Source organism: Eumetopias jubatus, unplaced genomic scaffold, assembly GCF_037043125.1.
Source record: "Eumetopias jubatus isolate StellerSeaLion01/CBP00866 unplaced genomic scaffold, mEumJub1_p1.0 scaffold_13, whole genome shotgun sequence".
NCBI lineage: Eukaryota > Metazoa > Chordata > Mammalia > Carnivora > Otariidae > Eumetopias > Eumetopias jubatus.
Window position 1 is genome coordinate 81,793,975 of NW_028274819.1, and position 576,716 is coordinate 82,370,690.

Sequence of the window (576,716 nt, forward strand, 5' to 3'; positions counted from 1 at the left end):
CTAATAATGTAGACAGTAGGCATAAAACATGCAATTACACACTTGAAAGGGTAAATGATAACCCATATCTTAAGAGTCTAGAATAATCCTGTCCTGACACAAAGACTTAAAAAAAAAAGAAAATTGACATCCAACATATTAAATGCTACTTATCAAAGATTGTTGATACATTTTTAAAGAATTAATCATGGGATTTTTATTTAATGAAAAACAGGAAAAGATTGTTATATTTTATCCTATTTCATATCTCAGCAGTTGGCATTGGATTTAGTTGCTTGGAGTAGCAATATGGCAAAAGTTGAAAGGAAACTATTTGTTTGGCCTGACTTGTTTTTTTGTCTTTCAGGCTGTGTGATGAATAGATATAAAATCACCTCAGGTGAAAAACAGCCCCACTGTAGCTTGGGTCATTCCCTTGACTGAAAAATAGCATTATTGTCCCCCATCCAACCCCACCTACCCAAATGAGAAGCATTTAACTGACAGACATATAGGTTAGACACTGGAGTTAAAATACTCTAATGATTAGAGATTCTGCAGTATTTAGAGGTATAATGATACAAATATGGATGGAAGGTTTTTAAGTCCAATTTCCTTGGCTTAGAAGAATTTAAATCAAAGCCATCAAATATATTGTTTACATCATCTTATCTTAGTTCAAGGTTTATGTACTATTTTTAATGTTCATGTGTACTTCTTTAAAAAAATTTTTGAAACTAAAAGTCTTGACAGTCTCTGAGACTTAATTGGGAAAAATGTAAAGCACATTAATGGAATTTTTCCCATGATCTGTGGAAGAGTTTTTTTTAACAGATGGCTCACATGGACAAAGCAATGAAAACACAGAAATTAAAAGCAGATCCTTAAGAAAAATAACTGAGTTCTCAGAAATACTATAGATGATGCCAGGACTAGATGTAAGGCAGCACCTTCTTTTGCTGTCAAGGTTTGGAGAGAACAGAAATTTATTAGGTGATCGTTTATCAGGGAAGGGGTAACTGACTCTTGGTAGGAATTAACTATTCATTTGGAACGCCAGCCAATTTCAACACTCTGATAATCCTCATGCTTGTGGGATAATTCCATCCAAGTGCCAATAAAATATACAGTATTGTCATCTAGGTAGTTTTCTAGAAGTAGGAACACCTAAGTCCCAGGTGCGTAGTTAGGGGGATGGGGATGACTTGAAATCTTCCCATTTCCACAGCAACTTGGAAAAACAACAAACATCCCAAGGCCCATGGACGCTTTTCATTTGCAGTATAAAAACTCTGACTTTCTTGGATCAAGGAATTGAGCGGTGGGAAAGAGGCAGGAAAACTTTTCAACCTGGAATTTACATGCATTCCGTGGGGACATGAAATAAAATCTAAACTAACGCTAGAAAGTAGCATCTTCCAATAAGGCTTCAAAATGATTTCTCAAACTTAAGGAAAATTAATGTTGGTTTCTCTCCCTGACAATTTTTAGGGAGTGGGTGGCGAGGAGGAGGGGTAGGGAAGGTACGTTGGGAGTCTGAGATCCTTTTGGGGCGTGGAGGACCCCAAAGTGTCGCCAAGGGCTAGTCAGATCCAGGTGCTGGGGAGGAGACAGAGTTGACGCCCCAGGCGAAGGCACGAGCGCTACTGCGCCGCAGCCTCGCGCAGCCCGGGAGCCTAGTGCCGGCGGGTGGGTGGCGGTGGGAGGGTGACTGGGAGAAGGGGCGGGGTGGCGTCGGGTGGGAGTGTGACGGCGGGAGGAGGGTCTCCCAGCCCAGGCCCGATTTGCAAGCTCTCTGAGCCTGCGTCCGCCTAGAGGGAGGGCTTCCCTGGCCCGGCCAGAGTGGCTCAAAGCACAAACGACTGTCAAAGAGTGGAGGAGAGTGGAGGTGCCGGAAGTGTCTGCGCGCCGTGAGATAACTTTCCTGCTCCGGCGGCGGCCCGGAGCCTCCACCGCCTCGGTGCTGGCAGCGACGATGCGCCCTGATGACAACGACCTGAGCGGACTCGCGCCTCGGCCCACCGCCAGAGTCTGCACACTCCTCGCCGCAGGAGAAGAAGACTGAGTCCAGAGGCGTCCGCGCGCCGCGGGAGCCCTGTGCTGGCAGCGCGGCGCTCGGGGCCCATTTCCTTTGCTCAGTCCTCTATCGTCTTGGCTGGTTCCCCGCGATCGCGCGTCCTCAGCGCCGGCCGCGGTCGCCGGCTGTTCCCGCCCTCACCGCCGGCCGGGACGTGCCCCGGGTGGCTGCTGGTAGCGTCTGTGCCATGGGGCTGCCTACTCTGGAGTTCAGCGATTCCTACTTGGACAGCCCGGATTTTAGGGAGCGCCTGCAGTGTCACGAGATTGAACTGGAGCGAACCAACAAGTTCATCAAAGAGCTCATTAAGGACGGCTCTCTGCTAATTGGGGCGCTGAGGAGTAAGTGGAGCTGGCAGGGGCGGGAGGAGAGGGCGCAGGGATGTGGCGACTTCCCGCGGGGTGCGGGTCTCAGGGGTGGGATGGAGGACTCGGGGCTTCTTTTGTTTGAATGGGTTTGGGACAAAAGCTGAAGAGCTCCCCTGCTGGTGGCCAACAAAGTTTGTGCTTAGGTGTTTACTTACATACTTTAATGTCTACAGAGAAGGGAAAGTTACCCACTGTAGCGAAGAGTAGATCCTGAAGAAAGTTGTTCAAAGTCATCTTTTTTTATAACGCTCCTGAAAAATGTTGGAGACTATTGGTCCTTTTTTGTTGGTTTGTTTGTAATATTATTGTGCCTAGTTTGAACACTTTTTTAAAAAGGTCCTTAAGGTGGGTTTCAAGAGTTTGGCTTAAGGATAAAATGAAGCTAGTTTGTTTAGCGATACTCAAAATAATTAATTTCTTATGTGTATCAGTGACTCTTTACCGGGCACAGTAGATCACTGAATTGCCTTTTTAAAAAATGTACCTTTGCAATTTTGCCATTTAGTAGGATGATCGAGATGATCGAAGACAGCATGGCACCAGTGGATTTAACCTCTTTACAAGTTTTTTTGTGTGTCTTAATTTTTGGTTTGTATTGTAAATCTGATGTTGGTCGAGTCACCGGTATTGAACGTTCAGTGGTTAAAGACCAACCAGAATTTTTGATGATTATTTAAGTAAACTATCCTTAGGGATTTTTACCACTTCCTTTCCCGAGCAGATTTTCCTTAGTCCCTCCTGAGTCGGCTGGATCTTCACGTTCAAGTACTAAGACCTAGAGAGTCTTAGTAAAAGAGACTCGAATTTGTCTTTAAGAAACGGAGTGATCTACCTTCGGCTCAGGTCATGATCCCAGGGTCCAGAGTTCTAGTCCCGCATGGGGCTCCTTGCTCAGCAGGGAGCCAGCTTCTCCCTCTGCTCTTCCCCCACCCCCACTCATTCTCGCTCTCCGACAAATAAGTAAATAAAATCTTAAAAAAAGAAAAGAAAAGAAAATGGGAGTGATTTAACTGATAAGGTTTAATTTGTTACTTTTCCCAGGACGTATTTGCATCTTATTGGAGGCTTCTGAAGGTTTTAGCTACTGAAATGAAGCCTTGGACTCTCTGGCCTCTAATGGCTGGGTGAGTGAGGTATTTTCATTGCATGGAGAGCCTTGGAACATCTAGAAATCCCCAGGGCACATGTAGTAGAACCATCATCGAGTGTATCAGTTGGAAGGTCAGTGACAACATAATGGGGATGTATGTGCCTGAAACTGAGACATTAGCATCTGATCTGTATTTTGAAGCATGTATTAATGGTAAGGATGGAGCTTATCAAACATGTCTTAGAATTAGTGTGCTCCCAAATCCTTTTTTAACCATCCCCAATGCTAAAACATTTATTTATTACTTGTGCTACTTTAAACTAGGATAAAATATGATTTATGCCTACATTCACTTAATTTCTGAATTTGAGGTTAGTGCTGATAACAGTATTTACTGATTTGTGAAAAAATAATTTATCTGCAGTTCTTTTCATCCTGTGCATACACAAATGTGAACTCTCCTTCCTTCCCGTTTGCAGTTTCTGGTTGAGGTCTCAGGACTGGCCTCTTTGCATTTTAGCCTCTCCCAAGAGTTTCCCCATCTCAGTGCTAAATGCCCAGCTGCCCCTTGTGAAACTGTCAGCTGGTCTACAAAGTGACATTTTCTCCTCACTCCGCTCTTGGGAGATCAATTTTAGTGTTTCAAATTTGGAAAACACTTCCATAGCTGTGATAAAAGCCCTGAAAATGCGTATTATTTTACTAGTGAGGTTATGTACTTTATTACGATTTTTGAATCTAGTCTTGCAAAAATCGGGTGATTCCCATCCTGATAAGTTTGTTCTTCCATATGTAAAGTGAAGAAATATTGAGAGTGTAAGTTCCTTGAACATACAGAATCCGTCTCATTAATTTGGTCTTACGCACTTAAATATACAACCTGCTGTCTTTCTAGGATTCTTCGGTTTGTGATGAGAGTGCATTATTTTAATGCTTGGTTATTGTTTATCTCATTATGGAAGGAAAACGTATTATTCCTTATTGAAAGAATTCCCAGCATCGGTTGCCAAATAAAGATTTGGAGTAGAGGAACTCCTTAAGTCATGTGATGGCCCTGCTTTTTTCCCACCACACCACCTTCTGTCCCTTGGGGAGGATGCTAGGCTGCAAGCGGCTAGTCCCCACTTAGTGGACTTAGCCCTCCGAAGTTGCTCAGCTAGGATAAGAGTGTGCCTAAAGGACTTTGAAGCCTGCTTTTGGTTCTATCCCAGAATCACCAAGAAGCCCTCCTTTCCCCAGTTCTGTCCCTTGTTGTTCTTCTGCCAGAGGAAGCCTTTATCTTCCCTAATTTTATGCCTTTCCATTCTCTGTACCTACTGTTTCAGTAAGTGTATCCATTATCCAGTTCAGCTTTATTTTTTGCACTTTGCTGTTATTAATAATTAATGGTTTCTTAATATAGCCTTCCTGAAAGAACAATTATCATGCACTTCTAAGCATATTATATTATTTCCATCCTAGTTCATAGCTTTTCTGGTGAGAATTTTGGCATGCACTCTTGGCTGATACATGCATAGCTGTTTCAGTAGGAGTCACAAATGCTCTTTGATTTTTACTTCAGGACATAGGTATTGTGAGAATTAATAAAAGGGAAACCACACTCATGGCAGGCTGTGCATGTTGGGAGAGGCTGGTAGGTACCACTCAATGTTAATTACAGGAAGTTTTGTCAGTTACAGACCCCTAATAGAAGAATCTCAATAGGAGAGAATCATCAATTACAGGCCCCAACAGGGCAGATGTACATTGCATTTCCTACAAGAAATCAACTACCCTGCAGCTCATTTAAGGAGAAACCATCATCAGTTTGAACTCTTGCTTTTCTCCAGTGGACTTTTATTCAAAACAGCCACTCTTAACTTCCTCTTCCTTCTCCATAAAATAACATTGCTCCTTGTTTTTTGGACTTAGCTGTGGTTTTGTGGTAGCTTGCTTGTCCAGGATTGCAATTCTCTGTTATTCCCAAATAAACCCATTTTTGCTGGTAAATTTACAGGCAGTTTTGAGTATTTGGAAGGGTCCTTATAAAGGAAAACCCTGACTAGATGATTTCAATTTTAAATGATATAAGTAAGATCCTTAACATTTTTAAAATGAATGATTGCACATCCAATCTGAGAAAAGGTATGACAGCTCATTAAGTGGATTGACATAGACCTGAATTTAAATCCTGGTGCTGGCAAATGCTGTGTGGTAATTGGCAAATAACTTAACCTCTCTAGGTCCTACTTTTCCTATAAAATGAGGGAATATCTATAAAAATCTTACCACTAGGATTATTTGTTCATTTTGTTACATGCTGTATAGACCTTTGGTGAGCAATATTTGAGAATATTTGATACTGGAGAATCAGGTTTTAGTTCATGCTGTGACTCAAAATCCTTTCCCTTTTTTCCCCCCACTGGTCTCCTCTCTCCCCCTTTATTTTTTTTAAAATTTATTATTATTTTTTTCCTTTAAATTTTTTATTGTTATGTTAATCACCGTACATTACATCATTAGTTTGTGATGTAGTGTTCCATGATTCATTGTTTGTGCGTAACACCCAGTGCTCCATGCAGAATGTGCCCTCTTTAATACCCATCACCAGGCTAACCCATCTCCCCACGCTCCTCCCCTCTAGAACCCTCAGTTTGTTTCTCAGAGTCCATTGACAGAATGGGAGAAGATATGACATTTGCAAATGACATATCAGATAAAGGGCTAGTATCCAAAATCTGTAAAGAACTTATCAAACTCAACACCCAAAGAACAAATAATCCAATCAAGAAATGGGCAGAAGACATGAACAGACATTTTTCCAAAGAAGACATCCAAATGGCCAACAGACACATGAAAAAGTGCTCAACATCACTCAGCATCAGGGAAATCCAAATCAAAACCTCCATGAGATACTACCTCACACCAGTCAGAATGGCTAAAATTAACATGTCAGGAAACAAGAGATGTTGGCAGGGATGTGGAGAAAGGGGAACCCTCCTACACTGTTGGTGGGAATGCAAGCTGGTGCAGCCGCTCTGGAAAACAGTATGGAGGTTCCTCAAAAAGTTGAAAAGAGAGCTACCATAAAATCCAGCAATTGCACTACTGGGTATTTACCACAAAGATACAAATGGAGGGATTCGAAGGGGTACGTGCACCCCGATGTTTATAGCAGCAGTGTCCACAATAGCCAAACTGTGGAAAGAGCCAAGATGTCCATCAACAGATGAATGGATAAAGAAGGTGTGGTATATATATATAATGGAATATTATGCAGCCATCAAAAGGAACGAGATCTGGGCTCCTGGGCGGCTCAGTTGGTTAAGGGACTGCCTTCAGCTCAGGTCATGATCCTGGAGTCCTGGGATTGAGTCCCGCATCGGGCTCCCTGCTCAGCAGGGAGTCTGCTTCTCCCTCTGACCCTCCCCCCTCTCATGTGCTCTCTCTCTCATTCTCTCTCTCTCAAATAAATAAATAAAATCTTTAAAAACAAACAAACAAAAGGAATGAGATCTTGCCATTTACAATGACGTGGATGGAACTGGAGGGTGTTTTGCTGAGTGAAATAAGTCAGTCAGAGAAAGATATATATCATATGACCTCACTGATATGAGGAATTCTTAATCTCAGGAAACAGACTGAGGGTTGCTGGAGTGGGGGTGGGGTGGGAGGGATGGGGTGGCTGGGTGATAGACATTGGGGAGGGTATGTGCTATGGTGAGTGCTGTGAATTGTACAAGACTGTTGAATCACAGATTGTACCTCTGAAACAAATAATGCAATATATGTTAAGAAAAAAGAAGATAGCAGGAGGGGAAGAATGAAGGGGGGGAAATCGGAGGGGGAGACGAACCATGAGAGACGATGGACTCTGAAAATCCTCTCCCTTTTTCATCAAATGTTTTTCTATGAACTTTGTTCCTTTAACGTGTCTTAAAATTTGAGTTGTGAAATCATACAGTTTTTGCTTTTTGATTTTCTTCTTTTATAGATCATATTCAAAGAAACACCTCAAAATGGCTTTCTCATGTAATTCTTCCTTTACTTTCTCTTTTCTTAATTCTTTATACTTTTGAATATTTAAATAGAGCTTTGTCCTTGCAAAAATAGACTTCCCTGGTGCGCCTGGGTGGCTCAGTGGTTGGGTAAGTGTCTGCCTTCTGCTCAGGTCATGATCGGGGTCCTGGGATCAAGCCCCATGTGTCTGGCTCCCTACTTATTGGGGAGTCTGCTTCTCCCTATCCCTCTGCCCATATGCCCGCTCGTGGTCTCTCTCTAATAAATAAATAAAATCTTTTTTAAAAAAAAGGAATAGACTTTTCCTCCTCCCCAAAACAGCAAAGAGCAAAAAGGAATAGACAAATAGAATTGTAGTCATTTAATTGAATTATTGGGTGGGGAGAGCATATCAACATTTTTTTCTTCTACTCTGCCTTTTGGCATCTTGGGGCCTTCCTTCCTTCCCTCCCTCTCTCCTTCCTTCCCTCCCTCTCTCCTTCCTTCCCTCCCTCCCTCCCTTCCTTCCCATTAAGTTTTTAATTTAATTTCAGTATAGTTAATGTACAGTGTTAGTTTCAGGTGTACAATATAGTGATTCAACAAATCTATACATTACTCCGTGCCTGTTGTGGTAAGTGCCCTCTTTTATCCCCATCACCTATTTCACCCATTTCCCCACCCACCTTCCCTCTGGTAGCCATCAGTTTGTTCTCTATAGTTCAGAGTCTGGTTCTTGCTTTGTCTTTCTCTCTCTCTTATTTTTTTGGGGGGGGAATGTGGTATATATATACAATGGAATATTATTTAGCCATAAAAATGAAATCTTGCTATTTGCAACAACATGGATGGAGCTAGAGAATATAAGCAAAGTGAAATCAGAGAAAGACAACTATCCTATGATGTCACTCGTGGAATCTAAGAAACAAAACAAACAATTTAAGAAAACAAACTTCTTTCTTACTACTAGTGCTTCCTCTCATTGCCTTAAGGTGGAATTGGCCAGCTGTCTTTTCTGCATTTAGGATAATGTTTCTCAAACGTGTGTCTAGGCTTCTAGAGGGAAAAAAAAAGTTAGTGGACTCTAATATAGATTAAGTTATTTATTATGGTAGTTAAATATATATAAGCATGAAACAAATTTTTGTGCTTAGTCCTATAATTTTAAAAGCAAATCAACTTATTAATTAAATACAAATAATACTGTGAAACCAATTAAATACAAATAACACTGTGAAACCAATAAAAACTACATATAGTTAATCTAATGGATGATGATGATTTTACTGAAAGGAAAGGAAATTTCCTCTCATATAAAGACTGTTGATAATATCTTGTGTGCTGGATGATTCATTTCTCTTTGCTTTTCCCAGTTGGAACTATAGTTCTTCAAAACTGCTTGCCCAGATGATGGCCTTCTCTCTATCACAAACTATTTATTTCTTGGTCATATTACCTCTGTTCCCAAGGCAGTAGTTCCTGGCACTGGTGATCCATGACACAAATAAGAAGGGTGCCTATTTGAGTGGTAGAGGTTGGTTGCTAAGTTTAGATGTAGACTATGCAGTTAATTAAGAATTTAGCACATTAGCAAGAGGGAAGCACATAATTACTTGTTTCTGCTGCCCTCAGTGTTCCCAGACCTTTGAAGTACTGAGTACTGTGGTACACTTGTGATCTGGGGATTATAGTAAAAGAAAAGCTGAGATGCAAAGGCTACATTGAAAGGGTGAGGGATCCCTGCCTTCCATTTGCTGTGTTTCTCAAACTCACCTTAGCCTGGTTTCACTTGTTTTTTCACTTTAAGCCAGTCTCTTATTTTGTGTGTATGTTCTGGGCCCACTTTACTACTGGAGTTTTTGCTGACACAGGGAAGGAGTTAAATACAAGGAATAAGACAATTTTAAGAAGTGTGAGACTTTCTGTAGTTATTGTGCTATTTATTTGGTCATCCTTCAGCTTTTAGTGAAAATTGCTATTGTTTTAGGCCATTTTTTTTTGTATTTAAATTTGCACCTAGGTTTTATTTAGTTTAAATGGAACTCATTGCAGAGTCTTGTTACCCTGCAAGAGCTACTTCACTGCTGCTTATTCCACTAAGGCTGTTTTCCTGTGTAGCTGGGCAGTCTAATCAAAGGTATGGATGTATAATTACTTCAACCATTCATTTGGTTCTTAAGTCATTAGAGTTAGAGTTAAATGAGCAGAAGTAACTGTATCTTTCAAATGCACTGTAATTAATTTTAGGAACTGGTAGATTAGGAATGTGGTGCTTTAAGGTTCTGCTTCAGAGATGTTGCAAGTAAAAGCAGTTACACTTGTGTTAATTGAGATGGCAGCCTTGGCACTTATCAAAGTGGAAGTAATTTGGGCTGGCTGAGTATTTCCATTTACTTCTCTTTTGATTCTTAACGTGAGCTTAATGAGTACCCTTTTACATTGTCCTTATTTCCCTTGGATTTCCTTTTTCAGCAGGTAGTAATTGGGAGCTGTCCTGTTAGAGGGCAGGGAACGAGTTAGTGGGAGAATGGGTTAGCAATAACCACCTTTTACGCTGCTATCTTTGACAGTTATAATCAAGGTGCTTTGAGAGTGAAAAGGAAACTCAGGTAACTACTAAAGTTTAAGTCACTGGAAAGCTGCTTTAGCAAACGTCCTTTGAATTATTAACTTAGAGTACAATGTTCATTGTGTTGATGATATGTAAGCATTACTCAAACTATAAAGAAAAAAAATAATACAGCTAAGGTTCAGTATTACTTTGGTGTGAGTGCCTTTCTATTTAAGTAATGTGTACCTAGAGAATGGCAAATCTTTACTTAGATTTATAAAGACAAATATTAGTTCAGAAAATTCATACCATTAAGCGACATTTAGTAAATATGCAACAATGAAATGCTTATTACGGACAGATAAAAAAGGGTGAAGGAAAGGGGGTTTATTTTGTCTTGAATCTTTTTCATGAAAACGGTTTCTTGCCAGATTTGTGACTGCCACGTCTTCTGGCCCAAGCCATCCCTGCTGCCTAGATTGTAATTTCCGCTCATTTCAGCTTCCAGGGGGGGTGCCTGCCCTTCGTAGCTCCACCTGCCACCCACCAGTTTCCGCTGGCAGCTCTACCAGCCTTCCTTTTTCTTCCAGCCTGCTGAACCTCTGCCCAGCATCTAATAATCCTTATATTCCCAATGGATCTGGCCTCGGCAACCAAGGACTTGCTACCTGCTTCTTGCTGACTTTCATTCTGAAAATTAAAACCATTTGCTAAGCACCTGGCTGACTAGCGCATGGAATCTATCTGTGCTTCATCTTTTGCATTTGCCTTAGTCTGAGTTGTAATGGCTGGGTTTTGTATATGTTTAGAAATTTACATAATATTTTTTTAATCTTAATGGCCCTTGAAAGCAAAGGAAAAAGGGGCAGGATGATAACAGGACAGTCATTACAAATGTAATTATATTAATAGACTTGTCTTTGGTTAGGTGAACTTAAACTTTGGCCTGAATATTTCTGGTAATGTGGGTCCTTCTCTATAAGATTACATCTAACTGAGATGTTTGTTTAATCAGAATACATCATAGTTCATATCTGCAGTATTCTGACTTTATTACCAAGAATCTAGTTATAACACTGAAGAAAGTGTTCTGGCAAAACACACATGTACATCACTCTGTGAGGACTATGATTTGCTTCAAAAAAAGTGAATTGTGGAATAGTAAGGTAACTTACAGTAGCTGATTATCTGCCAGTTTTTTCAACCTTTTTCCTTTCTTGTGGAGGTATGCATGCATAAAAGAAGAAAAATAACTACTAATTTTCTAAGATTTTTAATTTGAGAGTAATTCTTTTAATTGTAATTCTTGCATGGAACCTGGTGGGAAAAGACTAAAAATAAGACTAATGAAACCTTTGTAGATTATTTTATATTAATTATGAGAGACTTTTCAGTTCCAGTTTTTAGATTCTGTGATAAAAGTCTCCATTCCTAATGGCATTTTAAGAATGCCCAAACATGACATTTTGTATGTTGTTGGTTTATCTGATTTGGGTGAATATCAGGTATGATGGGGAATGCTTTGTGTTTTATGAAGGTTAGGGAAGCATCCTGAATTGGTTCTCAATGTCAGATGATACGAAAAAAAATTGGAAAAAATGCTGCATATATAACCTTGCTACATTAGTAATATTCTCCCTGAACCTTGGCTTTACTCTGGGAAAAAGTGGGTAGACACACTATGCCCCCTTTCATTTGGAAGTCAGACATATTTCTCGGTAGTGGAATTTCTATATTTCCTTACGCAAATCTAAAAAGCCATACGGCCTGATAGTTTATGAAAGGGATGCCAAATAGTATTCCCTCATGTGTAAACATACATTGGAGCTTATCCAGATGAAAGACCCAGCTTCAGTTTTCTCTTTAGTACACAGTAGAAGTAGTGATTTAATTTAGAAAACTGGTATGTGTTTATGTGTGGAGGAGAGTGATAAGCTGCTAATAGAAATGAGTATTCAGTATGTGTATTATCCCTTTCCAAATGGAAGCTATGTAAACTGATTTTCCTTTGCTTTGGTGAGAATTTTTTCTTCTTTTGTTTAATTTCTTTATTCCTCACAATGTTTGAATGGAAGATGTGGCCCCAAAATGGGGGGTTGTGGGGGGTTGGTGGTGGTTGTGAAAGAGGTAAACAGGGAGAAACAAATTAAAATTGGTTGAGAAAAGAATTTAAATATTACGGTTTTGGAACTTGTGTCAAGCTTTGTGTATCTTCTATGAAAAAGTTACTGTGCGACACTAGAGAATCAAAAGAATGAGAGATGAGCCTTCCAACTGTTGTAAAAGCTGGTTGTGGAAAATTTGAGGGAGATGATTCCCATTAAAAACTGTCAACATAAGAGATAATAGGGGGTGGCTGTTTTAGGGGCACACTATTTGGGGAAGATGTGGGAAAGCTTCATACTCGTGAAAAAATGTCGTCAACATAGGAGCTAATAGGAAGGACTTTTAAAGGCTTGTGTTGACTGCTTGCCAGTCCTGGTTTTCCTTAGGTGACCCTTTCTAACATTATTAATTATTACTTCCTCTGGATCCCAGCTCCACCATTGCACCTTTTTTCTTAGTATGTGATGTTGCTGAATTCCTCTTCCTTTTTCAGTTTATTTCCTCTGTCCTCTTAAATGTTGATGGTACACAAAGATTCCTTCTTAGCCCTTTTACTGTTTGCTTTCCTTGTGTGATAACATGTCTTCCCAGGCTCCAGCCCTAACCTCATTTTCCTGAGCTCTGGATCTCATTGTTACCAGCGTATTACCACATAGATGTGCTTCAGGCATCTCAGACTCAGTGTGTCAAAACCAAGTTCTTCCTTGTTCTCCACCTTGTTCTCTTTGGATTCTCAGTTCTCTAGTTATAGCCTCATCCACCTGGTCATCTCAAAAAGGAACATCTGAATCCTTCCTAACTCATCCTCTTTTCTTCTCTAGTTTTTAAACTCCAGTTTTTCTTTCGACCCAGATTAGGAAATTTGGATAATCCTGTAATTTTGTGCTCCCAGATATCCTAAATTAGATTTTTTCTGCCTGCACTTATTAAATAACATTTTTTTCTTAACTTAAAAAAACAGACATTCTCTCATAGTCTGGAGGCCAGAAGTCCAAATTCAGGGTGTCAGTAGGGCCATGCTCTCTGAAGGCTCTAGGGGAGGATTCTTCCTTGCCTCCTCTGGCTTCTGGTGTTGCCAACCTATGATGTTCATTGGCTTGCAGTGTGTCACTCCAGTTCATGGCTCTGCAGTCACATGGTGTATACCCTGTGTGTCTCTATTACATTTTACTTATTCTTTCAAATACAAACTTCTAGGTGCCAAGGATATCTGTATTCTCTTCAGCTCTGACCACATTGTGGATGCTCAGTGATTGCTGAACATCAACCAGTTTACTAAGAAGAGTATTTGGAGGAGGCTTTTGAATATTTGTCAGAGTGAGTGAGCCATGGAATGAGGATTACAAATTTGCTTTTTTTTTTTTTAAGATTTATTTATTTTGAGAGAGAGAGAGTACATGAGAGGGTTAGAGGGAGAAGCAGGCTCCTTGCTGAGCAGGGAGCCCGACGCGGGACTCAATCCAGGGACTCCAGGATCATGACCTGAGCTGAAGGCAGTCACTTAACCGACTGAGCCACGCAGGCGCCCCACAAATTTGCTTTTTAATATTGTTTCCCACAGGCTTCATTGTAACTACTCAGGCCTGGGCATACTGATTTTTAGGACTGGGTAATCCAGGGGGCAGCGGACAGCAACAGGTGTTAGAACTTTATTCTAGTCCTGGTGCTGCTACTAACTGATGGATGGCATCGGTACAAGCCACTTGTCTCAGAATGTATTTTTTTCATCAAAAATGGAAATAATGTTCGCTCTATATTTCTTATAGGATTTTCTTTGAGGGGGAGGGGCAGAGGGAGAGGGGGAGAGAAAATCTTAAGCAGCCTCTACACCTAGTGTGGAGCCTGACATGGGGCTTGACTTCACAACTCTTGAGATCATGACCTGAGCTGAAATCAAGAGTCACTCTTAACCAACTGAGCCACCCAGGTGCCCCAATTTCTTGTAGGATTTTTGTGAGGGCCATGGAAAAAGGCATAGTGCATAATATAAAAATGTAACATTATTTTCATTTGCTTTAGGCAGGATCATTGTGATCCTAATAATTCAGTTTTTTTCCAAGACTGCATTTAACATGTTCTTGTCAACATTACCATATTCTGTAGGAATGAGATTTTAGAAGTGGAAATGCTTTAATTGAATGTTAATGCATTCGCTTGTTTGTCTCCCCAATTAAATCTGTTTGGAGGGAAATGATTGTAAGATGTGGCATGGTTTTGGTTTAGCTTTTTCTTTTATATAAATATTTACTATGATCTGGGAACCAAGGAAGCATTAGGTTGGCATTTAGGGATGGGCAGTATAGAAGTTGAGACTTTATAGGCATATCTGCTGGTGCTTTATTTCTGGTGGCTCAGGTCAGTGGTCTATAAAAGTTATTTAAATGTTAGTCACAACTTGCACTTCTCAGAATGAAATAGATAGCTGGGCAATTTCACAAAATAAAACAGGCTGAATTGCATATGAGAGAGGTTTTTTTTTTTCACATTGGTTTCTTTATGGAAGGCAGATAGCACCTAGGGAAGGTGTTTCTTATGCTGCACAGATGTTTTGTAAATGTAAATATGTTTGAGGTGAGATCATCTTAGTGGTTATTGGTGAGAAAAGAAAATGATGATATCGGTAAGGCATTGCTGGAGGGTCTTGGGGGCAGGGAATTAGGGGAGAAAATAACATTTCATTAAGAATTGAAGAGGAAGATTCAGTTGGCCGAGTGAGAAAATTGAATTGAGGCTGTTAGCTAGTTGATTAAAGAAAAGTGGTATTATTGAATTGGTGTCAGAATCGCCAGGAGAGGATATTTGGATGGTACCACAAGGACAAAACAGAACATTTAAAACACAACAACAACAAAAGATGTTTCTTAAGGGATCTATGAGCTTAAAGGGAGCTCTGCCCTGAAGTTGGGGGGAAAGTAGGGAGCAATGAACAGGAAATCTAGACTTTGGGGACAGCTTGCAAAGTGCAGCAGGGCTGGAAAAAGCCAGCTTCAGGGGTTAAAGAAAGAGAATACAGATTCTTCATAATCCTGAACAAGGAATAGCAGCGAGTGAGTGAGAATGACCGCCTCTAGGTTTGCCAGGTTTAAACTCTGTTGGGTGCATGTCCTTTTCTTCCCATTATTTCTTTGGTTCCTCAGATGGCTTTGATGGAAATTAGAGTTCTGTGGATATTCACAGCTGGCTGAGTATGATGTTTTATGACATCCACTGATGAGAGGGGATGAAAGAGCATGAAACAAGGATGCAGAAACCAGGGTGTCAGTTACAAGATACTCTTCGTACTTTAAGTCCTAAGATTATGTTTTAGGCTTACTTATTTTCTTTTCTGAGATTGTGCTCTTGCACTTCTGTCACAACGTATGTTAACTCAAGCTAATTTGCATAATTATTTTATGCAAATAATCTGAACATTAAATCTGTCTAAAAGAAGCAGAGGGGTTTTTCTTGAGTTTAGTTTAGCATTACCATTCACACAAGTGCAGTGCTAATAATGCTTAATCTTTAATATTGGAACATTTTATTTATATATTTATTTTTTAAAAAGATTTTATTTATTTATTTATTTATTTGAGAGAGCGACAATGAGAGAGAGGGAGAGAGAGAGCACATGAGAGGGGGGAGGGTCAGAGGGAGAAGCAGACTCCCTGCTGAGCGGGGAGCCCGATGCGGGACTCGATCCCAGGACTCCAGGATCATGACCTGAGCCGGAGGCAGTCGCTTAACCAACTGAGCCACCCAGGCGCCCCGGAACATTTTAACGTAAAGTAGGTTCATTGAAGATTTAACACTAACAACAGTCAATCTGGGTGTAGTAGAGAGCCTGGGCTTTAGAATCTGAGCAATGTTTTTCAGTTCTACTTCAGACACTTATTTGCTATGTGGCTGTGAGCAAGTTACTTGGCTTCTTTTGTGGTTTTCCTTGTCTGTAATATGGGAGTAATATTTATTTCATAGGCATATTTTCAGGATTAGATACGATAACATACAAAGTGTCGAGCACAGTATGTGGTACTTGGTATTACATACTAATCTTCTCATCTATCTCATTCCTTGCTAATTTTGAGACTAGGTAGTGAATTTAGACCATTGTTTTAAACAATAACCATCGCCACATTTTATTCAAAAAAGGATCTGAGGTGGCTTTCTTTTTTCTTTTTTTTTTCAGTTTTCAGTTTTTTTTATTATTATGTTATGTTAATCACCATACATTACATCATTAGTTTTTGATGTAGTGTTCCATGACTCATTGTTTGCGTATAACACCCAGTGCTCCATGCAGAACGTGCCCTCTTTAATACCCATCACCAGGGTAACCCATCCCCCCACCCCCTCCCCTCTAGAACCCTCAGTTTGTTTTTTAGAGTCCATCGTCTCTCATGGTTCATCTCCCCCTGAGGTGGCTTTCTAAGCAAAATCTTTACCTGGACAAATGCACTATATATATATATATATATATATATATATATATATAAAACACTATATTTAATGTTGATATAAGATCCCTAGACCATGTATCATTGCTTGTTATCATGAATATGGCTCACAGGGAGAGTAAGCCATTGCTTCTGTGGAAAGCTTAGCTATCTTCTTAAGGATGTTTCCATATCTGAGATTTTATGATTTTGTAAAAAAAAAAAATGACATTCATCACTTTTTATTTTGATTATTTGCCTGTGTTTCTCCCTAGAAAGTTAGCTTCATAAGAGTTGCTACCAAATCTTTGGGATTCTGGACCTGGATGCATGATACATTTTTCATCAGTATATTAACTTTTAGGAAGTTGTGTCAAACTAATGTTTGGAAATATATAAATTCAAAAGTTGTCACTACCCACTTAATGTTGGAACCAATTCTGAAACTTTATATATGAAGGCAGATATCTTAGTGAAAAATCCTTTGCATATTATGTAGATTTACCAGAATGAGATTGATTAGAATAGGTTTATTCAATGAATTGATATTCATCAGTGACAATATTTAGTATCTCAAATACAAGCGATGTTGCTAAGAAAGTGAAATTGTACAAATGATTTGTTTCTGTTTGTAACAAAGTACTGCATATATTTTTGAGGTGCCAGTTCAGAGTGTTGATTCTAATTCTGTAGGAATGCCTTTTTAAAAAATACATTCATTATTGAGATATATATTTATTATATATAATTATTCATTATTGAGGTATAGTTTATTGCCATAAAGTTCATCCTTTTAAAAGTGTGTAATTCAGTGTTTTTTTATGTGCTTATTGAGTTGTGTAACCATCATCACTAATTATATTAAAACATTTTTTTCTGCCTTATTGAGGTATAATTGACAAAATTGTGAGATACTTAAAATGTGTATCATGGTGATTTGATATCTGTATACATTGTGAATGGATTCCTGCCAGCTAGTTAATTAACACATCTATCCATCACCTCAAATATTTATCCTTTTTTAAGTGAGAACATTTGAATTTGACTCTCTTAGCAAATTTCAATTATATAATACAGTATTATTGACTATAGTCAGTATGATTTAAGTTAGATCCTTGTGCCTAATTCATCTTATAGCTGAAAGTTTGTATCTTTATCAACCTCTGTTTCTCCTAACTCCCATACCCTAGAATCTACTAATCTTTCTCTGACTTTGCTTTTTTTTTTTTTTTTTTTTGTATTCTACGTATAAGTGATATCATACAATGTTTGTCCTTCTCTTTCTGGCTTATTCTCCTTAGCATAATGCCCTCACAGTCCATCCATGTTGTTATAAACGGCAGGATTTCCTTCTTTCTCATAGCTGAATAATATTCCATTGTATATATGCACTACATCTTTTTTACTCATTCATCTTTTGGTAGACCCTTAGCTTGTTTCCTATCTTGGCTATTGTGAATAATACTGCAGTCGCTATTCTAGTACAGGTATCTCTTCAATATTCTGTTTCTATTTTCTTTGAATATATACCCAGAGAGGGGATTGCTGGATCATGTGGTAGTTCTATTTTTAATTTTTTGAGGAACCTCCATACTGTTTTCCATAATGGTTGAACTAATTTACAGTGAAAAAGGGTTCTGTTTTCTCCATATCCTTGCCTACACTTATCTCTTGTCTTTTTGATGATAGTCATTTTAACAGGTGTGAGATGATACCTCATTGTGGTTTTGATTTGCATTTCCCTGATGATGAGTGATGTTGAGCACCTTTTCAGTGTCTGTTGGCCATCTGTATGTCTTTGGAAAAATGTCTGTCAGGTCCTCCACCCATTTTTTTAATCAGATCGTTTGTTTGCTATTAAGTTATGTGAATTCTTTATATATTTTGGAACCACTATCTAATTTTAGAATAGTTTCATTTGCCCCAAAAGAAATTCAATACCCTATTTTCTCTCTTCTCTAGCTTCTGGCAACTCTTACTAATAGACTTTCTGTTTCTATAGATTTGTCTGTTCTTTTTTTTTTTTTAAGATTTTATTTATTTATTTGACAAAAAGAGACACAGTGAGAGAGGGAACACAAGCAGGGGGAGTGGGAGAGGGAGAAGCAGGCTTCCCGCGGAGCAGGGAGCCTGATGCGGAGCTCGATCCCAGGGCCCTGGGATCATGACCTGAACTGAAGGCAGACGCTTAACAACTGAGCCACCCAGGTGCCCCGATTTGTCTGTTCTGAACCGTTTTTTGTTTAAATAGAATGATGCAATCTGTGGCCTTTTGTGAATGACTTCTTTCACTTAGCATGTTTTCAAGGTTCATCCATATTTTAGTATTTATTGGTATTTTATTCCTTTTTATTGCCAAATATTCAATTGTATGGATATACCACACATTCTGTTTACCCATTTATTAGTTGAAGGCCATTTTGGTATTTCCATATTATTATTATTATTGCTATTATGAATAATGCTATAAACATTCATGTGCCTGTCTTATGTAGACATATTTTCATTCTCCTGGATATATCCCTAGGCACGGAGTTGTTGGGTCATATAATAATACTGTGTCAGAACTCACCTTTATAAATAGAAACTTAGTAGGTTTATAGGCATTTACATTACATTCTTTATGATAGAAAGCAGTTTGAAAGCTAGATGTGTATTTAAAGCAAAGTTATAACTTCCCCAAACGAATTCAGATATGGCCTTTATATTTGTTGGAGAAAACAGAATCACTTGGTGGATATTTAAGGAGGAAACATTTCCATGTTCTTTTAATTTTCGTTATACATGGATAAGTATTTAAAAATCTCATAATGTAAGTATAGGGCAATAGCAATTTTTACATATGTGCAAAGAGTGGCAAGACAAGTGGAGAGGAGAAAACAAGGAGTGATGGGCCAGGAGAGATGTGAAGAAGAAAGAGAATGGAACATTGACTAACATACTCATTCAGCATATTTATTAGCACTTGATGTATATCAGATACCGTTCTAGGCCTTGGAAATACAGAGCAGAGGTCTAGCTCTTCTGGGTTTGCATTTACTGAGGGCAAGCTGTTGATATTGTATGGTGTGTGTATGTTGTTACGGCTTGGTGCTAAGACTTAATAGGTACCATGTGTACCTTTTATTTCCTCAGAGAGCCTTTCACTGTTAATGCCGGTTAACTCATGCATGTCTCCACTATAGCGGCCAACATATAGGGATCTCATATGAGAATGTGAAGATCCATTCTTTCTTAAAAAATATTTTATTTATTTATTTATTTGACAGAGAGAGAGAGGGAGGGAGAGAGCACAAGCAGGGGGAGTGGCAGAGGCAGGCTCCTGGCTGGGCAGGGAGCCCGATGTGGGACTTGATCCCAGGAACCTGGGATCATGACCTGAGCCGAAGGCAGACGCTTAATGACTGAGCCACCCAGGTGCACGTGAATATTCATTCTTAATTGACTCTAGATCAGGAAACATTTCAAGATCACCTACTGCACTTCAGGCACTGCACTAGATACCGTGTGTGTGTGCGTGTGTGCGTGCACACACATACAGACACACACACACTAATTGGCCCTAGTAAGTCACTCTCTTTCTTAAACTTGGGTTTCCTCATTTTTACAGTGGGGATAAGAATAATAATACCTACTTTTTCATGAGGGTTTCACAGGTCTTGTAAGCCGTACCTAGCATATTACCTGGCATGTAGAAGTCAGTAAATGGTTGCTATTCTAATCACAGTGTATTTTTTTTCACAGTGTATTTTTTTTAACAGATAAAATGAAGTAACCTCAATATTAAAAACATTTAAAGGGGAAACATTCTCTGTGCTTTTCATGATGAATAACTTGATTTTATTTTTATTTAACCTTCCATGTCTACATGACTACACTTAAAAATATAAATACAATCAAAATATATTTATCATTTATATATAAATTTATACCATCTTTCAAATATTTTTCTTCATTTTTTTAGTATTAGCATATTTATGACTAAAAGTGCTCAGATTGGTAATATTCATGTATAAGTAACTTAAAGCAGTCTACATTTGAAATGTAAGTAAAACCAGAGTGGGTTACATTTTGAGTAAAGAAACATCTGCAGTTTGCTACAGTTCACCAAAAGGAAATTGGATCATGTATCAACTATGTGATCCAATAAGACTTTCATCTTTTAAAGAAATTTCCCTGCCTGCCTAAAATCTGCATTCATCTGTTATTCTGAAATGAAGTCTGTGGTATATAGGTTGTGACATGGAATTTGGTGAACCTCAACATACTTTGCAGCTGCTGCATCTGCTGGAATTTAACTGGAAATCAGAAACAACTATTTCTGAAACTTCTTCAGGCTCACACATTTTAGATTTCTTCTTTTTCTTAATGTGGACAGTTTGTCCTTGCATGTTTCTTTTCAGGTTCCCAATTACTAGTCCTTTGGAGTTACAAATCACATCTTTTATGAACAGTATTTTTTAAAGGAGTTACTTACTAAATTAGTCTGAGAGGAGAAACAAGCCCCTTAGGATATCTTTTTCGCTCTTTCTGACCAGTTGTTCTGTTTAACTCCATTGCATCAGCCCCCTCAAATTATACATGTGGATGTACTCGTATCCCAGGTTCCCCTAAACTATTGTGTCTCTTTCTTTATGTTCAGTACTCTGTCAGGCACATATTTATTTGCAGGTAACTGTTGAATACATGGCTGTGTTGACTTTGTGAAAACTTAACTCTGAGATATGCTAAAGCTTAGGATACTGGGGTCATCGTTTTACTGGACTGTTGCATTTTTGACCATACCATTCCTTGCTTCCTGAAGCTTCTCCCTAGGCTTTTGTGGAGCCACATATATTCTTTTAACAATTCTTTTCATCAACTTTCCAACTTTTTCTTCTTAGTCTTCCAGAGTTCCTTCAATTCTTCCTTCCTCTTGAATGTAGGTGTTCATATTGTCCAATGAGAACCTTTTCTCAATAGATGTAAGTTGGTGATGATTATTTATCCATAACCAATGGTTAGTATCTGTAAGATAAATGGGGAAAGAAGAGATGGTTAGGACATCATTAGATAAATGAACACTAGACATAGGCAGTTGAGTAGCCAAAGGATAAATACAGCTGTTAACTTTTACCAGGAGTCAGAGAAATGCAAATGAATATAGAGTGAGGTATCTATGTTTATCTATTAACTTAACTAAAAAGATTTTTAAAAATGCCTTTTGCTAATTAGGGTGTACCAAAACTCTTACCTTCATTATGCTGCTGATAGAATTGTCAATTGGTAATAAGTGTCAAGGACCTTAAAAGGTTTATACTCACTTGATACAGTGATCCCAATTATGGTACTTTTTCTATAGCAGGTAATATTGATTTCCTACCCAGCATCGATGCCCTTTCATTCCTTCTGTAATAATGTGGAGTTTGTTCAGCAACATAAACCTACCCCCAGGTCAGGGGTAAACCCTGATTAGTTGAGTCACTCATTGCAACCCATTTCCCCTTGCTAGGGATGGCGAGCATTTCAACTTTTAAGTAACCCACAGCGCCCGTATGAGTTTGTTGTGGTACTGCATGCAGTTTGGAAACTGGTCCTGACCTATGTAAATGATTAAAATTTACTTAAAATAGAAAATAATTAGAAATGACTTAACTAGTTAGTGGATTTTAACATTGACTACCCATCTAGTCAATTAAACATGTCTTATAAGTCTAAGTTACAGAAAAGCAAGATTCAGAATTGTATACGTGCTTTTGTCATTATATGAGGAAAAAACATGCCTGTGAAAAAACTTAGTAAAATCTACCAAAAAGAAATGCTGTGTGTAAATGCACTAGGGTGGCGATATTAGAAAGATTCCTACCCCCCACCTCTAATCCTGTAATGGAGTAAAGGAAATTAATGAGAACCTGGAGGGAGGTGTTGGAGAGTGGGTCCTACTAGTTGCCCCCCGGCAGAGCTTTGACAGCTGTGATTCCAGATGTGCTCACTATTTCCAGCATGGGGTGTCGAGGTGGGGAGAATGGGGTGGGAGGCCATAAGCTCTCAAGTTCTAGCCAATTACTGAGAGTTGGTGAGGTGCAAGCTCAGATAAATAACATTCATTCTAGTCTACTCTTAACTACACTTCCTTCCAATCCATTATAACAGTTATCTCTAAATAATTTGATAGTGATTTTCTTAATTTATAGCCTTCATATCTTTTCCCTACTTGCTTTTCCACTTTCCAGTTTCTGTCTATTTAATTTGCTTTCTATTTTATCCAGCAATCTTTGAGCACTTTCTCTTTTCATTCTTTTAAAAATGGCATATCTAAGCTATCACAAAATATACATATCCAGGTTTGGGCTGTTTTGTTTGCTTATGATCAGCACACTGTTTTCATGGACAAATTAATTATACCTGGTGTCTTGTTAAAATATAATTAGTATTAATAACCATAAGGGTTCTCCTGGACAACAGATTTAGGTTTTAAGGATGTTGAGAATGTATTTCTGGTGAGAGTTTCAGCACAGAACCTATGGTGAGTTTGATTTCTTTTGTAATATTTTGTAAACTATTGGATGAAAATGAATGTCCTGTGAAAATAGGATTTTATTGTCTTCTAGGTAACAGATATTGAGGCAGATAGGTGAGGGTTAAAAGGAGAAAGCTCGAGACTAAAAGATCATGAAATCAGAGTTACTGTCTGGTAAGACTGGGCATCAGTTAAACCAACCTGGTCATGGATCCTGACCATTGAGTGAGGCCTTAGCTCTCTTTGAGGCTCTTTCCTCTACTTTAACTTGGGGATCACCATCTTTGCCACACTTATTTATTGTGATAATGAAATCCACTCATTTATCAGATCAAGCTAAGAGCATTCTAAAGTGAAAGGTCCAAAAAATGATAATATGATTTCTCTTTAATTTCTGCTAAAAAATACTTAAAAATTGTAAAGCATTTGGTTGAGAGGAATTTGGTATAATAAATTGGCTATACTTTAGGGATTTCTGTAGGGAATCTGCAAAAATACGTTCCTTTGGAAGTATCACTCTACACTTAGGTCTGCTTTATTCATTGTCTTTCCATGCCAAGCTTAAATGGGAGCGAATTTGTTGCATTCTGTTTATTTTGGTAACCCTTGGATTTGTATTTTTAACATGGCTTGAATTTTGTTTATTAGTCGTCCTTTCTAACAAAATTGTTATATCACAATTGTCTTATCTATTCTTTTTTTAAGGAGAAAGAAAAGATAACAAGGCAAGAATTTTGGCTAATGGGCTCCGTCTGGCCACTCTGAACAGATACGGTTTTGTAATATGGTATCAGTATCCTGTGTTTTCTGTTATTTAAATCATGAGTAACCATAGTGGGCAAAGTGATACAAGGATTTCTGAAATCCTGTTTTTATGGTAATAGGCAGAATCTTTTTAGCAGAGCTTTTAAATGATCTAGCAAGTGAAATGATTTGCTTAAAGAGGATTAAAATGTATTTACCCGTGAAGTCAATTCTTAAATGCTACAATGTGAAAGGTTTTCGTTAATGGCATTTCATATTCTTAAATCTGCTAAGTTTTATAAAAAACACTTCAAATGATGAACAGTGAACTGAATTCTATGTCTACTTGTATATAAAAGTTATAGATTATTATATATGTTGTTGTGTTTGTGTGATATTTGACATAATTTATTGCCATCTGAATAGACATTTCCATTAACCTCTACTTCCAAAGTTGATGGGGTCCTTTATCTTTCTTCCACTACCAGTGGGAAAAGAAATTCCAAAATTCTAGTGCAAAAGGAATTTTCATGAGTAGATGGGATAGCCACCTCTCTGACATCTGGAGATGGTTCTTGGGCCCGTTGAAGAGGTAGTTAACATCAGTCAAAGATGAGAAGAGATTCCTTACTATGCTTCTCAGATTTTTTTTTCCTGGTCAGGTTGAACTATAGCAGGCAGACCTAAAGCATTCTTACTTAGCTTTTGACTTTGGATCCCAAATTAATTATACCCTTGTGCAATCTTGTTAACTCTTGTCTCCAGTTGGAGAATAGGAGAACTAATTTTCCTTCTTTCTTTCCTTAAATGTGTGGGGCTGGGATAAGACTGAAAACATGATGGACGTAATAATATGCCTTTGAGGGTAATCCATCTCACCATTGCATTTTCTGTTCTATAGCTTGCTGTTTGGGAACATGTTTATCTGAAGATGGTAACAAAAATAAGCAGTGCATTTCCTTATGGCTCTAGGTGTATGTTTATTTTGATTTATTAGTTAATCACTTTCTCATTTTCACTACTACTGGCCATTTTTAGAAAAGTTTCTTTTCTTTTTTTATTAAAGCCATAATTGAAAGGGATAACAAAGTACAAACACAAGGAAAGCTAAATGTCAGTAGGATTTACCTATTATCTATCCGGAAAAGTACAACTTCTGTACCAGCTGTAGGGGACCTTATAAATGTCTGGAAGCAGTGATTCCTGTTCTCAGAAAGCTTACAAACTAAACAGAACACAGATATGTGAAAAGAACTCAAGTGGATGGTTTAAGTGGGAGAAAGGTCACTAGAGGAGTTGCAATCTGCATATCTTGGAGGGTGATGTCCACAGACTGGATGAGTATGGAAGAGTCTACTAGCAGTATGGGACAGCATGGGCAAAAGCAGTGAAGCAGACATGAATTACCCTGTGACAGGGATGACAAATTGATTTCTTTTACTAAATAAATCAGTTAACAAGAAATGAGAAGGGAACAGGGAAATGGGAACTGTGAATGCCTTTGGAAGTTAACCTACTAACAGTAAATATACTAGATGTAAGCTTCATGGATACCTGTAGCTATCCTGTGTTTTGATTTACTGTGGTTTCTGTCTCTTGAATTATGCTGGGTCTGTGAGTGGTGTGGAGTCATTACGTGTTGAATATGGGCCATGATCAGCAATGCAGCACATACCAGCGTGTGTATTTTAGTTAAGATCTGTTTGTGGTTCATTACAGAGGATGTTTGTAAGCTTAGATAATTACAACACCAGAATTTAATTATAAATAAGTAAATGGAAAAAGTTTAGTGGCCACTGGGTCAAAGAAATACTGTAGGTTATTAATGAAAATAATGAAATTGAGGACATTACTCAAGAAATACGCCAATAGGAGTTTTCTAGTTAGTAAATTTACTAATTGTTGATTTCTGAACTATCAGGTCCCCCCCGCCCCACTTAACTCTCATGTCTAGTATATGAAATAGAACTGAATCTTTTGGTTTCATGTCCTTTGGGGTTAAAGCATGTTTCATGGGGGGTGGGGGGAGGTGATACTAGAAAGTGACTTGAGTTCCATTATAAAAATGCACCAAAAATTGAGAAATTTAGCAAAAAGTATTATTTTCTTAGAGGTAGATCTGCAAAAAAGGACATTATTTTAATTTTCTGTGTGTGAGAAATTTCAGGAAGGATAACAAATCCCCCCCCCACCCTTTTTTTAAAGCGGTCTCAAGGGTATTTGGGAATGAATGTGTTGACAGGAGCAAAAAAATATTAAATAAGCAAAAAGAGAAAGACAGTGGGTATCATCCCAGGATGAGCTCTTGAGGACCCCAGAGCTACAGAATTAAGTATTCGTTTAGGGATTTCAGCAGCTTAGATATCTTTGAAGAACAAATATTAAACATTTATCATCTGAGAATGATACTGGTTTATGTAAAGGACAAGTTCAAAAAAAGAAACCATGGGGAAGTAGTCTTGGTTTTGTTTCATACAAGTAGAGAAGGAAGAAGAATTTGAGCTTGATGTGGATTTAGTGTTTACTCTTCATGTGAACTGCCCTGGATATTATCCTGGTACTCAAGTTCACTCACATGGAATATTATATGTTCAGATTTTCCAATGATTATTATACTGTGGGTGGTGATCCTCAAGGGTTCTTAAAATTGAGAATTTTATGAGTTGTACTAGTATTAGGAGAAAATAGAAGAAACAAAATAGCACTATATATGCAATGTTTCAAAGGAAAATATTGTTTAATGAAATTTGTTTCTATTTTATAAGTACACATGGAGGAGCAGATAATGTTGGATTGTAAAATGTAGTTCTTATTGTGAGTTATGGTAAAAAATGTAAAAGAAAAATCACAATGTTTTTACAAAAAACATAAAAAAACATAAAGGTACACTATTCAATGAGTTCGGTTGTATCTGTATAGCATATATATGGTAAAGCCTGATTAAGTTTTCTTTGGGGGAGATGAGTGGGCAGATGCACTGGGGAAGAGCAATTCTCTGGTGCCACCGAGACATTTTGAGGTTGCACACAGAGTTCTTGGCAAGTTGCACATCCCGTGGGTCCTGTGAAGCTCTTCAAAACAGATCCTCATCAACACCACTGTAAATAGTGCTTGAAAGTGGTCATAGGCCCTTATTGAATACAGTGGTTTCTTAGTAGATTGAAAGCACATCTTCCAAAGAAAACTGATATTACTGGAAAAGTATTGGAAAGATCCTTGCACTAATTGAAAAACTAGTAAGTACCTAGTGCTAGAAAAGCTTTAAAAAGCTTTAAAAATGTCAGGACACAGCTAAATGAACTCAGATTTTTTGCTTCCTAACCTGGTTCTCATTCTACCACTAGCTATTGTCCTTTTCTTTTTGTTGAAATACTGACCATATTGAATATTACCAGAAAACGATAGAATATTCAGTGATAGTTTCAAGTTAGTCAGGTATGGATTTTATTGCAAATTAAGTCTTTGACTGCAGGATGTATCCACTTTGAGCTCAGTTGGAAGTGTTGGCCATGATAATTATTTCATACCAGTCTCCATGGCAACAAGGAAAAAAAGTCTAGGCAAACAAACAGATGGATTCAGAAAAACTTCAGTATTCCCTAGTAGGCTGGAGGTCAGATCTGTACTGCAAACAGCCATTCTGGTATATGCTCACAGGAGCCTTACCCATATGTCTGCCTCCCTCTCTCCTCTCTTCCTTTCTCCTCTTTTATTCTCTGTCTCCGTGTGTGTATGTGTGTATGTGTGTGCTCAGAATAACAGATGGTAACACCTGCAGCAAAGGGATACTGTTGGCTATGACAAGTCTTCTTTTTTCTTTGTTATGTTAATCACCATACTTTACATCATTAGTTTTTGATGTAGTGTTCCATGGTTCATTGTTTGTGTATAACACCCAGTGCTCCATGCAGTACGTGCCCTCTTTAATACCCATCACCAGGCTAACCCGTCCCTCCACCCCCTCCCCTCTAGAACCCTCAGTTTGTTTTTCAGAGTCCATCGTCTCTTATGGTTCATCTCTCCCTCTGATTTGCCCCCCTTCATTCTTCCCCTCCTGCTATCTTTTTTTTTTTAACATATACTGTATTATTTGTTTCAGAGCTACAGAACTGTGATTCAACAGTCTTACACAATTCACAGCACTCACCATAGCACATACCCTCCCCAATGTCTATCACCCAGCCACCCCATCCGTCCCACCCCCCACCACTCCAGCAACCCTCAGTTTGTTTCCTGAGATTAAGAATTCCTCATATCAGTGAGGTCATATGATACATGTCTTTCTCTGATTGACTTATTTCACTCAGCATAACACCCTCCAGTTCCATCCACGTCGTTACAAATGGCAAGATTTCATTCCTTTTGATGGCTGCATAATATTCCATTGTGTATATATACCACCTCTTCTTTATCCATTCATCTGTCGATGGACATCTTGGCTCTTTCCACAGTTTGGCTGCAGCAATGTCCACAATTGCCTGTCTTTTTGGATATTGTACATCCTAAGTCTTATTTTAAAAGAAGATTGAAGCTGCCTCTGATATTCACAGAGACAAGTGCTTGAAAAGAGAAAGAAGCAGAGAAAGCATATCAGCAAAACTATTATTTCTGTATCCTAGTTCTCTTCCAGGCTGCCATTTTACCCCTAGCTTTGCCTCCTAATGAGTTTGGTTGGTGCAGTGCCTGCTGTTGGCGGAGTCATTATGCCCCAGTTGACCTGGCACTGTAGACAGCATTTATAGCTTTGGAAACATTGTTGCTTTGGAGCAAGATCATTGTTTCTCATCTGTCTCTTTTTGGGGGAAGTAGTCTCCATGCTGTGGTTATGATGGGCTGTACATCATGATTTTCCTAAATTGGATTATCTGCTGGTGTGGGGGATGTACTCCAGAGGTCACACCATGGTTGCTTTCCATGTAGTGAGATGAACTGGGAAATCCAAACAAATCACTTCTTAATTTACTTCACCAGTCTTCTATGGAGTGCCCAGAAACTAGATGATCTGACAAAATTGAATAGATTATATTGATTAAAACCTAAAGTGAATGGAAAGTTTAGGTTGGCCTTAGGGATTCCATGTTTAATTTTTTTCTGTGTATTGATTATTAATAATGTTGGAAAAAACTGGAAGATAATTCATACAATGACTGTTATGATGGTGGGAATATAGTTATTTTTGTTATTTTCCCTCACATCTTTCTCTAATTTTTAAATATTGTTTATGTAATAGAAATGGTTTTTAATAATAACAGAGGCAGTTTTTGTTCTCATGGGGAAAAATAGCCCAAGATGAAAATTCCAGATTTATAAAAGTAAAAGCATACCTAGATTCTTGATCTTGAAGAATCTGTCCCCAAAACAAATAAAAAACCCAAAAAACTTAAAATGAGGCATTTTTGTGTTACTTTTATCTGACTATATTGTTTGAGACAACTTGTTTTTTGAAAAGCCTAATATTGTTATGTAATATTCATTGAATACATATTGCTTTTAACAATTATTTTATTTTATTTTATTTTATTTTTGAAGATATAATTGGCTTTATTAAACATTGAGTGGCATCCCATCTAGCAAGTAGAGGGGAGCTCCCTGCTCTTAACAATTTAAAATATAAATCTGAATGGTCTTATAACTAGGGTTTATTTTATTAAAAACTTTTAGTAATTTTACTGTAAACATTTCAAATACACTCAAAAATAGAATATTATAATCAGCTACCATGTACTTTTTAAAAAATTTTATTGTTAGGTTAATCGCCATATCATTTAGATTCTATTCAGACTTAAAAAAATTTATTAAAAAAAAGTTGAGCATCTAGTAGAGAATTCCCATATTATTCCCCTTTCCTTGACATACACAATTTCCCCTATTATTACATCTTATATTAGTGTGGTACAATTGTTAGAGTGAATGAATCAATATTGATATTATTATAACCTAAAGTCCATTGTTACATTAGAGTTCATTCTTTATGTTGATTGGTTCTAAGGGTTATGAAAAGTGCATAATGTCATTTATCTACCATTATAGTATTCGGCAGAATAGTTTCATAGCCCTATGTTGTACCCTATGTATCACCTAATGAACCTCTCTCCTTTTATCCTAAACCCCTTGAAACCACTGATCTTTTTACTGCCTTATAGTTTTGCCTTTTCCAGAATGTTATATATAGCCTTTTTAGATTGGCTTCTTTCACTTTCCAATATGCATTAAACTTCTTTCATGTTTTTTTTTTTTTGTGTGTGTGTGTGTGTGGTTTAATAGCTCATTTCTTTTTATTGCTGAATTATAAATCATTTTGTGAATGTACTACAGTTTGTTTTTATCATTCACCTACCTAAGCACATTTTGGTTGCTCCTTAGTTTTGGCAATTATGAATAAAGTTGTTATAAACATGTGTGCAAGTTTTTGTGTTGATGTAGGTTTTCAACTCCTTGGGGTAATACCAGAGTATGATTGGTGAATCATCTGATAAGAAAATGTTCAGTTATATGAGAAACTGCAAAACTGCCTCTCCAAGCAGCTGTACCATTTTGCATTCACACCAGTAATAAAAAAGTACTCCTGTTGCTTCACAACGTTTTGGATTTTGACCATTTTAATAGGTGTGTAGTGGTATCTCATTGTTGTAATTTATTATTTCCTATGACATAGGATATACTTATTTGCCATCTGTATATTTGGTGAAGTATCTGTAAGGTCTTTGGCCCATTTTTTAACTGAGTTTTCTATTATGAATTTTAAGAATTCTTTGTATATTTTATTTTATTAATTTATTTATTTTTATTATTATTGTGTTATGTTAGTCACCATACATTACATCATTAGTGGGCGCCTGGGTGGCTCAGTTGGTTAAGCAACTGCCTTCGGCTCAGGTCATGATCCTGGAGTCCCGGGATCGAGTCCCGCATCAGGCTCCCTGCTCAGCAGGGAGTCTCCTTCTCCCTCTGACCTTCCCCCCCTCATGTGCTCTCTCTCTCTCTCATTCTCTCTCTCAAATAAATAAATAAAATCTTTAAAAAACAAACAAAACAAAATTACATCATTAGTTTTTTACATAGTGTTCCATGATATGTCTTTTTTCTCCCAGTCTGTGTCTTATCTTTGCATTCTCCTTTTTTTTTAAGATTTTATTTATTTCTTTGAGAGAGAGAGAGAAAATGAGCACAAGCTGGGAAGGGGAAGTGCACAGAGGGAGAGGGAGAAGCAGGCTCACCACTGAGTGGGGCGCCCGATACAGGGCTCCTTCCTAGGACTCTGGGATCATGACCTGAACTGAAGGCAGACATTTAACCAACTGAGCCACCTAGGCGCCCCTCTTTTCATTCTCCTAACAGAGCAGAGTTTTTAACTTTAATGAATTTCAACTTATCAAATTTTTTTTTCATGGATTGTGCTTTTGGTGTTGGATTTAAAACATCATTGCTTAAGACAAAGTCATCTACATTTTCTCCTACATTATCTTCTAGGAGTTTTATAGTTTTACATTTGCCATTTTAGGTCTGTGATGCATTTTGAGTTAATTTTTGCAAAGATATATGTGTAGATTCATTTTTTGCATTTAAATATCCAGTTGTTTGAGCATCATTTGTTTAAAAGAAATAATTTCTCCATTGAATTACCTTTTTTTCTTTGTCAAATATCATTTGAGTTATTTGAGTGGATCTATTCTAACCTTTTCTTCTGTTTTCATTGATCTATTTGTCCTGCAAATAAAAGTTTTTTTTTTAAAGATTTTATTTATTTATTTGAGAGAGAGAATGAGATAGAGAGAGAGAGCATGAGAGGGGGGAGGGCCAGAGGGAGAAGCAGATTCCCTGCTGAGCAGGGAGCCCGATGCGGGACTCGATCCCAGGACTCCAGGATCATGACCTGAGCTGAAGGCAGTCACTTAACCAACTGAGCCACCCAGGTGCCCAAAACAGTTTTGATTATTTTAGCATATACAACAGTTCGATTATTTCTTTATACTGTCTTGAAGTTGGGTAGTATTAGTCCTCTGAATTTGTTCTTCTCTTTCCATATTTTATTGGTTATTGTGGGTCCGTTGCCTTTTCATACAAATTTTAGAGTCAGTTTTTTAGTATCCATAAAATAACTTGCTGATATTTTGATTAGTATTGTATTGAAACTATAGATTAAGTTGGGAAGAACTGACATTGTGACAGTATTGAGTCTTCTTTTATCCATGAATTTGGACTATCTCTCCATTTAAGATCTTCTTCATCAGAGTTCTGTGGTTTTCTTCATTTAGATCTTGTACATATTTAAAAATCCAATATTTCATCCTTTTGGTGCAATGTTAAGTGCTATTATATTTTAATTTCAAATTCCAATTGTTCATTGCTAACATACAAGGTAACAGTTGATTTGTATTTATTAACCTTATATCCTGCAATCTTGCTATAATGTTTTAATAGCTCTAGGAATCTTTTTGTTGATTCTTTGGGACATTCAAAATAGACAATCCTGTCATTTGTGAACAAAGACATTTTTGTTTCTTCCTTCCCAGTCTGTGTATTTTTTATTTCCTTGTCTTACTGCATTAGCTTGGGTTTTCAGTATGGTATTGAGAAGTGGGGAGAGGTGACATTCTTGCTGTTTTCCCAGTCTAAGGGGGAAAACCTTTAGTTTCTTACCATTAACTCTGATGTTAGCTGTAGATTTTTTTTAGCTGTTCTTTATCAAGTTGAGGAAGTTCCCCTCTAATATATAGAATTTTTATTAGGAATATATGTTGGACTTTGTCAAATGCTTTCTCTACATCTCTTGATAGGATCATATGATTTTTCTTTAGAATGTTGATGTGATGATAGATTACATTAATTGATTTTTGAATGTTGAACTAGTCTTAACATACCTAAGATAAATTCCAAGTTTTTGCTTATAATTGTTGGATTTGATTTTCTAATATTTTGTTGAGGATTTTTGTATCTATATTCATGAAGGTTTTGTCCATAGTTTTCCTTTCTTGTTATATCTTTGTCTGGTTTTGATTTTAGGGTAGCGTTGCCCTCGTGAAATGACTTAGGAAGTATTCTCGAAGGCTCTTTATTCTGGAAGAATTTGTAGAGAACTGTTATCATTTGTTCCTTAAATATTTGGTAGAATCTACCAGTGAAACCACTTAGATATGATGCTTTCTTTCTTTCTTTTTTTTGATATATTTTTAATTATTGATTTAATATTTTTAGTATATATTGATCAATTCAGATGATCTGTTTCACCTTGTGTGAGTTTTGGTAGTTTGTGTCTTTCAGGGAATTAATGAACCTCATTTAAATTATCAAATTTGACCACGACCAAGTGGGATTTCTCCCTGGGCTGCAAGGTTGGTTCAACATCCACTAATCAATCAATGTATATCAATACAATAATATAGTACATTAATAAAAGAAAGGACAAGAATCATATGATCCTCTCAATAGATGCAGAAAAAGCATTTGACAATGTACAGCATCCTTTCTTGATCAAAATTCTTCAGAGTATAGGGATAGAGGGTACCTACCTCAATATCATAAAAGCCATCGATGAAAAACATACAGCGAATGTCATTCTCAATGGGGAAAAACTGAGAGCTTTCCTCCTAAGGTCAGGAACATGGTGGGGATATCCACTATCACCACTGCTATTCAACATAGTATTAGAAGTTCTAGCCACAGCAATCAGACAACAAAAAGAAATCAAAGGCAAAGAAGTCAAACTCTCACTGTTTGCAGATGATATGATGCTTTATGTGGAAAACCAGAAAGAATCCACCCCAAAACTGCTAGAACTCATACAGGAATTCAGTCAAGTGGCAGGATATGAAATCAATGCACAGAAATCACTGGCATTCCTATACACCAACAAGACAGAAGAAAGAGAAAATAAGGAGTCAATCCCATTACAATTGCACCCCAAACCATAAGATACCTAGGACTAAATTTAACCAAAGAAGCAAAGGATCTGTACTCAGAATACTATAAAATACTCAGGAAAGAAATTGAGGAAGACACAAAGAAATGGAAAAACGTTCCATGCTCATGGATTGGGAGAACCAACATTGTGAAGATGTCAATGCTACCTAGAGCAATCTACACATTCAATGCAATCCCCATCAAAATACCATCCACTTTTTTCAAAGAAATGGAACAAAGAATCCTAAAATTTGTATGGAACCAGAAGAGACCCCGAATAGCCAGAGGAATGTTGAAAAAGAAAAGCAAAGCTGGTGGCATCACAATTCTGGACTTCCAGCTCTATTACAAGGCTGTCATCATCAAGACAGTATGGTACTGGCACAGAAACAGACACATAGATCAATGGAACAGAACAGAGAGCCCAGAAATGGACCCTCAACTCTATGGTCAACTAATCTTCGACAAAGCAGGAAAGAATGGCCAATGGGAAAAACACAGTCTCTTCAACAAATGGTGTTGGGCAAATTGGACAGCCACATGCAGAAGAATTAAAGTGGACCATTTCCTTACACCACACACAAAAATAGAGTCAAAATGGTTGAAAGACCTAAATGTGAGATAGGAGTCCATCAAAATCCTAAAGGAGAACACAGGCAGCCACCTCTTCACCCTCAGCCGCAGCAACTTCTTCCTAGAAACATCGCCAAAGGCAAGGGATGCAAGGGCGAAAATGAACTATTGGGATTTCATCAAGATAAAAAGCTTTTGCACAGCAAAAGAAACAGTCCACAAAACCAAAAGACAAACCGACAGAATGGGAGAAGTGTTTGCAAATGACATATCAGATAAAGGGCTAGTATCCAAAATCTATAAAGAACTTATCAAACTCAACACCCAAAGAACAAATAATCCAATCAAGAAATGGGCAGACGACATGAACAGACATTTTTCCAAAGAAGACATCCAAATGGCCAACAGACACATGAAAAAGTGCTCAACATCACTCGGCATCGGGGAAATCCAAATCAAAACCTCCATGAGATACCACCTCACACCAGTCAGAATGGCTAAAATTAACATGTCAGGAAACAACAGATGTTGGCAGGGATGTGGAGAAAGGGGAACCCTCCTACACTGTTGGTGGGAATGCAAGCTGGTGCAGCCACTCTGGAAAACAGTATGGAGGTTCCTCAAAAAGTTGAAAAGAGAGCTACCATACAATCCAGCAATTGCACTACTGGGTATTTACCACAAAGATACAAATGTAGGGATCCGAAGGGGTACGTGCACCCCGATGTTTATAGCAGCAGTGTCCACAATAGCCAAACTGTGGAAAGAGCCACGATGTCCATCGACAAATGAATGGATAAAGAAGAGGTGGTATATATACACAATGGAATATTATGCAGCCATCAAAAGGAAAGATATCTTGCCATTTGCAACGACGTGGATGGAACTGGAGGGTGTTATGCTGAGTGAAATAATAAGTCAATCAGAGAAAGACATGTATCATATGACCTCACTGATAAGAGGAATTCTTAATCTCAGGAAACAAACTGAGGGTTGCTGGAGTGGGGGTGAGGTGGGAGGAATGGAGTGGTTGGGTGATAGACATTGGGGAGGGTATGTGCTATGGTGAGTGATGTGAATTGTGCAAGACTGTTGAATCACAGATCTGTACCTCTGAAACAATGGGATATATGTTAAGGAAAAAAAAAAGAAGATAGCAGGAGGGGAGAATGAAGGGGGGGAAATCAGTGGGGGAGACAAACCATGAGAGACGATGGACTCTGAAAAACAAACTGAGGGTTCTAGAGGGGAGTGGGGTGGGGGAATAGGTTAGCCTGGTAATGGGTATTAAAGAGGGCACATTCTGCATGGAACACTGGGTGTTTTGCATAAACAATGAATCATGTAACACTACATCAAAAACTAATGATGTATGGTGATTAACATAAAAAAAATTTAAAGAAAAAAAATTATCAAATTTGTAGCCTTAGAGTTCATAATTATATAACTATAATTATAATGTTATAATTCATTATCCTTTTAATGTCCTTGTTATAGTCTTGATGGCCTTTCTTTATTTAATGTCCATGTTAATAGTATTGATGGCCCTATATATTGGTATATAATCATACCAAATTATATTGGTATAATTTACCAATTATTGTAAATTGTGTCTTCTCTCTCTGTTATCTTAGCTACAGATTTAGTAGTTTTATTGATCCTCTTAAAAAACCAGCTTTTGGGTTTATTGATTTTTTTTATTGATTTCCTGTTTCTAATTTTATTGATTTCTATTATAATTATATCTTATCTTACTCTTGATTTGGGCTTATATTTTTCTTTCTCTTATTTCCTGAGGTGGAAGCTTAGATTATTGATTTCAGATCTTTTTCCCTATCTAATGTTTGCATTAAATGCTATAAATTTCCCTGAAAGCATTGTTTTTACTTGATTCCATAATTTTTAATAAGTTGTCTTTTCCTTGTCCTTTAGTTGAAAATATTTTTAAATTTCTCTTGTGACTTCTATGACTTGTGTTATTTAGAAATGTGTTCAGTCTGGGAGTTTATATGAGCCCACTTTCTCTTACATAACTGTTATATTTCTTTCTAATATTTTTTAAATGATTGTTCTGGAATTTGCAGTATACATTTACAATTAATCTAAGTCCACTTTCAAATAACACTATACTGCATTACTATAAGGTAGTTACCTTATATCTAAGTATTCTCAATTCCTCCTTCCTGTCTTTTATAATAGGAAATTCAGTAATTCAATTTCACTTATCTTCATACTGTAACCATCTAATACATCATTGCTATTTTTACTTAGAACAAATTGTTGTTTTAACTATTAGATGAATTAAAGAAAAAGAATAAAAATTTTATATTATGTTTGTTTCTTCCATTTATCTTTCTTCCTTTCTGTAGGACTAAAAAACTTTAAACATTTCTTGCAAGACAGATTTACTGATGACACAATGCCTCAGTTTTTGTTTGAGAAAAACTTTATTACTATTTCCTGTTGAAGGATAATTTCACTGGATACAGAATTCTAGGTTGGTGGTCTTTTACTTTCAATACTTAAATATTTCACTCCATTCTCTTGCTTGCATCATTCCTGAAGAGATATATGATAAAATTCTTATTCTTGTTTCTCTATGAGTAAGACGTAATCCTCCTCTGGCTTCTTTCAAAATTTTCTATGTTTAAAAAAATTTTTGTAGTTTGCATATGGTATGTTTAGGTGTAGATTTCTTTCAGTATGCTTCGTAATTTTTTGTTTAAAGGTAAACATGATGTATCAGGTAATAGGAACTGAGGTAACTAGGCTTTTATTAGATTTTATGTTGATTGGACTAGGGTCCAGGATGTGTTTAATGTTTGCTGTAACTGTAAGAGCCACAGACTTCAAATTTCTCTAGTGTTTTTGTTTTTGTCTCTCCTTGTTGTCTTTGGATTTCATAGTGTGAACATTTTTAAGCCTTAATTGTTCTTTGAGCTTTCTGGATCTGTGGTTTGATGTCTGCCATTAAATTTGAAAAATCATTGGCCATTATTACTTCAAATGTTTCATTTGCTCCTTTCTGTCTGTCTTAAGATTCTTCTCGTATTCCAATAACATGTATATTACACTTTGTGATTATCCCACAGTCTGTATTCTGTTTTTAAATTTTTTTCCCATTCTTCTTCTTTTTTTTTTTCATTTCAAATTGGGAAATTTCTGTCGACATATCTTCAGGTTTACTGATTCTTTCCATGATCATTTCTAGTCTACTGATGAGTCTGAATTCATGAAATGCATTCTTTTTCATTTCTGCTACAGTGTTTCAATTTGGGGCATTTCCTTTTGATTTTCTTTTAGAGTTTTCATCTTTCTGCTTACTACCCATTTGTTCTTTTTTTTTTATTTATTTTGACAGAGAGAGACACAGCGACAGACGGAACACAAGCACGGGGAGTGGGAGAGGGAGAAACAGGCTTCCAGCCTGGCAGGGAGCCCAATGTGGGGCTCGATCCCAGAACCCTGGGATCATGACCTGAGCCGAAGGCAGATGCTTAACGACTGAGCCACCCAGGCACCCCTACCCATTTGTTCTTGAATGTTGTCTACTTTTTCCATTAGTGCCCTTAATATATTAATCAAGTTACTTTAAATTCCGTACCTGGTAATTGCAAAATCTGTGCCACATCTGAGTCTGGATCTGATTCTTGCTTTGTCTCTTTAGACTGTGTTTTTTCTTATCTTTTAGTATACTTCATAATTTTTTGTTGAAAGGTAAACATGATGTATCAGGTAATAGGAACTGAGGTGACTAGGCTTTTATTAGATTTTATGTTAATTGGACTAGGGTCCAGGATGTGTTTAATGTTTGCTGTAACTGTAGGAGCCACAGACTTCAAATTTCTCTAGTGTTTTTTGTTTTTGTCTCTCCTTGTAGTTTTTGGGATTCACAGTCTGAACATTTTTAGCCTTGATAGAATATTAAATAATCTTTTTCATTCAGTTAACTTTGCAGATAACAAACCCCAAGAATATGCACACAGTAAGATAATCCACTGGGTTTTAAATAAATAATAACTAGGTAGAGAGTGTTATATTTTTGTCAGCATGACATACATGAGTGCTTAATTGGCCGTTTCTTATTTTTATTTGTAGATGAAATCTTGTCTATATTTTGTTTATACTACCTTTCTTAAACATAACAATATAGTATCCAGATAGAAATAATAGAAATACAGTAAAGGTGTGGCCTCTTCTTGTGCATTACTTCCTTTACCCTGAGTATTATTGAGAGGGACCACATGGTGAAAAGCAGCCTTTCAGTATGTCCCAATTTTTTGCTACTTATAAAACTTTTTTGGCAGTGTTTCACTTCTGAATGTGTTTTGTATGTAAATACATATGTACTGCTTTTTTATTATATATCCCTGGGGATATTCTAGATTTAAATAATTCTCTTTGAACTATTGTATGCGAGTCTCATTTTTCAAAATGATGTGAAAGCATACCATTGAGTCCTGTATTATAAAATGTAAGCAGAATCACAATTTATAAATGAGTAGGAGGCGTGAGAGATTTGACTGCCAGCTGCTTGCAAGTGTGAGATTAACTGAAGTGGAAATGAAAAGTTAAGGCCCAACAGACAAGTTGAGTAAGCATAAATAGACAAATAAAGGATGTTATTGTCCAGGGGGTTAACTGATGCATTAGAGAAGCAGTAGGAGCTGTGACTGAGGAGGTGTATCTATCACTCTGGGGTCCTGAATTGGACGGTGAAGGCAGGCAGCAGAGTTGGTCTCTACAGCCAAGTCTGAGAGGCCTTAAGTTAAGGAAATTAACTGATACAGCTTTGGAATATAGGTGAAGTTTGGTGGGGTGGGGTCCGGAGCCGACGGCCAAGAAAGCATTCTTGAGATGTCCTTGGTGCAAAATGGTGGTTTTATTAAAGCAGGGGGACAGAACCCATGGGCAGAAAGAGCCGCTGCACCGGGGTTGTGAGGGGTCACTGATTATATACTTGGGAGTTGGGGGTAAGGAAAAAGGGAGGTTTTCAAGAGAATTTTTGTATGCCAAAGAGGACCTACAAGATACTGAAGGCCCTGTCATGGTCAAGTTAAGGTTGTTTTTCCCTCTAGTAAAGCATTGACATTAAGACGGTTGGGAGTTTTTCCTTCTGGAAGTTAGGTTATGGATAAGAATGCCTTTTTTCTTATAAATCACTAAGACATTTGTAAACTGAAGGAGACTCGTGTCTTGCTTGACTGTAATCTCTTGAAGTTAACCATTTGTTTTTTCCCTTCCCTTAGCTTTAGGGCAGCCAGGAGTGCCTGAGGAATGTCACATATATCCCACCTGGGAGCTGGGGGGTGGGTTGCGGGTGTCAGCTTTTGCTTTGTCCTTAGCTTGCCTTCTGCTCCCTTATCAGACCACTGTATCCAAGTGCTACAATGAGAACCCATAGTGCTAATAACTGACCAACTTCCCTTCCTCAAGTTAAGTGACTTGTCCAAGTTCTTAACTAAAGGATTGATTAATTATTGACAGTTTATTATAATTGATTAATTATTAACAGAATAGATACTTAACTGCAGGCCGAGTTAAGGTATAAAAAGAAGAGGTTCTTATATTGTAGATCAAAGTGATGTACTCTGGAGAAAAGAGGAGATCATGGAGTAGTGAGCAAGCTTTCTGGTTCTGCCCACTTGAGAAAGTATCCCCCAAACCTAACGGTTAAGGCAAGATAATTGGACAAAGTTAAGGCAAGGAAATACAACCCATCTAAGTTTGGATCCTGGTTTTTGTCTGTCTTAAATGTGGAGGCACTGATGATGCTGATGGGTTAAGATGATTAAGTGAAATGGTGGAGTTAAAGTAATTAAGTCCGTGTTTGTCACATTGCAAGTACTCATTAAATGATCATTACTATTCAGTAACAGTAATAAAACACCAGTTCAGCAGTGTGTCACATAATTGGGATAAAAGGTATCTTTTTTGTGCATTTTTAATGAATGTAAGCTAATAATGGCAGCTACTGTTTTGTTTAGAACCACTGTATAATGCAAATGGAAAAGGACCAAAACTTATTTTACTCTTAAGGAAAATGGAGTTTATTTGCAAAAGAAAGCAATATCGTTTGGAGAGCTGTAGTTCTATATCTGTAATTTACATGGAACTCTATCAAAAAGTCCTAGAACCTCAAGAGGGAAGCCTTATATATTCCAGCTCCTTCAGTGGATCATTGAGCTGCAACCATCTGTGTTGTTATGGAGATGATTAGAATTACTTTCTCTTAACTCGCTGAATTCAGCTGGGTGAACTCTGTACTGCTTTTATTTAGGATTTTATCTGTGTCAGCTGCTTCATTTGGCATTCATGTGAGCTTGCTCAAAATCATCATTCCAATGGAAGGTGATCCTGGGGGCTGAAAGTTGAGGATGCTACAGAATTATTTTGTTGATTTAGGGAATGATTTAAGTGCATGTTGGTTATAATTCCTCTGCTCCTCACAGGAATGAGTGAGAATGAGTTCGTATCTGCTCTTCTATGTTCGAAGAGCCATAGATGAAAGAAAGGAAGGCTATGAGGAAATTATTGTTTTATTCTGAAAAGTTTTTCTTACTGTTTTTCTAATTAAGAGTTTGATTTTAAACAGTTTTGTGTAACAAGCCTGGAAAATCATCATTAACATTTAGTGCACCGGTTAATAATATAAATTTTGTTCCCTTCTGAGAAGAAAGACATAGCTAGCATGCATTGATATCTCTCTTAACAGACTAGGATTGAAGTTGCTTAATTATGCAATTGACTGTTAAAGAGAAAAGGCTGAACCTGCATTACCACCTGCTTAGGGGTGTGGGTGGAGCAACCGGTACTGAGTGGGAATTGGGCAGAGAAGTTGATGCCCATGAATAAAAGTTCCAGAGTTTTCAGTTTTACCTATGGATTCGGCAACTAGAGGTGCTTCCTTGAGAGTGGGGGGGTGACTTAGAAGAGGGACAGTGACATGGAGGAGTAGAGTTGCCATCTAAAGTTCAGGACTTCTGGAACTTTCTAATTATCTCTCTTCAGGAATGCTTACTGTTTTCTCTCTTTCCTCTCTAATGGAGTGGTTGTCGTAGTATTTACACAGTGCATTGCAATTGTTTACATTTCTCTTTTCCTCTCTGTAAACTCCATGGGAGTAGAAAACTATCTTTAGCATGAAGCAGTGTGTTTGGTACACAGTAGGTCTAAACAAATTTTGAGTAAGTAAAAGTATTATTATGTTATAATAATATTATTATTATAAGTAAAACTTTCTTTGCTCTGTGTTTTTCTCTACTTCCAGTAATGGAGTCAGAAAATAAAGTATTAGAGTTTTTCTTAGTCAAACCATTTAATTGTACAGTAACTTTTTTTTAAGATTTATTTGTTTATTTGAGAGAGAAAGAGCACGAGAGAGCACTTGTGTTGAGTACAAGTAGGAGGAGGGGCAGAGGGAGAGGGAGACGTAGACTCCCTGCTGAGCGGGGAGCATGTCACAGGGCTCCATCCCAGGACCTGAGATCATGACCTGAGTCAATCAGATGCTTAACTGAGCCACCTAGGCACCCCAAATGTACAGTAACCTTAACAAAAAATGCATTTATTTAATATAGTGGCCAAAGTATGTCTGGTAACTTTTAGATGATTTGATAAAAGTACCGAGTAGGTATAAATACTGAATCTTGGCATTCAAAAAGTGTTAATAATCAGTAGTCATTAACATGTGTAGATTTCTTGTGGCAAAAGGAAACCTGTGCGTCAAAAAGTTGAAAATTAAAGTATAAGAAGATCATGGATACTGCCAGTTGAGGAGATTATACTCCCATTGTGATTTGGCCCAGTTTTAGAGAATATGCCAAGTGTTTATGTAGTAAGGGGAAGGATTATTAGACTGAAGAGTTACACTTCCAGTCTAAGAAAATATTCTGCCATGCTTTATCCTTGTCATCTAGATGTGCATGTTTCATGTTAGTTTATTCATAATTAGGAGACAAAGTGTCCATATACCTAAATTTTATAGGTAAACGAGGCTAACTTTCAAAAAGCAATTTTAAAAACATTTCTAGAATGGATTACTTGCATCGATGTTATCTAAAGCAGAGTCTAATGATAGAATTCTCCTTTATCAATGACTGGTGTGAGCATCATGAATGTGAGGTGACAGTTTTATGCTGATATGCAGTAGAGATCTCAGGAAGCACTTTACTCAGGACTCTTGGCCCTGAGTTTCAGAGCCCGCTGGGTCCAATTATTTATTTTTTCCTTTTGGTCTGGAGTCCTTTCTCTTGCCAGGTGAGCCCAACTTTCAACAGTGCACCAAAGGAAAAAAAAAGTGCAATTTTGCTCTTTATTGACCAATAATCCAGAGATAAAGAGAGATTTTGCAGAGTAAATGTCAGGAGTTTCCTTGAATGACTTTTTGAGGTTTACTTTTCCCCTTCCTCTCATTATATACTGTAGTTTTGCTTTAACTATTTACCTCCTTCTAACCCAGTCACTTTGGTGGTATGTACTGGAACAAATGTTCAGAAAGTGGTTGGCCCTAAATTCTTAAAAAAAAAAAATAAAGGTAAATCATGCAGCATAATGTCAACTTGGTGCCAGTGGAAAGTATTGTTTCCTAGGAGCCTTGCTACTCAAGTGTGGTCCATGGACCATCAGCATTTGCATCACCTGGTAGCTTCCATTTAATGTACATATTCAGCCCATCAGGATCTGCTGCAGGCCTACTGAATTAGAAGCTGCATTTAACAAGTTCTCCATGGGATTGAAATGCACCTTAAAGTTTTAGAAGCGCTTAGGCTGCATAAGAGAACATAGGGCCGTAAGTAGTTCTTAAGCATCTGCTTAAGGTGGGTACAAAGGGTAGTGTGATTTTTGCATACTTTTGATGGATCTTTGAAACATGGATAGCCTATAATTTGTTTTTTTCTCATAGGCTATTTCTGTATGATGAAACCTAGGTGTTTCTGAAAAAGCTCACCTTTTTCAGATATTGCACACAGACAGGCACACACAATTTTCAGGACTTACTGGGAATAAAAAGGGTTAAAGGCAAAAATTAAAAACCTCTGTAACATGAATTAGAGCATCAAGAAAAACAGTTCTGATTAAAAATGCCAAGAGTTGACTTCATCGGCATTTGTACCCAGTGGGTCCAGCACCTTAAACTCCGGGGCTTTTGCTTCCCTCAGAGAAACCTGCTCCATGATGTGGACTTCTCTAATTCTGTTTGTTTTTTTTTAAAGGTTTATTTTGAGAGAGAGAGGGTGAGTGAGCAAGTAGGGGGAGGGGCAGAAGGAGGAGAGAATCTCAAGTGGACTCCCTGCTGAGTGCAGAGCCTGATGTGGAGCTTGATCTCAAAAGCCTGAGATCATGACCTGAGCCCAAACCAAGAGTATGCCACTCAACTGACTGAGGCACCGAGGTACCCCTAATTATGTTGTTTTTAATATAAACACTCAGAACTCAGATGACCTAGTACCAAATAGCTTAATGCTATGGAAAGTGTAGTGGATATGGAATCCACTAAATCAGCCACTTATTCTAACAGAAAGCTCTTCTGCAGGATTTTTAATTTTTCTCTTGAAGTCTTCATGTAGGCAAGATACTGTGAAAAGGGCTTCAAGATATCAATGTGTGGAATTTCTGGGGAAGATGGGGGAGTAGGGGAATCCTAGGCTCACCTCATCCCACGTATAAACCTAGACAACACCACATCAGTGTACATAACCCAGAAAACAACGTGAGGACTGGCAGAATAGGCTCTCCATAGTTCATTGTAGAGAGGAGACCACATTGAAGATGGAAGAAAGAGTGGAGCTGTGGTTGGGAACCAAACTGACCCATGAGACTGTGAGAAGGAGGTACACCACAGGCACAGAGAGAGGAAAGGAATGGACCCCATGCTAATAAGCACCCCAGGCATGGGGAACCTGCACTGGCAAGATAAATTCCAAATTTCCCATAACATTTGGCTTTGAAAACTAGAGGGGCTTAACTTTGTGAGTTTTTGCGATCAGTGGGGCTTAACACTGGGAACTTCAAAAATCAGCAAGAGGACAATAGGAAACTGAGTTCCTGTCCTTAAAGAGACAGCATAACAAACAAATTTGCCAAGACACAGCATTGAAGCAGCAGTTTGTAAGGCACCTAGAGTATATGTGAAGGAACTTGCTGGTCTTAAGCATGTGCAGTAAGGGCAGGGATCTTTGGGAGACTTGTCTAAGAGCAGGGTTGCTAGAGGGTGCCATTTCTCTCTCCTGCTCCCCAGCCTAGCTACAGGGATCCCTGCAGGAACCAGCATGAATGCTCTACCTAACCTGCTAATGGTGAGCTCCACCCCAATGTACTCCTGTGGACCCACCCCATCCAACCTGCCCCGCTCAACAGGAGTGCCTTCAAAGCAGCTCCAGGTCTCTTCCCACAAGCAGACTAGTGCAAACCTTGCTGACACCATATACTCTTCTCCTGCATTCTGCAGACTGTCCCGTCCAACTCTCCCCACTCAGGAGTCCATCCAGAGTGGCACCGCATGTATAGTATTGTTCAAGCAGCCCTGACAGTGGCCCTCACTTCTCCAAAGTGACTCATGCCCTGGATGGAGGGGAAGATAACCACACATACCAGTTTGACTGCAGCTCCAGCCGTTTGTTGGGGGCAGACATTTGATCTGACTGCTGGCCCGGCCCATCAACAAAACCTCACAGGAGCAGCAACAGAGATGTGGTGGTTTGGGGTCATTGCCACTCCAACAGACAGACTGGGGGCAAACATCTTGTCTGACTATAGGCCCCACCCACCAAGGAAAGCCTCTGAGGGGATGATGCAGAGAGAGCACTGTGCAGTTCAATGTAACTACAGTTCTAGCAAATGAGCTGAGGGCAGGCATGTACCTCGGTGCCTCGTCTGATCAGCTGAAGTGCAAGGTGGCCCCAGACTGGTTCCTTAATAGCACAGGGACCGCACTCTGCTGACAGTAGGAAAAGGGAGCCATAGAGGATGATTGGACCGAAGGCAAACCATCTCAACCTCAGCAGTAGGGCACACACAGCACACATAGGAGACGCCCCTGAAGTGCCAGCTTCTGGTGAACAGGGGACATTGCACTACAGGGCACCACAGGACCTCTTCTTCATAAGGTCACTACTTTCAAGAGAGGAGATGTAGCTGACTTTCCTAACATGGAAACAGACACCAAGAGTTGGACAAAATGAAGGGACAGAGGAATATGTCCCAAATGAAAGAACAGGACAAAAATCACAAGAAACCTAAGTGAAACAGAGATAAGATAGATAGATAGAAAATTCAAAGTAATGGTCGTAAAGATACTGGTCTTTAGAAAAGAGAGGAGGACCTCAGTAAGATCCTCAACAAAGAGAAAACACAAAAGGGAACCAATCAGAGATGAAGAGCACAATAACTGAAATTAAAAATATACTAGATGGAATAAAAAGTAGACTAGAGAACCCAGAAGAATGGATCAGTGAACTGGAAGACAGAGTAATGGAAGGGAAATAAATGAAAGAGGAAAAAGAAAAAAGACAACAAAAAATGGTAATAGGTTAACTGAATTCATTGACTCCATCAGGTGTAATAACAACATTTGCCTTATAGGGATCCCAGAAGGACAAGAGAGAAAAACTGTGCAGAAAATTTATTTGAAGAAATAATAGCTGCAAACTTCCCTAATGTGGGGAAGGAAACAGACATCCAGATCCAGGAGGTAGAGAGAGTCCCCAACAATAATCAATTGAAGGAGGTCTACACCAAGACACATAATAATCAAAATGGCAAAAAGTAGTGATAAAGAGAGAATTTTAAAAGCAGCAAGAGAAAAGGGGACAGTGACATACAAGTGGAAATCCCATTAGGTAATCAGCTGATTTTTCAGTGGAAAATTTTCAGTGATTTTTCAGTGTATCCAGAAGGGAGTGGCACGAAACATCCATATTGCTGAAAGGAGAGGCTCCTGGCTGAGTCTGTTGGTTGAGCATCTGACTCTTGGTTTTGGCTCAGGTCATGATCTCAGGGTGGTGAGTCTGCTTGTCCCTCTCCCTCCCCCTCCACCCTCCCCCAACTCACACGCTCTCTCTCTCTCTCTCTCTCTCTCAAATAAATAAATAAATAAAACCTAAAAAAAAAACCCAAACAAAGGAAAATAACCTGCAACCAAGAATACCTGGCACAGTTATCATTCAGAATAGAAGGAGAGATAGGGGTTACCCAGACAAACAAAAGGAATTCATCACCATTAAACTGGTCCTATAAGAAATATTAAAGGGTATTCTTTGAGTGGAAAGGAAAGACCATAAGCAGGAATAAGGAAAAAATTTCACAGGTACATATAAACATAAAAGTAGATTAATCACTTATAATTCATTGTGGTGGTTACAAGCACAAAAGCAGTAAAATCAAGTATATCTATAAAAATCAATCAAGGGATCACAAATAAAAGTATGTAAAGTATGACACCATATATCTAAAACATGGTGGGGGAGTAAAAATTTAGTGCTTTTTGAATGGGTTCAAACTTAGGCGACCATCAACTTAATATAGAGTGCTATATGCATAAGCTGTTATATGTGAATCTAATAGTAACCACAGATCAAAAACCGGTAACAGAGATGTAGAAAGTAAAGAGAAAGGAATCCAAATATATCACTAAAGAAAGCCATCAAACCACAAAAGAAGAAAGCAAGAAAAAAAGAACAGATAAGAAATGCAAAAAACAACTGTAAAACAAGTAACAAATGACAATAAATACATACCAATCAATAATTACTTTGAATGTAAAGGGTCTAACTGCCCTAATTAAAAGACATAGAGAGTAATGGAATGGATAAAAAAGTAAGACCCATATATATGGTGCCTACAGGAGATTTATTACAGACCTAAAAACACATGCAGAATGAAAGTGAAGAGATAGAAAAACATTTATCACGCACACGGCAGTGAAAAGAAAGCTTGGCATAGCAATACTTATATTGGACAAAACAAACTTCAAAACAAAGACTGTAACAGGAGACAAAGAAGGACACTACTGCATAATGATATAGGGGACAATCCAACAAGAGACTATAACAATTGTAAGTATTATGCACCCAACATGGAAGCACCTGAAGACACGAGGCAACTATTAACAGACAAAGGAAGAAATTGGCAGTAATACAATAATAGGAGGAGACTTTTAGCACCCCACTTCAGGATGGATAAATCCTGACAGAAATCAACAAGGAAACAGAGGCTTTGAATGACACAGGACCAGATGGATCTAACAGATACATTCAGAACATTCCATCCCAAAACAATACACATTCTTTTGAAGTGCACGTAGAATATTCTTCTGAGGAGACTACATATTAGGACGCCAAAACAAGCCTCAACCAAATAAAGGTTGAAATCATATTTTGCATCTTTTCTGACCACCAACACTATGACACTAGAAATCAACCACAAGAAAAAATCTGAAAGGAACACAAATACATGGAGGTTAAATAACATGCTACTAAACAATGAGTGGGTCAACCAAGAAATCAAAGAGAAAATCAAAAAATACATGGAGACAAATGAAAATGAAAACACAAAGGGGAAAATCTTTGGGATGAAGCAAAAGCTGTTCTAAAGGGGAAAGTTTCCATTGGATATTCTTTCCTGATTTGTCCAAGATTGGTTGACTGTAGAGTTGAGGGTACATTTCTGGGGTCTCTATTCTGTTCCATTTATCTATGTGTCTGTTTTTGTGCCTATACCATGCTGTCTTAATGATCACAGCTTTGTAATATAGCTTGAAGTCAGGCATTGTGATGCCCCCAGCTTTGGTTTTCTTTTTCAACAGTCCCCTGGCAATTTGGGATCTTTTCTGGTTCCATACAAATTTTAGAATTGTTTATTCCAGTTCTGTGAAAAATGTTGATGGTATTTTGGTAGGGATTGCATTGAAAGTGTAGATTGCTCTGGGCAGCATAGACATTTTCACGATGTTTATTCTTCCAAAAGACAGTCTCTTCAATAAATCGTGCTAGAAAAATTGGACAGCCACATGGAGAAGAATGAAACTGGACCATTCTCTTATACCATACACAAAGATAAACCCAAAATGGATGAAAGACCTCAATGTGAGACAGGAATCCATCAAAATCCTATAGGAGAACATAGGCAGTAATCTCTTTGACATTGTCCACAGCGACCTCTTTCAAGACATGTCTCTAAAGGCAAGGGAAACAAAAATAAAAAAAAGCTTTTGCACAGCAAAGGAAACAGTCAACAAAACTAAAAGGCAACCTACAGGATGGGAGAAGATATTTGCAATGACATTACGGATAAAGGGCTGGTATCCAAGATCTATAAAGAACTTCTCAAACTCAACACTCAAAAAACAAATAATCCAGTCAATAAATGGGCAGAAGACATAAACAGACACTTCTCAAAAGAAGACATACAAATGGCTGACAGACACATGAAAAAATGTTCAACATCACTAGCAATCAGGGAAATACAAATCAAATCCACAACAAAAAACTACCTTACACCAGTTAGAATGGCAAAAATTAACAAGACAGGAAATAGGTAAGGATGTGGAGAAAGGGGAACCCCCTTACACTGTTGGTGGGAATGCAAACTGGTACAGCCACTCTGGAAAACACTATGAAGGTTCTTCAAGATGTTAAAAACAGACCTACCCTATGACCCAGCAATTGCACTACTAGGTTTTTACCCCAAAGACACAGATGTTGTGGAAAGAAGGGGCACATGCACCCCAGTGTGTAGCAGCAATGTCCACAATAGCAAAACTGTGGAAGGAGCTAAGATGTCCATCAGCAGACGAGTGGATAGAGAAGATGTGGTCCATATATACAATAGAATATTACTCAGCCATCAGAAAGGATGAATACCCACCATTTGCATCAACATGGATGGAACTGGAGGGGATCATGCTAAGTGAAGTAAGTCAAGCAGAGAAAGACAATTATCATACGGTTTCACTCATATGTAGAACATAAGGAATAGCACAGAGGACCACACAGCTGAAGGGAGGGAAAACTGAATGGAATGAAATCAGAGAGGCAGACAAACCATGAGAGACTTTGGACTCTGGGAAACAAACTGAGGGTTACAGAAGGCAGGGAGGGTTGGGGAATGGGGTAGCTAGGTGATGAGTATTAAGGAGGGCATGTGTGTTGATGAGCACTGGGTGTTATGCACAACTGATGAATCATTGAACACTACATCAAAAACTAATGATGTACTGTATGCTGACTAATTGAACATAATAATAATAGAGATAAAGGGGAGAAGTTTATAATGATACAGGCCTACCTCAAGAATCAAGAAAAATTTCAAACAATGAACCTAAAGGAGCTAGATAAAGAAAAATGAAGAACAAACAAAGCCCCAAACCAGTAGAAGGAAAGAAATAATAGAGATTAGAGCAGAAATAAATGAAATAGAAACTAAAAAAGTACACAAAAAAATGAATAGAATAGATCAGTGAAACCATCAGGTGGTTCTTTGAAAAGATCAACAAATTCATAAAACTTTAGGCAGACTCATCAAAAAAAAAAAAGGACTCAAATAGAAAGGAAAGGGAAGAAATAACAATCAACACTGCAGAAACACAAAGGATTATAAGGGAATATTATGAAAAACTATATGCCAACAAACTGGACAACCCAGAAGAGATGGTTAAATTCCTAGTAACTTATAACTACCCAATATTGAATTAGGAAGAAATAGAATATTTGAACATACCAAATGTACTTGCAATAAATTTGAATATGTAATCAAAAAACTCACAGCAGTTAGGTGGCTTCACAGGTGAATTCTACCAAACATTTAAAGAAGAGTTAATACCTATTCTTCTCAAACTGTTTAAAAAAATAGAAGAGGAAGGAAAGCTTCCAAATTCATTCTATGATGCCAGCATTATCCTGATATTAAAACCAGATAAAGACACTACAAAACAAAAAACAAAAAACTATAGGCCACTTATCTCTGATGGCCGTAGATGCAGAAATTCTCAATAAATGATCAGCAAACCAAATCTAGCAATACATTAGAAAAATCATTCATAGCAATCAAGTGGGATTTATTCTTGGGATGCAACAGTGGTTCCTTTTTTGTAAATTAATTATGATACATCACATCAACGAAGGGATTAAAAACCATATGATCATTTCAGTAGATGCAGAAAATTCGCATTTGACAAAGTACAATGTCCCTGATAAAAAGCTTCGGCAAAGTAGGTTTAGATGGAACATACCTCAATATTATAAAGGCTGTATATGATAAACCCACAGCTAACATCATACCCCATGGTGAAAAATGGATACCTTTTCCTATAAGATCAGGAACAAGACCAGTATGTCCACCCACCACTTTTATGCAACATAGTACTGGAAAATCCTAACCACAGCAGTCAGACAACAACAGCAAAATGAAAGGCATCCAGATGGTTAGGAAGAAATAAAACTTAAACTATTTGCAAATAACATGATACTATATATAGAAAACCCAAAAGACTCCACCAGAAAATCATGAGAACTGATAAATGAATTCTGTAAAGTTTGAGAATACAAAATCAATGTACAGAAGTTCATTGTGTTTCTCTGTACTAATAATGAAGCAGCAGAAAGAGAAATTAAGAAAACAGCCATTTACAACTGCACCAAAAGTAGTTAAGATACCCAGGAATAAACTTAACCAAGGAAGTATGAAAGACCTGTACTCTGAAAACTATAAAACTTTGATGAAAGAAATTGAAGATGATACAAACAAATGGAAAGATATACCGTGCTCATGGATTGGGACAACAAATATTGCTAAAATGTTCATACTATCTAAAGCAATCTACAGATTCAATGCAATCCCTATCAAGATACCAATGCCAGGGGCGCCTGAGTGGCTCAGTCATTAAGTGTCTGCCTTTGGCTCAGGTCATGATCCCAGGGTCCTGGGACTGGCCCCCCATCAGGGTCCCTGCTTGGCGGGGTGCCTGCTTCTCCCTTTCACACTCCCCCTGCTTGTGTTCCCTCTTTCACTGTCTCTCTCTCTCTCTCTCAAATAAATAAATAAAATCTTAAAAAAAGGAAAAAAGATATCAATGCCATTTTTCACATATCTAGAACAAATAATCCTAAAATTTGCATGGAGCCACAAAAAAAAATCCCAAATAGCCAAATCAATTTTGAAAAAGAGGAACAAACTGGAGGTGTCATAATCACAGATTTCAAAATATACTTCAAAGCTATAGTAATCAAAACAGAATGGTACTGGCATAGAAATAGACACATAGATCAATGGAACAGAATAGAGAGCCCAGAAATGAACTCACACTTACATGTTTAATTAATCCTTGACAAATGAGGCAAGAAAATCCAATGGGAAAAAGATACTCTTTTCAACAAATGGTGTGGGTAGAACTGGATAGCTACATGCAAAAGAATGAAACTGGATCACTTTCTTATACCATACACAAAAATAAACTGAAAATGGTTTAATGACCTGTGAGACCTGAAACCATGAAATTCCTAGAAGAAAACATTGGTAGTAATCTCTTTGACTTTAGCCATAGAAACATTTTTCTGGATGTGTCTCCTGAGTCAAGGGAAAGAAAAGCAAAATAAAAATGTTGGGACACAACAAAATAAAAATCTTTTGCACTGTTAAGGAAACATCTACAAAAAAAAAAAGAAAAAGGTCAACCCATCAAATAGGAGAAGGTATTCGCAAATGATATATGCAATATGGATTTAATATCCCAGATATGTAAAGATCTTATACAACTCAACATTCAAAAAACAAATAATGCAGTGAAAATGGGCAGAAAACAGATGGCCAGGAGACACATGAAAAGATTCTCAACATCACTCATCATCAGGGAAATGCAAATCAAAACTACAATGAGATACCACCTCACTACCTGTTAGAATAACTAAAATAAAAAACACAAACAGTAAGTGTTAGTGAGGATGTGGAGAAAAAGGAATCCTTGTACACTATTGGTGGGAATACAAATTGGTGCAGTCACTGTGGAAAACAGTCAAGGTTCTTCAAAAGTTAAAAATAGAATTACCCAATGATCCATTAATTCCGCTGGGTATTATTTAAAGAAAACAAAAACACTATTTTGAAAAGATCTATGTACCCCCTATGTTTACTGCAACATTATTTACAATAGCCAATATATGGAAGCAACCCAAATGCCCATTGATAAATGAATGGATAAAGATGTGGTGCCATAAAAAGAATGAAATCTTGCCATTTGCAACAACATGGATGGATCTAGAGAGTATAATGCTAAGTGAAATAAGTCAGAGAGAAAGACAAATACCTTATGATTTCACTCAGGTGAATTTAACAAACAAAACAAATGGATAAAGAAAAAAAGAAAAAGAGACAACCCCCTATCCCCCAGGCCTTAAGTATAGAGAATAAACTGGTGGTTGCCGGGGGTGGGGGTATCAGTGATATAGGTGAAGGGGAATAAGGGTATACTTATGAACACTGAGTAATAATAGAATTGTTGAATCAGTATATTGTACACCTGAAACTAGTATAACAATTATACTGGGATTAATAAAACAATTACAAAATGTCAGCATTTTCGGGGGAACATTACACTTGAACACATTTGTTTAATGTCATATCCTATCTGCTAACCATGAATGACTGAAGTTATATTATAGAAAGACATTAGAATAGACTGAAGTTTTCAGTTTTCTTTTTCTTTTTTTTTTAAAGATTTTATTTATTTATTTGAGAGAGAGAGAGAATGAGAGATAGAAAGCACAAGAGGGAAGAGGGTCAGAGGGAGAAGCAGACTCCCTGCTGAGCAGGAAGCCCGATGTGGGACTCGATCCCAGGACTCCAGGATCATGACCTGAGCCGAAGGCAGTCGCTTAACCAACTGAGCCACCCAGGCGCCCATGAAGTTTTCAGTTTTCTAATCTTTGCAGGCTTCCCAGTGTGCTCTGAAAGCAAAGATAAAAACTTTGTATTTAGTGTATTGAATTCATTCATGTCAAGAGGGAGTTGGCACACAGCCATGAAAGAAAGAAGTAAAATTGAAATGCCACAGTGGGAAATAGCTTTAAAAAAAGTCACTGGATGTGAAACATCTTCGGGCTTCATATCCTCACTTCTAGAACACAACAATCTGTAATTTCCCATCTTGCTCTTTCTCGTACAGGTATTCCTTTTAATTGATGTGTTTGTGGTTTAGTGTTAAGCCAGTGCCAAAGCAAATGAATTCTAACTCCTACTTTGGGCTCTCTGAGTGGAATCCCCCTTTCTGTTTCTGGTATCTCTTCTTAAGAGGCTTGCTAAACTCAAGAGAAGGAAATGCCAAAAATGAGTCCACTGGCAAGGTCATTTTACATCATTTTCTCTTTCATTGCTTATTAGGGGAGTAATCTGCATGAATTCCAGTCTTTCAGGGGCTTTTAAGAGAAAGATGAGGGGCGCCTGAGTGGCTCAGATGGTTAAGCGTCTGCCTTTGGCTCAGGTCATGATCCCAGGGCTCTGGGATTGAGCCCCATGTCAGGCTCTGCTCAGCGGGGAGTCTGCTTCTCCCTCTGCCTCTCCCTCTGCTTGTGCTCCCTCTGTCTCTGCCTCTCTCTCAAATGAATTAAAAAAAAAATCTTAAAAAAAAGAGAAAGATGAAAGCACTGGGTAAAGTTCAAAGGAATGGGTAAAGGTAGGTGATAGGACAGTATTTCACTTCGGTCATGTAAGAGTTTCATATACTCAATGACTGTCCTCATTTACATAGGTAATGTGGAAAGCCCATACATACAGCTTTCAGAAATGAAAGTAAAGGAAAACAGTACAAAGGTTTGTTTTCAGACCTGGGATATATTTTTCTAAAGTCACGGCCTGGTTGTACAGTGAGTAATTTATAGTGGGGTAGTGGGAGATGACATACTGTAGTAACCTAAGGTGTTTTGTTTTTAACTGTGAGTCTTCAGTTGATTAGGGCTTGGAGAAATAGAGATAAGAGAACTCCTTAACCATTTTGTGGAGCTTTGTGAATTTTTTTCATCTTCTCCATTTTCCAAAGTAGCCTTGCAATTTCCTTGTCGATCTATGCTGGGGGCTTCCCAATTATCACTTGAGGATGGCTCTGGTGAGAGGGAAGAATTGGTGGAAATCCCCTTGAGTTGCTTTCCTGGAATAAAGCTGGGTTGAGAAATTATGGGGCTCTGGGCACACAGATAATGTCTGGTATCTAACGGCTAAGTCATGAAGTTACCTCTTACCAAATGTGATAAACTGGAACTAGATTGTAGAGACAGTTGGAGCCCAGGAAAATATCTTTGTGTGCATGTTTGTGAATATGTATGTGTGCGGTCTTGTTTTTCTGAAAACACTTTCTTTTTCGCGCTTGGTTCATGTGAAAAACAAACACACCCCCTGGTAGCACCTTTTGTGGGGAATGGAGTGATTTTTAAACACTTAAGGCCTGGAGAATACAGATTAATTTCTCTAAGAGGATCTTGATGTTTTATTGTTATAATAAGCTAAGCAATTAGTCACTTCTCAATAAAAAAAAAATTACATCAATTCGGCATATATAAACAACATTTCCTTATGTCTCAAAATGAAAAAGGGACAGGCAAACATACTTATTCTGGTTTTTACTCCCTACCTCTGATCAAACCTTTACATACAACTTTCTGACTCCAGGAAACACCGGGGATGGAGAAGCAAGTTGAGCAACACTTTGAAGAAAGCAGCACTCAACCAAATTGGATACTACAAAACAACTGAATTCGTTTAGTCAATGAGTTAGTGGGCTGTGAAAAGAAGGAAAAAAAAACACCAGGGAACCATTCTATATTAAAAGGGCCTTAAGAGATTTAAAAGACATAAGTGAATGCAGAATTTGTAGAAAAGGTAATTGGGGTAACTTGAATGTGGACTAGCTTTTGACATTATAGTTATTGTTAATTTTGTTTACATAGCCATAGGGCTGTTACTCATTTTTAAGAATGTCTCCCTGCCTCCCCTTCTCCGTTCATTCAGATGAGGCAAGTCCTTTAACCTCTCTTAGGGTCTTTTCTCCATCCATGGAATGAAGATGATTGTCGTGGAGGCTTTTGTAGGGTTGACATGAGGCGATAATGAGATGGCACAGAGCCTAGCCAGGGCTTGTTACATGTTGTTGTTATTGCTGTCATTACCACTGCTACTATATGAGGTTCATGTATTATTTTAATTCTAACCCAAGCTTGTGTTTCTTTGTTTTTCTGTTGGTGTCCTGTCATTCAGTACATTTACAGTTACCCTACATGGCCTGGGCCACAACGCTTAGATCTTGGGCCATCTTGGCCTTTCTCAACATTTACTCTCAGCACCAAGTTCTACACCAGGCCCAGTGACTGGCCCTAATCAGGTGCTTATTTGTCAAATGAATAAACTCTATTATCTGTGAAAATTACAGCAAAAAAAAAATCAATCTTTATTCTTATTGATACTAAATGGAACTTAAATTGGCACACTACTTAAGGTACACTAACTGGCACACTTATTGGCACTGGGTGGATACTTAAAAGGGCCCATACTGAAGCACTGTGGTGAACACGGGTCTGGATTCCTTACATTACATTTCAGTTGCTCACTCTTTGCTTACAATGAGGTCCTTTCTCCTTCAGAAGATACTCCTATGGCCATTTCTTTTTCATCAGATTATAACCCCTTGATAAAGTGAAAAATCAAGAAATCTCTTCTAATGGTTTTCACGTGGTAGGTAGATATCAAAAGAAGACTATTTTTTGAAACTAAAATGTTCTTGGATATATTAATGGGGATTTAGGAAAATATTTGGTGTAAGAAATGATTAAGTAATTAGAGAAACTTAGTTGTAGAAATAATGTGGCAGCCTATAACTTATAGGTGTCAAATATTAATTTGGCTATAATTATAATGCTTGAGGCAATTATTTGCATATGTTTTCTCCATCTTGCCTATTAATAATTGGGAGTGGATGGGAAAGAGGCATTTTTTTAAATATAGATTTGGCATTCAAATGTGGAAAGAGGTGAAATTTATTGAAATAAAAAGAAGTTAGATGCTTATATTTCAGAGATGCAGTCTAAAAAAACCAGAGAGAGATGCAGTCTATTTAAAAACCTCAGAGTGCTGTGATTAGTGAGGTAAATGCTTAAATCTGAATCTAACAGCGAAGTGCCATCTTTGTTTTGGGTTTAAAAGAGTACCTTTGTAAAGGATCTGATATTTGCTTGAAGACTTAAAACAAAGGTAACTTGATAATTCTAGCAGATTTTTTTTTTTTTCTTATTTTGTAGTTTAATCAGAACATTACGTTTTGGGGTCTTACCTATTTTTATGTAAGGAGGTTATGATTTTTATCAGTGAGAATAATGTGTGTCAAACTCATGAACAATTTATTCTCCTATATGAAGTGATAAAGTATGTTATAGAATTACTGCTACTACTAATTACTAATCGCTAAAGATAGGTAAGGAGTAGAAATGTTATATTACAAATAAAGTGAACATGTGGAAATCTGTTATTAAATTTCAAGTTTGAATATTTTGTTTTCTTTTTCTTTAGAAGTAGCAGGGGGGTAACTCTGCCCATTACATTCCATGCCAAGGTCAGTTCTCCATATTTTGTCTGACTGTTTAATAACACTGAAGCATAGAGGCAGTCAAGGGGCCGCTCTCATTGATAAGGTTATAGTTAAAAAGAAAGCATGTACTTCAGAACTTAAGCTGTTTATTAAGCCCAGTCTTGTTTGAGATCTTTTTGAAAAGTGCTTATAATTTTCCAGAGTACCAGGATTAAGAAAGAAACAGAATAGTTAATGTATAGATTTGAGAATGGCTTTGGCTTTTTCTTTTTCCTTCCTCTTAGGTTGAATTACCTTACAGACCTCTTTTAAAAAGGTAGCTTGTAAAAAAAAAAAAAAGAGAGAGAGACAGAGAGAATGAGAGGCAAACCAGAAAATGACTTGTAATTATAGGGAACAAACTGAGGTTGCTGGAGGGAGGTGGGTGGTGGGGGGATTGAGGGGAGATCAGTTAAATGGGTGATGGGTATTAAGGAGGGCACTTGTGATGAGAACTGTGTGTGTTGTATGTAAGTGATGAATCACTAGATTCTACATCTGAAACTAATGTTATATTGTATGTTAGCTAATTGGAATATAAGTAAAAACTGGAAAAAATATCAATAGATAAAAAAAGCATATGGAGGAGCCAAATGCTTTAACTCAGTGAAACTACAATAACTCAATAAAACTACATTGTGTGTATATATTTAAAAAAGGTAGCTTCTATTAGTTGTATAATTTGAGATTTGTTAACTGGTTATGTCTAGTCTGTGAATCTTAACAAAGTGATTGAAAAAATAAGGAACCTATTTGGTACCAATAATGCACTTGGATTTTATATCAAGTCCGGGGTAAATTCACCAAATTTTTAAACTATCTTGTTTTAATTGTTTTAACTCCAGATTTGAAAATTTGAAATCCTGAGAAATATTGTTTCTATGACTCTGAAAAATAACTTCAAGTTGCATTTCTTTTCCTGAGGATAAAGTAGATATATCGTGATTGTTTTCTTAATTGAGTTTCATTTGTGTGATTGACTATAATAAAAATATTCTAACTTAATTCAGTTTATTAAAGGAGTATGGATTAAATATTTTGAAATATGCTAAGTCTTTTAAACTATTTCTAGAGTTTTTAAATAAAAGTTATAAAAGTGTAAGCAATACATAATCTGTGTGTGTGTATGTCCTCCTGCCCCCCATCATCTCATAAGACCCTCTTTCCTTGTTCCATTTTGTAAACATGAGTTGCTTATGGCTTGTGTACTGAAAATGCTGCCAGGAAGTAGGGTGAGCAAAAGTTCTTTTCCCATGACCCTCACTCTAATGTTGTTCCAAGGGTTCCCTACTTGGAAATGCCTTGATAACCACATTCATTCCTGACACACCCCACCCCCAACACACACAAAACTACTGAGTGCCATCTGACCCCTGGTCCAGCTGCAGCTTTTTAAAACACTAGTGGATAAGGCTTTTACCTAGAGCAGTGAATATCTGAGATTTTTTTTTTTTTGTGATGTGTTGCATGTGAATAAAAAAAAAACATTTTTTAAAGATTGAATTAGTTGGGGTTCTGCAAGCTAAAAATTGATTAGTGTGTGTTTTTTTCTCTAGTTTTAGACGCACTAAAGTTTGTGTGTGTGTGTGTGTGTGTTCATCCTTTTTGTATAATTTCTGGAATTTTTCCTTCTGACAGTGAAATCTAAAATATCAAAGCACTCCTTAGATTCTATTGTCCCATAACTTTTATCATGCATATAAATTTTTTAAAGACCAGGCTATGCTGGTCACCATCCCCTAATTCTTATTTGATGCACTCAATTTCTTCCTTTAGGAATAGAGGGGAGAGAAACGTATTTATTTATTAAATTCTGGGGTTCTGAATGTCTCTAGTCTTCCCACCAACAGTGAACATTCTTTTATGTTTAGAAAATGAGACTGCGAGGAAGAAGTTAAGTAATTTGCTCAAGGTCACACAAAGCTGGTCAATCACAGAATTAGGATTTAAACCTGTCTGACACCCAAGCACTCTTCTTTGCTATTTGACAGTATTGTTCAAGCTAAGAACACTAGGAGTTTTATGTTTGAAGGGCAAGAGAATGGAGAGTGGAGGGGAAAAATGCCTAGAACGTAGAGTTTTTTTCATGTGGAATGGTTTTTGAAGGTGAAGAAGGCTGGGACCAGAAAGCGTAAGGTAAAGAGTTAGCCAGGTAAGCTACTAGTATCTGCTGTGGTCCGGTGTCAGACTGCTACTCTAGGCAGGATTGCATGACTGCTACAGTTTGACAGAGGGTTGGTTTGGAACTTGACTTACTGGATTATTTAAATATATATAAATATAAATATATATATGTGTATGTATATATATATATAAAATAAAGGGGGGTACTTGAGATTATACTGTATTTTTCCTGTCCTAAGGAGACAAAAGCTGACAGGGTTATGTATGAAGCATAGTTATTCCTGGAGCAAGGACATGAGTTTTCATTCCAGTCCCATGATGGGCTTGTGTGGAAAAGCAGACAGATTTATTTCAGAGCCTACAAGGCCACTTTGCAGAGCACATGTTATGAGAGAGGGAAGAAGGAGCCTTGTTCTTATATACTGTGCTGTGATGCCTCTTCAAAAGCTGTGACATGTGAAGGTCAAGTGTGTGGGATAAAGGGAACTCCATTTTTGCAGACTGTTTCCTGTTAGGGCATGTCCACCATGTAACTGACCTTTATGTATCCCTTGACTTCTCTCTGCAGGCCCTAGCCTAGATTGGAGAACCCTGAGAGCCTTAGATTCCTTGTCCTGTTTCAGTTGCTAGGAATCTGAATTAGGGCACACTAGTTAACTGTTTCAAGCCTAAATGAAAGTGTTAGAGGACCCATGTTACTGACATGCTGCCCAGAAAGCAGATTTCTCTGTGTGAAGACTTTTTACCTATCATGTTCCATTGTGAAAGTAGAGATTAATTTTGGTAAAGTAATTTAGTATATGAAGTACTTATTTTGATCTGAAAATTATTATTTTGTTCTTAACTAAGTTGAGAGCAAGCATCATTTTGCGTTTGTCCTAGTGACTGTGGTGTGCAGTTCTGGCATGCCCGGGCTTAGAGAGAAATCCATAGGTGGTCTACTTTAATCTGAGACTTCTAATATTTTACTTTTCTTTTGTCTTTAGAGGAAATCTCAGTGATCTCTTTAGGAAACAAACAGCGAAGGGCAGCTGTTATGAACAAAACTTGTAGGTAGTTTTCTTTCCTTAAACTAGCTGCTGCTCATGCTTGTACTAAATTACTGCCAGTGGGGGTGCCTGGGTGGCTCAGACAGTTAAGCATCTGCCTTTGGCTCAGGTCATGATCCCAGTGTCCTGGGATCGAGCCCCACATCGGGCTCCCTGCTGAGTGGGGAGCCTACTTCTCCCTCTTCCTCTGCCTGCCGCTCCCCCTGCTTGTGCTCTATCTCTCTCTAATAAAAAATTAAAAATCTTAAAAAAAAAAAAATTACAGCCGGTGGACCTGGCACTGCAACCCTTGGCTTCTGACTTTCTGTCCAGTTATATGTGATAATCCAAAGTCTGCATATTTTGAAGTTCCATGAGGCACAAATGTTTGTTATGTTAGGTGAGCATTTTAATTCTAAATTTTTGAGTTAATTCCCTTTAGAACTACTTTTAACCGCATGATAAAAAGGGTATAAGTGAAATTTCAACTGGTCAATTTGGGACACTTTGAAAAACTTTCTCACCAAATTGGTAAGATTCCTGGTGCATTAACCACAGTAGTTAAATCTATATGTATAAATACAGGTCTTTGCTAGTCACTGTGAACAAGAGCACTAGTAGATTGTGGAGGAACATTGAAGAACTCTTCATCAGTTTGGAACTGAAACTAGAAATCAGACATGTTTAAGATCTTTAGTGTAAGGGGAAAGAAAGAACTAAATAAAAGATCTTTCATTAAACAAATGCTAATTTTGATTTTAATGAAGTGTACTCTGTTGAGGATGGCCTCATTTCATCTGAGAAACCAACTGGTACTTTAAGGAACTTTGAGTTCAGGCCATGTCTGTCTTTTTTTTTTTTTAAACATAACAGTGTTTTATTAGTTTCAGATGTACACTGCAGTGATATAACACTTCTGTACATCACCTGGTGCTCATCACAATAATGCATTCCTTTAATCCCCATTACCTATATCACCCACTTTGTCCCCCTTTGGTAACCATCACTTACCTATAATTAAGAATCTGTTTCTTGATTTGTCTCCCTCTTTCTGCTTGCTCATTTGTTTTGTTTCTTAAATTCCTCATATGAGTGAAATCATATGGTATTTGTCTTTCTCTGACTGATTTCACTTATCATAATACTCTGTAGTTCCATCCATATCATTGCACATGGAGACCCTCCCTATCTTCATGTTGATTCTTGATTACCTCTTTTCTCCCTGGCTTAGTTCCAATTCCATACTTGTAGGAAATAAACTGTGAAAACATTAGGCTTAGATTACTTGATTCAGCTTAGCTCTAAAGAAGATTGCTTAACAGTAGAATGCAAAATTGGGAAACATTTCTTTTCAGATATATTAAAAGATATTATCATTTCTCTTGGTGATATTTTAGCTTTAGCATATTACTTTCCATACATTCCAAGAACATTATTACTAAAATGGGAGAGGAAACATATACCCAAATATAAACACCTACACCCTTCCTTATATGACTAATCAGTTTATAATTCCATTCTGCTTGTCACAAAGCCAAAACTTCTTTCAAGTGTTTTTCATTTACTTTATTTTATAATATTCCATAACATATTTGTTTTCATATAAAAACATTAATAAAAAGTGCAATGCTTAGCCTATGTTACTCCACTACAGGATATACATACCCTGTTTTAAGAAGGCTATTATTAAAGGATCTTATTATATCCTTTTAGTCTCATTCATCTGTTTATGCAAAACTAAGTGCCTTTTATGTATTATGTCCAGATCTCTTCGTTAAACAGTGAACAAAATAGGCAAAAATGTGTACTTTCATTGAAATTATATTGTAATTGGAGGAGACAAATTAATGCCTGCATTATGTCATAGGTCAGATAGTAGTAAATGCTCCTGAGGAAAATAAATCCCGGAGATTATGTCTAAAAGTGTGTGTGTGTGTGTGCATATGCCTGTTCTTTAGGGGCAGCTATGCTTCTGAATAGTTGTCAGGAAAGGCCTTACTGGGAAGGTAACTTTTGAAGACCTGAAGGGAGTAAGGGAGTAGTGAGGCTATGTTTAGATAATTAATGCACCAATTTCTTACATTTCATTTTCAGTAATGTCTCACTTTAGTGCTTTTTAACTAGTTGGTATACTATTATCACTCATCTTGCACTAACTTTGCATAATCTGGAGGTGATTCTAAATTTAGTGGTTTGATAAGTTGACAAACATTCCTCAGATCTGTTTGACTGTGGTTAAAGAAAGTTCCATTTTCAGCATCTTTGATCTTGCCAAGTAGTCTGACATTCTAAATTCACTCTTGTTCTTACTTACCAAAGTGTCTGGGTGATAGGAAGTAGGATCTTTGTAGACTGAGAGATGTAGAAATTGCATAGATAAGGAAGTTAATAATACCTTTTGATTGATAGAATGAGCCTTACATGGGAAAGTTTTGAATAAAGGAACTACTTTGTTAATTTTTTCATCTCTTGAATCATAACATTATCAATAAAAAACTCTTTAATGTGTACTTAACTATTTTAGGATTTATTGTATTTGCAGCTGATGCAGGGTTAAAATTTACCCTTGCTTAAGCAAAGGATTTCTCCACAGATAGTGCAAATCCATAGCACAAAGATTTGTTGGCAGGAAAACTGTCAAGGTATTTAGGAAAAATATCTTTTAAGCCCTTTAGAAACCCATTTACATGTAAGTGAAATGCTGATTATATATCAGGTTTACTACTCAATAAAGCTAAAACCCCAAGGACTTCTACTTGGTCAATACTTTTTTTTAAAGATTGATTGATTGATTGATTGATTTGACAGAGACACAGCAAGAGAGGGAACACAAGCAGGGGGAGTGTGAGAGGGAGAAGCAGGCTTCCCGCTGAGCAGGGAGCCCGATGCGAGGCTCGATCCCAGAACCCTGGGATCATGACCTGAGCTGAAGGCAGATGCTTAATGACTGAACCACCCAGGCGCCCTGGTCAATACTTCTTTATTACCTTGGTTTGAGGGGATGTGACTAAAGATATACAAAATTTAATTTCATTGTAATCTAATAATTTAGGTGGTAAGTTAGCCTGATATTCATTGTAATTTTTTGTAATGTTGGGTGCCTGGGTGGCTCAGATGGTTAAGCATCTGCCTTCAGCTCAGGTCATGATCCCAGGGTCCTGGGATCGAGTCCCTCATTGGGCTCCCTTCTCCTTGGGAGCCTGCTTCTCCCTCTGCTTCTCTCTCTCTCTCTCTACCCCGCTCTGTCTCTCATGAATAAATAAATAAAATCTTTAAAAAAAAAAATTTTTTTTTGTAATGTTGCTATTATAGCAGATACAAGTCACTCACAGGCATGGTTTCTAGGGATTCTCAGAGTAGTCTGTGTATACTCTTCACTATTCTGATGTAATTTAAATTATTACATCAATCAGCTGAAGACAGTGCTTACCCCTGCCAAAGACCTGTGGCAACTAGTACACAAACTTCATTTATTCTAAAAGTTGCTGACCTTGAATCACAATGGTCTGGCTTCCTACACTGCACAGCATTGGAGCTAAATGTGAATCTTAAGTTATAGAGAATTTTCTGTATTTCAAAAATTGTGGTCAGGGAGCATGTGGAACAAAGAGAAACAGCAATACATAACTTCATTCCTTAGTTGTATAATTTTAAGAATTTTCATTCTGAAAATAGAGACTACAGTGCCTGATTATCTTGTTTGTTATCTGGAGAGGCCTTGTTAAAATATTGTGCACAATCCCCCTGTTTCAGTATTTCTAGGAATATCAGGTGGCTCACACACCTACCTGCTGGTAGCAGCCCTCCAGCTCTTATATTAGACTTGGAGCCTCTGCCAGAAACAAGCCCAAGGGACTGGGTGGCATGAAGGCTTCAGGCCCTTGAAATAAGACCAAGGAATGAGAAGTTAAGCTAGAGAGAATGGATTTATTTCCCCTGCTCCTAGCAGTCAGGGACAACACAGATTCTATATATCTAAAACAGACTTTTCATGGTGTTAGGTTTCTGTGGCATTTAAGATAGGAGAAGGCAATGGAAGGAGTGCCCTGTGTGCTATTTATTTTGTTAGGCTATTAGCTTCTTGAGGTTAGGGATAATGCTTTTCTTCACCCGACAGTTCAGATGCTCTGAAAGATGCAGTTGTTCAGTGTGACTGAACAAAGTATAAAATATAAAAATACACGGTGTACAGTTTTTATATTTTAATGTCTTTAAAATTGGGTGGGGGGGCTTACAATTTAGCCTTTTTTTTTTAACAATTTAGCATCAGAATATATGAACTGTGCTATATAAAAATCACCTTAAAATTTTGGTACATGGCTGAGGAACTGATATTCGTAAGTTCTGAAGCAAGAAGACAAAAATACCAGGTCAAAGGAGCTGAAAACCACATATGTATTTAAGTTTTTGAATTGAATGGTGACCTAATCATGGACTGGCTGTGTGTTGCCTAATAAAAACCTGGCATAAATCATGTGTGTCATTTGTATGAGAAGTCCCTTTTATTTGCAGCAATAAAATAATTAGAGACAATGTGCCTTCCAGAGTGTGGGAAGCTGTATGGCCAGACTTAGTTGCACAAGTCGACACAGTTGGAATTCCTCAGTTCTGGTTGCTAAATGAGTCTTAGCTGTTCAGAATCACAGCAGGCAGTTTCTGACGGTACAGATCTTGGCGTGTATACATGTTGGTAACTCAAACAGCATGGCATTTATGTGAATGAGTTTTCTTTTGAAATAAAAGATTTGAGGTTCATCTTTATGCTTTCTGATGAATGTAATCAATCACACCAAAATAGAACAATACTTTAAATATGATGTATGTTCCTCAAAGCCACACAGGCATTTTTATAAATGACCATTCCATGTAAATGCACAGTACACCAGCAGTTAAAATAGTTACATAATGGAGAGATATGGTATGGGAATGAGGGATTTTTTTTTAAGTGAGAAAAATAAAAAAAGGAAAATTATAAATGATCCTGTTTTGAAAAAAATTGTTTTACTGACTTAAGGCTCATATGGTAGAATTTTAAGTGTAAGAGGAATATTTACTTAAGGTGGTGTAGAAAGAAGTTTGACCTGGACACAGCAGATTAAGATTCCAGCCCTAATTCTATTGCTCGGATAAGTCACTTAACCTAAGGCCTTAGTTTCGTCATCTGTGAAATGGTGATAATTACTTAGTCTGTTTCCCCGGTAGGGTTCTAGTGAGATAAGGGGGTGTAATTATGATTTGAAAAATCTCATTGTATGTATTGAAGGTGGTGAATGGCTGTAGTAAATAAATTTATTAAGAGCAGAATACTTGGAATTTAGAACAAAACAGTAATAAAACAGTGTATCCCATCAAAATTGTCTCTTGTGATACCTTAAAGATGGAGTAAGTGGAGGATTGGCTATAAAGGTGTACGATGGAGTCTACAATGTTAAAGTGTAGCTTTCTTGAAATAGTCTGAAAAAAATTGCTTTAGTGTTTCAAAATGGGGTAGGACAGCAGAAAAATGGTCTGTAAACATGTAGGATAACAAGTCTATTGAAAGCAACTTACAAAAACTTTGTGTGCATGGAGAATAATGATCTTTGTGCCTTTAATTCTCTGGCAGCCCAAACTCCACCCTGTTTCACAGAGTTGTTCTTTTCTGTTTCTTTTTGGAACACCAGGCATGATGCCAGCATACTTCTACATCTTGTATAAGATAGAGGCTTATGTATTTGCCTTTCAATTACTATTCATAATCAAATATTTCCAATCTTTAAGAGGATGTTAGTCATGTAGCTAAATGAAAAAATTCTTTTCCCATAACCATATTGTTCCTGTATAGCCATGTTATTACATGATATTGTACACTTTTGTTTGGCCAAAGAAAATCAATAAAAATACAGTAGTGAAAAACCCAAATATGTTGTTACAAACATAGCTAGCCATTTTAAGCTATGCACACATTCTTGCTCATTCTATTTCAGTTGTGCTTAGAAAATTTTTGTAGGTTCATATACATTAGCTTATTTCTTCGCTTGGTTAAGCAGATTTCATTATTCAGTCCAGGAATGTTTTTCTTAAGGAATGCTGGAATGTGCAGAAATCTATTAACCACTGAGACAGTACTTTGAAGTTTTAATAATAATCTGTCACTGAGGGAATATGAGTATTTTTATAACTTTTATTAATGTATATGGTGCTAAGCAGCTGGTGGGAAAAATGCACTTGAGTAAATGGTAAATTTACCTTTTGGGATAGAAACAGTTTGACTATAATGATGTTTGTTACCACTTTAGTATTTCCTTGGTTGGCAGGTACTTTAGCTACATTAAATTTGCTGCCAACATATAATAGTGAGTTATCTTAAATCCTGAGAGGCGAGCTTAATGTAGATTTAGTAATCAAAAGCCAACTATAACATATTATTCTAGTCAGTGGTTTCCTCTGGAAAAATTACCTATCACATCTATCACAATAGAAAAATTACTATTATCAAGCTCATACTATGTGCTGTGCTGAGCCCTTTACATGCATGATTTCATTTGGTTATTATAACAATGAAGTGGGTGTATTATTATCCTCATTTAACAGATAGGTAAATTGAAACTTTAAGTTTAAGTAACACTCCACAAAGCAAAACTGAGAGTTTAACTAGTAGGCTTCCCGACATCAAAATCCTTGCTCTTAATTTTTTAATGGGACTTCTTTGTATTAGACGATGACATAGGAACTAAAAATCCGCACTAACTTTCTCTCTAATGATTTAAGTTTGTGGAACTCTTAATTTTTTTTGACTGAATGTTCTCCTCATCAAGCTTGATTAGACTACCAGAATCATTTTTAGAGTCGGATTTCTTCTAAGGCAATGGTGAGATTTTAGGTTAGCACCTAAAAATATCTGGGCTGCTTTTGTCAGCTTCCACTGCTTTTGCTTTTTGCCCAGCTTGCCAAAATATCTTAAATGAAAGAAACTTCTAGCTATTCTCTGTGGCTTCTCAGATTTCATGTATTTGATTTGACGACCAGATCATTAGGTGTGTTGTTTTGCTGGGACTCTGGTTTTTCTCCATTCCTCTTAGCACCTTTTATAGCTAGAGGCAAGTCTGTGAGTAAATCATTTCTTATCTGGAATTGATTTTTGTCAGTCCTGGAAAAGCCTTAGTTTACCTTTCCTAAATACTCTGAATTCCTGCATTCTATTGGTTTATTGTCAGCTTCCTTTGCTGGATGCAGTAAAGACTGGAGAGGTTCTCTGCCCTCCACAGGCTTACTGTTTGATGAGGGTTATGGGGCTTAGACACAAATATGTATAATAATAGAATGCAAAATTGTAGGGTATGTCAATAGACATCCAAAAAGGAGGTATATTATAGTAATGTAGTACTTCTCAAAATTTTCTGTTAGAGGAGGGGAAAGTATACCTTCAGTTTGAGGACATGGCCCAAACTGGCTGCTTTGATGGAAGTAACAAGGTATAAGTTAAGTCCTTTGATTCTTGCTTTACTCATAATATGTGCTTTTTAAAAAATGTAAAACAGGATAAAACTATTTAACATCCGTTTTCCCAGTTTTATAATGAAAGTTAAGCACCAGGAAGTTTTGTGACTCCTAAGGTACTGCTGTGTGTGATAAGGTATGTCAATATTTGTATCTGTAAGCCAGCAGATGTGTTGCTCTGATTGGATTATTTAGGGGTGGCTTTTAGATTAATCTAGAGAGGCAGGTTTTAAAGGTGCTTTAGAAGGACTTGAAGAAGCTACATGCTGCATTCTCAAGTATAGTCAACTGCTCTTTGGAGGTATGAGGAAGCTTCACAGTGGAGCTGTGAGTACTTCTTTATTTGAAGACATTTGAAGGTCCTAACAGAAAGCAAAGGGATGTTTTCCAACATAGGGAATAACTTCATCCATGTTGAAAGAGTTCAAGTTTAGAGTGGTTTGTTTGGCAGGCATGTTGAGGATGCAAAGAAGTCTGAGAAAAAAGATAGCCTGAAAAACCTAGAAGAAAGATGATATGCTTGAATTGCATAGTAGGTAACAATTTAGTGTGGTGATTTAAGAAGGAAATTTTACCTAGTCCAATCATGATTTAACCACAAATGTGTTTGGTATATGATACCAAGAAGGGGCTGATTGAAAAAGCAAGTTTTAAGAGTTAGTAATAGGCTGCTATGTGATGGGTAAGGTAAAGTAACACCAGATACTCTTCCCAGTCATTATCTTGGATAGATACATACTTCAGGTAGTCAAAAGAAAAGTGGGCTGGAGGTGAGGGTAGAACAATAAAACACTTCACATTGCTGAGTCTGCTGATAAGACTGTAAGTTGTAGATGCCTGGCAAGTAGTATGAAATGAGTGATTGGACTAGGGAGAGGTCATGGGTGGGAAAGCAGACCAGGATGCCCACAAAAACTTGCCAGCCCATCATGTGTTGCTGGGAAGCTTAGGAAAGCTGCAAGAGTCTCCATGTTGGGGAATTCCATGTTTTTTAACTTAAATTAAAAAAAAAAAGGCAAGAGGGATATTTTATTCAATTTTGCTTGGAAGTCCAGCATTCAGACTTAAAATCACCATGGAGGAGTTGCCTGCATATAAATATACAGCACTTTTTAAAAGAAAACAAGTATTGAGGTAAAACAACGTGACTAAAGACAAGCCCTCCTGAAGGAAAGAGTGTGAGGAAGAGAAAAGGAGTGCTTACTGAGGAAGGGAGAGAATCCTGAGAAACTGCAGTGTGCCATTGTTTCCTCACCCTTCCTTTTTCAAGCTTTATTCCCCAGGGTAGAAAGATGGGTGGTTTATTTCATCCTTTGAACTTTTCTATTTTTAACTTCACTTCAAGCAGCAGTGAAGTCTTTGTGGGTTTTCGTTTTTAATTTTTATGGAATTTGTAGCTTTATTGAAACTGTGGATAAAATCTCCCCAACTGTTGGTTCCTGTTTGTTTTTAGGTTGGAATCTTCTGGAACTACTTGCCAGACACATATCATTTATGGGATTACAAACTGTTTGGTCTTTAGAGGCCAGCACCACTATTTATTTTCACTAAAGCTGTCCTGAAGATAGTAATTTAATTCGCAGACTAAATATGTTGTGCTTACAATGAAAATATTTCATATTCTGCATTTGCCATCCTAATAAATAGTGGTTTAATAGGTAACATTTGTTGAGAACCAGTATTTCAAGTTTGTTCTGTTCTGTACCAGACACTGTGCTAAGCCACTTTCACATAATATTCATGACAGTCTTGCAAGGGTTTACTATCTTTCTTTTGTACATGTGGAACCTGAGATTCAGAGAGGCTAAGTGCTTGCTCTAAGACATATTGCAATAGATGGAGGTCCCTGGATTGGCGACCATGTCTTTTAGACTCTTGTACACACTTAATTCACGACGTGAAAGAATGATTGATTCTAATGAAGGACTTCTTCCCAGATATGAGTACGTTCATCACATAAGACTTCAGTATCACTGAAAACAGATGCTTTGACTTACACTGCCTGCCACAAGGGTGCATGTATCCAAAACAGGATGCAGAAGTAATACCCTGAATACACATCTGTTATAGAAATGAATGAGGCCATCTAAAGCTAGGCCAACTTTACAGTGACAAAACAATGTTATTTCATCCTCAAACACGGCAGGTTAATTTAGTGGCCTAGAGTAGTCTGTTCTTTTTGCATTTCCAGAGGGATGAAGAACAGCATCAGTACCCCATTGCCCTTTGGTGATTTTTGTCTCCACTTATCTCCTGTGATCAAGGCTATTGCTACATGGCAGCATTTCTCAAGGCTCACAAGGAAAGATCTTTGATCCCATTACTGCAAGTCACTCAATTTCACTTTAGCTCAACATAACACATATTGAGCTATTACCGTTACTAAGCTTTGTCCAAGGCCTTCTTTATGAAGACTTTTCTTTAATTGTTAATACTAGACAACCAGTATTTTCTATCCATTTATGTAGACTGGAAAATAACAAAGTGGGCATTTAAAAACTTTTTCAAATAAGAGCCATAGCAATGATTTTTATTGATAAGGTCTCATTGTGTTTTTATAATACTTTCCCACACCTAGTGTTTTTTTCCTCTGACTTTTCTCCATCTAGCAGTCTGACATTTGTAATTCTCTGAGAAACACTAGAAACATAACTGCAGGTGTTAAAAACTCAGGTTTATTTGATAATTCTCTGAACACATTCTTCTGTGTAATGTTCAGTATGATTTTTAGTGAATTAAGGCTTCCAGTTATACTCATGTGTGTTCCCAGTACCATAAGCTTTTTGGTAATTGATCTATAGTGGATTCTTTTCTTTTTTTTAAGGGAGGGGAGGCAGGAGGTGCAGAGGGAGAGGGAAAAGGAGAGAGAATCTTTCATGCTTCACGCCCAGTGTGGAGCCCAATGCGGAACTCAGTCTCACAACCCTGAAGCCATGACCTGAGCCGAAATCAAGAGTCTGACGCTTAAGGAACTGAGCCACCCAGGCGCCCCTACGGTGGATTCTTATATTAATGCATTGGTGTACACTTACGTCTTTCTGGTCCCTCTGGTTTCTTTTGTGTCTGCTTTCTATTGGGCACTAAGGGCAAAATGAGATGAAGAATATATACCTACCTTCAAGAAGCTTAACACCTAGACTATTACTCAGTTATCTTGTAGCATTAGAAAGTATAAGAATGATGTGAATTTCCTTTGGTTTCTAGCATGGTGTTTAATAATGACCATCTAATGTATGTCCGCTGCTAGCTTATTCCATGCTAATAAGCATAACCAGCTCTTATATATAGTTCAATACATGGAGTCTTACTGTCTTGGAATTTATATAGCAGGTGAGGGATTAGTGAGATGTTGTTAAAGGGCACACCTTCCCTGATTTTAATGCTTGTTAGTCATTGGGAATTAGCTATGGGATGCAGCAGAAAGAACCTCAAATTTGGGGAGCAGAAGACCTGTCCAGATTGGTGTCCAGCTCTTAGACTTTGGGCAAATTAAATTATTACTTAAATTTTCAGAGCATCAGCCCTCATAGCTTTGTGTGAGAATTAGGAAAAAATATGTAAGAACTTTGAAATAGTAAAATATCAACACTATTGCTATCATTATTGTGAATGTATATCAAAGCTTTTTGTAAATAGTAAAACATTTTATTATTTATTACTATTTTGGAAAATGGACAACCCATGTTTTACCATTGGTTGAAAAAGCCACATTAGGGGATTGCAAGAGTGGGAAGAATGGAAGATGAAAGGCATCTGCAAAGTTTGAGTATTGACTCACCTCACAGAAATTTATGCTCTCAAAAGTTGAGCTCTTGTATATAAGAAATGGTGCTGGATACTTGGATAGTATTCACAGATGGTAGAACTTCCTACCTTTATTACGTTATTGAAAATAGGGTGGATAGACTAGGTTTATGGATAACAGGGTAAAAGGTAAAATAGAGAAAGCACAGCAAGTGTGTCACAACATATAGTGGAAAGTGTGAAAGAAGAGATAATGCCAGATTGGAAGGGATCAGGAAGGGCTTTTTGGGGGAAATGGGGGCTTGAGAGATATATTGAAAGAGACTGTGGAGAAGATTATATCTCTAGAAGGTGGAATAACAATATAAACATAGGTACAAGAGACTGGATGGTTGTTTCTAGTAATAACCAGTACCCCAACTTGGTGTGAATCTTGATGGGTGAGGTTGGATATGTAGGTAGAAGATGCCTTTTGGAAGATTCTATATGTTTTGTTAACTTGGCCATGCTTGGTGTGTTGTCACGTCTTTTAAGTCTCCGTTTTCATTGATTATTCTGAGAAGCCTTCCCCCCATGCACTCAAGCAGAAGGGATTGTGCCTTCTTATATACTATCTTGATGTGCAGAGCAGTCTTGACAATGTGGTTGAGTAGGAATTCTGGAGCCAAGCTCTCTGGGTTGAAAATCTGGTTCTGTCATTTACTAGCTTGCACGAACTTGGGGAAGCCACTTAACCTGCCTGTGCCTTGGTTTCTTCGTCTGTAAAATAAGAGTGATGATATATGCTTTATGTGACTGTTGTGAGAATTAATGGTTTAATTTACATTAAGTGCTTGGAAAAGTACATAGTAAGGCACATAGTAAGTACTACCTGTAGTGATGGCGTTATTAACCTCTATAAGAGACTTTATCAATTGACCTATGATAGGATTTATTTACTTGCCTGATGCTCCTATGGACTGTGCCCTTTTGGAGGAAAGGATGTATCTTGTTTTTACCCATTATTCCCATTGCTTTGTACTATCTGCCTTCTGCATGGTAGTGTAAAGATAATTCTACAACACATACGTCTGGGATATATTGTTCCTGTGAGTCTTAAATCTAATCTCAGAGCAACTGGGTTGCAGGAAGAACTGCCTTGTATCGGTGGACTCTGACATAAATATAGCTCACTTCCGAGCTAACATTATAAAAATAATCCCATTAACACTTCTAAAGTAAAAGGTAGCTCTTAATGTATAAGAAGAGTTATAATTATTTACTAAGTGTGTTTTATTTCTCTAATGAAATGAAGTTTTAGTGTTTCATTAGCATCATCTAATCATGGGCGCTACAGGTTAACTCTTTGATATAAAAACACTGCTGACTAATTAAAGCCCAGTGTAATTTCTTTCAACTTAATGTGAATATACGTGAAGACATCCTTGCTTAACTTGTAGGTTAGGCAAATGGAAAAGATGTGGTACGGGTAGTACTTGTGGTGTCTTTACTGTGTACAACCTTGCTTGCTGGTAAATGTTATTCCTCTACCTTCACCTTAGAATGTGGCCAGGTGGCTCTGACTGGGATCTTTTTCTTGTTTGTTCTCAAGTTCTGATAGTTGGGTAGAAATAGGGAGAAAGAGACACCCTTGCCTAAACTAGAACTCTTTGCTTGTCATATTTTATATGCTTGATCTTTCTTTTTGTACTTAAGAGAAAATGTAGATTCTTATCATTACACATTTTGACACTTTAAAATTCAACAATAGAATTTTTAAAATCAGGTTTTATAGTCAGATGTGAATCAATTTTATTTAAAAGGTTTTAGAACCAGTACTTCTGTATCGTGCATCTGGCCATTATTCAGAAACTTTAGACAATTAGGGAATAGTGTTTTTCATGTGGTTTCAAGTCAGTTAAAGGTGTTGTGCGGGGCGCCTGGGTGGCTCAGTTGGTTAAGCGACTGCCTTCCGCTCAGGTCATGATCCTGGAGTCCCGGGATCGAGTCCCGCATCGGGCTTCCTGCTCAGCAGGGAGTCTGCTTCTCCCTCTGACCCAACCCCCTCTCATGCTCTCTCTCTCTCTCTCTCTCTCTCTCTCTCATTCTCTCTCTCAAATAAATAAATAAAATCTTTAAAAAAAAAGGTGTTGTGTGTTCTATTTCAGAGGAAGACGGAGCCAAGAGAGTGAGCTGGATTCCTCATTTTGAAGATTGATCAATATTCTTGGCAGAAAATATCATAAGTTCTTTACCTTGATAATATTTTTGACCTGATTATTACTTTGGTTTTTAGAAAATGAGAACAAATAAAAGGAAAGTCAAGAACCCAGACACTTGAAGTTGAAAATAAGTCATATTTCGAACTTCTCATTATTTTTGGAATTATCATCTGAATTACTTGAGAACCAAGTTTTTAAAATGTGGGATTCTGCCTTGTTATGCTTCCGAAAGGACTATGGAGAGAGCATGCATTCTTCATTCCAGGGTTGAAATAGACACCTATCTCTTACACAGAAATACTGAATAATCAGGTTGTCATTGTCATGGCCTGATTGCAGTGCACCAAGAGAGAATTTGAAACTACTGTCAACAGCAGATGGTTTTCTTTGGCTTTTCCAAAGTTATCTAAGGTCTAACAGCTGCCACCTTCGTTCCTGAATTATTTTTTTTCTTTTCTAAGATGTTTAACATGGAAATAGCCAATACCTTTTGAGTGCTTAATTGTGTTCCAGACACTGTTCTAAGTTCTTCATCTATATTTAACTCACTTTCTCTTCACAGTAACCCTGAGAGACAGGTTCTATTCCACTTAACAAATGAGGATACTGAGATACAGAGAAGTTAAGGAACTTGCCCACAGTTATGTCACTGATTGGTAGAGGCAGGAAGTTAGCCCTCCACTCTGCCACTAGAACTCACATTCTCAATCACTGGCTATATTGATAAGAATAGCTTATAAAGTGGGCTTCTAGGTTCTTGTTTGGGAACAGGAATTCTTACAGTGCATCCACTGTGATGTCTGCATAAGGACAAAGCAGCTTACCTTTCTTAGTCAAGGAGCAAGGCCATGGGAAGCAAAGAGTATTTTAGGAAGAAATGGTCGATTAGGGGATATTGTGTTAGAGTTCCCTAGGACAAAGCTTCCAGATAGCTCATTGTGTTTGAGGGGAAACTCTGAGGAACTAGTGATGAGGAGGGGAGAGAAGGAAGAATATCTCATAAAATTCTTTAAGCATCCTGATTCATCCATATACACTATCCCCCATCTCAACTCTGCTGTAGGAATTGCATCTGTGATTTCAAATCCATTTTACCATAAGCGTTTATATTGTACATAGAAAAATAAAGGGACGTTAAATGGAATGTGATTCCTGTCTCAGGGAGAGTACCCACATACAGCTTGACTTAAAATTATCCCAGGAGTCTACTTTCTTTCTTTGTCTTCTCATAACATTTGATGTAGGTGTTATGATTTCTCTAACCATAGCCAGATTTCTCTACCTGTGCACTGTGCACTGTCAGATAAATGCATACTTTTGCATAGTGTCCTTCTGTCTGGAAGGCCAGTCAACCTTCCCACCTTTATAAGTTGGACTTGAATGATAATAACTGATGCCATTTATTGAGTTGCCTAGTATGTACCAGGCACATATTTTGTTTAGTCTTTAGAACTACCCCTTGAGATCAGTATTAATTCTCTGTTGTATAGATAAGAAAAATAGTTTTTGGGGAGGATAAATGATTGTCCAAGGGCTCAAAGGTAATTGATGAAGTCTAGCTCTAATGAAGCCTTTGTTTTCTCATTGACTAATAATTCATTAAGAAGGCTCTCTTTATCTTTCTTTCTGGAAGCCCAATGGAGAGCCATTCTTAAGGTGATAGAACGTTCTAACACTCTTAAATTGAAAGTAATTCTCAAGAAGAATATGCAGCTGACCCAAAGTTTTAGCCCTTTTGTGGGAAGAGGTGTAATCTACGAGTAGCATCATCTTTCCAGAGAATATTTTTTTTTTTTTTTTAATTTCTCTTGTGTGTATATTTTGACTTTTTTTAAAAAAAGCCTCTCTGAAGCTTAAGGCCTGTCAGCTTCAGAATTGTCTTTGTTCAGGGTGTTGTTGAGTTCTTTGGATCACAATGGCACAAAAAAGTGTTTGAAGACCTATTCATTCATGAGTACTTAACTTTGATAGGTGCTTGGGGTTTCATGAATGGTCGGTTACCACAGTAAATCCTGGGGTCATGTCTAGGCATGGGGCCAAACTGTTCTCTTAAAGAAAAAACTATTCTGACGCCAGTTAAAATGTTAAGGAGGACTTTATTCAAAACTGCTAGAGGTGCCTTGGTGGCTCAGTTGGTTAAAAGCAACTGCCTTCAGCTCAGGGTCATGATCCCAGGGTACTGGGATTGAGCCCCACATCAGGCTCCTTGCTCAGCGGGGAGCCTGCTTCTCCCTCTCCTTCTACCTGCTACTCTGCCTTCTTGTGCTCTCTCTCTCTGTGTCAAATAAATTAAAAAAAAAAATCTAAAAAAAAAAAAAAGACTGCTAAAAGTGTCAAGATTATCTATCACAATAGGGGAGAAAGATCATACTCAACCCTGAATGCAACAAGAACAAGTGGGGATTTATAGCCAAGGAGCAGGCTTGGGGCTGGGTTAGGGGGATGTTTGATTGGAATGGAAAATTACTAGTAGGAGACATCAAAGGAAGGAGGATTCTTGGTGAAGGTAGGCCAAGGACAAAGGTAGGGGATGAAGATTTTGATCCTGTATCCAAAGTGGGGAATTCTCTATAAACTGACTTGGCAAGATTCTTGATAAAACCGGACTATGTAGGGCCAGTGAGGACTGGGAGCCAAGGTAGAAGCCTAGTCATGGTAAGGGCTCAGAGGAGTCTGGCTAAACATTGGTAAGGAGAGAGTCTTCTCTTGGCTTCTATTGCTTGAATTAAATGTAAGAGTTCAGGTATTGGACTTGAACTCATGGGAGATACCACTAAATGAAGTTATAGAGTGAATTCCAGAAAAATATGTTCTGCTGCTGGCACAGACTTATGTGGAAAGTTTGGTATGAATGATCAGAGTAGTTTCACGAGAGATGGGATCTTTAAAGCCTCTGATGCTGCACTATCAGATTGATTTATAATTTTACTTAAAAAACTTAAACAGTGTTTTTTTAAGTGCCAGGCTTGGTTCTAAACACTTTGCAAATGTTAATTTACTCAGTCCTTAAAACGACTGTGTGAGGTGGTTATGCAATTGTTATTCGCTCTTTACAGATGAGGAAACAAAGGCCCAGAGGAGTTAAATAATTTGCCCAAGGTCACATAGCAAGTACTTGGTGGGACTTGGATTTCCACCCAGGCAGCCTGGCTCCAGAGTGCATTCTTAATCACTCTGTTAGGCTGCATCCCAGGGATTTACTTCTCATTATTCTGGGCTTTTCTTTATTCTCTCCAGGAATAAAGAATTCTTCTGGATTTAGTCACATTCTGGACTTTGTTCAGACTGAAGCCAGGATTGAAGATTGTATTTAGCTTGAGGTCCCCTATAAATCATGAGGTTATTCATAAACAGCCTTTTAGGTGGCCTTAGGAGATCAAAACACATTCCTTACCTGCTCTGTAGTCTGTACATTGGGGATCCTTTCTAATCAAAGATTGGCTGCTTTCCCCTCCCTTTCTCCCCACTCCATCAGCAACCTTAGTGACTGACTTTCTTTCTTTCTTTCTTTCTTTTTTTCTTTCTTTCTTTCTTTCTTTCTTTCTTTCTTTCTTTCTTTCTTTCTTTCTTTCTTTCTTTCTTTCTTTCTTTTTCTTTCTTTCTTTCTTCTTTCTAAATGCTCCATTTATGGGGAGTGAATGGTAGTTCTTTGATAAAGGCTTTGGGAATTGGTTTCCAGATAATACACAACTGGCACCAAAACTTTCTTAAAGGGGTAAATCCCCTGTGAGCAGAGCAGTTCCAGTTCCTAAAATATTTCTTTAGTAGTCTCTTTAAAATCTGCTTCAATTTGTCAAGCTGGTATTTTAAAAGCTTCTGGTAAATAAAGTGTTAAAATTGAAGTTCTAGAGTAATGCATGTGGAAAATCTCATATTCCATGGTACCTTCAACTTACGATTTTTTAACTTTTTAATTACAGATCTGTCTATGGCGGTACAGAAATTTTCCCAGTCACTGCAAGATTTCCAATTTGAATGTATTGGTGATGCTGAAACAGATGATGAAATTAGTATTGGTGAGTATTACTGTTCTTTAATATTCTACATAATCTTAAAAGTCCTACTTCAGATACTGATTTCACTGAAATCAAACAGATTCACATACCCAAATAATAAACATGTAAAATATTCTGATTTTGATAAAAGTATAAGGGCTATTTTTGGTTATTGTAGAGGAGCTATTATAAATTGTCTAAAAATTGAACTCTGTTTTTTTCCATAAGGAAATTACTTATTAATCATTTTATAATTTAGCTCATCCCTTTAAGAAGAGTTGGATAACAAAGTTTGTCTCTGCCTCAGAGTGAATCATTCATTCAAATATATATTGGGCATCTACTATTAAATATACAAGGTACTGGTTTTAAGAATTATTTTACTTTTTAAAAATTTAATACTGATTTCTCTTTTAACATGAGTATTTGTTCATAAAGGAAAAATTCAGTCATGATGTATTAAACCAGTGTTATTACAGGATATAAAATATTATTGAGGATCAGGAGACTTGAGCTCTGATCCAACTTTGCTGTAGTAATTCAGCAATCTGACCCTGGGGGGCATGCCCTTTCCTGATTCAGATGGTTTTATTTCCTGTAAAGCGAAGAGGTTGGTTTATGTGATCCCTGAAGTTTTATCTGTATCTGAATTTGTACTGTTTGAAGATCAGATTATGTAGCATTCCTTTCCCCCACATTTTAACAATTACTACTTAACAGTGTGTAGACAGTGGGTCCATTTGTAGGCTGAATTAGAGACATGTCACATCATCAGAAGACTGTATAGACTATGTACATTTTGGAGGATAATACTAAAGGTACCCATCTTCCAGGTATAAAAATAGCATATTACAACTGTTTAGAACAGTGACTGTCGAGGTTTAATGTGTAGACACACATTACATAAATGCAAATTCTGATACAGAAGGTCTCAGGTGGAGTGTGCGATTCTGCATTTCTAACAAACTTTTGAAAGTGGTGTTGACACTGCTGGTCCATGGACCACACCTGGAGTTTACTACTTATTTATACTACTTACTACTATTTATAATCCCTGACATGCCCCTCCACAATCACATTTCTCTTCTTCCTTTATCATTTCTTTTTCTTTTATAGTTTTGTCAGTTATATATGTATTCCTAAACAGTATATTTTTAATTTTGAAAACCTAAGTAGCCAGCCCAAACCTAGCTGTGAAAGGAAAGGGCGGTGTTATCCCCACCAAAGAAAGGCTCCAGGAGAAGATAAGCTGACTGAGTTTGATTCATTGTGTGGCTTTAGCTTGCTTACGTTTACAAAAGTTCCTTCTGGATAAATCGCTGTCAGAATTCAGAGTTCAAGGTGGCAGTCTTTCAGAGGTGCTGTGCCAGGTGGTCACTTTATTTGGTTGCTCCTTTAGGAGTGTTAATTACTCAGAGGAATGGAGGGTAGCTGGTCTCTTGAAGTCATAAATGACTCCTCCTCCCTCAGTGCTCTAATGAAAAGTACTAAGCCATGTAGAAAGAAGGATGAGGACTGCCTCATGGTCCTCCTCAGCATGGCTTCTTTCTCTTTACAGGATGTATGAGAAAGGGCACCTTCAGTGATGGTGTACCACTGGTACTTGAGACTATAGTTGTCATTTTTGTGTGCTACTTCTTGACATTTGTGTCATAATGTCTAGCCCCCAACAAAGGTCTTGTAACACACACCTGGCCAAAAAGCCTAGATAATATTACTAAAATACTAACATATTAGCATTATTATTTAGAAAAAAATAAAACCCACATATTTACATAAGAGCATGTATTTTCACTTACTCACATAGTAATGTAATCGTAATTCCAAGAAGGCAGAGGCCAGAGCTGTCCTTTTTTTTTTTTTTTTTTTTTTTTTTTTTTTACAGAGAGTGTGCAGGAGTTGGGGTTGGGGAGGGCAGAGGAACAAGAGAATCTTAAGCAGGTTCCACACCCCAGCATGGAGCCCAACTTGGGGCTCGATCTCATGACCCTGTGAACATGACTTGGGCCAAAATTAAGAATCGATCACTTAACCAAGCTACCCAGGCACCCGTCTTTTCTTTTTCTTTCTTTTTTTTTTATTTTATTACGTTATGTTAGTCACCATACAATACATCATTAGTTTTTGATGTGGTGATCCACGATCCATTGTTTGCGTATAACACCCAGTGCTCCATGCAGTACGTGCCCTCCTTAGTACCCATCACTAGGCTAACCCATCCCCCCACCCCCTCCCCTCTAGAACCCTCAGTTTGTGTCTCAGAGTCCATAGTCTCTCATGGTTCATCTCTTCCTCCGATTTCCGCCCCCCTTCATTTTTCCCTTCCTTCTCCTAATGGCCTCCATGCTATTTCTTATGTTCCATAAATAAGTGAACCCATATGATAATTGACTTTCTCTGCTTGACTTATTTCACTTAGCATCATCTCCTCCAGTCCCATCCATGTTGATGTAAAAGTTGGGTATTCATCCTTTCTGATGGCTGAGTAATATTCCATTGTATATATGGACCACATCTTCTTTATCCATTCATCTGTTGAAGGGCATCTCGGCTCTTTCCACAGTTTGGCTATTGTGGGCAACCCCTGTCTTTTCTTTTTTAAAACCACTTTAGCTTTAGCACCTGACCTAGGGCCTGATTCATGGTACACCCTCAGTTAAATTGTTTGAATAAATGATATAACTCTCCTTATAAGTTTTAATTTTTTCACTTATCTGTATATTTTTCTAATAGAATTATATATATATAATTTGTATATATATGTGTATGTATACTTAATAAAAATATATACATATAATTTGTTTTCTTTTAAGGATGATTATGGCAAATACTCTGGGTTTTCATAGATGTTATGATTTTTAATAATTTCATGACTTAAAATATTTCATCAGGTTCAGGTACATAAACTTAAGAAAATCTATAGAACATTCAGGTTGATTCTAGTTGATCTTGTTAAAAAGTACAATAAACATATTTCTACATATTTCTCTTAATTTCCTTTAAACTTCTTACTTAAAATACCTTCTTAAAGTCACATGTAGCTGCAGAGGTAGGGTTTTTAAATATATGCTCTGCAGCCCTTCAGGTGTATGTTAGGTGATTTCCCCAGGTTGTGGTGAATTTGATCTTCAACACTGGTGTGCTTGTCACTTTCCACTTTGGCTAAATGAATGTTGTGTCTCTTGCAGATTAGATTTGAAAGGTGTGAATTGATCAGTAGTGAAGGTTTATTGTAGGCAGTGAATACTGGATTAAATTCTAGTGTTTTGAGGGCTTCAAGGAGTTAGATCAAAGGTTGGGGAGCAGAAGATGAATGCTATGTAAGGATAGATATAAAGCTCCTTAATGCTTTTAGATCAGGAGACTTATGTAGCTCCTATTATGGGGAATCTGATTCAGACATTAGAACTTTATTGGGAAAACCTAACTTAGCGCAAAAAGTAGTGTACAAAATTATTTCTGAAAAAAAAGATGTAAAAATATAGGTATGTTCTATATCCTCACTGTCCAACACTTTTTATCCTTATACTGAGCCCTCAAATGCATTCTAAACATTTAAACATAACTATATAATAAAGAGGAGAAAGCTTAAATAACCATTTCTAACATGGGAAAATTACGAGGATATGGCAGGCTGTTGTTTCAAGGACAGTGACCTAGGAATGTGTCCCTGAGACTGCTGGGTACTCTGGAGTGGATGCAGTGTGAGGAACTTTCCTACCTCCATCAAGTTTTCTTGTTTATTTTTGTCATCAGTTTTAATTCTACGTGGGAAGGTACATAGTTTCAACTTTGTTTAAAATATCTTCTTGAAGCTCCAGTTTCAGCCTCTTTATTCCTCTGATTTAACCAAAGGGGAATGAAGTAGGGAAAGCTATGACTTTAGCTTTGAGTATTAGCCACAGCACTCTCAGCCAGAGTAGTTTTGTGACTTACCAATGATGGGACCATTAAAAATGATGACTTACAAAAACTCATCTTTTATAAGCAAGCAATGTCAATGAAAAATAACTTGTAAAATCAAGACGTTTGCAGTCTTTTTGAATGTGAGTTGTGGTGGGAATGGGTGGGAAGGTGGTAGGAAGATGAGTAAGATGTCTGCTTTCGATGTGTTTACAGTGGAATAGTGTGAAAAACAGATTGTGAGCAATGTAAGGAAAAGAAGCTTCTGTTTTTGTATCAGTATGATTACCTAATTTGTGGAAGCTGCTCCAGGAGTTTTATAGGTGGGTAGGCCTGTGTCTGGCCTATAAGCCAGTCCCACTCTTCATTTGTTCCCACCCTTTTGGCCTTGTGCACTGGTGGGTGGGTGGGTGGAGGGGTTGTTTTTTAGTGCTAGTCAAACATTGCTGGCTTGGAAGGAAGCAAAATGTAGTTAGTTGTCTGCGACTCAGTGTGGAATTTCTCCGGCTTAGAGAACAGATCAGTTGTTTCCAGAATTGAAGTCCCGAGCAGGGATACGTGCTCTCCCTTTAGCATCCTCCTTTCCATTCAAAAGCAGCAAGAAGTCATTACTCCTCCCTTTTCCAGGGACAAATGAACTGCATGTGAGCGTTTGATAGCTCCCTTTTCTCTGCCTATTGCAGTGCTAGCCCAGTGGGAAGCAGCCTATTGAATGCATCCAACTTAACTTTTCACAGCTGCTCTAATTGCCCACTTTCTATACTTCTTTAGTTTTTGAACTGAGTAAAGATTTTGAGTTAGGGATAAGTCAGGAGTTTAGTAGCTGGACACTAGGGGCTTAGAAATTGGTGAGGAAGGGTACAGAGTGATTACAAACTGGTATAAGATTCAATCCTCCTTAAATAATTATATGGGTAGACCAGATACAAAATGTACTGTCATTTAACTATATTTACACAGTAAGTAATATGTATGTAAATGCGAAAAAACAATGCCCACATGCATCAGTTCTGGTGCATGTACATGGGTGGGAATGATAACTTCCCAAGTCATGTGCCTAGCCTTAAAACCTTACTAGTAGGAAATAAAAGGCAATCTCTACAGAAAATAAATTAGTCTCCTTTTGAAAACACTGTTTACACTGGCTCATTCCAACAATAGAAGCTCACAGTTACTACTGTGAATCTACCTATGAGACAGGTTGTTTTGGTAGGTTAATTTAGCACATGAGTACAGGATAATGAAAGACTGTAAATCTTAGTGGATCACTTCAGAATTTATGTCCATTACCAAGGTTGGGGTGTGCAACTTTGTCTTGTTCCTGTATTTGGGGCCTATAATTTGAAATCACTTCTAACCAAAGTCTTAAAAGTCTAGATTAAACATCAGATATTATTAGGCTGAATTAGTGCCAATAAAAAATGTTAGTCACTAATATGAGGCAAATCTTGTTCATTCTATGTACTCTTGGAAACCATTGGAAAGTCCAGTTGCAGTTGTGCATAAACAGCTTGGTTAGCAGTGTTACATGATGGCCTGTGGTAACTCTCAGGAAAGTTTTGGACAACATGAACCTTGCTCTCAAGAGATTAAACATTTACCAAAAAGGAGAGTCAGTTTGCTAGTAAATATTTTAGGTGGGGACTTCATTCCTTTAGACACACCTAAACAGAAAATTCCTGTGGTGGAGACAGACAACACACAACCACTTGTCAACTAAGGTTATGGCTCCCAGCTCTGAGTCCAGAAATGAGGTCATCCATTAGGTAATTCAGATCAAAATATATTCATAATAATTGCTCAGATATTTCTGACATAGCTCATGTATTTACTGTCTTGAATGCAGATATGCAGAAACAGCAATAACAATGGTTAGTGCTTAATAGTTCTTAGAATAAAGACATGTTACATCTTAAAAAAACTTTTGTATGGAAATCTACGTACAAATTATATGTGTACAGCTTGATGGATGGTAACTCACACTGAACCGAGTTTTGTGTACTGTCTTGCTGTAGTTTACTCTATGTTTTTGATTCTTTCCTGTACCTTCTTTAGGAGAACATGTCAAAAGGTGAGACTACAGGACACGAATTTAAAATAATGACTTTTCAAGTCACAGGGCCTTTATTGTGTCTTCCTGGCCAGCAGTGCTTTGCCCAGGTTGTTGTTTGATTACCTCTCAGAAGTATGACATGGTGGTAAAGTGACTTAACTGTGAGCCTGAGTCACCTCCGTATATAGCCTGAGAGTGATCACTGATGCCTCTTCAGAGGGTGGGAAGTAGAAGAAATTTTTCAAAGGAGAGGTTGGAAAATTTCTTTCATTTTCCTTGTTAGAGAAAGTACTATGGGGAAAATGCATAAATCATTTTTTTAAAGATTTATTTATTTATTTATTTGAAAGAGAGAGAATGAGAGAGAGAGAGAGAGCGCACATGAGAGGGGGGAGGGTAAGAGGGAGAAGCAGACTCCCTGCTGAGCAGGGAGCCCAATGTGGAACTTGATCCCAGGACTCCAGGATCATGACCTGAGCCGAAGGCAGCTTAACCACCTGAGCCACCAGGCGCCCCTGCATAAATAATTTGCCAAATAAATCCATCCACTTTGAGAATGCATCTGTTAGGTCCAGTGGAAAGGTACTATGTGATCCAGTTTTGCAAGTGATAAATAAGAATGTAGTCTAGTGTGGAAGGCATGGCAAATGGTTTCCTTTGTGTGTTTTGAAGGGATTTCTATGTAGTATAAAAACACTTTGAGGTAATAACCTGTGTTTCAGGTTAAAAATAATAACTGGTATGTTTATAAACCCAGGAAATGGATTTAAATGATCATAAATGATTTTAGCTAAAAAAAGAACCTGTTTTCTTCGACTTAAACTAATAAAATTCAACTTTAAAAGTATTAAATTATGAAATGCTTCTGGAAAGATTTTCTTCAGAATTTAGTGATGAACTTTAAATACTCATCCATACAGATTATTACTAATATGAAGGTGGAATGTGGCCATGAAACTCTTCTTGAGCATTGCTTAGGAAGAAAATTCCAAACCAGAGACAATATCATTACCAATCACAACTGAACTCTTCAAAAAGAGATCTGTGATTTTTACTAAATTCTAGGAAACAATTACCTTCTCATTTGCTGAATCAAAAGAGAACCTATCACTTATTATAAACCCTCATTATGACCCACTTAAATGTGGTTATATAAATCAGGAAGTCCTCTATTAAAGTGGAACATTTCCAAATGCCTAAATTGTTTATACAAATAACATTTTCTTTTGAACTCTGTAGAGGAAGCATATTTTACTTTTTAATGGCTCTCAGTTGGACAATTGAATTATTGTTTTCCATTTTTTTTAACCACCCTATTTTTGCACCCACACAGAAACCACCCACAATTAAGGATTGAAACAGCTGGGAAAGTTGCATATTTCAGGTGGAGTTCCTGTCTTTAAAAAAAAAAAAAACAAAACATGCCACTTGAGAGAGAGATTTTTATCATATTAGCTCTGTGTTTTAAAGTATGTAATTTGATTTAATTTGAAATTGAAAGGCTTAGATTTTTATTTTTAAAAGATTTTATTTATTTATTTGTCAGAAAGAGAGAGACGAGAGAGAGAGAGAGAGCAAGCACGCACAAGCACGGGGGTGGGGGGTCAGCAGGCAGAGGAAGAAGCAGGCTCCCTGCTGAGCAAGGAGCCTGATGCGGGACTCTACCCCAGGACCCTGAGATCATGACCTGAGCTGAAGGCAGACTCTTAACCGACTGAGCTACCCAGGCATCCCAAAAGGCTTAGATTTTTAAGTTTCAGGCTCTGAAAAGCAACCTGAAGCTTATGTCACAAGTCACATGTCTCAAAGAAAAAAAAAAATTTGTCTTAAATTACTGATCTATATTAATCCCCTGAAACCCCTGTTCTTTCTTTAGTGATCTGCTTAATAAAAAGTAGTTTAGTATGTTACATAGAGAACTTTATTATCAACTCCAGCAAATTGTATGCTCTTGGAGGTTAGAAAGTTTTACTCATATTTCTATTCCTGTATAGTACTAGTAATTAAATACTTTATTTGTAGCAGAGGCTTAGTAAATATTTGTTACATGAATAGTCCCCCTGCAAGACCTAGTTATAGAAACGAATCATTGTAAGGTACATAAATAGAATTTTAGAGTTATAAATTAAGTAAAATATATATGTATTTGGATATGTCTAATATAATTCTTTTCAATATAGTAATAAACTAAATTTTATGCGAACACATACACACATCTAACTTTTGCATGTACTTGAGAATCATTTAGAAAAATTTTCTTAGTATTTCTAAATATTTCAAACCAGAGCTAAAGATTTTTGTATTCTTTAATTTCATTATTGTTTATTGACTGTTAAGTTACACTGTGCCAATCCCTGGGAACCTGGTAGTGAAGCTAGCTGATAGCTCTTGCCCTCTTGGAGTGCACTGACTTAGAGGCTAAGATGGCAGCATTATACTCCTTTTAGGACAACATAACTTAAAGAAGTCTGATTTCAAGGTGAGTGGATAGAGAGGGAAAAAACTTTTATCTATGGTTAGTGACTTAGGATAGCTTAAATCTCAACAAAATGACTAGACAGTGAAATAAATGCTGTAGCCCTATATAATTTGGGATGCAGGAATATGTAGTTTAACCTCATTATTCACAAATTCTGTATTTGTGAATAAGCCTACTCTACAGTATTTTGGTATCCCGGAAGTCAGTACTCCTGGTGCTTTTGTGTTTATGCATCGAGGTGGAAAAGTTAAGACACCTGACTCGAGCATCTCCTGTATAAAGTGAGGTGCAGTGAGGCGCCATGACTAGTTGACAACTAACAGGGTGTTTTTTGGTCACAATTTGGTCCAAATTGTGTTGAATAAAATTTACTGAGTAAATTTTAAAGATTTTATTGGCTTTATTAAGCAATCCATGAATCAGGCAGCACCCAATCTAGCAGTAGAAAGGAGCTCTGAAGAGCTATAGGAGACAAGAGATTTTTAGACCAAAGTGAACAAGAACAAGGAAATTATACTGGGAGTTTGCTGATTGGCTAAAGCAGGGTCACTTTCCTTATATGGAGCTAAGGGAAGTTTTGGAATTGGGTTAGGTAACTTGTGCTGAGCAAGCAAGCAGTGTTTGGTTGACTTAGGCCTTTTTCTGGGAAAGCAAGGATAGAAATTTAAGGTTTGGGGGGTTTAGCATGAGTCACTCCATTGGGCCTAACCTGGTTACTTCAACAAGTAAAAGGACCAGAGATTAGAGTCAGGAACTTGCTTTTGTACCTTTCTTCCACTCTTTAACCTGCCTATGCCTGTGTTTCCTACCAGTAAAACTCATTTATTATCTAAGTACCCAAGTGCCAACTAGGGCTAAGGCACTTTCAGTGGCTTAAATAATTTATATTTTCACTGGGTGACCAAAATTAAATAACCAACCACAGTTAAGCTATAATTGTGTTGAATGCTATAAAAGTAAAGTATATTATGCTAAGAGATCATACATATTGGAGATAGACCAGGTCCAATTGGGTGGGTGGGAAGATGGGGGAAGGCCACTCTCAGGAAGTGATGTTTAAATTAGTCACAGAGAAATGGTAGGTCTATCATTTTGCTTTAGACACAGGGAAATGATTTGCTAAAGTCACATCAGTATTAGAACCTTGATTGCCTGTCTCCTAGGTCAGGAAGTTTTACTCTTGAGTTTACTTGTTCGTTTGTTCATTCATTCATTCATTGATTCATTCATTGATTGATTCATTCAGCAAAGCCTTATCAAGCACATGTGATTTGTCAGACACTGAGTGCTAAAGACACATCATTGTGCAAAACAGAAAAATAATCCCCACCCTCATGAGGATTTGTCAGAGCAGTTAGGTGATAAGATGTATAAGTTCATTGTATGTGAAGTTAGACTGATTAAGTGCTATAGAGATAAAAAAAAAGGATATTATCTAAACATTTTCTTAAGTAATTTTAATGCAGAGAGAGCTAATTTTAAGATACTGGTATCACTGCACACTGCTTATAAAATGAATCTGTTTTATCATCCTTTCCCTGTGTAATCAGTCAAATTTACATGACCATGAAAACACTGACCCATTTCTAGATTTGAAATGTTGGTGCAAAAGTGGTAATGTAAATACTTCTGAGCCATGCCCTAGCTGTAAGCACTTGATTTTTTTCTGAAGCATTTAGAATGTAAAAGCATTTCTCCAGTACCTCCTTTTGTGCTAGACCATTGGACTTCTTCCCTTGCTTGGGCATATTTAGTTTGTGTACTTAAATGTTCATTGTCTTGATATATTCAGTCTTGAAGAAAATGAAGGTGTAACGTCCTTTTAACTGTAGTACAAGGATTGAAAGCCAGAGAATATTTTAGAGGGCTTTGCCGTATAGTCTAAAGTTTCATTTGCATGTTCTCAAGAGACACATAAGGCTTTTGATTGAAGTTGCCCTTTAGGAGGTTTATTCTGGCATCTGTATATGTGATGAATTATAGCATGGAAGTATTTGCCAGAGTGAGTCAAAGATTGCCTTCCTCAGCAAATCTTTTATGGACCAAGAGAGAACATTTCTAAATGTGATTTAAAAAATAAAAGTACAGTTTCAGTTTTGATGTAAAATGTTTGGACCAGAAAGGCAATAGTTCTAAAAACTGTGTTTGAAATAAGTGAGTTAGGAGGCAGGACATGGACACCCAGAGATTATTGGAAAGCTCATTGGCAAATGGCAAGGACAAACATGTGAACACTAAAGAGAAGTTTGGTGGTTGAGGGGAAGAAACAGTATAGAGGGAGAAGTTAGAAAGCAAGAAAAGAGTTGGATAATAGGCCTAAAAAAAAGGTTTGCCTTATATACGAGTCTAGGAATATGTGGCTGGACAAGTAGGCTAATTCTGAGTGATTTCTTTGACATAGATAGAATTCAGAATAGTTGCTGAGTCATGATTCAAAGTGCTATGGAGAGAAGAGCTTTCAGGTCATGCTTTATTCTTGGGACTCAAAGATAATGTCGTATTTCCTCCATAACCACTGCTGCCATCAAAAGTACCGATAAGCTTCAAGGAGGAAATAGAGATAATTCTTACAAATCTTATTAAAATGTATACTGTTTTCTATTTAAATACAGTTTTAACTCTTAATTCCTCATGCAAAGCATGCATTCTTTCCCTGCCCGCCTTCTGCTAAAGCCAGTAGTTGCCAGACTGCCTGTTATCAGCATCAGCTATGGGAAGCCTTAAAAATATGGTTCCTGGGCTCTACCCCAGGCCTGAATGAATGTGGAATCTCCTGGGATGAAACCTTAGGTGCCTTTAATTTTATGGAGGTTCTTGGTGTCTGATACTAACCTGTGGAAAACCACTGCTCTCAACAATAGACTCGTGTTTATACTGAGGGGGGCTCAACTGGAGAAGGTACTGAAACAGGGAAAAAGTCTGTTTCAGAGTTTGTGCTTTATGGATCACCAGATCTCTGATGCCCAGCATTTTTCCAGTGGAACCCAAGCAGCAGAGATGAAGTGGTATCTTTCTATGGGAATGGAATAAGAAGGGTTAGAGGAGAGAGATCAGCAGTATTTGGTGACTGGATGTATGGAAGGGAGGACTGAAGTTAATCTATCACTTGAGTTACTAGCAGAGTGGTGTTATGAGCCCATTTGTGTGTTTATATGTGGCAGTACCTGAGTGTAGAGCGAAATTATGAGTCAACTTTTGACACATAAGTTTTGAGATGCAGACAAGACTATCTAGTAGAAATTCTTGGGAGGTAACTGGATGTGCTGTTTCATGAGCTTGGGGGTGTAGGACCACGCCTAAAGTAATGGGAAAGTAGATACATTTCATGTGATTCATGGGGGTTCAAAGTTTCACTCTGCAAGTCCTTAGCTCTATGATCTTGGTTATTATTTAACCTCTGTATTTCAGTTTCATTATTTGAAGAACAGAGTAGTGAGAGAAGATTTGGGTGTTTTACCTGTGACCACCTTGTGGGGTATTGAGGATTAAAGGGTGTGTGCAGTGCTGGTGCAAGTGTCAAATAAATCTCCTCCCCCAACCCCTCATATCTTCCTGCTGTTCCTCCTTCACAAGGATAGGAGTACATGGGAGTAACTTCTTAGACTTGGGAGGAGGAGAAGTAGCTGTGTGGAGAGAAGAGTGATGATGGAAAGGACAGAAATGTAGCTAGAGATGGGGAAGGGGAAGGTTAGAAGCTTCATGGGGAGTTATTAGCTTTTGGGAAAAAGAGGGCCCCTTTTCTGAGACAGGCAAGGTGAAGAGAATGAATAAAAACAGTGTTAATCAGAGGGTTTTGAACTTCTCTGAGAAGCAGGAGGCTACGCCATCTGGTACCAGTGAGTGAGGGGAAGTTGGGGCTGGGTTCTTGAGAGAGAAAATCCTTTTTAGATAGCCGCTGTGGGAAATAGGATTAGGAGTAAACTAGAGTTGAATAAAGGGATTGCCAGAAAGCAAAAGCAAAGGGGTTAGATAGCTTGAACTCTAAGTGTCCTTGTGGGTGTGTGAATTACTGCAGAGAGAAGGTCCCTGGAGGTTAAGAGGTTGTGGAAGAGAGAAGCTGGATGTTGGACAAGGAAGCGGATGTTGAAGCTCCAGTAGGGTGGTGGCAGGAGGATTGGGTGCAGAGGAGGCGTATGAATGGGGTGCCTTTGGAATGTGAAGGAGTGCTGGGAGGTGGTAAGGATTGGCGGGTTTGGTGTAAGCGGCTGTCAGCAACACATTACTGATTGTTTCCTTTAAGGCAGGATATTTGGGGCCTGATTACCCCTTGAGCACAAACAGCTCTGGGACTGTTTGCTTTTAAAGATGATAAGCCTGTTCTTTGCTATAATGTAGCAGGGTAGTAAGCTGGCATTACCTTCCCTGTCTCCCTCTTTCCTGCTCCCTCCCCTCCTTTGGCAATAGTGGTTTGCTGGAATAGAAGAGACTTTGGAATGAAACAATCAAAATTAAATACCTGCTTCTCCACTTAACTAGCTTTGAGATCATGGGGCAAGTTACTCCAGGTGATTGATACTCTTTTTCTCATCTGGAAAATGAAGATAAAACCTATTCAGTACCTCATACATTATGTGAATTAAATGAGATACTGTGTGTGACATCTCTGCCTCTTGGTAGAAGTGCTCCAAAGTATGAGTGATCTACATACTGGGGGTCTACATTTCTGGATTGGAGGTTGTTTTGGCTTTGGGAAACAGGTCAAATGACACTAAAATAAAACTAAAATAAAACAAGGCAACATTAGATCTTTAAGAAAAGGGTGGGGGGCGCCTGGGTGGTTGTCAGTTAAGTGTCCAATTCTTGATTTCAGCTCAGGTCACAATCAGGATCATGAGATCAAGCCCCTCGTCCAGCTCCACACTTAGCAGGGTGTCTGGCTGGAGACTCTCTACCTCTCCCTCTCCCCTCCCCTAGCTCACGCAGGCTCTCTCAAATAAATGAAAACCAACAAAACAAGACAACATCAGAATAGCACAGGTTTTCTAAAATGTATGCTTCAAAAGAAAACAAAAATATGTGACTTGGAGACTGTGTTATGCACAATAATACTTATTGTATTAACATACATTCCCAAGAGAAAGATTTTTGATTCAGAAGAAATTCATTTGAAGTAACGAGATGGTGTGAATCTTCAAAGAAACCAGCTAGAATGAAGTTTTGAAATTGTGTGAAATTGAAAGGCTGTCTTTCTATATTTGTATGTATTCATTTGCCAAAATTTGACCTTAATATTATATAACATATATGCCCTGCATGTATGCATATGAGTATACTAGAACTCTCAAACTATAGTTCAGCAGTTTCAAAGCAGTTATTACTACAAGGCCCTATCTCCATTCAGAAACAATCTGGGGAGGAAAAACCATTAGATAGTGTAGAATTACTTCTGTGCCTCCATTGTGACTTTTCTACTTGGAATCCTAATTCTCCTCAGTTGCAGTAGGTAATCCTAACAATCTGCAGTGGTTGTGGTAGCTCGCTTTTACAGGTGAAGCCCCTGAAAGGAAGGTGTACACTCTTCTTTGAGTCCCATTATGCCAGTGAGGATAAGAGAAACCAGAGTGAAAATCACCTTAGACCAGAAAAGAGTGAAAGATTGACAGTCTTGCCACAAGTTCTGAATCTCAGCCCGGATGTGCAGCGGCAGGCAATGTTGGAAGCCATGTTCATAGAGTCAGTGCCTGAAGACGTATGGAATGTCGGAACCCAGTGAGGGAGGGAGGCGTGAAGAACAGGAGTTGGGAATTTAAAAGGAGACTAGATTACTGGCCATAACTCTAACAGAGAGTCTGGGTAGTATAGTTAGTGGATAAATAGGAGCAAGTGAACGTGGAAAGAAATGGCTGGATATTGTGGATTCCGAAGTGAGGATTCTGTCCCTTTGTCTTGTGTAGTCAGGATTGGCATCTGTGTACTGGGTGGAACAAACATGACACAGTTGATAGTAATGGACAAGTGATGAAGCAGAGATGTGGCAGTTTTTAACTCTATGCAGAATACATGGGCAACTTAACAAAAGTTTAATTTTACAACTTTTCATTTGTAGGCTATGCATTTCTTATTGTTCTTTAATGCTTAATTAGCAAACTATGCTATAACATCAAATACATTTTTATTACTAAAATAATATCTAATATGTTCTAACCTGGTACATCTCATATTTGCTGAAACCTAATACACCTGCATGCAATACTATACAGGGATGCACTGGTAGGATATGAAAGAATAATTTTTTTTCTTTTTCTTTCCTTTTCTTTAAATTCAATTAACTAACATATAGTGTATTATTAGTTTCAGAGGTAGAATTCAGTGATTCATCGGTCTTTTATAATACCCAATTCTCATTATATCACATACCCTTTTTAATGTCCATCACCCAGTTACCCCATCCCCCCCCCAGCAACCCTCAGTTTGTTTCCTATGATTAAGAGTCTCTTATGGTTTGTCTCCCTCTCTGATTTCGTCATTTTATTTTCCCTCCCTTCCACTATGCTCCTCTGTTATGTTTCTTAAATTCCATGTATGAATGAAATCATTATGATAATTGTCTTTCTCTGATGGACTTATTTTGCTTAGCATAATACCCTCTAGTTCCATCCACGTGTCATTGCAAATGGCAAGAATTCATTTTTTTGGAATGGCTGAAATGAACAAGTCAGGAAAGAAGAATTTAAATACAAGTTTATAGGGATTTGTTTTCAATATTAATCTCTTTGATTTATGTTTGGAAATTAAAAAAAAAACAACAGAATTAACCACCAGGAGGATGTTGTGGAGAACTTGGTTTAGTTCCCTTAAAGATAACTAGAATTTCTATGTTTTCACGAGACCTTGGATTCTAAGGGGCCGTGAAGTGTTAGAAGAAAGATTGAGTGCCTCTGAGTACTTGGGTACAGTGACCTATCAGCATTCAGCAGTAGGCCTGTGATTTTTTTTTTTTTTTCCCTGTTGGTTTAGGAAGCAATTTATTGGCTTTGCAACTAAGCATCCATGGAGCCTGAAGCCACAAATAGAGTGGAACAATCTTATTTGATGTTGTGGCTCCCCAAAAATAACAAGAGTTTGTGGTTGCAAATAATGTTCAGTATTACAGTAGACAGCCCATCAAGTGGGGGTGTTAATTGTTAAAAAGATGCACAATATCTAGTTGATATTGTGTGGAGAATTGGTGTCACTTTTTATATTTTGCTGTCTGTTTTGTGGACATAGTATTTCTTTTTCAGGCATACCACAATGATCCTGCTTCTTGCTTTATGAGTTAAATTGTTCCTGAACCAAAGCTTGCTGTTCAGTTACTGTGCTATCTTTAATCTTCTAAATGTTCAAATAATTAAAACTTCCTCAGTGGGAGTTCCGGGCATGAACTGTTGATGTGATGCCCTGTTAGATCGTTGCATGCTTCATAATGTACTGCTGAGTATCACTTGGCTGTGTATACTGATTCCATTTTTATTTTTTTCAATGTGGCCAGATCTAGAAGCATATGATGAATTCACTTGCTCTGGCTCATATCCTCATATCCTTAGTATTATACTGCTTTTCTCCTATCCCTGTGGAAAAAATGTCATTGCCAGAAGGATACTAAGAAAGACCTTGATAGCCTATGTCGTCCACCCAGATAGAATAGTAGAGTGACTGTTGGAACATTATCTGGACTTCTAAAATGATCACATGGGTTCAATCTGGCTTCTATAGACTTCTATAGGTTTTTATGTTTTCCTTGAGATTTAACCAAGTCTAAATTCTACTGCTAACTCAGTTCTCCCCTATTCATCAGCAAATCTGAATGTCATAGTTGATTTGCTCACTTAATAAGTAAAAAATGTGTTGCTGACATAATTGTATATGTGACTGAATTTGTGATCTCTAGTTCTGTTTGCGTATGTATTTATGCTACTTAGGTTTGAGAAAAAAGACTCCTGGGAGAAATATTTAACGTATCATTATCTGATTATGATATAAATATTGGTTGGATATGAGAGAGACATGCTTTCTCAATTCTCTGAGTTGTGAAATCTTTAAAGCTCAAGCAGATCAATTGTTGAAACTTTTAATAGTATAATGCTTAGGACTTACAGTAATGGAGTCATGTCAACAATGAACAGGGAGTAATTTTCTTTATTCTTTCTCATTTTTACTTCTAAGCACTAACCAGGTTTTCCATAGTCAAAAATAGTCTGGTGAAGTTAAACCTGCTGAAAAGATTGAGTTAGGAAGTAGATATTTTAGACAGTTCAGGAATGTTTTAGAATTTATGATATTAATAAATATAGAAGCCATTATCCGACTTCCTCACTGTGTAGATATATTTCAGCCTTTGTCTTTTTGAATGTTTTTACTCTTGGGACCTGTCATAAATACACCTGAATAATAAATTTCTATTGTTCCAAAAGTGTTTTCCCAACATCACATTGGACAGATGAAAAGGGAAGCTTTAACAATATTCTTAACCTCAATAATTTGTTGGAAAGTTAACATCTATATATGAAACTGATTTTGATTGCTCTCCAGTAATCTCATGGTCCAGATGGTCAGGAAGGGGAAAGATTATTACTGGTGAATACAGCCAGGAAAGTTTCATGCAGGTGGCAAGAATGGGGATAGCTAACATAATTTTCCAAAGAAAATTTCCTTATTTTTCCTTTTCAAAATAATTTTATGAAGCCTAGAATATGAGTTGGTATGTTTCTCTGTATATAGCAAATAGATTGTGGAAATGTATTATTAAACTCATTAATTCATTTAATGAACATCTATTGAAAGCTCATTGTGTATTAAATATTGTTTTTGGGATATTGCTGTCGCTTAATCAAGCTCCTGTCACACCAACTATGTATGGGGAGAATCTAAAATTGCAAGACCAGTTGTTAAATTTGATGTTTGTCTGGATCCCCAAAATCAGATAATGAAATGGTTATTTATGTAAATATTAACATTGATAAACAAGATATGGAACATCACATATAATTGCTTATAAAAGAAAGTATTGGGGTTTTAGAATTTGCATGTAATAAAAATATTTTTAGATTTTACTTAAGTAAAGTCATAGAAGAAATTGCTCAAGGAGTCAACATCATTGTGATGGAGGCTGGAGGAGTCATTTTGTATGTTTTGTGCCCAAGGTCTGGTGGAGACTAGACTCTCTACAAGTTTTCATGGTGTCTTAAGGCATTTGTTGGTCCTGGGCACCAGAAATTCTACTACTGGCTTCTCATCTCAGAGGAGTTGCTGGGATACACTATGCAGCTTGGATCTATCTGACTTGTGTCAGAGGCTCCTTTAGATTTTAAGCATAGGCCAGGCTAGGAAGTCACTGGCTATCAGTCCTTTGCCCTAAAACCCAGTTTATACAATACTTTGAATTATTTTATACCTGCTTTATAGGATTGTTAATTCCTGTTTTCTTTCTGTGTTATCCTGTGCTTTGTAAACTATTAATGCAAAACTTAGAGGAACTATTAATAAAAAGACTTAGGGGAAAGCTTTAGATATGGGTTGAAAAAGTAGGTTGCTGGGCGCCTGGGTGGCTCAGATGGTTAAGCGTCTGCCTTCGGCTCAGGTCGTGATCCGAGAGTCCTGGGATCGAGTCCCGCATCGGGCTCCTTGCTCCTTGGGAGCCTGCTTCTCCCTCTGCTTCTCTCTCCACCCCCCCGTCTCTCATGAATAAATAAATAAAATCTTAAAAAAAAATGAAAAAGTAGGTTGCTGTTACTATTTGATGAAATGATGTTCCTGGCTGTTCATTTCCATGTAGGACAAGTGACAAACATGAGTATCTTCATTTGGACTAAGAAACATACTGCTGTGGAACTGAGACTATACTATATAAAGAACAAATTTTGTTTTTTGAAGTAATTTCCCTGAAAAATCAACAAAAGAAAAAGAAGAAACAAAACTTACTGTCAAATTGGGGCAGACCCAGAAAACTGCTGGAGGGAGAGTAGTTTTTGTTGTGAGGAACCAGACATACAATTGCTTTTGCATGTTCAAATTTTTCTCCTCAGTCTCATTATAATAAACTATTATTGTACTGAGTCTATAAATAGTATTTATGTGGGAAACAGACCAGAAAACTATTCAAGTTAAGCAGGAAACAGCATCATTAATTTTTAGACAAAGAGGTACAACAATATCAAAATGAGAATCTGAATTTCTTTATTTAAAACCAAAATCTGACTTAAGGCATCTGCACGATTTACTCTTGAAGTAGTAGTTACTTGGGGAAGCCTGTGGACTTCCAAGTTGTTATGGGTTGATGCTCCTGGGACTACTACTAGGACACTACTCCATGAGACAGTGGTTGCCTCCTGGGTTGTGTTTTCCTGACAGTCTAAATCAAACTACGTCTTCATTTATTCCAAAAATACCTGTTGTCAAAAAACAAAAACAAAACAAAATAAGAAACCTTGTTGTCAGGCTTCTATGTGCTAGATATTTACTTAATTCTTTGGGAAAATTAATATGTGCATTTAGCCTCCTAAAATTAAGTCTAGTAGGAAAATAAAGCATTTATAGCATGTTTTATTTTTCATTATTTAAAGAAAAGGTAAAGATTTTTTATTAGGCTTAATGAAAACTAGCAACCTCTCATTTTACAAGTCCTGAGCAAACTTAACTACTCACGAAGACCACTTTGAACTTTTAGCCATTTCTTCTCTTTCTTTCAAGACCATAATTATCTCGCTAACACTTGACTTTTTCCCTAGGCTTAGATACCCTCTTTTCATTTTATACTGTTATGTTTATATCATGATGACTTTGTATGTATTACAACTGAATTATTTCATTTGTTTTGATGGTGTTACTTATATAACTGTTTTCCCAGGAGTTAATAATTACCTTTGAATTTTCTTTTAAAAGAGTATAACTTTCCTTTTATTACATTCAGATACATCAGATTATTGATCAATTCTACTTTTATTCTCTGGAGACATTTCCTGTTCTGTAACCTATTGCTCCAGTCTGGGTAGGATCTTTGAACCTTTTGCATAGCAGTTGACCTGCAATATCTCTCTGTTGACATAAGAATTTCATTTGCTCCTATGATATATTGGATCTCCTACTTCTAGGTCCCATATCCTCTTTTCTTGGTTTATTCCTGTGTTTTGTTAGAGTGCCTTATCCAGCAGCTTCCCATAAAAGAAGCATATGAGGGTCGTTGGTTTTTTGTTTGTTTGTTTTGTTTTGTTTTGTTTTAAATTACAATGTTTGGGAGGCATTGAGTTTGAAATCTGGGGTTAAAGTGCTTCTTATACAGACTTTAAACTTACTATCAACTTTCTTTCACCTCTTATTTTCTCACCTTCAGGAGTACCTACTGGCTCCAATTCCTGTAGTCCAGACTGATTTATCTCTTGGTTTCTATCTCTGTAGGCATGTCAACATAATGCCTTCCATTGTCCACAATTTTATTGACTTTTTTTTTTTTCAGGCTTACCAATAGAGCTTATTTACCCAAAGTATAAAAATTTACTATTCTATTATATACTCCCGTTAAAACTTTCTATATATTTGTAAAATGTTTTTCTCTTCAACTTACTGTTGTCACAACTGTGTTGTATTGTAGCATTGATACTGTTATTTTATAGAAATTAAAATCTCATTTTTCTAAGTTAAAAAAATTATATTTCCTCTAAGGTCATTAATGTGTTTATCAGATTAATCTGAGTCTCCCAGATAATCCTTTGATTTCTTTTTTGGCAACTGTGAAAAAAATCCAATGTGAAGTAATCATAAGGATAGTATTTCAAACCAGGTTAGTTAGTGTAAGCCTAGTAGTTTTAAAGAGTGGAGGGAAAAAAACCAAGATTGTAATTTCAAATTCTTTTCTTTTTTTAAAATTTTTTATTGTTATGTTAATCACCATACATCTTTAGTTTAGATGTAGTGTTCCATGATTCATTGTTTGTGCATAACACCCAGTACTCCATGCAGAATGTGCCCTCTTTAATACCCATCAAGGGGTTAACCCATCCCCCCAACCCCCTCCCCTCTAGAAACCTCAGTTTGTTTTTCAGAGTCCATCGTCTCTCATGGTTCGTCTCCCCCTCCGACTTCCTCCCCTTCATTCTTCCCCTCCTGCTATCTTATTTTTTTTTCTTAACATATATTGCATTATTTGTTTCAGAAGTACTGATCTGTGATTCAGCAGTCTTGCACAATTCACAGCGCTCACCATAGCACATACCCTCCCCAATGTCTATCACCCAGCCACCCAATCCCTCCCACCCCCCACCACTCCAGCAACCCTCAGTTTGTTTCCCGAGGTTAAATATTCCTCTTATCCGCGAGGTCATATGATACGTGTCTTTCTCTGATTAACTTATTTCACTCAGCATAACACCATCCAGTTCCATCCATGTCTTTGCAAATGGCAAGAGCTCATTCCTTTTTATGGCTGCATAATATTCCATTGTGTATATATACCACTTCTTTATCCATTCATCTGTCAGTGGACATCTTGGCTCTTTCCACAGTTTGGCTATTGTGGACATTGCTACTATAAACATTGGGGTGCACGTACCCCTTTGGATCCCTACATTTTTATCTTTGGGGTAAATACCCAATAGTGCAATTGCTGGATTGTATGGTAACTCTGTTTTCAAACTGTTTGAGGAACCTCCATACTGTTTTCCAGAGTAGTTGCACCAGCTTGCATTCCCACCAACAGTGTAGGAGGGTTCCCCTTTCTCCACATCCCCGCCAACGTCTGTCCTTTCCTGACGTGTTAATTCTAGCCATTCTGACTGGTGTGAGGTGGTATCTCATGGAGGTTTTGATTTGGATTTCCCTGATGCCGAGCGATGTTGAGCAGTTTTTCATGTGTCTGTTGGCCATTTGGATGTCTTCTTTGGAAAAATGTCTGTTCATGTCTTCTGCCCATTTCTTGATTGGATTATTTGTTCTTTGGATGTTGAGTTTGATAAGTTCTTTATAGATTTTGGATACTAACCCTTTATCTGATCTGTCATTTGCAAATATTTTCTCCCATTCTGTCGGTTGTCTTTTGGTTTTGTGGACTGTTTCTTTCGCTGTGCAAAAGCTTTTTATCTTGATGAAATCCCAATAGTTCCTTTTTGCCCTTGCTTCCCTTGCCTTTGGCGATGTTTCTAGGAAGAAGTTGCTGCGGCTGAAGTCGAAGAGGTTGCTGCCTGTGTTCTCCTTTAGGATTTTGATGGACTCCTGTCTCACGTTTAGGTCTTTCAACCATTTGGAATCTATTTTTGTGTGTGGTGTAAGGAAATGGTCCAGTTTCATTCTTCGGCATGTGGCTGTCCAATTTTCCCAACACCATTTGTTAAAGAGGCTGTCTTTTTTCCATTGGACATTCTTTTCCTGTTTTGTCAAAGATTAGTTGTCCATAGAGTTGAGGGTCCACTTCTGGGCTCTCTATTCTGTTCCATTGATCTATGTGTCTGTTTTTGTGCCAGTACCATACTGTCTTGATGACGACAGCTTTGTAATAGAGCTGAAAGTCTGGAATTGTGATGCCGCCAGCTTTGCTTTTCTTTTTCAAGATTCCTCTGGCTATTCGGGGTCTCTTCTGGTTCCATACAAATTTTAGGATTATTTGTTCCATTTCTTTGAAAAAAGTGGATGGTATTTTGTTGGGGATTGCACTGAATGTGTAGATTGCTCTAGGTAGCATGGACATCTTCACAATGTTTGTTCTTCCAATCCATGAGCATGGAACGTTTTTCCATTTCTTTGTGTCTTCTTCAATTTCATTCATGAGTATTTTATAGTTTTCTCAGTACAGATCCTTTGCCTCTTTGGTTAAATTTATTCCTAGGTATCTTATGGTTTTGGGTGCACTTGTAAATGGGATCGACTCCTTGATTTGTCTCTCTTCTGTCTTGTTGTTGCTGTATAGGAATGCCACTGATTTCTGTGCATTGATTTTATATCCTGCTACTTTACTGAATTCTTGTATGAGTTCTAGCAGTTTTGGGGTGGAGTCTTTTGGGTTTTCCACATACAGTATCGTATCATCTGCAAAGAGTGAGAGTTTGACTTCTTCTTTGCTGATTTGGATGCCTTTGAATTCCTTTTGTTGTTTGATTGCTGTGGCTAGGACTTGTAATACTATGTTGAAGAGCAGTGGTGATAGTGGACATCCCTGCCGCATTCCTGACCTTAGGGGAAAAGCTCTCAGCTTTTCCCCATTGAGAATGATATTCGCTGTAGGTTTTTCATTGATAGCTTTTATGATATTCAGGTATGTACCCTCTATCCCTATACTCTGAAGAATTTTAATCAAGAAAGGATGCTGTACTTTGTCAGATGCTTTTTCTGCATCTGTTGAGAGGATCATATGATTCTTGTTCTTTCTCTTGTTAATGTATTGTATCACGTTGATTGATTTGCGGATGTTGAACCAACCTTGCAACCCAGGGATAAATCACACTTGGTCATGGTGAATAATCCTTTTAATGGACTGTTGGATCCTATTGGCTAGTATTTTGGTGGGAATTTTTGCATCCATGTTCATCAAGGAAATCGGTCTGTAATTCTCCTTTTTGATGGGGTCTTTGTCTGGTTTGGGGATCAAGGTAATGGTGGCCTCATAAAATGAGTTTGGAAGTTTTCCTTCCATTTCTATTTTTTGGAACAGTTTCAGGAGAATAGGTGTTAATTCTTCTTGAAATGTCTGATAGAATTCCCCTGGGAAGCCATCTGGCCCTGGGCTTTTTTTTTTTTTTTTTTTTTAAGATTTTATTTATTTATTCATGAGAGACAGAGAGAGAGAGAGAGAGAGAGAGGCAGAGGGAGAAGCAGGCTCCCAAGGAGCAGGGAGCCCGATGCGGGACTCGATCCCAGGACCCTGGGATCATGACGTGAGCCAAAGGCAGACGCTTAACCATCTGAGCCACCCAGGCGCCCGAGGCCCTGGGCTTTTGTTTGTTTGGAGATTTTTGATGACGGCTTCATTTCCTTAGTGGTTATAGGTCTGTTCAGGTTTTCTATTTCTTCCTGGTTCAGTTTTGGTAGTTGATACATCTCTAGGAATGCACCCATTTCTTCCAGGTTATCTAATTTGCTGGCATAGAGTTGCTCATAATATGTTCTTATAATTGTTTATATATCTTTGGTGTTGGTTGTGATCTCTCCTCTTTCATTCATGATTTTGTTGATTAGGGTCATTTCTCTTTTCTTTTTGTTAAGTATGGCCAGGGTTTTATCAATCTTGTTAATTCTTTCAAAGAACCACCTCCTAGTTTCGTTTGTTCTACTGTTCTTTTGGTTTCTATTTCCTTGATTTCTGTTCTGATCTTTATTATTTCTCTTCTCCTGCTGGGTTTAGGCTTTATTTGCTGTTTTTTCTCTAGCTCCTTTAGGTGTAGGGTGAGCTTGTGTATTTGAGACCTTTCTTGTTTCTTGAGAATGGCTTGTATTGCTATATACTTTCCTCTCAGGACTGTCTTTGCTGTATCCCAAGGATTTTGAACAGTTGTGTTTTCATTTTCATTGGTTTCCATGAATTTTTTAAATTCTTTAATTTCCTGGTTGACCCATTCATTCTTCAGTAGGATGTTCTTTAGCCTCCATGTATTTGAGTTCTTTCCGACTTTCCTCTTGTGATTGAGTTCTAGTTTCAAAGCATTGTGGTCTGAAAATATGCAGGGAATAATCCCAATCTTTTGGTATCAGTTGAGACCTGATTTGTGACCTGGGATGTGACCAATTCTGGAGAATGTTCCATGGGCACTAGAGAAGAATGTATTCCGTTGCTTTGGGATGGAATGTTCTGAATATGTCTGTGAAGTCCATTGGTCCAGTGTGTCATTTAAAGTCTTTATTTCCTTGTTAATCTTTTGCTTAGATGATCTGTCCATTTCAGTCAGGGTGGTGTTAAAGTCCCCCACTGTTATTGTATTGTTGTCAATGTGTTTCTTTGCTTTTGTTATTAATTGCCTTATAAAAGTGGCTGCTCCCTTGTTAGGGGCATAGATATTTACAATTGTTAGATCTTCTTGTTGGATAGACCCTTTAAGTAAGTTATAGTGTCCTTCTTCATCTCTTATTAGAGTCTTTGTTTTAAAATCTAATTTGTCTGATATAAGAATTGCCACCCCAGCTTTCTTTTGGTGTCCATTAGCATGGTAAATGGTTTTCCACCCCCTCACTTTCAATGTGGGGGTGTCTTTGGGTCTAAAATGAGTCTCTTGCAGACAGCATATTGATGGGTCTTGTTTTTTCATCCAGTCTGATAGTCTGTGTCTTTTGAATGGGGCTTTTAGCCCATTTACATTCAGGGTAACTATTGAAAGAAATGAATTTAGTGCCATTCTATTGCCTGTAAGGTGACTGTGACTGTATATTGTCTGTGTTCCTTTCTGATCTTTGCTGCTTTAGGCTCTCTCTTTTCTTAGAGGACCCCTTTCAATATTTCTTGGAGGGCTGGTTTCGTGTTTGCAAATTCCTTTAGTTTTTGTTTGTCCTGGAAGCTTTTTATCTTCTTTCTATTTTCAATGACAGCCTAGCTGGATATAGTATTCTTGGCTGCATATTTTTCTCGTTTAGTGCTCTAAAGATATCATGCCAGTCCTTTCTGGGCTGCCAGGTCTCTGTGGATAGGTCTGTTGCCAATCTAATGTTTCTACCATTGTAGGTTATAGATCTCTTCTCCCGAGCTGCTTTCAGGATTTTCTCTTTGTCTTGAGATTCGTAAATTTTAGTATGAGATGTCGGGGTGTTGACCTATTTTTATTGATATTGAGAGGGGTTCTCTGTGCCTCCTGGATTTTCATGCCTGTTTACTTCCCCACATTAGGGAAGTTCTCTGCTATAATTTGGTCCAATATTCCTTCTGCTCCTCTCTCTCTTTCTTCTTCTTCTGGGATCCCACTTATTCTAATGTTGTTTCATCTTATCGTATCGCTTATCTCTCGAATTCTGCCCTCGTGATCCTGTAGTTGTTTATCTCTCTTTTTCTCAGCCTCTTTATTTTCCATCATTTGGTCTTCTATATCGCTGATTCCAACTTCTGCCTCATTTATTGTAGTAGTTAGTGCCCCCATTTTTGATTGCACCTCATTAACAGCCTTTTTGATTTCGACTTGGTTAGATTTTAGTTCTTTTATTTCTCCAGAAAGGGTTTCTCTAATAACTTCCACGCTTTTTTCAAGCCCAGCTAGTATCTTTAAAGTCATGATTCTGAACTCTAGGTCCGACATCGTACTAATGTCCGTATTGAGTAGGTCCCTGGCAGACGGTACTACCTCTTGTTTTTTTTGCTGAGGTGATTTTTTTCATCTTGTCATTTTGTCCAGAGGGGAACAGATAAATGAGAGAACAAAATGCTAACAGGTTAACAACGTCCCTAGCAAATATACTCTATACAAATCAGAAGAGACCTGAAACCAGGGGAAAGGAAAGGGAAAGAAAGAAAAAAGAAAGAGAAAAGAAAGAAAAAGAAAAATTTAAAAACAAACAAAAACAGAACAAAACCAAAAAAAAACAGAATATGATCAAGTATGATCAGGTAGTGCATAGATAAGTGCCACACACTAGATTTTGGGTGTATTTTGGTCTGTTAGAAGAAAGTGGCTGCAAAAATTTTAAAGGAAGAAAGACTTATATATGTACAAAATAAGGGTTGAAACAATGAAGGGATGGCAGATGACTGTAAAGATGAAACTTATAAAACGTTTTATAAACGGAATTCATAAGAAGTTGTTTGAAAGAAGAAAGAAGATTTAAAAAAAAGATAAAAGAAAAGAAAAAAATGGGAGAGACTGTGATCAGGCAAGAGACAAAACAAAGCCACACACTAGTGATTTAGGGTATATTTTGATCTGTTAGAAGAAACTGTATATCAAATTTTAAAGAGAGAAGAACATATATATGTGCCAACAATAAGGGTAACTACTATGAAGGGCTAAAATATGACTCTAAAAATGAAAAATAAAAATAATTTTTTAAAAAGGGGATTGATAAGATGTTGGTTGAAACAGGGAAAAAGAAGTATTCAAAAAAAACCCCACAAAAACAGTTAAAAAAATTAACTTTGAAAAACTAATGAATCATGGTAAAAAAGCCATGAATTCTATGTGCAGTATTCCCCTAGCGCTGGAGTTCTCCCGTTCTTCTTGATCGGTAAACTTGGTCTTGGCTTGCTGGCTGTTCGTGCTGATCTTCTGGGGGAGGGGCCTGTTGCCATGTTTTCCAAATGTCTTTGCCGGAGGCAGAATTGCCCCGCCCTTGTCGGTCTGGGCTAAGCAAGCTGCTTGGGTTTGCTCTCAGGAGCTTTTGTTCCCTGCAAGCTCTCGCCACAGCTTTGGAGGACCAGGGTGGAAATGGTGGCCTCCCACTCTCTGCCTGGAGGAGCTGAGTACTTGGGGCCCCGCTCCTCAGTGCGCCCCCAGAGAAAAGCAGTCAATCACTCCCGTCTCCTTGGTCTCTGGCTGCACTCCGCGCTCACCTGGCCTGTGACCGAGCTTTTATATCTCTGGCACCCGACCCCGTGTGGAGTCTTCAAACTTAACAGATCCCTGCGGTGTGCTCCCTGCTGCTCCTCCTGGGTGAAGGGGGGGAGTCTCCCCGGCTCTGCTGCTTGTTCAGTCCCTGGTGGAGGCGCAGTGGCCCGAGTGGGCCGGGGATCACAGTTTATGACCACTCCGCACTGCGAGCCCGCACCTCTGCTCCGTCTCTGCACCCAGCTTCGCCGCTCCAATACCTGGGAGCTCTGGCGCACTCAGGCACCCCCAGTCTTTCTGTGACCCCGAGGGTCCTGAGTCCACACTGTACTGCGAGGTTTCCACCTCCCGCTTAGCCACTGGAGTGACGTCCCTCAGCAGAACCGACTTCTAAAAGTTCCAATTTTGTGCTCCGCTGCTCTATCACTTGCCAGAAGCGGCCGACAGAGGCCCCCTCCCCCGCCGTCTATCCTCCCGAGTATCGCCTCGGATTCACTTCTCCGCATGTCCTACCTTCCAGAAAGTGGTCGTTTTTCTGTTGAGAGAGTTGTTGCTACTCTCCTCTTCGATCTCCTGTTGAGTTTGTAGGTGTTCAGAATGGTTTGATCCCTATTCAGCTGAATTCCTGAGACAAGACGAAATCCAGGTCTCCTACTCCTCCGCCATCTTGCCTGTAATTTGGAATTCCTGAATGGAAAACATTCTTTTTCTTAATAAGTTCTGAGACTCTTGATTTATTTTCCTCACTTACCTGCCTTCATTGTAGGCTTTATGCCAGACTTACTAGACTTCTACTTACTGATTGTTTTTAATATTAGTATGGGTAGGAAGGAAATGGTAGGGAGCCTAAAGAATAAAGACATAGAAGGGAAGGTTCAAAGCTTAAATAGAAATCATTTTTGCATTCATTTGCATTATTTGTATTGTTAGTTTTGTAATCAAAACATTCCAACTTTAGTTAAGTATAAGATATAGAAATTGATGTGGATGAATTACTGTTTTACAATTGCCATTTGGGACTATGCATTTTTAAAGAATATGCTATTGTAAGTCCCAATTTATTTTTTGGTTTATTCTCCCAGTGCTTTTGAGTATTTGATACTTGTCCCAAGCCAGAGCAATAGGAGTTCTGATAGCTCTGTAAAGCAGCCCTTCTTCCACCTAACTAGGGAGAAGCTCTGCTTTAGAGAGCTCTCTGAAGTTGTAATGAGCACCAGGTGTCGTATGTAAGTGTTGAATCAATAAATTGTGCACCTGAATCTAATATTACACTGTATGTTATCTGGAATTTAAATAAAACTTTAAAAAAAGAAGAAAAAAAGTAAAGCAGTGCTTCTCAACTTCAGTATGCAAATGGGTCACCTGAAGATCTTATTAAAATGCAGATTCTGGTGTGAGGCCTGAATCTATATTTCTAACAAACTCCCCAAATGCTGATGCTGGTAGTCCTTCTGGCCACACTGATGACTCACAGTCTAAACTACCTTGATATTGGAGTAATACAGAATACAGAATCTAGTTTAAGTATCTATAACTGTTAGGCTTCTAGACAGAAGTCAGTGGGAGATGTTGCATGACTGGCTTCTACTAAGTACACCTAAGTAGTACTGGATTTATTGCTTCTTAGAGATTTAATATATTCATTATTTGTAGGATTCTGTTTAGAAGCAATTTCAGTAGTAAACTTTTATTTATTAATTTAAGTTTTATACATTACATAAAGTGTATTTCCCTAGTGTCTTTGAAGAAAAAATATACTTTGTGTGTGCTAGACTTTAATTTGCAGGAAACAAATATCTGTTATCTATAGCTATTAGTCATTGAGATCCTACTGTGTATACTGATCTATGCTTATAGAAGTGTAAAACCAAAGTATATATACACATTTATAATCAGCTTCACTGTAACGTTTATTCCTGTGCAATTAGATATTAGCATTGAAAAGAGGTTAATGCTTTTTTTTTAATCTTCTAAATAGCTCAGTCACTAAAGGAATTTGCAAGATTACTCATTGCAGTAGAAGAAGAAAGGAGGAGACTGGTAAGTCTATTCCCCATTTTTTTTAAGAATAAAGCTTTGTTTGGACATATTAAAAGAAAGACTGAAACTTCTGAATTAGACTTAGCTATACCAGACCTTATAATGTGATAGATGTACTAAACATTACAGAAAAGATTTCTGAATATGATTATCAGTTATTGCTGATGAGATATATACCATTTGTGTTTATTTCATTTGTTCATCAGATGTAAATTATATTTACTTTGCTTTCCAGTTAGTTCTTTCAAGAATGGAAAATATTGAATTGTCATTGTAAACCCATTCTAATTGAGTAAACTTCAAAAAAACTTCAGTGTTATAATAAAGATACATTCTAGGTATTAAAGACATTTCATAGAAGGAGCAAGTAATTTTGCCAGGGTGTTAGCAGGAAACCAACTTTTTCTTTCTTTCTTTCTTTCTTTCTTTCTTTCTTTCTTTCTTTCTTTCTCTCAAGTGTTGAGGAGACTTTCCTAAAAAGGTGACATTTCTGTTGTGTCTGAAAGGCTGGGAGGATTTTGCTTGGCTGGGAAGAGTGGGGAAAACATTGTAGGTTGATGGATTGATTTATGTGACAGCATCAGAGCATAGTTATTAGTAATACATTTATTCATTTACCAATATAATTTTGTACCCATTTTGTTCAAGTATCTGTGAAGGCCTCTGTGACCCTGGCTTCCCATTTGTATATGGGAAAAATAGTAGTACATATCCCATACGATCGTCGTAAAGCATTTGTAGCAGCACCTGGCATAAATGTTGATGGTAATAAAGATGTTATGTGTTACTTATAGTGAGGGTTTCAGACTTGTTTAAAATGTCATCTTTATCACTGGCTTGACCATTCTTTTGGGGAATTATATATACACCTATGTATTCAATGTGGATTAAATGTAGTGTCATTCTGCTAACTGGATAAGGAGAGCAGTTTCAGGAGGATGACCTTGACTCAGGGAATATTGCCTGAGCTAAGGAAGAACCACACAACTATCACTTAGCAGTCATATAAGTGAACTTGAGTAGAGGCCACAAGGTGGGAGAAAGTACTGTGTAGATTTTTAGAATAAGACAAATGGATGCTTCTTAGAAGGTATTAGAAGATTGGTAGTTTTAGCCATATATGGGGTTTGAGAGCTGGGCTAAAAAGTTTAGTGTGTGTTATAGGAAGGCAAAATTGTTAGTTTCTGAAAAGAATGGGAGAATCAATATGGGATTTAGGGAAGATTAATTTGGTGGCCCTGTGAGAGAGAGATAAGGTGGGGGTGCCAAGGGTGACTATATTTTCTTAGGAAACATCAGGGTACCATGGTCTGGTACAGTAGTAGCAGATAAATAGCCATACAGAGTAATAATCTGTGTTAGATACATATAAGCCATTATGGGAGACTTTCTAGGGAGGTCAGAGAAAGCTTTTTTGTGGAGGTAAGTTTGATTGGAGTCTTAAGACTAAATAGTACACTTTCCAGTGCTTTATGCATAATCCTTACTCCAGTTCTATGAACTATGCAATAGAAGTCCAAGTTTGATGGGGAGATATGAGTAGGAGGTGCCTTAAGGCCCAGGGAGGAGCTGATGATGAGAATGGGAAAAAGTGGTTAGGGAGATGTAAAAATAGAGTTGTAAATGGTGTGGAAGCTGGGGGAATATATGGTTCAAGTTTGAGTGAGGTTGTTATTCAAATCCTGTGCAAGTAGTTTGGGAGAATGATAAGCCAACTATCATGGTCTATAATTTTAGAAAATGTATTGAAAGAATATGGGAAAGTGTGTTGTAGTTTGTAAGAGTAAAAAGAACCAAAGAAATGTTCTTATAGCGTTGAGGAAACCTGTAGACACCAGGGGAAAGGCTCCTCCTCTGAGCTGAGAGGAAAGAAAGAGCATCAGTTAAAATATAGAACTTTAGACAATAAATTTTTTGGACAGGAGATAATAGTGTCAGGAAGGAGTGGTCATCTGCTATAGGAGGAGTTTATAGAAATAGTTTAGAAAGCCAGGAGCAGGTTATGTAAGAGAAAAGGGCCTATGGGTTAGTGATAATGAGCCATTAAAGGTAGACATCATAAAAAATGTCAAGGAAAGACTAATTGTCTCATCGATTTTTCTAACAATACCCAAAGCCATGGACTGAGCAGTAAGACGAGGTAGGAGGTCAGATTCAAGTGGTGGGCACAGAGGATGTGCTCGATTATAGGCACATGGGTTTGTGTAATATGAAAATGGGTCTTGATTGATTATAGCGATAGCTGAGGCAGGAGGTGACTGATGGCTTTAGAAAGCAGAGAGGACAAGCATTACTACTGCACTATGTTGACGGTTCACTAGCAATAAAAGAAACTCTGAGACAAGGATGTTGTGACTGGGAGTGGGAGTTGAAACATGCTGAATTTGGCAGTGGAGCTGGTCCAGATAGTAATGAAATTAAGATGTGGCTAAGGAGGGAGACAGATCTTAGGAATCAAGAAGGCTGAGCTCATAGATTGGATGTTTTATGAGCAGAATCTTGAGGTCATCCAAAATGATGACTGAATAAAAGGACAAAAACCGATGAGAAGAAATGACCAGGGAATGTGGTAGTGTCTTATAGACAGTGGAAATAGAGATTGAAATGCTAACACTTAGTGTTTCAAAGATCTTCATTCCTGCCTTCAGCCGTGTTTCTCATGTTGGGGCAAGGAGGAGATTCTGCATTCATGAGTGAAGTTATATTGCAGGTTTTGATTGCTTTAGCTGTTGTTTCAGGGAAGATCTGAAATAAAGAATGCAAAATAATGAAGAGAAATCTATAGATAAAAGCCTGGTGGATTACATGTCCACAGAGATTATATAAAAGTAATTATTAAACATACAATCTAAGTATTGGGGTATCACTTCCAGTCACATGATGTTACTACAACCAAAGGTATAGCTGGTAGCAGATTTTGCAAAGATTTGCTGAAGAATTTCTCTTTTAAAAATTTGTACTTCATTTAGGAAGTAGAGTATTTTAAGTGTACTAAAAGTATTAAGGAGTTCTGTAATTGAAAAGTAATTATGTTTTTTCAGTGATTTATTATATATTAATTGAATTTGACCAAAACCTAAGTTAAAGTTAGAACAGCGACTAAGCAAAAATAAAATCTCAAGAAGATGATAGAAGACACCTAACAGTTTAAACAAATTCTCTTGTTTTCAGTGATTTACCATACTTAGTAAGATGAGTACATCATCTAGGTAGCCTAAAGATTGTTTGCAGAAAAAAAAGCCCGAAGAAATACTGATTTGCTTTTTGAAGAAATGGGGCCTCTTTTTTAGTTCCTTACTAACTTGAAGTATTGAATTAAAAAATTCTGCTAAAGCCAACTAAAAATGCATAGTTTTAATGCAACAACAAAGTGACTCAGAGACAGTGATAGGAAATACCCATTTCAGAAACTTTTGGGGGTATAGTTTATCCTGTCTCATACTCCTTGCTGGAAAAACCATCCTCCAGGATACAATATTTTGCAAGTTGACTGACATCTGCCATCATGTGGCTATGCAAGAACAGCTTTTAATGATACAAATACAAGAAGTAATTTAATAGCCCTTTGTAATGACCTTAGTAAAATGCTTATTACTTACAGTGAAGATATTGGTATTGATCAGTGACATGGGTTCTTTTTTTTTTTTTTTAAGTGCATCTTTAGTCAAAATGTTAGAATTTTTCCCCATAGAATGCAGCACTTAAGTGATTAGAGAGGCTGTAGATCAGATGTCCTGTTATAAAGACTCTGGGTCTGTCCCCAGCACAAGGAGTGGCACTAAGCCATACCACTATAGGAACTGCTGTTTACTTCACATCACAGCTAACTTGGCTGTGCACACACCATCATTTTAGTCCAGGCTGTCCAAAATTAATTTGAATAAATACTAACATACCAAGATAACACCCGAGGGAAACATGAAATGCTTATTTGAGGCCTTCTGAAAGAGATCTGGGTAACCTCTTTTTTGTTATTTGTATTGAAGTACTGAATTTGACTCTTTAGGCCTTTGGGCTTGACATTCCTCTTCCTGAATCCCTGGAACCATACTCTACCCATCATTCTTTCCTTCTCAATACTCACCCCCTTGTTCCCTGTTCTCTCTCCCCACTGGCTTTCTTTCTACTCCCCTTAATGTACAGCTTCTTTTGGACTTAGACCTTTGAATTTTCCTTTCCTCTGCCTTGAACAGCTTTCCTCTGCCTTGTCCTGATCCATATCCTCTCAAGACTGGTTCCATCTTGGGGCACCTGGGTGCCTTAGTTGTTAAGTGTCTGCTTCAGCTCAGGTCATGATCCCAGGGTCCTGGGATCGAGCCCTGTGTCGGGCTCCCTGCTCAGTGGGGAGCCTGCTTCTCCCTCTCCCACTCCCCCTGCTTGTGTTCCTTCTCTCTCTGTCAAATAAATAAATAAAACCTTAAAAAAAAAAAAAAAGACTGGTTCCATCTTGTCATTCAGACTTGAGCCCATATATTCCGCTGGGGGTCTTCATTTTCCATACAGCCTAAATGAGTGCCTTTTAAATACCTGCTCTCATGCAGCTTGCATTCTACTGGGCAGACATTAAACAAATTATTTCTGGGGGTGGTGAGAGCTAAAAAGAAAAATAATGTAGCTGATAGGAGATCCTGCTACTTACTGAGATGAATAAAACGATGGGAAAAAATACTTAAATTTTGAATCTATTTAGATGCCTACTGGGTATCGAAAGTAGTCTTGTCTAGGGAGCATCTTACATATATGAGGCTGGAGTTCAGGGGAACACATAAATTTTGAAGTTGTCAACATGTAGAGGGAATTTAAAGCTATGGGAATGTATGAGATCACTTGGTCTATGAGTATATAGACAGAAGAGAAATGGTGGGAGGATTGAGCGCTGAGGTGCCTTGAGTCCAGACCTTGGTCAGATGAGGTAGAATCAACAAAGGAGATTTAGATCAATAGGAGAACCAGGAGAAAGCTGTTTGGACAGCTTACTCAAAGTCCCATTTATTCACTTGGCTTATAACAGAGATGGGGGATGATAATAAATAGAAAGGTGTAGGACGTGGACCCAGTGACTGCAGGGTTCTTCAGGATGGAGGGTCCAAATTATCTGGTCCACCCTATGCTGTTCCTCTTTCCCTTCCCCTGGGCCCCTTACTTTTTGGGTACTCTGAGTCCCTAACTTTGACAAATGTGGAGTGTGTATGTAGCAATATAGATTTTTTTTTTTCTTAGCTGTATCTTTGTCAACAATTGAGGAAGCCTCAGCTTCAGAATATTTCAGCTAATGTTTATCTTGAAAAATTTATACAGATGAACTTAATTCTTCTAGTTTTCATTTTGATTAACTTAAGAAACTATTTTTTTTAACAATTATCACCCACAACATTCACATTTGACCGGTGTATAAGTTACAAATTTTGTTTTAGTTTTCCCAGGATTTATATTGTTTCTTTTTTCTTTCTTTCTTTTTTTTTTTTATTATTATGTTATGTTAGTCACCATACAGTACATCATTAGTTTTTGATGTAGTGTTCCATGATTCATTGTTTGCATATAACACCCAGTGCTCCATGCAATATGTGCCCTCCTTAACACCCATTTATTCACTGCTCAGATCAGTCTTTTTTTATACTTGGATAATAGAAGTACTTTCCTGAAATGGGCTAAGTGTCTGGGTATTACTTTGGAACAACAAAAATCATGAAGGGCTGGGAGTGGAAATTTACAACCTTAACCGTTGTTTCTTTTATAAGTGTATTAAAACCTCCATTTTCCTTTCTTACATTTTTTTTTAAGTATAAGCAGTCCAACATAAGGATTAATAGGGAAGAAATCAAAAGTGATCTTTCTCTATTTATGTTCTAACAAAATTAGATCTTTATTAAAAAGAATATATGTGTCAGAAATGTGAATTACTTGGTTATTGATACAAGATTTTGAGCTGTCATGAGTCTCAAGATATTTAAAAAATATGTGACACCTAATACATTAGACACTTGTCATATGTGGCTATTGAGCACCTGAAGTGTGTTAGTTTTTATGTGGTTTGTATTATATTTCTACTGGGAGGCACTGCTATAGATAATAGTTAACCTGGAGGGTTTTCAAGGTAACTGGCTTTGCTATAGTTGCTTTATATTTTTAACTAATCTGTTTTTAGCAACCCTCTGAGGTGTATGTTATTAATACACCCAAAATTTTAAAGAAGAGTAGTCTCAAAGACACATAGCCAATAATTAGTACTGTGAGGATTTAAACCCAGGCTGTTGGGTTCCACAGCCTTCACATAATCCATAATGTTACAAACTAAGACTTTATTTTAATTAGAAGTTGCATAATAACAATAGCAAACACGTATTGTCAATACAGTATGTGAGGTATATATATAAAATAATATACTCGGAGGTATATTATTTTAATATCTTACAAAATGAGGGAAGAACACAGGGATTATGAATTTTGAAATTAGATTATTTTTTCAAATTTTTCGTATTTTAAAATCTCATCATACTTTCATCATATTTCATCATATTTCATGCATATATTTCAGCAAAAACTCAGCCCATCAATCAGTTGACATTTTCCACATCAAATTTCGGCATGTGGGGGTCAAAAATATGCACTAAACCTATTTAAGTCCCATCCCCCACCCCCTACCCTCATCACCATCTTTGAACCAAGGATTCATGGAATTGGAGAATGTTTTAAATGTCAAAAATTTCATGTCCTTATTTTTCTTGATTAAAGATGATTTCCTTTGTTTAACCTTTTGACATAAATGTTTGTATTGCTCATATGCCATCAGTAGGTGATGTTGATTATCCCTGAGTTTCTGGGCATTGGTACTGTAAATACTAAGTCCAATTAGGTTTTTTTTTTTATTTTTTTATTAACATATAATGTATTATTTGTTTCAGGGGTGCAGGTCTGTGATTCAGCACTCTTACACAATTCACAGTGCTCACCATAATACTTACCCTCCCCAGTGTCCAGCCCCCAGCCACACCATCCCTCCCACCCCCCTCCACTCCAACAACCCTAAGTGTGTTTCCTGAGATTAAGAGTCTCTTATGGTTTGTCTCCCTCTCTGGTTTCATCTTGTTTCATTTTTCCCTCCCTTCCCCTATGATCCTCTGTCTTGTTTCTCAAATTCATCATGTCAGTGAGATCATATGATACTTATCTTTCTCTGATTGACTTATTTTGCTTAGCATAATACCCTCTAGTTCCATCCACGTCATTGCAAATGGCAAGATTTCATTTTTTGGTGGCTGCATAGTATTCCATTGTATATATAAACCACATCTTCTTTATCCATTCATCCAATTAGTTGTTGTTGTTTTTTTATTGTCTCAGTTAAGTGAAGCATGGTAGCCAACATTCTACATGCATGAGTATTGATTATATTTCTGGTATATTTTAGGTTAACTTTTATTAGAAACAAACTTTAGGTATGCTATACACCAACGTTTTTATATAGTGATTTCACCTGAAATCTAAAAAAATAAGCCATCTCAGTGTTCTCCATGTTCACAGTTCTGATTTTCACATTTATTGAATTGCAGAGGTTTCCTATGATTTCCCATTATTTGGTGAAATACTAAGGTAGAATTGGGAGGCGGCAGATCACACACAATTCAGCATGACTGCAACACTAGTGGATTTAATTTTTTATTGGTAACGGTCCTAGTACTCCTTTGTATTTTTTAAAGTGTGCAAAGTACTTTTATGTACACTTTTATCTTTACCGCAATCCGAAACTGAGCTCAGACTGCAAATGAGTTACTCAAGGTAGTACATACCACTAGTAAGTGACAGACGCGAAGATGTAGGACTCCTTTTCAGGTTTTTGGACTTCCAGCTCACTGGAAGTCATTAACTCATATCCTCTGTCTTCTCTTTTTTATTGAAGAGCAGAGGCCTGCAAGGGCAAAGGCCTGATCGCTTGTATTTTTTTCCATGTATATATTGGGTATTCTGAATGTGTATATTGGATGTTTCCATGTATATATTGGCCATATTAGTTGGCCAAAATTTAGTAGTGTTTAGTTAACACATACAGAAAAAGAAAAGGTGATTGTTGAGAGTTATCACAGCTTATTTACCATTTCTCAGATTGTTTGAGTTCATTATGGACAAGTGTAAGAGAAATAAGCTTTCTTTGAGGACATTTGTTAATTTAGTATGAAAGACTTGAATAGGGTAATTGCTAGGATTTCAGAAAATACTTCAGAGTGTTCATACTTGGGAATTATGTCTTTTGATTTTAAATGAAAGAAGACTTAGGACACTTAAGTGGAAATGTTTGTTAAAATTCTAAAATTTTCTTTTAATAGGTATGATCAGTGGCCAGACAGTGAAGCCTGCCCTGGCAGGTGGCTTATTAGTTATTTTGTTGCTCATTGACATTTCTACCCCAAAGTATAAGAAAGGGGAATAAAAGAGATAAATCTGAAAAATTTCAAATTAGCTCTTGAAAAAGGATTGTTGAAAAGAAGGTTGTATGAGAGATGATAGACTCTGAAAAACAAACTGAGGGTTCTAGAGGGGAGGAGGGGAGGGGGATGGGCTAGCCTGGTGATGGGTATTAAAGAGGGCACGTTCTGCATGGAGCACTGGGTGTTATGCACAAACAATGAATCATGGAACACTACATCAAAAACTAATGATGTAATGTATGGTGATTAACATAACAATAAAAAATTTAAAAAAAAAGAAGGTTGTATTTTCCTTAGTAAAATTAAGGTTTGTATGCTCAAGTATTGCTTGAGCCGTCATGGCTAGCCATCAGCCAAGGTAAATTAGCTGGTGCAGATTTAAAAATGTATTTGTATTTTGGTATATCGGTTTCACTAATATCTGGATATGATTTTTGTGTATGTGTGTGTGATTGATGCCATTCTCACAGGTGGTATTTCATGGGTATATATCAAATTCCTAGATTTAAAGATTTTAAATGAATAGATGATAGTAGGCATTCATTCTTTATATTTTCCTGTTTCCCAAGATCCCTCTGTTCTTTTTTAAGATTAACCTTGACTGTATGGAAGGATTTAAAGGGAAATTTTCCACCAGATAGTGCTATTTTTAAAGGAATTAATTTAAAATAGGATGCTTGAATTAAAAAGTTTCACATGTTTTTCCGGTCAAGATATAAACTGGAATTGAAGATTTTCTTTTTAATTTTGCTACTTTGGCATGATTCTTTGGGTGTGAAGTTTTCTGTTGCTCAGGGCTGTCACTATTCATATGAGCTACAGTAACCTGCTGCTGGATGTGCTGCCCATCTCTTTCTTCTCATCTCTAGTTCTTGCATCTTCCTGTCTTTGTCATTTATCCCAGTTGAATAGGCTGCTTTCCTTTGGAATCTTATAATTACACATCATGTTGAAATCTTTCTATTTTTACCTTTCTACTTTTCAGAAATACCTTTACTCTGATGTCAGCCATCATTTCTCATTGGTACACTTGGGGATGTGCTAGTCTTTACTGCATTTATAAACCATGTTCTGTTTTGTTGTTGTTTTTTTTTTTGATGGGAAGTACAAAGATACTTTGATATTATAAAGGATAAAATATATAGAAAGCCATTGTGTTACCATTCCACAAAAGTTCTTTAAGACCTGGATGGGGTATTTGATTTTAAAGGGCAGAGAAAATGTACCTAAGTAGATACAAAGTAGACTAGAAAAACATTAGTAAAAGAGATCATGAAGGGAAATTTTAAATAATGTAACAAAGCTATGGATCCTTGGGAAATATCAGCTGACAGACTAATGGATACTCAGAAATAAGGGATTGAGGTATTCTTTAGTGAGCAGAATGTTTTTGTCCTTGTTTATAATTAAACCATAGTCCTAGTGTCTATGTACTATCAAAGAAGTTACAAACTTTATTACCATCAAGGTAAAAGAGAATGAAGACTTTTTTTTTAAATTGAGATAATTATAAATTCACACACAATTATAAAGAATAATACAGAAATCTGGTGTATTCCTTACCCAGTTTCTCCTAATGGTAACATTTTGTAAAATTAAAGTATAATAGCTTATTATATTATACTTTAAGTTATAATACTAATTAAAATTAACAAATTATTCAGAATCAGAATTTATAATTGAAACCCAAGTCTGACTGTTGGATTCTTATCAAGATGCCTTGGGTTATTTCACATTGCAGTTTGTTGTGTGTCACCCAGGACACTCATTTGTAAGGCAAATAGAAAATTGATGGTGGAGACACTGGGGTATCTCATTTATTTGTGGGAAACATGTTGCATGTGAGATTCTGGAGCATCTGGACTCATGGACTCTGAGGCCTCTAAGAGGCTTTTTATCTCAGCCTTTCATTTGCTTGTCATCTTCATTCTTAGTTAGCTTCTTCTACAAGGTGAATCATAAACACTGCCACTATACCTCGCAGAAATTCTTTCTGGAAGGGACCTGTCTGGCTTCCCCTGGTAAACTAAAAAACAAAACAAAACAAAACAAATTTAAAATGAACTTTGATTGGCCCAGCCCAGGTCACTTAAAGACCCTTGAGCAATGACCCGAGGCCAAGGGGACAGAGTAGGTTTCATGTGTTCTCTGAATATCAGGGCTGTTTTCAAACATAAGGGAATTGTGGTGATTTGGAAATTACCCAACTCTTGTATTACAGCATAGTAATGGCCTTATGAAATTTCTAATTAACATTGTCATTTGAACAGAATAGTATGCTAATGAATTGTGTCTGAAATTTTACAGGCGTTAGAATACACTATGTTCATTCTTCCAAACATTGGAAACATTCACTTTAAAAATCAGGAAATAGACAAGGATGTACACTCTTCCTGCTTAAATTCTGTATTGTTTTGGAGGGTCCAAGTCTGTGGAGTAAAATAAAACCAATGGCATAAAAGATATAAGACTTAATTTAGTTTATGTCATTGTATCATTTCTTGATGTGATTATCCCACATAGAAAATTCTAAATCTACAGAGAATTTATTAGAAATAAGATTCTAGCCAGGTTGATAGTTATAAATAACATTGTTATACACAACTTCAGCTTGCAACAAAAGAATAAGTTACTTAAGAATAACCTAGCAAAGGATGTGCAGGACTTTTGTGGTGAAATCACAAACCTTTATTTTAAGATACTAAAGAAGAACTAAATAGAAAAAAATATATAGTGAATCAGTGAAAAAGAATGATTTTAACCAACTATGCTAGATAAGAGACGAGAATTTACTGTAACAATCTAACTTATAGAAATTTGATTAACTTGTTACTACTGTAGTGGTAAACCACAGGCTGGTCCTTTTTTCTTTAATATTTTATTTATTTATTTGAGAGCGAGAATGAGATAGAGCATGAGAGGGGGGAGGGTCAGAGGGAGAAGCAGACTCCCTGCTCAGCAGGGAGCCAGATACGGAACTCGATCCGGGGACTCCAGGATCATGACCTGAGCTGAAGGCAGTTGCTTAACCAACTGAGCCACCCAGGCACCCCCAGGCTGGTCCTGAAGATAGTATATTTCCTTTTTTCTTGGAAATGGATGACCACATGGAAAATGTGGTCACCCTATGAAGAACTCACTTTAACAATATTTCCAGACTTCTGCTAAACTTTTAGATCTTTCAGACAATTTCAACAATAGAAACACTGTTTGAAAAACTGGTCTACTCTTCATTTGTATGACCATATCTGGTGGCAGAAAAGTGCTCTACATAGTAATTAGTGTATTTCTTTTTAATTTTCTCATGGCAAAATAAAATATCCCCACTGATCTAGGATTTTTCATTCTGTTCACTGTATCTGTCATCCACAGTGTAATTTCTGCTCACCACATACAGCAATACTACTTAAGTGATGCAAACAAAATGCATTTTCTATAGTCAGCATGAAACCAGAATGCAAAGGTGAGAAAGTCTCAATTCCAGTGAATTGTTGACATCAAGTAAAGCCCTATGATCCTCAGGAGTTTTTCTTTTTTTTTTTCTTTTATAGAAGTGTTTTGGCTTTTCCCAAAGTATAAAATGGAAACCACTAGCAATACGTTAGATATTAAGTATTATATGAATGAACATCTTACATTTTAGTAGTTCCATATTTATTTTAATGTGGATTTAACAGAAATTATTGCTTTGGAGGAAGTGAGTCAGTGTCTATTTATCAGATAGTAATAGGTACTCTGGAAAAAGAAAAATAAAGGAGGATGGGTAGTGGAGGTCTGTTTTAATGGTGTAGGTATGTAATTGGAGGGGTATAAGTATGTTTTAATGTAGAGTAGTCAGAGAAGAACTCAGTGATTAATAAGCAGAGACCAGACAAAAGGAAGAGCAGTTAGTCCTGCAGGTCTCTGATGGAAGTCCTTTTAAAGTAGCTCACACAACTCAATAGCAAGTGCAGAGACCCTGAGGCTGGAGAGTATTTGGGGGTATTTAAGGAACATCATAGAACCCAATGTGGTTAAGGTGAGGAATAAATGCAAAAGGGGGAGAAGAGGTGAAGTGGGATGGGGTGGAGAGATGGGGGGATGTAAAGAGTATGGAGGCCCTACAAGGAACTGGACTTTTGCTCCGTGGAAGGGTCTTTCAGCAGAGGAGTGACAAGAACTGAAATAGAATTTTAAAGGATTACCCTGACTGTTATGTTTCCTATAGACTGTAGAGGACAAGGTTGAATACTTATCTCCTAACTGCGGATATCAGTCAGGTTATTTCATTAGGTAAAAGACCATGGTGACTTGCACCAGGATGAAAATGGTAGAAGTGATCATATTCTGGCTTATTTCATAGGTGATACCAATAGGATTTGCTGATTGATCAAATATGGATTGTGGGAGAGATGAGGCAACTATACTTCATGGGAGTAGTTTCTCTAACTCAGGACTATTGACATTTTGGGCCAGATAAATTTTTGTTTGGGAGTTCTGTCCTGTGCACTGTAGCATGTTTAGCCACTTCCCTGGCCTCTATACTCTTCATGTATTCCTCACCACCACCCCACCCCTGCCCCCAGTGCCAAGTTATACCAACCAAAATTGTCTTCAGACATTTTGTCCCTTAGGGGGCAAAGTCAACCTGCTGAAAATCACTTATCTCATGCTTTTATCCTGATGGGGATCTTCAGATGGAATGATCATGGTGGGGGACAGGTATGTATAGTGGGTATTCTCAAGAGTTTCATTTCACCCATGTTAAGTAATTAGACAGTCAGCTGGAGCTGTTGAATAGAAGTCAGGAGAAGTCAGGGCTATAAAAAGAAATTTGGCCATCATCAATGTATAAGTGGTATTTAAATTCCCTGGAGGTTGTATGAGATTATGCTGAGAGTGAGAGTAAGTAAAGTTGATGAAGTTTAATTGACAAAATTGTAAATATGTAAAGAATTTTTAGTTAGTGATTCCATGAAGAGAATACCTAAGAGTGACGTTAATATTAACTTTGTGTTTTTCAAAAATTGTGGTAAAATACACATTATTTAATTTACCATTTTATCCATTTTTAAAGTGTACAGTTTAGTAATAAGTATATTCATTATTGTGCAGCCAACCTCCAGAACGTGCAAAACTTAAACTCTGTGCCCATTAAACAACTCCCCATTTCCCCTCCCCTCATCCCCTGGCTGCCATTATTCTACTTTTCTATTTCTGAGTTTGACTACTTTAAATACTTCGTGGAAGTGGAATCATACAATATTTGCTTTTTGTGACTGGCTTTTTTTCACTTTGCATAATGTCCTCAAGGTTTGTGTGTATTGTAGCATGTGTTGGAATTTATTTCCTTTTTAAGACTGAAGAATAATCCTGTGTGTGAGTATATTTCACATTTGATTTATCCATCTGTTGATGGATACTTGGAATGTTTGCACCTTTTGGCTATGGTGAATAATGCTGCTATGAATGTGGGTGTATAAATACCTCTTTGAGACCCTGCTTTCAATCCCTTTTAATTTTTTGAGGCGCCACCATGCTGTTGCCCATAGCAGTAGCACCATTTCATATTCCCACCAACAGTGCACAAGGTTCCAGTTTCTTTATATCCTTCCTAACATCTACCCTAACACTTGCTGTTTCCTGTTTGATTGATAGAAGCCATCCTAATGGGAGTGACAACTTAGGGATTTAAGTTTGCTTTTAGATGTGGTTGGGGTGGGCGAGGATATATGCTTTGTATCTATGAATTTTAAAGGTTAACAGACAATGAACCTTTTAAAGCAACAGGAAACTGTTTCAGAAGACACTGATGAAGAGCATACTTTCTGGTAGGACAGAAAATGTCAAAACAGTGACTTTTTTTTACTATGTGTTTTAAGTTGTTAAATGATCAAGAATGATGATTGTTGTGGCAACAAGAGTGTAATCTTTGGTACATTTATACACTGGATAATTCAGTCATTTGAAGGTTCATTATTTTAATTTGCAACAGTTAGGTAAGAGTATTTTTTTTTTTACCTTTTACTTTTTACAGGCAAATGTTTAAAAGGTTTTACTGCCAGCTCCAGAAAACGAGAATAGTTTGATATTTTCATGCAGACCTCTCTTTGTTTTATAACTGGAGCTTGAAAGGAGGTGAGATGAACCGCAGTGGAGGGAAAGATAAAACTGGGAGTTGAAGCAGCTTCATCGGGTCTGATCATTGCCTTGTTGAGCATGTGATAACATGTGGAAGGATAGGCCTAGAACAAAAGAAAGATAAAGTCTACCAGAGCAATAACTATTTCACAACATTGGCAGATTTCCACACTGTCAAAGCCTCTGGAAGCCCGTCTCATCAAAAGTGAATCAGGCAGTGGGTAGAGATGTGGGGCTTGGCACTCCAGAACAGAGGCATTTACAGTTTGAAGAGGGATTCTCAACCTAGGACTTTTGACACATCGGGCAAAATAACTCCTTATTGTGGAGGACTGTCTTGTGCATTGTAGGATGTGCATTGTAGGATGTTCGGCATCTCTGCCCTCTACCCACTGAATACTGGTAAGAGACCTCTGACCTGATGATGCCAGCTGGGATAAGCCAAAATGTCTCCAGATATTGCCAGATATCCCCAGTTGAGAACCCCTGGACTAGTGTGTTTACTGGAGGCCCATTTCAAATATATCTGGTACGGTGTCTCAACATTATCTGCCTTATAGTTAATTGGGAGTGCTTAGCGGTCTCTTAGACTTAATAAGCTCTCAAGATAGGGGTGGTTTCTTGTCTTTATTCTCTTTAATGCCTAATGTTGTTTTTTGATAAGTGGAAGCTCAGGTAAGGGTTGCTGAATTGAATTCAGATGAAGTGTATTTGTGTAATAACTAGTGTTGCTTAATCTCTCTCTATGTCAGACACTGTGTTAAGCACTTTTGCGTACTCTTACTTAATCCTCACATCCACTGTTTGAGCTAAGTTCTGTTATCCTACTTTTATAAGTGGAAAAATTGAGGCCTACCTTTTGATGTTTATAAGTAGCAGAACTGAAAATCTGTATCCAGAAATGCAGCTCTAAACCATACAACCAACTGCTTCTCTAGCTGTCTTCATCCCCAACAATTCCCAGGGCCTTGCATGAGGTCTTTGGTTAGTGAGTACTGATAGTTCACAGAACCAAACCAATATTGTAACCATCTGTTTATAGGAATGTCATCAGAATTCCAGCTTGGCATGTCATTTATTTTTTTCATGAAGTAATTTCATAAGTTACAAACCATTCATATTGGCTTCGCTAGACTAAGAACAGGTCTAGCATGGGAAGACCACAGGCAAAGGGAATTACATTGCTTGAAAAAGGCTAGGAATGCCTGCTGATTTACCCCTCAATGTGCTTCTGCCTGTTCCTGCCATCCTCCTTCCTCTAGAGTTATTTGGTTCCCTTTAATTTTGTTAGCTTCTTGGCCAGGCACCAGCATGTGTAAGTGCAGTCATCCATTAACCCATTATTCACCCATTATTCTTGTCATCTAATGGCCTCTGTGCTATAATAGATATCCTAGGGAATGAGTAAGACAAGTGTCCTCTCCTGAGCTGCTGAGTTATTGGTGGAGATGTACATAAATAGCATCAGTGATGCATCAACTGATGACAGCCAGAAGACCCGTACAGGTAGAGTGTTAGGGAATTCAGAGGAGGGAGAAATTACTTTTAGTTGAAAGGATTTAGAAAGGCTTTGTGGAGGAGACAGAATTTGTACCAGGTCTTTTTTTTTTTTTTTTTTTTAATGATTTTATTTATTTGTCAGAGAGAGCACAAGCAGGGGGAGCGGCATGCAGAGGGAGAAGCAGGCTCCCCGCTGCACAAGGACCCCAATGTGGGACTCGATCCCAGGACTCTGGGATCATGACCTGAGCCAAAGGCAGACACTTAACCGGCTGAGCCACCCAGCTGTCCCTGTACCAGGTCTTAAATGACATATGCCAGCAACAGCAGGTAGAGAAGAAGAGGGGAGGAGGGAAGGAAATGTGAAGTGACAGAAGTGAAGTATAGGGAGAAAAGGACTGTTTGGCTGAGCCACCTGTTCCTGGGGTGAGTATTGAGAATGCATTCCTCCAAAAGGATACAATGTAATTGTGTTTTTAGAGCTTGTTTGTAAATAGGAAAATACAAGGCAGACTGATAAGTGCTATGGTTCTAGTTCAAGGCGGTATAAGGTTCTCTGGTTCCTGGGAAGTTTTGTCTGATTGGGAATATCTGAGAAAGCTGAGCCTTGATAGTTGGGTAGGATTTCAGCCAGACCATATAAAGGTGGCGGAAAAAGCACTGTGATAGAAAAGAGAACATGAGCAAATATTAGGGAGATGTGAAAACATGGGTGGCTTTAGAGGGAAAAACTTGGTTTGAGTGATAAGGGTAGAATGAAAAAAAAATCCATATTATGGAAAACCTAGAAGTTAGGTAAGGAGTTTGGACATAGTTCAGAAGGCAGTAGAACTTCAATGAGTATTTTCAGGTTACGTCATCAGAGCTGGAGACCCTGGTATGTCACTCCCTCAAAAGCAGGGCTTTGATTCATTTTTGCATTAACAACATTTAGCAAGGAACCTGGATTAGTAAATGCATACTGAATAAATCCATTTTGTCGGTAGTGGAATAAAGCTATTGTATTAATGCTGAGAGGAAATGAGATCCTAAATGATAACTCTACTAGTGGAGATGGAGAGGGAGAGATGAAAGCAAGGGGTGCATGGAAATAGAAGGGATGGGGCAACATCTGATTTTGTGGGAGTAAAGGGTAGCAGAGATGAAAGAGGTGGAGATGGTAGTAAGTTACTATAAGAAGGAGGATGCCAGTGTACACGGATGGAATGCTGAATGGGAGAGGGTGGGGAAATGTGTTGAGTTTAGCTTGGGATATTTTAGGAGAGGCAGCATAGCATAATGGTTAAGAACACAGATATGAAATCAGTATATCTGCCTCTTATTAGCTGTGGGTGACCTTAGGCACATCACTGTAACATTAGTATGTTTCAGTTTCCCCATTAGTAATAGGGTAACAACCTTCCCACTGTAGGGTTATTATGGGCATTAACTGAATTAATATTTGTAAAGCTCTTAGAACAGTGCCTGCTACATTAAGGCTAAATAATTATTTTTTAAATAAAATCAGATTACTATGAAGCTTTTCAAATGTGTATCCAAATGCAAAATAATGAAGGGGTTTAAGGTTAGTACAGGAATAGCTTGATTTTAAGCCTGTGAGCTACATTTTCCGCCCTTGATATTCAGGAACTCTTGATTCCATATTCAGGAATTTCTGTATGATTTCTCAAGTTTTTATTGACAGTTTTTGTTACAGAATCCTAACCTACTAGTACTGCCATAATTCTTGGTGACAGTAGATGTTGAAAAAGTACTATAAGCCACAATAAAGTCTTTGGTTTCATGTTTACATTGGTAGTTCCTAGATAACACCTGCTAATTGCCAAAGAAGTGTGACCATAACCTCTTCTCCATAATTTTGCAGATACTCTTAATTTTTACAGATCCCACATTGATTCCTACTTCTGAGTTAGCACTGAGCTTATTAGGTACTTTCAAAGTAGAGTTAGGATAGGGTAAGCCAGAAACAGATAAAGACCAAAGTCACAGGGTGATGTCCTTAGTGTGTTTCAAGACTGCTGTGGTCAATATTTGCCCAGTTGCTAAATGGTGTCAGTTGGTGTTCTCATCTGCAGAGGGACTTTTGAATGTTCTTTGCTGCCATTTGTAATGTTACTGAGAGAAAAAGAAAGCATCTATTTATATTTCTTTGGAAAGTTTTAAAGAGACTAGGAGTTAAGTGTCTGACTCTTGATTTCAGCTCAGGTCATGATCTCAGGGTCATGAGATCGAGCCCAGCATCAGGCATTGTACTGGGCTGTGGAGCCTGCTTAAGATTCTCTCTCTCCCTCTCCCACCCTCCCACCTAAGAAATAATAAAAATAAATAAATAAATAAATAGACTTTAAAAAGATGAAAGAAACTTAAACTCAAATCGTTCTTTAAAAAGACTCTCTCCATTTTAAAAGGAAAACAAATTGTTAAATTATTATTATAGCTAATGAATCAGTTTGTGCTAAGTTAAATTTATGATATTACATAGTGATATTTTGGTTTTATTTTAATCTATGTTCCATAATAGTATACTGGAACTATGAGCACAGTTTGACATTTTTTTAAAGTAAGTAGAGGCATAGAGTGGTTACTTTATTACTTTTGTAATGTATTGTTGGTTACATCTTCAGTCTTGAAATATGAATGTAGCTGTTAATTTCGGTGTTGGTCCAGTGCATAAAGGTACACTTTATGATTTCCAGGAATATGCTGTAACAAATGTACCCATGTCTCTGTTTTAGAACAGAACAATTTTTATTAACCACCGATGATTAGTTGTTTTTTTGTTTTGTTTTGTTTTGTTTTTTTATTAAGTGTTTTCCTTTCCAGCTGTCTGGAGAGATGTGAGAAAAGGATCTGACTTAGCCTTGGGGTAAGGCTTCCTGTCAGCTTACGTAGAAAAGCCCAGTGTAAACATGAAGCATTTAGAAAACACTGATTTGTTGAACTGTGATGTTAAGTACAAAGGGAATCTTAGAGGTAGAGAGAGATGGGTATGGAATGAAGTATGGAATGAAGTATTCAGACCTTGTGGTGACCAGGACTGCATAGGATTTTGGTTTGAAAAAAGCGGTAGATTTCTAGGCTTTTTCACGTTGGAGGAGCCAGGGCCCTGAGTAAGCAGGGACCTGTTGATACATAGTAAAGAGATTTGTCTCATGGAACAAAGTGTGGGCAAAGAAAAGAAAGGGGAAATGTGACTAGAGCAAGGCTTTGTTAATGTAGTTTGGAAATGCTATCTCTCAGTTTCCAGATAATCAAGTTTCAAGTGCTGGTAAACTGTTGAGGGAAGGGAGAAGGAGCATGACTTTTGGCAGCCTGTTCAAAATGAGAAGAATCACCCCATTGTTTTATCAGTAGAAGTAAAATGTGGCTGTAAAATAGTGCGTGTGTGTGTCTAGGCAAGTTATATTCCTTCCCCTACTCCCTCAAAAAAAAAAAAAAAAAAAAGGCAAAAGTAAAAGAAAACCAAAGAAACAGCAGACATCTCTCCATTTTATTGCCTTTTTAAAAACTCAACTTGGTTGTCTTTTTCACTAACTTATTTTTCTACCTAATATTCTCTTTCTACACATTTACATATCCTTTCAATGTATTTTGAAGCACTATTTTATTATAACTGAAACATCTTGAGCAATGTGTATGTGTATTCATTCTTATTTTACCTTAATCAAAACCACATTCTTCAGTGGTAAATGATGGGTTTATTTCTAGTGACTCTAGATTTAAATCACTTCCAGAGTAGAAATTGTATTTTTCTCCTCTGATTTATTAACCCAGATAGATAACTTCTACCAATGTGAATACCCAGTGACTGTCCTTGAAGTAGAGAAATGTATGAGTAAAACATTCATTAGTGTGAAGTTGTTTTACCATTTGCCCAGAGGTGATCCTTCCACAGGACTCAGGTAGGGTCAGAAACTCTGTCTAGAGGACGACGTTTGATACTCTTGGAGCTGAGGACACAATTCACTACTTACACAGAACACAAATATTTTCAGTAATTTGGCTCTGGAATAAAACTTGGAATTTCCTTACAGTATAACCTTAACTCAGTTTGAGTTCATTTACAAATTTTAGGGTGTATCTTTAGAATTAGGAATTTCTCATGGTTGAATATTTCTCCGTGTTTTTTTTGACATTTAGTTTTCTTTTTTTTTTTTAAAGATTTTATTTATTTATTTGAGAGAGAGAATGAGAGTCAGAGAGCACGAGAGGGAAGAGGGTCAGAGGGAGAAGCAGACTCCCTGCTGAGCAGGGAGCCCGATGTGGGACTCGATCCCGGGACTCCAGGATCGTGACCTGAGCCGAAGGCAGTTGCTTAACCAACTGAGCCACCCAGGCGCCCCTTGACATTTGGTTTTCTAACATCATTACCCAGATACATTTCTGCTGAATTGTAGGGGTGGGTGGTGGGGTAAGTACATCAATTTTTAGCCACCTTTTATAATGGTAGTAAATAAAACTGGGATTACTATTAATTCCGGTGTCATTTTCCACAAGTCCGTTGCTTTTCATGTTAAAACAAAATATTAGTTAATTGGATCGTCCAAATTTCCTTCTGAAAACTCTTCATCCTTCAGTTTCCTCAGCCATGGTGGAAAAGATTAAATTATTTCTACACTGTTTGTGAACTGTAGTGATTCAATCTGAAAGACTTCCAGATGTTTTCAGAGGAACAATCTTCTATCATTATAAAATGCTTTGCTCTGTGCCCATGTGGACTGTGTGGTCTCATTCTACATTGTGTACAGTTTTCTTTTTTTCCAACAGAGCAGAAGGTTTTGCAGTTAACAATGTGATTATTTATGACCAAAAGGTGGGACATCTTCAGATAGTTTAGTAGCAACAGAAACTAACCTCCAAAAATGAATTAACACCAAATGAATTAACACCTTCATCTGGGCATACCAGTCTATGATACAAAAACTATGAATTTTTTTGGTTAGCCAAACGTGAGTGAGGGTAAAAGATGATTTAAAAGTGGAGTGCTTGCTAGTACTCTCATTTGTTAGAGGAGGAGTCTGGCATCCAGACAAGTGATAGTCACATAGCTGGTGGGAGTTCTAGCCATGACTAGAGCCACCAGTTTTCCAACTCTCTTATTCTGTTATCTCCCCACCGTACTATACTGTTTCAAAGCTCTGTTTTCTTCCCAGCAGCTATACTACAGCAAATTAAATTTAAATCTTAAGCTTGGAAGCCCAGACAGTAAGTAGGTTCACACTGAGATCTTTTTGATGAAGAAAAAATTAGAAACCAACATATTTCTTGTATTTCAAGGAGTGCAGTTTGCTCATTTCATTTTTACTGTAAACCTGAAAGATAATTTTCAGAGTTGTTTCTTTTGTTCTTCCTTTCCTCAGCCTTCTCTGAGTTGATGGTGGACCACCTCTTGCTCCAGAGGCTTCTCTGGAAAAGGACTTTCTACAGCTCTTTTAGTAACTAGAGTTAGTGTGGACAGTATGACAATAGATTTTCTTCCTTAGCTGGCTTCCCTCCACCAAATTTATGTGATTGAGAAATGAACACTGCATATGGTTCAGCTTTACATCACAGAGGATGTGTCTGGTTAAGGCCTGCAATTCCCTACTGTCTTAATTGGCCCAAACTCCTAAATCACCATTTTAATCCAAGTATTACTAGAGGGAATATTTTTTTTGGAGTGTTCTGCAAGCCCTTGAACTAACCAATAGCCAGTGAAGTCAGGCATTTTTCTAACAGGGAAAAACCTCTGTTTTATTAACTCTTAATTTATGAATTTTGTAGACTGTCAATATAAACTATTGAGATTATTACATTATAGAATATACGCCATTATGTGTCTTCATAACTACTGTCTTCCTTTGGGAAACTCCACATTTAGTTCTATGATGATGTCATTGGTCAAAACAAGGAATTGCTTCTAGTAATATTTTTCCCAAACCACACCCACATTTAGGGGTTATAAATGTCATTTTTGAGGGTATTTGAAATGAATGTGTTATTCTGATGATGTTTTCAAAAGCAAAATTCTAAAACAAAGATGTTCAATAAGCATTGCTGGAAAAAAAATAATTTAAGGGCATAATTTAGCCAAGAATTTAACTAATATTCATTAGAGCTGGTTGTAATTAAGACAACATTTGTGCTTTTACACACTAAGTATATCTGAAAACAGGCAGGGAAGATTGTAGCCTTTGGAAGTAAAGCCATAGGAATGTTTGTGAGAAATTTCCCAGCATACATAGTTTTTATTTACTTGATAGGTGGCCCCATCTTTTCTGCACATGCTTACATAGATTGTGTGGTCTACCCTTGGCCCTTTTTTCCAAATTAAAGTTTAATAGTGCTTACTTTAAGGTTGCCCTCATGTTTTTTCATTCATAGGCTACTAATGACTAAAGTTCTTTCCACTAGAAGGGGATGACAAGAAAGGTTGAGACACAGTTTAGAAATGAGAAAGAAAAGACAGGGTCATTAAAATTTCAGAGGATTGGAGCCTAGAGAATATTGTACCGGCTGCTATACTGGAATCCTGAATGCAAATCTAGGAAGCACATGAATTCAATAACTAGTTGTGTGTGATAGTAACACCTTGTCAAATCTTCATGAGCTGTGAAATGCAGCTTAGTGTATGAATATGGACTTACATTATCTTAGCTGAGATTCTACCACTAATCAGTTATATCTATCTATCTCTCTATCTCTCTATCTATATCATCCAGACAGATTTAATTTTGGCGTCCATGCTCTCATATTGGGATTTTAAATAATTTTTCTCGCTACTCCATGAGTTATGTATAAACTTAAATGTCTGTGAAAACATTTTGAAATATGAGAAGTTTTGAATAATTTGTACCCCTATTGCACATGTACTTTGTTCTGCAGTCATTGCTTATTTTTTTCCCTTTCTAAGCTATAGGCTGCTTGAAGCGGTATTGTTTCAGAATCCTTCGCACAGGGCACAGCTGGGCTTAATCATTATTATGAGTGAATGTTTGTATGAAGAACTAATAGAAAAACAAAGGAAAACAGTTAATAGGATTGTTAAATAGTGTAGAACTGGTTTCAAATGATATTTTGTGTTCATATTATGTTTTATATTTGTTTCTCATGTGATACCTTGTATCTAACCAGTTGAATGTTAATTCTCTTAACCTTTATGATAAAAGGGCATACCCCTTTAATATAAAGGGTTAACACAACTGTAATTTAACTTAATATGGCAATTGAAAATTTCCTATTTAGTATTTGGAAAATGTTAACTAAAACCATTAGATGTAATGGCATTAAAGTGTTTTGTTCAGATCAACTATCCAAATAAAAACAACAAAATTTTTATCATATCAGGAAAAGCACTTTTACTATTCCGTTAATATTTAATTTGTATGTAAAGAATGTTTGGATCTTGGCATCTGGCTTATGTTATCTAAGGACAGAAAAAATACGAATGGATGCTTCCTCTTCTCTAATATTTTGTTGGCTGCATGTGCAGACCTTTCTGCATGGATGAGAGAGGAAGATGTGTATCTGTTATTCAGCATGCTCCTTAAATCTGTTTGGAAGTGCCACTCCCAGTTTTTTTTCCTTTCTTTTGTTGCAGTCCTTAAAAGTCCAGCTTGTGTGAGCATGTACTCACATTCACTATGCATGTGTTTTATGGCTTCAATTTAGGCAGCTATTTTTGCAAATCTAGTCTTTTTTATTTATTTATTTGTTTTGAAATGCTCAACATTGCTAGAGAGCTCTGCACAAAATAGGATGAGGAAAACCATGTGGTGACTGAGCTTTGGTTATTGTCAAATGTTTCACTTTGCTAGAGTCTTTGATCTCCACCTTAGAAGCTTACATCCAGGATTCATGAGTCTAAGTGATGGATGAGTTATTTTATATTCTAGCTGGCAAAATGATGGTGTCCCCCCTTTTCTCTCTCTCCCCTTCTTTCCTTTCTCTGTCTGTCTCTGTCTCTTGCTGTCTGTCTTTCTTTGTATGTTTTCTTGGGAGTGTGATATTGAAGGAATTCACCTAATGCTAATGCCAGGGTTTTAATGATTTCATGCAAAGAATTTTAAGAAAATATTTTTATGGCTTGGTTTGAAACACATCCTATAGACTTCCTTCCTGTTAGGGAAACACATGAATCAGATAGTGAATATGTATGTTTCCCATTTTGTGGCCTTTGTGTAAATGATTTTGAAATCATAAACTGACCATCTCTGTAAACTCAGAGTATTTCTGAATACATTTACTCCCTTTCTACTCATCTACCTCTCAACTTAGACATATATACTCTGGATATCTAAATTAACCTTAATGTTATCCTAGAGGCAATATCATTAGAAAATAGTTGACAATTACCAGAATCACTTAATTTCAAGACCAAATAGATAAAACTTAAGATAATCTGTGGCCTTCATTGATTTGCTTAATTAAGAATTTTTTATCATCCTATTTCAGGAAACTGAATTTGTACAGCTCTTCCCAGCCTTTGAGCATTAATGAAATTGTATTAACAGTAATAGTTCATGTTCTACTGGCTTACTATCCCAATCCTCAGATTACATGATATCTAGACCCCCAAAGTCTTTGTTCTTACCTAGTAATTTTCAGGAATCCTTAGGGACTATTTCATACATTCCTAGAGAAATCCTTTCTGCTGATAATACCACTACCTCTTTGGAGCATGCAATTCTTTCTGCTGCTCAGCTGGGATAATTATTTTGCCATTGGTGCCCTATCCAGAAGGGAGATAAAAGACCAAGCTACGGGTTTTCTTTTCTTTTCCTTTTTTTCCAAACTACAGATTTCCAAGGGAAGTTTGCAGAAATGAATTATACAATTCTTATATTCCACATGAATAAACAGAGGGTGGCTGTGGAGAGAGGATTTTGTGAGACGGATTCTTCGAGTGAGTTATACTGTGAATCTTACATCTTTAAATGGAGTGATGGGGGGGCTGTCAGTGGGAACCAGTGAATCTTGGTATGATTTTATAACAGTTTTGGGGGGAATAGTGGTCAGCTCATACTTTAGTAAGTTGATGTAGGCTGTAATACACGGCACAGATGGCTGAGCCTCCAGGGAAGTGACTGCATTTTTAACTGATGGCATGCCAAAGGGCATGGATACCAAGGACCGATTGAGGGGACTTGGCGGGAAATGTTTGCCTGGGGTCATTTCAAAAGAGGATCATGCCAAGAAGGTAGGGAACCTCCATCAGTAAGAAGATATGGGGTATGGAAGCTGAGGAGCGGCGAGGAGTGGTTAGCCAAAGGAGAAACGCTGGCTGCATTAGTGAAGCCCTCTAGGGGAGTGAGTCTCTAAAGAACCTGGGAAAATACCCTCGAGAGAGTTGGCTTTAGCCATTTCCATGGCCAGAGAAGAAGAATCTTTTGTTGTTAAGTGTCAAGTAAGAACTTTCCTTCCCAGTATTCCACAATAATCCTGGAAATGCTCAGTAACAGAAATAAATTGGAAACAAGGTGTATGGAAAAGAAAAGAAGCCAGGTAGAATTTGTCCTTTATGGAGCTCAGATTCTTCCTACATCTGCTGGGAGTGAGTGGGTAGGAGATGCGAGACTTCCATTTCCTGAATGTCCAGAAAATTATGGGGACTGTCTACAGTCTCATCTTGTGAGCTGGTGGAGGACTGTTCCTCTTAAGCACATTTAGAGGAACAATGGGAAGTAAAAGTAAACTGCCCCTAAACATGACATTCCAGGAATCCTACCTTCCAAGTACTTGTTGTATTTGATACTACCAATTTCCATATTTCTCATTTGACCAAAGCCGATTTGTAATCATTGGCAGAGCGTCCAGGGACTACTTTTCTCCCTTTGTGTTACACGTGTGTGTGTGTGTGTGTGTGTGTGTGTGTGTGTGTGTGTGTGTGTGTGTTACACCTAAAAGGATCCCAGCGAAGTTTATTTTTTTGGTGCTTCACAAAATTCAATGGCAGAGGTTTCTCGGGTTTTGCTCAGAGCTTTATTTCAGGGCCTCTCTGCTGAGCCAGGGACAGATGTGAGAAATCGCTGTCACACAGGCTGTACACAGAAGTCTAATATAAGCTTTTTTTTTGTACTAGAGTACATCTTAATTTTAAATATGTAAGTGTGTTGTCTTTCACCAAGAAGAATACATAGTATATAACATTTCCCAAGCTTGATCAGCATTATACTGAAGGCTCTTTGGAAAACAGGGTCCATCAGGTAGCAACAAATTCAGGAAGGCAGTTTGTAAAATACCAATTTGATAGCAGCGGTTTAGAAAAAGATACCATGCCATTTAAGATTAATATTGGCAACTGCGACTGTAATCTGAGTGTTTTATTTGCTACTCTAATTTGAAGAGCACATGCTTTTCTTATTCTGCCATTCATAGAATTATTGCTATTTAAAGTGTGAAGCAGTAGCATCTGAGTCAACAGATCACTTGTTAGAAATATCCAATCTCAGGCTTAGCCAAACCTGCTAAATGAGAACAAGCATTTTAACAAGGTCCTCAGGTGTTTCTTGTGCATTTTAAAGTCTGAGGCGCCCTGATCTGGAGAATAACATCTCAAATCATCTCTGATACCAACATTTTTCTCAGATTGTTATATGGGTAGAATTTCAGCTTTTGGTGAACAGAGAATGAATCAGTTATCTAATTGGCTTAGTGCTAACTATAATAATAATGTCATTCAGTAAACTGTCCTTTCTCCACAGCCACCCTTTTTTTATTCATGTGGCATTGTTGGGAAAGAGAATCCAGGTAGACAATTTGTTAGTTCTGGCAAGATCAATATCCTGCTTAGAGCAACCTCAGTGGGTACCACAGATTACTATTTTAGAACCAAAGGAAAAAAGTAGAGGGAAACGTTTTTCTTAGAACAGAATTTTTTTTTTCCTTCTCAAAATTCCTCAAGTAATATATGGGACAAGGGAAATATTAGGATATGGGTCACACTTTTAAATTTTTTAAAAAGATAGTTTGACCTAACAGAATATAGAGTGTTTGTAAAATCTGTTACCTAGAATTTTCTGTGTTTGCATTTTGGAATCATACCTGCTATGATGGATTCCTTTTTCCACTATGTTCTAATTTGGGTACATTACCAAAGTGACCAAAGCCAGAGTTTTCATGTGTGTGAACTGAGGTTAGTAATACCTGTCTTCCAAGGTGGTTATGAGGATTCAGTGGAGGAGTGTACTCTATAAAGGATAGCTCTGTTTACTATCATCAGTGTTCTCAAGAAAATCATTAGGTTATTAAGAGAGGTTTTAATCACAGTATGATTTTTTTTAAGATTTTATTGATTTATCTGAGAGAGAAAGTGAGCGAGAGAAAAAGCACGAGTCGGGGCAGAGGAGGAGGGAGAAGCAGACTCCCCTGCTGAGCTGGGAGCCCAATGTGGGGCTCGATCCCAGGACCCTGAGATCATGACCTGAGCCAAAGGCACATGTTTAACCGACTGAGCCACCCAGGCAACCCTACAGTATGGATTTCTGAGTTCCTGAAAGGAGCACAACTGTTCAAGAAGAAAAAATAGTAAACACAGAATTGACTTAATTTAAAACAAATCATTATAAGGCATTATAGCATTGTACTAGGAGAACTAGTTACTAGGATCTTTTATTTTGAGTCAAGGAAATATCAGATAAAACATTTTTATGTAAGTGACTCATGGGTATTCCATCAACACAGATGGCCTTTAGGAAGCTCACACCCCTGCCATCTCAGCTGCTGCTACTGTGGAGGATTTTGTCCCTCCTTTCCTTGGTGTTATTACTGATGGTTGCTTGTGGAGAACTCCTTGTTTTTATTGCCTTGATGCCAGGGCATGATAGCCTATAGGTGGTGAATCTCTACTTTCTCAGATCCGCTGGGAAAGGAGGGAAAGAGGCATTCCCAGCTTAAATACTTCAACTATATATGGTTTAAATGTACCAAGAACTAATTTGGGAACGTGGCAGATATATTACTAAATTGGGATACTATGTCTCCTATGCCCTAATCATATTTTAAGATCAAAACTGACCTAGGGGTCAACTTTTAGACAAAAGCCACTTGGAAACTAAGGAATTTTTTTTTCCCCCTAACTGGTCAAATAGACCATTTGGTACAGATTTGGTGGACAGATTTGAATTTGAGTGCACTTGGGAGTTGGTCTCTTGCCTCCATTAAGTCTATTTCTGCTTGGGCTGCCATTCCAGCTCTGAGTGCATCATGGTGATGTGGCTCTCTTGCCACGGATGGCTTTGTGAGCCATGTCCAGGCCACTCAGCATATGGCATTCCCCTGTTAGGTGCGTGTGCTCAGGTGGCATTGTTGGGCAAATGGCAAGGGATTTGTGTTTGATTCTGTAGGAAGAGGCATTCTCTTTACTGGGCCAGTCTGAATGAAGAAGGACAGTCTTCTGATGGCTGTCCAGCTGGGGCTTGTGGGATGAAGCTGACCTTCTAGGCAGAGGAGCATAAAGACTGAATGAACCTGGATCATTGATGGCTTTGAATTTCTGGATTAGCCTCACCTGAATCTTCTCCTATCCCTATTTTTCCTGTGATGTGAACTGATATGTTTCTGTGCATTTAAACCACTTTGAATTGGGTTTTCTAGTCTTTGGCATTAAACCTTAATACTAGAATTGGAATAAAGTCCTCCTCACACAATGTGTGAACAAAATCTTTAGGATCTTATAGTACATGCGTTTTGAATTCTTTTATGAATGGGAAGTTCACTTAAGAGGTTTGTTTATTAGAATGTGTGACAAACTTTTATTGAATATTGCAGTTATCTCTTCTATTTGATTTCTCACAGGTTATTGATTATAATTCCCTTATTGATAAAGATTATATCCTCTTTTTTTTTTAAGATTTTATTTATTTTTTGACAGGGAGACAGCGAGAGAGGGAACACAAGCAGGGCGAGTGGGAGAGGGAGAAGCAGGCTTCCCGCTGAGCAGAGAGCCTGATGCGGGGCTTGATCTAGCACTCTGGGATCATGACCTGAGCCAAAGGCAGACGCTAATGACTGAGCCACCCAGGTGCCCCAAGATTATATCCTCTTATTGGTGAAGTTCCTTCTCTTCTTCCCCACTATCTGGAAAAAGTTAGCTTGACCCGATGTGGTACCCTCCTGGGCGCTGCAGGGGTACAGGATATGGACTGGAAGGAAGCAGACCTGTTGGGAATAAATTTATTTCACTAAAAAAAGACCAAACCTGAATTCAAGTAATTTAATTGATTCTGACGTATGATGTGGAAGGATTCTGAACTGGTATGCTGAGCATCAAGCTGGATTCCTTTTCAATTTACCAGGAGGGAAGTATGCTGCTTGGCATCACAGCCAACTAGAATGTGGGTTTTATATCCTATAAATACAGGCTGCTGACAAAAATCTTAACGCCATGTTTTTGCATATTCATATATGCTAAGTTGTCTGAATATCTACCCCTCCTTTTTTTTTTTTACCAAAGGTCATTCTGACTCTTTTTTTTTTTTAAAGATTTTATTTATTTATTTGAGAGAGAGAGAGAGTGAGAGATAGAGAGCATGAGAGGGAAGAGGGTCAGAGGGAGAAGCAGACTCCCTGCTGAGCAGGGAGCCCGATGTGGGACTCGATCCCGGGACTCCAGGATCATGACCTGAGCCGAAGGCAGTCGCCTAACCAACTGAGCCACTCAGGCGCCCTGGTCATTCTGACTCTTAATGTTTTTATGTCTGCTATAAAATTCAACATTAAAAATAAAGTTATTTTCCTGAATGGAAATTGAGGTTTGTACATTCTGATTGAAACAGGACCGGCCTGTTGCTGAAAGTTTTCAGCTTTGAGGGACTTAATACTTGCTTACATAATATTACTTTTTTCTATCAAGTATCTGGTAATTGTGCTGTCCAGTATTTTAAGAAGGTAAGGAAAAGATAATCTGACTTTCAGTGCTTTCTTAACAAACCAACCCAAATATTAGTAGCTTGAAACAATGCCATTTATTTTGCTCATGAATCTGCAATATGGGCAGGGGTCATCTGGGACAGCTTCTCCCTTTTCCACTTGGTTTCAGCTAGGGTGACTTGAAGACTGGGGACTGTAATCATCTGAAAGCTCATTCATGTGTCTTCTAGTTGATGCTGGAAAAGAGTAAAACAGTAGGAGACCGGCATTGGTTTCCTTGGCTATTTCTTTCTCTGTGTGATCTCTTCAGCATGTTTTAGCAGTAGTTGGACTTCTTTTCATGTAGAATCAAGACTTTCAAAGTTCACGTCCCAAGTGGAGAGAACCAGGCAGAAACAGTTGTCATATTTGATGTAGTCCCCAGGTCACACACTGCAGTACTACTGTTTTATATATGGTAGAAGCAAGTCACTTAGAATAGCTCGTATTCAAGATGTAGAGAATTGGGTTCCACCTTTTTTTTAAGCTTCTGTTTTTTATTTGATATGTTAACATTCCATTATATTTTAAGTTTGTTATTTTAAGTATGGGACTATGTCACAGCATTTAGCTAGGCTTTGAATGCAGTAGGAGTGGAATAAGCCTTGTTTTTAGATGGTCTATGCACTGTACCCTTTTTTTCTTACATCTTTATTGAGGTACAATTTATATACCATAAAATTCACTCATTTTAACTAAACAATTGAATTGTTTTTAGTGAATTTACAGAGTTGTGCTGGCATCAGTACAATCCAGATTTAGAACATTTTCATCACCACAGTAAAATTTCTTATGCCCATTTATATTTAATCGCCAACCCCAGGCAGCTTATAATCTAGTTTCTGTCTTTCTAGATTTGCTTTTATGGACTATTTATATAAATGGAATCATACATTACGTGTTGTTTTGTTTTTGGCTTTTTTCACTTAGCATAATTTTTTCAGTTAATTTTGTACCATATCAGTACTTCATTCCTTTTTATTGCTGAATAGTATTTCACTGTGTGGACATACCATATATATATTCTTTAACCACCCACCAGTTGATGGACATTTGAGTTGTTTTCCACTCTTTGGTTATTATGAATAATGCTGCTATGAACATCGGTGTACAAGTTTTTACATGAACATACATTTTCATTTCTCTTGGGTAGACATCTAGGGCTAAGGTTGCTGGGTTTTCTGGTAAATGTATGTTTAATGTTTTAAGAAAATGCCTGTTTTTCAAAGTGGCTGCACCATCTGTATTCTCATCAGCAGCTTATGAAGATTCTTAGTGGAATACATCTTTCTAAAAGTTTTTTGAAGGCATTTTCTGTGTTGAATAAAAGCAGATTTGTAAATGAATTTACTTTGTGGGCAAGTATACCTCCTATCATTTTTAGGCAACAGATGGAGATGTGTGGCTGCTTTGATAAGAATGATCAACCAGGAAAGGAAGAGTCAATAAAGTGGAAGGAAAGAGAGACAGCTCCATTCTCCATCCTTTGAACAATTACTGTTTAATTTTTGTTGTTGAAGCTTGTTAATTTAAGGTTTTTTAAAATTGTGATAACTGACATCTTCGAGTATACAACATAATGACCTGATATTTGTATACATTGTAAAATGATCACCACAATAAATCTAGTTAACATCCATCCCCTCACATTTAGAATTTTTTTCTTATGATAAGAACTTTTAAGATCGACCCCCTTAGCAACTTTCAAATATACAGTACATTATTATGAACAATAGTTGCCATGCTGTATGTTACATCCCCATGACTTACTTTATAACTGGAAATTTGTGCTTTTTGACCCCTTCCACCCATTTCACCCATTTCTTGCCTCTGGCAACCACCCATCTGTTCTCTGTATCAGTTCTTTTTCTTTTCTTCTTTTTTCTTTAAAGATTCCACTTATGTGAGATCACCTGGTATTTGTTTTTCTGCCTGACTTATTCACTTAGCATAATGCCCTCAGGGTTTATCTCCCTTGTCACAAATGTCAGGATTTTCTTCTTTTCTTATGGCTGAATAATATTCCACTGTGTCTGTGGATATGTATAAGTATGTATATATGTGTGTGTGTGTTATATTTTTTCTCTAATCACATCACATTTTTCTTTGTCCACTCATTGGTCAGCGGACCCTTAGCTTATTTCCATATGTTGGTTATTATAAATAATGCTGCAGTGAATATGGGAGTGCAGATGTCTTTTTGAATTATTGTTTTTGTTTCCTTTAGATAATTACCCAGGGGTGAGATTTCCCGATCTTATGGTACTTATATTTTTTAATTTTGGGGGGAACCTCCATACTGTTTTCCATAGTGACTGTATCAACTTACATTCCTACCAACAGTGCACAAGGGCTACCTTTTCTCCACATCCTTGCCAACACTTGTTATTTCTTGTCTTTTTGATACTAGCCAATCTAACCAGTGTGAGGTGATATCTCATTGTACTTTTGATTTGTATTTCCATGATGATTAATGATGTTGTGCGCCTTTGCATGTACCTGTTGGCCACCTGTAATCTTGATTATAATACCTTACTAAGATCTAAGGTGATCTTCACTCTGTGCCTTATTATACTTTTCCATGAGTTTTGTGATGGTAAGGACTATGACTTTTAAATGCTGCTTTGCATTGTAACATTCCTTAAATTCACTTGTTCTTTATGGCAAGGCTTATTTCATAGAAGATTTGAACTGATTGATGAGATTTTCAAGCACAACAAAGATGTTGGTTGAGAAACTTGTGATAACTCCACCTATCACAAATTTGATGTTTCCTTATAAATAAATTCAAGTTGTACATTTTTGGCAGGAATTAAAGCATCTGATGTCACTTTGTCTCATTACTGTTGCTGTGAACTTTGATGTTTTGATTGTCATGGTGTCTGCCACATTACTCCACTGTGAAGTTACACCTTTTCTATCTTTGGAATTAGTAAGTTAAGTTCTGTGTGAGGGAAGACTATATATGTAGACATCCTGTTATCAACCTTTCACCTGCCAATTGAATCTGTGATTCTAACAAGCAATGTTTTTCATGCCTCTCAGTTAATTTACAAAAGAAATATTGATGAGACAATGCTCACTGGAAGAGACATTTAATGACTTTCAGGTCATCTTTTTGGGTAATACAAAGGTAATGTTTGGGTAAACATTAAACATTAGCTTATACCACACAAAATCAAGGACAGAGCTTTGATGCTCTGCTACTCACTGTCACTTTTAGAGCCAGCGTTCTTGACTCTCAAGTTCTCTTACAGGACCTTGGGCACACATTCCGTGCACTCATTTTATGTGTCCCTTTCTCTCTTCCTATCCTTGTTCTCCTTTGCTTTATTTTTAACCCCATTTTAAATTTATTTTATCTTACTGTGTTATAGTGTCTTTATAAGGTGTTTGAAAATCCTTTTTAGAACATAATAGTATAAGAGGAAAAAAAAAGAAACCTTTGCCTTTAGCCTGTTTAAAGGGCAGATAGGTCTTTGTTCTTGAGGATCAACTGTTGAGTTATCAGTCATTGACAGGCACAAAAATAAAATATGTTACATAATGGCCCAGCTCAATTCCTGGGAAGCCATCCTGATTTCCAAATCCGTTTTATTTAATTTTGCACCAACATTTACTGTTTTGAAATTTTCTTTCATAGTTTTCCTAGTGTCCCCATAAAATTATAACCTTGTTTAGGACAAGGGCCATCCATGCATTATATACTACTTTCAGGTATTATGTACTATAATCTGTTGAACACAACTATAGTATAGTAGCCTTACATCCTTAGTCTCTAGTAAGGTGTAATAAGCATGTAGTAAGTGCCAACTCAGTTCTTACCAAATTAAGTGGAGAGTAAACTCTAATCTGGCTATTCTTCTGACACTTGTGTTCCTGTAATGTAGCATGTCAGCAGATACTAAGTCATTGAGATTTGATGATCATTCAGATAAATCATTAATGTAAGATAAGTGTCCTTTTTCTTAATAAGTCACAGTGACCTGAAATTTTTTTGTAGTCAGTAAAGATGAATATGAATGATTGTGAACACAGCAGTTTTGGAGTTATCATTCTCTGGTTAATTGAACTAAACATACTGTAACTTCCATTTGCCAGCTAATCAGAAACGCTCTTGACAGGATCTACTATGAAGAAAATGGAAAGGAGTAACTTGAGGATCTTTGGAATAAGGTCTGGAGGTGGTACAGAGCAGAAGTACCTTTGCCCAAGGACAGAGTTGATGCCATGCTGACCACTATCAGTAAAGAGTGACTGTAATTAGGCAGTGTGTTCAGTTTTATGTCAAGCAATTGGTGATTCTTAAGCTATACAGAGAAACCAAGGGCTAGAATGATTTTCCAGACTTCACCTATAAAGATAATATAATGCCAGACATTTTGTCAACTTTTAGATTTGTGATATGGCCTTAGTTTTTAGTCTGTAGACTGTAAGTTAAGTCAAAAGTAAAAATATGAACTAGACCTTAAATTACATTGTTAAGTTATGAAGTAATAATGTTAGAAGGGAGGAAGAACTTGTGAAAGCATGTGTTGAGTGTGCTCATTATACATGCTTTCTGTAATCTTTCAAAATAGTTAAGTGTTTCTTATATTTCTTAAAGTGGACATGCATCCCTTGCAAAGGAGTATCACAAAGCAGTTGTTCCTTTGTTCTTTGTCTCAGCTCATCAGACTGCTGTCAGTAACAGTATCTTTCTATTGCAGGTATTTTCAAAGAGGAGACCAAGTTGGAAAAGGTTCTTCTATTCCTTGAGCATTTCCTTCCATGGGGGCTCAAGACACTGCTCAAGACTTCCCACTTTTGGGATGCCTGGGTGGCTCAGTTGGTTAAGCATCTGCCTTCGGTTCAAGTCATGATCCCAGGGTCCTGGGATCGAGCCCCGCATCGGGCTCCCTGTTCAGCGGGAGGCCTGCTTCTCCCTCTACCTGCTGCTCTCCCTGCTCATGCTCTTTCTCTCTCTCTCTCTCTCTCACTAATGAGTAAATAAATAAAAAATCTTTAGAAACTTAAAAAAAAGACTTCCCACTTTTGAGCATTAATAACCTAAGGGGCTTGATAATCACTAAATAAAGTACATAAATAGGAGTTATTTATTTTTATAATGCCAATAATAAACATTTAGTACTTAAAGCCATTTTAAAAAATTTTATAACTTGAATTTAGAACATGTCAAGAAGAAAAATATAACCATGATCATCTCTCTCTCTCTCTCTCCATGCTGCCACTTGGAAGGGTTTAAAAGGGAAGGGGGGGGGGTTGTTTTAAAGCAGGGTGGCTAAGGCATTCATCTTTTAGGTTTCTAATATTTTTATGGTGGAATTTGTGTAAAGCTATCTCTGAAGTACCTAAATGCTTCTTGATAATGTAGAAGAGTGTTTTAACGTTGTCCCAAAATTTATATTAAATTGTTAATAGGTGATCATGGAGTGAGGAGAAACATGAGCTCATTTCAGTTCAGTGAGGCACTATATTAGTCTGCTATTAATTGTTTGTTCAATTTTAACCTCTTTGGGCTTCCATCTCTTTAAATCTAGAAGGGACAATATTAGATATGATTATCTCAGAGCTGCCCAGTAGCTTTAGATTACTTTCTATCTAGTTTAACTTGATATCTGAAAAAATAGATTCAATTTGTAGATATGCCATGAAATACAGTCTCTTGACAAATCAAGACATATACACTTTTGTGTATATGTTTACTTTATAATTAGATGACACTGAATATGATAAATGGATGTCACCAGTCAGGTTAATTCTGGTACACAAATCCTTTTTTCTTCCCCCACCTTAGAGGGCAGTTGCTTTGACTTTATAAACTTGTCCATCCATGTAGAGTCATAGATAAAAGCTATGAGTATTTGGGTTTATTTGACGGGAAGTTCTTGGCAGTTAATACCAAAGGGTTTTACCATAGTTCTTTTTATTGTTGCTTTTTGGTTTGTGCAGGAGTTGAGTTCAGTTTAGGGACAGAACTTCCCTTCAACTCTGTGGATTTCATTCTTTGCAGAGACAGTGGCTTTAAAAACCTCAGGAGGTGTAATACTTTTATGAATAGTAATGGACCATAGGGCAAATGTGAAGTCTATTTAGAATGAAATTTTCATTCCTTTGTCATTATAGTCACATTATGTATTTCTGTGATAGCTCACATAGAATAAAATCTAAATTTCATACCGTAATTTTGAAGACCTTACCTGCTCTGGCTTCTGCTTTTTTTTTTTTTTAAAGATTTTATTTATTTTTTGACAGAGAGAGAGAGACAGTGAGAGAGGGAACACAAGCAGGGGGAGTGGGAGAGGGAGAAGCAGGCTTCCTGGCTGAGCAGGGAGCTCGATCCCAGGACCCTGGGACCATGACCTGAGCCGAAGGCAGATGGCTTAACCAACTGAGCCATCCAGGCGCCCCTGGCGTCTGCTTTAATCTCAGACATTCCCTGTTGCCTTCACCGTGCTTTAGTCATGCCAGGCTTCTTTTCTTTCCATCAACATGTCAAGCATGCTCTGTCTAGGATGTTCATACTTTCTGTTCTTTCTGCCTGAAACTCTTCTAGATCTCTCAGTAGAGATCAGGGGGTGAGGTGTTATTGTAATTCATGTTTCAGTTCGAGGTACTTCTCTTCATTAAGCCCTTTGTTTACCACCCAATTTAAATTAGTATCCACACTGCCATTATTTTCTGTCACATCAACTTGTTTTGTTTTCTTTGTGATTTCTATCAACTGGTATTATCTTTTTAATTTTTTTATTTTGTGCTTATTTGACTTTATGAATTATAAAATAGTAGGAATTATACCTTAATGGTTGAATCATTTCCAACTAAATCATTGGAAACATCTAGTCTTGGTTTATAAGCAATTGATTTGTGATTGTGATTAATTTTAAATTCTCACCTGAAAAGTTATGAAGAATAATCTCTGTGTTGTTTCTGGTTGAATGATAACCCTCATTGGGTATGTACCTATCAGTACTACATTCACTGTCATCTATATATGTAAATCAAAAAGGGAAGCATTATTACCATGTTATTTTGATATGAGCCTGGTCTACGATAAAGTTGTTTTTTATTAGGGGAACCTGTTCACGTTTTGCCACACAGGTAGCTATAGCAGGCAGCTGTGTTTTCACCCCCTCATTATCTCTCTCATTGGACCATCCGTGGTGCCAAAAATCCCCACCATTGGATTGCCATGCTGTTTCATGTGTCCCCAGAGCAAATAGCTTTCAGTGTACAAAAAGCAGATTAGCACTTGTCAGTAAATCAGATTTACTAGTTGTTGGGAAGCATGGAGAAAGGTCTTGATGAAAGAAGCCATAGAAGTCATAAGATTTTATTGGTGGGCCAAAGAGTATGGTAATGTTTGGAAATATTTAGAATTCAGGTTTCATGGAAGCAAAGTCCTTGGTAAGGGGCTCCAGTGGAGAGAAAAGGGATGATTGTGCATAGCTTGAATAAACACAATAGAATAAAGGCCAAACAAAGCTGAAGTAGGGGCAATTGAAAAGATAGAAGTTTCTGAAAACAAATTTTATCTTCTTCACAATTTGACCTAGGCTTGCCCTTGCTTTGCCTTTTGGCCTAAATGCTCTAATTGTAACACAGTACAATTACAGTAATGTAATATAGCCCCTGAGTAATGTAGATAGTATGGTCCCTGGCTATTAAGCTCAAAGACCAATAGAAGCTGTGCTTTTCATTCCTCATTCATTCAAGGGTGTTTATAAGCCTAATTGAAGTTTTGGCACAGGGTAGCAAGGTGTCTTCCAGTGATAAGATAGCAGGCCATTGCTTATTCATCCCTAATAAATATCGAAGGATAGGCTGTTTTGCCAAACAGCATTTAGCGTTCCTCTCCCCCAGTGCCTATTCAAGATTCATTTCCAAACTGGTAACTAGAGTTGGTAAAGAATAAGAAGTTGCAGAAGTTCATCTCATCCATTCTCCTTTTAAAAGTAGAAATGAAAATTTAATGATGGGATGAAGCTTTTGTTTGCATGTATAGTGAAAATCCATAACCTGGTATGCCCTAGAAGAAGGTGGTCTGTATTCATTATCTGTTAAAATCCTCATTTTCCTTAAAAGAAAGCGGTGTGTGTGTGTGTGTGTGTGTGTGTGTGTGTGTGTGTGTGTTGTGTGTCTTATCCTGAAATCCATACACTTCAGTTTTTCTCTTTCTCAGTGGTTTCAAAATACTTCTCAATCAATAATATATGAATGAATGGAGTATTGTTTGAAACTGAGGCCAATATATGAATAGGAAAATGAAGTTTAGTTTGCATGAATGCAAAGTCCAGCATTGTCCGTCTTAATTTTAGTTTGATTTTGGCATTTTCTATTCTCTAACTTCTCTTCCAACTCCTTCCCCCGTATAGTTGCCCACTCTTGCTTCAGCTAATGTGCTTGTATCAAAAATGTTTTTTGGCCTATAACTGTATGCCTCAGATACTGCTCCAGGCCCTTGGGAATACAAAAATAAAATGAAAAAGAAAGATGGAGCATAGGCATTTCCTTAGAAATATTCCTTAGGGGGCGGAGCAAGATGGCAGAGGAGTAGGAGACCTGGATTTCGTCTGGTCTCAGGAATTCAGCTGAATAGGGATCAAACCATTCTGAACACCTACAAACTCAACAGGAGATCGAAGAGGAGAGTAGCAACAACTCTCTGAACAGAGAAGCGATCACTTACTGGAAGGTAGGACGTGCGAAGAAGTGAATCCGAGGGGATATTCGGGAGGATAGACGGCGGGGGAGAGGGCCTCCGTCGGCCACTTCTGGCAAGTGATAGAGCCGCGGAGCACAAAATTGGACCTTTTAGAAGCTGGTTCCGCTGAGGGACGTCGCTGCAGTGGCTAAGCGTGGGGTGGAATCCTCCCGGGACAGTGTGGTCTCAGGACCCTTGGGGTCACAGAAAGACCAGGGGTGCCTGAGTGTGGCAGAGCTCCCAGGTATTGGAGCGGGGAAGCCGGCTGCAGAGACGGAGCTGAGGCGCGGGCTCTCAGCTCAGGGTTGCCAAAAACTGAGATCCGAGGCCCAGTCGGGCCACTGCTCCGCTAGCAGGGACCCAACAAGCGGCAGAGCCGGGGAGACTCCCCTTTCTCCCCTGGGAAGAGCGGCGCGGGAATGCACCGCAGGGATCTGCTGGGTTTGGAGACTCCACACGGGGCCGGGTGCCAGAGATACAAACGCCCGATCACAGGCCAGTGAGCACAGAGTGCGGCTGGAGACCAGGGAGATGGGAGTGACTGCTTTTCTCTGGGGACGCACTGAGGAGCGGGGCCCTGAGTTCTCAGCCCCTCTGAGTAGAGATTGGGAGGCCACCATTTTCGCCCTGGTCCTCCAAAGCTGTACCGAAAGCTTGCAGAAAAAAAGCTCCTGAGAGCAAACCCAAGCAGCTTGCTTAGCCCAGACTGACAAGGGGGGGGGCAATTCAGCCTCCGGCAAAGACACTTGGAAACCACGGCAACAGGCCCCTCCCCCAGAAGATCAGCATGAACAGCCAGCAAGCCAAGACCAAGTTTACCGATCAAGGAGAACAGGAGAACTCCAGCGCTAGGGGAATACTGCACATAGAATTCATGGCTTTTTTTTACCATGATTCATTAGTTCATCAAAGTTAATTTTTTTAACTGTTTTTTTTATTTTTCTTTTTCCCTTTTTCAACCAAAATCTTATCAATCCCTTTTTTAAAAAAAAACATTTTTTATTTTTCATTTTTAGAGTCATATTTTATCCCTTCATAGTAGTTACCCTTATTTTTGGCATATATATATGAGTTGTTCTCTCTTTAAAATTTTGAGATACAGTTTCTTCTAACAGATCAAAATATACCCTAAATCACTAGTGTATGGCTCTGTTCTAGTCTCCTGCCTGATCACATTCTCTCCCTTTTTTCTTTTTTTTTTTAATCTTCTTTCTTTTTTCAAACAACTTATCTTATCAATTCCTTTTATAAAATCTTTTATAATTTTCATCTTTACAGTCATCTTCCATCCCTTCATTGTATCAACCCTTATTTTGTACATATATGTCTTTCTTCCTTTAAAATTTTAGGAGGCACTTTTTTCTAACAGACCAAAATACGCACAAAATCTAGTGTGTGGCACTGATCTATGCACTAGCCTGATCATATTTGATCATATTCTGCTTTTTTCTTTGTTCTGTTTTTGTTTTTATCTTTTATTCTTGTTTTTTTTTTCTCTTTTTTTCTTTCTTTCACTTTCTTTTCCCCTGGTTTCAGGTCTTTTCTGATTTGTATACTGTATATTTGCTGGGGACGTTGTTAACCTGTTAGAATTTTGTTCTCTCATTTATCTGTTCTCCTCTGGGCAAAATGACAAGATGAAAAAAATCACCTCAGCAAAAAGAGCAAGAGGTAGTACCGTCAGCCAGGGACCTACTCAGTACGGGCATTAGTACAATGTTGGACCTAGAGTTCAGAATCATGACTTTAAAGATACTAGCCGGGGTTGAAAAAAGCGTGGAAGTTATTAGAGAAACCCTTTCTGGAGAAATAAAAGAACTAAAATCTAACCAAGTCGAAATGAAAAAGGCTATTGATGAGGTGGAATCAAAAATGGGGGCACTAACTGCTAGGATAAATGAGGCAGAAGAGAGAATCAGCGATATAGAAGACCAAATGATGGAAAATGAAGAGGTTGAGAAAAAGAGAGTTAAACAATTACAGGATCACGAGGGCAGAATTCGAGAGATAAGCGATACGATAAGATGAAACAACATCAGAATAATTGGGATCCCAGAAGAAGAAGGAGAGAGAGGGGCAGAAGGTATATTGGAGCAAATAATAGCAGAGAACTTCCCTAATGTGAGGAAGGAAACAGGCATCAAAATCCAGGAGGCACAGAGAACCCCTCTCAAAATCAATAATAATAGGTCACACCCCGGCATCTAATAGTAAAACATATGAGTCTCAGACAAAGAGAAAATGCGGAAAGCAGTTCGGGAGAAGAGATCTGTAAACTACAATGGTAGAAATATTAGATTGGCAACAGACCTATCCACAGAGACCTGGCAGGCCAGAAAGAACTGGCAAGATATCTTCAGAGCACTAAATGAGAAACATATGCAGCCAAGAATACTATATCCAGCTAGGGTGTCAGTGAAAATAGAAGGAGAGATAAAAATCTTCCAGGACAAACAAAAACTAAAGGAATTTGCAAACACGAAACCAGCCCTCCAAGAAATATTGAAAGGGGTCCTCTAAGCAAAGAGAGAGAGCCTAAAAGCAGCATAGATCAGAAAGGAACACAGACAATATACAGTAACAGTCACCTTACAGGCAATTCAATGGCACTAAATGCATACCTTTCAATAGTTACCCTGTATGTAAATGGGCTAAATGCCCCAATCAAAAGACACAGGCTATCAGATTGGATTAAAAAACAAGACCCTTCAATATGCTGTCTGTAAGAGACTCATTTTAGATCCAAAGACACCCCCAGTTTGAAAGTGAGGGGGTGGAAAACCATTTACCATGCTAATGGACACCAAAAGAAAGCTGGGGTGGCCATCCTTGTATCAGACAAATTAGATTTTAAATCAAAGACTGTAATGAGAGATGAGGAAGGACACTATATCCTACTTAAAGGGTCTATCCAACAAGAAGATCTAACAATTGTAAATATCTATGCCCCTAACATGGAAGCAGCCAATTATATAAGGCAATTAAAAACAAAAGTGAAGAAACACATTGACAACAATACAATAATAGTGGGGGACTTTAACACCCCCCTGACTGAAATGGACAGATCATCTAAGCAAAGATCAACAAGGAAATAAAGACTTTAAATGACACACTGGACCAAATGGACTTCACAGACATATTCAGGACATTCCATCCCAAAGCAAGGGAATACACATTCTTCTCTAGTGCCCATGGAACATTATCCAGAATTGATCACATCCTAGGTCACAAGTCAGGTCTCCACCGGTACCAAAAGATAATTCCCTGGATATTTTCAGACCACAGTGCTTGAAACTAGAACTCAATCACAAGAGGAAAGTCAGAAAGAACTCAAATACATGGAGGCTAAAGAGCATCCTACTAAAGAATGAATGGGTCAACCAGGAAATAAAAGAAGAATTAAAAAAATTCATGGAAACCAATGAAAATGAAAACACAAGTGTTCAAAATCTTTGGGATACAGCAAAGGCAGTCCTGAGAGGAAAGTATATAGCAATACAAGCCTTTCTCAAGAAACAAGAAAGGTGTCAAATACACAACCTAACCCTACACCTAAAGGAGCTGGAGAAAGAACAGCAAATAAAGCCTAAACCCAGCAGGAGAAGAGAAATAATAAAGATCAGACAGAAATCAAGGAAATAGAAACCAAAAGAACAGTAGAACAGATCAACGAACCTAGGAGCTGGTTCTTTGAAAGAATTAACAAGATTGATAAACCCCTGGCCAGACTTATCAAAAAGAAAAGAGAAATGACCCAACTCAACAAAATCATGAATGAAAGAGGAGAGATCACAACCAACACCAAAGAAATACAAACAATTTTAAGAACATATTATGAGCAACTCTATGCCAGCAAATTAGATAACCTGGAAGAAATGGCTGCATTCCTAGAGATGTATCAACTACCAAAATTGAACCAGGAAGAAATAGAAAACCTGAACAGACCTGTGGCCACTAAGGAAATTGAAGCAGTCATCAAAAATCTCCCAAGAAACCAAAGCCCAGGGCCAGATGGCTTCCCAGGGGAATTCTATCAGACATTTCAAGAAGAATTAATACCTATTCTCCTGAAACTATTCCAAAAAATAGAAATGGAAGGAAAACTTCCAAACTCATTTATGAGGCCAGCATTACCTTGATCCCACACCAGAAAAAGACCCCATCAAAAAGGAGAATTACAGACCAATATCCTTGATCAACATGGATGCAAAAATTCTCACCAAAATACTAGCCAGTAGGATCCAACAGTACATTAAAAGGATTATTCACCACGACCAAGTGGGATTTATCCCTGGGCTGCAAGGCTGGCTCAACATCCACAAATCAATCAGTGCGATACAATACGTTAATAAAAGAAAGAACAAGAAGCATATGATCATGATCCACTCAATAGATGCAGAAAAAGCATTTGACAAAGTGCAGCATCCCTTCTTGATCAAAACTCTTCAGAGTATAGGGATAGAGGGTAAATACGTCAATATCATAAAAGCCATCTATGAAAAACCTACAGCGAATATCATTCTCAATGGGGAAAAGCTAAAAGCTTTTCCCCTAAGGTCAGGAACGCGGCAGGGATGTCCACTATCACCACTGCTATTCAACATAGTATTAGAAGTCCTAGCCACAGCAATCAAACAACAAAAGGAAATCAAAGGCATCCAAATTGGCAAAGAGGAAGTCAAACTCTCACTCTTTGCAGATGATATGATACTGTATGTGGAAAACCCAAAAAACTCCACCCAAAAACTGCTAGAACTCATACAGAAATTCAGTAAAGTAGCAGGATATAAAATCAATGCACAGAAATCAGTGGCATTCCTACACGCCAACAACAAGACAGAAGAGAGACAAATCAAGGAGTCGATCCCATTTACAATTGCACCCAAAACCATAAGATACCTAGGAATAAATTTAACCAAAGAGGCAAAGGATCTGTACTCAGAAAACTATAAAATACTCATGAAAGAATTTGAAGAAGACACAAAGAAATGGAAAAACGTTCCATGCTCATGGATTGGGAGAACCAACATTGTGAAGATGTCAATGCTACCTAGAGCAATCTACACATTCAATGCAATCCCCATCAAATACCATCCACTTTTTTCAAAGAAATGGAACAAAGAATCCTAAAATTTGTATGGAACCAGAAGAGACCCCGAATAGCCAGAGGAATCTTGAAAAAGAAAAGCAAAGCTGGTGGCATCACAATTCTGGACTTCCAGCTCTATTACAAAGCTGTCATCATCAAGACAGTATGGTACTGGCACAAAAACAGACACATAGATCAATGGATCAGAATCGAGAGCCCAGAAATGGACCCTCAACTCTATGGTCAACTTATCTTTGACAAAGCACAAAAGAATGTCCAATGGGAAAAAGACAGTCTCTTCAACAAATGGTGTTAGGAAAATTGGACAGTCACATTTAGAAGAATGAAACTGGACCATTTCCTTATACCACACACAAAAATAGACTCCAAATGGTTGAAAGACCTAAACATGAGACAGGATTCCATCAAAATCCTAAAGGAGAACACAGGCAGGAACCTCTTCGACCTCAGCTGCGGCAAGTTTTTCTTAGAAACATCGCCAAAGGCAAGGGAAGTAAGGACAAAAATGAACTATTGGGATTTCATTAAGATAAAAAGCTTTTGCATAGCCTAAGAAACAGTCCACAAAACCAAAAGACAACCGACAGAATGGGAGAAAATATTTGCAAATGACATATCCAAAATCTATAAAGAACTTATCCAACTCAACACCCAAAGAACAAATAATCCAATTAAGAAATGGGCAGAAGACATGAACAGACATTTTTCCAAAGAAGACATCCAAATGGCCAACCGACACATGAAAAAGTGCTCAACATCGCTCGGCATCAGGGAAATCCAAATCAAAACCTCAATGAGATACCACCTCACACCCGTCAGAATGGCTAAAATTAACAAGTCACGAAACAACAGATGTTGGTGGGGATGTGGAGAAAGGGGAACCCTCCTACACTCTTGGTGGGAATGCAAGCTCGTGCAACCCCTGTGGAAAACAGTATGTAGGTTCTTCAAACAAATGAAAATAGAGGTACCATACGATCCAGCAATTGCACTACTGGGTATTTACCCCAAAGATACAAATGTAGGGATCCAACGGGGTACGTGTACCCCAATGTTTATAGCACGAATGTCCACAATAGCCATACTGTGGAAAGAGCCAAGCTGTCCATCAACAGATGAATGGATAAAGAAGAGGTGGTATATATACACAATGGAATATCATGCAGCCATGAAAAGGAATGAGATCTTGCCATTTGCAACGACATGGATGGAACTGGAGGGTGTTATGCTGAGTGAAATAAGTCAATCAGAGAAAGACGTGTATCATATGACCTCACTGATAATGAGGAATTCTTAATCTCAGGAAACAAACTGAGTGTTGCTGGAGTGGTGGTGGGTGGGAGGGATGGGGTGGCTGGGTGATAGACATTGGGTAGGGTATGTGCTATGGTGAGCGCTGTGAATTGTGCAAGACTGTTGAACCACAGATCTGTACTTCTGAAACAAATAATGCAACATATGTTAAGAAAAAAAAAGAAGATAGCAGGAGGGGAAGAATGAAGGGGAGTAAGTCAGAGGGGGAGACGAACCATGAGAGACGATGGACTCTGAAAAACAAACTGAGGGTTCTAGAGGGTAGGAGGGTAGGAGGATGGGTTAGCCTGGTGATGGGTATTAAAGAGGGCACATTCTGCATGGAGCACTGGGTGTTATGCACAAACAATGAATCATGGAACACTATATCAAAAAGAAATGATGTAATATATGGTGATTAACATAACAATAAAAAAATAAAAAAAAAAGAACTTGGGGATTGCCATGGGTTTATAGGTTCATTTGGGTAAAACTGATGTGGAGTCTTCAAATTTATAAATATGGCATATATTTTCATTTATCTGTATCATCTTTTAAGATTTTATTTATTTGTCAGAGAGAGGGAGCCCAAGGAAGGAGTCAGTTACCCTCAGATCATGACCTGAGCTGAAGGCAGACACTTAACCAAATGAGCCACCCAGTCATCCCTGTATCATCTTTTATAAGCTATCATATGTTTTGCAATTTCCCCCTTTAAAGGTTTTCCATACCTTCTTGGTAGGTTTTTTTCTTAGGTTCCAAATCATAGCCTCAGAAATGAAAACCACAACATCCAAGAGAAAAATATATTGGATGGGAGTAACAGCATATTAGACATTACAGAAGAATCAAAGCTGTGCACCTGAAGACAGAGCAACAGCAACTTACCCAAAATAAAATACAGAGAGGAAAAAAAATGAATGGAAAGAACACCAGCGAGGTGTGGGACAACTCCAAGCAAAGTAGTATGTGTGTAACTGGAGTCCTCAAAGGAGAAAAGGGAGAAATATCTGAAGGGCTTTGGCCAAACACTTTCTAAACTTAAAGAATCCATCAATTATCTACTCAAATAATATCTTTCCTTCCCTATGAGGAATTCTGGCACCCATAGTTGACATCAAAACCTATTTTCCTTTTCATTACATCAAAGAAACCCTGGACTACCTGTAGGAAGACAAGGATTACATTTCCTTTCTACCAAACCTCCATAAGAATCACTATTTTCAACTAGAGTATCGGTGTAAGATGGAAAGCACGCCAGACAAGGACATAGTCTCTCTGGTAAGACCCTGGCCAGGGAGTGTGTTGTCTGTGTTGCTGATAAAGGGCAAAACCAAATATTTAGAATCAAACAAAGCAGATGAACATGTTGGGGTTGTATTTTCTCAATAGAAATAAAGAAGCATAACCCTTCTTCTCTCCTGTGAGATGCCTATGCTGAGGTGGAATGATCTTCAGGCACAACCAGAGATTTCCTCAGAAATTATTTAGGATAGCTCTATTGGAGGAATGATTCGAGATGAACAGGGAAAACCCTAGGATCTTATAGAGAGAAACAGTATTTCTTCGAACTCTGATACATTGCAATGAAATGCAGGTTTCGTGTAAGTCTCAATAACTGTGACATTATGTTAAAGTAATCAACTGAATAAAAACTCTTTCTTCTCCACTAAAAAAAAAAAAAAGAAAAGAGAAATATTCCTTATTTCACTGGAGAGTGTTATGCTGAGCGAAATAAGTCAATCAGAGAAAGACGTGTATCACATGACCTCACTGATAATGAGGAATTCTTAATCTCAGGAAACAAACTGAGGGTTGCTGTAGTGGTGGGGGGTGGGAGGGATGGGGCGGCTGGGTGATAGACATTGGGGAGGGTATGTGCTATGGTGAGCGCTGTGAATTGTGCAAGACTGTTGAATCACAGTTCTGTAGCTCTGAAACAAATAATACATTATATGTTAAAAAAAAAAAAGATAGCAGGAGGGGAAGAATGAAGGGGGGAAATCGGAGGGGGAGACCAACCATGAGAGATGATGGACTCTGAAAAACAAACTGAGGGTTCTAGAGGGGAGGGGGTGGGAGGATGGGTTAGCCTGGTGATGGGTATTAAAGAGGGCACACTCTGCATGGAGCCCTGGCTGTTACGCATAAACAATGAATCATGGAACACTACATCAAAAACTAATGATGTAATGTATGGTGATTAAGATAATAAAAATTAGAATATAAAAAAAGGAATATTCCTTATTTCTTTGGGAAGACAGACTGGTACAGTGTGGCTTACAGAGTTCTGTGATCTGCTGTGGTATTATCACAATCCTGCAGCTAACTTACAGTGGGAATATTAAGGAAGGCTCACCAAGGGCATGACACTTGGGCTGAAGCTTAAAGAATAAGAAACATTTAGATTGGGATGAATAAGTGAACCAGGGAAGGAAAACTAAGGAAAAGGTCACAACCTGAGCTAGGCTTTATAAATTGTGTTATATGGTGAGAGATGAGATTTGCCACGTAGAAGTGACAGCAGAAAAAGTTGTAAGGAACTAGTGAGGGGCTTCTTCATTAAGGATTGTGGGATACTGGACTAAGGAAATGTCTTTTATATTGAAGATTGTGGAGAGATGATAAAAGCTAGGAAGTAACATACTCTTATAGACCTTCTGGCAGCTGTATAGAAAATTAGATTTGGGTGAGTTGTGAAACTGGGTGTTTATAGGTATGTAAGATGAATGTTGTTCTAATCCTGGAGAAATGATGGGATGCATGATAAGGCAGTGGGGAGATCATGGCTAGGAGGTGGAAGACGGAGAGGTGGGAGTCTGGGGCCATGGGGCAGCTGCCTGAATTTGGTGTCATTCATTGAGAAGAGAGAAACTGAGAGATTGGGTGAAGGCTGGGACATATCTTGAGGGTGTGTTTTTGAGGTGCTTCTGGGAATGGTACAAACACATGGTTTACAGAAAGGGAGTTTAGCAGAAGTATCTGGGCTGCAGACAAGATTTATAAGCCATCAATCACTTTATGTGATATTTGAAGCATGAAACTACATTAGATCACCTATGGGTAGGGTGTAGAGTTTTATCTTGAAATGTAAGGTAAAGGTAAGTTGGTTGAGTCTGTCTCTGCCCCTTTTACTCTGCAAGAGAATTCTTGAAAGCTTACTAGGTCAGAAGGCCACTGAAGAAGACAACTTAAGATATACCTGAATGCTCTCAGGATGATATGCTTAGCATGGGTGAGGTGGAAGCTTCATTAGCTTTGTGTTTATGTGCAAAGTTATTTTTTTGTTGTTGTAACTTACAGTCCAGTTTTATTGTATTCTTGAATTATCTGAAAATGTGCATTTTCTCATCTAGTAGTTTCAGATTAATTAATTTTTAGATTAATTAAAATGTCTTAACTTTAGTCATATTCTAGACTGTGTTAAGAATTCCTAAAAGCCCAAAGTTGGGAACAGGATGTGATTTTCAGCAGTCACAGTAATGGGAGTTGCTTGTCAGTGTTCTGTGTAGAGACCTGGGTGATATTGAGATAAGAACTAGGGTTTTACCAGCATCAATACACTTCTTGCTTACGTAAACTGGGCATCACAGGAGCTAAGTTTTCTTGTCCGCTAAATACACTATCTCTTAGTTTTTTAAGAGGAAGGAAAAGAGAGAGGAGAGAGATTGTTTCTCCATACCTTTTCATAATTTCATATAGGATGACTTAGGTGTCCCTTAACATAGAGTTACTGCTTTGCATTATATCAGGTTGTACACATCATCATGAATGCACCAGAGTCTGAATGTTTCAGGGAAGTCCTTTCCAAACTTCCAAGCTTTATTTTCCGGAGAAGAATCATAAACATTTTTTAGCTAGTTCTATGAATTGAAAGTAATTGATGGCCAGAGGATAAGACCAAAGGAGGTCAGATGTTAATGATTTATTAAATGATTGTGTTGTCTTTTGGGACATACTTTTCACAGATAAGGAAAAACATATATTTTTTAATGTTTTTTGTCATGTTTTGTAAAGAGAATTTCTCTAGTATTGACGCATAATTCTTACTGCACATGATAAAAGACCTCACATAAAGGGCTGAAAGAGGTTCTTTAGTTCATCGGGTAAGAAAAGTTTTTGACAGCTGTACAGTGTGGAAAACCGGCTCATGGTTTATGACCAGATCTGGTTTTGGAAAAGACCAGGGACAAGAGTTAAAACATATGGACTTTATTTGAGAAGTAATTCTTAGCTATGACTAAGAGCCTGTGCTCAAATGCCTGGGAAAGTTTAAAAGAAAATGTTTGCAAAATAAATCATACCTCTTGTTTGCTAAATTGTAGGACTTTGATAACTTTTGGGAACTCATGGACTTCTGTAATTTTGTATTAAAGCCCTGAAGTTTTCTCTTTTAATTAATTTTTCTTGGTTTCATCTTAGCACTGTGATTCAATTTGTTGGTTTATTCAGTTAAGGAATTATTTATTTCAAAAGGTTTTCTCTTCCTCTTAGCCCCCAGAGATCCTTAAAATACTCACATACAAGCAGTCACTCCTGGATTAGTTTATAGGAAAGATACACTGTATGTGTGTGTATTAGCTTCTGGTGTTGTTTTCTGTTAACCATACAAGTTCCAATTACAGTGTTTACTGTTTGTTTATATCAAGATAGTATGTGACATAAACATCCTACGTGTTGTACCAGGGAAAGTGAAGGAGGAAAAGGCAGTACTACTGTGGTTATATTTCTGAAAGAATACCCATTTTTCTCATTTCCCTAACTTTTATTGGTAGAATTATATGGGGGAAATGTTCCTATTTTAAATTAATAGTTACTAATCTTTCCTGTGTCCATGCTGCTTCTCACATCACCATTACATTATTACAACTAAGCATTTCATAAGCCAAGAAAAATCATTATTACTCAACTCAGCCTGACTTTTTATCACATATATAAATATGGCATCAGCACAATAGTGAAAGTGGGGATGCAATAAAAAGTCCATATCATTTTTTCAAAGAAGATGAGTAATAGAGAAAATAATATCTCTACATATACGGGTTTAGAAATTAGAACAGGAAAATAATCTCATCACTAACTCTGCAGGTCATTTGTTTTCCTTGGTTTTTACTTTATGATAGGCATACTCACAAGTATGGCTTGTGGGGGCAAGTCTTATTTTTGGTCCTGCAGTATATTCTTTATTATCTGACAGTGATATAATGAGGATTGGCAGAGTAGTTAGGAGTATGGACTCCAGAGTCAGAATGCCGGGGTTCATGTTGTAGCACTGCCACCAGCTATTTGTGTGTGACCTTGGGCAAATTACTTAGCCTCTTTGGGTCTCAATTTCCTTATCGTAAAATAGGAATAATAATAGCACTTTTTTTTTTTTTTTTGTAAATCTGTTGTAAGAATTGAAGGAGAATTCTCTTGGCCCGTAGTAAATGTTCAGTAATTATTGTTATATGTGTACTCTAGAATCTATTTCCCCATTTACCTGATGGGAGTGACCTGTGCGCTTTTCTCTTCATGCTTTTAGGCCTATTATTCTACAATATACTCCCCTACCCCAAACCCCTTTCCTCGTTCCCAGCTAAGATCTAGTAGAACCATGTTTTTCTTTTTTGAGTTTTCGGTTCAGCACAGTAGTGAAATCAACCTTAAGGAAGAAAGGAGTAGGGAGAATTTGGAGGGTGACTTGCATCTCTTACTTTTGAGGAGTTAATGCTCTTTCCCCTTTAGGCCACTATGGCCATTTGTATGATAACAGTCTGCCCTCCAAAGTTTTGACTCGAAGTACAGTAGTACTTCTTTTTCCCTGCAAAACCAATTTATAAGTAAAGAATCTTGTGTGAAAAAAGTCATTGTAGATTAATAGTTGTTTTTTTGTGTGTGACTGAGTCTTTTTCTAAAGATATCAATGAGTGTAGTTTCCCATCACTACTTACATAGATACTGATTGCTACATATGTTATACAGCATATATCACTACATATTATAGAAATACTAATTATCAAAAATAGTTTGTTGCCATCCTCAGTAATACGATGAGGAACAGTATTTGCTATAGTAACTTATTGCAGGTGCCCGTTATGGCTGTCAGAAATAATTTTATCAAAGTTACCAATGGTTGTGTTGAGTTTCTACTGTGGCAAGGGATTTTGCTAGACAGTGGTTGTTAAAAAATCAATAAGACATTATCTCCACCTTTACAGGAATGGAAAGATAACCTTATCTATATTTATATAACATATGCAGCATGAATACTGTCACTCTTGTTAGTAAGAGATGTTTATAACCAACATTTGTGATCATTCCTTCAATGTCGAGATTCAGCCTCAGGATCCTTCTCAACCTGGGACCACAGAAACCTGCTATCACTCAGATAGACTTGGAAGCTAAAACTGTTGTTTATCATCAGTGCTATTGTAGAAGTTTGTTCAAGGTATTGCTTTGGAAGCCAGTAATTCAAAAGCCTTGCTTTGCATAAAAAAGTTTAGGCGTGAAGAAGTACAAACGAGTTTAATCTTTTGGGTATTGGAAAAGACATACAGAATTGGAAATGTTATACCCACAGGTACATGTTTGAAAGAAATGCTTTAAAAACTAGATAAAAGGAGTCTTGTATAGTTACCACTCTTTCCCACTCTTTGTAGTTTAATATTGGTGTCTTCCAAATACACATTTAGTTCTAAGCATTGATGTGCTGGAAAAGTTTAACTGCCAGCACTTAGGTATTTGTGTGTGTGTGTGTGTGTGTGTGTGTGTGTGTGTGTGTGTGTGTGCATGCGTGTGTATGTGCACATAACCCTGATTTGTAATGCTTGTTGATTTCCCTGGTGTAAATACTTCCACCTCAGCTGACTTCAGCCCCACGTCATTGAATGAATACAGACTGGGAAGAGATACACAGTGTTTCCCTAGAGCCACTGTGAGCCTGCTCCTGCCCACCACTAGCCCCCAGTCTCTCTTCCTATACTTTCTCTATCACTCCCTGTATTAGTTTGGTTTAGTCTCTGCTTTGCTTCTATGTTTTTCTGTCCTGCCTAATTCCTTCCTCCCTTCTCTTCTCTCCCGTGTTCTCTTCTTCACTTCTATTCTCTCCCCATTATTGCAAAATTGGAATAAGCAATTTAAGAAATTGCATATACACTGGGATATCTTAAGTCTTTCTTAAGGTTTTAATAATCTGCCATTACAGAAATACTGAGCAATTGTAATTAAAATACATTAACATTCAGCTACTAAGATGTAATTGCTGAAAAATAACTTGACTCTGGGAATTTACTTAATGAATTTTCATTTCTTTTATAAACTCACAAAGACTATTAGAAGCTTGCTTAAATTCACAAATGAAGAATTTAAAACAAATGAGTGATTTTAATTTCTCTCTCCAAAGATATTTTTAGTAGTGAATACTGAGAAGGGTAGAGAAATATTAGAAGAAATAGCAATAAAAGTAGGGTGGGTAGGAGATAAACATTGGATTACATAAATTATCAATTTGTTGAAGGTTCCACCCCCCCCCCCCCATAAAGCCACTCTGACTAGGGGATAAAACCTGGGCCAAAAAAAAAAAAAAAAAGTCCTGAGGCCACAACTGACTCAGCTCAAGATATACAGTGTTTTTGATATTTGATGTGGGGAGAAGGGAGAAGGTATATTTTCCTTCCACATCAGCACTAGGACATCAGTACATGGGACAGCTGTATTACAGGAAAATCAGTGGCCATCTCCACGATGTTAACAAACTCAGACGCATCATTGAATACTAATGGCAATACCACAGATGTATACAACCTCAATAGATCCCGGGATTTTCTGAGAATTCCAGAGGCAGAGGACTGGCTGAAGTCACCTCACCAGTAATTTTGCAGAATGTTTTTACCCAGTAAATTCAGGAGTGATTATTTAACCCATTGCGCACTTCTTACGTTACCTGTGTTCTCACAGGTAGATTAAACTTCAGTATCTGACTTGTATGACCTTTGAGGTAAGGTAATACAGCCATATATTCCATAAAATGTTTTCCTAAATGCATACTTTCTGGGCAAAATAAAAAGAAAAGTATTTGTTATGATGAATGTATGTGTACGATGTTTGGAGTATTTAAGTAGCTTGTAAGAAGTCAATTCTACTTTGACCTTCACGTATCTTCTTTTTTTTAAATAATTTTTTATTGTTATGTTAATCACCATACATTACATCATTAGTTTTTGATGTAGTGTTCCATGATTCATTGTTTATGGATAACAACCAGTGCTCCACACAGAATGTGCCCTCTTTAATACCCATCACCAGGCTAACCCATCCCCCCACCCCCTCCCCTCTAGAACCCTCAGTTTGTTTTTCAGAGTCCATTGTCTCTCTCTCCGACTTACTCCCCTTCATTCTTCCCCTCCTGCTATCTTCTTCTTCTTTTTTTTTCTTAACATATGTTGCATTATTTGTTTCAGAAGTACAGATCTGTGATTCATCAGTCTTGTACAATTCACAGCACTCACTATAGCACATACGCTACCCAATGTCTATCACCCAGCCACCCCATCCCTCCCACCCCCACCACTCAAGCAACCCTCAGTTTGTTTCCTGAGATCAAGAATTCCTCATATCAGTGAGGTCATATGATACATGTCTTTCTCGGATTGATTTATTTCACTCAGAATAACACCCTCCAGTTCCATCCACGTCATTGCAAATGGCAAGATCTCATTCCTTTTGATGGCTGCATAATATTCCATTGTGTATATATACCACATCTTTATCCATTCATCTGTCGATGGACATCTTGGCTCTTTCCACAGTATGGCTATTGTGGACATTGCTGCTATAAACATTGGAGTGCACGTACCCCTTTGGATCCCTACATTTGTATCTTTGGGGTAAATACCCAGTAGTGCCATTGCTGGATCGTATGGTACCTCTATTTTCAACTGTTTGAGGAACCTCCATACTATTTTCCAGAGTGGTTGCACGAGCTTGCATTCCCACCAACAGTGGAGGAGGGTTCCCCTTTCTCCGCATCCCCGCCAACATCTGTCATTTCCTGACTTGTTAATTCTAGCCATTCTGACTGGTGTGAGGTGGTATCTCATTGAGGTTTTCATTTGGATTTCCCTGATGCCGAGCGATGTTGAGCACTTTTTCATGTGTCTGCTGGCCATTTGGATGTCTTCTTTGGAAAAATGTCTGTTCATGTCTTCTGCACATTTCTTGATTGGATTATTTGTTCCTTCGGTGTTGAGTTTAAGAAATTCTTTATAGATTTTGGATACTAGCCCTTTATCTGATATGTCATTTGCAAATATTTTCTCCCATTCTGGCCACTGTCTTTTGGTTTTGTGGACTGTTTCTTTTGCTGTGCAAAAGTTTTTATCTTGATGAAATCACAATAGGTCATTTTTGCCCTTGCTTCCCTTGCCTTTGGCGATGTTTCTAGGAAGAAGTTGATGTGGCTGAGGTCGAAGAGGTTGCTCCCTGTGTTCTCCTTTAGGATTTTGATGGACTCCTGTCTCACGATTAGGTCTTTCAACCATTTGGAGTCTATTTTTGTGTGTGGTGTAAGGAAATGGTCCAGTTTCATTCTTCTGCATGTGGCTGTCCAATTTTCCCAACACCATTTGTTGAAGAGACTGTCTTTTTTCCGTTGGACGTTCTTTCCTGCTTTGTCAAAGATAAGTTGACCATAGACTTGAGGGTCCATTTCTGGGCTCTCTATTCTGTTCCATTGTTCTATGTGTCTGTTTTTGTGCCAGTACCATACTGTCTTGATGATGACAGCTTTGTAATAGAGCTGGAAGTCGGGAATTGTGATGCCGCCAGCTTTGCTTTTCTTTTTCAAGATTCCTCTGGCTATTCGGGGTCTCTTCTGGTTCCATACAAATTTTAGGATTCTTTGTTCCATTTCTTTGAAAAAAGTGGATGGTATTTTGATGGGGATTGCATTGAATGTGTAGATTGCTCTAGGTAGCATTGACATCTTCACAATGTTGGTTCTCCCAATCCATGAGCATGGAACGTTTTTCCATTTCTTTGTGTCTTCTTCAATTTCTTTCCTGAGTATTTTATAGTTTTCTGAGTACAGATCCTTTGCCTCTTTGGTTAAATTTATTCCTAGGTATCTTATGGTTTTGGGTGCAATTGTAAATGGGATCGACTCCTTGATTTGTCTCTCTTCTGTCTTGTTGGCGTGTAGGAATGCCACTGATTTCTGTGCATTGATTTTATATCCTGCTACTTTACTGAATTTCTGTATGAGTTCTAGCAGTTTTTGGGTGGAGTCTTTTGGGTTTTCCACATACAGTATCATATCATCTACAAAGAGTGAGAGTTTGACTTCCTCTTTGCCGATTTGGATGCCTTTGATTTCTTTTTGTTGTCTGATTGCTGTGGCTAGGACTTCTAATACTATGTTGAATAGCAGTGGTGATAGTGGACATCCCTGCCGCGTTCCTGACCTTAGGGGAAAAGGTCTCAGCTCTTCCCCATTGAGAATGATATTCGCTGTAGATTTTTCATAGATGGCTTTTATGATATTGAGGTATGTATCCTCTATCCCTATACTCTGAAAAGTTTTGATCAAGAAAGGATGCTGCACTTTGTCAAATGCTTTTTCTGCATCTATTGAGAGTATCATATGATTCTTGTTCTTTCTTTTGTTATTGTATTGTATCACGTTGATTGATTTGCGGATGTTGAACCAACCTTGCAGCCCAGGGATAAATCCCACTTGGTCATGGTGAATAATCCTTTTAATGGACTGTTGGATCCTATTGGCTAGTATTTTGGTGAGAATTTTTGCATCCATGTTCATCAAGGATATTGGTTTGTAATTCTCCTTTTTGATGGGGTCTTTGTCCGGTTTTGGGATCAATGTAATGCTGGCCTCATAAAACGAGTTTGGAAGTCTTCCTTCCACTTCTATTTTGGAACAGTTTCAGGAGAATAGGTATTAATTCTTCTTTAAATGTTTGGTAGAATGCCCCTGAGAAGCCATCTGGCCCTGGGCTTTTGTTTCTTGGGAGATTTTTGATGACTGCTTCAATTTCCTTAGTGTTTCTAGGTCTGTTCAGGTTTTGCATTTCTTCCTGGTTCAATTTTGGTAGTTGATACATCTCTAGGAATGGACCCATTTCTTCCAGGTTATCTAATTTGCTGGCATAGAGTTGTTCATAGTATGTTCTTATAATTATTTGTATTTCTTTGGTGTTGGTTGTGATCTCTCCTCTTTCATTCATGATTTTGTTGATTTGGGTCATTTTTCTTTTTGATAAGTCTGGCCAGGGGTTTATCAATCTTGTTAATTCTTTCAAAGAACCAGCTCCTAAGTTTCATTGATCTGTTCTACTGTTCTTTTGGTTTCTAGTTCATTGATTTCTGCTCTGATCTTTATTATTTCTCTTCTCCTGCTGGGTTTAGGCTTTATTTGCTGTTTTTTCTCTAGTTCCTTTAGGTGTAGGGTTAGGTTGTGTATTTGAGACCTTTCTTGTTTCTTGAGAAAGGCTTATATTGCTATATACGTTCCTCTCAGGACTGCCTTTGCTGTATCCCAAAGATTTTGAACAGTTGTGTTTTCATTTCCATTGGTTTCCATGAGTTTTTTTAATTCTTCTTTAATTTCCTGGTTGACCCATTCATTCTTTAGTAGGATGCTCTTTAGCCTCCATGTATTTGAGTTCTTTCTGACTTTCCTCTTGTGATTGAGTTCTAGTTTCAAAGCATTGTGGTCTGAAAATATGCAGGGAATATTCCCTGTCTTTTGGTACCGGTTGAGACCTGATGTGTGACCTAGGATGTGATCAATTCTGGAGATGTTCCATGGGCACTAGAGAAGAATGTGTATTCCGTTGCTTTGGGATGGAATGTTCTGAATTCGTCTGTAAAGTCCATTTGGTCCAGTGTGTCATTTAAAGTCTTTATTTCCTTGTTGATCTTTTGATTAGATGATCTGTCTATTTCAGTCAGGGGGGTGTTAAAGTCCCCCACTATTATTGTATTGTTGTCAATGTGTTTCTTCACTTTTGTTATTAATTGCCTTATCTAATTGGCTGTTCCCATGTTATGGGCATAGATATTTACAATTGTTAGATCTTCTTGTTGGATAGACCCTTTAAGTAGGGTATAGTGTCCTTCTTCATCTCTTATTACAGTCTTTGTTTTAAAATGTAATTCGTCTGATATAAGGATTGCCACCCCAGCTTTCTTTAGGTGTCCATTAGCATGGTAAATGGTTTTCCACCCCCTCACTTTCAATGTCGGGGTGTCTTTGGATCTAAAATGAGTCTCTTGCAGACAGCATATGGATGGGTCTTGTTTTTTAATCCAATCTGATAGCCTGTGTCTTTTGATTGGGGCATTTAGCCCATTTACTCTCAAGGTAACTATTGAAAGGTATGAATTTAGTGCCATTGTATTGCCTGTAAGGTGACTTTTACTGTATATTGTCTGTGTTTCTTTCTGATCCATGCTGCTTTTAGGCTTTCTTTTTGCTAGAGGACCCCTTTCAATATTTCTTGTAGGGCTGGTTTCGTGTTTGCAAATTCCTTTAGTTTTTGTTTGTTCTGGAAGCTTTTTGTCTCTCCTTCTATTTTCACTGACACCCTAGCGGGATATAGTATTCTTGGCTTCATATTTTTCTCGTTTAGTGCTCTGAAGTTATCATGCCAGTCCTTTCTGGCCTGCCAGGTCTCTCTGGATAGGTCTGTTGCCAATCTAATGTTTCTACCATTGTAGGTTACATATCTCTTCTCCCGAGTTGCTTTAGGATTTTCTCTATGTTTTGAGACTCGTAAGTTTTACTATTAGATGTCCGGGTGTTGACCTATTATTATTGATTTTGAGCGGGGTTCTCTGTGCCTCCTGGATTTTGATGCCTGTTTCCTTCCCCACATTAGGGAATTTCTCTGCTATTTTTTGCTCCAGTATACCTTCTGTCCCTCTCTCTCTTTCTTCTTGTTCTGGGATCCCAGTTATTCTAATGTTGTTTCGTCTAATCGTATCGCTTATCTCTCTAATTGCCCTCGTGATCCTGTAGTTGTTCATCTCTCTTTTTCTCAGCCTCTTTATTTTCCATCATTTGGTCTTCTATATCGCTGATTCTCTCTTCTGCCTCATTTATCCTAGCAGTTAGTGCCACCATTTTTGATTGCACCTCATTAATAGCCTTTTTGATTTCGACTTGGTTAGATTTTAGTTCTTTTATTTCTCCAGAAAGGGTTTCTCTAATAACTTCCACACTTTTTTCAAGCCCAGCTAGTATCTTTAAAGTCATGATTCTGAACTCTAGGTCCGACATCGTACTAATGTCCGTATTGAGTAGGTCCCTGGCTGACGGTACTGCCTCTTGTTCTTTTTGCTGAGGCGATTTTTTTCGTTTTGTCATTTTGTCCAGAGGAGAATAGATGAATGAGAGAACAGAATGCTAATAGGTTAACAACGTCTCCAGCAAATATACTCCATACAAATCAGAAAAGACCTGAAGCCAGCAGACAAGAAAGGGAAAGAAAGAAGAGAAAAAAAAAAGGAAAAAGAAAAAGATAAAAACAAAAACAGAACAAAAGAAAACAAAAAAACAGAATATGATAAAATATGATCAGGCTAGTGCATAGATCAGTGCCATACACTAGATTTTGTGCGTATTTTGGTCTGTCAGAAGAAAGTGCCTGGTAAAATATTAAAGGAAGAAAGATTTATATATGTACAAAATAAGGGTTGATACAATGAAGGGATGGAAGATGAATGTAAAGATGAAAATTATAAAAGATTTTATAAAAGGAATTGATAAGAAAAGAAGTTGTTTTTAAAAAGAAGAAGATTTAAAAAAAAAGAAAAAAGGAAAGAATGTGATCAGGCAGGAGACTAGAACAAAGCCATACACTAGTTATTTAGGGTATATTTTGATCTGTTAGAAGAAACTGTATCTCAAAATTTTAAAGAGCGAACAACTTATATATATATGCCAAAAATAAGGGTAACTACTAGGAAGGGATAAAATATGACTCTAAAAATGAAAAATAAAAAATATTTTTTTAAAAAAGGGATTGATAAGATGTTGGTTGAAAAAGGGAAAAAGAAAAATTAAAAAAACAGTTAAAAAAATTAACTGTGATGAACTAATGAATCATGGTAAAAAAAGCCATGAATTCTATGTGCAGTATTCCCCTTGCGCTGGAGTTCTCCCGTTCTCCTTGAGCGGTAAAGTTGGTCTTGGCTTGCTGGCTGTTCCTGCTGATCTTCTGGGGGAGGGGCCTGTTGCCGTGGTTTCCAAATGTCTTTGCCGGAGGCGGAATTGCCCCGCCCTGTGTGTCAGGGCTAAGCAAGCTGCTCGGGTTTGCTCTCAGGAGCTTTTGTTCCCCTCAAGCTCTTGGTACAGCTTTGGATGACCACGGTGCAAATGGTGGCCTTTCAATCTCCGCCCAGAGGAGCTGAGAACTTGGGGCCCCGTTCCTCAGTGTGCCCCCAGAGAAAAGCAGTCACTCCCGTCTCCCCAGCAGATCCCTGCAGTGTGCTCCCACGCCGCTCCTCCCGGGGTAGGAAGGGGAGTCTCCCGGGCTCTGCCACTTGTTTGGGTCGCTGCTGGAGGAGCAGTGGCCCGACTGGGCTGAGGATCACAGTTTATGGCATCCCTGAGTTGAGAAGCCGCGCTTCGGCTCTGTCTCTGCAGCCGGCTTCCCCGCTCTGATACCTGGGAGCTCTGCCGCACTCAGGCACCCCTGGTCTTTCTGTGACTCCAAGGGTTCTGAGACCACAGTGTCCCGTGAGGGTTCCACCCCCCGCTTAGCCAGTGGAGCGACGTCCCTCCGTGGAGCCGACTTCTAAATGTTCCAATTTTGTGCTCCACGGCTCTATCACTTGTCAGAAGCAGCTGACGGAGGCCCCCTCCCCCACCGTCTATCCTCCCAAATATTGCCTCGGATTCACTTCTCTGCACGTCCTACCTTCCAGAAAGTGGTCGTTTTTCTGTTCAGAGAGTTGTTGCTACTCTCTTCTTCGTTCTCCTGTTGAGTTCATAGGTGTAAGAATGGTTTGATCCCTATTCAGCTGAATTCCTGAGACCAGACGAAATCCAGGTCTCCTCCTCCTCCGCCATCTTGCTCCGCTTATACGTATCCTCTTTTTTATAGCTGAAAAGCAGTTTGACCTTTTTGCTGATTTTTTTTTCAGTCTTCTTTATTTTAGAACTATAAATGTTCAAGTAGTAATCAGGATGATAATAAGTGGACACAGGTTTTGAGCAGGCAATATGTTATGGTTATAGCTGGTATTTTAAAATGTTTTCCACAGTGCTTGAATGCTTTAAAATATTCTTAGTGTAACCTCCCATTAGAGATTGCTGGGTAAGAGGGAATAATGCAAAAGTAGTTTAAGAGCAACAAAAACCTAAGAAAAATAACTTCCCTTTCTTGTTCAAATAACTCAAGATTCAGAGAATTTCATTTGGTACAACCTAGAGTTATGATATTATTAGATCTCAGTGGATTATATGAAATTTTGCAATTTATCCCTCTCTTTCATTTTCTTAGCTAGATTCTATGAAAATATTCAATTCTTCCTTAGAACTCATCTTATGAGTATAGATGGCTTTATTAAAAAATAGCAAACTTTAATTTGAGTTATTTGGGATAGTTATAAGCTCTGAAAGATAGAGGATTCTTTGCTGTTTGCCCTCTGTTCCACTTAAGAAGTCTTAACATTCAGTATATGTTGATGAAATTCCACTCTTACACTAGAAATCCAATAGCAAGTTCCTATTTCATTTAAAAAAAATAGTATTGCATTATAATTGGCCTACATGAAATCATGAATTTAAGAGGAAGCAAGTACAACTTTATACTAATATATTTATGATCATTATACATAAAATATAAAATTTAATCTTTGTAAATAAGCATATTATCATCCTTAAACATAAAGGGAAACAGACTTGGAAAGTTTTAATAAATTGACCAAGATTGCACAGTTGTCAGGGTATAAACCAACAATTAAATAGAAACTAATGCACTCTCCTGAAGAGTGTACTACCTCCTATCTTTGGAAATAGGGAGGATTCAGGGCATCTGGGTGGCTCAGTTGTTAAACATCTGCCTTCGGCTCCGGTCATGATCCTAGGGTCCTGGGATCAAGCCCCGCATCGGGCTCCCTGCTCCGCGGGAAGCCTGCTTCTCCCTCTCCCACTCCCCCTACTCGTGTTCCCTCTCTCGCTGTGTCTCTCTCTATTAAATAAATAAATAAAAACTTAAAAAGAAAGAAAGAAAGAAAGAAGGGACAATTCATAAAGCATCATTCTCCAAAAGTTTAAATTTCTTTGCCTAGCATATTTCAATAAGAAAAGTATCATTACTGGTAAAAGTAAAGACAATATGAAAGTAATATTAAATTTAAATGAGTGTTGGATCTAAACAGGTGAAGTCCAATGGCGTGGGGTTCATAATGGAACACTGGCTTAATAAGTAGAATCAAAACATTCAGTACTGAAGTAGCAAGTGACATTCAGGTTGAAATTAAATGTATTACAGTGGTACCCAGCTAACCTTACATTGCACTTTTTTTTGTTCGTTTGTTTAGGTGAAGACATGGTTTTTCAGAGTAATTTGCTTACATTAAAGGATATAAAGTAAAGCTTTTAGTCTTTGACTTTGTATCACTTATTATATGACGGTCTTGTTCATATATCCATCCTTTACACCTTATGTGAGTTTGGCTTTGGAGTTCTAGTTTAGAAGATCTGTGGGCTTATTGACCCAAGAGAAGGACTGTCTCTTGTGTGGCTTTGAAGAGTAACTTGACCAGGATGGAGGAGTGAGCCTCAGGCTAGCGCTAGACCACTTGCAAGAATTTCATTCTGAGAAGCTGTTTGGAAGGAAGAAATAGGATAGGAGTTGGAAGAAGGCAGAGGGGAGATACTTGCCTATAAGCCCAAATTAGGACTGTGATCTAATTTTCCCAGTTGCAAATGCTAAGGAAAATAATCCTTATCCCTTTTTTATCTCAGACTGCTTATAGGTATCTTCTGAATTAACTACTCATGAAATACCTTTGCGATCTTTCCACTGTGTGTGGATTGGCTATATAGATATCTCAACAGGAAATTATTTTTGCAATGAGCTATATCATCCAGGTTTTATTTCTGTAAATGGCATCATCTGTTGTAGCCTTCTCAAGCAGTTGCTTTAGTGAGCACCACAGAATATTGTTAAATCTTGTTTTCAAAACTTTGAGTCGTTTGGTACTTTGAAAGTTTGGGGTAGAAAATTGTGGTCTTCTATCCTGATATTATTGACTAGGTTAAGTATAATGGGACACTATGTTCACTGATTAGTGATGGGCTGTGACTGTTACCAACAACAATGGATTTTAACCAGAACCTGGAAAGGGGAGAATAAGTAAAATTGTAAGAATTACCTTTCAGATTTGTTTTATTCCATTGCTGCTCATTTCATTGGTCACACAAATTGTAAGCTTTTCAACGGTGAAAAACAAGCATTAAAAATAGGAATTTTGGGGGGCATCTGGGTGGTTGTCAGTTAAGCAGCTGCCTTCAGCTCAGGCCATGATCCCAGTGTCCTGGGATCAAGCCCCACTTCAGGCTCCTTGCTTAGTGGGGAGTCTGCTTCTCCTTCTGCCTGCTGCTCCCCCTGCTTGTGCATGCTCTCTCTGTCAAATAAATAAATAAAATCTTTAAAAAAATAGGAATTTTTAAAAAATATTTATTTATTTATTTGAGAGAGATCTCTCACACCTGTGCAAGCAGAGGAAGGGTCAGAGGGAGAGGGAGAGAAGCAGAGCTTGATATGGGGCTCGATCCCAGAACCCTGAGATCATGACCCCAGCTGAAGTCAAGAGTCTGATGCTTAACCAACTAAGCCACCCAGGTGTCCCCAAAATAGGAATTTTTAATAAAAATAGGATAGCACTTGGAAATCCATGGTCTATAGAAAATTATAATTCGTGTATACTTGGACACACACACACACACACACACACACACACACACAAATGTATTTGGAGAATTATTCATCTAATCACATAAAAACTTTTCTAGTCATTACTTATGAGTGATTTATGAGCACTCCCTGGTGGCTATTTATTAGAACCACTTGAAACAGCAAAAGATAAGGTGAGTGAAAACTTAATTGCTTGGCTTTATGTAAGGAACACTTGCACCCACAGTTCAAGTGTGCTCACTCAGTAAATGTAGTATTGTAAAGTATTATCCAATATCAGATTTGCTTCTCTGCTACAGAAAATGAGTGAAATAGCAGATAATTTGATTTTTAAAATGGACCAATATCTATAAAAATAGGTTGCTTGTACCCAGAGTTTGGAATTATAAATGGTGATCTCATAATATGAGGAATTAGAGAAACAAGACAGAGGATCATAGGGGAAGGGAAGGAAAAATGAAACGATGAAACCGGAGAGGGAGACAAACCGTAAAAGACTTTTAATCTCAGGAAACAAACTGAGGGTTGCTGGAGTGGAGGGGGGTGGGAGGGATGGGGTGGCTGGGGGATGGACACTGGGGAGGGTATGTGCTATGGAGAGTGCTGTGAATTGTGTAAGACTGTTGAATCACAGACCTGTACCCCTGAAACAAATAATACATTATATGTTAATAAAAAATTAAAAAAATAATTATAAGATAGTAAGTTTGATTATATCTTATTTACTGAAATAAGACCTTTTTAAGATTTTACATTATCAATATCTAGGGAGAATATTAAAATTGGTTTTGTATTTTTCCTAAAGCCTTTTAGTAAGTTCATGAAAAGTAACACATTCCACAAATATTATGGGATCTTGAATCTCCTGAACTCTGTGACTTGATACCCCCTGCCCTCCCTCTAACCTGGAATTACCTTCTGGAAGAAGTTTCATCAAGCCTCTTGTGTAAATCTGGGGAGAAAAAGTTCCATGTGAGCCAAAATTTCATTTCTCTAGATTTTTTTTTTTAGACCTTATGAAAATAAAGTCACCAGAGTTGTACCCTGATTCACTTTTTAATTATAGTTTTCTACCATTTTGTATGTCATTTTCCTTTATTATGCAGTAGCAGCAGTACCTCTTTTAAACCTGCTAAAATTTTAAATACCTTTAATTTACACTTGGATCACTTCAGAATTGAAGAATTTTGTCCATGTGATTGACCAGTTTGTGGGGATGAAAAGCATGCATTCCCTGGGGGATGTACAAAGTAAAGATCAGAAGCAGCCACATTGGGTTGTAAATCCACTTCATGCCCTTTGAAAAGTGTTGTTGTCATTTCCATTTTGATGTCTTGAGTTTAGATTCACATGTTGTGAACAGCGGTTCATTGACTGCACACAAAAAAAGCATAGTATTTGAGATATAAAACCACGCATATGTTATACTGGCTTATGGAAAAAAATAGGTTCTTGTTTAACTATTATCTATCCAGTAGATCAGTACTGTTCTGTTAAATTAATTCCAATTCAGTTTCTACCTTTGAAGAACTACACTTTAAATTATGGGAAATGTAGGGCGCTTGGGTGGCTCAGTCGTTAAGCGTCTGCCTTCGGCTCAGGTCATGATCCCAGGGTCCTGGGATCGAGCCCAGCATGCGGGAAGCCTGCTTCTCCCTCTCCCACTCCCCCTGCTTGTGTTCCCTTTCTCGCTGTGTCTCTCTGTCAAATAAATAAAATCTTAAAAAAAAAAAATCATGGGAAATTTAAGACTGAACATGAGGTAGACACTGCAAATTCTGTGAAGAAGGTAACATTTTTTGAAAGGCTATCATATGTCAAATCTGTGCTTATTATTTTAAATATATGTGTATTTCTCCTTTAATTTTTATAAACACCTTGAGAGGTATAGGGATGAAAACACTGAGATTTATTTTTTTTATTCCTTCAGTTTCACATTAATAGAATGAGAGTAGGAGAAAGAAAGGAGAAAAACGAACAAATCCAAAAACAAAAGAAAAAAATGAAGAAAATTGGTTTAAGAAATAATAATTGCCTCATAGGGTGGTTGTTAATTCACGTCTCATGTGTCATATCCTCAGGTTTTGTTTTATTCCCAGGTCATATTTACATATGGCAGAGATTGAAACCATTGGATACGAGTGTGGTGCCAATGTCTTAATACATGGATCTATCAATTAGCCCCTTTCCTAATCCTTCTCTTCCCAATAAAAACATTTCATTCATATTGATTAAGTCTGTTATTTTGAGATGGCATATTCTGCCAAAATATTTGAGTCTTCCCGTAGCATCGAACATAGTAGATCCAAAGTGAAATTCATCATCTTTATTCCTTCTCCATCAAACATACTCTTTACCTCATTTACCCTAGCTCTTAATGTGATGCCAAAGTTCCAGTGCCTGAGGCAAAACCTCTTAATGTCCCCTTTGATTCCTCTCCCTCTGGGTCCTTTTCTGTTTTCTGAGAACACTGCCATTCCCTGTTAGCAGTTCCTCAACACTGCAGGTACCTGATCCTAGTACCTAATTATTTCAAACTTGAGTTCCTCTCCCATCTATTCACCTGGCATCTCTTCATTCTCAAACGATCCCACATATTACTGGCTTCCTAGTACAGGTTTTTACAACATGAATTTTCTGTTTAGAACCCAGCAGGGATTCCACGTTAAGACTGTTCTTCCTAGATTATGGGTATCTCTTCCTTATTCTAACTAAGTTTCCTACTAAAAATATATATACACCTTTTTCCAGCTAGATAATGTTCTTGTTAGTTGATAATAATGTATTAATTCTATAAAGCATGTTATGTGCCAGAACTGTTTGACATACTTCATATTCATTCTAGATTCCCATTTTTCAAAAGTTAACTGAGGGTCTGTAACTAGGTGAATGCACTCACAGTCATGATTTACTCTTAATGAGTGCTTAATAAATTGCTTTCTTTTTCTGCATTGCACTCTCCCTTCCCACATACCAGGCTTAGTTCTACCCCCTTGCCTTTATTTATGGTGTTCCCCATTTCTAGAATATTTTTGTCTCTTCAGTGTATCCAGTTCACATTTATCATCCAAATCCTACCTTGACTCATTTAGTTCTCAAGGATCTTTACTGGTGTCAAAATCCTGATGTATTTATAAGGAGTTCTCCATAGTTTATCATGCAAAGCTAATCAGTTTTGTCTTTCAATTTTTCCAAATATTTTAGCAGTGTTTTAAGAGCATCAAATATTTGTTGAATGAATAAAATTTTTCTCTCTTCTCAAATAGACATTAAATTTCTGGAAGGTTTAGTCCATGCCTTAGTTTTTTCCCTTTATCATAGACCTCAGCAATGTGCTTGGCATGTACATAAGTACCTAGTGATTGGATATGGGAGAGCCCAGGCCATCTGTCTTTCAGGACTTTTATGGGAAAATACCTTCTCATAATGTGCACATATATACACTTCAATCAAAGGGTAATATTGTAGATTCAGATACAGAAGTCTATTCAGTAGGTAAATACAGAATGAGATTAATTATCTATATCAGTTTGGAGTTATCAAAAGCTATAAATTTTGAGCACTATTAATATCAATATTAAGACACTGAACTAAGTGTTTTACATTCATTATCTTAGTCCCTAGAACCAAGTTAAGTTCTGGGGTAGATGTTGCAGCTGATGCTCAGAATCGTTAAACAGCAGTTTGTAGCAACAGGCCCCAATTTAAACCCAGGTATTCTTGATTTTAAATATACGTACTTGTGCTATATATTGCATATCATCTTATTCAACATCCTTATTATTGGACTTTTTGCCACTTGAGAAATATCTCCCTGTTTAAATTCACTAATTTTAAATATTAGATCATGCTTGTTTCCAGCATAACATAAACATTCAATAAATGTTAGTCTTTATTCTTATCATTTTTCCAAATTACACATAAGTGTTCATGACACTGTCTTTCACCTTATGCAAATCTTAAGTTTAAAAGCAGATGTGTGTGTGTGTGTGTGTGTGTGTGTGTGTGTGTGCATGCATACGTATTTGGGGTTTCATGAGGGCAAAGAAGATTTAGAGCGTGAGAATTAAAAGTGAGCTACTTTGCTACTTTCCAATCATCTCTCTCTATAAAGATACCTTCACAGTGTATCTGGAGGGATGCCTGTCTGAGCTCACAAAATGGGTGTTAGGTGATGGATGTCAGAGGTATTTACAGTCTGTTGTTGATGTCTTAGAAAGGATTTTGAGTGTTGATCTACTTTATATGTCTTTATATAAGGAGTTTAAGTCCTCTTTTCAAGATCTGTCATATTTTTCTGCGAATTGGAGGATGATAATCATGGAAGGCCCTAATGCTCTAGTTTTTATTTTTGCGTATACTATCTTTGTGCATTTAGATATGGAATTTGAGAAATAAAACTTGACTAGAGAATAGTAAGTTCATTGAAAATAAGTGAAAGTAAAACACTCATTGAAATTTTAGAGTTTTGATATAATTTTAGACTTATGTTAAAGTTGTAAGAATGATATAAGGAACTCCTATATATTCTTCAACCTATTTTAAAATAGTTATATATTTTAAAAATAGGGTTTTCTCTTCATCTTAGCATTTGCTAATTATATAATAGATCATATTATCACAGTGGTAAACTATAAATTTTGTTTGTTAACTATAAATATCCCTTCAGTTTTATTGAGATATGGACATATAATATTATGTAAGTTTAAGGTGCATAGGTTGACTTGATACATGTATATATTGCAAAATGATTACCATCAGGGCATTAGCTAACACTTCCATGCTGTCACATAATTATCATTTTTTTGTGTGTGTTGAGAACATTTAAGATCCTATGCTTAATTTTAATGCTTTCTAAAGGTTTTTTCGGTTGAAGATTTCCTCCCAGCATACTGTTTTTCTTAGAAATGTCTGTCCCTTGCATTCAATTCCTGGCTCCCACACTGAAAACACCTTCTTCACAATATTCTCACAGATCCAAATTAAAATATTTATCTGTTTTAAAGTGTTAGTAAATCCTAATTTGGAGTTTGGGGCTAAAATACTGTTCATTGAAATGAAATCAGGTACTATTATAGTAGGGTTGGAAATATATGAACATTCAGGCAAATCCCAAGTGTAAGAAATCGAATTAAGTAGAAAAAAAATGAGCGTTGTTTTATTTGCAGCTGTAGAATAACATTATAAAGGGCAAGTAGAAGAGCTTTATATGGTTCAATTTTAAAATGATGCTTAAACTGTGACTGCATTAAACCAGTGTAATTAAAGGTATTTGTAATTCAATATCTGTTATTTCTTAGTTACATCTTAGAATATGAAATTAAATTTCAGACTAGGATCTGAACATGTGTACTTTTCCATTTTTCACATTATTGTTGGAATTAAGTAAAATAATTTGTGAAAACAACCTTATAAAATAGAAAATACTATACAACATGCAAGGTATTTTTATTTCATTTGTAGAAGCCAACAAGAGAACAAAAGCTGTTTACTGAAGTATGTTGAATAAAGGAGCTATCTGTTTTTTAATATTTGCATGAAATTATACAGAAGTTAATGTATTTCATTTTTAATTTCAGATTCAAAACGCTAATGATGTATTAATTGCTCCACTTGAGAAATTTCGCAAAGAACAGATAGGTGCAGCAAAAGTAAGTGTTATATTTTATTATTCTTCAGATATCCTCTTGATAATTAAAGATGACATACTTTCAGATGTTAACATTTTTGAAATTAGAATGACCTTTTAAAAAATTCTGTACATCACTTTTAACTTTTGCACAGAGCCTATTACAAAGACTGGAATTCTTTTAAACATGAAGGATATTCTTCTACTGAATAGAGAAAGTCAGCATGTTATAAGTGAGTTCCTTCCATCCCAACAATTGTAGGAAATTAACTATTTTAAAGAGCGTGAAATTAAGATAAAATTGAGGAGCTTTTTCCCCTAACCATACAAAATAAAAATTAGGTATAAGGTATATTGAAAACTCAGGCAGTAATTATAAAAGACCTTTTATTATTTTTTTGGTATTTTTTCATTATTAATAAAAATATGTTTGTGAGGGGCGCCTGGGTGGCACAGTTGGTTAAGTGTCCCACTCTTGGTTTCAGCTCAGGTCATGATTTCAGGGTCCTGAGATCAAGCCCTGTGTTGGGCTCCATGCATGGAGTATGTTTGGGAATCTCTCTCCTCCCTCTGCCCTTCCCGCTCATGCTCTGTCTTTCAAATAAATAAGTCTTTAAAAAAATGTGTTTGTGAAATAACTTTTGACTTGTTTCTCAAGACTTTGCATTAATGGTTAATTGATTATGGACTGATTAAAATTTCCCTGAGCCTAATAATTTTTGAAATTGCATCTTCTTTCTTGGGTCTACACTTTATCTGGTCAACATTATATAAGGACATAAAATTTAGGGTTTCCAAAACAGAAATCATCATTTCCCATCCTTCCTCCATCTTTTCTCTATTTTGATTTTCCATTTAGTCAATGGTCTACCCCTTCCCCATTTGAGCAATGTTGTTTATTCTTTTGCAGAATCATTTTTCCTCCTTTCCTCCTTCCCTTACACGTGAAATATTGAAATCACTTACTAGTTGGTCTCCACACCTGAATCTTAATCGGTTAACATGTTTTTGCTGTCTTCATCATTCTTCAGTGATGAAATTTTCAGTGGTTCTCCTTGAGAGACACTTTGATTCTGATAATGAAAGCTTTCCAACTTTTCACAGTGTGCCCATTTGCTATATTTCAGCACACCTCCCCACTCAGGCACATTGTCTTCTCACAGTCTCTCTTTATACCCTGACTAGGTCTATGGCTTTGCCCCAATCTCTGTCTCCCTGGAATATTTTTTGCTGTTCGCTTGTTGAGGTTGTGGTAGCTCTCCATGGCTTCATTCATACCCCAGCACTAGAAAGAAGCCTTCTTCATATTTGTTCCTCTTCCAGAACTGATTATCTTTCTTACAGAATCAGGCAATTTTTTTTTGCTTATTTACTGTAAAGAGCTAGCACAGTCTGTCTTGAATTAGTTTTATGTGCATTTCTCTAAAAATTATAAGCCAGTATCAAGTTAGGGACTAAACCAGAACATTTTTTATGTTAATTAATTCAGCCAACATTTATCAATATCATAGTTGTCGCACTTTTGGCAAGCATGGTGTTTGATAAGATTAAGGGATACAGTTGTAAACAAGACAGGCTTGCCTGCTGTTGTGTCCCTTATTATCTCTTGTGGAAAGCAGACTCCAGAGTGATTACAAATGCACTGAGAATTGTGATTCAAGAGTGAAGAGTGCTTTGTGAGAGTGTAATTAATAAAACTGACCTTGTCCAGAGAACCAGGAAACACCTTCTGGAGGAAGTATTGATTAAACAGCAAACTAAATGATAAAGAAATAGCTAGAAATGGGGGTTCAGGGGCAGGAAGGGAAAAACCTTTCATATTCCCAAAGAGGGAACACAGTGGGTATGAATAAAGGCCTTAAAGGAAGATAGAGCCTAGCATTTTAGAAGAAAAACGTCCAGGATGTTAGGAATATAGAGGACAACGGAGACAAAGGGCATGTGCACAGCTTTGTTAATGATCTGTGGTGTTTTGCTCCTTTTTCTGAGGGTACTGACAAGCCAAAGAAAAGTTGTAGCTAGAGGAGTGATATTTGTGTTTTATTTTATTTTGTTTCGTTTTATATTTTTATATTTGCATTTTAAATGTTGCATGTCATGCTGGGATGGAGGGGTAGGACTGCTTTGGGAAAACCAATTTGGAGGCTATTGGATAGTAACTTTAGATTCAGAAGGTGCTAGTGGCTGTGGAGACAAAGGGATGTATTTCAGAGGTAAAATGGGGAAGGTAGGAAATGGGTTACATACTGGGAGGTAAGGAACAGGACGTTTCAGGGATTACTCTTAGGGTCCTGGGTTGCATAATTGGGTGATTTTTGGAGTGACTTACTGAGATAGGCAACATTTATGTTTGGGTGGCAAAAATGGTGAATTTGCTTTTAGACATAATGAGTTTGAAGTTCCACCAAGACACCCAAGTGGAGATGTTGAGTTGGCACGTGTATATTCAGATCTGAATTAGAAATACACATTTGGGAATTATTGTCTTCTAGTTAGTAATTAAAATCATGGGAGGTAAAATTAGATTTTTTCTGGCAAAGAATAGAATGAGAAGAGGACCCTAGGTTCTCTATAATATGAGAATTTAACATTTGATGTTTTGGGAGAGAAAAACAGGACAGATAAGGAGGTTGAGAAGGAAGGGCAGAAATAGGAAGAAAAGAAAAATGTTCAATGTGCTCAGAACAAGGAAAAGTTTTTTCAAGAATAGTAGTAGCTAGGGGCACCTGGGTGGCTTAGTCGTTAAGCGTCGGACTTTGGCTCGGGTCATGGTCCCAGGGTCCTGGGATCGAGCCCCACATCAGGCTCCCTGCTCGGCGGGAAGCCTGCTTCTCCCTCTCCCACTCCCCCTGCTTGTGTTCCCTCTCTCGCTGTGTCTCTCTCTGTCAAATAAATAAATAAAATTAAAAAAAAAGAATAGTAGTAGCTAATCTTTATTTACAATTATAATTTTAGGGGTTTTCACTGAACTATTACATCTGTGACTTAATTAGGTTCTTCTAAGCAACCCGTGAGGTGAGTATAGGTGTTATACCTGCTTTCACAATGAGGAAAATGATGAGGTGATCTCAACAGATCACAGAGCTAGGAAGTCAGACTATGTATCTGAAATTAAGGAATTTTACTTTACTTTGGAGCCCCAATTTATAATGTCTCACTTCAATGATATTTTAATAAAATTGAAGAGCTTTGTGGGGCACCTGAGTGGTTCAGTTGGTTAAGAGTCCAACTTGTGGTTTTGGCTCAGGTGATGATCTCAGGGTCCTGGGATCGAGCCCTGTGTGGGGCCTCTATGCTCTGGGGAGTTGGCTTCAGTATTGTCTTTCCCTCTGCCTCTCCTCCTCCTTGTGCACGTGCACAGTCTCTCTCTTTCTCTCTCTCAAATAAATAAAAACCTTTAATAAAAAAATTAAAAAGCTCTGTGAAAAATTCTTTAGTACAGAATATCCGAAGTGTTATGGTCCATCTAAAATAGATTTTACATGTGTATGGATTATTCAAGTTTTAAGTTAGCTATAGTTAAAATAACATGCATAATTATACCCATTTTATTTTATATTTTATTTTATTATTATTGTTTTTTAAATATCTCAGTTGCTGGGCATATCAGCTGAGAGCACACACAGTGTACTATGCCTTTGCCTAGTCATTGGGGGAGGTATTTTAAACTTGCTGTTCTAAATGAGTTCAAATGAAATCTTGAAGTTAATATTATTGCACTTGGCTTTTTGGTTGCAGTAATTCTGTGTACTTTATCTGCCTGATGCTCTTAGTACTAAATTGTTTGTAAGCTGCTAAGTAATCCTTGTTCAGTAAAGTGACTAAAAACCAGGCATTTTCTTCTGAAATATATGTATGAGTCAGTTTTATTTTGGTTTTGCAGAAATATCATGGTAGAAATGAAAATATTTGAAGGTGTTTATTTTTTCTATTGCTTTATTCCTTGTTTTACCTATGTATTTTCTTGTTGGTAAATAGAGTTAATTCTCCAAATGACACTGCTGCTTTTTACAGTCTGTACCGTAGAGGTTTTGAGCAAGGATGTTCAGGCTAATGAGTTAGCTGGAAAACAAGAGCGTCAGTTACGTGTAGACTCTTCCACTGTAGTCATGACCTCTTCAGCTTGGGCCAAGTAGAAGATGCTGAGTCTAAGTAGCCTACTCCTCACAACCATGTGATCCTATTTAACTGAAGTGGACAAAGTCTATTGACCACAAACATTTCCTTTGTAGTTTGTTCCATGGACTTTGAGACACCTGATGCTTTGCTGTGTGAGTTACAGTTGTGGAGAACAAGCACCGTTGAAAACCATTAGCAAAGATGAATGATGGGGGTTGCTGAACTAAAGGATGGAGGAGGTGGTTCCTATTTTTTGAATAGATAAAATCTATAAACAGTTGCAAAAGTGTATTTATGTAGAGGTTCATAGTGTGCTGATAGATGCAGAATGGAATTGTTTGCAGGCCTGACATTACATGTGTCAGAGTATAGAATTGAATGTTTTGTTTCTTTAATTTGTATCCTGTTACACTGACGATTTCAATTCTAAAAATGAGGAGAGAATAGGTATGCAGAATGATTTAATGCAAACTAAAATTTTCACAATAGAAATATATCCAGAGCAGCATTATAACAGAGCAAAATGGATAACTTGTTTGTGCACTTTTTGTATACATTGACAACTATATTTAATTGCATTCAAAAGCTCCTCCTTGTCCCCAGGGAGAGTCCGTTTTAAGTCCTATCTACACCTGTTATTACATAAACTGGCAGACTCTAAAATATAAGTAGTGCTCCGTATCTGAGTTCCTACTCAAAGACAGATACATTAGGAGAAATAGTGTAAACATACATAACATACGTACCAGTCTGTTACATATTTTAAGTGATGGAACTGACTTTCAGGAGACCAAGGACTCATTTTCCACATATAAACAGACTGAGCAGCTGGTTATTGGCACAGTGAGGACTAGAACTCAATTCCTCAGATCAATAGTGTTTTGACTCCTCCACTACTGTTCTTTAGAATACTCTTTTGTGAAATATTTTAATTTCCTTACCTTTAGCAAACATGATTCAATGAGAAATGTATCTAAATTATAAAAATGTTTCAAGTATGCCCACTTTGTTATGTTTCAAACTTGCCCACTTTGAATCAAGCCTAGTTAATGTATTTTGTATGTCGTTTGATTTTTAATTTTCCTCAGCACACAGTAGACACTTAATACCGACTCATTTCAGTAGAGGTTAAGAGACTTGAGAAATACTGCCCATAAAAGACATTTTCATTTGTATGGGAAATGTTTTTCAAGACTGGTTTTCATTTTTAAGTAGACCTTAATGGAAATCATATGAATATTGTTCTATGGTTTTAATAGAAAAATAAACAATATGATATTAGTCATTTCACAATAGGACTTGATTTTGTTTATGTTGGTTTTATACTGAAGACTGTAATGGAACCCAATGATTCTTGTCCCTTTGTTTTCTCCATAGTAGAGTTTGGTTCTGTCTCTGAGCATTTATTATTTTTAAACATGTCTTGCATATATAATTATTTTAGCATGTAGTATCTAAAATTTATGGAGAATTGTCATGATTAATTTGTCACAGTCTTAGATTTCTATAATGCAAAAAATGGCTCCAGTCTAATTTGCTGTCTCAAATATACACATGACTTAGAGAATCTAGAAGGATTACAGATACTTTAGTTATTCCAAATTAAAAAGTTTTTGCCACTTGACTGAGTTATTAATCTAATTTAATGGGTATACATTGGACTCATTGTGGGAACAATCTAAAAAAGTTGTGGTTTATAGCGTAGAGTATGGATTTTGTAGATCACCTTACTTTTCCTTCAGTTGTCAACAAGTTCTACAGAGGATGGTCAGGATTGGTTTTTCATGTGCTGCTGATGCCTGCTGAGCTGAGTCTGTTTCCTGGACAGATGTTCTCTGGGGCTGAATTTTCAGGGCAAATTATAAACCATTTGATGTTTTTTTAAAAACTACTTGTAATTCTCTTTATTGTACTTTCTATCATTAGAACCTATTATATGGGGTTTGAGAATTGTTGTTTTTTGTTATTTGGTCATCTTTTTTTAAACAATAATAATAATAAAAACAGTAATAACAATAATAATACCCTTCATAATAGGTAACCAAGTACTGCTTTACTTGAGACTCATTTAATCATCACACCCAGCATATTAGATAGGAAAACTGTTAAACACATTTTGTAGATGAATAAGCTGGGTTGCAGAGAAGTTAAACAGATGGGCTGAGGTCATGTAGCTAGTAAGGAGTATATTCATTTTTTAAACAGAAATGAGATAAAACCTATACAGATGTTTAATAGCACCACTACATGCTTGATGCTCAAGAAATATTAATTAATTCCTTTATTCTTAAAGAAGGAAAATTGGCTGGTTAGCTCATTTGGAGAGCAGGATAATGTCTTATAATTTACCAGCAAGTTCTATAGAGTCATACAAACTTGAGATCAAAACCTGACACATAATACTCATAGGAACTGTGAACTTGGGTAAATTAATTACCTTTTTTTTACCTTTCATCCATCTGAAAAAAATGGAGACAATAATAGGACCATCTTCATAGGATTGATGTGATAGCATAATTTTTCATTTCACATAAATTTCTTCACATAATTTCTTCTACATAGTAAGCATTAAGATGTCAGTTGCTCTTATAGTTAATCATTAGTATTCATGTTATATATTTTCTGTTAGTAGTAATCAAAGTATTTCAGTAAAAATAAGGTCATTGTTCATGTAGTTTAGTTTGCCTTATTTTGTTTTACAGGCAGGCAAAGCAATGTTGATTCATTGACTGTTAAATGCGGTTCACAGAGTTACCAAGCTAGAGGGCCTTACCTGGACATTACTTGTAACTTATAACACTCAGTTCTACAAAGTAGGAAGTTAGGAAGTATCATTTTCCACAGGACTAACTTGACACCCAGAAAGATCAAGAAGCATTGCCAACAATCCAGAGGTAAGCATGTGCTTTAGCTGGGGACTCAAGTCCAAGGCTTCTGCTATCTAATTCAGTAATTTGGGCAGCATACTATACGTGCCTTTATCATGGGAATGTAAATGCATTTTTTGATAGCTTATAGTGTGTTTTTATCCTTACAACATCTTGTGGGGTGAGAATTAGTTCTAATTGACCCCATTGCCACCACTAGAAAAACAAACCAGATCACATTTCCTGGGGACAGGTGAGTCAGTAGTAGTCTCTCTACTTGACAGGTGGTGCCATTCAGTGTCTGTACATGTTTCAAAAATTGCTGAGGTATCATGTTTTTTACATTTCAGAGCTTTCTGGTCCATTAGAGAAGCTGAGCCTCCCATAGTTAGAATTCTGGGTAGGGACATAACCTTAAAGGCATTCTGCTGAACAACTCAATCAATATATATTTATTACATCACTATATGTTAAATGTATATGCGTGTTTATATACATACATAGATTATTATAATTTTGTTAAGTGGCTGTTATGTGCTCAGACAGGAAGATAAACTCTTGTGCTATAATTTGATTATAATAAATTGAAGGTAAGATTATCACTTTTCTTCCTCCTGATTATCCTTATGTTGATGCCTAAAGACTGATACTTAGGAAACATTTTAAGCATCCCTGAAAATTGTATTTTTACAAAAGATCCTTATGCTAGTTTTTTAAAGATTTATTTATTTATTTGAGAGAGAACTCGAGGGAGCGTGAATGGGGGGGGAAGAAGGAGAAGGGAAAGGGAAAGAATATCAAGTGGACTGACTCCCCACAGAGTGTGGATCCCAATGTGGGACTTGATCTCAGGACCCTGAGACCATGACCTGAGCTGAAATCCAAACTGAGCCACCCAGGAGTACCCCCTTTTGCCAAATTTTAGGTCAAATATATAGCTTATTACATTTTAATGCAATTTATAAGTGCCCTACATAAATAGTAACTGATGAAATGCAGTAGAGCCTCCCTCCCTAATCATTGTTAAAATTGACACTAGAGTTCTAGAGAGTGAAACCTTGTTATTCAATATAACTTATTCATTCTTTAGTGGTCAGCCTTCTTGGGTAAGAATTAAGCCTGTTTCCATATAATGAAGTCTTCTCTGTAGCAAATCCACTTACTTAAAGTTAATTTGGTAGAAGGAGAAACTCCAAATAACTAATGAAATTTTTCTAGGTCTCTTGATTTCAATAGGGACAACAATGGGAGTTCAGAAGCTCCACATGGAGCAACTCCCTGAGGAAATGTCCCCTGTGTACTTTGTATCTTCTCTAGAAAACAAGGTGGTTTCCTTGGTTCAGCAGTTGGAGTTTTTATCTGTAGATACATTCTTTTCTTCTACTGCATCTACTGGCTGCCCCTATTGCAGAATAATTTGCTACATGAGAATTTAGGCTTCTATTTATTATACACATTGATATTTTTACTTATACTGTCTTTGTTCGTGATCCCTGCCTTTCCAGTTGTCCTTGAAGTGGTTGGGAAACTATCAGTGATTTTTTTTTTTTTTTTTTTACAAATTTAAATGGTTAGAAATATTCCTGAAACACTTAAGAATCTTCATACTGATTTCTGTGGAAAACTCACACAATAAAATTGCAAAACATTTTATTTCACACTTGTATTTTATAATTCAAAGCAAGTTGCTGATACAAACAGGATTACATTTCAAGCATCAGGAATAGGTGGGTTTGTAGTACATGTCGTTTGATGTTAACTGAGGAGCTCTGATAAAATGACTACCCTCTATGTGTAGTATCTTCCTTTGTTTAATTTTATACTGTAATAGTTGCTTGTTTATTGAGAAAACACACAAAAATGCCAGAGCTTATTATCACCCCGATACACACCTTCTTTCCTAGAAGAAAGGAAAGGGAGAAAGATGAAGGATTTTCCAAATAATTTTTATAGAATACTAATTTTTGTGCCTTATAATTATTCTTTAGGGTTGTTGCAAATGAATTATGCCAGCATTTGAATTTTAATGGTGTTTTATTGGGCTGTTTTTATTGCCCTCACCTATATTTTATGTATATCAAATTGGAATTAAAATTTTATAATACACATTGAAGTAATTGGAAACACTCTAAAGACTATAAATCAATGAGTTAATATTTAGGAAACTTTGATAGATTTAAAAATTATGAAGAACTTCAGACTACTTTCTCTGTATTCAACCTTTTGTTATATCTGAAATACAGAAAATTTTCATATCTAGTCCAGCAAAAAGCAAACAAACGTGTACTTAGTACCCATTGTCGACGTTGCTAGGGTCAGTATCAGGAAGCATCTGCATTTGCTGAACATTCCTGTTATATATAGTTATTTTTAACAGGACATTGTTTCAACTTACCAAACTCTTGTTTTCTATTAACAGCTTCAGTTTTTAAGTGTTCTTATTTAAAATTTAGCAGTGAAAACTGAACTTGAAGCCCTAAAGGGTGTCTGGTTTCTACCACATTAAAAAATATATATATCAGTAGTGACCTATAAAATTACTTACCTTTTCATTGTTTATGTCTCATTGTTTATTCAAATCAAAATAAAATCTCAGTAGCAATTAAGGTAGAGACCTTTGATTCCATGCTTGCATAGTAGACTATGGATTTGATGGTGAGACTTTTGCTATGTTTCAATTACTTCATTCCAAAGTAATGAGATATTTTGGCATCTATACTTTATCATCTAATAACAGGTTCTCCTCTACTGCTTAATCCTCCTTGCCTGTCTCTGAGTCATTAGAAAGTTGATTAGCATGCCATCATCCATCTTGTTATTGATATAAAAACATTCAACTAGACAGTGTTGATTTGCTTTGTCAGACATGGTGTGAAGTCTAGGGACACAAAAATAAATATGATGCCTGCATTCATGGAACTAACAGTATAGCAAAAGAAGTCACAGAGAAATAGATAATTATGATGAAATGGAATTAATGGTATATCTGAAATACGCCCATAGTATTTACAAGCACAGTGGAAGGAACAGTTTATTCTTTTAACCAAGCAGAGGTTGGCAAAGACTTTTGTGATGTTCTGGCATGAGCAAGTGCAATGTAATGGCTAGCAGAAACTTTCCAGTTAGTGCAAGTGATAGACAACATCCCAAACAAAAGAGAAGAGTCATAATAGTGTAAAATAATTGTGATGTGGCTTAGAAACTTGATATATTCCGGTGTGATTAGAGCTGTTGCTTTTGGTCTCCCCCCCCACCCTGCCCCCGATATGAACCACATTAAAAAATGCATTTCACATCATAATTCAATGAATACATGTGCTAACGTACTTCTGTTACTACATGTGATATAATCTGTTATTTTTGATTATATTCTACTCTAATCTATTTCATTCAGACAAGTTCTAGTTATAACTCATGAAACTGGTTGTATAACCCACCAATGTCATAACCCCTAATATGAATAAATATTGGGCCATAGCTTACATGCCAATATAAATGGAAGGTGAAGGCGAATTAGTGAGAAATGAAGCAGGAAATATTCAGTGGAGGCAGAATAATGGAGAGTTTTGTGCTGCCACTAAGGAACGTTGTTTTTTTCTTTTTTGTTATTTTGGTTAACAAAAATCATGATAATGATGAACAGGATATAATAGATATTGATCATACATGTCAGATGTATTCTAGGCAGCTCACATATATTTATTTCATCTTTACAACAACTCTATGAGGTAGGGGCTATTATTTTCAGTCTCTTCTTACCAATGAGTACACTTGAGCCACAGAGAGAATAATGTGATTTGTTAAGGAATAGGCAGCTGGTAAATGACAAAGCACAGGGATTGAACCCAGGCAGTTTATCTCTAAGGCACATGCTCCTAACCATGATACTTTTACTCATATGGCAGATATGATACTCATGTGCGCAGAGTCTTAGTCTGTATTTTAAGAAGATAACTTAGGAGCACTGTGAAAGGTTAGAGTCTGAGAAACTAGCTGTCAGCCCATAACTCATCAATATTTGCATTAGAATGTTTATGAAATTTTTTCTACCATCAGTTTTAAATAGTTTGAAAAATTAAGAGAACAATATTTTGTGATGTGAAAATTATGTGAAGTCAGATTTCAGTGCCCATAAATAAAGCTTTATTAGAAGACAGCGTTGCCCATTTGTTTGTGTTTCTCTATGGCAGCTCTCATCCTACAACAGCATGAATAACAGTTGTGTCAGAGACCATGTGGCCCACAAAGCATAAAATATTGCTCTCTCGCCCCTTGCAGAAAGAATTTTCCAATGCCTAGCTTAAGTCCTGAAACAAAATTCATTTTTAATCTCCGCAGTCTTTTAGGTCTTCATGCAAATGTGGTATCAGACTTAATAGAGTGAGTTTGAAGAATTGGCTTCCTAGATTAGAAAACCACAGAATTTATTGTAAGATAAAATTGGGTGTGACTTTGAACAGATTAGTGGCTAAAAGTCATAAACACCAAGATTTTTTTTATTTCAAGCATATATATCTTCCTGGGAATCTTTTATCTTTGATGCCAAATATATATTCTCAGTTTAGAGCTATGGCTTTTTGCATATAGCAGTTTAGAAAAAGATGAATCCCTTTTACCTCTGAAGTAGAATATTTTTAAATAGTTAAGAGATGGCCAAGTAAAAACCACTTTACAATGCTTGCTTCTGTTGAGGTTTCAAATCGCAACTGGAACTGCTAAATATGTGGACAGCCTTCCTCCCAACAGTGTTATTTTTAACTAAGAATGTGGTAAATCTCATCATACATTTAAATTTCTTTTGTTTGTGTGCACCATTTTACAACTATACAAAAGCAGCCATTAGTAATGGGAAAAATTATTTTGGTGTTTTGGGATTGTACAATAAGGTGACTCATTTGGTAACCAAAATTATTGAAATTTGTGAATATGGTCGTAAAGACTGGCACTAGATAACAAGAATGTTTACAACTGGACACATACATTGAGAGAAATAAGGTAAGGTCTACCATTTTTATGCACACTAATAAACAGCTTTCACTGACTTTATCAATAGGTTTTGCTTAATACAGACAGCTTCTTACGCTTCTGCTTTTAGAGTAGATTTTGTGTCTTTCTCTTCTGTATCGTCAGTAATAATATGAAGCCAAAACTGAATGCTCTCCAGAGACCATGCAGCCCACGCTTGCCTTGAGAGCCTGGTGATTTACTGACTCCCAAGTTGGAGAGATGACCTCTACAATTACTGTAGAAACCCAGGGAGAAGTGAAGTGAGCTCACTGTAGAAAGATTTCAAGCATTGAAAAAACTTGCCTTATTTGGTAAATGTGGTTAACTGGTCCCAGCTGGTAATGCTGGTGAGCTCATTGTGAGATGTATTGTCCCTTTAAGCCAAATTCTTGAATTTTTTTTATATGTTAGAATTAGAGTGCCAAGCGGTATTTAGTTTTTATTGATGTGCCATGGACTAAAATCTGAAAGGACAGTATTCCCTTTTGAAAATTAAGCTCAAATGCATTGATACTTTGAAAATTTTCTATATGTATTTTCTGATCTATTATGTTGTTTACTTAGCCTTTGGGAAATTTTGGTTTTAATTTATTCCTCAAAGAACAAGACTCCTTTGGGAAATAAATTCATATGTACTGTGGGGCTTTACTATACTTTAATACTCACATTAGAATTTTAGGATGGAATCTCTTAATTACATTTTCTTTAATTACCAAATAGCACTTGATGTTTAGAAAAGAAAGATTGTAGTGTCTCATGGATTCTCCTTAAAATTCCTACTTCAGGTTTGGTTGTATTCTGAGCTTGGCTGTTCAGTGAGTATTTTGGTTTGGAGGAAAAAGCACAGATTTTTAGTCAAATAGACCTTGGTTTTGACTCCTGGCTGTGTCATGTGTGAACTTGATGACTTCAGGACAATTACTTAACTTTCATGCCAGTAAAAGGTGATACCTATTCTTCCCAGGATTTGTGAGAGTTATTGTATGTGTGTAGGTGCCTTGTACAAAACTGATACTTAAAAAATGTCAATTTCCCATTCATTCTATTCCAGCAGTGGACTAATTCCAGCTTTTCCTTAGCCTCACTTTTAAACTGTCTCTTCTGGATAATATTTATAGAACCTGGCTGATTCTCTCTGCCCCATCATTAATTTTCCATGTGGTAGCAAGAGAGACTGTGTTCTCCATATCTTTATCATTCAAAATATAGTTTATCAGCACCAACTGGGAGTTTATTAGCAATACAGAATCTTCGGTCCCACTCCAGACTTAACTGAATTAGTATCTTCATTTTAACAAGATCTCTAGTTGATTCAAATGCACAGTGAAGTTTGAAAAGTACTGCTATGTATCACTTCATTGGGCTCCTCAGCTCTAATAAGTGTGACCCCCTCTCTATGTTGGATATGATCCCTAAGTTTGAAATAGTTGAATGACCTCAGAGAGGTGTGACCCAGGAGAGGAATGTGAAAGAAATATTTCTTTCCCCTTCTGTGCTCACCTGTGAATTCTGTGCATATATGAACTTCTCTCACTGTTCCACCATCTTCTCTGACTAGATTGTAATTGTAAACTCCTTCAGAGAAAGATATTTTTGTTTTTTTTATTTTGGGTAAAGATAGTGCTCATGAGTGTTGCTGTGTGTTTCTTGGGGCACAAGATCACAGACTGGTATCGCCATTCCTTTTTGGCTGATTCCCATCTTCCACCTTTAGTTTCCTATCTACTTCGCCACTTATATTTCTATCAGGCTTTGAGCTGGTGAATCCTGGTTGGTTTTAATTCCTGCTGCTAGCTGTACTATAGTAGCCTTTTCTTCCCTTCCATTCTAAACTGTTGATAATGACTTCTTCCTCCTCTCTTCTAGCTTCTTTATGCATCCTTCAGATCTCCTTTATCTTTTACAATTTCCTTTCTGTCCTCGTTTTGGTTTTTGGGTAAAAAATCTTTGGCAGAAGGATTAAAATCTACAACAAAATTTTTTGGGCTCAAATTACAAGATCTCTTAGCCTGGGACCTGTGGGTTTTAGCAGTCGCTGAACCTTTGTTCTGCTCAGCACACAGCCTTTGAGCTTGGCTCTAATTTATCTTTCTACATGTCTGTCTTCATCTCTCAACTGAGCTCTTAGAAGACAGATTCTGTATTCATTTTGATATCCCCACTGCCTGGCACAGAGTAACACAGTATAAATATTGGTATTGATATATCATGTCTCTTTGCCATTAATAGCAAAATTCCAAAGACTGAAGGGGCTGGATGCTTGATTTGGGAAGCTGCATAACAAAGAATATTAATAAAAACACTTAGACCAGAAAAAGGGGCGGGTTTAATCATTGGGGTCTAGAAGAAGGACAGTAGGAATCTTTGTGGGGTGCTTGAATAACCCCAGAGGTGAGTTCTGTTCTCAGGCTGCCACATATTTTTTACAAATAATATCTATGATAGTTTATCATGTCTAGACAATTTTGAACATTTTGATGCTAGTAATAACACTTATGACAACAATCCCTGCAGTTAGTTTTTCATCCTTAAAGTTCATCTAATGAGCAATGCTAACCTTAAGCATAATCAGAATGAGAACTCAGTAGATATTTCTCCCACTTTGATTTCATTCACTTGTAAAACATGGTCATGCCATGCATGTGGTCTTCCCCATATATCCTCATTATAGGATATAATGTCCAGTTGTTTAGTGTCTTGATCATAACATAAAACCTACCAACCTGCGATTGGTATCATTTGGTTTTCTTTAGTTACTGTAAATTGTTCAAGTTATCATTTCAGCAAAATTTATAACAGTAGTGATTAAAACTTAAAACTTATTTTTTTAAAAAAGGGGCACCTGGGTGGCTCAGTTGTTAAGCATCTGCCTTTGGCTCAGGTCATGATCCCAGGGTCCGGGGATCAAGCCCTGTATTGGGCTCCCTGCTCAGGGGCGGGAGGCCTGCTTCTCCCTTTCCCACTCCCCCTGCTTGTGTTCCCTCTCTCGCTGTGTCTCTCTCTCTCTCTCTGTCAAATAAATAAGTAAAATTCTTAAAAAAAAAAAACAAAAAAACTTATTTTAAAAGCAGTAAGGTTTTTGTTGTTGATGGTGGTGGTTTAACATAAGCCACATCAGTCCTTTTGCTCTGTTCTGAAAAATCCAGTCCAAGGCTTTGGACTCTTTCTTTGACTCTGTTGTATTTGTTTTCGGGTTCAGCTTCATTTAGAAGCTAGGAATTTATTTTTGTAAATAATCTTAGAAGCCTAATAAACTCAAAAGATGTTGAAAGGAATTATTTGCTACTAGTTAGCAAATTGGTTCAAATATGTTACATAGAAGCCAAAATGGAAACATTTGTTGATGAAGTCACAAAAACAAAGTGTCATTGGTGAAACAAAAAAGCTATAGCACTCTGCCTGCTATTTAATTCAGGTTCTGTCTCCCTACCTCTCTTAATTTCTTTTCTGTTAAGACTTTACTATAGGGAAATTTATTATTCATATTTCAGGATATTTCTAAGTCCTTCCTGGGCATTCTCCTCTGGAGAACTTTTAACCAGACAAAGGAATTTCTGGATTCAGGAGAGATGTGGAGTTTTCGTGGTACAAAGTGAGCTGAATTCTACTGGAAGCCCACACCCCAGTAAGAATGCTAAAAGCAGTGAATCTTGGAAATGCTGAAGTGGGTAGAGAGCCTGGGTGGCTGTACAGCAGTGAAAAATTGGAACTTTTTGGATTGCATATCATTTGGACTCTACAAGTGTCCCTGTAGATTCAAATCCAACCAGTTCTTCCTGTCTGGTCCTTCCTGACCATGAGCCTGAGATATGGGTGCACAAGTGGCTTGTCTCAGAAAATATTTCCTTCCTCACCGGGTATGTGGTAGATACCCAAAGATGACCTCTCATCTACATATGAGGCAGAATTTATTAAATAATGGAGTTGGGATGTGGATTCTGATAGACTCCGAAGACTCCCTCCTCTTCTGCTATGCCCTGTGGTACTAGTTTGAGGAAAATAAACAACCATTTTCCCTTCATGCCTGACAGGGCATAAATCAAGGTAAACAGTCTAAAGATTGGGTCCTCTGATTTCATCAACTCAATTGCAGCCAGAGAGTTTAGGGAACCAAGTGTATTGGTAATGTTACTTTGAATTGATTTCCTTTGGAGTCTTACAGGCTGCTGACATGTATTTTTTTTTTTTTTTTTTTACACACCACAGTTAATTCTTATACTATCTGGAGAATAGTGTGAGATGCCACAGATTAAACTTTCAGTGCTACACACCCATCCCCCCAGCCCCCACCTTCAGATGCCGGTCACAAGTCCAGTGTCACCTATACTTATGACCTACCGGCTGTAGATTGGAGCTTCTCCTGACTCCTGCCTTGGATTTGATTAATTTGCTAGAGCAGCTCACAGAACTCAGAAAAACATTTTACTTATTAGATCACCAGTTTATTGTAAAAGGATTTAACTCAGGAACAGCCAAATGGAAGAGATGGATAGGGCAAGGGATATGGGAAGGGGTGTGGAGCTTCTGTACTCTCCCGGGACCTCCATGTGTTCACCAATGTAGACGCTTTCCAAACCTCATCTTTGTGTGGTATTTATGGAAGTTTCATTACATAGGCACAATTGATTAAGTCATTGGCCATTGGTGATTTAATTTAGTTTCCAGGCCCTCTCCCCTCCCGGTAGGTTGTGGTGGAGACAAGAGGGTAGGACTGAAAATTTCAATCCTTTAATCACATGGGTGGTTTCCCTGGCAACCAGCCCTCCTCCTTGGGGGCTTTGCAAAAGTTGCCTTATTAACATAAACTCAGGTGTGATTGAAGCGGTCTTATGATGACTATCGAGACATAGTTAGCATTCTTAGGAAATTTCAAGGTAGTTTTAGGAGCTCTGTGCCAGAAATGGGGGTGGAGACCAAAGAGGTATTTATTGTTATAAGACGGTATCACAATTCTCAACCACACAAAAGAAAGCCCTACCAAAAATAGGGCTTATGGCTTAATTGTAATTCCAAGAAAATGTTTCCTAGGGCAGTTACTCACAGATGAATCAGAAACAAAAGTCTGTGTAGCCCATAGCGAGTTTCTTTTATTTTCCTGTCCTTTTTTCTCCTCCCCCTCAACTCTCTGTTGCTCCTATTTGTCTATAGTCTTCAGATCATTAGGTCTAAAAACATTTATTAACCTTCTACATGGCAGATAGACATTTTTCTTATTCCTAGAGGTACAAAGATGGGTAAGCCATAGGATAGAACTCAAAGTCAGCAACTATTGACGGGTAAAATAGAGATTGTTTGTTTATGTATATGGCATGATAAATGCTGAATTAGAGGTATAATTGTAGATACAAAGTTCTTTGAGGACACAAAAGGGCACTTGATCTAATGTGGAAGTCCAGTCTCTGAAAAGGTGATGGTGGAAGTGTCTTGATGGATGAGTGAGAGTTAGCCAGAGGAAGAAGGATTTTTCTGGCAAAACAAAGAGCAGAGGCAAAGCAAGCAAAAGATTATAATGGTATGTGGGAAGAACTTCAGGAATGTTGGTATTACTAGAGCGTAAGATAGGAAGTTGGAAGTGTGGGGGTTAAGACCAAAGACAGATGGAAGTGCTGCATTCTGAAAGGCCTTGTTTGCTTTGCTAAGAGGTTAGACTTCGTTCTTTGGCTTTGGGGAACCATTTACCTAGGGGCACATGCTAGAAAGAACTGTGTTTTAGGGGCGCCTGGGTGGCTCAGTTGGTTAAGCGACTGCCTTCGGCTCAGGTCATGATCCTGGAGTCCCGGGATCGAGTCCCGCATCGGGCTCCCTGCTCAGCGGAGGGTCTGCTTCTCCCTCTGACCCTCCCCTGTCTCATGCTCTCTCTCTCTATCTCATTCTCTCTCTCAAATAAATAAATAAAATCTTAATTAAAAAAAAACTGTGTTTTAGATTAATTATTCCAATTAAAATATGGATAACAGAGGAAGGACCAACACCTGCAAGGAAGACCAGGTAAGTATAAATTAGTTTAGCTGGGAAACATCAAAGTCCAAAATTATTGCATTAATTTTGAAATATATTTTAAAACTTCCTTCTACTTCTGTATTTTGGAGGCAAAAATCATAGGTAGGACCTGTGGATGTAGATCTTTTTTTTTTTTTTTTTTAAGATTTTATTTATTTATTCATGAGAGAGAGAGAGAGGCAGAGGGAGAAGCAGGCTCCCTGTTTGAGCCTGATGCGGGACTCAATCCCAGAACCCTGGGATCATGACCTGAGCTGAAGGCAGACGCTTAACTGACTGAGCCACCCAGGTGCCCTAGATGTAGATGTTTAAGGAAAAGGAGGAGTCTGAAAGATTGGCAGGTTTCCTGATCTCAGTTCATGAATAGCCATAAAAATGTCCTGATTTTTTCTAGCTAGAAACGTTTGTTATTTTGTATGCCTGCCATTACCACTCATGTCCATACAGCCACCAAGTCATGAAAGATTTATTAAATTGGTATGTTTGTATTTTTCCTGTACTGTCTTATTTCAGACCCCAATTATCTCTTACTTGTACTTCCCCTCTCAAATGCTTCCTTTATTCTGCTACCAGAGGAATCTCCCTTAAAATAAGTCTGATCTTTCTCTGTCTCTCAACCTCCCTCCCAGTAAAAAAATCTCTGAGTAATGTAAACATAAAGTGTCTAGAGTCTAAAACTTCTTAGGATGTACAGAAGTGTTTGGCAGCCATTAATTTATCTCCCAACTTGCTTTTTTGGTTTTAGCCCATGTCTTGATTTACATTGATCATGAGCTGGTCACCACTGCCTGACTAATATATTTGATTATTTTTGTTTTGCTTGTCTCTTCCCTACACTAGACTATGAGGACCTCGCAGAATAGGCAGTATATATCTTATTCATGTATGGGCCTTATTGTCCTGAGTCCTTAGTATTATTGAATAAATGAGGATGTTTGGGGAGAAGAGTAACCTTTCTTAGATGATCCCCAGAGGAAAGCACTAAAAAGAAAAATATATAGTAAAATGTCCTGAACCGAAAGCCCTATATAATATGGACAGAGACACCGGATGAGTTGCAACAATCTAAGTACCTTGAAAGATAAGGCTTTCACTTTATGTATTTTGGAACTAGCACTGTTGGGGTAGGCTAGCTATGCCCTGGGAGTAGCATGTTCTGAAAACAGATGCTTTGATGGGTGGCTCCTTATCTGTATCACATTTTAACCAATAACAGTCTGCTTCTTGAATATTATATTTGCTAATTAATCAGTTATACTGATTCAAGTTCAAAAAAGTGGTGCTGTAGGCTTAACTCTAATTCACACTGAAAAATCTGGTGTTTAGGCCTATATTTAGAAAGCATAATAAAAAGAAGCCATCTTTGTAAATACCAATGGAACTGACTATGTGTGATATCTGTCTGGAACCAAATGAAGAATGTGACATTCATGAAGAAGACCTTATAGCAGCTTCTAGAAAAGTGTAAATATGTCAGATTTCAGTCAGTCATCATAATTCTTAAGTACTGTCAATTAGCTATTGATTTCTGTCTGCCCTTAGAAGCACATTTTATTTCTGGGTTTCCAGATATAGTCTGTGACTGAGCTTTCAAGAAGAAGTTTTATGGTTTACTTGGTCACATTTGTTGTTATTACCTCGTGTCTACCAGCATAGTCAGGTATACTAAGTAGTTTAAAAATTCTTCCTTATGACTAACCTAACTATCTCCGACTCAGTCCATTTCCTTTTATTTCCTGAACTGGAGATGGAGAAGAGGTGATCACCATGTGACACACTTGTATTTTAAAAGCAACTAAAAGAACTTGTAACTTATTTCCTTCACTTTAGATTTCCGTCCTGGTGCTCATCATATGTTCACCACAATGCCAGGAACATTTGAATAATATGATTTCCAGGGAGAGTTGAGAGATCATTTTATGATAAATGACAGAATCCTTATTCAACCAACATGGCTCTTTAGAGAAACATTTAAGGGTGTGTGTGTGTTTAAGGGATTAAATGAGGGCTTTTGAGTCTTTGGATTTTAAATATCATCTTTATATTATTATAAATTAATTTTATTCAGATGTTCCTAGTCTGTGATTGAAGTTGGGCTACATGATATGGAGAGAGAATATTTAAACTGTAGGAAAGAACAAAAAACTTCTATTCTTAGCCTTTGCATTAAAATGAACTTTCTGTTTAACTTTAGAGTATTGTTAATGATATATAAAATAGATTAAGTTGGGCTAAAACTTTCCTTTTCACTTACTTGAAATGGACCACAATGAATGACCAACAGGCCATACATAGATAAGGTGAGAAAAAACTCAGAATCACAAATAATTGACAAATAGTACAAATGGTTACTCTATTCAATTTAATTAACTGAAAAGAAAACTAATATATCCGTTAATATAAAATTTATCTTCCATTGAGAGATCGGTGTCTTTGGAGATATATTTAAATCTATGAAAATCACAATACCTAAATATTTATTTATATTGTTTGGTTTCTTAATAGTTGGAAGAAAGAATAATACAGATTATTGGTAGTAATTAATTTTACATTTCTTGTGACTACAGAACTAAGTTTTTAAGAATTACTTTTGCTGGAGTGCCTGAGTGGCTTAGTGGGTTAAGCATCTGACTCTTGATTCAGCTCAGGTCATGATCTCAGGGTGGTGAGATCGAGCCCTACCGCACTGGATATATAGCCTGCTTAAGAGTCTAACTCTCCCTCTGCCCGCCCTCCCCCCCCAGATAATTACTTTTGCTAATTCTCCTTGGTAAATTTCCTAGTAAAGAATAACCATATTTCTTAAATCAAGCACCATGCACAGTTGATGGAAAAATTTATTTTAGCCTTCCTCATTGTTCATTTTCACAACCTAATTGTTTTGAATCTTAAAACTGGATTAAGATTGTCATTAAAAGCACTTGTTAACTATTTCTTGGGAAATAATGAATCAGTTCATGATGAGTAGTTAAACACACATTTTATTAACCAAAGTCTTTTTTTATCTGGTATTTTTTGATAATATAAGAAAGAATTAATCATTGTTTAAAAGTGACCGTTTTGAGTTTTCGAATGGTTGTATTTCAGTGAAAATACTTTTCAGTCATCCACATTTCTTTTATATTCTGAAGAAATGTCTAAATGTATTCTGCCAAATAGTCTTTTAGTATATTTCAGTTTAAGAGAGTTAGGTGTGACCAGCCCTTGCTTATTTGGCCTAATTCTTAACATAGACTAGACTTTGGTGAGCTGTAGGAATGGTAATGTTGGTAACTTCATAGGAGACAAGATAGTGACTCTAGACTACACGGACTGCATTTCCCAAGTGTTCCTATTATTTTTTCTATAACAAAGGGACTTCTTGATTACAAAGCAGTAGTGATATGTAGCTAATTAAACTTCAGGGACAAACAGCGCTGAGCGTTGAAATTGTACAGTAGAGTAAATTTTTTAAAAAATGTATTTTTTGTGAATGAAAATTGTGCTTTGTTCTTAAGTTTGTGGCTTAAAACATGACACTTGAAAGTCGCCAAGTGGTGGCACTACCACCCAGCTTCCACATTTTACTTTGATGACAGTTTTCAGAAGCAGCAACCTTCAGGGAATTCTCTCTTTCCTTTAAGCTTTTCACGATTCTCATCAGTTCATGTGAAATTTTGAAAAAGGGATTTTGCCAATGGAATCAAAAACCCCAAACTTAGTAAGACAAACAAGCTCAGATTGTACTGACTGAAAGTGCCAGAGTAGATACTTCTTACAATCTCCACCTTCCTAACTGTTCATATTTATCTTGTTGCAGCATAACAGCAATGACCAATCCTCAAAGGTATTTCTCAGGGTGGCTGTGTAGGGAAAAATTTATGTACAGCAACTCCAGAGAAACAGTCATGTTTGTGCTTTAAGTCATCAACTACTTCTTTATGCTGTACTTGCTTCCAGAATGTTTAACCTGAAGTTGTGGAATCCAAATCTTTTATATATGGCAGAGAAGGTGACACTAAGACCCCAGAGTGGTTAAGTGTCCAGGGTAGTACAACTAGTAATAAAACTCAGACAGTGTTTACAGAATTGGCTGATTATAAGTCATTCATTCGACAGTTACACAACGGACCTCTATTAGGTGGGAGGTACCACCTTAGCTTATAGTCTAGTCCAGGATTCTACAGCCTCAACGCTGTTAATATGTTGGGTTGAATCAGTCAATCAAAACCAATGTCTGTCTGTCTCTGTCTCTATCTCTTTGTTTCTCTCTCATCTTTATAGTGGGGAGCCCTTCAGTCTGCTTATGCAAATTAGACCTTACACAGAAATACCTGCAATAGTAAGTTTTCTCCTGGAACTATCCTTTTAAAAGCACAACTCTTGGGGCACCTGGGTGGCTTAGTTAGTTAAGCATCTGCCTTTGGCTTAGGTCATGATCCCAGGGTTCTGGGGATCCCCTGAGCACAGAGCTTGTGAGCTTGTTCTCCCTCTGTCTCTGCCCTTCTCCCCCACTTGTGCTCTCTCTCTCTCTCTTGCTCTCTCTCTCTCAGAAAAATAAATAGAATCTTTAAAAAAAATAAAAGCACAACTCTTTTAGCAGAGGTTATCCCAAGGTTAAAAGTCAAGGAAGAAGAGCAGAGGAAGTGAGCATTTTACAGTGCAAGTTTGACCATGTTCTTTCCCTTGGGGGAGGAAAGGTTGAAGGAAGAGGAGCACTGGGTAATATTCATTCACAAAAACAGTCATGTGGACACATCTCATTGCAAGGAGATTAGGAAATATACTCTTCACTCTTGGCAGCTGTGTGCCCTGCTACAATTTAGGGGTTCTATTACTGTGGAAAAAGAATGGAGCTTTGTCAAAAGGGGCTTCTGATGAAAGCAGTAGAAATTAAGAATTCCATGAATTGATAACTCAGGGGAGGGCAGTTCCTAGCTTTGGTTCATATAGCTGTTTCTGTGACAGTAACCTAGGCACTTAAATGGTTTGGGCGGGGGGAGTAGGGGTCATTTTCCTTTAAATGTTAAAATTAAGCAATTGTGCTGTAATGCTGATTTTGAGAAAGCTCTATGATAGGTAAATATACAAAATTGACTCAAAAGAGCATGGTTGTGAATGAGTCTGCAAATGCCTTAAAAATGTTGTGTTTTCATTATCAAAAAATCATGAAGATAGTATACTCAGTAAAGGGATTATCTTTTATCTACATCTCAGGAGTATGTTTATTGGTATTAGGCACAGTTTAAGCCCTTCCCAGGCTCTTAGAGCTTGCTCAGTTGGTAACCCTGGTCTAGGATTGTCACCTCTGTCCCTCACACCTGGCCAGGGCCTGACTCTAGCCCTGCCCCCATCACCCTGCCACAGTGAGAGTTAACCACAGCTCTGGTGCACAGGCTGAATAGCTCTCCTCACTACAATCTAGACTTGATGGAGTGAGACTGTGGGCCCTGGGCCCTGCCTCTCCCATAATTGCTGGAGGGGCCAGGTGACAGTCTGATGTGCAGGAGAGTTCCTATTTTAGTGGAGTGCATTTTGGTCAAGTATGGTGTGGAACTGGCAGATAAATCTTTCTTAGAAATGTCCTACAGTGTGTTGGTTTTGTGAAAGGGTGAATAGAGGTGCACCATATTACCTGAGCATCTGGCCGTGTTTCCTCCTGCTTTTGTGGTTAGTTTAGTAATAAACACTTGTATTTTCCATCCTTCTTTCCATGTCTACCTTTCCTATTTTCCTTACTCTTGCTTACTAAGAATTGCATGCAAGCTTAAAGCAGGCAAGCTCTGCCTTGGGCTCTGTTTTCTAGGAATTTTGGACTAAAAAAGTATTATATTAATATAAATTAATTTCTACTTGTTATGGCTTTCCTTTCCTTTTTTCAGTTGGATGCAGTGCTTGTCATAAGCAGTTTTTGTCATAGTCTTGTCTCTCCATATTTGTTTTTCCTTCCATATTTTCAGTGCTTTTTAAATTTTGTGACTTAGATTTTTATTTAAGTCCTTTGTCATCCAGGAAAACCAGACAAATTTCAGTGCTGGCATGAAGAAAAGATTTGGGTTACCTTTAATTAGGAAATCCCTAAATTTACCAAACGTAATTTTCCAAATATCCTGCCTTGTATGCAGAATTGTGTAACCTTTAGTTTTATCCGTAGTGTCATGCCAGAGCCTATAAGATTATAGCTACACCAGACACTATATATCCTCCTGTTTCCAATCTTCCCTGTCTTCCCACAGTCAGAGAAGATCGACAATTGAAAACCATCAAAAACTCACCAGTATTCTCCCTCTCCCAAGGTCTAACGTAACGTAAGTACCTCCTCTGCTTCCTACTCTTGTCTTTCATCCCCTTGTCCCTGTTTCATCCATTTGTTCCCTTTACTGTTTCTCAGTGCTATAAATTTCCCTCTAAACACTGCCTTTGTTGCATCTCACAAGTTTCAGTAAGTTGTGTTTTCATTTAGTTCAAATTATTTTAAAATCTCTTTTGAGATTTCCTTGAGCCATGTATCATTTAGGAGTGTATTGTTTAATCTCAAGTATTTTGTTATTTTCCCCCCCAGCTATCTTATAGTCATTGATTTCTAGTTTAATGTCACTGTGGTCTGAGGACATTTTATGATTTCTATTCTTTTAAGTTTGCTAAGATGTGTTTTATAGCCCAGAATGTACCGTCTTGAGGAATGTTCCATGTGAGCTTGAGAAGAATGTGTATTCTGCTGTTGTTGAATGAAGTGGTCTATAGATGTCCATTATATCCAGTCGACTGATGGTGCTGTTGAGTTTCACTCTCTCACTGATTTTTCTGCTTGCTGGACCTGTCCATTTCTAATAGATGGATGTTGAAGTCTCCAGGTATGATAGTGGATTCACCTGTTTTCCTTGAAGTTCTATCAGTTTTTGCCTCCCATATTTTGATGCTTTGCTGTTAAGTGCATACACATTAAGAATTGTTATGTCTTTTGGAAGAACTGGCTTCTTTATCATTATGTAATGTTCCTCCTTATCCCTGATAATTTTTTTTTGCTTTGAAATCTGCTCTGTCTGAAATTAATATAGCTATTCCTATTATCTTTTGATTAGTATTAGCAGGCTATATCTTTCTGTATTCCTGTACTTTTAATGTATATGTCTTTATATTTAAAGTTGGCTTCTTATAAACAACATATAATTGAGTCTTGCTTTTTTTTTTGACCCACTATGACAATCTGTGTTTTAATCTGTATATTTAGCACATTGATGATCAAAGTGATTATTGATATAGTTGGATTGATATCTACCATATTTGTTTTCTTCCATTTGTTGTTCTTTGTTTCTGTTTTTGTCTTCAACTCTTTTTTTGCCTTTTCTGGTTTTAATTGAGTATTTTTTATTATTTCATTTTCTTTCCTTTCTTAGCATATCAATTTTACTTTCTTTAAACCTTTTTTTAGTGGTTGCTTTAGAATTTTCAATATACTTTTACAACTAATCCAAATCCACTTTCAGATAATGCTATACTACTTCATAGATAGTGCAGATACCTTATAACAACAAAGTACTGCTAATCCCCCCTCCTGTCCCTGTACCATTGCTGTCCTTCATTTCACTTAATACATAAGCAAACATTTATATAATCATGCAGAATTGAATATGTTGTTGATGCTCTTATTTTGAAGAAGCTTTTATTATGTTAGTTCAGTTAAGAATAAGAAAAATAAGTTTTTATTTTACCTTCATTTATTCCTTCTCTGATGTTCTTCCTTTCTTTGTATATAACCCAGTTTTTGACTATATCATTTTCCTTCTCCCTGAAGAACTTTTAACGTTTCTTACAAGGTGTGTCTACTGACAACAAGTTTTCCTCAGTTTTTGTGTGAGGAAGTCTTTATTTTGCCTGGACTTTTAAAGGACAATTTCATAAGATGCAGAAAACTAGATTGGTTGGGGTACTTTTCCCCTGTACTTTAAATATTTCATTCTACTCTTTTTTTTTTTTTTGCATACTTTGAGGAGAAGCTGGTTGAAATTCCCATTTCTGCTCCTCTATAGGTAAGGTGTTTTTCCTCTGGTTTCTTTCAAGATTTTTTCTTTGTTTTTTTTCTTTGATTTTCTGCAGCTTGAATGTGTTATGTGTAGGTATAGTTTTTCTGGGCACTTCATCTACTTGGTTCTGAACTTTCTAGAGCTGTGGTTTGGTGTCTGATATTAATTTGGGAAAATTCTCCATCATTATTGCTTCAGCTATTGCTTATTTCTTCTTTTGCTTCCTTTTGTAGTTGTCCCACAATTCTTAGATGTTCCAGTTTTTGTTTGTTCTTAGCCTTTTTTTTCCCTCTGCTTTTCAGTTTTGGAAGTTTCTATTTATAAACTTTTAAGCTTCTTTGCTCAGCCACGTTCAGTTTACTAATGAGCCTTTCAAAGACATTCTTCATTTCTTTTACAGTGTTTTTTATCTCAAGCATTTGTCATTCCTTCTTAGAATTTCTATCTCTACTTACATTACTCGTCTGTTCCTGCATGCTATCTACTTTTCCTTTTCAGCCCTTAGCTCAAATTTTAAAAAAAACTTTTGATTTGATGAATGCTAACGTTTTTGCTAACATATCTGACTCTGATTCTGATACCTGTTTTGCCTCTTCAAACCCTATTTTGCCTTTTAGTATGTCTTAAAACCTTTTCTTCATAACTGGGCATGTTGTATGTGGTAAAAGGAACTAGGCCTTACTAATGTTAGTAGTGAGGTGTGAGGAGGAGAAGCCTATTGAGGTCCTAGAACTGGTGAACCCCTGCTCCTGGACTGTGAAATTTACCAGTGCCTCTCAGTTTGCCTCCCCACTCCTTTCTTCTCCCTCTTAGAAGAGACAGAATGGCTAGAGGGGGCTAAAGTTGGACATTTGCCTCCCCCCAGGTCTGTTAGGCTCTGATTGAAAACACTAATATGGGGGGCGCCTGGGTGGTTCAGTCAGTTAAGCATCTGCCTTCAGCTCAGGTCATGGTCCTGGGGTCCTGGGATCAATCTTGCATCAGGCTTCCCTGCTCAGTAGGGAGCCTGCTTCTCCCTCTCCCTCTGACCCTCACCCCTGCTCCTGCTCTGGCTCACACATGCCCACTCTCTCTCAAATGAATAAATAAAAAATCTAAAAAAAAAAAAAAAAAGTAAAGTAAAAGAAAACACTAGTATGTGGGCACAAAATAGTTTCTCCTAAGAACAGAATGCTCTGGCATATTTTAAAATGGTTACTTTTCCACACACACTGTAGGCAGCAGGAGAAGATTTTTCTCTATTTTTGACTGCGAGAATTTCCTTGAGCTCCTAGAGGTAAAACTAACAAAATTGTGTGTGTGGGCAAGCTGTGTGAGTGGGCCCTCTGGAATTTTTACATCTCAGACTTGTCCATATTGAACTTCAAGCAATTCTCTAATTACAGTTCATGTTTTTCTACCCTGGTATAGATTTCCAAGGGGATTTCTGCTCCAGTAAATTATGATTCTCTGTATCTGCCTAGCTGGCTCTCTAAATTTTGGGGCAGTGGTTTGCCCTGTGACCTTCCTACTCTGATACATCTAAGGAGATTTATTAATCTTTCAGTTTGTTCAGCTTTTTACTTCCTAGGACAGGGCAGCAGCAGCTCAGCTCCTTACCAGAAACCATAAGTCTTCTCTACTCTCTTTATCTCCTCCACCCCCGCCCACCTTTGTCTTAAGGAGAAGGGAGTTAAAATGAAGTGCTGTAGTTTGAATTTTCAGGCTTCTTCAGGCGGCATTTTACTGTGTAAATAGCATGGGCTTTGGAACTAGGCAATTGAGTTTGGTTATCCACTCTGTCCTTTATAAACTCTGTGATCTTATTCAGATTGCTTTTCTTCCCTGATCATGTTTTCATGTTTGTGAAATGAGGATACTTACTTTTACCTTGTAGGTTTGCATGTGGAGCTCTGGTAGGCAAACTGCTACTTTGTAGCCACTTAAGAAAGATTGGTTCCTTTTTTCAGTTTTCTTCTCAGCCTTGGTCAGCCTGAGTAGCAGTACCAGTTGCAAAATGGGGATTTCATAAAGGCTCAAATTAATGAATTTATAAAAAACTAATTTGTGAGCAAGTTTCAGCCTACCCATAGAAAACTTTCTCCGCCCTGTATTCTAATTTCTATCCCTTTCTTAGTACCATTCTAACGTATTTCTGAACCTCTTTCTATATCTTCCCACTCTGTAAGTTCTTTTTCCTCTCCTATTTTTAGACTGAATGTAATTTTATTGAAGATACATAGTTTTTAAAATGTAATAATGTACAAAGTTGATAAATTATAAAATACATCAGCTTCCTACCCCATCTCTCTGCTCTAAAGTTCTGTTCCCCACAGTCAACCACTTTTAATTCTTTAAACTATTATTTTACATAAATGTTCATTTTCCTAAACAATAAACTCACTTGTATATTTTGCTTTAATTTTAGACATTATTAAATTAACTTACCTACACTGGAACGTGAATATTACACACTTCTGTGGCACCGTAACCACTGCTACTCCAGATGTATTTCTGCTCCTGCCATCCTCTAAATATATAGTCATATTTTTTAAAACTAGTGGTCAGTGTTTATATAATAATGAAATTATTGTTCATAGGTAAGCCATACCAAGTTCTGTGATTACATTTCCTTTCTTGCATGTTTTTGTTTTTCCTAGAGTTATCTTGCTTGTAAAATCAGCATAAAATTCCCTCTTCTCAAATGCACAAACATAATTATAAAACATATCTTACTATGTCTGAACACATCAGATACCTTGTTTTATTTATTTATTTTTAAAGAGACATTCCTCCTGAAACTCTCATCTTAACTGGACACTTTCATAGGTTTACTAGCCCATCTTTTTTCATGGAAGTTCATATTATTTTAACCCTGGGAATTTCCTCTGTCTCTTTGAACTGTTTTCCTAGATACTATGTTTTGATTTTTGGTTTATTCCTTCACTTTCGTGGAGCACATCCCACAGTATCTTTCTGAGAAATGGTACATGCATAAAATTTTTTAATATGTTTATAAATATTTTTATTCTACCTTCAAATCTAGAGTGCCATTTTGACTGGATATAGTAAATCTAGATTAGAATTAGTTATTTAAATTTTGAATTCATTGCCCTTTTGTTTTTTAATTTCTTGTGATTATATTGTAGATTCATTATTGTTCTGATTTCTGATAATTTTTATTTGGATCTGAGCCGAAGGCAGACGCTTAATGACTGAGCCACCCAGGCGCCCTTTAATTTCTCTTTCTTCTGTCTTTTTGTTGGTATATAGGAATGCCACTGATTTCTGGGCATTGATTTTATATCCTGCCACTTTACTGAATTCCTGTATGAGTTCTAGCAGTTTTGGGGTGGAGTCTTTTGGGTTTTCCACATAAAGTATTATATCATCTGCAAAGAGTGAGAGTATGACTTCTTCTTTGCCTATTTGGATGCCTTTTATTTCTTTTTGTTGTCTAATTGCTATGGCTACGACTTCTAATACTATGTTGAATAGCTGTGGTGATAGTGGACATCCCTGCTGTGTTCCTGACCTTAGGAGAAAAGCTCTCAGTTTTTCCCCATTGAGAATGATATTCACTGTGGGTTTTTCATAGATAGCCTTTATGATATTGAGGTATGTACCCTCTATCCCTATATTCTGAAGAGTTTTGATCAAGATGCTGTACGTTGTCAAATATTTTTTCTGCATCGATTGAGAGGATCATATGATTCTTGTTCTTTCTTTTATTAATGTATTGTATCACATTGATTGATTTGCGGATATTGAACCAACCTTGCAGCCCAAGAATAAATCCTACTTGGTCGTGGTGAGTAATCCTTTTAGTTTACTGTTGGATCCTACTGGCTAGTACTTTGGTGAGAATTTTTGCGTCCATGTTCATCAAGGATATTGGTCTGTAATTCTCCTTTTTGATGGGGTCTTTTTCAGGTTCTGGATCAAGGAAATACTGGCCTCAAAAAATGAGTTTGGAAGATTTCCTTCCATTTCTATTTTTCAGAAGAGTTTCAGAGGAATAGGTATTAATTCTTCTTGAAATGTTTGGTAGAATTCCCCTGGGAAGCCATCTCGCCCTGGGCTTTTGTTTGTTGGGAGATTTTGGATGACTGCTTCAGTTTCCTTCGTGGTTATGGGTCTGTTCAGGTTTTCTGTTTCTTCCTGGTTCAGTTTTGGTTGTTGATACATCTCTAGGAATGCATCCATTTCTTCCAGATTATCCAGTTTGCTGGCATATAGTTGCTCATAATATGTTCTTATAATTGTTTGTATTTCTTTGGTGTTGGTTGTGATCTCTTCTCTTTCATTCATGATTTTATTTATTTGGGTCGTTTCTCTTTTCTTTTTGATAAGTCTGGCCAGGGGTTTATCAATCTTATTCTTTCAAAGAACCAGCTCCTAGTTTCATTGATCTGTTCTACTGTTCTTTTGGTTTCTATTTCATTGATCTACTTTGATCTTTATTATTTCTCTTCTCCTGCTGGGTTTAGGCTTTCTTTGCTGTTCTTTCTCCAGCTCCTTTAGGTGTAGGGTTAGGTTGTGTATTTGAGACCTTTCTTGTTTCTTGAGAAAGGCTTGTATTGCTATATCCTTTCCTCTTAGGACTGCCTTTGCTACATCCCAAAGATTTTGGACAGTTGTGTTTTCATTTTCATTTGTTTCCATGAATTTTAATTCTTCCTTTATTTTCTGGTGGACCCATTCATTCTTTAGTACGATGCTCTTTAGTCTCCATGTATTTGAGTTCTTTCGACCTTTCTCATGTGATTGAGATCTAGTTTCAAAGCATTGTGGTCCAAAAATATGCAGGGAATGATCCCGATCTTTTGGTACTGGTTGAGACCTGATTTGTGAACTAGGATGTGATCTATTCTGGAGAATGTTCATTGGTACTAGAATGTCTATTTTGTTGCTTTGGGTTGGAATGTTCTCAATATATCTGTGAAGTCCATTTGGTCCAGTGTGTCATTTAAAGCCTTTATTTCCTTGTTGATCTTTTGCTTAGATGATCTGTCTGTTTCAGTGAAGGGGGTGTTAAAGTCCCCTACTATTATTGTATTGTTGTCAATGTGTTTCTTTGCTTTTGTTATTAATTGGCTTGTATAATTGGCTCCTCCCTTGTTAGGGGCATAGATATTTACAATTGTTAGATCTTGTTGGATAGACCCGTTAAGTATGATATAGTGTCCTTCCTCATCTCTTATTATAGTCTTTGGTTTAAGCTCTAATTTTTCTGATATAAGGATTGCCATCCCAGCTTTCTTTTGATGTCCATTAACATGGTAAATGGTTTTCCACCCCCTCACTTTCAATCTGGAGGTGTCTTTGGGTCTAAAATGAGTCTCTTGCAGACAGCATATCGATGGGTCTTGTTTTTTTATCCAATATGATAGCCTTTGTCTTTTGATTGGGGCATTAGGCCATTTACATTCAGGGTAACTTTTGAAAGATATGAATTTAGTGTTACTGTATTGCCTTTAAGGTGACTGTTACTGTATATTGTCTCTATTCCTTTCTGGTCTATCTTACTTTTAGGCTCTCTCTTTGCCTAGAGGACCCTTTTCAATATTTCTTGTAGGGCTGGTTTTGTGTTTGCAAATTCCTTTAGTTTTTGTTCATCCTGGAAGCTTTTTATCTCTCCTTCTATTCTCAGTGACAGTCTATCTGGATGTAGTATTCTTGGCTGCATATTTTTCTCGTTTAGTGCTCTGAAGATATCATGCCAGTCCTTTCTGGCCTGCCAGGTCTCTGTGGATAGGTCTGTTGCCAGTCTAATGTTTCTACCATTGTAGATTACAGATCTCTTTTCCTGAGCTGCTTTCAGGATTTTCTCTTTGTCTCTGAGACTCGTAAGTTTTACTATTAGATGTCGGGGTGTTGACCTGTTTTTATTGATTTTGAGAGTGGTTCTCTGTGCCTCCTGGATTTTGATGCCCGTTTCCTTCCCCACATTAGGGAAGTTCTCTGCTATAATTTGCTCCAAAATACCTTCTGCCCCTCTCTCTCTTTATTCTTCTTCTGGGATCCCAATTCTTCTAATATTGTTTGGTCTTATGGTGTCACTTATCTGTCGAATTCTGCCCTCATGATCCAGTAGTTGTTTTTCTCTCTTTTTCTCAGCTTCTTTATTCTCCATCATTTGGTCTTCTATATCACTAATTCTCTCTTTGTCCTCATTTATCCTAGTAGTACAGCCTCCATTTTTGATTGCACTTCATTAATAGTCTTTTTTATTTTGACTTGGTTATATTTTAGTTCTTTCATTTTTCCAGACAGGGATTCTCTAGTATCTTCCCTGTTTTTCTCAATCCCAGCTAGCATCTTTATAATCGTCATTCTGAACTCCAGTTCCGACATCTTACTAATGTCTGTATTGATTAGGTCCCTGGCAGTCGGTACTGCCTATTGGTCTTCTTTTTGAGGAGAGTTTTTCTGTCTTGCCATTTTGTCTGGAGGAGAATAGATGAATGACAAAACAAAATGCTAACCAGGTAACAATGACCCCATAAAAATATACACTAAACAAATCAGAAGAGACTCAAAAATGGTGCAAAAAGAAAGGGAAAGAAAGAAAGAAAAAAAGAATATAATCAAATATAATCAGGCTGGTGAATAGATAAGTGCCACACACTAGATTCTGGGCGTGTTTTGGTCTGTTAGAAGAAAGTGCCTCCCAAAATTTTAAAGAAAGAAAAACTTATATATGTACACAAATAAGGGTAAATATGATGAAGGGATGGAATATGATAGTAAAGATGAAAATTATAAATGATTTTATAAAGGAATTGATAAGAAGTTGGTTGAAAAAAGAAAGAACAGAAATTAAAAAGGAATAAAAAAAGACAAAAAAAGGGGGGGAGAGAATGTGATCTGGCAGGAGACTAGAACAAAGCCATACACTAGAGCTTTAGGGTATATTTTGGTCTTTTAGAAGAAACTGCATCTCAAAGTTTTAAAGGGAGAACAACTTATGTGTGTATACATATATATATATGTATATATATACATATATATATACACAAAAAATAACATTACAATGAAGGGATAAAATATGACTTAAAAATGAAAAGTAAAAAAGATTTTTTAAAAAGGGATTGATAAGATGTTTGAAAAGGGAGAAAGAAAAATTCAAAAGAAAAAGAAAAAAATACAGAAAATGTAAAAACTTAACTTTGAAAGACTAAAGAATCATCGGAAAAAAGCCATGAATTCTATGTGCTATATTCCCTTAGTGCTGGAGTTCTGCCCGTCTCTTTCTTTGATCAGTAAACTTGGTCTTGGCTGGCGGTTCTTGCTGATATTCTGGGGGAGGGGCCTGTTGCCATGGTTCCCAAATGTCTTTGCTGGAGGCGGAATTGCCCCGCCCTTGCCGGTGTGGGCTGAGTAATCTGCTCTGGTTTGCTCTCCGAGCTTTTGTTCCCTGAAAGCTTTCCGTGCAGGTTTGGAGGACGAGAGTGAAAATGGTGGCCTCTCAATCTCTGGTCCTGGAGGAGTCGAGAACTTGGGGCCCCACTCATCGGTGAGCCCCCAGAGAACAGCAGTCAATCACTCCTTTTCCCCAGTTCTCCGGCCGCACTCCATGCTCATCCCACCTGTGACTGAGCGTTTCTGTCTCTGGCACAGGACCCCGTTTGGAGTCTCCAAACCCAGCAGATTCCTACTCTGTGCTCCTGGGGAAGGAAGGGGAGTTTCCCCGGATCTGCCGCTTGTTGCGTACCTGCTGGAAGAGCAGTGCCCTGACTGCCGCAGATCTCGGTTTATGGCAACCCCGAGCTGAGAGCGCGTGACTCGGCTTGGTCTCTGCAGCCAGTTTTCCCGCTCCGATATCTGGGAGCTCTGCTGCATTCTCGTGCCCCCGGCCTTTCTGTGACCCCGAGGGTCCTGAGACCACACTGTCCCAGCGAGGGTTCCACGCCCCCCCCCCCCGCCCAGCCATTGGAGCGATGTCTGTCAGCGGAGCCGACTTCTAAAAGTTCCGATTTTGTGCTGTGCTGTTCTATCACTTGCCGGTAGTGGCTGACGGAGGCTCCCTCCCCTGAGGTCTATCTTCCTGAATATCACCTCAGATTCACTTCTCTGCAGGTCCTGCCTTCCAGAAAGTGGTTGCTTTTCTGTTCAGAGTTGCTGCTATTCTTTTCTTTGCTCTCCTCTTGAGTTTGTAGTTGTTCAGAATCGTTTGATCCCTATCTACCTGAATTTCTCGGACCAGAGGAAATTTAGGTCTCCTACTCCTCCGCCATCTTGCTCCATTACTGTGACATTTTAATATGGAAAACTTGTTCTCAGTTCTAGAAATTTTAATGTATTATTTTTTAGGTAATTTTCTCCTGACACTTTCTTTTTCAGTAATTTTTCTGTCAGATGTTGGGCTTCCTGATTAATTTCCTAATTTCCTTTTTCCATTTGTTGTCCTTTAGTTCACAGCCATCTCTTTATTTATTCATTTACTCATACCTCATTCTCATTTTCTTCCTTACACAACAGCCATTCTTATGAGTTTAATATGTATATTTTTTGGTGAGTGTTTTTGTAAAATTGTTACCATTTTGTATACATGGCTCTTTAATTTATGTGAATGATTTAGTGTTACTTGTCTGTTTTGTGTTTTTTGACTCAGAATTGTGTTTTAAGACCCGTCAACATTTAATATTTCCGTCTAACTTCCTCCTAGTGCTCCATGTTCTGCATCAAGTTCATTTTATGTCCATTAATGAATACCCTAGCTATCTTCCTGTCCCCATAGATGCATATCCTCATTTATGTTTCCTTATGGACTTGTCTGTGTTCTTAGGGCCACGTAGTAGTGCAACATCTCTCTTTAGAAAGGCTGCACCCCTATATTATTCCACCAGTAATATATAAAGGTTCATGTATCTCTACATGCACTCAGCATGTAGAATTATTCAACCTTCTAACACTTGCCAATATCTGATATAATGTGATATCCGAATATTTTAATTTCCTTTTTTCTTAATTACTAATGAGTTTTAACAACCTTTCATATGCTTGTTACCCTTTGGACCTTCCTCTTCTGTGTCTTATACCTTCATATCTATCCTTCATATCTATTTTTTTTTAATCATTCCAGTTTGTAGAAGTTATTCATAAAGGCAAATATGAAACCCTTGGCCCTTATGAGTCTGTTCACCTGGTAGTGCTAGTGGTGGGGTAATTGGAAATGTGGAAGATGCGGTGAATTATAGTGTTACAGCTACCCAGAAAGGAGACTGATGGAATGTCTATGTTTCAGCAGATTGAAAAGGAAGGACTTGGTGGGCAGTGGTTACGGAGACTGGGAATGGTTGGGTACAGTAACCTAAGGACAGACACTGCTGTGTAAGCTATACTAAGATTCTCAATAACCTGGGTTTCTGGTTACCAGAAATTTCTTGGACCTTAGGAAACGCCCACACGGCATGTGATTGGAATATCCTAGTGTCTGGCACTTTGGGACTTAGAGATGGTTGATTTCACCCTGGTCTGCCATTCTAAACAGTGAATAAATGCAACCATCAGAGGAACAAGACGTGTAGCCAAGATTGGTAGTCAGGGCTATAACTTATCCTCTCAATGCCTAGCACAGTTCCAGTTTATAAGAATTCTGCATATTTTTTATTAAAAATTTAGCTATTCATTTTAATTATTGTTTCTACTGCTATGTATTCACTTGAAGGATTTTTTTCAAAATATACACAAACTGCATATTAGCTAATGGGTATACTAACACAATGACATAAATAGTTGTATGGGAAATTTCACAGTATCTTTGTTGGTAATGATAACATTGAAATAGTCTTCAATTCCTAAATATGTGGTCTTTTTTTTTTTGAGAGACAAAGAGTGAGCATGGTGGGGGAGGGGCAGAGGGAGAGAGAAAGAATCTTAAGCAGGCTCCATGCCCAGTGTGGACCCCGACGCAGGGCTTGATCTCACACCCTGAGATCATTACCTGAGCTGAAATCAAGAGTCGGATGCTTACCTAAGACACCTAGGTGCCCCATGTGCTCCATTTTTTAAAAAGAAATATAGAAAATATTATTTCACTTTTTTAATTTTTATTTATTTAATTTTTTTAAAGATTTTATTTATTTGACAGAGGGAGAAACAGCGAGAGAGGGAACACAGGCAGGGGGAGTGGGAGAGGGAGAAGCAGGCTTCCCGTCGAGCAGGGAGCCCGATGTGGGGCTCAATCCCAGGACCCTGGGATCATGACCTGAGCCGAAGGCAGACGTTTAACGACTGAGCCCCTCAAGTGCCCCTCACTTTTTATTTTTAATAATTTATATCATGGCAACTTTATTATAAAGGTTGCTGACAATTGTTTAAACAAAACTTTGCAGTGGTCTTCTACAGAAAAAAATGCAGTTAGATAACATTTTGAGAATTTCTATTTGTGATTTTCTGAATGTTGTGGTACAGTCTGTTCTTTATCTTTGGTACCCTCTTGTGGTCAGTGGAAGGGTTTGGTTTGGCCTTCTTTTAACAATTATGTAAAATTTCATGTTTTTTTATCTGCATGGTAGACCTATAGTTTTTATAATTATTTGACTTGTTTTTACTATATACAAATTTGGGAGTTTCCCTCCCATTCCTTACTACTTTACTGTGTAAAGTGAGGGTGTGACACAACCACAGTTGCTAATCTTAGAAGCTAAGATATAATATGACCTCTGTGCTTAGAACAAATGTAGTGTCATTTAGAAAGTGAATTGATTGCAGACCCAGAACTTATCTTACACTTTTGCCAGCTAAAATTGGGTTTGAGGAATAATTTGCTATTTTGGATGATCTTCTTTAAAATTTTATAATACATATACTCACATACATACAAACATCACACATATATACATACATATATATGACTTCATTTTAAATGATTACCTAGTTCAAATGTCCTTAACTGGATTTACAGAAAATGTAACACTATAATGTAGTCTCCTTTTTTTGAATCATTCTGTGACAATAAGACAGGAATCATGTACAGCATTTAGTAAAGATTCATGGGTTATTTTTCCCTTCCATCTGCAGCATTTGTTTTAGAACAGATTCTTAGCTTGATACCCAGAACATGTAACACAAAAGATAAGAGGTAGCTGTATAGTGCTAAGTTAGTAAGTCCAAATGAGACTTGGCTTACATGAAGAGTATATCATAGCTTTTGGGACAGATGTGAATTTCAAGGAGAAATGCTCTTTGTTTTCAAGAACATGCTTCCCCACATTATAGTTGTCCTTCATGTGGCCTACTCAGCTCTTTAATTTTATGCTGGATCTGAGTGTGTTTTTGTTTTCTACATCACTGGAATCTTTGAGTCGATCTTTTTTGCTGGCCTGGTGATGTGAAGCACCAGGGTTTGAATAAGAGTCCAGGAAGTGCTCTGGGGATGATTTTTTTGTATTGCCAGGAATGCTGACATGTTGGCACTGAATTAATGTTTCCAAAAATGCCATCAAACACTGCCTGAAAACAAAGATACTAGTGTTGTCTCCACAGCTGTGTTCTCTTCGCCTTTAACCAGTTTCTTCTATGGATAGCAAGAAATTTTAAGTCCCCTAGAATAAGATGAAAGTGAGTGAGTTTTGTGTACTATATTATAATGCGACTGGTTGCCCCCCCCCAGTATTTGTGCACATGGGGTTGAGTTAAGCTATTTGTGTGGAATTGTCCCTGGTATCATGGATATTGTTGTTTGTTTGTTTGTTTGTTTTTAAGCAAATGGAATATCTCTGAGGGACTGTGGTGCCCAGTGTAATAAGAGGAAGTATTTCACTTTTTCATTAAATATTTATTGAGCACTCTGTCAAATATTCAGTTTTATAGAGGATAGGGTACAAACATAAACTTCTCTGCTACAGTGTCACCACTGAGCAAATGGTGAAATGTTCGCCCGGGTATCTTGTTACAGTGGTGGAGAGGACAAGGTCCTCCCATCCTGAACTTTGGACTTCTGTGCTTCCTTTTGGGTCTACCACTCCACATTTTGTAATGTGAGTTTCTCAGTAGACTTTTTTTTTTTAATGTGAATGCCACTCTTTATTTTTTTATTGTTTTTCTTCTAGTAGGACCGCATTTTCTCCTTATGTAATGAAAATCCTTTGGAGATTTTGGCTTTTCTCATTTATAGGTCTAGTAGTTTAATTTAAAATTTTTGCAGTACAGTCCTACTTGCTCTTCCCATTCAATGTAATTTTATCAGTTAACTTTTTTAAAGTTCCATATTTGGAACTAGATCATGGTGGGTTAAAAACATCAGAGGTGCCAGTGGATTGAAATAGAATTACTTGGATCTATTCATCTCAATCTGACAACCTCAGATAATGGGAAAGACAGGCCAGAGTCCTGCTTGTCTTTTCCCTTCTCCTTTCCTCCCCTTCTCCTCCTGTCCCTCTATAAAATTATCCATCTATTTTTTAAAAAGATTTTATTTATTTATTTGAGAGAGAGAGAGAGACGGGGGAAGGTCAGAGGGAGAAGCAGGCTCCCTGCTGATGCAAGACTCAATCCAGGGACTCCAGGATCATGTCCTGAGCTGAAGTCAGTCACTTAACCAACTGAGCCACCCAGGTGCCCTATCCATCTATTTTCTTAAAATTTTTCTATTGATGGACAGCACAATGTCACATTAATTTCAGGTGTGCAACCTAGTGATTTGACAACTGTATACATTATGCTATGCTCACCACAAATGTAGCCACCATCTGTCACCATACAGCAGTGTTATAGGACCATTGACTATATACCTACGCTGTACCTTTCATCCCTGTGACTTAATTTATTCCATAACTGGAAGCCTATTATCTCCGACTCCCCCAGAGTATGGCATACTTCATGATTAGCCATACTAATCTTCTTTGTATTGTTCCAGTTTTAGTATGTACTGCTGTTAAATGAGCACATATCTATCTCTAATTTTTTATTAAACTCTTTCAAATACTTAAGCAAATAATGAAATAAAGCATTATGCGTAATAATCATAGAGCTTGTTAAAAATAATAATTCCTGAATCTCTGGATGGAGGAAATAGGAATCTACCTTTTGAATAGGCTTAAAAATACTTGACTCTCATTAAAGTGGTCCAGGCATTGCACATCCAGAAACAATGAAATAAAAGCAAGTAAGAGTGCTTCTTTGGCCAGTGTGAAATTCATGAGTTTGATTGCCTAGTATTTATTTCATATGGACTCATAAATGGAAAAAAAAACTTACCTGGTTTGGGGGCGCCTGGGTGGCGCCGTCGGTTGAGCATCCAACTCTTGGTTTTTGCTCAAGTCGTGATCTCAGGGGTCATGAGATCAAGCCCTGTGTCAGTCTCTGTGCTCAGTGTGGAGTCTACTTGAGATTTTTCTCCCTCTGCCTCTGCCCCTCCCACATGTGTTCTGTCTCTCTCAAACAAATAAAATCTTAAAAAAAAAACAAAAAAAACCTTACCTGGTGGATAACATATTTATAGTTGGTGAAGATTATATGCTCAGGCAGGTCTTATCTCCTTTAGGATTTTATTCCATTTGCATCTGTATAAGATTGTGCCACAGGATGAAAGGTAAAGTTGTCCTCCTCTTCCACAAAAGGCCAGCCTACTTACAGTTTTCCCTATAAAACAACGCAATTTTAGGGATGAGCAAAGGTCAGCTATTACAGTCATGGTGAGTTATGATAAAGATGCTGCTAATCCTTTTGGTTTGACTTTGAAACATCTTATTTAATTATTTCATGCTACCAGTTTTTAGAAGTCCGTTTTCCCCCATCAAGAATGAAGTGTTTGAAATATCAGGTACCTTTTTGTAGCTGGGAAATAATGATTTCTTGAAAAGAGTCTGTATGAGCAATTCTCTAAACTGGTCATATATTAACTCATCGACACCACCAGAAAGCATAAATGAGACATTTTCTCTTGGTCCTAGCTCATACTTACTAGATCAGAATCTCCTGTTGAGAATCAATTATAAAGTTCTCAGAGGGATTCTACTGTAGCCAGCTTGCCTCCCTCCATACTGTAGTTCCACGAACTTTGAGAATATTTGAGTACGTTTGAATACATATTTGAATACATATTCAAATGACTTGTTTCACATCCTTTTTCCTACTCTGCCAAATTTTGTACATAGTTGGAGCTCACTAAATCTTTATTAAATTTTTGTATTGGACGTTTGATGGGAATGTTAAAAAATCAGTTTTATTCTCGAATTAGAATATTTTGTTGTTTTGTCACCTCCTAGGATGGAAAGAAGAAGTTTGACAAGGAGAGTGAAAAGTACTATTCTATTCTTGATAAACATTTAAATTTGTCTGCAAAGAAAAAGGAATCTCATTTGCAAGAGGTAAGCTTTTTCACTTAAAATGTGAACAGGACATTAGCATTAAGTCATGTGAAGTCCAAATTTCCAAAGGTCGTAGTATCTCAGAATCTGCTACTCTATAATAAAATAATGATAATAAGAGTTAATTGAGTACTTAAAATGGACAGACACTGTGCAATTCACATGCTTTATGACCCTTAATATTAACACTTCCAAGTAAAAGATTAGTTATTTCCTTCAATGATGAGAAAGAATGAGGTAAGATTTTTTTTCTCTTTTTTTCTTATTGGGTATATTTTCAATGGCAGGACCTACCACATTGATGGAATAGCTTTTTCCAATATCTGCTTTTAAGGTGTTGCTTTTGCAGTAGGGAGAAAACAGATACACAATTACACATTTTAAAATCTCTATTTTATATCAATTTTCTTAAAAAACAAGTCAACAGAAATATTTTAACCTCTATGCATTTAAGCAACCCATTTCTTTTTTTTTTCTGGAATATTTATTCTCACTGGTAGTTTTTGAGTATAACTAATAAAATTGAGTAGTCCTTTTACTAAGGCATAATACAGTTCCAGTACAGTGATGAGATACATTTAAAAGAAATATTGGACCCTCTTGCCATTATCATCTTAGCAGCATAAAATCTCGAAGCACAATGCATGGACACTGAACCCAGCACAGTTCACCAGTGGCTCCTTACTGTTCTCCAGACCTTTGCAGGGATCCTATACCACGCCAAGTCCGTTCCAGTCTCTTCTTCCTCTTCTGTCTCTACTTCTAGGTATCGCAGTTGAGTACCTCTTTCAAATGCCTCCTCTTAATTTTCTAGCAAAGCCACAAACCTTACTGAACTGCTTATCAACCTGGTTCTCTGCTCTCCTTCTTCCTTTTCTTATTTGCCTTACCTCCACATTTACTCACCAGGCACACTTGACAAGTTGGAGTCTGGATGCAGTGAACTGGAGTCAAAAGGCTTGGGAGGGTTATTTTTACTTCTGTTTCCTTTTTCCTGTACTCTTATGTTCTCATTGAGGGAACTGAATTTCTTCATTTAAAAACATTTTTTTTAAAGTTTAATATTGGGAATATTTGTTACTTAAACATGTTCATTATAACTAATATCTTGTTATTAGCTCCTAATATTGAAATATGATATATTAATATACAACTTGTGCTGCGGGAAAGATTTTCTGGCTAAATTGAAAGGGACAAAAAAGCTGTCATTTAGAAAAGTCATATTTTGAATTTTCATAGACATATCTAATCTTATGAAGTACTATGTTGTAACAATATTATGTTCACATGTTCCAAACTTCTTAAATGCTCATGTACCTCTTTGAGCATTATACTACAAACCTAGGAGAGAATGAATTGTATAGATACAGTCATGTGAAGAAAGGCTCGCCTAATTATCACCAGTACACCACTATCTGCCATGCCAAGGGCTATGGCCAGGTGCCATTTTAAAATTTCACTGCCTCTAAAGCAATGGTGCTTTTTAGGGTCTCTAAAGGGTTATATTTTCTTCAGATTCTTGGTGAGTGTGAGAGGCCACACTTAGACATTGCTTAATTTTAAAATCTTCTAGAGGCTATACTTCAGTTTTCCCTGACAACCTAACTCTATATTTAATATTAGCTTGTTAGTGGCCCTCAATCGCTTAGGCTGTGGTAGAAGAGAGTATCTGTTCTGGTTCTGTATTTAGTTGGAGCCTGGAAAAACCTATAATATGATTAGCAGCATCCTCTGCTTGCCCCACTACACACACATACATGCATGCATGCATGCATGCACATACTTCTTTTCCAGGAGCCATAGCCCACAATAGAACACAAATTGTGCCAGAGCAGCTCTGGTTCTGTATTTAGTTGGAGCCTGGAAAAACCTATAATATGATTAGCAGCATCCTCTGCTTGCCCCACTACACACACATACATGCATGCATGCATGCATGCACATACTTCTTTTCCAGGAGCCATAGCCCACAATAGAACACAAATTGTGTCAGAGCAGCTCCTCAGAGCACATAATGTAGACGAGGAAAAAAATGTGCCTTTTTTGTTCCCCCTCTGCCCTTCCAGGAATCAAACCTGTTGTAGGGAGATGCTGCCATACTTGTGTTTAATTCTGTAAGCCCTGTTCCTTTCCAGAGCAGCTCTGGTACTTCTGTCAGCACCAAGCTTACTATTTTCAGAAAGACTACTCTGTGCCTTCTCACCTGCACAGCTGACTCTTCATTGCCTTGTTCATAGAAAATAAGTGGTTGCCCGTTTTCAGGACTGAATTAGGGGTCAGCTCATGTTGATAAAGCTACAAGGCTATCAGTTAGATGGATCATTGGAGTAAGCAGAATTAGAAACAGACTTGTTAAGATTGTAGACTTTATAGTGAATGAAAATAAGTAATATTTGATGTGTAGTTGGATAATTTCTAAGTATGAAATAAGAGAAAAAAATCATAAGGGAAATGTAGAAAGACCAGAATGCATCAAAATAATCTTTATTTCAAAATATATTAAGTTAAAAGGTAAATGTTAGGGGATTTGTACAACATATGACACAGGATTACTATCTCTTATATACAAGTTTGCAACTCAGTGTGAAAAAGTCTTCAGTGCAAAAATATGAAGTAAGAATTGAAAAAAGCAGAAAATGGAGGGGAAGATGGGGGGGCAGAATAGGAGGACCCTAGGCTTGCCTCATCCCATGCATCAACGAGATAGCTATCAAATTATGCTAAATACCCAGAATTTGACCCAAAGACTTGCAGAACAAACTCCACAACTAAAGGTAGAGAAGAGGCCACATCAAAGAAGGTAGGAAGTGCAGAGACACAGTTTGGGAAAAAAAATGGATCATGGCCATTGTGGTTGGGGTAGAGGGGTGCCATGGTCACAGAGAAGGGCAAGAGACAGGCTAACACATGGGGGGAGCACACTGGAAAAACAAATCCCCATAGAAATTGGCTTGGAAATCAAGAGAAGCTGAATTTTGAATTTTATAAGTTCCGGTAACCAATGGGGCTTAAAGCCTGGAGTTCTTTTTTTTTTTTTTTTTTAAAGATTTTATTTATTTATTTGACAGAGAGAGACACAGCTAGAGAGGGAACACAAGCAGGGGGAGTGGGAGAGGGAGAAGCAGGCTTCCCGTCGAGCAGGGAGCCCGATGCAGGGCTCGATCCCAGGACCCTGAGATCATGACCTGAGCCAAAGGCAGACACTTAATGACTGAGCCACCCAGGCGCCCCTAAAGCCTGGAGTTCTAAAGCTAGGTCAGTAGGCTTGGCTGAGGGAGAGCCTGGAGGCATTGGGATTGCTCTTGGAGAGAAGGCAGGGCAAACAGCTTGTTGACAGTGCAGAAACAGTGATCTGAAAAGCACCTGGGGCACCCACTGAAGAGGTTATTTGCTCATCTCAGAATATGTGCCAACAAGGCAGCATTCACAAAGAAACCCCTCCAGGAACAAAGGAACTGGCAAGCGCCATTTCCCTCCCCTGGGCTTTGGCATAAGCACAGGGCCACATGTGGGAACCACTGCACAGCAGACACTACCTACCTTGCTTACCCAAGCCCTGTGTGCCCCCCTCCCACTCCAGTGGAACCACCCTTCCCAGTTATGCTTGCCATGGTCCCAGAATGGCAGGCCCCCACCTGCAGAAGGTCAGCCAAAATCCCTGCCAACCCTCATCTCCAGTTGCAGGAGTTTTGGGGAGACTAGGTTTTGGTGGCAGTGGCAGTATGTCTCATTTCACATGCAGACCAAGAGCACACCTAGTTGAAAGGCACCACATTCAGGCCAGGGACCAAACACTTTCCAGAACAGGCAAAGAGAGCATCTGCTGATGACTGGCCTGAAGGATAAAACAGCCAGGACACAACAGCAGAGCATGTGCAGTACACATTGGAGACACTCCCAGAAGTGCCAGACCCTGGGAAATAGGGGACACTACAAGTATAGGACACTACAGGACCTCTTCTTTATGAGGCCATTACCCTCAAGAACAGGAGATGTAACTGACTTTCCTAACACAGGCTCAGAAACTTAGACTAAATGAGAAGACAGAAGAATTTGTCCCAAATGAAAGAATAGGACAAGGCCATGGCCAGAGATCTAAGTGAAACAGGGATCAGTAACATGGCTGACAGAGAATTTAAAGTAACGATCATAAAGATACTCACTGGAATTGGGAAAGGAGTGGAAGGCATCGGTGAGACCCTTAACACAGAGATAAGAAATAACATAGCAGAGATAAAGGCCTCACTAAACAAAATGAAAAACACACTTGATGGAATGAACAGCAGGATGGAAGAAGCAGAGGAACAAATTAATGACCTAGACGTCAGAGTAATGGAAAGTAATCAAGTGATTACTACAAAAAAGAGAAAAAAGAATTATGCAAAATGAGAATAGAGTTAGGGAACTTAGTGACTCCATCAAACATAATAATAATATTATGGAAGTCACAGAAGAGAGAAAAAAGGAGTCAGAAAATTTATTCAAAGTAATGATAGCTAAAAATTTCCCTGTCTGGGAAAGAAACAGATACCCAGATCCAGGAGGCACAGAGAACCCCCAACAAAGTCAACAAAAGCAGATCCACACGAAGACATATTGTGATAAAAATGGCAAACACAGTGATTAAAAAAAATAAATTCAAAGAAGCAAGACAAAAGACAATTACATACAAGGGAAAACCCCCTGATTAAGGCTAATCATTGGATTTTTCAACAGAAACTTTCCAAGCCGGAAGGGAGTGGCATCATACATTCACAGTGCTACATGGGAAAAATGTGCAGCCAAGAAAACTAACCAGCAAGGCTATCATTCAGAATAGAAGGAGTGATAAGAGTTTCCCAGACAAATAAAAACCAAAGGAGTTTGTGATCAATAAACCAGTCCTGCAAGAAATATTGAAGGGGGGACTCTTTGAATGGAAAGGAAAAACCATAAGTGGGAGTATGAAGGAAGGAAACCAAACACAGTAAAAATGAATATTTTTTGTAAAGTATCAGTCAAGGACCCACAAAATAAAAGGTTGTAAAACATGACACCATATACCTAAAACATGGGGAGGAGAGGAGTAAAGAACGGGTTCATCTTAATACAGACTGCTATGTGCGGAAGATGTTATATACAAGCCTAGTGGTAAGCACAAATCAAAAACCACTAATACAAATGCAAGGAATAAAGAGAAAGAAATCCAAATATATCGCTAAAGAAAACCAGCAAACCATGAAAGAGAGAAAGACAAAGGATCAGAGAAAATCTTCAGAAAAAATAACAGAACGGGTAATAGAATGGCAATAAATACATATCTATAAATAATTACTTTGAATGTAAATGGACTAAATGCACACTATCAAAAGACATTGTGACAGAATGGATAAAAAAGCAAGACCCATCAATATGCTGCCTATAAGAGACTCATTTTACACCTAAAGACACCTGCAGATTGAAAGTGAGAGGATGAAGAAACATCTATGATGCAAATGGATATCAAAAGAAAGCAAACTGAGGGTTGCTGGAGTGGTGGGGGGTGGGAGGGATGGGGTGGCTGGGTGAATAGACACTGGGGGGGGGATGTGCTATGGTGAGCACTGTGAATTGTGTAAGACTGTTGAATCACATAACTTTACCTCTGAAACAAATAATACATTATATGTTAAAAAAAAAGTAGGAAGGGAGAAATGAAGGGGCAGAAATCGGAGGGGGAGATGAACCATGAAAGACTATGGACTCTGAGAAACAAACTGAGGGTTCTAGAGGGAAGGGGGTTGGGGGGATGGGTTAGCCTGGTGATGGGTATTAAAGAGGACATGTATTGAATGGAGCCCTGGGTGTTATACGCAAACAATGAATCATGGAACACTTCATCAAAAACTAATGACGCAATGTATGGTGATTAACATAGCATAATAAAATTAAAAAAAAAGAAAAGAAAAATAAGCTTGCCAAGTTAAAAAAAAAAAAAGAAAGATTCTTAAAGATCAAGATTCAGGGGAAGTTAAGGTGAAGAGAATAGACTCGAATGTCTTTCATCTTTATATACGCAACACCTGCTTCATGGTAGGCAGCCAGTAAATGATGTCTGAATAAACCTAAGAATGAAAGAGTTAGCCCATTCTTGATTTTCATTCCCTGTCATCTGAGAGTCTCCCTTTATGCAGTGACAAATTTAAGCCCCAAATGTAGTTCTTTTCTAAAATGCCTCATTGGGTAGAGAATGAGAAACATCTCATATCATGTTTAGTGTTTGCCGATGGGTTAATTCACACCTCCCAAGTAATCAGGCATTGTTTACATAAATAAATAAATTAATTAATTGATGGATTATCTGACCATCTAAGATGGTCCTGAGTTCACATCTCTTGGATCCTTACTCTAGCTTCTAATATGGCTGGCTATAAAACAATAACCTAAGCTTTGTAGATTACATATCCCAGAGGTCATTAATGGATAATGCTCCCTCTCTTATTTGATAAGAAATCAGATCTCTGAAATCATTCATGAGATATAATTCACTACAGATGAGGTTTCTCCACTTTGGTACAAAGTGTTTTTGGTCCTGACACTACATTTTGGAAATATTAAAATGAAAACAACAACAACAAAAAAAGAAAGCTGGTGTAGCAATACTTACATTGGGACAAAGTAAATGTTAAAACAAATAGTGTAACAAGAGACAAAGAAAGATACTCTATAATAATAAAGGGGACAATCCAACAAGAACATATAACAATTGTAAATAATTATGCACCCAACATGGGAGCACCCAAATACATAAAATGGTTAATAACAAACATAAAGGAACTAATTGATGATAATACAATAATAGTAGGGGACTTTAACACCCACTTACATCAAAATACAAATCATCTAAACAGAAAATCAACAAAGGAACAATGGCTTTGAATGACACACTGGAGCAGATGGATTTCACAGATACATTCAGAACATTCCATCCTAAAACATCAGAATGCACATTCTTTTCAAGTGCACATGCAACACTCTCCAGGATAGATCACATATTAGGCTATAAAACATGCCTCAACAAATTAAAAAAGGTTGAATTCTTACCATGCATCTTTTCTGACCACAACACTATGAAACGAGAAATCAACCACAGAAAAAATTTGGAAAGACCACCCATGCATGGGGGTTAAATAACATGCTACTAAACAGTGAATGAGTTAACCAAGAAATCAAAGAAGAAATTTAAAAGTACATGGAAACAAACAAAAAACAAGAAAACACAATGCTTCAAAACTTTGGGGTTGAAGCAAAAGCGGTTCTAAGAGGGAAGTTGTAGCAATACAGGTCTACCTGAAGAAGTAAGAAAAACCCCAGATAAACAACCGAACATTACAGCTAAAGGAGCGAGCAAAAGAACAATAGACAAAATGAACAGAAAGAAGGAAATAATAAAAATTAGATCCGAAATAAATGATTTAGAAACTTAAAAAAATAAAAACAAAGCACTAGAACAGATCGATGAAACCAGGAGCTAGTTCTTTAAAAAAAATCAATAAAATTGATAAACCTCTAGCCAGACTTATCAAGAAAAAAACAGAATCACAAATGAGAGAGGAGAGGTAACAACTGATATCACAGAATACAAACAATAATGAGAGAATATTATGAAAAACTATGTGCTAACAAATTGGACAACCTGGAAGAAATGGATAAATTCCTAGCAACATATAACCTACCAAAATTGAACCAGGAAGAAATAGAAAATTTGAACACATTGATAACCAGCAAACAGATTGAATCAGTAATCAAAAAATTTGCAAAGCCAAAAGTCTAGTACCAGATAGCTTCACAGGCAAATTCTACCAAACATTTAAATAAGAGTTAATAACTATTCTCAAACTATTCCAAAAAATAGAAAAGGAAGGAAAACTTCCAAATTCATTCTAGGAGGCCAGCATTACCCTGATACCAAAACCAGATAAAGACACCACACACAAAAAAAGAGAACTACAGGCCATTATCTCTGAGAAACATAGATGCAGAAATCCTCAACAAAATACTAGCAAACAGAAGCCATACATTAAAAAATCATTAACCACAACTGAATGGGATTTATTCCCAGGATGCAGCGCTGATCCAGCATTCACAAATCAATGTGATACATCACATCAATAAGAGAAAGGATGAGAACCATATGATCATTTCAACAGATGCAGAAAAATCATTTGACATAGTACAACACCCATTCATGATAAAAACCTCAACAAAGTAGGTTTAGAGGGAAGATACCTCAACATAATAAAGGCCATATATGAAAAATCCACAGCAAATGGGAAAAACTGAGAGATTTTCCTCTAAGATCAGGAACAAGACAAGGATGTCCACTCTTACCACTTATTCAACATAGTAGTGGAAGTCCTAGCCAGAACAATCAGACAACAAAAAGAAATAAAAGACATCCAAATTGGTAAGGAAGAAGTAAAACTTTTACTATTTGCAGATGACATGATACTTTATATAGAAAACCTGAAAGACTCCTAGAACTGATAAATTCGATAAAGTCACAGGATACAAAATTAATGTACAGAAATCTGTTGCATTTTTATACACCAATAATGAAGCAGCAGAAAGAAATTAACAGTCTCATTTACAATTGTACCAAAAATAGTAAGATACCTAGGAATTAACCTAACCAAAGAGATGAAAGACCTGTATTCTAAGAACTAAAAACACTGATGAAAGAAATTGAAGATGATAGAAATACAAAGACATTCTATACTCATGAACTGGAAGAACAAATATTGTTAACATTCTATACTACCCAAAGCAATCTACACATTCAGTGCAGTCCCTATTAGGATACCAACAGCATTTTTCACAGAAAATAATAGAGCAAATAATCCTAAAATTTGTATGGAAGCATGAAAGACCCTGAATAGCCAAAGTAATTTTGAAAAAGGAAACAAAAGCTTGAAGGTATCACAATTCCAGACTTTAAGTTGTACTACAAAGCTGTAGTAATCAAAACAGGATGGTACTGGTGCTAAAACAGACACATAGATAAATGGAACAAAATAGAAAACCTAGAAATAAACCCACAGTTATATGGCCATTTAATCTTTGACAAAGGAGGAGAGAATGTCCAATGGGAAAAAAGACGGTCTCTTTAACAAATGGTGCTGGGAAAACTGGACAGCAACATGCAAAAGAATGAAACTGGACCACTTTCTTACACTGTATACAAAAATAAATTCAAAATGGATTAAAGACCTAAATATGAGGCCTGAAACCATAAAAATCCTAGAAGAGAACATCAGTAGTAATTTCTCTGACTTTGGCTGTAACATTTTTCTAGATGTCTCCTAAGGCAAGAGAAATGAAAGCAAAAATAGACTATTTTGGATTACATCAAAAATAAAAAGTTTCTGCACAGCAAAGGAAACAACCAACAAAACTAAAGGCAACCTATGGAATGGGAGAAGAAGTTTGCAAATGGCATATCTGATAGTGTTAGTATCCAAAAAATATAAAGAACTGTAAAACTCAACACCCATAAAACTCAGCACCCAAAAACCAAATAATCCAATTAAAAAATGGGCAGAAGACACGAACAGACATTTTTCCAAAGAAAACATACAGATGGCCAAAAGAAACATGAAAAGATGCACATCATCACTTATCATGAGGGATATGCAAATCAAAACTACAATGTGATATCACCTCAACCCTGTCAGAATGGCTAAAATCAAAAATAGGAAAAACAAGTGTTGGTGAGGATATGGAGACAAAGGAACTCTTCTGCATTGTTAGTGGGAATGCAAACTGATGTGGCCACTGTGGAAACATGGATGGAGGTTCTTCAAAAAGTTAAAAATAAAACTACCTTATGATCCAGTAATCAGGCTACTGATTTATCCAAAGAAAACAAAAACACTAATTCAAAGGAATACATGCACCCTTTGTTTATTGCAGAATTATTTACAATAACCAAGATATGGAAGCAACCCAAGTGTCCATCGACTGATGAAAGGATAAAGAAGTGGTGTGTGTGTGTGTGTGTGTGTAATGGAATACTATTCAGTCATAAAAAAGAATGAAATCTTGCCATTTGCACCAATGTGGAGAGAGGTAGGGAGTATAATACTAAGTGAAATAATTCAGTCAGAGAAAGACAAATACAATATGATTTCATTCATATTTGGAATTTAAGAAACACAGTATATATGGAAGTGTTGAATCACTATCGTAAACTGTATGTTAACTGGAAATAAATACAAACCTTAAAAAGGAAACAAAGACCAAAGGTGAAAAAGAGAGAGAGAGAGACCAAGATTCAAACTCTTAACTATAGAGATGGCTACCACAGGGGAGGTGAGTGGGAGGATGGGTTAGATAGATGGTGGGGATCAAAGAGTGCACTTGTTTGATGAGCACTGGGTGACGTGTGGAATTTTTGAACCACTGTATTTTACACCTGAAACTAGTGTAACACTATATGTTAACTGTAATTAAAATTTTAAAAATTTTAAAAAGGATATTTCATCAAAGAAGAAATATAAACCTTAATAGGTATTTTAAGTTTCTTTTTTTATATAAATATTTTAAGTTTCAGTATCACATGTATTAAGAAAACATTGCAATTTAGTAATTGCAGCAGGATATAATTATAACTTATGAGAAAGTTAGTGAAGGTATGCGAAACTGAGTACACTTTTGCTTTTCTAGTGGGAACATAAACTCAGTCAATCCTGAGGTAAATTTGGCAACTTACTTCAACAAAGTTTAAGTGTGCAAGATAATTGAAATGATTTATGTTGGCCAGAATTTACTTAGGAGGACTTATCAGTCATGAGCAAAACAATAAATTTTATAAATATGTTGATGCAAGAGTTATTCACAGTGTAAAAATTTAGAAACGTCTGAAATGGCACAAATGAATGATTGGAGTAAGTATACCAATATAGCTTGATGGAAATGGAATGCAATATGGCTGTAAAAAGTTCCATTTGCAAATTATTTAAAGACATTGAAAAATATTCATTACATAAAGTGGGGGAAAAAATAGAGTTTAAACCAGAATGTGCAGTATTATTCATGTTTATTTATGTTTGTGTATGTTACATATTAAAATATTAACAGTAGGATTATAATTCTTATTTTTACATTTATGTTTTAATAATGGATAATGAGTAAGCTTACAATAATGAATATATTTTTCTTTTATAATCCGGAAAAAAAGGAGAAAAAGAGTTTCTTAAGAGAAATTCAGATTTTGGTTTTCCACATATCACTGAATAGTCTTTCAACAGGTTCCTCTTATCCCCACCTTCTAAATCCGTTAGATTCTATCTTTATACCTCTATTGTTATAGTGTATGTGTCCCTGAAATCTCTTCTGTACTCTCTGTAGCATCTTAATGAATGTCTCCTGGGTCATGATTTCTTCATAACCTACCACCTGCACTACCTGCTGCTGGTTCCCAGGACTTCAGGCTATCAATTCTTAGGGACCTTGTGATATTTCCCATCATGATTTTCTCAAATTTGCTCCTACTTCTCATTTCTTTAATTCTCTGTTAATGCTGGTATTATTTCTTGTTATCAAAATTATCTTTTAACTTTTTCTCCCCCCTTGCTTCTCACACCCACATCTTTCAATTTCTCTTTCTTACCGGGGTATATAAACACCTTTACCCCTATCAAATAAGTGGTCTTTTATCATTACATGCACTCAGCCCTGCCTTTTAATCAATATATTCTACACTGTCCTCACTTTAATCTTCTTGAAATGCTGCTTTGGCAAATCAACATCTTCCTCAAGCTTTTGTCCTGTCCATATGATGAAGTTTACTCTCATCCTATCTTATGCCTTAACTCTCATTTATTATTCCAAACCATGCAATCTACTGAAACATAACTTTTCTTGACACTATTCCCTCTTTCAAACTCCTCTCTTTTTTATCTCCACCTACTCTAAACCTCTTCATTTTTCAGAGTCCAGCTTAAATTCTTTCTGCTCTGGAGGTGATTTGACAAATACCACATGAAGCTTTTTCCTTAAGTTGATGTAGGTAGCTTATTGTAGTTGGGGAAGAATTTATATATCTGCAGAACAATATGGTTTTCTTAAGAAATTAACTTGTTTTTTTTTTTGAGCAGGATGACTTTACTGTCCCCCTTGTCTTGTAAACAGCGGTTTATACATATTGTTCTGGCATAAATATTCCTAATGCTCCCGCGCAGTTTTAAAAGTTGGGATGATAAAGTACATGGTTATCCTACTTACCCAGTACAAAATACATAGCAACAGTTGCTAGTGGATATATGAGCAAGTGCCTTCTAGCAAACCACACGCTTTGAGCTTAAATACTAAACGGAGTCATCTTAAATAAAAGAAAGCCTTTCCAAATCTTGTACTGGAAAGTAATTAAGCTGTAGTGTTCCTTAAGCTCTGTACATTCTGGATGACTTTTCAAAGCAGTTTTGGTATATTGAATATAGTTGTTTATTTTATTTTAAAGATTTTATTTATTTGTTAGAGCGTGGGCGAGAGAGAGTGAGCAAGGGTACAAGCAGGGGGAGCTGCAGGCAGAGGGAGAAGCAGGCTCCCTGCTGAGCAAGGAGCCTGATGAGGGACTCGATCCCAGGGCACTGGGATCATGACCTGAGCCGAAGGCAGACGCTTAACCGACTGAGCCACCCAGGTGTCCCTTGAATATAGTTGTTTAGATTGGAGATGATGGAAAACATCTATTACTGGCAAACGGTAAAAACAATTATTTTCTTTTATACCTCTTTGTGCCCCTACTCCCCGTCTTTTGATGACATGAGATTGTGCATGACAATAAGTTTCTGAGGAAATTACTTAATACTCTTAGGTCAGGGGACCCCACACTACTCCTAAGTTTGGTGATTTGCTAGGAGGACTCACTACTATGATTAATTATAGAAAAGATATAAAGAAAAATCAGCAGAAGTGTATAGAATGAAAACTGGGGGAAAGCAGGCACAAACCTCCAAGAGTCCTCTCCCAGCGGAGACAGATAGAATATGCTTAATTCCCCCAGCCATAAGTTGTGACAACACATGTAAAATGTTGTCTATTAGAAGCTCACTATAGACCAAGTGCCCACAGTTTTTATAGGGGGCTGGTCACATAAGTACTCTCTGCTTGTCATATCCTTAAATTCCAGACTCCCAGAAGGAAAACAGGCATTCAGAATAAATCATATTGTTGGCACGATTTAGGCACAGTGAGCTACTCTTACCTGTTAGGGTGGTAGGTACCCTCCTAAAAACCACATTCCCAGATGCCAGCAAGGACCAGCCTTGTAAACAGGCCTTTCAGTTGAGCATTCATGACTGCTGTGCTTAACTCTTTTTCACAGCTTTGTTGACCACAAATAGCCATCTTATGCTGTAAAAGTGTCTCAACATTTTAGTTTGTTCCTATGTGCTTGTCTATACAATCACTGTCATTTTTTAAAATAATTTTTATTGTTATGTTAATCACCATACATTACATCATTAGTTTTTGATGTAGTGTTCCATGATTCATTGTTTGTGCATAACACCCGGTGACTGTCATTATTTTTTAAAGTAAAGAAAAGCTTCAGAGGTAACTCGTGGCATAGAATGTTATCTTTGAAATTGAAATATTCTCACATCCTTTACACCCAGTGTTGTGCTGGAGCTTTCTTTTGGAGAGCTGATTTTCTAACTTCCACATTCAGTGATACTAGGTTTGTGGTTTGGAACTGGCTATTTTGGGAATATTTACACCACAGAAACCAGCATATACTGCAAATCAGGCATTCCCACCAGAGACCCAGTTGTTAAACATTGATTAGCATACCACCACGATACCTCCTTACCATTCATTCTGTAAATACTGTGTTCTTCTAAACAGTGATAAGAAGAAAGTATAACGATTTATGTGGAATGCTGATTTTGTTGGTATATATATCCTAAACTATTTTCTAGGAGCTGAGAAGCTTCTGGTCCAAATTTTCTACCTGATTTATATTTTCTTTTGTATATTAGTTTGGAAAGTTGGAATTCTCAACTTTAAAAATCTCTACTGAGGTGCTAATAATATTGGGTTATTTTTATTTGTATAAATAAATTTATAGTAAATAAATAATTATTACTAAAGGTGTTTCAAATGAAATTTTAATATGCTATGATGTTCAAGCCAGCAAACCTAATTTTATCTTTTTTAAAGATTTTATATGTGAAACTGTCATTGTAAAATGGTTCCAAAGCATTTTCTGTTCCCAAATTATTGTTGGTGGATACTTAGTACTCCAGAGAGCCCATTCTTTTCTTTTCATCTGCTTTTAGTAACCTCAGCTGGCAGTGAAGAGTATAAAACTGAGAAAGAAAAGTAAAATCATGATTCTCTACTAAATCAAGATTGGTTTTATTTATTTATTTATTTATTTATTTATTTATTTATTTATTTATTTAAGTTAATCACCATACATTACATCATTTGTTTTTGATGTAGTGTTCCATGATTCATTGTTTGTTCATAACACCCAGTGCTCCACGCAGAACGTGCCCTCTTTAATACCCATCACCAGGCTAACCCAACCTCCCACCCTCCTCCCCTCTAGAACCCTCAGCTGGTTTTTCAGAGTCCATCGTCTCTCATGGTTCGTCTCCCCTCCGATTCCCCCCCTTCACTCTTCCCTTCCTGCTATCTTCTTTTTTTTTTTCTTAACATATATTGCTTTATTTGTTTCAGAGGTACAGGTCTGTGATTCAACAGTCTTACACAATTCACAGCACTCACCATAGCACATACCCTTCCCAATGTCTTATCACCCAGCCACCCCATCCCTCCCACCCCCCACCAATCCAGCAACATCAGTTTTAAAGAGGACATCAGAAGACGATAGTGGGCATGGAGGAGAGGCAACATCAAAAAAAAGGGGGGGTAGAATTATCTCAATAACACTTTCCCACACTTTATCAATAGAACCTTATTGCAGTTATGCATAATAAATGTGCATAACATTGATAGAACATGATTCATAGGCTAGAACCATTGAATTTTTTGGGGGGGGTGGTTCTGCTACCAGTATTCTCTTTCTAAGACTTCACCTAATGATGAGACTCTACTGAATAGTTTCAAATGATTCTCCCTCAGTTAAAATCCAAATTTGTTACAAAGTATCCAAGATTTTTTAAAGTGTGATGCCAACCTTGTTTCGCCCTTTTGTGCTCTACTTTTTTACTCTGTAGCCAAACTCTGTCAGTGTCTTTCATGCCTCTTTACTTTTTCATGGGAGTGACTGTTTTTTTATCTTTCACTATTTACTGCCAGTTGTTCATCTTAGGATTTAACACATACCATCACCATTTTCTTCTTGAATTTAGTTTCTTTTTCTTTGATCCCATAGATTTCTGTATATTTATATGCCTTCTTTATATTTTTTATGGTGAATGTTGTATGCTTACTCTCCCTCCCATCTTCACACTCCATATCATATAAACTCTGGTGAGCAAGGACTGTGTTTTCCTCATCTCTGTATATTCAAAACATAATAATAATTGCTATATTAAAACTTTTTGTAGAACTTAATTTTTAATAAAGATTTTGGAGTAGAACAGGATTTGAGTCCTTTCTCTACATAGAACCCATCAATAATTACTCTTTGTGTCATGAGTTGCCTTTTTTTTACTCTTAGGCAGATACACAGATTGACCGAGAACATCAGAATTTTTATGAAGCATCACTAGAATATGTCTTTAAAATTCAAGAGGTTCAAGAAAAAAAGAAGTTTGAATTTGTTGAGCCGGTAAGTGTCAGTTTCCTTACAAAATAGTAGTTACAACACATCCTATGAAAACTAAATTTGTAATGTTTTTCTGTTAAAAATTGTGATTTTTTTTAAAAACAAAAGGGAAGGAAAGTGTAGAGGAGGGTAAATAGGTAGAGTATAGGACACTATTAGGGCAGTGGACCTATCCTATATGACACTGTAATAGTGAATACATTTGTCAAAACTACAGAATGTACAATGAAAAGGGTAAACCCTAATGTACAATATGGAGGTTAGTTAATAATGTATCAATATTAGGTTATCATTTGTAACAAATGGTACCCCACTAATGCAAGATGTTAATAATGGGGGAAATTGTGTGTCATGGAGATTGGAGGATTATATATGAGAGCCCTTTATATCTTCTATTCAATATTTATATAAACCTAAAAATGCTCTTAAAAATTGTTTATGAATGGAAAAATTAAAAAAAAATTAAAAGGGTTTACATTATATATACCTAAGTAAATACAGCTCACCACTAAAGCAACCCATTTCTTTAGGTGAAAGGAGAAAACATAAGGTTATATTTCTCCCTTTGTTTCCTTCCACTTTTTTGCAAGGCTGGGATCTGCCTGACTTACCTATGAAGTCATTTATTTTCTTAAGTTAGTGTAAAAAGTAATGGATTCCCTAATGTAAATTGCATTACAGGAGAGAGCAGGTGGCTGGTCTTTATAAGCTTTCTTCATTTTCTTAGCATTTTTCCCCAAGTACTACTATAATAAGTTACAGTATTGCCTGAGTAGGCATCTTCATAATGCATCATCTGTGATGAATCAAAGTAAGTATATAAGTCAAGATAATCTTTTGTTAATATATAATGTTCAATTCCCATGAGATGAAAAGATAACAATAGTTAAATACATAGATAATCTAAAAGATGATTTAATCCATATTTTTCTATGTCAGTTGTTAAAAAATCTGTTTATAATAAGAAATAAAATACCTGTTTCTATTTTATTTTTTTATTTTTTTAAAGATTTTATTCATTTATTTGACAGAGAGAGACATAGCAAGAGAGGGAACACAAGCAGGGGGCATAGGAGAGGGAGAAGCGGGCTTCCCCGCAGAGCAGGGAGCCTGATGTGAGGCTCGATCCCAGGACCCTGGGATCATGATGTGAGCTGAAGGCAGACGCTTAACGACTGAGCCACCCAGGCACCCCTACCTATTTCTATTTTAGTGGAGATGTTGGGGAGAAGGAAAAAGAAGACATGTTTTAATATATATTTGATGAAATTCATTTCTTGATGGAAACCCATCAATGATTCCCTAAGAATGGTGGGAAACAGGCAAAGACTGGGAAGAGTTCTAGTCCCTGCCTGGCTCCCAGCCACTTCTGCTTCACTTCTCCCTCCAGCTGAAGCAACCTGACTCTTTCCTATAAACTGGGCACTTGGCAAGTCTAACGCTTCAGCTAGACAAATTTAAGGAACTGGAGACCACAGTGCAGGCTTAGGGATTTAATTTTTACCTTTTATTTGGGATAACAGTCTTAACTACAAGTTCTGTTTGCCAAACAGCTAAGCCCTTAAATTCCTTAGAATGAGTTAATAGCCTCTTAGTTAGTTGATGTTTGGGGATCTCATTAAATTTTATATGAGTTAGGGGGTCTTCTGAAACTTATCTGTGGCTCATTGAGAACTAGGCACCCCTAACAACCCCCAGTCTAGGAAGATGACCAGTACTTAAAATTCCTTTCCCCTTCTCATTGACAAAGTCCTGCCTCTGAATCCTACCATGGTTTTTTGAAGCCTCTCTACTTGCTGACAAACTTCCTCCTTAGAACCTGTTTCTTAGGATTTCTGAATTTTAGCTCTTCTTTAATGTCTTCTTGACATTAAACTTGTGGTGTATGCCCATTATATCTGATGGTATTTTTTCATACTTCTTTCTTACCTGCTCCCATTCCTTTCAGATACTATGTTCATCTGCTATGTTGTTTTTCTTCCTTGTACCTGGAATGACCCTTTCACACCTGTAATACCACCCCTCTCTCTCTCTGTCCCCTGGGGAATGACGGGTCTGGAGAGGGACATGTGGGTAGTCTATTATACCCTGTTAATGCCTCTTCTTTAGTGTATCCTGTCTGGGAACAGTGAACTAGACCGTTCTGTCAGATGACATCATATATATAAGGAGAAAACTGTAAAATTGTTTGCTTATAGGTGACTGATGGAATGATAAGAATTTGTGAATTCCTTTGGTAATACATGTAGAGAGGTGGAAACTGCTTCAGTTGTAATGTGTTTTCTTCCTTCCCTCTACCATATCCCAAACTGGGATGGTCTGATAAATCTGTAGTACATGCCTTTTTTGTGACATCACAATCAAAACTGATGTTAAATTTGTCCTTCTTCCAAAATATTTTCTTGGCTGCTATATTTTTCTTACTGGAATGTCTGGCCAAACCAAAATAGTGCTATCAGTTTAGTCTTGTTCTCATTTCTAGCCACACAGCTTCATCCACGGGGTTCTATTTAATTTCCTTTGCAGTAATGAGAAGAATGGGAATGGAAACAATGAAACATGGCCATGCTGCTCTTTAGGTTATATATTTACAAATTAATTTTGAGTAATTTTTTTTAAATTTCAAAAATAAAGTTCCCAGGAGGTATAAACATAAAAAAAAATTAGGAAGACTTTAATGTTTTTACCCTTTTTGTTCTACAGAAAATCTAATTCCTGTTGCATTATTGTTTCATATTGCAGAAATCTAGCAGTCTAGTTTTGGCCCTAAAGCAAAATGCCCCAAGGATGGGATCTATCTTCTATAGATTGTAAGATATAGAGTAGAATAGAAACTGTAAGTAGGGAATGATAGTTGGCACTAAATATCCTAAAGTAAGAATGTTGATATATTTGAGATAATTTTACATTGTTTCAATTAATGTCAAGATCTTACTACTTGCCTTAAAATTTCTACAGAATATTCAGGAGGTACAATAGTACACCTATCTTATCCATAGGTATATGTTCCAAGAGGGGATGCCTGAAACCAACTTGTCCTGCCCCTATATATACTGTGTTTTTTTTTTCTGTACATTCATATGTACCTATGATAAAGTTTAATTTATAAATCAGGCACATTAAAAGATTAACAGTAATAACTAGTGATAAAATGATTATAATAACATACTATAATAAAAGTTATATGAATGTGGTCTCTCTCTCAAAATATCTTACTGTACTCACCCTTCTTGTGATGTGAGATGATAAAATGCCTATATGACGAGATGAAGTGAGGTGAATGATGTAGGCATTATCAATATATTGTTATTGTTAGGCTACTGTTGGCCTAATATGTCAGAAGGAAGATGATCTGCTTTCACGTCATGGTTGACTGTGGGTAACTGAACCACAGAAAGCAAAACCTTGGGTAAGAGGATATTACTATATTAGAAATAAATATTCCTACAGTGTCATTTCACGGAAAAGCCAGTTCTAATACATAGAAGAATGGGGGACATTTGTATTTTTTTTATAAAACTATATAATTGTTTTTAAAAGATACAGAAAATCAGCTTTTTTAAACTCAGTTCTCCATTAGATATATAATTTTAATGGCCTTCCTCCCATTGATCATATCTTATAAAAAAAGTGATTGTAGTTAACTGATCTCTAGACCTTCACTATCCAGTATGATAGCAGCTACCCACGTATGGCTGTTGAGCACTCAAAATGATAGTCTAGATTAAGATGGGCTGTAAATGTAAAACACATACTAGATTGCAAAGTTTTGGTACAAAAAAGTATGTAAAATATCTCAAAACCTTTTTTATATTGCTTAAACACTGAAATGGTAATATTTTAGATAAATCGTGTTAAGTAAAATGTTAAATTTCACTTGCTTTAATTTTTTTTATGTGGCTCCTAGAAAATTTAAAATTTCACATTGGTTTGCATTTATTCACATTATATTTCTGTCAAACAGGGCTAGACTTCATCCTTTCAGATTTGCCAACAAGGTATATGAGTTCAGGTCTAGAATGGGAGGAAAAGATCAGAGAGGGAAAAACTCCATCTCCTGACTCTTGATCCGGTGACTTCTCAGAGTTGCTTGGAGCTTATGAAAGTTTTGAGAGGTTAGAAGAAAAAGCTTCATGAACAGCTTACCTAAGAGAGTTGAGCCCTGTGTATTTGAAATATATTATGGTACATGAAAGTTTGTGGCTCAGAACCAGAGAAAGTTTTTATGGCTTAACTCCCTCACGGTTCATTCAGCTGCAGTTTGCGTATCTTTAGATTAGCTGGAACTAATGTTTTGTGAGCAACCACTGTGTCATGTGTTTTCTCTGTGTTATCTCACATGGCCCATTTGCTTTATTATTAGGTAGTTGTTATTTGTCCAGATGAGGAAGTTAAGTCACAGGAAGATTGTTAGTTGCTTGAGATCATACTTAGCTGGGACTAATGTTTTGTGAGCAACCACTGTGTCATGTGTTTTCTCTGTGTTATCTCACATGGCCCATTTGCTTTATTATTAGGTAGTTGTTATTTGTCCAGATGAGGAAGTTAAGTCACAGGAAGATTGTTAGTTGCTTGAGATCACAAACGTAAGGAGAGGGAGACCCAGGAATCCAGACCCCAAAGCTGAAGTCCTGTATAGTACCGTGTACTGTCTCAGTGGCCACCTCATTATAACAATTAGTCCTTCCTTGATACTTGCTCTGACCAAATAAAATGGATGATTACAGAAAATTGTATTGTAAAGTCATTTTAATTCCTTAAAATTAGAGGAAAATATGAGGTTGACCTTTATTTTAGTAAAGGTGCTTAAATCAGTGCACCTATCTTTCCGTTTATTCATTCTTCCATCCTTTTTTTAATCATCCTTTTTAAAAAATTGTCCCCTCCCCACCCAGGCTGCAGTTGACATACCACTTTTTGTGTAGTGACAGACAAGTATAATGCCTGAGAGGTAGTAAGATAGAATTGGCTCTAGTCTTATAGCTGTACAAATCTGGCTTGGTTTTCAAACTCTGTGTTCCTTAGGTTTTTATCTATAAATTGGGAGAAAAAATTGTAGTTCCCAGGATTGTGGTGAGGCTCATCCAATGCACGTAACACACAGCAAGTGCCTGGTGCATCATTAGCATCAGTAAGATATCAGCTAATATTGAGCTCTCACATTGACTGTTAGCATTAGATATAAAAACAGTATTGATGAATTGTGGCTTCAAAGCCAGATATAACTGTTTCAGAAACACATTTTTAATTTTAACATGCTTTAAAATATACATCTAAATACTGTAACAGCTCAGGCCCTGATCCCAGGGTCCTGGTATCAGGCCCCGCATTGGGCTCCCTGCTCCACGGGAAGCCTGATTCTCCCTCTCCCACTCTCCCTGTTTGTGTTCCCTCTCTCGCTGTGTCTATCTCTGTCAAATAAATAAAAATATTTAAAGAAATAAATACTGTAAGAGCATGTTCTTTATTAGAGTATTCTTTTTAGACTTCATTTTAGTCTTTTGTATTATGTTTAAAATTAATATGAAAAATGAAAATAAACCATTATATGTAAACTAAAACATACTGTTTTTGACACTCTACCCTTAGTCTGTTAAGTTTAATTTTAAATCTTTTGCTAAGGAAAATTTCATTTAATCTGTTTAATATGCATTAGCTTTTTAGCTTATTATATCATGAAGCATATTAGAAAATACTTTTTGGGTTGTCTAAAGTTTGAATAATTTTGAGACTCAATAAACTTGCTAAGTTAAAGTCAGGTCTTGAAAGTTAAACGTTTTGTGTTCTCAGTTTGATTCATTAGCTTTAATATAGAAGATTTAATTTAGGATAAGTTAAAGTGAGCAAATAAGACAATGTCATTTTTTTCCCCAAAACTCTGTAGGACTAAAGGCTAAATTTCTATCCTACTGAAAACCTAAATACAGTCATTCTATAAAAATGAAACAATAAAGTTGTCCTCAGATCATACATCTTAAAATCTGTTTTGGTCCTTGGATTTAGTTCTAGCTACTGTTACTGAAAATCTGAAATTTGCAAAAGCAATTAGATAGTGAATAGAATTTCGGGAAAGTAAGAAAAATTCATTGCATTGGTTTGGTTGACTCATCCCCTTGTACTTTGTGTTAGAAATCAGTCATGTAAAAACCTTATCTAAATGTAGCTTCTGTTGGACTTTATTTTATTTTATTTTATTTTTGTAGTTTCAAGGTTTTATTTAAATTGTAGTTAGTCGACATACAGTGCAATACTAGTTTCAGGTGCAGAACCCACTGATCCATCACCCCACACAATACCCAGTGCCTACCACCACAACTGCCCTCCTCAATACCCAACACCCATCCAACCCATCCCCACCCCCAGCAACTCTCAGTTTATTCTCTATAGTTAAGTGTCTGTTTAATGATTTGCCTCTCTCTTTTTTTGTTCACCCTATGTTCATTTGTTTCTTAAATTCCACATATAAGTGAAATCATATTTCTCTTATTTTGCTTAGCAAAATGCTCTCTAGCTCTGTCCACGTCTTTGCAAATGGCAAGAGTTCATTCTTTCTGATGGCTGATGAATATATATGCGCACACGTGCATGTGCACACAGACGTACACACTACACACACACATATATACAAAATCTCAGTTTGTGATTCTTCTTTATCCATTCATCAGTCAATGGGCATATGGACATTTGGGCTCTTTCCATAATTTGGCCATTGTTCATAATGTTGCTATAAACATTGGAAGGCATATATCCCTTCGAATTAGTATTTTTGTATCCTTTGGGAAATAGCTAGTAGTGCAATTGCTGGGTCATAGAGTAGATCTATTTTTAACTTTTTGAGGAACTTCCATACTGTTTTCTAGAGTGGCTGCACCAGTTTGCATTCCCACCAATACTGCAAGAGGGTTCCCCTTTCTCTTCATCCTCGCCAATGCCAGTTGTTTCCTTTGTTGTTAATTTTAGCCTTTCTGACAGGTGCGAGGTGATATCTAATTGTAGTTTTGATTTGCATTTCCCTGATGATGAGTGATGTTGACCATCTTTTCATTTGTCTGTTAGCCATCTTCTTTAATCACCTTGTTGGCTACAGTTCTTTGTTGTTCTGTTTACCACACAAGTTTACCTCCAGCTACTTCATCTGAATTCCATTCCCTTCAAATCTTGTAAATCTGCCTTCGGGAACTCCACAGATTCTTGACTGCTAATGCCATGATTTCAAAAAGTTTTGCCTTTTTTTTTTTTAATTAATTGAATCTATGCCCATGTCTGTCCATTCATTCATTTGTTCTTTCTTTCATCATCCTTTTTAAAAAATTGTCTCCCCAGGCTGCTTTTTATCTTTGGCTCTCTTTTCTTCAGTTTTCTCATTTATTTGATTATATTTTTATACTCTTTCATTTCCATTCGATAAATTGCTCTGGATATCTGCATTAAACTTAAAACATTCAATAGTTATTTTGAGGCTATCATCTAAGATATTTATCTCTAAGTTTCCTCCAAGTAAGGAATAGCAAACAGTACAGGTTTAACTCAGGCTGGACACTTGTACTGGATGAAAATTGATGCCTTGCCTTTGCCTTGTGTTTCTAATCTTAAAGGTTCCAATGGCCAAATGTAGAGGTATTACATGAGATTTGGATTTCTTTCAATGAATTATAGTACTCTGTGTATGTGAAGTATATATATATATATACTTGTTTGCTTTTTAAAGGTATATTTAGTACTGTTTTCAGTGGATTTTTAAACTGTGCCTACATAATATCAGAATATCAGGATGAAAATTGAATTCAGTCAACCAGAAATTTGTTACTACATTACGCCAAAAATACAAATGGAGGAAAACAAAATATAAATCCTACAGCTTCACAGAAAACTTCTATGTGTTATTTCTTGTTGTCTCTACAGTTTTTCTTTTTTTTAAAATTTTTATTGTTATGTTAATCACCATACATTACATCATTAGTTTTTGATGTAGTGTTCCATGATTCATTATTTGTGCATAACACCCAGTGCTCCACGCAGACTGTGCCCTCTTTAATACCCATCACCAGGTTAACCCATCCTCCCACCCCGCCCCCCTCTAGAACCCTCAGTTTGTTTTTCAGAGTCCCATCGTCTCTCATGGTTCGTCTCCCCCAAGCAGTCTCATTGGGCTGTAATTCAACATAACCATACAATTCACTTATCTTTAGTTAACTTTGTCTATGGTGTTAAGTAGGTTTACAACTTTATTCTTTTGCATATGGTTATCCAGTGGTCCAAGAATCACTTGTTTGAAAAGACTATTCTTTACCCATTGTATGGTCTTGGTGCCTTTGTTGAAGTTGGCCATAGATATGTGGGCTTATTTCTAGATTCTCAATTCTTAGATATTGATTTAATGTCTATACTTCTGCCAGTATCATGTTGTGTTGATTACCATTGCTTTGTATTGAGTATTGTAAATGGAAAAGTGTGAGTCTAAATACTTAGCTCTCCTTTTTCAAGATTGTTTTGGTGGTCTGGGTCCCTTGCAATTCCATATGAATTTTAGCATCAGCATGTCGGTTATCATAAAGAAGTCAGCTGGGCTTCTCACAGGGATTGCATTGAATCTGCACATCATTTTGGGCAGTATTGCCATCTTAACAGTATTAGGTCTTCTAATTCATGAACATGAAGTACTTTCCTTTTATTTAAACTTTCTTTAATTCCTTAAGCAGTGTTTTGTACTTTTCAAGTTATAAATTTTGTACTTAAAAATTATTCCTCAGTATTTCATTCTTTTGAAACTATTATAAACGGAATTAATTTCATTTTCAGATTGTTCATTCCAAGTATATAGAAATAAAGTTGACTTTTGTGTATTGATTTTGTATCCTGCAGCATTGCTGAACTTGTTTATCGGTTCTAGTAGTTTTGGTAGTGAATTCCCTAAGATTTTCAGTGATTAATTTCTCAGGAGACAAGGAATGAATCATACCATTATAAGAGGCTTTATATCCCAGTTCTTCTGCTCATTTTGAGCAACGGTCCTAGAATTACTGCATCAGTTGCTTCAGAGTTCTTCCGTTCACTCTCATGCTAGCCCCCAGCTCCTTTTCTTACTTTTTTCTGCCATTCACAGTATTGCTGGTAACTGTGGGTCTATAAGACTTGAAACTTGGTGATTAATGAATGGGCTGGGGAATTATGAATGTTTTTTTCCTTTGCTGTCTTGTAGTTATTTTGCTAAATGATTATCTATAAATGCAGTATCAATGTTTATATTTGGTCGGGTTATTGGAGTGACAAATAGTAATTTGATTCTAAAACCCTTGGGAATAATAAAGTGCTATATAAGCTTTTAGTGATGATAAAAATGATTTAATATTTTTGGGGTGCGTAGGTGGCTCGGTTGGTTAAGCATCTGTCATGATCCTGGGGTCCTTATTTATTTATGTGAGAGAGAGCACTAGTGTGAGCACACTGGCTGGGGGAGGGGGAAGAGAGAGAAGCACACTCCCCGTGGAGCAGGGAGCCTGATGCAGGACTCCATCTCAGGACCACAGGATCTTGATCTGAGCTGAAGGCAGACGTTTAACCGACTGAGCCACCCAGGCGCCCCAAAAGTGATTTAATATTAAAGCCTAATTTGACTTTTCAGTAGTTTTTAGTAGTTGTTATTATTATTTTAAAAGGTCAGGTTTATCTTAAGGTAAGCTGAGACAGTAGTCTTTCCACACTGCTCCACTCACTCAGGCAGATTGAACAAAGAAAATGACATGTAGGAAATGCAATTCTTAAAGATTTTCAGGCTGTCCTATTAAGTTACCTTAATTTAACATCATGGAATTTGTTGAGGATAAAATGAGCTAGCAGAGCTTCAAACCTAAAAAAGTTTTACTGTACTGCCATCTCTTGGCAATTATTTCATACATGCTGTCTTTTTTTTAAACTTTCTCAAAAGTTGCTTCCAAACTGGATGTAGAACGAAAGGAAAAGGTGGGCTGTTCTTTGTAGGTAATTTCTCTGTACTTCTCTCAAAATTGTTCTTTCCCTAGTAGGTGCTCAGCATGCATTGTCTGCTACTGAGTGAATCTGAATTCTGTTATAAGATGCCAATAGATTTACTTATTTAGTCAGATCTTGGGGAATTTGGTGTTTTACAGGAAGACTTACTACAGATATTCTTAAAGCTCTTCTTTATAAGTTTAAATCCTGTATACTGAGCATGATATTAGAATATCTTCCTTTTATGATATCTAGGTAATAACAAGACAGTTTAATTAAGGATCAGTTATAGACATTAAAACATGAAATAATCCTTCAAACAACTTTATAAACTATTATTTGGATATTTCAAAGAGTAGTGTTGTCTGTATACTTCAGAAGTATTTTCTTATTTGTTTCTGAAAACTTCTAAATCTGTATATCCAAATCTCAATTAAGTAAAAGGTATAGTTCTTTTTAATGAGACCACAATATGTGCAGACTATATATTTTAAATTACTGGATAATTCAATAGATATATTGTAGCATAATTTGAGTAAAGGATAATCTATTGAGTAGTTTTGATAATAATAATCAGTTGATGTAAAATTGACAGTGTAAAATAATTCTAAAATTGGAAAACAATATATTTTGACATACCAGGAATTGTTGAATAAGAGAAGGAAATTCTTTAAAATGTAACAATTTAAAACCAACTTGAAAGTATGTGTTTTCTGATATGAACATAACTTTGTAAGAAGTTGACCCGCTATAGAGGAAAAGCATTATGTCGTTGTCTTCAGATAGAACCAGTATTTATCTGTTGGAAATCATAACACACATACCATTTGGTGCTTAGCTGAATCCCCCTATTTTCCCAGACAGAGAAAATTGTGGGAGATTTATTCACTTATAAAAATTTCAAATTTTGTTTCTTCCTTAGTTTAAAATAATAGTTTACAGACATAATATGCTATTTGAATAAAAAAAAAATAGCCATTTCTGGAAAGTATTTTCTAACTTTATTGTAGGAAGAGATCAAGTTGGTACACAAGTTTGTAATAAAAATGCCAATGAATTAAATGAAAAAAATAATTATTTTTGTTATAATTTATATAAACAACTGGGTCCTGTAAGTCCATGGAGATCCATTCTTGCTTTATGAATAAGACCATAATAAATATGCACATGTGAGTTTGGGATTAGAAGGCTAATAGACATTGTGGTTTCCTAAAGAGAATTTTATTCCAACTCTTTATATGAAAAATCTGTATCCAGTTCCAAGTTTTTGCTCAACTCTTTCCTCTGTTCTTAGTTCTTCCCACTATTTGCTAAAATGTCTATTTAATATCCGAATCAGTACTGCCACCTTGTGATACTTTTCTTAATTTTATCTGGCCAAATTCTTTTTCCTTCCCTTGGGTACTCCTTATCTCTAATTTACTGGTTTAGTCTTCCTCACATCTACACATGTTTTATCTCTCTGCTTGGATTAGAATCTCTTCTGGTGTAGGACCCATGTCACTTTGGGTCTTTATCCCTATTAATGGTCTCTCCTGGATAATTCTTCAATGCATTTGAATAGTAGAGTTGTTACTATAACAACTGTCCCTGTCACTGTAAGGAAGTAAAAATTAGCTTTTGTGGTTTATTTCACATTCATAACTCACGTGTCTGCTTTGCCAAACAAAGGGGTTGAAAATTTATTAGCTTGAGGATTTAGAATGAGTTATAATTTCCCAATTTATTATGTTTGATGATCATCTTTTTTAAAAACACATTTTCATGGTTTCTTTCATTTCTCTATTTTTGCAGCTTTTGTCATTCCTTCAGGGTTTATTTACTTTCTACCATGAGGGATATGAACTCGCCCAGGAATTTGCACCATATAAGCAACAGCTTCAGTTCAACTTGCAGAACGTAAGACTATACCGATTCTCACTGCTTCTCCTTAGTGAATCAGATGGTGACAGAGAAACTATAACCAAGCCAAACCTTGGAGTGTTTTAAAAATTTATCTAATTTAGAAAAGTCATTTAAAAAATTTATTAAAACACTTTTTTCTATGCTGGTTGAAAGTATACCAAGAAGGAGCTAATATTATGTTAGAAAAACTTATGCTAGCAAGTTTTATAAAAATAAATATTACTGAGGTATAGATAATAGATACTTGGAAGGTTGGGGACTTTTGCCTTTATTCGATGTTCTCATTATTTTACTGGGTGACCTTAGGCAAGTCTTATTTTCTGAAAGGGTAACATTTCTATATTTGTGAAATGAAAAGGTTGTATTTGAGCACTGAAGGAATGAAGAGGTTGTATTTGAGCACTGAAGGAATGTTTTCCTCTCTGAAATTGTATATAATATATATGATATTTTTTATTTTCTAATAATTTAAATGTGGTTTTAAGCATTCATAGTAACTGCTTTAAAGCTTAATTGAGATTTGTAAACATCCTATTTCTGTTAGAGTTTATTTTGTAAAGTTATCTAATCCTTTTTGTATCTGATTTCATAGTTATACAAATTCAGATTTGCAGATGCTAAGCATCACTTACATTACACACACACGCACACACACACACACACACACACACACAAAACTTACCCAATCCATTCCTGCATTATCAAACCTGACCAATAAGAAAGTTCTATTTGTTGAGAATTTTGTATAAATGAAGTTATTTTTGAATAACTAGTGCTCAATGGCCAAAGTAAATTAACTGGAAAGCCTTCACTTAATTTTCTATAAAAAGCTTGTCTTTCACTGCTTCTCTGATTCTTGCCATTGTGGAGATGAGATGTTCAGTAAATGGAACTATGGGGTTGGAGTGTCCCATAAGAAATAGGCATTTGGATTTATTCTACTTGTGTTTTGGGTTTTAGCTTTTTATTTAATCTAGATTTTCTAGCAGAATTGGTTTCACATGTAAGTCATTTGATTGTTTTTCAATATGGAATGCATTTGGACCTTTTTAGTAAATATTAAAAGGGAAAATTATAAAGGCCAAAATATTTTTATGATTTATTTCCATATGAATTATAATTATATTAAGATTCCTGAAGTTCGAGAACAAGAGAGGAATGTAAGGAATTGGAAAATTTATGGTCCTTATGTTTAAAAGAATTTGAAAAAAAAAAGCTTAAGTAGCAAAAGTGGCAATTAAGAAAATTTTCCTAACTTACTTCAGGATTCGGTTCTTTTATTATGGGCCATAACAAATTTTAGAGTTGGGTGGTAGTGATTTTTGTTTCCAAACATATTGCTTGCTTTCAAACAAATTGTTGAAATAATGTGGCTGGAATGCAAAAGAGATTGAGAAAAGCCTTATGCTTTCTATATCTTCCCCTAAGTAAACTTGCTGTAATGTGAGTAAACTATTTTTTGTAATAGAAGTTAGAACTAACAAACCCATTCATTTTTATGAGTTAATTTATACACTAAACTCATGATGACTATTTCTGGAAACCAAACTAAATGATATTTCTTCTAAAAGGTTTTAAGAATATGGGTGATGAACTTTTCTTTTTTGCTAAGTGCCACATAAAAGTATGTGAATTTATTTTGTCTCTGTCCCCCAAAAGAAATATGCAAGCAATGAATCATGGAACACTACATCAAAAACTAACAATGTAATGTATGGTGATTAAGATAACATAATAAAAAAATAAATAAAAAAAAAAAACAATTCACAGAAAAAAAAAGAAAGAAATGTAAGTCCCTATATATCTGCTTTTTACGTTAGGTATTAGTGAATATAAAACTCTATTTCATAAATATTATATTTATAAATGTTATGATTTGTCCCCTAAGTAATAATGTTAGAGTTGGAAATAGGAATAAATTATACACATACGCACACCACAGAAGGTGGTGTTTCACTGTGCACATTCATGTTTCACTAAAGCAATTCACTAAAGCCACAGGACTCAACGTATAAGGTCCCGGATGTGGTGAGTAGTGCTGAGAGAATCAAGGTTATCCTTTTGCACCACTTGCCATTTTGAAATTTTAGACTGGAAGTTCCTCAAAACTGGTAGGAAACAATGAATGAAATTGTTGTTTCTATTTACTTAAGACAAGGAATAATTTTGAAAGTACTCGACAAGAGGTAGAGCGGTTGATGCAAAGAATGAAATCTGCCAACCAAGATTACAGACCACCCAGCCAGTGGACAATGGAAGGCTACCTTTATGTCCAGGAGAAACGTGAGTCACAAAGACATAACTTAATGAGTCTTATGATTAACATTTGACTTGGTTAGTGTTTTTTCCTTCAAATAGGAAGACTGCAATTCCTTACAGCTTTATCATATTTAGTCTGCTCTCCCACTACCACCATCAAAGTGAGGAAGCTTTTCCACATTTCGCCATCAGGATCTCCAAGTTGGCATATTATTGAACTTGGAACTTACAACCTTCAGTGATGATACGGTAACATGAGTTCAGTTTTAGAATTTCATTGTAATAGCTAATCTCAATTTGAACTTTAATGGAAAATTGAAATTCAAAGCCTTTATCAGTATGAATCATCCTGGTGACTATGATAATACTTTCTCTTCCTACAGCATTATTTCATTAAATTCTGTGCTCCATCCCATTTTCAGGAGTAAAACTGGCAATTATGTAATGTCAGTTTGTCACTTTTTACTTCCTGAGGTTAGGAAATAAGCACCAGAAGTGATAGGGCACTATTATAATTGCTCACACTAAAAAAGTTTTCTCACAAAAATTAATAAAAAGCCATTCAAACTTGTATAAATAGGATTCTTTCTGCATGATACTTGCATTGAGTGGAACCAGTCTGACTAAATTAACTGTTTCAAACCAGATATGCTCTAATGCACAGTCTCATCCTGTTTTGCTAAAGGAACAGTTGTTTTTATTTCCAATCCATTATGGATCTGTGTCTTTATAAAACACACAATCATATGCTTGGATTTTGCACTAATGCCAAAACATTGTAAAAGTTTTGAAATGCTTGTTTTTACTTTCTGTACTATTCTCATATATTGGGACTCAAAAAACACATAGAGTAGCGCTGCTCTGAAGTCTCCATATCAGTAGATGATAGATTAATGAAGTTGTTTTGGTTAGTTTGTAAGATGTTGTAGTTTAAAGGGTTGAGATGGGAAAGCTAGAGATACTGGGTTGGCTGAGAAAGTTTTTGACATTAATGCAATATGATTAGTAAAATGCCAGCACATTTTATGTTTTGACATGCTCAGGTGATGCTCATTTGTTGGATAGCAGTGTACAAGCAAATAATGATTTGATCCAACAGACTCAGCAAATATTTATTACTGTATGGATTAGATGATAGAGGGCTGCTGGCTCAGGAGATCTGGGTTTCAGGATTTTTCTCTGTCATCAGTATTGACTTTGACCAGTCTGCTGGTTTTGGATGTTAAAATAAATCTAATGACCTGCCTAGCTATTCTGTAATTAGACCATAATAAAACACTTTCACCACAATTTCATGAAAAAAAAAAACCCTAATTCACTGATCACAAACAGGGTATATGGATTTGACTCAGGACACTTAGAAAATTTTTAAATACTTGTTTTGAATAACTGTTTCAGACTTGAAAACCTCAGTTTGAGGATACATTGAAAGGAGATTGCATTTTGATCAATAAAATATTTTGCTGAGCAGAAAAATGTGTTGGTAAAGAGGCTTGTCCAAACATGCTTGTGGTAGAGGAGGTACCATCCTCTTGCTTAAAGATTTTTTTTTTAATTCATTAAGACTCAGTAATATTTTATTTCTTGATTTTTTTTTTTAATCCCCCAGTGTTACAAAGTTGCTGAAGTCCTTGTGGTACACAATATTTTGTTCTAAAGAAAAAAGCTTTGGATTGCCTAGAAAATTGTTTTGTATATTAATCTTCAAGTATATCATGTTTATTTGGTACTTGGGAGTCCATCCATTGGATAGTGCTGTAGTTTACTTACTCATTCTACAGCTTTTGGACATTTGGGTCAGAAGATAAGCACAGGCCCTTTAATAATTTGGGGACTGCATGGGTGCACAAAATTCAGTGTTTTATGCACCCATCTGATGTTGGTATCTTGTGTTTTAACATACATGGATCTACATCCTCCTCTGGATCAGTCTGAGCTGATTATAAAGCCCTATGTGACACTGACCTTTTCTTTGAAATTTCTAAGGGATACTACCCGCCTTCCTAGGCTAAAGACTGGAGGTAAATCCCTTACTCCCTAACTCCAGTGTCTCCCTGTAACCTAGGGCCAACTTTCTCCATTTTATCTCCTTGATAACCTTTGAACCCACACCTTCTCTCATCTCCAGTCTTTCCTTGGCCTCATAATTGCTCTCTTTCTGCCTCTGGGTTTGCTTGTCTGTAATCCATCCTCTGCAGAGCTTCTGACACATCCCTCCACAATGCTGGCTTGTTGTGCCCCTCCTGTGATGGCCCCCTTAGTGGTGTGTGGCCTTTGAGACTTGAACAGTTGGACTCTCTCTTTAGTATCTTCTCCTTTGAGGTTGCCCTCCTACTCCTAAGATAATTTCATCTCAATTTTCTCTATATTCACCTGCATTGTTTTTACAGCTTTAGTGAGGTACAATTGGCATACAATGAATTGTAAATATTTAAAATTATATTTTGTTAAGTTTTGCCATATATATATATGACCTATGAAACCATCACCACTATGAACACATTCATCACCTTCAAAAGTGCTCTCATGCCCTAGTATAATCCTTCTCTCTTTTTTCTTATTCATCATCTCCCCACTTCCCATTGCCTGGAGATTTAAAAAGAAAAATGAATGGATTTGTATCCCTTTGGAATTATCTTTATATGAGGGACATATATCCGAAGCCCCTTTTCCCTTGGTCTTTGAAAGCATTTATAAGAAAATCAGACTAGCTCACTAAAACATATTGATTATACTGTTGCTATCACTGAATTAATAAGTTCTATGGGGAATAGAAGATGACATAAAGAATTTGGCTCCAGGGTCTTTATTCTGTAGTGGAAAGCATAAAACAAACTCGTGCAATTAGTAACCAGAGATCAATAATAAATATCAGAACTATAAATTGATAAATGAAGGTGGATGTGATGGGGTAATAGTAGCAGATCATTGCAGTTTGGACACAGAGCTCCACTTTATCTGGATATGTGGTTTTTATGTTACCCACTTCTAGGCATACATTAAATTGCATTCTAGGGGAGCCTGGGTGGTTCAGTCGTTAAGCTTCTGCCTTTGGCTCAGGTCATGATCCCAGGATCCTGGGATCGAGCCCCACACTGGGCTCCCTGCTCCGCGGGAAGCCTGCTTCTCCCTCTACCAGTCCGCCTGCCTGTGTTCCCTCTCTTGCAATATCTCTCTCTGTCAAATAAATAAATAAAATCTTAAAAAAAATAAATTGCATTCTAATAGACTTCATTTTATTTATTTATTATTTAAGTTTTAGTTAACATACAGTGCAGTATTGGTTTCAGGAGTAGAATTCAGTAATTCATCACTAACATACAACACCCAGTGCTCATCATGACAAGGGCCCTCCTTAATACCCATTGCCCATCTAGCCCCTCCTCTACCCACCTACCTCTGTCAACCCTCAGTTTGTTCTCTGTCCTAAGAGTCTCTTATGGCTTGTTTCCTTTTCTCCTCCCCCCACTTCCCATATGTCCATCTGTTTTCTTTCTTAAATTCCACATATGAGTGAGATCATATGGTATTTGTTTTTCTCTGACTGACTTATTTCACTTAGCATAATACACTCTAGCTCTAGCCACAACTCTGCAAATGGCAGTATTTCATTTTTTGATGGCTGAGTAGTATTCCATTATATATATATCTTCTTTATCCATTCATCAATTGATGGACACTTGGGCTGTTTCCATAGTGTGGCTATTGTTCATAATGCTGCTGTAAACATCAGGGTTCATGTACCCCTTCGAATCTGTATTCTTTTATCTTTGGGTAAATACCTAGTAGTGCAGTTGCTGGATCGTAGGGCAGTTAAAATAGACTTCATTTTAAACAGAAAGAGCATGGAAGAGGTGGAATTCCATGCCTGCAACCTGTTACTGGGTGATTCTGGACAAACAGTTCTCTGAGCTCAGTATCCTCATTTATAAAAGAAAGATATTCATACCTATCTAGTAATGATGTTGCAAGAATAGAGGTGATATATGTAAAATGTCTCTATTGTCAGTAGTGGTGAATAATATTTACCATGAACATTTACTGTTCCATGCAATTTATATTTATCTCATTAGATTCTTAAAACAACTGTTGAGAAGTTTTATTCCTCTAAAAAGAACAACTCCAATCACATGCCTATTGATGGAGAAAGTAGTACCATCTCCAGCTCTTAGGGTATATTTTCTTTTATGTAAAATGCTCTTTATAATGTCTGACTTAACCTGCCTTCTCAGGGCGGTAAGTAGCACATGAATCTCATATAATATTTGACTTAAAAAGTTTCTAGATAAAATGTGGACACTTAGTAGGTATTTAGTGAATGTTATTTCCTCCCATTCCACAAATATCATCTCAGCAACCTCAGGTGATTACTGGGTAAGATAATTAAACTTATTTTATTCATTTATTTTTAAAGATTTATTTATTTATTTTAGAGAGAGGGAGAGCATGCCGGGGGAGGGTAAGGGGCTGAGGAAGAGGAGAGAGAGCATCTCAAGCTGATTCCATGTGCAGCATGGAGCCTGACATGGGTCTCAGTCCCAGGACCCTGAGATCACTACCTGAGCCGTCCAAGAGTCCCACGCTTAACTGACTACACCACCCAGGAGCCCCTAAACTTCTTTTATTTTGAAGCTTTAGAGATAAAATAAATTTTTATTTTCCCACACTTTTTTGTAAGGACCTCAGAATTTCTTGTCTAGGAACATCTGCCCTGGTCTAGTGTCAAGCAACTTTAAAGGAAGTACCATGTGTGTACCACAAACCTGAAGATTAAATGCGTGAGGTTCTGAATTTAAGATGGAGGCAAGAAAAAAACAACTTAGATCTAAAATATCATCAGAGCATTGCGGCAGCTTTATTTAAAAATTTTTGCTTAAGTTCAGTTAGCCAACATATAGTATTACATCATTAGTTTTTGATACAATGTTCAGTGATTCATTAGTTGCATATAACACCCAGTGCTAATTGAATTTAAATTAAAAAAAATTAAAAAAATAAAAAATAAAAATTATTGCTAATGTTCCTTTATAAATTTCTTCCTAAGTAATAAAGTCACTATAAGGATTTTCATCCAGCCACTTTCCACTAATCAGCTCTAAGCCTTCAAGTGTTTTATACTGCATATAACAGAATTAATCAACAAGTATGCTTAAGTATTATAGTATCAAATGGCCCTAAAACAGAATTGAAGTTTATTATAATAATCCTTTGTGATTACAGAGTTATAGCTGTACCCTATAATTTTGAGATCTGGGGTTAAGTATTTTAAGCTAAATATGACACCAAGGGCACTGTTATTACAGAAAAAAATTCAAATGCCTCATATAGCTTTTCTCAAGTAGTACATTTTTACATTACAGTCTCTTGCTTTTTAAATACATGGTTATGAAACCAAGCTAGCAATAAGATTGTACATAATTGTTGCTAGAAGGATGCAGATATTAAGCAGGATGGGATCCTAGATGGAGAAGTTGTGTAAAAAACAAACTCCATTTTCAACCCACTCAGGAGCCCACCGTGGCATATAGATGCAGGATAATTGGCTTCCCTCTGGGAAGACTGAGGGTTTACCTTGGTCATGGAAAAATTGAACTTACTATGCATCCCTATTCCCTGGTGAAGCAGCAGCATCTAATTCCTTAAGGAGAATATAGGAAAATAATGTGGTATGCTATGGGAAAGAGTTGCACAGTATTTATAGGGGGAAATGAGCACTATATATATATAACTTTATTTTAAAATGGGAAGTAAAAGTTATTTTCACTTTAAGGAGTTTTTTGAGTTCACTTATTTTCAGACTAGTGGTAAGAAGAAATAACTCCAAGGTCAGTGAAGTCTAGAAAGATAAATGATTCATTTCTTCATTCATTTGTCAAGAATTGATTGAGCAACAGCTAATATCTGGCCCTGTTTTAAGGATTAAGAATATACTAGTGAGCAGAGCATCACATGTTCCTGCTCTCATAGAGCCTTAGAGTCTAGTGGCAGAAACAGACAATAAATAGAATTCATAAAATTTATCCTATTTTAGACAGTGGTAACTGCTAAGAAGAAAATAAAGAAAGAAAGAGATAGGAAATACTAAGATGAGGGTGCCGAGATGTTGGACACCTCTGTAGGAAAGGCCATATTGTAAAGATGTCATTTAGGAAAAGACCTGGAGAAGTGACAAAGTAAGCCGTGCAGATATCTGAAGGAAAAATAGTCCAGGCTGGGGGAACAGGATGTACAAATGCCCTGGGGCAGAAGTGCGTTCCCTGTGTTCAAGGATCAGCAAGGGGCGGGGGGGCTGTGTAACTAGAGCAATGTGGATGAGGCAGAAGGTAGTAAGATGTGAGGTAAGATCAGTAATGAGGGGCCAGAGCATGTGGGCATTGTGTATAGTAATGGGCTCTTTGGTTTTTACCTGGAGTGAAGTGGGGAAGGAGGTTTTGAACAAAGAAGATGAAATTAACTGGTTAAATTTTTAGTAGAGTATTTAGTAGAGTGTTTCTGTATTTAGTATTTAGTAGAGTATTTCTGACAGTTTTAAGAATAAAGGACAAAGGATAGAAGTAAGGAGATCAGTTATAGGCTGTTTCTCGTTCTTGCTACCTCTTGGGAATGTAAGGTATGCCACTTTTACTGAGGAGATAACTGAAATTCGTATCCAAAGTGACTCTTGAGTTACAGGGGAGCGCGCTGGTGCTACAAGCAAGCAGAGCCAAGTTGTTTGATTCCCAGACGTTATGCCCCATACAACTCGCCCTTCACACTGGCCTTTCTCACAGTAAATATTCTAAACCAGCATGGCCTGTGGAGACGTTCACTTGTGTCTCGTAGCATCAAAAACTGTACAAACATAGTCACAAATCATTTATTAACAATCTGTAATGTTTGTTTCCTTACATCAGGACCACTTGGTTTTACATGGATTAAACATTATTGTACATATGATAAGGGAAGTAAAACATTTACAATGAGTGTTTCAGAAATGAAATCCAGTGGGAAAATGGTGAGTTTTCTTCTTCTTCTTTTTTTAAATCTGAACTTATTAGATAAGTAATGGAAGTAAAAAATAAATAAATAAATAAATAAAATATTTTCTTGCTTTTCTTTTCTTTAATTTTATTTTATTATGTTATGTTAATCACCATACATTACATCATTAGTTTTTGATGTAGTGTTCCATGATTCATTGTTTGCGTATAACACCCAGTGCTCCATGCAGTACGTGCCCTCTTTAATACCCATCACCAGGCTAACCCATCCCCCATCCCCCTCCCCTCCAGAACCCTCAGTTTGTTTCTCAGAGTCCATAGTCTGTCATGTAAACAGTTTTTAAAAATTGAAAAGTTGAAAAAGTTTTCTCTAACTTCAGTGATCTTGATGACTTAAAAAGAGCAGCCAGGATTTTCCTTTACCTTACCATGGAATGTTTATAAACAGTTGAGTTAAATGTTAGATGTTAAATTAGATGTTAGATGTCTCTTCTTACATCCCTGGCACTGAGTTGTTTATGCTGTTAGTTGGCTGGCACCTTAGCAGAGACTCCTGGTGGCTGGACCAGGCTCGAGGACTCTGCATCTTTCCTCCAGGTCACCTTTGTGGGAGGTTGCCTTTTGCCCCTGTATGCCTCTTCCTCTTCTACACTGTGTACTGTTTACTGAAATGCTGGCCAGCATTCAGAAGAAATCAGTTGATACCCATTTACTCCAAAAGTAAATTGGTCACTGGATGTCTTGCATGGTTAGTGAACAGTATGGAACAAAGTGTACATTGCATGAGGAAGTGCCACAGAGTACAACATCTTTATTGTATATAGTGTATAATCTTTTTGTGAATTACGATATGAATATGGCAAGTGACTGAACTTAAGATATCAGGTAATTGAACCATCATCTAAGAATCCTAGAGCTGAGAGTTATCCTAAAGATTATTTAGTCCAGCCTTACTTTAACAGATTAGAAAATCAAGGTGGTAGAAAGTAAGTGACTCACCCAGGTAATTTGTGGTATAGATCAGAGCAGAGGTAAATGCTGATCTAACTTAGATATATACTCAAATACATCAGCTGAAACTTATTGTGCTTGGGCATTCGATAGAGTCTAATAATTCAAATGGAGAGACATAATATAAAGGAGAACATACCAGAGCAAAAGAAACCTTCAGTTCCTACCATCATGAGAAGTGCTATTAATCATGCCTAGTGTGTGTACTACAAAGGTTTCATAATAAAAGATGTTGCCTAAAAGTCAGCTTATTTGACGGTCAGTGAGCTATTAGCAAATAGACCCAAGCCAAAGTTCTGTTAATAAATCTATGATCTTAGTAACCAAAGATAGTAGAATTAACCAGACATTAGGTAAATATTCCCCTTAAGGTGACTGGTGTCTCAGGTATAGAAGAGAATTCTTATGACTCGAGCTTATGTTGGATCCTCCCAAAGAGATACGGTTTAGTAGCAGAGTAGCAATTGGTTACCAGCAAAGCAGTCATGCGGTGTGTATGATAGCAGTACATTTATAACAAGTACTAGAAATATATTATTTTGGTAGCTCTCCTGAGACTTTGAGCCAATTACCGTTTAATGCTGTAAGGCTCTAATGCACAAACACACATGCACGTGTGTATACATACTTGCTCTCATGCTCACACACACACACAAATGAACAATATTAATCTCTTAGCAACCTAGGGCATTTTGATGCCAAAGCAACAGTGTTGTATCCTGACAAGCTCTGTATATCTAATTGTGACATTATGGTAACTATGATTTCACACTTTTTCTAAATCAGAAGTTCTAAAGAATGTACATTGTGGTGCAATTTAACATAAGTAAATATGTTTAAGACTACTAGATAGGCATGCTACAGAATTCTTTAATTAAAATGTGTATGATGGGCTCTGAGAAACAAACTGAGGGTTCTAGAGGGGAGGGGGTGGGGTGATGGGTTAGCCTGGTGATGGGTATTAGGAGCACTGGGTGTTATATGTGAACAATGAATCATAGAACACTACACCAAAACAAATGATGTAATGTATGGTGATTAACATAACAATAAAAAAATTAAAAAAAAACTAATGATGTAATGTATGGTGATTAACATAACATAATAATAATAAAAATAAATAAAGAAAAAAATGGGTATGTGATTAATTTATGAATTGCATTATAAATGAGCAGTTAACATTAGGCAAAAAGTCTGTACTCAGAGGACAAGATGTGATTTATGACCTTTATACATAACCTGTACTTGACATTTTAGTGCAGCAACCTTAGTTGGCATATTTAGTATTTTCCAGTTGCCCTTGTTGTCATGTCAATAATGTGTTCTCCTTCTTGTTTCAGAATGGCCTTGTTACTGGTTCACCAGAAATGTTTAAATTGAAATCTTGTATCCGACGAAAGACAGATTCAATTGACAAACGATTCTGCTTTGACATAGAAGTAGTTGAAAGGTTTGAGGTTTTCTTTTCACTTTATATTTTTTAATAAGCTAAATTATTTGTTTCTATGTTTAGATATAAATATGAAACAGCATACAAGTACTTGTTTTTCAGTCTTTAAAAACAGTATGCATGTTTGTTTCATTCTTTTATGTATTTATTCAACAAATATATATTGCACTATGCTTTCAAAAAAATAAATCAGACAAAGGATGCTAGCAAAAAGCAACATCACTCAAAGAAGAATTCGGGGAATTAACATAAATGACTGCATTAGGTGATGTGTGGTGGATTTGAGTTCCCATCACTATGAATGATTCTGACAATATTGTTTACCACTCCTGGATAAGTTTTTTTGTGGACTTTTGAAGCCTGGTGGCCTTTGCTTCCAAGGAGTAATAAGACACCGCTGGAAATGCCATAAGTTTCCTTCAGCCAGTGAAATTCAGTGCCTGCTCTGTGCAGAGCACCGTTCTGGACATTCTTAGCCACAGAATATTGGGAGAGACATAAATGTTGTGTATGCGAGTTTATAACCTAGTGGGGATTTTTAGCTCTTTTTTTTTTTTTTCTTGTATCAATATAAGAAGAACAGAAACTCAATAAGAATGGGTATACTTCTTGATCTCTCTTCTATTCCATGATCTATTTTTCTTCCCCTGCATTACTACCATACTTTTCTCAATAGTCTAGCTTTGTGTGTGTGCACTATATAAAATGTGTACTGTATATACTATAGTTTACATACATGTAGCTTGTAAACTACTTAGTAGGGCAAGGCCCCTGTTTTTTATGCTTCTTTAAAATTGTGTTAAATATTTTGGCCCTATGTTCTTAGATTTTATGGATCCACTTATTACATTTATCCTTCTTTCCAAAAAAATCCTTTGGGATTTTTGACTGGAATAGCATTAAAGTTATTAATTAATTGATGGAGAGTTGAACTCTCTTTGAAGATTTTATATTTTTTTAAGATTTATTCTTGAGTGTTTTCATTTTATTGCAATTTTGAATAGAATTCATTAGTATATTTTTTCCAAATGGTTGAGACTCCTGTATTGAAAGGCTATTCATCTTTTTAATATATTAATCTATATCCAGCATAGTTGTTGAGCTCCTTACTGATTTTAATAGTTTTGTGGTAGGAACTTCTGGATTTTCTATCTAGACAGATGCCAACATGCTAGTGATTTTTCTTTATTTCAGCACTTTTTAGTTCCGTAACCCTGGGACACATTGTTAAATTGTGCTTTGGTTGTCTCATTTGTAAAATAAGGATAATAAGTACCCACCTCAAAGGGTTCCTATAAGGATTAAATTAGATAAAAAAAGGAGACACATTTATAACATAGTGCCTGGCACATAATAAATAGCCCCAAAAATTATCTTATTATTTTAGTTGATGCTGGCTTAGATTCTCCAAGATCAAATGGTCTTGATCTTCATATACATTTTTCCTGTTCCTGTCATTCCAGTGATCTGTTTTCCTGCTTACACAAGAGATAATATGCCTTCATCACAGTTTTAAGTCATACCAGGTTTCAATCATACAGTATTTAACTGAAATTTCCTCCTCAGTGTACCTTTTCACAGAGTCCTCTGATGTCCTGTTTATTTATTTATTTTTAAAGATTTTATTTACTTATTTGAGAGAGAGAGTGAGAGAGAGCGAGCACATGAGAGGGGGCAGGGTCAGAGGGAGAAGCAGACTCCCTGCTGAGCAGGGAGCCCAATGCGGGACTCAATCCAGGGACTCCAGGATCATGACCTGAGCCGAAGGCAGTCGCTTAACCAACTGAGCCACCCAGGCGCCCTCTAATGTCCTGTTTAAATTTATTTTCTGGACAATCTGTACAGTTAACCAGGTTGATTTAACTATTTCTGAATTTCATGTCTTTATCCATCTTACATTGCTTTCTTCCTTCCCTTTGCTCACTCTTTCTCTCTTGAAGTACATCCTCAACTAACTATTTCAGAATGGGTACATGGGAAAGAATGGTTTTTAAATGAATTAATTTTAATATTGTGATCATGGTATAAACACTTTGGTTTAGTGTCTTTTTAATAGCTAATTATGGTATGAAACTTTTCATATGACTATATACTCTTTGTAATTATTTTTGGTGACTAGATTGTAACACATTGGGTCATAATATTAATCATTCTCATACTGTAGAACATTTAGGTGGTCCTGAACTTTGGTGAATGTAACTTTGTCATCTTTTTTGGTCATTTCGGAGGAAATAGTTTGAAACTAGCCTCCTTCAGGCAGTTATACCTAAACCAATGATTTTACTACCTGCAACCATTAGAATTAAAAAATATTTGTTTGTGTGTATGTGTATGTGTATGTGTCTCCCAGTGATTTTTCTGAAAGGTAGCTATAAATCAGTCTTTTTCTTTTCATTCTTTAAATTATTTTTTTTCTTCTCTTTTCTTTTTCCTTTTTCTCTCTTTTCATTTTTTTTCTTTCCTGCTTTTTCTTCAAGTTTTACCTTTACCTTTAAGAACACAAAAAATAATAAATGTATAAAGACATAACAGGAATAAATTGAATATATAAAATATTTGTTTTTAACAGACATGGAATCATCACATTGCAGGCATTCTCAGAAGCTAATCGGAAACTCTGGCTTGAAGCCATGGATGGTAAAGAACCGGTAAGAATATTGACACATTCTATAATTTAGGTTTTATTGTTCTAATTAGAAACTACATCAGAATTTTTTTTATGTCTGCATTATATTTGAAAATATTAATATAGCAATCAGAGTAGAGACTCTTACAGTTTTTCTAGTGTTGTCTCACTCACTGTAACTTTCTAATTTGTTTCGCAGGGGGACTTCCAGATTTAAACCTAAAATTACTTTTTTTTTCTTTTCTTTTCTTTTTTTATTATGTTAAGTTAGCCACCATACAGTACATCATTAGTTTTTTATGTAGTGTTCAATGATTCATTAGTATAACACTCAGTGGTTCATCACATCACGTGCTCTCCTTAATGCCCATCTCACGGCTACCCCATGCCCCTACCCTCCTCCCCTCTGAAACCCTCAGATTTTTTCCTGGAGTCCAGAGTCTCTCATGGTTTGTCTCCCTCTCTGATTTTCCCCCCTTCAGTTTTCCCTCCCTTTACCCTGTGGTCCTCTATGCTCTTCCTTATGTTCCACATATGAGTGAAATCCTAAGATTACTTTTTAACAAATTACTTACCACTAACTTGGCTGTGCTGATTGGATTATTTTATTGAGTTGATAGTTGAGTCCCCACTCTTTGCAAGGCCTGCGCTAGGCTTCATGATCAGTGTGATGAGCAAACGTTCAGGGTAAGAACTAATCCTGTGGTCTATATCATTATTTAAAAGTCTCATGTGGTGGGGCACCTGGGTGGCTCAGTCAGTTAAGCATCCAACTCTTGATTTCAGCTCAGGTCATTATCTCAGGGTCTTGAGATTGAGCCCTGCATCTGCCTCTGCACTCAGCAGGGAGTCTGCTTGAGATTTTTTTTTTCTCTCCCTCTGCCCCTCCCTCCAAAATAAATAAATAAATCTTAAAAAAAATAAGTCTCATTTGGTCAAACTGCCTTGTGGCTTGACATTTTCCCTTCCATCCATATCTCCTCTGTTTTAATAGTTATTTCAATGTGGGCATGATAATTTACTTAAAATTATTAGGGAGGCTTATGTAAAAAAGGGAATAAATCATTGATCACTGTCTGTCTGTTTTCTTTGTGAAGAACACTGCATTGGATGGTTGGAGGTATGAGCACACAGAGAAAGATAGGAGGCCCTGTTCTGTCCCTTGAGAACTATCCTTTAGTTGGCAAAGAATCTGTAAACAGCCTTGTGCAAAGTACCTATGCAACAACACACATATAAAGTGTGGTCCCTAGACTTTGAGGCCATCCCTCAAACTGTTACCAGTCCACAATAAACTGAGTGCAGAAATTATGATTAAGCATCTGGAAAATTTTATAGCAATTTGGAGAAGTCATTTTTTATCTATTGAGTTTAATAATAAAAAATTTGGACTTTGCATCTATTCTTTATGTTTATTATATTTTATTTTATTATAACTTATAAAAATATCTGCCAATTAAAAGTTGAAAATTAAAACAAAATGATTTGACTCTTTGCTGCTAATAGTTGTGAGGTAAGCCCTGACCTAGAGCAGATTTAGGAGATGGTGTGACAGCTCAGGTACAAGTTAGGGCTCTACATGTTGAGAACAAAACACTAAGGAGATAATTTGAGGAAGGAGTAACCTGAGAAAATTCATGAGATCCTGAAGAAAGGATACCTTCTGTGCATCATGTCAGGTAATAGAATGAGATATATAAATCAGATGAAAGGGATAGAACCTTGCTCAGGGCTAAACAGACAGCCATGACGGAAGGAAGTGGTAAACAAGGTAGGTTGACAGGGTAAGGAGTTGGCCCTATGGATGCACCAATTGTAGGACCTTGAAATCAATATACTCCCTTTGTGTATCATTGTACCGACATAACCCTGCTTCTGTGCAGGGTCATTAACTGATTAGACTTCCTTTGTTTTTTAGATTTACACCCTGCCTGCCATTATTAGCAAGAAAGAAGAAAGTAAGTTGTTTTAATAATTATTTAAAATTTTATCACAGATTTTTTTTTAATCCAAAGGTTTTATGTGGTATTAAGAGTTAATTCTGGAAAAATAGTAGTAACATATCATTGATCTGACAGTTAAACAAATTTAAAATTTTTATTCCAAGAAGTTGCTCAAGTCAAAGCCACTAGTAACTGGTGTTATAGTAACCAAAATTAATTTTTGTTTGATGTTTATTTACTTATAGGTATGTACCTTGCTTTTTTCCAGGAAGAGAATTGAAGCAGTTGATATATAGTTTGATTTTTTAAATGTTTTTAATGGCAGTAGAGAGTTTCTTTATTTTAGTTTCCCTGTTCCAGTGACAAGACTGAAGACATGAATACTTTGTGCTGGTTTTAGGAGATTGTGCCCAAGAGTGTGATGTATAAGGACATTGTCGTAACACGTGGGATATATAGGAAAACCTATTGTCTCACTGTAGAACTACTGAATCCTTAGTATTAAAGCATTCTTAATAAACACATTTTATGTATTTTCCATCTCATTCTAAATGCTCTTTAATCATCTGCCACCTTCTTGCCACCTTTTACCCTTGGTTATTTTAAGGTATTTTCTTTTTCATATACTCTACATGATCAGATTATTTGACATATAAAAATTATTTTGTGTATTTGTTTCTAAGGTTATGTGTATATCTTCTAAAGCAATTTCAAGTTTTATTTAACTCATTGACTCTCTCTCATGATGTCTAAATTTATTTTTAAAATAGGATTAACAATAACCCTGACTTTGAAATTGCTAATACAATGCAATTTAGAATGGAATAAAGATAAAAACTAGGAAAGTACTCATTTGAAAGTCATAAATATTGAGTGTATGAAAAAGCCTATTATTTTAACTGAATGAAATGCTTCCTAGCAATTAATTTCAGAAATTATCAAAAGAAAAAACATGATTTAAAATACTCTTAATGTTAAAGACCTTAAAAATTATTTTCAGTTTTTATTCTTGCATTTCTTTTTTGCAGATCAAGGAAAGTGATTAACATAAAATCTACCATTGCCCATTTGTATCTAATCACAGAAATAATAACCAACAGATAAGCACCAAATGTTCATTCTAAACAATTACCTAAAGAGCAATATATTATATAATTTGCATTTGAGTAGATTTTGAAATGTGCTTCCTAATATTGGTTTCATTTTTCATATATAGTGTATAGTTCTTTCAACCTCAAATGAACCTGCTCAAGGAGTAATCCTTAGGAAACAACTGAACCTATATATGGTTTTGAGTAAGGCTCTAAATGGGGACATGGTGAAGTCAGTGAGAATATATTTGATCTTTAATGCACTTCTGGGAAGTAGGGTTTCTATCATAACTAGGAAATTTGAATAAGAAAGTTATCACATGTACTCATGCTGTGATGGAGGGGGAATACACTTCTTCATGCCATAAAGACTCTTCTAGAAATCTGCTTTCTCTTGGCCTTAGCCACCTGAAACATCACCATGCCACCATTTGTAATTACAAAATGGTGTGTTTTTCAGTAAAACAGCTATCCTAGAGTCCTTGTGTTTGTGTCATTTCTCACATTTTGTCTTTTGGTATAGTGTTTTAGTATCCTGCTTAGTTCTCTGAGCAACTTGTGACAGAACACTTGTTCCCTTTTTCTTAGTACTCAGTATAGGCTTTCCATGAAGTTTGTGTGCTCAACACACATTTGCTCTTATTGTTGCTCATAGTGCCAATAGGCTTTTATTGCCTAAGGGGAGATTTTGATCATAGAAAATAATATTATAATTATGTTTGCTTTATTAATATGTAGTGCTTGAAGTTATAAATCTTAACCTTAGTTTTAAGTTTTATTTTTATTATTTTATATTAAGCTTTATTTTTTTCAGCCTATTTTTATGTACAGATCTTATTTTATGGATGATTGTCCTAATTTTTGAAAATGTCATTTTCACTTTATATTTTCATAAAATTGATAAAATTCCCCCATTTATACATTTAATCATTGAAGCTTTTTTTAGACATATCAAGATGTAATTACAAAGGTAGTAAATCTTATTCTCCCAAATGCAGCACCATAATAAGACAAGTTTCTGATTCTGGCTAATATAATCTTTCTAAACCGGTAGTATCTTCTGTAATCTAGTAAAATGGCTTATAAATGCTGAGATTAATATCCCTTTAAGTATTCTAAACATTCTAAATAAATTATATACAAAATTGCTTAGTGATAGCAAAAGGTCTTACTATGTGGGCATAAAGCTTACTTATCCAAAATCGCACTTATTTTGATTGCTTTTCCACATTCTTGGAAATTCAGATTTGCTCACCCAAGGAAAATCACTACTCTGTTGAAAAGACAAGACTATGGCATGTGCCATCCATAAAAAACTCTGACTAATAGAGGCACAGGATTGAATGTACTTTCCAGAAATAAGCTCCCTGCAAGCAGTGGGGTGGACATTTTTTTATTGCTGACTTATGTGAGCAATGTTTTCTAAACATTCCTCAATCCAATATGCATTGAAGTCCCTTTCCCTGAAATGACCTCCCTCTCAGAATAGTCGATGGGCTTTCCAGGTCCTCAAAATTTAATATTTTTGCGTGTAATTTTAAATGTTTTACTACATCAAGTCCTAAAATGTATTAGTGGAACTTTGAATCTCTTGCTCAGACTGTAATCTTCTTATCTCTTTTATCATGTGTCTTATCAATATACCACTATTTTAACTAGTGATTTAGTAACTTATAGGGTATACATGAACACTCAGCAGTATTCCAGACTCAAGCATATGGTTCACTTGAGAGCAGCGTCATGTTTTCTTCCTAGTGACATGTCTGGAATTTTATTTGTTTCAGTTCAAAATTATATTCCAGTGATGGTGAAGTTCTCAGACCTCTTTTTTAAGTCTTGAATTAATCATGTAAGCTCACCGTGTTAAGAGTGCACAGCAGCTTTTATCTTTATGTTCATCCCTTCTACCATTTTTCTATATATCATCCTGGTTTTTGAGATCTCTGTGTTCCTTTTTGACATTTGACTCCTCTCAAAAGTGGGGAGTTATATCAATTTCCATTTGTAACTTCTCTGTCATTTGGTATTTGAAACCAGTACTAGTCTTGATTCATTTGCCACCTTGAGGAGTGCATCTTTATAACCTTGGTAATGCAGATAGGTTCTGTTTATCTTAAAATACTCTAGTTATCTATCCTTTGGAGACTCACTTTTTCATGGGATATGTTTGTATTTTTGAACTGATGAAGCTAGTAATGAAGCATAGGATTGTAAAATGTAAAACTCAAATTAAGATTTGTTTTGACCGTTAACCATTAAAGGTGATCATAATGTCTATGCTTTCATTAGAAAAACTAAAGGTAATAGAGTAAAAACTATCTAGCATCCTAAAATAGGGCCATATAGTGTATATGCAGAGAATATATGCCATGAAATGAAGAGTAAAACTCTTCTGTGACTGTAGAGTAATGAGACTGTCTTTACAAACCTAACAAAAGTCTCAGTACTTCGTGGTTACTCTTACTTTACTGTTTAGAGTATAGATGCTGCAAATGAGACTAACATATAATTCAATAAAGAGGAAAAGTTTGACACTTCTTAATGAAAAAAAACACTAAGTATAAAAACTAAAGAATTGGTCAACAAATGCTTTTCTGGTTGTAAAATATGCTTGCTACTACAGTGTTCTTTTCTTGAAATTCTAAGACTTTGGGACTTCATTAACTTTGAGAATAGCAATGTCTACCATCAGTTTTAAACAAATACTATTCAGTTAAGAGTAGAACTAAACAATCCTTCAAGCTGTGCTATATTGGGGGTGCCTGGGTGGCGCAGTGGTTAAGCGTCTGCCTTTGGCTCAGGTCATGATCCCGGGGTCCTGGGATCGAGCCCCGCGTCGGGCTTCCTGCTCAGCGGGAAGCCTGCTTCTCCCTCTCCCTCTGCCTACTTGCACACTCCCTATTTCTCTGTCAAATAAATAAATAAAATCTTAAAAGAAAAAAAAGAGTAACATATCAATAGTGCTCCATAATTTGAGCCCATCTTCAAAGAAACCAATTTTCCTTTTTGGTTGTTTTATTAAATTTTTTATTTTAATTCCAGTATAGCTAACATACAGTGTTATGTTACTTTCAGATGTGCAATAGAATGATTCAACAGTACCATGCATTACTCAGTGCTTATGAGAAGTGTACTCTTTAATCTCCATCACCCATTTGACCTATCCCCCCTCCCATCTCACTGCTCGTAACCATCAGTTTGTTCTCTACAGTTAATAAGACTCTGTTTCTTGGTTTGTCTCTTTTTTCCCCCTTGTTTGTTTGTTTTGATTCTTAAACTCCACATGAGTGAATTCATATGGTATTTGTCTTTCTCTGACTGACTTATTTCACTTAGCATTATATTAACTCCATCCATGTTGTTGCCAATGTCAAGATTTCAATCTTTCTTATGGTTTAGTAATATTCTATTGTGTATATATACCACAACTTCTTTATCAATTCATCTATTGATGGACACTTGGGCTGCTTCCATAGTTTGGCTATTGTAAATAATGCTGCAATAAACATGGGGGGTGCATATATACTTTCAAATTAGTGTTTTTATATTTTGGGGGGGGGGTGAATACCCAGTAGTGCAATTCCTGGATCATAGGGTAGTTCTGTTTTTAATTATTTGAGAGACATCCATACCCTTCCACAGTGGCTGCACCAGGTTGCATTCCCACCAACAGTGCATGAGGGTTCCTTTTTCTCCACATCCTCACCAACAGCTGTTCTTTCTTGTATTTTTTATTTTAGTCATTCTGACAGGGGTGAGGTGATATCCCATTGTGGTTTATTTCTCTGATGATGTGTGATATTGAGCATCTTTTCACTTGTTTGTTGACCATTTGTCTTCTTTGGAGATAATGTCTGTACATGTCTTCTATTTTTTAATTGGATTATTTGTTTTTGGGGTGTTGGGTTGCATCAGTTGTTTATATATTTTGGATACTAACCCTTTATCAGATATGTCATTAGCAAATATCTCCTCCCATTCAGTAGGTTGTCCTTTAGTTTTCTTAGTTGTTGTCCTTTGCACTGCAGAAACTTTTTGCTTTGATGTAATCCCAGTAGTTTATTTTTGCTTTTATTTCCCTTGCCTCAGGAGACATATCCAAAAATGTTGTTACAGCTGATGTGGGAGAAATTAGTGACTGTGCTCTCTTCTAGGATTTTTGTGGTTTCAGGTCTCACATTTAGGTCCTTAATCCATTCTGAGTTTATTTTTGTGTATGGTGTAAGAAAGTGGTCCAGTTCCATTCTTTGGTATGTAGCTGTCTAGTTTTCCCAGCACCATTTATTGAAGAGATTGTTTTTTTCTCCTTATATATTCTTCCCTCCTTTTTCAAAGAGTAATTGACCATATAGTTGTGGGTTTATTTCTGGGCTTTCTATTCTGTTCTATTGACCTATGTGTCTGTTTTTGTGTCAGTACCATACTGTTTGAAACAAATTATCATTTGTGACACACCTTTTGTGTCCCAAAACCTCCATCTTGGGACTAGTTGTTAACAGGGACAGAGACAGTTGTCATTTTTCCTAAGCTTTCTTTCTCTGGCATTCTCTCTTCGTGCCCTGAGCTTCGTCCCCAGTCAAACATGTTTTGTGTGGTGGTTTTTGAGCTGGTCCTTCTACCCTAGGTTGAAGGAGGTGAGAACTGAGAAAGAAAAAATACTATATTCTCATTCTCTCATGCAGTTCAGATCAACAGTATTCCATTGTATACCTACTTTACTCCGGGTATTGTGAATGGGAAAAAAAGAAGTCCTTTCAAATGATGTTTCTGCTAATGAAGGTCATGATTTGGCCACATCTTAACAGTCACTCAACATTCAGTCTCATGTACATGTTCACATGTCCTCATGATTGGACCAGAAGATACTTCCAAATTTCCCCCAAACTCTCAAATTCTGTCACTGTGTTTCAGTCTTTCCACATGTGTACTTAGGGAACATGTGCTTCCCAGCAATAAAGAAAAGAAAAATTAAGCTCATTCTTCTTATCTTAGACAATTGCCATCCATCACGAGATTTTTGAGCCTCATACTGCTGTTTAGATAGTTTAATTCTGGAAGTTTTCAGATGTCCCCAAATTATATCCTCCTCCTCCTCAGCACATCCTCCACCAGGCCTGTGGTCAAATAATTTTGTTTCCATCTTGAGACCCAGAAAGGAGGGTCTCATGCTTTTCATGGGCAGAGCAAGAAGGAACAATGTGGGCCAGGGCTGTGGAGAGTGAACTGCTCATCCTTTGGGGAAAAGAGAAATGGTCCTGTGGATATCACAAACACCAATAAATGTACTCATTTCTTTTTTCTGTTTCTTTCAAGCCATGGACAGTGTGATATTAGTTATCTGTGATAAGTAGCCTTTTAATCTGAAATGGCAGATTAGAAAAGTGAATTAGAAATTAAAGACAAATGTTGCTTTGTTTTGTCAACCCTGAGAAGGTACTGTAAGGCCAAGTAGATTACATCTGTAAGGACATGCTGGGTTTTTAATTGCTAGGAAATTGAAGGTACAAGGACTTTTGCTTTGTTAGCTGTATAGAACACTATTCTTTTTCTTTTTCTCATGGCTGTTTGAATTCTCTTGAGATTAATAGCTATTATGCTGTTAAACTGCCTTATGAAAACTTTATTTGGATATCTATAAAAGCTTTAGCCCTGAATAGTTTCCGGAGGAAAAAATAATGTTTACACTTAACTTTTGATTGAATATACAAAGTTCTTTAAGTTAGCTTGTTTTCTACTTCTACCCCTGAAAGCCAAGCATCATTAATACTATAGGGTTTCAATTCCTAGGAATTTGGTGGTATTTGTATTCTGCACATCCTTCTGGCCCTTTCTTAGCAGGGAGACATGAGGCTGAGGGCATCTGGGGAGGAGTTGACTAAAAGTTTGCTCCTGTTAGCTAAGTACTAACCCTTCTCGAAGCAAGGGTGCTTGCATAACCCACCTGCACACCAGTAACAAGCAAACCATTAATCAATAAGCCTTATTGGCTGCCTTTTCTGAACCAGGCATTGAGCCCTGATTAAGTAATCTGTATTTCTCCTATGTAGGATGGGTATGCTCCACTCTCTACTTTTGAAGAATTATGATAAATTATCAGCCTTTAATGAATGATGTGATTTGTTTTTGTAAGGACCCTTTCCACTTATTATTTCAGTGGAACAATGTTTTTTTTAAGCTATAAAGAACCTATTTTTGGTAAATTCCCAATAGCACTGACATTAAATGCAATAACCTCTTCATGGCTTTAGGAAGTTGCTTATTTTCTATTACAGAATGTATTTTCCCCAAACTTGCCTCAGAAACACCACTCCTTGTGACTGCCTCCTTCATCAGGCACTGGGAGACAGAGTATACAGTAGCCTGTTTAATCCATGGTTCTCTCTTTTCCCCAGACTTTAGCAGAATCGGCAGAATCATATTGAATCTTAGAGTCTGCTGGATAATCGCATTTGTCACTCGCATTCATATTTCACTGGTTAGTGTCTATCACATGGCTGAGCCTGTCTTTGAGGGAGCTAAGAAACAATCTTCCTAAAGGAAGGGGCAACAAATACGGGGCACAGTAATCCCAGCCTATTGCAGTCTGTTCAGTTCCAGTGAGAGGATGTGTTTGTTCATTGTGATTTACTGAAATATGATGAAAGTGTACAGACATTTTTTTAATATCCAACTTATCTTTTCAGTGACCAGCTAGGTTACAGGGCCTTAGTGGTTTGTACCTGGTTTACATTTGTTTCAAGAAATAGATTATTACTTGGGCTCCAAATATTTAAAAATAAGTAATATATTATGCCTTTTTGAAAAGTAACACTCCTGGCAGACAGTTTCTCAAGCCCCAGTGACTAGTCATGCCTAAAGAATGCCTTGTTCACATAATTTACATATGTAGATATTTATATTTTCCTCCAGCTGCTGCTGATGATGATAGCCAGCAGTTCTATGGCAGTTACTATGTTGCAAGTACTATCCTAGGAGCTTTGCAAATGTTAACATATTTCATCTGTGAACAGTCCTGTGACAAAGATACTTCTATCATCCTTACTGTACAGAAGAGGAAACTGAGGCACAGAGAGATTAAAACTATGCCCAGTAAGACAGCAAGTAAGCGAGAAAGTAACTACTATCTCTTAAAACTGGTTAGAATTAATGGCTGATTGGGGCACCTGGGTGGCTCAGTTAGTTGTGCATTTGACTCTTGATTTTGGCTCAGGTCATGATCTCCAGGTCCTGGGATTGAGCCCACATCAGGCTCTGCGCTCATCAGGGAGTCTGCCTGAGGATTTCTTTCTCTCCCTCTGCCCCCCCTTTCACTTGTGCACTCTCCCTCTCTCTCTAAAAGAACTACTGAATGACTTCTTTTGTTATTTCTTCTATTTTTCTTCATATAGCAGTGATGTATGGATAGGAGCACATGGAGAAGGAAACTAGCATTTAATTAGGTTTGTTGTTCTTCAGTGCTTCACGTGGTTTTGTCTTCATTTTACTACAATCCTTTAAGATATGTGTTATCATTTCTCTCATTTTATAAATAAAAGAACTAGAGTTCACAGACATTAATAGGCACACTCCCATTCATACAGCAGTAAATACTAGAGCTGAGAATCAGCCCCAGATTCAATGTGGGTGCTATATCTGCACTAAGCAACCTCCTTATACTCTTTCAGGCAATACCAAAGGGTGTTGAGAGGAAACAAAACAAAAATGCATGGTTGTTTTCTACCAACATAGTATATTCTTCCATATCATTGAATTGATTGATAGTGTTTTATTTACTCATGTCATGTGAAAGGAGCTAAAGCACAAGATCTTGGGATCAGTACAGTGGCACCCATGAAGTGACCTGACATTCATACTGAATGTCTATAAGATTTTATTCTTTGTGGGAGCCTGTGATACTGGTTCATTAGAATAGACTGGGGTAGTGCTGCCAAATATCCCATTATACCTTCAATATAGCCTGGTTATTGTTTATTCTTCTCCAAGTGAATACTTAAAGAAATTCTGTTTTATCTATCAATCAATCGATCGATAGATATAGATATATATAGAATACCACAATTGTCTTCATTCATTTTGCCAAGGGCAAGTTTTATTGACATTTTTTAATAAATGATTTTCTCTTTCTTAATCTTTATTGAAAAGTTGGAACAATGTGACCTCAAGAACCAAACATTATAAATGTCAGGAACTTGCAGTTTTAATTGATGAAAAAAAGATACTAGTGTATCCTTTTTAACTAGAGCTATATTTCTTGGTTCAGTTTTTGTTGTTGAAAATAATTGTTTCCTTACCTCTCCACTTACCTGTTTTCTTATGTTCAATAAATATTTTTAAATACCAGAATGGATAATGTTATGATTGGCCTTGGGGTTATTGTAATCAAGAAAAATCCCTATTTGCCATCTAAAAGAAGTTTTACTCTCATATATGTAGTAAACTCTTGTTTGTTTAAACTATTCATTCTTGGGTGCCTGGGTGGCTCAGTTGGTTAAGCGACTGCCTTCGGCTCAGGTCATGATCCTGGAGTCCCAGGATCGAGTCCCACATCGGGCTCCCTGCTCGGCGGGGAGTCTGCTTCTCCCTCTGACCCTCTTCCCTCTTGTGCTTTCTATCTCTCTCATTCTCTCTCTCTCTGAAATAAATAAATAAAATTAAAAAAATAAAAAAAATAAACTATTCATTCTTGTATTGTTGAGTTTACCCAAAGCATTGACTGAATTCTTTTCACCTGATGTAGGGCCCTGGGGACACAGAAATAAATGAGCCAGTTCTTATGGGTAACAATACGTATTTCAGTATGGGCATTTTAAATGTTTTAATCTATTGGGTTTTTTAAAAAATTCTAAAGAACTGTATTTTAAAAAAGCATCTTAACTTTCAAAGTCCCGTGAATAAAAATAATAATTTCTACCTTCTGTCTTCTTTTTACTTACATTTTGCATGGATCTTTCCAAAGTTCTTTTCCTAGGAAAATAGAAACATTCATTTGCTCAAATTTTACATTTTAAGAAATTGGGTCATATGGTCCTGTTGATTACTTTTTTTTAATCTAATAACACATAATAAATCTCTTCTCGGTTCTACTTTTTTCGGCCATAGATTTTTCAAACCTGAAAGGTTTCAGTGGTTTTCTATGTCTAGGATTTCTTAAAAGTTTTCTGTCTATTGTTAGCACAATTTTTTGATACATATTTTTTATCTCTGGATTTGTGTTGAGTTACATGAATGTTTAATCCCCCATATTTCTTTAATTTTTATTCTTTATGTTTTTATTTTATTATTATTATGTCTCAAATTTTAATTCCAGTGTAGTTAACATGCAGTGTTATTTTTAGTTTCAGGTGTACAATACAGTGATTCAGCAGCTCCATATAATACTCAATGCTCATCAAGATAAGTGTACTCTTAATCCCTGTCACCTGTTTCACCCACCCCCCACCCACCTCCCCTCCAGTAACCAACAGTTTGCTCTCTATAGTTAAGAGTCAATTTCTTGGTTTATCTCTCTTTCGTTTTTTTTTTTTTTTTTGCTCCTTTGTTTCATTCCTTAAATTCTACCTATTATTGAAATCATAAAGCTATTTGTCTTTCTCTGACTGGCTTATTTTGCTTAACATCATACTGTAGCTCCATCCATGTTGTTACAAATGAATGATTTCATTCTTTTTTATGGCTGAATAATATTCCATTATACACACACACACACACACACACACACACACACACACACACCATGTCTTCCTTTTTATTTCTTTTTGTGTATATGTGAATTTATTTCTTCAACAAAAATGTAAATTTTTATAATAGTTTTTTATTTTAATTCCAGTATAGGTAACATACACTGTTATGTTACTTTCAGGTATACAATATAGTGATTCAACAGTACCATACATTACTCAGTGCTTATCATGAGAAGTGTACTCTTTAATCCCCATCACCCATTGGACCCACCCCCCCTCCCATCTCACCGCTCGTAACCATCAGTTTGTTCTCTACAGTTAATAAGAGTCTGTTTCTTGGTTTGTCTGTCTCTTTTTTTTTCCCTTTGTTTGTTTGTTTTGATTCTTAAACTCCACATATGAGTGAAATCATATGGTATTTGTCTTTCTCTGGCTGACTTATTTCATTTAGCATTTTACTAACTCCATCCATGTTGTTGCCAATGTCAAGATTTCATTCTTTCTTATGGTTTAGTAATATTCCATTGTGTATATATACCACAACTTCTTTATCCATTCATCTGTTGATGGACACTTGGGCTGCTTCCACAGTTTGGCTATTGTAAATAATGCTGCAATAAACATGGGGGGGGGTGCATATATACTTTCAAATTAGTGTTTTTGTATTTTGAGGGGGGGTAAATACCCAGTAGTACAATTCCTGGATCATAGGGTAGTTCTATTTTTAATTATTTGAGGAACATCCATACCCTTCCACAGTGGCTGCACCAGGTTGCATTCCCACCAACAGTGCATGAGGGTTCCTTTTTCTCCACATTCTCAGCAACAGCTATTCTTTCTTGTATTTTTTATTTTAGTCATTCTGACAGGAGTGAGGTGATACCCCATTGTGGTTTTGATTTGCACTTATTTCCCTGATGATGAGTGATATTGAGCATCTTTTCACTTGTCTGTTGGCCATTTGTATGTTTTCTTTGGAGATATGTCTGTCCATGTCTTCTGTCCATTTTTTAATTGGATTATTTGTTTTTGGGGTGTTGGGTTGCATCAGTTGTTTATATATTTTGGATACTAACCCTTTATCAGATATGTCATTAACAATTATCCCCTCCCATTCAGTAGGTTATACTTTAGTTTTGTTGGTTGTTGTCCTTTGCACTGCAGAAGCTTTTTGCTTTGATGTAATCCCAGTAGTTTATTTTTGCTTTTATTTCCCTTGCCTCAGGAGACATATCCAAAAATGTTACAAGCTGATGTGGGAGAAATTAGTGACTGTGCTCTCTTCTAGGATTTTTGTGGTTTCGGGTCTCACATTTAGGTCCTTAATTCATTTTGAGTTTATTTTTGTGTATGGTGTAAGAAAGTGGTCCAGTTCCATTCTTTGGTATGTAGCTGTCTAGTTTTCCCAGCACCATTTATTGAAGAGATTGTCTTTTTCTCATTACATATTCTTCCCCCCTTTTTCAAAGAGTAATTGACCATATAGTTGTGGGTTTATTTCTGGGCTTTCTATTCTGTTCTGTGGACCTATGTTTCTGCTTTTGTGCCAGTACCATACCGTTTTGATTACTGTGGCTTTGTAATATAACTTGAAGTGTCAAATTGTGATATTTCCAGTTTTGTTATTTTTTCCAAGACTTCTTTGGCTATTGAGGGTATTTTGTGGTTTCATACAACTTTTAGGATTCTTTGTTCTATAGTTCTGTGAAAAATACTGTTGGGGGGCACCTGAGTAGCTTAGTTGGTTAAACATCTGACTCTTGCTCAGGTCACGATCTCCTGGGTCCTGGGATTGAGCCCCCATGTCAGGCTTCACACTCAGTGGGGAGTCTGCTCTAAGATTCTATCCCTCTGCCCCTCCCCCTGCTTACTCTGTCTCTCTCTCAAATACATAAATAATAAATCTTAAAAAAATGCTGTTGGTATTCTGGTAAGGATTGAATTAAATCTGTAGATTGCTTCGGGTAGTATAGACATTTTAACAATATTTATTCTTCCAATCTATGAGCATGGAAAGTCTCTTCATTTATTTCAGGCACATTCAATTTCTTTCTTCAGTGTTTTATAGTTGTCCATGTACAGATCTTTCACCTCTTTGGATAAGTTTATTCCTGACTATTTTATTATTTTTTGTTGCAGTTGTAAATGGATTGTTTTCTTAATTTCTCTTTCTGCTGCTTCATTCTTAATGCAGAAAAGTGCACTGGATATCTATATATTGTTCTTGTATCCTGTCACTTTACTGAATTCATTTATCAGTTCTAGTAATTTTTTGGTGAAGTGTTTAGGGTTTCTTTATGTATAGTGTCATGTCATCTGCAAATAGTGAAAGTTTTATTTCTTCCTTACCAATTTGGATGCCTTTTATTTCTTTTTGTTGTCTGATCACTGTGGCTAGGACTTATAGTACTACCTTGAATAAAAGTGGTGAGAGTGGACATCCTTGTCCTGTTCCTGACCTTAGGGGAGAAGCTCTCAACTTTCCCCATCAAGTATGATGTTTGCTGTAGGTTTTTCAGATAAGGCCTTTATTATGTTGAGGTATGTTCCCTCTAGACCTACTTTGTGGAGGGTTTGTATTATGAATGGATGTTATACTTTGTCACATGCTTTTTCTGCATCTACTGAAATGATCATATGGTTTTTATCATTTTTCCTATTGCTGTAATGTGTCCTGTTGATTGGTTTGTGAATGTTGAACTGCCCTTGCATCCCAGGAATAAGTCCCACTTGATTGTGAATAATTTTTTTTAGTGTATTGTTGAGTTTGGTTTGCTAATATTCTGTTGAGGATTTTTACCTCTATGTTGATCAGAGATATTGGCCTGTAGTTCTCTTTTGTGTGTGTGTGTGTGAGGTCTTTATTGATCTCTTCTATTGTTTGTTTGTTTGTTTTCGTTTCTATTAGCACTTATTTCTGCTCTAATCTTTATTATTTCCTTTTTTCTGCTGTCTTTGGGTTTTGTTTGGTCCTATTTTTCTAGCTCCTTTAGATGTAAGGTTAGATTGTTTATTTGAGATTTTTCTTGCTTCTTGAGATAAGCCTGTATTGCTCTAAATTTCCCTCTTTGGACCACTTTTGCTGCATCCCAAGGTTTTCGACCATTATATTTTCATTTTCATTTCTCTCCATGTAATTTTTATTCTTCTTTTATTTCTTGGTTGATCCATTCATTGGTTAGTAGCATGTTATCTAACCTCCATTATTTGTGCTCTTTCAGATTTTTTTATTATCATTGATCTCTTATTTCATAGCATTATGGTCAGAAAAAATGCATGGTATGACTTTAATACTTTTGAATTTGTTGAGCCTTGTTTGTGGCCTAATATGTGATGTATTCTGGAATATGTTGCATGTGCACTTGAGAATAATGTGTATTCTGCTGTTTTAGGATGGAATGTTCTGAATATAACTGTGAGATCCATCTGGTCCAGTGTGGTATTCAAAGCCAGTGTTTTCTTGTTGATTTTCTGTTTATATGATCTGTCCATTGATGTAAGTGGGGTATTAAAATCCCCTACTATTAATGTATCAATTAGTTCCTTTATTTGTTATTAACTGTTTTGTGTATTTGGGTACTCCCATGTTGGGTGCATAAATATTTAGAATTGTTATATCCTCTTGTTGGATTGTTATTATTGTATAGTGTCATTATTCTCTTGTTTACTGTCTTTGTTTTAAAGTCAATTCACCTGATGTAAGTATAACTACTCTGCTTTTATTTTGACATCCATTTGCATGATAAATGTTTTTCCAGCCCCTCACTTTCAATCTGCATGTGTCATTAGTTCTGAGTCTTTTATAGGCAGCATATTGATGGGCTTGTTTTTCTACCCATCACATCACCCTGTATCTTTTGATTGAGCTTTTAGTCCATTTATTTTCAAAGTAATTATTGATAGATATGTACTTATTGCTATTTTGTTACTTTTCTGTGGTCATTTTTGTAGTTTTTCTATGATCCTTTCTTCTCTTTCTCTCTTTCACACTTTAGTGATAAACTTGGATTTCTTTCTCTCTATTATTTGTGTATCTGTTATTGTGTTTTGATTTGTGGTTACCATTAGGGTTGTATAGAACATCTTCTGCATATAGCAGCCTATATTCAGTAAACGGTTGCTTAAATTAGAACTCATTCTTTCTTCTTACCCTTCCCCCTATTTTTCAGGTATATGGTGTCCTATTTCACATCCTTTTATTTTATGAATTCTTTCACTGATTTTTACAGATTAATTATTTTTACTGTGTTTGTGTTTCCTTCTTTTCATGCTCTTACTTATGGTCTTTCCTTTCTACTCCAAGTGTTTCCTTAATATTTTTGTAGGCCTGGTTTAGTGAACATGAACTACTTTAGCTTTTGTTTGTCTGAGAAACTCTCCTATTGTGAATGATAGTCTTGCTAAAAAGAGTATTTTTGGCTGCATATTTTTTCCTGTTAGCACTTTCAATATATCATGCCACTTGCTTTTGTCCTCCAAAGTTTCTGCTGAAAAATCCACTCATAACCTTATGGCATTTCCCTAGTGTGTAACTATCTTCTTTTGTCTTGCTGCTTTTAAAATTCTTTATCACTGTTTTTTGCCATTTTAATTACTTTGTGTCTTGATGTTGACTCCCTTGAGTTGATTTTTTGGGGGGATCTCTGCCTCCTGGATCTGGACATCTATTTGCCACCTGGATCTGAATATCTATTTCCTTTCCCAGTTTTGGAAACTTTTTAGCTATTATTTCTTCACATAAATTTTCTGAACCCTTTTATTGTTCTTATGGAATCCCTATAATGCAAATGTTATTACACTTGATGAAGTAGCTGAGTTCCCTAAGTCTGTTCTCATTTTGCATAATTTTTTTTCTTTCAGGTTGCTCATTCATTCCTCTGATTCCTCTAGCCTGATATTTATTCCATCTAGTGTATTTTTAATTCCATTTATTGTTTTCTTCATCTCTGATTTGTTCGTTTTTATCTCGTTGTTAAGCATCTCACTTATATTCTCCACTCTTTTCTCAAGTACAGTGGGTATCTTTATGATAATTAGTTTAAATTCTCTGTCTGGTGTATTACTCCATTTCTCTTAGGTCTCTTACTGTCGTTTTTGTCTTTTTTTTATCCATTTGGGATATATTCCTCTGTCTCCTCATTTTGCCTAACTCTCTGTGTCTGTTTCTTTGTGTCAGGAAAGTCAGCTACGTCTCCTCCTCTTGAATGTAGTGGTCTTATGAAGAAGAGGTCCTGTAGTGCCCTACAGTGCAGTTTCCCTCCTTCCCCAGAGCCCGATGCTTCAGGTCGTGTCTCCTATGTGTATTGCATGTGCTTTGCTGTTTTGTCCTGGCTGCTTTTTCCTTCAGTCCAGTTGTCTGCAGAGGCTCTCTTTGCCTGTTATGAGCAGCATTTTGTCCCTGGTGGGGGTGTGGTATGCAGTTTTAACAAGGTGTGCTCTGCTTATGAAATGAGACCTGAGACCTGTAGCTTCCAGGACCCGGGCCTTATGAGTGAATTGTGCAATTTTAACAAGGTGCTCCTTGAACTTCCACAAGGCCTGCCACTGCTACTGCCAGAACTACAGTCTTGCAAAATGCATGGGTGGAAAGATGTAGTGTTGGCATAGTTGGCGCTGGATTTCTGAGGGGGTGGCCTGAAGTGCTGGGACTGATGCAAGCATGAGTGGAAAGGATGGATGTGACAAAGCACTAGGGTGTGGGGCTTGGTGTAAGCAAATTACGTAGTGACTTTCCTGCTGGTTTCTGCAGGTGACCATGTGTTTATGTTAAGGGTGGGGAAGGGCAGTGGCACCTGCCAGCTCCTTTGTTCCTGGAAGAGTCTTACTCTGGACATGCTCTGAGATGAGTACATAACTCTCCCTACTATACGCCCCAGGTGTTTTTCAAAGTACTGCTTCTACCCTGTTTTTGGAGGGCTGTTTGGCATGCTGTCTCTTTAAGGGCAGGGACTCATCTTCCTACTGCCTTCAGGGCTCTTCCAAAATGGAGCCAGCTGATTTTTAAGCTTCCAGGCTTTAAGTTCTTCTTATTTGTAAGAAGTCAGTAAATTCAGCTCCTCTTGCTTTCAAAGCCAAATGTTAGGAGGACTCATCTCTCCCATGCAAGCTTCCTGGTGTGTTAGTCTATTTCTCACCCTTCTCTGTGACTGTGGCTCCCTCCTGACCACAGATGGCCACCTCTGTTTTGCTCCCCACCATGTCTCCACCTTTTCTACCCTCTTTGATGTGGACTCTTCTCTGCCTTTAGTTGTGGAGTTTGTTTTGTCAGTCTTCGTTTTGTGGGTTATTTACACTGATGTGAGTGTTATCTAGTTGTATCCATGAGATGAGGTGAGCTTAGGGTCCCCTTACTCCACCATCTTCCAGCCTCCTTCTAATCCACCATCTTTAATTGGAAGCCAGTTTAGTTTTTTATTGATATCAATTATTTTCATATATAATTTGAGAATATTAAGAAATATATCTCTACCACATATGATGAAAATTTTCATGATAGTACCAAGAAAACATTTGAATCTTTCCTCAGGGTATTACTTGATATTCTTAAGTTAAATCCTTTTTTTTAAAACAATCTAATTTGATTTGGTCTCAAAAACTTAAGAAAATTAGAACAGATTTAAAAATCTAGCAAAAGCAGTGAAAATAAATTGCTATTTCATAATGTAGGATCTTTGGGGGATTTTTGGTCGACTAAATGTATTTTGAATTACTTTGCATATGATAAAAAATGCAGTGGAAAGAATATTGGACTTGGATTCAGGAGATCCGTGTTAGAATCTTGGTTCATAAACTTGGAACAAAGTGAAATTTTCAGCAACCCAGTAAACCATCTTAAGATTACAAAGCTTTCTCTCTACTTCATAATGTTTTGAGAATCCCATGAAAAAGAATATGTGACTAGCTTTGTAATATAATTACCAAGACATAATAAAGGTTTTTTTTCTTAGTACATTTGCTTCTCTCGTCTGGAATAACATGTAGTGAAAGATAAGGCTAATTTTAGAAAAAATGGACAGAATCGGCGTAACAGATTTGCTTTCTATGAAGGATCTGTGCATTCTAAGGAAGCAAGTTTATGTAGTAACTTTGGTGACTGCGAACCTTTCTACTTCTACCCTAAAGTAAAAATTCAGACTAACTAAAACTGTGCCATTAAGTCCTGAAACAACAGAGCCAACTAAGGGGTAAAGGAAGTTGGGCATAAACCCTTACTGTGATTTTCTTTTATTTTCAGTGTACTTAAATGAAGCAGGGTTCAACTTTGTGAGAAAATGCATTCAAGCTGTGGAAACAAGAGGTAAGTGTTGCCTGACAGGTGCATTGTTACTGTTATGTAGTTCATGTAGTTCATTCTTATATAGAAACCTCTCAAAAAATGAGGATGTATTTCATCATTAACATGAAATTAACTTTAAAAACTATATAAATTTATAAATTATCTAAATACACAAAAAACTATAGCTTGAGCTTTACCAAAAATCATACTGTATTTCTTTTTTATTGTTATGTTAATCACCATACATTACATCATTAGTTTTTGATGTAGTGTTCCATGATTCATTGTTTGTGCATAACACCCAGTGCTCCATTCAGTACGTGCCCTCTTTAATACTCATCACCAGGCTAACCCATCCTCCCACTCCCCCTCCCCTCTAGAACCTTCAGTTTGTTTTTCAGAGTCCATCGTCTCTCGTGGTTCATCTCCCCCTCCGATCTGCCCCCCCTTCATTCTTCCCCTCCTGCTATCTTCTTCTTTTTTTTTTTTTAACATATAATGTGTTATCTGTTTCAGAGGTACAGATCTGTGATTCAACAGTCTTACACAATTCACAGCGCTCACCATAGCACATACCCTCCCCAATGTCTATCACCCAGCCATCCCATCCCTCCCACACACCCCCACTCCAGCAACCCTCAGTTTGTTTCCTGAGATTAAGAATTCCTCATATCAGTGAGGTCATATGATACATGTCTTTCACTGTATTTCTTTTTAATGATTTTTCTTAATAAAGGCTTGCTTTACTTCTTATTGATAGACTTTGTGTTATTTATTACTATAACCACTTCTTTGATTTTTTTTCAAGCTTTAGTGGGGTAACATTCTTAAGGAGCTGGTCTTCCTCCTTCCTTATATTATTTCCTTCAGTGATTTCAGTCACGGTCACAATTATAGCACCTTTCCTCTCTCTAGTCATGACCTCTCACCTGAAGCCCACTCCGGTGCCTATTACACTCTTTCCATTCCAGGAAAACTTTGCTTTAGGAAAACTCATATTGGGCTTTGAAATTCTGTGAACTTAGGCTTAGATTTTGGTGCTGCCACTTAGAAGTTTTGAGAAGCTAAGTATGTTTCTTAAATTCTCTGAATCTGTTTCCTCATCTTCAAAATGAAGATGTAAATGCCTTCCAACTCTTCAACATGCAGGACTCCATGACTGAAGAAATAGAGGATGAGAAGTCCTGATTATCATTTCCCATCTTTGATGCTTTTTGTATTCAAATAGTGGTGAATGAACGGGGTACTTTGCTACTTTAAAGATCTTCAAAAGACTTTCAGACACTGTTCAGTGTCTACTCTGAGAAATATATGTGTGATGGGTGTTTCCAGGGTAGATTTGCTGAAGTTAGACTGCAAAATTGGACAAGTAGCTTTCAAATTCTGTATAGGTATATGCCTGAGTTTTTTAACATTCTGTACTTGTGCTGCTGGTCTCAAGCCATTCTCTTGTGATTTTTTCTTCTCATTAGGCATCACTATTTTAGGCCTCTACCGAATAGGAGGAGTAAACTCCAAAGTTCAGAAACTCATGAACACAACATTTTGTAAGTTTTGGATGAAGCTGGTTACTTAATTTTTTGTATTATAGATAATCCAAACCATAGCTTTCTTTGAGAATTATACTATTGCTTGCCTTTGAATTTGTTTCAAGTAATATTTAAAATTAATATTTGCATTCAGTTTTTAATGTTCAGTTATAATAGATGAACAATCAGAATTTGGGAGGGGTCCTTTTTATAATGTTGGACTTTTTCTCAAGTGTCCTTTGATTAGCTAGAGTTGCATTGAGATTTATGGATGCTGGATTCAGATTGCCTAGCTTGGAATCCTGACTTGCCACTTAAAAGCTTTGTGACCTTGGGTAATTTGTTTAAACACTTTGTGCCTCAACCTTCTCATTCATAAAATGGGAATAATAATAGTGCCTGCCTCATTGAGAAGTATGAGGATTGGATATGTTAATTCATATAATGTACTTGGAAGCATGCCTGGCAGATGGTAAGTGCTCTGTGATGTTAGCAATTGATAATAATTTGATTTGGAACACTATTATTCCACAAGAAATCTTTGAGGTTTATAGAGCATCAGAGTGAGATTTACACCAGGTTCGCACAAACAATTCTAAACTTAAATCTGTTGGTACTCTGAGAAATAAATGTCTCTCTCTTTGACCTACTTATGTTTGTGTACATCTTCTTTATGGTGTGAATGATATTTTGAATTGCACAGTTTAAATATCTTATTTTTTACTCTTTTCAGCTCCAAAATCCCCTCCTGATATTGACATTGATATTGAATTGTGGGATAATAAGACAATAACAAGTGGACTGAAAAACTACCTCAGGTAAGGAAGGTTTAACTCCTACTCTGTGTGTGATGTCTCCCTTACCTCCTTGGGCAGTTGCCCTGTGATTCCTTGGAGCTCCTGGGCATGAACTTCACTACTTAGAGCAATTCTTCACCTTCAGGTGAAATAGCATAAGGTGGTGATATTTATATTTAGTGTTTTGGAAGTTATACATGCTTTTTAAAGTTGTTTTTGTTTTGTTTTTGTTTTTTATTTAACTATTGTCCCCATATCTGAGAGGTATTTTGCTCTTGTGGTTCAGTAGTTCTCACAGTGACAAAATCATTTTCCAGCCTTCCTTTTTAGTACAGTTATGCCAAGAAGTGCTAAAGGGCTTTGGTATCTTTGAGGTCTGCATTTTGGGACTGCCTGGAGCAGCCTTACTAGGAGCTGCTTACTATGGCTGCCTGGAGCAGCCATACTCCTTAATCACCCAACTCTTAAAGAAACACTAAAGTTCAGGGAAAATAAAAAAAAAAATATTGCCATTCTAATGCCTGCTTCTTTATCCATTGCAGATGCCTTGCAGAACCACTGATGACTTACAAGTTACACAAAGATTTTATTGTTGCAGTTAGTAAGTACACTTCCATTGGATGTATTATAATTGATGTAGTTTTATGCTCTATCACTTAGAGGTATAAATTTAAACCAACTAGTTAAGATTTTCCTGCATATTGCTTAAGAAACTGTTAATCTGATACTTTTTTTCATTATGTTCAATTAGCCATCATTAGTTTTTGATGTAGTGTTCAACGATTCATTAGTTGGGTATAACACCCCGTGCTCATCACAGCACGTGCCCTCCTTAATACCCATCACCCGGTTACCCCATCCTCCCATCCCCCTTCCTTCTGTAACCTTCAGTTTGTTTCCCAGAGTCCAGAGTCTCTCATGGTTTGTCTCCCTCTCTGATTTCTTCTCTCCCTTCCCCTGTGGTCCTCTGTACTATTCCTTATATTCACATATGAGTGAAACCATATAAGAATTGTCTTTCCCTGCTTGACTTATTTCACTTAGCATCATCCCCTCCAGTTCCATCCATGTCGATGCAAATGGTGGGTACTCATCCTTTCTGATGGCTGAGTAATATTCCACTGTATATATGAACCACATCTTCTTATCTATTCATCTGTTGAAGGGCATCTCAGCTCCTTCCAAAGTTTCGCTATTGTGGACATTATTGCTATGAACATTGGGGTGCAGGTGCCCCTTCATTTCACTACATCTGTATCTTTTGCTGGGTAATAGGGTAGCTCTATTTTTAACATCTTGTAGAAACTCCATTCTGTTTTCCAGAATGGCTGTACCAGCTTGCATTCCCACCAACAGTGTAAGAGGGTTCCCCTTTCTCCACACCCTTGCCAACACTTGTTGTTTCCTGTCTTGTTAATTTTTGCCATTCTAACTGATTTAAGGTAGTATCTCATTGTGGATTTGATTTGTATTTCCCTGATGGCTAGTGATGTTGAACCTTTTTTCATGTGTCTGTTAGCCATTTCTATGTCTTTGGAGATGTGTCTGTTCATGTCTTCAGCCCATTTATTGACTGGATTATTTGTTTTTTGGGTGTTGAGTTTGAGAAGTTCTTTATAAAGATCTTGGATACCAGCCCTTTATCTGTAATGTCATTTGCAAATATCTTCTCCCATTCCATGGATTGCCTCTTAGTTTTGCCATTTGATATTTAATAGCTGACAGTACGGTTTGTAAACAAATAAGAAATTGTGAATGATGGATTAAAGACCTAAATGTGAGACTTAAAACCATAAAACTAGGAGAAGACATAGGCAGTAGCTCTTTGACATTGACTGGAGAAACATTTTTCTAGATATGTCTTCTCTGGCAAGGGAAACAAAAAGCAAAATTAAACAATTGGGACTACAGCAAAATAAAATTTGAGCAATAAAGGAAATCATCAACAAAACAAAAAGGCAACCTACTGAAAGAGAGAAAATATTTGCAAATGATATATCTGATAAGGGGTTAATATCCAAAATATATAAAGAACTTACAACTCAACGCTAGAAAAACAATTTGATTAAAAAAGAGGCAGAGGCCCTGAGGAGACATTTTTCCAAAGCAAACATACAGATGGACAGTAAACACATGAAAAGATGCTCCACATCACTCATCATCAGGGAAATACAAATCAGAACTACAATGAGCTGTCACCTCTCACCAGTCAGAATGGCTAAAATTAACAACACAGGAAGCAACAGGTGTTGGCGAGGTTGTGGAGAAATGGGAACCCTCTTGCACTGTTGGTGGGAATGCAAACTGGTGCAGCCACTCTGGAAAACAGTATGGAGGTTCCTCAAAATATTAAGAATAGAACTACCATACGATCCAGTAATTCGACTACTGGATATTTACCCAAAGAAAATGAAAACACCAATTCAGAAAGATATGTGCACCGTTACATTTATTGCAGCATTATTTACAATAGCCGAGACATGGCAACAACAGAAGTGTCCATCGATAGATGACTGGATAAAGAAGATGTGGTATATATGCACAATGGAATATTACTAAACCACAAGAGAGAATGAAATCTTGACATGTGCAAGAACATGGATGGACCTAGCGAGTATAGTACTAAGTAAAATAAGTCAGACAGAGAAAGACCAATACTATATGATTTCATTCACATGTGGAATTTAAGAAACCAACCAAACAAACAAAAAAGAAACGAAAAAGGAATACTCTTAAATACAGAGAACAAACTGGTGGTTGCCAGAGGAGAGGTGAGTGGAGGATAGGGGAAAGAGATAAAGGGACTCAAGACTACATTTAACTTGATTTAAAGAAATAGCAGAATGAATTATAATATTTTGCCACTTAATAAGACTTCATTGGGGTGACTGGTGTGCTAAGAGGAATTATTTTAGTTACATTTTACTCAATTGATGAGTGTTAGTTTCTTATAAGAGCAACCTTATGGTTAAATAGATAAGACTACAAATATGTACAGTCACGTGTGCTACCTACTCATACTTACATGCCGTATTTGTAAATCTGGAGAGAAGAGCCAGGTATTTTTGGCAGGTAACAGGCACTTCCATCAATCCTTTTCCCTCTGTTTATTGATAATAATCACATATCTATGTAATTTCTTTGGGTCTATGATTGCTATAATGGAATATAAATATAGATAGGCTTAATTCAAAAACTGTGGGGAGGGGCTCAGTGAAAACATGTAAGCTGAGAAATTAGAAATACATACTTTTAAAACATTAAAACCAAAATCCAGGGTTGCCATCTGAGCCCATCACAACATTTAACCATTAGGAATTAGCAATTCATTGTTAAGATGTATGAGGTATGACTGTACCAAGTATTTTTCACAGTCCCAAGAAAGAAAGCAGTTGCATTAATTTATTACCACACATTGTAATGTCACAGGAAATGTTGTCTGCTGATAAGTGTCAGATAACATTGAGTGACCTTGGTTTTCCAATCCAGCATACGTGACTGACCACATGATCTCATAAACACCTGTACCACTTAGCTTTCTCCTGAAAGCTCTCCATTCTACATTCTCTTCACTGAAATCTATCCTTATTAGATGAACAAAACCTTAGAAAATGTATAGTCTGACCTCTCATTTTATTTACTAGGTCCCTGAGTGGGCCAGTGACTTTGTCCAAGGACACTAGTAAATTAATGGCAAAATCAGGGCTACAAGCCAATTTTTTGGACTCTTACCCTAGAACTCTTCCAGAAATTTTGTGTTAAACAAATAGCATTTGAGCCACCTAGCTAAGTAGCTAAATGAGCAGCTTGTTTTAATAGAAACATTTGGTTGTAAACTATTTTTCTCTACTTCCATGGCAAATAAATAATTCACTACCATGATAATTAAAATATATTCTTATAGATAAGAATTAATCTTTTGTCTGGGTCAAGGATATTCCCATGTACCGGATAATAAGATAATAAAATTAGGTATTATTTGGAAATTCAGCTCTGTAAAAAGGGAAAGTTATTCAGAAATCACAAGGTGTCTCACAGATTCCCTGGCAGAGTATGGATCAGGCTTTCCACGGGCCTACAGCTAGGAACTGCAAAACTGGGAATTGATATTTCTCTTCCCATCCTTTTGGGAGGGTCTCTCCTCTCTGTTGTTTGCTGCCTTATTTGTATCTCCCTTTCCAGTTGGACTTTCTTGGCTTTGGAGCACATTTGGTCATGTCAACCCTGGTCTTACACAATATGCCTTTTCACATAGCTAAGCGGACAGATCACAGTTTTGGTGTCTCCGTTCCAACCCCTGAGAGACTTTGTGTTTGGCCCAGAGTGAGCCATGCTCTTTCCTCACCTCCTGTTGGGCACTGTTCAGAGAAAGGGCTTGGCAGGGTGGGTAGTCACCATAGAATTTGTTTATTATAGTAAGAGCATGTTAATAGGTTCTTCATTCTGAAGTGTTAGATGTTTCTCTAGCAGACATGTCAGCATGTTGGCTTTTGCCTGGCAGACTAGACTAGTCTTCCTTTAGATGGTTTTTTACTTTTCAGATTTACCATTGTCAACGTGGACTTAAAATCTATCAGGCCTCTGTTTGCATAATAATCCTGACACCTCAGAAAAGTAATTCCCTGTTATCTTTAAATCTATAAAATTTGGAAAGAAAGACTTTCTTCCTTTGTCTGATGGAGTCACTAGGAAGTTTTATGTGTGATAAAGTATATTATATTGCCTGGCACAGTAGGCTCCCTGTAACAATTTCTGTGGTCACTGACTTTGCAGGGGACGAGTTATGGTTGTATGGAGGTCCAGTGGCTATGAGCACAGGTCTGGATTAGGTAGAACTGGGTTAGTTTGACTTCTTAACTAACTTTATGACCATGGTTAGGTTCCTCAACCGCTCTAAGCCAGTGATAGTGATAATACTTAACTGCATGAAGCAATGTTTGTAAGGCATGAGGGTAGGAGTGTTTATAATGTTTAGATTACTAATGTTTATTTACACGTTTGAATGCAATTGAAACTTGAACATTTGCAACCTTTATGTTACAGAATCTGATGACCAAAACTACCGGGTGGAGGCTGTACATGCATTGGTGCACAAATTGCCAGAAAAAAACAGAGAGATGCTGGACATCTTAATAAAGCACCTCGTCAAGTAATTCTCTGATTTATGTTGTTCACTTAACTACTTGTTCAGTGTTAAAGTTAGACTTGTTCATGTCTTTCTAAAGTGTATGATGGTACTATAACATTGTTATTATATTCAGTCTATTGAATATGCTTTTAAAAAATGATGTGACAATTTATTTTTAAGATATATCTGTGTGTGTATGTACTGTATATGTTTACACTATGCAAATGATTACTGTCCTTCGCAACTGTTAAGCTAATGACAAAAACCTTACATAAAAATATATGAAGGAGCATATGTTTTTTTCCCCCAGGTCTTTTAGATGCATTGTGAGCCCTAAGTTTGAAGATCAGTTCTCTATGCTACTAGTGTCAACAGGTTTTGCCAGGTCAAAGTGCCACTCTAAAGTTAGTTTCTTTCTCTGGATTCATAGCATCACTTGGTCTCTGAAGATTTTTCTGACTCTGCTGTTAGTTCATATATGTATTTAAAAATCTGGATAGATAGATATCATGTTAATCAAGTTTCTCCAGAGGAACAGAACCAATAGAATGTTTGTGTGTGTGTGTGTAGCTATATATATTTGTGTGTGTGTGTATAGTGTGTGTGTGTATGTGTGTGTGTGTATGAGAGAGATTGGTTGCAAGGAACTGGCCTGCACTATTGTGAAGGCTGGTAAGTCTGAAGTCTGCAGGGCAGCTGGTAGTCTGGAGACTCAGGGAAGAGTTAACGTTGCAGCTCCAATCCAAGGCAGTCTGGAAGCAGAATCCCCTCCTACTCAGAGGACCTCAGTCTTTTTAAGACTTCAACTGATTGAATGAGGCCCACTCATATGGAGGATAATCTGCTTTATTCTTGAGTCTACTGATATAAATGTTAATTTTATGCAAAAAAATACCTTCATAAATCATCTAGAATTATGTTTGATCAAATATCTGGGTACTGTGGCCTCATAAATCTGTCTAAAGATTCTCTCTGTTTCATACATACACACACACACACACACACACACACACACACACACTTGCCATGCTACTGTAAACAAAAGTCCAAATTCAGATTTTTTTTTTTAAAGATTTATTTATTTATTTGAGAGAGAGGATGGGGAGGATAGAGGGAGAATAAGAGGGAGAGAATCTCCAGCAGTCTGCCCACTGAGCACAGAGCCTGACACAGGGCTCGATCTCATGACCCTGAGATCATGACCTGAGCCGAAACCAAATGTTGGTCGCTTAACCGACTGAGCCATCCAGTTGCCCCCAAATTCAGGTTTTAAACTTAAGAATTCCCTTTCAGGCTCATATACAAATAAGGATATTTTCCATCTTAGCGAGTACTATGATTCACAATTAAATGACTCCTTCTTCGTTGCTTACTACAAGTAGTAACCCAGTTTATGCTAATTTGAGCCATGCACATTTGAAATAGAGCTACATAACATGTTAATAAGTCTCATCTTAACCTGCAGATGAGATAATATGAATTGCCCTCCTGCCCCTTGAAATAAGAAGGAAAGCCACTAGGAACTGCGCCATATCAAGTTCATTATTAACTGTTGCATATGGCAATACCTCTTTTAGTTAATGAACAAGGATTTTTGGTCAGATTTAGTCTTGAATTGTGTTTTGAATTGTGTGACTTCTTCATGAAATTTAACCACACTGTATGTATTGGGCATTCTCTTCGTATATTCAAGTTAATTTTCTAGCAAAGCCTTTTTAAACTGCTTTTAAAAGATACATGAGTGTCACATAAAATGTTTTTGTTTAATTATCCAGAGTGTTAGATGAACTTAGACTTCCCCCTTATAGTGAATGTGCATGGCTTTGCTACAGGGGATAGCAGAGGATAATATCTGGCCATAGAAGAGTGCTTAAAATTCTTTTGCCCATCCTTTATCACCATTCCTGGCTTTTTTCCTGAACCTATAAAAAGTCAGTCCCCATTGACTCCTGAGCAGTATTATTGGAATGTGTATCCACATCACCAGTGACTTAAGTAAACTACAAACAAGTAATAACACTCTTGATCCCTGGCAACCTTAATATATCTGAAGAAAAGAGAATTTAAGACCAGTAATCTGGATTGGTCCCTATCTAAAGGACCAGTGACTAAAAGGTTGATTCCAAATCTCCATTAATTAGCTTTGAGACATGGTATAAACCATTACTTCTTTTCTGAGAATCCTTTTCTTTGTCTTTAAAACAAAGGCTATCTGTGGTCTCTTCTTCGACTCTAACTTTGAATATTTAAAAGGGCAGTTGGGTGTCCATTCCCTCAACAGATTGAGGGAATGAGGTGCAGAAATAGCTGAAATGTGGGGTGCTAAGTGTCTGTATTGATTGAGTTAGCTCCGCAGAAGGGAAATTCAGTGAAAATTGTTCATCCAAATATTCCATCTTGTGAGCAACACAAACTCTCCTTTTCAAAACCAATTTTTTTTTTAGGATTTCCAAATGTTTTCCCCATGAGCTTAATATTAATCTTATTCCAGTTTACTCACACTACCAGGAACTCTTACATTTTAGCAAGAGTGGCTAAAGCCAATTTAATTACAAGGAAGACTAATGTTTTGAGATCATATTTCCTGTAACATTATTTAATTTTATCAACCCTATAGGGGTCCTTACTCTTTGTAGATGAGGAAACTGATGCCTAGAGATTGTAAATAACTTGGCTGATTGCACCCAGCTTCCAAGTTGGATGGATTCAAGCTTTAAATCCAGACATCTTTACATACTGCTCTCTTAGTAGATTCTCTAGTACATACTAAGCAACTAATACACACACACACACACACACACACGTAATATTTGGTTATGTAAAAAGAAAATGTGAAATGAAACTTTTCCTATTCTAACCAAGAGCTTCTTAGTTAGTGCTCTGTCAGGCACAAAGGAAAAATTCAGTCAGTGAGACAATCAGCTCTTCCTGTCCTGTGCTAGGATTTGCATAATATTCAAAATCCTGGATTCTCCATAAAATTTTACTTTTGCTTCTGGAAAGTAGTTAGTGATTTAGTGATGCACGCTTAGGTATAAACATGCTCTTGTGCTGTGCTTCTTTCTAGAACTTCGTATTTTAACAACATGCCTAGACGTAAGATAGAAAAGGCAGTATTAACCTAGAAGATTGGTCAAATGAATGAGGTTTTTTTCTTAAGAATATGCCCAGTTGGGGTGCCTGGGTGGCTCAGTTGGTTAAGTGTCTGACTCTTGATTTTGGCTCAGGTCATGATTTCAGGGTTCTGAGACCAAGCCCTGAGTAGGGCTCCCCACTCAGCAGAGAGTCTGCTTGAGATTCTTTCCCCTGCCTCTCCCCCAGCTCCCCTGTGCACACACTCTCTCAAATAAATAATCTTTAAAAAAAAGAATATATCTAATTTCTAAATTAGTCAAAGTCATTTTTGACAGTTACTGGGATAAGGTAACTTTTTCTAAGGCCAGTAATACCAGAGGCTTTTTCTTTTATTTTCATTTTCAAGCCAGCACTGATGCTACCATATCTCCTTCTCTTACTGTTTGCCTAACATAGTGCCCCCAACTAAGGAGGCACTCAGGGAAATTTTGAATGGATGAGTGGATGGATGGAAGGGAAAAAGAAGGATAGAAACATTCATTGGCTAGTTGTCTTATGTAGGGAGCTTAAGAAAACCCCTGACATATTCAGGAGACCTGAATTTAAATAGCATCTCTGTCCCCAGTTTGCTGTTACGTGGAATACATAATTTTTACTTAGGAGTTTTGCCTTTTTTTTTTTTTTTAAGATTTACTTATTTATTTGAGAGAGAGAAGGTGGGGGAAGGGGAAAGACAAGAAGACTCGTGCAGAACGGGGAGCCCAACTCGGGGCTCCATCCCAGCACCCTGGGATCATGACCTGAGCTAGAACCAAGAGTCAGACACTTAACCGACTGCACCACCCAGGCACCCCAGTTTTGCTTTTTTTTTTTAACCTTTACAATAGAAAAAGCTGACTTCCTGGGAGGATTAAATGCAATTAATATCTATGAAAATGCTTGGCACCAGGTTTTCAATAATATGTTCAGTGTATCCAAATATAATTCCAACCAATCTAATCTTAATCATCTGTTCGAAAAGAAGTATAGTACCCTAGAGAATCCCTAACAACTCATAATCTCTCTAGGGTGATTATATTCAATTTAGGATATCAAGATTTATTCCTTTAATCAAACTTTGTAATTATTTTTACTTAGCTAATATTACCTTTTTATGTCTTTAGGCTATACCCATATATGCCAATTGGGAGTGGTTGAACCTGACTGCTAACCTATCATGGCATATTTTCAGGTTGAACCTGAAAACTAGCCTATCATGGCATATTTTACATTTTATTTATGCCACAAATTTGATAAATGAGAACATTGCCTAATTATTAAACATTTAACTTATGTTATTTTTATTGCTCTTATTTGCAGAGTGTCACTACACAGCCAACAAAATCTCATGACTGTCTCAAACCTTGGTGTCATATTTGGCCCAACTCTAATGAGAGCACAAGAAGAAACTGTGGCTGCCATGATGAATATTAAATTTCAGAATATTGTGGTTGAAATTCTGATCGAGCACTATGAAAAGGTAGGCTGAATTTTCATGTGGAAGTATCAAATCTTATACCTTGCTTTTAAGAAGGAATTTTCCATTTGTATTATCTGTGAGTTCATTGTGATCTCAAGATTCTTATAAAGTATCAGTCTTGTACATTTTGTATGAATTGCTTCTTCATGAGGACTTTGATTTTTTTTTTCTTGTTTAGTTTTTAAGTGCTTCTCAGAATCCTCCAGGTAAATGGTTTCCTTTCCTTTTACATCATTTACTTTTCAAGATTCTCTTCTTTAATATTTATGTAGTGAATTTTTTGCTCATATTCAGAGAATCTGTTAGAATCACTTGGTGACTAAGTGTATTTTTTAACCTTTTTATCTCTCTGGAATTAGACTTACAGCAGCAATAATATTCTCAACAAAACAAAAGGATTCCAGGGACAGCCTTGAATGTCTTTAAACATGGTTTCTTTGACAAGATTGAGATCTTAGAATAACTATGGAAATGGGAAATTGGGAAAGTCAAAGTGATTGGATTATTAAGTAAATCCAGCCATTGAAAATCAAAACATATGTGATCCACTTATGCCTGGTCTAGTCCTTGTCAGAGAAAGACTATGCACTCTCCTTCCCTGGGTCCCTTCTTGGTGCCTGTAGAAGAATATCCTCCATTTATCTAAGGTTGCAAGCACTCACAACCCAAGACCACCTGGCTGTATCCTGTAGCAGTGCTCAGACTTCTCCCTGCAGCTTGTCATGTTCCAAGACAGCTCAGGACCAACAGCATGACAGCACCTTCTCCTGAGAAGCAAGGAACTGCTTGGCTGGGGAAATGATACAGAATGAGCCTCTTCCTTCAGGTTATGTTCAGCATGAAGCGAGAAAGAAAATATCACAATAGTAAGAGTCAATGTGTCTTGACACAGACATTTATTCATATTTGAAATTATTGGAAAATCTTCTGAAATTCATTGTTGGGAGATTGGGGAAGATAAAAAAGAAAACCCAGAAAGTGGACATTACTCAGTGTAAGTGGAAAAGAAAGTTATAATTGCTGTAGGATATTTTTTATATCAAGCATCTCTTGCCATGAAGCTGATTAAATAGCATATAGTTCTAAGATTATTTATTAACTCAAAAATACCATTTTATGATGAAAATGGCAGTTGCCCCTTTTATTGACCTCTGTCCAATTTTTTTTTTTTTATATGTAGATTTTTCATACTGCCCCAGACCCAAGCATTCCTCTTCCTCAGCCTCAGTCTCGATCTGGATCCCGAAGGACACGAGCAATCTGCCTCTCCACAGGTTCCCGGAAGCCTAGAGGGAGGTATACACCGTGCTTGGCAGAACCTGATAGTAAGTGTGCCTGCTGTAGGGAAATGCTTTCTTCATTCTTTGATTTAGCCTTCCCTCACCTTACCAACTTTAGGGTAGAAATAAATAGATGATTTTGCTGATACTGTCTCCCCAACACTCCCCTCCCATTTATATATTCTTTGTCAGTATAGTTACATGGTACTTTGAACAAACAAATTCATTACTGCTACAAAGGGAAAAAAAAAATAGTTTGCTCAGTGCCCTTTTTTTCTGCAACTGCTATTAAGTACATCGAGTGCTACTCTGTAGCAGGTTTTGTCCTATTGTCAAAGTGGTAGGGAAGAAAGCAAGAAAAAGTCTGGCTAAAGCAGTCCTTTTCTTTCTTCTTTTCACATTATGTCCTTAAAGCATCATCTCTTGGGTATCAAAGTGTCTGAAAGAGAAAGAGAAAAGAAATACAAAGAGAAACCACACTACACATTATCACTAACTTGCTGTTCTAAACCAAGCCCCACGGCAAATTGGGTGGCAGCTTGATCCCGAGGTGCATGTTAAACTTGTTTTGTTTTACTCTACGCCCCCAAGCCCTGCAATTTTTTCTCACGGTCAGTATTTAACAGAAAACACTAATTTTTAATTTATATATGTTTGAATACTTTATTATAGTTTTTCTGATTTGTTTCTTAAACCTTACTTTTAAGAACATTAAAAAAATAATTCAGTTAAATAGGCAGTTTCTTACATTGCTATATTCTCGGCAGGAAGAGGAAAAAGTCCTTTCTTTTAAAAATATAAGCAGTTTCTAATTTGTAGCTGACATGACTGGTGCCTCTTAATGAGGAAGGACTCTGATGCATTAACTCAATCACTTAACATCAGAAAAATAAAAAAAGGCAGAAACATGTCTCTAACATCCCTCCTTCCAGAGATCTCTTGTAATGTCATCAAAGAATCTTATTACTATTATTTGTGAGTTCTTTTTCAGAAGCAAGTTTTTTAAGTAGGCTCCATGCCCAGCATGGAGCCCAGTGTGAGGCCTGAGATCAAGACCTGAGCTGAGATCAAGAGTTGGACACTTAACTGACGAGCCACCCAGGTGTCCCCAGAAGCAAATTTTGTGTGAATTCAAGCCAGCTCACTAATCCTTCAAGAAGTAACATTATTTCATAGGGTCAGGGTACATATAAAATCTTCCTTGAGTAGTGTTGAAAAATGCATTCACTAAGTTGAAATGCATGTTTTAAAGCCTTTCTCCAGAACGGATGGCGGTTTTCCACACTGGGTACAGGCCCATCACTCCAGTGGGATCGAGTGGCCACTGAGCACGTGTGAGTTGGAGAATGGAAGGGTTTGGTTGTGTTGTTCTCAGTAGACAGCCGCTGCCGTTTTCTTGCTCCCACCCAGGTGACTCTTACAGTAGCAGTCCAGACAGCACACCCATGGGGAGCATTGAGTCACTGTCCTCTCACTCCTCTGAACAAAACAGCACAACCAAGTCTGCTTCCTGCCAGCCCAGGGAGAAATCTGGAGGGATTCCTTGGATTGCATCCCCATCACCTTCCAATGGACAGAAAAGTCTTGGACTCTGGACAACTAGTCCTGAATCAAGTTCTAAAGAGGATGCAACCAAAACGGATGCAGAATCAGATTGCCAGAGTGTTGCCTCGGTCACCAGCCCAGGGGATGTTTCCCCACCCATAGACCTGGTCAAGAAAGGGCCGTATGGGCTTCCAGGACTGAAAAGAGCCTCGGCTTCCTCTCTCAGATCCATCTCTGCAGCTGAAGGTAAACCAGATTTGAGGTTAATATAAAATGTCATTGTCTCTGTATCACTTGCTGGATTATTCAGCATGATTAAGGAGGGAAAAGTTAATGGTGAAGGAGCTAACAATGCTGTTCCTGAGCTAGGATTTTTAAAACTGTGCACTGGGACTTTTTTCGTGGATCTTTCCATCTCCGTGAGGTGATGTTTTTGTAATTACTGTAGATTGTGATCTCCCTGAGTGATGGGCTGCTGTGCTCAAAGAACATTCTGTACCTTCTCATTTGGGCTTAGAGAAAAATGCTTCCTTTTGTTACATGCATGTACTGTGTTACTGCTGTTATTTTGTCTGATAGTGCCTTGCCTGTTTTCTTGGGTTTTCTCTTTAGGAAGCAAGAGCTACAGTGGATCCATTCAAAGCTTAACTTCTATAGGTTCCAAAGAGATGCCCAAAGTCCCACCACACCCAGACCTGCCTCCAAAAATGTGCAGGAGACTAAGGCTAGACGCTGCCTCAAGCAATGGCTACCAGCGACCTGGATCTGTGTAAGTGAGAGAGAGTTTGTATTTGTTATATCACCCAGGAGTACACAGGAGTTGAACATGTCCCAGAGAACCTTTAGGAGTCCCACAGCTGAGTGCCTCATCTGTAGTGTGGGAACAGTCAACTTCTTTAGGACCCTGTCCTCTTCTACAAATGGTATATTACAAATTAAAGGAGGCTTAAGATGGATATATTCCACACACATACAATTTCAGTCATTTGCCTTACAAGCAGAACTATGGCTTAATTTAAAGACATGAGATTGGATGTATAATACAGTAGTCCTGGGCTTTGAAACTACACATTCTGTAAAAGCTAGCCATCTGCCTCTCAGCTGAGCCAACTGCCTATACCCCAGCTCTTCCACCTCTCTGTGAGAAGTGCAACTGCTGTCTACATTGTGAGGGTTTGTTTTCTCTCCTCTCCATCAACTGTCTCCCCTACGTGGAGAACAAGGAGCGTGGAAGGTGAAAGAGAGTACTTTTACTCAAAAGACCTAGAAGTGTAAATTAGGCCCATCGGATAGAGTATATAGACGTAAATAGGAAGGGAACAAAGAAGAGCAAACGGGAACTTGGATAAAGAAGTAAGCAAAATCTAAAAAGGAAAGTTTTTAGCCCTCTCATTTTATTTCCCTGACTTTTACTGAGCTTTCCAAATGCTGTAATTACTGGGCACCTTAACATATGTTATCTCTTAATGTACTTCATGTCCCTCCACAGTAGGTAGTAGAAACCTCATTTTAGAGATAATGAGAACTAATACTTGGAAAGTTAAGGAGCCCATTTAATTATTCACTGAAAGTCCAGTTAAGACATTTCAGTAAGCCTGTTTCCATAGGAACAGTATCTTAAATTCATTCATTCATCACCTCCTTTGACAGGAACCTTTTGATTACAGCGTGTGTTTGACATATATTATCTCTCTTGGTCAGAAATCCAACTACCACTATATAGACAAATACTATATTTATAAATATGTCTACTGTCCAGTGTGTACAGTTCTAGCCATTAAGGAAAAATAAATTTTAAGCCAATATGTCAGTATAAATTCCATCCTTTGTGAGGGAAAGAGAAGATTTGCTTCTGCTTTGTAATTGTACTGACGAAGTAGAAATTAAAATTGAGAGAATATATATTCTGTATTAGATGTAAAATGACCCTTCATACTATCAACTGGCTAGGCGATGGGGAAAAGTTTGTCAACTAAAGAAATAAGATACACTTTAAATATCTAATTTAAAACATCATTCACAGAATTTGATATTCTCTTTTAGTAAGTATGGAAACTTTTCTAATTACCCCAGGGTGCCTTAGTTTTAATAGAGTCGCAGTTTTTCAAATAGATCATGCCCTCCCTCCCATGATTTGAAATAAGATTTGAATCCACAAATGTTTCAGAGTTCCCTCTTTTCACTTTAAGAACTATGTTCAAATATTTTAAAAAAATATGAAACATTTCAGTATTAGTTATATCTTAGCTATCAGAATGAACAACAGTTCTTTTGTCTTGATGATTTGATTCTTCCCTTTGGCTCCACAGGCGTCAATATCACTACCAGAAGCTGAGTGGGGAGAAAATGTTCTTTTTTACTGCTCCCACAGTTTTCTGAAGTAGAAAAGATGAGGTAGCTATAGGTTTATTACATCTGGTACTCTGTGAGCTGGGGACTAGATCTAAAAATTTCTTTCACACTAAAGCTTAAAACAATTAAAATTCAGGTCAGATTTTGTGGATAGTTCTTAACTAATTATTTTTGGTTTGTGTTAACTGATTACCCCGAATTATACTTTGAACTGAATGATTTTCTGATCGATTTTAATGGATTGCATTTTAAATTATTTTTCAGTGTGGCAGCAAAAGCCCAACTGTTTGAAAATGTTGGTTCACTTAAGCTGGTTTCTTTTGGGCGGTAAGTTCTCAAAAACCTTAAAGTAAAAAATAAATAAATAAAATAGTGGTGATATCGTTATCTTTTGTTGACATGTTGGGTCATCTTTGACAGCTCTGACCTTCAGGTCTGCAGATGGTCAAATCCACACCCACTGTCTCTTCAGAGGGAAAAAAGGTCATGTCTGTAAACAGCATTTAGCCTCTCAGACTGTTCCAGCGATGCCTCATTTACTAAAATTTTCAAAAAAGAAGGGTTCTAAACAAGTTTTCTGAAAGATAGAAGTTGCTATAACCCTTGGCATGGCAAAGACTCCTTTGATGACAATTTCTGGGAAGTTTTTAAAAGTATATTCTTTTTCTTTAAATTTTTAAAGATTTATTTATTTGAGAGAGAGTGTCCACATGAATGTGGGGAGGGGCAAAGGGAAAGAGAGAGAAAGAATCTCAAGCTGACTCCCTGCTGCGCACAGAGCCAGACTTCGGTCTCCATCTCACAGCCCTGAGATCACGGCCTGAGCCGAAACCAAGAGTCAGACGCTTAACCACTTAACTGACTGAGCCACCCAGGTGCACCTCAAAAGTATATTTTTGACTTTTAAAAGTTATAGAACTTTTTCTGGAAGAAGCTTTATGAACATGCATTGAAAAATACGCTTATTTTCAATGGCCACTGTGTTGCTGTAGAGCTGATTGGCCTAAGCAGCTCTTTTTTTGAGTACAGGTCTTCATTCAGGTTTCCCAGATTTTACCTTCCTCTCTGTTAAAAGGACATAGATTGTTACATCTTGCCACTAATAATCTCCTTGCTTCTAAGATTTTACTTTCCTCTCCTCCTGTTCCAAATTGATCTTCTCATCCACAGTGGGCTTTGGTTTTTAATTTGAATATGTCTGAAATAATGGAATTTTCTTAGTATTTTGGTATGTCTGCTTTTGTTTTGTTTTGTTTTACCATCAGCAACAGGTCTGAGTCATTCAATAAATGCTTGCTATTGAAAGAGTATATAAATGAGAGCACTTGAAGAAAAAACTTTGATTTTTCCTTTGGATGTACAAAGGCAAAGTTTTGAGCTTCCCATGTTTGGCTAATCAAGGCTATGAAGTAAAGGAATCACAGTTAAATGAAGTATCACTGTATAGTTATTTTAAAAGTTATTCAACCACTATATTGTACACCTGAAACCAATATAACACTGTATATTAACTATACTGGAATTAAAATTTTAAAAAAGTTATTCAACCATAGAATTTTTTATTGCCCTTTTTAAAGTCGTGTGGACTTTTTCATCAAGTGTTTATTAACTACCTACACGATGTTGGGCTTATTCTAGTTACTAGGGATAACACTGACCTTCAAATTCTGTTTTTTTTTTTTTCCCCAAGTCCTAGCAGGGGTCTTTGTGTAGTACTGTTTTCCCAAGTCCTAGCAGGGCTAGGACTTTGTGTATTAATGTTTTTGACTTCACAGAGTAGAGCCACTTTGGTATCTTACTGGGATGTTGGTCAATGTGTTGAACTTACGAACAAATCCCAGTACTTGCATTTACTTTACCTCCATGCATAGTATCTTCACTTTCTTCCCTTTTATCAAGGGATGGTGAAAACTAGATACTGTGCATGTCAGAGCAAACATCATTTCTCTGAAACTGTCATCATTTTTAGGCTTTAGTGTAAGGGATTTAACTTTGCTACTTCCGTCTTGCTATATAGTTGAATTGCTCCACTAGGTGGAGCCTTTTTATTATGAAGCTCTAAACAATCTTTTAAGGGCTCAAGTTCTGTATCAGAGAGAATCCTTTAAAAACTTTAAGAAAAAAATAATAAATAAAATAATAAAAACTTTAGGAAAAGCTATTTAATGAAGTAAATCAGAACACTGTCATATACTCAGATGTTCAACAATCAACCTATGCATTTTTAATATGCTTTTAGGTTATACTGTAAGTCAACTTCTAATGGCTGTCAGCATAAACTTAGAGCTCACTCTGCACTGAAGGTTGGAGTCTTTACTTGTCAACAATTCCATACCATGTGCTGACAGTGTTAGAACTTTTCACTAAGAGACAGGAGCACAACCGACGTCAGGGTCAGATAGACCCATGTTTAAATTCTTGGTCTACCACTTCCTAGTTATAGTAACCTTGGAGTTATGTATTTAGGAAATCTATTTTCTCTGTCTATAAAATTGAAGGTCATAATTCTTATGACAAATTGTTGTAAATGTATACTGTAATGTACTTGAAGTATTTGGTAAGTTCTCTGTAGATGGTCTACAATAGTAACTCTTATTGTTACTATTTAAGGTGCTTGCTTAAGATATTCAGGCTTCTAACTAAAACATCAATGGTACTTAATCATTAACTATTAACAGTCACCTGATACTCTTTTATACCATTAAATACAAGTGAATAACATGTAGAAGTTGAGGGCATTTCCCTTACTAACCTATAATGCTTATTTTGCTTTCTTTCTAGGGAGTTTAGGGTTACCCCTGAATTGGATCTTGAAGAATGATAGAGCCAGTAGTGGGTAGTAGGATGACTAGCCATGTTTGGGAAAGAGACCAAGTAGGAGATTTCAGTGGATGGCTTTGAAAAACAGGAAAGTAACACCTCCAGGAGGTACTGCAGAGTCTGAGTCATTGGGCAGAGGGGTGATCTAATCATGGACACACTTGAACAGATCAAGTGGCTTTTCTAGGAGGTTGTGAAGTGGAAAGAACATTTAAGATGGAATTGGTGAGATTTAAAATGCCTTAATTAGGGCAGTAATAAAAGCATGAAAAACTATAAGGAGAATTTTATGGATCAGAGCAGGATTTGACAACTGCTTTGATACTTTGGGAATGAAAGACAGGTAAAGAAAATTCCAAGTCTTTGAGACTGAGTGTCAGAAAGAATGGTAATTTAGTTTCTGATCTTAGCTTGTGAGTACATAGGAGGGGAAAGGAAAATTTTGACCATAATGTTTGAGGAGCCTGAGGAACACGAAAGGCAGTTAGAAATGTGCAACTGGGGGCGCCTGCAGGGCTCAGTTGGTTAAGTGTCTGCCTTCAGCTCAGGTCATGATCCTGGGGTCCTGGGATCAAGCCCCACGTCAGGCTCTCTCCTCAGTGGGGAGCCTACTTCTCGCTCTCCCTCTGCCTGCCACTCCCCCTGCTTGTGCTCTCTCTCTGTCGAATAAATAAAATAAAATCTTAAAAAAAAAAAAAAATGTGCAACTGGAACCAGGACAGAGCATGGAGTTTGGTGCCATTTGAGAAAGTTCTACACAGTGGTTACACTGCATAGATAAAGGTAAGGATACTCAGTGATGGAACTTACTCAGTAAAAAAGGAAAAATAGCTCAACATTGGTCTTTGGTGAATTGTTTAAGTGATTTAAAGCTCAAGCACAGAAGAATGTGAAGGAATGATCAGAAATAATGGTCAATGTGGTAGAAGCAAAAGTGTCAAGGAGATCATTAGAAGACAGTGGTTTTAATCTCTAAGGCATCACTGGAAATCTTTAAGAAATCAGGTTCAGTGGAGTACGAGGGACCACTCTTCAAGGGAGCTTGACCTGTAAGACTTGTTAATGTGAAGATTCCTGCATTGCTGCAGACTCTGAAACCAGAATATCTGAGACTGAGATGTGGAGAATATGAATTTTTGACAACCTCCCTAAGTGATTCTTATGTACAAAAAAAAAAAAAGTTTGAGAACCACTCGCATAGAGAAAAATGTGATAGTATCTAGCATATCCCTAAGCAGACATTGGTTATTTACAATTGTTCTCCTTAATCTGGAAAATGCCTTCAAGAGCCAAATGTCACTAGGTTCTGTTTTACCATTATAAAAGCATGTGAAAAATGATATCCATAAAGCCTTTACCTCAATGTTAGTTATACTTGGGTAGAGGGGAAGATCTTCTTTTAAGATTTTATTTTTTTTAAGATTTTATGAAGATCTACTTTTAAAGTAATATAATTTAGGCAAGCTATAGAGATATCTTCTCAGGGTTGAATTGAGAATTTTGTGCTTGAGAATGAAGAGAATTAGGAGTGCTTGGCTCATTATAAGCAATCACATATTTCTGTTATCATAATTTCAAACCAATGTTTTGTTTATAATTACAAAGCACCAAAGCAAAGCTCAACAAAGTCTTCTTGTCCAGTGAGTTTGAGATTTATGAAGGCTGTCACTGGTTTAGAGCATACTGACACATGCAAGATACACAGATAAATCACTGTGCTACATTAAGAAACAAGAAGGAATCCATGATTTTCAAGAATAACAACTTTTTCTTCTTTTAGAGAATGTAGAGAATAATCAACTAAAAAAAGTGAAGGGAAAACCACCTCTGATTTCATTACCTGAAGATAACCACTGTTAACGTTTTGGTTCACAACCACCTAATCTCATCTATGACCGTGGTTCTCAAACTTTTTGGTCCTAGAAAGCCTTTATACACATAAAAAAAATCATTGAGTACCCCCAAAGAGCTTTTGTTTATGTGGGTCATATCTTATTTATATTTATTATATTAGAAATTTAAACTGAGAAATTTTTTTAAATTTATGAATTTATTAAAAAAAGAATTAGCTAACGCAACTAAAGGGTGATAATAGCAACACTTTTTGTTACAAGACAGAATTGTGATTATTCACTCTTACTTAAGTCAACAATTATCAATAATAGAAGTGATTTTTTTCAGTGTTATTAAGAGACTTCACAGCTAATATCCAAATAGTCACCAGAAATGTCTTGGACCAGCAATCATGAGATGTAGATTCTAGCCTGACTTTGCCATAACTTTAATTTCTCTTGGACTTCATTTCTACATATAGAAGATGAACCAAGGAAATAATTGTTTCCTTTCAAAATTCAAACTCCTATCACCTAAGTCACTGATAATCACAAGTCCTCCAGCATTTGGGGGTCACCCTTTTCTGTGAAACTGAGGCAAATAGTTTATGTGCCTACCCCCAGGTCACAGGAGGGGTCTAGCCTCCCTACCTCTTCCAAAAGCCATATTCTTAATGTGTTTAAGACAACAGAAATTGTTTCACATTTACCACTAATCCAGGCCACATGGAAGCCCACTCCTCTGTTGTGGCCATGCTGCAATCTGCTTCCATTCCTTAATGATGGTGACGGCTAAAAGCTCAGGAACTGACACCTCTCTTCCTTTAATACCACCAAAGCACCATTAATACAATAACAAATATTTTTTAAAGGCCATTACATATTAAAATAACAAATTTTATGGAAAATATTTTCTAATACAAAGAGTTACATTTTTTCACATTTTTACAGACCTCTTTAATATAATGGCATAATAGGAAATAAATGGATTCTCATATACACTTCATTTGCTATCAGAGCAGTGTCCTCTCAGGGTCCCATCCTCCCCATCCATCCAGGTTCCCCTTGACTATACTTTGTGAACCACTCACTGCTCTGTGATAAACACAGAAAAGGAACCCTGAAGGTTGTATTCACTGTATTATTCCATAGTGCCCAACACAGGAAAGATGCTCAACAAAATTGTTAAATAACTGAATAAAATACACATTTTTAACTTAAAAAGACTCAGTTACTGGAGCACCTGGATGGTTCAGTCGGTTAAGCATCAGACTCTTGATTTCACCTCAGGTCATGATCTCATGGTTATGAGATGGAGCCCCTCGTTGGGCTCCATGCTGAGTATGGAGACTACTTGAGATTCTCTTTCTCCCTTTCCCTCTTCCTCTGTCCCTCCCCTGCCTGCTCACACATATGTGGACATTTTCTCTCTCTCTAAAAAAAAAAAAAAAAAAAAAAAGACTTTGTTACGTTTTCACTTCATCTTCAATGGAGTTGCAATACACGTGCCTTTGACATAAGCAGCTCTAACTCTACAAGCTCCCATGAGGAGTTCTTTAGCATCAAGACATTCAATACTCAGACACCCAAGCCAGAAACAGCCAGTATTTGTTGACAAAAGCCTAAGAAAGGAACATGTGACTAATGGAAGAAATCTCTAAACAGTGACCAAAAGGCAAATGCAGTATTTATCGTAAAGAGTCATGGGCAATTTAGGCGTCTTGCAAGGACAAATTTTTTGTAAAATTTTTGCCTTATGTGCTAGCACTGTTTCATGTCATGTGTTCTACGTTATTATTTGTAGTTGCTGCCTAGTGCTTTATTGGATTGGTGTGTTAATTTATTAAATCTTCTGATGAAGACTTTGTGATTTTTTTGTTTTTAGCTTTTCTATATGTTACTACTTTAGCACCTTTTTAACTATATCTGTGTGCCTCTCTCCTTCCTTCATACAAAAAGTGTGTGTGTGTGTGTGTGTGTGTGTGTGTGTGTGTGTGTGTGTGTGTATCCTTAAGGGGCTCTCCAGAAAATATTGTATCACTTTTGATTACATGACATTTTAAAATGTTGCTTACATTAAGATAAGCATTGTGAATTTTGCACACTCACCCTATCAAACCTTTGTAAGTCTATTCATCAGTAATAGCATTTAGAATTCGGAATGGGTCTTGTGAACAGACCATCCTCTGGATGATAAGGGAAGGAATGACTTTCAGGATGCTGAGTGCCATTACCTTACTTTCCCATGCAATAAGAAACAAGATTTTAAAAATTCTTTTTAAAGGATATTAGGATTTTCTGAAGAGAGACTCAATAGGTAACAGTGTTATTTTCACATCTTCTTCAATATACCAAGGCAGTAAAAGAGGAAGCATTAACACCGGGAGAGAAAACTTCACTGTCACAGACTTCTACATTAAATCATCAAAGCTCTCTGCTGAGTTAACACCTGTAGTTACAGATCTCAGCAGAAGAAAATTATACCTGTCTAGTCATATGCACAAATAATTGAAAATCGTGACAGATAATATTTTGTGCTATGTATTTTTGACACATTTAACAATATCCATTTATTTAGTGATATAATTATTCTACATGCCTCCCCCTTGCTACCCAATCCCATAAAATACTAAAGAGAGAACATTCATGTCTGAAATATTAACAAAAATAATTCAGTTGCATTTAGAGTATAATTTTAAAAATTATATCATTGTAAGGTTATTTTATCTTAATGATTTCTATAACTGAAAAGTGTTACCTTATGCATCTCCTAATGATTCAAAGCAGTAAGACTTAATATTAGAGGAAATTTTTGCTGTTAGAAGATTTGATTTTTTTGAAAAATCTACATATTTTTAGAGAAATGACTCTGGAACCCTCAATTACATCAGACATCAGATTATGTCAGATCAAATTATGCCAAATTATATTAGATTAAATGATTATAATTGACTGGAAGGTTTATAGGAAAAACTAATATTCTGTCTATTTAAGATTACCATGGTCTGGTTATTAGAAGTCTTCATAACTTTGTCAGTATCCTCTTTCCCCACAGCCATGCCATGTCAGCCAACACACCCATGCACACGCATTCATGTGCGCACATGCACACACACACACACACGGCTCTTTAGTGTAGGAGTCCTGTCCTTCTCTGGGTACCTGTTCTTCCTCAGTTCTTCCTTAGACCATGTTGCATTGGGCCAGTAGTCATTTCTAAATCTGCCTGCTGCAGGCTGTCCTAGCAAACTTTCTGAAAGTACAGCCTGAGACTCACCTCATGAAATAGACTCTGGGGGTAGGAACACAATTTTTCTCTAATTTTTAACTTTCTAATTTTCGGATATCTGTTTGGGAACTCCAGTATACATGACCTAGTCTCATTCTGGAAGTGTAGGGAATAAGACCCAGCGTCTAGCTCCAACAGGGAAATGAAATAATGTTACACTGTTCTTTGAGAGAGTTATAGATAGCAAACACTGCTTGCTGATGCTTTTTTGCAGGTACAGTACTGAGACCTCAGGGAGGAAAGGCAGGGTGCATTTAGTTTTAAAAGGACTCTTCATGTAGAAAACAGAGCCCAGAGCGTCTTACCTTTTTTTCCATTCATTGATTCAGCAAATACTGAGTTACTAAGCATCGAACATCATTCATGGAGCTTACATTCTAATTGGGTGGAGATTATAGAAATATCAATAGTAACAACAGAATACCAGATATTAACACCATGCAGACTTAAAACAGGTGAGTATGATAGTTCCCCAGGCAACTATTTTACAGTGTGTGCTCAGGAACACCTAACCATTAGCAAAGCTTAGGAAATGTAAGATAAACTAGATGCGCATAGCGATGTGAAGATCAAGAGGAAAACATCTCAGGGCTCCTGGGTGGTTCAGTTGGTTAAGCGTCTGCCTTCAGCTCAGGTTGTGATCCTGGGGTCCTGGGATCGAGCCCTCCCGCCCCCCAGTCGGGCTCTCTGCCTGCTTCTCCCTCTCCCTTTGCCTGCCACTCCCCTTGCTTGTTCTCTCTTTCTCTCTCTCTCTGTCAAATAAATAAAATCTTAAGGAAAACATCTCAGGACAAAGCCCTGATAGTCCTGAGGTGGGAATGAGTTTGGCATGTTTGAGGAAGTGAAGGCAAGCCAGTGTGACTATAGTATAGTAGGTGAGCAGAGGCAGGTATGAAAGAATCAGGAGATACTGACAGGTGCCTGATTATGCATAGTGTGGAGGCTAGAGTTAGAAACTAGTTGAAGGGTTGTTTTCAGGGAAATAATGTGGTCATCACATGATCATCAGAACCTTTTTCAAGCTGCCCCCTGGCGCTCTGTATAGACTGGATTGTAAGGAGACAAAATAGGAAGCCTAGAGGATTTAGAAAGCTAGGAAGCCATTTAGTGAGCCACACCAGAAATGACTTTAGCTTGGACTCTGGTTGTGATACAGATGGTGAGAAGTATGTGAAGTCAGAATAACTTGCACGTTGTGTTGCCAAGATAATTGGATGTTGAAGAATAAAGCTGACTTGACTGGTGACTTGATGAGCAGCCTCAGTTGATGGCTTTTTAGTATAGGCTCAAATATTTAAAAATAGATCTCATATAAAACTCTGAAATTCTGGCTTCTCTTAAGAAAAAGAGTATCTGGTTACACTGAGTCTGAATTCTCATGTGAGTGTTGGTTTCCTACTTTAGGAGATGGGTATAGCCTCTGGTTTACAAAGCCTCCATCTGTCCTCATTGTCTCCTTGACAATGAGGCTGTTGTTGGTTGCCATTTATCATCAATTTATCCTATCGTGTTTCTTGTATCATGCCCACTTAATTTATTTAATATACTCTGTAGGCCTTTAATTTTGGGGTCTCACCTCTGATAGTCTGAAAAGAAAGTAGGAAAAAAGCTTTAGGGTACCTATGAATATCTAAATAGGTGTAAAAATGGCCTGTTTGCCGGGATACTCTTATATAATAGTATTCTTTAAAACCAGTTTATGCTGTTATAAGCCAGGTTAATTACCCTTGGGGACATTTCCTGGAAACACAAGACAGGTTTTTGGTGTGCTGTCAATGTTTGATTTCTTGATCTGGTTACACAAGTGTATTCAGTTTGTGGAAGATGCTCTTATACACACTTACATGTGTGTTTTAGATATATTATACTCCAATTACAACTAAAAACTAATATCAGTTTTAAGAATAATTTAAAGTATAAATGTACTTGAATGTTGTTGATTTCATAAATTCCTTTTTGCTCTTTCAGCCAAGCCAAAGCCATGTACTCTTGTAAAGCAGAGCACAGCCATGAGCTTTCCTTCCCACAGGGGGCGATATTTTCTAATGGTAAGTCTACCCATTCCCTTCACTTAAGTTCATTATCATGGGGAAGATGAAGGGATAGTGTAGGGAAAAAAAGCTAAAATAGAAGCCAGGAGAGTCAGAATCTAGTCCAGGCTCTGCCTCTCATAACCTGTACAAGTGAATGCAGCACATTCCTCTGCAGCCCAGTTTCTTCCTGTGTCTTCAAGAGAGGCAGAGGGAATAAGGGTTGGGGAAGGTGGGAAAGATGGAAGGATGGGAGGGATTGGGGAGGAGGAGACATTGGTTACATGAATACAAAGGACATTTCCAGCCTTAAAGGTGCTGTGACATTGTTTTGACAACTTGAGTGTATATATGCAATCTGATGTGGATTTTTACCCATTTATGTATATAATTATTTGAGGCTAATGTTGATTGAATGACATTTGTTTTTTTTTTTTATTTTTTGTCAGTGTACCCATCAGTGGAGCCAGGATGGTTGAAAGCAACTTACGAAGGCAAAACAGGACTAGTTCCAGAAAATTATGTTGTCTTCTTCTAATACTGTTTAGTGGATGGCAGTATCTTCATGGTATCCATGGTAACAATAATAAGTGCTATGATTTTATCTGACACAGATACGGGAATCAGCCCACTAAATGAAAAGTAAATTTCTGTTAAGTTTCTACACCAGCAGACTATGTAGCTCCCTATAAATGGAAAAGAAAAAAAAATGCTTAAATTGCTTGCCATACCATTCTTTTTATTTTTTACCTCTTGACTGGTTTCTTATTTTAAAATCTTTCTTCCCCTATTTTTTCTGATAAGTAACTCTGCACATTGTCTCTTCCATAACAATTGTAGAATCTCAAATACTGTGTTAAGTACTATATCCCAGAAATTTGGAAACTAGAAATTTGCTATAAGGATTTTTAGATATGTCCTTTACTGTCTGGCATTCTCTGAGGAACATTGAAATCATTACTTAAAAATGTAATTTAAATTGTTCATTTATATTTTTTCTTAAGAATTTACTTCTTTTATATATGATTGTTTTGCTTGTCCTAAACATTTCAAGGAATAAGTTTTTTTTAACATAAGTTTATTTTTATTTGTTTACCAAGTAGATGATGATATTCAAAAGGAATAATGTATATGATGTCTATAAATGAAATCAAATTAAGTCATACACTGATCTCAATATAAACACTCCATTCAGCATTCCACATGCCTTCTATGGGCATAGCAGGGATTAGCAAACTATTTCTGTCAAGGCCTGATAGTAAATATTTGGGAGTTTTGCAGACCGTGAAGGTCTTCACCATAATACTCAACCCTGCCATTGTAGCAGAAAGCACCCATAGACCATGAATAAGCAAATGAACATGGCTTACTTAGTACCAATACAACTTTATTTATGGACCCTGAAATTTGAAAATCAAAATTCTCACTGTCCTGGCATGTCATCCTTCTTTAACTTCTTAAAATCCATTTAAGAATAGAAATATTTTAGCTGATGAGCCATACAAAACTGGTGGCAAGCCAGATTTGACTCATGGGTCTTGGTTTGCTGATGCCTGGTTAAGAGGATGTATAAAACTATCTTTATAATTTGGGGATTTTATGAAATTTTACTATATTAACATATAAATAACAACACATAACAAGTGATTTTACTACATCAACATGATAAGTTATATGCATATATCATCTCCTAGTGGCATCACAAAATATAACTACAATAATAGGAAAACAGTGTAAAAAGTGCAGTTTTAGGACATGCAGCCTGAATTCTACTTGTGACACTGTAAAGTGTCAACATATATTATTGTTATCTAATTTTAATTTTGGCTTTTGAGAAATTCTTGTACAAATGAATAAGATGTTTTTTAAAGACACTAGTAGAAAAGCTATGCATTTTAAATTCCATGCTTAATTGCAATAGAAACCAAACATAAAGATACAGGATTCTTAAATTATTTTGAGCCACAGAATTTAAAATTGCTTAATCATCTTTAGCAGGAATAAAATCTGTACATGATTTTCTTTTATGCTTTTCAGTTTACAGCCTTTATTAGGAATTCACTGAATTTATAGAACATAGAATAGGTATTTACTACCAATTTAAATGTATCACCAACATCTAGTCATGCATCAGCCATTATTTCTATTATTTCTGTTTCAATTATTCTAAAATGTTATTTCTATAAATATCTGCATGTGGCAAAGAGCCTTTTTTCTCAAGATTCCAAAAAGCTGGTTACTCACCATTGCCTACCACAGCACTGGTCCACTGGGCCATGATATTTTACTTGTTACTTTGGAGTTCTCCACTGTACAGACACACTCAGGTATTGACTGCATAAAACTCTTTTTATGTGATAATATAATCTGTAGTCTCAATTTCTTCTACTTTAAATGAATGTTTCTAGAGTTAACAGGTTAAATTTTGTGTGCACACATATACACACAACTATGTCTTGGAGCATTTATGCTTTTAAAATTAAAAATGGAATACTAGATTAGAATTTAAAAAGAATAACCATAGGCAGAGTCACAACCAGAAATAAGTATCAGTGCATTGAAATAAAGGAATGAAAAATATTTAATGTTGTAAAAATTAGTAATATAATGAAAAAATCTGATAAATGTTTATTTTTTACCTCCTGCTATTGATCTTTGTATACTTATAATCAGGTGTTGCTAGAGCTTTTTGGTCTCTAGATCCTTGGTGGCCCTTACTAATAATAATAACATTGCTAACACCCTGACTACCCTCTGCTGGAACAGAAGGTAGTTTTTCCAATGTACTAGTCCCTTAGTTATATGACACTCTCAGTTTAAACACCCTTGCCATCATCCGGCATCCTACTAGATTAGAACCTCTTAATGGCAAATTGATTTTCTTTCAAAGACCAACTTGACTCCAAAGAAAGATTCAGAATTCTACTTCACTTGCTGCTGCATAGAGAAATCTCAGCCTTCATTTTATTTTAACACAGACCGGAGTGTTCCTTCCTCTGAGTTGTCTGAGACCTAATTCCACTGATGATCAGTAAGGAATTAAAGGTTTTGCTGTATAAGACATGGATGTGAAGCCCAGCTCTCCTTTCTCATACTGCGGCATTTATTGTGGCGTGACTTACTGTGGTCCCTTTTTTGAAATACACGTACAAGTGCTTGTTCAAATTGTACTTTTTGCAGATTTAACATTATAGACTAATGGGTATGGTCCTTTTTCCTTCATATTGATTACATGTGTAAGTAAGTCATGGCCATATACTGCAGACAGACTAATTCTGCTTTTCCTTAGAAATAAGTTTCCTACAGATAAGGTGTTTGTGAGCATTGAGAAAATCAAGACATGTGCTCTAAATTACATGGAGTATTAATTACACAAGAAGGTGATGGCAGTCATTGAAACAGGATCATATTAAAAGTTGTAACCACATTTCAATAATGAAACTTAGCTTTTCAGGGACAGTATGAAGATATGTTAGAATTGCCACATGCACACCTTCAGAATGCACAGTGTGGACGCCCTAAACACTTCTTACAGTATAATCAGTATGAGGAAGAGATTGATAAGTCTAAGTTAATCATCTTGTGTACAATGTGAAAATATCATCAAGTACTAAAACATTTATGTATTTAACAAGTGACTCTTTTGTTATGCCATAACTCTACCAAGTTTATAGAAACTAATCAGTTAACTAAGGGCTTTTCTTATGTTATGGTAAATGTCTGAAAAGTAAAATAATCTTTGTATTCCTGTGAAGTCCATGAAGTATGAGGAAGTGCCATTTCTTCTTGTTTGATTTGAGTGGTTTTGGTAGTTGTGTTGGCTCTCTGTGCTTTGTAATGTGAACAAGGACAACCAAGTTTCTCAGCAGTGGCTTCTTGGCTAGCTCTTTCAGGGATGGTGGAGAAAAAAAAAAAATGTACTTTATAATCTCAAACTATCCAAGTTCCCAAGTAGGAAAAATAAAGATACACAATAACTTTGATTCTTACTCTATGATAATTGGTTTTACATATTGCAGCACACCTTTTAAAAAAACACCAGGTTGAAAAAAAAAAAAAGTCCATTAGGTTGTAATGAAAAAAAGTTTAGCACCGTAATCCTGTGGTGATAACCTCATTCACCTTATTACTCCCAGCCTCGTTCTTCAGGGCTGCGTTTATTTCTGCTATGAGAAGGATATCATTCCTATGGATGCTGGTGTAGGAGAGTCCTTCAGAGCCTTCTTTCAAACAACTGTACCTGTAGTATACCCCTTAATTATGTATTCAGTATGCTTTAATTAGCATTTAGAGCTCCAATTTGAATTATATTTTATTGACTTACTGACTTACAAGTCCGTAAGACCATTTACAGTCAGATTTTGTTCTTTGTTTTTACAGTACCTTGGTAACTTGCAGCCGTAACTGTGTATGATCTAATAACATCACTGAGTAGGACCCCAAATCATATCTCCTGGTAAAGAAAAAAACAAGAGAATTTACTATTGTCCAGAAGTTATTTTGCACTTGACTACAGGTTTCCCATTACGGTAAAAATTGCTATTTACTTTTAGTTCCTATCTTTTTTGGTTACCTTCAAAAATCAAAACGATTTTTACGAATGAAGTTAACCTTTCTGAATAGTCTATGTCCCACTGTCTCCTGTTGAGCTACAGACTTATTGCCAGGTATTTATCAACTGGTCTTAGTTGATACATTCACTGTATCCATTTGTTGTCACCAAAATCTCCCTGCTTCAAATGTGCAATCTTAGATGACCTCTGGCTTTTAAGTGACATGTACTTTTAAAGGATCAGATCAATAATAAATAAGATTTTTCATTTTTTATGGCAGCTGCATCCACTGTTTTAAATCAGGAATTTCAAATAAGAATGTTGACAGCACTCGCAGTAAGCCATTGGCAGAAAACTAATCTGAATATTCTAGAACAGTGTTCAGAAGCTGTTGTATTAGTTAGGGAACCCAGTAGGTCATCACTTCCCTCCCTGGCCCTCAAGAGAGATGCCAGGTTCAGAGGTAGGACGTTTCTTGGTGCTGTGGGGAGAAATGGAGTCTGTGTGTTTACTGAGGAATCCCAAAAGGCAGGAGTCATTTATAGTTATTACAAACATAAATATCCATCATCCAAGATGTTTATGTATAGGGCTATGTTAGGAATTTAAGTGATGGAGGGGGGTGAGGGCCAAAGGTGCTGACACCACCTAATTATGACCACTTTCTCCCCTTTGTACCATCTGCCATCTCTCAGCAGTGTTTCCTTTGGGCTTTACCCTTCCAGGGTTGAGAGTAGCCTGACTTTGCCTTAAATCCATTCAGTCTCTTAGATTAAAAGTGTGCATTGTTTTCTCTATGGCAGCATGTTAGAAGTTTTATATATGGCTTTGCATCTTCATTTACCTTTTTACAGACAACACTGCCTGCACGTGATTTATGCTTAAAGTCAGATATCATCACATTGAGAGCTGTGACTTCAGGAAGATCTGAAACCTTTACAACTAAATAGGGAGTTTGGCAGGGAAGATGATTTTTTTTTTAAAAATTCAGAATCCTATTTATATACTGTTAAAATTTGAAGTACTATAGTTTATATTAAAATTGAATATTTAGATATTATATTTCAGTACTAGGAATTTTTTTGTAGCCATTAACATGACACATTAATAAATATGATGAAAATGATTGTCAGTAAATTATCATATTGAATTGTTTGTAGTGTTTCTGTATTTGTCTTCACTTTGTGTATATATACACACATATACAAAATATGTAAATAACCTCATGTTATTCCTAATTTCAATTGCCACATATCTTTAATGTATGTTGACACTGTATTTTAAATTACTTAAAAAATAAACCATGTAAGCACATTTTAATTTAGTCTTTGTACTTCAAAAACCACTGTATTGGATTCATATAGAGAAAAAAACAAAGTTTCAAATACTGTGAATGGTCATTTTGAGTGTGGCTGAGTGGAAAATCATAGAATTAATAATCTTTTCCTGACAGTTGGACCTTTTCCTGAGAAATTGGCGGCATTATGACAGATCAGGAAAATGTTAATGTTGGTACCTATTAATGATGCAGGTGTCTACAAGAGAGAGAAGTAGATGAGCCACAAACAAAATATCAAATATAACAGGTATTCAGGCTTACCCGAAAATATAAGTTTGCAAAAGTTTACAAATGTGCTATGGAAGAAGTATCAGCATGAAAACTACACCCTTAGTTTTTTATTAGTTTTATGACCCTTTTGGTCACTATTTGACTTCTACCTAAAATGTTGTTTTTCTGTATCAGACAAAAAGAGAATCATGTATTTATTTTGTGCTGCTAAGTGAATTGTTGGAGTGCAACACTTACCTTGCAAAAACGTAAGCCTGACAGATTAATAATAGGTCCACTGAGCATACAACCTGATTTGCTCAACTGGATTGTAGCTTTCCTCAGTATTAGAAGAGAAGCAACAAATTCATTACACAAGACTGTTGAGATAAAAAGACTAATGTGAATAAATTCCAGTATGAATAAGCAGGAAAGGGCTGCTAGTATAGGTATTAGAAATCATCGTGGATCAGCTACTGTTTGAGAATGTTGGGTTGGAAGGAATCAACCCTTATAATTATAACTGATATTTTAGAAATAACAAAAACTAACTCCCAATAGCCAAAGCTAGAATGGTTTGAGCAACAAAATAAGTAATGTATCAGATGATTGGATTATGACCCAAATTATAAAATATCCATGAATCTATACTGATACAAAGGACAATAAATCTTGTTTATATAAACACATGTAAAATAGGGAAGAGACAGATATTCTTTAGAGAAGAATTCCAAATAATTGGAATTCTTTTACTCTTTCCTCTAGGTGGTAGAGTTTAACTTTTCCTTAGTTGAGGATGGGCTGTTAGACTTCGTGACTAATTTCCAAAAAACAAGAGTATGGAAAACGATTGTAACTTGACAGAGAAGCCTGTCAGATACTATCCTAACCAAGTGATAAAAGTTAACATCATCAGTGATAGCATGTGGTTATCTTGTAATCCATAATATGATGTGATGAGAAAAGCCTGTCAACTCTGTGGTTTTCTTCCCCCAAACCCATATCTCCAGTCTAATCATAAGACAAACACCAGACACATCTAGATGGGGGCCATTCTACAAGATAGATACTAAGTCAGTACTTCTCCAGACTGTCAAGGTAATGAAAAATAAGAAATTGTCACAGATAAAAGGAGAACTGGGAGGCCAGACAGCTGAATGCATTGTGAACCCCTGGATTAGATCCTGGAAAGGAAGGAAGACATCAATGGAAAAACTGAGGATATCCAAATAAAGTATAAAATTTAGTTAAGAGTGAAAAAAAAGAAAACATAACAAAATCAGCCACAAGATTGTGACATGAACTGAGGCCACCTTATCTCCTTTTTGGAATTTAAGTCACTTTTATTCAAGATTTAAATACTTTCACATTTTTCTCCACTAAATTTTGGGATCTGTGAGCAGGATATATCACTAGTTCATTGCTGGGTCTAAGGCAGTTGAGATCAGCTTGGTATACACCACGGCCCACCCCTTTCATTAAATGAATAAATTCACTAGCAAAGGAACAATCATTGTAAACTGTTTCAGGATTTAGATAATGCAGTTGTAGGCTTGGGTTGTTTTCTTTCTGTGTCTTCTTGCCCAGGAATAGTGGAATTCATTCTTTAACATCCTGTGAATGTATGGTTTACCATACATATGTATATATCAGTGGAGTAAACATATCCCCCCACACACGAGTATTATGTATTCTTAAGGATTAGACACAGATTTGCTCTTCTCATTACTGGACCTATAAAAACTTGGTTGATTGAGCTGAATGATTTAAGGATGATGTTGAAGAACTCAACTTCCTAAACCATTAAACACAAAATAACCCCAAAATAAGCTATGTTAAACTTAACAGGTGAATTTCTTGAGCCAAAGAAGTTGTGTTAAAATTTCACACAGCCAAAAATTTAGAAGCAAAATCTTTCCCAAGTTTTTTATACAATGGTTCAAGCTGTTTAAAAAAAAAAAAAAATGTAGATGAGAACATTTGAAACCTCTTTATATAAGATGCCCTTGGAAACACAAATCCCCAAAATACTAAAATTGAATGCTTGTGAATGCTGTTTCTGGATGTTTAGGGTAAATGAGTCAAGCATGGCATTCAGCAGGACTCTGCTTGTTGATAGAAATTAGTTATCTGAAACATTCTACCTCCAAATTGTTGGAAGCCTGTCTACTGAAAAAGATTCTCAGGGTCAGCCTGGGCTGGAGAAAGAAAAATAACAGCCTATCTCCCAATCCTCATTATGGTTTTAAATATTCACTAAATCGCCTATTTACAGAAAGATTTTTCACAGAATGAATGAATCATAAGTTTTGCCTGAGCAAATACACAGTTTAAATGCCTTTCAAAAATTTTTGAAATAACAATTATTTCTTCAAATAAATCTGACTTGAAACAACATGTTAAATATGATCCAAGCTACTAGAATGTGTGCTTACCTGTGTGTTAAAGAATGCCTTACCTCCTCCATCCAGGCCGACAGCCTCTCTGGCATCTCCCTAGAATACTTAGGGTTTTTCAGAACAAGTATGGAAATGACTTAGTCTAAATTTCTGCAGAGTTGGAGACTGAGGCCATATCAACCTCTTTCTAGCAGAATCATGACTCTTCTCTCTGCTATTATCTGACCACTAACTTTTTGAATATGTGCGGAGGGTAGCTTCTCCTATGCTTTGGACTTTCTGAAGTCTAACCTTATCTGAAAAGGATATCCTCTAATAAATATTTTCCCTGATAGGCACACAGGGAGCAGAAAAGCCAAAAAAGTAAGATTCAACCATACTTGACTGTTAAAGGAAAAGGCTTTTTTTTTTTTTTTGGTGTGTGAAAATTTCTGAAAATAGGTATAAAATACCTAGCCCAGTGCCTTGTACCTAGTAGGTATTACTGGATAGCTATTTAAAGACTTCAGGGGTTTTATAGTTGAGTTTGCAAATTTTTGATGTAAATGGCAAAAAGAATCAGTGAAACATTAAACTGTAGCAATAGAAGTTAAATCATGGCTCCCAAATGTATGGTCAACAGCCACTAAGCAATTGTTCTCCCTTACACTGTTACGTGATCCTCTGATCCTCCTAACTACTAGACACAGCCACTGGGTGTCTCTCTCTCTCTCTCTTTTTTTTTTTTAGGAAAGAAAACAGACTGGAAGGTTAGTTTCTCTGACCTAATGTCACATAGTTGGTGGTGGCAGGGCTACAAGGTGTCGTTCTTTGAAACTCAGTACTCTTTACAATGAACCACCTTTTTAGTACACCAAAGAAGTATGATAAAACTTTATGTATCACCACACTTGAAAGAGTTATTTGGCAAACAAGCTTATCCAGAAGAAAGATGAAGTTGGTGAGGAGACTGGAAACCCCATCCTCTGAAAAATGTTTTAGATCAGAAGTGTTGCTGCTCCCAAGTGTGACCTTTGGACCACTTTAAAAGCTGTTTACAAATGCAGAACCTGAATCAGGATCTGCATTTTAACAAAACTGCAAGATGATTTAGATAAACAGTTTAGTTTGAAAAGCACAGGTTTAGCAGAACTTTGAGGCCTTTGGGAATATCTGAGGGCAAAAAAAGACTAGACTCATGCTTATTATTATAAAGGCCTAAGATAGAATCTTGGAAGAAGTCACAAAGACTGAGATTAAGGTTTAAAAATAATTTTATCATCAAGTATTCTAAAAAGAGAACTTAAGAAACAGCTTTCCATTGTAGGGAGTGTTCAAGTGCATCTGGGTAACTGACCATTTGTCAAAATTTCACAGAGAAAATAGAAAAATTCAATGAGTGTTTGAACCAGGCTCAAAAAGCAATTCTCGAGCACCAAGACCTGTGCAAGTCATTGGAAATCTTGAGTAAATTAGATATTATCCTTCCTTTCAAGAGAACCATGGTTTATTTGGGTAACAGGTAAGTAAAAGTCAATAAGATGTTATATGATGAAATGCTAAAAAGAGTAAGTATTAGGGTGCAGAGAAGGCACTATTCTGAACCCAGAAGATGGCAGAAGTGATGAAAAAGAAGATAGGTTGAATATAGAGAAAGACAAGTGTGAATTGATTGTAACTTGGTGGATGATGTCATCATCCAGCCAAATTTTGGCTGAGGTGAGAAGCTGAAAGGAGTGGAGCTCCAGGTAATAGATTGGGATTCCACGTTGCACAGAGGAAGAGGCAAATAGAGGAGTTGGGCAGAGGGGAGGAGTAGAGTGGTGATAGGGAAGGGCTGGGATAAGCTGTATTTACTCTTTTTTTATGTCTTCATCCTTTCAACTCACATAGTGCCACGCACTAATCTAGTTGCTCAGCATTCAGAAGAGAATTAGACATGGTCTTTGTTCTTAAGGAGTTCATAGCTCAATGAAGGAAACAGACATGAATTAAGGTAAGTGTGATAGAGGCACAAAGTGTGAAAGGAGCACACAATAACCCCAAAATTTAGAGGGGAAAGGAAGGCAGAGAGGATCAGAGGAGGTTTTATACACAGAAAGAAACATCTTAAGTAAACCCTAAAGGATAGAACAACACAGAGAATGAAGACCTAAAGTCTTAAAGTTGAATGAAGTTTCTGATCTAGTTCTAAGCTGCGAAGTTGAGTGCTTGTACGGGCACACTGATGGCATCGTGGAAGCATAGGATGAGCTAAAAAAAAAAAGTGTAAAAAACAGGATTGATTGCATGAAGGCCAATCTGAGGAGGTCGTGAGGTTTAGGGAGGAGAATGGTGTACTCAGATTCACCCTTAGAAAGACTGGAATGGAGGGGTGATTTCAAATGAATATTGTGTCTGGCACTGCAGGAATGGGGCTGGAGAGGCAATGTTTCATAAACACTAGAAAAAATGAACAGGCCAGACAAGGAAATGACTCATTTGATAGGTCAAAGTGACATGACATGACCATTTTGAATGAGTAATTTATTGGATTCATATGGGCTCAGATGTCTGTAGGTTGCTGAGGCAGGAATCAGCAATAAAGACAGTGAGCAAAGTTCCCAAGGCTGAAAAAGGCTGCCAAAAGCACTGGGCAAAGTGAGTGGCTGGAATTGGTTAGTAAATTTGGTATGTGGACTCACTTGGCCTAAGCTATTCCTCTTTTTGGGAGCACTGCAGGCACTGACAAGCAAGGCTTGGAGATTGATGGCTTAATGCCTCCCATAAAATCCAGGGACTTTCACCTGAGTTTCAAGGGTAGGCATAGATGGTGGGGGTGGGAGGTGTGAATTCCCTAGGTTGTATAGTAAATGTATATAGATAGGCACATTTTTTCCCCAGGAAAAGGGGCCATAGATACAATGATTCAAAAATTTCAACTCCACGGGCGCCTGGGTGGCTCAGTTGGTTAAGCAACTGCCTTCGGCTCAGGTCATGAGTCCCAGGATCGAGTCCCGCATCGGGCTCCCTGCTCAGCAGGGAGTCTGCTTCTCCCTCTGACCTTCCCCCCTCTCATGTGCTCTCTCTCTCTCATTCTCTCTCTCAAATAAATAAATAAACTCAAAAAAAATTTCAACTCCACATTTGACCTACCTCCTCCCCGACACAAAGGCTACCAAATGAGTGCTGCATACACAGTAGCTAAGAGTTGTGGCTGGAATGTCTGTTTGAACCCAGGGTCCCCACTGTGGAAGACGAGAGTGGAGTTTAACTTGGGGCCAGCTTGATCTCTTCCCGTATCAGGCTGAGAAAGGAATGATTATAGATGAAGCTTAAAAGCACAGGCCAGCCCAGTGATTTGTGCCTATTTGATGAGGGAATGCTCATAGAGACCACAACAGGTATCAGGGGAAAATAAAGAGGAGGGGCCACTGAGTGTTTCAGAACATTTAGGCTCCAGTCTTCGTTCAGTCTGTTTCCTGGGGCTGGGTTGTGACTTAAAAGCTAGGGAGGTAGCTTTTTTTCTGCTTCGTGAACTCAGGAGATCCATGTGCCAGAAAGAATTCTGGCACTTGTAGAGCAAAAAAGGGCCCTGTCATTCTCTCCCCCATGACCTTTGAGGACTCCAGGAGCAGACCAGGTTTTGCTCTACTTAAGAATTATTGTGTGGTGTAAAGTACCAAAGCTATGGAGTTGTAGAGTGAGCGAAGCTGCAGAAAGTGGCAGAACTTGGCTTTGCCCAGCCTTTCTTGCTGCTGGTGTCAAGGCTCACCTGCTGCAGACCCCTCTCTGGATGGGTGGGTTGTTTGTTTTTGTCTGTTTTTTGCTTGGCAGCCAAGGCTAAAATAACTCTTAAAATAGGAGTAAGTAACAATGTCCTTCTTAAGTACTTAAACATAGTATGTCATTCTGTTTCCAGTCTGAAAACAGAAAACCCCCTAGTAAGTAGAAAAGGTTAAAATTAATATAATTAATGTGAAAGGTGACTATTAAAGAGCCTGACATGGAGGTCTAAGGAATACAGAGATAGTACATGGTGAAAGCAGCTACTCCCTGTAGGGCAAAGGGAGAGTACAAAGGAACTAAGAACTAAGAAGAGCCCACTTAAGGGTGAGATACAGACCTTATTTTAGAGGGTATGGCTACCACAGGATACACAACAGATGGGTTGTTAGAAAGTTGCTAGTGAGTGTGGGCTGGAGAACTGACAATGTGTGGCGGAGAAACTAGCTGGCAGGTTCCAGCTCTAAGCAAGGACCACAGAGGTGAGTGCCACTGGGCTGCCCCTACATGATCTGCTTAGTGTCCCTCTTCCTCTCAATTATTTTTTTAAAGATTTTATTTATTTATTTGACACAGAGAGACACAGCGAGAGAGGGAACACAAGCAGGGGGAGTGGGAGAAGGAGAAACAGGCTTCCTGCTGAGCGGGGAGCCCGATGTGGGGCTCGATCCCAGGACATGACCTGAGCCAAAGGCAGACGCTTAACGGCTAAGGCTGAGCCACCCAGGCGCCCCCCTCTTCCTCTCAACTGAAGGAGAAATGTTTTTGAAGTCTACCCCCAGTGCCATAAAGCAGGGATAATGTCTTTGGAACTGAAGTGGTAATTGACACACTTGTAAACACTGTTTACCTCAGATCAACAACAAAATTTTGGAGTCTTTTTCTGTTTAATTAGAAAACAGACAAGATTTCTATCTTACTGATAAACACCATGTGGCAAGTTTTTGCAAATTTGGTAAGATAAAATGAAATAATTGGTATACTTCTTGCATAAAAGCAGATAAAAAGATAAAGATTTTTTTTATTTTCAGAAAATATGATTATGTACTTAGAAAACCAAGACACTCTACCACAAAACAGACAAAATAATCTGTTGGAATTGATAAGAGAATTTAATAAGGTTATGAATATAAAGTAATCATAGAAATTAAGAGATCTTTTCCCCTGTCTTGGTAATAACCAATAAAAATTAGAAGAAATCACATTTATGACAGCAAAAAAGAATAAAATGCATAAGAATACATGTATCAAGAAAGTTAAGGGACCTATGTGATGAAGAAATCCAACATCTTATGAAAAGACTTAACATAAGACCCATCTTCTAGGATGATAAGAATTAATACTTTAAAAATGCCAACATTCCCTATATTAATTCTAATTTTAATGGAACTTAGGATTCTATTTCTATTCTTCTTCTTAGAAATAGACAAATGATTTGAGGTTCATATAAAAAATCTGTTCAAAAAAAGGCCAAGACATTTTTGACAGAAAAGAATGAGGGCAGTATTTATGCTATAAGTTATTAATACAATTTTAAGTTATAGAAATTAAAACACTACAATATTAGCATTGGATTGAGCAAGTATTTAGTTAAAAAAACCCAAAAGTATATTCAAGCATATGGAGAAACAATGTATGATAAAATTTAATGATTAAGTTAATTTAATTTAATAATTGGCTATCAAAAGGGAAGGAAACAGAATTAGACCTCCTTCACATTTTATAGAAGAATTTATAAAATCCTAACAAATCAAAAAAATTAGAGGAACTATCAGGAGTTTGTGTTGGGGAGACCATCTTAAAGCAAGAAACCACAAAATCTCAAAGGAAAGGACAGTCTTAATGACAAAGTTCTTAAATTTTATACAGTAAAAACATAAAGTTGAAAGATGCCTTTTAGACTGGAAAAATATTTGTAAGAAAGATGATATCCTTAATATGCAAAACACTCCTATGAATTAACTGGGGGAAAATAATATGGAAATAGGATCAAGGGACCCCATGAAGCAATTTAAAGAAGAGGAAATGCACATAAACGTTTGCAAAGATGTTCAGCCTCATTATTTTTAAAAAATGCAGATTAAACTGACAATAAGATACCATTTTCCACCCAGATGACTGGCAAAACTATGGAGATCACATCTAGTTCTGTGTAGGTTGCAGGAAAATGAGAACTCTTATCTGTGAATTATCTGTGAATTACTCCAACATTTTGATCCAAAATATTTAGCAAAATTTGATAAACAAAATTAAATACACATATGCTACAAGACCTGTAACTGGACTCCAGTAATCCAATTTTGGGAAATGTATAAGCACCACTATAAAACCTTGTTCAAGGATGTGTAATGTGATATTTCATAGTTTCAACAGCTTATATAAACGGTATAAAAAGACACAATATTCTTAATTTCCAAAACTAACTTTAAATTCAAACCTTAAGACTCCAGCTTGCTTTCTGGGGGACAATTTGATTTAGAGGCTTCCCGATAAATTCAGTTCAATAAGCAATTAAAAAAAAAAACATTAAGTATAATTTCCTAGTTTGTGGTTTCCGATGATGAGATTTTAGTTGAGCTTTGAGGGAAGAGAGGAGTAGGGCCAACATAAGAGGTGAGTGCGTGTGTGTGTGTGCGAGTGTTGGTTGAGTAAACAAGAGAGGCACATCCCAATGGAATAACAATAATATTGAACTGAAGGTGAAATTGAAACTAAGATTATCCCAACTGGCCAAGATAACTTTCCCCTCCTCAATTGGCTTTGAACATCTACTCCCTTATGTTTATTGCTGCAGTGATTATTACTTTTCTGAATGCATTACAGCAGACAAGCAAGAAGATTAGTGCCTGCCTACTAAGATATGCATAATGTCCCCAGGGAATGTGATGCCGTCCAGGAATTTGATATTCTTATTTTTCTGAGTGGATGGCGTCCTATTTTCATCCTACCCGAGCCTACGAAAGAGAAGGTAAGTTTTTATTTAGAAGTCCCTAAATTTATATTGTGTTTTAAATTTTACAAGTTAAACTTCATATGAATTCACTTTTAAAATTCTCCAAATTTTGCAAAATAGGAAATATAATCATCTTATTTTATTATAAGTATAGCAATTAAGACTTAGGTTTAATGATTGTACTTGGTAGAACTAGACTTGCACTAAATATTTTCAAACCAACTTCCATGCTCTTTTCCCTAAACCAGTGTTTCCCAATTTCAGGTGTCATGTATCCCCTATATAATTTTTGCTACACCCAACTATAACCTTAATATTATTTACTTAAGACAACCAACTCTAATCGAGAACAATGACTAGGTTTTTTATTTTTAGTCTTGTCATAGCAAGATTTATGAAATGTGTGGTAGACGTGTTAGCCATTTTTCCCTAATATATGTTAAAAAACAAATACATAGCTATAATTTCTGTTTAGGTGAGAAATATTACCTTAAACAAACCAAATGCCTCTCGGAAGTTTTAAAAGAGTTGACTTCATTCGTATTTATAAGATTCGATTAATGAGTTCTCTAGAGACTCTTGACTCTGGAAAACGAACTGAGGGTTGTGGAAGGGGAGGTGGGGGGAGATGGTATAACTGGGTGATGGGCATTAAGGAGGGCACGTGGTGTGATGAGCCCTGGGTGTTCTACACAACTGATGAATCATTGAACAGGACATCTAAACTAATGATGTGCTATATGTTGGCTCATTGAATTAAAAAAAAACTTGATCAATGAAAACAGCAGGGAATTACTTAAAGACCAACTGTTCTCTACTTTCTGTGGGTGGGGATGGACAGGGCAGGAAGAATCAAAATTCTGAATTATGATTGATGAGTGTGGTAGGTATTCTTCAAGAAGTGGCAGTCTTCACTATCAATTCCTTGTACATGCCTCTCCATGAATCAAAAATTGGAGCTATTAATCCTCCCCCTGAATCTAGACTGGATTTATGACTTGCCTTAACTAATAGAATGTGGTAGAAGTGCTATGGCAGCTCTTGGCCTAACTTTGACAGTTTTGGCAGCTTGGGGAAGCCAGCCACTATGCTGTCAGGTAGTTTGGATTAGTCTAATCAATTACTTGATGCCACGTGAGGGAAAAAAAGAGGGCACAGAAAGGAGCACCAAAGTACTAAACATGTGAGTGACACCATCTTGGACCTTCTAACCCAGCCCAGAGGCCAGCTCTGTATAATCCCAGACAACTTCTGTGGGATAGGAGAATGAGCCTCCCCGAACTCTGACACATAAAATTATGGTAAATAATAAATCGCTTTGAGCCACTAGATTTTGGCATGTTTTGTTATGTAGCAATAGACAACTGAAATAATAATTATGGGACCATAGCATTGGAAATACCTGAGTTCTTCTGCTTTATAAAAGCTGAGTATGGTAAAGACTGTTGGTTGTTTCCCCTTGTTCGTAATGTTTTTCTTTCTCTCACAGTAATAGAAACCTCAACTTTTAGCTAGGGAGATAACAGTTGGAAAATAAAGATTACATTTCCTAGCCTTCTTTGGTGTTATGTGTGGCTATGTTACTAAGTTTCAATCAATGCAATAAGAAAATAAATGCATACAACTTCATTGTTGGTCCTTAAAGATAGGAGACAAGCTCTTATTTTCCCCAATTCCTTCATCCTGCTTCTTGGAAGGTGGGTGATTTTATACCACACAGATAAGCACACTCTCTAGATTTGATGGACCAACAAGACAGAAGTCATGGTCCCTGCATGATTTCATGGAGCAGAACTACCATCCTTATAGACCATCTGCTTATTACGTGAAAGAGAAATTTCCATTTTGTTTAAAATCTCTCTTTTCTGTTACATGTAGCTGAATTTTTATGTTAACTAATTAACTTGGTTTCTGCAGACCTGCAGATCTTGGAAACAGTGTTTCTCAGGAGAAAGAAGATAAAGGCTATGAGCTCAAGAGCTGCCCTAGTAGCTTTCCATGAGGCCAAAAGCTGCCAAGGGACTAATTTGAAAGTAGGTATGATTGGCTACTTACACCAGCAAGTATAATCCTCACAGGTAAAGAAGAGCTGTGTCCTCCAGCTGAGTATATGTATGGTTTTAGGGTGTGCTAAATTCAGGATCTGAATCTTATCCCCTGCCTAGTATCCTGCATTATCATATCACTGAAACAGATAGTGCCTGGGTTACATCTGTCCATTAACTATTTGTGGTCCACTAGACTATGAGCTCTATAAAATCATATTCTATTTGCCTAGGGCAGAGCTCTGCATAAGTTGCCTATCCAAAACCTGATCTCCCTCCTTCCTTAATAAAAACTTGGATTTGAAAAACTCTATAGTTGAAAAAGTCTATTTCTGACTCCTTTGCAATATGGAGTCTATCTGATATAGTTTCTGCCACTGAGATAAGTAAAAGTGATAAATGCGAAGTTTCTGGGAAAGTTTTGTTTTTGTAATAAGTGCTACTGCTACCCCCTATTCCTTGTGATTTTCCTCTTATTCTTCCTGCTTGGAAAATGGATGGGAGGCTGGAAGTGGAGCAATCATTTTGTGCCATAATAATAAAAGCAAGAAGGAGCTTGGGACATTTATATCATCATGGAAGCTGGATTAACTCCAAATTGTTGTATGAGAAATACCCATTATTTGGTTAAATGTTGTAGTAAAGTTTCTTTCATAGTCAGTCAAATGAAATACCTTGCCTCTTTATCATTTTATTAAGCAAAACCATTTACAGAATTAAAGAATATCAATCATGTAGAAAGGACACACTCAACATACATGGTGGCTGAGTAGTGCTAATTTCATGTGTGTCTTTCAAGGAACCAGAAACTCTTGTTTGTGAGATATGACAACATATATATGTATGGTATATAAATGTATACATTTAAACCTTTACTGAGTCATGTTTCTTTCCATTTATATGTTCAGTGGCTGAAATCACCAATCCAATTATATATTATAGAGTTGTAAACTTTAACCTTAAAAATGAATGTTTTGTTCATAATAAATTTTGTTTATAATTCCATGAGAATACAATGAATCTACTTAAAAAGTTATTCATTGCAACAAATAGCTCGCGGCAACACAGTTCAACTAGAAACGGTGCATTTTATACAATAAATGTTTCTTTGTACCCTTCTCCTCTCACTTTTTAGAGGGTTGCTCTACTTCAGATGGACAAGATAGATTTATAGACAGAAAGGCCAAAGAGAAAGTAGAAGGAAGAGAACATTTAGGGGTAGTGAAGAGACAGAAATGAGGGGCTCTGTAGAAGGCCTCTGAACATGGGATGTCAAGATTTATGGCCAGAGACTGTTACAGAATGTTGAGCACACGTGAAGACTCCAAATGAACAAGAGACTTTCTCGAGTGACAACATGAATGAGTGTTATGGTTGGGTCTGAAACCCTATATCCTAGGCTCCAATCCAGTGTTGCACTCTACAATTGTGCAGAACCTCAATTCCCTCATTATCAAGGAAGACATATATACCTCATTAGCTTTACATAACATTTTGACTTGCTAATTATAAGTGTAAATTGTATTTCAGTATGTGTGCTTATACTTGTGGACATTTTGTTCTTATAGAATCACTGGCCCACAGGAATTATAGTTCAATGGAAATAGGGCTGGGCTTGGAGCCAGAAAACCTGGCTGGAATCCTGGTTAAGCCATAGACCTAGTTGTATAATTTGGTGAAACTTTTATCTGTAAGCCTCAGAAAAATAGAGATAATAGTCATCTTACAGTGTGTTATGAAGCTTTTATAAAATAACGTAGTTGTCCCACAGGACTCCCCAGTAAAATTGAAGAGGTGAAAGATAGAAGCATCGGAAAGCGGTGTGGCCAAACTATATGGGTTAGCAGGCATCTCAGGCTTGAATACCTACTAGTTCATGCAGGTAATATAAAGGTGTGAAGTAGTAAAGCTGTGGTGATTTACAGAGTACTGGCCCTGAAGGGCATAGACTTTTGAAGCTCCAACTGATTGTTGTTATGTAAAAAATGTAGGCTTAGATTTTCTGATTTTTAAAGAGATGCCAGGAATGTGGATGTAAAACTTTGTTTTCAAAATGATGGCAAATATTTCAGAATGTTAAAAGATTGTTGGACCAAACAACATAACCATGGATGTCGTTAGTGGGTACTGGTTTGTGATCTTTGAGTTCCGGTGAATTTTAGGGGAGGGCTTCAATTTTTCTTTCCTTCTAGCTGAAGAAAACCTGTTGGTTGAGGAAACTCTTACAAATATCTGAGGTTCTTGTCTCCAACTCAACTTCTTAATTTACCTTACAAGTAAACAGGCTCCATTAAAAACAAACAAACAAACAACAAAAAAAACACAGGAGAGCTCAGCCAAATATAAGGTGTTGAAAGGAAGTTGCCATATTTCATCTGGAACAATGAGTGGACAGAGGATATATTGGCTCTGTGTGTAAAGTAAGGATGATTGAATGTGACCAGGAAGTGGCCAAGAACATGAATATTTAAAAGAAGTCATCTAAGTCCATCGTCTCTCATGGTTCGTCTCCCCCTCCTGCTATCTTCTTCTTCTTTTTTATTCCTTAACATATATTGCATTATTTGTTTCAGAGGTACAGATGGGTTCTAAAGGGGAGGGGGGTGGGGGGATGGGTTAGCCTGGTGATGGGTATTAAAGAGGGCACATTCTGCGTGGAGCACTGGGTGTTATGCACAAACAATGAATCATGGAATACTACATCAAAAGCTAATGATGTAATGTATGTTGATTAACATAACAATAAAAAATTTAAAAAAAATTTTAAGAAAAAAAAGAAGTCATCTAAGATAGGCTCACTGGGGCATCAGAAAAAAAAAAAAAAAAAACTTCATTTGTTTTTACCCACTGTCCAGCATCTTTTAGTTTGAAATCCTCAGGTATGGGACCAATTGTAGTCAGTATAGTCAGATCTTTGTGAATATGAAACACTTCACTGAAATCTTATTGTCTGAACATTTTCGTCCTGATCTCTATTTTTTGTTTTAGTTTTTGGAGCATCATCTCGGGGGAGGAGTGTTCTCTGCTGCTGCTTCATCCTAGCGAGAGAAGCCACATACTTATGTTGAGGTAGGATTTGACAAACACTTCTTGAAACATAGGTTAAATCTATTAGAATCAACTATTGGAAAAGTCAAATTCCTCATAGTGTGAGGAATCATTTATTACAGAGTAGATTGGAGCAGTTATGTGGTGGGGAGTAGCAATTGCAAAAAAAAGGAGAGATCAGATCTGTTGGGTTCTGACTCTGCTCTAAACCTTATGCTATTTGATCTCTTTTGGGAATTTCATTCAGATATGTAGATTTCTGGACCCGTTCCAATTCAACAGAGGCATCTCTGTGTGTAAGCTGCTTGTTTCTTTCCTCATAGATGATAGGTGAAGGGCTTAATAAAAAATAAAAATTAAAAAAATAAACTTTCTGTTGTCTGGATAAGTACTTTATATTATATATCTCTGTAAATTATATATCACATTTTTATCCATATATTTTATGCATCTACATATTTATCATATCTGTATATTATCTATATTATCTACATATTACTATATTATCTACATATTACTATATTACATATCTATATTATCTATATTATCTATATTATCTACATATTACTATCTATATATTACTATGTATTATCTATCTATATATCTATTATAATTTATATTAACATTTATATATTATATAATATATACATACATATTTATATATGTATATTTTAGATTATACATTTATATATTATATTATACATAATATTACATATTATGTATACATTTATATATTATATATTATGTAATATCTATCTAATATCTAATATCTAGATATTACATATCTATCTATATCTTTACATTTTCATAGAATTCTCCCACTTGGGTTTTTTTCCTCTTCCAAAAGCCACCTTGAATTGATGGTTTTACTCTGTATTCAAGTTCAGATAGTGTAGTGGTTGAACTCTGAAGTTGCACTTCTGGATAAGTCTGATTTTCTTAACCTCAATATCCTGACGTGTAAAATGGGTATACTAATTAGATACCTCATGTATTATTAAATAGTACTTAATATAATAGTAGCTGTTATTATTATTAGTTCTTTATATCAACTGTGGAAAATAGGTATTACCTAAATTTTACAGATGTGAAAGCAAGGAATGGCAATAACAAGAAAGTACAACAATCTTAAAAGACTTTTAATTTTTCTTCAGAAGCAGTACCTCTCATGGGAAGTTATAGATTCTCATTGAATCTTCTATCCCTAGTTAAGGAATAGAGTTTCCACCAAGACTGATAATTTTCCAGTTGACCATTTGCCAGAACTAGGCTAATGGAGCACTGGGCTTCTTGATTTGGCTAAAAAACGCAGTACAAAATATAAATATAATAGGTGCGCATTCTCAGGTGCAAAATCAAATTAAAAATGAGAATCTTCCGTGTTGCTAGGACTGCTGGGTAAGACAGCAAGGATGAAAAAACATAGTTTCAAATACCAGGCTTTCAAAATTTTTATTCAATGGGGGAGGAAAACAACACTACTACATATACCTGTTTCAAGCTTTTTGCATTTTTTAAAAAAATTCTAAAAAACAATTTCACAGGGGTTAATTCTCTGTAGTAGACAGCCTGACTGGCAGCCAGTGTCTCCCCAAAACTTCAGAAGAGAGAAAACTTATTATTTTCGAAACTGACCCACTTTAAAAAGGAAGAGGCTATAACCTCTAAGCAAACATGGAACTAAAAGAGGAAGGGGAACTGGACCAGGAGAGAGGTCAAGACCACATTTCCTTCTTCAGCTCATCTAGTTGCCCTTTGATGAGGTGTAATATCTCTTTGAGCTTCATTTTCTGTGCTTCTTTTGAATATGGTCATAATAAAATGTTGCTTTCCATCCAAGATGCTTTTCCAGATGAGATAATGCACGTGAGAGAGTGATTGTGGAAGCTTTGCAAATGGTAGAATCAATAAAAATATAAGGAATTTTTAATATTTCAGCTGCAGCTTGGAAAAAATGAAAAAAAAAGACATGCTAGATTAAATTGTTGTTCTAATGGCAAAAGATTCCATACGCATTATTTAGGGGCATAGGTTGAATTACTATTTCTATTTCATTAAAAAAATCTAATAGCTATTTTATTTTTATTTCTGATGCTTTCAACCTCAAAGATATTTGAGCCTTGTTATGAGACAGTAATCCTATAGGAAATATATGTTAATAGATAAGTAGAAGAAATAGTATGAAATAGGAAGGAATATCTTCAAATATTTGCACTTTAAATTTCCTTAAATTTTAAAAATTCTTACTAAGCTAAGAATCTTATTTACTAAAAGCTCTCCATAGAGCCTAATAGATCTTTCATGTGATATTTTAATAAAGAGATGATGTTGTTTAGGAGCAGCAGAACTAAGGAATGTTTGGACCTACAGTTTTCAGCAAAGCCTCTCCAGTGTTCCCTAGTCTTTAGCATGAACTTTCTGTGGCTGCCATATTTTAAAAGGTCTTCCTAAAAAGGTGAAATTATTTCTAACTAAGAAGATTAGGGAAATGATCATGAGAAAGGAAATTTTGAGTCAGCCCTTAAAAGATGAAAAAAATCTGAAAGATGAATAACAAATCAAAGGACACACTAATGCCAACCATATAGATAACATAAGTATTCTGACACTCATAGGAGATTTCTATCATTGATTATGTTGTCTTATCCCTCTTGTTCTGTCTTAAATTTAAGAATTATACCTAATTCAGTAGGTCTCATTTGTACAGTTTGCCTGGTCACATAGGCAATTGACAAGTACTAAAACTTTCTTTTATGTAACAGAATGCAAGAATTACCTGGATTAAGGTACTTTTAAAAAAGCATATTTCTAATTAAGACACCCCTTTTTTATCTTTAAGAAAAATGAAAAAAAAAAATCAAAGTTCATCAAAAGCTCCAGGGATAGGTAAAGCAGATGGCATAACCATAGTGCTCTCAGCTGAATGCTAATTCATGCTGGACTATATTAGTTCTTCCAAAACCCAACTAACTGCACCCACAGTCCTCTCAAGGGTAAAAGTCAAGGTTTGATTTTGAGTCTTTGAAACTTCCTGCAGTTTTAAGTTCTTTACTCAAAGTGCAAAGCAGAATGGTCCCAGCCCTTTTCTGCCCTAAAGCCTATTTTTTGTAAGATGTTTGGACATGTCCAACAATAAACATGAATTGTGGACTCTCAAATACATTTACTGCCTCGTTTATCTTACCAAAACTCAAACAGATCCCAAAAGAATAAATACAGATTTACGTAGAAGTGTTATCAGGGCCCACTTACGGATCCAGATGCATTGATATATGCAATACTTTGAGTCTCACTGGAAAATATTTGTATCTTTTTTGGTAGCTGTGATTGGAGAGGCATTAGACTTCAGTTGTTCTCAAACTATTTCTAGTCATAGACACCATCATATACAGAATAAATGACCCTTTCAAAAATACCTTTTTATTAACCTAAATTCTAAGATCTTACTTTCCAAAAACCTCTCCCCAAAAGGCCTGTACCTGATAACAGAAATCACACCATTTCCTATGGATGAGGCATGCTTCCCTCTAACAAACAGATGTCACAGGAAGGTGTATTCTATTTATTTACTTCTTAGAGTATTGACTGATCAGCAACTTCCTAATGAGGCAATTCCCGGAGAATGGATTGGTGGGGAGTGAGCATAGACAGATAGAGGTATGCCGCAAACAGCTGGAGTACGGAAGGCCAGTGCAGCCTGGCGCTGAGTTCAGGAGTACCTGGTAGACATGTGGAAGGTGGCTTAAGAAAGAATGAAAGGAAAGAGCAGTTTCCAGTGTGTAGGAGATAAATCTCTACTTTCAAAACTCTCTGGGATCACTTCTGAGTCTTTGGATGACATTTATAAATATGTTTTTTTAATTCTTGAACAATAGTGTGGAATTAGCTAGCAAAAGGTTTTGTTTACAGTAACAATCTAAAAAGTCCATCTAACCCAGAGCCACCTCCTTTGCCAAAGTTCACTTTGTACTTTTGATATAAGTATGCAGAGATTCATGGGAATGCTTATTGACCTTCAGAGCTAGAACATAGAGGAGTTGTAAAAGTACTGTACATAGGAAGCTGAAACCTTTGTTATCCTAATTGAGAAGCTGATTTGTTACATTTTCTTTCAATTGCTCTTCCTGGCAGTGAATCCAGTATGACCTTACAAAGGTCCCCAATCTGCTGTGGGACTAACCCCCCTGCCCCGCCCCGGGGGGCTCTCAAGCACTCTGGTGTTCTGGTTCTCTCTCTCTCTCTCCCTCTGTAGGCTGCCCTCATAAAGTGAGTTGCTGCTATGTTGATGTACATTGCTGCTATGTCTGAGTTCCTTGGATGTTGACATTTTTATTTGGAAAAGAAACAAGTCATAATAGCAGCAACAGAGTTTGGAGAAAGAACTAGCTATTAAATAATTCCTAAATGAAATGCCTTTCAAATGACTGCAGGGACAAGAGTTATTTACTGTGGCATTTTTAATGTGATATTACATGTTTAATATTTTTTTCAAGTTCTAGGTTTTCTTTTCTCATTCAATAATCTTTCCTATTTTTCTTATTTAACATATTTTAATGACATGGTCAAATGATGGTAGTTTTCCTACTTAAGGGAAATGTCTTAAGCCCCTTCCTTCTAGCTAAATTAACTTCACTGTAGTTTTTAAAATATGAAGTTCTCAAATAGATATGTAAGTACTTTTTCTGTTTTTATTGACTTTTTCATTGATTTTGTTCTCCAAAGACTTTGAAGAAAGTTTGCAACTATGAGGAGTTTCATGCAGTAACTTTGACTTGATATTTTATTTTTAGTCAACCTGTCCAATTACAACAGATGGCTCCAGACTAGGTTCCTTTTTTCTACACTAGTCTGTCTCTATTCTGAACTCTTAACACTAGAATTAAAGCCTATGATTTAAGACTGCAGATAAGATGTAAAGTTCCAAAACTGATAAACCATTGATTAAACTTCGTTCTGACTTTTGTTTCTATTTTTCTCCCCTTTACCCCAAAGAATAAGAAAGATTCCACACCTTTACCAGTGAGTAGGTTAAAGATCATTATCAATGGAGCAGAAATGCTTACTGCCATCATTTTTTAATTAAGTTTTTTTTTTGTTTAATCCCAGTACAGTTAACATACAGTGTTACAAGTGTGCAATATAGTGATTCAACACTTACATACAACTGCACAGTGCTCATCACAACAAGTGCCCTCCTTAATCCCCATCGTCTATTTCACCTATCACTCCCCTCCCTTCTGGTAACCATCAGTTTGTTCTGGGTAGTTAAGAGTCTGTTTCTTGGTTTGTCTCTCTTTTTCCCCCATTTGCTCATTTGTTTTGTTTCTTAAATTCCACATATCAGTGAACTCATATGATATTTTTCTCTGACTTATTTTGCTTAGCATTATACTCTCTAGCTCCATCCCTATTGTTGCAAATGGCAAGATTTCATTCTTTTTTATGGCTGAATAATATTCTATTATATATATCTTCTTTATCCATTCCTCTATTGATGGACACTTGAGCTCCTTCCATAATTTGGCTATTGACAGGGGTGCATGTATCCCTTTGAATTAGTGTTTTTGTATTTGGCAAGGGAGGAGGGGAGTTATTTGCAAATGACATATCTGATAAAGGGTTAGTATCCAAAATATATAAAGAACTTATACAACTCAACACAAAAAAACCCCAATAATACTATTAAAAACTGGACAGAAGAACAGACATTTCTCCAAAGAAGACATCCAGATGGCCAACCGACACATTAAAATTTACTCAATCTCACTTATCATCAGGCCAATGCAAACCGAAACTACAATGAGATATCATCTCATACCTGTCAGAATGGCTAAAAGAAAAAACACAAGAAACATCAAGTGTTGGTGAGGATGTAGAGAGAAAGGAATCCTCATGCACTGTTGGTGGGTATGTAACCTGGTGCAGCCACTGCGGAAAACAGTATGGAGTTTCCTTAAAAAGTTAAAAATAGAACTCTCATTTATTTTGATTGAGAAAAAAGAATGATCAGAAGTTAATTGTGCCCCCAAACAACTCTATTTATTTTCAGAAATATGAGAATTTCATTTTAATTTTTCATAAATCCATATTTTAAAGCATAAAATGGATAACAGATTATAATTACATTATAGTTGTAGCATAATAACATCATAGTGCTAACTTCAGTGGAAGGTTAAATTCACTACTTCAATTCCATGTGAACAAATTAAGAGGAACCCACAATTTACCAGCCTCTTTGTCAGCTAAAAACACCCATCTGTTAGGGGCTCTACCAAATCAGTAACATTCTGTGGTTGACCTACAAATCAGTGCCTGGCTCGAACTCCTACATTTATATCCTCTACGACCTTGGATGAGTCACATACTCTCTTAAATCTCAGATTATCTATTTGCAAAATGAGATGATGGAATTAATTTCTTTGTTAATATGATTTTCATTGCTGATCCCTCTGAGAAGCTAATGAAAATGATAGAAAACACATGTACATGCAGGCACTAAAGTATACACAGACTGTTGGGATTTAAGCTCCCTCAAATCTTGTCCTTGGACCATTGTTAAAGAAGCCATAGACCAAATGATCCTGAGAGGCCTATGTCACTCTAATGTCCTATGACTCACTGGCTCTATTTTTATTTTAAATTCTCTTAAATGGTATAATGAGAGAGGGAAAAAAAAAGGAATAAGTGTATAACATAAGCAACACATATCTGGGTATTAACTATGAATTTCAATACTAGATTATGGTGATAAGCAGTTTGATATGCAGAAATAAATAAAATATATCAGCACTGACACTGCATTTTAATAGTAATGTTTTAAATGATAAATGGCTATTTATTACAACATGAATTGATTTATACATCTTCTCAAGGTACATATTTTCATTTCATTAAAAAGTTCCATAATGAAAAATATACTGATTCAAAGAACAGATTAAAACATAACGACTTCCAAATTAATACAGAAGATACTATTAATTTAACATACATATTTTGAAGATGACTTTTAAATGGGTAATTTTTACATTTAGCATGTGTACTGTTAAAATATTCAGTTGAAATTATTTCACAATTAAGTTTGATTTAATCAATAAAATAAGCTTCCTTATTTTTGTTTGAACAGTTTACCTTGAATTATGATTTGAAGTGGTTATTATTTTGAGCAGTTAAAACAATGGAATCATCTGAATATAGCTAAGAAGAATTAAAATGCAAATTAACATTTTGAATTGTAATGTCAAATTCAATCTTAATAAAATATAATGGAAAAGATGATTTGTTTTTCAGAACCAAGGTTTTATTAAAACCTTGGATAGAGAGGAGATGGAAAGAAAAACAAAAGAAAAATTGTTTTGCTTATCAAATAAAAACTGCTTTTTAAAAGATAGTTAAAATTAACTGAAAATAGAGTTCAGAAAAAAATGATAAGGTTTTAGGCAGGAAATTTTGAAAGTATCACAAATTAAAGTATCACTATTTTAAGATTCATTAGTTATTTCATTAGTATTTAATACTATCCAATTTTATAATTAAATGAGTAAAATTGGGGTTGTCATTTTGTGAAATTTTTGTAGTAATAAATTAGATTACTAATAGATGTGTGGGAAATAAAAAGAGACTAAATGGTTCTTGCATTTTTCAGAAATTAAGTGGAAATACGTAAATTAAACAAAGAGGTTAAACAAAGACAATAACTACTAAGATTTTATAAAATAAATTAAATAAAAATCTGTTAAAACTTGGATTAAACCACTGTTGTTCAGATTTCCAAAATTTTTGATACATATATATCATGTTCCTTCATCTTTCAGGTAAGAAAAATGAAGTTCAGAGAGGTTAGGTAACTCACTCCACCTCAATAAAAAGTATCAGAGTACAGGTTAGAACTGCAATTTTTACCTTCAGTCTTCCAGTTTCTTTCCTTTATATTTAGCCTGCATTGATGATTTTTGTTGTCTTTTGTAAAAGGTACTTAGTTACATTTTTTCTAGATTGTTTATGTACATGAGTTTGCTGTTATGTATCCATGCATGCACAGAGTTGAGTAGACATTTTCTAATCCCAGAATAATATCAGTGTAAACCCTACTTACTTAGAGATAACTCAGAATAGCAATAAGTTAAAGAAAGCTCCACATGATACATGTAATTTAACTCTATGCAAAAAGGTTTTTAAAAATATGAAAATGTTGTGAATAGCCTCTGAATGTAAGTTCAGTATTTTCTTAGTTCTTGGAAGAAATACATTTTGAGGTCTCATAGCAAAAGGGAAATAAATCACCAGACAAGAATCCAGTGCATTCAGCCCAGTTTAGATAGACAAATCAGATGATTTTTGAACAATAACCTCTTCCTTCTTCCTGGATTACCTCTACTTAGGCCAGTTGCCTCACTGCAAATATAAATTTGTTGTTCAGGAAACATCTATTAACTAAGCTACTTGTAGAGATTTTTGTAACTATACATGAATTTTATAAAATGTTTTTATTTTCATAAAATTTGTTTTAAAAATGAAGACCTCTTGAATAATAGTCATGAACAGGATTCTCTATTTAAAAGGAGAAAACTAAAAATTCTTGGGAATGTGCAAACAATAATTTGTTGACCTAACTTTTTCCAAAAAGCAACTCCTCAATGACCATCTCCCATTGCAGGGCATGGGTCTACAATGGACAGCAATCTCACAAGCTACACAATAGAGTGAGCAGGCTAAAGGTCCACAGAGGACTAGAGGATCCCATTCTCCAGATGGGATTCCACATAAACTGCCTCCAATCTTGTCCTGGGACCATTGTTAAATGTCTTTTGGTTATTAAAAATCATATATTTATTTGGTGACCAAAATTAATTTATTAATGTTATCTACGTACATTAGAATATATGTTGTCACTATTAATGATTTTTAGCATGTACTTACCATTATGTAGAAGAATTATAATTGTACAGGGTTTTATAGTGTGCAAAGTAATTTTATAGGCACTATCACATATAAATATGAAACCTTTTGTTAAAATATTGTCTGCTGGATACGTGAAGGGATTGAAGTTCAGAGAGTTGAAAATAGATTACTAAGCTCACAAAGCATTATTTTAGAGATGTGACACACCTATTCTTTAAAACTGTGTGGAATAATGCTGTTTGTTTTATTACATGTATTTGGGTGCTATTAACAACCATCTGAAATTGATGCTTAAGCTATCTCTGTTTAAGTAATTCACAGGTATGCATGTTTTGGTTCACTACCTGTGTATTCTTACCTGTATACCTTAACTTTTTATCCACCATGTTATTATTATTTTTTATTTTTTAGAAATTCTTAGTGATGGGACGCCTGTGTGGCTCAGTCAGTTAAGTGTCTGCCTTCAGCTCAGGTCATGATCTCAGAGTCCTGGGATTGAGCCCAGAGCCCAGCATTGTGTCAGGGTCCCTGCTCAGAAGGAAGTCTGCTTCTCCCTCTCCCTCTGCCCCTGTACTTGTGCTCACACTTTCTCTCAAATAAATAAATAAAAATCTTTTAAAACAAGAGATATTCTTAGTGATAATTATTCTTTAGTAAATCAAATACTACAAACATTTCAACCAAAATCAGAAATTTGACCAAGCTAAATGTAAATATTCTTTGGCTAAATTGATATGAATATTGCATAGTAGTTTCTCCCCTCAGTTTGAATTTTGTTTAATTTATAGATTTTAACCTTAGATATTCTATATTTTCTCAAGTTTTGTGGGAATTGATATGATGATATGTTTCTTAATATCCATAGTTTCAATACCTGAAATGTCATTTAGGAACTTGAATAACTTTATAATAATATTTGGTTTATAAATTATAAAATTTTTACAAAAAATCTAACCATTTGTTGATATTGATCTAAGTTCTTAAAATTTTTTTCTTTGAAAAATTCTTCATGACTCTAATGCTTCAGTAAGAACACTGCATCTTTGAATCATTGTCATTATTAGGAAATGTGTAAGATTTGTGAAGATCTAAATAAATCTGACAAGTAAAAACATTTGTTCTGTATCATCCAGGCTGGTTTGATTTAATCTTATTTAAAGGAAACATTATTGGGCAGTTCTGCTAAAACTCTTTTAATAAGAATTAATTTCAAAATTTAAATATAAATTCTATGAATAATTCAATTTACACTGAACTTTTTCTTTTTGTCCAACACATGACCCAACTTAAGTGTTTTTTAATGGAAATACTTAGTGTCTATACCTTTCTTACCTTTAAATCAGGTTTAGATGATTATTTATCTTTTTTTATGTGATTAGTTTTATGTATTTATTTTATTATATTCAGTTAGCCACTGTATCATTAGTTTTTGATGTAATGTTCAATGATTCATTAGTTGTGTATAACACCCAGTGCTTATCACACACGTGCCCTCCTTAATACCCATCACCCTATTACCCCATCCTCCACACCCCTCCCCTCTGAAACCCTCAGTTTGTTTCCCAGGGTCCATAGTCTTAGGCTCCAAACCCAGCGTGGAACCAAAGATGGTTATTTTTCTTAACTTTTGGCATATAAGAATTAAAACATGAAGATAAAGTATGGAAACTTTTAAAGCATTAAGATACCATTTTTATCAGGACTATTTAGTAAATATAATAATGGAAAAATTGAGAATATGAATTTATCCTCAAAATCCCAACCATTAAGAAACATTCCTTGCCAAGTCATTTGGAGCTACACTGAAGCCACAGATAAAATCAGAGAATCTTTGACTTTCAAGGATGATATATTCATCATACTTTATATAACTCCCTAATTTCATTTGAGTAGGACTTTAGGGTATATTTTCTTTAAGATGTGTATATATTTCAAAAAGCACTGTATTGTGGTAATTTTTATAGATGTAGGAGCTATCAGTTCACCTTTTATTCCAAAGTGATATCTCTGTCAATGAAGAGGCCATTTCTCCAACTGCACAGACCATGTCAATTAATTACTTGCATGAAAATATTCTCTCAAAATATGTATATATTTCCAGTAATTAAATGAGATTCAAACCTTTAATCATAAATTTAGTAGGTGAGGAATTTTCTTTTGATCTTTGATTAATTCCTTAGCAGAGGCTCTGATGCTGGGAAATTAGTGGTATTTATATTTTGGCTTTCCCATAAAATTGACGTTTTTCCCCCAAAAGCTTTCCATAGTTTTATTAAGAATTCCAAAGATGAGGGACTTCCAGGGAACATGGAGAACCCTAAACTCACCTCATCCCATGGATACAGTTAGATAACAATCACATCAGTACAAATAACCCAGAAAATGACCTGAAGACTGAGAGAGTAAACTCCACAACTAAACGTAGAGAAGAGGCCACAGTGAAGAGGGTAGGAAGGGCAGAGAAGTGGTGGGGAGCTAAACCCCATGGGTCTGGCCCATGGAGGGAGTATGGATGTGGAGAGGGGTGAGAAACAGACTAGGGAGTCTGCACTGAGATGAATCCCCATAGCATTTGGCTTTGAAAATCAGGGGAAGAATTTTGTGAGTTCTTAGGATCAACAGGACTTAAAGTCTGGAATTTTATTAATCAGCAGGTTAGGCGCTGGGAGAACTCAGAGGGTGAGAGAGAGCTGAGTCCCTGCCCTTAAAGACACAGCACAACAAACAGCCCTCAGAGATACAGCTTAGAAGTAGCTATTTGAAAAATGTCTGGGGCATATGGGAGGGAGAGTTACTTACTAATCTCAGAGTTCACTGAGGGACTTCTCCAGGAACAAAGGAGTTAGAAGGTGTCATCTCCTCCTCTTGCCCCCCCAGCATAATTACACAGCCACCTAATGGAGCCTGCGTGGGCACAGCATTCACTACTAACTTGCTTACACTGCACCCTGCCGCCTCCAGCTGGGCTTGCCTCAGTACAGGCACTGCAAGTCTCCTCCCCCAGAAGACAGGTGTAAACCTTGCCAACACTGCATCTCCCGACCTCCTGCAGAGGAAATGTGCACCTTGTTAGAATTGCAACCCTAGCCACCGGTATGCTTTGTGGCCTGGCCCTGGCATGCCCTGGTCTCTGCAGCAGCTGTGTGTCCACAGTGGCAAAGGAATGGTGCATACACCTTGTGGCACTAGGCTCATGCCTTCATGCACATTACAGAGTTGCCAAGGCCCACCAGTTCTGGGTGGCTGCAGTGCGTCCTCTGTGGAGGAAGACAAGCACAACCTTGTTAAAATTGCATGCCCTACCCACTACTTTCAAGAGCAAGAGACAGCTGACTTTCCTAACACACAGAAACAGACACAAAGAGTTAGGCAAAATAAGAAGACAGAAGAATATGTCCCAAAGGAAAGAACAGGACAAAGTCCTAGCAAGAGAGCTAATAAGGGACACAGAGATAAGTAATATGGCTGAAAGAGAATTTAAAGCAATGATCATCAGGATACTGACTGGACTTGAGAAAAGAGTGGAGGACATCAGTGAAACCCTTAACAAAATACAGAAGAACAAATCAGAGATTAAGAATACAAAAATGGAAATTAAAAATACACTAGATGGAGTAAGTAGAAGGTTAGATGAAGCAGAGGAATGAACTAGTAAGAGAAAAAAGAATTATGCAAAGCAAGCATAGATTTAGGGAACTCAGTGATTCCATCGAGCACAATAACATTCACATTATAGGGATACTAGAAGGAGAAAAGAGGGAAAAGGGGGCTGAAAATCTATGTGAAAAAAAATGGTAGCTGAAAACTTCCGAAATCTGGGGAAGGAAACAGATATCCAGATCCAGGAGGCACGAGATTCCCCAACAACATCAACCCAATGAGGTCCACACCAAGAAACATAGTAATTAAACTGAAAAAGTAATGATTAAAAAAAAATTAAAAGCAGCAATACAAAAGAAGACAGTTATATACGAGGGAAAGTCCTTAAGGCTATCAGTGGATATTTCAACATAAATTTTGCAGGCCAGAAAGGACTGGCATAATATATTCAAAGTGCTGACAGGGAAAACTGCAGCCAAGGATACTATATCCAGCAAAGCTATTATTCGGAATAAAAGTAAAGAATTCCTAAGACAAAACAAACATAAAAAACAAAACAAAACAAAAAACCCAAAAGAAAACAAAAAACAAAAAAATAAAATCCTAAAGAAGTTCAGGACCACTAACCCCACCCAACAAGAAATAGTAAAGGGGTCTCTGAGTGGAAAGGAAAGACCATAAATGGGAGTATGGAAAGTAGGAAACACAAAAGCAGTAAAAATAAATATATCTGTAAAAATCAGTCAAGGTTTCATAAAATAAAAGGAAGTAAAATATGATACTATATACCTAAAATGTAGAGGGTGGAGAGTAAAGAATGGGTTCAAACTTAAGTGACCACTGACTTCGTATAGATTGCATTTGCAGAAGATGTTATATACAAACCTATTACAAACCTATGGTAATCACAATTCAATAAAGAGTAATAGATTTGCAAAGAATAAAGAGAAAAGAATCCAAGTATAACACTAAAGAAAGCCAGCAAACTGAAAGAAAAGGATCAGAGGAAAACTACAAAAATTACCACAAAACAAGTAACAATATGGCAATAAATAAATATCTATCAATAATTACTTGGAATGTAAATGGACTAAGTGCTCCAATCAAAAGACATGGGTGTGGGGATGGATTAAAAAACAAAAGTCATCTCTATGCTGTCTAGAAGAGAGTCATTTCAGAACTAAAGAAACCTGCAGAATGAAAGTGAGGGGATAGAAAAACAACTATAATGCAAATGGATGTTAAAAGAAAACTAAGGTAGCAATAGTTATATTGGACAAAACAGACTTTAAATAATGACTGTAACAAGAAACAAAGAAAGACACTATATACTAATAAAGGGACAACCCATCAAAAAGATGTTACAGTTGTAAATATTTATATGCCCAACATGGGAGTACTCATATACATAAAATATTTAATAATGAACATAAAGGAACTAATTGATAATACAATAACAGTAGGGGACATTAACACCCCACTTACATCAATGGTCAGATCATCCAAACAGAAAACAAATAAGGAAACAATGGCTTCGAATGATACACTGGATCAGATGGATCTAACAGGTATATTCAGAACATTCTATCCTAAAACAGCAGAATACACATTCTTTTCAAGTGCACATGGAACATTCTCCAGACCAGATCACATACTAGGCCACAAACAAGTCTTAACAAATTCAAAAAGATCAAAGGTATACCATGCATCTTTTCTGACCACAACACTATGAAACTGAAACCAATCACAAGAAAAATGTGGAAAGAGCACAAATACATGGAGGTTAAATAACATGCCACTGTTGAATCACAGACCTGTACCTCTGAAACAATTAATACACTATATGTGAAAAAAAAAGAGAAGATAGTAGGAAGGGAAAAATGAAGGGGGGAAATTGGATGGGGAGACGAACCATGAGAGACTATGGACTCTGAGAAACAAACTGAGGGTTCTAGAGGGGAGGGGGTTGGGGGGATGGGTTAGCCTGGTGATGGGTATTAAAGAGGGCATGTACTGAAAGGAGCACTGGGTGTTATATGCAAACAATGAATCATGGAATGCTACATCAAAAACTAATGATGTAATGTATGGTGATTAACATAACAATAAAAATTAAAAAAAACTAATGATGTATGGTGATTAACATAACATAATAAAATTTAAAAAATGTAAAAAAAAATAAATAACATGCCACTAAACAACTAATGGATCACCCAAGAAATCAAAGAAGAAATTAAAAATTACATAGAAACGAATAAATGAAAACACAATAGTCCAAAATCTTTGGGATGCAGCAAAAGTGATTCTAACAGGGAAGTTTATAGCAATACAGGCCTACCTCAAGAATCAAGAAAAATTTCAAATAAAAAACCTTACAAATAAAGAGCAAATAAACAACCTTACAAAAAGAACAAATAAAACCCAAACCAGCAGAAGGAGGTAAATAATAAAAGCAAAAAGGGAAATCAAGAAAATAATACCATTTACAATTTCACCAAAAATAATAAGATACTTAGGAATAAACTTCACCAAAGAGGTGAAAAACCTATACTCTGAACACTATAAAACACTGATGAAAGAAATCGAAGATACAAAGAAATGGAAAGACATACCACGGCCTTGGATTGGAAGGACAAATTTTGTTAAAATGCCTACATTACTCAAAGCAATCTATACATTTAATGCATTCTTTATCAAAATACCAACAGAATTTTTTACAGAACTAGAACAATTGTAAAATTGTATGGAACCACAAAAGACTCCAAATAGCCAAAACAGTAAAAAAAAAAAAAAAAAAAGGAAAGCTGGAGGCATCACAGTTCCAGATTTCAAGTTATATCAAAAGCAATAGTAATCAAAACAATATGGTTCTGGCACAAAAATAGACACATAGATCAATGGTAGAGAATAGAAAATCAGAAATAAGCCCACAATTATGTGGTCAATTAATCTTCAACAAAGCAGGAAAGAATATTCAATGGGAAAAAGATACTCTCTTCAACAAATGGTGTTGGAAAACTGGACAGCCACATGCAAAAGAATGAAACTGGACCACTTTCTTACACTGTACACAAAAATAAATTCAAAATGGATTAAAGACCTAAATGTGAGACCTGAAACCATAAAAATCCTAGAAGAGAGGATAGGCAGTAATTTCTCTGATATCAGCCGTATGTAACATCTTTCTAGATATGTCATCTGAGGTATGGGAACCAAAAGCAAAAACAAACTATTGGGACTACCTCAAAATAAAAAGTTTCTGCACAGCAAAGGAAACAACTAACAAAGCTAAAAGACAACCTATGGAATGGAAGAAGATATTTGTAAATGCTCAATATCAATTAGGGAAATGCAAATAAAAAAAAACTACAATGAATTCGTGTTTTTGTATTCTTTGGGTAAATACCTAGTAGTGTAATTGCTGGATCGTAGGGTAGTTCTATTCTTAACTTTTTGAGGAACCTCCATACTGCTTTCCAGACTATGCACCCATTTGCATTCCCACCAACACCAGTTTGCATTCCCACCAACCATACACCAGTTTGCAGGAGGGTTTCCCTTTCTCCACATTCTCCCTAACACCTGTTGTTTCTTGTATTGTTGATTTTAGCCATTCTGACGGGTGTGAGGTGTTTATAGCAGCATTATCTACAATAGTCAAACTGTGGAAACAGACTAAGTATCCATCGACTAATGAATGGATAAAGAAGAGATGGTATACTATGGAATATTATTCAGCCATAAAAAAGGTCAAAATCTTGCCATTTGCAGCAATGTGAGTGGAGCTAGAGAGTATTATGCTAAGAGAAATAGGTCAGTCATAGAAAGACAAATACAATATGATTTCAGTCATATGTGGAATTTAAGAAATAAAACAAAGGAGCATAGGTGAAAAAAGAGAGAGGCAAACCAAGAAACATCCTTTTAACTAAGGAAAACAAAATGACATTAGAAGAAGGGAGGCAGGTGGGAGGATGAGTTAAATAAGTGATGGGGATTAAAGAGTACAATTATCATGATGAGCAGTGAGTGATAGATAATGTTAAATCACTATATTATGCACCTGAAACTAATGTAACACTCTCTGTTAACTATACTGGCATTAAAACAAAAACTTTAAAAAAATTAAAAAGATGATTCATCTTGAGGAAGTTTAAACAGGCAGCACATTTACTAAGTTTCTTCATTTCTCAAATAAAAACCATTACAGAAGATTTAATACGTATTCCAGGAAAAATAATTTAATTAGAAAAATGTGACAAACATTTTTGCAAGAGCAATGGTGCAAAATATGTATTTATTGAAATATATATATATTTTTTGGCATCTGACCTGTTTCCTGGTCAGTTGGAAGCAGCCAATTTGCTCAAAGAATTAGGATCATCACAGCAGAAATGCTTTATAAAAAAGTCAGTGTTGAGCTTCTGATTTCCACAATTGTTCTTTGAAATCCAGAGCAAAGTCTGGAGAATTGGGTTTTCCCACACAAGAGAAAAGGGTCTTCTAAATCTCAAAAGTATCCCTGAGAGGTAGACTCAAACAGAGAGTTGATAGAAATAGGTGAAGGGAAGGAACTCAGCTGAAGACCCATGGGAAGCCTCTGACAGCAAGAGGTAGTGAGAAGCTTCCGTGATTCCGAAGAATGAAGAGGTAAGTCAAGGAGGTCAGATGACAGTGTGTTAGTTGGTTAGTTAGTTAGAAGGAGTTGGGATAGGCAACAGAACATCCAGACAAGTAAGGGGAAGTCCAATAAAATCATGAATTTTGTGCATGGATGTAAAGTCTACAAGCATCTCAGAGAAGCCTGGATTCAGCATAGTTCCAGTTGGGTGGGGGCTGAGCAGATAGCCGTGGGCCGTGACTCTCCTGAAGGTGCAAGGTAACTAAATACAGAGGCCACATAGGGAAAGCAGCTGAGCCTCAGAAGGAGTTGTGGAACCAGCAAGAAATGGAAAGTATCAAGGCAGACAAGTCACAGCACCCCGCAGTACTGGAAAGAGAGAACAGATGAGTCTATGAGCCATAGACTTGAATATGAGGTAACAGCAGTGGGTTCTATGACCAGGCATGGCAAGGTACTAGTGATGCCAGTGAGGACCAAGAGAAAAAAAAAAAGCCTTCCTACCACCACTGTTTCAATATAATAAGCTTCTTCTTTCTAGCTTCTGTTGGTTAGTGGAAGTCAAAAGAAAGAAGAGCCCTTGATGGAAACTGAATGAGGTAATCCAAATAAGGCTTTTTGAAACTAAGAGATGGATATATTCTTCACTGCCGGGTTTGCTCCACATTGTATCACTCACCAGCCTTCCTTCCTTAACTCCCCACACTTGGTGAAGAAGTCATGAAGAAGTCTTCATAAAGAAGACATCAAGACCCCTTACAGAGAATAAAGCACTTTTTTTGTGGGTGCCATTTTGTAATTATACTAGATAATGGCATCTGAAGAAGGATCCATACAAATGATATGTTTTTTATTAGTTTAACACAGCTGTTTCCCCTTCCTATTTGCTGATTCCTGAGCTGTTTTAGTCTTACCTTTGTGCATAGACCAGGTGATCTTGAGGTTCAATAGACATGCAAAGGTAGGGGGTACTGGTGGAGGGACAGAGATGTTTGGATAGATAGGATTCTGGAACTTGGTAAACTAAATTTCCTAATTTTTATTGTCTTTCTTGATGAAAAATTTGAAATTTCAACACAGCAGAATAAATAGACATCTGATTTAGTGTTTGACAATTTATATGGTGTATTTCACTTACTTTCCCAAGTTCTGTCAATGCTTCTAAGTTATGTTTCTTTGAAACCTCTGGAAAATTAGGGAAGAGGTCATGATAATCTTCAACTCTTTATGTTTATGACCATTTTTCACCAAAATATTGTAACTTCCTCAAAAATGTTCTCTCTGCCTCCAGGATTAGGCATCTCCAACTCTATTCTCCATAGTTCAGTGAGAATGAGTTTTCTTACCAATCTGAATTATGCTGTTCTCCTGCTTACAACATCATCAAGACGACACAACTTAATACCATGTACAAGACCTCTGATGCTCTGGACCTTGTTTTCTTCCTTAGCCTCATCATCAGCCCCACCTTATACTCTCTCTCTCACCATCAGGTCTATACATATGCCATTATGTCCTGTTTGAAATACTCTTCTTCTCTTCCTGTCTGTGGCATCTTCTGACTACATGCTCAGCTAATTTTTAAATCACTTTTAGATCATGGCTCAGATCTTTTTTCCAAGATGCCTTTGCCCACTCTTAAATCAAACTAGGTGCTTCCCATAGATGCCCCAATAGCTTCCTGTACCTCCTCCATCATTGCACTTATTATACAGTGTTATAACTATTTACCTGTTTCTAGTCTCCATCCAACTGTAAGCTCAGAGAAAGTATGAACTGTTTAAAGTATTCACTGGTTATGTCCACAATCTGGCAGAGCGACTGGCACACACACAGGGAATGCTTTATAACTAGTTGTTGAAGAATAAAATGATGCCTAAAGCAAGACTCTTCAACTTTGAAAAAAAAGTTTGTTGTTGTTGTTGTGTTTCAGGGCCTATTTTTCTTCTATTAACATAAATGACTTAGAGTTGGATACCATTTTGATGTAAACTATTAACAGGAAATTTGTAGTTTCAGAGTTGAAAGGGATAATTTGGTCCTATCCTTTTCCATTTCTTTCTCTCTTCGCTCCATTTCCCTCCCCTCCACTCCCCACCACTTTCTTTTTAAGTGTTAAGACATCCATTTGAGAGCTAAACAGAGTTAAAGATAAGTATTTTTTTTTAAAACCATGTAGCCTCGTTAGAAAATGAAGAACTTAAAAAGCAGAAAGCAAGCCTATGAGCATATTTATGTTTTATATGCTTGGATAGTGAGTGATAATTTCTCTAACATTTAGCATTATTATCCCTGTAACATAACCACCCATGTTTTGTACTACTAGCATAATTGCTTGCTAAATAAGGGAAAATATTTAAGATATTATTTAGAGGAGCTCTCCATCCTTTTGTAAGTCATATTTACTCCTTTCAAAGAAATTTTATATTTTTCTTTTATTTTTTTCCAAGTTACAATGAAAAGCTTCTTTGTAAACTCTGTTCTGATTTTTCTTATGAATATGCATGTATCAGAAAAGTTAAAATGCACAGAATACTCAGGTCATAAGAAGATACTTTATTAAAGTGATGAGTTCTAAAGACTGCCACATGAAAATCTCTTTCTATTCTTACTTATATCAAATAAAGAGCTTGCCACTTTAAATAAATCTGATTAGTATTTTTACCCTATGGAGAACATACCTCTGTTTTGTTTTCTTCATGTTGCAGAGCTGCATATCTCTCTTTTGATAAGAATATGGTATGCTTGTAATAATTTTCCATAAATGTTTTGGTCTTGCTCATGAATTTTGAAGTCCTCAGAAGACTTACTTTTGTATAATATATTATGACCTCAAATCTCTAGTTCTTAAACTAGTTTAGGAAAGCTATGATAGATATCCATTGATTATTTTGCCATTAAATTTTCTTTTTGTATCTACCAAGTTAAAACTGCATCAGATCAGTGTGGACAGAGTTGTTATGCTGTTCAGCAGCTCAAACTGATATGCCTTTCAAAAATAAAACATGAAGAAATCAAAACAACTATTTCCTAATTGGAATACAGTTTGGTGGAGAAGTACTTTAAAATATAACCTTTTCTAGAGGTGGCTAGTAAAAGGTATCTTTAGTGGCAAAAATGTTAAAATCACTGCTTTCTATAAATTATAAAAAAAACCCTTCATAGGTAAGTAAATATAGAAAAAGAGATGTTAAATTTTATATATAATTGACTAGAGAAAAAATTAAAGTGCGTTTCACTTAGAGTAATTTATGTTTGCTAAATTGGATAATCAGCATTTGATGTATTAAGAGAAATTTCAAAAGATTATAAAAATAGGCTTCAAAAATTATTTACAATACCAATTAAATATTTTGCTCATATCTATCTGAATATTGACCATGATGCTGATATCACATCTCAGAAGTCATACCATACATTTTCTTTAAAACAATGCATGGGGTATGCTTTTTAAAAAAAAAACAATAAAATGGAATGGGTATGGTTTCTTAGCTGCTTAATTCAGCTTTCTCTGAAAGTGCTTTGTCAGTTAAAGCTTTCAACCAGCTTAAACTAAGTAATGCTGTCCCTATTTTTCCATGAGTGGAAAGAGAGCAAACAAACGCATGTTTCACAGTAAGGTCAGCATGACATAAAGTAACAAAAGCCAGTAAATTGAACATGAGGTTGACATTCTGGGACTAATCCAACAGTTCTCCAACAGTCTTCCAAACTGCACAGCTGCATAAAGCTGTAGACAAGCCTGGGCGCAGCCTCCAGGCATGTGGTCAGAGCTCTGTCTCAAAATGTGATCAATTTCAAGGAGAAGAGATCACTTTGTGTTTTTCTTTGGCTACAGGATATTTAGATAATGAACATATTAAGTCACTGGTATTATGAACTGCTTTTTTACTTACCACCAAAATCCCCCAATTCTTAAATCTTCTCCAATGTAAAGGAGGACAAATTATTAAAGGAAACTACTCTTGTTTTCTTATTTTCAAATTTTTAAGGGCCACAGTACAGATTGTATTAGCCCCAGGTAAATGATGGTCTGTAGGGACTTTTTCCTGAGTTTAAAAAGGGATGTAATCCAACTTGAATGCAATTATCTACACCCAGTTCATATTATGGATTCATATGGATGTAGACACATCCAGGCTAGATTACTTTCTACATTACAGGGTGAGTCATTTATTTTACTGCTTTTTATTCGATTTTTTGATTTGATAAAGAGCAAGGAGTGTGGAATAATGGTACATTAAATAGATGTCAAATGCTAGGTAGAGATAGAGAATGTCCTTTCACCAAACCTCGAGTAAGGAAAATACAGTGAAATCAGAGGCTGAGTGATACTCTTTTCACTAAAATCATTACATGACTTAGTCTAGTGAGAATAAGCAATTTAGAACTTGGCAAATTTTTGCTAGATTATCTGGCTATGTATTTCCTATAAAATTTAAGAGTTGAAGGAATTCCCTACATCTAATGGTTATCTAAAAGTCTCTTCCTTCGGTTGTCTGCTTGTTCATTTTACTGTATCAGTGGAGATGTGATTGTTGAATTTTTTAATACAAAAATGAATTATCTTTAAATTTGAAAAAAATGTTCAAGTTTTAAGTACTTATACACGATGCCCCGGAGATTGTGAAGATATTGAAAGGATTCATACTTTTCCTGAAATCTGGTTGTGTAAAGGATAAGTGTAGATTAGAGAAATTGCTTAGGTATTCACAGCAAAACCTCTAGAAATGTAATAGCAATCTCACCAAAGGAATGCAAGATGCCAGATCAAGGCAGACATGAAGGTCTAATCTGGGCATTTTGTATCTAACCTTCTTAAGGACAGGAATGTTAATTTTTGGGTTGATAATTTCATCATGATTTCTAGACCCATTCTTCCCTTTTGTTAAATTATTACAATAAAAATAGTCTGAGCATGTAGTATATTGCATAGATTTTTGGAGGGTCTGTGTTCTAGTCAAGCTCTCTATTTTAGAGATAACTTTAAAAATGTCAAAATCAGTACCATTATTCTTAATATTATAATGAAAGGGTGATAGGCTCTTTAGATTTCTGATAAAATAGGGCTCAAACTCAAAAGAGTATATCTTTACAGATGAAGAAATTGAATACTTCTAGTAATCTCAGATGAAATCCATCAAATATTTGTGTGTGCGTAGAGACAGCAACAAAGCAACTACATTTTCTAGATTCCTTCTTTTCACTATAGAATATGCTGGATTAATTTGATAAAATCATAGCCAGAATTATGGCTTAATGAGAACATAATAATAGCAGTTACTATTTCTGAACACTTGTATACTTTTTGTTTTCATTTCTATTAATTGCAAACAATTGGGCAAAGTCAGGTTTAATCTGAAAGGTTAAATGACTTGCTTGAGCTCATTCAATTAGTAAATGACAGAGAAGGGCCATAAGCCTGGGTCAACTCTTCTACAGTAAGCATCAGGAAATATATCACCATAATGGATAATTTAGAAGTTACAGGTTGACATGCCATGGATATTTGAAAGGCACTGTTTTGGTAGAAAACATATTGCTACCATATTTGCATATAATCTGTGTAATATTTTAATGTAAATATGAAAAATAATAGTACTGCCTAATTAAAAAGTGCCATGTTTTTAATAAAAACAACAAAAAATGCTACATAACAACTGAATCAATTAGGTTCGACTCAAATGGCTTCTCAAGCCTTTTTTAGGGACATATTTTTAACTCAATAATGTAGTTTGGTATCCTTCAAGTATTTTCTCATATATAACCTGTCTTCTTATGATTAATTTCCTTTTAGAGCTACCAGAAAGAACATGACCTGTAAAGTGAAGATAAAGGTTATGATGACTGCACAGGAATGGAGACATTAGTATGCAGGAATTTGTAAAGGAAGATTCAGAAACAAGATATCTTCCATTTGATGATGTTATGTTCTTTTTCAAAAGCTTTTCTTCTTTTTTTTAAAGTTTAGCCTGAAATTTTAAATCCTTGTATTTAGACATCTACACTGTAAATCAAGATCAACATCAAGAATACCAAACATTATTATTAGGAGGTTGCAAAACAACAATAACCACAACAGCAAACCCAAACCTTTTGGCCACCACATTCTGTTCCCCCAAAATTGAATGAAATAAAAATAAATAAATTATGTTGGAAATTAAATATGTGCAGGTAAAAAAGGGTTTTTGTCATCAAAATATTGTTTTAAAGTAACAAGAACCAGATAAAATGATCATATCATCAACTGTTCTCTATTACTCGAATGTGAAAGTTTTCTTTTTTTGGATACACCTACATTCATTTACTTGTTACATAATCCCTACAGTGGTAGACTGCCTTCATTGTATATTGGAGAAATTTAAAATGTATTTATTGGGATGACATTTTTGGGGAAAAAAGATATTGAAGTACATACAGATTTAATGCAACTGAATTATTGACACAAATTAAGGGGTTATTTGATATTTATTTTAAAGTTAATACCTTACCTTGTGCTGCATTATTTGTCTCAGTGAAGTTATACATAAATAATGTTTTGCACCTATGAAATCCAAACCGTATTTTCATTTGTACACTCAACAAGTATTTGAGTGCCTACTGTTTACCAGGCATTGTGACTTATGCCTACTACTGGACTGTAACTTTCTTGAGTTACAGTCTTCCTTCAGCTCTAAATTCTCATAACACTTATTAGCACATTCACTTGTGTTCATAAAATGTATTCAATATTTGGTGAATGAAATCAGAAAGGAGAAAAAACTTGTATATTGAGTTAGGTCTACTTAACTATAGGAAACAATTGAATTTGTGGATTTTTTCTTAGGAAGGGAAATAATACTCCATTCAGTTTTGAAATTTAGAATAGGGAGCATAAAGTGTTCTTAATAAATACAAAATGTGCTCATATTCTCCTATGGTAAAGTCAGTATGTGGAGAGGTCTCACAAAGTAAGAAGAGGTAGAAATTTTAAAAGAGATGAAAAGAAATTAAGAGATGTAGATAAGGAGTATGGGAAGACAACGTCATAAAGTCAGGCATACAGACATGAATGATGTAACAAAAGAATGACACAGATCCATGGTGATAGCAAAACTGAGACCATGCCATGCAACTCCCACTCAAGAAAAACTTTTACTACTGTCCTACCTCAAACTGGCTCCCAGGCTCTTAATACTATCAGAATTGTAGAACAAGACACTATTATAATTCAGATGTGCACAAAATAGCTGGTGAACCTTAGGAGGAAGTTAGTCGCTATTTGGAAGATGCAGAAAAGAACATTACAAAAATAATGGCTTGGCTGAATCTTGAAGATTGAGATATGGATGTGACTGGTATCAAAGAGGGAAAATTCAGGCAGAAAACTGATGGTAAAAAGATTTGTGTGGCTGGAACATAAGATAAATGTAAGATAGTGGAGGATAAAGAGAGTAAAGTTATAGAAATTGATGCTTGAACATCATTTCAGAGTAACTATTGTGTCCCTGCAAGAATAAGAGTGGAGCAATTAAAATAAAATCACTGAAGATGAAGCCCAGGTAAAGGTATTTTTAAAAAGCTCACTTGGAGACACTAATGTGCAGAGCTGAGAATCACTATAATAGGTGATTGGAAGTCAATGACATTTTAAAGTGAGGATATGGTAAGATTAGATCTTTTTTAGGAAGTTAACTTCGGACTGGAGAGTGGCAAGAGAATGAATCTGTATGTGTATAAAGACTTTGAAGAACTGAACAGCAGTAGTCTATGGTATTGTATTCACAGAAAAAGACATGTAGTTAGACTTACCAAGGAAGAGACTATTTTTTTATTAATGTTAAAACTATTTGAAATACTTGGTTTAAACTCTTACTGAATGTTATAACCAAATGTTAGAAAATTTGGATATTATTTATTATATTTGCCACATAGATCTAATGGACCTAAGCCAAGAGCATTGGATCGAGCTTATTTTAATCCCTGTTTCAAATGCCTTATGTGAATTCACTATTTATAGATACACCATAGCTTATTCCTTTTGTAAATGGAGAATTTACTGGTAAGAAACAGTTATGGTAACATTGTCATGCCAATTTTTTGATCAGATGAAACCACTTTATCTTGTTTTGGGGGTTACATTAGTATTCATTAAGAGATGTTATTGTTCCTTGGTAAACTGCAAAGATTTATCAGTTGAAGGGAATGGGTACTCCAAAATGTATTAAGAAATTGAAGAAGTCAGTAAATGTTTTCTATATTGTTTTCAAAGTTACTTTGGTTTTCTTATTAACAACCATTAATTTGCATAAGGCAGTATGTCTTATTTGTAAGATAATGTCCAATTTTTTTAAAATTTAGAAAAAGAATTTGGTCTACTAGTTACTCTGAGCTGTTAAAAATATTCTATATATTTACTTATATATAATAAATAAAGACAAAAATATGATATATGCCTTAAATGGTATAAATTACTTTATATAGAAAACAGTGATTATTTTTGATTGAATTTTGTCAGTGGTATGGACTTAGTTTTTCCTGTCATTTTTTATATATCTGTATTTATATATACAGATATATAGATTTTTTAAAAATAAATGGATCTCCAGTGACTCATCTCAGAAAAGAACTCTTGTCCATCTTCTAATGCAATATTTTCAGTTCATATAACAGTGTGAATTGTGCTTTCTAGTTATTGTAATTGGTTGTATTATTTTAAGACAGTATCTAGTATTTCTTGAAATATCTCCCTTAGAATTGGATCCAAGACACTCAAAAACATTCAACCTCTGATTTGTCATTATCCCCCACTAAGTAAAGAAAGAGAATAATATTTCTTATTTTCTCTTCCCTTCCTTCCTGCCTCACCCTCCTTCCCTCCCTCCCTCCCTTTCTTTTTTGATTAAGAAGTGAATAAGAAGCTCTGACCAAAAGGAACATTTTGCAGGAAATATAACAGTAGTAAAGGTGAGGAAATTGAAAATCAGTAAGGTTAAGTGATTTTCCACCTGCCCCAGATGGTAAGGAGTGCCATTAAGCCACAGACTCTTCTGGATTCTTATTTGGATTCACAATACCTTATTAAAGGACAAGTCCCAAAAAAGGTTAGTAAAAAACTACAAAACCCCTAATACTGTTGTCATAATGATATGGCTCTCCTTAATAACTTCCTTAGAGATTTGTGTTTCTAATTTGGGAAATAGTCAATATATGAGCTGTTTTTCCTAATATCACACCCTCAATTTATTTCAGGGATTTTAAACTCTTTTTCTCTGTATTTTTTGCATTAAAAACCCTTTGGAAAATCTGATGAAGGTTATGAATTTTCTCCTCACAAAAAATGTATATACACTCATTTAGACAAAATTTTGCATACCATTTTAAAGACTCATTTTTGTAAATATATTCAAGGAGACAAAGGGAGGTACCTAGAAGGAACATATATAATTACTTTTTATTTTTACATGTAAGATTTTTTTCCTCTAAAGTAGAAGATTCATTCGATGCAAAAGTTAAAAATTTTCACCTAAATGGTAGGAAATAGTATGGACAAAATTAAGTTTACTTTGGCAATCAATTTTAGTACTTTTCAATCTTCTAAACTGTTAAAGAATATATAGGTACACAGAAACACCTTAAAATTCTAATTATGCTTTATAAAGGAAAACAATAACTTCACAATTTTCTCTGAAATTTACACAATATATGTTATAAATGTAAGGCTTTGAGAAGAACATTGTAAAAACCCGAGACCTCATAATCCTGACCAAAACAAAAACAGACATATCACAAAATTTAATTTTTAAAGATAAAAATGGCATTCACTTTTTATGAAAGAGCAGAGGTTTCACCATCCCTGCCAAGATCTTGGGTAACTGTGCAGCAATAACTTCAGACATCATTTCTGGAAATTCAACACTCAGAGCCCGGGACTGGATAAATGTATTCAAGCAGTACAGATGAAGCTGTTTGACAAGCTGTTGGTTTCACAAATGGATAAAAAACATGTAAAAATATAATATTCATATAATAAAACACGACAGCTTCTTTTTCTAACAATATAAATACCCATCAAGATGTTTTCTTACCAAAATAACTCCCTTCACTCTCTAGAATAATATGTAAAATATTACATACAATGAAACATTCTGATAGTACAGACTTAAAGAAATGAAAGTCATTCATAATCCCACAGGATAACTGATATGAACATTTTGGTGTCTTTCTTTTTTCTTTTAATACATGTATACAAACATACCCAGGTTTATACACAATACACATAAGGCATATATAATTCCAAAAATGCCATTATTTAATAAAGTCTATTTTGTTAATAGACTGACTTTTTCACATAACAATATATTGAGTCTTCCTCTGTCAACACAAATAACCCAACATAATTCATTTTAATCTAATTTTAATTTTTGTCAAATAATTCATGTAAATAATTTTAAAAGTCAAATAGAACCCAGCAGCAACAATAAAATTCAGCAGTTTTCTAATAGAGTTCTTCCCATCCTTATTCTAGTTGCCCAGATGCAACCATTTTCAACTTCTTTAGCCCATATCTTTAAATATTTATCTCTGTATTTCTAATAAATTTTGTTTTTCAAATTTGATATTATTGATTTAGTTTCTATTATGGAAAATGAGGTTTCAGCTCTCTTTAATACTAGACACCCCTCCCAAATATGCACACTTTTCTCTTCTCATTCTCTATATAGCTATATCAATTTTTTACTAAATCAATATCCAGCAATTATAAAGATTTTTATTGTTTCCTGCTGGATTAAATTTCCTTTCATATAGGACTTATTTTTACTTTGCTAGAGCTAATCACCTTGTGTTTCTGTTTTGCTTTGTTTCCTTTATATTTATCACAAAACCATAGTCAAATTCTTTGACACAATTGTAAAAACTCACCTCAATATGTTCATACATACTGGTAATCCCTCCGTTCCATCTTTTTTCCCTGGTACTAGTATTCTGAAACCCTGTGCATTACTGCTTCAATCTAGAGTAATGATTGTCCAGCACAGTTAATGTGCTAGAACATCCCTTTGCATCTCTCCTGGGTTGGATATTCTACTTCATTGGCTTAGTCCAGTGTTTTACTGTTAAAACATTCTGTAGATGTTCTTGACAAAGGTTGTATTTGAGGTAAGCTCTCTGAGACCTTAGACATCTGAAAATACTTTTTAAGGTACCATCATATTTGTTTGACGGTTTGGATGGGTATAAAATTCTTTGAAGATTTTCCTTTTCTCCAAAATTCTGGAGCCATTGCTCCATTGTTTTCTGGGTTCCAGTATTGTTCTTAAGCAGTCCAATATCATTTTGAATCCTGATCATTTTTATGTAACTTGTTTCTTTTCTCATTGGTATATTTTAGGATAATCTCTTTATTTTTTTAAAGATTTTATTTATTTATTCATAAGAGACAGAGAGAGAGAGAGAGAGAGAGAGAGAAGCAGAGCGAGAAGCAGGCTCCCAACTGAGCAGGGAGCCCGATGCGGGACTCGATCCCAGGACTCTGGGATCATGACCTGAGCCGAAGGCAGACGCTTAACCATCTGAGCCACCCAGGCGCCCTAGGATAGTCTCTTTATTTCTGGCGCTCAAAAATTCTACAATAATGGGTCTTTGTTCAATTGTGCTGTGCCTGTACAACGGGCCTTTACAGTCAAAAAATTAAAATACTTCTGATCCAGCAACTTTTATTTTATGATTTTTTTATATAATTTCCTCTCCTTGATTTTCCCTGTTCTTTTAGAAATTCCTTTTAATTGCGAAATGAACCTCCTTGGATTAGGAGATTTTTTCTGAGTTTTATATTTCAGCCCTTCTATTAAATTTTAAATTTCTGTTTTTCTATATTTAATTATCCAAAAGTATTTTCTTTCTTTCGTTTTTTTAATTTTTTTATTGTTATGTTAATCACTATATATTACATCATTTGTTTTGGTGTAGTGTTCCATGATTCATTGTTTGTTCATAACACCCAGTGCTCCATGCAGAATGTGCCCTCTTTAATACCCATCACCAGGCTAAGCCATCCCCCTACCCACCTCCCCTCTAGAACCCTCAGTTTCTTTTTCAGAGTCCATCATCTCTCCTGGTTCATCTCCCCCCTCTGACTTGCTCGCCTTCATTCTTCCTCTCCTGCTATCTTCTTCTTTTTCTTTTTTCTTAAAATATGTTCCGTAATTTGTTTCAGAAGTACAGATCTGTGATTCAACCGTCTTGCATAATTCACAGCGCTCACCGTAGCACATACGCTCACCAATGTCTATCACCCAGCCACCCCATCCCTCCCATCCCCAACCACTCCAGTAACACTCAGTTTGTTTCCTGAGATTAAGAATTCCTCATATCAGTGAGGTCATATGATACATGTCTTTCTCTGATTGACTTATTTCACTAAGCATAACACCCTCCAGTTCCATCCACGTCATTGCAAATGGCAAGATCTCATTCCTTTTGATGGCTGCATAATATTCCATTGTGTATATATACCACCTCTTCTTTATCCATTCATCTGTCGATGGACATCTTGGTTCTTTCCACAGTTTGGATATTGTGGACATTGCTACTATAAACATTGGGGTGCATGTACCCCTTCGGGTCCCTACATTTGTATCTTTGGGGTAAATACCCAGTGGTGCAATTGCTGGATCGAATGGTAGCTCTAATTTCAACTGTTTGAGGAACCTCCATACTGTTTTCCAGAGGGGTTGCACCAGCTTGCATTCCCACCAACAGTGTAGGAGGGTTCCCCTTTCTCCACATCCCCGCCAACATCTGTCGTTCCCTGACTTGTTAATTTTAGCCATTCTGACAGGTGTGAGGTGGTATCTCATTGAGGTTTTGATTTAGATTTCCCTGATGCCGAGCGATGTTGAGCACTTTTTCATGTGCCTGTTGGCCATTTGGATGTCTTCTTTGGAAAAATGTCTGTTCATGTCGTCTGCCCATTTCTTGATTGGATTATTTGTTCTTTGGGTGTTGAGTTTGATAAGTTCTTTATAGATTTTGGATACTAGCCCTTTATCTGATATGTCATTTGCAAATATTTTCTCCCATTCTGTCGGTTGTCTTTTGGTTTTGTGGACTGTTTCTTTTGCTGTGCAAAAGCTTTTTATCTTGATGAAATCCCAATAGTTCATTTTTGCCCTGGCTTCCCGTGCCTTTGGTGATGTTTCTAGGAAGAAGTTGCTGCGGCTGAGGTCGAAGAGGTTGCTACCTGTGTTCTCCTTTAGGATTTGGATGGACTCCTGTCTCACGTTTAGGTCTTTCAACCATTTGGAGTCTATTTTTGTGTGTGGTGTAAGGAAATGGTCCAGTTTCATTCTTCTGCATGTGGCTGTCCAATTTTCCCAACACCATTTGTTGAAGAGACTGTCTTTTTTCCATTGGACATTCTTTCCTGCTTTGTCAAAGATTAGTTGACCATAGAGTTGAGGGTCCATTTCTGGGCTCTCTATTCTGTTCCATTGATCTATGTGTCTGTTTTTGTTCCAGTACCATACTGTCTTGATGATGACACCTTTGTAATAGAGCTGGAAGTCCGAAATTGTGATGCCGCCAGCTTTGCTTTTCTTTTTCAATATTCCTCTGGCTATTCGGGGTCTCTTCTGGTTCCATACAAATTTTAGGATTCTTTGTTCCATTTCTTTGAAAAAAGTGGATGGTATTTTGATGGGGATTGCATTGAATGTGTAGATTGCTCTAGGTAGCATTGACATCTTCACAATGTTGGTTCTCCCAATCCATGAGCATGAAACGTTTTTCCATTTCTTTGTGTCTTCTTCAATTTCTTTCCTGAGTATTTTATAGTTTTCTGAGTACAGATCCTTTGCCTCTTTGGTTAAATTTATTCCTAGGTATCTTATGGTTTTGGGTGCGATTGTGAATGGGATCGATTCCTTGATTTGTCTCTCTTCTGTCTTGTTGTTGGTGTATAGGAATGCCACTGATTTCTGTGCATTGATTTTATATCCTGCTACTTAACTGAATTCCTGTATGAATTCTAGCAGTTTTGGGGTGGAGTCTTTTGGGTTTTCCACATACAGTATCATATCATCTGCAAAGAGTGAGAGTTTGACTTCCTCTTTGCCGATTTGGATGCCTTTGATTTCTTTTTGTTGTCTGATTGCTGTGTCTAGGACTTTCAATACTATGTTGAATAGCAGTGGTGAGAGTGGACATCCCTGAGCGTTCCTGACCTTAGGGGAAAAGCTCTCAGCTTCTCCCCATTGAGAATGATATTCGCTGTAGGTGTTTCTTAGATGGCTTTTATGATATTCAGGTATGTACCCTCTATCCCTATACTCTGAAGAGTTTTGATCAAGAAAGGATGCTGTACTTTGTCAAATGCTTTTTCTGCATCTATTGAGAGGATCATGTGTTTCTTGTTCTTTCTTTTGTTAATGTATTGTATCACGTTGATTGATTTGTGGATGTTGAACCAGCCTTGCAGCCCAGGGATAAATCACACTTGGTCGTGGTGAATAATCCTTTTAATGTACTGTTGGATCCTATTGGCTAGTATTTTGGTGAGAATTTTTGCATCCATGTTCATCAAGGATATTGGTCTGTAATTCTCCTTTTTGATGGGGTCTTTGTCTGGTTTTGGGATCAAGGTAATTGTGGCCTCATAAAATGAATTTGGAAGTTTTCCTTCCATTTCTATTTTTTGGAACAGTTTCAGGAGAATAGGTATTAATTCTTCTTTAAATGTCTGATAGAATTCCCCTGGGAAGCCATCTGGCCCTGGGCTTTTGTTTCTTGGGAGATTTTTGATGACTGCTTCAATTTCCTTAGTGGTTATAGGTCTGTTCAGGTTTTCTATTTCTTCCTGGTTCAGTTTTGGTAGTTGATACATCTCTAGGAATGCACCCATTTCTTCCAGGTTATCTAATTTGCTGGCATAGAATTGCTCATAATATGTTCTTTAAATTGTTTGTATTTCTTTGGTGTTGGTTGTGATCTCTCCTCTTTCATTCATGATTTTGTTGATTTGGGTAATTTCTCTTTTCTTTTTGATCAGTCTGGCCAGGGGTTTATCAATCTTGTTAATTCTTTCAAAGAATCAGCTCCTATTTTCGTTGATCTGTTCTACTGTTCTTTTGGTTTCTATTTCATTGATTTCTGCTCTGATCTTTATTATTTCTCTTTTCCTGCTGGGTTTAGGCTTTATTTGCTGTTCTTTCTCCAGCTCCTTTAGGTGTGGAGTTAGGTTGTGTATTTGAGACCTTTCTTGTTTCTTGAAGAAGGCTTGTATTGCTATATACTTTCCTCTTAGGACTGCCTTTGCTGTATCTCAAAGATTTTGGACAGTTGTGTTTTCATTTTCATTGGTTTCCATGAATTTTTTTAATTCTTCTTTAATTTCCTGGTTGACCCATTCATTCTTTAGTAGAATGCTCTTTAGCCTCCATGTATTTGAGTTCTTTCTGCCTTTCCTCTTGTGATTGAGTTCTAGTTTCAGAGCATTGTGGTCTGAAAATATGCAGGGAATGATCCCAATCTTTTGGTACCGTTTGAGACCTGATGTGTGACCTAGGATGTGATCAATTCTGGAGAATGTTCCATGGGCACTAGAGAAGAATGTGTATTCCGTTGCTTTGGGATGGAATGTTCTGAATATATCTGTGAAGTCCATTTGGTCCAGTGTGTCATTTAAAGTCTTTATTTCCTTGTTGATCTTTTGCTTAGATGATCTGTCCATTCAGTCAGAGGGGTGTTAAAGTCCCCCACTATTATTGTATTGTTGTCAATGTGTTTCTTTGCTTTTGTTATTAATTGCCTTATATAATTGGCTGCTCCCATGTTCGGGGCATAGATATTTACAATTGTTAGATCTTCTTGTTGGATAGACCCTTTAAGTAGGATATAGTGTCCTTCCTCATCTCTTATTACAGTCTTTGTTTTAAAATCTAGTTTGTCTGATATAAGGATTGCCACCCCAGCTTTTTTTGGTGTCCATTAGCATGGTAAATGGTTTTCCACCCCCTCACTTTCAATCTGGGGGTGTCTTTGGGTCTAAAATGAGTCTCTTGCAGACAGCATATTGATGGGTCTTGTTTTTTAATCCAATCTGATAGCCTGTGTCTTTTGATTGGGGCATTTAGCGCATTTACATTCAGGGTAACTATTGAAAGGTAGGAATTTAGTGCTATTGTATTGCCTGTAAGGTGACTGTTACTGTATGTTGTCTGTGTTCCTTTCTGATCTTTGCTGCTTTAGGCTCTCTCTTTGCTTAGAGGACCCCTTTCAATATTTCTTGGAGGGCTGGTTTCGTGTTTGCAAATTCCTTTAGTTTTTGTTTGTTCTGAAAGCTTTTTTTCTCTCCTTCAATTTTCAATGACAGCCTAGCTGGATATAGTATTCTTGGCTGCATATTTTTCTCGTTTAGTGCTCTGAAGATATCTTGCCAGTCTTTTCTGGCCTGCCAGGTCTCTGTGGATAGGTCTCTTGCCAATCTAATATTTTTACCATTGTAGGTTACAAATCTCTTCTCCCGAGCTGCTTTCAGGATTTTCTCTTTGTCTCTGAGACTTGTAAGTTTTACTATTAGATGTCGGGGTGTTGACCTATTATTATTGATTTTGGGAGGGGTTCTCTGTGCCTCCTGGATTTTGATGCCTGTTTCCTTCCTCACATTAGGGAAGTTCTCTGCTATTATTTGCTCCAATATACCTTCTGCCCCTCTCTCTCTTTCTTCTTCTTCTGGGATCCCAATTACTCTAATGTTGTTTCGTCTTATTGTATCACTTATCTCTCAAATTCTGCCCTCGTGATCCTGTAGTTGTTTCTCTCTCTTTTTCTCAGCCTCTTTATTTTTCATCATTTGGTCTTCTATATCACTGATTCTCTCTTCTGCCTCATTTATCCTAGCAGTTAGTGCCCCCATTTTTGATTACACCTCATCAATAGCCTTTTTGATTTCGACTTGGTTAGATTTTAGTTCTTTTATTTCTCCAGAAAGGGTTTCTCTAATAACTTCCACGCTTTTTTCAAGCCCAGCTAGTATCTTTAAAGTCATGATTCTGAATTCTAGGTCCGACATCGTACTAATGTCCATATTGAGTAGGTCCCTGTCTGAGGGTACTACCTCTTGTTCTTTTTACTGAGGTGATTTTTTTCGTCTTGTCATTTTGTCCAGAGGAGAATAGATGAATGAGAGAACGAAATGCTAACAGGTTTACCACGCCCCCAGCAAATATACTGTATACAAATCAGAAAAGACCTGAAACCAGGGGAAAAGAAAGGGAAAGAAAAAAGAAAGAGAAAAAAAAAAGAAGAAAAAAGATAAAAACAGAACAATACAGAAAAAGCAGAATGTGATCAAATATGATCAGGCTAGTGCATAGATCAGTGTCACACACTAGATTTTGGGCGTATTTTGGTCTGTTAGAAAAAAGTGCCTCCTAAAATTTTAAAGGAAGAAAGACATATATGTACAAAATAAGGGTTGATACAATGAAGGGGTAGAAGTGACTGTAAATATGAAAATTATAAAAGAATTTATAAAAGGACTTGATAAGATAAGTTGTTTGAAGAAAGAAAGAAGATTAAAAAAAAGGGGGAGAGAATGTGATCAGGCAGGAGACTAGAACAGAGCCATACACTAGTGATTTAGGGTATATTTTGATCTGTTAGAAGTAACTGTATCTCAAAATTTTAAAGAGGGAACAACTTATATATATATGCCAAAAATAAGGGTAACTACTATGAAGGGATAAAATATGACTCTAAAAATGAAAAATAAAAAGATTTTTTTTTTAAAAAAGAGATTGATAAGTTGTTGGTTGAAGAAGGGAAAAAGAAAAGAAAAAAAAAACAGTTAACAAAAATTAACTTTGATGAACTAATGAATCATGGTAAAAAAAAGCCATGAATTCTATGTGCAGTATTCCCCTAGCACTGGAGTTCTCCCGTTCTCCTTGATCGGTAAAGTTGGTCTTGGCTTGCTGGCTGTTCGGGCTGATATTCTGGGGGAGGGGCCTGTTGCCGTGGTTTCCAAATGTCTTTGCCGGAGGCTGAATTGCTCCGCCCTTGTCGGTCCGGGCTAAGCAAGCTGCTCGGGTTTGATCTCAGGAGCTTTTGTTCCCTGCAAGCTCTCCGTACAGCCTTGGAGGACCAGGGCAAAAATGGTGGCCTCCCAATCTCCACCCGGAGGAGCTGAGAACTAGGGGCCCCGCTCCTCAGTGCGCCCACAGAGAAAAGCAGTCACTCCCGTCTCCCCGGTCTCCGGCCGCTCTCCATGCTCACCCGGCCTGTGACCGAGCGTTTCTATCTCTGGCACCCAACCCCGTGTGGAGTCTCCAAACCCAGCAGATCCCTGCGGTGCGTTCCCGCGCCGCTCCTCCCCAGGAATGAAGGGGAGTCTCCCCGGATCTGCCGCCTGTTGGGTCCCTGCTGGAGGAGCAGTGGCCCGACTGGGCCGCGGATCACAGTTTATGGCAACCCCAAGCTGAGAGCCCACGCCTCGGCTCCGTCTCTACAGCTGGCTTCCCTGCTCCGATACCTGGGAGCTCTGCCACACTCAGGCTCCCCAGGTCTTTCTGTGACCCCGAGGGTCCTGAGACCACACTGTCCCATGAGGGTTCCACCCCCCGCTTGGCCACTGCAGCGACGTCCCTCAGCGGAGCCGACTTCTAACAGTTCCGATTTTGTGCTCCGCGACTCTATTCACTTGCCAGAAGCGGCCGACGGAGGCCCCTCCCCCGCCGTCTATCCTCCCGAATATCGCCTCGGATTCACTTCTCCGCACATCCTACCTTCCAGTAAGTGGTCGCTTCTCTGTTCAGAGAGTTGTTGCTACTCTCTTCTTTGATCTCCTGTTGAGTTCGTAGGTGTTCAGAATGGTTTGATCCCTATTCACCTGAATTCCTGAGACCAGACGAAATCTAGGTCTCCTACTCCTCCGCCATCTTGCTCCGCCCCCCAAGTATTTTCTTTCTAAATGTACCTTTCCAAATGTTTTCTATTTTTGTTTCATGGATGCAATATCATTCTTTTTTCTCTGAATATCTTAATTTTTTTAAATCTTTTTTTCTCTTCTCTGTTCTGGTGCTTTTTCCTTCATTCCTTTTTTTCTGAGTATTTGATTTCTGCATTTCATTATAGAGGCTTTACCTATATGGCTAAGAATCCTTGCCTATCTGTTTCTCAAATTTGACCTAGTGAGTAGATTGCCAAATTGTCCATTAGCACTGTTGTTATCTTATAATTCCATCCAAAATGATATGAGTCTTATTTTTCACACCCAAACCTTTGCTTTTCCTGTATATATAAAATCTTTTCTAACTTAGGGCAAAATATTTTAGAACATTACTCAGGAAAATGTTATCACAATTCCTATAAACCATTAAATTACTTTCAAATTATACAAATACTAGTAAAGGATATTGGGGTGATCTACATTGAAAATGTAAAAAAGCACAATATAAGTGCTGAGCAGTGTGATGCAAATACTGTTTTAAAACATAAGTACAAATATGAGTTTGAAGAAACCATATAAGGTAAAATGTAGATTTAATATTTAAAAGTTATAGAAATTCAGAAAATAATCACTGATATCCTAGAAAACAAAATACTTACATCATGCAAGTTATCAAGAAGTTTTGTAAGTTGGTAGAAACGCTGTGAGCTAGAGACAACTCCTTTTTGCCTCAAACCAATTGCCTTGATGAGTTCTCTAATGTAGCTTGATCTCATCTCTTCAAACTGATTTTGACTTCTTAGTCCTTCCAAAGGAACTGTAAGAATATAACTGGCAGTTATGTTTAAAAAGATGACAGCAGCAGTTAATAATAAAAATTTCTATAAAGATCTCTTTTGATATGGAATTCTAGATATGAACATCTTAAATAGGAAAGAGTGTTATTGATAGTTTTAGGTCACATAAACTTATAGTTCTCTTGAAGCATATAAGAACAACTAGATAAACTAAGGAACATTTTAGCTTACCTATTTTAGAGCTGTATCAATGGAGTATTCGTTTAACTTAGCATTTGCTCAAAAGAGCACCTGTCATTCTATATTCCTGTCTCAGGAATGGATTTAGTTTACAATTATATGTAAGTTGGGTCTTTTTTAAAGAAAAAGTATTTTTTTTATTTTTTTAAAGATTTTATTTATTTATTTGACAAAAAAAGACACAGCGAGAAAGGGAACACAAGCAAGGGGAGTGGGAGAGGGAGAAGCAGGCTTCCTGCTGAGCAAGGAGCCTGATGAGGGGTTCATCCCAGGACCCAAAGATCATGACTTGAGCCGAAGGTAGATGCTTAACGACTGAGCCACTCAGGTGCCCCAAAGAAAAAATATTTTAACAAATACTTGGATCTCTCTGTCAAGTTTGTCTTCATATAAATCTGAAGTATTTGTCATTGAGATTATTCATGGATAATTTATCTTTGTTGTAATTTTAATATTGCTTCATGAAATTTCCTAATTCCTCCTGCTCATGAGAGAAAGCTATTGATATTTCAATACTTCTCTTATATCCAACCACTTCATTATACTACTCTATTTTTACTAATTTCTTTTAATTTCTATTTTCAATTCAAATAGTTTTGATTGATTATCTTTTGTGGGGTTTTTTTTGGTATACAATACTGTATTTAAAAAATCCTCATTTCTGCCTTCCGAATAGTTGTAGCTCTTGTTTCTGCTTCATGATTCAGTGCATGGTTTAGGATTTCCAGAACAATATTAAATAATAACAATGGCAAATATTCCTTTTTGGTTGCTTATTTTAATGGGAATGCATCTTATTCCCATGTGATGTTAACTGGTAATATATCTCTCTAGTCTTTAATTCTGATAGCCAAATTGTAGGCACAACTTCCTATTCTTACTGCTAGTTCTCTTATTTCTACTACATTGTCTATTTTACCTACAATTTTTTTCCTTAATATTTTAGATCCTTCTGTTGTCACTTGTTTGAGATGCTCTGCTTGATTTCTTCAGCAAATTATCACCAGGACTCCCAATTTTCTTGTTTCTTTTTGCTTTCATTTACCTTACAAACAAACCTTGAAACTTAAATGAAGCAGCTCCCTTTTCCTGCAGCTATATCTAGATTGCTGAAAGAAAAAAAATTATATAATCTCTTGGATTTATATAACTCTACATTAATTATCTTGACTCTTGACCCTTGATGATTTTTAGGAAAAAAAAAAAAAAACCAGGCAAACCAAGAAACAGACTCTATAGAGAACAAACTAATGGTTACGGTGGGGTGGGGAGGTTGGTGGGGGCATTGGTAAAATAGGTGATGGGGGTAACCCCTAAGTACTGCACTTGTGATGAACACTGTGTGTTGTATGGAAATGTTGAATCACTATACTGTTCACCTGAAACTAATGCTACGCTATATGTTAACTGGAATTAAAAAAAAAAAAAAACACTTAAAAAATAAAATTATTTTTTCTTCTGATTATTGAAGTACTATTTCCCATTAGGTTTTCAAGAACTGGAAACTAGTAACCCAAAGTCTTCACTCTATCCATTCAAGTATTCCCAGCCAGCCTCACATCCTTTTAGTATCGACCACTAATAAGAAGTTTTGGGGATATTATAATCTAATCATTAGGCTCTCATCCTATGCTCCTGAGACATTTTGAAATTTTTCCTCCTCTCCTGCTCTCTTTCCTATATTTCAGATAAATAATGAACCAGCTCTCCTAAATATTTCTATTTGCTTTGAGCTCCTTACCTTAATTCATTTTTGCCTTGATTATTACATCCAGTATTATATGATTGGAGAATTTTTTCTCAGATTCTTGTTGATTCCACAAGTGAGTTTTAGGATTTCTTGCAAATATCTTAGTGGCAAATTGGGAAATGGTGAGTCATGGGCAGTTAGCCAGATGCTATTTTATATAAGAATACTTTTTTATAAAAACAAGGATCTTTATTTTTTGATTTAGCTAACTTAAAAATAACATATATTCATTAGAAAAATTTTAGAAAACATAGATAATACATAAAAAATTATGTCACCAGATTCTACAATCCAATATTTTGGGACATTTCCTAACATTATATTGAGAACATTTACTTATATCTCTCAAAATTCTTTAGTAATAAATATTTTAATTCTCACATTTAATTTCACTTAAAATTGTAGAACAATATATTTAATTGTCTTATCATTTGGTATTTAAAATATTTTGCTAGTCTAAATAATACTTATAATGAATATAATTTTTGATTTTTTAAAAAGATATATCCTTAGAAGTAGAATTATTGCAATGAAAGATATTAACTTTCTTAACACTCATAATATACATTGCTAAACTCACTATTTAACTGTCTTGTGGCTAGTATGGAGTATTTTCATTTTAGGTAATCTTTGCTTTTTACATAGAAAAATAAAATATCTCATCTTCATTTCTCAAATTATTAGTGAGGTTGAACAATTTTTTTATGTGTATTAGTGATTTTTAATTTCTTTTCTGTTTCATACTCACTTATTTATAGGGGCCTAAATTATATTTCAGATATTTTTCTAAGTTTTTTGTTTAATTTTTAAATATTTTGTCACAGTTTTACAACCTCATTAGGGCAAAAAGTAGTGCCCAGGCAACCCAACTTTTCTCATGCTTCAGAGTGTTCCCAAGGTAGGGGGGTAGGGCTATGGATCCTTGGATCCTGTATTGGTCCCTGTCTTTACACAGATTTCATGAGGAAAACCTCCCTTTTTAAGGATAGCTTTTTTGCCTTTGTTTTTCCTGATGTGTACCCCACCCCTCCACTATGTGAGATTTGTGCTACTAGAAAGAAGTCTCTGAAAATATACTACTGAGAAAGACCCTTGGCTCACCTTTACTCCCTAAGGTTCTCTTTCAAATCATTGAGTAAAAGAAGGGTCAATTCAGATATTCAAAGGCTGAGCCTACCAGTGCATGGAAAGGACACAGAAAAAGGTGAAAAGTAAAAGCAGTTTTTAAAAACTTTCCCCTGAAGCAGAGGTGTGTGTGATCTTTGTGTATGAGAAAGAGTGAAATGTATATTTGCCTGTCCTTCTGGTGACCAATGCTATGTTTCATAATGTTTCTTCTGGGTATAGAGCTACAGTGTATTTCCCAACCTCTCCTACAGTTAAATATGGGTCATGGAATGTGGGTAGAAGTGACATATGACATTTCTAGGCCTCACGTCCAAATCTTTTCTCACTCAGTGTTTATCTTCTAGTTAGAGCCAATGGAGGACTCCAAGCTGCTCTGTGGAAGGGTGGAGCCCATATATGGAAGGAGCATGGGTTTTCTTCCTAACCCAGTGGACTGTGAATATGAGTGACAAATAAACTGCAATTGTGTTATACCACTGATCTTTGTAGGTTATTTGCTGTAACTGCCTATTCTACATAAAAATAATAGTTCCAAACAAAATTTTGTATTTTATATAGTAAGTCTTTTGTGGAGTGGGGATGGAAAGAAGATAGTTTGTGTTTATGCAGTATTAACTAGTTCATAATAGCTAATTAGGTGAATATGAAAAAGTCATTTAAGCACATTTTATCTGAAAAAAATAGAAGTCCATAATTGGTGGGATATTTTATTATTATGTAAAGCCTGAGAAATATGAAGTAATTTTATTAATGTCTATGATAGTATATTAGGTGCTTCTCCTTTGCAGCCACAATCTAAGATTCAGACTTCATGTATAACCATATGATCATATTGCCATTTGAGGCTTTCCCAATGAATTAAAAATTAAGAAAATAAACATCTCCTAAAAGTTGCTGTACTCACTCACTTGTATTAAGAAGTAGCAATACTTTCATACACAGGAACTCTTCTTGGCTAACTTGAAGCTTGACAAACTCCTGTGGGATTTGCCACATGGTGAGGCATAATGAATAGAATGATGATTCTTTCATCCTCTGTCTTGTATCACACACAACACACAAAAAGCAACAGGAAAAAAGAAACACACAGACAGTGTCTTAGCCAGTTTGTGTAATTTATCTGAGAAAATGAGATTTGCTAATTTACATATTACAGAAAATGTCTTTTTGTAAACAAACTCAATATTTTGTTCAAAATACTGAATTTTTGAGGTTAAGAAATTTTAAAGTAAGAAATAATATTAAATACATATTGACCAAGATTAATGTTGTTTCTCATTTTTATTATTACATTTAAAAACCTAAGGAGTTGAGAATGTGGAGCTGAGGAACACTCAGGAAATCATATATTTACTGATGATTTTTTTCTGTTAAAAAATAGATACAAAATTTTGTGTGTAATCCAATTGGAGAATGGATTCAGTTCACAGAAACTGAAGAATGTAGAAGAGTTCAGTGTATTCAGTTCAGAGTAGTCAGTGTAGAAGAGTTATACCATGAACTATTCTGGGGGAAATGTATGATGACAAAGAGAACATTACAAAGGATTAAATAACTGACAAGGCCAAACACTAATTCTGAAGGTTGAAGAAAAAATTTTAAAGGTATTTTCTCAACCATGTGCTGTTCTGCAACATCCACAGTAGTCACATACAGCTAACACAAATTGTGAAAAGAAAACTAGATTTTGACTCAGAAGAGCTAAAATTGATCCTGACTGTCACTCAGATTCTTTGGCAGGATATACAATTCCTCTGAGCCTGTTTCCTGAACTGTATAATGAAGGACACTGATTCCTTATCTATTTCAAGGGATTATAAGGGCAAAATGGAATAAAATATATGAAAATTATCTGTTAACTATAAAAACAAAAGTAACTTAATATGTCATATAATTCTGAGTCAGCATTCATCATTAGAATGGTATAAATATTTCCATGAAAAGATTCTTATTCAGTTTAAGGTTATATGTAGAAAATTAATTATAGTAATTTAAATATAACCAAGGAAATTGAAATATTTATCTTTCAATTTTTAAAATAACCGAACTGTCTGATTTTTCTTCTAGGAGGAGAGATAATATCTTTACTTTTTGAAAGTAAGTTAATACTTTCAAGCAAAAATACTTTTAATTTAATAATTATTTTCATTAGAACCAAGGTATAAAATTTTAATTTGGTAAACTAAAAATTTCATTTTATCTTTAAGTATATTTCTTGATACACTTTTGAAGTTTAAAAAAATTGATTTGACATGACTACTATATATTGAAACAAAAGGGGAATCTCCAAATATCAAGTTACTGATATAATGATAAATTTTATTAATTTTGTTATATCAAGCTATATCCTGAGATAATTCTGATAAGCATTTCAAGAAAATTCTATTATTTGGGATACTAACTATGTAATCATCTACTGAAATGTAATTTTAAAGATTATCCTACATATACACTTATGTGATAATACAAACAAAAATCAAATTACTACTTACTCATTTAGTATTAGATCAGGTGCAAAATATAGCATCTGTCCACTGACATGTTTATAAGATCTCCATCCTAGTCCAAACACCATTAAGCTCATCCAAGAATACTGGATGAGAGTTATCTGGTCATCAATATGTAAATTTCGAAAACCTACAAAACAAATTTAGAAAAATAAAATGATCCCCAAAATCACTTGGGTTAAAATGTTGAAAACACATAGAAATTTGAAAATAGATGTAAGTAGTGTAATATATTGTTTTCAATTTCAATGTATTTTATACTATAAATAAGGAAATATTAATACATAATAGAGTGAGAAATTAAGAAACAACTTTGAAGTCATTAAAATTGGTCACTGTGAGTTAGCATTTCTGGGAATTCACTAATTGACAGTCCATCAGTCACACATTTACTGAGAATCACGTGTGTGCTAGGCACTGTGTTAAAATGGTTAAGAGGATGAAAGACTCAACTCATGCCCTTAAAAGAAACTCACAAGTCAACAGGAAAGACAAGCACATAAGTACAGTGATACAGAAGGTTAACAGGGAATACACCAGGAATTGGGAAGCAGGTCAGGAAAAACTCCCAAGGAGATCGTATGCAAGCAGAGTATAATCAGAGTGTTGAAGAATCTTAAGTCTTTGGGATTTAAAAATAAACTGATTTTATTTTATAAAACTGCTGCTTTCAATTGTGCTTTATTTTTATTTAACATCCCTTAGTTATGTCTTAGGTAGATTCCATAGTTTTATGGTTACTTTTGCTTTTTGAAATTTAATCCAGTCTCATTTTATTTTATTTTTTATTGACATTCACTATTTTCTATTTCCTTTCCAGACATTTATTTATTTATTTATTTATCAATTAGCCAACATATAGTACCTCATTAGTTTTTGTTGTAGTGTTCAATGATTCATTAGTTGCATATAACACCCATGTGGTTTAAGAGGTTTAGAGTGTGTGTGTGTGTGTGTGTGTGAATCCTCTGGTCTTTCATATCTTCACAACCTCTTTTAGGCGCTTCTCTGGTGTTGGTGGTAGAGGAAGATGACAGGGAGAGGGCAAATGCACTGACTCAAATGGTCAAAATCTTCTCTCCACCTCTCTTCAATTCTCATTTTACCTGTTTTGCAGAAAATCACAGCCCAGCACAGATGAACTTAAAGGAGGGAGAAGCAAAGAGGTAAATCTGGATATGGAGGCTGTGGTCAGATATGTCTATTAAGGAGCAACAATATGACATAGCCTTATTTGTGTTTTGGAGGGATTCTTGGTAGGCATGTAGAGGATGGATTCAAAGGAGTTAAGTCTGGAATTACAGAAAAAAAGTTGGAGCTACTGCCAAAGGCCCAGTGAGAGATGATAAAAGTCTGAAGTAAGTCAACAGGTAGGCGTACTGAGTAGGGAGTACCTCAGAGAAATATTTAAAGGGTAAAATCAAAGAGATTTGGCAACTGATTATATGTAGTTAGGAGGAAGAAGGAGACTAATAGATGTTTCAGTATTTTTGCAGGAATGGTGGATGACAATGGCATAACTGAGACAAAATAGAAGAGGTAAATAGGCTAGAGACAAAATTGTAAGTTTTGATATGTTGAAAGGACTTTTGGAATGTCCAGACAGTAGTTAGACAAATGAATTAGAAATATGGAGAGATATATGAACTATAAGTATAAATTTGGAAATTATCTGCATTTGAATATAGCTGAAACAATGATAGTAGATGAAATCTTTTATTAAAAGTACATAAAAATCAAGTGTTTTGGTGGGAACACCAAGCTATTTTAATAACATCTGTTCTACCTAAGAATTCATATATATATTTCATTTTCCAGAATATGTATTTCATACATATACTTGCTATACACCAACAAATATATATATTTCCATAATATATATTTTATATATATATAATGACAGGCTCATAGAAAGTTAGGTTCAATTAGTCAGATGTATTAAAACATTAATCAATTGTTCACTACCATCTTCAGGAACATATTTTTATTCTTCATTCCTTTTTTAGTCAATTTCATAACTTTCTGAAGAAAGCATTTCATACTACTGAAATATTTGACCTACTATATTTTTAATCACTCCAGGCCTTTGTTTCATGTTAATCTCTAATTTGAAAATGTTTACATCATAATATAACAGTTAATTCATTTGTTCTTTTTTTTTGAAAACAGATTCCACTTACATTTACATGTTTATGTGTACTTTACCCTACACTTTATTTGGGGGGGAGTTGTTTGTTTTTCTTTTTGCATTCTGGGATTACTAGAAATGAAAATAAAGGAACATTTTTAGTAGATTATAATATAAAAGGCAAATCTTTGCTGAAATAACTTAAAACTTTTGAAATTGCCAATATTTATAGCAGAAAGTGTATTTTCCATTTAACAGAATGAAAAGCAACTCAGAAAATAGCTTTTTAAAATAGCCACCTTCTAGAGCGCTTATCTGTGATAAATGTACACTGTTAAATTGACTTGAACATGCCTGGTACAAAAGTGTTATTTTTTTCCCATTAACTGTACTATCATTCATTACTTTATACTGAAACAAAGACAGGAACACTGAGCTCAAATTCCCATTGATGATAATGATCAGGTAAAGTCAGTACATTTGCAATGATGATCAATGAAAAACTTCACATAGAAAGTGATGGATGATCCTTAATTGTGTTTAACAAGTAGTAAGGAAAAATACCCTTTCCTTTTAAGTGACTTGGCCTGATAATTTCTGACAAAAGCCCTGTTACAAGCTGTTCAATCCTTAATGCTTAAAAAAAAGTATATGGTAACACATGGCATGTTATAACCTTCTAAGTTCTCCTCTGTTACCTCCAGAGTTTTGATAAAATATATAGGTTGTACTTTTGTAAAAACTGTCATGTACTGAAATGTTTAATCTACAACAAAGGTGGAGCATTAAATACCTCAGCACCTTCTGACACAAAGTATGAGTGAAGTTTGAGGAGCACAAAAATGCTACAGCAAAATAAGTATAATCACCAACATATATATTATTTTTTTATGAATAAGGATTTGATGACTAATGATTTAAGATAGCACAGTTCATTTTGTATCAATTCTATCAATTCTATAATTTAAATTTCTAGAAATACTCTTTAAGCTTCCCTTCTGGATGAAGCATTCTGGTTGCAGCTAGGCATAAAGACTAGAAAGATATTTCTGCCTTTAACACTTGCAGTTTGGTAAAACAGAAAATGAGAACATAAGCATAACTCAGAGTGATAGTATGGTTGACAAAGGCAAAGGTAATGTGGTAGAGCAAAGGGGCATTTGACTCAGTCTGGGAAGGCCAGGGAACTCGTCCTCAGGGGAAGTGACAGGTAATTAGAATCCTAAGGTTAGTTAGGGGCCAGCCAGGGGAAAATGTGGAAGAAGGGAAGGATCTTCACGTAGGGAAACTATATGGGCAAATGAAGGCAGGATACTAAGCAAACAGCATTGTGAGAACTGAAACTAAGAGTTGCTTGAAGAGGAAGAATGAGAGATAACACTGTAAATTCAGGAGTCAAATCACAGAAGAATCTTGGATGTTAAGGTTAAGAAGTTTGGACTTTGTTATGAAAAGGAAAGGAAATGATATAATTGGTTATAATTGTTTTTAGAAAGATGATTCTGGTGGCAGAGATTGCTTGGTGGTAGGGTGAAATTGGTAATAGGGTTAGTCAAAGAGCTACAACTGAAATCTAGGAAACAAGGACAAGGACCTCAACTCAGGGCAGTAGCAGTGGAAGTAGCATATATAGTGAACCGTCTAGTTAATAAGTAGAGTTGACAAAATTTGATAACTAATTGGACAGGCGGTGAAGGAGAAAAGGGAGAGCAGTATGATACCCAAGATTCTATCTGAGGCACCATTTCAAGATAAAGGAAAAGGTTTTAGGTTTATGGAGTAGAAGGCCATGTTGACCTGGAAATTCATCCAGGTAGAAATATGTAATAAATAGTTGAAATACGTGATTCAAAAGTTCATTAGAGGGGTTGATACTATGTACTTAGGAGTCACCAGAATATAGGCGCACTTGAAGACAAGGCTGTGAATGGGCTCATCTAGTCTGTGTAGAATTAGAAACTACTGGAGTAAAAGATGGAATGCAGGAGATGCCAACTTTATGATGTGAATGGAAAAACAAATCCATAAAGGAAACAAAATGTGTAAATTGAGAGAAACATATCTACCTGAAGGGAAATGGTAAATGCCAAAGTAAGAGTATCAGCAAGAAATGGTACTTTGTTAGTGGCCCCAAAGGCATGCAAAACACGTTAAGGGTTGAAAGTATTCGTTAGATTCGATTAAAAAAAATTTTTTTTTGACATTGGCAATAGTAATTTCAGTGGAATAGGATGCTAGAAAAATCATTTTTGAAGGCTTCATAACAGTATCATCAAAGCTTGACCTTACTCATAGGCTAATTTCACTTATTTCCCATCACTTTTTTGGGGGGAAGTAATTTGATTTATTCATTTTATTTGGGATGAAGGAAAAAATCCTTTGTCACATATGCAGTGGCTGTCCCTGACTCAAAAGATATTTTGGCATGCTTCAAAGGCAAAAACAAGGCAAAAGACTGTTCCAGTCTTCTAATACTGTTGATTGCAAGTAGTCTGGCTAACTAAGATGAAGAAGTAAAATATTTCAAAAATGCAATGTTGAAAAATGTTAAAGCATTGACCCTTAGAGTTTTTTTCACAAAATAAACAGAAGAATCAGGACAAAATTTATAAACGGAAATATTTCCCTCAAACCTCTCTGTCATGTAAATTCTGCTATAATATACTGATAAAAAGGATAAATAATATTACAAAGTGAAAGTGAGTTGAGAATAAGTACTTAAAAATTTAATTTCCAAAGCCTTCCCTGACTTTCAAGATCCTCCTTGATCAACCCATAACTTATGCCTCTAAGTTTCCTTTGACTACTCTCCCTAACATAAATTTATTATCAGTGGCTTCTTAATAGTTGGGTGATGAAACCCCGGGGATGCCAATAGTCACCAAAATAGTGTTTGAGAAACACTGTGTACACACACACACATACACACACACACACACACACACACACACACACTGTATCTTCTTTATCCATTCATCTATCAATGGACATTTGGGCTGCTTCCATAATTTGGCTATTGTAAATAATGCTGCAATAAACATAGAGGTGTATACATCCTTTTGAATTTGTTTTTTGTATTCTTTGGGCAAATACCCATAAGTGTCATTACTGGATCATATGATAGTTCTTTTTTGAACTTTTTGAGGAAATTCCATATGATTTCCCATAGTGATTGCACCAATTTACATTCCCACAAATAATGTGTGAGGGTTCCTTTTTCTCCATATCTTTGCCAACATTTGTTATTTATTGTCTTTTTGATTCTAGCCATTTTGACAGATGTGAAGTGATATCTCATTGTGGTTTGATTTGTATTTCCCTGATGATGACTAATGTTGAGCATCTTTTCATGTGTCTGTTAGCATCTGGATATCTTCTTTGAAAAAATGTCTGTTCATGTCTTCTGCTCATTTTTAAATTGGGCTATTTGGTTTTTGTTTTGTTTTGTTTTGTTTTGGTGTTGAGTTATATAAATCCTTTATATATTTTGGATACTGACACTTTATCAGATATGTCATTTGGAAATAGCTCCTCCCATTCAGTAGGATGTCTTTTAGTTTTGTTGGTTGTTTCCTTTGCTGTGCAGAAGCTTTTTATTTTGATGTATTCCCAATAGTTTATCTGTGCTTTAGTTTCTCATGCCTCAGGAGACCTATCTAGAAAGATGTTTTTATGGTTGATGTCAGAGAAATTACTGACTGTGCTCTCTTCTAAGATTTTTTTGGATTCAGGTCTCACAATTAGGTCCTAATCCATTTTGAGTTTATTTTTGTGTATGATGTTAGAAAGAGGTCCTGTTTCATTCTTTTGCATGTTGCTATCTAGTTTTCCCAACACCATTTGTTGAAGAGACTGTATTTTTCCAATTACATATTCTTTCCTCTTTTGTTGAAGGTTAATTGACCATATAGTTCTGGGTTTACTTCTGGGGTTTCTATTCTGTTCCTTTGATCTGTATGTATGATTCCATGGCAGTACCATACTGCTTAGATTGTTTGGATCGCTACAACTTTGTAATATTTCTTAAAGTCTGGGATTGTGAAACCTTCAGCTTTGTTCTTCGTTCTCAAGATGGCTTTGGCCATCTTTGGGTTTGTCTGTGGTTCCATAAAAATTTTAGGACAGTTTATTCTAGTTCTGTGGAAAATGCTGTTGGCATTTTGATAGGGATGGCATTAAATCTGTAGGTTGCTTTGGGTAATTTGGACATTTTAACAATATTAACTCATCCAATCCAGGAGCATGGAATATCTTTTCATTTGTTTGTGCCGTCTTCAATTTCCTTCACTGGTATTTTATAGTTTTCAGAGTACAGGTCTGTCACCTTCTTTGGTTATGTTTATTCACAGATATTTTATTCTTTTTGGTGCAACTGTAAATGGGGATGTTTTCTTAATTTCTCTTTCTGCTACTTCATTATTGATGTATAGAAATGCAACAAATTTCCCTTTATCAAAGTAATGCTCGTCTTGTAGAATGAATTTGGAAGTTTTTCTTCCCCTTTAGTTTTTGGAATAATTTGAAAACAAAAAGGTATTAACTCTTTTTAAAATACTAGGTAGAATTTACCAGTGAAGCTGTCTTGTTCTGGACTTTTGTTTGTTGAGAGTTTTTTGATTACTAATTCAATTTCCTTACTAGTAATTGGTCCGTTCAAATTTTCTATTTCTTCCTGATTCAGTTTTGTAAAGTTATATGTTTCTAGGAGTTTATTCATTTCTTCTAGGTTGTCCAATATGCTGCTGGCATGTAAGTTTTCATAATATTCTTTTATAGTCCTTTCATTTCTGTGGTGTTGGTTGTTATTTATCCTCTTTCACTTCTGATTTTATTTATTTGAGTCCTCTTCTTTCTTGGTAAATATGGCTCGAGATGATCAATTTTGCTTATTTTCAAAAGAACAAACTCCTGGTATCATTGTATTATTTTTTAGTCTCTATTTCATTTATTTCTGCCAAAACGTTTATTATTTTCTTCCTTTTACTAGCTTTGAGCTTTGTTCTTTTGCTATCTCTTTTAGGTGCAAGGTGTGAGATTTTTCTGGTTTCTTCAAGCAGGTCTGTATTGCTATAAACTTCCCTCTTAGAAATGTTTTGGCTGTGTCCCAAAGAATTTGCACAGTTGCTTTCAATTTCTTTTACTCCATGTTTAGAGAGAAATACCGAGAGAGAGAGAAGAAGAGAGAGACAGAGAGCACAAGCAGGGGGAGTGGCAGGCAGAGGGAGAGGGGGAAGCAGGCTTCCCACTGAGTAGGGAGCCCTACACCAGGCTCTATCCCAGGACCCTGGGATCATGACCTGACCCGAAGGCAGACACTCAACTGACTGAGCCACCCAGGTGCCCCTTTTCCCTGTTTTTGTTTTTTTTTTTTTCAATTTCCTCTTTGATTTCTTGTTTATTCCATTCATTTTTTAGTATCATGTTGTTTAGCCTCCATATATTTGTGTTCTTTCCACATAATTTCTGATAGTTGATTTCTAGTTTCATACTGTTGTGGTGGGAAGATGCAACATATTATATTTCAATCTTCTTGAATATTGAGAATGGTATTGTGACCTAATGTGATTTATCACAGAATGTCCCACATATACACTTGAAAGAATGAGTATTCTGCTGTTTTTTGATGAAATATTATGTATATATTTGTTAGGTCCATCTGGACTAATGTGTCACTCAAAGCCATTGTTTCTTTGTTGATCATCTGTCTGGATGACTGATCCATTGATGTAAATAGGGTGTCTAAAGTCATTATTATTATTATTGTATTATTGTCAATCTCTCCCTTTATGTCTGTTAAAATTTATTTCCTACCCTAGTTTTTTGTTTGTTTCCATTTTCATGGTAAATGCTTTTTAATACCTTAACTTTCAATCTTCATGTGTCTTTATGTCTGAAGTGCCTCTGTAGACAGCATACAGATGGGTCTTTTTTTAACCAGTCACCCTATGTCTTTTGATTATTTAGTCCATTTGCATTTAAAGTAATTATTGATAAGTATGTACTTACTGCCATTTTGTTACTTGTTTTCTGGTTGTTTTTGTTCTTCTCTCTTCCTTTCTTCTACTCTTGCCCCCTTCCTTAGGATTTGATGGCTTTCTTTAATGTTATGCTTGGGTTCCTTTCTTTTTTGTGTGTGTATCTATTATAGGTTTTTAATTTGTGGTTACCATTGGTTTCACATATAACATCTTATGTGTACTCCAGTCTATATTAACTTGATGGTCACTTAAGTTTGAACACATTCATGTCCTACATTTTTACTCCCTTCTCCATTTTCTGTATACCATGTCATATTTTACACTCTTTTATTTTGTGAATCCATAGACTAATTCTTGTAGATATAATTAATTTTATTGCTCTTGTGCTTTAACCACCATACTGGTCAATTTACTATTATTTCTTCAAATAAGTTTTCTTTCCCCTTCTCTCTGTTTTCTCCTTCTGGATTAATAGGAATGTTACTACACTTAATGATGTCACTGAGTTCCCTTAACCACTTTTTATTTTTTATTAGTCATTTTTCTTTTTGTAGTTCAGCTTGTTTTCTGAAATCTGTCTTCCAGATGCTGATTTGTTCTTCTACATTGCCTAATATTTTGTTGACTCTCTCTAGTGTAATTTTTATTTCAGTTACTGAATTCTTCATCTCTGGTTCTTTTTATATTTTCTATCTCTCTATTGTAGGTCACACTGAGATCCTCCACTCTTATTTCAGGTCCACTGAATACCTTTACGATATCACCGAATTCTTTATCAGGCATAATACTTACTTCCATTTCCTTTAGTTCTTTTGCTGTGATTTTGTCCAGTTCTTTCATTTGGGATATATCCCTCTGCCTCATTTTGTCTAACTCTGTTTATATGTATTAGGATGGCCAGCTGTATCTCTTGGTATTAAAAGTAGTGGCCTTGTGAAGAAGAGGTCTTGAAGTGCCTGGTAGTCAGTGTCCCTGTTCATCAGAACCATGTGCTCCAGGGGTGTCTCCTGGATATGGGCTGTGTAAACACTACTGTTGTGCCTGAGCCACTTGCTGACTGAGCTTTCAGTAAGCTGCAATGACTGGCTTTACCTGCTGTGGTTTCATAGGACAGGGTTTGGTCCCTGTGCTTTTGTGGGGTGTGTCTAACAATGAGCTTTTTGGTGGGCAATGTCAGTAGTCAGGCTAGCTGTCTGCACTCTGTGTTCTGCAGTTATGTGCACACCAATCATCAGAGTGCTCTCTATTTGTGGCCCCCTGAGCAGATTTTCTTGGTGGTTGGAGCTGGCAGTCAGACCACATTTTTTCCACCCATGTGTCTGTCACAGCTGCAGGCTGTGTGGCCAGCTAAAATGCTCAGTGCTGAAACTGTGCATGTGTTGGTGTGTGGGGTTATTTCCCACAATCTGCAGGGCAGGAGACACTTTGGAGTGGTGTCAGTCCCTGCTGGGGCTACTTGCACAGTGTGTCAGGGCAGGAGCTCCTTTTGAGGCATGTTTGCTGAAGTGGGCAAGATGGATGGGGTGAGTCTGCAGGGGAACATGTTTGGGGTACATGGTGCTAGCAAGATAAATGGTATTCCTGCTGGTATCCACAAGTGTCTAGCAATCTAGGCTGAGGGAGGGAAAAAGAGATAGTGTCTGCCAGCACTTTTGTTCCTGAGGAAATCTCCTGTAGATCATGTCTCTCTAGCCCATGTTCTAAGATTAGTAAATTACTCTCCACATATACCTCAGGCACTATTCAAACTGCTACTCTATGCTGAGTTTGGTTGGTTGGGTTATTTATTATGCTAGGTCTTTAAGGAGAGGAGGTCAGTTTCCTATGGCCCTTTGACCCTCCCAGAGCTAAGCCCAATGATTTTTAATATACCCAGAGTTAGGCCCAACTGATTTTCAAAGCTTGCCAAGTTAAGCCCTAAACTAGATGTTATGAGGATTCATCTTCCCAGTGCGTGTCTCCAGTGCTGAGGGTGCCTAGTGGGTCTGATCCTGTCATGGGTCCTCCATTCTCTTGACCTTTGTCTTGTTCATTTTTTTTTTAATTTTGTAAATTTTGTGTCATTTCAAGCTCCAAATAGGAAAATATTTACACACTGAGCTTACAGCTAAAAGTCAATGTAAAATAATTCACATGATAGATACAATATGTTGGATGCAGTGTATCCTAAGACAGCATTTTAAATGTGCTATCATGAGGCTAAAGCATCTTGCAAGTCTCCCTTATGTAGGAGCAACGATATCTCTAAAATATCATGAGATGTCAGATAAGCTGCAATTACTATAGTGGGCCCAAGATGATAGAAGAGCATAGACAAAGAAAAAATGAGAAGGCCCTGACCAGGCAACAAGCATCCTCTCAGGGAACTGTAGATATATAACTTGGAGCCCTCAGGTATACCATCACCATTGTTATGATTATTATTTTGCATCTGATCTTAATCTGACTTCCAAAATACACTTTCCTATTGTATTGACCTGTCAACATGTTTTACTAGCAGCATTTTTTAAAAATATAAACAAGTAAACTGACATCCTGACTTAATAGGCCTCATTTACCGAAATATCTTTCACAGACCAAGTAACATATGAGTGAATGGATGAAATAAGTTTTCTCTTTGTGCAAAATTGAAGCCCAAATGCTAAGATATGTTGCACCAAAATGTGCTCACACTGTGAGCCCACACTTCTGGCTTTTCTAACACTACTGTTTGTTAGGTCATGCACACAGAAGATATTCAATAGACACTGAGTGAATCAAGTGAGTAAAAACTGTATTCTGGTTTAAAGTCAACTGAAAGGTTTGACTTTACTTTCATGTATGAGTCCTTTCAAAGAATTCAATATAGTCACTCTGGTTCATTGACCATTTTCATCATTCATGCAGTATGCAGAACATGCAAATATAGCTTGAAAGATAATGGGCTTTAACTTGAACTTTTTCACACACTTTTTTTTATATATATAGATATAAGCTTCAATGTAGTCCTTTTTTCCCTATTCAATACTACCTTTATATATATATATACCAGTTTTAATTTCCCTGTATCTCTGAGAAGTACTGTTCTCTAACAAAGAGAACAAAATACACCCAGGAAGAGGTGAAACACTCTACCTCGCCCACATAAAGGGATTATAGCTACCTTCCCTGCACCCCCCCTTTTTGTCATTTTTTTTTGTGGGTTTTGTTTGTTTTTATTTTTATACTTTATAAATCTTATTCTTGGGTTTCATTTTGGCTGGGTTTTTTTCAGTGGTGGCTTTCGATTGCTCCAAACTTTCCCAGGATGCACCTTGCCTGAGTTGTGGTTGATATTTTCAACTGTACATCCCCTCAACCACAACTCAATAGAATGACTAGAAGGAGGAGCTCCCAACAAAGAAAAGACCCATAGACAAGAGCCTCTCCTGCAGACCTAATGGATATCGATATAAGCAAGATGTCAGAAATAGACTTCAGGGTAACAGTTACGAAGACAAAAGCTAGGCTGGAGAAAAACATTAACAGCAACATAGATTCTCTAAGGGCAGAAATGAAGGCTAACCAGGCCAAACTTAAAAATGCTATAAATGAGATGCAGTGTAAATTAGATTCTCTAACAGCTAGGGTAAACGAGGCAGAAGAACAAATTAGTGATCGAGAAGACAAACTGATAGAAAAGAAGGAAACAGGGCAGGCCTGGAACAAACAGCTTAAAATCCATGACAATAGAATTAGAGAAATAAGTGACATCATAAAACATTCCAATGTCAAAATTATTGGGATCCCTGAAGGGGTGGATAGAGAGAGAGGTCTAGAAGATATATTTGAGCAAATCATAGCTGAGAACTTCCTTACTCTGGGGAATAAAACAAGTATTCGTGTCCTAGAAGCAGAGAGAACCCATCTCAAGATGAAGAACAGAACAACGCTCTGGCATGTAATAGTAAAACTCACAAATTTTAGAACCAAGGAAAACAACTTAAGGGCAGTTAGGAGGAAGAGATTCCTACGTACAGAGGGAGGAATATCAGAATAACGTCAGACCTATCCACAGAGACCTGGCAAGCCAGAAAGGGCTGGCAAGACATATTCAGAGTACTAAACGAGAAGAACATGCAGCCAAGAATACTTTATCTGGAAAGGCTGTCATTTAGAATGGATGGAGAGATGCAGAGCTTCCAAGACTGACAGAAACTGAAAGAATATGTGACCACTAAGCCGGCCCTGAACGAAATATTAAGGGGGGTTCTATAAAAGGGGGAAGATGTCAAGAGTGATATAGAAGAGAAATTTACAAAGACAATCTATAGAAACATGGACTTCACAGGCAACATGATGACAATAAATTCATAACTTTCAATAATCACTCTCAATGTGAATGGCCTAAATGCTCCCATAAAACAGCACAGGTTTGCATATGGATAAAAAGACAGGACCCATCCATATGCTGTCTACAAGAGACTCATTTTGAACCTAAAAATGCATCCAGACTGAAAGTGAAGGGATGGAGATCCATCTTTCATGCCAACGGACATCAAAAGAAAGCTGGAGAAATTCTCATATCAGACAAATTAGATTTTCAGCTAAAACCTGTAGTTAGAAACATAGAAGGACACTACATCATTCTTAAAGGGTCTATTCAACAAGAACATCTAACAATTGTAAATATCTATGCCCCCAACATGGGAGCAGCCAACTACATAAACCAACTGTTTACCAAAATAAAGAGACATATTGATAATAATACGTTTATAGTAGGAGAACTTAACACTCCACTCTCAGCAATGGACAGATCATCTAAGCAGAAAATCAACAAAGAAACAAGAGCTTTGAATGACACATTGGACCAGATGGATCTTATATATACAGAACATTCCACCCTAAAACAGAATACTCATTCTACTAGAGCACACATGGAACTTTCTCCAGAATACACCACATACTGGGTCACAAATCGGGTCTCAACCAATATCAAAAGACAGATTATTCCTTGGATATTCTCAGACCACAATGCTTTAAAACTGGAACTCAATCACAAGAAAAAAATTTGGCAGAAATTCAAACACTTGGAAGCTAAAGACCACTCTTCTCAAGAATGGTCAACCAGGAAATCAAAAGAACTTAAACAATTCATGGAAACCAGTGAGAATGAAAACACATTGGTCCAAACCTATGGGATACTGCAAAGGCAGCCCTAAGGGAGAAATACATAGCCATCCAAGGCTCACTCAAAAAAATAGAAATATCCTGAATTTGCCAACTAATTTTACACCTTAAAGAACCAGAGAAAAAGCAACAAATGATGCCTAAGCCACGTATTAGAAGAGAAATAATTAAAATTAGAGTGGAGATTAATGAATTGGAAACCAGAAACACAGCAGATCAGATCAAAGAAACTAGAAGCTGGTTCTTTGAAATAATTAATAAGATCGATAAACCACTAGCCAGACTTATCCAAAAGAAAAGAGAAAGGACCCAGATTAATAAAATTATGAATGAAAGGGGAGAGATCAGGACTAACACCAAGGAAATAGAAACAATCATTAGAAATTATTATTAACAACTATATGCCAATAAATTAAGCAACCTGGAAGAAATGGATGCCTTCTGGAAACGTATAAACTACCAAGACTGAAACAGGAAGAAATTGACAACCTGAATAGGCCAATAACCCATAACGAGATTGAAGCAGTGATCAAAAACTTCCCAAAAAACAAGAGTCCAGGGCCTGATGGATTCCCTGGGGAAGTCTACCAAACATTCAAAGAAGAAATAATAGCTATTCTCCTGAAGCTGTTTCAAAAAAAGAAACAGAAAGAAAGCTTTCAGAGTCATTCATTGAGGCCAGCATTACCTTGATCCCCAAACCAAGCAAAGACCCTATGAAAAAGGAGAATTTCAGACTGATATCCCTGATGAATATGGATGCCAAAATTCTCAAAAAAATCCTGGCTAATAGGATACAACAGTACATTAAATGTATCATCCAGCATGGCCAAGTGGGATTTACCCCTGGGATGCAAGGGTGGTTCAACATTTGCAAATCAATCAATGTGATTCAACACATTAATAAGAGGAGAGTGAAGAACGATATGGTCCTCTCAATTGATGCAGCAAAAGCATTTGACAAAATACAGCATCCTTTCCTGATTAAAACTCTTCAGAGTATAAGGATAGAGGGAACATTCCTCAAGTTCATTAAATCAATTTATGAAAACCCACAGCGAATATCACTCTCAATGGAGAAAAGCTGAGAGACTTTCCCTTAAGATCAGGAGCATGACAAGGATGCCCACTCTCGCCACTATTGTTCAACATAGTACTAGAAGTCCTAGCAACAGCACTCAGACAACAAAAAGAAATAAAATATATTCAATTTGCAAAGAAGGAGTCAAACTCTCTCTCTTTGCAGATGACATGATAATTAATGTGAAAAATCAAAAAGCCCCCACCCCAAATTAGTAGAACTCAAACAGCAATTCAGTAATGTGGCAGGATACAAAATCAATGCACAGATATCAATTGCTTTCTTATACACTAACAATGTAATGGTAGAAAGAGAAATTAGAGAATCAATTCCAACTACAATAGCACCAAAAAACATAAGATATCTTGGAATAAACCTAACCAAAGAGGTAAAGGATCTATATGCTAGGAACTACAGATCACTTATGAAAGAATTTGAAGAAGACACAAAAAGATGGAAAAACATTTCCATGCTCATGGATCAGAAGAATAAACATTGTTAAAATGTCTATGCTGCCCAGAGCAATCTATACTTTAAATGCCATCCTGATCAAAATACCAATGGCATTTTTCAAAGTGCCAGAACAAACAATCCTAAAATTTGTATGGAATCAGAAAAGACCCCGAATGGCCAAGGAAATGTTGAAAAAGAAAAACAAAGCTGGGGGCATCACGTTGCCTGATTTCAAGCTATATTACAAAGCTGTGATCACCAAGACAGCATAGTATTGGCATAAAACAGACACAAAGACCAATGGAACAGAATAGAGAGCCCAGATATGGACCCTCAACTCTATGGTCAAATAATCTTCGACAAAGCAGGAAAAAAAATATGCAATGGAAAAAAGACAATCTCTTCAATAAGTGGTGCTGGGAAAATTGGACAGTTATATACAGAAGAATGAAATTCAAGCATTCTCTTACACCATTCCCAAAGATAAACTCAAAATGGATGAAAGACCTCAATGTGAGACAGGAATCCATCAAAATCCTAGAGGAGGACATAGGCAGTAACCTCTTGGACATCAGCCACAGCAACTTCTCTCAAAAGTGAAAATGAACTTTTGGGACTTCATCAAGATAAAAAGCTTCTGCACAGCAAAGGAAACAGTCAACAAAACAAAGAGGCAACCGGAATGGGAGAAAATATTTGTAAATGACACTACAGACAAGGGCTGGTATCCAAGATCTATAAAGAACTTCTCAAACTCAAGACCCAAAAAACAAATCGTCCAGTCAAAAAATGGGCAGAAAACATGAACAGACACTTCTCCAAAGGAGACGTACAAATGGCTCACAGACACATGAAAAAATGTTCATCATCATTAGCCATCAGGGAAATTCAAATCAAAACCACATTGAGATACCGCCTTACACCAATTAGAATGGCAACAATTGACAAGGCAAGAAACAACACATGTTGGAAAGGTTGTGGCGAAAGGGGAACCCTCTTACACTGTTGGTGGGTATGCAAGTTGGTACACTTTGGATAACAGTGTGGAGTTTCCTCAAAAATTTAAATATAGAGCTACGTTATGGCCCAGCAATTGCACTACTGGGTATTTATCCCAAAGACACAGATGTAGTGAAATGAAGGGCCCTATGCACCCCAATGTTCATAGCAGCAATGTCCACAATAGCCAAACTGTGGAAAGAGCTGAGATGCCCTTCAGTAGATGAGTGGATAAAGAAGATGTGGTCCATATATACAATGAAATATTACTCAGCCAACAGAAAAGATGAATATCCAACTTTTGCATCAACATGGATGGGACTGGAGGAGATTATGCTAAGTGAAATAAGTCAAGCAGAGAAAGTCAATTATCATATGGTTTCACTTATTTGTGCAACATAAGGTATAGCATGGAGGACATTAGGAGAAGGAAGGGAAAAATGAGGGGGGAGAAATCGGAGGGGGAGACGAACCATGAGAAACTATGACTCCAAGAAACAAACTGAGGGTTTTAGAGGGGAGTGGGGTGGGGGATGGGTAGCCCGGTGATGGGTATTAAGGAGGACACATACTGCATGGAGCACTGGGTGTTATATACAATAATGAATCACGGAACACTACATCAAAAATTAATGATGTGCTGTATGGTAACTAATATAATGTAATAAAAATAAATAAAAAATAAAGATCATGGGCCACACAATCATTTGCTAATCTAAATCATCAAATAAGCTTCTCATTGTAATAGTTAATGAAAATGGTACCTATAATACTGGTGGATGCCATCATTCTTTTTTACTTATTACAAATTACATTTTTGCAAGATTAAAAAGTTGTTGTTAAACTCAGTGTGATAATTTCCTCTCACTCTTTTTGAGAATATGAAGATGAAAAATCTTCACAGGTAAATGTTTCAACTTAAAATGTTCACTTAGCTTTTACCCAAAGTGAATAAATTATCTTTTAAGCTATAACTGTTTATTTTCTAACTTTGCCAACTGATAGTAGAATCTTTTTAAACAGTAAAGAACTTGCAAAATGCTAAAAATATAAACTATGTCTATCAAAGGAAGCAACTTTTCTAAATAATATAAAAACTGAGAAAAGTTAAACATATATTTAAATACTCCTATTTTTAAACAGAAAAAGTTCAATCTTATCGTAATATCTCAATTTAATAAAGATCTATCAAAGGTGATAATGACTTTATTCAGTAAGTTTTAAAAATTCAGAAATTCTTTAATGGAAAAAAAATTACCTGCCCAAGACTTTCAGCAACAATGGAGCTAATAAGAACCTGGGTATTTGGATTTTTCTATAAAATTACTTAGTGAATGTTATTAATTTTTTCTCAACGTGTTTTTTTAAAAGATTCAACAGGAATCTATTTTTCTTTCTCTTTCACATAACCTTGAATTTTGAAGAACAAGTCACCCATTGAATTTCAAACCTTTCAGGTAAAATAATAACAGAAATATATTAAGGCAAATTGAGAAAAAAATTCTTTAAAAAAGACGATTGAATTTACCTGTAGACTAAAATGGCATAATATGTTTAATTCTTGATCAGATACTGGAAAAATCAACTGGTTTTAAAAAGTGATAAGGATATTTTTGGTGTGAAGAGAATATAATTTTAAAAAATGCTCTATTTCTAATTATGGGATTAATGCCTCCACAAACAATGGCTACCCATATATTCTCCTGGCTCTGCAGTCTCAGATTTAGCCAAGTAAAAACTGCATCCTTGTATGGAGTTGTGCTGAGGAAGTAAAACTAGTTTATAAGTAAAGTGACTTAAATCCTTTCATGATGGTACAAGCCAGATTCTCACTGTTATCCACTTTGTCTGACTATAAATTAGAGAAAATAGTAACCGGAAGAAAGTTCATTTCCTTATGTCCAAATTATTTTATGAATTATTTTATTTATATGTTTATGAATTATATGACTTAATTAATTTTAAACACCCCACTATACTCTGAATACTATTTTGATATATTATATGAATAGATACAGTTTTTCAACCATTTGCGGTTTTATTTTCAACCATTTGAGTTAAATTGGTTGTGCTAAATTAAAGTGCTAAATTAAATTAGCACTTAGAATAAAGGAGAGATTTTTAAGAAGACAGTCAATTTGTTTTTCTCTGAACTACTGTAACATCTGTGCTTAAACACATAAACTTATCCTGTTCCTTAACTGTTTCATGCATGTAATTCTTGAATCATCAAGACTCAAAGTGTTATCTATGACTTTTGTATTTCCATAGCACACAGTAGGGTCCTAGACAAGTAACAGATTATTTAAGATCTTGGATAAGTTATTTTGAATTGCTGAAATGCATACTATAACATGCTGTTTACACAATATTTAATTTACTGTGCAGCTTTAACAATCTACTAGTACAAGAAATATGGTAACATTTTCATTCTATGCTACTATATACAAATTATTATTACCTGGCAACGATTTAGACCACTTGACTACTGAAAGAAGTTGTCTCTCGCCTAGTTGATTAAGACTCGTCAGCAAAGAACTGGAGGTATCAGGTTTGGTGTTGTCATGTCCTGCATAGATCACATCTGGTTCAATGCTCATTAGTAGGTTAATCAATGGGGGGATCAACTGTATATCTTGACTTGGTGAAAAAGAAATTCTTTGGCTTAGGGCTTGGCTTTCATTTGGAATGCCCACAGGCTGTGGGAGAGCAACAGCATCCAGTGCTCTCATAACTCTGACTTTATTGAACTTTTTAAACTTTCGACCTATAAAGGAAAAAAAGAAAAGATCATGTAAATACATATCAACTAAATCTTCTAGCAGACTGTTGTTTTTCTTAAGTTTTAGAATTATAGCATTGTAGGTTTTAGCATCAATCTAATAAAATGAAATTGAATAAGTAAACGTTAGGTCTCAGACTTGGATTAAAGAATTAATTATACCAGCATTTCCTGGGTTGGTGTGGTGTGAATATTTACACCAGTATCTAATGGAAGATTATGGAACTTTGCAGCAATATGTATGAAAAGACAAATGGCTTTCAGTAGAGACTAAAGTGAGTATTGGTAAATATTCTGACAGGACTGTCTCCCAAAAGCTAATGCTACAGACTACATTCCTTAAAACATAGTTTTCAGTAAATGTTGAATCTTCTTTTGAGTTTCATTCTTTTGGGAATGTGTTGAGAGCTAGCCCAGAATAGTGTAAGATGATGGAGTAGGAGGATCTTGAGCTCACTTTGTCCCATAGGCATACTAGATAATAGCTACATCTATTCAACTAACTCTGAAAATGACCTGAAGACTGCAGAACAGACTTTCCACAGTTATTTGTGGAGACAAGGACACACTGAAGAGCCTAGGAGGGGTGGAGACACAGCTGGGGACTGAACCTTTGGTGGGATTAACCACAAAAGGGAGGGACATCATAAGCATGGATAAGCAAGGGGATCAGACCCCACACCAGGCACTCCCAGCACTGGGCACCTGCAATGGGAAGATAAGTCCATATAACACCGAGCTTTCAATACTAGCATGGCTTAACTTCAAGAGCTTTAAAAATCAGTGGGCTTAATGCCCATTCCTGTGGGAACTAGTACAAACACTCATTTACCTTGCTAAAACTGTATACCCAACAATGATGTTCTCTTGTGGACCCACTACCTCAGCAGGTATCCCTCCAAAGTGTCTCTGGCTATGGGAAGGTGGGGGTTGGAGGGGAAAGAACTTCATACATTATCATGCCCACAGTTCCAGCAGCCAGTCTCTTAGCTGCCCGTGCAGGGAGCAAGCCTTAACCTTCATGCACCCGAAATTGTGGTAGAGTGGTTAACTGAAGACATTTGGTCTGAATGCTGGCCCCATCCACCAATGAGCTCACGGTCACCTCAGACAAGACCCTCAAAATTGTGGGGACCAAACCCTGTCAGTGTGCCCAGCAGGCAAACTGGATAACTGCAGCTGGCTGGGCTGGAATCAACTGCAGATCAGCCACAACAGTAGGTACACACAGCACACACAGGGGGCAGCCCTGGAACACCCAGTTCTGGTGACCAGGGGGGATTGTGCTACAGGGTACCGCAGGATCTCTTCTTCACAAGGTCACTACTTTGAATACCAGGAAATATGCCTGACCTACCAAATACATGTAAACAAACACAGAGTCAGGCAAAATGAAGAGACAGAAAAATCTCTCTCAAATGAAGGAACAAGACAAAATTACAGCAAAAAACCTAAATGAAATGAAAATAACCAATGTCGGATAAATAATTCAAAGTAATAGTCATAAAGATACCCACTGGACTTGAGAAAAGCGTGGATCATTTGTTAGGTCTTCAGTAAAGAGATGGAAAGTACAAAAAGAACCAGTCAGAGATGAAGAATTCAATAACTGAAATAATATACTGGAGGAAATCCATAACAGATTAGAGGATGCAGAATAACAGATCAGCAATGTGGAAGACAATGTAACGGAAAGCAATCAAGCTTAATGGGAAAGAGAAAAAAGAATAAAAAATGAAAAGAGGTTAAGGGAACCCAGCAGCATCACCAGGAGTAAAAATATTTGCATTATAAGGATCCCAGAGAGAAATGAGAGAAAGAAGAGACAGAAAAGTTACTTGAAGAAATAATAGCTGAAAACTTCCGTAATCTGAGCAAGATAACAGACATCCAAGTCCAGGAAGAACAGAGAGCCCCTAACAAGATGAACCCAAAGAAGTCCATATCAAGATAGATAACAATTAAAATGGCAAAAAGTAATGATAAAGCAAAACTTTTTCAAAGCAGCAAGAGAAAAGAAAACAGTTACATACCAGGGAAACCCCATACAGGTATAAGCTGATTTTCCAATAGAAACTTTGTAAGCCAGAAGGGAATGACATGATGTCCTCAAAGTAGTGAAAGAGAAAAGCCTACTACCAAGAACATTCTACCTGGTAGGCTATAATACAGAATTGAAGAAGAGATAAAATGTTTCCCAGGCAAACAAAAGTCAAAGAAATGCATCACCACTAAACCAGACTTAAAAGAAATGTTGAAGGAAATTATTTGAGTGGGAAGAAAAGGTCATAGCTAGAAGTAAGGAAATTATGAAAGAAAAAAATTTCACAGTAAAAGCAAACATACAGTAAAGGTGGTAACTTGATGACTTGTAAAGCGAATATGAAGCTAAAACCACAAAAGTAGTAAAATCAGTTATATCTCTAAAAATCAGTCAAGGGATATACAAAGGCACATAATATATGGCATCATATATGTAAAATGTGGATAAGAAAGTAAAATTTAGTGCTTATAGAATGTGTTAAAACTTAAGTGACTACCAACTTAGTGTAGACTGCTCTACACATAAGATGTTATATCTGAAACCAATGGTAACCTTACAAATAGAAAGCCTATGATAAAATACACAAAAAAGAAAGGAATCCAAGCATGACACTAAAGAAAGCCATCAAACCACAAGAAAAGAAGAACGGAACAGAAGAGAACTATAAAACAAACCACAAAACAATGAACAAAATGGCAAAAATTACGTACCTATCAATAATTTCTTTAACTGTAAATGGATTAAATGCTCCAATCAGAAGACTCATGGTAACTGCATGGATGAAAAAACAATACCCAATTCTACAATCCTAGAAGAAACTCACATCAGACCTAAAGACACATACAGACTGAACATAAAAAGAAGGAAAAACGTGTATAATGCAAATGGAATTGGAAAAAAAAAAAGCCAAGGTAGCAATATTTAGACAAGATTTTAAAACAAAGACAAAGAAGAACACTACATTACTATAAAGGGATGATTTCAATGAGAAGTTATAACAATTTTAAATATCTATGCACCCAAAATAGGAGCACTTAAATATATAAAGCAAATAACAGACTTAAAGGGAGAAATTGACAGTAATACAATAACATTAGGGGACCATAATGTTACACTTACATCAACAGATAAATCATCTAGGCAGAAAATCAACAAAGAAACAGTGGCTCTGAATGACACATAGACCAGAAGGACCTAATAGATATACACAGAACAGACCATCCAAAACCAGCAGAATACACATTCTTTTCAAATACACATGGAATATCCTCCAGAAGAGATCACATGTTAGGCCACAGGACAATTCTCAATAAATTTAAGAAGATTGAAATCATATAGAGCATCTTTTCTGACCACAATGATATAGAACTAGAAATCAGTTATAAGAAAAAAAAAAACTGGAAAAAACACAAACACACAGAGGCTAAACAATTTACAGGTCAACCAAGAAATCAGAGTGGGAATAAAAAATACATGGAGAGAAATGAAAATAAAAAGAGAATGATCCAAAATCTTTGGGCTGCAGGAAAAGCAGTTCTAAGAGGAAAGTTTATAGCAATACAGGCCTACCTCAAGAAACAAGAAAATCTCAAATAAAGAACCCAACCTTACATCTGAAGGAACTAGAAAAAGAAGAACAAACAGATCCCTAAGCTAGTAGAAAGAAAATTAAAATTATGGCAGAATAAATAAAATTCAGACCAAAAAACCAATAGAAAAGATCAATGAAACTAAGAGCTGATTTTTTTTAAAAAAGTAAACAAAATTGACAAAACCTTAGCCAGAATCATCAAGGAAAAAGAGAGAGGATTCAAATAAATAAAAGCAGAAATAAAGGAGGAGAACTAATTGACACCACAGAAATATAATGGAGTATAAGAGACTACTACAAAAAATTATAGGCAACAAACTGGACAACCTAGAAGAAACGGATAAATACCTGGAAACATAAACAATCTCCCAAACTGAATAAGGAGGAAAAAAAGAAAGTAGAACAGACCAGTTACTAGCAATAAAACTGAATAAGTGATCTAAAGTTCTTAACAAACAAAAGTCCAGGACCAGATGGCCTCACCACAATGAATTCTATCAAACATTTAAAGAAAAATTAATATGTATTATTTTGAAATTATTCCAAAAAAAAGAGGAAGAAAAACTTTCAAATTCATTCCATGAGGCCAGCACTAACCTAATATGAAAACCAAATAAAGACACTAGAAGAAAAGAAAACTACAGGCTGATGTATCTATATCGCTGATGGACATAGATGCAAAAATCCTCAACAAAATATTAGCAAACAGAATTCAATGACACATTAAAAATTACTCAACACAATCAAGTGAGATTTATTCCAGGGATATAGGGGTGATTCAATATTCACAAATCAATCAAAGTGATCCATCAAATAAATAAGAGGAAGGATAAAAACTATATGATGACCTCGATGCAGAAAAAGCATTTGACAAAATACAACATCCATTCATAGTAAAAACTCTTCAAAAAAAGTGGGGTTAGAAGGAATATATCTCAACATATATAAAGGCCATATATGAAAAACCCATAGCTAACATCATACCCAATGGTGAAAAACATGGAGCCTTTTCTCTATGATGAGGAACAAGACAAGGATTTCCACTCTCATCAGCATTATTCAACACTCTACTGGAAATCCTAGCCACAACAATTGGACAAGATAAAGAAGCAAAAGGCATCCAAATTGGTAAGGAAGAAGTAAAACTGTCACAAATTCAGATGACATGATATTTATATTAAGGATTCCACTAAAAACTTTTAGACGTAATGAATTTAGAACAGTTTCAGGGTACAAAATTAAAATACAGAAATCTGTTGCATTTGTATACACTATAATGAAGTAACAGATAAATTTAGAAAACAATTACATTTATAATCACGCCAAAAAGAAAAAAATACCTACAAATAAATTTAATGAAAGAGGCGAAAGACATGAACTCTGAAACTTTAAGGCATTGTTCAAAGAATGACACAAACAAATAGAAAAATAAACCATGGTCATGTATTGTAAAAATTAATGTTAAAATGTCCAAACAACCTAAAACAATCTACAGATTTGATGCAATCTCTATCAAAATACGAATAGTATTTTTCACAGAACTATAACAAATAATATTATAATTTATATAGAACCACAAAATACCCTGAATAGCCAAAGAAATCTTGAAAAGGAACAAAGCAGAGATATATCAGTTCCAAATTTCAAAATATACTACAAAATTATAGAATATTGAAAACATTATGGTACCAGCACATAAATAGACACACCAGTCAATGAAACACAATAGAGAGCACAGAAATAACCCCCCACCTTAATCTACCACATAGGAGGCAGAATATACAATGGGGGAAAGACAAGCTCTTCAAAAATGGTGGTATGAAAACTGAACAGTTACATGCAAAAGAATGAAACAGTACCACATACATATAAAAAAAAACTCAAAATGGATTAAAGATCTAAATATGAGACATGAAGACACAAAACTGCTAAAAAAATATAGACAGTAATCTCTTTGTCATCAGCCTTAGCATCATTTTTCTAGATATAGCTCCTCAGGCAAGGGAAACAAAAGCAAAATTAAACTATTAGGAGTACACCAAAATAAAAAAGCTTTTGCACACTGAAAGAAACTCAACAAACCAATAAGGCAACCTACTGAATGGGAGAGGATATTAACAAATGATATATCCAGTAAAGTTTTAATATATAAAAAATAAGCAATCTGATTAAAAAACGGGCAGAGAATCTGAACAGAGTGCTTTTTTAAAGACAAATGGCCAACCTAATCATGAAAAGATGCTCAACATCAGTAATCATCAGGGAAATGCAAATCAAAACCACAGGAGATATAATCTTATACCTTACATCAGAATAGCTAGAATAAAAAAGACAAGCAATAACAAGTGTTGGTGAGGTTGTGTAGAAAAGGGAATCCGCATGCATTGTTGGTGGAAATGTAAATTGGTGTAGCTACTATGGAAAACAGTATGGAGGTTACCCAAAAAATTAGAAATACCATATGATCTAGTAATTCCACTACTGGGTATTTACCCGAAGAAAATGGAAACACTACCATGGAAAGACATATGCACCCCTTTTATTGAAGCATTATTAATGGCAACCAAGAATATGGAAACAAACCAAGTGTCTGGTGATAGATGAATGGTAAAGAAGACGTGATACATACACACATACACACACAAACAATGAAATAGTATTCAGCTATAGAAAATAATGAGATCTTGCCATTTATGACAACATGGATGAACCTGGAGGATATTATGCTAAGTGAAAGACAAATATTATATGATTTCACTTATATGTGAAATCTAAAAACAAACAAAAAATGAGTCAATGAACAAAAAGCAGACACAGATTCATAAATACAGAGAAGAAACTAATGGTTGCTAGAGGGATGGTGAATGAGGGAATGGGCAAAATGGGTGAAAGAGAGTGGAAGATACAGGCTTCCAGTTTTGTAATAAATATTTCACCAGGGTAAAAGTTACAGCATAGGGAATGTAATCAGTAGTACTGTAACAACACTGTATGATGACAGATGGTAGTTACACTTGTGAACAGAGTATAACATAATGAGGAATTACTGTGTTGTATAACTGAAACTAAGGTAACAGGGTATGTCAACTATACTTCAATTAAAAAAAAGAAGAATGCAAGAGATGGGGTGGGGCCTGTGTAAAATAGATATAAATATCCAGTTATAAGATAAATAAGTCACAGAGATTAAAAGTTCAGCATAGGGTATATCGTAAATAATATTGTAATAACTTACTAGGGTGAGAGATGGTGACTACACTTATTGTTATGAGCACTGAATAATGTATAGAACTGTCAAATAATGATGAGGTATTCCTGAAACTAATATAACATTGTAGTCAGCAATATTTCAATAAAAACGAAGAACAAAAAAAATAAAACAAATCTACAGAACTTCATATAATTGTACTTCCAGCATTTTATTGAGAAAATAGATAATGGCAAAAAGTACTCAGAATTAAATAACAATAGTGAATGACTTTGTATTATTTACAATATTATTTATGTACTTCTGAAAAACAATAGCATCGGGAGGTTTGGGTAGCCTAAGTAGAAACTAGAGGTGTAAACGCTTCCACTGTACTCTTCTCCCACCTACTGTGTCTATCTTTAGGAGATAATATGAATGGGAGCTTTCATTATTTTCCTAGAAGGAGAGGAGACTCAGATACTAGGAGATCAGATACTAGGGAGTGGACATGGGGGCACTAGAAAACAGATGGAAAGACTGATTTAATAGTTGTCTCTCACTCATCCTGATGAATGTTATTTTGAGGGATGGAATGTGCAAAATTTCATAGCTGCACTGTATGTAATAGCCTTCAAAGTGGAAACAAATGACTATAAAAATGAGAATGGGGGTGCTTGGGTGGCTCAGTCGGTTAAGCGTCCAACTCTTGATTTCGGCTCAGGTCATGATCTCAGGGTTGTGGAATCTAGCCCTGTGACTGGCTCCATGCTGTGCATGGAGCCTGCTTAAGACTCTCTCTTTCTCTCCCCACTTCCTGCTCACGAGGGCTCTCTCTCTTAAAAAAAAAAAAATGAGAATGGATAAATGATAGTTATAGAATGTAATAATATAGTGCAGTAAAAATGAATAAAACAGAATAATACATACCAAAATAAAGAACTTCACTAATGTTAGGTAAATAAGGTCAAATTGCAGAAATATATATGCCATATGATACCATTTTTATAAAGTAGTAAAACCACCCTCAAAACTAAAGATTATATTGTTGATGGAAATAGATATTCAGAAAATTTATAAAATAATACAAGGGAATGATAAACCCAATATTCAAGATAAAGTTTCCTAGAAAAATGATAGCTTACATATAGCAGTAGTAAAAATTCTGAACTATGTTACAAAAAAGTTGTAGGGACTTGGGAGGGGAGAGAAAAAGGTTCTGAACTTATTTAGTATGTGTTATTAAAATAATTTGGTAAAATGTTACAGGCATAGTTATTGTTTAATTCTGATATAATTAAAGAGGAATATAGTTTAACTATGACTCTTCAGAATGAGAAGGTAAGCATTAGCAAAATGGAAAAATAGATTAACAAATTAAAAATGAATGACTGAGTATTGAATGGGGAAAAGAAAATGAAGGAAAAGTGACCAATCTAACAAAGTAAGAAAAGGAGTATTTAAGTAACAAATATACTTAAATAGATACATAAAATATATATAAAATGTATTGGAAGAAATAAAAGCTTGTATATTAATTACCCCAACAAATGTCAATGTCAAATGAAGTCAGGCTGGGTTAAAAAAATTCCATTTTTAGTTTTAAAGAAAAACAATAAAAACATAGGAAAACAAGTGGAAAATTAAAAGATGAGAAAAAGTGAACCAGGTAAATACAACATGTAGAAAGCAGGAGAAGCAATATTAATAATAGATAAAACAGAATTCAAGACCAAAGGCATCAAATGAGACAAAGTGAGGATATTAAGGATAAAAGGTATTCTCCTCAAAGAAAACATAAAGCATAAGCCTTTATGAAACAAACAATACAGAAGCCAAACACTTAAAACAAACCCTAAAAACAAGAAAAAAGAAAACTTGATAAAAACAGAGTGGGAACATTCCTATATTTCTTTCATGTTTTCCATATCAAGTACACAGTTAATAAGCACAGATAGGAAACTTAAAACTGATCCAGTACAAGGAATCTTTAATTAATTCTGAAAAAAATAAACACTATATTGTTTCATCATAACATTATTTTATTAAAGATCAAAGTTAACTTGGCATTTGACACATTTTTCTAGGTAAGCCCTTGATCAATGAGGAAATTTACATAAAAATTATTAATCATCCAGACATTAACAAAAATAACATTTCAAATCAAAATGAATGAGATACAGTTAAATGCAAAAATATATTCAAAGAATTATATAGTTTTTTTTGTGAAAAAATAATGAAAACCAATGAGTTAAGCATTCAATAAAGACATTAGTAGAAAAGAGAAAGTCAAACAAAGAAAAGGAGGAAAAATGTTTCATAGGATGTATGGTAAAGAAACTAACTACAGATACTAGAATAATTAGAAAACAATATTAAACAATATTAAAAGAAACACTTAAATAAATTTGATAATTAGGAAATGGAGAGTTTTATGGAATATAAATTATCAAAATTAACTCTGATAATGTCACAGCCTGTCTTCATTTGTTTAGTGGCAGAGGATTTCTCTTAAACTATCTTAAAGAAAAAAGTCAAAACCTTCCCTATATATTTTATAAAGCAAACTTAACTTGAAAAACATCATACTAGAAATAAAGATTAAGTTGTCATGATAAAAAATAGATAAAATCTTAAAATGATCTAACAACATCTTGAATTCTGCAGAATGAAAAATAGAACACTATAACTTATTCTAGTAGAGCTTGTTCTGAGAAGAAAAGAATGGTTCAATCCTGGAAAATCTGCCATCATAATTCATCATATTGGATCAAAAGAGAAAATCACATGATTTTTCTCAATAAATGACAAAAGGCTTTGAAAGGCAGAATCATGGCTCCTCAAAGATGTCAGGTACAAGAGAGAATTAATCTCCTTAATAGATCACGTTAGATCACAAAACAAGTGTCAATAAATTCAAGAAGATAGAAATTATACCACGCATCTTTTCCTACCAGATGTTATGAAACTAGAAATCAATTATGAGGAAAAAATCTAGAAAGAACACAAACATATGGAGGCTAAGCAAATGCTACTAAACAATAAATGGATCAATCAAGAAATCAGAGGATATAAAATATACCTTCAGACAAATGAAAATAAAACAAAACAGTCCCAAAACCTTCAGAAGCAGCAAAAGCAGCAAAGAGAAAAGTTTAGAGCAATACCTGCCTACCTCAAATAATCTCAAATAAGCAACCTAACCTTCCACCTTAAAGGGTTAGAAAAAGAAAAACAAAGCCCAACCCAGCAGAAGGAAGGAAATAATAAAGATTAGAGCAAAAATAAATGAAACTGAGACTTAAAAACAATAGGAAAGATCAACGAAACTGGGAGGTGGTTCTTTGAAAAATTAGACAAATTTGATAAACCTTTAGGCATATTCATCAAGAAAAAAATAAGAGGACTCAAAAAAAGTCAGAAAAGAAGGAGGAGAAATAACAACCAACACTACAAAAATACAAAGGATTCTAAGAGAATATAATGAAAAATTACATGCCAACAGATTGGACAGCCTAGAAGAAATGGATAAATTCCTAGAAATAGTCTTTCAAAACTGAATGAGGAAGAAACAAAAAAATTTTAAAGTTTTTATCTATTTATTTGACACAGAGAGAGAGAGCACAAGTAGGGGGAGTGGCAGACAGAGGGAGAGGAAGAAGCAGGCTCCTTGCTGAGCAGGGAGAGCCTGACGCGGGGCTCAATACCAGGACCCTGGGATCATGACCAGAGCCAGAAGCAGATGCTTAGTGACTGAGCCACTCAGGCACTCCAAGAAACAGAATATTTGAACAGAGGTAGCTAGTAATGCAACTGAATCAGTAATAAAAAAAAAAAAAGCTCCCAAAAATAAAGTCCAGGAAAAAATGGCTTCACACATGAATTCTACTAAACATTTATTTTTTTTGAAGATTTTATTTATTTATTTGTCAGAGAGAGAGACAGAGAGAGAAAGAGAGAGAGAGAGAGAGAGAGAGCGAGCGAGCACCAGTAGGGGGAGCAGCAGACAGAGGGCGAAGCAGGCTCCCTGATGAGCAAGGAGCCCGATGAGGGACTCCATCCCAGGACCCTGGGATCATGACCTGAGCCAAAGGTAGAGGCTTAACTGATGGAGCTATCCAGGCATCCCACACTAAATATTTAAAGAAGAGTTAATACCTATTCTTCTCAAACTATTGAGAAACTATAAATCAAAGAGCGAGAAAAACTTCCAAATTCATTCTATGAGACCAGCATTACCCTGATACCAAAACCAGGCAGTCACTACAAAACTACAGGCCAATGTTTCTGATGAACACAGATGCAAAAATCTTCGACAAGATATTAGCAAACCAAATTCAACATTAAAATAATCATTCACCACGATCAAGCAGGATTTATTCTAGAGATGCAAAAGTAGTTCAATATTCTCAAATCAATCAGTTTTATACATCCCATTAATAAAAGAAAGGATAAAATCATATGATTATCTGAAAAGATACAGAAAATTATTTAACAAAATATATGTTAAAAACTCTCAACAAAGTGAGTCTAAACAGAGGGAACTTAACTCACCATATGAAAAACCATATATGAAAAACCCACAGCAAAAATGATACTCAATAGTGAAAAACTGAAAACTTTCCTCCTACGATTAGGAAAAAGACAAGGATTCTACACTCACAACTTTTATTCAACACAGTACTGGAAAGTCCTAGCTGCAGCAACCAGACAAGAAAAAGAAAAGGCATTCAAATCAGAAAAGAAGTAAAACTGTCATTATTGCAGATGACATGATATTCTATACAAAGACCTGAAAGACTCCACCAAAAACTATTAAAACTGATAAATGAATCCAGTAAAGTTGCAGGATACAAAATTAATATACAAAGCTCTGTCACATTTTATACACTAATAACAAAGTAGCAGAAAGATAAATTAAGAGAACACCATTTACAATTGCATCAAAAAGAATAAAATACCTAGGAATAAATTTAAACAAGGAAGAAAAAGTTCTGAAAACTATAAAACACTGATGAAAAAAATTGAAGAGAACAAAAACAAATGGAAATGTATACCATGTTTATGGATTAGAAGAATTATATCCTTAAAATGTCCGTGCTATCCAAAGAAATCTACAGATTCAATGCAATCCCTATCAAAATATCAACAGCATTTTTCACAGAACTGGAACAAATTATCCTAAAATTTGTATGGAATCACGAAAATCCTTGAATAGCCCAAACAATCTTGAGAAAGAAGAACAAGCTGGTGGTATCATGCTCCTGAATTTCAAACTTTATTACAAAGCTACAGCAATCAAAACAGTATGATATTTGCACAAAATCAGATATATATGTATCTGTAACAGGATAGAGAGCTTGGAAATAAACCCACACTTATATGGTCAATTAATATATAACAAAGAAGGCAAGATTATACATGGGGGAAAAGACAGTCTTTTCAATAAATACGTTTGGGAAAACTGGACAGCTACATGCAAAAGAATAAAACTGGGCCACTTTCTTACATCATATACAACAAAACAAAACAAAACACCTCAAAATGGATTAAAGGCTTAACTGTAAGACCTGAAACCATAAAACTCCTAGAAGAAAATGGGCAATAATCTCTCTGACTTAGCCACAGAAACATTTTGTAGATATGTCTCATGAGGCAATGGAAAACAAAAGCAAAATCAAATTATTGGGACTACACCAAAATAAAAAGCTTTTGCACAGTGAAGGAAACCATCAACAAAACAAAAAGGCAACATACTGAATGGAAGAAGATAATTGTAATGATATATCTGATAAGGGATTAATATGCAAAGTATATCAAAAAGTATATTATACAACTCAACAACCCCCCAAAAAATCTGATTAAAAAATGGGCAGAGGACCTGAATAGACATTTTTCCAGAGAAGACATACAGATGGCCAACAGACACAATGAAAAGATGCTCAACATCACCAATCATCAGGGAAACACAAATCAAAATCAAAATGGAGGTATCACCTCACACCAGTCTGAGTGGCTAGAATCAAAAGGACAAAAAAATAACAAGTCTTGGCAAGAATGGGAAAAATGGGGACCCTCTAGCACTCTTCAGAATGTAAATTGGTGCAACCACTGTGGAAAACAACACAAGGGTTCCTTAAAACATTAAAAATAGAATCATCATAAAATCCAGTAATTCTACCACTGGGTTTTTACCCAAAGAAAACAAAAACACTAACTGAAAATATATATGGACCCCTATGTTTATTGCAGCATTATTTGCAATAGCCAAAATATGGAAACAACACGTGTCCATTGATAGATGAATGGATAAAAATGATGTGATACACACAGACACAGACACACAAGAATACGACTTAGCCATAAAATAACCTGAGATCTTGCCATTTGCAACAACATAGATGGACCTGTAGGGTATTATGCTAAGTGAAATAAGTCAAACAGAGAAAGACAAATACCATATGATTTCACTTTTATGGGATTCTTTTTTAAAAAAGATTTTATTTATTTGAGAGGAAGAGAGAGAGAGAGAGCACAGAGTACAGGAGCAGGGGGAGGGGCAGATCCTGATGAGCAGGGAGCCCAATGGGGGATGCAGGGCTCGATCCCAGGACCTGGATATCATGAGCTGAGCTGAAGGCAGATGCTTAACTGACCGAGCCATCCAGGCACCCCTCACTTATATAGGAATATAAAAACAGACTCTTAAATAAAATATAGGGAACTGGTGGTTGCCAGAGGGAAGGTGGGTGAGGGCATGTGTGAAATAGATAAAAGGAATTAAGAGATTAAAAACTTCTAGTTATAAAATAAATAAGTCATGGATATGAAAAGTATAGCATAGGGAATATAGTCAATAATACTAGAATAACATATGGTGACATATGGTAACTACACTTATCGTGGTGAGCATCGACTAATGTATAGAATTGTGGAATCAATATGTTGCACACCTGAAATTAATGTAATATTTTATGCTAATTACTCTTCAATTAAAAATTAATATATAATAACTAAATTTAGGAAATAAAAAATCACCATATCAGTTCTAATAATTACCATTTTAAGAATGGAAAATAATATTCTACCACAACAGAGGTGAAAGTTATAAAATAACAAGAATAAATTTAAGAAAATCATAGGACCTGTATTAAAACTATAAAATTCTGTGGGGACCTGGGTGGCTCAGTTGGTTAAGCATCTTCTTTACGCTCATGATCCCAGGGTCCTGGGATGGAGCCCTGTGTTGGGTTCCCTGCTCACGGAGGAGCCTGCTTCTCCCCTTTTCTGCCCACCCCCACTCATGCTCTCTCTCTCTCAAATATAAATAAAATCTTAAAAAAAAGACAAAAGCAAAAAAGTATAAAAATTCTGTCATAGGACATAAAACAAATATGTGATTTAATGAAGAGGCATGTTTCTGGATTGGGAACCTTAAACTGTCACTCCTACTCAGATTAATACATAAATGTTATGCTGTTTCAATCAGAATCCAATATTTTTTGGAACTGGAAATGATGGTTTTACTGTTCATTGAGAAGAATAAATGATTGTTAGAGTAGCCAAGAAAAATAGCAATTGTGATTTTAATATATGCTATGCTATTTATTAAAATTTATAATACTACTACCACAATCCAACATGATGGTATTATATATTTGTATGAATGGACATAGAGACAAACAAGATAGGATACAGAACCCAGGAACATATGCCAAATCTGTCTAGTATCTTAATGTATGTTAAAAGTGGTGGGTGAGAGGAGTTTTAATTGGGGCATGTAAAGGCTGCTGGGAAAGCAGAGAACATAAGTCCTCAGCATCCATTTCATAGTAGAATGTTAAAGGACACCCAAACAAGGACCATATGGTCATATTAACTACTTTTCCCTCACAACTTGGCCTTCTAAGTTTAAATAGAGGCAACCCAGACAAGACATAGAAGAGAGAAATGTAATGGAAAACTGGGAATTATTTTTGGAGTTACTGATCATATTTGACTGAGCAGAGATAAATGTACACTAACCCTTAACACTTTCTATCCTGTGTATCTTTTTTATTTTTTTTCTTAGCATTTATCATGTTCTGTCAGGCTATAACATTTTATACTAATTTTTTTTGTTTCTGTCCTCAATTAAACATAAACTCTTTGATGATACCACAGTACCTTGTACATAGTAACAATAAAAAATTTTGTTAAATAAATCAATAATACACAGCAACAAAACATTTTTGCTACAAGGGTGTCAACAATAATCTGATCTCCTGCCATATAACTTCGGCACTCTGAAGAATGAGAAAAAAATCTAAGGGGAATTTCCCTCCAGCAAAAGACACAATCTAGGCCAGAGGGTGTAGCATATTTCATAGAATGTTTGGAATTCACATATGCTTATAAACGTTAGCTGTTGACATTACTCTACCATAGCTACATTTATGTCTCCAACCACTATCTCCCTGTCTTCCATACCAAACCAAATAGCTAAGATTTCAAGTCTTCTAGCTCAAATTATAAGGGCATAATCAAAGCAAAAAGAAAGCCAAAGGGAAATGGCTAACAATTACAAAGTCAAATAGTAGGCCAAGATAGAATTGTATAGACTTAAATGTATAGTAAGTAGCAGACATACCATAAAGAATTTAAGCAAAACTATTTTTAGAAATGATAAAAGGAGAATGTAAAAATTAAAAATCAGATGAATACAAGTTGGAGAATAATTACTGTAGGAAATGGACCTAGGCAAAACTTCCCCTATATTTCAAAAATAAAATGACATCTAAATTTCAAGAATTCAAAGGAGAGAAATATAACATCAAATAAAAGATGCAAGAAATTACAAAACAAGTTAAAATGGGAGCTGAAAAAGAAAAAAAAATAAAATAAAGCTCTAATGGATTAAAAAGACTTATTAGAAGAATAAGAAAGGAGAACTACCAGTGTAAAAAAAAGGAGCCAGAGACATGATGTAGAGATTTTGAGAAAAATCACCAAATGAAGTATAAAAGAACTAAAATTAAAGTGAGTAGAGAAAGGATAGTAGGTGTGGAAGTCCAAGACCAGAGAGCTAAGATACAGATTATTATTGGGGACCATAAAAAAGGGAAAGAAAACATAAAACAAAAAATCTCTGAAGGTAATAGGGAATACTTTGCTAATATATGAGAAGACTTCAAGTTTCACATATAAAAGAGCTTATTCTGTTTCAGGAAAAAATAATGGATTAAGAAAGAGCTAAGTATTGATGAAATTACTGAAATTCAATGATTAAGAAATACAGGCAGAAGGCCCAGGTCACCAACAAAGGAAAAACATTAGAATCTCATTTTCTCTTCATTTACATTAGATGCCTAAAAACAAAGGCAATGTATACAGATTTGAATGGGGAGGGGCCCATACCACACATTTTCCATGTTTTAATAGAATTTTAGTAAAGATTTGTTTGTCCAAGAGAAGTAGAACACACAGTACACATCTCATTTACTTCCTTTTTCATTTCACTTCTTCTACTTCCCTCAGTCCCATCCTAAGCAACACAAATTCTTCCTTTTGTCTTTGGTAGATCAAATTGGTGAATAACTTTTATAACTTTAGCATACTCCTCGAGTCATAGGCTCTATCCCAAACAGTTACCATAACACTTCTAAAAATCAAAACAAGTAGGACATTCTTCTCCAAAGGTTAAAAAAAATTAACTGAAATATTTTCAATCATTTACAAAATTTTCCTACCATGTAAAATATATACATTTTCTTTCAGATTATGTTTACATGGGAAACATATGGTTTGGGAACATAAATATATATAATAATATTCAATAATTATTACATTAAGTACCTCTACTATCTATGATTCTGTAAATTAATGTCAATTCCACGATACTTGCTTTGATTTTTCCATGGTTCCTACAAAGAAATAATTAAAAACTTTTGGAAGATACAAGAATATATTTTGCATTAAAGTTAAATATTTATTTTGCCAATGATTATATCTGCATAGATGGCTCCAAGATATTTGAAGCCAAAATTTACTAAGCTTTTTTATAGGCCAGGCACTGTGCTATATGCTTTAGATCTATCATTTCACTTGCCCTCATAACTCTCATTATGTGATCTTAATGGAAAAGAAAATAAAGATGTGTAAAGGTTGCAGTGTGTTCCTGATGTCCTGCAGCTATTAGTGGAAATTCATTATTAGTTATTCATAATTAGTAGAAATTCATGTATTATTTTTTAAATTTAAATTCAAGTTAGTTTAACTTATAGTGTATTATTAGTTTCATGGTAGAATTTAGTGATTCATCGGTTGCATATAACACCCAGTGTCCGTGTTCATTGCTTGCCGGAGACGAACACAGAAAAGTTTGTTCCATTTTATGAGTTGTCCTTCTGAGTTTCTGTGAAGGGAAACATTTCATGTAATGTGGTTATAGCGAACACTATAGTGCTCATTACATAAAGTGCCCTCCTTGATTCCCATCACCCAGTTACCCCATCCCCCTACCTACCCTCCCTTCCAGCAGCCCTCACTCTGTTCCTTCTAGTTAAGAGTCTCTTGTGGTTTGCCTTTCTCTCTATTTTTATCTTATTTTATTTTTCCTTCCCTTCCCCTACGTTCATCTGTTTTGTTTCTTAAATTCCACATATGAGTGAAATCATATGGTGTTTGTCTTTCTCTGACTGACTTACTTCACTTAGCATAATAGCCTCTATTTCCATGTTGTTGCAAATGGCAAGAGCTCATTCTTTTTGATGGCTGAGTAATATTCCATTATATATATACACCACATTTTCTTTATTCATTCATCTGTTGATGGACGACATTTGGGCTTTTACCATGTTTTGGCAATTGTGGACACTGCTACTATAAACATTGGGGTTCATGTGCCCCTTAAAATCACTGTCTTTGTATCCTTTGAATAAATACCTTGTATTGTAATTGCTGGGTTTAGTGGGGAAGTTTAATCAAATTTAAATTTAAATCAAAAACTACTTCTTGTGACTCTACATCCTTACTGTTATTATAGTGCTATACCATCTCCTACAGAGGTGCTTTAAAAATTTCTTTTTAACATACTGATAATGTTTAAAATTTTAAAGCAGGGTTTATATATTTGATTGAAATTGGCATAAAATTCTATGTAAACTTCTCTTACTGGCAATGTAGAAAATTAGGTGGCTTATTAATCTTCTCCAGAACACCTAATACGATGGATGAAGTATAACTAACATACTTTAAAGTGCATAGCTAAACTTCTCAAAAAGTCAGCAAAGTATCAAGGAGTCCAAAATGAAGACTATCTCTATCCACTGAAAAAGGGACATGAGAAGAAAGCATGTCTATTTCATCCCTTAGCTCAGTATGGAAAAAAAATCTCTCCTTTGATAATTCTTAATCAAAGGCCCCCCTTTGAAATTATTCTATCTGCATGGTATGGGAATCCTAGAGGTAAATAGTAAATATGAAAAGTGTTCCTTTATCGATTAAATCCTTAAAGTGCTTGAAAGAATAAAATAAAAATTCTCTGGAGAGGCGGAGCAAGATGGGGGAGGAGTAGGAGCCCTAGATTTCGTCTGGTCTCAGGAATTCAGCTGAATAGGGATCAAACCTTTCTGAACACCTACGAACTCAACAGGAGATCAAAGAGGAGAGTAGCAACAACTCTCTGAACAGAGAAGTAACCACTTACTGGAAGGTAGGGCGTGCGGAGAAGTGAATCCAAGGGGATATTCGGGAGGATAGATGGTGGGGGAGGGGCCTCCGTCGGCCGCTTCTGGCAACTGATAGAGCCGCGGAGCACAAAATCGGACCTTTTAGAAGTCAGCTCTGCTGAGGGATGTCGCTGCAGTGGCTAAGCAGGGGGTGGAATCCTCCCGGGACAGTGTGGTCTCAGGACCCTCGGGGTCACAGAAAGACTGGGGGTGCCTGAGTGTGGCAGAGCTCCCAGTTATCGGAGCGGGGAAGCCGGCTGCAGAGACGGAGCCGAGGCGCGGGCTCTCAGCTCGGGGTGACCATAAACTGTGATCCGCGGCCCAGTCGGGCCACTGCTCCTCCAGCAGGGACCCAAAAAGGGGCAGAGCCAGGGAGACTCCCCTTCCTTCCCGGGGAGGAGCGGCGCAGAAACGCACCGCAGGGATCTGCTGGGTTTGGAGACTCCACACGGGGTCGGGTGCCAGAGATAGCAACGCTCGGTCACAGGCCGGGTGAGCACGGAGTGCGGCCGGAGACCAGGTAGACGGGAGTGACTGCTTTTCTCTGGGGGCGCACTGAGGAGCGGGGCCCCGAGTTCTCAGCTCCTCCGGGTGGAGATTGGGAGGCCACCATTTTTGCCCTGGTCCTCCAAAGCTGTACTGAGAGCTTGCAGGGAACAAAATCTCCTGAGAGCAAACCCAAGCAGCTTCCCTAGCCCAGACCAACAAGGGTGGGGCAATTCCGCCTCCCGCAAAGACATTTGGAAACCACAGCAACAGGCCCCTCCCCCAGAAGATCAGCGTGCACAGCCAGCAAGCCAAGACCAAGTTTACCGATCAAGGAGAACGGGAGAACCCCAGCGCTAGGGGAATACTGCACATAGAATTCATGGCTTTTTTTTTAACCATGATTCATTAGTTCATCAAAGTTAATTTTTGTTAACTGTTTTTTTTTATTTTTCTTTTTCCCTTTTTCAACCAACATCTTATCAATCCCTTTTTTAAAAAAAACATTTTTTATATTTCATTTTTAGAGTCATATTTTATCCCTTCATAGTAGTTACCATTATTTTTGGCATATATATATAAGTTGTTCTCTCTTTAAAATTTTGAGATACAGTTTCTTCTAACAGATCAAAATATACCCCAAATCACTAGTGTATGGCTTTGTTCTAGTCTCCTGCCTGATCACATTCTCTTCCTTTTTCCTTTTTTTTTCTTAAATCTTCTTCCTTCTTTTTTCAAACAACTTTATCTTATCAAATCCTTTTATAAAATCTTTTATAATTTTCATCTTTACAGTCATCTTCCATCCCTTCATTGTATCAACCCTTAGTTTGTACATATATGTTTTTCTTCCTTTAAAATTTTAGGAGGCACTTTTTTCTAAAAGACCAAAATACGCCCAAAATCTAGTGTGTGGCACTGATCTATGCACTAGCCTGATCATATTTGATCATATTCTGCTTTTTTTGTATTGTTCTGTTTTTGTTTTTATCTTTTTTTCCTTTTTTTTCCTCTTTCTTTTTTCTTTCTTTCCCTTTCTTTTCCCCTGGTTTCAGGCCTTTTCTGATTTGTATACAGTATATTTGCTGGGGACGTTGTAAACCTGTTAGCATTTCGTTCTCTCATTCATCTACTCTCCTCTGGACAAAATGACAAGACGAAAAAAATCACCTCAGCAAAAAGAACAAGAGGTAGTACCATCAGCCAGGGACCTACTCAATACGGACATTAGTACGATGTCGGACCTAGAGTTCAGAATCATGACATTAAAGATACTAGCTGGGCTTGAAAAAAGCGTGGAAGTTATTAGAGAAACCCTTTCTGGAGAAATAAAAGAACTAAAATCTCACCAAGTCGAAATCAAAAAGGCTATTGATGAGGTGCAATCAAAAATGGGGGCACTAACTGCTAGGATAAATGAGGCAGAAGAGAGAATCAGTGATATAGAAGACCAAATGATGGAAAATAAAGAGGCTGAGAAAAAGAGAGAGAAACAACTACAGGATCACGAGGGCAGAATTTGAGAGATAAGACGAAACAACATTAGAATAATTGGGATGCCAGAAGAAGAAGAAAGAGAGAGAGAGGGGCAGAAGGTATATTGGAGCAAATAATAGCAGAGAACTTCCCTAATGTGAGGAAGGAAACAGGCATCAAAATCCAGGAGGCACAGAGAACCCCTCTCAAAATCAATAATAATAGGTCAACACCCTGACATCTAATAGTAAAACTTACGAGTCTCAGAGACAAAGAGAAAATCCTGAAAGCAGCTCGGGAGAAGAGATATGTAACCTACAATGGTAGAAACATTAGATTGGCAACAGACCTATCCACAGAGACCTGGCAGGCCAGAAAGGACTGGCAAGATATCTTCAGAGCACTAAACGAGAAAAATATGCAGCCAAGAATACTATATCCAGCTAGGCTGTCATTGAAAATAGAAGGAGAGATAAAAAGCTTCCAGGACAAACAAAAACTAAAGGAATTTGCAAACACGAAACCAGCCCTCCAAGAAATATTGAAAGGGGTCCTCTAAGCAAAGAGAGCCTAAAAGCAGCAAAGATCAGAAAGGAACACAGACAACATACAGTAACAGTCACCTTACAGGCAATACAATGGAACTAAATTCATACCTTTCAATAGTAACCCTGAATGTAAATGGGCTAAATGCCCCAATCAAAAGACACAGGCTATCAGATTGGATTAAAACACAAGACCCATCAATATGCTGTCTGCAAGAGACTCATTTTAGACCCAAAGACACCCCCGGATTGAAAGTGAGGGGGTGAAAAACCATTTACCATGCTAACGGACACCAAAAGAAAGCTGGGGTGGCAATCCTTATATCAGACAAACTAGATTTTAAAACAAGACTGTAATAAGAGATGAGGAAGGACACTATATCCTACTTAAAGGGTCTATCCAACAAGAAGATCTAACAATTTTAAATATCTATGCCCCGAACATGGGAGCAGCCAATTATATAAGGCAATTAATAACAAAAGCAAAGAAACACATTGACAACAATACAATAATAGTGGGGGACTTTAAAAACCCCCTCACTGAAATGGACAGATCATCTAAGCAAAATAACAACAAGGAAATAAAGACTTTAAATGACACACTGGACCAAATGGACTTCACAGACATATTCAGAACATTCCATCCCAAAACAACAGAATACACATTCTTCTCTAGTGCCCATGGAACATTCTCCAGAATTGATCACATCCTAGCTCACAAATCAGGTCTCAACCGGTACCAAGATAGGGATCCTTCCCTGCATATTTTCAGACCACAATGCTCTGAAACTAGAACTCAATCAAAAGAGGGAAGTTGGAAGGAACTCAAATACATGGAGGCTAAAGAGCATCCTACTAAAGAATGAATGGGTCAACCAGGAAATTAAAGAAGAATTAAAAAAATTCATGGAAACCAATGAAAATGAAAACACAACTGTCCAAAATCTTTGGGATACAGCAAAGGCAGTCCTGAGAGGAAAGTATATAGCAATACAAGCCTTTCTCAAGAAAAAAGAAAGGTCTCAAATACACACCCTAACTCTACACTTAAAGGAGCTGGAGAAAGAACAGCAAAGAAAGCCTAAACCCAGCAGGAGAAGAGAAATAATCAAGATCAGAGCAGAAATCAATGAACTAGAAACCAAAAGAACAGTAGAACAGATCAACAAAACTAGGAGCTGGTTCTTTGAAAGAATTAACAAGATTGATAAACCCCTGGCCAGACTGATCAAAAAGAAAAGAGAAATGACCCAAATCTACAAAATCATGAATGAAAGAGGAGAGATCACAACCAACACCAAAGAAATACAAACAATTATAAGAACATATTATGAGCAACTCTATGCCAGCAAATTAGATAACCTGGAAGAAATGGGTGCATTCCTAGAGATGTATCAACTACCAAAATTGAACCAGGAAGAAATAGAAAACCTGAACAGACCTATAACCACTAAGGAATTTGAAGCAGTCATCAAAAATCTCCCAAGAAACAAAAGCCCAGGGCCAGATGGCTTCCCAGGGGAATTCTATCAGACATTTAAAGAAGAATTAATACCTATTCTCCCGAAACTATTCCAAAAAATAGAAATGGAAGGAAAACTTCCAAACTCATTTTATGAGCCAGCATTACCTTGATCCCAAAACTGGACAAAGACCCTATCAAAAAGGAGAATTACAGACCAATATCCTTGCTGAACATGGATGCAAAAATTCTCACCAAAATGCTAGCCAATAGGATCCAACAGTACATTAAAAGGATTATTCACCACGACCAAGTGGGATTTATCCCTGGGCTGCAAGGCTGGTTCAACATCCGCAAATCAATCAACCTGATAAATACATTAACAAAAGAAAGAACAAGAATCATATGATCCTCTCAATAGATGCAGAAAAAGCATTTGACAAAGTTCAGCATCCTTTCTTGATCAAAACTCTTCAGAGTATAGGGATAGAGGGTACATACCTCAATATCATAAAAGCCATCTAAGAAACACCTACAGCGAATATCATTCTCAATGGGGAAAGGCTGAGAGCTTTTCCCCTAAGGTCAGGAACGTGGCAGGGATGTCCACTCTCACCACTGCTATTCAACATAGTATTAGAAGTCCTAGCCACAGCAATCAGACAACAAAAAGAAATCAAAGGCATCCAAATCGGCAAAGAGGAAGTCAAACTCTCACTCTTTGCAGATGATAAGATACTGTATGTGGAAAACCCAAAAGACTCCACCCCAAAACTGCTAGAACTCATACAGAAATTCAGTTAAGTAGCAGGATATAAAATCAATGCACAGAAATCAGTGGCATTCCTATACACCAACAACAAGAGAGAAGAGAGACAAATCAAGGAGTCGATCCCATTTACAATTGCACCCAAAACCAAAGGTACCTAGGAATAAATTTAACCAAAGAGGCAAAGGATCTGTACTCAGAAAACTATAAAATACTCATGAAAGAAATTGAAGAAGACACAAAGAAATGGAAAAACGTTCCATGCTCATGGATTGGGAGAACCAACATTGTGAAGATGTCCATGCTACCTAGAGCAATCTACACTTTCAATGCAATCCCCATCAAAATACCATCCACTTTTTTCAAAGAAATGGAACAAAGAATCCTAAAATTTGTATGGAACCAGAAGAGACCCCGAATAGCCAGAGGAATCTTGAAAAAGAAAAGCAAAGCTGGCGGCATCACAATTCCTGACTTCCAGCTCTATTACAAAGATGTCATCATCAAGACAGTATAGTACTGGCACAAAAACAGACACATAGATCAATGGAACAGAATAGAGAGCCCAGAAATGGACCCTCAACTCTATGGTCAACTTATCTTTGACAAAGCAGGAAAGAATGTCCAATGGAAAAAAGACAGTCTCTTCAACAAATGGTGTTGGGAAAATTGGACAGCCACATGCAGAAGAATGAAACTGGACCACTTCCTTACACCACACACAAAAATAGACTCCAAATGGTTGAAAGACCTAAACGTGAGACAGGAGTCCATCCAAATCCTAAAGGAGAACACAGGTAGCAACCTCTTCGACCTCAGCCACAGCAACTTCTTCCTAGAAACATCGCCAAAGGCACGGGAAGCCAGGGCAAAAATGAACTTTTGGGATTTCATCAAGATAAAAAGCTTTTGCACAGCAAAAGAAACAGTCCACAAAACCAAAAGACAACCGACAGAATGGGAGAAAATATTTGCAAATGACATATCAGATAAAGGGCTAGTATCCAAAATCTATAAAAGAACTTATCAAACTCAACACTCAAAGAACAAATAATCCAATCAAGAAATGGGCAGACGACATGAACAGACATTTTTCCAAAGAAGACATCCAAATGGCCAACAGGCACATGAAAAAGTGCTCAACATCGCTCGGCATCAGGAAAATCCAAATCAAAACCTCAATGAGATACCACCTCACACCTGTCAGAATGGCTAAAATTAACAAGTCAGGGAACGACAGATGTTGGCGGGGATGTGGAGAAAGGGGAACCCTCCTACACTGTTGGTGGGAATGCAAGCTGGTGCAACCCCTCTGGAAAACAGTATGGAGGTTCCTCAAACAGTTGAAATTAGAGCTACCATTCGATCCAGCAATTGCACCACTGGGTATTTACCCCAAAGATACAAATGTAGGGACCCGAAGGGGTACATGCACCCCAATGTTTATAGCAGCAATGTCCACAATATCCAAACTGTGGAAAGAGCCAAGATGTCCATCGACAGATGAATGGATAAAGAAGAGGTGGTATATATACACAATGGAATATTATGCAGCCATCAAACGGAATGAGATCTTGCCATTTGCCACAACGTGGATGGAACTGGAGGGTGTTATGCTTAGTGAAATAAGTCAACCAGAGAAAGACATGTATCATATGACCTCACTGATATGAGGAATTCTTAATCTCAGGAAACAAACTGAGTGTTACTGGAGTGGTTGGGGGTGGGAGGGATGGGGTGGCTGGGTGATAGACATTGGGGAGGGTATGTGCTACGGTGAGCGCTGTGAATTATGCAAGATGGTTGAATCACAGATCTGTACTTCTGAAACAACGCAACATAGTTTAAGAAAAAAGAAAAAGAAGAAGATAGCAGGAGAGGAAGAATGAAGGGGAGTAAGTCAGAGGGGGAGACGAACCATGAGAGATGATGGACTCTGAAAAACAAACTGAGAGTTCTGGAGGGAGGAGGGTAGGGGGATGGCTTAGCCTGGTGATGGGTATTAAAGAGGGCACATTCTGCATGGAGCACTGGGTGTTATGAACAAACAATGAATCGTGGAACACTACATCAAAAACTAATGATGTAATATATGGTGATTAACATAACAATAAAAAATTTAAAAAAATAAAAAATAAAAATTCTCCGGAGAGAAACTCCCTCAATTAAGGCCACAAAGGATTTAAAAAAAGATTAAACTGTGCCAAATATGTGTTTATAATCCAAAATTACAAAAGGCCCAATGAGTGAGAAGTAGCAGAGATAATAAACAAAGTGCTGGAATTGGCTCACAAGAGCCTATGAAAACTTATGAAGTATTCGGTAATATTAAGAGCCAGTTTTTAAAACATTGGTAGCCTGAAATTTGTTAGAATTTCAGACTTTATACTACAATCATGGGGAAATTCTCTAAATAATAATGGCTTTTTTTAAACCACTGTGCTACAGTGGCATAATTAGATCTGGAGTTATGGGACTTTGGAATTACTGACTACAAATATTCACAACAAGGTTATTTACAATTATTAAAGTTATATGAAAAAAGAATGGAAACACAAAAAAGAGAAATGCTAGTAAAAATAAGACAGATTTATAAAAGAAACAAGTATAATATCTAAAAAATGTACATCACTAAAATGAAGAAATAGTAAACTTGAAAACATAATTGACTAAATTACACAGAATATAGCACAGGTATATAACAATACAGGAAATATTAAATAGGATAAAGATATATAGAAGACAGAATGGACTAGAAGACAGAATGGGCTAATTAATACATGTCTAGTAAGTGTTCAAGAGGTAGAAAAATGTGGAGTGAGGCAAAATTTGAAGAACACTGGGAAGAATACTCTTGGTATTTATGAAACACACAAATTCTCAGATTTAGAAATCATGATTTACAAGTAGAACAAATGAAACTAAAATATAATTGGTTATTAGAGTAAAATTGGAGAACCAAGTATAAAAACATTTTATATAAATATAGAGAAAATATTGCCTCAAAGAAACTGTTAGATCAATGGGAGAATTCTCAGAAAAAAAATGATACATGCCAGAAGATAATAGATGAACATCTTTAAGGTGTGAGGGAAAAAAAAAGTCAACCTAAAATTTTTAAACTACCAAAATCATCATTCAAAAATGAAGATTAAAAAAAGATATTTTAAGTGGAAGCAAATGAGTTTATCATTAACAATTTCCCCACAGAAAGAACTTATAAAAATTTTATTTCAAAAATAAACTGAATGAAAGACTGAGCTGGAAAAAAAAACCAACAGGTAAACATATAGGTAGATCTTTTAGACTGAATAAAATAATAATGATTACTAATTCTGGATCATGATCTGAAATGAATGTTGTTTACTTTGCCATGGCCTCTCTGCTATTTGCTATTTCTGGCAAAAAAAAATTATATTGAGTGGATTACACAAGGTGTTCACATGATAATGCCAGGCCTATTGCATGGAGGCAAAGGAAGAGTATTATATTGGATATTAAAATGTAAGTTTTATGGCAGCCAGAAAGATTTTTAGGAATTGGATGAGAAACCAAGATCAGCAGACAGGGAATGGTGCAAATCAAATCTTTTGATATTATGAGGATCGTAATAAGCCTTGCTGTAGTTTTGGTGGATTTATAGGCAATTATCCTAATAGTAGCTCTAAGAAATCATGTCTAGATATATATTTTTACTTTGGGTTAAAAAAAGGATGATGTTGCTGGGATCAGTACACTGGGACTATGCTCTAACAACCCGTTTGGCACTGATTTAACTTGCTTTTCCTTTTTCAGTTTCCACCTCTACTTCCCAGAGCAAAAACTATGCTAGAATTGTTTTAAATCATCCAACTAAAGTCAGACTACAAATGGAGGAGAATCTTTGTACCCCTCAATCCTGACTTTTTACTGGATCTCGAAATAGGAGATACTGCCAGATATTACTGAATACGTTCTACCTGGCAGACATAAAAGCAGTCCCCCAAAACAAACAAACACCACTAAAAAACACCCCCAAAACAAACAAAAACAAAGAAATGAAAATGAGTGCTCTACGGGATATCCTTAATCTAGCATGTATGAAATGGTATTTAGGGTGAACAATCAGGGAGTGACCAGAAGACATCATTTGGCTGCAGGTTTCAATTCAGTGTGGGGTACTGTATTGGGATGGGTTGCTGATTGATTCAAAGACCAGGGTTTGAGTAGAAAAGGAAATGCAGATAAGAGGAAGACCATGAGAGGTCTAAAAAGGTAGGTGGCAGGCATCACCCAAAGCAATTCCTGCATCAAAGAGAGGGCAGATGATTTCAGTTTTTATAGTAATCAAAGGCATAGACTAAGTTTCTATACATCCATAAAAGTTACTGTTCAGGAATTTTGGAATTCTACAGAAAAAAATTGAGGCTTATTGTCTTCATGTGTAGGAGAAGAAAAAAAGAACACAACTTTACTACACAACCCATATTCTGTAGCCCAGAAAATAATTCTCTTTGCCAAGAGATGTGGGGGTGAATCTAGGGGAAGGAGGACGTAGGAGAGAAACTAGCTTTCTAACATAACCCTTTAAAATCTGAAGAAAAGGCTCTCTACCAAAATAAATAAATAAATAAATAAATAAATAAATAAATAAATAAATAAATAAATAACCAATCCTATAAAAAGTCTCTGGCTTAAAAAAAAATTCAGCTAATATTAAATATGCTTTTAATCATTCTTTTACATAGAAAGCTACATATTTTGTAAGAACTAATTACCTTTATAATAAGTTAGCATTTTTACCACAAATGCAAAATACAGAGCTGTATTCATTTTAGAATTTTCTGTGAGTCATTACACAAACATGTTTTCCAAAGGAAAGAAGTTAAAAGCAGAATACCTAAATTAGAAGATATATTACCATCCTTCAGTGTGTAACTATCTTTCCTACTCAGTACCGTACAGCAATGAACAAAATGCAAGAGTTCACTGTGACCTGGTAAGGGCAAGGAAGTGATTCATTAAAAATAAGAATGATATGCAACTAAGAGACCCAATAACTCAAACACAATTCTAACAATCAGAACATAGTCGCTGAAGCTGGTAAGAACAATCTGCAATATCTATGTCATGACATGTCAAAACATTAATATTTTTTACTTCTGATATTCTACCATATGTTTTATTAAATCTTTAAAAATGTTTCAATTTTCTCTGTTTCATTTTTTGTTATTTAAATGGTTTCTATATCAGAAATGAGAAACCTCAAGAAGGAGTGATAAACAGAAGAAGGAAGGAAGGAAGGACGGAAGGAAGGAAGGAGGGAGGGAGGGAAGGAAGGAAGGAAGGAGAGAAGAAGGTAAGGAAGGAGGGAAGGAAGGAAGGAAAGAAGGAGGGAGGGAGGGAGGGAAGGAAGGAAGGAAGGAAGGAAGGAAGGAGGAAGGAAAAGGATGTATCTCCATTTTCAGTAGTGTGTACGCAATTATTACTTAAGGGAAACTCTTCTAATTTAGGAAGAATCCAACCAGGAGCGACCCTGATTATCACTCAAAAGGAAGCTCTCACATTCTCAGTAGACCACAAGTACACTTCCCCTTACTCCAGAAATTTAATACAGGACTAGCAAATAGAATCTAATCCAGAAATTGAGTATCTTTCTGATTTATAAGAATTGGATTATTGACACTACAGAGTTTCGTTACTAACCCTCCCAGGCAAAACATCAGGACCATGGCATATCAGAGTGTGTTGCCAGCTTCTTTCTAATAAACCTCTGTGCAAATCTACTTGTGAAATAATTAAATGCACCACTATTTTATTTCTCAGTGTGTGATGTGACCACATATAAATTAGAATTCAATCAATCTTTCTTTCATATATGTCTGAAATGCAGTAAGGCTTTTTTTCCTTTTTTTTAAATCTCAGAATTATCCCTCAGAAACAGATACTGCATTATATATTAGTCCTATGAACACTCTAACATTATGAAACTCTAAATTATTCTGAATGACAATATGTTGCCAAAGACAAATTAAACTGAAATAACTTCAAACAGCGGTAGTTTGGAAGGTTTGTAGAGAATACCCGATTTAAAAAAAAAGAGGCAAAGAAATTTGATAAGGAATTAGTCTGAGTTTAGGGAAGAATATACCAAAAGCTTCAAAATATCTGTTAATGTTTTATTCCTTACAACAAAAATGAAGAAAATATAAAAAATGATCTGATATTAAAAACTGAGTGATAGATACATAGGTATTTATTTATTTTTATTAATTCAGTAGGCTTAATATATTCTATAATTAAGTAATATAGCAAGTTGTTATATTATGGGAAGCCATTAAAAAACTTTTATGGGGCAAATATTAAAATGGTTATATTATGTGAATGACTATATTTAGCTTGGGATAGATTTCCAGCTACAGTACTATACATAGATTCAAAAAGTGCTACATATCAAATATTTTAGATAAAATGATGATGAACTCTGTCAAATGATTAGCTGACTTACAGAGTGGCTGTATTGAGAAGAAAAGATCCTGCTTGCAAAGGTTTGTGAAATTAGTTTGAATAAAATTACTCATGAAATGTGAGACTAGACATGCACTACTTCTAATTCAGTAGATTTTTGCACGTGACTTAAATATTTGCATGTGACTTAAAAATTAACTAAATTAATACATTATATAAGTAAGCATTTGACTATTTTATCTACAGCCCCAGAAGTTTATATACTAATTTTGCCCAGAACACATTTGCATTTTTTAAATGGGAAAATGGGGGACTTGCCCTACAGCTTAGTTAGTCTGGGACAGTGTCAGTTTATACCTGTTAGCCAAGTTTACTTATTTTTTTAAAGATTTTATTTATTTATTTGATAGAGAGAGAGAGAAAGCATGAGCAGGGTGAGGGGCAGAGGGAGAAGCAGGTTCCCTGCTAAGCAGGGAGCCCAATGTGGGGCTCGATCTCTGGACCCCAGGATCATGACTTGAAGCCAAAGGTGGACACTTAACTGACTGAGCCACCCAGGCACCCCATCCCAGTTTAGTTATTGATAGTGCTCTATTTCATCCTCACTCTATTTCATCCAATCCCAGTTTGGATGATGACTTTTACAGTAACTGGCCATATAAGGTAGTATACTGATTGAAGTAAATTATGTAAAAAGAGAAAAATCCCTAAGATTTAAGGGAAACTGGGGCACAGGATGGCAATAGGAAACCTTGGGAAATACGACAAAATCGAGGATACTATCCCTGGACAATGATAACTATCTGCTCACATTTCTGCCTATTTCTTAACATAATCTCTGAGGTTAGGGCTATTTACCTCTGAATTAAATTCTGTCCTATAATGGAACCAATTCTTCCCTTAAGCAGAAGAAATATAAGAAAAATGAAGTTAGTTACAACAGCTTTGCACCAACATGGTCTTGCTATCCACCCTTCTCTGATGCTAAATTAGTCTATGCCTCTAGAATGGTATCTTTTTCTTTCTTCCCAGTTCTGAGTCTTCTCTAAGGCTCTCTTCTTTTTGTTATTCTATTTCTCACTGAGCATCTGTGTTGTTGACTAGAACCAAAGTTTCTCTTCTGAATGAACCCCAGTTTCTTGCAGGGAGAGAAATCTTTCCTCTGAATGAGCCCATTTCTTGATGGTTGTGTATCTGATCACTTCTGCTTTGATAAATTTGCTCCATCTTCCATTATAAGAGTAGAGATGCTGAAGTAAGTAAAATGAGGGCAAACTCCAATCCAAGCTCATTCAAGGGCTTTCAACCTTTTCAGATATGAAAAGCTACATTAAACTCTGTTCCCACAAAATCCCTTTCCCTGCAGTGACTGAAGAGATGGGAAAATTTCACAAGAAATTCACACTTCATATGAAGGACAAGTAAGAGTTCATGAAGAGTAAAGGGAGAATGGTACAGGCAAAAGTAAAACACATGCAAAGACAGGTGAGAGCCAGTGACTATAGTGTAGTTTCCCAAAGGATTGGTGGGAGAAGGGCTTAGAAAAAGAGAGACTAGCTGCTATGTGAGGAAAGGCTCCATGTGCTGCATTTAGAAATTTGGGTTTTATTCCATGGAGAGTCCATGAATAGCTTGTTAGAAAAATCACTGCTTCCACTGCCTACAAAACAGTCAAACTCCAGATATCAGCTGGCCCAAAGTAACTTTGAAGCTTCATTTCTTGCTGTTCCCACTAAATAATTGACTTTTCTGAAAATTTATCACTGAAACACATCATGTTTTTTTTCAGATACACAGTATTTTCATTGTAAACACCTTTCTCCTTTTCCACTTTAAAGTATCTATTTATTCTTTGAAAATCTCCTCTTTGAAAAGCTTTTGCCAACTCCCTCAGATAGAATTAATTCTTTTTCTATATTTGTGTAGCAATGTATGGTACCTTTCTTAAACCAATTACTCTTCTGTTTGATAATTATTTTACTAGAGATTAGATTATACTGTGCTACTTAACTCAGTGACTGAGTTAAGCAAGGTGCTTAATGCAGTGGACACTCAAAAAATATTGGTCTAATACACTCTTTCCCAGAGTGCAACACATACTATTCATGGAACACAAGCTATTTTTAGGTGGTATCTTGATTACATATTTAAGTTCTTATGAATTTAATAAAGGCTGTATATGACAAACCCACAGCTAATATTATAGTTAATGGTGAAAAACTGTGAACTTTTCCTTTAAGATCAGGAACAAGGCAAGGATGTTCACTCTTGCCACTTTTATTCACAATATCATTGGAAGTCCTGGTCATAGCAATCAGAGAAGAAAAAGAAATAAAAGTCATCCAAATTAGTAAGGAAGAAGTGAAACTGTCACTATTGCAGATGACATGATATTACAAATAGAAAACACTAAAGACACCACCAAAAAAACTATTAGAAGTAATAAACAAATTGAGTAGTTTCAGGATACAAAATTAATATACAGAAATCTGCTGTGTTTCTATATACAAATAACAAAGTATCAGAAAGAGAAATAAGAAAACAATACTATTTACAATTGTACCAAAAAGAATAAAATACTTAGAAAAAAACTTAATCAAGGAAGTGAAAGACTGGTGAAAACTATAAGATATTAATGAAAGAAATTGAAGAGGATACAAATGGAAGTGTATACCACGCTCATGGATTGGAAAAATTAGTATTGTTGAAATGTCCATGCTATCCAAAGCAATCTACAGATTCAGTACAATCCATATTTGCTAATACCAATAGTGTTTGTCATGGAACTAGAGCAAATAATTCTAAAATTTGTATGGAACTACAAAAGACCTTGAAGAGCCAAAGCAGTCTTGAGAAAGAACAAAGCTGGAGGTATCACATTTCCAAATTTCATGATATACTACAAAGCTGTAGTAATCAAAACAGTATAGTACTGGCACAAAAACAGACACATAGATCAATGTAACAGGATAGAGACCCAGAAATGAACCAATCTTATAGGGTTAATTAATCTATGACAAAGGAGGCAACAATATGTAATAGAAAAAAGACAGTCTCTTCAATAGTGCTGTGAAAACTGGACAGATATGTGCAAAAGAATAAAATTGGATCACTTTTTTACACCATACACAAAAATAAACTCAAAGTGGATTAAAGACCTAAATGTAAAACTGGAAACCGTAAAACTCCCAGATGAAAACACAGATAGTAATCTCTTGAACATTAGCCTTAGCAACATTTTTCTAGTTATGTCTCCTCAGGCAAGGGAAATAAAAACAAAATTAAACTAGTGGGACTATAAACTATAAAAAGCTTTTGCACAGTGAAGGAAACTATCAACAAAGCAAAAAGTCAGCCTAATGAATGGAAGAAGATATTTTCAAATGATATCTCTGATAAAGTGTTAATATCCAAAATATATAAAGAACTTACATGATTCAATACCAAAAAAAAAAACTGATTAAAAATGGGCAGAGGACCAAAATAGACATTTTTCCAAAGACATATAGATGGCCAAAAAACACATGAAAGATGTTCAACATCACTAATCATCAGGGGAATGCAAACCAAAACCACAATGAGATATCACCTTACACCTGTCAGAATGACTGGAATCAAAAAGGTAATAAATAACAAGTGTTCAAAGGATGTGGAGAAAAAGGAAGACCTGTGCTCTGTTAGTGGGAATGAAAATTGGTGCAGCCACTATGGGAAACAGTATGGAGGTTCCTCAAAAAATTAAAAATAGAAATAACATATGATTCAGTAATTCCACTACTGGATCTCAAAGAAAACAAAAACACTAATTTGAAAAGATATATGCACCCCTATGTCTATTTCAGCATTATAAATGACAACCAAAATATGAAGCAACCCAAGTGTCCATCAATAGATGAATGGATAAAGAAGATGTGGTATACATGTGCAATGGACTGTCATAAAAAAGAATGTGATTTTGCCATTTGCAACAACATAGATGGACTTTGAGTGTATTATGTTAAGTGAAATACATCAGACAAAGTCAAATACCATATGATTTCACTTATATTTGAAATCTAAACAAATAAAAAAGCAGAAATAGACCCATAAATACAGAGGCCAAACATGGTTGCCAGAGTGGAAGGAGCTGGAACGATCAGCAAAATAGGCGAAATTGAGTGAGAGGTACATGTTATCTATTCATGAAATGAATAAGTCATGGGGGTGAAAGCTACAGCATAGAGAATTAAATCAGTGGTATTATAATAGCATTGTATGAAGACAGATTGTAGCTACCCTTATGATGAGCATAGCATAATGTATAGAGTTGTCAAAACACTATGTTTTACACCTGAAACTAAAGTAACTTGTATGTCAAGTATATCTCTATAGAAATACACATATATATGTATGTCTGTATACACACACACACACACACACACACACACACACACACATATATATAAAAGGCCACCTAGGTGGCTCAGATGGTTAACTGTCTGCCTTCCACTCAGGTCATGATCTCAGGGTCCTGGGATCAAGCCCCCACATTGGGCTCCTTGCTCAACAAGGAGCTTGCTTCTCCCTCTCCTTCTTTTGCTCACCCTGCTTGTGCCCTCTCGCTCTCTCTGTCAAATAAATAAATAAAATCTTAAAAAAAAGAAATATGTATACATGTGTATATATATCTAAAAGAAAAAAACTACAAAAAGCTTATGAGTTCATTCTAATGTGTTTTAGAAAAATTATAACTATTACATCAAATGCATATCAGAAATATTGCTTAAGAAATGGTTAAGTGATGGAAACATCACAATTCCAGACTTCAAGTTATATTACAAAGCTGTAGTGATCAAGACAGCATGACACTGACTCAAAAATAGACACAAAAATCAGTGGAACAGAATAGAAAACCCAGAAATGAACCCACAACTATATGGTCAATTAATCTTTGATAAAATAGGAAAGAATATCCAATGGAAAAAAGGCTGTCTTTTCAAAAAATGGTGTTGGGAAAACTGGACAGCAACATGCAAAAGAATTAAACTGTATCCTTTCTTACACCATACACACACACAATAATGTGAGACAGGAAACCATCAAAATCCTAGAGGAGAAAGGAAGAAACCTCTTTGACATCAGCCATAGCAACTTCTTACTAGATATGTCTCCTGAGGCAAGAGAATAAAAAACAAAAATAAACTATTGGGACTACATTAAAATAAAAAACTTCTGCATAATGAAGGAAACAACAAAATTAAATGACAATCTATGGAATGGGGAAGACATTTGCAAATGACAGATAAAAGGTTAGTACACAAAATCTATAAAGAACTTATAAAACTCAACACCCAAAAAACGAATAATCCAGTTAAGAAATGGGCAGAAGACATATAGATGGCTAACAGACACATGAATAAATCCTCAACATCATTCATCGTCAGGGAAATACAAATCAAAACTATAATGAGATACCACCTCACATCTGTCAGAATGGCTAACATCGAACAACACAAGAAACAACAGGTGTTGGTGAGTATGCAGAGAAAGGGAAACCTTCTTACACTGTTGGTGGGAAAGCAAACTGGTACATAGTCTGAAAAACAGTATGCAGGTTCCTCAAAAACTTAAAAATAGAACTACCCTATGATCCAGCAATTGCACTAATAGGTATTTTTGGAAAGGATACATAAATATTAATTTGAAGGGATACAGGCACCCCAATGTTTATTTTTCAATTTTTTAATTTTTTAAAGATTTTTATTTATTTATTTCAGAGAGGGAGAGAACGAGAAGGGAGGAGGGGCAGAGGGAGAGGGAGAAGCAGACTCCCTGCTGAGCAGGGAGCCCAACATGGGCTCGATCCCAGGACCGTGGGATCGTGACCTAACCCAAAGGCAGATGCTTAACTGACTGAGCCACCCAGATGCCCGCACCCCAAAGTTTAGATAGCAGCATTATGAACAATAGCCAAATTATGGAAAGAGCCCAAATGTCCATCGACTGAGGAATGGATAATGAAGATCTGATATGTATATACAATGGAATATTACTCAGCCACAATAAAGAATGAACTCTTATCATTTGCAACAATGTGGATGGAGCTAAAGTGTACTATGCTAAGTGAAATAAGCCAATCAGAGAAAGAGAAACACCATATGATTTCAATCACAAGTGGAATTTAAGAAACAAAACAAATGAACATAGGGGTGAAAAAGGAGAGATGCATGCAAACCAAGAAACAGACTGATGCTAAGTAGAGGGGAAGTGGTCAGGGAGATGGGTGAAATGGGTGGTGGGGATTAAGGAAGGCACTTGTTGTGATGACCACTGGGTGTTGTATATGTAAGTGATGAATCATTAAATTCTACGCCTAAAACTAAAATTACACTGTACGTTAACTAACAGATTTAAATAAAACTTTGAAGAAAGAAAAAAAGAATACTTGAAAAAATGAAACTTAAAAGGGGGGAAGAACAAAAAAGAAAATATATTTATAAGGGGGGGAAGGGCACTTGGGTGGCTCAGATGGTTAAGCATCTGCCTTTGGCTCAGATCATGATCTCCAGGAACTGGGGTGGAGCCCCACATCTGGCTCCCTGCTCAGCAGGTAGTCTGCTTCTCCCTCTCCCTCTGCCCCTTCCCTTGCTCTGTCTCTCTCTCTCAAATGAATAAACAAAATCTTAAAAAAAAGAAGGGGGAAAAAGGAAATGGCTAAGTGAAATGAAAATATTAAAGGATTCAGGAGTGACTCCTCTCCCTGATACTTCCTATTAACTCACCCTGTATAATAATTTTTGATAGCACTTATCATAATTTAACATAAGTATTTATTGCTCCTCTCCCCGGAATGTAAGCTCCATTAGGGTAGATGGTTGGTTGGTTATTTATTTATTTATGCATGTATATATGTATGTATGTATATATTTATGGCTGTTATACTCCCGGAACTTAGAATAGTACCTGGTAAATAGTAAGGGCTCAATATACAGTTACTTAAAGAGAATGAGGAAGGGACATAGGGTGATAGGGATTGATGGAGAGAGGGAGGGATGGAGATCATTGTACTTGACCAATTCACAGAATCAATTTTTGAGCTGGAAAGAACCTCAGTGCTCTCATTTTACAGATAAGGATACTGATGCCCAGAAAGGGTTGGTGACTTATCAAGGCCACACAGTCAATGTCAGAGCCTAGATCCAACCCATGTAACTTAATAAGAGTTTGGTGAACTTCTCATAACATTTACTTATAGGCAATATAGACAAATGAAGGCTTATTGCTTCTCATAACAGATCTCAAAATGATGAAAATCTATAGTTAATGAGATACTAATGGTTGCTTCATTCAGATACCAATAATCATGACAGGAAAAGCAAAGCAAGAACAAAGATGAATAAAAAAACTAGGATTTCCTGACCCATGGTTTTAGAGTGTAAATATTCAACATTAATGATGAAACAGAAGCATTACCTCCAAGGACCATGCCAGCCTGACAGCATTTTCTAAGGCGACATGCTGGGCAGTTTTTTCTGCGGATTTTATCAACAATGCAGTCATTTCTTCCAGCACATAAATAGTTATGCTGCCCTAAAAAAATAACACAAATAAAAGTTATCTACAATATCTAAAGACCATTGGAAATTTTATGCACTGACAACTTAAAAAAAATGCACATCAGCAAGTGCATTACTGTCTCAGCCAGCCTTTTGTTTGGCGTAAATGAATGTTGGTGATGATCCAAATCTATTTAATACTTTACCTATGTCTTCAGGAGCATAAGGAGATGAACACATCTTATAAGTCAATTTGAGGGCTCCTTTAAAAATCTTTGGCACAATATTTCTGTGCATCTTCTTAATGGTGTCAGCATCAGATTGCCCTTAGAACTTTCCATCATTTCAAGATTAGTTACATGCTGTTGATAAGTATTAGTTGTGTAAGATAGTCAAACTGTAGTAAAATTTTTTTCTTTCTGACATCTAAACCATCAAGAACACAGATACAGACCAAAGAATTAGAGATGTTTCTAAAATAGATCTTTATAAAATCTATACACTTAATTCTATTGGAATATCCTGGAGCTTACTTTTAAAGGGTCTGATGATTTTGAGTAACACATGAAAAAAGATGTTACTGATTGTACTGACTTTACTGCCCAGTTTATTTTGGCTGCAAATTAGAAAATACAATAAATAGAAATAATGATAAAAGAACAATTTAAAACAATGAGAAGTATTGAATGAAGGAGAGGACAAGAATTATAGAAGAAACGTGGATAAATGTATGATCCTGGGATCATATGTGCAGGAGAAATAACATATCTTTCAAAAGTTCTGGAATTTTAATTTAATATTTAACCATGATGATTTTAAACCACAGATGTGTTCCATTTAATAAAGCATGGACAACCTAATTTATTTGGGTTGAACAAAAAAAATCTCAGCTTAAACATATAAACCTTAATTAACTGGAAAATTTACTTTTTTGGCACTCTTTATTTTCCAATAAATTCCTGTAACACAGCCTGAGTCTTTTAACATCTTTAGCTAACAAATAATCAAGTCAAAAAATGGGCAGAAGACATGAACAGACACTTCTCCAAAGAAGACATACAAATGGCTCACAGACACATGAAAAAATGTTCATCATCATTAGCCATCAGGAAAGTTCAAATCAAAACCACATTGAGATACCACTTTATACCAGTTAGAATGGCCAAAGTTGACAAGGCAAGAAACAACACTTGTTGGAGAGGTTGTGGAGAAATAGGAACCCTCTTACACTGTTTGTGGGAATGCAAGTTGGTACAGCCACTTTGGAAAACAGTGTGGAGGTGCCTCAAAAAGTTATTTACCCCAAAGACACAGATGTAATGAAAAGAAGGACCCTATGCACCCCAATGTTCATAGCAGCAAGGTCCTCAATAGCCAAACTGTGGAAAGAGCCGAGATGCCCTTCAACAGATGAATGGATAAAGAAGATGTGGTCTGTATGTACAATGGAATATTACTCAGCCATCAGAAAGGATGAATACCCAACTTTTGCATCAACATGGATGGTACTAGAGGAGATAATGCTAAGTGAAATAAGTCAGTCAGAGGAAGTCAATTATCATATGGTTTCACTTATTTATGGAACATAAGGAATAGCAGGGAGGACATTAGGAGAAGGAAGGGAAAAATGAAGTGGAGGAAGTCAGAGGGGGAGAGGAACCATGAGAGACTATGAGGGTTTTAGAGGGGGTGGAGTGGGGGATGGGTAGCTCAGTGATGGGTATTAAGGAAGGCATGTATTGCATGGAGCACTGGGTGTTATAAGCAAACAGTGAATCATAGAACACTACATCAAAAATTAATGATGTACTGTATGGTGGCTAACTAAAATAAAATTAGAAAAAAACACAAATCTTTAAAATGAACAAAAACAAAATCTTTAGCTTACTCATACTTCTTAAGTATGAAAAGTAATTTTATAAAAGATTATGGAATTTCCTTTAATATTTTATATTAGTCAAGATTAAAATCAGATTCACTCTTCTGGCCAAAGTTTGTGGTAAAGAAACACAGAGGTATCTTAAACATTTGCTTAATCAAGCAGGGGAAAGGATATGTCATCTGTCTTTTTTGAAACCTGGGGCAATACTGCCAGAGGTCTGTAATAGAGCACCACATTTTTTTCTTTCTCCTTGGAAAATCTTGTATATACATTAGGGTGGGAAAAGCAAGGGGTGATTACTATTACATCTTTTCTTTTAAATTACATATTTCTTTATTTTATGTTCTAGCTGTACCAACATCCTTATATTTCCCCAAAATCTCTCATGCCTTTATGACTCTCTTCCCTTTTCTAAATTTATCTTCTTGACAAACTCTTGGTCATCTTTCAAATCTGGTCTTAACTGATCCCAGAAAGACCTAGACCTTTCTGTGTAACTAACGAAATATTCAATATGCATCTATTGTAAATACTGCTTACTTGACTCCCCTAGGTTTTGTAAAGTTAAAAACTAGGTCTTTTGTAAGGCTACTGTAAATTAAGAGTTCAATAAAGATTTGTTGAATATATGTATACTTAATTATATTTATTGTTTCACTTATAACCATAACTATTGTTGTACTCAACAATATAAACTCTATAGTAATATTTCACTTATTGTCATATATAGTAAATTTTAAAAATTCTCTTGCTCTAGATTTTTATTTAACACCTTTCAACGTTTTTATACAGAGTGCCTGTTATTTCAACAAATTTCTTGCCTTTTTACATTAATAGACCATGAGTTAGAGTCTTTAAGAATCTTATTTTTATACTTTTATTTTTATTATAATTTTTAAATTCCAGTATAATTCAAATAGTGTTATATTAATTTCATATGTACAATATAGTAGTTCAATGATTCAATATATCACTTGATGCTCATCACGATAAGTGTACTCTTAATCCCCTCTATTTCACCCATCCTCCCACCCACCTGCCCTCTGGTAACTACCAGTTTGTTACTTATATTTAAGAGTCTGTCTCTTGGGGTGCCTGGGTGGCTCAGTTGGTTAAGCGACTGCCTTCAGCTCAGGTCATGATCCTGGAGTCCCGGGATCGAGTCTGCTTCTCCCTCTGACCCTCCCCCCTCTCATGTGCTCTCTCTCTCAAATAAATAAATAAAATCTTTTAAAAAAAGAGTCTGTATCTTTTCTCCTTTGTTCATTTATGACAAGCTTATTTTTAACATCTACCTTTGCAAAGACAGAAGTTATTATTTCTGAAAAATTTATATTTAATAATCTGAAAAAAGGGATTATGGAATGGCTGACTCTACCTATGTATTATTTCTAACTGCTCTCTGTATTTAATATGTTTATATAACTTCAAGTGTTACTCTTATTAAAAGAATCATATTCTGTGAAAATAAAAGCACTATTAAAATGTGAGTAGATCATTTTATATGCCTAATGAGTTATAAACATTTTAGATACATGACAAAAATTCCATTTTGTTTGAAATGAAATCTATTATTAGCTACAAATTATTTATTATTTAATATAAGAATTCTATATTATTTATGTTGCCTTATAAACACAAGTAAACACATTTCACTTTGGTTTGAAAGAAGTCACAACTTTTTCATGCCTTTCCTTGAAAAGGAGGGGGAAATGTACTAAAATGGCAGAATAAATGAATATATATCTTTAACAGATAAAGAACAAAGAAGAGAAACTTGGCATGGTATGATTCATGAAGCACGGGCTCAAGACAACATGTGCTTCCACCACAAACACAAATGTTGAATAAAATATAGCAAAAGCATGTTGTTTAATGACAGTCTAGAACAGAAAAAGGGGGGAGGCAATTCCTATAAGCCAGAAATTAAAAAAGAAAAAAGAGGGGTAAACTGGAATGGACTGTACATTGGTCAAAAAAAGTTTCAGATCAGATATAGGACCTAGGAGCCAAGAACTAGGGTTTAACACCCACGAGGGGCCGGGATTTGTGGCCTCAGTCCCACTGGGAGAAGAGCGTAGGAACTGAACTCTACATAAAATGGAGAATCTCAAAACACTGTCTTTCTGTGAAAATTGTACTAGAAAACACTACCCAGACTATGCTGATGAAGCCAGGAATCTGCCCAAAATTTTGGGTGGGGAGAAGAGCCACCCATAACTAAAAACAGAATATACAAATATCTTGGCCTTTATGAGAGGTGATTTTCACTACCACATGATGTATGAACCTGTGCCAAGAAACAAATACTGGTCTAGGACCAATAAAACTCCTAGGATCCTGGGAGAGCCAAATGCAGAACTCAACCGTAAGGATAGGTATGCACATAGGCCAAAAAAAAAAAAAAAAGAGAGAGAGAGAGAGAAAGAGAGAGAGATCTGCACAAGAATATGTATAGAAGCACTGTTTATAATAGTCCCAAACTGAAAATCCCAATGATCATCTATAGAATAATATATAAGCAAACTTTTATTTTTTCAATGATTATACAGCAAGGAGAATAAATATCTAGCCTATGCAAAAATGTGGATGGGTCCATAAATATAATATGTAAAATAATAGACACAGAAAAATACTGTATGTTTCCATTAATATAAAGCTCCCAGTTAACCCCTCTATAATGTTATAAGTTGAGATGGTAGTTACCTATGGGGAGTGACTGGAAGGGGTGCAAGAGGACTTTTGGGAAGCTAATGACTGGTAAATTGTTTGACCTGGATGATGATAGCCTAGTTTCATTTATTTAATGATAATTCATTAAGTTCTACACTTCTCTTTGAGCACTTTTAATTTCTTTTTAAAAATAGTTCCACCACGGGCGCCTGGGTGGCTCAGTTGGTTAAGCGACTGCCTTCAGCTCAGGTCATGATCCTGGAGTCCCGGGATCGAGTCCCGCATCGGGCTCCCTGCTCAGCAGGGAGTCTGCTTCTCCCTCTGACCTTACCCCCTCTCATGTACTCTCTCTCTCTCCCTCATTCTCTCTCTCTCAAATAAATAAATAAAATCTTAAAAAAAAAAATAAAAAAAAAATAAAAATAGTTCCACCTGAGAGGACAGATTAGAGGACACTGTGATCCAACAGAGGGAGACAGGGAGTCTGTGTAGGGCCAACCATTTGAAGTACAGAGACAGCATATAAGTAAGAAGAGAGAAGAGAGGTAACACCTGACCAGAGAGAAGAGAGTTATCACCTACATTATAGAATTACAGTTGGAGTTTTCCAGTGAAATATCCCAAGAATCCGACCAAGTATCTTGCTGGAGAAATAGCCAGCTATAATCATCCACCAAACACAGAGAACTCTAGTGACAGTCATGTATGTACTCGCCAAGTACAACTGTGCCCCTCCTTTTAACCCCTCTCTTTCCTATGCCTTTACATCAAAAAGGTCAAAATCAGCTGTTAAGGGGTCTTAGGAATGTGAGCATGGTAAACATAGAAGAAGGTGATCTTGTTGGCTCTCTGTAACTTCAGGCCCCCAGCAGTACAAAGGAAAAACCCTAAATTAGGTGAGAATTTGGAATTTTGACTATTATGCTGGCCTGTGCATTTTTTAAAAAAGATTTTACTTATTTATTTGACAGAGAGATAAATAGAGAGCACAAGCAGGCAGAGCATCAGGCAGAGGGAAAGAGAGAAGCAGACTTCCCGCTGAGCGGGGAGTCTGATGCGGGGCTCAATTTCAGGACCCTGAGATCATGACCTGAGCCAAAGGCAGCCACTTAACAGACTGAGCCACCCAGATGCCCCATGGCCTGTACATTTTGATCACTGAAATGAGACTGTTTTTTTGATTAAAAACTATGGGAGTGGACCAAGATTTCATAGAGAAGATGGAACAATAAGCCCATAGATGTGCTGTTGTTAGAGTTCAGGCTATGTTGGCATTGTAAAAATGTGTGCGTGAAAACACACATACAAATACATAAACACATGGATAAAAACAATAACGGAATTATTTTAATATTGTTATAAATAAAATTGTAAACCAGTACATCTCAACTAGAGACATTTTTGCCCCCTTCCCCTAAACCACTTCTGGAACATTCTGCAATGCCTGGTTCACACAACTGAGGGGTAGATGCTACTGAGGCCAGGGATGCTGTTAAATCTCCTACAATGCACAGGAAAGTCCCCAAAACAAAGAATTAATGGGCCCCAAATGTCAGCAGTGCCAATGTTGAGAAACTCTAGTGTAAACTCATGACTGCCCCACTTTTTAAAAAAGATGTGTTTTCCAGGTTGGTCCACTCAAAATGCCTAGAAGCAAACACAACCACAGCAGCAATAAACACTGGGATCCAGACTGCTGTATCTAATATCATTTTCATCTGAAAGGAACCAGAGCTCCTTGGAGGAATGGCGGATCTAGGACTGTGGCAGGAAATGGACAAGTTGAACCTGTGTTACTTTGTTGTGAATTATTTTGATGTTATTGAGGGTTAATGAAACAGTGTCAAAGCCACACTGACCAAAGACAATTTGAACATCAAAAAGAATTTATTTCAAGTGATTAAAACATACTGACTATATAAGAAGCCATCAGTACATAATGGTATGTAAGAAAGGAAAGAAAGAAGAAGAGAAAGAAACAAAACATACTGGAAACTACAGGAGGATGCTATGGCACAAACTCATTACTTTGAAAATTGATAAAGGGAAATAATCAGGCATCTACTAGGCCTTCCAGTATTTTAAGATTATTAAATTACCTTTTGGAAGAAAGAACTATAAAAAAGATTTATAGCTGATAAAATCAGAAGGAATAAGAGAAATAGAAAATCATCCTTTTGCAATCCCTAAGGAAATGGTGACCACTTGTCAAGTCTGAAAAAACAATTAAAATACTCCTCTATTTTTCAACTGCATATCTGTGTGATTCCACATTTTTTTCATATGCTTCAACTAAAACAACATAGTGCAACAGGCTGACTTTAGGCACAGATACGAGATGCAGCTGCATTCCATTAAGGCAGACATTAAAATGACTTGTAAAAATGTAAACCAATGTCACACTTTTTATTAAAATTTTTGGTCTGGAAAATTAACATCAAATGGGTTTGCTATTTTTAAAACAACTTAATAAGTTTCAAAAACTTACCACTTTAAATTTATAATATGATAAATACTGAGAGACATAATCCACATAAACAAAAACTCTTTGAGCTCTCAATAACTTTTAAGCATGCAAAGGAAAGGGGTCCTAAGACCAGAGTCTTTGAGAACCACTGGCCTACACATGATTCTTGTAAAAATGTTTAACCTGAATCTAATTGGGTGTGTGTGTGGGGGGGAACCCACAAAACAGACAAATCCAGGTTGTAGAAATTTCTACAAAAGAGCTGGCCTGGACTCCTCAAAAGTGTCAATGTCCTGAAAGACAAAATAGGTGGGAGGATCTTTTTAGATTAAAGGAGAAGAAAGGGGCTTGTTAACCAAAGGAAATTCATCGTTCTTGATAGATCCTTCATGAAAAAAAGAACCTACACAGGACATTTTGGGAACAAATGGGGAAATCTGAATATTGAGTATGTAAAAGATAATATTATGGTATCAATATTAAATTTTCTAGTGGGATACCAGGGTTATTTTACAGAATGTTCTTGTCCTTAGAAAGTATGCTCTGAAATTTTGAGAGGTAAAATATGATGCTTGCAATTTAATTTCATATAGTTGTATATAGATATTCATAATACTATTCTTTCAAATTTTATGGTTGTTTTCTAGCAGGCAAAGTTTTCTGAAGACACAAGCAGAATGAGATAAAGGCTTGGACTCGTTTTTCACATTAGCCAATCTGGGGCTGGTGATGTAAAACTGGAAAGAAGACAGATGGGAACAAAGACTATCTGACAGTATGAAAGGTAGCTGGACAATAATGAAGCACTATGTTTTAAAGTATATTCATATAAGATCCAAGGGTTTTGTTTTGTTTTGTTTTTGTTTTTGTTTTATTAAAGTGAAGGAAAATGTAGGTGGGGAGGGGGGAGAAAGAAGAAAACATTTTTTTTTAGGTGGGCTCCATGTCCAATGTGGAGCCCAAAGCAGGGGCTTAAACTCACAATCCTGAGACTGAGACCTGAGCTGAGATCAAGAGTTGGATGCTTAATCCACTGAGCCACCCAGGTGCCCCAGGGGAAAAAAAATTTACTGAGTACACTATGTGCCAATATATTAGGAATTTAACTGGCTTATTTCATGTAATCCCTGTAACAAAATAGATACTTCATAGGTATTTAATTTTTCCAAGGGGAAAATGACTAGTGAGATACATGGAAATACCTCAAGATAAAGTAGACATAAAGAGTCTTCAGCTGAGAACAAAGAGGGCACAGAATATGTCCCTTAAGAACAGACATGGGCACTGGGCATCAGACACAAGCATGTGACACCTGAAAGGAGCTGCTTGAGAGTTACATCACACTGGCAGGCAGCAAAGGCAGAGAATGGCATGGCACCTCACATCTCTTATACAAGAATGCTGCTAAGCTTCATCCTGAACCAGAGGCCACCCAAAGAATCCAATTTCTCTCAAGTATCAGGCAAACATGTACTTTAGAAGAAGTTGGGCATATTCCTAAACCCTAACATGTAAGTGAGAATGTGTGTTACTTTCATCTAAGAATTATAACTCATCCTGATAGAATTCTTGCCAATCCCAACATTTAGCATTTCAAAGAGGAACTCTAATGTCAGCCCAATTTTTATTTCTTGGTAATGAAACAGTTTTTTTCTCCCCTGTTTAAACTCATGTATGATCTTTTCTATGTAAAATTAAAAATGTGTCCAATATACGTAAAGGTAAGCCCTTTTGATATACAGAGTAAAATTTTTATTTAACTTTTAAATTTACTTCTGTTATCCAAATTCTACCACCTATTAATTATAAGACCTTTAATAAATCATTTAATTTCTTGATGCTTCATTTTCCTCATCTATAAAATAATGGTTCAAAAGCTGTTTCAGAATTAAATAAAATAATCTGTTAAATATGTGTGGCTCCTGGGTAACTCAGTCAGTTGAGCACCACACTCTTGTTGATTTTGGCTCAGGTCATGACCTTGGGGTCCTGAGATTAAGGCACCCCTAGCCCCTCCAAGTTCAGCAGGGAGTCTGCTTCTCTCCCTCTCTTCTGCTCCAACCCCTGCTCACACAAACACTTTCTCTCTTTCTCACTCTCTCTAAAATAAATAAATAAATCTTAAAAATTATGTAGCACTAGACCCAGAATAAATGCTTAATAGCTAGAAATTAGGACAGTTCAATAAACAGATATTTACTGAATATTTTCCATGTCTTGACATTGTCCTAGGTGCTGATAAGCTCTCAGACCTTACCATAATCAGTTAATACTTTTCCTTAACTTATTTTTTAGTTTATTCTTCAGAAGCACTGATTATTTATGTGCTGAATATCTGCTCTCTATTCATCATATCTGTTATCCAACAGCACCGTGATAAGACCACACATTTTATATCAGACATACTGTTACTCAAATTCTAGTTCTTACACTAGCTATACCTTGAGAAAATGATCTAAGTCTTAGGTTTCCCACTTTTAAAATGGAAATGAAGATAAACACTATATAAGGCTGTTATACAGGTTAAATGAAATAAGTTAGATAAAATAGCGCACTGGTACATAGCAAACACAACAAATCATAGCTTAAAATTTTCATCAATTTATCCTTTCTCCTTCATCGTGAAGTAATGCCTTAAATAGAAACTCTACACAACTTATTTTATTCTATTTATAGTTCCCAATATAGATTTTAACTCTGCTATTACATTTTTGGATCTCAACGTCATGTTTTCTTACATCATCCAGCTATGTTATCATCTTATCTAGTTCTTTCCTATGACACGTTCTTGGTTCACAGATGCTGTCATCTTTTATCTTAATAACTCAAAGAAGATTCTTATTGAAATATTTCTTGTTTCTTTTAGCAAATCAATTTAAGTATGCCTTTTCCTAAAATCAGATCTATCTATTAATGATGAGGTGTTCAATCAAACAACTTGACAAGACTCTCATGGGAGAATGTGACTGGCAGTCACCAAAGTTCAGTATATTTAGGACATTTACCAAAGCTGGAAGTTAGAATGAGTTGGATGAGTGAGGAATGTCAGGAAATAGAATTAGAGAGGAAAGAGCTAATTACACAGATCCTGAGAGATGGTCTGGATTATCAGGAAACTAGTGAAACTAGTAACCAGAGGGTTAATAGGACTAATATGTACAACAGCAACCAACTTTTCACTTAAATATACTTGTTCTTGGAATGCAGCCTGCCACTTGCTTCTATAGATAACATTCTTTCTTGATACCATGGTAACAAAATGTTGATATAGTTATATTGCAGAGACTCAAGTTTTCACCAAGAAACTACCAGAGCTGGTCAGGACCACTGACCTATTCGAGCATGCACAAGTATCTGATGAATGAAATTTTGACATAGAAGGCCTAAACTCCATCCTTGGATCATGCCAAGGATGTCATTTTCTGGTCATGGGTCATGTGAAGATGTATGTAGAAGATCTGTGCAGGCACAGAAAACAATCTTCAATCCTTCCCTACTTATTAATGTCGTTTATTTGACTTTTTAAAATTAAATTTTATTTAAATTCAATTAACATATAGTGCATTATTAGTTTCAGAGGTAGAGTTCAGTGATTCATCAGTCTTATATAACATCCAGTGCTCATTACATCATGGGCCCTCCTTAATGTCTATCACCCAATTACCCCATCCCTTCACCTCCCTCCCCTCCAGCAACCCTTTGTTTACTAAAAGTCTCTTATGGTTTGTCTCCCTCTCTGATTTCAACTTGTTTTATTTTCCCCTGCCTTCCACTATGTTTCTCTGTTTTGTTTCTTAAATTCGACTATGAGTGAAATCATATGATAATCATCTTTCTCTGATTGACTTATTTCCCTTAGGATAATACCCTCTAGTTCTACCCACGTTGTTGCAAATGCCAAGATTTCTTTTTCTGATGGTTGGGTAATATTCCACTGAATGTACATATATCACATCTTCTAGATCTATTCATCTGTTTATGGACCCTCTGGGGTCTTTTCATAACTTGGCTAGTGGATATGATGGCTATAAATATTTAGGTCCAGTTGCCCCTTTGGATCACTATGTTTTTATCTTTGAAGTAAATACCTAGTAGTGCAATTGCTGGGTCGTAGGATAGCTCTATTTTTAACTTTTTGTGGAACCTCCATACTGTTTTCCAGAGTGGCTGTACCAGCTTGCATTCCACCAGCAGTGTAAGAGGGTTCCCCTTTCTCTGCATGCAGGCCAACATTTGTTGCTTCCTGAGTTGTTAATTTTAGGCATTCTGGCTGGTGTGAGATGGTATCTTATTGTGGTTTTGATTTATATTTCTCTGGTGTTGAGTGATGTGGAACATTTTTTCATGTATCTGTGGGCCATTTGTATGTCTTCTTTGCAGAAATGTCTGTTCATGTCTTCTGCACATTACTTGACTGGATTTTTTTGTTTTTTGGATGTTGAGTTTGATGAGTACTGGAAAGATTTTGGATACTAGCATTACATCTGATAAGACATTTGCAAATATCTTCTCCCATTTTGTATGTTGCCTTTTAGTTTTATTGACTGTTTCCTTTGCTTTGCAAAAGTTTTTATCTTGATGACATCCCAATAGTTCATTTTTGCTTTTGTTTCTCTTGCTTTAGTAGATGTATCTAGGAAGAAGTTGCTGCAGGCAGGGTCAAAGGGGTTGCTGCCTGTGTTCTCCTCTAGGATTTTGATGGATTCTTGTCTCACATTTAGGTCTTTCATCCGTTTTGAGGTTATCTTTGCATATGGTGTAAGATAATGGCCCAGTTTCATTCTTCTGCATGTGGCTGTCCATTTTCCCAACACCATTTGTTGAAGAGACTGTCTTTTTTCCATTGTATATTCCTTTTTGATTTGTCAAAGATTACTTGACCATAGAGTTAAGAGTCCATTTCTTGGGTCTCTATTCTGTTCCACTGATCTATGTGTCTGTTTTTGTGCCAGTACCATACTGTCATGATGATCACAGCTTAGTAATATAGCTTAAAGTCGGGCATTCTGATGCCCCCAGCTTTGGTTTTCTTTTTCAACATTCCTTTGGCTATTTGGGGTCTTTTCTGGTGCCATACAAATTTTAGGATTATTTGTTCCAGCTCTGTGAAAAATGTCAGTGGTATTTTGATAAGGATTGCACGGAATGTGTAGATTGCTCTGGGTAGCATAGACGTTTTCATATTTGTTTTTCTAATCCATGAGTAGGGAATATTTTTCCAACTCTTTGTGTCTTCTTCAATTTCTTTCATGAGTGTTTGGTTAGGTTTGTTCCTAGGTATCTTATGGTTTTTGGTGCAATTGTAGATAGGATCAACTCCTTAATTTCTCTTTCTCCTGTCTCATTTTTAGTGTAAAGAAGTGCAGTTGATTTCTGTGCATTGATTTTATATCCTGCCGTGTTGCTGAATTCCTGCATGAGTTCTAGCAATTTTGGGTTGGAGTCTCTTGGGTTTTCCACATACAGTATCATGTCATCTGTGAAGAGTGAGAGTTTGACTTGTTCTTTGCTGATACAGATGCCTTTTATTTCTTTTTTGTTGTCTGATTGCTGAGGCTAGGACTTCTAGTACTATACTGAACAACAGTGGTGATCATGGACATCCTTGTTATGTTCCTGATTATAGGGGAAAAGCTCTGTTTTTCCCTGTTGAGAATGATATTCACTGTGGCCTTTTCAAATATGGATTTTATGATATTGAGGTATGTTCCCTCTATCTCTACACTGTGGAGAGTTTTAATCAAGAAAGGATGCTATATTTTGTCAAATGCTTTCTCTGCATCTACTGACAGGATCATATGGTTCTTGTCCTTTCTTTTATTAATGTGACTTATCACATTGATTGATTTGTGGATGTTGAACCAACCTTGCAGCCCAGGAAGAAATCCCACTTGGTCTTGGTGAATAATCCTTTTGATGTACTGTTGGATCCTATTGGTGAGAATATTTCCATCCATGTTCATCAGGGATATTGGTCTGTAATTCTCCTTTTTGGTGGGGTCTTTGTTTTTGGGATCAAGGTAATGCTGGCCTCACAGAATGAGTGTGGAAGTTTTCCTTCCGTTTCTATTTTTTGAAACAGCTTCAGAAGAATAGGTATTAATTCTTCTTCAAATGTTTGGTAGAATTCCACTGGGAGGCCATCTGGCCCTGTACTCTTGTTTGTTGGGATATTTTTGATTACTGATTCAATTTCTTTGCTGGTTAGGGGTCTGTTCAAGTTTTCTATTTCTTCCTGTTTCAGTTTTGTTGGTTTATATGTTTCTAGGAATGCTCCATTTCTTCCAGATTGCCTAATTTGTTGGCATATAGTTGCTCATAATATGTTCTTATAATTGTATATTTTTGGTGTTGGTTATGATCTCTCCTCTTAATTCATGATTTTATTAATTTGGGTCCTTTATCTTTTCTTTTTGAAAAGTCCAGCTAGGGTTATCGATCTTAATTCTTTCAAAGAAGTTGCTTCCAGTTTCATTGATCTGTTCTATTGTTCTTTCGGTTTCTATTTCATTGATTTCTGCTCTAATCTTTATTATTACTCTTCCCCTGGTCAGTTTAGTCTTTGTTTTTGCTCTTTCTCTAGCTCCTTTAGGTGTAAGGTTAACTTGTATATTTGAGATTTTCTAAATTTTTGCTTTATGGTATCACTTATCTCTTGAATTCTCCCCCTCATGATTCAGTAGTTATCTCTTTTTCTCAGTTTCTTTAGTCTCTATCATTTTGTCTTCTATATCACTGACTCTCTCTTCTGCCTCATTTATTCTAGCAGTTAGAGCTTCCATTTTTTATTTCACCTCTGTAATAGCCTTTTTTATTTCAACCTGATTAGATTTTAGTTCTTTTATTTATCTAGAAAAGTATTCCCTAGTGTCTTCTATGCTTTTTTTTCAAGCCTAGCTAGTATTTTTATAATCATTATTGTGAATTTTACTTCTGACACCTTACTTATATTCATATTGATTAAATCCATAGTAGTTAGTAGTGCCTCTTGTTCTCTTTTTTGGGGTGAGTTCTTCCATCTTATTCTGTCTGGAGAAGAATAGGTGAATGAGAGAATAAAATACAAAAATATCAACAACGACCCCAGTAAAATATGTACTAAACAAATCAGAAGAGATCAGAAACCGAAAAAGAAGAAGAAAAAATAAAAAAGAGAACAAAATCAAACAGATGAGCAGAATAGAACATTAAACTAGATCCTGGATGTATTTTGGTCTGTTTGTTAGAAGAAACTAGATTCCAAAATTGTAAAGAAAGAAAAACTTATACAAAAATAAAATTGAATAAAATGAAAGGAAACCAAAAATGAAATATATATATAATGTAAATGTAAAAATGAAAATTAAAAAACTTTAAAAAAGAGTTAATAAAATAAGAAATTAGCTTGCAAAAAGTGGTTGCTTTTCTATTTGTAGAATTGAAGTTTTCTTTTTTTAAATCTCTGGTTGAGTTTACAGGCATTCAGAATGATTTGCTAGCTATCTAGCTGAATTCCAGGGACCAGACAAAACTAGGGTCCCCTACTTCTCCACCATCTTCCTTGCCTCTCCTCCTTTATCTGACTTTGAAGTCACATAGGTCCTCTCTTCTATACCCAGATCCTTTCCTATCTGTCATTAAATATCACTGATTCTCCCCCTTCAGGGAGAAAGATTTGAGCCAGACTTCTGTCTCCTTGTTTGGCTTCTTCTTGAATAAACCTTTCCTTGCTGCATACTGCATGGATAAGTGCTTGGCTTTGTTGCACATCTGGCATATGAACTTGGATTTGGTTACACTGGTAAGGTTAGAGCTGACTGAGCGAGAGGGAATGGCAGTGGCAAAGAAGGTCAGAGTATAGCAGGACAAGACTCAAGAGGGCCTTGGAGACCACTGAAAGAACTTTGACTTTTCTCTGAAGGAAGTATAGTGCCATTGCAGAGTTTTGAGCAGAGGTGTGACATAATCTGGCCTATGTTTTAACAGCATCATTTTGGCTTCTAGTTTGAGTATAGACTCTAGAAGCACAAGGGTGGAAAAGAACAGTTAAGATGCTATCATAATAAATCCAAAGAAGAATAATCATGGTGATAAGAGGTCAGATTCTAGATATATTCTAAAGGAGGAATGAAGTAGTTTACAGAATCTAACAGGTGACATTCTGATATTTAACATTTTAAGTCCTTGATGTCACCATTCACAATCTTTTCCTCTTCTTTCTTCTCTTCATTTCCTTTTAATTTCTTTCTGACTCTGGATCAATTGCTCCTTCCTGAGGCTAGTCTTACTGCTCTTTTTATAAAGAAAATAATGCCTCTGGATCTCTTCTGACCTCTCTCCTAATTATCTACATATCTTTTAAGTTTTAAAACACCAAATTATATTATATATATATATATGATACTTTCAAATATGTATTTAAGCTAACAAGTAGGCATTTAGAGAAGAAATTACATACAGAATTTTAAAACCCACACAATTATGTTACTTTAAGAAGATTTCATATAATACTGAGAAATGGAATAGTTATCTATAAAAATATGAAAAAAATTACAAAACTATATGCCAACAAGGGTCTTAAATCATTGTGATACTCTGATACAAGATTATGACTTTTTAAACATATAAATGGCTCTTTCCCTCATATCTATGAGTTTATTTTTTCTTTTGAGTACTGCACTCCTGAATTTATAAAGTTTCAACTTCATTATTTTGTTCAAACTTCTGCTTTAGCATATCAGGTGACTTATAACTATTCTGTTATAATTCTCCAGAGTCACTCTGACTTCACCTGAAATTGGCTTTGTAAAAAACTAGAATTATATGGCTAATTAATAAGCATTTTCCTACTCATCATTTAGGCTTAGGATCCCTTATAAATATATAAGACTTTACTATTATCAGATTTTTAAGCCTTTTATGATAAATCTCTTAGTCAATTGCTATTACCACGTTTTACTTCAAACACAGTGCTAAATGATGTGGTTTAGTAAAAGCAGTTTAGCCTTTGGAGTCTGAAAGAACTCGGTTTGATTACCAACTCCACTACTAACTGGCTGTGTGACCTTAGGCAAGTTACCTTCGCTAGCTATCTCAATTCTTACATTTGCAGAAAGAAATGGTAATAACTCCTCCAGCAACTCCTAACTGAGAATTAAAGGAGATAATGAATACAGAACCATGTGCCTACTATGGTACCTGGAATATTATAAAAACACAAAAAGAGAGTATTCATGCTCCCTCCCTGTCCTCTCACATTTTTTAGGATTCTCCCTGGAGGAGGGAGCATTCTTGGTAGGGGCAACTACCTATATGTCTTCTACACTTTAATTTCACTACTTTAGGGAATGAAAAGTAGTTTTTCCTCAGCAGAGGACTGAGGGCCCCTAATCTAGATCAAATAGTATTTTAAATAATCTTAAAACTGGCTCCCTAGCATCATCTCCTGCTCATCTTCTTTATTGCTTTTAGAGTTAACTTTCTCAAAAACAAAGCTGACCATGTCACTTCCCAGCTTAAAGACTTTGGCTCCCCCCCCAAGTAAAGCAGTACTTTATTATGCATAAGAACAGTTGAATAGGTCATTAAAATGCAGAATAGGAGCTAACTTTTGGACTTGTTAATTGAGAGGTTGAGTAGTAATTTATGAAGTTATCAAGTCAGCAGTTGGATATATAAGTCTGGAATTCAGGGGAGAAGTCTGAGCTGAAGATAGAAATTTGAGAGCGATTAGAATGATTTACCTAAAGCCATGAGACTAGATTATATCCCCAAGGAAGTAAGTACATAAAACAGAAGGGAAAAGGTCCACATACTGAGCACTGGGCCTTCTGATATTAAAAGCTAAGGAAGAAGAGGACATTGAACAGGAGCCAGTAGGGAAAGACCAAGAGAATGTGGTGTCCTGAAAGCCAAGAGAAAAAAAGTATTTCCAGGAAGCTGGAGCAATCAAATGTCAAATGCAAGTAAGATGGGACTGAGAATTGCCCATCAGATTTTTGCCATGTGGTAACCTTGACAAGAGATGTTTTGGTGGAATGAGTGGAAAAGACAAATCCCCAACTGGATAGGTTTAAGGAAGAATGGAAGAAAACTCATCAGAGGAATGTGGCTGCAAAAGGAGTAGAGAAATAGTAGGCAGTTGAGGAATAAGTAAAACCAACAGAATTATTTTGGCTTTATTTTAAGATGGGAAAAATAATGGCATGTTTACATGCTGATGGGAATGATCCACCAGAGAGGGGAAAAATTATGATTTAAGTAGAGAGGGGGAAAATTGCCGTGGCCTGCTCTTGAGTCAACAGTAGAAAAGGGACCTGGGGCACAAGGGGAGAGAGGGCTGGCCTTGAAGAGCATTGCAGATCTCTAGTAACAGGAAGAAAAGTTGATTATAGGTTAGATGCTACATGAGGATATGTGGTGATAGCATTTTTCAGAAAGTTTTCTCAGAAAATTAGGAATCAAGGTCACCAGTTGAAAGTGAGGGTGGGAGAGTGTTGGAAGCCTAAGAGGAAGGTGGAAGGTAGTCATCCAGAAACCATAGACAATGAATGGACTTTATTTGCAGGGCTTATTACTTAGTATTGTATTAATTTTTCAATCCCACCTACCTATTATGCAAATTTTCTTTTCCTCTGAAATTCAGCTAGCAAATTTCCTCCCTCCCTGATGTAAATCAGTTTTCATTACAAATAATTAGGACAAAGAGACAATAGATAATGGATAAGATGTAACATAATGAATGAGAGAGAAATTTCTCTAGGTTCCAATCTCAGCCCTGCCATTTATTTTCTATTTGTCTACACAAGTGATTTAACCTTTTTGTGCTTCATGTAATACATAAAATTGTTTATGTAATAAACTTATTACTTATTAATAAATGTTACATAAATGCCACTATTATTAAATATATTCAGAACCTAAGCATTGAAACCCTTTGGAAGATTTTTTTAAGAACTTAGAAAATTTGATTTCCAAGTGTTTATGTAGTTTTGAAACTTCTTTTTTCTATAATGTATTTATAATGCTTTCACAACAAAATCAAATAACAACCTAATCCCCTGCAGATATCAGTTTTTCAAAATGCTCTTTACATCACAAACAGATGTCTAGCAAAAGGGAGTTACTTCATTTTTCTAACAAAAACTTTGCTTTTAGCTTGAAAAGGCAAAGTGTCCCTTCTGCTAAATGTAGCATACCACTGTGACACTTATCATAAGAAACATCAGCAATTTGGAACACATATCCTTTTATAAAAAAAATATGTAGTTTAAATTTGAAACTCTTTAAGTACTGTGCAGTGAGAAAAACACTGTATGGTAAAAAAGATTTTCATTGTCATGCCTCATTATGTTGCAAAATATAATTAAGATTCTACTGTATTTTAAGGTCCCTGTGTTAAAAATCAATCACAGCAAATGACATTTGCAGAGCTTTGTTCATTTAAGATTTCAACTTATTTGCTGTAGCCATGTTGAATGTTTTATGCTTATCATCTCTGTTTCCATTCCTATTTTTTAGATACATGAGCAAAGACCCACAACTTACCAAAAATAATAGGTAGTGCTGGAAGAGCTTATTTATTTTGTCTTGTAATAGTAAGAAAAGGTTCTTTCTTGGAAATAGTAGGACTTACTTCCAATCTTTAAAAAAAGTAAGAGTTAGGCATTAAGATTTCATTTTCAGATGGAGTACTCAATAAATGATTCTTGGACTACTGGCTTATTATACAAAAAAAATCAGGGGGTCAAAAATTTAAGGTTTTTTAAGGAAAAAAATTAAAAGCATGGGAAGATGGAGGTATGTATTTTATAATCTTGGAGTGCTTAATTTTCTAATATTGACATGAAATCTAGAATTCAAAACCAAATTTGGTCAATTTTACTACATAAATAAATTTCCAAACTTATTCTTTAAGGCAAAAAAGTCTGTGTTACATGTATAAGTCAAAAGAATGTCATTACTAATATGTAAAATATTCTTATAAACCACTAAGAAAAAAAGACAAAAATAAAAAAATATGAAGACAATTCATAAAATACAGTCTACAGATGTATGAAAAATGTTCAGTGCACAATAATTATTACTGATTAAAATAATAATGGTCATTCTAGCAATCACGTTGATAAAACAATGAATAATGACCACTTGAGAATTAGAGGGCAATTTGGTATTATCTATTTAAAGTATACATTACTTGGCCCAACAATGTCATTTCTAGAAACCAGTTCTCAAAAAACCAAAAACAAAAAACAAAAACTAAACTCCAGAGACACCTGGGTGGCCCAGTTGATTAAGTGTCTGCCTTCAGCCAGGGTCACGATCCCAGGGTCCTGGGATCGAGTCCAGCATGGGGCTCCTTGCTCAGTGGGGACCCTGTTTCTCTCTCTCCCTGCTTATGCACTTGCGCTCTCTCTCTCAAACAAATAAATAAATAAAGTCTTAAAGAAAATACTAAACTCTAGAAACGTGTAGCAATACCTCTAGGTGGATATTTATTACTACATTATTTGTGAAACTGAAAATAGCCCAAAGTCTGTGAATAAGATAATAAATTATGATACACCCTTACAATGAAATACTCTGTGACATTTTAAAGAGTGAGCTAGCTGTTTATATTACAGATGTGAAAATATATCTAAAATATAGGATTTTGTGAAAAAAGCAAGCTATAATGTCTTTTGGATTAAAATAATTTCATCCATTTGATATTACTACGTATAGAAAACTATCTGAAAAAATAAACACCAAACTACTTACTGACAGGATACAATATGATGATATGCTTTTTTCTTCAAGCAAGAATTGCCTGAAGAGGCGACTATTACATATCAACCTAGTGCCTGATTTCCCTCCACACCAGCTCTACATTGTCTGAGGAGCCTCTGCTCCCTAGCGCAGTCTAGTGGCCATAGTACACCAGTTTTGACCTTCAGGTATCCTAGGAACTTAAAAGGGACCAACAAGGAATGACATTTTCAGAGGAATAATTCAGGACAAAGCTTGAGGTTACCCTGCATCATGAATTAAAGAATCCTGACTGACTAGATAAAGCCAAGAACTGAGAGAGGTTCACAATTCCTCATTCACAATTTCTTTTTTTTTTTATTATGTTCTGTTAATCACCATACATTACATCATTACTTTTTGATGTAGTGTTTCATGATTTATTGTTTGCATATAACACCCAGTGCTCCATGCAGAATGTGCCCTCTTTAATACCCATCACCAGGTTAACCCATCCCCCAACCCCCTCCCCTCTAGAACCCTCAGTTTGTTTCTCAGAGTCCATAGTCTCTCATGGTTCGTCTCCCCCTCCAATTTCCCCCCTTCATTCTTCCCCTCCTGCTATCTTCTTCTTCTTCTTTTTTAACATATAATGTATTACTTGTTTCAGAGGTACAGATTTGTGATTTAACAGTCTTGCACACTTCACAGCACTCACCATAGCACATACCCTCCCCAATGTCTATCACCCAGCCACCCCATCCCTCCCACCCCCCACCACTCCAGCAACCCTCAGTTTGTTTCCTGAGATTAAGAATTCCTCATATCAGTGAGGTCATATGACACATGTCTTTCTCTGATTGACTTATTTCACTCAGCATAATACCCTCCGGTTCCATCTGCGTTGTTGCAAATGGCAAGATTTCATTCTTTTTGATGGCTGCATAATATTCCATTGTGTGTGTGTGTGTGTGTGTGTGTGTGTGTGTGTGTGTGTGTGTGTGTGTATACATACCACCTCTTCTTTATCCATTCATCGGTCGATGGACATCTTGGCTCTTTCCACAGCTTGGCTGTTGTGGACATTGCTGCTATAAACATCGGGGTGCACATACTCCTTCGAATCTCTACATTTGTATCTTTGGGGTAAATAAAAACCGAGTAGTGCAATTCCTGGATTGTATGGTAGCTCTATTTTCAACTTTTTGAAGAACCTCCATACTGTCTTCCAGAGTGGCTGCACCAGCTTGCATTCCCACCAACAGTGTAGGAGGGTTCCCCTTTCTCCGCATCCCCGCCAACATCTGTCGTTTCCTGACGTGTTAATTTTAGCCATTCTGACTGGTGTGAGGGGATATCTCATTGAGATTTTGATTTGGGTTTCCCTGATGCCGAGCGATGTTGAGCACTTTTTCATGTGTCTGTTGGCCGTTTGGATGTCTTCTTTGGAAAAATGTCTGTTCATGTCTTCTGCCCATTTCTTGATTGGACCATTTGTTCTTTGGGTGTTGAGTTTAAGAAGTTCTTTATAGATTTTGGATACTAGCTCTTTATCTGATATCTTCTCCCATTCTGTCGGTTGTCTTTTAGTTTTGTTGACTGTTTCTTTTGCTGTGCAAAAGCTTTTTATCTTGATGAAATCCCAATAGTTCATTTTTGCCCTTGCTTCCCTTGTCTTTGGCGATGTTTCTGGGAAGAAGTTGCTGCAGCTGAGGTTGAAGAGTTTGCTGCCTGTGTTCACCTTTAGGATTTTGATGGACTCCTGTCTCATGTTTAGGTCTTTCAACCATTTTGAGTCTATTTTTGTGTGTGGTGGAAGGAAATGGTACAGTTTCATTGTGCATGTGGCTGTCCAATTTTCCCAACACCATTTGTTGAAGAGACTGTCTTTTTTCCATTGGACATTCTTTCTTGCTTTGTCGAAGATTAGTTGATCATAGAGTTGAGGGTCCATTTCTGGGCTCTCTATTCTGTTCCATTGATCTATGTGTCTGTTTTGTGCCAGTACCATACTGTCTTGATGATGACAGCTTTGTAATAGAGCTTGAAGTCCAGAATTGTGATGCTGCCAGCTTTGCTTTTCAACATTCCTCTGGCTATTTGAGGTCTTTTCTGGTTCCATACAAATTTTAGGATTATTTGTTCCATTTCTTTGAAAAAAGTGGATGGTATTTTGATGGGGATTGCATTGAATGTGTAGATTACTCTAGGTAGCATTGACATCTTTACAATATTTGTTCTTCCTCATTCACAATTTCAATACACAAAAAGACTTGCTAAAATAAGTTTTGCTGTAGTTATTTGTCAATGAGACTTCACTTGACCTGACTTCATTTGGCAGCAGAATCAGGCCCCAAACTTACATTTTATAGGCTGTGTTCACACACTTTGCTGTATAAATATTAATGTGTTTCATTATGAAATTTTATTCTAGATCATCTTTTAAAATGTCTATACAATTCTGAAACACATCTGGCCCAAAAGATTGTAGTTTAGAGATTTTGGATATGTAGTAAGAAATAAATTTATAGATTTTATTGAACATGGTGCCCGCTGTAGTTTTGCAATGTAGCAGCCCTGAAAATTATAATAAATGTTTATGAAACAATTATTGTTATTTATTCTTCCTGTCCTTTACTACCATATTGGGTTCTGCAGAAGGTTACAAAAGATAAATAAGCTATCATTCTTAAATTCATAGAATTTTAGATTCCATCAGGGAGGTTAGAAAACCCCATAGGTATAACACAAGTAATAAAAACTAATTGTGGCTTGGATCTTGAGGGTAAAAAAAAAAAAATCATATTAATTAGAGAGACAAAAACAATGAATGTTCTTCTGGGGAAGGTAACATGTTAGATGGACTGCTGAGAATGCATGATTTTAAAAGCAAGAATTGTAATAATGGCTGTTATAAACAAAAAGTCTGGAATAAACAATAGTACAATTTAAGGTTCAGGATCCAAGAATACCTTGTAATTACATATAACATTTTTGTGTTCTTTTCTGGGGTGATTGCTCTCATGACATTTTCAAAGGAATTTGCTCATGGTCCATACTCACCACTTATTTATTCAGTCTCATAAATCACTTTGTCACAGAAGGGAAAATAACACTGAAAGTATTTCTTTTTCTGAAGAAATACTACTAGTGAGTAGTATGCTACAAAAAATGATTCCTTAAAATTTTATATAAAGTACATAACACCAAAGGCTGTAGTAGCAGTTGAGAACCAAAAACCTAAGTTAATTACATTAAAAAAATTGAGCATGAAAATTTAGTTCTTTACATTGTAGGAGTTAAAGGAAAGCACAATAGGCTGACAAATTACGTGAAATATGCACTATGTAGTTTATTACTATATGAGGGTCATCCAGCATTAAGAAGGATATTGTGTTTATCTACCCTTCTCAAATTAGGTGGCTATGGAAGATCGATAGAGTATCTTTCTAAAATTCTAAATGAGGATAAAATTTAAAAATCCAGGGAAGTAAATGGTTAGAGTCACTGTCTTAAGTATCAATTATTTCAATCAGTCCTTTAAAGAAGTGATTGATAAAAGATTCCCTGGAGTTACTTTGTTTTGCTGACAAAGATAGAGCTCTATAAGTCAGATGTGATTTTCAGACAATAATGTTCATATTCTGTTTGAATACTTAACAGTTGGATTTGAAATCTTGACCAAATGTTCATCCTACCTTTGCACAGATGTCAAAAAGTCAAGGAACTGTTTAGGATTCACTCAAATACCTGAATAAACACTTGTTTGAGGCCTAACAGTTTCCTGTTATGATGAAATGATATTTAAAAGAAAATGTTGGCAGAGAATCCTTTGTGCAAATAAAATCTTAAGTGGAAGAATAAACCAAATAAACAGAGAAAACAGAGTTGTTCTGGTTTGAAAAACGAATGGGACTGACTTGAGCAGTACAATTTGGAAACCAATCTCCTGGAAGAGATCATGTTTTTGTCTGAAGAATTATAAAGTAATTAACATTTATTCAAATACAAAACATTCTGGAGAGGTAGCATATGGGCACACAAAACACATAAGTTGCAGTCAGATGCCCTGGATTTGAATCTTGACCCCTATACTTTGTAGTGACCTACTCATCTGTGAAATATAGATAATAAGAGTACTTCTATCTCATAAAACTCTTAGGAGGATTAAATGACTTAATATAGTAAAGCACTTTGAACAGTGCCTGGGTCATGGTCAAGAGTAGTTAAGTGTTTTTAAATAAGCCTCTTATACAACATCAGGATATGTTAGTGGAACAAACTGCAATTCTTCTAGAGTTGTCTAATTGAATACTATGATGTATCATCCATGGCTTTGGCATAACTAGAGTTGAAGTATTCTCATGTTTACTAACTATACAATGTTTTTTTGTTTTGTTTTGTTTTTTTTCTTCTTCCTGATTTTGGATATATCAAAAATGGGGATTATGTACATATTCATCTTTCTAGTTCTAGCATAAGCAACTTTTAAATGTAGTAAGTATCAACACATGTATCTGGAGTGAATAAATTAATGACTTAAATCATTTTAGCAGCATGAAGGAAGCTAATCATGTAGTTCATTTAGAGCTGATTAAAAATAATTATATTCTCAAAAAAGGAAGAAGGCATGTACTCAAGGAGGCAAACACAAAAAAACTTACTCAAGTAATGTATGACAGTGATGCCTTAATAAAAGGATTTGCATACTGCAAGCTGGGACAGCTACTCTGGAGAACAGTATGGAGGTTCCTTGAGAAGTTAAAAATAGAGCTACCCTCTGACCCAGTAATTACACTACTAGGTATTATCCCAAAGATACAAATGTAGTGATCTGAAGAAACACCTGCACCCCAGTGTTTATAGCAGCAATGTCCACAATAGCCAAACTGTGGAAAGAGCCCAGATGTCCATCAACAGATGAATGGATAAAGAAGATGTAGTATATATGTGTGTGTGTCTGTGTGTGTGTGTATATATATATAATGGAATATTACTCAGCTATCAAAAAGGATGCAATCTTACCATTTACATCAGTATTGGTGGAACTGGAGGGTATTATGCTGGGTGAAATAAGTCAGTCAGAGAAAGACAATTATCATATGGTTTCATTCATATGTGGAATATAAAAAATAGCACAGAGGATCATAGGGAAAGGGAGGGAAAAGTCAAAAGGAAGAAATCAGAGAGGGAGACAAACCACGAGAGACTCTTAACTATAGGAAACAAACTGAGGGTTGCTAGAGGGGAGGCTGATGGGGTAACTGGGTGATGGGCATTAAGGAGGGCACGTGTTGTGATGAGCACTGGGTGTTATATGGAACTGATGGTTAACTGAATTCTGCATCTGAAACTAATGATAAACTATATGTTGGCTAATTGAATTTAAAAAATAAATAAAAGGATTATCATACTATGAAATATTATGCAATAAAAAACAAGCCAGGACTATAAATAAACACAGAGCTTCAAGTCATTGTTGCACGAAAAAATGATGAAGGATTATTACATATAGGATACCTTTTATGTATGGACATATGCAAACAACATTATATACACATACACACATACACACATTAAAAACTAAGATAGAGGTAGAGAATAATGGTAGGGAAGGGAACAGATTAGAAGTATTGATCAAAGAGGACTAAAACCTTATTGATAACTTTTTTCCTTTCCTACTAATACATTCCTAAGGAGAATGTATTATTGTGTTACTTGAGTAATTAAAGTATAATAACTCAAAGGCTGAAGCAGAAGCACTAGCTGTTAGAATTAGCATGTATGTCTTGATACCAATGCCTCCCCCCTCAGATTCTTGCAGTGGTGTTAAGATGCAGGTTCTGAAGAGGCATTAATAATTTGGCAACCCTAAATAAGCAAATTCATTAAGCAGATGATCCCCAATGCAATCTTTCTGCGACTTCTTTTTCAGTAAAATGGAGACTTTAATGGGTCATAATGCAAAATTGTGCTTAAAACCAGCTTACTATTCATACTAAATATTAAACTGAGAGACCTGTAGCATAAGTATAAATTACAGGTATTTATTAATAAGAATATTTATTATTTATAAAGTTTAGAAGTCCAGTCCAGTGAATTACTTCATGTTTATTTTTAGGATAACAGAAAAACTGTTCAAGGGTAGACCCTACTGGAGAGAAAATTAAATAAGATTATTGGCAAATCATCTTCTCAAGAGCCCAAATTTTAATCAAAGAAGTTATGGTGGGAGGGATTGTTGGATAATTTTGTGGAGTACAAAAGACACAGAAAACATTATAGAGCTCTAAAGACAGAAAAAATAATTCATGAATTGGTCCATTAAAATTTGAATGTATAATTAGAGCAGGCTTCAAAACAAGGAAAGTTCTTAAGGATAAAAAGGAGCATTACATAATGATAAAGGAGTTGATTCTCCAAGAAGACAAAACAATCATTAATGTGTAAGATCTAACAACACAGCATTAAAATTTTGTGACAAGAGCTGATAACACTGCAAGGAAAAATAGATGAATCTACTATTATAGTTGGACATTTCAACATCTCTCTATCAGAAATGGACAGATCCACTAGGCCAAAAAAAAAAAATCAATGAGGACACAGGTGAACCCAACAACATCATTCATCGGGATATAATTGACGTCTATAGACTACTTCATTCAACAGCAGCAGATTACACATTCTCAAACCCACATGGAACCTTCACCAAGATAAACCACATTCTAGGTCATAAAACACACTTCAACAAATTTGAAGAATACAAATTATAAAATGTCTGCTCTTAGACCACAGTGAAATTGAACGTTAAACAGAAAGACAACTGGAAAATAAAACATGTGGAGATGGAGATTTTACAACACACTTTTAATTAACACATGATTCAAAGAAAAAATCTTGAGAAATTAAAAAAAATTTTGAACTAAATAAAACTGAAGGGATGCCTGGGTGGTTCAGTCAGTTAAGCATCTGCCTTCAGCTCAGGTCATGATCCCAGGGTCCTGGGATCGAGCCCTGCGCTGGGCTCTCTGCTCAGTGGGGAGCCTGCTTCTCCCTCTCCCTCTGCCGGCCGCTCCCCCTGCCTGTGCTCTCTGACAAATAAACAAATGGGGAGGGTATGTGCTATGGTTAGCGCAGTGAATTGTGTAAGACTGTTGAATCACAGACCTGTACCTCTGAAACAAATAATACATTATACGTTAAAAAAAAAGAAAAAAGAAAAAGAAGAAGCTAGCAGGAAGGGAAGCTAGCAGAAGGGGGGGAATCAGAGGGGGAGACAAACCATGAGAGATTGTGGACTCTGAGAAAGAAACTGAAGGTTCTAGAGGGGACGGGGGTGGGGGGATGTGTTAGCCTGGTGATGGGTATTAAGGAGGGCACGTACTGCATGGAGCACTGGGTGTTATACGCAAACAATGAATCATGGAACACTACATCAAAAACTAATGATGTAATGTATGGTGATTAACATAATAATAAAAAATAAATTAATTTAAAAAATCTTTTTAAAAATATTAAAACACAAATTAGCAAAATCGGTGGTATATAGTATTATGTAAGCAGTGCTTACAGGGAAATTTATAGCATTTAGAAATACAGCATTAACTGTATATTTTAGAACAGAAGAGCTAAAATTTATAATCATCAAAGCTCACCTTAGCAAACAAGAAAAAGAAGAGCAAATTAAGCCACTGAAAGTAGAAAAAAAATAAAAATTAGGTCAGAAATCAATGACATTGAAAGCAAGAAGTCAATAAAGAAAAAAACAAAACCAAAAGCTGGTTCTTTGAAAAGATCAATAAAATCAATATAAGCCTCCAGCCAGGCTAATTAGAAAGAGAGAGATGGGGCGCCTGGGTGGCTCAGTTGGTTAAGCGACTGCCTTCGGCTCAGATCATGATCCTGTAGTCCCGGGATCGAGTCCCACATCCGGCTCCCTGCTCGGCGGGGAGTCTGCTTCTCCCTCTGACCTTCCCCCCTCTCATGTACTCTCTCTCATTCTCTCTCTCAAATAAATAAATAAAATCTTAAAAAAATAAATAAAAAGAGAGAGAACACAAATTACTAATATCAGAAATGAAAGAGGGATATCACTGTAGATCCTATAGACATTAAAAAGATAATAAAGGAATACTATGAACAACTCTATGCCCACAAATCTGATAACTGAAATGAAATGGACCAATGCCTTGAGATAGACAATCTGCCAAAGCTCACACAAGAAGAAATAAATAATCTGAATAGGCCTATATCTATTAATGAAATTGAATCAGCAATTAATAACTTTCCAAAACAGAAAGCATCATGCCCAAATGAGTTCACTGGTGAATTCTGCCAAATATTTAAGGAAGAAATCATACCAATTCACCACAATCTCTTAAATAGAAACAGAGGGAATACTTCCTAATTCATTTTGTGAGGCCAGCATTACCCTGATATAAAACCAAAGACAGTACCAGAAAACTACAGACTGATATCTCTCACGAACATAGTTGCAAAAATCCTCAAGAAAATCTTGCAGATCAAATCCAAAAATGTTGAAAAGAAATCCACAACATGACCAAATGGGATTTACCCTAGGCATGTAAGAATGGTTCAACATTTGAAAATTAATGTGCTGCATCACATCAACAAACTAAAAAAGCAGTATCACGTGATCATATCAATAGATGCAGAAAAAGCACTTGACAAAATCCAGCACTCATTCATGAACCAGAAATAGAAGTGAATTACTCAACTTTATAAAAAATATCTACAAAAAACCTATAACTGATGTCATACTTGATGGTGAGAAACTACAAGCTTTCCCATTAGACCAGGAACAAGACAAGTGTATCTCCTCTTGCCACTCCTTTTCAACACTGGAGTGGAAGTCCTACTAATGCAATAGGACAAAAAGAGGAAGTAAAAGGTATCCTCGTTGGGAAGAAAGAAATAAAACTATCTTTGTTTGTAGGTGACATGATATTCTATGTAGAAAATCCAAAAGTACTGACAAAACAAGTCCTGGAACTAATAAGCAACTATAGCAAGGTTGCAGGATGTAAGGCTAATATATAAATGTCAGTCATTTTCTTATATACTAGCAATGAAAAATGGCATTTGAAATTTAAAACACTATCATTTATATTAGCACCCCAAAAATGAAGTACTTAAGTATAAGCATAACCAAATACGTACTAGACCTATAGGAAGAAAATCACAAAACTCTAATGAAAAAAATAACTAAATAAATGGAGCAATATTCCATGTTCGTGGATGGGAAGATTCAATATTGTTGACATGACTTCTCCCAATATGACCTACAGATTCAATGCAATCCCAATTAAAACCCCAGAAAATTATTTCATGGTTATTGACAAACGATTTAAAGTTTATATGTAGACGCAAAAGACCCAGAATATTCAACACAATATTGAAGTTGGAGGCCTGACATACCTGACTTCAAGACTTACTATAAATCTATAGTAATCAAAATAGTGTGGTATTGGTGAAAGAACAGACAGACAGATCAATGTAACAGAATAGAAAACCCTAGAAATAGACCCACATGAATACAGTCAACTGATCTTTGACAAAGTAGCAAAGGGAATACAAAGGAGCAAAAACTGTCTCTTCAACAAATAGTCCTTAAACAACTGGACATCCACATGCAACAAAGTGAATCTAAACATAGACCTTACACTCTTCATAAACATTAACTCAAAATTGATCACAGACCTAAATATAAGACTCAAAATAAAAAATATATAAGTCCTAAATATAACTTGGGAGCAAATGTAGATGACCTTAAGTTTCATTAATGATTCTTTAGATACAACGTTCAAAGTCATGATTCATGAAAGAAAGAACTGAGGAACTGGATTTCTTTGAAAGTAAAATTTTCTGCTATGCAAAACACATTGATTTTCAAGAGAATAAAAAGACACAGAGTGGGAGGAAAATTTGCAAAAGACGTATCTAATAAAGAATTGTTATCCAAAATATATAAGAACTGTTAAAACATAACAATAAGAAAACAACCAGATTGAAAAATGGGTAAAAGTCCTTAATGGGCTTCTCATCTTCTCACCAATGATACATGGATGCCAAATAAGTATATGAAAACATGCTCCACATCATACATCATCAGGGAAATGCAAATTAAAACAATGATATATTACTATACACCTATCAGAATGACCAAAACCCAGAACACAGACAAGACCAAATGATAGCAAAGATGCAGAGTGACAAGAATTTTCATTCATTGCTGGTGGGAATGCAAAGTAGCATAGCCACTTTGGAAGACAGTTTGAAGATCTCTTACAAAACTAAACATCCATCAAATGTAGCAATCATACTCCTTGGTATTTACCCAAAGAAACAAAACAAAACATATGTCCACACAAAAACCTGCTCATGGATCATTATAGCAGCTTTCTTCATAATTGTCAAAACTTGGAAGCAACCGAAATACATTTCAGCAGGTGAATGGATAAACTGTGTTACATCCAGACAGTGGAATATTATTCAGAACTTAAAGGAAATGAGATATCAAGCCATGAAAAGACATGGAGGAAACTTAAATGCATATTACTAATTGAAAGTAATGGCATTCTGTAAAAGGCAAAACTATGGAGAGAGTAAACAGATCACTGGTTGCCAGGGATTTGGGGACAAAAAGGGATGAATAAAGAATACAGAGGATTTTTAGGGCAGTGAAACTACTCTGTATGACGCCATAACTATGGATACATTTTATTGTATATTTATTCAAACCCATAGAATGTACAATACAAAGAGCAAACCCTAATGCAAACTATGGATTTGGGGTGATTATGAAGTGTTCATAATTGAAGTACATTCATCAATTGTAACAAAAAATGTACCACTCTAATGGAGAATGTTAATAATAGGGGAGGCTATGCCAGGGCAAGAGGTATATGGGAAATCTCTGTACCTCCCTCTTGATTTTGCTATAAACCTAAAATTTCTCTTAAAATAACAAAATATTTAAATGAATTTGAATGTTCATTATTTCTCTTTTGGAAGCCATAACAGGGAGAATATGCTACCAAATCAGTTTCATTTTTAGTCTCTGATACCAACTCTATTCAACTTTTGAAAGAAATACTTTATGCATAAAAATATTTCATTTCTATCCAGTTTCCTCTGTAGTCTACTTATGATGGTGTCTTTCTAAACCTAAAAGATATTTCCCATCATTCCCAGTTTCTGACAGAGGGGTCAATTCTCTAGTTTTCCAGGCATTGCTTAAACTATTCACTTAACACATCTATAATTCATTATATAAATGCTAATTGATAGAGTGTTTCTTGCCTCCACTATACTGTAAACTCCACTAGGGCTGCAGCTAGCCAGGTCTGTCCCATTTTACTGCATTTTCAACTAGTACCTAGCATAATGCCTAGCACAAGGCAGGTGCTCAATAAATACATGGTTATTAATACATGAACAAATCAAATTAGATGAACCTAGAGGACATTATGAATGAAATAAACCAGACAGAGAAAGACAAATACCACATGGTATCATTTACACATGGAATAAAAAAAAATCAAATTCATAGAAAGTAAAAAATGGTCACCAGGGGCTGGGAAATAGGGGAAATAAGGGGAGGTTAGTAAAAGTGTACAAACTTTTAGGATGAATAGGTCTGAGGATATAATAAATAACATGGTGACTAGTTGAGAACATTGCATTATATGACTGAAATTTGCTGAGAGTAAAACTTAAATATTCTTGCCAAAAAGAAAAAAAGATAAATAAGTGAGGTGATGGATGTGTTAACTTGATAGGAGAATCCTTTCACCATATATATCAAATTATCATATTGTACACTTTAAATATCTCACAATTTTATTTGTCAATTATACTTCAATATACCTGGAATAAAAATGATGCTAATAATGTAGTATAATTACAAATCCATCAATACTTACTTAGTGTCTTCTAAATAAGGTTTATTGTATTACACAATTTCCCCACCCATATTCCATCAAATTTATTCACTACAAATGCTGTCACAGTAAAGAGCATCTAAAGAATAAGAGTTTGGCATCATTAGTTAGGATAATTTAGAACAAATTTACTGAATATCTATGAATATCTAGTATATTCCTAGCACCAAGCTAGTCACAGTACATACACAGAAAAGCCAATGAGAAATGATCTTTTCCATCTTACTATGAAGTCATGGCCTGCATTTTTAGAATTGGTTGGGTCATTATGACTTCATCTCCTTGAAAGGTATTAAGGCAATTTTTGACCACTTCCTGGTTCATTCCAAGTCTTAGTAAAGGAATGCAATGGGCTATTCAACCAATTGCTTTTTGGCTAATTCATTTTCTTAGGTTAAGAGAGGTCATCTCTTCCCACCCCCAAACACTCACTTCCAGAGTGGTTTGTCTTTCCTTTTCTTTTCTTTCCTTTTCTGCCTCTTCTGTCTTCTGTCTCATACCAAGAGAAACCCAGTTTTCCTGGGTGACTTCTTTACAGGCTTTATTGTCTCTCACTCCCAACTTGGAGGAGAGGTAAAGAAACTGGTTCTTGGTCCCCTATGTCTTCTCATAGCTGTCCTAAAGGTGAAGTTAGTATCATCCATCCATTTATATTACACACTTTTAATCACTCTTCATCTTGCAATCTCTTTTAGGATTCACTTTTACCTTTCTAGATGTTTTATCATTTGGCTCACATTTTTTCTTACAACCCTCTATTGTTTTTCTTTGAAATTTAAACAGCATTTCCTATTAAGAGAAATGTAGTATAACTGAGAGAAATGTAGCACAGATTCTGGAGTTACACCACTTGGGTTTGAATCCTCACTCTACCACTTCCTAACTATGGTTAAGGCAATTTAACATCTCTGGCCTTAGTTTCCTTATTGGTAAACTGAAAATATAATGATTATAAGGATTAAAGGAATTAAAACACCCATAAAACATATAGTCCCTGGTACATAGAAAGTACTCTAAAATGCTATTATCACTTTTTTAAAAGATTGTATGTATTTATTTGAGAGAGAGAGAGCAAGCACAAGCAGGGAGAGTGGAAGAGGGAGAGAGAGAAGCAGGCTCCCCACTGAGCAGGGACTCGGACATGGGGCTTGATCCCAGGACCCTGAGATCATGACCTGAGCCAAAGGCAGACGCTTAACCAACTGAGCCACCCAGGTGCCCTGCTATTACCATTATTATCCTTGGTAACAATATTTATATTTTTGACCACCAATTTTCCATTTCTGGACATATTGGCATCCACACATAGTTCTACCTTGAACTACCCCTACTTTAGATTTCACACCCATTTCTTTCCAACTGTTAAAGTCCTTCTACTCATCTTTCTTAGTCATGAAAATTCCCAGAAACTTCTATTAACTTGTCTTAAATCACTGATTTTATCCCAATTCATTCAAACACCAGCAATTAAACTTCCCAACCTTTAATTTTAATGATTTCCTAATATAATTCTTCAAGTCTTAGTCAGTCAAATCTTAATCTTTTCACTTCTCTTTGGACATATATACTTAAAAGCCCTCCTCAATGCCCAGAGATCAATAATCTTACTTGTTCTCTAGTAATCAAATGAAGTTCATATTTTCCATGAAGTCTTCTCCTGTCATTATAGAATAAGCACATTCCATCCTACAACCAACTTCCTCCCGCTAAACACACTAACTCACAAACCACACAAATCTTAACTACTTTACAAATTTGCTTATCTGGGCATTTAGTGAGAATCTCTATTTTATATGCAAAAATACATGCATATATGTTACCTCCTCAACTCTATCATAAGCTCCTTGACAGAAGTGACACCAATTGAAGTTGACAATATACTAGGCATTTATTTCAAAACTTTGCATGTATTAACTCATTTAATCTTTATAACAACCCTGAGGCGTAGCTTTGTTATCGTCATTTCATATCTAAGGCAGAGAGAGGTGAAGTCAAGGGAAGAATATCTTTGCCACAGATCTAAATATAAGAGTTATAAAATAACTGTTGAATGGGAGTACCTGGGTGGCTCAGTTGGTTAAGCTGCTGCCTTTGGCTCAGGTCATGATCCCAGGGTTCTGGGATCGAGCTCCACATTGGAGCTCCGCATTGGGTGCCTTGCTCAGCGGGGAGCCTTCTTCTCCCCTGCCTGCCGATCCCCCTGCTTGTGCTTGCTCTCTCCCTCTCTCTGTCAAATACATAAAATCTTTTTTAAAAAATTAAAATTTAAGTTAAAAAAAAACCCTGCTGAGTGAATGAAATTACTCATATCATTTTGTAATCTTGCTTTCATTTCATGAATGACTTATAAACACCCATCTTGAGTTCCTTTTTGTAAATATTGCCAAATAAAGGTACTTCATTTCTACTACTCAAAACTAAAACAGGATCATGCCAACAGTAATGGTCCAACAAATGCTTACTAAGAGTAAATTTGGGAAGACATTTTATGTGGCTTCTGAATACTATTTTAATACTATAAAAGCATTTGTATTTTACTTAGGGTGCTCTTGGTTCTATATGCACATTTTGAAGTAACTTCTGAAAATTAAGTAGCATTCATCATATATCTACTTGTGCACACCATTTCTGATTTATAAGCATTGCAGTGAAAGAGTATCTAACCTATGCTGACTAACAATTAGTTACTAACAAGTTGTGTGCTCTTTGGAAATTCAAATTTATGTCTTTGGGACTTGCTTATCTATAAAGAGATGGAGCTGGGCTAGAAAAAAACTGGCCTTCAGACAGGGTATTCTACAGGCGTCATTCACTTATAAAATTAGACTACTCTAAGGAGACTGTAAGAATGAAGGAAATCCTATTAATGTCAAAAGGAATGTTCAAAAAACCAAAACTAAAGTCACATGGAAATGGTAACTCCAATTATGTGCTGGAGAATCTACTCTTCCACACAAAGAACTCCTACTTGTAACTATGACTAAATAATGTCAATAGGAAAGTTGGGGTCACTCTCAGTGGTGTCCCATTTTCTCATGTAGCCTCTTTATACACAGTGCTTCAATTAACTTAAAATGCAATTAAAACCTCCCAAAGCTGAATACATTTGTTCAGTATCAGTTAAGTATATTCATCCTTTGTGGAAAAAAAAAATCATAATCTAGATAAGTATGAAGCAAATATTCTTTAAGAAGAATTAATTTAAGTAGAATTATTACAAATACTACTAATAAATGGTTGGAAATCATTTTTACCAAAAAGGTATAATAGTTGTAAAGAATCACCTTTTAACGCATCTACAAGAATAGTGAATTTAAAATGTCTTTTAGGTTATATTCTTCTGATGCATATTAAATATGCACATCAAACTCCTTTGAAAATTTCGTTAAGGTAAAAATTCCCCATTCCTTCCTTCCCTACTTATAAATAGAAGGCTCTTGAAATTAAAAACAAAAACAAAAACAAAAAAAACCCCTCACAAACAGGAAGCAAAAAAGCAGGTAATCAGATCTTTTGTTCCTTGTCCAGGTGTGATCTCTTCACTCCAGAGGAAACCCTAAACTCATTTCAGCTCCGTTCAAGTCCAAAATACATTATGTAAGTCAATTCAAAATCATTAGGTAAATACGTAATTTAGATGATTTTAAAAATATGAAGGCCTTATAGCAAACTACTTCTTCAGAAACTGTTATTGTGATACCCAAATTTTTCATTTGCTTTAAACTGTTTACTCCTATCCCCTTATAAAAATATACCAAACAAAAAGAGAATTTTAAAAATTTGTTTAGAATTACCATTATATAAGTATTACATAGATATGAATGTAGAGAAAAGACAAAATTATGTAGAAAATTTGTAACTGTGTCAGATATATATATGCACACACATATAAATACATATACATAATTTCAATGACTTTTACCATTTTTCTTTTGATTAAAATTTTAAATTTAGTACATGTTACATATAATATATAATAGAAATATAAAAATACAATTACAGCCAAGCTGTTTCTTTAAAGCTAAATAGGTAATGAACAATAGCAACATTGTCCCCAAGATTAGTATAACTTGAGTCTAATATTGAAAGGGCTAGTCAGAGTATGCAATTAAAATATCCAACCACATTCAATTTTGAGTATTATAAATAAAAACATTGTTAAAACATAGTCATATATTTTAAGTTATATGGAAATATCACCATTTCTTAGAAGCAAGGGATAATTAAAATCTAAAAAATAATAGATGGTCTCGGTTTACAATTAAACCAAAAATAAAGGATCAGGAAAAAGGAACCTACCTTCCATTGCTCTTTTAAAGAAGACCTTACAGCTCCCGCAGGTGAGGACACCATAATGACAGCCTGATGCTTCATCTCCACAGATTAAACAAATCTTCTGAGGTAATGACTCGAAGTTGTACTGTGGGCTCTGGCTGGCATCTGAATCCGGCCTTGAAATGCAAAACAAAGTACTCCATTTATTTTTAGGTGCACCACTAGCTAATACTAAAGTTTTCTTAACAGAATTGACAGAGTGAAAGGGGATTTTAAAATAGAAGTGAATGTATACACACCCTTGAAAGACATGCAAATTAAACTTGGTGTACTGTTACTGGATTCACCACATTTGCAAGTTATTAGTCATTCATCAGCAGCACCAACATAAAAGAATAATATATAATTTTATGTTCAGGAAAGCAAAGGTTCATTGGTTCTGTTAAAAAAATATTTCTGCAAAACTCCTTATATAGAACAATAAATTTACTCTTTGAAAAATGAAATGTTATTCCCTTCCTGTAGCCTGGGTAACTATAAACACGGTTTTAAGGGTTCAGTGGTACTTAGCAAAGCTTTTGTTTTGAGTTTTTAACAAACCCCTAATGATTGTTTACTTACACGAGTATATGTGTTTGCCATTTTAAAGAATTGTTCAATATATTGACACTGTTTTGCCCATTCACAGCAATAAGATTCTAAAGCGAACATTCTTTAAAAATTCCACTACTTCAGTATGTAAATCAAAATGTTTTTGAAAACCTGTGTGAAAAAAGTTGTAGCGAAACCGAAACAATAATAGAATACAGTGCACTGGTAGTGATTGATGTTTAAATCCATAATGTAAACATATTACACACAACTTTAGCCTTGAGATTCGTATGAAAATTGAGCCATTAAATGTCCCAATCCGTGAAGTTATGCTTTCAGTTCTGGCAAGCTACCATACATCAACTACCACCCCTCCAGGAGGATCCATGCCTTAAAGTCTCTTCTCCAAGAAAGACAATCCCGGTAAATGTCCTTCTAAGAAAATAACCATTTTATAAAGCCCCCAACTCGCTGCGCTTTTTCCGCTCCACTGCGGCACCTAGAATGACGTTGCACATTTTAAATCAGGGCTAGTTTTGCCTCGCAGATTTGGGAAGTTTAGAAAATATTTTTGAGGAGGCACGCTCCAAAAAAAGGCATATTATGCGCCCCCTTTGTGTCCCTAAAATAGTAAGGAGAGGAGGGAAGTAAAAGGAAACCAAATTACCCTTGTGCTCCGCCCCGACCACCCATCCTCTTGAGGCCACTCGGGTGAGTGGGACCCTGAGGGCCAAAAGCTAGCGGCGACGAACTGGCTGGTCCGCTATTCGCGAGACTCATAGGAATCCCCGCGCCCCGCCCGGGGCCCTTACCTCAGGTAGTTGAGATAAGGCTGGTAGACCTGCGGCAAGCCCTCTTTGAGCACCGCGGCCTGGTAGCCGAGCTGCGGGAGCCCGTTGAGGCTGAGCTGCGGGTAGAGCGCAGGGGCCGCCCCCGCAGCGACAGCAGAAGCGGAGGTGGAGGCACCGTCCCGGGGCAGCAGGCAAGCGCCTGCGCCTGGCGCCTTGCAGGGCGGCGGAGCAAACGGGCCCTGCTGGGGCGGCGCGCCCTCGGCTTTGTACAAGATGCACTCTAGGGTCGACCCCGACGAGGACACCGAGGAGACAGAGGCACTGGCGGGTGCGGCGGCCACCACCGCCGCTTCCGTGGGTCTGGACGATGGAGCTCGCGGAGGTAGCGGCTGCAGAGCCAGCGGCAAATCCGGGAAAACAGCGGGATTAGGACCCGCCACCAGGTATTGCCGCGGGGAGCGCACAGCTGCCTCGGTGCCTTCCTCTTCCTCCTTGATCTTCAGGGCAGGCGGCTGGAAGTCGCCATAAAGCTGGAACCCATCGTCCTTGGGCTCGGCGTCGGGCGGGTATGCACAGTCGGAGAAGTCGCTGGCAGCTACCTGGGTGGACGAAGCCGAGGGCGAGCCCCGCGGCGGGGCAAAGGCGCTGATAGCCGCAGCCCCGCCGTCATAGTTCTCCCCTTCCAGCAGTTGCCGGGTGCGGGCGGCCAGGAAGGCCGAGTTGAGGGGCAGAATGGGCACGTGGATAAAATCCATCATCGTGGTGGCCAACGGGGAGCACCCGGGCGCCGCGGGAGCGTCCTGCTCCGCCAGGGAGACCTTGGGAGCCAAAAAGCGGGAATCTTCCTTGGGGACCAGGGTGACGCCTCCTGTGGCCACTCCAGGAGCGGTGGCCGCAGCTCCTCCTGCAGCTACCGTGCCTCCCAGAGGCCGGGATCTGCCTTTCAGAAGCGGACCCACGGAGCCCTCGGACTCGAAGCCATCCTCCTCCTCTACGTCCACCACAGCCGGCTGCGGTGTCGGTTTCACTGCGGCCCCCCGCCAAGGAGGGTTCCCAGAGGTCAGGGGCAACAGCTGCCGGGACGGTGACAGGCCCCTGGGCAGCACTTTATGGGCAGTTGCCCTCCCGGAGCTGTCGCCAGCCTTGCTCTCTGGCCGGCTCATCAGCGGGGACGACACCCCCTGGGTGGTGGGGGCAACCCGGGGTTCTTCGGGAAGCTTGGAGCCAAACAGGCACCAAGGGCTGGTGGACTCACAAGTAGGAGGGCTGGCGTGGCTCTGCCCCGGGCCTGCGGGCTCCAGTAGCGTGTCCAAGACACTGTCCAGCAGCCCTCTGTCTTTTTCTGGGGGTCTAGAGCTGTGAGCTCCTGCACCGCTTGTGGCTTCTACTCTGGGATACGCCCCCTCCACGTCTGACAGCGGCTGCTGGTCCTGAGTTTTCCCGTCCGCGTTCTGTCCCTGGCAGGGCCGAGGGAAGAGCAGCCCGTCTAAGGAGATGGGTATGGCCGAAACTACAGGGGAGGTGTCCGAGGTCTGACTCGCCTTGAAGGAGCCAGCGTCCCCGCGCCCCGACAGAGGCGATCCGACCCGTGTGGGCGCGCCGCCCGCCACGTGGGGAGCCTGGGAATCCTTTGCCTTCGGCTCTGTCATGACGACCTGAACTCCCCTTTTTCTCCTCCCCTGTCCGTAAGGAGGAGGGATAGAGGAAGGAGGAGGAAGTGTGGGAAATATAGGAGCAGCGGGAGGAGAAAGTTAAGTTGAATTTGGCTGGACTCTGTGGGGCGGGGTGGGGGATCTCCACCTCCCGGGTCGGTAGGGGGCGGCGCTGGTCAGCTACTGCCTTTGCCCTCCATCTGGTAGGCAGAGGAAGGGTGGCAGTCAGGTGGGGAGAGCAGGAGAAGGTAGTCTCCTAGCTGGGATAGTTCTCCGACTTCAGTCGGAGGACCGGAGGCGCAGAGTACTCACAATTCCAGCACTCGAGTGGCGGTGACTTCGAAAGCAATTACGTGCGCGGCTCTCTCTCCCGACTTTTTCTCCGGCTTCAAAGCGGAGCGTGTCTTGTAGCTCCCAATCCCTGACTGCGTTCCACTTTCCTTCTCATTAAAACTTTGGGGCTACTTGGACTTCTCGCTACAGCCCATTCTCAAAAACAGTCGGGTTTCTGCCTCCTCCCAATAAATAGCGGGCGACAATCATCCCTGGAGCTCTCACGTTTCTCGGCAGTTCAGGAGGACGTAACGTCTGTACTTATATATTTCACTCAAGTGCTGAGGGAAACTAGTTTGCATTGAGAATGCTGCTTACACATCATATCCTCGAACACAAATAATACTAAGCTTAACTGGAGTAATGACAGCTGTAGCCTGGCCCCACCGCTTTCTAATGACGCCTCCGCCCTATCAGGATGCCCCGCCCAAAGCCCCTCCCTACACCAATGACGCACCTGATCTGAAATTCTGGATTTGGTGTCCTCAACCACTAGTCTGAATTCCACTCTGAACGGCAGGTGCTGTGGAATGGAACTTCATAAACATATTAAGATATTGTACTACCAATTAAGAATCATGCTCAATCTAACTGGAAAAACGAATGGATTCTTTCAGGATTTCAGTTTTGTAAAGATTTAACATGGAGAAAGATATTTGGCTATGTTAAATAAGATATCAAGGATGATCCTAAATAATATAAAAGAGATTCTCTCTGTTATGACTTCCATGAAAGTGAGTACTTTCAAATTTCTCTTAATACAACCAAGATGTCCTGCTCCTCTGGAACAGTCCTCAATGTGGCAGAGAAATTTGGGAGTGGAAGATAGTTGATAATACCTCTTCACCGGTTCTGAAGTTTAGAGGTTGTGTGTCGTATTTTGATTTGTCTAAGGAATTTATTCCAACTTTTATTAACTAGTACTTTAAGGAAAATTTCCCTTAGCTCCAGCTTATATTCTGTGCTACATCATAAGTCCCTCAATAGAGATGGTGAATAGTATTTTCTCCCCCAACATATTTATTCTTAAAAATAATTATCTTTGAGGTTTATTGTTTAAGAAGATCACCTCTTATTTTATAAGATATAATAGGGAGAGGGGGAGAATATTGCAATATATTTGAGGTACTAACAATCTCTGCTGAACCCAAGACCATTGGTTATCTTGATGTCATCCTAAATGCCATGTTCAAAACTGAATTAATCATTTAAAAAGTTCCTCAAGATCCTATCTGTGCTGATGCCCCACAGGTTCTCTCAGCCAGATATAGAGAATACAGTGGAAGATTCCAAGACTCCAGGATGGGCAGAACTACTAGAGGTAAAGATCTTGGATCCCTAAATCACCTGGGGCAGGTCTACGTGAGTGAGAAATAAAGCTATATGATGTAGGCCACTGGATTTTGGAATTGATTGTTCTAACAATTAGCTTATTCTGACAAATTTTGAATATAAAGGAGTTAGAGAGGTAGAAGAGGGGTGAAGCAAATTCTAGGAAGCAGATAGAGATGTCCATAGGACATCAAATGGGAAGACATAATATGGGAACTGCAAGGATGCCATTCATTATAGATGGAGCATAGGGTAAATATGGGAATGGAGGGGGATGAGACTAGAGAGGTGAACCAATTTATTAATACTGCCATTGTTGCTTTCAGGCTTTTTCTAATCTATTTTAAACCACTTAACATATTTTATTGAAATATAATTCACATACCATACAGTTCACCCATTTTAACATACAATCTCATGGTTTTTAAGCATATTCACAGTTGTGTAACCACCATCACTATCAATTTTAGAACATTTGCATTACCCGCAAAATAATCCTCATACCCATTAATAATCACTCCTCAATCCTCCCACCCCAAATCTACCAGCAGCCACAATCTACTTTTCTTCTCTCTGAATTTACCTATTCTGGGCATTTCATGTCATATAAATGGACTCATACCGTATGTGGTCTTTTTTTGATGGCTTCTTTCACTTAGCATAATGTTTTCAAGGTTCAGCCATGTTGTAGCATGTATCAGTACTTCATTCTTTTCTAAATAATATTTCATTGTGTGGATATACCGCATTTTATTTATCCATTTACTGGTTGTTGGACATTTGGGTGGTTTCTACTTTAGGTTATTATGAATAATCCTCCTATGAACATCCATGTATAAGTTTTTGTATGAACATATATTTTCATTTCTCTTGGATATAACTAGGAGTAGAATTGCTGGGTCATATGGTAACTCTAGGTTTCACCCTCTGAAGAACTGCCAGACGGTTTTCCAAAGAGACCACACATTTTATATTCCCACCAGGAGTGGATGAGGGTTCCAATTTCTCCACATTCTTGGCAACACCTGTTTGTCTTTTTTATTATAGCCTGCATAGTGTGTGTGAATTGGCATCTCATTATAGTTTTAATTTATATTTCCCTGATGGTTAATGCCATAGAATCTGTAGAATGTGTACCATCTGGAGAGCACTACCAGATAGTCTTCTAAGGCCTTTACATGTGTTAATTTATTTAATCCTTCAACAGTCCTGTAAAGTAGACACTATTATCTCCATTTCATAGTTGAGAAAATTGAGGCATAGAGTAGCCCAAAATTATAAAGACAGTAGCATAGCCAGATTTGAACCCAGGTGATCAAATGTCAGTCTTCTTAGGGGTCTGAGTTTTAAATAGCAGATGGCTTAGAATTTGGTTTTCAGATTGCTATAGCCATAAAATTGGCACTAGGCTTCATTTTAAATGGCAAACTGTATTTGGCTCAATTTTGACTGGTCATAAAAATTCCCTTAAGCTAACAGACTGACTAGTTTGTTTCCATAAGATTTAAAATCTTGAGGTAGGAAAACAATAATAAAGATGCCCAGCACTTCCTTTCATTATGCCATGAAATTTAATGCTGGGTGATGAGGCATTGTTTGCACAGTAATTCTCAAATATAAGAATTTTGAGTGAAACAAAATTTACTGGTTAAATTCGGATGTGAGAGGGCAAACTCCAAATATTCTTGGAGACTATTTTTGGAGAAGAGAATTCAAATTTAGAAGTTTGTTTATACTTTGAAAAAAAAGCTTTATTAAAGTATAATTGTCATACAATAAGCTGCACATATTTAAATGTACATTTTGTGAAGTTTTGACATATTTATGTACCTGTGAAACATTCACCACAAACAAGATGATAAATAAACCCTTTTGCACCAGAAGTTTCCTCACACCACTTTTTAATCCCTTCCTACTGCTCTTTCCTATCCTCTCCCATCTCTGTCATTCGCCATTTGTCCCCAGGCAACCATTAATCTGCTTTCTGTCACCATATATTAGGTTTTGTTTTTTTTTTAATTCATAGCTGATTTATTAAACATGTTAAATTATACAGCTGCATATATTATTTGGGACTGTCTCCTCTAATTTTTTTTTTTTTACTGATAGCCTTTACTTTTTAGAACAGTGTTAGATTTACAGAGAAATTAAGCAGATAGTACAGACAGTTCCTCTATATCCTCTGTATAGTGTCTCCTATTAACATCTTATATTAATATGGTATATCTGTTATAACTAATGAACTAATATTGATATAATTCCTTAGTTTCTACCTAATGTTCTTTTCTTTCCAGGGTGTTATCCAGGATACCACATTATACTGTTGCCATGTCTCCTTAGGCTCCTCTTGGCTGTGACAGTTTCTCAGACTTTCCTTTTTTTTTTTTTTTTTTTTTGATGATGTTAACAGTCCTGAGGAGTCTGGTATGGCATATTGCAGGAAGCCTTTTTAACGGAATTTTATGTTTTCCTCATGATTAGACTAGGCTTATGGGTTTTGAGGAGGAAAATCACAGCAGTAAATACCATATTGATTACATGGTACATACTGACAGCCAGACTTAATAATATTGATGTTAACCATAATCACCTGGCTGACATAGTATTTTTCAGGTTTCTTCAATGCACAATTACTCTGTTTTGTTTTGTTTTTTTCCCTCTTTCCATACTGAGATCTTTAGAAGGAAGTCACTATGAGTAGCCCACATTTAAGGGAATGTGGGGGAGTAGGGTGTTATGCTTTTCCTCCTTTAGGGTGGAATATATACATAACTAATTTGGAATTCTTCTGCATAGAAGATTTAACTCTTCTTCCCCATTTACTATTTCTTTGGTCTTTTATTTATATCAGTATGGGCTCATGGATATTTGTCTTATATTTTGGATTATAATTCAATACTACTTTATTTTGTTGCTCAAGTTGCTTAAGCTTTGAGCGTTGGGAGCCTGTGTGTGTGTGAGCGTGCTTGCATGTGTGTGCACATTAGTGCGTTAGTGCTTTCTTACTTTCTACCATTACAAGATGCTCCAGACTTATCTTGTCTATTTCCTGCCCCAGTCCTAGAATTAGTAATTTACTGGAAAATGATATTAGAAATGAAGATCTGGGTGCTAAATGTGTTCTACATTTATTTTTATTTCTTAAAACCTTATGTAATGCAGTGTATGCTTTTTTTTCATTTAGCTTCTTTTATTCAGCATAATTATTTTAAGATTCATCTACATTGCAGTATGTGTCATTATTCTTTTTACTGATGAGTAGTAATCCATTGTGTGGATATACTATAGTTTGTTAATCCATTTACCTGTTGCTGAACATTTGGATTGTTTCCAGTGTTTTGATATTACAAATAAAACTACTATGAAATATGTGTACAAGTGTTGTATGGACATATGTTTTACTTTCTCCTGAGTAAATACCTAAAAATATAATGGCTAGATAAATGGGTAGGTATACATTTAAATACCAAATAATTTTCCAAAGTGGTTGTATCATTTTACATTCCCACCAGCAGTATATTACAGTCCTAATTCTTCCATATCCCAGACAAAAATTGGCATGGTCAGTATTTTTAATTTTAGCAATTTAGCAAGTCTAATAGATACGTAGTGGTATCTCATTGTAGCTTTACTGCATTTCCCTAATGACTAATGATGTTAATGATGTTTTCATGTGCTTATTTGCCATTTCTGTATCTTCTGTGGTGTGTCTGTTTGAATACTTTGCTTTTTAAAAATTGCATTATTTCCTTATCGTTGAATTTTGAGAGTTCTTTATGAGTTCTGATGTAAGTCCATTGTCATATATGTGATTTAAAAATACTTCCTCCTAGTCTGTGCCTTATCTTTAAGTTCTCTTAACTGTCCTTTGAAGAGCAGATGTTTTTAAAATTGGTAAAGTCTAATTCATCAATTTATACTTTTATGAATTGTGCTTTCAGTGCCATAGTTAAAAAATCTTGCTTGTTGCTGGAGGGGAGGTGGGGGGGTATGGGGTAATTGGTTGATGGGCATTAAGGAAGGCCCTTGATGTGATGAACTCTGGGTGTTATATGCAACTGATGAATCACTAAATTCTACACTGAAATTAATAATACACTATATGTTAACTAGCTTGAATTTAAACAAAACAAAATAAAAATAAACATAAATTAAAAATAAAAGATCCTGCCAAACCCAAGGTCACAAAAGTTTACTATTGTGTTTATTTCTGTTTTTATAGCTTTTGGTTTCACATTTATATCTGTGAATCATTTTAAGTTATTTTTTAATATAGTATGAAGTATAGATCAAAGTTTTTTTGTTTGTTTTGCATATGGATATCCAGTTGTTTGTTCCAGCACCAGTTGCAGAAAGGAATATCCTTTCTAAATTGCCTTTGCACCATTGTTGAAAATGTTATTCATGTATATGGGGGTCTCTTTCTGGACTCTCCATTTTGTTTCACTGTGTTATTTGACAACCTTTAAGTCAACATTACACTACCTTGATTGCTGTAGCCATATTGTAGGACTTGGATACTTGAAGTGTTACTGCTCCAACTTTATTATTCTTTTTCAAAATTATTTTGGTTATTCTAGGTCTTTTGCATTTCCATATGAGGGTTACAGAAAGGAGGGGGTGAGGGGATGGGGTAACCAGGTGATGAGTATTAAGGAGAGCATGTGTTATGATGAGCACTGGGTGTTATATGGAACGAATGAACCACTGAACACTACATCAAAAACTAATGATGTACTATATGTTGGCTAACTGAACATAATTTAAAAAAGGAAAAAAATTAGAATCAGTTTACTTATTTTTATTTTTTTATTTTTATGTTCAGTTAGCCACTGTATAGTACATCATTAGTCCTTGATGCAGCGTTCAACGATTCATTATTTAAATATAACACCCAGTGCTCATCACAGCATATGCCCTCCTCAATACCCATCACCCTGTTATTTCTTCAAATGGGGCTACTGTGATAATAATTGGGATTGAAATGAAATAGATCAACTTGGAAAGGAATTGAGGTCTCATCATTAAGTCTTCCATCTTTATTTCTTTAGGCCTAATTTCTCTCAGTGATGTTTTGAAAATTTCACTGTATAGATCTTTCACATCTTTTGTCAGATTTATCTCCAATTATTTCATATTTTGATGCTATTATGAATGGTATCTGTACAAGTTTTCTATTGCTTATAAATAAATCACCACAAACTTAGTGTCTTAAACAGCATCCAGTTATTATCTCAGTCTCCATGGGTCAGGAGAATGGGCATGACTTGATCTAGCAATAGTACTGAAAGTCCTAGCCCTAGCCCTACTGCTAGGGCTCTTATGGCTACAATGTATGGATCAGGCAGGACTGCATTCCCATCTGAGGCTCAGGGTGTTCTTTCAGGCTCATGAAGTTTGGTGGCAGAATTCCGTTCCTTGAAATTTTTGAACTCATGGCAATTTTCATCTTTGAGGTCAGCAGGAGAAATTTACTCATGCTAAAATTTTTAAGGCCTTCTGCCCACTTAAGTCAATCCACCCAGATAATACTCATTTCGATTAATTCAAAATAATCTGATTTGGGATCTTAATTACATCTGCAAATTTCCTTTTACCATAAATGTAACTAATCATGGGAGTGAAATCCATCACTATCATTTTGACAATTGTATCCACATTCAAGGAGAGGGAATTATACAAATCATGTACACTATGGGGAAGGAATTTTGAAGACCATCTTATAATTATGCCTAATTTTTGTTTTATTTTGTACATTTCTAGTGTTTATAAATACAATTGACTTTTTTAATTGGAATGATAGGAGTGGGGGTCCTTGGTGGTTTCCTGATTTTAGGAGGGAAAACATTCAGTCTTTTATCATTAAGTATGATGTTAGCTGCAATAGATTCTCCTTATCAGATTGAGGAGGTACCCTTCTATTCCTAGTTTGCTGAGAGGTTTATTAGGAGTAGATGTGACCTTTTGTCAAATAATCTTTCTGCACCTTTTGAAATTATCATATGTTTTTTCTTTTTTAGTTTGTTAACATAGTGAATTATATTAATTGAGTGTTTAATATTAAACCAACCTTGTATTCCTGGGATAAACCTACTTAGTCATGATGTAACTTTTTTTCTCCAAGATATTTTGTTTAAATTCCAGTTAGTTAACATATACTGTAGTATTGGTTTCTGGAATAGAATTTAGTGATTCATCACTGACATATAAAATCCAGCGCTCATCCCAAGTGCTCTCTTTAATGTCCATCACTCATTTAACACATTCCCCCACCTACCTCTCCTCCAGCAATCCTCAGTTTGTTCTCTATATGGTTTGCCTCCCTCTCTGTTTTTATCTTATTTTTCCTTCTCTTCCTTTTGTTCATCTGTTTTGTTTCTTAAATTCCATGTATGAGTGAACTCATATGGCATTTGTCTTTCTCTGACTTATTTTGTTTAGCATAACACCCTCTAGTTCCATCCATGTCATTGTAAATGGCAAGATTCCACTCTGTTTGATGGCTGAGTAATATTCCATTGTATGCATATGTGTGTGTGTATATATATAGATATACACACATATACATATATGCATATGTGTATGTACATGTATGCATATATGTATATATATATATCACATCTTCTTTATCCATTCATCAATTGATAGATATTTGGGCTCTTTCCATATTTTGACTATTGTTGATATTGCTGATAAACACTAATATTGTTGATAAACATTGGGGTGCATGTGACCCTTGGAATCAGTATTTTTGTATCCTTGGATAAATACCTAATAGTGCAATAGTGGGTTGTAGGGTAGTTTTATTTTTAACTTTCTGAGGAACCTGATGTAACTCTTTATATATTACATTTGTTTGTTAAGTACTTGTTCAGAATTTTTAAATCTCCATTCATGAGGAATATTGGTCTGTTCTCAACAAAGTAGGATGGAGGAAACAAACCTCCATATAAAGGCCATATATGAAAAACCCATAGCTAATATCATCCTCAGTGGGCAAAAACTAAGAGATTTTCCTCTATGGTTCTGAATGAAACAGGGAAGTCCACTCTCATCACTGTTATTTAACATAGTACTGAAAGTCCTAGCCCTAGCAGAAAAAACAAAGAAATAAAGGGCATCCAAATCAGCAAAGAAGAAGTCAAGCTTTCACTATTGCAGATGACATGATACTCTGTATAGAAAAGCCAAAAGACTCCACCAAAAAATTGCTAGAACTGATAAACAAATTCGGTAAAGTTGCAAGACATAAAATCAACACACAGAAACCAGTTGCATTTTTATACCAACAATGAAGCAGCAGAAAGAGAAATCAAGTAATCAATCCCTTTTACAATTGCACCAAAACCCATAAGATACCAAGGAATAAGCCTAACCAAGGAGGTAAAGATCTGTACTCTGAAAACTATAGAACACTTATGAAAGAAATTGAGGAAGACACAAAGAAATGGGAAAACATTCCTGCTCATGGATTGGAAGAACAAATATTTTTAAAATGTCTGTGCTACCCAAAGCAATCTATACATTCAATGCAATCCTTATCAAAATACCATCAGCATTTTTCACAGAGCTGTAACAAACAATCCTAAAATTTATATGGAACCACAGAAGACCCTAAATAGCCAAAAAAAATGTTGAAAAAGAAAACCAAAGCTGGAAGCATCACGATTCTGGACTTCAAGCTGTATTACGAAGCTGTAGTTTTCAAGACAGTATGGTACTGGCACAAAAACAGACATATAGACCAACAGAACAGAATAGAAAACTCCAAAATGGACCCACAACTATATAGTCAATTAATCTTCAACAAACAAGGAAAGAATATCCAATGGGGTGGCAGTCTTTTCAATAAATGGTGTTGGGAAAACTGGACAGCCACATGCAAAAGAATGAAACTGGGCCACTTTCTTATACCGTACACAAAAAATAAATTCAAAATGGATGAAAGACCTCTATGTGAGACAGGAAACCATCCAATCCTAGGGAGAACAGACAGCAACATCTTTGACATTGGCTGCAGCAACTTCTTGCTATACACATCTCCAAAGGCAAGGGAAACAAAAGCAAAAAGCAAGATAACAAGCTTTTGCACAGCAAAGGAAATAGCCAACAAAACTAAAAGGCAACTCTAGCCCAAAGTTTGCATCCCCAACTCTTCAGGGAGCCCTCACAGAACAGTAGTCAATTTCTTTTGTCTCCCTGGTTTCCCCCAAAACTCTATTCATCAAGACTGTGACTGAGTGTTTTTATCTCAGGCATGTGACTGAGTTTCAATTCTCGAAATTTTATGGACTCCTGCAGCATGGACCTGCAGTATTCCTCCTGGGGGTGGGAGGCAGGTTTCACCACACTTCTGTCTCTTGCTGGGCCTCTGCCAGGAGAGCGGGTGCAGGACCATGTAGTGGCTTACAGTTTATGGCAACATCAAGCAGGAAGCTGGTGCCTAGACTCACTGTTTTCAACCTAATCTGATGCCTGGGAACTCTGCCACACTCAGGCACCACACCATCCCACCTGGAATTCCACTCCACTTCACCACCTGAGCACTTTTAAGCCAGGGATGTCCCCCACTATAGCAGATTTCTAAAAGTTCTGATTTTGTGCTCTGCTGCTTATAATACTTCGCGGTAGCGTCCTTAAGCCATATTCTCTGCTATATCATCCCAGATTTAAGTCTCTGCACCTCCTACCTTCCGAAAAGTGGTTGGTTTTCTATTTATAGAATTGCAACATTTCTTTTCTCAGATCTCGGATTTATTCTGCAGGTGTTCAGAATGATTTGATAACTATCTGACTTCCAGGAACCAGATGAACTTACGGTCCCCTACTCCTCCACCATCTTAACTCCTCAGCCATATACTGCTTTTTATAGCCATGTCAGGTAAAATATATTTTTATTCCATTTAACAGGGTCCAGAAAACAGGGTCACTCAGCAATAGTGACTTATATGACAGATACTATCTCACATGACAAAAGTCTAGAGGAAAGTAGTTCTACGGTTGGTTAATCAGTGGCTCAATATCTTTTAAGGTCCTAAACTCTCCATCTTTCTAGTTATCTAGCATCAGAGGCTTAGGTTTTGTCTTCTTTCTTGTCCCCCAGTGTCCAAAGATAGCTACTGAAGCTGCAGACATCAGAGTCTCACATAACTGCATCCAAAATTAAGAATAAGGGAATTTTCTGCTGGTATGGTTTTCCTTTTCTTGTTTCTTTCTTTCTTTCTTTCTTTCTTTCTTTCTTTCTTTCTTTCTTTCTTTCTTTCTTTCTTTCTTTCTTTTTCTTTCTTTCTTTCTTTCTTTTTTCTTCTTTCTTTTTCTTTCTTTCTTTCTTTCTTTCTTTTTTTAAATTTTTTATTGTTATGTTAATCACCATTCATTACATCATTAGTTTTTGATGTAGTGTTCCATGATTCATTGTTTGTGCATAACACCCAGTGCTCCAAACAGAATGTGCCCTCTTTAATACCCATCACCAGGCTAACCCATCACACCACCCTCCTCCCCTCTAGAACTCTCAGTTTGTTTTTAAGAGTCCATCCTCTCTCACAGTTCGTCTCCCCTCCGACTTACTCCCCTTCGTTCTTACCCTCCTGATATCTTCTTTTTTCTTTTTCTTTTCAACATATGTTGCATTATTTGTTTCAGAAGTACCGATCTGTGATTCAACAGTCTTGCACAATTCACAGCGCTCACCATAGCACATAACCTACCCAATGTCTATCACCCAGCCACCCCAACCCTCCCACCCCCCACCACTCCAGCAACACTCAGTTTGTTTCCTGAGATTAAGAATACCTCATATCAGTGAGGTCATAGGATACATGTCTTCCTCTGATTGACTTATTTCACTCAGCATAACACCCTCCAATTCCATCCATGTCATTGCAAATGGCAAGATCTCATTCCTTTTGATGGCTGCATAATATTCCATTGTGTATACATACCACCTCTTCTTTATCCATTCATCTATTGATGGATATCTTGGCTCTTTCCACAGTTTGGCTATTGTGGACATTGCTGCTATAAATATTGGGGTGCACGTACCCCTTCGGATCCCTACATTTGCATCATTGGGGTAAATACCTAGTAGTGCAATTGCTGGATCATATGGTAGCTCTATTTTCAACTGTTTGAGGAACCTCCATACTGCAGCTTGCATTCCCACCAACAGTGTAGGAGGGTTCCCCTTTCTCCGCATCCCCCCCAACATCTGTTGTTTCCTGACTTGTTAATTTTAGCCATTCTGACGGGTGTGAGGTGGTATCTCATTGAGGTTTTGATTTGGATTTCCCTGATGCTGAGCGATGTTGAGCACTTTTTCATGTGTCTATTGTCCATTTGGATGTCTTCTTTGGAAAAATGTCTGTTCATGTCGTCTGCCCATTTCTTGATTGGATTATTTGTTCTTTGGGTGTTGAGTTTGATAAGTTCTTTATAGATTTTGGATACTAGCCCTTTATCTGATCTGTCATTTGCAAATATTTTCTCCCATTCTGTCGGTTGTCTTTTGGTTGTGTGGATTGTTTATTTTGCTGTGCAAAAGCTTTTTATCTTGATGAAATCCCAATAGTTCCTTTTTGCCCTTGCTTCCCTTGCCTTTGGCGATGTTTCTAGGAAGAAGTTGCTGCGGCTGAGGTCAAAGAGATTGCTACCTGTGTTCTCCTTTAGGATTTTGATGGACTCCTGTCTCACGTTTAGGTTTTTGAACCATTTGGAGTCTATTTTTGTGTGTGGTGTAAGGAAGTGATCCAGTTTCATTCTTCCACATGTTGCTGTCCAATTAGCCCAACACCATTTGTTGAGGAGACTGTCTTTTCTCCATTGGACATTCTTTCCTGCTTTGTCAAAGATTAGTTGACCATAGAGTTGAGGGTCCATTTCTGGGCTCTCGATTCTGTTCCATTGATCTATGTGTCTGTTTTTGTGCCAGTACCATACTGTCTTGATGATGACAGCTTTGTAATAGAGCTGGAAGTATGGAATTGTGATGCCACCAGCTTTGCTTTTCTTTTTCAAGATTCCTCTGGCTATTCGGGGTCTCTTCTGGTTCCATACGAATTTTAGGATTATTTGTTCCATTTCTTTGAAAAAAGTGGATGGTATTTTGATGGGGATTGCATGGAATGTGTAGATTGCTCTAGGTAGCATTGACATCTTCACAATGTTGGTTCTCCCAATCCATGAGTATGGAACGTTTTTCCATTTCTTTGTGTCTTCTTCAATTTCTTTCATGAGTATTTTATAGTTTTCTGAGTACAGATCCTTTGCCTCTTTGGTTAAATTTATTCCTAGCTATCTTATGGTTTTGGGTGCGATTGTAAATGGGATCGACTCCTTGATTTGTCTCTCTTCTTTCTTGTCGTTGGTGTATAGGAATGCCACTGATTTCTGTGCATTGATTTTATAGCCTGCTACTTTACTGAATTCCTGTATGAGTTCTAGCAGTTTTGGGGTGGAGTCTTTTGGGTTTTCTACATACAGTATCATATCATCTGCAAAGAGTGAGAGTTTGACTTCCTCTTTGCCGATTTGGATGCCTTTGATTTTTTTTGTTGTTGTTGTCTGATTGCTGTGGCTAGGACTTCTAATCCTATGTGGAATAGCAGTGGTGATAGTGGACATCCCTGCCGCGTTCCTGACCTTAGGGGAAAAGCTCTCAGCTTTTCCCCATTGAGAATGATATTCGCTGTAGGTTTTTCGTAGATGGCTTTTATGATATTGAGTTATGTACCCTCAAGCCTATACTCTGAAGAGTTTTGAAAAAGAAAGGATGCTGTACTTTGCCAAATGCTTTTTCTGCATCTATTGAGAGGATCATATGGTTCTTGTTCTTTCTTTTTTAATGTATTGTATCACATTGATTGATTTGCAGATGTTGAACCAACTTTGCAGCCCAGGGATAAATCCCACTTGGTCTTGGTGAATAATCCTTTAAATGTACTGTTTGATCCTACTGGCTAGTATTTTGGTGAGAATTCCTGCATCCGTGTTCATCAAGGTACTGGTCTGTAATTCTCCTTTTTGATGGGGTCTTTGTCTGGTTTGGGGTCAAGGTAGTGGTGGCGTCATAAAACAATTTTGGAAGTTTTCCTTCCATTTCTATTTTTTGGAACAGTTTCAGAAAGATAGGTATTCTTATTTAAATGATGGGTAGAATTCCCCTGGGAAGCCATCTGGCCCTGGGCTTCTGTTTTTTGGGAGATTTTTAATCACTGCTTCAATTTCCTTAATGGTTATAGGTCTGTTCAAGTTTTCTATTTCTTCCTGATTCAGTTTTGGTAGTTCATACATCTCTAGGAATACATCCATTTCTTTCAGGTTATCTAATTTGCTGGCATATAGTTGCTCATAATAGGTTCATATAATTGTTTGTATTTTTTGGTGTTGGTTTTGATCTCTCCTCTTTCATTCATGATTTTGTTGATTTGGGTCATTTCTATTTCATTTTGGATAAGTCTGGCAGGGGTTTATCAATCTTGTTAATTCTTTCAAAGAACCAGCTCCTAGTTTCGTTGATCTCTTCTACTGTTCTTTTGGTTTCTATTTCATTGATTTCTGCTCTGATCTTGATTATTTCTCTTCTCCTGCTGGGTTTAGGCTTTATTTGCTGTTCTTTTCCAACTTCTTTAGGTGTAGGATTAGGTTGTGTTTTGAGACCTTTCTTCTTTCTTGAGAAAAGCTTATATTGCTATATACTTTTCGCTTAGGATTGCCTTTGCTGTATCCCAAAGATTTTGAACAGTTGTGTTTTCATTTTCATTGGTTTCCATAAATTTTTTAAATTCTTCTTTAATTTCCTGGTTGACCCATTCATTCTTTAGTAGGATGCTCTTTAGCCTCCATGTATTTGAGTTCTTTTTGACTTTCCTCTTGTGATTGAGTTATAGTTTCAAGCATTGTGGTCTGAAAATATGCAGGGAATGATCCCAATCTTTTGGTACCCCTTGAGACCTGATTTGTGATCTAGGATGTGATCTATTCTGGAGAATGTTCCATGGGCATTAGAGAAGAATGTGAATTCTGCTGCTCTGGAATGGAAAGTTCTGAATATGTGTGTGAAGTCCATTTGGTGCAGTGTGTCATTTAAAGCCTTTATTTCCTTGTTGATCTTTTGCTTATATGATCTGCCCATTTTAGTGAGGGGGGTGTTAAAGTCCCCACTATTATTGTATTTTTGTTGATATGTTTCTTTGCTTTTGTTATTAATTGCCTTATATAATTGGCTGTTCCCATGTTAGGGCATAGATATTTATAATTGTTAGATCTTCTTGTTGGATAGACCCTTTAGGTATGATATAGTGTCCTTCCTCATCTCTTATTACAGTCTTTGTTTTAAATCTAATTTGTCTGATATAAGGATTGCCACCCCAGCTTTCTTTTGGTGTCCATTAGCATGGTAAATATTTTTCCACCCCCTCACTCCACCCCACTCTCTCTTTGCTTAGAGGACCCCTTTCAATATTTCTTGTAGGGCTAGTTTTGTTTTTGCAAATTCCTTTAGTTTTTGTTTGTCCTGGAAACTTTTTATCTCTCCTTCTATTTTCAATGACAGCCTAGCTGGATATAGTATTTTTGGCTGCATATGTTTCTCATTTAGTGCTCTGAAGATATCATGCCAGTCCTTTCTGGCCTGCCAGGTCTCCGTGGATAGGTCTGTTGCCAATCTAATGTTTCTACCATTGTAGGTTACAGATCTCTTCTCCCGAGCTACTTTCAAGATTTTCTCTTTGTCTCTGAGACTCATAAGTTTTACTATTAGATGTCGGGGTGTTGACCTATTTTTATTCATTTTGAGGGGGGTTCTCTGTGCCTCCTGGATTTTGATGCTTCTTTCCTTCCCCAAATTAGGGAAGTTCTCTGCTATAATTTGCTCCAATATACCTTCTGCCCCTCTCTCTCTTTCTTCTTCTTCTGGGATCCCAATTATTCTAATGTTGTTTCATCTTATAGTATTGCTTATCTCTCAAATTCTGCCTTCATGATCCTGTAGTTGTTTATCTCTCTTTTTCTCAGCTTCTTTATTTTCCATCATTTGGTCTTCTATATTGCTCATTCTCTCTTCTGCCTCATTTATCCTAGGAGTTAGAGCCCCCAGTTTTGATTGCACCTCATTAATAGCCTTTTTGATTACGACTTGGTTAGGTTTTTTTTTTTTATTTCTCCAGAAAGGGTTTCTCTAATAACTTCTATGTTTTTTCAAGCCCAGCTAGTATCTTTAAAATCATCTTTCTGAACTCTAATTCTGATATTGTACTAATGTCAATATTGAGTTGGTCCCTGGCAGTCGGTATTGCCTCTTGTTCTTTTTGTTGAGGTGATTTTTTTCCGTCTTGTCATTTTGTCCAGAGGAGAATAGATGAATGAGAGAACAAAATGCTAGCAGGGTACCAATGTCCCCAGAAAATATACTCTAAACAAATCAGAAAAGCCCTGAAACCGTGAGAGAAGAAAGGGAAAGAAAGAAAAAAGAAAAAGAAGAAGATAAAAACAAACAAACAATAAGAATATGATCAAATATGATCAGCCTGGTGCATAGATTGGTGGCACACCCTAGATTTTGGGTGTTTTTTGGTCTGTTAGATGAAAGTGCTTCCCAAAATTTTAGAGAAATAAAAACTTGTATATGGACAAAAATAAGGGTTTATACGATGAAAGGATGGAATATGACTGTAAAGATGAAAATTATAAAAGATTTTATAAAAGGAATTGATAAGAAGTTTTTGAAAAAAGAAAGAAGATGATTTAAACAAAAAAAAGTCGTAGAGAATGTGATCAGGCAGGAGACTAGAAAAAAGCCATACACTAGAGATTTAGGGTATATTTTGATCTGTTAGAATAAAGTGTATCTCAAAATTTTAAGGAGAGAACAACATTATATATATATATATATATATATAAAATATATATATATATATATATAAAATGCCAAAAATAAGTGTAACTACTATGAAGCGATAGACTATGACTCTAAAAATGAAAATAAAAGTGTTTTTTAAAAAAGATATTGATAAGATTTTTGTTGAAAAAGGGAAATACAAAAATTAAAAAAAAAAAGGTTAAAAAAATTAACTTTGAAAGACTAAAGAATCATGGTAAAATAGCCATGAATTCTATATGCAGTATTCCCCTAGCACTGGAATTCTGCCGTTCTCATTGATTGGTAAACTTGGTCTTGGCTGGCAGTTCTTGCTGATCTTCCAGGGGAGGGGCCTGTTGCTTTGGTTCCCAAATATCTTTGCTGGAGGCATAATTGTCCCGCCCTTGCGGGTCTGGGTAAGTAATCTGCCCGGGTTTGCTCTCGGGAGCTTTTGTTCCCTACAAGGTTTCCTTTTGGCTTTGGAGGACGAGAGTGAAAATGGCGGCCTCCCAATCTCTGCCCCAGAGGAGGCAACTTGGGGCCCCACTCCTCAGAGCTCCCCCAGAGAAAAGCAGTCAATCACTCCCGTCTCCTCGGTCTCCGGCCGCACTCTGTGCTCACCCGGCCTGTAACCGAGCATTTCTATCTCTGGCACCCGACCCCGTGTGGAGTCTCCAAACCCAGCAGATCCCTGCGGTGTGCTCCCGTGCCACTCCTCCCAGGGAGGAAGGGGATTCTCCCCGAATATGCCGCTTGTTGGGTCCCTGCCTGAAAAGCAGGGCCCCGACTATGCTGCGGATCATGGTTTTTGGCAACCCCGAGCTGAGAGCCTGTGCCTCGGCTCCATCTCTGCAGCCAGCTTCCCTGCTCCGATACCTGGGAGCTCTGCCACATTCAGGTACCCCCGGTCTTTTTGTGACCGCGAGGGTCCTGAGACCACAGTGTCCCGTGAGGGTTCCACCTCCAGCTTAGCTACTGGAGCGATGTCCCTCAGCGGAGCTGACTTCTAAAAGTTCCGATTTTGTGCTCCGTGGCTCTATCACTTGCCAGAAGCGGCTGACGGAGGCCCCCTCCCCCGCCATCTAGCCTCCCAAATATCACCTCAGATTCACTTCTCCGCACATCCTACCTTCCAGAAAGTGGTCGCTTTTCTGTTCAGAGAGTTGTTGCTATTCTTTTCTTCAATCCCCTGTTGAGTTCATAGGTGTTCAGAATGGTTTGATCCCTATTCAGCTGAATTCCTGAGACCAGACGAAATCCAGGTCTCCTACTCCTTTGCCATCTTGCTCCGCCCCTCTACCTCATTATGTATGTATGTACATATGTATGTATGTGTTTACCTAGTCATTAACAAAATGGATTCATGGATTTCAATTCTTAAAATTTAAATATTCATTTTCTTTCTTTTTTTTTAAAGATTTTATTTATTTATTTGAGAGAGAGAGAATGAGAGATAGCACGAGAGGGAAGAGGGTCAGAGGTAGAAGCAGACTCCTTGCTGAGCAGGGAGCCTGATGTGAGACTCGATCTTGGGACTCCAGGATCATGATCTGAGCCAAAGGAAGTCACTTTACCAACTGAGCCACCCAGGTGCCCTAAATATTCATTTTCAATACCATTTTTATTCCAGTGCTCAAATTGTACTAGATTTGCCCAGTAGGAGTTCATGTACACTGGCTCATTTGTCCTTTTAACATGCTCTAGTCACTTGTTCTTAACAATTTTTATTTTATGACTTAATATGTGCTAGGATCATTTTGCATTTCCTGCTGCAGCCATTGAAACATTCATCTTTTTCTGAGGAAACTTGGTTCATATGCGTGGAAAATATAATTAGAAACACATACTTAGGCATTTAATGTGCTCACTGCTACTAAGTATCATCATTGCTTCTAGGGCCTTTCAGTAGACAGAATTAATGTGTGCATTCATGCATTTATGTGTGTATGTGCACCTATAATCTATTATACATATATGATCTGTATAACATGTATATATAACTTCTATAATCTAATTATCTATCTATGAGGATATTGGTTTTGACTCATATCTCCAAATCCAATCATCTCCATAATTTTCCTTGTCTACCCCCATTCTGTATTTGTATTTTTCTTTTCCACAGTGAAAATGCTGGTTCCTGACTTTGAAGCATTAAAAACATTTATTTCATTTTCTCAATTCAACAGTATACCTAAATAACTTCAGAATTATTTCACCCATATTACTATAAAAATTACCTAAAAAATTTCAATTTTTTTGTGTTCCTTTTCATCTCCTTGTGTTCCTTTTCACCCCCAACTGAAGAGATATAATTAAATAGCATGTTAAATATTTTTGGACTTGTCTATTTATTTTATTTCCAATATTATCTTATTCATATGATATAGAGTTGTATACATTTTCTTCAGTTTGCTTTCACTTTTATTTTTAATTTTTTTTGTTTCTTCACCTCCTGGTGATAGAGAATTTAAAGTAATGATTATAAGGGTATTCACTGGACTTGAGAAAAGAATGGAAGACATGAGAGAGACCCTTACAGGGAGATAACTAATGGCATAGAGATAAAGAGTTCAGTAAATGAACGCAAAACACATTTGATAGATTGAAGAGCAGACCGGAAAACAGAGTAACAAATTTGTGACCTAGAAGACAGAGTAATAGAAAGTAATCAAGCTGAACAAAAGAGAGAAAAGAATTGGGGTGCCTGGGCTAAGTCAGTTAAGCATCTGAATCTTGATTTCAGCTCATGTAATATTCTTAAAGTCATGGGATCAAGCCCCACAATGGGCTCCAAGCTCAGTAGGGAGTCTGCTTGAGATTCTCTCCCTCTCCTTCTACCACTCCCCACAACTCTCTCTAAAATAAATAAATATTTTAAAAAGGAGAAAATGATTATACAAAACAAGAATATACTTAGGGAATTCAGTGTCTCCATCAAATGTAATAACATCTCTATTATAGGGGTCCCAGAAGAAGAAGAAAGAAAAGGGGGCAGAAAATTTATTTGAAGAAAGAATACTTGAAAACTTCCCTAATCTGGGGATGGAAACAGATATCCAGATCCAGGAGGCACAGAGATCTCCCCTCAAAATCAAAAGCAGAGCCACACCAAGACATACTATAATTAAATTGGTAAAATATAGTGATAAAGAAAAAATATTTAAAACCCACAAGGCACGGTGCCTGGGTGGCTCAGTCGTTGGGTGTCTGCCTTCAGCTCAGGTCATGGTTCCAGGGTCCTGGGATCAAGCCCCACATTGGGCTCCCTGCTCCAGGGGAGGCCTGCTTCTCCCTCTCCTCCCATTCTCCCTGCTTGTGTTCCCTCTCTTGCTGTCTCTCTCTCTGTCAATAAATAAATAAATAAATAAATAAAAATCTTAAAACCCACAAGGCTAGAAGGGGACTTTTCAGTGGAAACTTTCCAAGCCAGAAGGGAATGGCATGATATATTTAAAGTGCTGAATGGAAAACAATCTGCAGCCAAGAATACCCTGTCCAGCAAGCCTGTCATTCAGAATGGAAGGAGAAATAAGAGTTTCCCCAAACAAAGTCTAAAGGAGTTTATGACCACCAAACCAGTCCTAGGAGAAATATTAAAGGGGACTCTTTGAGTGGAAAGGAGAAACCAAAAATGACAGTATGAAAGTAGGAAACACAAAAGCATTAAAAATGAATACTTCTTTAAAAAATGTTACAAAACTCACCAAATAAAAGGGTATAAATATAACAACATATACCTAAAGCATAGGGATTAGAGGAATAAAGAATATGTTCAAATGTAAACAGCCATCAACTTAATGTAGACTGCTCTATACAAAGAAGAGGTTATATACAAACCTAATAGGAACCATGTATCAAAAATATGCACTGATTTACCACTAGCAAATAAAGACGAAGAAATCCAAATACACCACTAAAGAAATCAGCAAACCATGAAGAGAGAAAGACAAGAAAAGGATCAGAGAAAATCTTCAAAAACACCACAAAACAAATAATAAAATGACAATAAATATTTGAATGTAAATAGACTAAATGCTCCAATCAAAAGACATATGGTGACAGATGCATAAAAAAAGCAAAACCCTGCAAGAGATTAATTTTAGACCTAAAGATACCCGCAGATTGAAAGTGAGAGGATGGAGAAGCATCTATCATGCAAATGGATGTCAAAAGAAAGCATGAGTAGCAATACTTACATCAAAGTATTTTTTTTCTTGTTTCATGAAGATACAAGCAGTTTTTTTTCATTTTTTAATTTAAATTCAATTGGCCAACATATAATAAATACATCATTAGTTTTTGATGTAATGTTCAATGATTCATTAGTTGCATAAAACACCCAGTGCTCATGATATCACGTGTCCTCCTTAATGCCCATCACCCAGTTACCCCATCCCCCCTCCCACCTACTTTTCCACAACCTTCTGTTTGTTTCCTAGAGTTAAGAGTCTCTAATGATTTGTCTTTCTCTCTGATTTCTTACCGTTCAGTTTTCCCTTCCTGTCCCTATGATGCTATGTGCTATTCCTTATATTCCACATATGAGTGAATCATATGATAATTGTCTTTCTCTGTTTGACTTATTTCACTTAACATGACACCCACCAGTTCCATCCATGTCAATGTAAATGGTAGATATTTATCCTTTCTGATGGCTAATATTCCATTGTATATATAAACCACATCTTCTTTATCCATTCATCTGTTGAAGGACATCTCAGCTCCTTCCACAGTTTGGCTATTGTGGATATTGCTGCCATGAACATTGGGGTGCATGGGTCCCTTCTTTTCATGACATCGGTATCTTTGAGGTAAAATATCCAGTAGTGCAATTGCTGGGTCATAGGGTAGCTCTATTTTTAACTTCTTGAGGAACCTCCATACTGTTTTCCAGAGTGGCTGTACCAGCTTGCATTATCACTAACAGTGTAAGAGGTTTCCCCTTTCTCCACATCCTCGCCAAAATTTGTTGTTTCCTGTCTTGTTAATTTTTGCCATTTTAACTGGTGTAAGGTGGTATTTCAATGTGGTTTTGATTTGTAATTCCCTGATGGCAACTGAAATAGAACATTTTTTCATGTGTCTGTTAGCCATTTGTATGTCTTTGGAGAAATGTCTGTTTATGTCTTCTGCTGATTTATTGACTGGATTATTTGTTTTTTTGGATGTTGAGTTTGATATCTTGAATACCAGCCCTTTATCTGTTATGTCATTTGCAAATATCTTCTCCCATTCTGTAGGCTGCCTTTTAGTTTTGCTGTTTCCTTTGCTGTACAGAAGCTTTTTATCTTGTGAAGTCCCAATAGTTCATTTTTGCTTTTTTTCCCTTACCTTTAGAGACATGTCTTGCAAGAAGTTGCTGCAGCTGAAGTCGAAGAGGTTGCTGCTTGTATTCTCTAGGATTTTGATGGATTCCTGTCTCACATATAGGTCTTTCATCCATTTTGACTTTATCTTTCAGTATGTGTGAGAGAATGGTCCAGCTTCATTCTTCTGCATGTAGCTGTCCAATTCTCCCACACCATTTATTGAAGAAACTTTTTTTCCATTGGATATTCTTTCCTGCTTTGTTGAAGATTAGCTGACCATAGAGTTGAGAGTCCATTTCTGGGCTCTCTATTCAGTTCCACTGATGTATGTGTCTGTTTTTGTGCTAATACCATGTCGTCTTGATGATCATATCTTTATAATATGCTTGAAGTTCAGCAGCATGATGCCCCCAGCTTTGGTTTTCTTTTTCACCAACCCCTTGGCTATTCAGGGTCTTTTCTGGTGCCATACAAATTTTAAGATTGTTTGTTCCAGCTCTGTAAAAAATGTCGATGATATTTTGATAGGGATTACATTGGAAGTGTAAATTGCTCTGGGCAGCATAGACATTTTAACAGTATTTATTGTTTCAAGCTATGAGCATGGAAAGTTTTTCCATCTTTTTGTCTTCTCCAATTTCTTTCATAAGTGTGCTGTAGTTTCTAGAGTATAGATCCTTTACCTCTTTGGTTAGGCTTATTTCAAGTTATCTTATGGTTTTTGATGCTACTGTAAATGGAATCGATTCCTTAATTTCTCTTCAGTCACATTGTTAGTGTATAGAAATGCAACTGATTTTTGTACATTGATTTTGTATCCTGCCACATTGCTGAATTGCTGTATGAGCTCTAGTAAATTGGAGGTGGAGTCTTTTGGGTTTTCCACAGAAAGTATCACATCATCTGCGAAGAGAGAGAGTTTGACTTCTTCTTTGCCAATTTGAATATCTTTTATTTCTTTTTGTTGTCTGATTGCAGAGGCTAGGACATCTACTACTATGTTGAAGAATAGTGGTGAGATTGGGCATCCCTGTCATGTTCCTGACCTTAAGGGGAAGCTCTCAGTTTTTCCCCATTGAGAATGATAGTTACTGTGGCCTTTTCATATATGGATTTTATGATATTGAGGTATGTTCCCTCTATCCCTATACTTTGAAGAGTTTCAATCAGGAAAGGATACTCTATTTTGTCAAATGCTTTTTCTGCATCAATTGAGAGAATCATATGGCTCTTACCTTTTCTTTTATTAATTGCTCTGTCATATTGATTGATTTCTGAATGTTGAACCACCATCCCAGAAATAAATCCCACCTGCCTGTGATGAATAATCCTTTTAATGTAATGTTGGATCCTATTGGCTACATTCTTGTTGAGTATTTGGCATCCATGTTCATCAGGGATATTGGTCTGTAATTCTCCTTTCTGATGGAGTCTTTGGTTTTGGGATCAGGAAAATGCTGGCCTCATAGAATGAGTTTGGAAGCTTTCCTTCCATTTCTATTTTTTGGACTGACTTCAGTAGAATAGGTATGATTTCTTCTTTAAATGTCTGGCAATATTCCCCTGGGAAGCCTTCTGGCCCTGGACTCTTGTTTATTGGGAGATTTTTGATTACTGCTTCAATTTCCTTTCTGGTTAGGGTCTGTTCAAGTTTTCTATTTCTTCCTATTTCAGTCTTGGTAGTTTATAAGTTTCCAGGAACGAATCCATTTCTTCCAGATTGCCTAATTTGTTGGCATATAGTTGCTCATAATATGTACTTACAATTGTCTGTATTTCCTTGGTATTAGGCGTGACCTCTCCCCTTTCATTCATGATTTTATTAATTTAGTTCCTTTCTCTTTTCTTTTGAATAAGTCTGGCTAGGGGTTTATGGATCTTATTAATTCTTTCAAAGAACTGGCCTCTAGTTTTGTTGGTCTCTTCTGCTTTTCTTCTGGTTTCTGTTTCATTGACTCCTGCTCTAATCTTTATTATTTCTCTTCTCCTGTTTGGTTTGGGCTTTACTTGCTATTCTTTTTCCAGGCCCTTTAGGTGTAAGGTCATCTTATGCATTTGGGATTTTTCTAATTTTTTGAGAGAGGCTCATATTGCAATGTACTTCCCTCTTAGGAATGCCTTTGCTGTATCCTCCAAGTTTTGAACTGATGTGTTTTCATTCTCATTAGTTTCCATAAATTGTTTAAATTCTTTGGTTTCCTGGTTGACCCATTCATTCTTTAGCAGGATGCTCTTTAACTTCCAAGTGTTTGCGTTCCTTCCAAATTTCCTCCTGTGATTGAGTTCCAGTTTCAAAGCACTGTGGTCTGAAAATATTCAGGGAATAATCTCAATTTTTGGTGTCAGTTGAGACCTGATTTGTGACGCAGTATGGATCTATTCTGGAGAAATTTCCATGTGCACTCGAGAAGATTGAGTATTCTGTTGTTTTAGGATAGACTGTTATGTATGTATCTGTGAAGTCCATCTGGTCCAGTGTGTCATTCAAAGCCCTTGTTTCTTTGTTGATCTTCTGCTTATATGATCTGTCCATTGCTGGGAGTTCAGTGTTAAAGTCCCTTATTATTAATGTATTATTATCAATATGTTTCTTTACTTTGGTTAATAATTGGTTTATATAATTTGCTGCTCCCACGTTGGAGGCATAGATATTTACAATTGTTAGATCTTCTTGTTGGATAGACCCTTTAAGTATGATATAGTGTCCCTCTACATCTCTTACTACAGTCTTTGGTTTAAAAATCTGATTTGTCTGATATGAGAATTGCTATCCCAGCTCTCTTTTGATGTCTGTTGGCATGGTAAATTGTTCTCCATCCCCTCACTTTTAGTCTGGAAGTGTCTCTAGGTCTAAAATGAGTCTCTGGTTGACAGCGTAAGGATGGCTCTTGCTTTTTAATCCAATCTGATACCCTGAATCTTTTGGTTGGAGCATTTAGCCCATTTACATTCAGAATAACTATTGAAAGATATGAATTTAGTGCCTGCAAAGTCCCTATTTCTGCAGATTGTCTCTGTTATTTTCTAGTCTATGTTACTCTTGGGCTCTCTCTTCACTTACAGTATCCCCCTTAGTATTTCTTGCAAGGCTGGCTTGGTGGTCACATATTCTTTCAGTTTCTGTTTGTCCTGGAAGTTCTTTATCTCTCCTTCCATTATGGATAACAGCCTTGCTGGATAAAGTATTCTTGGTGCATGTTCTCATTTAGTACCCTGAATATATCTTGCCAACCCTTTCTGACCCACCAGGTTTTTGTAGATAGGTCTGATGTTATTCTGATGTTCTTCCCTCCACACATAAGGAACCTCCTCTCAATAGCTACTCTCAGGATCGCTTCCTTTTCTCTAAGGTTTGCAAGCTTCACTATGATATGTCAGGGTGTTGATCTATTTTTATTGATTTTGGGAGGGGTAGTCTCACCTCTTGGACATGAATGTTTGTTTTATCCCCCAGATTAGGGAAGTTCTAAGATAAAATTTGCTCAAATATACCTTCTGGCCCTCTCGCTCTCTCTCCACCCCCTCAGTCACCCCAATAATTCTGACATCTGTTCATTTCATGGCATCATTAATTGCTTGAAGCCTTTCTTCACTGGCTATTAGTTATCTTCCTCTTTTCTTCAACTCCTTCCCTTTCCATCAGCCTGTCCTTTAGATCACTTATTTCCTCTTCTTCCTCATTTACCCTACCTGTTAGAGCATCCAATTTAGACTGCATCTCATTCATTGCAGTTATGTTCGACCTGATTAGTTCTCATTTCTACCCTTAGAGATTCTGTGATGTAATTTATGCTTTTTTCAAGTCTAGCTATTAAATTTATAATTGCTTTCCTGAATTCTATCTCTGACATTTTAGTTATATCCATATCGATTAGCTTTGAAGCAGAGAACATTGCCTCTGGTTTTTTCTTTTGTTGTGAATTCCTCCTTCTAGTCATTTTGCCCAGAGAAGGATGGGTGATCAAATGAGCAGAGCCCAAAATATCAACCATGACCCAAACAAAATAGAAAAATCTGGGGGGTCAGAGCGAGATGGTGGAGGAGTAGGAGACCTGGATTTCGTCTCATCTCAGGAATAGGGATTAAACCATTCTGAAAACCTATGAACTCAACAGGAGTTTGAAGAAAAGAAGAGCAACAACTCTCTGAACAGAAAAGCAACCACTTCCTGGAAGGTAGGACATGCGGAGAAGTGAATCTGAGGTGATATTCAGGAGGATAGACGGCGGGGGAGGGGGCCTCAGTTGGCCACTGCTGGCAAGTGATAGAGCCGCAGAGCACAAAATCAGAACATTTAGAATTCGACTCCGATGAGGGACATCGCTCCAGTGGCTAAGCTGGGGGTGGAACCCTCGTGGGAGCTTTTGTTCCCTGCAAGCTTTCCATAAAGCTTTGGAGGATGAGAGTGAAAATGGCGGCCTCCAATCTCTGCCCCAGAGGAGCCGAGAACTCGGGGTCTCAGGACGCTCGGGATCACAGAAAGACTGGGGGTGCCTGAGTGCAGCAGAGGTCCCAGGTATTAGAGTGGGGAAGCCAGCTGTAGAGATGGAGCTGAGGCACGGGCTCTCAGCTCGGGGTTGCCATAAACTGTGATCCGCGGCCCAGTCGGGCCACTGCTCCTCCAGCAGGGACCCAACAAGTGGCAGATCCGGGGAGACTCCCCTTCCTCCCCTGGAAGGAGCAGCGGTAGAGCGCACTGCAGGGATCTGCTGGGTTTGGAGACTCCACACTGAGTCAGATGCCAGAGATAGAAACGCTGGGTCACAAGCCAGGTGAGCAAAGAGTGTGGCTGGAGACTGGGGAGACGGGAGTGATTGACTGCTTTACTCTGGGGCACACTGAAGAGCGGGGCCCCGAGTTCTCGTCTCCTCCAGGGCGGAGATTGGAGGCCGCCATTTTCACTCTCATCCTCCAAAGCTGTATGGAAAGCTTGCAGGGAACAAAAGCTACCGAGAGCAAACCCGAGCAGATTACTTAGCCCGATGAGCAAGGGCCGGACAATTCCGCATCCAGCAAAGACATTTGGGAACCACGGCAACAGGACCCTCCCCCAGAAGATCAACACGAACAGCCAGCCAAGACCAAGTTTACTGATCAAGGAGAACGGGAGAACTACAGCACTAGGGGAATACTGCAAAGAGAATTCATGGCTTTTTTACCATGATTCATTAGTCTTTCAAAGTTAGTTTTTTTCACTATTTTTTTCTGAATTTTTCTTTTCCCTTTATGAACCAACAACTTATCAATCTCTTTGAAAAAAAAATTTTTATTTTACATTTTTAGAGTCATATCCTATCCTTCATAGTAGTTACCATTATTTTTGGCATATATTTAAAAGTTGTTCTCTCTTTAAAATTTTGAGATACAGTTTCTCTAACGGATCAAAATATACCCTAAGTCTCTAGTGTATGGCTTTGTTCTAGTCTCCTGCCTGATCACATTCTCTCCATTTTTTTTAATCTTCTTCCTTCTTTTTTCCAAACAATTTCTTATTTTATCAATTTCTTTTATAAAATCTTTATTTTAAATTATTTTATTATTATGTTAATCACCATACATTACATCATTAGTTTTTGATGTAGTGTTCCATGATTCATTGTTTGTGCATAACACACAGTGCTCCACGCAGAATCTGCCCTCTTTAATATGCATCACCAGGCTAACCCACCCCCCACACCCCTCCCCTCTAGAAACCTCAGTTTGTTTTTCAGAGTCCATCGTCTCTCATGGTTCATCTCCCCCACCAACTTACTCCCTTCATTCTTCCCCTCCTGCTATCTTCTTCTTTTTTTTCGTTCTTAACATATATTGCATTATTTGATTCAGAAGTACAGATCTGTGATTCAACAGTCTTGCACAATTCACAGTGCTCAACATAGCACATACCGTCCCCAATGTCTATCACCCAGCCACCCCCACCACTCAAGCAACCCTCAGTTTGTTTCCTGAGGTTAAAAATTCCTCATATCAGCGAGGTCATATGATACATGTCTTTCTCTGATTGACTTATTTCACTCAACATAACACCCTCCAGTTCCATCCATGTCGTTGCAAATGGCAAGATCTCATTCCTTTCTCTGGCTGCATAATATTCCATTGTGTATATATACCACATCATTTTTATCCATTCATCTGTCGATGGACATCTTGGCTCCTTCCACAGTTAGGCTATTGTGGACATTGCTGCTATAAACATTGGGGTGCACGTACCCTTCGGATCCCTACATTTATATCTTTGGGGTAAATACCCAGTAGTGCAATTGCTGGATGATATGGTAGCTCTATTTTCAACTGTTTGAGGAACCTCCATACTGTTTGCCAGAGGGGTTGCACCAGCTTGCATTCCCACCAAGAGTATAGGAGGGTTCCCCTTTCTCCACATCCCCACCAACATCTGTCGTTTCCTGACTTGCTAATTCTAGCCATTCTGACTGGTGTGAGGTGGTGTCTCATTGAGGTTTTGATTTGGATTTCCCTGATGCCGAGCGATGTTGAGCACTTTTTCATGTGTCTGTTGGCCATTTCGAAGTCTTCTTTGGAAAAATGTCTGTTCATGTCTTCTGCCCATTTCTTGATTGGATTATTTGTTCTTTGGGTGTTGAGTTGGAAAACTTCTTTATAGATTTTGGATACTAGCCCTTTATCTGATATGTCATTTGCAAATATTTTCTCCCATTCTATTTGTGTCTTTTGGTTTTGTGGACTGTTTCTTTTGCTGTGCAAAAGGTTTTATCTTGATGAAATCCCAATAGTTCATTTTTGCCCTTGCTTCCCTTGCCTCTGGTGATGTTTCCAGGAAGAAGTTGCTGCGGCTGAGGTGGAAGGGGTTGCTGCCTGTGTTCTCCTTTAGGATTTTGATGGACTCCTGTCTCATGATTAGGTTTTTCAACAATTTGGAGTCTATTTTTGTGTGTGGTGTAAGAAAATGGTCCAGTTTCATTCTTCTGCATGTGGCTGTCCAAGAATTACTGTTCTTTTGGTTTCTATTTCATGGATTTCTGCTCTGATCTTTATTATTTCTCTTCTCCTACTGGGTTTAGGCTTTATTTGCTGTTCTTTCTCTAGCTCCTTTAGTTGTAGTGTTAGGTTGTGTATTTGAGACCTTTTTGTTTCTTGAAAAAGGCTTGTATTGCTATATACTTTTCTCGTAAGATTGCCTTTGCTGTATCCCAAAGATTTTGAACAGTTGTGTTTTCATTTTCATTGGTTTCCATGAATTTTTTTATTCTTCTTTAATTTCCTGGTTGACCCATTCATTCTTTAGTAGGATGCTTTCTAGCCTCCATGTATTTGAGTTCTTTCTGACTTTCCTCTTGTGATTGAGTTCTAGATTCAAAGCACTGTGGTCTGAATATATGCAGGGAATAATCCCAATCATTTGGTATTGGTTGAGACTAAAATCTTTTATAATTTTCATCTTTACAGTCATCTTCCATCCCTTCATTTTATCAATCCTTATTTTGTACATATATGTCTTTCTTCCTTTAAAATTTTAGGAGGCACTTTTTTCTAACAGACCAAAATATGCACAAAATCTAGTGTGTGGCACTGATCTATGCACTAGCCTGATCATATTTGATCATATTCTGTTTTTTTGTATTGTTCTGTTTTTGTTTTAATCTTTTTTTTTCTTTTTTTTTCCTCTTTCTTTTTTCTTTCCCTTTCTTTTCCCCTCGTTTCAGGTCTTTTCTGATTTGTATACAGTATATTTGCTGGGGACGTTGTTAAATTGTTAGCATTTTGTTCTCTCATTCATCTATTCTTCTCTGGACAAAATGACAAGATGAAAAAAATCACCTCAGCAAAAAGAACAAGAGGTAGTACCATCTGCCAGGGACCTACTCAATATGGCCATTAGTATGATGTCAGACCTAGAGTACAGAATCATGACTTTAAAGATACGAGCTGGGCTTGAAAAAAGTGTGGAATTTATTAGAGAAACCCTTTCTGGAGAAATAAAAGAACTAAAATCTAACCAAGTCGAAATCAAAAAGGCTATTGATGAGGTGCAATCAAAAATGGGGGCACTAACTGCTAGGATAAATGAGGCAGAAGAGAGAATCAGCGATATAGAAGACCAAATGATGGAAAATAAAGAGGCTAAGAAAAAGAGAGAGAAAGAACCACAGGATCACGAGGGCAGAATTCGAGACATAAGTGATACGATAAGACGAAACAACATTAGAATAATTGGGATCCCAGAAGAAGAAGAAAGAGAGAGGGGGGCAGAAGGTATATTGGAGCAAATAATAGCAGAGAACTTCCCTAATGTGAGGAAGGAAACAGGCATCAAAATCCGGGAGCCACAGAGAACCCCTCTCAAAATCAGTAATAGGTCAACACCCCGGCATCTAATAGTAAAACTTACGAGTCTCAGAGACAAAGAGAAAATCCTGAAAGCAGCTCGGGAGAAGAGATATGTAACCTACAATGGTAGAAATAGTAGACTGGCAACAGACCTATCCACAGAGACCTGGCAGGCCAGAAAGGACTGGCATGATATCTTCAGGGCACTAAACGAGAAAGATATGCAGCCAAGAATACTATATCCAGCTAGGCTGTCATTGAAAATAGAAGGAGAGATAAAAAGCTTCCAGAACAAACAATAACTAAAGGAATTTCCAAACACGAAACCAGCCCTCCAAGAAATATTGAAAGGGGTCCTCTAAGCAAAGAGAGCCTAAAAGCAGCAAAGATCAGAAAGGAACACAGACAATATACAGTAACAGTCACCTTAAAGGCAATACAATGGCACTAAATTCATACCTTTCAATAGTTACCCTGATGTAAATGGGCTAAATGCCCCAATCAAAAGACACAGGCTATCAGATTGGATTAAAAAACAAGACCCATCCATATGCTGTCTGCAAGAGACTCATTTTAGACCCAAAGACAACCCCAGATTGAGAGTGAGGGGGTGAAAACCACATACCATGTTAATGGACACCAAAAGAAAGCTGGAGTGGCAATCCTTATATCAGACAAATTAGATTTTAAAACAAAGACTGTAATAAGAGTTGAGGAAGGACACTATATCCCCTTAAAGGGTCTATCCAACAAGAAGATCTAAGAATTGTAATTATCTATGCCCCTAACATGGGAGCAGCCAATTATATAAGGCAATTGATAACAAAAGCGAAGAAACACATTGACAACAATACAATAATAGTGGGGGACTTTAACACCCCCCTCACTGCAATGGACAAATCATCTAAGCCAAAGATCAACAAGGAAATAAAGACATTAAATGACACACTGGACCAAATGGACTTCACAGACATATTCAGAACATTCCATCCCAAAGCAACGGAATACACATTCTTCTCTAGTGCCCATGGAACATTCTCCAGAATTGATCACATCTTAGGTCACAAATCAGGTCTCAACCGGTACCAAAAGAATGGGATTATTCCTTGCATATTTTCAGACCACAATGCTTTGAAACTAGAACTCAAACACAAGAGGAAAGTCGGAAAGAACTCAAATACATGGAGGCTGAAGAGCATCCTACTAAAGAATGAATGGGTCAACCAGGAAATTAAAGAAGAATTTAAAAAATTCATGGAAACCAATGAAAATGAAAACACAAGTGTTCAAAATCATTGGGATACAGCAAAGGCAGTCCTGAGACGAAGTATATAACATTACAAGCCTTTCTCAAGAAACAAGAAAGATCTCAAATACACAACCTAAACCTACACCTAAAGGAGCTGGAGAAAGAACAGCAAATAAAGCCTAAACCCAGCAGGAAAAGAGAAATAATAAAGATCAGAGCAGAAATCAATGAACTAGAAACCAAAAGAATAGTAGAACAGATCAACGAAACTCGGAGCTGGTTCTTTGAAAGAATTAACATGATTGATAAACCCCTGGCCAGACTTAGCAAAAAGAAAAGAGAAATGACCCAAATCAACAAAATCATGAATGAAAGAGGAGAGATCACGACCAACACCAAAGACATACAAACAATTATAAGGACATATTATGAGCAAATCTATGCCAGCAAATTAGATAACCTGGAAGAAATGGGTGCATTCCTAGAGATGTATCAACTACCAAAATTGAACCAGGAAGAAATAGAAAACCTGAACAGACATATAGCCACTAAGGAAATTGAAGCAGTCATCAAAAATCTCCCAAGAAACAAAAGCCCAGGGCCAGATGGCTTCCCAGGGGAATTCTATCAGACATTTAAAGAAGAATTAATACCTATTCTGAAACTGTTCCAAAAAATAGAAATGGAAGGAAAACTTCCAAACTCGTTTTATGAGACCAGCATTACCTTGATCCCAAAACCAGACAAAGACCCCATCAAAAAGGAGAATTACAGGCCAATATCCTTGATGAACATGGATGCAAAAATTCTCACCAAAATACTAGCCAGTAGGATCCAACAGTACATTAAAAGGATTATTCACCAGGACCAAGTGGGATTTATCCCTGGGCTGCAAGGTGGTTCAACATCCACAAATCAATCAACCTGATACAATACATTAACAAAAGAAAGAACAAGAATCATATGATCCTTTCAATAGATGCAGAAAAAGCATTTGACAAAGTACAGCATCCCTTCTTGATCAAAACTCTTCAGAGTATAGGGAAAGAGGGTACATACCTCAATATTATAAAAGCCATCTATGAAAATCCTACAGCGAATACCATTCTCATGGGAAAAGCTGAGAGCTTTTCCCTTAAGGTCAGGAATGCGGCAGGGATGTCCACTATCACCACTGCTATTCAACATAGGATTAGAAGTCCTAGCCACAGCAATCAGACAACAACAACAAAAAAAATCAAAGGCATCCAAATCGGCAAAGAGGAAGTCAAACTCTCACTCTTTGCAGATGATATGATACTGTATGTAGAAAACACAAAAGACTCCACTCCAAAAATGTTAGAACTCATACAGGAACTCAGTAAAGTAGCAGGCTATAAAATCAATGCACAGAAATCAGTGGCATTCCTATACACCAACAACAAGACAGAAGAGAGACAAATCAAGGAGTCGATCCCATTTACAATCGCACCCAAAACCATAAGATAGCTAGGAATAAATTTAACCAAAGAGGCAAAGGATCTGTACTCAGAAAACTATAAAATACTCATGAAAGAAATTGAAGACACAAAGAAATGGAAAAACGTTTCATGCTCATGGATTGGGAGAACCAACATTGTGAAGATGTCAATGCTACCTAGAGCAATCTACACATTCAATGCAATCCCCATCAAAATACCATCCACTTTTTTCAAAGAAATGGAACAAAGAATCCTAAAATTTGTATGGAACCAGAAGAGACGCCGAATAGCCAGAGGAATCTTGAAAAAGAAAAGCAAAGCTTGTGGCATCAGAATTCCGGACTTCCAGCTCTATTACAAAGCTGTCATCATCAAGACAGTATGGTACTGACACAAAAACAGACACATAGATCAATGGAACAGAATCAAGAGCCCAGAAATGGACCCTCAACTCTATGGTCAATTTATCTTTGACAAAGCAGGAAAGAATATCCCATGGAGAAAAGACAGTCTCTTCAACAAATGATGTTGGGACAATTGGACAGCCACATGCAGAAGAATGAAACTGGACCATTTCCTTACACCACACACAAAAATAGACTCCATATGGTTGAAAGACCTCAATGTGAGACAGGAGTCCATCAAAATCCTAAAGGAGAACACATGTAGCAACCTCGTCGACCTCAGCCACAGCAAATTCTTCCTAGAAGCATCGCCAAAGGCAAGGGAAGCAAGGGCAAAAATGAACCATTGGGATTTCATCAAGATAAAAAGCTTTTGCACAGCAAAAGAAACAGTCCACAAAACCAAAGACAACCGACAGAATGGGAGAAGATATTTGCAAATGACATATCTGATAAAGGGCTAGTATCCAAAATCTATATAGAACTTATCAAACTCAATACCCAAAGAATAAATAATCCAATCAAGAAATGGGCAGAAGACATGAACAGACATTTTTCCAAAGACGACTTCCAAATGGACCACAGACACATGAAAAAGTGCTCAACATCGCTCGGCATCAGGGAAATCCAAATCAAAACTTCAATGAGATACCACCTCACACCAGTCAGAATGGCTAAAATTAAGAAGTCAGGAAACAACAGATGTTGGGGGGGATGTGGAGAAAGGGGAACCCTCCTACACTGTTGGTGGGAATGCAAGCTGGTGCAACTACTCTGGAAAACAGTATGGAGGTTCCTCAAACAGTTGAGAATAGAGCTACCATATGATCCAGCAATTGCACTACTGGGTATTTACCCCAAAGATACAAACGTAGGGATTCGAAGGGGACGTGCACCCCAATGTTTATAGCAGCAATGTCCACAATAGCCTAACTGTGGAAGAGCCAAGATGTCCATCGACAGATCAATGGATAAAGAAGATGTGGTTTATATAAACAATGGAATATTATGCAGCCATCAAAAGAATGAGATCTTGTCATTTGCAACGACGTGGATGGAACTGGAGGGTGTTATGCTGAGTGAAATAAGTCAATCAGAGAAAAACATGTATCATATGATCTCACTGATATGAGGAATTCTTAATCTCAGGAAACAAACTGAGTGTTGCTGGAGTGGTGGGGGGTGGGAGGGATGGGGTGGCTGGGTGATAGACATTGGGTAGGGTATGTGCTATGTTGAGCGCTGTGAATTGTGCAAGACTGTTGAATCACAGATCTGTACTTCTGAAACAAGTAATGCAACATATGTTAAGGAAAAAGAAAAAGAAGAAGATAACAGGAGGGGAAGAATGAAGGGGAGTAAGTCAGATGGGGAGATGAACCATGAGAGATGATGGACTCTGAAAAACAAACTGAGGGTTCTAGAGGGGAGGAGTGTAGGGGGATGTGTTAGCCTGGTGAAAGGTATTAAAGAGGGCATATTCGGCATGGAGCACTGAGTGTTATGCACAAACAATGAATCATGGAACACTACATCAAAAACTAATGATGTAATATATGATGATTAACATAACAATAAAAAATTTAAATAAAGGTACCAGTAAACAAGAGGACTACAGTCCAATATCCTTTATGATTACAGATGCAAAAATCCTCAACAAAATAGTAGCAAACTGAATATAACAATACATTAAAAAATTACTCACCACAATCAAATGGGGTTTATTCCTTGGCTACAAGGATGTTTCAGTATTCCCAAATCAATCAATATGGTATGTGACATCAATAAGGGTAAGGATAAGATCATATCAAGAGACAGAAAAAGCACTTGACAAAGTACGACACCCATTTGTGATAAAAACCCTCAGCAGAGTAGGTTTGGAGGGAACATACTTCAACATAATAAAGGTCATATATGAAAAACCCACAGCAAACATCATCCTTAATGGGGAAAAACTGAGAGTTTTTCCCTAAGATCAGGAACAAGACAAGGATGTCCACTCTCACCACTCTTATTCAGTATACTACTGAAAGTCCTAGCCTCAGCAATCAGAAAACACAAAGAAAAGGCATCCAAATCAGCAAGGAGGAAGTCAAATTTTCACTATTTGCAGATGATATGATACTCTATGTAGAAAACCTGAAAGACTCTACCAAAAAATTTTTAGGACTAATACATGAATTCAGCAAAGTTGCAGGATATAAAATCAATGTGTAGAAATATCTTGCATTTCTATGCACCAATAATGAAGCAGCAGAAAGAGAAATTAATAATCCCCTTTACAATTGCACCAAAAATAATAAAATACCCAGGAATAAATCTAACCAAAGAAATGAAAGACCTGTACTCTGGAAAGTATAAAACACTGATGAAAGAAACAAAGAAATGGAAAGACATTCCATGCCCATGGATTGGAAGTACAAATATTGTGAAAATGTCTATATTGCTCAAAGCAGTCTACACATTTTTTTAAAGATTTTATTTATTTATTTGAGAGAGAGAGAGAATGAGAGACAGAGCACGAGAGGGAAGAGGGTCAGAGGGAGAAGCAGACCCCCTGCCGAGCAGGGAGCCCGATGCGGGACTCGATCCCGGGACTCCAGGATCATGACCTGAGCCGAAGGCAGTCGCTTAACCAACTGAGCCACCCAGGCGCCCAGCAGTCTACACATTTAATGAAATCCCTATCAAAATACCACCAGCATTTTTCACAGAGCTAGAACAAACAATCCCAAAATTTGTGTAGAACCACAAAAGATCCCAAATAGCCAAAGCAATCTTGAAAAAGAAAAGCAAAGCTGGAGGCATCACAGTTAAGTAGAAAGTTAGAAAGTTAACTTCAAGATAATTAGAAAGCTATAAAGATCAAAACAGTATGGTTCTGGCACAGAAATAGATACATAGATCAGTAGAACAGAATAGAAAACCCAGAAATAATTTCACCACTATATGGTCAATTAATCTTCGACAAAGCAGGAAAGAATGTCCAATGGGGAAAAACAGTCTCTTCAACAAATGGTGTTGGGAAAACTGGACAGGTACATGCAAAATAATGAAACTGGACCACTTTCTTACATCATACACAAAAATAAATTCAAAATGGATGAAAGACCTATATGTGAAACAGGAAACTATTAAAATACTAGAAAAGAACACAGGCAGGAACTTCTTTGACGTTAGCCATACCAACTTTTTCTCGATATGTCTCCTGAGGCAAGGGATCCAAAGGCAAAAATAAACTCCTGGGACTACATCAAAATAAAAAGCTTCTGCACAGCAAAGGGAACATTCGACAAAATTAAAAGGCAACCTATGGAATGCGAGAAGATTTTTGCCAATGACATATTCGATAAAAAGTTAGTATCCAAAATATATAAAGATCTTACACAACTCAACACCCCAAAAACAAATAATCCAATTAACAAATGGTCAGAAAACACAAAGAGACATTTTCCCAAAGAAGACATCCAGATGGCCAACAGACACGTGAAAAGATGCTCAACATCACTTATCATCAGGGAAGTATGACAATATATTCTGGTGATTTTTTTTAATGTCTTTTAAATTTTTTATTGTTATGTTAATCACCATATATTACATAATTTGTTTTGGTGTAGTGTTCCATGATTCATTGTTTGTTCATAACACCCAGTGCTCCATGCAGAATGTGCCCTCTTTAATACCCATCACCAGGCTAACGCATCCCCCTAACCTCCTCCCCTCTAGAAACCTCATCTGGTGATTTTTTTTCTAGGAATGTTTTCTTGCTCTTTTGCCATTTTTAAAACAGGGTGTAGTGTGGATGTGGTATTTATTCCTTTTCTGTTTCTCATACTTGATTAAATTTTATTTTTATTGGCCAGCTATTTATAAGAAGCTGATGTTGGGGAAGGGTAAGGACGAGGGTAGTGTGGCACTTCTACAATTCAAAGTCTTCCACCTCTGTTATAGAGATGGATCTCTGTGGAACCATTGTGTATCCTCTACCTATTGAACCTGACCCAGCTCAGGGAGGTTTCTATTGCCATACCTAAATTTCTATAGGTTCTACTCTGCCCTTACTACCAAAGGACAGCACGTGCCTTTTGAGGGATTCCCTTAAATTCAGAAGATATTTTTAATGATTTTATGATCTTTCCCTGGGTAACTGCTGAGCCCTCTCCTCTCTCCCTCCTCCTGTGCTCTTCAATCCTGCTCAAATAATTTCTATTCGGATTGTGTCCCTCTTTAGGGCTTATGTGCTCATGCCCTTTATTTTCTCACTGCTCTCCCTACTTCCCCCCCTGGATTTTTATCACACCCCATCTCAGTTTTCTGCAAGGTTCTACTATCAGTTCTGTGTTGGGCAGCATTCATATGAAAATATAGTTTAGAGATGTTTTCTCCATCTTATGCTTTTGTTAAAAATTGAATTTGCCTTCTTCTTATTGTCCTTGTTTCCTTATGGCTTGCTGGAGAAGTGGAATGATTCATAATTTGGCTGCCACCAAGTTTTTGCTGGAAGTTGCAACATATTTTATAATATTTACTCTATTTTGCTTGTCATATGACTTCTTCCCAGTTATTTAAATTCTTTGCACTGCTGTTACCTCATCTTCAAAATGGATGTAGGAATACACTGAGATACTAAAGTTCGTATCATATATGGTATGTGGCAAATGTTCATAAGATTGTAAATGATAATGACGATGGTGATTGATGATGATGATGATGGTGATGATGATGATCCTGGAAGTCCAAGTCTGTGGATACTTACTGATAGGGGAATGGAAGACGTGGTTTGAATTAATATGGAATTTTTAGAAACATTATGAACTTTCTGCTGTGCTAGTTCCTGTCATTAAATAGATCTAGAAATACTTGGTTTGATTGAGTAAAAATAATGCTACACATTATCATACATATGACTATTTAATAATTGTGGCTAATTAGCATGCAGAAATATAACAGCATATTATTAGGGATGTCCAGTTAATTTCATTATATACTTGATTATAATACTAAACTTGACCAGTTTATGTCACCTCAGTTGGCTCAACTCCAATTATGATATTTGCCTTTTTAGAGTTAAGTGTAAAAACAGTAAGGTTTCTGTGGCTACCTTTATTATGACTTTTTTTTTTTAAATCTACAATTCATAATGATTTGGATACCTGAACCAAGAAAATTGTTTTCTTCTCTACTACAGTGCCTTCTTATCTCTTTTTCTGCCAAAACATTCACCAAAGCTTTCAAAGTCAGCTTGTTTTCAGTTATTCTTTCTTCTTGTACTATCTCTCAAGAGATTTGGAAGTTAATCTGTATTTGTTTATATGTAATTTTTAAAAATTTTATTATGTTATGTTAATCACCATGCATTATTAATTAAAAAATCAGAAATTCTCCATAATTTCATTAATATCTTAAAAAATATCATTCTTTTTACTCAAAGCCTAAATCAAATATCACTTCCTCTGTGAAGCCTTCCTTGACCCTTCCAGTGCAATTAGAGAAATTTACTTTTCTGTTGGAACACTTCCACATTGTCCTATGTTTGTACACAGCAGTTGGCGTCTAGTGCAGAATTGAATGAGACATATTTATATCCCCAGTTAGGCTCTATGTTTCTTGAAAATGTGGGCTGCATCTTTCTACATCCTCAGAACCTAGCATAATGCCCAGCATTGAGAGGTACTCAATAAATATTTGTCATACAAATGAATACATTCTTGGTAAATGCTCCTAAGGGTAATTTTGTTATTAAAATTTCTTCCTAGTAAATGTCACAAATAACATTAAATATGTGATTTTGAACTCTAAAATTAAAAAAACTGGACAAATATTTGACCCAGGCAAAACAATGTAATCTCTATGGGCCTTATTTAGTCATTTGTAAAATGAAGGGTTTGTATACTGTAATCTCCAAAGATCCTTGTAGCTTCAAAGTTCTATAACTTTATAACACATAAGAATTGAATAAAATAGAGAAGGTGGTGGTAGCACATGCTTTCAACTCCACTTTTTCTACCAGCTTCTTTCTGGAATGGCAACATTAAAATAAGCCCAAATCTGGAAGGATCTAAGTGAGTATAGGCAATGCGTTCTAGGAAAAACAAAACAGATAGGAAGGGAGAGTCAAGGACTCACTAAAGGGTGGTTTGAATTAATTGTGATACTGCCAAATAATGAAATATTTGCAGCTATTAAAATTTTATATAGGACCACAATAAGATATCATTTCACAACCATTAGAATGGCTAATATTAAAAAGACTAATCAGACCAAATTTTCAAAAGAATGTGGAATGACATAAACTTTCATTTATAGTTGATAAAAATATATAATGTAACATTTAAGAGAAAAGTCTGGAAATTTTTTAGAAAACTAACATATACCTACTCTATGATTCAGCAATTTCTCTCTTAAGTACTTTTAATTTATTTAAATTAATGTACAGTAAAATGGACCTTTTTGTCATAGAGTTTTATGAGTTTTAAGACATAAATAGATCATGTAATCAGCCCACAATCAAGATACATTTCTGTCACCCCCCCCAAATTTCCTAGTGCTTTCATTCTATAGTTATTCTCCCCCCAACCCTATTCTTGATAACCACTGACATTTTTTCTCTTGGTATCATTTTGTTTCTTTTTTCCAGAATATCATATAAATAAATAGAATCATACAATATATAATTTTCTGAGGCAGGCTTCTTTCACTCTTAAAATTGAAAGCTGAATAATGAGCAATGGGTAAGCAGGGATGGAAGAGGGAAGAAAGAGTGTTCTAGGCAGAGGGCACGTGAGCAGTCACAGAGACCTGATAGAGAGTATGTATGAAGCATGGATTCTTTCATTTCATTCCATGGATTTTTATCAAGCTGCTTCTCTGTGCCACACTCTGCTCTAGGTGATAAGAATGTAGCAGTGGCAAGAGATCTTAGTTCATGTATGGAGAGTGGCTTGAGATGAGACTGCATGATAGGCAGAACCAAGATCTTGCAGACACCTGAAGGTCATATTAGGATTTTAGGATTTCTCTTAAGGGCAATGGAAAATGAGAGTTGAATCTTTTGAAAGACTCCATGGAAGAAGTGGGGTTTGAGATAGACTCTGAAAGATAAATGAAGTTTCATTTGATATAGGGCAAAATATGTTCAACTGGCAAAGGTGGATAGAGATAGAAAGTAGGGTCAAGGGAACAGGATGACTAAAAATACATGAAAAGCAGAAAATTGTGGGGTATCTTCAGGAAGTTGGCGAATGTAGTTTACATTGGGTCAGACATGAGTATGATAAAACAACAACAACAACAACAACAGTATAATAAAGGATCTGAGTTTAGTAAGGTTGATTTAAGCTATCTTCCTGTGAACTATAAATGACAGAGAGAGGAGTTAAAATTCAAATTGCAAATATCATTTATATATTTCATCTTTGTAAATATATTTAGTGAATGCTTGTTTGTGTTGCTATTAAGCCAGATAAGCCATACACAGAAACCAATTTTTAATTTTTTAATGGAGTGTTGCAGAATCATATTGTTCATGTCTTACATGGAAATTATGCTGAGCTGTGCTTGTTTTTAGTTTGAAAAGAGTGTTGTAGCATGAAACTTTATCATTTCTTAACCACTTTATTTTTGCTGATGTTATCTAACATTTCACATTAGAGCTAAATAACTGATTTCATAAAAATCTGGATATTTTCACTGAAAATTATGGAAATCACCCCATGAGCACAATTTAAAATGTTATAGTAGGATAAATAATATGTATAAAAGAAATCAAGCAATCCATAAACTTTTGGTTTTAGTAAAATTAGGGTTCAACTTCAGAGTATCATATTATATTAGGTGAGTAGCAAAACTACTGTGCTTTAATTTTCTTATATGCCCAAATGTTATAAATGCCTAGTGCTTTGTAGACAAAGAGTATGGTGTAGAGGTTAATAGTGAAAGCCCTTCAATCAGACTGCCTAGATTTGAATACTGGCTGTCCCTGTTGGTAGACTTGATGCACTATCCAGTTCTCCATTTAAGGAAGAACATGTTGTTTCGGCTGCTGAGAATGCTGTTGGCAGACAGTATTAAACTGTCATCTCCACTGGATTGACAAAGCTGTGGAGAGACCACTTGCCCAAGTTAATGCCCTTCTCATGTTGGCCTACATCCATTTCTTGATTGAGGCAATTGTATAAAGGTTGAACATTTTTTCCCAGGACAGGACAACTCTGATGGGCCATTTTTGCCCTAGCATTCACTGTGGAGTCTGTTGCTGAACTTGCATTATACATAAACTTCTGCTTACTTCTGACACCTTCCCCTCTCTCCCACAGATATTGAACATAGGGCACTCCTTATTAAACAGCCTCCCGAAGAAATCTGATATCAGAGTCTGATTCCCATAAAGCTCAATCTGTGACAGTTGGTCCTTAGAATGGTCTGAGAAACCAGGTGATGGGACTGCTTTAGAGTGAGGTCACTGGGAGTAGGCGGAGTACAGACAGTCCTTAGCATATGGAGTGGTCCAATAGTTAAAGCTTTAACTGGTGATAAGTTGGGTTGGTAAATTGGTAGAAGGGAATGTGTTAGCTGGATCTATAATTTAAGTGTTTGGAAAGTGTGGGGGGGAAAGTAATTATAAGTAATTATAAGGGGAAAATTATAATTATAATTATATGGCTATTGCTAGGCTCACTTGACATGCTAGAAAAAGATAACAAAAGACTAAGAACAATTAATACTCGATTGAAAGCTGGTGTGCAACCAGTGAGTCTCCTTTTAGCATAGAGAGGGCTTTTTATCTCCTGAAGAAGTCAGAGAAAGCTGAATTCAGCATAGTACTTAATCATCAGAAGAACTGCACTTCACAGAAGGTTAAACTCCCACTCAAAGTAAGTCTGCTATGAAAAAAATAAGAGCTAACATATATAGTGGGAACATCTGGCTTCTTGCCCCAGAAATGTTAAATTCCTAGATTTCCCTAAAACCTCTGAGCCTGCAGAACTGGCCAGATCTCTCTATTAAGAACTAATATTACTCTCTTTTGCTTGAAGAGAGTGCAGAGGACTCTTCTTTGCAAATCAACATGTAAACCCCCTCAGGATCTGTCCTTATATCCCACCCCCACCACTACAAATACAATTAATTAGAATTACATGACACCATAACACAGCCAAGAAGTACTGAGCTTGAAAATGCAAGAAAGGGGCTAAACCCCAAAGCAACTATGTGACCTAGCTAACCTGTGTAGTCAGGAGCCAGAGGAATACACATGAGACTGCATTCTAAGGGTGTTTGATCAAAGGGACAGACACATTAAGAATGGAAAAAGGAGAGTTTAATGATTTGGGGAGTACTCCCCCAAGGTTCAGAATGTATACCCTAGCCAGGACCCTAGGAAATGGTGAAGAATTGCTATTAGAGTGGCTTCCAAAAGCATGGGAAAGGCAATGGCCCATTCTAAGTGAGATTGAAATGCTAGGTTTGCTGTGACAGATGGTAGAATAAGGGATTTTAAAATTCAGGAAATTGGACATGTGGAGCAGATAGATTATGGAAGGTTAGAAACCTCACCAGATTAGGTTTTATCATTTAAAACTATCATTTAATTATTATGATTAGGTTTTATTAATTTTTTTCAATTCTTGATTTTTTCCATTTCCATAAATTGTTTATTTTTCAAATATACAACTCACTTTTCATAGTTTCATATTTCATATTTTCAAATTTATCATTTATTTCTTTAAACATAGTAGGATGCTTGGTTATACTTTGCATCTGGTAATTTCCAGTATCTAAAATCTTACTGAATTTTTTTCTATTTCTACTGCTTCTTACTCTGATGCCTTATTTCTTATCATGCTATAAACTATAAACCATTCATTTTCCTTGGAAAACTATTTGTGAAAATTATTTGAAGCCTAAAAGAAGACAGATTCTTCCAGGGAGGAAGAGACAGAGGATGCATCATTTACTGAGGCTCTAAAGAATGCACTGACAGGAGGGGCACCAACATCACTGAGAAGTTGAGAGGAGAGTCTTTTCTGTAGGCCAAGACAGATGGTAGGAAAAACTTACAGGACTATGCTCATTGACAGCAATGGGGAGGATAGGCAACAAAACAATTAAGGCCAGGTGGTTAGCACTTAACTTAAGAAGCCAGATGAATGCAATGACCTTAAAGATCAGTAAGGTTAGAGTGGCAGCCAAGGGGTATGATCTACAGGACATTATGGAGGTGCTAATTAGAATACAGTATGCTAGGGGAAAAATAAATAGGCAGTCAACTTGTACCATCAGAAGAAATCAAATATGGATGATCAGGGAGACCAACTGCAGTTTATCCAACAAAGAGTCAGTCATGACCACTGGTCAAATATTTGGACCAAAGCCAGTTTTTGGACCTCATACCCAATGATTGAAGAAGAGCCTGGGTCCAAAGGATAAAGACAAGTAGTGGAATTAATGATTTCCCAGTCCTTCTCCAAAGATCAGCAGCTGTGTTCTAGGGTAACTACACACAAGGGAATGGGGAATACACAAATATTTGCAGGCTTGGTAGACACAAGGTTGGAGCTGATATTAATATCTAGAGACTTGAAGTGTCAAATACATCCCTTCACTCCAAGAATGGGTGTATATGAAATACAGTCAATAAATGGAGTCCTGGCCAAGGTCCAGCTTAAAGTGGGTCCTTTGGAATCCCTGAACCCCCTTGACTGTCATTTTCTTGGTCATTGATGGTATAATTTGAAAGACATACTTGATAGTTGGTATAACCACTGCATTAAATCATTAATCTCTGAGGTAAGAGCTATTATAGTGGGGAAGGCCAGGAGGAAATCTTTGAAACTCTTCCATCTCCATCCTGGCCAAGTTAGTGAGTCAAAAATAATATAACATTCCAAAGTAAAGGGGAGAACAGAAATTAATGTCATCCTAAAGGATTAAAATGGCATAGGAGTGATGTTCCCAATCATACCTCCATTTATTTTTTTGTATTTTTATTTTTTTTATTATGTTAGGGTAATCACCATATATTACATCATTAGTTTTTGATGTAGTTTTCAATGATTCATTGTTTGCATATAACACCCAGTGCTCCATTCAGTACACGCCCTCTTCAATGCCCGTCACCAGGCTAACACATCCCCCCAACCACCTCCCCTCTAGAACCCTCATTTGTTTCTCAGAGTCCAATGTCTCTCATGGTTCGTCTCCCCCTCTAATCCCCCCCCCTCATTTTTCCCTTCATACTATCTTTTTCTTTTTAACATATAATGTATTATTTGTTTCAGAAGTACAGGTCTGTGATTCAACAGTCTTACACAGTTCATAGCACTCACCATAGCACATACCCTCCCCAGTGTCTATCACCCAGACACCCCATCCCTCCCACCACCCACCACTCCAGCAACCCTCAGTTTCTTTCCCGAGATTAAGACTTCCTCCTATCAGTGAGATAATATGATACATGTCTTTCTCTGACTTATTTCACTCAGCATAATACCCTCCAGATCCATCCACGTTGTTGCAAATGGCAAGATTTCATTCCTTTTGATGGCTGCATAATATTCCATTGTGCATAAATATAAATATAAATATAAATAAATAAATAAATAAATAAATATATATATATATATATCCCACATCTTCTTTATCCATTCATCTGTCAATGGACATCTTAGCTCTTTCCATAGTTTGGCTAATGTGGACATGCTGCTATAAACATTGGAGTACACGTACCCCTTTGGATAACTACATTTGTATCTTTGTGGTAAATACCCAGTAGTGCAATTACTGGGTCGCAGAGTAGCTCTATTTTCAACTTTTTGAGGAACCTCCATATTGTTTTCCAGAGTGGCTGCACCAGCTTGCATTCCCACCAACAGTGTAGGAGGGTTCCCCTTTCTCCACATCCCCACCAAACCTGTCATTTCCTGACTTGTTAATTTTAGTCATTCTGACTGGTATGAGGTGGTATCTCATTGAGGTTTTGATTTGGATTTTCTTATTGCCGAGCGATGTTGAACACTTTTTCATGTGTCTATTGGCCATTGGGATGTCTTCTTTGGAAAAATGTCTGTTCATGTTTTCTGCCCATTTCTTGATTGGATCATTTGTTCTTTGGGTGTTGAGTTTAAGAAGATCTTTATTGATTTTGGATACTAGCCCTTTATCTGATATGTCATTTGCAAATATCTTCTCCCATTCTGTCATTTGTCTTTTGGTTTTGTGGACTGTTTCTTTTGCTGTGCAAAAGCTTTTTATCTCGATGAAGTCCCAATAGTTCATTTTTGCCCTTGCTTCCCTTGCCTTTGGCGATGCTTCTAGGAAGAAGTTGCTGCGGCTGAGGTCGAAGAGGTTGCTTCCTGTGTTCACCTTTAGGATTTTGATGGACTCCTGTCTCACACTGAGGTCTTTCAACCATTTTGAGTCTATTTTTGTGTGTGGTGTAAGGAAATGGTCCAGTTTCATTCTTCTGCATGTGGCTGTCCAATTTTCCCAACACCATTTGTTGAAGGACTGTCTGTTGTCCAATGGACATTCTTTCCTACTTTGTTGAAGATTAGTTGACCATAGAGTTGAGGGTCCAGTTCTGGGGTTTCTGTTCTATTCCACTGAGCTATGTGTCTGATTTTCTGCCAGTACCATACTGTCTTGATGATGACAGCTTTGTAATAGAGCTTGAAGACAGGAATTGAGATGCCACCAGCTTTGCTTTTCTTTTCCAGCATTCCTCTGGCTATTCGAGGTCTTTTCTAGTTCCATACAAATTTTAGGATTATTTGTTGCATTTCTTTGAAAAAATTGGATGGTATTTTGATAGGGATTGCATTGAATGTGTAGATTGCTCTAGGTAGCATTGGCATCTTCACAGTATTTGTTCTTCAAATCCATGAGCATGGAACGTTTTTCCATTTCTTTGTCTTCCTCAATTTCTTTCATGAGTATTCTATAGTTTTCTGAGTACAGATTCTTTGCCACTTTGGTAAGATTTATTCCTAGGTATCTTATGGTTTTGGGTGCAACTGTAACTCCTTAATTTGTCTCTCTTCTGTCTTGTTGTTGGTGTATAGGAATGCCACTGATTTCTCTGCATTGATTTTATATCCTGCCACTTTACTGAATCCCTGTATGAGTTCTAGCAGTTTTGAGGTGGAGTCTTTTGGGTTTTCCACATAAAGTATCATATCATCTGCAAAGAGTGAGAGTTTGACTTCTTCTTTGCTGATTTGGATGCCTTTGATTTGTTTTTGTTGTCTGATTGCCGTGGCTAGGACTTCTAGTACTGTGTTGAATAGCAGTGGTGATAGTGGACATCCCTGCTGCATTCCTGACCTTAGGGAGAAAGATCTCAGTTTTTTCCCATTGAGAATGATATTCGCTGTGGGTTTTTCATAGATGGCTTTTATGATATTGAGGTATGTACCCTCTATCCTTATACTCTGAAGAGTTTTGATCAAGAAGGGATGTTGTACTTTGTCAAATGCTTTTTCTGCATCTATTGAGAGGATCATATGATTTTTGTTCTTTCTTTTATGAATGTATTGTATCATATTGATTGATTTGCGGATGTTGAGCCAACCTTGCAGCCCTGGGATAAATCCCACTTGGTCACGGTGAAGAATCCTTTAAATGGACTGTTGGATCCTATTGGCTAGTATTTTGGTGAGAATTCTTGCATCCCTGTTCATCAAGGATACTGGTCTGTAATTCTCCTTTTTGGTGGAGTCTTTGCCTGGTTTTGAGATTAAGGTAATTGTGGCTTCATAAAACAAGTTTAGAAGTTTCCTTCCATTTTATTTTTTGGAACATTTTCAGAAGAATAGGTATTAATTCTTCTTTAAATATTTGATAGAATTCACCTGGGAAGCCATCTGGCCCTGGGTTTTTGTTTGTTGGGAGATTTTTGATAACTGCGTCAATTTCCTTAGTGATTATAGGTCCATTCAGGTTTTCTATTTCTTCCTGGTTCCGTTTTGGTAGTTGATACATCTCTAGGAATGCACCCATTTCTTCCAGGTTATCTTATTTGCTGGCCTATAGTTGCTCATAATATGTTCTTATAATTGTTTGTATTTCTTTGGTGTTGGTTGTGATTTCTCCTCTTTCATTTGTTATTTTATTTATTTGAGTCATTTCTCTTTTCTTCTTGATAATTCTGGCCAGGGGTTCATCAAACTCATTATTTTTTTTAAATTTTATTATGTTATGTTAGTCACCATACAATACATCATTAGTTTTGATGTGGTAATCCACGATCCATTGTTTTCATATAACACCCAGTGCTCCTTGCAGTATGTGCCCTCTTTAATACCAATAACTGGGCTAACAAATCTCCCCTTTCCCCTCCCCTCTAAAACCCTGTTTGTTTCTCAGAGTCCATAGTCTCTCATGGTTCATCTGTCCCTCCGATTTACACCCCCTTCATTTTTCCCTTCCTTCTCCTAATGTCCTCCATGCTATTCCTTATGTTCCACAAATAAGTGAAACCATATGATAATTGACTTTCTCTGCTTGACTTATTTCACTTAGCATAATCTCCTCCAGTCCCATTCATGTTGATGTAAAAGTTGGGTATTCATCCTTTCTGCTGCCTAATATTCCATTGTATATATGGACCACAACTTCTTTATCCATTCATCTGTTGAAGGACATCTCGGCTCTTTCCACAGTTTGGCTATTGTGGACATTGCTGCTATGAATATTGGTGTGCATATAGCCCTTCTTTTCTCCACATCTGTGTCTTTGGGGTAAATACCCAGTAGTGCAATTTCTGGGTCATAGGGTAGCTCTATTTTTAATTTTCTGAGGCACCTCCACACTGTTTTCCAAAGTGGCTGTACCAACTTGCATTCCCACCTACAGTTTAAGAGGGTTCCCCTTTCTCCACAACCTCTCCAATATTTGTTGTTTCTTTCCCTGTCCATTTTTGCCATTCTAAGTGGTGTAAGGTCTTATCTCAATGTGGTTTTGATTTGAATTTCCCCAATGGCTAATGATGATAAATATTTTTTCATGTGTCTATTAGCCAATTGTATGTCTTCTTAAGAGAAGTGTCTTTTCATATCTTCTGCCCACTTTTTGACTTGATTATTTGTGTTTTGGGTGTTGAGTTTGAGAAGTTCTTTATAGATCTTGGATACCAGCCCTTTATCTGTAGTGTCATTTGCAAATATCTTCTCTCATTCTGTGGGTTGCCTCTTTGTTTTGTTGACTGTTTCCTTTGCTGTGCAGAAGCTTTTTTCTTGATGAAGTCCCAAAAGTTCATTTTTACTTTTGTTTTACTAGCTTGGAGATATATCTTGAAAGACATTGCTGTGGGCCATGTCAGAGGGGTTATTGCGTGTGTTCTCTTCTAGGATTTTGATGGATTCTTGTCTCACATTGAGGTCTTTCATCCACTTTGAGTTTATCTTTGTGAGTGGTGTTAGAGAATGGTCAAGTTTCATTCTTCCGCATGTGGCTGTCCAATTTTCCCAGCACAATTTATTGAAGAGACTTTCTTTTTCCATTGCATGTTTTTTCCTGCTTTGTCAAAGATTATTTGACCACAGAAATGAGGGTCCAAATCTGAGTTCTCTATTATGTTCCATTGGTGTATATGTCTGTTTTTGTGCCAGTGCCATGCTGTCTTGGTGATCACAGCTTTGTAATATAGCTTGAAATCGGCAGTGTGGTGCCCCCAGCTTTGTTTTTCTTTTTCAACGTTTCCTTGGCGATTTTCGGGGTCTTTTCTGATTCCATACAAATTTTAAGATTGCTTTTTCCAGCACTTTGAAAAATGTCATTGGAATTTTGATCGGGATGGCATTAAAGGTATAGATTGCTCTGGGTAGCATAGACATTTTAACAATGTTTATTCTTCCAGTCCATGAGCATGGAATATTTTTCCATCTTTTTGTGTCTTCTTCAATTTCTTTCATGAGTGTTCGGTAGTTCCTAGAGTATAGATTCTTTACCTCTCTGGTTAGGTTTATTCCAAGGTATCTTATTGTTTTTGGTGCTGTTGTAAAGGGAATCGTTTCTTTAATTTCTCTTTCTATAGTTGTGTTGTTTGTGTATAAGAAAACAACTGATTTCTGTGCATTGATTTTGCATCCTGCCACATTACTGAATTGCTGTATGAGTTCTAGTAATTTGGGGGTGGAGTCTTTTGGGTTTTCCACATAAAGTGTCATGTCGTCTGTGGAAAGAGAGAGTTTGACATCTTCTTTGCCAATTTGAATACCTTTTATTTCTTTTTGTTGTCTGATTGCTATTGCTAGGACTTCTAGTAATATGTTGAACAATAGTGGCGAGAGTGGGCATCCTTGACGTGTTCCTGATCTTAAGGGAAAGGCTCTCAGCTTTTCCCCATTGAGGATGATATTTGCTGTGGGTTTTTCATAGATGGATTTTATGAATTTGAGGAATGTTCCCTCTATCCCTATACTCTGAAGAGTTTTAATCGGGAAAGGATGTTGTATTTTGTCAAATGCTTTTGCTGCATCAATTGAGAGGACCATATGGTTCTTCTCCCTCCTCTTATTTATGTGTTCTATCACATTGATTGATTTGCGAATGTTGAACCACTCTTGCATCCCAGGGATAAATCCCAGTTGGTCGTGGTATATGATCCTTTTAATGTATTGTTGGATCTTATTAGCTAGGATTTTGTTGAGGATTTTGGAATCCATATTCATCAGGAATATCAGTCTGAAATTCTCCTTTTTGATGGGGTCTTTCCCTGGTTTGGGGATTAAGGTAATGCTGGCCTTATAGAATGAGTCTGGAAGTTTTCCTTCTGTTTCTATTTTTTGAAACAGCTTCAGTAGAATAGGTATTATTTCATCTTTGAATATATGGTGGAATTCCCCAGGGAACCCATCAGGCCTTGGACTCTTGTTTTTTGGGAAGTTTTTGATCACTTCTTCAATCTCGTTACGGGTTATTGGCCTATTCAGGTTGTCAATTTCTTCCTGTTTCAGTCTTGGGAGTGTATAGGTTTCCAGGAAGGCCTCCATTTCATCCAGATTGCTCAGTTTATTGGTACATAGTTGTTGATAATAATTTCTAATAATTGCTTCTATTTCCTTGGTGTTTGTCGTGATCTCTCCCCTTTCATTCATAATTTTATTAATTTGGATCCTTTCTCTTTTCTTTTGGATAAGTCTGGCCAGTGGTTTATCGATCTTATTAATTCTTTCAAGGAACCAACTTCTAGTTTCATTGATCTGATCTACTGTGTTTCTGGTTTCTAATTCATTGATTTCTGCTCTAATTTTAATTTTTTCTCTCTAATGCGTGGTTTAGGCATTGTTTGTTGCTTTTTCTCTAGTTCTTTAAGGTGTAGAGTTAGATGGTGAATTCAGGATTTTTCTATTTTTTTGAGTGAGGCTTGGATGGCTATATATTTCCCCCTTAGGACCGCCTTTGCAGTATCCCATAGGTTTTGGACCAATGCGTTTTTGTTCTTATTGATTTCCATGAATTGTTTAAGTTCTTCTTTGATTTCCTGGTTGACCCAAACATTCTTGAGCAGAGTGGTCTTTAGCTTCCAAGTGTTTGAATTTCTTCCAAATTTTTTCTTGTGATTGAGTTCCAGTTTTAAAGCATTGTGGTCTGAGAATATGCAGGGAATAATCTCAATCTTTTGGTATTGGTTGAGACCTGATGTGTGACCCAGTATGTGGTCTATTCTGGAGAAAGTTCCATGTGTGCTCGAGAAGAGTGAGTATTCTGTTGTTTTACGGTGGAATGTTCTGTATACATCTATGAGGTCCATCTGGTCCAGTGTATCATTCAAAGCTCTTGTTTCCTTGTTGATTTCCTGCTTAGATGACCTGTCCATCACTGAGAGTGGAGTATTGAGGTCTCCTACAATTAACGTATTGTTATCAATAGGACTCTTTATTTGGTTAAGAGTTGGCTTATGTAGATGGCTGCTCCCATGTTGGGGGCATAGATACTTACAACTGTTAGATCTCTTGTTCGATAGACCCTTTAAGAATGATACAGTGTCCTTCTGTGTCTCTAATTACAGACTTTAGTTTAAAATCTAATTTGTCTGATATAAGAATTGCTACCCTAGCTTTCTTTTGAGGTCCGCTGGCATGGACGATGGATCTCCATCCCTTCACTTTCAGTCTGGATATATCTTTAGGTTCCAAATGAGTCTCTTGTAGGCAGCATATTGATGGGTCCTATCTTTTTATCCAATCTGCAACCCTGTGCCATTTTATGGGAATGTTTAGGCCATTCACATTGAGAGTGATTATTGAAAGATAAGAATTAATTGTCATCATGTTGCCTGTGAAGACATTTTTTTTAAGATTGTCCCTATAAGTTTCTTTTCTCTATCACTTTTGGGTCTTTCTCCTGTTATAGAACCCCCCTTAATATTTCTTGCAGGGCCGGCTTAGTGGTCCCATATTCTTTCAGTTTCTGCTGGTCTTAGAAGCTCTGCATCTCTCCTTCCATTCTAAATGACAGCCTTGCCGGATAAAGTATTCTTGGCTGCATGTTCTTCTTGTTTAGCACCCTGAATATGTCTTGCGAGACCTTTCTGGCTTGCCATGTCTCTGTGGATAGTTCTGATGTTATTCTGATGTTCTTCCCTCTGTACGTAAGGGATCTCTTCTCCCTAACTGCTCTTAAGATGTTTTCCTTGGTTCTAAGATTTGCAAGTTTTACTATTACATGCCGGGGTGTTGGCCTGTTTTCCTTGATCTTGGGAGGGGTCCTCTCTGCCTCTAGGTTGCGAATGTTTGTTTCATTCCCCAGATTAGGGAAGTTCTCAGCTACAATTTGCTCAAATACATCTTCTAGTCCTCTCTCTCTCTCCTCTCCCCCCGAGATTCCAATAATTCTGACATTGAAACACTTAATAGTTTCACTTATTTCTCTATTCTATTTTTTGGATTCTGAGTTATTTTTCCCTGGCCTCCTCTTTTCCCTTTTTATCTATTATATTGTCTTCCAGGTCGCTCATTCATTCTCCTGCATCACTTACCCTAGCTGTTAGATTATCTAGATTGGATTGGATCTCATTGATAGCATTTTTAAGTTCTGCCAATTCAGCTTTCATTTCTGCCCTTAGAGAGTCTATGTTGCCTTAATTGATTTCTCCATTCTAGCCATTGTCTTCACATTTGCTAGGCTGAATTCCATCTCTGACATCTTGGTTATATCTGCATCCATTTGTAAATCTGCAGCATAAGTCATAATCTCTGAGTCTTTTCTATTTTGGGGTTTCCTCCTCCTAGTCATTCTGTTGATGGGTGTTTGAGGGAATGTATAGAGTCCAAATTATTGACCAGAACCCAAGCAAGATGCACCTGTTTTCTTGGGACCATAGGGTTGCTGGCCTCTTGTTTTCCCAGCCTGTGTTCTGGGGGAGTGGCCTGCCACACTGTTACTCAGGCAACCCTGTTTGGGCGGAGTTGCCCTGCCCCCCTGTGGCGGGGGATGGGCTCAGTGGGTATCAGTTTTGGGGGCTTTTGTTCTCTGGTGGCTTTCCCTGATGGCTTTCCGTGTCTCTTCCATGAGTCAGAGCCATTTCCAACCCTCTGCCTCAGAGCAGAGAGACCTCAGTCTGTTCTTCAGTGAGCTCTCCAGTCCACACTGTCTCCATTTCTTTCCTTGCTGCTATAAACTGCAATGGCCTGGGTTGTGCGGCCCTCCACACTACCTCCAGTCCTGCCTCCAGTTCAGGGCATGTGTCTGCCCTTTGTGTTTCTAAAACCGCCAGCCACTCCCAGTTCGCATGCGTGACCCTGCCGCTCCAGGTTTCTGCCCCGGGGGACGCTCTAAATTCCTTTCCCCGCCGCGACCAGTCTGCGGAGTCTGTGCCCAATCTCCAGAGCGCGAGTCTGTTGCTCACCCGTGGTGTAGGATCCCCACGGACAGGTTCCCTCTCGCTGCCTTTATCCTCCGTTATCTGCCCGAGGAATCAGGGCTCCCCGCTTCATACCTCAAAATCAACCGCCTGCGATATTCCATTTGTAGAGGTCCAGATCTTCTTACATTTGGTTTCGTGGGTGCTCAGAGTGGTCTGGTAGATATCAAGCTCAATTCTGGGGACCAGTAGAAATAGGGTCCCCTACTCATCCACCATGTTTCCTTCCTCTCAATCTCGTTAATTCTTTCAAAGAACAAGCTCCTAGTTTCGTTGATCTGTTCTACTGTTTTTTGGCTTCTATTTCACTGATTTCTGCCCTGATCTTTAATATTTCTCTTCTCTTGCTGGGTTTAGGCTTCATTTGCTGTTCTTTCTCCAGCTCCTTTAGGTGTACGGTTAGGTTGTGTATTTAAGACCTTTCTTGTTTCTTGAGAAAGGCTTGTATTGCTATATCCTTTCTTCTTAGGCCTGCCTTTGCTGTATCCCAAAGATTTTGAATAGTTGTGTTTTCATATTCAGTTGTTTCCATGAATTTTTTAATTCTTTAATTTCCTGGTTGACCCATTCATTCTCTAGTAGGATGCTCTTTAGCCACCATGTATGTAGTGTTTGAGTTCTTTCCGACATTCCTCTTGTGATTGAGTTCTAGTCTCAAAGCATTGTGGTCTGGAAATATACAGGGAATAATCCCAATCTTTTGGTACCAGTTGAGACCTGATTTGTGGACTAGGATGTGATCTATCCTGGAGAATGTTCCATGGGCACTAGAGAAGAATGTGTATTCCATTGCTTTGGGTTGGAATGTTCTGAATATATCTGTGAAGTCCACTTGGTCCAGTGTGTCATTTAAAGTATTTATTCCCTTGTTGATCTTTTGCTTAGATGATCTGTCCATTTCCGTGAGGGGGGTGTTAAAGTTCCCCACTATTATTGTATTGTTGTCAATGTGTTTCTTTGCTTTTGTTATTAATTGGCTTATATGATTGGCTGCTCCCATGTTAGGGACAGAGATATTTACAATTGTTAGATCTTCTTGTTAGATAGACCCTTTAAGTAGGCTATAGTTTCCTTCCTCATCTCTTATTATAGTCTTTGGTTTAAAATCTAACTTGTCTGATATAAGTATTGCCACCCAGCTTTCTTTTGGTGTCCATTAGCATGTTAAGTATTTTTCCACCCCCTCACTTTCAATCTGGGGGTGTCTTTGGGTCTAAAATGAGTCTCTTGCGGAAAGCATATTGATATGTCTTATTTTTTTTTATCCAATCTGATAGCCTGTGTCTTTTGATTGGGGCATTTAGCCCATTTACATTCAGGGTAACTATTGAGCGATATGAATTTAGTGCCATCGTATTGCCTGTAAGGTGACTGTTACTGTATATTGTCTGTGTTCTTTCTGGTCTATGTTATTTTTAGGCTCTCTCTTTGCTTAGAGGACTCCTTTCAATATTTCTTGTAGGGCTGGTTTCGTTTTTGCAAATTCCTTTAGTTTTTGTTTGTCCTGGAAGCTTTTTATCTCTCCTTCTATTTTCAATGACAGCTAGTTGCATATAGTATTCTTGGCTGCATATTTTTCTCGTTTAGTGCTCTGAAGTTATCATGACAGTCCTTTCTGTCCTGCCAGGTCTCCATGGATAGGTCTGTTGCTAATCTAATGTTTCTACCATTGTGGGTTACATATCTCTTCTCCCGAGCTGCTTTCAGGATTTTCTCTTTGTCTCTGAGACTCGTAAATTTTACTATTAGATGTCGGGTTGTTGACCTTTTTTTATTGAATTTGAGGGGGGTTCTCTGTGCCTCCTGGATTTTGATGCTTGTTTCCTTCTCCAAATTAGGGAAGTTCTCTGGTATAATTTGCTCCAAAATACCTTCTGCCCCTCTCTGTCTTCTTCTTCTGGGATCCTAATTATTCTAATATTGTTTCGTCTTATGGTATCACTTATCTCTCAAATTCTGCCCTCGTGAGCCAGTAGTTGTTTATCTCTCTTTTTCTCAGCTTCTTTATTTTCCATCATTTGGTCTTCTATATCACTAATTCTCTCTTCTGCCTCATTTATCCTACCAGCTAGAGCCTCCATATTTAATTGCACCTCATTAATAGCCTTTTTGATTTTGACTTGGTAGATTTTAGTTCTTTTATATCTCCAGAAAGGGTTTCTCTAATATCTTCCATGCTTTTTTCAAGCCCTACTTGAAAATCTTTAAAATCATCATTATGAACTCTAGTTCTGACATTTTACTAATGTCCATATTGATTAGGTCCCTGGCAGTCGGTACTGCCTCTTGTTCTTTTTTAGGAGGTGATTTTTTTCCATCTTGTCATTTTGTCCAGAGGAGAATAGGTGAATGAGAGAACAAAATGCTAATAGGGTAACAATGACCCCAGAAAAGTATACACTAAAGAAATCGGAAGAGACCCAAAAATAGGGGGAAATGAAAGGGAAAGAAAGAAAGAAAGAAAGAAAGAAAGAAAGAAAGAAAGAAAGAAAGAAAGAAAGAAAGAAAGAAAGAAGAAAGAAAGAAAGAAAGAAAGAAGAATGTGATCAAATATGATCATGTTGGGGCATAGATCAGTGCCACACATTAGATTTTGGGTGTATTTTGGCTTGTTAGAAGAAAGTGCCTCCCAAAATTTTAAAGAAAGAAAAACATATATGTACAATAATAAGGGTAGATATGATGAAGGTATGGAATGTGACTGTAAAGATGAAAATTATAAAAGACTTTATAAAAGGAATTGATAAGAAGTTGGTTGAAAGAAAGAAAGAGGATTTAAAAAAAAGAGAGAGAGAGAATGTGATCAGGAAGGAGACTAGGACAAAGCCATACACTAGAGATTTAGGGTATATTTTGGTCTGTTAGGAGAAACTGTATCTCAAAATTTTAAAGAGAGAACAACTTTATATATATATATATATATATATATATATACATATATATATATATATATATATTATCCCTTCATAATAGTTAACCTATGCCAAAAATAAGGTTAACTATTTTGAAGGGATAGAATATGACTCTAAAAATGAAAAATAAAAAATATTTTTTAAAAAAGGGATGATAAAATATTGGTTGGAAAAGGGAAAAAGAAAAAGAAAAAAAGGAAAATTAAAAAATTAACTTTGAGAGACTAAAGAATCAGGGGGGGAAATCCATGAATTCTATGTGCTGTATTCCCCTAGTGCTGGCGTTCTGCCGATCTCATTGATTGGTAAACTTGGTCTTGGCTGGCTGTTCTTGCTGATCTTCTGGGGGAGGGCTGTTGCTGTGGTTCTCAAATGTCTTTGCCTGAGGTGGGATTGCCCTGTCCTTGCCAGGAGCTGGGCTAAGTAATCTACCCGGGTTTGCTCTTGGGAGGTTTTGTTCCCTGCAAGCTTTCCATACAGCTTTGGAGGACGAGAGTGAAAATGGCAGCCTCCCAAGCTCCCCCGAGAGGAGCCAACAACTTGGGGCTCCATTCCTCAGTGTGCCCCCAGAGAAAAGCAATCAATCACTTCTGTCCCCCCAGTCTCCGGCCGCACTCCATTCTCACACAGTATGTGACTGAACATTTCTATATCTGGCACACGACCGTGTGTGGAGTCTCCAAACCCAGCAGATCCCTGCTGTGCGCTCCCACGCTGCTCCTCCCGGGGTAGGAAGGGGAATCTTCCCAGATCTGCTGCTTGTTGGGTCCCTGCTGGAAGAGCAGTGGCTGACTCTGCCGTGGATCATGGTTTATGGCAACCCTGAACTGAGACCCCACTCCTTGGCTCCGTCTCTGCAGCCACCTTACCCGCTCCGATACCTGGGAGCTCTGACACACTCAGGCACCCCCGACATTTCTGTGACCCCGAGGGTCCTGAGACCACACTGTCCCAGCGAGGTTCCACCCCCTGTTTAGCCACTGGAGCGACGTCCCTCAGTAGAGCCGACTTCTAAAATTCCCGATTTTGTGCTCTGCTGCTCTTCATTTGCCAGAAGGGACCGACGGAGGCCCCCTCCCCCACCACCTATCTTCCCAAATATCACCTCGGATTCACTACTCCACACGTCCTACCTTTCAGATAATGGTTGCTTCATCGTTCAGAGAGTTGCTGCTATTCTTTTCTTTGATCTCCTGTTGAGTTCGTAGGTGTTCAGAATGGTTTGATCTCTATCCAGCTGAATTCCTAGGACCAGACAAAAATTAGGTCTCCTGCTCTTCTGCCATCTTGCTCCTCCCCCCTCATATCTTCATTTAATTCCCAGTCTGGACCCTGAAGAAATTAGATGAATACTAGAGGATGACAATGTACTATTATAAATGTAACCAAGTAGGGGCGCCTGGGTGGCTCAGTCATTAAGTGTCTGCCTTTGGCTCATGTCATGATCCCAGGGTCCTGGGATCCAGCTTCATATCGGGCTCCCTGCTCAGCAGGAAGCCTGCTTCTCCCTCTCCCACTTCCCCTGCTTGTGTTCCTGCTCTCACTATCTCTCTGTTAAATACATAAATAAATAAAATCTTTAAAAAAATAAAAAAATAAATGTAACCAGTAGTAGTCCTAATTGTTGCCATGTGGTGTATCTTTGCTTAGCAGATTATGTGCCTCTTAAGCACATGGTAAGTAGCCGTTGATTTGGAAAATTTATTACTCCCTATATCAGAAAAGAGAATCAGAAATTTTTAATTTAATTTATTTTTTTATTTTTTTAAAGTAAGCTCTATGTGGGCGTTGAACTTATGATCCCAAGATCAAGAGTCACATGCTCTACTGATGAGCCTTCCAGGTGCTCCAGAAATTGTTTTTATTTATGGAAAGAACAAGAGTATGTATTTAACACTTTTGCCTCACTCTGTCAAAATATTGTCTGAAGAGATGTGAGCTATTTTACTGATAAGATCAAGTTAGGCCAGGTAAGCAAGAAGTGCATACCACATTTGAAGTCTAGGTAAGATATGTGCTTAAGAGGGTGGGAGACAAATTCGGTGAAGCTTTAGGGACTCACTACATCAGAGAAATTCTTAAAGGTCCTGTTGTCTAGTCATGCCCAGGACATCCCTCCAAAGTACAAGACAAATTATTTGATCTCTCGTCTCCTAATACAAAGAAGAAAGCACAATGCCTGTAGGCCTTTTCACATCCCAGAAATAGTATATTTCATAAATGAGAATATTTCTGTGGCTCATGAACTGGATAATGTGAAAGGCTTCTACAGTGAATAGGAACCAGACAGGAAGGGGCTCTGCAACAGGTACAGACTCCAGTGCCAGCAGCCCTGTTTCTGAGGCCACACCATCCGGAAAACACTACAGTATTTGAGATGTCAGTGCTATGCTGCATTTACGGCAAGTTTCAATGGGAGAATCACAACACAGACCCTTGGATTCATGAGTAAGGCCATATCATCTGCATTGGAGAACTACATGCCTTTTGAAGAACAACTTCTAGCATGCTGCCAGGGCCTGGGTACAAGGAGCATACAACCAAGGTGCACTAAGGCCTCAGGACCACCTGTCATGGTCTTGGTTTTGACAGACTCAACAAGTCAAAAAGTTGGGCCTATCAACAACCCCATTATAGAGTAGAATTGGGTCATCCATGATTGAGCATGAACAGGATCATAGAGCACAAATAAGCTGCATGGATCAGTAGTCCAGATGCCCTATGTTATCCACCACTTGCACTGGCATCTCTATAAGCTTATATCTATTGGCTGATGGAGGAGAAAAATGCCCGAGTGTGGTTACAGATGGATAAGTTTGGGCATAAACAAAAATGATGGCTTACTATAGTCTCACCAGGGTAGATTTGATAGTGGTGAGACAGAATCCTCCCAATGAATAGAGCTTTTGTACTTGTACTTGGTTATCCACTATGCACAGACTGAGAAGTGGCCCAAAGTTAGAATATATACAGACTCATGGCAGGGCTGAACTGGTTTGGTCAACTCTTCAGAGGCCTGGAAGGAGCAAGTCAGGAAGATTGCATACAAGTCTAAGGTAGAGGTATGTGAATAAATATGTGAGAGTGGGCACGGAGTGTGAAGATCTTTTTACTACATCTTAATACCCACCATAAGCATTTATTATGGAAGAGGCATTTAAGAATGACTTGGTCTTTGGTTACTTCAATCATGACACAGTGGGTACCTGAGTGAAATGGGAGAGACAGAGGCTGTACATAGAGCCAACAACCTATATTTCAACTTATCAAGGCTAATCTAACTATTGCTGGCACCAAACGTCCAACCTGCTAGCAACTGAGACCAATGTTGGGCCCCCAATTTGACCAAATCACCCAAGGAAATCAACTTCCACCCAAGGAAACAATCAACTTGTTAGCAAGTTGACTACATTGGACCCCTTTCTGGAAAGGCTGGAGGTTCATTCCCATAGGAATAGACACATTCTGGGTATGTATTTGCATTTCCTGTCACAGGTCCTTGGGCAACAACATTATCTGTGGACTATGGAATAATTGGTCCATAATACCATATCTCATTGTCCAAAATGGGAAGAACATTTTCACCAGGAGACATATAGAGTCCTACGGAAGTATAAGCTGTGGCTAATGCCTAGGTAATTCAGGCTCATTTTTTATAGGTACCAGCAGGCAAGAAGTGAAATCACCATTTTGGCAAGAGTAAATGACCCTGAATATTAGAAGGACAAAGAGCTGCAGTTAAAAAATGGGAAAAGGGAGGAATATGTTTGGCACTCAGTGATGCACTTGGGTCCCTTTTTGTACTCTCATGACCATTGGTGACATTTAATGAGACATGCAGCAACCCAACCCCAAAAGGGATATAGTGACCAGGGGCTCAGGCCCTTCATAAATGATGGGTTCAGGCCAATAGTTAAGCCACAAAAATTGGAAGAAGTGCTAGTCAAGGGTGAGGGGAATCTGAAATAGATAATAGAAGGAGACTATAAGTATTGCTTGCCATGCAAAGACAAGCTATGCACTAACCTTTCTTTTCTAAGTTTCCCCCAGAAAGCTAGGCTACTAGATTCTAGAGATGCTGCTAACTGCATAGATTTGAAGAAAAGGATTCAAGCAGCACAGGGGGTGGACTTTGTTATATATTGACATACTGCCAGGATCTCGCATTAAGGAAGGATTTGTTGCCCAGCTTCCACAAGTGCTGTTGACAAATAGCCTGTAGTTCTCAACCCTTCCACAAACTGCTTCAGCTTGAGTGAGGTGCCTTGACTGGCTCCCACTTTTCTGAGGGAAGACCACTTAGGATACTAAGACCTGGCAATTTTGGCCCAATGTGGAACAATTATGATGGGCCATTTTATCTCTTAAATACATATGTACATATTTTATTCAAACCATAGATATTCAATAGAGGTTCTATCATTAAAAGAATCACTGAACATTACATCAAAAACAAATGATGTATTATATGTTGGCTAATTGAATTTAAAAAAAAGAAAGTGTTCTCTGAGTTGTTAATTTTGGCCTTTCTCACCAGTGTGAGGTGATATCTCATTGTGGTTTTTATTTGTATTTCCCTGATGTCGAGTGATGCTGACCATTTTTTTCATATGTCTGTTAGCCATTTGTATGTCTTCTTTGGAGAAACTCTTACACTGTTGGTGGGATTGCAAACTGGTGCAGCCACTCTGGAAAACAGTATGGAAGTTCCTCAAAAAGTTAAAAATAAGATTACCCTATGACCCAGAAGTTGCACTGCTAGATATTTATCCAAAGGATACAAACATAGTAATTTGAAGGGGCACATGCACACCAATGTTTATAGCAGCAATGTTCACAATAACCAAAATATGGAAAGAGCCCAGATGTACATTGGCAGATGAATGCATAAAGAAGATGTGGTGTACATATATATACAGTATATACTGCTATTACATATATAGTAGAAGTATGTGTGTGTGTATATATATGTATATTGAGGTATATTATATATATAATGAGGTATATTATATATATAATGGAATATTACTAAATTCTGTACCTGAAAACTTCTCATTGACTTACAATTTTATAGTCTCCAGCTGAAAATTATATTGAGATATCTCTTGACCTGAAGAAAATGATCTGTAACCGAAAAAAAGAAAAAGAAAGTGTTCTCACTCCTGAAATCTCAGTGCTACAAACAATATAAATGTTAATTTACACATTATACATACATAAATACAATATTAGCCTTTCTAATTCTAAAGAAGAATACTTCAGCTAATAATTTGAATATCTCTTGTGTTCCTGAAATGGGAGCTATAAATACATGTAAAAATTGATTTTTACAAATTTGTAGATATATATTTTATATTTTCTCAACTGGTAACTCTTACTATATGGTCATTGAGGAGTCAAAGAATAAAGAAGTCTTTTTTTTTTTTAGAGACAGAGCACATACAAGCAGGGGTGTGAAGGATGGCAGGGGGAAAGGCAGAGGGAGAGGGAGAGAGAGAGAATCTTAAGTAGGTTAACATACCCAGCACAGAGCCCAATGTGGGGCTTGATCTCACAACCCTGACATCATGATCTGAGCTGGAAACAAGAGTCAGATGCTTAACTGACTGAGCCACCCAGGTGCCCCAAAGGATGTCTTTTAAATAAAAATAATATAAATAATAGCTACCATTTATGAAACACTTACTATGTGGCAGATGCCATGCTAATTGCTTTACTAATGCTTAATTTAATCTAACTTAATAAATATTTAAAGAATAACCTCTGTGTGCCAGGCATATGGTGAATAACAGCACAAGAGTTGATAAATTAGGCACATTGCCTGTCCTTACAGCACTAGTGCCTCATCAGGAAGACAATTAGTACACATGAAATTATAATACATCATACAATGCTATATTATAGAAAGAAAAATGTAGGGTTGGGCAAAGAAGGACACAGAAAGAAGGCCCTAAACTACTTTGTGGGTGAGAGAAATTTATCAGGAAAAAAGATATCTAAGATGAAACCTGAAATATAAGCAGAGGTTGGCTAAGTTAAGTGATTGAAGGCTTCAGAGAAGGAACAGCATGCACAAAGAAGCAGAGGAACCAGAACAATTTCGTGAAGCTGTCAAGCATTGTAGTTAATGTGGTGTGGCAATAAAGGAGTCCGGAGAAGTAAACAAAGAGCCAGCCAGTAATGAAGGACCTTGTATACTCTTGAAGTGGTACTCATGGAAGTGCCTTCTACTTTTTCCTATGGCAATAGGAAGCTGTTGTCAGGTTTTTAGTAGAAAGATAGATTATTGATTGTATTTGACTTTGACAAGTTTCATTCTGGTTGCACTGTAGGTTATGGAGGAAGCAAGAGGAAAGGTAGTGAGGAGGTTGTGAAAATTATCCATGTATCAGGGGTTTGTATTTGGGAGTAGGAGAGCTTTGGGGATAGCAAGAAGTGTATAGGCTCAAAGCAACTTTGGAAAACAATAAAAATAGTAGGGGGAGTGGTGGGATGTGACATCGAGGCAAAAGAACATGAATGCTGTGCTCAGTTCTGCAAGTGTCACCTCGCACAAGAGTGACAGCCTAGGAGATGAATGGATGCTGAAAATTAAAGTGAGCCCAGCTCACCTGATTGTGTGTTTGGCATGGCCTATGTCTGCCAGGAGGAAGGAGCTTTCCTAAATCACACAAGGGTGTTGTGTGTACTATTGGTTGCCCTGGGTAATAGTCAACCATAAAGTCAAGGTTTCTGGTTTGGACAATTAGATTATAGGTGGCACCATTTGCTGATACTGGGAACAAAGGTGGCAGTGGAGAGGAAAATAGTGAATGCAATTTGCACTTAAATAAGAAACCTTAAGAAGTAATAATAAATCATTTTATAAAAGTAGAAATTGAGTTTTTCCTTGAAGGCATATAGTTAGTAAATGGGTGAAGCTGGGATTTAGATCTTGATACTATATTTTTTTATTCCCCCCCAGAATAGGAAAGACAAAAATAGCATTAACATAATCTGGGGACTACTCCATTATGAAAATAGATGTGATTTCATTTGAGAAAAGTACCTGAATAATTATTAAATTATTTGTATATTTAAACTTTTTAATAATTATGAAACTATTAATTTTAATAAATGTCTTTGCCTCTAAGCTTTTTTTTCACTGTTCCTCTCTTCATACTTGCTGTTCCATTAATTTCCTTTCTTTTCTCTAAGGCATTTTCTCTTTGTTTTTCAAGCTTCAGTTGCAGCCTCATTTCCTCCAGGAAATGATTCTGAATATCCTGTTTGATATAAATGTTTCTCTGGGGTACACCTCTTTTATGTAAATTATTACAGCTGCCCTAATAGTAAATTATTACAACTGTCTTTTTAGTTTTATATTTCTAGTACCTGGCAAATAGTCAATCTTCAGTAAACAATAATTAGTAGACAACTGTGTGAATGAACTGCTGCTCGAGGCCCACCTTTTCTAATGAGCTTTAATTGATTTATTCAGTCAGGTCTCTTGTGACTACCAGACACGGCTGAACATAAAACTGAACAGATATTTAAAAATTAAAAAAAAATACAGATTTCCATGCCCTACTCCAGATCTACTGAATTTTGGACAGGACCAAGTTATCTGGATTTTTAAAATGTTCCCAAATGACCATGCAGTCAGTCAGCCTTGGCATTTAGGAGCCACTCTGCTAATCTACCACACAATCTGATACAACTCTTCTACCAATGTGTGCTTATAGTTAGTATATTTATACTGTATTTATGTAATATTTGTTATATCTTTACTAAAGAATTTTAAGATAATTATCCATATCTATTTTTGATACAATTGCAAATACTCCTCAAGATGATTATTACATGTTTCTCCATAGACACTGTATAGTATTGTTTTATCTCACACCTTGAGTTTTTTAATTTATTTGGAGTCCTTTCATTTCAAATGTGCTACATCACACACTTTAGGTACTAAATTAAATCTATATGAACGTACTTATGAAGTGGATATTTTTCTACTTGTTGATAAAACAAATATTTTTATATGATCATATTACTATTTTAGAGAATATGAAAAACATTCTTATCTTGCCATGTGTTATGCACTGTATAATTTTGGCCAATGGAAAACCCATCTGGGCTGAGGCCAATAGAACTGCCTTGTTTGTGTTAACAACACAGCTAATGTCAACATGGCTTTATTTACTCTTGTTCTAAAAAGCTGGCCAGAATTCATATAGATACATTATAAATCATCTACACTTTCTTCTGAACCATTAAGAAAGTTGAAACTTTAAAAAAAAGTTTTTCAGACTACAGTAATTCTAACATTGAACACCCAAATCACATTTAAGTTGACATTATATATTTTTCTAAAATGCTATGTGCCAGACCACCATTTTTTTCAACAAGCATAGTAAATTAAATGGGAAACTTGGCTTGAAATAAGTTCATAAATTTCAGTGTCTTGACATTTTGCCATTGGAAGTATATTATCATTTATAGGGTATGTTTTGTGCTTTTGTTCCCATTTCCTCTATTAGTAATCTGGAAAAACTGACATTTCTTGATGCAATCAATGACTCTGTGTCAATAATGTAGTCATGGTTTTCTGATTCCTCAACACTTCTACAGTGAACACGATGTCATTTCAGATGATCTTACTAAGTCTTTTATACTCACAGCACTTTCAGATTTAGGATTTATCACTTGTTCTTCCTTCTACAAGTATGCTGCTTCCTAGGGCTGAGATCTGTGAAGATGTTCATGTAAATTTTACCAAGATTTTACTATGCCCTCTTTGTGAAGGAGCATCTCTCAAGTGTGACATTTTCCAAATAACCTTACAGGAGCCCTGTAAAATGTAAGCACTTTTCTAGAACAAGTTACTCCCTTCTTATCCATTTTCTCTAGATGACATTTCCTGCATGGGATGAGTCACTGAACCCACCTCAGTTATACTGTCTAGTCACTTAATGATCCTGTCATCTAATTGCCTATATCATAGCATTGGTGTCCCTGCCTTCACTCTTCCAAATTCTACTCCAACCTCTGTACAACTGCCATGATAATTTTTTCCAACATTATGCTTAGGTAATTTTCTTGATTATTACAGAAATGTCTTCTTTCATATTAAATCAAATCTGATTCTCAATCTACAATTTAAGCCCTCTACCAAGAGGCTGCCTGGAGGCCATCCTACTTCATTGTTTGTCATTGCCCATGAGCTCTTGGAATCCATTTTTCTTTAAAATTTATTGTTTCCACTTTCCATAGTCTCAGTCATGTTCAGTGCGTTACATTTTAATCATCTTCTTGTACTGTGCTCCCTCAATATTTAGCAGTAGCTAAGGCAGAATTGAATTTTTGAAAATATTTTTGGGGCTTTTACATTAACAAGGCATTAAATAGGGCACATGATGTGATGAACACGGGATGTTATACACAACTGATAAATTATTGAACACTACCTCTGAAACTAATTATGTACTATAGGTTGGCTAATTGAATTTAAATAAAAAATAAAATAAATAAAATTAGGGAGGTAAATCACAGTTTTAATTCCCTAGAGGGAGCTCAATGTTTGAAATAATTTTCCTAGAAATTATTCTATTAGAAATTAAAGGAGCCAGGGAGGGGTGAAAAGATGGCAGAGGAGTAGGGCACCCTATTCCAACTGGTCCCCAGAATTGAGCTGGATATCTACCAGACCACTCTGAACACCCACAAAATCAGCCTGAGATATAAGAAGATAGATCTGGGATCTCTACAAACAAAATATCACAGGCGGTTGGTTTCGAGGTATGAAGTGGGGAGCCGTGATTCTGCAGGAAGATATTGGAGGATAAATGGAAGGGGGAGGGAGCCAGCCATCGGGATCCTACACCGCGGGTGAGCGATAGCCTCCCACACTGTGGACGGGGCACAGACTCGAGACTGGTAGTGGCGGGGAAAGGACTTTAGGGCAACTCCCCAGATGGAAACCCAGAGCGGCGGGGCTGCACGTGTGAACTGGGGATGGCTGGCACTTTTAGAAGCACAAAAGGCAGAGTCGTGCCCCGACCTGGGGGTGAGGACTGGGAGTGCTGCTGAGGGGCGCACAACCAAGGATGCTGCAGTTTATAGCAGCACAGACAGAAACAGAGTCTGTGGCCTGCAGAGCTCACTGAAGAACAGAATGCTATCTCTGCTCTGAGGCAGAGGGTTGGAAATGGTCTCTTCTGCTCTGACTGTTGGAAGAGACGCAGAAAGCCGCCAGAGAACAAAAGCCCCAAAAAACTCGTTTTCACTAAGCCCATCACCCGCAAGAGGGGGCAGGGCAACTCTGCCCAAACAGGATTGCATGAGTAACAGTGGGACAGGCCCCTCCCCTAGAAGACAGGCTAGGAAAACAAGAGGCCAGCAACCTTAAGGGCCCTAGAAAACAGGTGCATCTTGCTTGCATTGTGGTCAATAATTTGGACTCTATATATTCCCTCAACACCCCTCAACAGAATGACTAGGAGGAGGAACCCCCAAACTAAGAAAGACTCGGAGGCTATGATTTATGCCACAGAATTACAAATGAATTCAGATATGACCAAGATGTTGGAGATTGAATTCAGGCTAGCAATTGTAAAGATAATAGCTAGAATGGAGAAATCAATTAATGGCAACATAGAGTCTCTAAGGGCAGAAATGAAAGCTGAATTTTCAGAACTTAAAAATGCTATCAATGAGAACCAATCTAATCTAGATAATCTAACAGCTAGGGTAAGTAAGGGAGAAGAATGAATTAGTGACCTAGAAGACCAATTAATAGAAAAAAAGGGAAAAGAGGCCTGGGAAAAACAACTCAGAATCCATGAAAATAGAATCAGAGAAATAAGTGACACCATGAAACGTTCCAATGTCAGAATTATTGGAATCCCAGAGGGGGTGGAGAGAGAGAGAGGACTAGAAGATATATTTGAGTAAATCATAGCTGAGATTAGGGAACCTGGGGAATGAAACAAACATTTGTGTCCTAGAGGCAGAGAAGACCCCTCCCAAGATCAAGGAAAACAGGCCAATACCCCAGAATGTAATAATAAAACTCGCAAATCTTAGAACCAAGGAAACCATCTTAAGAGCAGTTAGGGGGAAGGGATTCCTTACGTACAGAGGGAGGAATATCAGAATAACGTCAGAACTATCCACAGAGACCTGGCAAGCCAGAAAGGCCTGGCAAGACATATTCAGTGTACTAAACGAGAAGAACATGCAGCCAAGAATACTTTATCCGGCAAGGCTGTCATTTAGAATGGATGGAGAGATACAGAGGCTCCAAGACCAGCAGAAACTGAAAGAATATGGGAGCACTAAGCCGGCCCTGCAAGAAATATTAAGGGGGGTTCTATAAAAGGAGAAAACCACAAGAGTGATAGAGAAAATTTACAGGGACAATCTATAAAAACAAGATCTTCACAGGCAACATGATTACAATTAATACATATCTTTCAATAATCACTCTCAATGTGAATGGCCTAAATGCTCCCATAAAACGGCACAGAGTTGCAGATTGGATAAAAAATAACAATGTGTCTACAAGAGACTTATTTTGAACCTAAAGATAGATACATCTTCCATGCCAATGGACCTCAAAAGAAAGTTCGGGTAGCAATTCTTATATCAGACAAATTACATTTTACTCTAAAGACTGTAGTTAGAGACACAGAAGGACACTATATCATTCTTAAAGGGTGTATCCAACAAGAGATCTAACAATTGTAATTATCCATGCCCCCAACATAGGAGCAGCCATCTACATAAGCCAACTGTTAACCAAAATAAAGAGTCATATTGATAACAATACGTTAATTGTAGGAGACCTAAATTCTCCACTCTCAGCAATGGACAGATCATCTAAGCAGGAAATCAACAAAGAAACAAGAGCTTTGAACGACACACTGGACCAGATGGACCTCATAGATGTATACAGAACCTTCCACCCTAAAACAACAAAATACTCACTCTTCTCCAGCGCACATGGTACTTTCTCCAGAATAGACCACATACTGGGTCACACATCAGGTCTCAACCAATACAAAAAGATTGAGATTTTTCCCTGCATATTCTCAGACCATAATGCTTTAAAACTGGAACTCAATCACAAGAAAAAATTTGGAAGAAATTCAAACACTTGGAAGCTAAAGACCACTCTGCTCAAGAATGTATGGGTCAAGCAGGAAATCAAAGAAGAACTTAAAAAATTCATGGAAACCAACGAGAACGAAAACACATTGGTTCAAAACTTTGGGATACTGCAAAGGCCGTCCTAAGGTGGAATTACATAGCCATCCAAACCTCACTCAAAAAATAGAAAAATCCCGAACTCACCGACTAACTTTACCCCTTAAAGAACTAGAGAAAGAGCAACAAACAGTGCCTAAACCATTAGAAAGGAAATTAAACGCATTAGAAGGGAAATAAATAAGATTAGGAAATAATTAAATAATCAATGAATTAGAAACCAGAAACACAGTAGGTCAGATCAATGAAACTAGAAGCTGGTTCTTTGAAAGAATTAATAAGATTGATAAACCACTGGCCAGACTTATCCAAAAGAAAAGAGAAAGGACCCAAATTAATAAAATTATGAACGAAAGAGGAGAGATCACGACTAACACCAAGGAAAGAGAAACAATTATTAGAAATTATTATCAACAACTATATGCCAATTAATTGAGCAACCTAGAAGAAGTGGTTGCCTTCCTGGAAACCTATAACCTCCCAAGACTGAAACAGGGAGAAATTGACAACCTGAATAGATCAATAACCAGTAACGAGACTGAAGCAGTGATCAAAAACTTCCCAAAAAACAAGAGTCCAGGGCCTGATGGATTCCCTGGGGAATTCTACCAAACATTCAAGAAGAAATAATACCTATTCTACTGAAGCTGTTTCAAAAAATAGTAACAAAAGGAAAGCTTCCAGATTAATTCTATGAGGCCAGCATTACCTTAATCCCCAAACCAGGGAAAGACCCCATCAAAAAGGAGAATTTCAGACTGATATTCCTGATGAATATGGATTCCAAAATCCTCAACAAAATCCTAGCTAATAGGATCCAACAGTACATTAAAAGGATCACCCACCACGACCAACTGGGATTTATCCCCGGGATTTAAGAGTGGTTCAACATTCGCAAATCAATTAATGTGATAGAACACATAAATAAGAGGAGAGAGAAGAACCATATGGTCCTCTCAATTGATACAGCAAAAGCATTTGACAAAATACAACATCCTTTCCTGATTAAAACTCTTCAGAGTATAGGGATAGAGGGAACATTCCTCAAATTCATAAAATCCATCTATGAAAAACCCACAGCAAATATCATCCTCAATGGGGAAAAGCTGAGAGCCTTTCCCTTAAGATCAGGAACACGTCAAGGATGCCCACTCTCGCCACCATTGTTCAACATATTACTAGAAGTCCTAGCAATAGCAATCAGACAACAAAAAGAAATAAAAGGTATTCAAATTGGCAAAGAAGATGTCAAACTCTCTCTTTCCACAGACGACATGACACTTTATGTGGAAAACCCAAAAGACTCCACCCCCAAATTACTAGAACTCATACAGCAATTCAGTAATGTGGCAGGATGCAAAATCAATGCACAGAAATCTGTTGTTTTCTTATACACGAACAGCACAACTATAGAAAGAGAAATTAAAGAAATGATTCCATTTACAACAGCACCAAAAACAATAAGATACCTTGGAATAAACCTAACCAGAGAGGTAAAGAATCTATACTCTAGGAACTACAAAACACTCATGAAAGAAATTGAAGACACAAAAAGATGGAAAAACATTCCATACTCATGGACTGGAAGAATAAACATTGTTAAAATGTCTATGCTACCCAGAGCAATCTATACCTTCAGTGCCATCCTGATCAAAATTCCAATGACATTTTTCAAAGTGCTGGAACAAAAATCCTAAAATTTGTATGGAATCAGAAAAGACTGGGGGCACCACGTAGCCTTTCAAGCTATTACAAAACAGTGATCACCAAGACAGCATGGTACTGGCACAAAAACAGACATATAGACGAATGGAACAGAATATAGGGCCCAGATATGGACCTCAACTCTATGGTCAAATAATCTTTGACAAAGCAGAGGAAAAAATATGCAATGGAAAAAATACAGTCTTCAATAAATGGTGCTGGGAAAATTGGATCGCCACATGCAGAAAAATGAAATTTGACCATTCTCTAACATCATACACAAATATAAACTCAAAATGGATGAAAGACCTCAATGTGAAACAGGAATCCATCAAAATCCTAAAGGAGAACATAGGCACTAACCTCTTTGACATCACCCACAGCAACTTTTTTCAAGATACATCTCCAAAGGCTAGTGAAACAAAAGCAAAAATGAACTTTTGGGACTTCATCAAATAAAAAGCTGCACAACAAAGGAAACAGTCAATCAAACAAAGAGGCAACCCACAGAATGGGAGAAGTTATTTGCAAATGACACTACAGATAAAGGGCTGGTATCCAAGATCTATAAAGAACTTCTCAAACTCAACACCCAAAAAACAAATAATCAAGTCAAGAAGTGTGCAGAAGACATGAACAGACACTTCTCCAAAGAAGACATACAAATGCCTCACAAACACATGAAAAAATGTTCATCATCATTAGCCATCAGGGAAATTTAAATCAAAACCACACTGAGATACAACCTTACACCAGTTAGAATGGCAAATTTGACAAGGCAAGAAACAACACATGTTGGAGAGGTTGTAGAGTAAGGGGAACCCTCTTACACTGTAGGTGGGAATGCAAGTTGGTACAGCCACTTTGGGAAACAATGTGGAGGTGCCTCAGAAAATTAAAAATAAAGCTACCCTATGACCTAGCAATTGCACTACTGGGTATTTACCCAAAGACACAGATGTAGTGAAAAGAAGGGCCCTATGCACCCCAACGTTCATGGCAGCAATGTCCTCAATAGCCAAACTGTGGAAAGAGCCAAGATGCCCTTCAACAGATGAATGGATAAAGAAGATGGGGTCCATATATACAATGGAATATTACTCAGCCATCTGAAATGATGAATACCCAACTTTTACATCAACATGGATGGTACTGGAGGAGATTATGCTAAGTGAAATAAGTCAAGCAGAGAAAGTCAATTATCATATGGTTTCACTTATTTGTGGAACATGAGGAATAACATGGAGAACATTAGGAGAAGGAAGGGAAAAATGAAGGGGGGAGAAATTGGAGCAAGAGATGAACCATGAGAGACTATGGACTCTGAGAAACAAACTGAGGGTTTTAGAGGGGAGGTGGGTGGGCAGATGGGTTAGCCCGGTCATGGGTATTAAGGACGGTACATAATGCATGGAGCACTGGGTGTTATACCAAAACAATGAATCGTGGATCACTACATCAAAAACTAATGATGTATTGTATGGTGACTGGCATAACATAATAAAATAAAATTTAAAAAAAAGAAATTAAAGGGGCCATATTAAAAATGAAAAAAATATTTTTTCTGTTAATTTGAAACTTTGGACTTTGAGTTTTCTTATAAACAAAAAACATAGAATGATAGAAGTTTAGTTTTAAGAGATCATTTAGTTTTAAGCTTTTAATTTCAACTGAGATTCCATTACCAGAGTTTATATTACTCATTCATTGCCTTGTAACTGATTTCTTAATATTTCATATCTGTTTCCCTACTTGCTCCTCCTGTATTTTCTTTCACAGTTAACAGCACAGTTAACAACATCCATTCAGCAGTGCAAGCCGGGAACTTAAGAGTCATCAATATTTATCCTCTTGTTCTACTTAACATTAGAATCTCTCCCACTGGACTATAAACCCCTTGAGAGCAGGGATAAGGCTCGTTTACCATCTATTTCTCCTACCAGTACAGTATCTGAAATATAGGAGATAGTCAATAAATACTTGAATTAATGAATTAAGATGACCCTTCTCCCTAAATCTAAGCCATTATCAAGTCCTTTTGATTTTACCCTCTAGATAGTTGGTGAATCTGTTCTCTCTTCTTACCCCTGCCCTATTCAGGCCCTTATCATCTTTATCTAGACTCTTAAAATAATCTCTGTAGCCCATCTTGTCTCTGTCCTCCTCTCCCACCTTTACATTTTCCCCAAATGATTCATTTTGAATCAAAATATGTCAATGTCACAACGTGGTAAATCCCATCAATGGCTTTACATCACCCACAGGATGATCTTTAAACCCATTAGCATTAAGACAAGGCCCTCTGTGGCCAGGCCTCCTCCTAACTCTCTAGCTCTGGTTCATGTCACTCTCTCACTCTTACTTTCAAATAATACCGAACTGATGTTAATTCCTCATATACATCATGATTTATATTTTTTGTAGCAGATAAATTCTTAGATTAGCCTGGAGAAGGAACCAGAGAAAATTCCTGGAGAGGAAGACACATTGGAGAGGTCTTGAAAGTTAAGTAAGAGTTATTGGGAGAGAAGGCAGAGCCTTAGAGGAAAAGTGTCCCCTTTAAGGGTTCTTAGTTATAATTTTTCAAATCTAGCAAACTTATTGCTGGCAGTATAAGCCAGATGCTTCATGAAGTCTCTTTTTAGTTACATCATTGTGGCTGGTTGCCCAGGCCTTCATTTATTTACTCCTCCAACAATTATTCATTAAGTTCCTGTCATATGCCAAGCACTGTGTTACACATCAAAGGTATAGAAGTGAGCAAGAGTCATGCACTTTGATCTCATGGAATATAGATACAGTTATAACTCAGTTACTCTCGAAGTCTAAGACCTAATGTACCATAAAAGATGAAACAAAAAATTCCAAAAATGTATCTTTAGCCTTTTATCTACATGACTGTTGTGCTAATTCAATAAGGAATGGATAAAAATTCACCTCCTTGGTATATGTAGTAAGAGTAACTGATACTTTTAAGTCTTTGCAATTGATACTATTATCTGAATGAATTGTAAGGGATCAGTTTGTTTAGTAGTTATTGTAATAATGGCTAATGGACTGTTTTTGCCTTTAAGCTTAGAGTTAGTCTAAGAAAAATCTTAAAAGCTTTTTAAATTTATGTCAGTATCATCACAGGAGTTCTTTAGATGGGATTGATATTTACCATGCCCTTAAAGCAATAATACAGCACTGTAAGAGGCTCAACACATCCTTAACAACCTCTCTTACCATCGTAGGAGCTCTGTTGGATACATGTATTCAAGATGATGATTTCAATGCTGAAAGTTTTTTTTAAGGTAGATTGAGAGATGAAAACTAACCCTGAAAATTCCTGGTTTTGATTTATCAAGGAGTTTTTGGATAACCTTAGATGTCATCCATGTAAACAATACAGATAAAGTTTAAAGCTCTTCTATGTGGGTAGTTCATTCACTATACATTTTAAATTTGTTGGCTGATTGACCAAAAACCTATGCAACCAATGTATTTGCTGCTCTTCCAGAAGTAGTTTGTCTAAGAACTGATATGATTGATTTACCATATTGTTTCAATTCCTAAGTGCAATTTCCAAAAATAATTACTAAAATTTTTCAGTATTTCAGCTCCTGTGCAGTGCTTGCTGAATTATAATTTTAGTGCAAAATTTTTATGCTCTTAATTTATTCATTTGGAAATATGCTAAATCTTTAATACTTTTTGTCCATTTTATCCACAGGGAAATTATGCTTATATAGAAACATCACTATCTAACAACAAATAAAAAGTATGGGTGACCTATATTTTGTAAGGGAAAAACTAACACTAAAAGGGGGATATAAGCACAAGGGGAGAAAGGTGAAATAGAACCTATACATGTTCTCAGGTAGGCATCAGAGGCCAAACATAAAAGAGTGACAGATTGTTTACTGAATATCAGAGAAAGAAAAGAGGTTCCAAAACTGGAGAGTCAAATCCAGAGCCAGGTATGTAACCATGGTTACAAGGTCACTAAATGTTACCTTAACCAAGAAAAAGCAAGACATCAGGAATCCATTCACAAGTAGGAGTATATGGTTATATATATATATATATATATACTATTATAGTAAATTCAATGTTCCATCTTTAGCACCACTACTATTACCATGACCACTACTTCAACCCTTTTGGGGAGGTATGTTTATTGGAAATATACACATTGTAATGTCTAGATTTTAATGCAGCAGTTTAGTTGACTTGCTTTACTTGTTAGAAACACTCATCAGGCCCAGGTACCTGACTCTATAAACTAACAAAGCTATCTCAATATTTGCTTTGAATTCAGAATCCTTTGAAGTGCTATTTTTCTGATTCTTTTATAATTACTTAGGATGAATTAAAATCTACTTGATCCGGAAAAGTTTCAAGTAGACCCAGCTCTACTTGATTCAGAAAAATTTCAACATACTTAGATTGAGATAGAAGGAAGAATGGATGAGTTTGAATGAGATTTTCAAATTTAATTTGTTGGTGAAGCTTAAGATATTTGTGGTTGGATTTAGCCAAGTGTTATCTAGTCCAGAGAAATTTAGTAATGGTCATATTTTGTCTGTTATAAGGCTTTCATGATGAATCATGGAACACTACATCAAAAACTAATGAAGTACTGTATGGTGACTAACATAACATAATAAAAAAGGCTTTCTTTGATATCAATGAGCAATTGTGTATATAGATGATTTAAACCTCTCAAACCTCAGCTTCATATATTCATGCTGGTCTTTAGAAGGAATAACATGAGGAAAACTAGAAGACATAGAGTCAGGAGAATGGTTCTGGAGAGAATCTGTTGTGTACTGGGTTAAATGGGCTAAATGTGTTATCCAGTAAGGTTTTCTCAGGTGAAGAAAAGCAAGGCAGTGACATAGGCTTAGAAGAGCAAAAGATTACATCTAAAAAGAATCACCAAGGCAATGAGGATGAATATACACAGATAAGAGACTCCTAATTCTGCAAGGTTGAGCTATCACAGAGTCCAAGAGCTTAAGGTAGATAACTGGAGAAAATAGAGATGTTCACATACCCAAGCAGAAGTCTAGCCAAGAATGGAAAATCAATTTTATAACTGAGTATAGGAAAGTGAAAGTTAAGAGACAGGCATCAGGAAGAAGCTACTTAACACAAGAAATAATGCATGCTGTTCTAATGGAAACAGAGACAAGAAAATAGAATCAAGTGACCCGACCCAAGTACTCAACTACTGTTGAGTACTAACTGTTGAGTTAGGTACTGTTGAGTACCTAACCAATGGAGATGGAGAAGCAAATAACACAAAAGTATTAAGCCTTGTGATTGGAAGAATGGTTATGGAAAGAGTTAGTAGAGTCAGAAGATTAATTCAGTTTAGGACCAATTTAATAAGCAAGGTGGCTTAAGGATAGGTTTATGAGAGCCTTAAGTTCCAAATCAAGGTTTGTGCATTTTATTTGCAGGAGGATTTTCATTGCAGGCATTGAGAATCCAATGAAGGATGCTGAGCATGAGAATAATGTGTGGAGGGCATTGTTTTGGAAAATTCATCATACATTCATGATGCAAGATAGATTGTAGAAGAGAAGTGCCAGCAGGTAGAAAGGCCAATTATAAGGCTATTGCAATACTCTATATTGCATATATTATATATCACACACATACAATACTATAAGTAGTGTATGTAAACACTCCACAAAGTTAGTTATCCCTAATTTCCTTTCTCCCTTCTTTCATTTTTACTACATCTTCTTTCAGAAAGAATTGAAAACACATGTGTTTTGTTATCTAACTTCCATATTATTCATTTCTCTCCAGTTTTTGCCCTGTTTGACATTTTAACACAGCAAGTTGGGAAGATAGCTAATACTGTCTTTGAAAAAATAAGTTAATTTGCATTCATTTGTTTGATTATTTTTATTATATATTTTTATTTGAGCTAACTATGATTTTAAAGGATTATTCATCATATACTTGAGTTTAAAGGTTGATTAAGATTTTTAGGCTGTGGGGCGCCTGGGTGGCTCAGTCGGTTAAGCGACTGCCTTCGGCTCAGGTCATGATCCTGGAGTCCCGGGATCGAGTCCCACATCGGGCTCCCTGCTCGGCGGGGAGTCTGCTTCTCCCTCTGACCCTCTTCCCTCTCGTGCTATCTCTCATTCTCTCTCTCTCAAATAAATAAATAAAATCTTTAAAAAAAAAAAAGATTTTTAGGCTGTGAATGGGAACTTGAACAGGATTAGGATATAATTTTTAAAAAAGTTAAGATTTGGATTTTTCCTGTGGAAGTTAAGTTTACACATAAATTAGTGAAGGCCTTGTTTAAGGAAATGGCAATGAAAATGGGGAAGTGGTAATTTGGAGAGGAAGTTTTGACTACACTTGTGGACTAACCGGATTTTATAAAATACAGGAAAGCAATGATTATTTTGAACTTTGAGGATTAGGAGAATGGTGTTGACTATGTTAAAAAAAGAAAAGAAAAGAAAAGAAAAGGTGGGGGGAATTGAGGGAAGACAACATTACATAAAGTACTAATGTTTCTAATAAATGGAATTTGGTTTGGCAGTGAACATCACAGTGGCACTATCCAAACAACAGACCTTGAGCTCAGGGAGGAGATTAATGGTGGCCATGTAGATTAGAGAATCATTTATATAGAGGTTGGCAAAATTTCTAAGGTTATAGAGAATTAAAAGATGGCATATCTTGAAGGAAATGCTCCTTACCCTATCAAAATCTGTGGCAAAATTATTCCCCAGGTGTTTGAGTTGGCACACAGAGTCATTCTGATACTGGTGGAATTTGTGTAATAGTTTTTCATGTGAAAGCTGACACTAAGATAAGCAGTTGCAAGCACCATGCATCATAGCATTTATACTGACATATATCTGTCCAGAAAAACCAGGATTTGGAAACAATAATGAAATTGTTCAATGTGTGTCAAATGCTTCCATGACTGTTTTTTACAAATGAGGTCAGTGTGAGTGTAATTAGATGAACTCACTCCAATATACTTATCTCACTGTAACACAAAATAGAGATTCGGGAAGATCAACTACTCTTATTCATTAAACATCAAATCCAGTTGTGTAATTTTTGTAGTTTTGCTTCAAAATAACAGGAAAACAATATGCAAGATTATTTCTTGATGTACTAAATGCCAAATGACCAAAAAATCCCTGATTTACTATGACCCAGTTCCCAAATTACTGTGTTTGATATATTTTTTGTACTTCATTATAACTTAACATAAATAGTAAGATATCTATTTTTTCCAAAATATAAATCTATTGAAATTTATGATTACTTTATAAATAGTTTAATTACCTTTAAATTACATTATAATGGTATTATTTATCATGTGCTTATTTAACTAATTTGAGATATGAGCACATGCGAATATATTATTAAACGGAATTTTGGCTTTTAAGAGGAAAATAAGAAGTTTTCTGAGGCTTATTTTTAATATTTCATTTAAATGTCCTACAGAAGAACATTTATCCATTTTAATATGTGAATCATTACATAGCTACTGTTAAGTGTAACTTGAAATTATCACATTATCAATATGTATAGTTTAGAAATTAAACTCAAGAGTAAGGATAAAGATTTACTCTGTTAATATTTAAGAAAACCAGATAATATATCATTAAAAGTGATCCTAATCCAAATTTTAACAGTACTGTATAATTTCTTGGTGCTCTATCTTGTGCCAGAGAAGTCTTCTTGTCTAACCTTGATTTAATTGTACTTTGTGCATAAGCAGCAACCTCATTTGGGTCATAAATGTGAATCAATAGAGTAGAAAATACCACATTTGACCTTGCCATAATGGCAAAACTTTAGATATTTAATATTGTATTGCTTATTGAATGTGCTAATTTCATTTGGAGATAACATAACTGTCTTCATCTTTAAAAACACAAATGAATAATGAATTGTACCCAAAACAAGCATTTGAATCATCTTTTAGAATTTAGTGACTTTAAGATTAAATTAAATAGAGGCAATGTGAGTAAATTACACTGACGTAGAGCAAATTTATGGTGCGGATTAACTACGTTCTGTTACAAATTGTGCCTGGAGAGTTTTATAGGTTTGTTTTCAAGGAGGTAGGATTCATAGGAATTGCATCAGGAATACCAAGCACTATGACCTTGAGGAATCTCAAATTACTATTATGACTCTATTCTCTGCTACCTAGCAATGATAGGATATTCAAGAAAATACTCCATTAAGTAAGAACTAAGAATTACAGTTAATGGAACTTAACATGAACCAACACTAAGAAGGAGTCTCTCGAAATGTTAATGCCCCATCAGTTACATAAAAAATAATTTTTAAAAAAGGAATAGGTTTGAAAAAAAGAGAGAACTAACAATTGTCTTGAACTCTGGTGGGGTCCAACCCACATCTATATTGTTGTCTTTGGTCCTGGGAGCTAGGTTCAGAACAGGACTGATGAGCTCAAACAGCTCTATTGGAAGGCAAATAGGGAAGTAATGCATTAAAAAATGACATCAAATATCGGTCAAGGAAAGAGAAAAGTGTTGGGACCAATAGAAAAGGCACAGGGAAGCAGATATGTTTAACTCATTTTCCCTGCCTTGAAAACAAATGCAGGCTTTTGGAAATCAATCATTAAAAAGTTTTAAGCAAAGCTGAATGAACAATTCTATACATTACTCAGTGCTCATCAAGATACGTGTACTCTTAAACCCCTTTTATCTGTTTCACCCATCCCCTAACCAACCACTCCTCTGACAACCACCAGTTTGTTCTCTGTATTTAAGATTCTGTTTTTTTGTCTCTTTTTGTCATTTGTTTGAGTTCTTTAATTCCACATATGAGTGAAATCATATGGTATTTGTCTTTCTTTGTCTGATTTACTTCACTTAGAATTATACCCTCTAGGTCCATCCATGCTGTTGCAAGTGGCAAGATCTCATTCTTTTTTATGACCGAGCAATATTCCAGTGTGTGTATATTACAACTTTTTTATCCAATATCTATGGATGGACACTTGTGTTGCTTCCCTATCTTGGCTATTATAAATAATGCTGCAATAAACATAGAAGTGCCTATATACATATTTTTCTTATTATGTAACTGTATTTTAATTTTTTTCTGGCGTGCAGAACTATCTCTATTTTTGTTTTAATTCCAGTATAGTAAACATACAGTGTTATATTAATTTTAGGTGTAATATATAGTGTTTCAGCAATTTCGTATCACCCCGTATTCATCACAAGTGCATTCCTTAATCCCCATCATCTATTTCACTTGTTCCCCCCTACCTCCCTTGTGATAACCATCAATTTGTTCTCTATAGTTAAGAGTCTGTTTCTTAGTTTGTCATGCATTCTCTTTTTTTCTTTCCTTTGCTCATTTTTGTTTCTCAAATTCAACTTGAGTGAAATCACATGATATTTGTCTTTCTCTCACTGACTGATTATACTCTCTAGCTCCATCCATGTCATTGCAAATGGCAAGATTTCATTCTGTTTTATGACTGAATAATTTTCCACTATATATATATATATATATATATATATATACCACTTCTTCTTTATCCGTTCATCTATTGATACTTGGGCTGCTTCCATAATTTGGCTATTGGAAATAATGCTGCTATAAACATAAGGGTACATATATCCTTTTGAATTAGTGTTTTTGTATTTGGTAAATACTGAGGAGTGCAATTACTGGCTCAGAGGATAGCTCTATTTCTAAATTTTTGAGGAGCCTCCTACCATTTTCCACAGTGGCTGCACCAGTTTGCATTTCTACCAATAGTGCAAGGGGGTTTCTTTTCCTCCACATCCTCACCAACACTTGATATTTCTTGTGATTTTTATTTTAGCCTTTGTGACAGGTGTCAGATGATACCTCATTATAGTTTTGATTTTCATTTTCTTTTTTTTTATTAACATAATGTTTTATTTGTTTCAGGGGTACAGGTCTGTGATTTATCAGTCTGACACAATTCACAGTGCTCACCATAGCACATATCTTCCCCAATGCCCATCACACAGCCACCCCATCACTCCCACTTCCCTCCACTACACAAAAACCTGTTGTTTCCTGAGATTAAGTTCTATTATGGTTTCTATCCCCCTCTGGTTTCATTTTGTTTCATTTTTCTCTCCCTTCCCCTATGATCCTCTCTTTAGTTTCTCAAATTCCTCATATCAGTGAGATCATATGATTGTCTTTCTCTGATTGACTTATTTCGTTTAGTATAATATTCTCTAGTTCCATCCATGTCACTGGAGATGGCAAGATTTCATTTTCTGATGGCTACATAATATTCCATTGTAATATTTAACACATCTTCTTTCTTTTTTTTTAAAGATTTTATTTATTTGAGAGAGAGAGAATGAGAGATAGAGAGCATGAGAGGGAAGAGGGTCAGAGGGAGAAGCAGACTCCCTGCCCAGCAGGGAGCCCGATGTGGGACTCGATCCCAGGACTCTGGGATCATGACCTGAGCTGAAGGCAGTCGCTTAACCAACTGAGTCACCCAGGCGCCCAACACATCTTCTTTATCCATTCATCTGTTGATGGACATCTTGTCTCTATCATAGTTTGGCTATTGTAGATATTGCTGCTATAAACATTGGGGTGCAGGTAACCATTTTGATCACTACATTTGTATCTTTGGGATAAACACCCAGTAGTGCAATTGCTGGGTCATATGGTACCTCTATTTTCAACTTTTTGAGGAACCTCCATACTGTTTTCCAGAGGGGACACACAAGCTTGCATTCCCACCAACAGTCTAGGAGGGTTCCCCTTTCTCCACATCCTCGCCAACATCTGTCATTTCCTGACTTGTTAATTTTAGCCATTCTGACTGGTGTGAGGTGGTATCTCATTGAGGTTTTGATTTGGATTTCCCTGATGCCGAGGGATGTTGAACACTTTTTCATGTGTCTGTTAACCATTTGGATGTCTTCTTTGGAAAAATGTCTGTTCATGTCTTCTGCCCCTTTCTTGATTGGATCATTTGTTCTTTGGGTGTTGAGTTTAAGAAGTTCTTTATAGATTTTGGATACTAGCCCTTTATCAGATATGTCATTTGCAAATATTTTCTCCCATTCTGTCGGTTGTCTTTTGGTTTTGTTGACTGTTTCCTTTGCTGTGCAAAACTTTTTTATCTTGATGAAGTCCCAATAGTTCATTTTTGCCCTTGCTTCCCTTGCCTTTGGCGATGTTTCTAGGAAGAAGTTGCTGTGGCTGAGGTCAAAGAGGTTGCTGCCTGTGTTCTTCTTTAGGATGTTGATGGATTCCTATCTCACATTGAGGTCTTTCATCCATTTGGAGTCTATTTTTGTGTGTGGTGTAAGGAGATGGTCCAGTTTCATTCTTCTACATGTGGCTGTTCAATTTTCCCAACACCATTTCTTCAAGAGACTTTTTTTCCACGGGACATTCCTTCTTGCTTTGCCAAAGATTAGTTGACCATAGAGTTGAGGGTCCATTTCTGGGGTCTCTATTCTGTTCCCCTAATCTATGTGTCGGTTTTTGTGCCAGTACCATACTGTCTTGATGATTACAGCTTTGTAAAAGAGCTTGAGGCCTGGAATTGTGATGGCACCAGCTTTGCTTTTCATTTTCAACATTCCTCTGGCTATTCGGCGTCTTTTCTGGTTCCATACAAATTTTAGGATTATTTGTTCCATTTCTTTGAAAAAAGTGGATGGTATTTTGATAAGGATTGCATTAAATGTATAGATCGCTCTAGGTAGCATAGACATTTGTTCTTCCAATCCATGAGCATGGAATGTTTTCCATTTCTTTGTGTCTTCCTCAATTTCTTTCATGAGTATTTTATAGTTTTCTGAGTACAGATTCTTTGCCTCTTTCGTTAGATTCCTAGGTATCTTATGGTTTGGGGTGCAGTTGTAAATGGGATCGACTTCTTAATTTCTTTCTTCTGTCTTGTTGTTGGTGTATAGGAATGCCACTGATTTCCGTGCATTGATTTTATATCCTGCCATTTTACTGAATTCCTGTATGAGTTCTAGCAGTTTTGGGGTGGAGTCTTTTGGATTTTCCACATAAAGTATCATATCCTCTGCAAACAGTGAGAGTTTGACTTCTTCTTTGCTGATTTGGATGACTTTTATTTCTTTCTTTTTTCTGGTGCTGAGGCTAGGACTTCTAATACCATGCAGAATAACAGTGGTGATAGTGGACATCCCTGCCATGTTCCTGACTTTAAGGGAAAAGCTCTCAGTTTTTCCCCATTGAAAATGATATTCGCTGTGGGTTTTTCATAGATGGCTTTTATGCTATTAAGTTATGTACCTTCTAATCCCTACACTGCGAAGAGTTTTAATCAGGAAAGGATGCTGCACTTTGTCAAATGCTTCTTCTGTATCTATTGAGAGGATCATATGGTTCTTGTTCCTTCTTTGATTTTCTTTTCTTTTCTTTTTTTAAAGATTTTATTTATTTATTTGAGAGAGAGAGAATGAGAGATAGAGAGCATGAGAGGGAAGAGGGCCAGAGGGAGAAGCAGATTCCCTGCTGAGCAGGGAGCCCAATGTGGGACTTGATCCTGGGACTCCAGGATCATGACCTGAGCCGAAGGCAGTTGCTTAACCAACTGAGCCACCCAGGCGCCCTGTTCTTTCTTTTATTAATGTATTGTATCACATTGATTCATTTGCAATTGTTGAACCAAACTTGCAGCCCAGGAATAAATCCCACCTGGACATGGTGAATAATCATTTAAATGTACTGTTGGATCCTGTTGGCTAGTATTATGGTGAGAATTTTTGCATCCATGTTCATCAAGGATATTGGTCTGTAATTCTCCTTTTTGATGGGGTCTTTGTCTGGTTTTGAGATCAAGGTAATACTGGCCTCAAAAAATGAGTTTGGAAGTTCCTTCCATTTCTGTATTTTGGAAGAGTTTGAGAAGAATAGATTAATTCTTCTTTAAATGTTTGTTAGAATTCCCCTGGGAAGGCATCTGGTCCTGGGATCTTGTGTGTTGGGAGATTTTGATTACTGCTTCAATTTCCTTGCTGGTTATGGATCTGTTCATGTTTTCTATTTCTTCCTGGATCAGTTTTGGTAGTTATTGTCTCTAGAAATGCATCCATTTCTTCCAGACTGTCTACTTTGCTGGCATAGAGTTGCCCATAATATGTCCTTATAATTGTTTGTATTTCTTTGGTGTTGGTTGTGATCTTTCTTCTTTCATTCATGATTTTTTTATTTGGGTCCTTTCTCTATTCTCTTTGGTAAGTCTGGCTAGGGGTTTATCAATCCTATTAATTCTTTCAAAGAACACCTCTTAGTTTCATTGATCTGTTCTACTGTGCTTTTGGTTTCTATTTCATTGATTTCTTCTCTGATTTTTATTATTTCTCTTCTCCTGCTGGGTTTAGGCTTCATTTGCTGTTCTTTCTCCAGCTCTTTTAGGTGTAGGGTTAGGCTGTGTATTTGAGACCTTTCTTGTTTCTTAAGAAAGGCTTATATTGCTATATACTTTCCTTTTAGGACTGCCTTTGCTGCATCCCAAAGATTTTGAACAGTTGTGTTTTCATTTTCATTTGTTTCCATGGATTTTTAAAATTCTTCTTTAATTTCCTGGTTGACCCATTCATTCTTTAGTAGGATGCTTTTTAGCCTCCTTTGGGTTCTTTCCAGTTTTCCTCTTATGATTGAGTTCTACTTTCAAAGAACTGTGCTCTGAAAATATGCAGCTAATGATCCTAATCTTTTGGTAGTGGTTGAGACCTGATTTGTGATGAAGGATGTGATCTATCCTGGAGAATGTTCCATGGGCACTAGAGAAGACTGTGTATTCTGTTGCTTTGGGATTGAATGTTCTGAATATATCCGAGAAGTCTATCTGGTCCAGTGTGTCATTTAAAGCCTTTATTTCCTTTTGCTTAGATGATCTTTTGCTTAGATGATCTGTCCATTTCAGTGAGGGAGATGTTAAAGTCCCCTACTATTACTGTATTATTGTCTATGTGTTTCTTTGATTTTGTTATTAATTGGCTCATATAATTGGCTGCTCACATGTTAGGGGCAAAGATATTTATAATTGTTAGATCTTCTTGGATAGAACCTGTAAGTATGATATAGTGTCCTTCCTCATCTCTTATTATAGTCTTTGGTTTAAACTCTAATTTTTCTGAGATAAGGATTGTCACCCCCACTTTCTTTTGTTATCCATTAGCATGGTAAATGAATTTCCACCCCCTCACTTTAAATCTAGAGGTGTCTTTGGGTCTAAAATGAGTCTCTTGCAGACAGCAGATCAATGGGTCTTGTCTTTTTTATCCAATCTGCTAGCCTGTGTCTTTTGATTGAGGCATTTAGCCCATTTACATTCAGGGTAACTATTGAAAGATATGAATTTAGTGCCATTGTATTCCCTGTAAGGTGACTGTTACTGTATATTGTCTGTGTTCCTTTCTCGTCTATGTTGCTTTTAGGCTTTCTCTTTGCTTAGAGGACCCCTTTCAATATTTCTTGTGGGGATGGTTTAATGTTCACAAATTCTTTTAGTGTTTGTTTGTCTTGGAAGCTTTTTATCTCTCCTATTTTCAGTGACAGCCTAGCTGGATATAGTGTTCTTGGCTGCATATTTTTCTCATTAATTGTCCTGAATATATCATGCCAGTCCTTTCTGGACTGCCAGGTCTCTGTGGATAGGTCTGTTGCCAATCCAATGTTTCTAACATTGTAGGTTACAGCCCTCTTCTCCTGAGCTGCATTCAGGATTTTCTCTTTGTCTCTGAGACTTGTAAGTTTTACTATTAAATGTCGGGGTGTTGACCTATTTTTATTGATTTTGAAGAGGTTCTCTGTGTCCCCCGGATTTTGATGCCTGTTTCCTTCCACAAGGTTGGGAAATTCTCCACTATAATTTGCTCCAATATACCTTCTGCCCCCTTTCTCTTTCTTCTTCTGGGATCCCAATTATTCTAATATTGTTTCATCTTATGGTATTACTTATCTCTCAAACTCTCCCCTCATGATCCAGTAGTTGTTGATCTATCTTTTCCTCAGCTTCCTTATTCTCCATCATTTGGTCTTCTATATCACTAATTCTCTCTTCTGCCTCATTTATCCTAGCACTTAGAGCCTCCATTTTTTAAATTATTGTTATGGTATGTTAATCACCATACATTGTATCATTAGTTTTTGATGTAGTGTTCCATGATTCATTGCTTGTGTATAACACCCAGTGATTCATGCAGAACATGCCCTCTTTAACACCCATCACCAGGCCAGCCCTTCCTCCCAACCGCCTCCCCTCTAGAACCCTCAGTTTGTTTCTCAGAGTCTACCATCTCTCATGGTCTTCCCCTCTGATTCCTCCCCTTCATTCTTCCCCTACTGCTATCTTCTTCTTCTTCTTTTTTTAACATATAAAGTATTAGTTTCAGAGGTACAGATCTGTGAGTCAACGGTCTTGCAAATTTCACAGTGCTCACCGTAGCACATACCCTCCCCAATGTCTCTCACCCAGCCACGCCATCCCTCCCATCCCCCACCACTCCAGCAACCCTCAGTTTGTTTCCTGACATTAAGAATTCCTCATATCAGTAAGGTCCTATGATACATGTCTTTTTCTGATTGATTCAAAAAGGTTATTAATGAGGTGCAATCAAAAATGGAGGCTCTAACTGGTAGGATAAAGGAGGCAGAAGAGAGAATCAGTGATATAGAAGACAAAATGAGGGAAAATAAAGAAGCTGAGAAAAAGAGAGATAAACAACTACTGGATCATGAGGGCAATTTTCAAGAGATAAATGATACCATAAAATGAAACAATATTAGAATAATTGGGATCCCAGAAGAAGAAGAAAGAGAGAGAGGAGCAGAAGGTATATTGGAGCAAATTATAGCAGAGAACGTGACCTAATTTGGGGAAGGAAATAGGCATCAAAATCCAGGAGGCACAGAGTAACCCCTCAATATCAATAAAAATAGGTCAACACCCTGACATCTAATAGTAAAACTTACGAGCCTCAGAGAAAAAGAGAAAATCCTGAAAGCAGCTTGGGAAAAGAGATCTGTAACCTACAATGATACAAATATTAGATTGGCAACAGACCTATCCACAGAGACCTGGCAGGCCAGAAAGGACTGGCATGATATATTCAGAACATTAAATGAGGAAAATATGAAGCCAAGAATACTATATCCAGCTAGGGTGTCAGTGAAAAAAGAAGGAGAGATCAAAAGCTTCCAGGACAAACAAAAACTTAAAGAATTTGCAAACACAAAACCAGCCCTACAAGAAATCTTGAAAGGGGACCTCTAAGAAAAGAGAGAGTCTAAAAGCAACATAGACGAGAAAGGAACACAGACAAAATACAGTAACAGTCACCTTACAGGCAATACAACGGCACTAAATTCATATCTTTCAATAGTTACCCTGAATGTGAATGGGCTAAATGCCCCAATCAAAAGACACAGGTTATCAGTTTGGATTAAAAAACAAGACCCATCGATATGCTGTCTGCAAGAGACTCATTTTAGACCCAAAGACACCCCACATCGAAAGTGAGGGGGTGGAAAACAATTTAGTATGCTAATGGACACCAAAAAAAGCTGGGATGGCAATCCTTATATCAGACAAATTAGAAATTAAAACAAAGACTGTAATAAGAGATGAGGAAGGACACTATATCCTACTTAAAATGTCTATCCAACAAGAAGATCTAATAATTGTAAATATCTATGCCCCTGATATGGGAGCAGCCAATTATATAAGGCAAATAATAACAAAAGCAAAGAAACACATCGACAATAATACAATAAAGGTGGGGAATTTAACACCTCCCTCGCTGAAGTGGACAGATCATCTAAGCCAAAGATCAACAAGGAAATAAAGATTTTAAATAACACACTGGAGCAAGGGACTTCACAAATATATTCAGAATATTCCATCCCAAAGCAACAGAATTCACATTCTTCTCTAGTGCCCATAGAACAATCTCCAGAATAGATCACGTCCCAGGTCACAAATCAGTTCTCAGCTCGTACCAAAAGACTGGCATCATTCCCTGCATATATTCAGACCACAATTCTTTGAGACTAGAACTCAATCACAAGAGGAAGGTGAGAAAGAACTCAAATACATGGAGTATCCTAATGGATCATTCAGGAAAATAAAGAAGAATTAAATAATTCATGGAAAAACAATGAAAATGAAAACACAACTGTTGAAAATCTTTGGGATGCAGTAATGGCAGTCCTAAGAGGAAAGTGTATAGCACCATACGCCTTTCCCAAGAAACAAGAAAGGTCTCAAATACACAACCACTAACCCTACACCTAAAGGAGATGTAGAAAGAACAGTGAATAAAGCCTAAACCCAACAGGAGAAGAGAAATAATAAAGATCAGAGCAGAAATCAATGAAATAGAAACCAAAAGAATGGTAGAGCAGATCAAGAAAACTAGGAGCTGGTTCTTTGAAAGAATTAACAAGATTGATAAACCCCTGGCCAGACTTATCAAAAAGGAAAGAGAAATGACCCAAATCAACAAAATCATGAATGAAAGGGAGAGATCACAACCAACACCAAAGAAATACAAACAATTATAAGATCAACTATATGCCAGCCAATTAGATAACCTTGAAGAAATGGATGTATTCCTAGAGATGTACCAACTACCAAAATTGAACCAGGAAGAAATAGGAAACCTGAACAAACCTATAACCACTAAGGAAATTGAAGCAGTCATCCAAAATCTCCCAACAAACAAAAGCCCAGGGCCAGATGGCTTCCCAGGGGAATTCTACCAAACATTTAAAGAAGAATTAATACCCATTCTTCTGAAACTGTTCCAAAAAATAGAAATGGAAGGAAAACTTCCAAAGTCTTCTTTTGATGCGAGCATTACCTTGATCCCAAAACCAGAGACCCCAACAAAACGGAGAATTTCAGCCCAATATCCTTGATGAACATGGATGCAAAAAGTCTCACCAAAATACTAGCCAATAGGATCCAACAGTACATTAAAAGGATTATTCACCAACCAAGTGGGATTTATTCCCTGGCTGCAAGGTTGGTTCAACATCTGCAAATCAATCAATGTGATACCATACATTAATATAAGAAAGACAAGAGCCATATGATCCTCTCAGTAGATGCAGAAATACCATTTGACAAAGTATAGCATACTTTCTTGATCAAAACTCTTCACAGTATAGGAATAGAGGGTACATACCTCAATATCATGAAAGCCATGTATGAAAAACCTACAGCAAATATCATTCTCAATGGGGAAAAACTGAAAGCTTTCCCACTAAGTTCAGGAACACGGCAGGGAGGTCCACTATCACTACTGCTATTCAACATAGTACTAGGAGTCCTAGCCACAGCAATCAGACAACAAAAAGAAATAAAATTTATCTGAATCGGCAAAGAAGAAGTCAAACTCTCACTCTTTGCAGATGATATGATACTTTACGTGGAAAACCCAAAAGGCTCCACCCCAAAACTGCTAGAACTCATACAGGAATTCAGTAAAGTGGCAGGGTATAAAATCAATGCACAAAAATCAGTGGCATTCTTATACACCAACAAGAAGACAGTAGAAAGAGAAATTAAGGAGTCAATCTCATTTAGAATTACACCTAAAACCAAAAGATACCTAGGAATAAATCTAACCAAAGAAGCAAAGAATCTGTACTCAGAAAACTATAGAATACTCATGAAAGAAATTGAGGAAGACACAAAGAAATGGAAAAATGTTCCATGCTCATGGATTTGTGGAACAAATATTGTGAAGGTGTCAATGCTACCTAGAGCAATCTACACATTCAATGCCATCTCTATCAAAATACCATCCACTTTTTTCAAAGAAATGGAACAAATAATCCTTAAATTTGTATGGAACCAGAAAAGACTCCGAATAGCCAGAGGAATATTGAAAAAGAAAGGCAAAGCTGGTGGCATCACAATTCCGGGCTTCAAGCTCTATTACAAAGTTGTCCTCATCAAGACAGTATGGTACTGGCACAAAAACAGACACATCGATCAATGGAACAGAATCAAGAGCCCAGAAATGGACCCTCAACTCTATGGTCAACTAATCTTCGACAAAGCAGGAAAGAACGTCCAATGGAAAAAAGACAGTTTCTTCAACAAATGGTGTCGGGAAAATTGGACAGCTCCATGCAGAAGAATGATACTGGACCTATTCCTTACACCACACACAATAATAGACTCAAAATATTTGAAAGACCTCAATGTTAGACAGGAGTCCATCAACATCCTAAAGGAGAACACAGGCAGCAAACTCTTCATCCCTAGCCACAGCAACTTCTTCCTAGAAACCTCACCAAAGGCAAGGGAAGTAAGGGCCAAAATGAACTATTGTGACTTCACCAAGATAAAAAGCTTTTGCACAGCAAAAGAAACAGTCAACAAAACCAAAAGACAACTGACAGAATGGGAGAAGATGTTTGCAAATGACATACCAGATAAAAGGCTCATATCCAAAACCTATAAATAACTTACGAAACTCAACACCCAAAGAACAAATGTTCCAATCTAGAAATGGGCAGAAGACATGAACAGACATTTTTCCAAAGAAGATACCCAAATGGCTAACAGACACATGAAAGAGTGCTCAACGTCGCTCAGCATCAGGGAAATCCAAATCAAAACCTCAATGACATACCACACACACCAGTCAGAATGGCTGAAATTAATAAGTCAGGAAATGACATATTTGGCGGCGATGTGAGAAAGGGGAACCCTCCTACACTGTTGGTGGGAATGCCAGCTAGTTCAGCCACTCTGGAAAACAGTATGGAGGTTCTTCAAAAAGTTGAAAATAAAGCTACCATATTACCCATCAATTGCACTCCTGGGCATTTACCTCAAAGATACAAATATAGGGATCCGAAGGATTACATGCACCCCAATGTTTATAGCAGCAATGTTCACAATATCCGAACTATTGAAAGAGCCAAGATGTCCATCAACAGGTGAATGGATAAAGAAGATGTATATATGTACAATGGAATATTATGCAGCCATCAAAAGGAATGAGATCTTGCCATTTGCAACGACGTGGATGGAACTGGAGTGTATTATGCTGAGTGAAATAACTCAATCAGAGAAAGACATGTATTTGTATGATTTCACTGATAGGAGGAATTCTTAATCTCAGAAAGAAACTGAGGGTTGCTGGAGGTGTGGGGGGTGGGAGGGATGGGGTGGCTGGGTGATAGACATTGGGGAAGGCATGTGCTATGGTGAGTGCTGTGAATTGTGTAAGACTGTTGAATCACAGACATGTACTTCTGAAACAAATAATACATTATATTTTAAAAAAAGAAAAGAAGAAGATAGCAGGAAGGGATAAATGAAGGGGTGGAAATCGGAGGGGGAGACGAACCATGAGAGACGATGGACTCTGAGAAACAAACTGAGGGTTCTAGAGGGGAGGGAGGTGGGGAGATGGGTTAGCCTGGTGATGGGTATTAAAGAGAGCATGTACTGAATGGAGCACTGGGTGTCATATGCAAACAATGAATCATGGAACACTACATCACAAACTAATGATGTAATGTATGGTGATTAATATAACAATAAAATAAAAAAAGAAATAGAAAAGGAAAAATAAAGAAAATTAAAAAAATTTTGAAAGACTAAAGAATCGTTGGAAAAAACCATGAATTCTCTCCTGGGTATTCCCCTAGTGCTGGAGTTTTACAGTTCTCAATGATCAGTAATCTTTGTCTTGGCTGAATGTTCTTGCTGATCCTCTGCGGGAGGGGCCTGTTGCAGTGACTCTCAAATGTCTTCGCCTGAGGCGGAATTGCACCACCCTTGCTGGGTCAAGGCTAAGTAATCTGCTTGGGTTTGTTCCTTGTAGCTTTTGGTTCCCTGAAATCTTTCTGTACAGCTTTGGAGGATGTGAATGAAAATTGTGGCCTCCCAATCTCTGACCCCAAAGGAGCTGAGACTTCAGGGCCCCACTCCCCAGTGGACCCTCAGAGAAAAGCAGTCAATCATTCCTGTCTCCCTGCTCTCTGTCCGCACTCCGTGCTCACCTGGCCTGGGACTGAGCGTTTCTATGTCTGGCACACGACCCCTTTTGGAGTCTCCAAACCCAGCAGATCCCTGCGGTGTGCTCCCATGCTGTTCCTCCCTGGGAGGAAGGGGAGTCTCCCCAGATCTGTTGGGTCTGTTGCAGATTTTTTTATTACTCATTCAGTTTCTTTGCTGTATATTGGTCTGTCACGTTTTCTATTTCTTCTTGTTTCAGTTTGGTAGTTTATGTTTCTAGGAATTTATCCATTTCTTCTAGATTGCTCAATTTGTTGGCATATAGCTTTTCACTATATTCTCTTATAATTTTTTGAATTTCTGTGGTTTTGGGTGTGATTTTTCCTCTTTCAGTTGTGATTTTACTTATTTAGGTCCTTTCTTTTTTCGTTTTGATAACTCTGGCTAAGGGATTATCAATTTTATTCTTTCGAAGAACCAGCTCCTGGTTTTATTGATCGGTTCTATTTTTTTTTTTTCAGTTTCTATATCACTTATTTCTTTTCTAATCATTATTGTTTCCCTTCTGCTGGCTTTAGGCTTCATTTGGTGTTCTTTTTTTAGGTTCTTTAGATGTAAAGCTAGGTTGTGTATTTGAGATTTTTCTTGTTTCTTGAGGTAGGCCTGCATTGTTACATACTTCCCTCCTATGACTGCTTTTGCTGCATCTCTACAGTTTTTGACTTACGTGTTTTCATTTTTATTTGTTTCCATGTATTTTTTAAATTTCTTCTTTAATTTCCCAGTTAATCGATTGTTCTTTAATAGGATGTTCTTTGACCTCCATGTATTTGTAGTTTTTCCTTTCTTTTTTTTCTTGTGGCATTGTAGTTGGAAATAGCATGGATGACCTCACTCTTTTTGTACTTGTTGAGAGCTGAAATTTGACCTGGTATGTGATCTATTCTGGACAATGTCCCATGTGCCCTCGTAAAGAATGTATATTCTGTTACTTTAGGATGAAATATTCTGAATATATCTCTTAAGTCCATCTGGTACAGTGTGTCATTCAAAGCCATTGTTTCCTTGATTTTCTGCTTAAATAATCTGTCCATTCAAGCAAGTGGGATGTTAAAGTCCCCTACTAATATTGTAGTATTATCAATGAGTTTTTTTATGTTTGTTATTAATTGTTCTATATATTTTGGTGCTCCCACATTGGAGGCATAAATATTTATAATTGTTAGATCTTCTTATTGGATAGACCTCTTTTTTATGATATAGTGTCCTTCTTCATCTCTTGTTCAGTCTTTAGTTTAAAATCTAGTTTGTCTGATAAAAGTATGGCTATTCTGGCTTTCTTTTGATGTCCTTTAGCATGATAAATTTTTCTCCATTCCCTCACTTTCGATCTGGAGGTGTTTTTAGGTCTTAAATGAGTCTCTTATAGTCAGCATATAGATGGGTCTTTTTTAAAAAATCCATTCTGATTACCCTATGTCCTTTGATTGGAACATTTAGTCCATATACATTCAGAGTCATTATTGATAGATAAGAATTTAGTGCCATTCTTAAGTCATTCCTTCTGGAGATTTTCTCTGTTCCTTTCTAGTTTTTGTCACATTTGATCTTTTTTCCCCACTCAGAGAGTCCCCTTTTATATTTCTTGCACTGTTGGTTTAGTGGTCATGAATTTTTTTTTGGGGGGGGGGAAACTCTTTATCTCTTCTATTCTGAATGACAGCATTGTTGGATAGAGTATTCTTGGCTGTAGATATTTCCTATCCAGCACGTTGAATATATAATTACACTCCCTTATGGCCTGCCAAGTTCTGTGGTGAGGTCTGTTGTTAACCTTATTTGTCTTTCCTTGTAAGTTAAGGATATCTTCTCCCTTGCTGCTTTTAGGATTTTTTCCTTATCTTTGTATTTTGCCAAATTTTCTATGCTATGTCTTGATGTCAGCCTGCTTTTGTTGATTTTGATGGGAGTTCTCTGTGCCTTCTGGATTTAGATAGATGTCTGCATCCTTCCCCAGATTAGGGAAGTTTTCAGCTATTATTTGCTCAAATAAACCTTCTGCCCTCTTTTCCCCCTCTTCTTCTTTTGTGACTTCTATGATATGAATGTTTCTATGCTTTATGGAATTTCTGAGTTCCTTAAGTCTACCTACATTTGTGATCCAATATTTTTCCTTCCCTCTTTTTATCTTCATTATTTTCCATAATTTTGTCTTCTGCTTCTTCTGTCCTTTTGGTCATAGAATCAGTCAGTTTTACATCTGAGTTATTGCACTTTTTATTTTGTCCTGACTAGTTTTTAGATCTTTTATCTCTGTGGTAAGGGACTCCCTGGTGTTTTCTATGCTTTTCTCAAGCCCAGCTAGTATCATTATGATTGTTCCCTTAAAATATGGATCAGGTACATTACTTATATCTGTTTTAATTAGATTCCTATTTGTGACATTTTCTTGTTCTTTTTGGGGGGAGATGAATTCCTCTGTCTTGGCATTTTGTCTAGATCTCTGTTTTCTTCTCTGTGTTAGGAAAGCTGGTTATGTTTCCTGCTCCTAGGTGTAATAGCTTTATGAAGAAGAGGCCATATACTGTCCAGGGCCTGGCACTGCAGAATGTGTCTCTGGTGTATGCTATGTTTTGGCTACTCATTCCCTCAGGTTAGTCCTCTGCAGAGTTTCTCCTTGCCTATAGTGGGCAGTGTTTTGACCATGTCCAGAGTGTGGTGAATTTTAACTAGGTGTGCTCTGATCTGCTTGTTAAAAGAGGCTTCATGCTATTTCCACTAGAGCTTAAGTTTTGCAGCACTCTATGGTCTGTAGACTTGGCATATGCGGGGGATGGAGGGGCTATTGTGCTGGTCTTCTGGGGGATGGTCCTGGTGCTCAGGTTCTCAGGCACACTTTCCCTAGTAAAGAAGCACCTTCAGAGTGCAGGCATGTGGGGCTTGGTGTATGGCGCTCATGCTTCCACTCTTGGCACTGTTCTGCTCACTGAAGTCAGCCCATGCTGATGGGTGGGGGAGAAAAATGGTATCATCCTTCTCCCTTTTTCTGGGAGAGAGCAGTTCACACCTGCCAGTGTCTGGGAAGCTCTCACAGAAGAGTGAACAATCTCTCCTCATGCATCCAGGTGTCCCTCAGATCTACACCTTCATCCTATCTATGTCTGGGCTGTCTGCCCATCTGGCCATACAGTGTGCATGTGTTTTATCTAAAGCATGCTGACTGAGAGTTTCTAAACTCCAAGCTTTAGGGAACCAGACGGCACAGATATAGATCCATGCTGGTCTTCTGGGGTCAGGTCTCACCACGCCGGGGCTAGTGCTTGTTTTTCCCAAAAGGGCAGATGCACCAATGTCCAGGAGCTTGGATTTCAGAGTAAAGTACAGCAGAAAGCCTGAGTACAGGTTAGCCGCCCTCAGCAGGTGTCTCTGCTCCTATGCTTAAAGGGGTGGGGGAGTGTAATGGCATCTGCCAACTCTTTTCTTCCCTGAGAGATAATGCCGTGTCTCCCAGATGCACTACAAGATGGAGGAAATATCTCTCCCAATACATACCAGAGGATCCTCAGATCACAGAATCTGCTCCCGAAGCCTCTGCCCCCCTCCACAGGAGTGCCACTGTACCCAGTGGGCTCCACCCTGGCCACTCCCAGAATTCTAAAACTCATGATAATCAGCCCTTCTTGTTTTCCTAGTCAATGTTTTTGGGGAAGTGTTTTACTTGTGTGATCCCCTGTGCACTGTGCTCTTGCTCTCTCTCTTTCCCTCTTTCTCTCTCTCCCCTCCACCTGTCATCAAGGCTCCCTCCCCACCACAGCACCCATGATCCTTTTTCTCTCCCAAATCACATCTCCACACCTCCTACCTTCCATGATGTGGCCTCTTCTCTCCCTCTAGTTGTGCAGTTTGTTCTCTCAGTCCTCAGATTTCATGGGTGTTCAGAATGATTTGGTATTTATCTAGCTGTGTTTGAGGGGTGAGGCAAGCATAGGGTCCTCCTTTTACTCTGCCATCCTAACTCTCTCCCCTCTCTGTTTTTGGATGAAATGTTCTTTATATATCTGTTAGGTCCATCTGGTCCAATGTGTCACTCATAGACAATGTTTCTTTGTTGTTTTTCTATCTGGATGATCTATCCATTGATGTAAATGTAGTGTTAAAGTCCCTTATTATTGTTGTTATGTCAATTTCTTTCTTTATGACTGTTAATAGTTGCTTTATGTATTTGGATGCTCTCAAATTGGGTGTATAAATATTTACAGTTGTTATAACTTCCTCTTAGATTTTTCCTTTATCATTATGTATTTTCCTTATCTCTTGTTAAAATCTTTGTTTCAAAGTCTATTTTGTCTGACATGAGTATTGCTATCTAGGTTTCTTCTGACATTCATTTGCACGGTAAATGTTTTTCCATCCCTTCTTTTTCAATCTGCGTGTGTTTTTAGGTCTGAAGTGAGTCTTTTGTAGGCAGCATGTAGATAGGCCCTGCTTTTTCATCCATTCAGTCACCCTATGTCTTTTGATTAAGCATATAGTCCATTAGTCCATTTACATTTGAGGTAATTACTGATAGATATGTAATTATTGTCATTTGTTACTTGATTTATGGTTGTGTTTGTAGTTCTTCTTTGTTTCTTCTCTTGCCCTCTTCTCTTGTGGTTTGATCATTTTCTTTAATGTTATGCTGGATTCCTTTCTCTTCATTTTTCATGTATCTATTATAGGTTTTTGATTTGTGGTTACCATTAGGTTCAAATCACATCTTATACATATAGTAGTCTATATACATTGATGTCACCTAAGTTTGAACCCATTCTAAAAGCACTAAATTAATTATTACCCCTTCTGTTTTATATTTAATGTCATACTTTATATCCTTTTATTTTGTAAATGCCTTGACTTATTTTTATAGATATAATTGATTTTACTGCTTTTGGGCTTTAACTTCCATACTAGTTTTATAAGTGATTAATCTACTACTTAGTATATGTTTGCATTAATTATGAAATTTTTCCTTTTATAATTTCCTTTTATTTTTTTAATTTTATTTTACTATGTTATGTTCATCACCATACATCACATCATTAGTTTTTGATGTAGTGTTCCATGATTCATTGGTTGCATATAACACCCAGTGCTCCATTCAACACATGCCCTCTTTAATACCCATCACCAGGCTAACCCTTCCCTCTAAAACCCTCAGTTTGTTTCTCAGAGTCCATAGTCTCTCATGGTTCGTCTCCCCCTCGGATACCCCCCCCTTCATTTTTCCCTTCCTACTATCTTCTTTTTTTTTTTTTTAGCATATAATGTATTATTTGTTTCAGAGGTACAGGTCTGTGATTCATCAGCCTTACACAATTCTTATTCCTGTATATGACCTTTTCTTTCCACTCAAAGAATTCCCTTTAATATTTCTTATAAGACTGGTTTAGTGGTGATGAACTCCTTTAACTTTTGTTTGTCTGGTTAACTTTTTTTTTTTTTAGAGAGAGATAGAGGGGGAGAGGCAAAGAGAGAGGGAGAGAGAACATCTTAAGCAAGCTCCACACCCAACATGGAGCCTGACATGGGGTTTGATCTAGCAACCCTGAGATCACGATCTGAGCCAGAATCAAGAGTCAGACGCTTAACTGACTGAACCACCCAGGCTTTCCTGGTTAACTCTTTTATGTATTCATGTATTTATCTGTGTGTGCATGTATGTATGTATTTATTTATTTAAAGATTTTATTTACTTATTTGACAAAAAGAGAGAAAGATAGCACAAGAAAAGGAAGATCAGGCAGAGGAAGAGGGAGAAGCAGGCTTCCTGCTAAGCAGGAAGTCCTATGCCAGGCTTGATCCCAGGACTCAGGAAACATGACCTGAGCTGAAGACAGATGCTTAACTGACTGAGCCACCCAGGCACCCCATCCCCCTGGTTAACTCTTTATCTCTCCCTGTATTCTGAATGATAATTGTTCCAGGTAGAGTATTCTTGGTTGCAGGGTTTTTTTGTTTGTTTGTTTGTTTGTTTTTTGCTTGTTTGTTTTGTATTTTGAATATTTCATGCCACTTTCTTCCAGTCTGCAGTGTTTCTGCTGAAAAATCCACTGATAGGCTTATGTGGTTTCCTTTGTATATAACTGTTTTCTTTTCTCTTGCTGCTTTTTTTTTTAAGATTTTTTTATTTATTCATTTGACAGAGAGAGAGACAGTGAGAGAGAGAACACAAGCAGGGGGAGTGGGAGAGGCAAAAGGAGGCCTCCTGCTGAGCAGGGAGCCCAAAGCGGGGCTCAACCCCAGTAACCCAGGATCATGACCTGAGCTGAAGGCAGATGTTTAACGACTGAGCCACCCAGGTGCCCCTCTTTCTGCTCTTAAAATTCTCTCTTTATCACTACTTTTTGCGATATTTATTATTATGTTTCTTGGTGTGGACTTTCTTGGGTTGATTTTGTTGGAGGCTCTCTGAGCTTCCTGGATCTAGATATCTGTTTCCTACCTCCAATTAGGGAATTTTTTAGCTATTATTATTATTTTTTAAGATTTTATTTATTTATTTGACAGATAGACACACAGCGAGAGAGGGAACCCAAGCAGGGGGAGCAGACTTCCCGCAGAGCAGGAAGCCCGATGTAGGGCTCGATCCCAGGACCCTGGGATCATTACCTGAGCCGAAAGCAAACACTTAATGACAGAGCCACCCAGGTGCCCAGCTATTATTTTTTTTTAAGTAAGTTTTTCTCTCTTTGCTCTCCTTCAGGAATCCCTGTAATGCAAATGTTATTTAGCTTGATGATGTTGCTGAATTCCCTTAACCTATTCTCATTTATTTATTATTCTTGTTTTCCTTTTTCTCTTCCAGTTGGTTACTTTCCATTACACTGTCTTCCAGGTCACGGATCCATTTTCTGCCTCCTCTAATCTGCTGTTGATTCCCTCTAGTGTATTTTTTTTATTTCAGTTGTTGATTTCTTCATCTCTGACTGGTTCCTTTTTATGTTTTCTATCTCTTTGTTGATAATCTCACTGAGATTATCCACTCTTTGCACACGTCCAGTGAGTATCTTTACGACCATTTCTTTGAATTCTTTATGAGGCATATTGCTTATCCCCATTTCGTTTAGCTCTTTTGCTGTGGTTTTGTCCTGTTCTTTCATTTGGTACATACTCTTGCCTTTTCATTTTGTCTAACTCTCTGTGTTTGTTTCTATGTATTAGGAAAATCAGCTATGTTTTTTGATCTTGAAAGTAGTGGCCTTATGAAGAAGAGATCCTATGGTGCTCTGTAGCACAATGCCCTCTGTTCACCAGAACCAGGTGTTCCAGGGGTGTCTTCTATGTAGGTTGTTTGTGTCCTACTGTTATGGCTGAGTTGTGTTTGCCTTCAGTACAGTCAGCTTCAGTGGCCGATTTTGACTGTTGTGGGCACACCAAGCAGGATTTGGTCCCCGTGCTGTTAATAGGTCAGTCTGGGGTTGCCACAAGCTTATATTTGGGCAGTCAGCCATCAGACCAGATGTCTGCCCTCAGCTATTCTTCCAGGGCTGCGGTTGCCCCAAAATGTAGGGCATTGCCTTACCTTGTCCTGAGAAGCTTTTGTTTGTTGGCACAGCCAGAAGTCAGACCAGATGCCTACTGGGCTGCAGATGCACTGATTGACAGGGTACCAACTCTGCACTGCTGGTTATAAGGTTCAGTTCCTGGGACCGTAAGTGCACAGGTGTGTGCTATTATTTTCCTTCTTCCCAGGGCAGGAGTCACTTTGGAGTGATGTCTGTCCCTGCCAGGGCTGCTTGCAGGGCATGTCAGGTCAGAACCTGCTTTGGGGGGATACCTGCTGAGTGAGGTGGGTGGATGGGATGGAGTCACAGGAGAATGTGGGTGTGGGGTATGCAATTTTAGCAAGCTAAAAGGGAAGTGTTCACAATTGTTCCCTCAAGTGTTCAGCTATCTAGGTTGGAAAGTGGAACGGGGGGTGAAGCAATGATACCTCCTAGCTTTTTTCCTTGGAGAAGTCTCCTAAAGATCCCTCCCCCTCCAACACACATAATATTAGTAAATAAATCTCCCTCATTTATACCCCTGGCACTTTTCAAACTGCGGTTTCTATGTTTATCTTGGTGAGGTTATTTATTATGTTGGCTTTTTAAGGGCAGGGAATCAGTTACCTCTTGCTCTCTGCTTCTCCCAGAGCTAAGCCTGCTGGCTTTTAAAGTACTTGACATTAGGTCCCACTGATTGTAAACACTCTAGAAGTTGAGCCCTACCAGTTTTTAAAGTCAAATGTTAGGGGGACTCATCTTTCCAGGGCAGGTCCCCTCCACCTGGGGTGACTGGGGTGGAGTCTGATCATTTTTCCTTCTCCACTTGTGGTATCCCTCCTGTTTGTGGTTAGTCTTACTGAGGACTTGGTTCCCAACTACCGTTTTCCATGTGGCCTCCTTTCTATAATTAATTGTGGAAAACCTATTCTGCCAGTCTTTGGGTTGTTTTCAGAGTTAGTTGCACTGATGTAGCTGTTATCTCAATATATTTGTGGGATGAGGTGAGCTCAGAATACTCTTACCCTGCCATCTTCCCAGAAGTTTTTAACTGGATATGATTTTAAATTTATCCTTCACTTCATATTTTGCTTTGATCCTTAGTGTGATGAAATGCATCATTAAGAGCCAGAACTGTGTTCAAGTTTTTGTCCTGATGTGTACAAACTGTGCAGTCTTAGTAGCTGGTTAATCTCCACAGGATTCAAGAAAATGGGAATTAAAAAATAGGGATAAAATTAATACTTACTTGAATGGTTATTGTGTGGACTAGAAATAATATATGTAAATTGCTTTGCACAGTGCCTAAATGATTTATAAATTCATATCAAACCAAAACTAGTAATTAGAAAAAACACATTTTCTACATATAACAGCAAACAGATCTTTCCATAAAATTTATTAATCAATTCTATTTGAGAGTATTAGATCTATAATAAACACATAATAAAATTTTTTACAGCTTACTTCAAAATATGCTTTCAGAAATCTACTCAACCCATAATCTGTCATATATTGGCTTATGGTCTCTTGCATTTAGGATAAAATCTATTGCTTATGTAATTATAGTATAATTTGTAAAAAGATATAGCAAATCTTATAATCTAAAAGCTATGCTAAAATCTTAGCATATTATCATGTATTGGTATATTGTTATTGTATACTAGAAAAAGGCCTTATATTTCCCACAAGTAACAACTAATTTCTGAAGGAATCTGTAGTTTTTTATATATTTAATGAATTTGAGTGTGGTAACTTTAAAACCTTGTTTATTAAGAAAAGCACTTTGTCTAACTTTCTACTGTCAAATATTTCCTTTTATACATCTTTAGCTTTAATTTCTCACTGCACTCTGGCTACCGGTACCCTCCCCCTCAACAATTCCAGCTACACTAAGGTCCAATTTGATGTTCTTATCCATTTTTCTAATTCTTCATTACGATGCTGGGCATCATTCCTTCTTAACGAAAGAGCCCAAAGGCCTTGCTCTTCAAGAAGTTCTGGCTAAATCTGCCCTTTTTCAAATCTGACAGTATGAAATTTGATCAAAATTGTTCATTCTGTATAATTTTATATTCCAGCAATTATCTATTTCTAAGAACCACCATATCTTACTGCTTCCTCTCCCTACCTCAATCTATCAGTTTATCTCTTCTGCATGAAACTTGATTTCTGTCTCTATCTAAGGCTAATCTCATGTGCTTCTCAATCTTGAGTTAGTTTTAAAACATGTCTGCGAATGTTTTTACATTCCTCCTACAAAAGAGTCTGATTCCCCTCTCCTTGAACTTGGGCAGTCTTTGTAACTCACTTCTAATGTGTTGGATGAGAAGCAGAATAATTTCTTTTTTTTAAAGATTTTATTTATTTGTGAAAGAGTGAGAGATAGAGAGCAAGAGCAAGTGCACACACAAGCAGGGGAAACGGCAGGCAGAGGGAGAAGCAGCCTCCCCCTAAGCAAGGAGCCTGATGTGGGACTAGATCCCAACACCCTAGGATAACGACTTGTGCCAAAGGCAGACGCTTAACTGGCTGAGCCACCCAGGCATCCTGAAGCAGAATCACTTCTAAGGCTAGGTTAGAAAAGGTAACTCAGCTTCTACCTATGTCCCTATCTTGAGACACAGGTCTTAGAAGCTCTGAAATGACATATAAGAAGTCTGGCTAAAGTTTCTAGCCAGAGAGAATATACGGAGGCCATAGAGATGGAGATGTCCAAGGAGCTCCAGCTGTTGTAGCCTCCATCAGTTTGAGTCTTTTGTGTCAACCACCAGACATGTTCGTGTACAAAAAACTTCAGGTGATTCTAGTCCATAGCTTTTGAGCTCCCCCAAATGACTGAGTGGGGTAAAAGTGAGGTATCTCTACTTAGTTCTGCTCACAAATTGCAGATTTGTGAGCAAATTAATATAACTTGTTAATTCTGACTGCTTCATTGCCGTGAACTTCAATCTTACTTCTCAGCTCAGAGATCACACTGGCTTATCTTTCCAGTATCATATTTTGAATATGCCTTCATGGGGATGCTTGGGAAAATATGGTGCTCCCATGTGCCTCTTTTTTTCCCCCCACAAATCACAACCCGTAACTTTTTTGAAATTGTGTATAGCAGAAAGGTGAGTTCACTATCTGTTACATCACTATGACAAGAAGTGGGGCTTTTATTAAGACAAATTCATAACACATTAATTTACTTTAATGAAGATAAAATTAAAAGGCAGAAAATCCCTGCTGGGAGAAAAATAGTTATACCATGAAGTCTTTTTATTTATTACAGGAGACTGCAAGAAATATTTCTTGGTAACTTTAATCACATAAAAACTTTTTTCATCTTGTTTAACTTCTGAAAATTTGCAATAGATAAAATGCAGAAATTAAATTTTCCCCTTAAGTGATGTGAAATACTATATTTTGAGGGTTTACTAACATATGAAGGTCACCTTGACATTTTTTGTGAGCTGCTTAACATTTTATGATCTTTTCATATAAAATTTTAATACAGTTTTTTATCTCTGTAGTTAAAGAGTGATGAAATGAGAAAATCATAGATACAGTGTCACTTTTCTACAAGATATTTAGAAACATTTTGTTTTGAAACTTTTCCATTTTATATACAAATCAATTAAAGTTATTGCTTAGCTTTCTTTGGAATGGCTCTCTGAATTTAATTGCTACTAAACTAATTTTGCTTTCTGGAACTGTTTTGCTGTTATAATTGTAACATATTAGTTATATGGTAAACAACCAAGGTGGCACACAGCTACTCTAAATTCTGTACAGTAATTATACTAGTTAGAAACTAGCTCAGGAAAGGTGGGCTGTTAAATGAAAATTTAGTAAGTACTAAAATCTGAGTCAAAACTAACTTTTCTATTCAAGCTATACATCAAATGTCCAGATTGACAAGACCAGGCAAAGAGTTTAAAATGTTTTTTTAGTTTTTCAGCATGAAACAAAAACAACCTGAGAAAAGTATCTCTTCGTAATTATTACTAGCACACTAATGCATCTGAAAAATAGTACTAAATGCCCTATAAGTGAAAGAAAAAGAAAAATTAAATAAGACAATCATGAGAGATAAAAATCACATAAAAATAAAAAAAACATGTGTTTCAATAAAAACATAATAGAAAATGCAAAGAATGGAATCTGGAAGACCTACATAATGAATGACATATTTTGGCTATCATATGTAATTTGATGAGGTAACCGCTTCTTTGTTTTAAATTTTTTTATTGTTATGTTAATCACCATACATTACATCATTAGTTTCTGATGTAGTGTTCCATGATTCATTGTTTGTGCATAACACCCAGTGCTCCACGCAGAACGTGCCCTCCATAATACCCATCACCAGGCTAACACATCCCGCCACGTCCGTCCCCTCTAGAACCCTCAGTTTGTTTTTCAGAGTCCATCGTATCTCATAGTTCGCTCCCCCTCCGATTTACTCCCCTTCATTCTACTCTCCTGCTATCTTCTTCTTCTTTTTTTTCTTCTTAACACATATTGCATTATTTGTTTGTTTCAGAGGTACAGATCTGTGATTCAACAGTCTAGCACAATTCACAGTGCTCACTATAGCACATACCTTCCCCAATGTCTATCACCCAGCCACCCCATCCCTCCCACACCCCACCACTCCAGTAACACTCAGTTTGTTTCCTGAGATTAAGAATTCCTCATATCAGTGAGGTTATATCATACTTGTCTTTCTCTGATTGACTTATTTCACTCAGCATAACACCCTCCAGTTCCATCCACTTCATTGCAAATGGCAAGATCTCATTCCTTTTGATGGCTGCATAATATTCCATTGTGTATATATACCACTTCTTCTTTATCCATTCATCTGTCGATGGACATCTTGGCTCCTTCCACAGCTTGGCTATTGGGGACATTGCTGCTATAAACATTGGGGTGCGGGTACTCTTTCGGATCCCTACATTTGTATCTTTGTGGTAAAAACCCAGTAGTGCAATTGCTGGATTGTATGGTAGCTCTATTTTCAACTGTTTGAGGAACCTCCATACTGTTTTCCAGAGTGGTTGCACCAGCTTGTATTCCCACCAACAGTGTAGGAGCGTTCCCCTTTCTCCGCATCCCTGCCAACATCTGTCGTTTCCTGACTTGTTAATTTTAGCATTTCTGACTGGTGTGACATGATATATCATTGAGATTATGATTTGGATCTCCGTGATGCCAAGCAATTTTGAGCACTTTTTCATGTGTCTGTTGGCCATTTGGATGTCTTCTTAGGAAAAAAGTCTGTTCATGTCTTCTGCCCATTTCTTGATTGGATCATTTGTTCTTTGGGTGTTGAGTTTGATAAGTTCTTTATAGATTTTGGATACTAGCCCTTTATCTGATATATCATTTGCAAATATTTTCTTCAATTCTGTCGGTTGTCTTTTAGTTTTGTTGGCCGTTTCTTTTGCTGTGAAAAGTTTTTTATCTTGATGAAATCCCAACAGTACATTTTTGCCATTGCTTCCCTTGCCTTTGGTGATGTTTCTAGGAAGAATTTGCTGAGGCTACAGTAGAAGAGGTTGCTGCCTGTGTTCTCCTTTAGGATGTTGATGGACTTCTGTCTCAGGTTTGGGTCTTTCAGCCATTTCGAGTCTATTTTTGTGTGCGGTGTAGGGAAATGATCGAGTTTCATTTTTCTGCATGTGGCCGTCCAATTATCCCAACACCATTTGTGGGACAGACTGTCTTTTTTCCATTGGATATTATTTCCTGCTTTGTCAAAGATGAGTTGACCATAGAGTTGAGGGTCCATTTCTGGGCTCTCTATTCTGTTCCATCGATCGATGTGTCTGTTTTTGTGCCAGTACCATACTGTCTTGATGATGACAGCTTTGTAATAGAGCTGGAGGTCCGGAATTGTGATGCCGCCAGCTTTGCTTTTCTTTTTCTCCATTCCTCTGGCTATTCGGGGTCTTTTCTGGTTCCATACAAATTTAAGGATTCTTTGTTCCATTTCTTGAAAAAAGTGGATGTATTTTGATGGGGATTGCATTGAATGTGTAGATTGCTCTAGGTAGCATTGACATCTTCACAATGTTGGTTCTCCCAATCCATGAGCATGAAACGTTTTTCCATTTCTTTGTGTCTTCCTCAATTTCTTTCATGAGTGTTTTATAGTTTTCTGAGTACAGATCCTTTGCCTCTTTGGTTAAATTTATTCCTAGGTATCTTATGGTTTTGGGTACAATTGTAAATGGGATCGACTCCTTAAATTGTCTCTCTCCTGACTTGTTGGTGTATAGGAATGCCACTGATTTCTGTGCATTCATTTTATATCCTGCCACTTTACTGAATCCCTCTATGAGTTCTAGCAGTTTTGGGGTGGAGTCTCTTGGGTTTTCCACATAAAGTATCATATTATCTGCAAAGAGTGAGAGTTTGACTTCCTCTTTGCCGATTTGGATGCCTTTGGTTTCTTTTTGATGTCTGATTTCTGTGGCTAGGACTTCTAATACTTTGTTGGATAGCAGTGGTGATAGTGGACATCCCTGCCGCGCTCCTGCCCTTAGGGGGAAAGCTCTCAGCTTTTCCCCATTGAGAATGATATTCGCTGTAGGTTTTTCATAGATGGCTTTTATGATATTGAGGTATGTACCCTCTATCCCTATACTCTGAAGAGTTTTGATCAAGAAAGGATGCTGTACTTTGTCAAATGCTTTTTCTGCATCTATTGAAAGGATCATATGATTCTTGTTCTTTCTTTTGGTAATGTACTGTACCACGTTGATTGATTTGTGGATGTTGAACCAACCTTGCAGCCTAGGGATAAATTCCACCTGGTCATGGTGAATAATCCTTTTAATGGAGTGTTGGATCCTATTGGCTAGTATTTTGGTAAGAATTTTTGCATCCATGTTCATCAAGGATATTGGTCTGTAATTCTCCTTTTTGATGGGGTCTTTTTCTAGTTTTGAGATCAAGGTAATGGTGGCCTCATAAAATGAGTTTGGAAATTTTCCTTCCATTTCTATTTTTTGGAACAGTTTCAGGAGAATAGGTATTAATTCTTTTTAAATGTTTGGTAGAATTCCCTTGGGAAGCCATCTGGCCCTGGGCTTTTGTTTGTTGGGAGATTTTTGATGACTGTTTCAATTTCCTTAGTGGTTATAGGTCTGTTCAGGTTTTCTGTTTCTTCCTGATTCAATTTTGGTAGTTGATACATCACTAGGAATGCATCCATTTCTTCCAGGTTATCGAATTTGCTGTCATAAAGTTGCTCAAAATATGTTCTTATAATTTTATTTATTTGATGTTGGTTGTGATCTCTACTCTTTCATTCATGATTCTGTTGATTTGGGTCATTTCTCTTTTCTTTTTGGTAAGTCTGTCCAGGGCCTTATCAATCTTGTTATTTCTTTCTAAGAACCAGCTCCTAGTTTCATCGACCTGTTCTACTGTTCTTTTGGTTTCTCTTTCATTGATTTCTGCTCTGATCTTTATTATTTCTCTTCTCCTGCTTGGTTTAGGCTTTTTCCTCTTTTTTCTCTAGCTCTTTTAGGTGTGGGGTTAGGTTGTGTATTTGAGACCCTTCTCGATTCTTGAGAAATTCTTGTATTGCTATCTACTGTCCTCTTAGGACTGCCTTTGCTGTATCCCAAAGATTTTGAACAGATGTGTTTTCATTTTCATTAGTTTCCATGAATTTTTTTAAATTCTTCTTTAATTTCCTGGTTGACCCATTCATTCTTTAGTAGGATGCTCTTTAGCCACCATGTATTTGAGTTCTTTCCGACTTTCCTCTTGTGATTGAGTTCTAGTTTCAAAGCATTGTGGTCTGAAAATATGCAGCAAATAATCCCAATCTTTTGGTACCGGTTGAAACCTGATTTGTGACCTAGGATGTGATCTATTCTGGAGATTGTTCTATGGGCACTAGAGAAGAATGTGTATTCCATTACTTTGGGATGGAAGGTTCTGCATATGTCTGTGAAGTCCATTTGGTCCAGTGTGTCATTTAAATTCTTTATTTCCTTACTGATCTTTTGTTTAGATGTTCTGTCCATTTCAGTGAGGGGGGTGTTAAATTCCCCCATATTATTGTATTGTTGTCGATGTGTTTCTTTGCTTTTGTTATTAATTGCCTTATATAATTGGCTGCTCCCATGTTAGGAGGTAGATATTTACAATTGTTAGATCTTCTTGTTGGGTAGACCCTTTAAGTAGTCTATAGTGTCCTTCCTCATCTCTTATTACAGTCTTTGGTTTAAAATCAATTTTGTCTGATATAAGGATTGCCACCCCAGCTTTCATTTATTGTCCATTAGCATGGTAAATGGTTTTCCACCCCCTCACTTTCAAATTGGGGGTGTCTTTGAGTCTAAAATGAGTCTCTTGCAGACACCATATTGATGGGTTTTGTTTTTTAATCCACTCTGATAGCCTGTGTCTTTTGATTGGGGCATTTAACCCATTTACATTCAGGGTAACTATTGAAAGATATGAATTTTGTGCCATTGTATATCCTGTAAGGTGACTGTTACTGTATATTGTCTGAGTTCCTTTCTGGTCTATGCTGCTTTTAGGTTCTCTCTTAGTTTAGAGGACCCCTTTCAAGATTTCTTGTAGGGCTGGTTTTGTGTTTGCAGATTCCTTTAGTTTTTGTTTGTCCTGGAAGTTTTTTATCTCTCCTTCTATTTTCAATGATAGCTGAGCTGGATATAGCATTCTTGGCTGCATATATTTCTCGTTTAGTGCTCTGAATCTATCATGCCAGTCCTTTCTGGCCTGCCAGGTCTCCGTGGATAGGTCTGTTGCCAATCTAATGTTTCGACCATTGTAGGTTACAATATCCCTTCTCACGATCTGCTTTCAAGATTTTCTCTTTGTCTCTGAGACTTGTAAGTTTTACTATTAGATATCAGGTTGTTGACCTATTTTTATTGATTTTGAGAGGGGTTCTCTGTGCCTCCTGGATTTTGATGCCTGTTTCCTTCCCCACATTAGGGAAGTTCTCTGCTATAATTTTCTCCAATGTACCTTTTGCCCCTCACTCTCTTTCTTCTTCTTCTGGGATCCCAATTATTCTAATGTTGTTTTGTCTTATCATATCACTTATCTTTCTAATTCTGCCCTTGTGATCCAGTAGTTGTTTATCTCTCTTTTTCTCAGCTTCTTTATTTTCCATCATTTGGTGTTCTATATCGCTAATTCTCTGTTCTACCTCAATTATCCTAGGAGTTATTGCCCCCATTTTTGATTGCACCCCATTAATAGCCTTTTTGATTTTGATTTGGTTAGATTTTAGTTCTTTTATTTCTCCAGGAAGGGTGTCTCTAATAACTTCCATGCTTCTTTCAAGCCCTGCTAGTATCTTTAAAATCATGATTCTGAACTCTAGGTCTGACATCGTACTAATGTCCGTATTGAGTAGGTCCCTGGCAGATGGTATTGCTTCTGGTTCTTTTTGCTGAGGTGACATTTTTCGTCTTGTCATTTTGTCTAGAGGAGAATAGATGAATGAGAGAACAAAATGCTAACAGGTTAACAACGTCTCCTGTAAATATATTCTAAACAAATCATAAAAGACCTGAAACCATGGGAAAAGAAAGGGAAAGAAAGAAAAATGAAGGAGAAAAAAATAAAAATAAAAATATAAAGATAAAAACAAACAAAAACAGAACAAACAAAACAAAAAAAAACCAGAATATGATCAAATATGATCAGGCTGCTGCATATGTCATTGCCACACACTAGATTTTGGTGGTATTTTGGTGTGTTAGAAGAAAGTGACTCCCAAAATTTTAATGAAAGAAAGACTTATCTATGTACAAAATAAGGTTTGATACAATGAAGGGATGGAAGATGACTGTAAAGATGAAAATTATAAAATATTTTATAAAAGCAATTGAGAAGATAAGAAGTTGTTTGAGAATAGAAAGAAGAAGATTAAAAAAAAGGAAAAAATAAGGGAGAGAATGTGATCAGGCAAGAGACTAGAACAAAGACATACACTATTTATTTAACATATATTTTGGTCTGTTAGAAGAAACTGTATCTCAAAATTTTAAAGAGAGTACAACATATATATATATATACATATATATATATATATATAAATACACACACACACACACACATATATATATATGCCAAAAATAAGGGTAACTACTATGAAGGGATAGACTATGACTCTAAAAATGAAAAAAGAAATGTTTTTCTTTTTTTAAAAAGGGATTGATAAGATGTTGGTTGAAAAAGGGAAAAAGAAAAATAAAAAAAAACTCTTATAAAATTAACTTTGAAAAACAAATGAATCATGGTAAAAAAGCCATGAATTCTATGTGCAGTATTCCCCTAGCACTGGAGTTCTCCCGTTCTCCTTGATCAGTAAACTTGGTCTTGCCTGGCTGTTCGTGCTGATCTTCTGGGGAAGGGGCCTCTTGCCGTGGTTCCCAAATGTCTTTGCCAGAGGTGAAATTGCCCCACCCTTTTCAGTCCGGGCGAAGTAATCTGCTCGGGTTTTCTCTCGGGAACTTTTGTTCCCTGCAAGCTCTTGGTACAAATTTGGAGGATCAGAGTGAAAATGGTGGCCTTCCAATCTCCAACCGGAGTAGCCGAGAACTTGGGGCCCATTCCTCAGTGTGCCCCCAGAGAAAAGAAGTCAGTCACTCTTGTCTCCCCAGTCTCCAGCTGCACTCCATGCTCACCCGGCCTGAGTGTTTCTATCTCTGGCACCCGACCCCGTGTGGAGTCTCCACACCCAGCAGATCCCTGCGGTGCGCTCCCGCGCTACTCCTCCCAAGGGAGGAAGGGGAGTCTCCCCAGATCTGCCACTTGTTGGGTCCCTGCTGGAGGAACAGTGGCCCGACTGGGCCACGGAGCACAGTTTATGGCAACCCCAAGCTGAGAGCCCGGCCCCCAGCTCCGTCTCTGCAGCCGGCTTCCCTGCTCTGATACCTGGGAGCTCTGCCACACTCAGGCAACCCCGGTCTTTCTGTGACCCCGAGGGTCCTGAGTCCACACTGTCCCGCGAGGGCTCCCCCCCATCTTAGCCACTGGAGCGACGTCCCTCAGTGGAGCCGACTTCTAAAATTTCCGATTTTGTGCTCCACAGCTCTATCACTTGCCAGAAGTGGCCAACGGAGGCCCCCTCCCCCGCCATCTATCCTCCCGAATATCACCTCGGATTCACTTCTCCACACGTCCTACCTTCCAGAAAGTTGTCGCTTTTCTGTTCAGAGAGTTGTTGCTATTCTTTTCTTCGATCTCCTGTGAGTTTGTAGGTGTTCAGAATGGTTTGATCCCTATTCAGCTGAATTCCTGAGACCGGAGGAAATCCAGGTCTTCTACTCCTCCGCCATCTTGCTCCACCCTCGAGGCAACTGCTTCTGGGGTGCTAGTTCAGAAGCACATCTTACCTTTGTGCCTGAAATCCTCTCCACTGAAAAGGGCTGAAATTCTAATCATTAAACATCTACTTCTAGGAGTAAGGTAAATTTTGAAGCCCCTTCTGCTTCCAATCAACTAGATCCTAAACAAAACATACTTTTCTAATGCATTGCTTGACTCAAGGGAGTTAAAGAAAATCTCCAAGAATTTCTTCCTGAATAAACAAACAAATATTTAAATAACTTTATGAGCTTAGGCTGAAGTAATGAGCAGTAATTGGAGAACAAACTGCAAAAATGAAGTTGCCCCCCCAAAAATTCTAATATTAATGAAGCAATAAGAGGTTAAATTGTCTGTCTGTTGCAAGATGCAAAATCTAATATTCACTCATTAGAATCTTTAACATGAACTCAACTGATTCCATGTTGACAGCAAACCTTGGCTTTTAGTAGAAACTGATGTAAATCCTCTCTGAAAGATAACAACTTCTACTTAGACTGCCAGATTTTCGTAGATTACACTCAAACAAATTTATCTCACAATCAAGATCAACAAAAACACTAAAAAAACGAAGTCTTAATGACTAAAATTTACCAAAAACCAGAGATTTCCCCAAGGATGTAAGATATTGAAATTATCAAGCAGAATACAATATAACTATGAATGAAGTATTTAAATATGTATTGAAAGAGTGAAAAACACAAAAGGAAGAAGAGACTTTAAAAATGACCAGGAAGATTTGAATAAGAAGTCAAATATAAATTTTAGGTATATACATATATTTATATATAACATATAATTTATATATGTTATATATAAAATTAAAAATCAGTGTATAGGTTAAACAGCAGATCAAACATCACTGAAGGGATAATTAGTGAGTGAACTGAAATAAATTATTCAGAATATAGTACAGAGAAAGACAAAGAGATGGAAATATAAAAGAAAGTTTTAGAAATATGTAGGAAAGAACAAGGTGTAATATAAGTTGAAGAAACTGCCAGAAAATGAGAATAGAGAAAATGGAAGTGAGACAATACAGTTGACCTTTGAATAACATGGGGGTTAAGGGTGCCAACCTCCTGTGCAGTCAAAACTCCACGTGTAACTTTTGATTTCCCCCAAAACTTATCTACTAGATAGCCTACTGTTGACCCGAAGCCTGGCTGATAACATAGTCAACACATATTTGTATGTTATATGTATTGTATACTGTATTCTTACAATAAAGTAAGCTAAAGAAATACATTTACAGTACTGTATTGTATTTATTTCAAAAATCCAAATATAAGTGGACCCATGCAGGTCAAACTCATGCTGTTCAAGGTGTCACTGTATATGAAGACAATGGCTGAAAATAATTTCATGAAATATATGCATTCGCACATAAAGGAAACAAAGTAAATACCAAGCAAGATAAATTAGGAATAAATCTACACCTTTACAATTTGCGTGTGATGAAAGAGCAACAAAACTGAAGAGAAGTTCTTCAAAGTATCCACAGAGGCAAGTTGGATCGTCTACAAAGAAATGACAACAATGGAAGCTATAAGATTAAAAAAAAAAAAAGATAAAGCCATAAAGATAAAGCTAGAGGGAAGAAGGAAAGAAAATGACCATAGATAGAAGGTAGGAGATTGAAAAAGAAATGGTACTCAAGTAAGTTGGTAAACAGGTGGGTAAACATTGTATGTACAAAATAACAAAGGGGCACCTGGGTGGCTCAGTCGGTTAATCATCTGCCTTCAGGTCAGGTCATGATCCCAGGGTCCTGGGATGGAGTCCCACATTGGGCTCCCTGCTCAGTGGAAAGCCTGCTTCTCCCTCTCCCCCCTGCTTGTGCTCTCTCTCTCTCAAATAAATAAATAAGTCTTTAAAAAAATAACACAAATAATAATACTGTCCTCTAGAGCAGTGCTTAAAGCTTTATTCATTTGGGGACAGTTAAGAAGTATATCCTCATTTGGTGGACATACTGTGAAGTAGGATGTACTTTCACCAAAAATTTAGTTGAGACATTGAGATTGTGATGCCATACTCCACCAAGAGGGTATGGAAAGAATTATTACTTATATAATGAGGAGCAGAACAGCTGCCAGGCATTCCAAAAATGGCTTGAGAGAGCCAGAAAAGGAAACTGGCTTAGAGTTTTAAGGTGGTTTGGGTGGGGTGGATGGGGGTTTTTATGCATGGTTTTGAACTTCTGCAGGTGGCAAAGAAAGGAGCACTGGGGCTTTCTTATTTCTCTTGCTCAGATGTACAGCAGAAGGGGAAGAGAGCAGGGTGAGGCTTAAAAGCTGTCAGTAGCCAAATATATATATAAAAAATATAGTTAGACTCTTTATTACAATTCACCCCAGTCATCATATGACTGATGACTAAAATGTGCCATGTTTCCTTTAATTGATTTTTCACTGAAGTAAGCCATTATGGTTCCGTGTGTGGCTGGTAAAGGAGCTGAAAGTTCCATTGAAAGTACTATTCAATAGAGTAGCAGTGTGTATTCTGAGAAGTAAAATGAGTGTTTTGGTCACTATCAATGAATTCTGGAACTCTGAACAGAATAAGAAGTGTCTTGTTGATGCCTTGTATTGTGTTTCTAGTATGTACAGGGACATATGTAATGTGAATTTATATTTTGGTATCTGAGGCAAGAGATTCCCAGGATTCTTTACCCAAAAATGTAAAACCTTGTACAAGGAATTGTTGCTTCTGCCATAGGTTGGTCCAGAAAATGGCAGAATCTGTAAAAATGTGCAACTCTAGCTAATTGTTAATCAGATCATTTGGTGTCAAAATAACTGCCTGAAGTTTGACCAGTTGTGCTGACATCCCAGCTAAGGGACGAAAAGCAATAACTCTTCATTAAACTCTATATATGTTATATATACAGATGGACTCCCTTTGCTGTTCACTCAGTTAAGACCAAAGGGCTCCCTAAGTAGTCAAACAATCTGTGAAAGAAGTCACCTCCTCTAGCACCATGACAAGAGACTGAATATAGGGGAGGCCACCTCCTTCTCAAAAGTGGGATATGCCAACGGACTGAGGTTTGGATCTGTCCTGTAGTAAGGCAGACTTAGTGGCCATGTCGAGTTTGTAGGGTGCTGCTTTCCTAACCCAGGGAACTGGCTATGGGGGTGTGTGGTCATGGGCCCAGGGCCTGTGAGAGCCTCTATTTTAAGGAAAGACTAGTGTGTGGCCAGCAGTTGCCACTCTAATAATATATAAGATGTAGCTGAGGAGGGCAATTTCTTGCATCAGAAGCCCATGGGCAACTTAAGCCCATTATGGGGTTTAGAGTCTCTAGGAGCCATGAAAGGAAGTTTCTAAAGCCTTTACAGAAAAGGAATCTCTGGAAAGTACTATTGGGAATGTCTGATGTATTTATAATTTGAACAAATTCTGGAGCTTTTTGTTGGAGGGGTCTCATTCCAGATGAGTCAATTTGCAACTTAAATAAATATTTGTAAATATAGAATGTATTGACTTCCAAACTCAAAAAGACCTAAAAAATGTTGGGCCTGTTTACTATTATGGTTGCTAAGAAGGTAAATAACGTTTATTGATAGTGCTAGGGATGACACTTTTCTCAGTTTACCAAATAATTTTCAGGAATTTAAGTGAAATGGCAAGACCTTGCACTATGTGTAGGATAATGGCCCATCTCCTTTTTGTGAGTTACTTTGTAAGCATTTGTATGTCTTAAGAGTGTGTCAAATGCATATCTTCAGAGGAGGATGGTATCAGTGTGATTTCATATCTGTATATCAAGAGAAAGTTATATGCCATTAAGATCTTACCTGCAAGGACTGTGTGCAATGGCAAGGTTACTGAAGACCTGAGTAGAGGTGTTATATTAGTTTGTTAGGCTACCATAACAAAATGCCACAGACTAGTTGACTTAAACAACAGGAATGTATTTTCTCACATTTCGGAAGCCTAGAGTTCCATGTTTAAGGGATCAACAGGTTTGGTTTCTTCTAAGGGCTCTCTCCTTGGTTTGCAGATGGCTGCCTCTTTGCTGTGTCTTCACATTGTCAATCCTCTTATGTATTCTCTGTGTCCTAACCTCTTCTTCTTGTAAGGGTAATGGTCATATTGGATTAGGGACATCCACATGACTTTTTTCTTAAACTGTAATTACCTCTTTTAAGGCCTTATCTCCAAATTATAGTCAGTGATAAGTACTAGGGTATAAGACTTCAACAGATGAATTTTGGACGGAAGGCATAGTTCATCCCATAAGAGGCATATTGCATTCCTTTGAAAGTGAAAGCAACAGCTGTTGAAGTAGACTGTTGAAACAGACACTGAATAGAACATATTAGCCAAATCAATAATAGCAAAATATGTGCCAATCGCTGATTAGATGGAATCAGTAACTTCAATTATATTGGTTATAAGGGCATTAATGGCTGGGACCACAGCGTTCAAGTTGTGCTAAAACATTGTGAAGCACCATTCATTTTATCCCAGTTCAAGAAAAAGCCAAATAAGGCTGCTAAGGGGAGAAGCAGTGGAGATAATTTTAGCTTCTCCAAGTAAGTCTTATATATTGGGTTTTAATTCTTGAAGGCTCTGTTTTAATTTAATTAGGCATTATTAACTATTTTAACTAGGGAGGGATGGTCCATGGGGTCCAATTTTTGTCAACCTCATTTGTAAGGGTCAAAGGTTTAATTTGATTTTAATTTGTTATTCATTATTTACTATTTAATTTATTAATCATTGGGCATTCAAGCCTATTATAGGATACTTTAAGGCAATGGGTACTATATCCATGGGGAATTTAGACTAGGCAATAGTTTTAATGATTAAAATGGGCATATTTCTTTGTCCTCTATTTTATGTTCAGTAACTCTTCTAAGATTATAGGGGATACCTTGTTTAAAT

General features: G+C 36.9%; 2 protein-coding genes across 4 annotated transcripts; one reads left to right on the plus strand and one right to left on the minus strand.

Moving 5' to 3' along the window:
- Positions 1–2,243: 2,243 nt before the first annotated feature.
- On the plus strand, positions 2,244–304,915 carry ARHGAP42 (Rho GTPase activating protein 42). Its single transcript, XM_028119626.2, has 24 exons — positions 2,244–2,397; positions 77,374–77,469; positions 106,281–106,342; positions 174,889–174,960; positions 215,130–215,231; positions 230,884–230,994; positions 242,755–242,859; positions 245,019–245,148; positions 252,018–252,118; positions 254,456–254,565; positions 257,135–257,213; positions 259,110–259,149; positions 277,140–277,202; positions 278,654–278,728; positions 279,444–279,528; positions 280,050–280,108; positions 284,551–284,656; positions 289,070–289,229; positions 290,410–290,554; positions 291,920–292,300; positions 292,667–292,823; positions 294,671–294,733; positions 304,316–304,395; positions 304,827–304,915. Exons 1-24 carry the CDS (start codon positions 2,244–2,246, stop codon positions 304,913–304,915), a joined length of 2,625 nt encoding a protein of 874 aa, XP_027975427.1.
- A 46,672-nt stretch (positions 304,916–351,587) lies between these two features.
- Positions 351,588–461,952, minus strand: PGR (progesterone receptor). Of its 3 annotated transcripts, none has more exons than XM_028119623.2 (8): positions 460,325–461,952; positions 458,946–459,097; positions 422,874–422,990; positions 385,386–385,691; positions 367,123–367,267; positions 365,539–365,669; positions 361,375–361,532; positions 351,588–351,743 (listed from the first exon to the last, which is right to left on the minus strand). In XM_028119623.2, the coding sequence occupies exons 1-8, from the start codon at positions 461,950–461,952 to the stop codon at positions 351,588–351,590; spliced, it is 2,793 nt and encodes a 930-aa protein (XP_027975424.1). The 3 variants fall into 3 exon arrangements, with proteins under 3 accessions (XP_027975424.1, XP_087873541.1, XP_027975425.1); XM_088017415.1 differs by lacking the exon at positions 460,325–461,952 and adding an exon at positions 456,344–456,346 and having other exon boundaries at positions 458,946–459,036; XM_028119624.1 differs by lacking the exon at positions 385,386–385,691.
- Between the last annotated feature and the right edge of the window lie 114,764 nt (positions 461,953–576,716).

Excerpts from the sequence above, each read along its gene's own strand:
- ARHGAP42 (XM_028119626.2), top strand. The coding sequence starts at position 2,244 with ATGGGGCTGCCTACTCTGGAGTTCAGCGATTCCTACTTGGACAGCCCG. Across the intron at positions 257,214-259,109 it reads CCATGGATGGTAAAGAACCG|ATTTACACCCTGCCTGCCAT; the intron begins GTAAGAATATTG and ends TTTGTTTTTTAG. Across the intron at positions 277,203-278,653 it reads TCAAGCTGTGGAAACAAGAG|GCATCACTATTTTAGGCCTC; the intron begins GTAAGTGTTGCC and ends TCTTCTCATTAG.
- PGR (XM_028119623.2), bottom strand. The coding sequence starts at position 461,952 with ATGACAGAGCCGAAGGCAAAGGATTCCCAGGCTCCCCACGTGGCGGGC. Across the intron at positions 459,098-460,324 it reads CCTTATCTCAACTACCTGAG|GCCGGATTCAGATGCCAGCC; the intron begins GTAAGGGCCCCG and ends TTGCATTTCAAG. Across the intron at positions 385,692-422,873 it reads GGCTGGCATGGTCCTTGGAG|GTCGAAAGTTTAAAAAGTTC; the intron begins GTAATGCTTCTG and ends TTTCCTTTATAG.